Here is a 576,716-nt window from a genome sequence, read left to right on the forward strand (position 1 = left end):
CCCAACATATTCTTCTAGCCCAGCCTCTGAACCCAAGTTAACTTTTGACAGTCCCACAACCAGCCAGGCACCTGTCAACCACTGCTGAAGGGGAAACACCAGGTCCCCTACAAAAGCTCACCCTGACCACCGCCACTCTCAAGGAGCGCAGCAAACAAATCACACATCAGTCCTTCCTGGCACCTTCCACAGCACCTCAGTCTTTTGGGAAAGCCTCCCTTGACACTTTCAGCCACAGCTTTGCCTCATAAATTGAGAGGTGCATGTCAGGAGCAGCTGCAGGATATTCAGCCTCCTCCAGGCCCCAACCCCTCCTGGAAGGGAGCCCCGCTTCGGTAGCGCGTTGGGGATCCCTTCACACAGAGGACAATTAAGCCAGGCTGGGCTGTAAGACAGCAGACAGACAGCAGCAGCACGACACACAGAACCACAAGAAATCAACACCGCCGCACCCCCCAGTGAGGGCAGCACCCTAAGATGGCGGGTGGGACACGGCTTCAACCACGTGATGAGCGCCCGCCTCGCTCCGTTCCCCTGGGCCTCTAAGGCTCCCGTAGGAGGGAGTGCCGTGCCTGCAGAGCTCAGCCCACCCCGCGGGAGCTGCGCAGGTAAGCGCTGCGGAGGGTGCGGCGAGGTGAAGCGCAAGCCCAGCCTACCCGGCTGTTGCTCGGGCTCGAGGTGTCGCCGTTGTCGGCTCCTTCTCTTCAGGGCGGGCGGCTCTGGCAGCCCTCGGCGAGCCCTGGCAGCGGGGAGCCGTTGCGTGAGAGCCCAGGTTCTCCTCAGGGGCTGCTCGGGCTCTGAGGCCCGGCGTCCGCCGCAGGGCGCAGGTGGGTGCCCGAGGGCCTAAGCGGTGTGCTTGGGAGCACCCCATACCCCTTCCTTCCCTCTCTCTCTCCCCCTGTGATGTCTCCTCGGCCTGGCAGCTTCCCGAGTGCCCGCTCCGAAGCTGGGGCTCGTTGCATCAGCTGTGCTGCTGCCGAGGTTTGGAGGCGCCTTGAAAGGGTGGTGCCTTTGTGGCTGCCCTTAAAGCTCCCCGGTAACACCGTGACTTGCGCTCTTGCGGTAAGGGATGGACTGGATGTGCGCACGGGGAGGCCTACGGACGCTACCGGATCTGGGGCTGGTAGTGTTTGGGGTTTCATCCTTCTGTTGACATGCTGCTTCGAGGTTATATATAATGTGATGCTGGCTCAGTCTCTTACTCTCCTTTTGCGGTGGAGGGATGTGCCATAGTTGTGCCAGGGAGTTTTCCTTCTTGTCCTTAGGAAAGTTTAATGCATATTGCTTTATTAGTAAGCCATTCAGAGAATGCTGCCCCTGCCATCAAAAATCTGGCTTTTTGATCCTTAGTTCTGTAATTGGTTTATGCCATCTCTAAGGTTAAGTGGCTTTAGAGGGTGACACTTCGGTTACAAAAGCTCCCTTTCGCATTCAGGATGGCCCTTGAGAAATACCCCTGTTTGTTTATTCAGGTTGCTTTTGGAAACTCCCTTCAAACTCATACCGAAAGTGAAAATTGTGTCTGTCACTAGCACTTGTGATGCTGGCTGATGGAACTGCGTGTATTTTTGCTAAGGATTCTCTTGCAGTTTGTTTACGGTGAAATAGGAATTTATGTTTGAGAAAGCAAAATTTTTTTTATTTATTTATAATTAGAATAGAGGGTTGAAAAGAATAAGTTTACTTGGAGACTCCAGTGTTTTCTGGTTTATAGCTCAGTAAAATTTTGCAAACTTACAGTGTTTCTTAAAAGATGAGTGAGCGGTTTATATATGCCACTTGTATCTACAATTTGTTGCCTTAAGCATAGATTGCAATTTTAGACTTTATCTGGGTGCCACAAAGCCAAGGATACCTTTTACGTTTCTTAAGGTAATGCTGATTAGAATTACAGCTATAAAATGGTTCTATGGTGTAACCTAAAAGTGGGAGAATGATGGTTAAAGGGTGTTCATGAGAATTGCTTAGCTTGGTTTGGAAAAGTTGCACTAATAAATTCAATGCAATCTGTTGAAAACTGAGCATGTTTGTTGCTTTCAGGTTTGTAAATACCATGTTTTACCTTGGCCCTAAAATAATAACAACAACATTATCCCAGCAAGAAAAATAATGCATAGTTGTCACCCAGTTCGAACAGACAGGGTGCAAATTACAGTAATCAAACATGAAGGAATGTCAAACTGTCCACATGCTCAGTTAATCCTTCTCACTTCTCTAGAAAATACTATTGTCTGCGGCATTCAGAAATTCTTCATAGCTTACTAAAGCTGGGTCAAGGTAAGGTTAACCAGTAAACTTGCCACATGTTGGATGTTTGCCTATGGTTTTTTGCGCTCAAATAGTATTGGACTGTTTTGTTTTTTTTTAAGCAAAGAAAAAAAAACCTGGAAAATTGATAGAAATGTTTGATTCTTCATTGCCCTTCCCTTTTTTCCTGAGAGTTAATGAGCTAATAAACAAGAAAGAGAAAAGGAAACCACTTGAAAGAAAAGCAAAACTGATGAATCAAATTGCAGTGCCAACCTTAGCGCATATATACTAGCACTTTAAATGCTTTTCTGTATAAATTAAAGGGTGTCTTCCATAAGATTCCCAGTGTCCAAAGCATGCAATTCTCACATGCTTTAACATGTACATAGGTTTGGTTGGTTGGTTTTCTTCTGTTGAGATCACTGCACCCACCTTTCCTTGCCCTCTTTGTGCCTTCCCTATTCTTGGGGTTTTATTTCAGGGACATGCTGGTTCACTCACAGAGGTTACTGTGAGTATCTCTGGGTAGGATGAAAGTAACTTGTGGTGACGAATTCAGCCTGAACTCTTACTGTGATCCAGGGAGTTGCTCTGTTGAGCTCACTGCCATCTCTTCCCCATTAATGGGTACCGATGCAGATTTACAGTGGACTTCATCTTTGATCTCAGCCTCTGTCCTTTATGTTGCTTGTGCCCTGCATGCCTGTTCTAGCTTTGCAATGGGAAGGATGTCTATGGACTATGAAAAGTGGTACCCTGCTGTTCCATCTTTGTGAAACCAGAAGGTTACAGTATCGTTTTATGATACCATTACATTTGTTTGCTTGACAAATGGTTGAACTGGGGAGAGAAGGCATAGATTATGGTCTGCTCTTAGCTCTTTGCACTCCAACTGATCTCACTTTGCTGGAGGCTGGGACTTTTATGTTATGCTCTTCTGGTGGAGCTTGTGGTTTTGAGATGTTCCCTCCTGACTCTTCTCCCAAAGAGAGCAGTAATTCATGTTCAACTGTAGAAAGGCTGTTGAAGTAGGGAAGTGAGAGAAACAGGGAAACAGAGGTACAGCCAGGACACATCTTAGAGAGGAGTGGTGGGGGTGGATTGAGTATCCTGTCCAGGGCAGAAAAATTGAATTGTGGATTTTGATAAATCAGCACCTTCAGCAATTCCAGCTCACATGAGGGGTTAAGAGGTTTAATTTGTCTTGAAATGGCAGGGGGCTTCTGGATTATCCCTATTCTGGTCCACGTTTCATCCCCTTTTAATTTTTTTTCCCATTTTTTTTTGTAGTAGTTTGGACTCGGGTTCCCCTCCAGCAAAATACACAATGTATTTTATACTCAAGGGAGTTTGTGCAAAATTCCAATATATCACTTAGCTATATAGAGATTGATTGTTTTTCTTTCTTTTCCAGTTGTGTTCTTGTTTTAAAAGAATGGCACAGAAGAAGTATTTAATATCAAAACTGACAAGTTGCCTGAGAGAGGACAAAATTCAGCTATGGAAACCACCATATACAAATGAAAACAAAGAAGCTGGTAAAGAGATGAAGGTAAATATTCTCTCTGAGTTGATGTCATACACCTTCATGTCATACTGCTGGTACATTTCCCTGCTTTGTCTTGCTATTTTCTTAGGAGCTTGTACAAAAATATTCATCCAAGTTGAGCATCAGTGAGAATGATACAGAGAATATGCTGGAAGAAATACGGTGTAAAGCAATTGAGCGTGGAACAGGAAATGAACATTTTAGAGTGACTGGGATTGCAAGACTTGATATCTATCTGCCTCGTAGAAAAGTAAGTGACATTGTAGAAAAGTCACTTTACATTGGCCTTTGAAGATTTAGAGATGTACATAATGCAAATATTTTCACTTCAACTTTTTCAGGTATTTTTTAATGAGAGATCTGTTAGGTCTATAAAATATGGGAAGAGGGGGAATTATATAGGTATGTTTCAGTTTCCCAGGTACATGGGGGTATTGTGGCAAAGGAATATAATACTAGGAAGGGAATAATTCTTCCCTTGAATATTTAATGAGAAATGATCTTTCAATTAAGAAAAGTAAATTAGATTAAGTGTCTCTCCAGTTCATTTTCATTCCTTCCGATGTAACTGTTCATATTGGCAGTAAAGAGCAGATGTATTTTTTCTGCTGTAGAATACCTAAAGTTGAATTAGCATATTAATATCACTGTATTACCACAGCTTTCATTTAAGTGACAGCTTTAAATAAACAAGTGGCTTTAAGTGCAATAAGCAACTTGAACTTGGTGTCATCTTAGGCCATATATGGCTGCTTCCACTGTAAAGAACTTCTCTATCTTTTAGCCATGGCATTTGACACTATTCTTACAGTGGTAACGTTATCTTGATGTAACCATTCCAGCCCAGGAAGCTAACTGAACTTGCTTTAAAATAGGTACATCCAGTGTTTGAACTTGGAAATAAGAAGCAGGATTTGCTATTGTGATGGTAGTCATCTGTTCACTTTAAGTCAGGCTCTTAAAAGCTTCACGAAAACAGAACTACCCTTTTAAAGCAAGGCTTCAGCCTCTAGTTTCACACAGAAAATATGCCAGAATAAAGATGCAAATCTAATTAAATCAGTGTATGAGTAGCCATTTTATCAAATTGTGTGGCTTCATCTACCCTAGTCAGCTGAACACAGGTGGGGACAGACTGGTCGCTCTTCAGACATCCATACTGTCAAGCTGTTAGTGTCAGCTCTGATACTACCTGATATCCTGCCAAGCAGGGTCCAGCATAGTGTGAGGGCTGACACAGGCTGGGGACTGATCTCCAGTGGCACTTTGAACAAAGGTGCTCACCTTCAAGGGTTGAGGGGTTCAACCGTGTGGATATGAAGCGTGCTATACAGGTTGATCACAGGACAGAGCAGAACCTTATCTGGTTCTTATTAATACAGGGCCTCTTAATGGGAACATTTTCCCATAAAAATAGTCTCAGACAAGCACAACTGTCTCCAGTCAGTTCCTAGTTTTTATCTTGTGCAGGAGCAGCATCTTCCCCAATGCCAAATGTCTTCATCCACTCTGATAACGGTGGAAGAGAACTTCTTTAAGCAGGGATACTTAAAGGTTGTAGTCATCAGCAACAGAAGTGAGTGTTTATCTGGAAGAGGGCAATGGGTGAGGTTTTTTTCTGAAGATGATCCTAAATGGTAACCTATGCTTCAGAAGGTGGTTTTTTTTGGTTTGTTTTTTTTACTGAGTGCTTGCAAAAACACAACAATCATAACTGTTCTCTGTCCTGTAGTGAAAAATAATTGCTAGGGCATGTGATGTGCTAGAGGCTTGAGGGTGTTAAGTGATTGGAATGCAGTTAAAACAAGCAAACAGTTTCATAATTCCTCTTTATAATGCTGCTGAGCATAAGGGAATTAATTAATTGAAAATTCCAGTTTATCTAATCTGGGACCATAGACACTACTAGGAATTAATCATAAGTTAGCCAGTTACAGGTGAGTAGCATAATTACAAAGCAGAGTTCAGATTGGAAGTGCGTAATTAAATTAGTTTAGTTTGTTTGGTTCTGAATTTAGATTTATCGAATTCTGAATCTGCTGCTGTTAAAATGCTTATTTTTAGCACTATGTAACAAGTACAAGACTCCCTGCCAGAAATCAGTAATATGTATGCCCCACTACTTGAAAAAGAAATTGTAGTTGTTGTAAATTAATTAGAAACTGTCCAAAGTATCTTGATATCATGCTTTTTTTTTTCCTTCCCTACTCCTTTCCCCTTACCCAATATAATTACTACAGAGCAGAAAAGTCCCTCTGGAAACTAACCTGTTCATCACAGGCAAGGAGCTCAGATCACAGTAAGTGTAATCACTCTTGGTTCTTCTCTAATATGCTGGCATACTGTCATATAGTACTAAAAAAAAGACAAACTATCTGGTTGATTTAAGCTTCTTCTTAGCATGTATGTCTGAATAGCACAGTGTCCAGTGTGCCTCTAAGGCAGTTCTTCATGTAAGATGCTGTGGTTTAACAGACAGAAAACAGGAAGGTTCCAACTCATGGGAAAAGATAGTTCTCTAAATCCCCAGCAGGGACCTGAGAAGGGAATAGTGATCAGTGTTCCAGATCCCTGACTGGCAGAACAGTGAGCATTAGCTTCTCTTCCTTTTATGTTTTTAAACCTAATAAAATCCAGTTCTTTTCTTTTTTTCCCTTTCCATATCCCAGGTTCTGCATACAGTGTACAAAGCTTTCTGATGATATACTTCTAGCAGCAGTTTTAAGCCAGTTATGAGTGTACTCTTTTTTTAACTTTTTTGCTATTCTAAGAGACATGTATTCATGGGTGAAATTATTTATTTCACAGGATAGCACAGGAACATGCATTACAAGAAAATGCTATCAAAATAATCATAAATAAGAAGCAGCTTGACCTGGGTATGTATATCTAGTTGAGTATATTTTTATGATAACTTTCTAGTTTACAGATTCTCAGAAGAAAAACTTCTTATAATTCTGTTAATTTCAGAAATTCCCAAGGAATAGCAGTTACATTTGTCAGGATCTGCTCTACAGGAAATTCAATAACTGCTCATGATCAAAATTCTTAGATAGAATTAGAGCAGTTATAGGAATCATGTAATAATTGTTGAAAATCCATTTTTCAAGTGTTGAAACACTGAAAATGCAAGTTGAAGAGCAACTCTAAAGTTCCTTAAACATGTTATTTACAACACATTTAGAACCTTTTTGTAATGCATTACATGTGTTCAGCTCGTCAGACATGCTGTGGGAAGTGATGACAACAGCTTTCTGTTTATTGATGGCCTAAGCATCTGACATATTTATTTCCCATAGAACATGTCAGAATTAGAGCCATGGAATTGACAATAGGAACTCAGATTTAATTCCAGGTTCTTCTGTTGTTTTACTGACCTGTTGTGGTGTTTGATCCTGGAGATGATGTTGTTTCAGTTTTTATCTGAAGATCAATTAACTGAAATAAAAACAATTGTATTTTTTTAATGTATGGGGGGGAGGGGGTGGGGAAGGCAAGCAGAGAAACATACCAATCATTTAAAAAGCACTTCTGAGATGAAAGTCTGATTTGAATTTCTGCTGAATATGCAGTAATAGGCAGGAATTTTGATTGAGTTCTTGAGTCTAGTAATTACTGTAGTTCTTCAGTACAGTACAAGAGGCCATTTAGTTTGGTTGTTTTGTTGGTGGTGTTGTCCTCCCCCAGTGACAGGACAATGTAAAATAGTCTCTCTCCACAGAGCATTTGGATTACAAGCATCATACTCTATCTTGCAGGCAGAACCCTTGAAGACCAGGGCGTAACACACAATGCAAAAGTGATGGTACTTCAGCTGGAACAGAGTGATGAGGAAACTAAAAGAAAAGTTCAGGAAGAAGAACTTCAACAAAAGAAAGAAAAAGAAATAAATGAAAAGATGCAAAGAACTAAGAAGGGTTTGGAAATTCTAGCAGAGAGAGGTAAGGGGGTTTGCTGCGGTTTTTTTGTGCAGTGGAGGGGGAGGGTGTTCATTAATTCTTGCACATCAAAAGTTACTTTTTCAGTAAACTTTCAACATAGAAGAGTGCCTGTGCTGTGGCTGGATTTCAGTTTATACTTTTCTAGGTTTCTACTTACTTCAGAACTGATTTTAAGTTGACTATAACTTCTTTCTATTCTAACGCTTCTTAAACAACTAGAATGCCAGAAGACATTTTGCCCTTCAAGAAGGATATGACTTAATTACTATTTAATTTGCACTTATCAGTTGAGGAAGTGGTCGACTCATGAGAACAGGCTTTAAATTTATTGTAGACATAAGCACAGTGGGATAATGTATTGTAAGTCATTAAACAATTTCTTGTGGTCTTCCTTGGATACAGCTGTGTGTAACTGTGGTTTCATTGTGCAGAACAGCTCACTTGTCATTCTCATATCTAATGTGACTGTTCTGTTATTGTTGTGTTTGTTGATTGCTGGCAACTGTGGATTAAGTTAAAGGGATATAGTCAATTTAACAGTAATAATTTTTCAGAATGAGGTTGTGTTTGTGAATTACACTGCTAGGTGGTGTGTTTAAATCACTTCTCTATTGTTTAAAAAATCCCCAAACAAGGCACTGTGAAACTGGGTATGCAATGAATTCCTGCCAATTGCAAAGCTTCTTTTAATGGTCAGTGACAGGCTGTTTCTTACTATGATATCTGATTTTGAATAAATGAAAAAAGTGATTTCTTTTATGGACTTCAGGGGTGATTTAGACCCCAGAACTCTACTATGGGGCCTTTTCAAGGTATTTACCAGTTACGGTCAGTTATTGCCAGAGTTCAGAGTGAAGCCCATAATGAGCTCGCAGGCTGAAGTTTCTGTATGAAGTATGGGAGTTTAACAACTTTTTTCTTTCATCTGAGAAAAAAATTGAAGGACAGAAGCTTTAAATCTCAGCAAACTCCTGCTTAACTGTCTTTTGTTTACAAGAAAAAGCATCTTTTCATTGTAAATCAGATGCAAGTAAAAACAAAATTTATAGTTTGGTTATAAGCATTAAAGCTGTGGGAGAAGGAAAATACCGAGCTCTTGTTTGCCTTTTATCCCCCCTCCCCTGTTTTATGAACAGTGTTCAGTTGTGGGTTTGTATTTTTTAATACTCTGTACTTTATTTGATAAATCATTTCAAGTGTTCCAGCATGTGCAATGTCAGGTGTTTTGTCTTCTGCAAAGAATTCCTTACAACTGCTGCAACTTTTAATGTGTCTAAATTTCTGGATGTACAAGGCCTTTTCCTTAGCAACCTTGCTAAGAGTTCCTTGTACTTGTCTGAGCAGGGCTACTGTTGGTAGAGATGTCCAAAAAACTACATGAGCCTTTGTATGTAATTCAAGTTTTTGTTGTAAGCTGTTTGGTTTTTTTGTGTAACAGTGTTTATTGATAATCTTATGACAGTAGAGTTGCTCTGGTACTTAAAATATAAACCTTTTTTTCTTATCTTTCAGAGGAATACTTAGATCCAGATTCTGTTCCATACCTAGATATAGCTAATCAAACTGGAAGGTCAATTGAGATTCCTCATCAAGCTAAGAAAGTAGGTAAAAGAATCTTAGAAAACTACTAAGATGGCTTTTTAAAGCTTGATTTGGGAAGCATTTCAAATATGGGATTGAAGTACTGTCAGAGTTGGGGGATGTAACCCTGCCTCCACTAGATGCTTGCTTCTAGAAATAACTTTGTAATAAAATTAACTCTACAATTAGGAATACTTCAGTCATCTGGAGACAGACCTCTGATTGCTGACCTAATCACAGGTCTGATCTTGCACTGACCCCTGTGTGGTCCAGATCTTATTTTTAAGTCTTAATGTGGGCTTTAACTTTGTTATATCCCAGCACCTGTTTTAAATTTAGGGTGCCCTAGAATGACATGAAAAGAACTTGTTTGTTAGGCCTTAGTTTCAACTGGATACTTAAGTCTCTCAAAATCAGATTCTCTTAAAATAGCTTTGAGATCTTTTGCACTTAAGCTTAAATTTGTCCACCATTCAAGAAAGTTGCACATTCTCAACTGAAAATATCTTTGGGTGCATTGAATTATGGTAGGAGTGACCTACTTGATCTTCTGAAGCAGAAGAATAGTGATAGATGCTATCTTTAAGTTGTGGAATTTCCTAAAGATAAATACAAATCTTTATAAATACTTGGAATTACATGCAGTAACAAAAAAAAACCCAACCTTGGGGAAAAATGAGCAAGCTCCAACATGTGCTGACTGCTGGGCTAGCCTCTTCTGAAACAGAGCGTGTTTTCTGCATCACCTGGAATTTCTGGATGATTGGATTAACAACAGTCCAATCTCACAATGTCTGCTGTTCTGATGAAGTGCTGATAGCAGTCATTCACCTGAAGAGTTAAAGCATCAAATGTTGAAGTGTACAAGATTTCATCAATATTGAACATGGGCGAGAGGAAATATTGCAGGTTGTCTCTATCCAGAGGTATTGTTTACATTTCCACTTGTCATGCCTCAGGAACTACAGTGTTTTCCTGCCACATTCAGAATTTCATTTAAAATTCTGAGGTTTTGCAGGAGGTGAATCAATAGGTTTTACAACATAGTTGTAATAAGCAAAGCAAACCTGATACTGTTAGGAAGTGTAGTGCCTAGAAAAAAACTTAGCTTTTTATCACTCACCATTGAAAATCTATCAAGAGTTGAATTCTTAAAACAAATTTGGTGCAATGTTTCATGTGTTGGTAACATTAACTGCTTTTAATTAGGCAATATCCGACAATAGTAGATGGGAGAAAAGCATGCAGCACTGTGAACTAGTGCTGCTCTTACAGAACTGGTGTGATAGTATTTTTCTAGGAAGAGCAAGGGCTCTAATGGATTACCTAGATACTACTTCAGTTACATAACTGAGTTGGGGAGGTGCAAAAAATAAGTCTGTCTGTTTTTCTAGGCACTTGTGCTGGCAATGGGTTATCATGAGAAAGGCAGAGCATTAATGAAGAAGAAAGAATATGAAATAGCACTGCCGTATTTGTTGGATGCTGATAAACACTTCTGGTAAGAACCTTTTTGAGTCCTTGTGTCTCTCTCCTTTACTGACAGCCAAATCCAGGAACAGCATCATCACTACCTGTGCATGTAAATCAGGGTCTATTTTTCTGTAGGACTGCTTCACACCCCATCTGCAGATGGGAAGCAGCAGACAAAGTCTGACTCGCAGCTGAAAGAGATGCTGACACTGGGCAATTTAATCTTTCATGTCAGCATAAACAGGAACTGTCAATATTCATGTACTAGGCTATAAATTGCATTAGCTCAAGAGACAGTTACAAATACTTGTTTGCAATTGTGCCTGTGAAGTAATAATTTCGTGTAAAAGGTGGCACAGATAGCTGAGGTCACTAAACATACCAAGATTTCTGTGAGTAAACTAGTTTCCTGTCAGGAGTCAGAGCCCTATATTGTGCTTTTAAGATCCCAAAAGTAATACTGGCCCCATCTGTTTCCCATTTGTGTGTATGTAAAGGAGACTGGCACAAAAACCCAGCATGTTCACTTGCACTAAGGAGTACAGTGTCTCTATCCTCTCAGAGATTACACAGGGTTTAATTCTGTTCTGCTTTTAAAGAGATGCTGTCTGAAATAGTAGTCACAACTGATTTTGTTACTATAATTCTTTTCAGATGTAGTGTTATCTTTAGTTCCCTGCATATTTGTGAATGGGATAAGAAATCAGTGGTTTTTAAAAATTCCAATGACATCAATTTGCTACCTTAGATATGAAGTGTGTGCTTTCTCAAACGTGTGAGTGTGCATGTTGTTTCGTTAGTGTTAAAAAGTGTGCATGGAGAAAAATTGTTACTGTTTATTTTCCAGTGAGTGTAGCACAGAACTGCTGAATACTGTTGATAACTATGCAGTACTGCAGCTGGATATAGTGTGGTGCTACTTCCGCCTGGAGCAGCTGGACTGCCTGGATGATGCAGAGAAAAAGCTGTCCACGGCACATAAATGCTTCCAGAGGTGCTACGGGGAAAACCATGAGAGACTTATTGATATCAAAGTATGCTGTCTGTTTTTTAATTACAATGGCTTTTTGTTTCCTACACATACTCGGTTACTGTTCAGGTACCGACTTTTAGAAGTTTAAAGTTTTGTCCTGTCTCATTAGCCTGGAATATAGTTGTGTATTTGTCAGCGTAGTGGAAGCACTGGACCTGACAGAAAAGTCATGGCAAACACGTGTTTTACCTAGCATCATAGAACAGTTTAGGTTGGAATGGCCCTTAAATATCATCTAGTTCCAGCCCCCCTGCCGTAAACACCTTCCACTAGACCAGTTTGCTCAAAGCCCCATCCAACCTGGCCTTGAACACTGCCAGGGATGGAGCAGTCATGGTTCCTTGGGCAGCCTGTTCCACTGTGTCACTGCCCTCACAGTAAAGATTTTCTCCCTAATACCTAATCTAAATCTCCCCTTTTTTAGTTTAAAGCCATTTCCCCCTGTCTTACCCCTACACGCCCTTGTCAAAAGATTTCCTGTAGACCCATTTAGGCACTGAAAGCTGCTCTATTGTTTCCCTAAAGCCTTGTCTTCTCCAGGCTGAACACCCCCAGTTCTCTCAGACTGTCTGCAGAGCAGAGGTGCTCCAGCCCTCGGAGCATCTTTGTGGCCTTCTCTGGCTTGCTCCAGGAGCTCCACATCCTTCTTCCACTAGAGGCCCCAGAACTGCGTACAGTACTGCAGTGATGGGGGTGTCTTACCTGAGCGCAGTAGAGGTGGAGAATCCTCTCCATCAACTTGCTGGTCACGCTCCTTTTGATACAGCCTGGGACATGGGTGGCTTTCTGGGCTGCAAGCACATACTGCCTAGTAAATCATGTAAACATACACAGACACCATCAGTGGTTCAGATGTGATACTTTAAAGAAGACATAGTCTTCTGTCTGCAGATAAATGTGTAAAGTGTTCTGCAGATAATGAATTATATTCTAATGTACACTTCTACCAATGTGCCTCCCCTTTGTTTAATTCTTTAGGGAAGCTATGGTCGTGAGAAGGTTTTATTTCTGCGGCTTTATCTCCTTCAAGGGATAGGACACTATCACAGTGGCAGAGAAAAAGAGGCTGCTGAGTATATTCAGAAGGTGAGAGACCATTAGGTAAAACCTTTTGAGTCATTTACCCTAGCTCCCATGTTTGGGCTTTGTCATTTGCTTGCCCAGAAAAATGGGGAGACTTCTTTTGTACATTAGCAACAGTGTAAGTAGTATCATTTTGTTCTTTCTGTATACAGGCATCTTCCTTATATGAAGAGCTCTCTGTAGATCCTGATAAAGTTGATTGCCTGTCACTCTTGGGATTCTCCGAACAGGAATCTCGCCTTGCTCTGCGAGCATGCCATGGGAATGTGGAGCATGCTGCCAATCTTATCACCAACAGGAGAGAGGTACGATGCAGTGAAAGTATTAAATCAAGGATTGCCTTAGTTTGGGTATCCCTAAGATCATGTTTTGCATGACTAGTGCAACATGGTGCTAAATTACAGACTTTGATTATCCTGCTTTGGCACTATTAGTGAAACTGACAACTTGACATCTGTTGCCACAAGTTTGAAACCAAAACTTAATACAACAAGGGAAGCTCTGTCCCAAAACAGATGTCATGAGGGAGCCAAAGACCAGTGGTTATACCAGCAAGGCACATAGGAAGTCTTTGCACCAGTGTTTGCTACTCGGCAGCAGTCCATGTGGGAATAAAAACACCATGATCAAGCTGTCATTCCTGGGCTTGGCTGGTCTGAAAGACAAGAGGCTGTACAATAAAGTGCTTTGAGCATTAACCATCAAGTGATGCAGTATTATGGCTTTGGCCTTGGAGATCCAGGAGGGAAGAAGGATTTTTTTGTGCTCAAGTGAGGTGAAGACAGTGTTGTCCACATCTGAAGTGCCTCAAGTTAGGTTTGGTAAACTGAGGTGGTACTTCTGGACTTCAGTGAAATATGGATGGAAAAGTCAAATGCCCGAGAGAAGGGCTGAGCAGAACTCCTTGGCTACATCCCCAGTTCTCACTCTGTGTCCTGTCCTTGGCAAGTCTTGTCTGTAGCCGCATCTGCCAAGAGGGTTTATCACTTGCCACACAGGGCCTATAATAACTGACAGTGTAAGACCTGGTCCACAAACACTGCAGAGCAGAAGTACAGCAACAGTGCTAGCTCATGGAAATGGCCTTCTATTCTGTCTGGCTGCACGGGCTGTATTTAAATGCAAACTTGAAGTAAAGCCAAGAAACCCCACATGCACAGGGAAGGGCTGAAGCATTCCCATGCATGGTAAGCTTTGTAATGTCTGTATTACTGCAGGAAAAGGCACAGATAAAGAGAGAGGAGAGAGCTAAAAGAAGGAAGCGACTGGAAGACATCAATACCTTGAAAAGTATGGGCTATTCCGAGAGAGCTGCTCAAATAGCTCTTCGTAATACACAAGGAAACCTGGACCAAGCCTTTAAGGTAAGTGATTTTCAGGAGTAGTACTTCTGTACAGAAAAAAAAAAAAAAAACAAAACAAAAAAAACCAACAAAACCCAAAGCCCTTGCTCACTTGCTTTATTTATTGTTTGGCAGATTACTGTTTGCTGTAGTCTTTAGCTAGTAGTTCAGAGCTACCTTTTCTGAACTGTAGTGACTGTTCCACTTCCTGGCCTGATGAATCACTTAAGTTGGCTGAAGTTTGCTTCTATCAGCTATTACATATATCTGTCCATGCTGAGAACTACTGTATCTCTGTTGCTGTATTCTAATCCCTCTCTGTTTTATTATAGTTTATTCTCGACAATCCCGAGTTATTGCTGGAAGATGATGATGATGATCCTGTGGCCATGGACCAGTTTCAGGTTTCCCAGGAAAGTATTGATCAAGTAAGTTAGACTGCTTGCACTGTTGGTTGTCTTGTTTCTGAATTACACCTTCAGAAACACCGGATCTTCTGTCAGCAAAGCTGTACAAATATTCTTTAACCCATGTCACTCAGGCTGTCACACTGCCATGTCTGGTATCCGCTCTTCATGGGGAAGTCACATTCAGGCTAAAATGTCATCTGAGTGTGCTTCCAGCCTATTGAACCAACCTGCCACAGAGAGATCCAGAGGGAACTGTGCACACTCAAATGCCCCAGTCCCAAAAAGAAGTCTTTAAACATTGCAGTGCACAAAAGGAAAGAGTTGGAATGTGTCTGTCTCATCACAGGTTGTCTGAAACGCTCTACTGTAATTAGTGTGGCTATGCAATTAATGTCAGGCAAGAAAAATCTATTGTCTAGAAAATGTAAATAGTACGTACACCCTCCTGATATGCTGGGGTGCTTTGAAGTTTCCTTTTGAAAAACAGAAAAAGAATTCGTCTGATATTAAGCAACAGGCTCTTGATTCTACTCAACAGTCCAGTTCTTTAATAGGTCACTGCCCTGTCGTTAACTGTTCCAGTAAACCAGAGTCAGTGTCCTGGAATTCCTGGCATGCAGTGCTCTCCTCTGTGCAAGAGGAATGACTGTCAGATGTAGAGTCAAATTCCTGTCAGATTGGTGCTGGATTTCTCCAGATTTCATATTTTAATTTCTTTCCCCTTCTCCTGCAGCTGATGTACATGGGTTTCAGCCGTGAGTCAGCAGAGCAAGCTTTAAAGGTCTTCAAAGGGAATGTCCACTTAGCTTCCCAAACCCTTGCTCATTACGGGGGACTTCTTCCTGCTTCACTGCAGCTTTCTCCAGCAGGGTCCAGTCCATCGGAAGAATCAACGTCTTCAAAAGACTTGTCTACAGAGTCTGCAGGTAGGAATGTTGCATACAGCAGGCAGAGAAGGGGAAAGGCTGTTCTGGCTCTTGTATGGAACAATTAAGAGACTTCTGCTTTAATACTGGTAGAGGGCCCAGACTACTTTTGGCAGTAACATAGATAAAGGCAAGGCCTCCATTACCCCAGATAAACTACAGCCCCTGCAGCCAGTGACAGCTGTATACAAGACCATAAGGGTTGGCTGTAGGCAGCCTGTAAAATGGATGCAGCCCAGGAGAATGGCTCCTGAGTGGCCTGTGGCTTCAGCACATGAGGCTGAAGGCCTCTGGTATCTGCATCTTCCCCAGTGAGGAACATGTGGCCTTTCCAGCCCACAGACAATTCCAGCTTCTCATATCTAACTATACTCATACCAGCTCATTTAGAAACAAACTAGCCTCTTTCTGCCTGTAGTTTTCAGAGAGCAAGCACTAAGTTGCTGGAGCATGCTCCCTGGACCTGCCACTGATAATGATGATACTTTGGCTTGCTAATATCTGGATTCTGACTGCTAGGAAGCTTATTGCAGACTTGTACTATGCAGTCAGCTGATTTTACTCCCTCCCAATGTCCCTGATGTGATAGAACCATAACTGATACTTGCCATTTGGCAAAGAAGAAACTCGCATGTATTGGTATTTGTCATAGCTGTGGTGATCCTTGTTGTACAACTAAAGGTTCTCCTATAGCTTTAAACAAGAGGGGAAAAAACTGGCCATCCTGCAATATCCTTTGCAGAGCACTTTTAAGTAAGAGGTAGTTTTTCAGTAGGACCTCAGAGCAGTCATGCTGAGGGAAGAGAGAAGTACCAGTTTATTTCAGAGGTGAATTGACTGCTGCTGCTTCTTATTGGAAGGTTCTTCTGGTTCACCAACAGATGAAGATATGGAGAATGATGCAGTCAATGAAATCCTAGAGGATATTCCTGAGCACGAAGAGGATTATCTGGATTTAACACTGGAGGAAGAGAAACAGATAATCCATGAGTACTTATCCTATATACAACTACCACAGCAATAAATCCCTTTATATCTAGTTCAGTTATATGTATTTACCTTGACAAATTGAGTTGGGATTATAAATGCACCTTCAGCTTATCTCTTACTAAATGCCTTGAATTCATTTCAACTATAGGAGGAACACTTAATTCTTGCTTCATTTATAAATACACTTAAAGCCTACATTTGTGATACATTGTAATTTATTGTCATAGCAGAAAAATAGAAACGTTTATTTTCAGAAGAAAATTTAATAGAACTAAACTATATTTTTATCGTGAAATAAGTTAATTCACTTAATATTCAAGTAAAGAAGCGTTTCTATACCACTTTACAATACCAGCTTTAAAAAACAGAAGTTGAGTTTGTAAACCAGAAACCCAGCTCATGAGATTATAGAGGTATCAACTTTCCAACTGTTCTCCTTTTCTTCTGAAAGATTTCCAAGAGACATATACGTATCTGTTGTGCATGGATTTATACTGTGTCTGCTTGTCCCTTCCTGCAGGTGTTACACAGGCAATAAAGGTAACTATGCTGCTTGCTTTTAGTAAGGGTCTTCTATGCTTTGGTTTTAAAAACCAGTAGGAACTACCGAGCAGGGCACTGCCACTCTGCCCTGAGCCGTGTGCAGTGACACTTCCTTATCTAACTAAACCGGCTGTTGAACAAAGCTTGGGTCAGGCGCTGTTTCAGTAGTTGTACCCAGCTTCAGCATGCTGGAGAAGGAGTTGGGGTTTTGTGTGTGTGTGTGTCTGTGTGTTAGAACACCCTGTTCTGTGCTGTGTAAGCCCTCTTCTCCGCTGGGAGCCTAAGTTCCCTCTGCTTGCCAGCTCTGCTGAAGTGCAGTTTATTAGCTTTCCATAGCTTCGTTCTTGCGGTAGAGGGAGCTCAGCTCCCGTCTGCTCCAACTGCTGGGAACCGGAGCTGATCCCGCTTAGAGCAGGTACTAAAAGCAGCTCCTGGGACAGGAACCTTCTTCATCTGGTGACACTTGACTCTTACCCAGCATTTATCAGTGGAAAGCGAGGGCTTGGGCTGGTGACAGGGCAGATGTGAATGCTGGAGGAAGCAGAGTTAAGGGGCTGGGAAGTGACTGCCCACATCTAGTAGATGGATTTCAGTAATGGAGCTTGTTGGTTTTGGCCACCTTAGCCAAGGACAGCAACAAGCAGGGAGTGATTACACTGTAATTATGGAATTATTCGTATTTCGTACTTCTGTATCAACATGAGTGCTATAACAGTTGAGTAGCTTTGTATCTCCTCCCAGAAGGTTGAAGCATTTCTAAAGGTAATAATACAAGCCTCAGAGAAACAAGCAGCCCTTGCAGCCATTATATCCCACTTCTCTACAGGTGAGCGCTGAGGAACAACTGGACAAAATGTTGAATACACAGAAGAATTTAAAATCGAAGATATACAATGTGACTGATGTAGTGTTAGCACGAAGCAGGTGGGGAAGCACAAATTTATCCCTCCCTTTAGGTGGGGGGTATCCCAAGCCTACTGGCCTTACCTTGGCTAGCCCTGAGGCACACACCAGCAGCAGCGCTGGGCTCTACAGGCAGCATTTCTCCTCTTTGAAGTGGCTTGCAGAGCAGACTGGCAGTGACAACTTCAGAAGTGAAGGTTTGTCCTTGGGGAATTTAAAATTAGCATTGTAACACAGTGCTTGTCAGAGAAGCCATTCCTCCCTCACGGAATTCTGCTGGCGCTGCTGCACTGTGTGTGCAGTTCTCAGTGGCACTGGCTAAAAGTTCTAAAGTTAATTTTGACCATGTAGTTGAAGGCACTGCGATATGTTCAGCAACAGCCAGAAGTGGTAATGACTCATTAATTCCATTCTTTGAGATCTATGTCTATGAAATCCATTTCCTAATTCCATGTGCAGTTGCTGTAGGGCCAGATAAGCTCTTGTGTCTAATATCCTTCATGCAAGGATCTAAACAAAAAGATGATGTGTGCAATTCTGTCCATCTCTGCTGAAGGCATTGACCTCAAAAGCAACATACAGACAAAATGAGCTGTATGACAAGTCATCACCCCAACAACCAAGAGCCACCACTGCACAGATGTCTCAACAGGGCCAGTACCGAGCTACAACAACCAGACCAAAAGGTTTACAGTGGAATTAAGGCTTCATTATGCAGATGACTTCCCAAATTACTGATCTTAAGTATGCATTTAACATCATTAAAATACTGTTTCTTACTAAACATGGAAACCTGTCAGTAAAGAGCAAACGAAGCTGCTTGGCAGGAGAGGCAAACAAGCAATGAGAGGCCCACCACTGAGGAAAAGGTAGGAAATGCTTCCAAAAGTGTATGTTTTGCCATATTCCATCCATTCTGAGCTGCAGCCAGACAAATCCCCTCTAAATGAAAATAAAACTTAGACAATGAGTTGTCTGTAGATGCCACATGTTTATTAGTCCATTCTAAAAAAGGATTACAGCATCTTTATCTTGCTGTAGTGCAGAATAAATAAAGCCATAAAAATAAAAACATGTGGTTAGATACTTCTGTACTGGTTCTACAAAGAGTTATATCTGCAAATAGAAAAATAAAGGAACCCTTGTTTATTCATGGCTCAGTGGTTATCAGAGAAGGATGAACCTGGAAAGAGACTGGGAGAGCTTCTCTTGAGCTTGATTACTTATTTGACATTACTAATGACCTATCAAACCAGGGCTAGACCTGGCCTCGTAAGAAGGAGAGGCAACAAAATCTAGACTCCTCAATAAATCCTCCTGATTTCCTCTCCTCTCCTTTGAAAAACACAATTCCCAGTGGATATAAGGAAATCCTTTTTTCCTGTAAGGCCAACAAAGCAGTAGCCACGCAGACCTGGTGCCCTGGTGAACAGCTGAAGTGAGAGATCATCAAAGGTAAAAAAAGAACCTGCCAGGTTTTAGGGAGGAGCACAACTGCTGTATCTTGGCAAAGAGCTGACCTTGGCACAACAGGTCTGAGATTGAGCTTGTTCTCTAGCTTCTCTTTTGTTAAAATGATTTAATGTCTGTCCTACTACTCCCAACTTGGCAGAGAGGTGGCATCTGCTTTAAACTCCTGCTGAGCTGTTCCATTCTGCATCAAATGGTCATACCAGCAAAAAACTGACCCAAAGGTCAATTGTGGAAATTGGATTTGTAGTTGTACTGCAGCACACCTTTCATTTCTCCAGTTGGCTGAACAGAGGGCATGTGAGAGAGCAGCAGGAACAGGAGACATTTCTTATTAGATACTGGACAGGCAGAGAAGTGTGCAGCATCTCTGTGCCAGCAGGAACTGAAAACAAGCAGTTATGAGTACAGTTCTCAATTACACACAAACACACACAAGGTACCTGACGTGAACCACACTGCAGTCCCTTCCGCCCCCAGTGCTGCTCAGATGTGAGTCAGCAGCAACAGGATCTGACTGGACCCTATTTGACAGAGAATCCTGGCTCCCGGAAAAGAGGTTTCCCAAAAGCGCTTTCCCATCTCTTTCCAAGTTCTGGTTTACATGGACACAGTGGTGCATAAAATAAAAGGTACAGCTTTGGTCACTGCTGGGAAGTCTGCTATGGGGTCACATCAGTTCAACAGCCTCATGTTCCCCATTTTCTTGCTGTACCATGCAGCCGACTTTGTTATTGAAGAGGCGAGACAGACTTCCCTTCTGAGAGCCCCGGCCCTGGGCAGACCTCTCCTTCTTCCAACGCCTCTTGTTTCTCTTGCATATTCCCCGGATGTCCCAGATCCTTAGCGTGCCATCATGGGAAGCTGTGTAGAGCAACTCGTTGTGGATCTGGAACAAATGGGTGATACTTAATACCAAACCATACAGCTAGGAATCAGCACAATCAAACTGTCAAAACTCAGAGCAAACACAGCTTGATCCCAACACTTGCGGCCTGATGGCTCATTGCAAGAGCCGGTATAAATTATCACAAAAGCTGCTGAAGTGGGATGAGCCATTACCAAGCCAGGACTCATTTCTCAGCCACTTCACAGAGCCATAAAATATAAACAGCAAGAGTTATTTATAACCCAAACCCACTAGAAAAGCAATGGGGAAGTAAGCTCAGTGTCAGAGTAGGCTGTAGCTGGGAATTTCTGTGCTGTTTTCAGACTGCTGATTTTGAAGACAAAGCTTAAGGAGGCACTAAAATCAGCAGCAGTGACCAGTGGGGGGGTTGTGTGTGTGTGAGGAAAGCTTTCCTTCCCCCTTCCCTTCTTCCTTTGCAGTAAACCATAGGTACAATTCCTCCTTCAGCATTTGTTTTCTTTCTTCCAAACTTGCAGTAATATGACTTGATTCCCTCCTGCAGTTTCATTTCCTTAATGAAACACTTGATGCTGTTGGTAACGTTTCCAATTGTCCTCACTGTGCCCCAGAAGCAGTGTTGGTCTCCATCATCTTCCCCTTCCTGTGCTCACCTTTCCACTGCAGGCACCTGCAGTTTCCAGCTGTGGGCAGCAAAAGCCAGTATCCCACCAGCTGGCTGGCTTCCAGCAGAAGGAAGCACGACACAGCCCCAGCCTCCCCTCACTAATGTACTAAAGATCACATTCGTGTCGCCACTTCTCAGTGACTGATGGATACCATGCCCAGGGTGTTAGAAGGATAATGCTATTTATTATTCTGCTTGGAGAAGGCAGAAACCTTCTTTTCCCCCTAAAGCACTGCAAACACCAGTGTCTTTAACAGGAGGGGTCATGTAAGGCCAGAGTCCATTCCCTGCACCTACACAGGATCAGTTACGTCTGTCTCATTTCTTACATTTGCTTGTCTAACCTGACCTGAAAAACCTCAATCACAGACACAGTGATGGCTGTCTCTGGGGGTTCAGTGTGTGGTTTTGCTTACCCTTGCTATTATCAAGTTTACCTAAAATTGCATGAGGAATATTCATGTCTGCTACATTTCATCTTACCCTAGAACAACATCCAATCTATGACACACAGAACAGCCAGCCACACCAGTTCCCACGAAACAACGAGGGAGCAATCGGAAATGTGAAATCCCAGCAAAGAAGCCCCTTCCCTACCTGGATGCAGTTGATGATGAACTTGTGTCCTCGAAAGATCTTCTGCAGGACACCACTCCTGGAATTGAAAGCTCTTGCACAGGCATCACCACTTCCTGTGAACACTGCAATGCAATCACACAACACAGCACATGGCCAGATGTGAGCAGCCATGTACGGTCAGTTCATATAAGCTCAACAATATACCTAAAACTACTTCACAAAGGAAGCCAACATAGCATTCTTAGGCTTGATTCTCTTCTCATTACAGCAAGTTCAGATCATTTTACTCGAATGGGTTGCCCAAGAAAGCTATGAATGCTCCATTCCTGGTGGTGTTCAATGCCAGGTTGGACAGAGCCTTGGGTGACATGGTTTAGTGTGGTGTCCCTACCAATGGCAAGGGGGGTTGGAATTATATGATCTTAAGGTCCTTTCCAATCCTAACTATTCTGTGATTCTATGATTTTCATTATGTTTTTCAAAACACTGAACTGCCTTAAGCCTGAAATTCCTACACATTTCTGTTTCTGCTTTTCTCTTCCACCTACATCTCCCTTCCTAAACATTCTTCAATAATTCAAAGCAGACAATTTATCTCCAGCCTAGTTTTAATGATTTCTACTAAAGCCTTCTGTTTGTTTTACCATAGTTATTTCCAGGTTTCTATTCAGTACTGCAGTACCTTCAACACTCCTGCTGTAGCAGAAGCATCTGTACAGCAAAGCTGCAAACCACAGGAACAGCCTTTCCCCCCTCTCACACTAATGATACAAATTTGGCTTAAGCTTCATTAAAACAAACCTACAAAAACATTTCTTCCCCATTTCAAACAAAAGCTTACTACTGGTAGGCAGGGCCATCTCTGTTGAAACACCACAGTTAAATCTGTCCTCAGAGGTGAGTGGCATGTGTAGGCAGCTTTACAAAGAAGCTCCATAAATTCTTTGAGCGTGGTAGATTTCTTCCACTAAACCCTGCAGCTTAGGACCTCTGCAAGCAGTAGAGCCTTTAAGTGATTCAAGGCCCAGGCTATAATCTCCATTTCTGTATGGCACCGAATTATTTACAGGTTTTGGCTATAACTCTGTGTGCTACATTGTGCTTGTGCTGTAGGGGGTGGGGGTTAAGTAGATTAAGCATGATCAGGGATTTGGACTGTTCATCAGGTTTCCATACAGCATCTTAACATGTTCGAAGAACGATTTCTCAACACTTCAGGATCTTCACATCAGATCCCCAGAATCTCTGCATCCAGAAACTGTAAGGCAGTGTTAAATACTTAGATTTTATACTTAGCAAGATGTCCAAAAAGGAGCATATTTGTGTTTAAGTGTTACAAACTGTCTTCATAAACAGTCACTTTCCTTCACTTAACCCAAACTCCTCAAGTTTATCTACAGGTAAATATTTTAGAACTGCAACAAGCAATATATTCACTGCTCCCTGCATTTCATGCCTTTGCAAAATCCATTAGCATAGAAAGGTTTTTACAAAACTGAAGTGCCTGAAGACAACAGTTTTCTTGTCCTTTGGAGGAAGTCAGGCACTGAATTCCTAAAGAGAGGTGAAGAAATTACCACAGCAGTAAATTCAGGACTACAAGAAGAGACGAGAGAACAGGCCAACTACTGCCATCAGCTTTCCAACTTCAAATTAAACAGCAGGAGGCTGGATACTTCCTGCATACACCTTCAAGAAGCATCCAGATGTGGAAAATCAATGTCATTTTATATGGGCAACTATAAATTCAATTGCCAACACAACCCTGAAAAAGCATTGTGTCCCATTCTGCAAATGAGTAACAACAAACCTAAAGCAGGGAACAAGGTAAAGGTATTTTTAGTTTCCAGTGAATGGGAATCACTTAATACTATTACACACATGCAAAGAGTGGGAACCAATTGAGATATTTCTACCATGCAGCTCTCAGTTTACTTGAGTTATTGCTACCAGGATTTTGCTTTTGACAGACATTCTTTATGGCTTTTGAATTGTCATTCTATGTTTAGGAAGCCTCTTTGCACCTCTGAGTTTCAAAGGAGAGCTGTTGATCTAACCTAGATTTAGCACTTAAATATATGCTTACATATATACCAGCTGTGAAACAAACAAATAACCAAAAAGTAAAATCAACAACTTATTTTTACTTAAATTTCACAGACCCCTGGGAGGGAGAAAAGGTTTTAAATGTTCCCTTGGAGGTTTTGCAACATGAAAATATATGAACCGCATTAAATTTTGAATGCCTGTGCACATACTGTAGGAGAGTATCAAGATAATATCATTAAGTAAATTAGATTGAGAATCAGCTTTAATATTCCCCATGCTATTAATTACACTAGCAGACTGAGGAGAGCCACTAGAAACACGTTCTGATGATTTAAAGATTAGTTCTCAGATTTGGCTGGACTCCCTGTACACTATAAATCCATTTTGGAAACACACATTTGTTTTTTCCTCTCATTCTTCTACTATATTTTCTTATTTAGACTTTAAACTCTTTGGGGCAATGAGGCTTTGGGTCCTGATCAGACAGCAAGCAACAGATTTAAGATCTTCTAACAGAAAGTCATCACTTCTCAGCTGAGATTCTTTGCATGCTCTTGAGCTGGTGCAAATGCAAGATAAACCCTAACAAACACCATTTATATTGAAGTATTTTTGAGAGAGAGAATGGACACACAGTGCTGATCTGTCTGTTCCAGGTGAATGGCTAGAAGTTTAAGCTACATTAGCTCCAAAATTTGGTATCCAGTGAATGTGTATTTGTAATTCTAATTGAAACAAAGCTATTAGATACTGTGTAAATAAGGGATCAATGTATCATAATAATACAACCATAGTATTTAAATTAATTTTTAAGTGGAAATTTCCTCTTTTGAGAATTAAAATGCATCCAAATTCTACTTAGACATTTTTGTCTACTCTTCAAGTGGAACAATTCAATTCTCCCTTTTTGCATTTTTGCATTTAACTTAAAATGAGCTCTTAAATAACCCTGTGAACACTTGTATCACACTATCAGGATGTCCTTCACAGGTCTGAGACTAAATGTAGCAATATTGCCTGCATTTTGAGAAAAAAACAAAAACAAAAAAAAAAGGGAGTGTTATGGAAAATAATGTAAGTGTATGCAGGGACTGGGTGGTAGGATGAGGGGGAAGAGAGAGAAAACTGCAGAGCTGGTGGGGTGGCATCAGATAATAGAACTTTTGTTTGAGCCTAAACTTTCTTTTTGACGGTTTTAGAGAGTCTGGTCAAGACTACACTGGTTGCAAGAGAAGCAGGATCAACACTGAGAAAATGCAGCTCCAGAAGTCTCATTAATGAAGGACCCAGTGCTGATACTGTTGATACTGAACATAAACTTGCTGTAAAAAGCGAGAATTTCATAGGCCATCAAAATGACATTATTCTCTATTAACAACCTTTGATCACAGACAAATAGTAAGAAGGGGACTGCTGAACATAGGAAAGGCAACTTACAGATCCCAGCGTGGTATTTCAAAGTGCTAACGCTGTGTTTGTGAGCCTTGTACGTTTGGATTCGCTCCCCAGTGTCTACTAACCAGCACTTCACTGTCCTGTCCGCGCTTCCTGAATACAAGTGCCGATTCACTAGCTGAAGGGAAGAGAAAAAAACAGCAATAGTCTTTCAGGCATGTTCATGAGAGAATGGCACTGAAGCAACTCATCTGAAATCATGGTTTCCAACCCAACAGCTTGTCACAAAGAGCAACAACTACACCCTGAAACAGAGGAATGATGAGCAAAACCAGCCTTGCATTCTTCAGTCACATCTCCCAATGACTTTTGGGACTTGCAAACATCTCCCATGTTTCAGAAGATAAAAAAACTAGCCCATCTGCTGGTGTCAGCAGGCAGGATTTCAGTGAGCTGAACAATCCTAACCCTACTTCCATAAGCAGTTACATTAATATAGCCTCAAAAAACACCCAGCAGTGTAGTTTCTGCAAAGCGTTTTTGATAAGAACTCTTATCAGTTTCTGAGCTTTAATTACAACCAGAATTTCAGAACAATTCTGAATAGCAATAAAAAAATAAATTAAAAATTAAATCCTACGCAACATAAACCAGGATTTAACATTATTCCTCTGCCCAAGGTCAGTACTTGGGAACACTAACACTTCCCTGAACTGTTTATAGTATCTGCATTTCCACAAGTCTTTTCAGACTGTGTTATCAAACTATTAAATAATTGACAGTCCTTACAGTTTTTAAACACCTTTAACCAGGTTGCCTTCTGCTGTTAGTTTAGAACAACATGACAAAAGAAGAGGACTGCAGTTGAGAAGCCAAAACAGAGAAAATAACCGACTTGCACAAGACTATAAAACTAACCAGTACACACAGTAACAAACTACCCAAAGCCTCGCAGCTCAGCAGGGAAACTCTCCACAGTGCAGGCAAAAACCTTGGATTCTATGTCCATCTAATGAAAATAAACTAAAGGTTTTACTAGCCATTATCACGTACAGCTCTGACTGCACACTCCTCCAACCAGAGGACTGGCCCTCTGAAGGCAGTGCTAAGAGGGCAGCCAGCCATCGCACATTGTCATTAGAGCTGGATTTCATTGAGCTGCAGCAATCTCTGTACCAAAAGGATGGAGAGGCAGGAGGGGACCCAGACCTCCCCAAAGAATTTGCAGGAGTACTGATACCTGTCTATCCTCCAAGCACAGAGATCAGAAGGTTCAAAGGACCAGCAGAATGCTAACCCCTGATGTTTCTCTTATCTCCAAGATAACAACTGTAGAACAAATGACAAATCGACTTGACATGGATCATGCCACTGATATTACTTGTAAGTTATTTTAGCAATGGCATTAACAGTATATCTCAATGAGGACAGAGCACAAATGACCAGCAGTTAGCTTGAGGAAGTTAATGTGACTAATTCCTATGCTCAACCTGAATGGTATTAAGAGCACTGTCGCGCTACACCTGCTACATGGAAGAGGATGCTTTGAGCTGAGATCCTGCTTTGTTTTCTCAGCCAAGTCATTGCATTTCTTTTTCAGACATCTTATGAGCACCATCAACCCACTCACTGAACAAGGGAAAATACCAAGTTGCAAACTCCTGCAGGTAGATGCCACTCTGCACTGATGGTACGTCAGTTATGCTGCTTCACTTCTGCATCTAAGTGGCTGTATCAATTCTGAAGTGAAACAGAAAAATTGCAACTTGCCTAGATTTGCCAATTTGCTACATATAAAAATGTGTTAAATTACATGGTAATTTATATGTGTTAAATGACTCAGGTAATTTTTAGCACCAGGATCTAAAGAGCCATAGAATCACCAAATGGTTTGGTTTGGAAGGGACCTTCAAAATCGTACAGTTCCAACCCCCTGCCACAGACAGGGACACCTTCCACTAGATCAGGTTGCTCAAAGCCTATCCAAACTCGTCTTGATGCTTCCAGGATGGGACAGCCACAACTTCTTGGGGCAACCTGTTCCAGTGCCTCTGCACCCTCTTGGTAAAGAACAACTTCTTAATATATAATCTAAATCTACCTTCTTCAGTTTAAAGAAGGTATCCCTTGTAAAAATTCCCTCTCCAGATTTTCTGTTGGCACCTTTAGGCACTGGAAGCTGCTCTAAGGTCTCCCTGGAGCCTTCTCTTCTTCAGGCTGAACAAGCCCAGCTCTCTCAGGATTCTCAGCTTTGCATGGAAACAGAATTACTAACAGGTTAAACAATCTACTGGATGCCACAAACTAAGCCTGCAGCACAGCCAACAGCAAAACCCAGTACAAGCTCTGACTGTCACACAGCCTCTCATCTCCATGGTATTTTTAAAATGCAGAGCACAAAAAAGCTATTAGTGAAGAAAGCCATCAAGAGGTATCAGCTCAGGCTGAAGTTACAAATCAGATGTGCCTTTAGTAATATGAAGCAGGCATCATCTCACCTAAATTGATGCCGATACTGACAGCTAAGATAGTCCCCTTAAGGTCACTGGAATCTAGGGTACAACTCATCTCATCCTGAAGCAGATGTCTGAAGCAGATCATGCCTTAAAACTTGCTGTTTCTACCTGACAAGGACAACATTCTCAGCTGCAGCCATCTATATCAATTTAGGTGAGATGACTCCTCCTTCACTTGACTAAAGACAGGTCTAGTTTACAACTCCAGCCTAAGCTACAACAGTTCAGATATCGATCTTTAATCAAAATACTAACAATCATATACTGTTCCCCTAGCCAAAGCACCTTACAAGTAAGCCTCACCCTCTGTGTAATATAAATACCTTCCCTACTTTATAGATGGGGAGCCATCACATAACATAACTAGAGCCTATCCAAAAAAGAATTTGAAATTTCCAGCATCCTAACTTTTGTCTGCCCAAATCCCAGAGTGCAGCCCTGATTTGAGAGGCTGATCCAGGCTGCAACCATCCCTTTCAACAACTGCCCTTTTCAACAACATTATGTGCTTCAGGGCAGTTGTGACAAGCAACAGCACATCACTGGGTGGGTACAACTAGTATCGCTGGAATCGGTCAAGAGAGCATATGAAAACCAGATGGGATTCTGTCTGAGATGAGCAAGACAGAGGCCCCAGTCCAATCTCACCCATGTCAAATTAGTACTTTTACTCAGGAGCCTTTGTTCAGTTTGCCAAAGGATGTTGCTATGCCCCAACAACACAGACATGGCAGCCTTGGCTCTAATTCACCATGGCTGGACGCACTGTACATATGCCCATGTGCTGGCTGGGCACAAGCAACCTTTGCTGTGGAAACAGTGGGGGTCCTAGGGGCAGCCAACAGCAAGGTCCTTGACTTGTGTAATCATTTTTAAGTCATGGCTGTATTGAAAACTATCTAAAAAGCCTACGGAAGAGGGACTGTAACACAGTTGTCCTGTCCACTTCCAGACAGGTTCCCAAAGCACTGATCTGTAGTTAGACTACCTCCTCCTGGCTCTCCCTCTAGGACTCTTGCTAAACCTCCTTACACCAGTTTGGCTTCTCCTATCCAGCAGTTATAGGACTCTCCAGATGGGTTCAAGTCTCCTCAGCCTGCAGAGGACATTTAATCTATATCTGCTAGGCCTGTTAGACTACTGGGCATAATGATATGTTGCTGTTCCTTGCGTTAACATCCTCACTGACACATTAGGCACAGCAGAACTGTCCCATCTTGGAAGCTGGACAAAGTATACTGACTGCTTCACCAAAATGCAATATTATGCTGCAGCTTCGGTGGGAGCCAAGCCTCCCCACTGCCGCAACTGGCACCCATTTTTGTCTATGGACATCCATTTTCAGCAAATACGTGTGGACTAAATCCTCAGGTCCATAACTACTGGGCCTTTCTAGCCCAAAGTCTCCCTACCTTTACCTAATTCCCTAGGTTTCAGTCCTATTCTTATTAAACAATTTTATTTCCTTATAATTTAGAAGCAAAATATAAAATGTCTCTCAATATATTTTTTCCATACATATACACAAGTCTGTCAACATCTTGGTTAAAAAATGACCAGAACAAACAGCTACATATTTCAATCTGCAACTGCCTGGAGAAGTGGTGATATTTTCAAAGCTGTATTTTCCTTGGCTGGCTCTTGGGCATCTTGTTCACTTTGGCTGACTGCCCAACAAAGCTCCTGACAAGGAAAAGCATGGCAAGTCAAGGACACCTGTAGCAGAGCAGACAACACAGAACAGATTTGCAGCTCAAATACTAACGAGCTGAGTGGACATTTCATACCCAAGTAGCTTCAAAAGAACTAAAACACTGATGGCAGTCAGATGTTCAGTTCTAAAGCCTCAGCCAGACACCAAAAAACCACTGCATTGACATCTGGAATCCTGGACTGTTAATTTTTCTCATTACTCTGAGGGACTTTGCTTTGAACCAGATGAAACACTGAGACACATGAATGAAGCAAACCTGTCTTAATCCTCAAGCCAAAGTACCAGAGATGCTCTATTCCATGAAGTTCAGTCAGACTGCAAAGTAACAGCAGCAGCAAAATACAGGTTGTAAACACCAAAGTAGTTACAGGTTTCACTATTAAAAATTGACAGGTTTGTGCACACCAACCTTGGTTGTAGCCGTCAGAAACACCACAGTTTGAACTAAATAAATGAACACATCTAGGGTTGGTCTCTCAAGACAATCAACCCTATTGCTTCACAAGCTTGGCTGAACTCATCGTATGCAGCAGCTTAAGACCATTTCTACCTGTGTAAGTGCCAAATATATCTGCAAAAGAGCTGTTTAGTGGGTATTTCAGCCTTATAGGAATAGACTTTTCCCAATTAACCTTTGCTGTAAGAAACAATTTAACCCTCATCCAAGGAGAGGCAATTGGCTCTCTAGCTTTGGATACATTCTCTTTCTGAAGGTCACTGCCCTCAGACTGGCTCCTGGGAACTTCATGATGTGTTCACATCAGCCACCACATGTCCCATTACCAGTGTATTCTTCACATGGGGGTCAGTATTCCCACAGCCTGCCAGCTGGGTCTTCTGTTTACAACCACTTCTAAGTTAAAAATCACCAACTTGGACCAAACTCAAGTCACAACTATGTAAGCCTTCAGCAGAGTTAGACTTTCAGGATCACATTCAAACCACATTCATTTTAACGAGCTAACAAACTCCCTGTGGGCAAGAAAATGGGTTTTTTTTCCCGAGATTCCATCTAGAATGAGCTTTCTGGCCTGGCTGTTAAGAGAACATTTCTCAGTTTTTTTACTGCAGTGCAAAGTAATGGTCCTAGCAACATGTTTCTTTTCTACAGGTGTTGCACACATTCGTATTCCTCTAATTCAGTTTTATTCTCTGATGAATTACACAATAAATACAGACATAAATTACAGAAAAATAACTGAATTTATTTTAATGCACTTAATTGGTGTGAAAAAAAATCTGTCCCTGTGATCATAACAGTTAAATTATAAAAATGAAGTTCAGGCAATGGTTTTGTTCAAAGCATTCTTTTCTTCAAGTCAGCTTTAAAAGGCAACTAAAGGGAATGGTCCAAACAAAGGATCTTTTGCAGGAAAACCAGACACAAGTCCTTTGCCCACTCATGTTCATTTAAAACTCCTTCTGCAAGAAAGGTTTTTTCTTGCATGAATGTTTCCTATAGAATCCAAGCTAAATTCCAAGCTGGATCATTTCTCTCTGCCAGCTTTTGGCAGCATAATTTTGATAAATACGCAAGAGGCAGAACAATCCTTGTGAATACTTTGCAAAGCTACTTTGGAGACATTTAGGAAAACATACACAAGTAAATATTTAAGTCAGGGTTATTCAGCCTATTGCAGGCAGTCATGTTCATGGAAATGCATGTTTGATATTAATTGCAAATATTGGTCTTCAGCCAGGCCTGAAATTTTTAAGTGGAAGGATTAGCATGAGCTGTGTAATTATACTCAGCCCACCCTTACTTTTCCCCATTGCTTCTTCTAAAATCTCATTATTGGCTCTTATGTGAAGAGGGAGCACTCAAAACAGCTGCTGTCCCTTGCCTGCCAAGCTATCAATGCACTGCAGGAGATGAGTTCTGGCTGCTCCACTGCTAGTTACCTTGCCTGACAATGACAGTAAAGTAATCAAGGCTGCCTAAGCACCTAGCACACACATGATTCCTAATGCAGATAGAAAGTCTCCTGGCAAAAATCTTTGACAGTCTAATTTAGGTAGTGGAAGGAAGACAAGAACTGCATTAGAATAAGCTGGTACCTGCAGCAGAAACTACTTTGACAGCAGACCACATGCAGCTGCTAAATCACCTCAACAGACTTGACCCAGGACAGCAGGACAAGCCCTGGAGAGTATCAGAACAGCTCACCCTCTTTCCTCCACCATGCAGAATCACCAGGGACAGGTGAAAAGGGAAAGCTGAAAACTCACCAACTCTTTCTGTTCTGACATTCTAGATAAAGAGTTGCTTTCAGGCTCCTCTTGACTTACACTAGCTGGCAATACCACCTAAAGGATCTTAGGGCAAGTGAGAAATATTCAAAATCCAAACACCCCTGTGGCATCACCCCTCTGCTTTTCACACACCAGCACTGCAGGAAGGAAAACACAAAACACTCCTTCAAGATGCTCCAGGAATTTCCATTCACTGCTACAGGGACACTATTGGTATTTACTGGAAAGTAATGGGAGACAACTAGAACAGTCCAGACCGTATTTGCAGCAGTTTAGAACATCCCTGGGGCATTCCTGTTAGTAACAGTACTTTTTAAAGTTGGGAAAAATATGGTCTCAATCTCGAAATTTTTCCTGATTTGTGTCCAGGATGAGAGATCACACTGAGCATTTCTCAAACTTCTGGAAAGGTCACCCTCCCTCAGGGATCTTTATTTGAATACAGAAAATGAAAATAAGTCTTTATTTTTCCCCTTTATTCTCTCCACAAAAGTATTATTACCACCCAGAGAACAGGTAGCTACCTTTAATCACTGGTACCAACACAGCTCTTCCAGGACAAGGGAGTGAAAACCTGGTGTAATTACCAGCTCACTTCTGCCCTGAAGAAAATTAACTACTGTCAACAACTAAAAATGTCTGCTAGCTACGGTGAGCACTCACAACTACCTCCAAGCCCTTCCTGACCCACAGTTTGAAAAGTGCTATGGCAATTCACTATCACAGATTGCAATACTGCCTCTATGAAGCCCAAGCAAAAAAAAGAAAAAGAAAAAAATGGCTTCAAGAGTTTTTTGAGAAGAAAACAAAAATAAAACAACCCAAACACCTCTCCTCAGGAAGTTTCCCTTCTGTTCCAACATCTTTGTATGGATTCTGGTGATTGCCCCCTTTCTAAAAGAATGAAAATACCACGTGGGCTGTGCTGAGAGGCAGCCAAGTGGAACAGAAGGACTAGTGTTGAACCCAGTAAGGAAGAGGCAGGAATTAGGGAAGATCGACAGCCTAAAGCTATTCAACAGCAGTACAGTGACTGCTTAAGCTGGGGTAAGTTTTAGAGGCCTAGAAACTAAATGCTCTCTGTGGGGGCAGTATGTACCTCAGCTGGACTCTTCTAGCCTCAAACATCAACTGATGATGAGAGAAGCGACGGGCTACCAGTTACAGCTAGAAGATCTGTCCAGGACTGTTGCCAACACAGCCTTGGCAGCAGTAGTCCTGTGTACTTTGAATTCTTTAGGTTTTCCAAATACATGTATTGCTTTTGCTTTTCCTATCCCCTACGAGAAGTTCTATTTGTTTAAATCCATTGTTTAACACTGTGCTCACAAGCAGAGAAGCATTGCTCATTCTTGAGCATTCAAAGAGTGTAATTGAATTTCCCAGGCTTCTGAGAGGGGGTCAAGCCAGTTTTGTGTAACAATTTTAGCAAAAACCCAATTAAATTAAAACAAGCTCTTTTGTTGCCAATCTGTGCCTTGGAGAAGGGTTACAATTAAACAACAAAACGTAGCGTGAAACTAAGAACAGCAACAGATTTGATTTACTTGAGCATCCTCAAAATACATTACCACAGTATCATAAAAACAAGCTTTAACACTGAGAATTTACCCAAGCAAGACAAACATTACTCCAGGGTAATATGATTGTGTGTGGCTTTTTTTCCCATTTCTGAAAACAGAGGAAAACAGAATTCCTTCAGCTCTATCAGATTTTTAGACTGTTAGTGTCAGCTGTGTCTTTACCTTCTTTAGAAACAAAGGCAACGTTTATTAAACAGCTATTGAAAACACACACTGTAACCTCCTTAAAGGAAAAGCACTTAGGGTCAACAAACACAGACAAGGAGAGTAGGAAGAAAAACTATTGTCATGAACTTCAGACAGACACATGTATTTACAAATATTTAAGGTTTGCGGACCTAAAACTAAGTTATAGACCATCACGCACCTTCTTCAAATCTACTATTAGCATTTTCTTGTTGGTAACGGAGTGTACAGGACAAGTGCTTGTGCGATTGTTCCCCTTTTCCTTCATCTACCTAACCTTCTCCTCTCCTCTGCAACATGAACAAATCTGGCAGCATTCACCAGTAAAATACTGCAAACAGAAAAACAGAGTGTAGTTTTTCAGGTCACATTAAATTTTTCCCCCTCTCTCCTCCATCATTTCCTGACTTCTCTTCTCCATGCTCTACTTCTCTCTTCCATTTTCCTTGCCTGTTTTCTTTTCTTGGCCACCTCTTTCTTCCTTCCTTTCCTTAAATTATGTCTGTGTTTTTTAAAGCAGGATTTCTTTCAGCTTTATGCTTGCCTATTATTTTTCACCCACAATTCTGGGTTGGGCTTTGGTTTGGTTTTGTCTTTTTTTTTTCTTTTAAGTTACCTTATTTACTCAGAATTTTTTTCCTCTCCCCTCTTTAAGTTACCCAGCACTGTGTTTATTTACTTGCTCAGGTTATTCTTCTTCAAAGTCTGGTGATCCTGTGTATACAATCCTACTCAGATGAACAGTCCTCCCAGCAAACTGACTCATGAGTTTCAAGACCTAGGACATTTAAACAGGTACTGAGCTACAAGTGAGATGAAGATAGCCATTAGAAGCCAAGAGGACATCAGAAAGTGTTAAAACAGGATTTGTCTTAAGATCACAGAGCACTAGTATTTTGTTATTACACGAATGTTTAAGCTTACCATTTATAACCTGTCTTGGAAGAGCTATTTTATGAATGAAAAGACAACTAAGACCCACATGAGTTAGGATATGGATACCCTCCTCTCCCTTCAAATAGCTCTTGAAGACTCTGTTCTTACCTCTAGGCAAATTACTGATCCTTGATGCTCTTTGAAGACTTTCAACTGCTCACCAGTGACAATATTCCACGTTCGAATGGTATAATCCGTGCTGCCAGAAAACAGCTCCCTGTTTGGTGCGTCAAGTATAAGGCATAAGACAGCCCCAGTGTGTCCCAGCAGAGTCTGGTAACAGCGCCCACTGGACACCCACCAGACCTTAACAGTGCAGTCTGTGCTACCTGTCACCAGGAGGTCTCTGCTTACTTTCTCCTCCTCCTCCTCTTCTTCCTCCTCTTCTTCAAGAACATCCCTGGAGGAATAGTGAGCTAGAGTCAGGACACAGTTCCGATGGCCCCGGAATTCCTGGATTTGTTTCTCCTTGTCCACACTCCAGCAGCGCGCCGTCCTGTCATAGGAGCCACTAAAAAGATAGTCTTTGGCAACCAGGATCCTGCAAAAAAGGTTTACATGTATGAACATATAATTCTTTTTACATGACAATTTTTTGACACAATTTCAATCCCAAGCATCCTCAAGTTAGAAACAGTAGCATGAACACAACATAGGTAATCCCAATTCAGTATCACTGTTTAGTACACACATTTTATCAACTTTTTTGTTGTAGAAAACTGTAGAAGAGTAAAAACCTCCCTGTTCCTACTTTTAAAACTAAGACCCCTTATTTGGGTATTCAGGTACATTGATGCAGCACCGTAGCTTTGTGTTTTTCCAAAATCTTGTCCAGCAAGACCATTAGGTATTTTTCATAAGTTACATATACTAGCTAAGAGCTTGTTGTTTTGGGGGCTGTTTGGTTCTTTTTAAACTCATTCTTGATAATTATTTATTAGTATTTACAAATAATTATTTATAAAAGCCTATGAAAATTAAAAGATTAAAAACGAAAAAATACATTAGGAACCTGATCTGTAACTGACAGTGTGCAAAGAAAATCACCTTTCCATCATCAGAGAGAGCACAAGAAAAAAACATATACACCTAATTTCACTTAGCCCAGGATCTCAAAAAAGAGCAAGAGTACTTCACTTGTTACATAACTGAAGAGCAAATCAGATTACAGCTCAAGGATCCAACTTACTGAGCCTCCATGAACATGCAACAGAAAAATCTCCCAAACCAGAGATAGTGAACATCAGAATCTCTCATCTTTGTCAGCTGAGTTTGGCCTTCTGAAACCTTTCAAACTGACAACAAAGTCATATGAATAGGGAACATATTTCCATTTGCTGATTTAAGCAAAAAATCAGGCCAGTGCCAAAATAGAGAGCCAGCCTTCCTAACTATTTACAGAATCCAGCTACACATCATATGTGTTTTGAGTTTAGTAGGGAACAAAGCCCCCTTCCACCCACCAAAAAAGAAATGTAGAAAAAAAAGAAAAGAACAACCAATCTCTGACTGCTCTATTTGCCATTAATTAAATCCAGTCCAGCTATTGAGAGGCACTTCAAACTGACTTGCTAATCAGTCACACACAATCAGTTTAATATTAAACTTCATTTTCACAAACAAGAATAGTAATTCCAGAAAAAGCCCTGACATTATCCCTCTTACTGATACACAAAGGCTTGACATGATGTTTTTAAATCTATTTATCAGAAGCATCTGTTATCAATTGAGTAATTTCTTCTGGAATTTCATTCCTAGCCCTAGATTCAATTCCCCTGCTGTGTGCCTTTCATTTCTCTCCTATCTGCTGTCTATGGATGTGTCAGCACTGTTGCTAGGAAAACTAATCATTACAGCACAGAACACATGTAGCATGAACTCAAAGGTTTACACAACCCATTTTATTAGTGTAGTAATGGAGAATTGCAGTGAAATAACAATATACATGGTAACAGATTACAGGAACACAACGAAGAACTTCACAGAACCAACCTGTTAACAATTGATGTGTGTCCTCGGTAAATGGCCAGGCACTGACCCGTCATCACATCCCACTTTCGAATAGTGTGATCTGCACTACACGTGAAGGCAGCCTCGTTTTCTAAGTGGCAAAAGGTGATGTAGCTTTCATGTCCTAGGAATAACAAAGGAAACAAATTCAATCATGGTGCATGCAAGCAGGACAAACTAGTCAAGCTCTTCACATTAACTAAGAAAAATACAGCAAACAGACTGAAACTCTAGTTTTAAGTGCACCACCATGTTCTTCACATTTAAAGATTTGTATAAAACACATTTGTAGCTAACAGCAGAAAACTCTGCTTCACTAAGGATTAAGTGAAAGAGTAAAACAGTATAGTTCCACCAATCAGGTAGATAGAACAGTATTATAAAACTATAATGACCTAAATTAACATCAGTGCAATTAAATTCAGACTACTGAAATTTAAAACCAGTTAAAAATTACTTATTTTATTAACAAAGAAATGCTTTTGCTTCTTTTTCCTGAAGTCAGGTAAAAAAGGCTGCATTTTGACTCAGCCCATTGACTGTCAGGACACAAACAGTCCTAAATTAAAGCATGAAACCATGAAAAAAGGAAGACATGAGACTTACCATCAAGTTTAGTTTCATTGTCCAAGCAGAATGAAACACAACCAACCAATCAAAAAAAAAAACCCGTATCTGGTAAAGTCAGACAATGCCTTTCCATCATGACTAATAATAACATGAATAAACCCCACAATTTTCAAAATATCAGTATACCTTTAAGGAAATGACACAAAAAGAAAGAATAAGAGCACAATTAAGTACGCTGGGACTCTACAGTTACAATAAAAATAGACACAACTGCGGCTCTAAAAACTTCAGGCTGAAAACCAGAGTAATGTGAGTGAAGAGAAATCAAGACAACCTTAAACTTTTGTTGTTGTTTAGCAAGGTGTGCAATTTTCCTACTGTATCACTAAATGCATAGTATTTAAAAATCACTTTAGGATTCAAGTCCCAGCTTTATTCATCTCCTGCGTGAAATTGTTGTAACCCATCTAATCATTGGGATAGTATTATCTTGCACTCTTCTGTTTTAGTTATTTAGACTGCAAGCTTTCAAGATCAGAACTGTTTCCTCTGAAGGAACTATCAAAAGAGAGACCCAGTCTTTGGTTGAAGCCACTGGGCCCTACTGTGATTTAAATAACACTATTCTTTGAGGAAAAAAATAAAAATATAAGGACAAATGTGACTAAAGAGACACAGATGGGCAGAAAAAGATATTGGAAAACCAGAATCACACTGTAGAATAAAGAGATGGTAAAAAAACTGAGGGAAAGCAGACTGTCCAGTAAAACACTTTTTTCCAGTAAAACAGTTTCACTGACTGAAAAAAGTAGATTTTACTACAACGCCTGTAGTTCAAAAGCAAACCAGAATCTACATTACAAACGTTCATCTTGTTTCCCTTTAAGCAAATTAAAAAGATCACCAGGGCTATAGGCGATAGGCAAACCTATGCTCATCCTCATAATTTTGTGAAAACTTTTTTGCATGCAGCTTAAATGGGACAGGTTTCAACCAGAAGGATTGTTCTGCCATCATCAAATAATCCTGCTCCGAGAAGATCAAAAAAGCATCTTGGTTACTGAACCCAAGTCTGACAGTCAGATTTTAAGCATCAGTTATACTCGGCCACACAAAGGATGCCAAATCCCCCTGTGGCAGACAAGGTCTGGTCAAAAGCAGCCACCAAGGAAGTCTGCTGGTTATGCTGTGGTAGAAGCTTGAAACTGTGTTATAGATACAGGTTTATCCATAATTATAGCTTGTACAACACACATTTACACAACAGCTCTATGTGTGCATAAATATAAAACACATACAATTATCTGATTCAACTGACAGTTCACAAAACCATCTTTAGGTTTACACACCAAACATTAGGCCACATTCTGAATATTATCCAATATATTTCTCTTTCTAGTTAAAAGTTAATTAGTGGTTTAAAGGGAATTCTAAGCCTAAAGCAAATGCAGTGAGTTTTTCAGGAGCCAGAACCATGGCAGGATGTGGAGAAAAAAAAGACAATACTCCATAGTCAAAAAACAAGCAGGAAAGTAAACAAACAATGACTACAGCAATGTAATTTCTTCTTTGGAGGAAAAAAAGGATTAGAAATTCCAGATTTAAGAGGGTTTTGTGTGTGTGTGTGTGTGTGTTAAGAGAAAACATGAACAAGCAAGAATACAAACATCATTAATTCACAACATCTGAGTCCTGCATGACACTTTCTACAGTTGTTGTTTTTTTTTTAATGAAATGCTAGTCTAAGGTTAAGAAATTGCTTAAAATGCAAAAGCAATTTAAAAGAAACAACACAGCAATTAACATTTCTGTGTGTCAAATATGGGGGAAAAGAAGTAGCCTGTTTAGTGAAGTTTCTTTCTAGACTTCTGGGTCAAGAGGGTCCAAATAAAGATTGTCTGGAAAATGACATGATTAAAAGGGAAAGACATAATAGAAGAAAGGGAGAGAGACAGTAACAAAGAAACAGTATTTCACCAGGGTGTAAACCAGACAGCTTCCAGAAAGAGACATGAGTTGAACAACTGCTATGCTCCCCACCCTCAGACAAATGGATCTGTGCATTCAGTAGCACTGGTAACCTGTTTGGGTTGAAACAGCTTCTGCTTTACATTACTGCAACAAATACTCAGAAAACCCACAAAGCAAAACAAGCATGATTTTGGCTACCAGGCAGGCTGCAGCGACTGAAAGAGACCAGAACATGCTGTGTGGCCTGTGCCATGCTTCAGACTCAAAAGCTAGGTGAACAGAAACTATTGTACCTTGGAAGTGGCCATGGCACTGGCTGTCAGCAGTGCTCCAGAGCCGCGCAGTGCCATCTTCACTACCTGTGAGCAACCGCTGCCCGTCCGGGCTCAGGCTCAGCCAGTTGATGCCTCCTTGGTGATCTGTGCAGACCTTCACGGCTGAGCCGCTGTTCCCCATCCTGGTGGTCCCAGCAAAGGCAGAGGCTGTGGGTCAGATCATGGGCACTGTGTAAGCGCCAGACCATGCTCTGCCTCCAGCTGTCTCCCACTGAACAACTTCAGCCATTACATCAACTCCAAAAACTCAGCAGCGTAGTCCAGACTCCTGTAGAGAGACACAAAGGAGGAAGAGGAGGGCACATTAAATCGTTTCATCTCCCCCGTGGATGCATCACTTTCCCAGTCAGGGTGTGCTGAAGCCATTGAGCGCCTCTTTCCCCGCAGGACCCGGAGCCCTACGGTGGCAGACGGCCCTCCAGCCGCAAGGCTTACCGGTGCGCCTTCTCCCTGGGCACTGAGCTACGTGAGGCCCCCGAGCCCGGACGGCGGCGGTACCGCTACCTGGTGCCGCGCTCGGGCTGCCGGCACTGCTGCTTCTTCAGCGAGTTCAAGGCTAACTCGGGGCACGCTGAAGAGCCGACACCTCCCGGAGAAGGAAGCCCAGCCCCAGGCGGCCCCCAACGCCCCAGGGGACTGCCGGCCCCGTTCTCCCCCCGCCCTGGGATCACCTCAGCGGCCCCCGTCCTCCCCTTCCCGAGCTGCTGCCATCCCTCCCGCAGAGCCCCCCCCGCATCTCCGCCCTACGGCACTTCCTCAGGGCCCCGGGGGGAGGCGCGGGGCTCGTCTCCGGCGGAGCGATCCCATACTTACCCTCTGGGGAGGGGGAACCTCTCCCTCGGAGGGGGCCGGAGCCAGCGCCGGCCCGAGTGCGGGATCTCCCCGCTGCTGTCTCCTCCGCCCTGCGGGGAGGTGGGAAGGGCTCCCCTCCGCCGCCGGGTCGAGGCGGGCGCCCCGCCGCCGCCGTGCCCCCCTCAGGCCATCTCGGGGCGGTTCCTCACCCCCAGCGCCGGCCCTCCCTCCATTAGCTCCCCCTCCATGTTACAGCCTTCTAATCGCGGCAGCCCCCTCCACCGGGGCGGGAAGCGGCGGCTTCCCCCCGCCTGCGCTGCCGCCTCGGTGTCACCGCTCCCCGCTGCCTTGTGCTCCCGGGGGGTTCCCGGCAGCTCTGCCCCTCCGGGATGGCCTCCATCTACAGCAGCCCCCCTTTCCGAGGGACAGACGCATCCCCCACCCCTCCGCAGGGCTCAAGCCGCCCTTACCTCGTTTCAGTCACCGGGCGGTGCTGGGGGAAGAGCTGAGGGGCGGGAGGGTCTCTCCCGGCTGGGGACCCTTCAACAACCGCACTGCAACCGAAAGTACCCGACAGCACTTCCACACCCCCAGCGGAGTCCCCAGGCTTCTCCTCGGGGGAGGCACCGCTTCCTGCGGCACGTTTCGCTCCGCAGGCTGCCCACCGGCCCCGCTGCCCCAGGGCACCCGGCGGCACCGGCTCCTCGGCAGGCAGCCGCGTTTCCGCCCCGGCTTTTGAGGCCGGTGCTTCCCGGGACACAGATGCTTGTGCTGGGGGCTGGCGTTGAGGGAAGCCGTCGCCTTTTGTTCCCTCTCTCCCCTGCGTGAGCTCCCATCAAAACTTCCCCTCAGGAGCTCCCCCCATCCACAGGAGCCCCCGAACCCACTCTCTCGCTGTGCGCTACCCGAAGGTTTTGGGGCTGTTTATTGTTAATGTGGCCCCTCGCCCGATCCACCTCAGCTATGTGCTGCTCCAAACTGCCTGATCAAGGGCTTCCACATGGCAGGGTGGCAGGGTGGAGCTGCTGCCTCCGGAGCTGTGCAATCCGTGCATCCCATCATGGTGTAATTCAATATACAAAGGATATATCCACCAGGCAGAGAAAAGAGAGAGCCTCCAGCAAGGAGGCAGCAGGGTCCCATGTGGATCCCCCCCGGCTAAGAAACGGGGAGCTGCAGCTAAATACATGCCGTTAGTTGTGCAATAAATCACAAAACCACCTTCTCCCAGCTCCCCCCTCATTTGATCAGAAAAGCAGAGTTTTGAGCCAAATCACCAGCCCCAAAACAAGCCCGTTACCTCAATTTCACACTGTCATCTTCAGTACAGGGGTTCACCAGGTGCTCACAGACATTTAACAAAGCACCAGTCCTGCTCCAACGTGATGTATTTCAGTGTGTGGGCTGTACAGAAATGCATGAGTTAAATGGATACTTCATGGGATATGTTATTTTGCACAGTGCATTCTGGCAGAGGCGAAACAGGCCTAGTATGTCACACCCAATGCAAACAGAAGGTGATCCCAATCCGACTGCCAGTTGTAGCCATGCAGACATGGAGAAATTTGGAAGACAGAACTGTTGGGCTGCAAATTTGGGTTTTATAATGGTCAGTCAAGCACCGTGGCACATTGTCACCAGCCAGCTCCTCTCTGAAGACAAGCATTTCCACACAACCCCATCACATCGGAGAAATGACCGAGAAGTGTGAGACATGAGCACTGGATTTCTTCCCTCTGAAAATCACATTATCCATGAAAAGATATTTTTTGGACATGGAGGCCTGGGAATCGGCTGCTCTCAGGGAGTGTCCCTCACCATCTGCTCGTACATCTGTCAAATCCACTCACAGGCCCCTGCCCGGAGTCCTTGTTCGGGAAACTGTAGGATAGATTAGCGCTCCTTTTTATTTTCCTGTGCTGCTATGATGTGAGCTCAAGGGAGAATTCAGACGGAAGGGGTATTTTGTTAGGTTTGAGGCAGGTATGCACGTTTTAAACACACACAGTTTACATCTCCAGAGGAGGCTGAGCTACAGGGGAAACCCTTGGCCACAGCTCAGCCATGCATTGGTTGCAAGAGCCCATGGGAACAGAGTGTACTGCTCCTTCCCTCCCCCATTTTAAAGCCTTTTCACGTTTTCTTATTGTTATTTCAAATTAATATTTCTCTCCTGTGGCGACAGATTAAAGCTTTTAATGAATATTTATTAATTTTTTGATTTTTTAAAGAGTATTCTTTTTCTACTAGTTTTATCTGCCTGAATTTTAGGTAATTTTTCTTTATTACATTTGTATTCTTTTTTCAGTTGTAGGACAATGAGGAAAGCAAAAGTTATGTACCCTTTGGTTTTGTTCCTCGGTGCCCAAATCCTGCAATGAATCTTTCTTCACACAGATACCGAAGGATGCACAAGTATGAAACTCAGGATTGCTGGTGTATATTTCACTTGTCATTCTTCAACAAATTTCTATTAGCTATGTACAGAAATACAGATATGTACATACACAGATGCATGAGCTGCTCCTATAACATCCAGATAAATATAAAACCTTCAGAAGGCATCTGGATGTTTATGGCTAGATTCATAGTACGTGATTTGCAGGATCCGGGGGCTATTGCTAAGTCTGGAGCCAAGTTTTAACTCTTTTGGCAGTCACCAGGAGCAAAGGAAGGATGTGGAGTTTCGATCAGCTACACTCTCTTTTGGAAGGGGAAAGGGCTGGCCACTATTCTTCACCATGGATTATGCCATGGTCCAACATGAGCAGGTTCCTAATTAGCTTACATTAAGTAGAATGAACTGGGACCTTTGTCTTTAAAATATAGCTTCATTCTACCAGAGATTCAGCTTCTCACTTCTCTGATACACACAGTGCAGGGAGACTCCTTAAATCCTCCTCCCAAGACAGTAATGGTCAGATGCAAAAGCCTCTATGAGCAACTTCCGCACAAATGATTTGTGTTTAGGCTCACTTGACAGACGTTCAGGCATGCAGCATAGGCTCCCAGCCCTGCTGGAAGTCTTATAAGTCAGCATTTACATCAGTAGCTGCACTGATGTAAATACTGAATAAAATTTCCCTTGAAAAGGTTTCAATAATGGTAAAAATTATTTCAATACTTTTATTGATGCTACTTGTGGGGAAGGAACAGAGGCAGCTTCTCCATGTTCACCTCCCCCTTCTGGGGCCTTGGGTATCTGGGATGTATTGCAATGGTCTTTGATGGATAACAAAAGCTCTTTTGTTCTGTCAAAGAAGCAGAGCCAATAACGCTCCAAAGAAGTCAGCACCAAGAGATCAACCAAAACCAAAAGAATAAAGTGTACAGCAATGCTAATTATCTTTCCTGGAGAACTAACCCCTTCCATCATCCCAGCCACTCCACATTCCTACAGAAGGACCTTTCTGGCTGCCAGTATCTTTTCACCTTCATCCTATTGCTCTGCTTCAGGCTGTCAACCCCAATCTCTGTCAGAATTCCTGATAATTAAGTATTACCTCCTCTTTCTTCACCTCAGAAAATTGCAAAAGCCAACTGACTCTCTTAAATCTACCGGCCCAGAAGATCGATAGTGGCATATCCTGCACTGACATGCAGCCTTGGTTTTGAATCAACCACATCATTATAGTCAATGAGAAATTTTAGCCTCAAAAGCACATTTCATGGTGTCTCCAGAGGCAAGGTTCCTCACCGAGCAAACCTAGCATACGCTGAGAAAATTTCCCTGGTAACAATAAGTTTGATTTAAAAACTGATCCAGTTACACTGGTGCAATGTAAATAAAGCTTAAGCTTAAATAGATTTAAATACAGCTTTTACTGTTTAGATTAAATTCAAAACCTTATCAACATTTAAGTAGTTTCACTTGCATTAAGTTAGCATTGCAGATCAATTTTACATGTATTTAACCATCAAAACTCAAGAAGATGTAGCCTTACTCTGAAGTGAGGATGGAGGAGCAGAAGTCAGGTCAGCTTCTTGATTAGTGCATGACCATGCTCCACAGGCCCAGCAAGAGGGAAGGAAGCTGCCCTCTCCTTCTCTTCCCTCCACCCCTTGGTAAGTTCAGTAACATCAGCATGCAACATTTGCTGGCAGAGCCATACTGCAGCTAAAAGATGGGCACAGAGCTTTGTGTTAAGCTGCCACAGCATAGCTTTGTAGGATGAAACGTCTTGATTTCCCAGCCCGATGCCACAAGTATGAGGGCAAGTCAATGGTAGGCAGTTAACTCACAATTCTGAAAGGAAATACCTTTTAGGCAACGTGTAATCAGCCTGTGAAACTCATTGCCATAGGACACTGTTGTGGCCAAGAGTTTAACAAAGAAATTCCTTAACAATTCATACCAGTTGGACCTTGCCAGCTCTCAACATTTTTATCACAGACCACTGTGTAGCTCTAGATCCACATGGGGCTTTGCACCCCTAGTCACAGTGCAGGGGAAGGCTATGACCATGCACTTCATCTAGGCTGTGTTGAATACTACTTGGGACCTCTTTAAAAGCAAGGGTTGATTTGATCCACAGACTGGCTGCAGTCTTTTTGTTGTGGCAGTGTCTATACATGGAATTTAAAGCAGTCTTCTTGACACCCAGATTAGAAGAACTGTTTGAGAGTACCACAGCTCCCTTCCAGCCTGTGAGCTGAGGCTCTCTTCATATGCACGTAGCACAGTAGGGACAATGTATGGCTGCACTGCTCACTGTGGTGCCTAGCACAGTGTCAGTTCATACCTGGAGTGCAGAACCAGGCTTTACAAAACTCTAATGCATAGAGCACCAGTGTGTGAGGCTCCACTGGGAACAGGACTGGAGAGCACATGTGGAGGTACACAGACAACTGTAGTATTGGCAATTGTATTAGGCAACACCAAAAAATGTCTGGAAGACGTATAGGCCCTCCCCATCTGCCTACTCTGAAATTTCATGCATTCTCCCAGGGTCATCCAAAAGCCTTCATAGGCTCTGGGCAGAGTGCCTGTATATGCAGTTTTGCACACCATCTGAAGTTAACCTTTCAGACTTCAGACCCAAGCTTCATGACTCAAGTCAGTTCTTTCCAGCCCCTCTGCAGCTGACCTCTTTTACAGGCAACAGAGTTCTCCCATTCCTTGTATAAATACGGATCCTTTGCAGCTTAAAATGTCCTGGAGTGCTCAAAAATCTAGCTTGGGTGTGAACATTTAGCAAATTCCCCTGCAGGACAAAAGATGATTGGAAACTGTCACTTACTTACCCTAGAATTTACTCTAAGCATCTACAAAGTTCTTTAAGTTTATAATCAGCTCTGAAGCAATGTTTCCAAAACAGTTCCTTTTGACAATACATGGGTTTCCAAGTTTCCTATACTGTTGTAACAAGAATACCTGTCTGCAAAACCCATGTATGTCTCTGCTGTCCTCTGCCACGTTACCTGGGTGGACAGACTACAGATCAATGTTAGAAGTCTGAAAGGCTGGCATCAAGAAAAGCGGTATTCAGTGACCTGATGAATGGTGATGGTAACATTGCTGGTTGATACAAATGGGGTCTTAGTACCTAACCCCACTGTCAGTCCCTGGTGACAATCATAGAATCATAGAATAGTTAGGATTGGAAAGGACCTCAAGATCATCTAGTTCCAACCCCCCTGCCATGGGCAGGGACACGGGAATTTAGCCATGAACTGAGATGGAACAAGAAGGGGGTTGCATTCACTTAAACCCACTGCTGTGAAGGCATCTTATCTCTCTTGCTAAGAAAGCAGATGCAATTTCCTAGAAATTTTAAGATGCTACATGCCAGGAAGCGTAAGATCTCGCAGCATCTGTTTCAAAGATTACTGTAAACAGGTTTCCTCTTGTGTAGTCTGTAGATGCCAAGGCCCTTCTATCATATCACTGCAGAGGGGGAACTTTACTGCATAATTCAAAATCACAAATATTTACAGAATTACAAAATAATCGTCAAAAGCTCATTTTACCCTGTTCCCTGCTTCGATGGGAGCCCTGCTGTTTCTTCCAGACGGTAAGCTGGCCTCTTGCCCAGACCATATATCTCTTACGGCAGGCTCCTTAAGGACCAAATCTAAATGGAAGCCAAAAGAAATATGTCTTACTAAGTGACACAAGGGTAACTTTCCAAGTCTGATTCTGAGCCCATTTTAACTGATTTTGCATGGATACAATGGTGCTAGCTTTAACTGCATTAATCCAGATTTGTACTGATGCAAGCAGAGAGCCCCAGCGCCTTGGACATTGGTACAAAAACACATTTCTAAAAATGCTGAAGTTGCAACCAGTGACCTAGGCAGTATTTAACAATTGCATTCACATCTGGCCTCTGGATGATTTCTCAGTTGTTTATCTTCCTCATTGGCAGCAGAACCAAATCGCTGTGTTACCTTAGGTAAGGGGGGAACATTCACAATCTCTTACATTTCATTGCTGCTAGGAGAGTTACAGGAACAAACGTACTGTCCAAAACAGAATAATCTTCTACAGCTTTGACCGAGCTTTGTACCAGGCTTTCGGGGCAGACTGCCCCTGCTCCTGACACAGGTACCACGAGAACTGCACACCTTTTCTGGGAGGCCTGAGAAGGGCAGGGAAGGGCTTAGATGGGTGTTACTGCTGGTGGGAGAAAATACAGCATCACAAGGGATGTCAAAGCTTCTGCTCTCGTGGTGCCTCTGACAGAGCTTGTTTAGAGCCAGTGCTGTTCTTCACCATTTTCTCCACCAAATATCCCAGGAATCCTTGGTAAAGAGAACACTAGGGTAAACATTCAGACTACCACCAGGATTTATGAGCACCTCTGAAACTTGGGCTGCTCAAATGCAGCACCCTGGTTGGATTCACAGAGAAAATATTCCCATAATACACTTGTTCTTTTTTTGGGGGGGTACTTCATATTATTTATACACAAAAAAGTGTATTTCTCATGCACCTCCCAAGATATGTGGCTTTGTCTTTCCAAATACTCTCACTCTTAGGACTGGACTTTACCTAATCTAACATAATTTAGCTCAGGGAAACTGCACTGTAGCAAAGTCTGCCTCTGTTTACCCGAGTTTTGAGCTCACCAGTGGACATGCTTTGTCTCTCTTGTTGCTGTTGGGCTGAATAGAGCTAGGACATGCTGCAGCAGCACCATCATTTGGCCCACATTGTCGCTGCCTAGCAAAACCCTACAGCAATCACTGGCATGATGAAAGTGTAAAAGATCAGATGGTGACTGATGTTCTGTTGGGGAGGCACAAAATGGCAGCTGTGGAGTAGCATGAGGGAGCCTGATGCTGTGCACTGATACCAGCGTTACAGATAAAGTAACAGGATGTCAGTCTGCCCTCACTTCCCAAGCATATCCCACAGTCTGTTTGGTGAATAAATCTTTCCTCATCTCTGTTCTCCTTTTCACCTCCCCCACTAAGTCTGCAGCAGTGTTCATCCCATTCTTGCTTTGGGAAGGCACCCCCCTAAAAGTCCTTTTCTGTGAAGAGGAGAGAGCACAATTTAGCTGGTCTGTAACCGTCTGTTTCCATTCATTCCTGAGGTTTTCCAGCTGCCCATGAAAACAATGCACTGATACACTCTGTGTGGACTTGAACCGTATCCAGAGAAAAGGGTTAGGTGGGGCCGGGAGATTTGGGAAGTGTTCTTTGTCCTGAAAAACTGCACGGATACTGGCACAACATGGTCAGAAAGATGGTGGCAGAGAAGCAGTCTGCTGATTCCCTAGCCATGGTCCATACGCCAGACTTTGGGGTGAACCATCCAGCTCTTTGCCGGGCGAAAGTCAGGGGTACCAAACTCAAGCATTTAAGCTCTGGGATTAAAACCAAACTGAATTCCAAGGGGGGCTGATGCTGTACTTCATGGGTGTATAGTAGACAGATTTCATCAGCAAGGATGTAATATTTAGTTAATTTTTCACCCAAATGTTCTTCCTCTCCTTTTTATCTTCCTTCCTTGTCGCAGAGAGGCATCAAGTGAGTAATAAAACATGCTAACAGCACAACTTCTTGATTTATACCACCAGCAGATCTCAGGCAGAACTCCCTGATGAGTTGGAGGGAACAGCCTGATTAAAAATTGATGCCACAATATGGTCTGTCTTAGCAACAACACTCGCAAGTGAAATTCATCTAGGATATAAACTGTGACATTTAAAATGCCTGTTGGGAGAAACTTGACCAAAAAAAGAAATAAATAATTGGTGTGCATGGCTTTGGGGAATAAAGGCAACTGCCATGCCACTTTATGGAATATTGTGTGTGAATCACTGAAGCTATTGTCTTCTGCTGCCTTGTTCCCGGCCTCAAGAGGTTAACTTCTTCCCAGAGCCAGAGCCGCATGTATGTGCCACAGAGCTGTGTCTGGTCTGGGTATGCGGGTGATCCGGATTTCATGTTGTTTGCCTGAGAGACCCACTGGAGAGAATAATGAGGGGGGTTCAAAAGAAGAATATCCTTTCTGCCAGAAGTGGTCTTTTAACCAAGCCTTTGCTTATTTGTTGGGGGAGAGTACTCACAGGGTCACCTGGCAAAAATGACTGGAAGTTATGAAAGAAAGGGCCTCCTGCCAACTATTTGAGAGAAAGAGGGAGAGGAATGGAGAAGAAACTGGAGAAAGAGCAGTGAGTTGGCTGCAGGGAAAGGGACATTTTGTGATTCAGAGGAGAGGCCAAGAACCAAGGCTGTAAAGGGAGGAAGAGGACCCTGGGCTCCTTAGAAGTCTCAGTGCTATATTCTTGTGGCATTCAAGCATAAATTGAAAGCTGAGTGATGAAAAAAGGCACAGGCACTTAACACTTGCCTTGTACAGCAGAGGTGGAGATCTCTGAAGGGGTGAGCATAAAACACCAGAGTGACCTGGGTCTCAGCACTTCTTCCGAAGGTGTAGGACAGCTGGTCTTCCCCATCCTACTTCCAAAAAGGGGCAAAGAGAACCTGTGCTATGAAACTGAGACCAGGAGGCTTAGCTGAGTCACTCACTGGTTGTTGGTTGTGCACTGAGCCCAAAGAGGTGCTTTGATACTGGTGAAAAGGAGGGTGCATCTGAGATACCCCCATCTATCTTAGTCTGGGCTGTTGTCACAGCAGCAGGGACCTTTTGGGGCCAGGGCAGGGTGGGATCTTGGAGAATTGGGCCTCCAGCATGCCAGTGAGGAAAGCTGTCACAAGGCAACAGAGACGTACCCAGTGAGATCCAAGGACAGAGAAAATATACATACCCAGCACAGTTCCCTGCAGCTTACACCACTTTGACAAAACATCTGTTGGCCTGGAATAAAATCCCTCCTCTATTCTTAAGCAGATACATTTCCCCCTGAAATAGCAGTAGGGGCTGCTGCATCTGCTCACACCATGGCCTGGCTTCAGCCCCGGGAGAATGAGGCCTTAGCTAAATCAGACTGAGCTGCCTGCTTTATCTTACACTCTCCTGTGAATAACTTTTCTTATTGCACCTCTTTACACAAGCGCCAAACCCCAAGCAGGCAGGAAAGCCGTCCAAACTGCAAAAGAATTATGACAGAGGCTCAAACATCACGGGGTTTTGGAAAGTTTGTTCATTTAGTAAGAAATTAAATGTGCATATCAAACTCTCTGGCAGCATTTGTGTGATGATAATCATGCTGATTAAGTGTTCGAGCCTCAGGATATGCTGGGAACGGCACTAGGACCTAGAAAATAACCACCCCAAGCTTTTGGAAGACAGCTGCAGGCTCTTCCTGTTCTGCTCTGTAAGTGATCCATCTCCTCTCACAGATCTGTTCACTTTGGATGCAATTGCTCAAAATATGCATTACTTATGGTCATACAGATAAATACAAAGGGGACTAGCAGTTGTGCTGTTAACCCTTCAGATCCCACTAGGCCTTAGGCATGCAACGAGAAAGAAAAAGATAGACAAGTTTTACCTACAACTGACTTTGATAAAGCAAATCAGTTACATTAGCTAAGATTATTAACCTTAGGGAATACACTTTTCCTCTCTCCTTTCTAAATTTGTCTATGGTCTTTATTACCATTTGCTAATGAGAAAGGTGCTTGTTCTGGTTTATGTGTTGGTGAAGGAAAGGGCGAAGCTGATCAAACCAATGGCCTTGATTCACTTTCAGCTTTAAATTTGGTATTATCATTTTTATTTAATCAGGGCTCTACAGTGGTGTTAGTGAATATCTGATGTTTAAGGCATGGAGATGGGTTCCCAGGAAGTTAAAATGGCATGGAAGTGACAGGAGGAAAGAATCAGGAGAGAGGCGATGCTATTTAGCTTGGCTGGTGCCTTTGGGACTTTTCTCTATCCTTCCTCAACTATGAATTTCACAACTAAACCACTGAAATTATAAAAACAATAGCTGCTTTTTAGAGGCAATACTGAAAGATGCAGTCTTGGAGCTCTTAACAGGAATGGAAATGTGAACACTGACTATTAACCATACAGGAACATATACATGCTGTGGGCCAGCTACTGCAGCTGTTTGGCTGCAGTAAATTGGTGCAGTTGGGCTAAACCTGATTAAACTACCTGGCTTGCTTGATGAGCCAGTTCTGCACCAGGCTCCTAAACCAGCCAGTGTCCCTCTGGGACAAGCTGGAGTAGCCAACATACAGCTCTGGGCCTGCCCTAATTCAGGCTAATTGGCACTGCCTGCCTTCGTCACTGGGTAATCACACTTTGCAACTGGGAAATCAGAGCTTCCCTGTCATTACTGCACCCAGCAGAAGGCAAGAACAGCAAAGGACTGAGGCTGACATCTCCTGACACAGTTTTGGGTCTTTTCCACACATGCTAAAATGCTCTGCTATGTCTTTCAACGAGTGATTTGGACCCAAATGGAAAAACTTACTGATTTAAATGTTTTTATAATTGTTATTATTATTCTTACTAGTGTTATTCTGTCCTGCTAAGGAGGGGCTGGGGCAGGAGCAACTTCTACCGCAGATCAGTGCAAGCTTTGTGAACCTGGTACCCTCTGCCAATCCTTGGAGCTTTCATCTTGACACCAAGTTCATCCTAAGGAATCAAACGCCAATTTAAAAGAAAAAGAAGAAACCAAGAACTGAAACAAGGGAAGCTTTGTCTGGTACTTCTTTCCAGCCAAAGAACCCTTTAATAGCAATCTATTAGACAAACCCCAGGCCTAGGGGGTTGTTACAGAGGTTTTGGGTTCCTGCCAGAAGTCTTTTAATTTTTTGTGTCTCCAAATGTGTATTGTCTGAACGCAGCTGAAAAGAGGAATCATTCAGTGTAATCACAAGTTTTTCCAGTCCCACGGAAGTCCCTGTTTCTGATGGGATGTGTGATCCTTAATGGCCAAGGGAGCTGATGGTTAAATATCATTCATTATTAATTTGTATAGAAAAGAGTCTGAAACCTTTGAAATGCAGATTGTCAGCTCTGTAGTTAGACCTGAACTGAAATGATAAATTCCAGAAGTCAGTGGTGTTTGCTTGCTTTAATTCCTCTCTCTCTTTTCAAAAGGTCGATGACAAAAGAATTTGGCCCCAACCCCCAGTGAAAAAAGCAGCTCTTATTATTTCAGAAAAATAATTTCAAAGGGCAAGTCAGTAAAGCAGGATACACACAAAATAAAACCTTTGGAATTCTGTTATTGTTATTATTATTATTGTAGGTTCAGATGACTCAAATGTTATTATTTTCTTCTTGCATTACCAGCCAAGAAAACCAACGACAACCACAGAAAGCTCTGCAAATCTCAGCAATTTTGATTCCCACTTTACTGGAGCAGCTGTTGCACTCATAGGTCAGCTCTGCATGTGGACTGCCCCACACTGTGTTTTGTCTTCTTGAAAACTTTAGCTTGATTTAAGAGCAGGATTCATGTCCTAAACTAAACTAAGCTTACAGTATTAGGCATGTTACCAGGTCAGAAGGGGTTCAGCTGTGTGCTAGTACTTTATACATTATGTAGCACTGGTTCATGTACAGGTAAGAGGCTTGTTTTGGTGGTGGCTGTCTTTGGTAAAGTTTGCAAGGAAGAGGTCCATTCCATGGACACTCTTTTGCTATTGCTCTCTCTATGCTGCTGGTTTCCACAGTCTTGCCCTCCACTTCTGAAACCACAGTCTTGCCCATCTATGAGTCAGGATCTTTCACCCACCTTCTCATCACCATGATCATGAGGCAGCAACGTCAAAGCCTAAAAGCACTTATACCAAACCACAAATAAACCTGTGCTGACCATGAATGGATTGTCTTGCCTGGTGTGGTGTCTTGCAGGGAAGGAGTTACGCTGCTCTCTTACCCCATCACAGATGATGAGTGAAGCTGGTGACAACCAAGAACTACTCACATGAGGAAACAGCTATCTTAGTTTATATCAGGCTAAACAAACAGAATGACAGCATACCAAAACTGCTGCAATGAACTAAACAAAATCAGTAAAAATGCATTTTTTTCCATAGAATAGCAAGGAATGACCCTTCTCCATCCCAGACATTGGCATGCCCTAGCAGGAACACATGAAACCATTCTGAGAGGAAGCATTCAGTGCACTTGGGACTGTATGAGTGCAGGTGTGAATGCCTACAAAAAGTGCGGTTTTACCACAATCCACTAGAGATCATCATATTTAAAGATGGAATTTGCATTAACAATTTCAATATGATTTCATGTTTGCTTCATGCACAATTTGACTGAATATACTGGTACATTCCTCCATATGTTAACACACTTAAACCAGGACAGCTTGACTTGATTACAAACTGACATATGCTGAGCCACATAAAGATGGTCAGCTGTCCATGGAAAACATGTTGCATCCAGTTTGCTCTCTCTTCAGTGTTTCTGTTGCTCCATGGAAAATTAACATACATTTACTTCTGCCCTTTTCCTCATTCTTCCATATGTGTTTGATTTCTGTCACAGCCACCAGTAAATATGAGAACAGCTCAAAATGTGTGAGATGTTATTGCACCTCCTCTGCTGATCAAATGGTTACTCTTGGAACTAGAGGACACCAAGCTACATGAGTCCCAACAACTGAAGGTTCATGTAACCGAATTGAGTCTCTCCAATAAGCAAGATGATTTAAAACTAAAACCCAAAACAAATCCCCATTTGCAGTGCTGAAGGTGCTGGCCACATCAGGCAGATATCATCTGATTCAAGGACTCTTGTATTCCTGGACTAGAGTTTGAACCCAGGGATAGTGAAAATTTCAAAGCCAAACCTGTTTCACCCCAGATAATTTTTCCTTGACTTTCACTGCAACAGGGAAAAGAAAGCTAAAACCAAACCAGATGAAGCACAGAGCTCAGGATATCTTTCAGAGTAATAAGATGGGTTCCCTTTACATTTTTACGCTGTCATTGGTTAGACTTTAACAGTGACCGTGGCTCTCCTGCTGCTGCCAGGAGTTGGAGATGTCCTTTGAAGATGTTCATTTCCTTTCTGCAAGCAGTCAAAGAGGTCACTGTTGAGCAAGACTGTCTACTTAAAGGACTGCTGAAACAGCTGTAGCAGACACCAAGGAGTAAACTGATTTTTGCTGGGTCCAGAGAGGTGTCTTTGGAGGAGGAGAGGAGAAGACACACTAAGGTGTGAGTGTTGGGCAGCCTCAATAGCAGGATAATGCCTCTTCCTGGGGGAAGGGAGGTGGCTGTGCAGCCCTTTCGCTTATGTAAGCAGTTAGTAGAGACTCTTTTGAGCTATAACATCAGACTTGCCAACAGTGGATCAGTAGGAAGTTTCCTCCTTACCTTCACTAGATATACATGCCCTGGGAAACACAGCAATGCAGAAGTACTGCAGTTGCTCAGGTATCTTCATTTGAAAGAGGTATTCCATCAAATTCCTACATCATCCAGCCACAGAGAAAGGACATTCATGGATGCAGGCATTCTGGCAGGAGCGATTTACTTTGGGGCCAGATGTAATTTGAAGTTATTCTGAATATTACACTGCAGCAGCCTGGCCAAGCCCAGTAATGCTGATTATTTGGGCTTTCCTCATTTTCCAGATGGAGCTGATTTTGTTTAGTTCTCTCTCTTGTAATTAATAACTTGGCCCTTTTGTTCATTTCTGAATCTTTGTTTTATCTCTAGCATTTTCTAGAATAGTTTCCAATTTAGTTAATCCATTGCTTGCCTCCTCAGTGCACGTAGCAGAACTCATTCAGCCATACAGTTTAATGACGTACAGTGCAAATCTCTGCTGCACAATCTCACATCCACTTCACATCAAGCTGGCATTTGTGTCATTTATATTTTGTATGCTATAAACTCACAAATCATACCGTTTCATACTAGAGAAATGTCAATAATGTTAAAAAAAACCCCAACCTAACCACTAGCAAACATATGGGATCTGTACATTCTGTCCTTTAAACAAGTGCAGATTTAGCAAGGAGGGGGAGGGAAAAGGAAGAGAACGAGAGCCACATCCCCCTGCAGCCAACGCAGTGCATGTTCTGCAGCATCAGTGTTTGGATTAAGCCCATGGCCACCCTACTTTGGTTTCAAATCAAGAAGAAATAGATAAAATTCAATTCCCCACAGTCAGTTTTTAGTGATATTAGACTTCTGCATCCTGAGGAGTTTTTTAAATAGCGTTCACATGAGATTAGCTCTTTGCATTGAGAGTGTGTTCATAAATGGGATATCAGACATTAATAAGTGATGAGTATTTAGCCCGTAGGCAGACATGTGTAAAATGCACTAAACCCTAGCTGGTTACAAACGCAACAGCATGGATTAACCAGACTACCTTTTTTGTACTTTCGACTCCCGGCACACAGCAGGGTTCAGTCCAGGACTGGGTCTCCTAAGTACTTCCACAAGTTAAACAACAAATATTAATCTACTAGAACATACAAACAAATTATGAGCTTGAAGCACATGGATGAAGTGGACTTGCACACAGTAGCTGTATGTCGGAGTCAGCCTGTATATCTGTGTGTACATGCACAGTCCCACATATCCCAGCAAGGACAGGGAGGGATATCAGTGGGTCCCTCTAAGGGCTGGTCTGAACCACAGAACACTGGAAGCCACCCAGCAGAATATCTGTGATATCACAGGTCTGACCCCAACATTAGTGGGAGAGTTACCTCCCCTGGCTGTGTGCACCAAGTGTCAAGAAACCCAGGTGTGGGGATCTCTGGGCTTATACTGTTGTCCTCAGGGGAATGTGGGTGGATGATTGTCCCTCATTTTCTGTTCTTTTGCCCTCCAACTACTTAGAGCATCTGGGATTCCAGTTACTATACATTTTGAAGCCTTTGCTGCTTTATCATTCATGCTGCACCATGACATTGAGCATGCTTCAAATGAATGAAAAGCTTCCTTTAAAGTTAGTGACAACTCACTGCCTGACTCTCTTTGGGATCACATTTAGGGGGTTTTTAACAGATTAATGGCCAGAAGGCCACAACAAAGAGCAATGCATATGACTGAATAGTAACTTTTAATAGAGCGCATTGAGCTCAGGAGCTGATTAGAGGCTTCGTGAAGCAAGAGCAATGTTAATCCTGGAAGGACTCCTAAAATCTTTCATAAGCTGCATTTAATTAAAAGAAAATTAAATACACAAGAGTTGATGCACGAGTTGTACATTTGTGCATCCCACTCAATGAATGAATCATTTCCCTGCCATCTTCTCTGACACAGAAATACCTTGCAATCCATTAAAGATGCTTAAATACTTTTATGGCTTCAATGGACCACATGCCACCACAAGCCACACAGGACATGGCTATTGAAATCCAGAGATGAACTGATGTAACTATAGTGCTTCTTCAATAATTTTAGGAGAGACCTCCAGGACGTGATCACTGGCATTGCTGCTAAGGCAAACATCACGCAAACGACAGTTAAATTCACAAAGTAGATGGTCTTTTATATTTCCATACCCCCCATAACACATATATGGCATGTGTGCATCTGGGGCAGATCTCAGTTGACACAGCTTTACCAAAGGTATCACTTCATCATGGGAACAGCACATGCCCTTAGCAGACAGGCACGGTTGTTAGCACTTGCCCACTCCTGTTACTGGTAGAGAGCCACAGGGAGCCAAGGAGCTCTAGCTGGAAAAATGAATGACAGGGTGGATATGTGTGGATTAGTTGAATGGCAGCTGGATCCAGTCAGACCAGGATGCAGTACAGGACCAACCAGCCTCTGCCCCAGCACAGAGCACAGACCCTGCTCCTCCCAGTCTCTCAGAGAGGGGCAGGATCCCATTGCAGACCTGCAGAGCACAGTAGCCCTGAAGGTACACATGCCTCATGCTCCAGTGTGCTTCGGACCTGTCAGCTTTGCTCACGTCCCTTCAGTGGGCTGAGGACAGTGGTTAGATCAGCAGCCTTCCCACTGGATTAACACAGAGCTTTGCAGCTCCGCCGGCACTATGCCCGTGCCTGTCAGGATCCATCAGGCAGCCAAGCCTTAACAGTTAATGGAATAATGGAGTGAAAACAATAAAATTATCTCTTCCTGAAATACCAGAAAGTCTCTTAGCTAATACTGAACACAGCTGTGATTTTGCTGAAAGGAGGCTACCTGGGCACTGCATGCAAGGGGATGCGCCCAAGCTGTAGTGGATTAACCATAGCTGAACACACAGGGCTGTTCCCATCCCAGCTGCCAAGCATCAAATGGGGTTCAGGGGCACCAAAACTGATGGGATGGATTGGGAACACCAAAGGGGCAGATGGATGGGAAGAGGGTTCTGCAAAGTGACGGTGCTGTGGCTGTTCTTCTCTACTGCTACCCCCTCAAATTGTCATTGTCTCCTGAAGAGCTTATGAATCAGGAAGCAAAGAGAAGGTTGCTCAGGTTTTGTACCTCGAGGGAATATTGTTCTTTGAATACATCTTTTAATGTGTGCTGATCTAAGGTCGCAGTAACTCAGCATGAATTATTTCTATCACCTCCTCATCAGGTCCAGCATGTTGTGCTCAGACCCTGCGAGTTGGTTGGATCCTGACATAATCCTCATGTGTGTCCTCACATGGCATGAGCAGACCCTCCGAAGGCTGTGCGCCTGAGCTCATAACACACGTATGCAGCAACGTGACCCCCTCCAGGCATTAGGAGTCAGCTGGGTCCATCACGAGGTGGCTCTGGATGGGGCAGAGTGAACATGTGTCAGACCACAACTGCACTGGGAAGCATGTTCCAAGATCTGCTTGTCACCACCAGTTCTGGCCCGTCACTCCCATGCCCTCGTTATAAATCACTGCAGAATAAAAAAGCAAATTCATAGCACGTAAATCAAGCTTAGAAGGCTTGCAGGTCTGTTCCCTATTGAACTCAAGCAAGTGATGGAAGAAAAGTACTTAGAGCCAAAAGCTGGTGTTTAACCATTTATTCCAGTCAGTGACTGGGAAGAAGGCTGATGCCCACTCTCAGCAGCCCATCTCTGGCAGGATGAGAGCTCAGCTAGAAGTAGTTGATAACTCTTCTGATGGACTGGACACTCGCGCTGCGTGCCTGCCATGCATTAAAGTTGCTGAACTCGCCCCGCTCCACCACATACATACGGCCTCGATAGTTGGGCTCCTCGTACAGCACCCACCTGAGCAGAAAGGAAGGGTTATTCAGGTCTCAGCAGTGTGGTCATGCAAGGTGCCCACATCGAGTGGCTGCAGTTAGGCACTGCAGTGCTGCAGACTACCAGGGCCCAATGGTCCCTCTGCAGTCCCGATCCTATCCTGCAAACAGAAATGACCCTGATGGAGTTAACAGCTGGTGCTTCCCCCCATTTCCAGTGCAGTCTGGCAGTTATCCACAGCCAGACTAGATCTTGCCTGTAGAGGAAATCGTTAAGGGTTACACCAGTGATGAAGCCTGGGACCAGGGGCTCCCTGCGTCACACTGCTTGTAGGAATCGATTTGTCTGAGCTTTATCATGTGCAATAGAAATAACTTAATAGCATCTGATAGTGCTAAAGAAGGACGTGAATTCCCTCAGCCCCTGGATAAACCCATTTTGGACTGTAAGGAGAAATGTGCAATGTTTGAAGGATGTTTTACCTCTTTGAACTGACTCAGTAGCTATGATGGGAACCATATTTAATAATTTCTCTCTTTGCTAGTAATTCTCAATGGCCTCTCTGATGCTTTCCAACAGAGAGCAGGACCTGGCTCAGTTATCTTCACTTTATGTCCGAGTTAACTACAACTTTCTGTTGGGATACAGCCAAATAGATACAACACTCACAACACAACCTTGGTGACTTTAGCATGCCTGACTTCAGCTAGCTTGCCTATGTCTTTCTCCATTGGCAAGTTTCATTGGCATGTCATTCTCTACGTGAAGGACACAAAGTAGGGAAGAATTCTGATGGTCAAGAGTGACAAATTTTGCTACTCTTCTCACCCTTCTTTTAATACAGACCAAGATATGATCTTAACACGGCCACAACTGTCACCTCTTTCCTCTAAATCTCTTTTAGTGAAGCCTTGCCATTGCTCTGATAGTCGTACCTTCAGCTTTCCACCCCATCGCTGCTGAACTACTCATCTCTGCCTTGTTCTTCTTTTCCCACTGTTTCAGGGATTTTTTAAAGGATCCCTCTGCTTGTCCTGTCTATTGGCAGAACACAAATACAATCCTCCAAACAATTTGGTTTCTGTGGTCTGTCTCTTCCCAGGAATTCAGCTGTGACAGCAGGGCTGGGACCCACTGCATGTGGGATTTCCAGGCACAAACTCCTTCAAGTACCGGATGGGGGAAAGACTGGTGGGCCTCCAGAGTCAGACAGCAGCTGGTGAACTCAGATCACAGTCTGACCCGGAGCAAAAAGCTGGAGGCCAAGGAAAAATGTTGTTTACAAAGCCAGCCACCCACGGGCATTATTTAAACTATAAGCAAAAGATTATGGTATTCGGTTGAGCCACCTTCCCGATTCCTTGACATATTTGGACCTATTTTGTGTTCCTGACAGAACACCGGGGGACCATGGAGGGTCTCTTCTCCCATATGCCTGAGCACCAATACAATGGCACATCGAGCACATCTGCCTGGTGCCCCTCTCCACCCTGCTGCCCGCACTTGCATGACCCTTTTCTGCAGCATCGCTGCAACGTGCTCAGCCAAGACATTTGGATCCTGAGCATTTCCTGTGAACAAACAACTTCATTCTTTGGCACTTTTTGCAGCCAGTTTATATCTGGACTGGAATTACAAAGTCATCCTCAGGCTTTTCCTTTGAAGCTTAATTTGCAGCGCATGGGGAAGGCTGCCCGCTGCTCATGTGAGTGTAATAGCAGGTTGCCCTGATGACATGTTCCCCCATCACAGACCCTGATGTGGACTGTTAGAGAGCATGCTCAGCTCTTCAGCTTAATGAAGATAAAATTATCCTGCTCCTCTAGTTACACTTCAGCCTTGTTCACAAAGCTCACATAGCTTTCTTCCTTTCCTACCCCATCCCTTCATCTCATATGCAGCTCTCCATATTTAATCATAGATCATCATGGGTCTCTTTTCTCCATCAGCTCACCATCTCTCCCTCAAGCACTCTTGAAAAGAGCTCCCAATCCTATTTTCTGTAGCTCCCAATCACTCGCTCCTGCTGAGAGCACCTAACGCTATTGAAAACATGGCATTGCAGTGAGCATGGGCACTGCTGGCCCACCAGGACATGGTAGCTCTTCTAGCTTTGCTCTAGTCCATCTTTCAACAACTAGTGTACCCTGGGCAATAGTGCAGAGGGTAGAGCAGCCCCTCGTAGTCACTGTCTTTACCAAGACTGTTGCGTTTCTCTCCAGACATGTGGCTGATGGTCTGCATAGTTGCATGGAGGGAATGCGACAGGCCTTGGGGTAGATGAAAGGAGACTGTAGGATCTAGTGTGGTGATAAGAACCCACAGGCCTTCCCCTCTGCTTAAGGAAAGGCTGCAAATAAGAGGAATAAAAGGAATAGCAGAAAGATGGGAGAAAAGTGTATTGGCAGTGCAAGGTGATGAGTGAAGGCTTGTATGGCTTACTTAGCTATTCCTGTATTGCTTAAAATTTACATTCTCTTACACCATGAGCAAGTGAGGAAATCAAGTCAGTCAGGAGCCCAGAAACAAAAAACACAGAAATCCTGTCCTCAAGCCCAGCATGGGAGAGCTGATCCAGGCACATAGCACACAGCCCTCAGACATCTCGGTGCTGTGTTTCATTAGTACATAAACCCAGAGGACACAGAAATAAAACTCTCATGGAACCAGCTCAAGCCCTATAAGCCAAAACTGTCTGTTCATGATGAAAAGCTAACAACAGAGTGCTGCAGCTCCAGCCTGAATCAAGCAGGATGCTTTCAGCAGGGCTCGAGATCACTCATTCTCCATGTAGGACCTGAGCAGTGCCATGAGCAGCCCTTATCTCTGCCAAGAAAGATGCAGTTTATTGAGCAGCAACATTTGGGTACCTGTTCTGGTTGATATTTCGCAGCCTGACCGCAGAACATCTACCAAATGCCCATAAAGGCTTCAGCAGGATAAATGGTTCATTTGGTTCCTCCAAGTTATGCCACTGTAGCATAGAAAAACTCTTTTTGGGGTATTTTTCTCCCAGACTGTAAAACAAATTCAGCTTTTGAAAGTTGTTATTTCTAGGCAATCCTCCGTGGAGTGGCTGAGGCACAAAGGAGGACAAGAAGCGCACGTCTTCATCTAAAACCAGATGATACCATATGTGATACTGGAGCTGGCTCTGCCCGTGGGACGGGCAAAGCCACTCACCATGCAAACCCGCAACAGCTTCCGAGGAGGCGGTAACACCTCAAAAGTGTTCCGAAATAGCAATCTCATTTCCAGGATGGATTTAACAGCTTTATCATCACTGTTTCTGGCTGTGTGGGATAGCAGTCGCCAGTCACAAAGGGCAGCAGGAAAGGTGCTGGACACACTCAGCCCCACTGCACACCACGCCAAAGGCAGGTGTTTCTCTTCATTCCCATGTTTCCAGGTGATCTGTTATCACTTCCTGCGGGCATGGCCACCCCCGCAAGTGCAGGCAGCAGCTTTTTAACAGCACATGACACCATCCACGGATTTTGAAGGGGAAGCAAATATTTCTGTATCCAACGGATGTCGCATTGTGGGAATTAAGGGGAGAAATTGCAGAGTGAGATTTTGGTGGGCAAAGAGCTTAGGAAGATGCTACTTACACCTGCTTTCAACATGCACAGGGTAAAACAGACCCACTTTCAGGCTGGGGATGTGCTGGAGACAGCCTGTGGCTGAAAATCCCCTCGTCTCTGGCGACATGGTCTAGTGTGAAGCATCCCTGCCCAAGGCAGGGGGTTTGGAACTAGATGATCTTAAGGTCCTTTCCAGCCCTAGGTATTCTATGATCCCCTGATCCCATCCCCTCTGCTGCCCAGATGGTCATGGATGGGTCCTGGATCCAGCACCAGCTACACCTGCAGCATCTCTGGGGTCCATCCGAAGGAGAAAAGCAGTGCTGCAGGGTTTCTTCTGCCTGGTCTCACCTCTGCTGCAGTATTTCTTCCTTCCCTCCTCCTCCTGCAGCCTGGGGCCAGCAGGTCCCACTGCACTGTCCTGCTTTTAATGGCATTCCCAGACCTTTCCATGCACTTGCAGCTTGCAGCCTTCCTGGGGTCTGAATGCAATGCTACAAACCCCAGTGGGTTTCCTCACCACATTCCTCTTAGTATTTCATTTCTCCCCCTATTTAGCACTATTCAAAGCCTTTGCAAAGTCATGTAATGTTAACACGAAGAGCCCAGGCTCCCTGCGAAGGCAGGCAAGTGCTGTGCCCCTGACATGTTCTGTAGGGGAGGGGAAAAATCAATCTGAAATATATCAGTGCTTGAAAGTTTCTGGGCACCTTCCCAATTTCTCAAGCTCCAGCCTCTGCTGCAGGGACACATGTGGTGAATAATTGGCCCTAGAGCTCTTGCCAGAGTACTCACAGGCGCTCTCTTGGCTTTATAGCATTGGTACTCAAATGCCTTTTGTTTCAAATGCTCAGCACTGATGGGGTCCCCAGTGGGCTCTGGCCATTTCTTCCCATCGGGAGCTGGTAGCTCTGCTCCTTAGTTTTAAGGAACCACCACTGCCTGATCATAAAGGCTTGGTTTTGTGAGAGGTCGTGGTTGAATCAGAGGGTCCTACAGGACACTCACTGTCAGGGTGTCCTGAGCTTGGATGTCAACAACCCTTTTCCAGTTCTGGCAAAAAACTGCTGTTGGGCAGAAAGGGTCCAACCTCCCACACTGGGTGCAGGTGGGATGCACAATATCCACTCCAGGAGTCCCACCTCTGCAGGGGTTCCCCTGTGCCCCTCCCAGGCACAGACTCTGGGAGGATTTCACAGCATCCCCACACTCCAAGCACACTTGCAGGGAAAATGCAATTGTTGGACAGAGGGAGGGGGAGATGGACAGATAACAGCCCATCTCACAATAAGATTAATAACATAAAAAGGACTAACACTGTAAAGATGCAAATTACCACCCAACAGCAAGAAAAAGGCAAAGCTGACTTCCTGCTGAGGCTTCCGGGAGCATCTGCAGGGGCAGGAGGATGGGGCTGAGCACCAGCAACACATCTGCAAAGCGGGTTCACAAGGCATTGAGGGTGACCTGAACCCCTCATTGGGGTGGCTGTGCATCGCCACCACAGTAACCCCTGTCTTTCAGAGACAGGGATTAATTTTAAGGTGAGGCACCACTGTTGCATTTCTGCTGCTTGAGGAGGAGGTTTCTGGTGTTGCAGCAAGCCTTGGCGAAGCCACTTGCAAAGCAGAATCCCTGAGCTGCATCACCCAGACACATCCATCCACCCCCCCCCCCAAAAAAAAAAAGCCTCTGTATGGATTTTAAAGAGGTGTTTGGAAACATGCACAGAAATGTGAAAGTAAGACAGAAAGACATGGAGAGAGAAAGAGGGAAAGAAGAAGGATGAAGCTGGTTTTAGCCTTCTTGTTTCATACACCTTAAAAAGGTATCTCAGAGCTCTTGCAGCGTGTGCTTAGTTGCCACCTTCTGAAAGCCGTATCCTTTTGAAGCAGCTCTGAATGGGCAGGCACCAAAATTCACCTTTAGACCATAGGCTTGACTCACAGCTTTAGACTTTCTCCAAGTCCCCCCAGGACCAACAGGTTTTCCAGGATGGGGGAAGCCTCTGCAGCCACCTCACTCCCCTGCAGTGCTGGGTACAAAGGGTCCAGGGCAGGAAGGACTGTGTCAGGACACGAGCAGTTACTTACGCGCCGTCACCATACACTTTGAGGGCGTTGATGCAGGTCTTGTCCCAGCCTTGTCCCTGCAGGAAGGAGCAATCTTCTGTCAGCTCCAGGCTGGGACCGCTGAAATGGCTCCCCTCAAATATTTGGATCCTGTAGTGCTCTCCATGCTGGGGACAGAGGGGTTTGAGTCAACCAGAAAGAAGCACAGCAGGTTATTTCCCTGGCTTTTATCAGACCAAGAGGAGGATGGAAGGGTGCTTCGGATGGGGAGCGTGAAAAGCAGTCCGATAGCACCGGTGCCAGGATGCACAGAACACGCACAAACTCGTGCCACCTCCCATCACACTGTGCCAACCAGGAAAGCACCCAGCTGCACCTTCCCACAGCTGCCATCAACATGCAGACACATCACTTGTGGGCTGCACTGGCACTTGCTCATCTGCAGATGCCCCTCAGCAGCCCACAAAGCCTTCATCCCAAATACAGCATCAGCTACAGCCCTGGCTCTCCATACACACACAGAGCAAAGAACCCATACATATCTAGAGTGTACAGACGTGCTAGACTATTTCCCTAAACTAATTTATATTGCTTCCAGATCCATGTGTAGCTGCTGCTACTGACAGGAGATGTTCTGCCTTTCCTTAAGGAAAATAAAAGAAGGGAAAAGAAAAGGAAGCTTTCCCAGCATCATCGTTGCTGTGAGCCTTTGAGGGTGACATGACAGCAAATTGCGCCAGGGAGGTTTCTGCAGCTTGTGGCACACGTATGCAGGACAGAGCGAGCTGGAAGGGTGTTTTTAAGCCAAATTCAAAGCATACCTAAATGCATATTTCAAACAAACAGCATCAACGCACACTAAGGCCAGGCTGTGATGCCAAACCTCACAGCATGCAGCCGCCAGCAGCAGCCAAGTGGATACCGTGCCTGAGCAAACATTCCTCCGGGAATCTGCACTGCAGAAATGCCTCGAAGCACTCGCTGGCATATCACAGGGAAAAAAGTGGACCAGAAAGGAGGAGCACATCCTCACACCAGCAGGGCTCCAGGGCCTGGGGCAGAGCATCCCTCCATGTATGGACCACAGAGGTGCATTAGGAGGGATGTTACAGACTTGAAATAAACATACTGCTGTGCTGAAAAGCAGCTTTGGGGCCAGTGAGAAACCCCAGCAGGTCCAAGTGGGTTTATCATTGCCCCAGAGGTCGCAAGTGATAGGAGTCGAATAGAAAGACCTAACCCAGATTCACTTTTCTTTGCTAATTTTTAATCTTCCCAATTAAACCTTCTTTTGGGCAATGCTTTTAAAAGCTTCATAAAGGGGTCGGGGAGGGCTACATAATATGGGGAAAACAGTGGGTTTAGTTTCTGATTATGGGGATAGGTTTGCAACAGCAGAAAATTCAGCTAGGAGCAGCTCATAGGTCTGGTTCAGAAAGCCCTCAGACTGCCTGCTCCCCCTCTGGGTGCATGGGGAAAGCAGGCTGCCATGGCTCAAACTTGCCTTGGGCAGTGAACCTCCTTCCTAATTCCCCCATGAGTATTCCGCAGGGACTCACATTTCAAAGGAAAAAGCATGTGATGCTGGCAGGACCTTGCCTCCTCATCTGAGAAACTGTGGGGAATCTCATCCCATCAAGGCCACTGCATTTTGTGCTGTTGGAAGAAGGTGATGCATCTTCCCCCTGACTAGCAGCCATGGGAAACTGCAGCTCAGCTTTGTGGCCTGTGAAGACCACTCCAAGGGGGCACAAACCTTCCCCAGGGAACAATTTCCTTCTCAATGAGGTGTAATATTTCTAAAGAGCATAAACTTTTATTATGCTTATTCATGGCGCTCCTATGACCAAGAGAAATAAAGCCCAACAGCAGCTCCATCCCACTGATGCTCCAACCAGGAGAGCCAGAAGCATCCACTCACCATCCCGACGGGCCGGCAGGAGCCCAGGTGGTCACTGCGACCATTCCAGCGATAGAAATTGGGGTACTCGCCGTGCTCCAGGACGTACTGCTGCCCTCGGAAGTTGGGGTGATCAAAGCAGACCCAGGCCCCGCTCTGAACACAGATGGAGTTGACCCGGTTGAGGAATCCTTGGTCCTGGAAGCTGCTGCAGCTGCCACAAACCTCCAACTTCCTGCCTGTGAAGCATTTGCCTTCATAGAAAGTGATCTATAGAGAGGGAGGAGAATGGGCCCGTGGTGAGGAGCAGGGGCACCGCTGGCCCCCATTTTGAGCAGGTGGGGATTTCTTGCAGATGCATCATTTCAGGGTTGTTTGGGGTTTCTTTAGCTGCTTTCCAGCAAGAGCACGGCATCATTGGCATTTTTTCCTAAGAGCTGTATTTGTTTTTCTGGGAACGCAGTGCATCCCGCATTTACAACACTTCTCGCTGCCTTGTACTCACTCACACATATTTCCAGCAGGAATGTTTAAACAGGAAACTCGGCTCCCGAAACACAGCTCCTTCTGCCGCACCCTCCCTATCCCTGCTACCAAATTTGCTCCCGGTATCATCACTCACATCGCATCCCAACCTGTCCCTTCAAACTGGAGGATGCTTGGGCTCTCTGGCCCAGGCTGAAAGGGAAGCACTGGGGTTATTACTTACTTTTCCTGAATATTGAGACATTTTCTGCTGGTGCCTATCCAAGACTAAAAGCAGGAGCCAAACCAAACCCACGATGGACAGAAATGCTGGACACTCCACTATATAGTGGCTGGCAGGAGGGAGCAGGGTGAGACAGCGCTGGTGTTATGAGGGCTTTTAACAAAGCAGTGGGAACAGGGGGCTTTACACTTTCCTGCTTCGTAGGCAGAACCGCTGGTAATGGGGCCTGCTGAGTGCGGGGTTTTGATTTTGGGCAGACACTCGGACAAAAGATTTGCTTGGCAGGGCTTTGGCACATTCACTGCTCCTGTTTAAAGGACTTTTCCCCCTCCACCCCCCCCCCCCCCCCTTTTTTTCTTCTCTTAGAACAGACAAGTAAATAAGGAAACAGCAGCATCTCTAAGCATGGCACACAGTTTCCCTGTGTTAGGCTTGCTTCCTTCTTTTACTATCAGGCTGCTGCTTCCTCACACTTGTTCTCATCTATTGCATTGTGGCAGCCAAAAGTGAGCGTCCTTGGAAGACTCCTCACCAACAACTCATTGCACTCCATCTATCAAAGAAATGGTTTCTTGTACAAAGATATAGTTTCTCAACCAACCTTTGAATCTCTTTAAATGGCATCTCCAAAAGATGAGGACCTAATCCCCTCCAAAGCACAAAAGCTGGGCTCACAAATCAACCAATGATATTCACAAGTGTTTTAATAAATGTTTTGTTCTTTCAGCACCAAATTACTGAGGCACTGATTTAAGTTAGGCTTAGAGAGATTTGTAAGCCATACCATTGACCATCTAGCTGTATTTACAACTTCAGTGTTCTCAAATGCCAGTGCAAGGAAAAGGTGCCTCATTTCCCCCTTTTTGTGTTCTAAGAACATCCAGAGACTCTTAAGTGTCTTATTCTCAGGACAAATAGCAAGGGAAAGCCTCAACCTGTAACCCCCTTCAGTTTATACCAACAAGCAAGGCTAGGAAGAGATAAAGGTAAACACATGCAGGTGGCCCATGGGCCACCAGCACACAAAGACATACCAGAGCACCATGTTAAAAGGAGATTTGTCCTTTATGTTATTTAATAGCTCTGGAAGGCATTTCACACCAAGCTCCTACTCATCAAATCCTCCTCTTTGTTACCCACAGTGCCCCCGTCACTGGCACTCCCCTCCCTGTACCAACAGGCACACGCTCCGAATCCAACCCTAAAACCTCATTCCTTGGCAGGTCACTCCCATCCACACACTTGCCAGCAGCCTCACTCAGCAACCCCGCTCTGCTGCCTCGGTTCACCGCTTCGTTTCAAGATTAAAGGCCATTTAGGAAGAAAGGATGCCATTATTAAGGCTTAAACATATGCCGCCCTCTCAATTAAGATGTAGAAGTTAATAAGTGCGTGTGTGCGCACACGTAGGCTGAGCTGGAAGATGTTGCGTTGACTGGGGTGTGCTGGCGGAGGAAGGAGGGAGGTGGCACATTGAGTGTGTAGAAGAAATGAGCCCTTCAGCTGATGCAGTAAAACTGCCCCAGCATTGCTGAAATGCTGGTTACGTGTTCTGAAGGGAGGCAGGAAATAAAGAAGCTTCCTCTAATTAAAAGCCAAACCTACTTAAACCCTCATTGAAACGCTGCTGTTAGTTCCTAATTGCTGAATTAGGCATCAGATGTGTGAGAAAAGTAACAGTGCATTGGAAGTCCCACTTGGAAAAGCAGAAGCCAGGGCAAGGGAGCAATAGTGGCGCTCCCCAAACCAGCTCTTCCCTGTGGCTTTGCACCTAGTGTCCTGGGAGGGAAGGAGGAGATGTGTTCTAAGCCATGTCTGGGAGCACCAGAGTGATGAGGTGGCACTGTCATTGATGTTGGGACCCTACTCATTGAAGTGATCACAGCCCGCATACTCTTTGCATTGCCATGAGCTGTTCAGTGCCTGGAGAGGAAGATCCACAGCATCCATGACAAACTGGCCCTGACGTACCCAGTAAAGCAAATACTACCTCAGGAGGAGGTTTTTATGGAGCTACAAAAGCCTGGTTTCCACCAGCTCTGTCTCATGATGGGATTTTCCTTGTGAGCTTTAATTAAATGTGCAGGAACGTGATGCGTTTGAGACTTGTGCCTGGCTGTTATATTTGTTAGAAGTTGTTCAACAGGTTCAAAAGCTATTTTAGGAGAGATGGAAAGAGGAGGCAGCAACTTTATTCTCATATCTGTGAGAAACTGCATTAAAGATATGAAACAACAAAGGACCCATCTCCTACAAAAAGAAAAAACTATGGGGAATGGAGAATACTGAAGCTGGCACACCACAATTCCTGGGCAACTCCCCTTAATTCCTTGCAAAGGATGGAAAGACTGCCAATGGAAGAGAGAAAATAGAAGCTTGAGAAGCCTGTGGCCACCATCAGCCTTTCAGGCACTTGAGGCTGGGGCAGATCTTGCTTCCTGCTCGTGCCCAGGTGCAGGACCACATCTGACCACGGTGCCCCACACTAACAGGACCACAGGGCAGCCTTCCTCAGCTGTGGCTGTTTAAAGGATGGAGCATTGGAAACCTGAACTTACAAGTCTGAGTGTTTGGCTTTAACAGACATAAACCAAAAGTCTGAGGGCTTTTTACACATCTGGGATTAGAGAGAGGGAGAAATAAGGCTTGACAACAACAGAGGCAGCTCCTGGCTGTGATAACCCCTGCCTGCCTTTGCTGCCTTGGGTAGAAATGATTTGCTCTGAGTCCAGGCCAGAAGCAAGGGGTGATAAAACCAAATACTTCAGCCTCATCACACAAGATGGCCAATGCTGGTTTGAAGTCCATTGTAACCTTGCGGTTACAACCACAACAAAACCAGGGCAAGAAGGACTTGCTGCCACTGGACACTGTGAGTGCCAACACCAGTCACAGAGACAGACCCATGCTAGAAACCAGAACACAGACATCCATGACAAAACCACCCTACCTGGAGGAATGCAGTGGCTCCTGGCCAACACCCCACTCCCCTCCCTTTGTCCCATTTGTACACACAGGATCCAGGCACAGCTCTTGTTCTCTTACAAAGTGATTTCCATCACATGCTAATGAGCTGTGAGCAAGGTTATGTCAGCATAAGTAAGCCCAAGCTGGCTGGTCTTCAAAACTCAGCTGTGAGGTGCCACCATCTCTTTCCATTAGGTGTGACACAGGATTTATGGGGATGATTTTCCTGTGCAGGTCAGCAGACACCGGCCATCGCATGTGCCTGGCCGGCAGCACACCTTGCCACACACCTGCAGCCTTAGGTGGTGCTGGCAGAGGGATGCTGCTGAAAGACCCAAGTTACGGTAGGAAGATGCCAAACTCACTCCTCCTCTGACACGCAGGGTGTGACTCCCGGAGGTGAACCTTTGGGGGTGAGCTCACTAATGCCGACAGGAATGTTTCTTGGCAGAGGCTGAGCAGGACGAGCATTCTGCTCAAGGTACCTACTACAGCCAGTGCAACCCCACACAAACACTAATCGAGCGAGCAACAGCCAAGGAGTTGCACTGAATCCTCTGAAAAGGCCACACTTGAGCTTCTGGAGGAAGTGTAGGAGGAGCTTAGCTTAGAGGCAACGCAGTGTAAGACTTGTCATGGGAAACATCCATATCTCAGGGCTTTCAAAACACTATCTTCACACATCTCAGTGTGAGATAGTTCTAGCTCATTAGATTTGGAACAGCCACGGGTCCTTCCCCTGTTCAGACTTCTTGGCTCACTGCTGAAAAGGATTAGAACATCCTGTGGGCCGCTTTGGAGCAGCAACAGACCTCAAGAGTGAGAAACCATCCTTAGGACTCAAGGGAAAGTTTCTATATTAAATCCATGTTGCTCAATTAAGACCTAGCCTGCCTCACACCAGTTGCCACAAATTCCTGCTGCTGATCAACCCATTCCCAGCACGTGGGTATGCCACATGCTGCCCCCCGGAGCTCCTGAGGAGGCTGGTTATACTAACTGCAGAACATCACTGCAAAACCAGCCAGAGAAGGGGTCTTCCAATGCATGCCCTTCATTGGCAGAGCATATCACTTGTTCCTGGAAATGGGAATCGGCTGCCAGGTGATGGTTTTGGGTTCAACACATTGATCCATGGATCAATGGATCCACCAAGACAGAGTCTCTGCAATATCTCTCTCTACACACCCTGACCCACCATACATCATATGCCACCCAACACCTCCCACTGCCCCACAAGGAGGACAGGCTCTGAAACTGGGCAACATGGTGTAGGGTGAGGTGGGTTGGAACTGGGTGATGGTGAGGTCCTTTCCAACCCAAACCATTCCATTAAACTTTCTTATTCCTGAGCAATCCCTATCACAGATTGACAGTTCAGATCTGGCCAGATTCCCATTGGGAAAACTAACTTCTCACCTTGGACCTGCTGGCCAGGTTAAGCCTAAATACTTACTAGCAGCATTACAGATACAGATGTTGAAAAAAATCTGTGAAAGCTTCTGTTCAGTAACATCCTGTCTAGGGCTCAGTATCAGTGCAGCCCATTGCACATCTCAGGAAGCATCTGACTGACCTGGGACTTGGATTTCAGTCTGGAACACATCAGAAAGCTGGGGTTTTAGGTGAAACACGTTCAGATTTCATCTCACTTCAGAAAGGAAAGGTTCCAACAGGGAAATAGGACACCTAAGCTGGATGCTGAGGACACCAATCACCCAGACCTAGATTAGCCATGTTTCTGCTGGGCCTGTGAAGAGTTAGAGGCATAGTTGTAGAACAGTTAGGTTGAAAAGCTCCTCTAAAGGCCATCTAGCCCAAGTGTCCTGTCATGGGCAGGGACACCTTCCACTAGACCAGGTTGCTCAAAGCCCCATCCTGGCCTTGAACACTGCCAGGGATGGGGCAGCCACAGCTTCTCTGGGCAGCCTGTGCCAGGGCCTCACCACCCTCATTGTAAAAGTTTACATCCAGTCTAAACTTACTCTCTTTTAGTTCAAAACCATTGCCCCTTGTCCTGGCTCTGCAAACCTTGGTAAAAAGCTCTCTCCATGTTTCTTACAAAGTCCCTTTAAGTATTGAAAGGCCACCAAAAGGTCTCCCTGGAGCCTTCACTTCTCCAGTCTATACAACCTCAGCTCTCTCAGCCATTCCTCACAGCAGAGGTGCTCCAGCCCTCTGACCATTTCTGCGGCCTCCTCTGGACTCCCACCGGTCCGTATCACTCCTGCACTGAGGCCTCTGTGGAAAGGTTCCCTCTCCCATTCCCCAGCTGTCAAAGTGGAGTGCTTCTGACCTTGCCAGAGGAGGCTGTGCAGATGAGTCAGTGTTAGCGAAGCGCTCTGAAGATGAGCAGTGCTGATTACATAAGCACTAATTAGAACCTGTTGATTTCTCCTTCTCCAGAGGCCACAGCACAGCAGTGCTCATGAGCAGGGTGAGCCCAGCGAGCAGAGCCGGGGTGTGCTGTGACTGCCCGCACTGTGCTCAGCCTGCGCTGCCTGCGACATCTGCATGGAGCAGCAGCCTGTGCTCTTCAGCAGCAAGGATGTAAGAGTGCACATCCCTTACACAAGGTGAAAGAACAATAACACACCATGACACACGAAATGCTTTGCGTTTCAGGCCGCTGCCCCTCCTGCACTGCAAAGAAACTGCGTCAAGCTGGGATGGACCCAGCTGGATGCTCTACACTTACCTGTGCCAGAAACAAGAGTTAAGTGCAAACGTTGTCCTGGATCACCTCCCGGGTGCACGTTTGTGTACGGAAATTTCTCAGTTCAAAGAAAGTAGCAAATGGAAAGTCTGAAGTCTTCACCATTGCCTCCAGTGCTGCAAGGACTTCCCTCAGTGTCCTTGGTTGAAGAACAACGTAAGGCTGCCTGGTCCAGATGCTACAGTACAGCTACTGCAGACACAAGGGAGCAGTAAAAACACTTTTACAGCTTCTTTCTTCTGCAGTGTGCACTCACCAACTCTTTACAGAAGCTGGGAAGAAGGGTGAGGCAGAAGACTCCACAGACCCAATGTGGACAGCCTCTAAGCCTTCCCATTATGGAGTTAATCAGACATGCATAAACTTTCTACACAGAGAAACAAGATTAACAGGAGAAAAAAGGATCACACATCCATTTTCTGCCCACAGCCCATCCTCCACTTGCTGCACCTGCCCCAGCACTTTCCTTGCCCTCTTTTGTTTCCATGCATGGCAGGCTGGGAGATGGGCAGCTCAGTCTCTCAGGCTCCCGATACTGGGAGGTTTCTCAGTATTCACACAGCAAAGCAAGGAGCTGGCAGGAGCACAAGAGGGCAGGAGTCATTTCCAGACCAGCACATTTTAAATCCACAGAAGTTAATAGGAATTTAACTGGACTTGTGGCAGCTGAATTTTCACAGCATCACAGGATGGTTGAGGTTGGAAGGGACATCTGGGGGTCACCTTGTCCAACACCCCTGCTGCTCAAGCAGGTCACCTAGACCTGGTTGCTCAGGACCATGTCCAGGCAGCTTCTGAGCGCCCCTCCAAGGTGGGAGGCTGGTGGGCAGTGCTTGGTCACCCCCATGGTGAGAAGACTTGCTCATTTCCTCAATGGGAAAGGATTTTGCACATTCAATTTCTTTTTCTAACCTGGGCCAAATAAGTTATTTCCCTTGTGACTTACCTTTTAATCCACAGTTTATCACAATCCTCCAGAAGCCTCCATAGGATCAGGGCAGGGCCTAAATTCATCAATGCAAGGCAAACAACAGCTTGCTACGTACCATTTTCTTTCTTCTGTACATAACCTAAGGCTTCCAAGTCTGCCCACTACCATATTTCAGGACTGTCACAGCAAAGAACCTAACCAGTGTCAGCTCTAAGTCAGTATTAGGAAGCATGAGGCTGCCCCAGCCGCTATTAGACTCCAACTGCTGGAAGGTGCCATCCCAAGAAGCAAACTGGAATCTCTGTACAGCAAAGGACGAACAGTTCATGCTTGACTACACATTCCATTAAAACCACAAGACTGCTGCACATGGCTTGTCTTTAGATCTTACAGGCAGAGACAGGCTTGGGAGAAGAATAATTTACGTTTCTTACAGGATGAGCCAGCAACAGGAGAAAGGAAACAACTTATGTTGATGAATTTAAACCTTCAGCTGTTACAGAAAATGCAGGAGCAGTACATGCTTCTTAGTGCCAAGTACATGAAGTCTTGGAAGTTCACATTTCAAATCATCCATCAAACTTGCACTTGCCTTTAAGCCCTCCTGAAAAGCCTCACCCCTGGAAGGTAGAGCTTTCATTATCCCAGGACTACCGAGTTGCACATTTCCTCATCCAGCTTTAGCAGCCGGCACACCTCAGGCACCAGTGTGCAGAGGAGCTATTCCAGGGTTGAGACTGATCACCAGAACATGTGGCCACTATTTAATGAAAAAAAATGAGTAAATGGGTTCATTGAGGCTTCTGATATTCCAGAAATTCTACCATGTGCTACAGACCACATGACATCGTGTCCGTGATGCAATGCCACAGACTGTGGTCATGCAACGAGTCATGTGCACCTCATGAGTAGACAATGAAGGATACTACCAGAGATGACCAGATAACCTCCGATGGTCCCTTCCAACCTCAACTGTTCCGAGATGCACATTGTTCCTATGCTCATCAGGTCATTTCTGAATCCTCAGCAATTTCATTATCAGCCAAACCACCCTTGTTCCAACATTGCAGGTTCTTGGGAAGGAAACCTACTGCACAGCCCTGGTTCTGAAATCAAAGCATGTACAGGTTTCCCCATAAAAGCACTCCAACTCTGCTAACTTCAGTGTTCCATCACATATGACAATCATCCAGCCACAGAACCTGTATTTGGCATAGGGTATGAAAATCCAGGTTAACAGAAATGAGTTTTCAGAAACTTTGGGAAATATCATAAATGGGGAAAAAATGCAACTTTTTTTTTGAGGAAGCCAGTGAATCTCATGGTGACACTACCCAGATTCAGAAGAAGAGCAGTGCATGATGAACAACGCACAGCAATTTGTTCAGGACGTGCAATTTATTTTAAATGACATTTTTGTCTTCTTAGCAAGTCTACACTTGTGACCTGGATAAATCCACTCCATCCTGACAGCATTCCTAGTTACAAGTCCACGTGAACAGTCTGTAGCGCAGGTGTATGCTGGTCCCTTGGGGACAGATTCGCGCACCCTTTACTCCACGACTCTAAGCAGTTACAGAGGAAAAACAGAGTGCAGGTTATCCAAAACCCAAGCCTTCATTCCAAACCAAGGGTGCCACTCGTGTCTCCTTGCCATGACCAAAGCACAGCTGAGCCAGTTGGCCAGGCCAGAGCTGTAGTAGCCAAAACAGCTGGGATTGCTTGCAAGCAGCTTCCCAAGCAATAGTCAAACAATCCATGAACTCCAAGGATCTCACACCTCCTCTTAAGGTCAGCAGGTGAACAGTTTTACACACACAGGAAAAACGATATGAAGAAATCCACAAAAAAATATAAACCATACGTTTAAGGTTTGCAGCTATTTTATTTACAAGTATACATTTAACACAAAGAAACACTGATATCCAAGCCTAGTTAATAGTAGTGTAACAATATGCATCATTTTGATGATTATTCTAACCAACAAACTACACTGAAAAATTAATGCCAGTAAAATTCTTGGTCATAATATTAAGAAATACAATATATAAATTGAAAATATGATTGCTTAAAATTTGAAAATGGAAGTGAAGCCATTTGCACAGGAGTCAGAGTTTAACATAATCTGAAGGGAAAGGCTCCAAACCAACTTTTTATCTTTCAGGTTAACAGAAAAAAAAATTATAAAAGAAAAAAAAAAAAGAAAAAAGGAAAAAAAAAAGAAAAAAAGAAGCATAGTTTTATCCTTAAAGATAATGGGCAGTTTTGCTTCTTCAGGTAGAATGTATTCCCAGTGTTTTCAGGCTTTGCAGTGGAATTACATTACTGAGCATGAAGATTTCCCTTGTGAAGCTGCCCCATCGATTTTTTCTGCCTCCAAAATTATCCTCTTAAAAACATCCACGGCAGTCTGCAAAGAGAGAGCACAACGTTAGTGGGAAGGAGAAACTGCCCACCTATTGAAAACACAATTAATCCCCTAAATGTCAGCTATTTTACAGGCTACACCAGCAGATAAATGCACACCCAACACTTATTTCCAAGATTTAAAAAGGAAAATAAGGTAATTTCAGTTCTGAACACAACCTTTTAGGAGAAACACCCTATTCCATAGCAATCAACTATTTGCTCTGTCACTACAGGAGGGCGGGTTTAACTGAGCCATACTCTCAACAGCTAACAACTGCAAGTCAGCTTTATTTTAAGTAGTAAGCTTGCAATGAGTGACTGACAGCATTGATGATGCTGTGCTGCTCCAGAGAATAAATCATTTCTCTGCGTAATCATTCAGATTTCAAGGAATTGGATTTTTCAGCTCTAAAGACTGACTATGCACAGCCCAGTATGAGCGTGACTTTGATATTCCTGATTATTTCATCCTACCCATAGGGAAGACTGGTATTAGACAAGGTACAAAAACATAAGGGCAAAACACAAGCCAAATTAGCCACTGTCTAGTACTAAGCAATACTATTGGACAAAGTTGTTCTGAGAGAAAGGAGGAATTTGTCTTAAACCAGCCTGAACTACAGGATACCCATTGCTAACATGGCCAAACGTCCTAGCTTATTGCATGGACCATGGAGGATTACAGAGTCCTTCTGCAAAACCACAAGTCATGCATGAACCATGGATCCCTTCACTCCTTCAGAAGGAAGGCAGCAAGTACTCAGAGTACAAGTCACTTGTTCTGCTACCAGCTCCACGTGGTCCGTGCCAAACCTCCCACATCCACACTGAGCACACAGCAGTCTGGTGAAAAGGGCTCTCCCCTACTGAACCTGCCTGTGATGAAACAAAGTGCATGCACTCACAAAGATACTTCCCCAGACACACACACTCATAAGCACAAGTTAAAAATCTTGGGATGGAAAGCCACAGTTTCCCATAAAAGCAAGTTTAACTGAAGCAGAGACAAGAAAAAAAGGATGTCAGACCACTTGAGTGATTCAGGGGATTTTAGGGAAGAATTCACCTAAGTGTAGTTAGGTTTTTGGTGGGGTTTTGCTTGTTTTCAAGGGTACTGAAAGATGGGGAGAGAAAGGTGTCTGGGACATCATGTAGTGAATACCTCACACTGTTAATCTGGTATTTTCAGGATTCACTCAAGTTTTAAGGGTTTCAGAATTGTACACTAGCCTCCATCAGAATACACAGAAACTACAACATTCAGCATCTGAGATCACTGAGAATCAATTTAAGAAGAAGAAACCTATACCACAGACAAGGACAATTCTAAAGTACTTTTCTATGACATTTTTGAGCTGAACATTTGCTGTATGATCAGTACTTCATCATGTGAACTTTCAACTTGGGAAATGGTCTCCTGATCATCTCAGACACGCCATTTCACATTTATGCAACCTCTACCCATCCGTTTCATGAATTCCAAGCATATGCTCCTTAAGGAAAGCATGTTTATTATATAAAAGCAGCCATGTTATGAAAGAAGATAAAAAAGGGGTTTTTGTTGGTTTTAATCAGCAGGATGAAGAGCACCCTGAGATTTACGACTACATGTTCTGACCTGGCAGATGTTATTCCGCCTCCACAAGCTATAACTCTTACTTGGACCACTTCCAAATGAATCCCAGTGCCTGAAGTAGCCCACAACAACCTTAAAAAGATCAGACTGAATTTTGACGTTTCCCATATTTATGCCATTTGCACACAGTATTATCTCTGGAACTATTTAGCAGACTTCATCAGCTGGAAATAAGAGTATTCCTCCATATAACAGAGTTTCCCTGCAATCCCAACAGAATCTGACAGAAGTGGCTCATTAGTCTAGCAGCGATACAATGCATTTCCTGGGCAAATCAGACTCTTAGGAAAACCATAATCAGGACTGCAGTTGCTACCAAACTGGTTCCGCTGATGAAGAGTTTCCCTTAATCAAAACTTGGCGATACACTGATTTACAAATAACTGCACCAATGTTTCCTTACTTAGAGTTGACATTTTCAATGGTTTCATTTTAATGCACATATTTTTTATAACCTTGCTTCAAAAGGCCCATTAAAAAACCCTCCACAATTTATTCTGTCAGCCAAGAAGCTGTACATTCTTTGTCAAAGACGTGCTGTTTGAAACGCTAAGATGTAGGAGTTCACAGGGCTTGTTAATTCATTTCACAGAAAATATGTATTCACTGAGAAGGTTGAATCACTGTCCTACAGTTAACACTTATGAATTTGTAATTCAGCCCAAATATGCTGATGAATTTTAGAATGAGCCTTTAAACAACGCAGGAAGATATGTTTTCTGACAAGGAATAAAGAACGCAGCCAGACTTCAGATGCATCTGTCTCCATATGGTCCAGTTACAGAATATGGGTCACACCTAGCCTGCAGAAAACCATCTGTCTTTCTTCTACCTTTCTCCCCTGAGGAAACAAAATAGATGTCAGCCTGGGCTACACATGCTGCCTAGAGAGCTTAGCACCATGCAAGAGACACCAGAGACTCAATTGCTTCTGCAGATGTGCCCCTTGGTGCGAGCAGGACACACAGCTCAGGAGGTGCAATTCTCCTTGTCAGGAAAAGAGTTGGGAACACACTGCCACGAGCCAGCGCAGGAAGGTGCAAACACCCAAACCCAGCTCACAGACGTTGGAGTCATCCTTTGGTATGCTGTATTTCTCAGCTATGCAGCTGGTTTATTACTGTTTCAAAGAGGAAACTCTCAAGTGCTCATACTACTAGTTTATCTTGGCACAAAACTGGGCAATGGAACTTGAATAATGGTTAGGTAAAGGAAGAGAGATTTTTTTTGCCCCATCTTTTGCCAGTCCAAGCACACTCTCTCAGGGAAACATGTCAGACCCCTGGAGAGGGGCTAAGATCCCAAACTCCTCTGAAGCATTTACTGAGCATTGCATCTTCTGAGCTTGAAGATGAATTTGCTCTTGAAAAAAAAGCAGTGCCCAAACAACTGCTTTTTCACAGTGCTCCGTTTTGCTACTGCCTTACTCCTTCTAAAACAAGTTTATCTAATGAATTTTATGTAATTGGATGAACACAATTTGGCTGTTTGTTACTCCCTACATTCTCCCAGTAAAAGCTGGCTCCCAGCATTAACTGTGTTTAAGACCAATCTGGATTCTGGTTGTACTTCAAACAGTTACTACTTTATTGTACTGGGATTAAAATGAAGCACTATACTACAGCTTCAGTGACACAAAATAGGGATTTCACAAGAAAGTCTCAAAGCTCCTGTACTTAGCCAAGCAGTTCAACTTATCTGATATGCTTATAATACCTGGTAATAATTAAACAGCTTGAGAAGGTAAGACAATAGCAGCCCTACAGTAATCTAAAAGATGTCTTTGCGTTAAGTCTCAGAATTGCTTTCTCAAAGCCCTAGATTTCCCTAGATGACTGATGTACTGCTGATACACAGGCTCTTCCGAAAGTCCTAGCAGGTCACCCTTGTCTGGAGGAACTGATGCATAGCCTCAAATATATTTGACCTTGAGACTCTTGCCAGCCACTACCATTTATCATCTCTGCAGCTTTGATCTTTGTGTCTCTCGCTTTCCATCTATTCAAAGTCATACCGTATCTGGAACATGGTATCTTGATAACTCCTGGCAGAATAGGTCTATAGAATTATTTTAATTACACAACATAGTAGGGCTATGCTTCTAGGACTCTCACAGATGCTCCAAAAAGGACTTCCCCCAACCAAAGCAGGAAGGAAGAAGAAGGGGAAAGGAGAGAAAAGGAGACTTTGCTATCAGAACCTGTTATAGGGAGTATCTTCTCTGGTTTCAACAGTGCCTTGCAAACACAGCTGTTAAAGAGGACAGACCACATAGCTGATTGAGTTTGGTCTAACTCCTGTAGCAAGGAGACCTACTCTTCTCATTGCTGCAAAGAACATCACGTACCAAACCAATTTCAGACCTAGCATACTAGAAATTGCCATACTATTGCTCAACATCTACCAAATACAGATGGTTAGGTTTCAGAGAGAAAGGACTAACAGACTTCCCCCAGTCAAGGAGGTTTGAGCTCTCTGCTGAAGTTCTTAAGCTCTAAACTCCCAATCCAGTCCAGCTCATCCCTTTAAACATCAAATTAGCTTTTTGTAAAGCAAACAATCTAAAGTGGTTTTGGAAAGAGTTTAGTCTTAATCTTGATAAGCAAGTTAGATTTGCTGTACCAATTCAGTACAGGTGATGATTTGGATGAACCTTCAAGCAAGAAGTGCTAATGGGTTTATTTTCCAAGTAATGTTGACTTACATAAGGTGAACATTCAGCACCAGGAGAATGACAACATGCCTTGTTACCTCTGCTAGATACAGGTTGTCATGCTGTTACACACTGCAAGCATGTGCCAAAAGAGAAAGAGCATAGGTAATGGCTTTGCCTAATCCAGAAGTATTGTAATCTGAAAAGGGGGGAAGGGAGGGAGGGAGAAAAATCAGATGCTTTTAGCTGGTTTATTCTTCACACTGTCAGTGTAGTTTCCTTGGGCATGCACTTCAAGCTCTCCAGCAGTACAGAGAAAACAGTAAGAAATTTCATGCTTTCATCATGGCCAATTTTGACAAGGTTAACTCATGCCATAGCCAAAACCAGGAGCACTGATAAACTAACTCAAAGCCGCCCACATCTGGAGATTAAGAAAATAAATAAAGATTTCCAAGTTTTTCTTCCACAGAAAACCCAACTTTACTCAAGTAACTTGTGGAACTGTTGACAGAGACATTAGGCAAAATCTATTTGTTTTGCTTCTGGGGACAGGGAATAGGGAAAGAAGGCTGCTTAAACAGGTCCAGTCCTAGCTATAGGATTATCCTTGTGATGGTGCTGATGTTATTGAGGAGGCCTTAGAAGGATGTGATATGCAACCATGCATTTCTTCTACATTATTCTAGTGTTTCTTCTACATACTCAGTTTAAAACTATCCTGACAGCATCCTTTTGACCTTATCATGTGTCTGTATTTTCAAAAAGCAAGAAAAAACAAATTCAAATACCAGAACATATTTAGGAGGCATTTTAAAGGAAGTCAGGTAGAGCAACAAGAGTAAGATGTTATCTAACATGTAATTAAACACTTTCTTTCTGTGATAGGAAACCAGCAAGTGTAAATGTGTGCAGGTTATACTACATCAGACCGTGGAACTTTGCTCCAGATGTATCACAGTAGTGTCTGAAAATGTCTTCAGTATTCTAACATTTTCCTGTTTGCCTCCCAGACCCACAAAATGATTATGCCTCACATTAGAGACCGAGCCTTGCCTAGCACCTTGAAATGCAAAGTTTGTCCCTTTAAAGGAACATACTCCCTTGCACGCACAATGGCCTCCTAGTTAAGGTAACTGCAGCAGATGACAGGCCCTGTTCTACCCACCACGTGGATCTGCGTTTTCATTTGTCACGAAGTGTTCAGTGAAGCCTAACTTTCAGTTCTTCACTTCCTCCTTCCATTTACAGTTGCATGGAAAAACTCAGTACATAAACCTGAATGCAGAATGAATTGTTTCCAACTATCTACACAAAATAGCTGTAAAGTACATACAAATATTAACTTCCTTTATTAACTGAAACTATGAGTCATTCCATTACATTGGTATTAGAATAATGTGAATCTTGAATCAGTTACCTGATTTTCTTTAGCAGAAGATTCCAAGAAAGCTGCATTCCAAGATTCTGCTAAAGCTTTCCCTTCTTCATAGCTGATCACCCTGACCAAAAGAAAGAAAACGTATGTTTCTTTGTAACTTGCAAAAGAATTGGAATTTGATATGTCAGGAAAAACCTCAGAGTACTGAAGCACATAAATGCATGTAATAGGAATGTTTTGTGAAGTCTCATCCAGAGCATTTGTGTTTGGCCGCTGTCAAATATACTAGTGGGCCAGGTAAAACTGCTATGCAACCCAGAAGAGCAGTTCTTTTGAAGTACTGCTTTGTTTTCATACTCTGTAATATCATCTGGTATTTTACAGTTGTGAAAAATACACTCCTGTTACTTCTTTTGAAATAAGCCTGAAGTGTTAAATGACCATCCGTGGAACCTTACAGCAAAAGTCAACATTACAACACAAGTTCATGGCTCCTAGCTCACATTCTGGACACAATTCCTTTGCCAGTAGCTTATTTTAACCTACAATTTGATTTTAGTTACGGAAAGCCAAGAGCAAACTAGCGCATTGCAGCCACAGGAATGCCGGCTGCTGTCTTGCATTTCACACATACTGGAGTTCACATACCGTTCCATATGCAGGTCTTTTTTATTTCCAACCAGCATAATAGGTATTCTGTGAAAGAAAGTTCAGAACTTCAGAACAGTTACAGTATACTGAAAAAAGCACTAGTAACATGCCTGCAATGAAATGAGATGAAAGTGTCACTACTTACTGGACTTTTCCCACCATATCCAATAACTTGCCATGGATAACTTTTATCACTTCAAAACTGCAAAATAAAGGGATGAAGTCACACATGCACTCCAATGTTTATCCTTAATACCCAATACACAAGTAATTAAATGCATATGTAGGCTGCTGTGCTTAAAACTTATTCATGTATAGAGACAGAATTACAAACATGCTGAAAGCTTTACTGATTTGGGCACAAGAGACAAAATGGTCCCCGAAGCAGTAAATACTAGCCTGTGCCTACCATTATAGCCTCCCACTTATGGTATTTGCAGAAATAAATAACATTACCCAGAACCAATGCATTTAGCACAGAATCACTAGCAGACCCTCCCCACCTCTGATCTGGCTTTTATCTACAGTAAGAAATTTAACTGCTAGAGTCCAACAATTCTGGATGAGCATGTTAAATCAAAGCAGTTTCAAAGAACAAGTATTTTAACATGATCCATCTTGAAAGAATACATTATTTTTTTAAGAACATTTAGTTCATACAGAATTCCTTAGTTCTATTTATGTGAAAGCCAAAGGAAGCTTAAATTCTACTTTTCTATGGAAAGTGAGTCAACTGATCTGCAAGATGATATCACAACGGTGGTTATTCAAATACTTGTCTGTTCACCTACCATGCACGTGAAGTTTGGATGACAGGAGATAAGAAGCAGCACTGTGAAGCCAAAAACCTCACTTACAAAATCCACTGCATTTGACATTTAGTACTTTAGAGAACAAGCTATAAATGGGGCTGAAGAACAGATGTTGTGCTCCTCTAGTTACATTACAGAAAAATACTGGCACATCAAGTGCACAATTCAGATTTGTTTTAAGACAGAGGCACAGGCTCAAAGTCAAGACACACCACTAGACAACAAAAAAGTGGCCAAAACTTTTTCAGTTTCCAAGGTTGTTAGCTACATGCAGTGTCTTTGACTTGCACTGCATTTCAATTAGAACTGAATCTCTTAAAGCAGCACTCAAACACACTTTCTCTCAAAGAACTGGTACCTAACCCCACTATTCAAGCTATTTGAATCATTAAAACTTCTCGTTTCTGGAACAATAAAGGCTACCACATTTGAGGATTTTCTGTCAAGTAGGTCAGTTTGTCTGGACTTCAGCAATAACTTTTGCGGCCGAGTAGAACAAAGCACTTCTCGGTGTTCAGCTAATGGTTTGAGTACAACCTAGCAAGAAAATGAGTTCTTTGCAAGCAAAAGCATGACGTAGTCTGGCAAAACTTACTGTTAGTAATTCTAGTGCGATACTACAGATTACATAAAAATGGGGAATCAAAGAAAGGACTTCAGGGTTACAAAGTATTTATGCTAAAAAGGTATCAGTGAAACTCTGGTCTTGAGAACTTGTCTTGGACTTTCATTCTTAATTGTGTCAAAAATAAGAGTTAATCAGGGCTTGGTTGTGATGAAGTTGCGAGGTATTGCTACACACAGAACTAAGTGACCCTATTATTCTTCAGAATAATAAAATGCTAAGGAAAAAAAATCCTGCTACAAACAATAGAACTGTTTCTCAGTCTGAAGCAACAGGAAAGATCTCATGTACTAGCCACAGCATAACTGCATCACTAACAGTACTATTGTCATTTCCTTTTCACTATTAAGTGTGTTGTTTCCAGAAAAACACCATGCCATGGCACAGGACCCTAGCAAGGGTTCTTGTTCAACTTGAGATCTTCATTTCCCTGTTCCATGTATCTATCTGCTTACATAGGATAGGTCACAAGCTCTGTTTTCTGTAAAAATGCTAACGAATAAACAACTGATCTTTGTTAACAGATCACAGTGGAAACCAGAAGGGAAGCACTATCTAAACATAATTCTGATACAGAAACAAGTTGCTAAGAACTGCCAAGAATGTAATTGGCTTGACCAGATCAATTCAATGTTCTAGAAAGCTTTACAAATTACTAAGGCTAGAAGAAACAGGGACACACTTTAAGACAGGTATTTACCAATCCAAAAAGAGCATCACCACATCAAAGTCGTGAAACAGCAACAGATTTGGAGACCATAAGAGGTCCTTTCCAGTTCTGTCAAGCACGTAAGGTTACGGCAAACAGCTCAAAGTATGAAATACAACAAAATAGCTGTCAAAAAAATGTGTTACACAAAATTGTGGAATCTAGCAAGATAAAAAAAATGCCATTTAATTAAGCTGAACTAGAGCAAAAGCTTTCCAGTAACCCTGCTGCTGAGAGCTTGGGAACAAGAAAAATGTAGGGCGCTAGCTCTCACTGAAGTCCCATTTAAACTTCCCAGTGAAGGTTAGCAGGGAAGATGAAAATTTTAAAAGGGCAGTTCTATTAAGTTTGCTGTCAAAGCTCTCAAAGCTCCTGCATCAACAGTCAGATCAATATACACATTCTTAAAGAAGACAAGACAGAGGGTGATTGTAATTTGATTGCCTGGGCAAGTCACCTAAGCTACCACAGCATTGTATAAGATCTTTTTTGTTACCTAAACACTTGTTTTTGTCCTCACAGTACCACTTATAATGAGCAGTTTTCTGTTCACTTAATTAGACAATCCTCCAGTCCTAAAGGCTGAGAATACTAACTCCTATCAGCACTCATCAAAAGCTGATCAGCTTCCTTGCCTGTAGAAGGGAAGCATTGACTTCTACTTGATGAGATTTAAAGGTCTCAATCATTTTACCCGAAGAAAAAATTAAGAAAATAGGATTTCTTTGGCTATAAGAAAGATGCTGTGTAAGATCAGAAAATTGAGATCTATTCAAGAATTATCAGTATTTAAGCAAAGCAAAAGGACCAGATGAAGGGACAAAGTAACAGAAGATGACAATGCCTTATGAAAGCTGAGATGTGTCTTGCAGGAAAACACCTCCAGCTAAAATGGATTTTGTCCTCCTGTCAGAATGGACAGCTAACAGCAAGGACAAAACAAGATACTCTGGGAAAATTTTCCAGTAAGAGTATTTGCTGCAGCACATCGGAAGTGAGTCTACAGGCCAAAAATCACACATTGCTATTCATATGAAAATTTCTGACGATTAACCAGAATAATCTGAGACAAGAACTCAAAGAAATCTCAGTACTGTAATGAGCTACAAGGCTGAGGGACTGATTTAGCAACTAATTGGGTACTTCACATAAATGTAGAGTGCCCTTTAGGTTCATATTTAAGCCTGCCTTTGTATCTGATGCTACAGCTATGAATCCTACTTATTCCTGAAATCATTCTTTGCACTTTTACTTGCACCGCAAAGCAATAGCTCAGCACTGTCTGTCTCATTTTTCACACTGTACCTTGCATATTAGTCTGCAAAGTGTGACATTTTGATTTGAGGGTAAATTTCTGAAAATCCATTAATTTTATTTTCCATTGTATTTCTAAGGGAAAGAAAGATTAAATGCATTAAACACATGCAAAGAAAATAGAGCAAAGGCAAGAGCTGAACCCAGAAGATACCTGATTAACATCTGAAACAGAAGAACACAGCAGACATTATTACCTTTTTATTGACGTGACTGAATAAACAAGAATGTAGCCATTGATGTCTATGGAGTACGTCTGAGGAAATATGGAGTATTCATCCTGTAGAAGGAGCATTACATTTAAAATTACTTACTGCCACAGTTTAGAACTTGATGCCAGCAGATGACTATCAGGTAAGTTGATCATATTTGAAAGACATGACATGCAGGGCCATTTTGTCTAGGCATACCTTCAGAATTAAGCTTTTTCATCATAATGTCAAATGTGACATCCTTACTAAATTAAGAGAAAGCTGACTTGGACTGTATACACTAATCTACAGCTTTTTTGGTTTATTCCCTCTAAGACTGTGGATTAGCTAAAGCTATTCCAAATCCTTTTATCCTGCTTAATTATCAGTTTGAATTAATGCAAAACATCCACTCTGTCCTACCACTAATTAGCAATTATGCCTCTTATCTTGCTGGTGATACGTTTCAGATTCCTAATTTCAACAGCTGACAACAAGATCTAGCAGTTCAGAATTTCAAGCAACACTGATCACATCTAAATTACCTAAGGGATCAGCTAGGAAGCGAATAACTGTGGCTTACTAACTAATGCTTATCAACTACAAGATGCAAGAAACACAGTTATTAGTTGCTTTATGACAGCTAGAAGTTTACATGTCAAGTGTTTAATTAAAAAAAACCAAACAAAACACCACAAACTTAATCACTGAATTTATTACCCCAGTAGGAAAGGAACTGACTAAATAGGTAAATGAAACAGACTGACATATTGCAGGTAATACAGCAGAAAGACTATGAATCCCATACTGAAACAAACTGTTCTAATACTATTCTCAGGAAACACTTCCATTTTGACGAGAGCCATACTTCTTAATATGCAAGTTCTCAGATTTTTCAACCTATGCTTATGACGTTAATTTTAGTTTAAGATCACAAAACCTCTCTGTATATTGTCATGACTGAACAGATGGAGCAACACAATCATACAGCTTAAATCTTTGACAGCCAAAAGGAATCAAGCTTCCCTAACTGGTAAATGAGGAGAAACCCTCTATAAATCAATTTCACAGATTCAGACAAAAATGTTTTAAAGAATAACACTTGACAAAAGATGCCCTTATTTGCCTTTACTGGTAAACACTGAGGGCAGCTCTTCCCCCTTCACTGAAATGCCAAACTGCCACTTCAGTTGGCTGTGTAATTGCAAAGTCAATACAGAAGTATATGAGTTAGTCTGCATGTAAAACAGATGAAAGTGCAACTCTGCAGTTGTTTGACTTTACCCAGAATTTCTCAGGATTGCCCCAGCTGGAATTTGGTATTATGTAATGTTTCCTTTTGCACTCTTCTTCTGTGATCCCGTATCAAGACTCCTGTTTAACTGAACTACATGAATCAGATAACCACAAAAGGTAGAGACACAGGACAGAGGAGGAGTACCAAGAAAGTGCGTGCCACAGCCTCAACTGTTTCCAATTCATTAATTTTTCAGCTTGTTAGGGGAAGGAAGAAAAGCTTCCTGGAACTTGTGCATCAAAAAGAACTTTGCTATGAGATAAAACAATGCAACTAGAACTTTTCAAGTTATAGCCAAGTTTGCAAGTATGTAACAAACCTACAATATAATCCTTGCTATGGTGTATACATATGAAGACTCCCTATGGATCATTAAGCAAGACAGACTTGAGACAGAAATCTGTCCAAGCCACACCTTCCATAACCCAGCATCATGTCTCCCCTCTAACTCAAAAGTTCAAGTTCTTCCTAGGAAGGATCAAATCTGAAAATAACCACAGGGAAAGAAGTTATTTTGGTTTTACAATACGGTATAACATTAAAATCAACCCTGAAAATAAACCTCAGCAATGGAGCTACACTGCTGATGAAGCTGCAGTGCCTTCCCAGAAGACTATTTTTTCCTCAAATGGGAATCTTACTTCTACCAGTGTACTACAGCTAGAGATGTAAGACAAGCACACTTACATCGGCACAAAGTGAAACCTATGGAGCCTGCTCTGTTGGCTCAGGCTTTTCAGCCTCTCCATCTCTCAACCTCACTCTCCTCTGCAGAATATTTCCCATCAATCTTGCCCTGGAACATGTGGCCAGCATTGTGTTCCTGATCACTTCAGACACGATTATCAGTGGATGCAGTGCTGCTGATTAGCACCACAAGTTGACACCATATAAATACAGCATGGTTATTCTTAAGTTATGTATCTCTCTACAAAGAAAGCAATGAAACATACCTAGAAGGTTACAACCCTTCTGAATAGTCTCCCAGCTATGAGTAAGTGTCCTGCAGCTTTAAAGTCTTAAGTAGTGGCAACACATTTTACAACACTGAAATTGTTTAACGTTACTCATACTTTGGAAAAAAACAAAGGCATAGTACCAGGAATCACGGAAGGTAAGCAATAACAACTTCAGGATAAAAATACAGGGAGTTAACAGGGGGGTTTAACAGTCCCTGTTGTTTTTTTCCTAACACGGTCTTTCACAAGATGGAGTGCTCCTGCACACTGAATGTGCAGTACAAGATCAGACGAGCAACATTATATAATGAACACCTGTATTTCACAAATCTTCAGGACACGCGTTTGCTGTCTCCTTCTGCGCTCCCTGTCATTATGGGAAGGCTCATACGCACACATGAACCATCACATAAAAATGTAAACAAACTGCAGTAGTTTATTGGTAGCCCGCTAAGTACTACCTGTGTGCATTACTGTCTACTCCCCATGACTGTTTCATGGATACAAGCCACACTGATGTAGTTGGAGTACACAAATAGGAAAACATCATGAAGACCTTCTCCAGTTTACTGAAGTGACATTTTCCATCTAAAGCAAGACTGCTAATTTAGTCCATAAATATTAAGCAAGCTACTTACGAACTTTTGGTATATCAGACTTAAGGCAATTTCTTCCTCACCTTTTTAGACATTAGTTAAATAGACAAGGGAAAAAAACAACCCACAAACAAACCCCATGCTGAGGTGGGGGGGTGGAACTGAAACTAGATGATCTTAAGGTCCTTTCCAGCCCTAACTATTCTATGATGTTATGATTCTGTAAGTCTTTAAATAAGCACTACAGAAACATTACTCTTTAGTGACTAAACAACAAGGCAGTATCATTTATGTTAACCTTCACTTTTGAATGCATGGTCGCTACCAACTTAGCTCTACAGGAACATAAACACCTCTTGTCTTAACTCTAAAGACAGATTTAAGGAAAGAAAGATAACTTACTTGCCCAGCAGTGTCAACCAGCTGAAGATGATATTCTTGGCCATTTACTGTGATCAGTTTTGTAAAAGCTAGAACAAACAAGAAATACATAAACATGTCAAAATTACTTACAAGGAAGGGATGAGAAGTCACTCATCTGTGCTACTGTCAGCAAGGTACTATGAAAAAAGAACTTTACTTGTAGGCTTTAAAGTAGCAATAAAAGGCTAAATCAGATGGCTATACTACAAAACTAGTGGACTGCAGATAATGAAGCTCAGAAACATACTTCAAAATTTTAAATTCCAGAAGATTCTCACATTGGATGCAGCATTTTCTCCTTTGCTTAAAGGAAACAATGTAAAGGAGTTTTACATGCATTTCTAAGAGACTTCCAGGCAACCATAATTTGTGGTAACACAAGACACTTAAATACAATTAGCACCAAAGTTAAGCTTGGACTTATTATAGGATATGTTCCCTGGTTTCCAAGCAGTTCAACAAGATCAACTGCCTAAACGTAAATACCATGAGGTAAATGATCTGGATTAAAAAAGAATATATATATATATATATATATACAAATCTTCTGGGGCTAAAACACACAGAGCCTACTTATAAATATACTAAACCTAGATAAGCAGCTCGAAGATCACTGTGTTGCTTTCACATCTGCTGTAGCTACCAGCCTATATAGTCCTCAGTCAGGAAGTACATTCAGTCCCTAAAGTGATGAGAATTGCTTCTCTTCCTTGGATTCATGAAACGCCAACACACTGCGAGCTGAGGAATCTTACTCAGTGTTTTTATTATGCAACTGCAAAAGCAAACAGTGTCACAGCTCTTGTAGGAATAATGTACTACTGAGCACTACATGTACCAATCAGAGCATGCAAACCCGGCTTCACAACTTCACTCTGGCCTTACTGTTGCACTTCAGACACAATTACTGGACAATACTTAAATACTGGGTAAAGTTTGTGTTATCCTCTGGTTGAGGTTGTTTTCCCCAAATACTAACAGTCCTAAGAAGCTTCATCTTTCAGTGCAGCAATGAGCAGTGAGATTGTTAACACTGTGGTGACCTGTGCATCATATTCTAAGCTGCCCAACAGCTTCTCAAAGCTTTAAAGCTGAATGTTCTCGATTCTGCTGTGCAGCCTCCCACCTATGCCTTCTGGGCTTTGTACAGGGTCTCCTAGAAGCTGAAATTCAACTTTCCTCCTCCCCACACTAATGTTCATTGCCCTGTCAAGTCTCCACAATGTGAGCATTATCTTAAGTAGGCTGAAATAGCTGAAACTGGAGGTTTCAACCCACATTGTAAATGAAAGCACCCTTTTTAAAAAGGAGCAATTCAAACAGCAAAGCCAAACTAACACAGAATGTCTAAACAAACAGTGTAAAACACACCAATCGTTTCCACTAGGACACTCACAGGTGCAATCTGAACTGAGCCTCAAAGTGAGGGCTCCTACCTTACCCTGTCTGTGCCCCCAGAAAGCTGCTTTAACACATGTGCATGTGAGCTGCTCAAGTCTCCATCTGGACACAGCTGTCATTGCTGCACAAAATTTTAAAGTTATGAAGCAAGAACCCACAACAGCTCTTTACCTTTTGGATGGATACTGTGGTGGGGACAGAAGTAGCCATCTGTTTGAATGGGTGCTAACACACAGCACTGCTATACATGCTATCACTGCTTTAGGAAAACAGATGCATCCGAAGACATACTGCACTAACAGGTATATTAAAAGTAACAGTCTCTTGACACTTCACATTACACATCAAAGCACTGTGCAACCCAAGTAGTTTCAAGAGCCTCATGAAGTTAATATTTAAAAAGGGACAGACGGCAGCTTTTTCAGACTACTCTAGAAGCCTAAAATAGACCCAGCAAAGACATCATCATCAATCGGTACTGGAAGCAGAGTGTGACAGAGCCAGCGGAAGGGAAGCAGTGGAGGTGTCACCACAGACTGGGAGAGAAGAACTGTTAGTTCAATGCAGAGGCTTGTAGCACTAGGAATAGCCCACTGCAAGAACACAAATCTGCTTTGATGCAGCTGTAATTAATAAATTGCATGTCTTTGCTGAAGCTTTTAAAAAATATTCCTGGTAAGAATTTAATCTTGGGGAAAACATACAGCTCTATTAAAGATGATGTGTGATCCACAGGTCTCCTTCCAGAGGAAGTCTTCACTTCCAATTCTATCACCCACCATCCTGGGACACACTGCATTCCACTGTGCCGGCAATAATACGATCACTGCACAGCATGGCTCTTCCCTGTGTGCTGAGAACAGATTTCAGCAGACCTGAACAACCTCTGCAGTCCCAGTCATAATGCGAGTGTCTGCAGAACATTGCTCATCAGTGTGGGTAAGGCCCGTTTCAGCTCCACGAAGCACACAGATCTCGGACAGGACATGCTTACAGCCTTGCAGTGCATCACTCAAGTGTGGCTGTATGAAGAAAATTGCAATCCCCACCTTCACCTACAATTGTTTCCTGGATCTGATGCTTTACTGAAACTTGGGAGAATTTGGTGCTGCAGTGAGCAGCACAGCACCAAACAGATGTACATCTACAGTTGAGAGTGCAGCAGTCAACAGCTGCGTTGCAAAGAAACTAAAGCTGCTTTGTCATCAGAGAAAGCTCTGGTAAAACTGCATGCAGAGCACAGCCCTGAGTGTTGCTACAGCTCAGCAGAAGTGCAACTTATACAGCAACTCCACCAGCTGCTAATCGTTGTTACCCTAAGATCAAGTGTATTTCAATTAGACTAACATGAATTAAATTATTTGTCTATGCAACTCAAATGACAGCTGCTGCAAAAACAAGCCACCATGATACAAACACCCCATCATTACAGATACACGGATGCAAGCTTTTAGAATGATAGTGCTGCTGAGAAAAGGTACAAGAATTCTGTATCATTATTCCCATAGAGCTACTGGCTGGTAACTGTATACAGCTGCCTCACAAGGGCTCCTTGGTTACCACCTTCTGCATTTGCTACTACCTGGGTCTTCATCCCAAAGTCATTGCCTGCCACTAATCTGTCAGGACATCTTTTACGACACTGAGATGTGTAATGCAACAGAGCTATTTTTAATTTTTCTCGGAAGCCTCATTTCCACGCCTTGAGAAGGCTGCTCATCAGCAACTCCTGGGAGGAAGTATACTTCAACCCCTCCAGTGCAGTTGCCATGACATGTGGAAGAAGTTCAACCTTAAAGATGCTTCTAGCAGACCCATCTCAATCTATAGGTATCTCCCTCCCCAACTACTATGGTTCCTCTAGCCACCTCCCCCTTCCTAATATGTTTCCACTCTCAATTATATTAAACATCATGGAGGCAGCCCTCGGGGGAAGACTGTTCTTTTCCTTAGGGAGCTACTGAGCCTGCTCAGGGCAGAAAGGAAGACCACAGAGCTGTGCCACAGAGCTAGAAGCTTGTCTGAAACTACATGGAAAAGCAGAAAGCAGCCAGGCAGGCCACAGAGGAGCTGAGGAAAACATTTTCGAGACTTGGGCAGTCAAGTCAGCTTTTCTGCAACACAAAATCACTGAATTAGTGATAACCACAGACATCCCTGCTAAGGTAGAGTTATGTGCACATCTTCCTTCTGACCTACTTGCTTTGAATTCCAAATACAGATTCTCATTTCTATTCCAGTCAAATGTTTGAGTTCTAATTGTTCTGGTCTTAGCTTATCTGAGCTCATCTGCTTTCAGAGTCCCATCCAGCACCATGGTCTTCCTTCTCTTTCCAACACCCCACAGTTTAATAGCTTCAATAGTTTCTCAACATGTCTGTCTCAAGAACAGCCACCCATTGTGGTGTCACTCCTACTGGGACATTCAGAAAGGGAAAATTTATTTTGCCAAACACCTAACTCTGACCACCACTACTGCCACAAAACATTCAAGGCCCACCTGGATAAATTCCTGTGTGATGTACTCTAGGTTACCCTGCTCTTGCAGGGGGGTTGGATTAGATGATCTTTCGAGGTCCCTTCCAACCCTTGGGATTCTGTGATTCCAGATACACAGGTTTAGGAGAAGCAAATGAATCCAACATGCTTGTTGACTTAAATAAACCAACTTTTCTGGTTCTAATGTAACAGAAGCAAAGGAAAATACAGCAGTGAAGCAGCACTGACTCCAACAAACACTAAGTGAAATCTAATGCAGCTTATTTTGTCTTTATTAGGTTCAAAGAAGATAGGGGTTTTCACACTGGAAAAATTAAACTACTAGAATATTAGGTCTTATTCCTAAGATTCAAGGCTTATATGCTATGCCACTTGTTCCTGTAAGAGCTTAACTATAGCTTGCCTTCTATACAGTTTAGCTTTACACTGCATTTTTTGTGCAAGTTTCACTAAGACAAAAATTATACAGATTAAGCTATCAGTAGTACTGCAGCTTTCAAGCCTTTCATCAGTGCTAGCAGAATACTGTAACAAATTATTAGTAACAGTATTCTGGAGACAAAAGAGCAATCACATAGGCCAGCCTATTCTTTAGCCTGTGTCTTTTTTCGTTTCCAAGTTTTGTGAAACTGAAGTATACCAAATCACTAGATGAAACTGACATAGTTTTATGACCTGCTACAAAGCACTGGAAAAATGCAATATTCTCAACACTGCCCCCAGTATAGGAGCTTTGGCTTCTCAACCCCTTTTGCCAGCATTGGCAAACAGATTTGAAATTACAAGCTAGGAAAACAATGGAAGAGTTGATTACATACTCTGTGTCTTATGACCCTGCACAGAATCAGAAACAGAGCTGGGAGTGCCAAAAGACTGGACTGATCAAAGATTTGTGTTTAGCAGAACATTTTTAAAAGATTAAGAACTGAAGACAAAAGAATGATTTTATCTGAATCCCACCAAAACTAGTTTCACATGCCTTTCTTAACAAAGATACTATCAATACATTTTAAATGTTAAATGTGTTATCTCTTCAGCTCTTCACAGAAACATTTTTAAAGCATTCTATGAGGTCTTCCAGGGTTTAAAGATGCAAGAGACTTCCTATTGTTTTGAACCTCAGGGCACATCTTTTCACATTTTCAACCCTTAACTTCTCAGCAACGTGTTCTGATGCAAGAAGGGCCCTTAAATTGCCTGCCTTTCAGAACACTATTTTCCCAGCCATGTCACAGATCAACAAAACTTTCAGCAAAAGGAGTATTGCTGTTTTCCAGACAAACATAAAACCAAGTGAGGATTTAAGCCTTTTCAAGGTGCCTATGCCCAACAAAGTTTTCATGACCATGACATGCTCAATGTTTAGAATTTACATCAAGCAAGCAGTGCAGATTACAAGAGTCAAATACGAGCAGAATTCATCCAGGGTATGTTTTCATACAGTTAAGAAATGCTAAGTGAGAGACAGACAACTACAGAGTTACTAGCAGTTACAAACAATAGGTTTCTGTGGACAACAAGAGCTTGTAAAGGATGAAACAAGGCAATCTTGTATGAAGGTGTATACATCCTGAAGTGTTAATATTAATGCCATCCATATAACGACTAACAGATCATAAATGTCAAGGGGCAAATTATCCACCCTGACTCATAACACAAAATCAGAGCTTCTCAAAAAGTAGCATTTGAATTTTAGTTCTAAGCATTAAAATAAACCTGAGTAAAATATATTCTCATAGCTAGTGATTAGCAATTATTACCATATATATGCAAAAAAATCCTTGTTCTGCTGATTACTTCATTCAAATTTTCACAGTATCAAAGAGGCTTAGCATCCTACTGCACAATTTTGAAACAGTAAAAACATTTGAAAAGCAGCAGTAACACAAGTCATTAAAACACAAGAAATCAGGGTTATGATCAAAAAAATCAAAGTTTTATTTGTCACATGATTAAACTGAGCCAATACAATCAAATTACTCAGGCTAGCACCACAGTTGCTCAAGCACTTTATGACCACAGCTAGCTCAGAAAGAGGTGGCTGGATTGTAACAAATACCAGGTAACTTGCCTCTGAAGTAACTCATTGCTCTTGGCAGCATTTTTTAGTACCTTTACTCACCTGTTATACTAGCTATTCACAAACGCACCAATATTAAAAAAACGCTAAGAGGAAAAACACTTAAGAATTCAGTTACCCACTATCTGCAGCAAGCTGCTTGTATACTGAACTTGTTATCAAGTAGCTGAAAATGAGTAATTTAAAAGACTGCTATGTTATCATAGACACAGCATGTCTACCTTCTAATGCTGTTGTTTAGTCCGGACCAGCATTGCTGGCTTTGTGATCATCTGGATACACTGATCAAATTAGACGTCTGAGTCTTTGTACAGAGTGGCTCTATTGAGATAATAGAGGTATGACATACTTAATTTGACGTGCCCTGACTATATTAGGGGAAGCAGATGTCCAACAACATACACAGAATACAAGAAGGAGATGAATTTTAGCCAGATTGATTAGATTTTCTTTCATTCAGTGTTGAAAGTTTAGCTGTTTAGCTGAGTAATACATACACAGCAATTTCCACACTGCAGTACTGTCAGTTTGGTAAACATTGCTTTAAAAGAGCAACAAAACTTGACAATTAATGAGCTTTAATGTTAATATGTTAATGCCCACGTAAGTAATATGTATAACCACAATGGCTTCTGATAATAGTTAGGTACAGAAGAGGAGCAGCTTGTCAGTTATTTACTTACTGTTCTCTATAGTTGGATCATACGAATCAACAAACTGTCCTTCCACAAACTGAATCGTCAGTGAAGATTTTCCTGTAAAGCAATGAAAAGATAATCTGTGTTTAAACAGGTCTTCAGGCTGTTATCACTTTACACTTATTAGCAGATACACTAATGCTTTTATAAGAGCAGATATGAGATTTGTATGGTTCATTTAAACTACCTATACATGACAACTGCCCTATTTTTAAATTAAGTGCCTATTCCTAGTAACTGGGTCTCCTGAACACGTAAAAATATAGCGCAAAAGCTACTTGGCATGCATTCTGCTTTTGTTTTAACACAGCATAATTTAAACGCCTCCGTCAGTTTAAAACTAATCTAAAAGTAGCTGTGTCCAATCCTCATAAAGCTAAATTTAACAAACTGCTATACTTGGAAGGTTTTTCTGTCAAGAAGCAAGGAAGCTAGAAATAATTTTCAGGCATTGCAGAGAAAACGAGGAGCTTAGATAGAATTAGCCAAATTTGGTTCGACTAGGACATTGGACATACTTCCCATGACAAAAGGATGATCTCAAAATTCTTGAGATCAGTATACTCTTATTATGCCTTTTAATACAGAATCCACCGGTCTGTTGTAATGTGGCATTTTAACCACAGTGATTGACGGGACATTTTTTCTTTTAAAAGCCATTAAACTGCTACTTTTGCAGACAATGTTTCCAATTTCAGTTATGCTGATCTGGTAACACACCCCCTAATAAAGAGTAAAGCAAAATGTCGCACTTAGCAGCAGAGTGAGGAAAAGGAACCCCAAAAAACTAATTTAGTATTGGAAGACTTCACAATATGGTAAAAGCAAATCATAGATACTGACCATAAAAAGCATTTTTAAAGCTCTGTAACTGAAGACTTTTCAAATCACTACTGAAGTCTTAACACAATTTCCATTACAGCATATCTTCTACATTTGGGAATCTACTAGATCCTATTACATTATGTTTACTGGATAAATACACTCTTAGAAAGATTGCCAAGTGCATTAGCTGCTTTTGGAAATGAGCGTATCTTTCATGCTCCTTGATATTCTTTTCATTGGCAAGTACGAACAAAATATGACCTCAAGTTAACCCAGACTCAAGACCATCCTAATCAGTGAAAGCCTTTCAATGACATCCTAAGTAACCAGTGTGGCTGAACTATAGAGTAAAACTATTTTCAAGAATTAATTGCTTTGGATAGAGTGCCCACTTGCAGTGCTCAGACCATGCCATGTTCATGCCTTGCTGTAGAAAATGTTCTTTCATAAGCATTCCTTCAGGAGATATTAAACAATTTTCCACTTTAACCCCCCATTCTTGTTTAATCACACAGGGCTCTTGATCTGTTCACATCTGATTACTATCAGCATACTTAGCAAGTCACTGTTAAAACCATTCTAAAATACTGCAAATCAGACAAAATACAAGCATCAAAGTGATGCAAGGAAAGTTTGGCTTAATATTTATAATAACACATGCAGCCAATTCCATCATTAACTGCAACACTTCCAAGATTTACTTCCCCAGAAGGAAGCATAATCATCTGGGGATTTTCCAACAGCCTAAACCTTCATCAACAAACTGCTTGGTTTATTTTAACATCACTGCCTGGCTTTTCCATGCCTATCCCTCTGCCACCTCCTATCAATCATGCCAGTTTATTCAAGATACAATGCTAAAAAACCCAAACAACACCCCCAAAAGACCAACCAGCACACTAACTTGTAAGAGTTGCTTTTCCTCAAATCAAGTTCTCAAGACACCATTTTCTGATATATGCCACAGTGCAACTAAAGGTGTCACACTCACTCCGCATGAGTTTACGGAGAACACTGCACTTTAAACTGTTGCTCCAGCAAGGAGGGAGGGCGGTGGGGGAGAAGCACCACGCACATCCAAAATCATCCTAATAAGGACAGACATAGAACTCGGACTATGCATCCCAGCAACTTTGTGAAACTGTGTATTTTGGACACCACTTAGAGAGTGAATGAACTTTCACGCTATTTCTTCTTCAGCTATACGCTTACAAAGTTGCTATCCAGAGTTCACGCTTCCAGATTCTTTGCCAATACCAGCACATTAAGCACTCCATTTTAAAACAAAGTTAACTATTCTGTATTAGGCTGTTACATGTTTAAGGTAAGAGCAGCTAAATTAAAGCACAGATCATGACTGAACATTTTTCCTCCTAAGAAGGATCCTAAACTAACCAAAAAACTTGATTGCTACCGTCTGTCTGTGCTAAGTCTGGAAACTGAATACTAGCAAGAAGTTAGAGCCAACAGAAAATGCTGCATTTAACATCCAGCTGTATTAATTACTGCTTTCCTCCTAACAGTGAATGAGGAGGAAACAAAAAGAGACAAAACCAGTGTTCCAACACTCTCCTCCTAAATTCCTCTGAGCTTTGTAACAAGCCTTCCAGTAATGATGTGTTTGTGATCACAGGAGGATGCCTGCTTTCCTAGATGAGCCACAGGGAAGCTCCAGTCTTGGCTTCAGCCACATACCCTCCTTGGGATAAGTGCAACAGTATCCCACCAAACTAAGGCTTCCAAAGGGGACGCAAGAAATTTAAAACCCAGGTCATTAATCCCCATTGCCTTGTCTCAGTCCATGCCCAAGAAGCAGCCAGGACCATGTAAACAACAGCTTGGCTTGAACTTTGCCCCACAGGTTTTATTCCAGGCCTTTGACCTATACTCGAGGACAGACAGGAAAATTAAGCTGACAATTTAGCTCCTATCTCCTCTTTCCCCAGAAAGATCGGGAAACATGTTCATAGAGAATTACAACATAAACGTAACATACACAAGAGAGGGGCCAAGGAACTGCACGCAACTGCGTTTACTGATGTGCTAACTCCATCTCAGAGCACTGCAGGGAGGAGATGCTACAGTCCAAATGTGCACACACTGCTAGCACTCTTTAGCCTAAAAGAATGAGACAGTCTGCACACCAGCAGCAAAGACTTGATTAATCGACTACTCAAAGGTGCATACCTCAAAAAAGGCTGAGCTCTAATATGCCCTCATTTGGAATAAATGCCAGATGTTTTTTAGTTTGCCAAGCTTTCCCTTGTCATATCCTCCATGCCAGTACTTCTACTGTACCAACTCTCCTCGAGTTTTAGGAAAATAAACATTGAGACCAAAAGAAGTGCTATGAGCAAAAAGCAAGGCAAAGTCTGCTGGAAGCGGCCCACTGAACTGATGAAGACCTGCAATTCTGAGGTGAAAAAGCATTTTTGAAATCTTACCAGAGAAGGTTATGGTTTAACCTTTTCACCCTGCAGAATCAGAGAGCTTAAACTAGGAAGAAATGAATGAATCAAATAAGGGCACCACTGGGGAAGGGCAGTAGGATGAGTCCTCCAGCTGTATGTGCTATGGTAACTCAAAGCACCAGATACTCTGTGGCAGGGGAGTTGCTAAGCAAAATCCTCCAAGTTTACCGACTCTCTCTCAGACAGAGGGTAAGGGCTGGTAGGAGTGTGTTGTACAATGTTTAGAATACAAGCCCCAGGTGGCTGAAAGCTCAAGTTGTCCAGAAGTACCCAAATGGTATTTGCATACACAATTTGTTATTTATGATATTACATGGGAGTGGTAAAGAGTTTTACATTGTCAAAACAGAAAAGGAACAGGTTTTCAGACAGAAAGCCACTTCAAAAACTGAAGCTGTCATACTTCTGTTCATACAATAGACCATTCCCTACATAAAATGGAATGTCCATAAACACTCTGACTAGTGCAATTAGAACACGTCGGTTTCAAATGCCATTGCGACTGTCAAGGCAAAACAATTGCCAAACTGAGTTTTTACTCATCCTTTTACTTCTTGGATAAGAGCTGTGGTATTTCATCTAGCCTTAAAATTCAAGTTTTACGACACCAGGCAGTTTACCAAGAAGATGAGTAACTGCGCATGGGTGGGCTCATGCACAGCTTGCCTCCCCAAAGAGCACATGCCCTCACTTTGGTGCCCCATTACCTGACTGCTGTCCTGATCCCACATCCTTAATCTCCTTGCAATATGTAGAGGGAAAGCCCAGATAAAATTCTATCTGCAGCCAACTTCACCCCAACCCCAGGAGACAGAAATGATGCAACCGGCCAGCAAGCAAGTCAAACAACAGCTCCACAAGCAAGGCATTGTGCAAGCTTGATTCTGCAGCTGCCCTCTAACGTGGCATCTCCACGATGACGGCCACTGGCATCACACAGAAGTTTATCTCAACAGGAACGATTTCTCAACACTTGAAATCATCCACACAAGTGATCAGTAAACAATCTGACAGGGTCAAGAACAACAACTATTGAAGAGTTGCAGTTCTCCATTCTGTTAGAATTTTAGATGCAGTTTCTTTAACCCATCTTTTTCTATTAAAAACCCATTTATGAACTATGCTTAATTATAAAACATCTTCAACAGCTGGCAGCACATAATCCACTCCTACCATAAGCCTAGCATCTTACCTAAGCTAGTCTCTACCTAGATCTACTCAGTTATCAATGGAACAGATTAGTTTAGGTTTTGTACCAAAAGGGTTCAAGAAATTTCATAATGAAATGCTGTCAGTCATATCAAATTAGATCAGAGTTACTGCATACCCAACTTTCAGTATCTCACAAACAGCTATGCTCAAATTACTATGCTTCTCAGAGATGAAGTTTTCACACTGAAAGTTACACTCAATTTAACTTCAACATTGGTGTATCCTTATCTTTTTAAATTCAGAATACCAAGAGGCAGAAAACAGAGACACCAGTACTTCCAATGCAGATTAACTATTCATCCTCAGAGCACAGAAAGGATCTCAGTGACTTCCTGGAGCAGATGGAGGGTAGCAAAGGGAATTACAGCATTGCTCTTCAACAAAAATCTTTTCACAAGATAGTAGATAATCTCAGAACCCATCTCTAGTTCATCATTTGTCTCAGGGTTCATCACCAGCAACTTTCTATGGTTAGTTATGATTTCTCCTTTTCTCCCCTCCCAGGTACTAATTATGGCTATGCAGTTGCTAGTTTGCTGACTGTTGCTACATAGTTCAGTGAATTACTCTAACGACTATAAAAATGACATATCTGGGTCAATAAAGAATTTTGTTTCAAAACCTCTGGAGACAGTGATAAAATGAGTAGTTTTTGTTTTACTCAGATGCAACCTAACACTACTATTAGACTTCTAATGATGAGGTATTACCATATATAAATATCTACTTTGAGCCATATTTTTTCTGCTTTGTAGTGATTTCCTTGTGACATCGACACAACCGCTAACAGGATATCAGAATAAAAAACAAGGAAAACTTGTGCTGACACACAGAGCTCAACTGGTGCCCTTGCTCACATGATTCCCATGCTTGATTCGCAACACACTCCCCTGTCCAAGTGCTGTCTGAGCTTTCGGAAGGACAGACTGAAGGATCTGTTCTTATACTCCTGTAAGGACGAAAGCCTGAGGAACTTGATGAGGTATCTTTTGGTAGTATAATGAAGGACCTCAAGAACAGAAGAGAATCTCATGACAAACCAAACAGCAGATCACCACTTCAGAACAACACAAGATCTTTTTCAACTTTTGTGGCACTCTATCCCATTGCTATAACTGTCCCCTGCCTTCTCCTGATCTATTATTATATTAGGATATAAGGAAATGTATTTGACAGGCTAAGGCAAGGTACTGTAGCATGAATCATTTCTGCTGTAGAGGAGGAGGTTCACATGATAGTAACATCAAGAACACAAGCTTACAGGGAGAAAAGAACACATGCTTGTTTCCTTTCCTTCTGCATTGCACAATCACCTTGAGGTTTATCAAAGGTATTACTCTGCAAGCCAAAAGAAATCTGAGAAGCAGCCATTTAGAAAAAAAGTCAGATGGCTTCCTTTATTTTATTCAGTTTTCAAAACAGTTGGTCAAACTCACAACCTTTCCTACATTGTCAGTGATTCAAAACACAAACAAAGAGTCCTAATAATGCTACCTAAATCATGTTTTCTGTAAAGAAAGCAAGAAGAGAGTGGGTGCTTTATTCCCCGATATGTAACAAGAACCGTGCTCCATCCTGCAAGCAGCAATCATCCCTCAACGTTCACTTACACTTCATTGCAAGGTATTAGATGTCCAGGCAAGTATGTAGAGAAAAATTCCATTGTTTTTCCATAACAGCATAGTTGCCACTTAGAATCACAGAATAGTTAGGGTTGGAAAGGACTCAGGTTAAGATCATCAAGTTCCAATCCCCCTGCCATGGGCAGGGACACCTCACACTAAACCATATCACCAAAGGCTCTGTCCAACCTGGCCTTGAACACTGCTAGGGATGAAGCATTCACAACCTCCCTGGGCAACCCATTCCAGTGTCTCACCACCCTAACAGTAAAGAATTTCTTCCTTATATCCAATCTAAACTTCCCCTGTTTAAGTTTTAACCCATTACCCCTTGTCCTATCACTACAGTCCCTAATGAACAGTCCATCCCCAGCATCCCTAGAGGCCCCCTTCAGATACTGGAAGGCTGCTAGGTCGTCTCCATGCAGCCTTCTCTTCTCCAGGCTGAACAGCCCCAACTTTCTCAGTCTGTCTTCATATGGGAGGTGCTCCAGTCCCCTGATCATCCTTGTGGCCCTCCTCTGGACTTTTTCTAACAGCTCCATGTCCTTTTTATGTTGAGGACACCAGAACTGCACACAATACTCCAGGTGAGGTCTCACAAGAGCAGAGTAGAGGGGCAGGATCATCTCCTTCGACCTGCTGGTCACACTCCTTTTGATGCAGCCCAGAATACGGTTGGCTTTCTGGAATGTGAGTGCACACTGAAGCCGGCTCATGCTCATTTTCTCATCAACCAACACCCCCAAGTTCTTCTCCACAGGGCTTCTCTGAATCTCTTCTTCCAGATACTTCTAGGTGTCTGTTTTGTCACCACTTAAGACAGTAACCTCAGCAAAGGATTGCCAGAAGAAACGTATTAGTTATTTTACTGTGTAGTCCAGCTACATCTGCTTGTTATCCTTGCTGGCAGAAAAACAATGCCACAGTTTGCCTCGTATTTCCCTTTTAATAAGGGAAAGCAATTTTAATTTAATGTGATTACTATCAGTTATCAAAGATGGAAAAGTCATTATAAGGCTTAAAAAAAAATCCAGTAAATTTCTGTGGCACATATCTCACCTGGCCATGGTATGCATGCGTAGGTGGTTGCATCCAGGATGCTTTCAAAAAGGTCAAGTGAACTGTATCCTGGGGTCTCCTAAGTATGAAGGAAATTCAGACATTCATACTCCAAGTCAACCAATATTTGCTAAGATAAGTACCATCCTCTGTGTTCCCTTCAGACTTCCTGCAGAAGCTGTGCATTCCTGCAGCACCTTCCCACCTTCCTCCCCACAGCACCATGCCCAAAATATTTCAGGTGGTGGTAGAAATTGAGGCAACTTGACTCTGCTGCTAGCCTAATTATCAAACGTATTTCTAAACTACAAGTTACGCAGTACAACTTGATATGCAGCACTTCTGTCCTTGTTTCAGCTGGGCATAGTTTTTTTCCTAGTAGCTGGTACAGGGCTGTACTTTGGGTTTAGGGTATGAATGTGATGACACACTGATGTTTTAGTTGTTGCTGAGCAATGCTTATACTAAATCAAGGACTTTTCAGCTTCTTATGCCCTGCCAGCAATGAGACTGGCAGGGGGGAGCAAAGTGGGGGAAGCACAAGAAGCTGGGAGGGGATACAGCCAGGACAGCTGACCCAAACTGGCCCAAGGGATATTCCATACCATATGATGGTCATGCTGAACAGTAAAACTGGGCTAAGGAGGCAGAGGCCCACTGCTTGGGGACTAGGTGGTCATTGGTCAGCAGGTGATGAGCAACTCCACTGTGCATTACTTGGTTTGTATGTTCTTTTTCATCATTATTATTTTCCATTTCTTTATTATCCTGTTAAACTGCCTTTATCTCCACCTACGAGTTCTCCCTTTTTTTCCAATTCTCTTCCTCATCCCACTGGGGTAGAGCTAATGAATGGCTGTGCAGTGCTTAGCTGCCTGCCAGGTTAAAACCACAACCACCTCCAAAGGTAAGTTTATTAAGCTTAAAGATCAGACCCTAATGTTTCAGTTTATGACACACTTAGACTGAAAGCACCTGAACTTTGCACTGATTTCTTCCCAGAGAGGGAAAATTCAACTTGTACTGCTGGGTAGAAGCCAAGTTCTCTCTCCCTGTGCACACACTTCAAGCAGCTAATTAGGTATTTGAGTAAACTTGACCTTTCCTTGGATCATCAGCTATGTACAGCATGAAATGTCTTTGAAAGATACTCTTAGTAACAGTTGTTGTTTCATCATGAAATCAGTTTTAATTGCCATATCATTAGAAATAAAAATGTGTATCTCTTGCTCTAATGCATTCCATGCATTCCCCTTTTCCATCTTCAAGGTTTTCATTTCAGCACAAGAGAATGAACTCTCAACTTCCAGTCAGCTCTTCCTTGATGCTAAAGATCACTGGGGTGTACAACTTAAATTACCTTCCTGCAAGCCAGAAATATCAGGACTAGCAGATTCTAAGCACTTCCTCAAGAAGTGGATCTTTCCAGCTGCAGTTGCCAGAACCAGATCCCCACCAGCTGCACAGATACTGCCTTTACTGCGCTTGCAGCAGTTGAATCTAATAGCTGAAGCCAATGAACTCTATGCACACGACATGGGATAAAAGAGCTGCTTAGGTTTAAACCCTTTAGGGGTTTGCAGCCATCATTCTCTTTTTTTTCTTTTTTTTTTCATTTCTACACAAAATAAGTTAACACCAGCCACTTTAAGTTACAAGATTTTAAACTCACAATTTCTATTGGAAACCAGGATAAACGGTTCTCTTCCTTTCACTGTAAATCTGTTGTTTCTTATGTATAAGACCTCCTTATCTACACCAGTAAGAGAGAAAGCTTTAATAGCACAGAACGCTTAGCAAGATCAAAGATTTCAGCCTTTCAATGGATCAGTACTGTTTAACTGAAATGCAGTCATCTTTCTTGAACAGGATCTTTACAAGGACTGGAGCTATAGCATTCACTGTTGCCAACATTTTGGTCACCATACCTCATCACTGCTTACAACCAGGGCCAAGCAGAGAGTAAGTTCTGAAAATTTCAGTGAAATTCTGCTGGCTTAATTTTAAAAAGGCATGACTGGAGTTTGTCCCTGAGTGCGTCGTAATGCCAAGCAAACCGCTGGAAATTCAGCTGAAATGGTGAGCAATGGACCCTCTTGGCAGTACTACCAAAATGCATGTGACCACAGGACGTCTAGATTCTTCTTGGAATAGCAAGAACAGTAAGACATGCATCTCTCTCCTCCTTGTTGTGCGATGACAGCAGGCAAACACCTGACAAAACCCTGACAAGAGAGCAATGGTGACATCCCCTTCTCTTGGTAACATCACCCAAGCAAATAATAGGATTATACATCCAGCAAGTATAGCTAAGAAATTTCAGCCTTACTCCAAGGGGAGCTCCACAGAACTTTTTGCCAACCTGTAGCAAAAGCTGGAAGATACTACAGATTTGTTGCAATAGCAGCAAGCTACTTTTGTAACTTATTAAACATACATAAAAATAAAGCTGCATAATAATCACTGCAAGATCTTAGCAACAAGGCAGCTTCAGGCTGCAGCCATATGTATGACTGTAGTCAGTCAATGGTAGCTAGCGGGTTCTTCATGTCTCCGCTGATGGTCCAAAGTCTGATGAACCCAATGTCAACAAATGCCAAGCAATGCACATTGCAGCCAAAACCTAGCTTTCATGGAAAGTCATGCTGCTACTGGCATTCAACATCAGCACACAGTGCTATTTACCTGCCATAACCTCCACTAGTGGAAGTTCCCAAAGCTGCATGAAGCACGAGGAACCGCAGTACCACCCTGACAACACAGAATTACAGAACAGTTTGGGTTGGAAGCAACCTTAGTCATCCAACTCCACCTGCCCACTATGGGCAGGGACATCTCCCACTAGATCAGGTTGCTCGAAGCCCCATCCAACCTGGTCTTGAACATTTTAATCTCGTAGCACAAACCAGAAAAGTTGTCTTCACTGATACTGACTGACAAAGATTAGCACTGCCTCTCTCTTTCACCAGTGGAGCAGGACACGGCCAACTCCAACTCCATCACACCTTTGTTAACAGATGCATAGGTAGACACTGATACAGTCCTTATTAATGATCATACTGCTGAGCCTTGGCAACTTTTAACTCTCCTGTGCTAGCCCAAGGCTGCTGTGGATCTATATATAACATGCCAACACAAACACCAGTATGCCTAAGCTTCCTCTACAAAAACTGTCTCTCCCTCATCAGATTCAGATAACTTTTGGTAAGTTGCTGTTGTCCAATTCAAACCTAGAACTTCTTCGAATTAACTTCGTAGGCATCTTTCATTTTCCTTCTGCTTAACATATGAAGCTCCTCCCATCTATTAATGGTGGTTGAAGAAAGCCACAATCTGTTAAATTCCATATTCATACCATAGCACTTTATACAGCTGGAGTTAGTCATTATCCTTTCCCCACTAACTCTGATAGCAAGCTTTCTTCTGTTACATACCAAATCAACACTACAGAGCAGCCCCTGAATGTGGAGGATAATCTGTTAACAGTCAAGTTTACAGTAATGATATACCAAAATCACAGCCACACAGACATGGGCAAGACACCAGATAAAAAACCCAGCAGACTCTGGAGAACAGATAGCACCATGCAGAGTACCAGAAGAATCATTAGAGCCCCAGCCTTGGGAAATTATAGGAGAATTTAAGAAACAGATCCATCAGATATGAAATGACATAGTTTATTTTGCCATAGGGCAGTGAAGATGGTACCGCTATTGCAATACTATAAAGTTCTTGCCTGTCACAGCAACCAGCTGGCTTTCTTACCTTCCTAAACAGTGTGCAGCCATCCACTGGCTCACAAGGTATTTCACATTAAGAATTTTCAAGGAGGAATCACACTTTTCTTAGTTTTCATAATATTCAGCATAAAAGTGTCATAATAAAGAACTCTGATCCTTGCAAGGAAGAACAACAACAAAACCACAGAAAAAACTGAGGAAAAAAAACCCCACCCTACACCCCATTCCTACCTTCTCCCCAACCATTTGAAAATACCCAGGGAGGTAATTGAATATGACAGTTGCAACATGACATTAAACCATTTTTTCCATTTAGATTGTCTTTCACAAGTGGGAAGTCTTCCAGCCAGTCCCACTCCAGCACCTGAGGAAGCACTTGCCAACAGAAGCTGGATTCTTTACTTGCCAGCACTCCACTAGCACAACTATGCAACTTGGACAAGCAGTTGAGTATCAAGCTACAGTTTAAGACAACTTCAGACCAACCTTCAAGAAACAGAGCAGTACATTGAGTGTGTCTGCTGTACAAATGTCAACAGAAATAAAATTTTTAAGAGTGCAATAGTGATTATTACTGTTATTACCCAGTTAAATCATAAATTAATCTAGCTAATCTTAAATTCAAGTCTATTTCAAACAGTATCTAAGAAATCGAGTATATCCCATCTACTTGGCAGAAATGAATGAAATGTTAACTATTACACACAAATAGGTGAAGGGCCAAGATATAGCACAGGTACAGCAAAGACTTTCAGTAGTTGCTTACTTCCTTATTCTGGCTATTTGGAAAATAATCCACACCTTATTTTTTTGTTTTCACACTTCCATGTTGAGAGAGGTACGGCCCAACTTTCCTCACAATAAGCTGCCACTAAATCTTGGGTCTCTTTTCTATATTGTTCCTTTTTCTCCTTACCAACATTCACCTTTAAACCCTTTCAACTTTTGGGATGTATAGCCCATGCCCATGCATAAGCGGCTGGATTCCATAACAATGGGATGTTCATATGACCATTTTCAGCAAAAGACAGCATATACCCTACAGTCTCACCACATGCTATATATTGTGTATGACAGTGTGTGTTTTTAAGTTCACAATCTTTTTGCCTGGAAACGCAAAGAGAGAAGGCATCATCTTATTTTTCTGTACTACCATTAACTTAGACTTGTTTCATAGCAGTTGGCTGTGACAAAAATACACCCCAATGCTAGGCTTACAAAAACCATTTAAGACACTACTCTAGAAGAAATATCAACAAGCTAGTCAATGAAACAGTTCTGGAAGTTTCACTTCTAACTCTTCCTCTGTCTTCTCATCACACTCAGGATAAAAGTGTGCAGTTAACAAAGGATAAGCAGAGAAAAGGTTTGGGTGTCCTAAGACTCAATATGCTCTTTAGAAAGAACAAGATTTTGAAGCATTCACGTAACTTTCTACTCTTCCCAGCCTTACTGTTCATGGAAATTTAGATCACCTTAAATTCAAACAATTTTTAGACTGAAGTTTAGCAACCACAAAAGGCTTATGAGAATTTTGTCAAACTTTTTCTCCAAATATGAAAAAGTCAAAACAGCACAACTAAGATCTTCTATTAGAAACAGACATTTCAAGGAAAGCAACACAGAAGAATGTAGTACAGCAAACTAAGAAACATGGTGCTTGTTTATATGCACATTTTAAAGCAGAAACTTCAATTTCTAATTAAAAAAGCTGATTTTGAAACAGATTTTAGAACACCAAAGATTTGTTATTAATGGAGGCCCAAGCCTTGAAGCAAAACACACTTCACTGCGTTAATGTCAAGTGCTTGATTGTTTTGACAGTTTGTAGGACAGATTTAATAGAGTTTTCCTGCATAATATGCATCCCAGCTCTTTTGCATATAGCTAGCGTACCTTTAGAGGACGTTGTACATCTTGAATGAAGCTTTGGCAATATAATCTGACAAGCTGTTGAAGCTAGACAGATGTATCCCACTAACTAAGGAGACAATGTTGTCAAGAGATGCTTTCATATCATAATTTTGTATTACACTTGCACATGTTCACACCCACAGACAGAAGACCACTTATGTATTCCCTCTTTTTCCAAATTAAAATTCATTGAACTCAGTACTCCACAGAATGCAAATAACTAGCTAAGATATGTCATGCATGCTGCTTTAGCTCCTGTAATCTGAAATACCTAAGAATTCTGATACCTATTCCAGAAGTATTAACTCCTCTTACTTTGAAACTGCAGTGTAATATTAAAAAAAGAGATCAGAAAGGAAATTTCACTGTTTAAAGCACAATCTATCGGGGAATTGTGACATCTTCAGTTCATATCTATTTCTTACAGAAGCTCCACAACTTTTCTGAACAAGCCTTCATAGGGTTTTTTGTTCTTTAAAAGGCCTTCAGAAATCATTCACTTAGTCTTATGCCTCAGAAGATTAATCTTTGGTAATTATCCACAAACTCTAAAGGATTTAATCCAAATTAAACTGCTATAAACTTCCTCCTCATGTTCTAGGCACAAGTTCTCTAATTCACGTAAGAAGTCCAGCAAGAAATTCCAAGTAGGCTTCCTTTTTGCAGAAGCCTCAAGACTCAAGCTATTCTTCGCTTGTCTTCATCTTTGATTGATACATTATGCTCAATAATGCAAAATCTGCACTTTTGAGAACTTGTATCATATTTATACCACTTCCTTTTTCACCACTATCTCATCCTGCATCCTTCATATAACTACATTCAAAATTCACATGTACGGTAAAGTCCATATGGAAAACTGAAAAAGAACCAGTTCACCCTAATAGATTAAGTAGTTGCGAATCATCTCTATGCTGCAATAGTGTTAGTAAATACCTACAACTAAAGGAGTCAACCAGGTTAAGGAGTTAACTTGTAGTTGCAGGAAACTGATTTTGTAGGGTATTTCAGCAATCATGGACGATTACTCTGAAAAGCAATAGAGGCTTTCGGTTTGTTTCAACTGGTTTTCTAACTAGGGAGGCAATCAGTGATTCTGAATGCCTTACACTTCTTTGTACAGGTTGCAAGTGAGGTAGGTGTCAGTCTCTGTTCCTAAGTAACAAGTAACAGCACAAGAAGAAACAGCCTCAGGTTGTGCCAGGGGAGGTTTAGGTTAGACATTAGGAAAAATTTCTTCACTGGAAGGGTTGTCAACCACTAAAACAGGCTGCCCAGGGAAGGAGCTGAGTCACCATCCCTGGAGGTAATTTATAAGATGTATAGATGTGGCACTTAGAGACAAGATTTAGTGGTGTACTTGGCAGTGCGAGGCTTACAGTTGAACTTGATGATCTTAAAACATTTTTTCCAACCTAAATGATTCTATTATTGCATTCTGGAGCTTTTTATCTGATCCATGCAGCACCTGCAGCACCAAGCAGTTCCAGAAAAATCTAGATCACATCACTTGAAGCATCATCTAGATTTGAAGACTTCAGAATATGGTTTAGATTTACCCCAGGTCAAACATCTTTCTTTGCCTCAATTCTGCATGAAATGTTTAAATAACCTTCTGTAGTCAAATCTAATCAAGAATCTTGAAAAACTTGATTTTTTCATGGCTCTCTAATACACATTTCCCCACCTTTACAAGGCTTTTTCTGTCAAGGGAACTACTCAGGGTCAAAACACCTGCTGTGTAATAAGCATTAATGCTTATCTGGAGTGATGGAGAAAAATACTTTCAGATGTAGTTTCAGAACAGGTCTGACTGAAGCAAAGTCTGCATGGCTACAGACAGCCTGCGCTACCCTCCCCCAAACAGCTCACACTTCTGTCCCCCCTCCCTCTGTCAGGGTTGTACTTTCAAAGCTGACCAACTGAATGATACTATACCTTTTCCTTCTGGCTCCTTCACTTTTCAAAGTGAAGTGGTTACCAGGCCCCCCAGCACACGAGAGCCAGCACCCAGGTGAGGGTAGGAAGGTGCAACTTCCAGCCACAGTGCAGAGTTAGCTCCACTTGCCCCACACAGTTCATTTGCATCTGCTTTCATCACATAGCAATTAAAAAAGAAAGTGGCAGGGACATCTCTTGGGAAAAGCTGCACCTCAAAGCACATTTCAGCACTCTGTTCAAAAACTGCCTCAGTTTACTTCCTTGCTATAATTTCAATGCAAGCATCTTCTTCCACCACAGGAAATTCAGCATCCACTGTACTTTGTATTCCTCAAGACAGAAATATAATCTTGAAGAGCCCACATTCATATGCTTTTAGTAAACTTAATTATCTTAAATCTCATTAAGAGGTCTGCTAGGCAATATACAACATAGACTTTATCTACATTCTTCCCATTTTCCCCATCCCACATACCCTCATTTGCAGGAGAGCTGTGATCAGTGTGCCAAAAACAGAGGAAAGCAAATGTCCTGACCAGGATTGGAAGAGAGAAATTTTAAGCAACCACCACCCTCTCCAACTCAGGAAGCACATTCTGGTTTCTCACATTATCAAATTCACAACAAATTTGCCATTCACTTCAAATATAGTCCTTGGAAAACAAAAGGAAGCTTATCATGTCCTTAAGGAGACAGATCCTCCACTGACAAGGGCATCTTCGTGTTTTTACATACCGTGCTTAATGTCTGCAGCTTCCAATTTGAGAAAATTTGAGATGCCACCGGGCAATTTTGACTCATGCAGGATTTGCAGAGATTGAGCGCATTATGAACATCCCACAGAGAAGCTGTTTCAATTTTAGATTGAGCACGCAATTAAGTCGAGCAGTTTTTAAAATACACCCTTGAATGTCACCTTCAGGAAAGCTACAGGAAGTTAATCATAATTGGTAGTTTATCACATTTTAGCCTGCTCTTCTAATCCCAAACACGTGGTTATGCTGTTTCCACAGCAGTGTGTACCACAGAGGTTTACTCAGAACCTACACTTAAAGCAGTGTAGTATATCTAAATGAAGTGCTTAGACTTTATATAGCTTATAAATTGCAGGAGCTCCATTTCACTTGGTTTCTCATGTCAACATTAACTCCAAGTTGAGTAATCAAATACCAAAACAAAACACTCAAATATACAAGCAAAACCTGCAAGTGTTACCATTATAAGAGATCCGAGTAGGCAATTTAAGAGTTAAGCTTGGAACAGTGTCCTCAAATAACCCTACTGTGGCTTGATATTACAGCTGAACATGCTGCCTCTAGTGCTTCCAGCTACTGCTATCAAATGCGCTGTAGCAACTTTCACTGTCGAACAGCGCAGTCAGTCACACCGAAATGCAATTAAAGCTGGCATTTCCAGCCTCATTTCAGTCCCCTGGTAGCTGCAGCCTTTCCTTTTAGCAGCACTGCTGCACCCCGGCAGAGCAAATGCAGTCCTAACAAGCAAAACACTGTGAAAATAATATTGGCACTTACTAGGGACTCAGCAGAATGCTAACCTCAGGTATCGGCTGGATCCCGAACTGCTCAATTTTCCTGTTAAAGCTCAGGCTTTCCAACACTGCGGACACAACTGATTCTGCAAACCAAATTACAGCACACGACAGCAGTAATTTCTCTATTCCTTCTCTCTTGACATTTACACGGGCAATTTATTGCCTGCTAAAATTACCACTTCCCTCTGCCCAATATCAAAGGGCTACCTCCTCAGGGCAGCATACTACTGTGCAAACAGATGCCATCTTTCAGAAGCTAAAAGCAAAGCCTCAGCTCCATTTTACAATACAAGCCTCCTAATATTCAAATAACTCATGTTTTCAAAACAGTACGTACATTTTATCCCAACCATTATTCTTACCACTTACAGGTACATATTATTGGCACTGCTTTTTCTGCCTTTCTTGCTTTCATGCAAGGCTGAGGAGGGAGAAGAAGTGTTTTTTATTTTAGCTTAACACAGCCACCTGGAAGCCTTTCCCTATAAATCTAACCTTGACAGATAATTTTGCTCCACCACAGTTTTTCTGCTACCTGCATGCTGCAGTCCCAGATTGTGACTACTTCTGCCTGCAGCATGGACTTCGCCCCACCTACACAAAAAAGTCAATTTATTTAGCTGTGAAAGAAAATAGATATGTTGCCATTAATGTAACTGGCTTTCGCCCTCAGAACTATAAACTGGCCAGGAGAGCATTTTCAGATCAACAGTCCAAATGTGTAAAATGTAGAAACAGAATTCCTGTTTCTGGAAGTACATCCGTAAGCATAAGTTATATGAACAGCAAAAGCCAAATCAGGCTGAGATAGTAACCTACAACTGAAGCAGCTGATCCAGACAACACCTCCCTGCTTATCTTAAATCCATCAGTTAAACGTAATAAAGAGAATCCCAGTAATAAGCTACTTTGTGAGATGATCTAAGAAATCTTTCATATAGACATTTGTGGTCTGTATTTATGTATTTTTTCTATAAACAAAACAGAACACAAAGCATTTTGGACAACCATATGCTGCTTTTTAGAGCAGCTGTTACTCTGATTCAGAAAATCTTAAGTCTTGCTTGATTTATTTTCATGCAAATCCATTATTTCCAATTATATGGGATATATTATGACCAAAATACAGATACAAAGATTCTTCTCAGTGAAGGCAGGAACTTTTAAAAATTTTATGCTTCATCATGCGTAAGAGAGATTTTTTTTCCAGAATCATATCACAAGTAGCTGGTCTGCTCTGGTCACGTACCAAGTAACAGCAATCAAAGTCAAGTTCCTCCCACTGTGAAACTAGCAGATTTTGGGGTGAAATCCATCTAATTTCTACTCTGAACCTCACTGAGAGAAGCACACTTACATAAGGGAATTTAACTTTTTTAGACCAATTTAAGCCTGAGCAAAAACCAAAGGAAACATTCTTGTGTGATTCTGTCTAGCATCATGCCACAACCTGTATTCTATATTCACACATAATTGGCCTTCCTCACCAAAAAACAAGTCCCGAAGCTCCTGGCAAATACTCTGTCTGCATCTTTGAAAGTACATCTGCCTGGGAATTCATAGGCTCCCACTGTGATCTCTCCCATCAGCAAAGAATATTAGTTTCACATATGAAAGGGTTGATGGTAGTGTTGAAAGATAGAGGGAGTGTTTTCAAACAAGCAGACTCCTGAATTTTCTATTCCGAGAACTACTGTATCAGAATACCACTCCCAACCTCTTGTCTATCTGACAACAGCACTGGGGTAAGAATAAAATTTAATTAAATTATGTAATACATTATATTTATGTATCAAAATAAAATTTAATAAAAAGAAACAAAGGCTTAGCATGAAACCAGTAAAGATTCAGATTCATGGTCAAGCCTGGCTATTACTATACATGCTCATAAACTGAAAGATCTGCAAAACTGTTGAATCACTAACTACAGGGAACAGATCAGTGCTTGAAATACGTCATCAAAACCTGTCTATTTCAACACGTAATTGAAAGAGACACAGGAAAAAAAAGCTCACCATTTTCTGATTAGCTTTGTCTCAAACGTCATACAAATCACAAGGAAAACACGCAGCTTCACAGATCAGGTCACCCAAGCATTTATGCTAACCTTATAACACTATAAACATTTTACAGCTCAGCAGAGTTAGCCACCCTCATTCGAGGGTCAAGATTAAAATTACTGGCAAAGCAAGGTAGCTCCTTAATTATAAAAGGAAACTGAGGAAACATTTCCTTCCAGTCCTTCAGATTTTGGAATTACTCCTCATCTTAACAAACATTAGCTCTATTCAAATGTTGCATTTTCCCCAGAAGAAATGCTCTTCATTTTCTACCACCCAAAAGCTTGTCCTAAGAAGAGACTAGATCCTTTCTTAGCCATGGTTCAAGCAATACTCTTGCCACCATAATACAAAGCAAGACTTACTCAAAAGCTTCTTTGAAGCTAAATTAAGTGGCTCTCCTCCTGAACTTTAGGAACTTGGGCAAGCATAGGACCCAATCTGTAGCTCACAGTTTCACTTTCCTGTTTTTCTAGCAGCTTTACAAGATGGAAATAAGTCCCCAATGGCCTGTTTCTACTGCTTGAACTTTTACATACGTACTTGCCTAGAAATGTCATGCTTCCCTATTTGACAAGAGTAACATTGCAGTTTTAAAATGCACAATTTTTACCTAAGATGTAATGCAGAATTGTCAAGGACAATGAAAGGAAAAGACATGAAACCAGGACTTCCCCCCCACACACACTTAATTCTACATTCACATATCTTGTAGCTGTCCTAATAAAACTGATTTTGTCCCATTAAGCTTAATACCACACTAGTCTCAGAAAACTAGCTTAAATAGTTCAGCAGTAGGGTTTAACAGGCATCAGGAAATTTTTGCCTGTCCTTTCTGCATGAGTAGTATTGCGCAAAACATCGCCAGATTAACAATACTACACTTCCTGCTTTTCCTCAACTGAGTGCATAGCCTACAGATTTCTTGACTACTGCTTGTCAACAGTTAAAAGACTAACACTCAACAGTGCACCCAGGCCCCAGCACAGACATCTAAAGAACAGAATTTCAAGCATTCTTCCATCCCACTTACACTGCCCATTGCTTGTTTTCACTAGTGCTCAAAGAATAGAAATAGAGAAGAAAACATAACACACAGGACAGACAATGAAACACACTGCAACAAGTAATGTCAGATATACTATGCACACTAATCAATCTACTACTCGCTGCTCCTTTTAAGGAGTAGACAAATTCATCATCCTATTTACACTGCCCCATCTCAAAGTCAGGCTGCAGTTACATACAAAACCTAAGAAACAGTTCTGCTTATTTAACATTTATTTTGTAATCTTAAAAAAAAAGCCTTTTTAAAGGGTTATTTTCGCTGAGTGCATAATGAAAGATAGATTACTGATTCAGCCACTACTTTAATGTTAAAAGACCTTTTATAGCAGCGTATCTCTCTGTAGCATCTTTTTCTTCCGACCACACATTATCTTCAGCATTGATCTAAGCTTTTAAGTCTATCGATTAGGATTGCTATACTATGTCTTATTCCCCTCTGCTCTAAGAACACGAACGTTCAAACAACTGAAACTGTTTTCCATCAAAGGCAGTGTATACGGGAGAAAGAGATTACAGGTGCGGGCAGTTATGGCCCAAACCCTCTGTCAGCTGCTATAGACCTGTGCTGGACGCTTCCAGGAGGTTCCTCCACGCAGCTCAGCCCGCACTGGGTTGTACCAGCGGCGCTGCGCAAGAGCAGCATCGTCCCGTGCTGAGGACACCGGTTGTCAACGCGGCTCCCCGGTCCCGGGAGTGCGCCCAGCCCCGCAGCTGGCTCCGCTATGCGCCGCTGCGGACATGAAACGCCTCTACGGAGGCAAAAATGGCCAGAAATGGGCAACAGGTCAACCCAGCTTCCCCCTGGCTCTAAATCCTGCCTAGGGCGCGTCTAGAGGGAGTTCGACCACGGCTCCCCTGAGGCAGCGGGACCAAAGCGCTCCCGGTCCGCCCCTCCTCCGTTACCGGGCCCAGGAGCAGACAGCCCCCCGTGCCTCGTCCGCCGGGAGCGGTATGGGGGTAGGCTGACCCCTCTGGAGGGGGAGCTGCCAGCACACCGACAGTCGTCAAGGGACCCGGGACCCTTCTCCCCTGCCCGGTTCTCCGAGGCCGCACCATGGGAAGGCCAGGCCGGGCGGGCGAAACTTCCTATTAAGGGCCCCGCGCCCGCAGCCCCGGGCCCGCAGCGCTCTGCGGCGCCGCCATGGCGGGGCCCGCCCGCCCGCCGCGGCTGCGCGCTCCCGGCGGCGGGAAGCGGCCCTCCCCTCCCTCTCCTCCCCGCCGCCGCTGCTGCACCTGCTGCCGCGAGGGAGGGCGATGCGGCGGGGCCGGGCAGCGGGGCGCTGCGCAGCCCGGGACGGGACGGCGAGCACCGCCGCCCTAACGGCCCACCACCCCACACACCCCGCCTCCCCCCCGCTCCTCACGCCGCGCCCCACGCTCACCCACGCTCCGGTAGCCCAGGATCGCGATCTTGCGGGACTTGGACGGCGGCATCTTCTCCCCGCCCAGCCCCGAACCACATCAAGGGCGGCGGCTGCGGCGGCGGCGGCGGTGTCGGTGTCGGCGGGCAGCTGACGGGGAGCGGGGCGCGCCGCCAGCGACATGCGGCGGGGGGCGGAGGGGGAGGGGCGGCAGAGCGGCGGCCCGACCGCACGGGACCCGCGGCGCCTGGCAGCAGCGGCGGCGCCCGCCCCACGTGACCGCCGGGCTCGCCAGCCCCTCACGTACCTGTGCGTCACGCGTCACAGGCCGGAGCGGCGACCTCGCCGCCGCCGAGAGCCGGCGCCAGGCGCCGCCGAGGGAAAAACTCCCTGCGTCATGCCTTCCTCCGGCCCGCCCCCCGGGCACGCCGATTGGCTGGCGTGGCGGCAGAGCGGGCGGTGATTGGCGGAGGGCAGCCAGCCGGCTGTTAACAGACGGCGTTCAAAGCGGAGGGCGAGCGGGGGAATTGAAGGTTGGGCGGGAGGGGTGTCTGGAAGCTGCGCATGCGCGCTCCCGCCGCAGGGGTGGCTGGTGTGACCCACGCGGCGAGCTCCAACGGCCGCCGAGCCTCTGAGGGGGAGAGCGTTACCGTCGCCCGCCATCCCCGACGCTGCTGCTCGGGCCCGGGAGTCGGCTGCACGGCCACACACGGAGAACCCGAACCGCTGTCCCTTCATGGCCCAGAGCGCTACGGCCGTTGGTAGCTGCCGGCTTCCCGGTCAGGGCAGCAGACAGCCGGCCGCGCTGACAGTCCGTAGATCCGGAGGCTTCAAGGACACCGGCGCCGGGCCGCCCGTTCCTAAGAGGGTCTCTCCGTCGGGATGTGGCGCTTGTTTAAAATCATGTCGGTGATTCTTCGGAGCGTTCCTTTTAGGGCGTTCTGAGAAGGTTCCCAAGCACACAGATACACGTCTGTGGAAGCGCCGGTTTTGAGCATCTGTAAAGTGTTGGCAGTTGCATGTAAGGTGAAGGGAGCTTCTGCGTGTGGAAAAATATGGTTAACTGAGATCCAAGCGGTGGTGAGTCTTCCACCTGGACAAAAGTGAGTGCTGCAGGTAATAATAGTGACTTAAACACTTAATGGATGCAGAAGTTCAGGAAGAAAGTGAAGAAAATCAGTAAACATGCCTTTCTTCCCTCTTCTGCTACTTATTTTGAATACACTTTTGGTGATGCCCATTTCACGTTTTCTTGAAAAGTGAACATTACTTAGGAATACATTGGGGGTTTACATGCATCTTGTTCTTTTTTGGGCTACACTGGTACCTAACATGAAAATATGCCAGGGTACAACTCACTGATACAAATAAACCAACCTAACAGCTTGTTAAGGGAGATGGGTTGCCACATACTCCCTCATTCTCATCCATTTATCTAACTGGGTAAGAGGACAGGGAACTAAAGCCAAATAATGAGTTATTTATACACAAAAGCACTAGGCTTCTGAAGAAGCAAATAGCTTTAAGGATATACCTGGGTTTTGGGGAATACTCTGATTGTACATGCCATAGGATGGTTTGTGCTCTAAGGGACATTAAAGATCACCCTTTCCAACCCCCCTGCCACAGGTAGGGGCACCTGCTAGACCAGGTTGCTCCAAGCCCCATCCAACCTCGCCTTGAACACTGCCAGGCATGGGGCAGCCACAGCTTCTCTGGGCACCCTGTGCCAGGGCCTCACCACCTTCGCAGTAAGGAACTTCTTCCTAATGTCTAACCTAAATCTCCCCCCTGTCAGTTAAAAACTGACCTACCCTTTGGCCTATCACTACCTGCCCTTGTAAAAAACTCCCTCTCCAGCTTTCTTATCAGCCCCTTTAGGCACTGGAAGCTGCTCTAAGGTCTCCCCGGCATCTTTTCTCCAGGCTGAACAAGCCCAGCTTCCTCAGCCTGTTTCTGTAGGAGGTGCTCCAGGCCTTGGCACATCTTTTTGGCCTCTTCTGGACTCACTCCATGATCTGGGTTATAGGATCATCGTTATAGTCATCTTCCAGATTATAAGATCATAAAACCAAGTACTGGTAACCTGTGAATTAGCATGTATGATGTCCTTGAGTGGATAGGTACATGACAAATAAATAGTTATGTCATGAGAAAACGGGGTTTATGTACTTTGTCAGTGATGGCTGTGGTCAGTACCACTATGCATGCTCCTTCTCCATGTTCAGCCTCTCTATAACACTCACTGCAGTACAGATTCCCACTTCACCAGAGCTCTAGAGCATCACGCTGCAGGGATTGGCGCAATGCTGCCACACAGACGAAGGGGGTGGGCCTGCAGGAAGACAGTAGCATATGGAAATCCTACCTTTGTGAGCAGTCGTACTGTTCAAAGCTCTCCAAGCAGTGCAGAGGGACAGTCCTGCCCAGCATAGATCACTGTATGCCTTGTCTTGCTTGTTTTAAAAGACATAAATTGTTTTGAGACACGAGGATTGCAGGACCCTCTCTAGGGTAGATCTGGAGCAGTGCTGTCATCTTTGCACTTACAAAATTTAGGATGAGTCAAATTCACTGAAACGGAGGTCTGAAAGAACTGAGATAAGAGTTACCTTCAAGGGACACAAATGGATTTGGAAACATGGGTGAAGTTTGTGGTAATCATGCTTCCAACTTCCATTTCCTTATAGTTTTCATTCCTTGCACATTGTACTTGGGCACTGTGCTTTTCATGCTGCAGAAAATACATTCAATACCCTTCCACATGCTCAGAGTGGTGAGCATCAGTATTCTTTAATTCGTGAGAGTTTCTAGGTTTGCTGTCTCTTTGATGGCCCACTTCACTTGATTAGGTCTTTTCCCTTACCCCGCTCACCTTTTGGACCTTTTCTATTTGTCTTGTTCCCATTATTATGCACTTGTTCACTCTACTCACTTAAAAGAGCTCACTGCTGCAGGGTTTCTGCTCCCCCCCCCCCCTTCAGCTGCTTTATTTACTGCCTCTACTTGCAATGGAGTTGGCCCACCTTAGGATACGCTCCACACTCGCTCAGCCTGTGTAGTGGCAGGAACACAGAGCTCACCCTTCTTGGGCATGGGTGGGTTTTAAAGTTGTAGAAAATACAACTTTCCTTCATTCTGTTGGTTCTTTGGAAGGAGTTAGGTAATAATTCTTATTCCATCATGATCATGTAAATTCTTTGTTCTATCTTGACCAGGACACTTGAAATACAGGCAACTACAGAGCTTTCAGGGAACTTTGTAATTTCTCTATGCTCTAGGACTTGGTAATACCGCTGACTGGGACACTGCTACTCGAGCAGTACTAGGTTAAGCAGAGATGCAAGAATCTGGATGGCAGTAAGGCTGTCATTGCATTTCTCCTGCCCCTATGAAGCATGAACACTTCCTGAAGTGCTCTGGAGCAGAGGAGAAACACAAGTTTAGCTGTGACCGTTCAATCAGTGCATTTTGCACTCTTTGAATTCCTATTGTTTGTATGTTTAGGGCTGACCAGCTTCACATACTCACTCTCCCTCTAAGTGTGATGGTCAGGTTGTGGTTTCACAGTGCAGCATGTGGTAGCAGCAGCAGCTTTAGGGATGAGGGCTTTGCCTGTGCACTCCCTGGCCCTAGTCCAGCTTCTTCATTTCTAGTGTTTGCAAGTTGTGCTGTGAACTACAGTGGAACTTAGAAAACTCTGGGACAAGTGATGTACACCATGCACCAGCCCTATTCCAGGCCTGCTTTGCATCTTGCTTCAGCAGATATTCCTTCAGCTCAAATGTGGCTTTTGGCTCAGTTCAGATAATAAATCACATTAATTTATTGTAAATGAGTTAACAAGAAACAAGTGCAATGAGTGCAACATATCAGGTATGGTCTAAGTTTTGAAAGAAAGAATATCAAGAGGGAGAAGTTCAAACACCAATAGAGTATGTGTCTGCAGTGAGATCAGGAACAGAGGTTGAGGGAGGCTGCAAAAACAGAACAGCTCTGTCTTTTGTTACCTCCATGTGCTTTTCTGGTACAGAGAAAAAAACATGATGAATTTCATGCAGTAAATGTAACTCAACAGTCAAGTATTTTTATGATAATACAGTACATGCAAACCCACAAACACGCTGCTACTCAGATTCCAAATGCAGAACAGCTCTGACTTGTACATTGAATTCCTGTAACAGCAATTACTGGCATAATTACCTGCTCTGTCCCTTGGCAAATCAGGACCTTCCCGAGAAGTTTTTTTGAAGTGTGTCCAGTGTTTGCATTGGGCATGCTTCCACACGCACAGCACAGGCTCTGCTGCCCACAGAGGTTACAAAGTACATTCAGTTCCATCTTATACTTGTGCCTGCTACCTCCTGCATTTTCACAGGGCCGTGTTTTCCAATATTCAAACAGAAACACTGGCAAAATAATAGAAAAAGCAAATTACGGAATTAACTCAGTTCACAGGAGCTGTTGGCATCACAGGTGCTGGTAGACAGCTAGCAGGCATGCACTCTGTAACTACTTTTTTTTCTTTTTTCCTAAAGGAATGAGGGTGCTGTACGAGTATAGGTCACCTCCTGTTCCCATCCACCTCAGTGGGAACAGGCCTGACTGCAGTCATCAGAATACAAATGGAGACCAAGAAAGTGACTTTCAAAACCACATTTAAATTAAGACCTGAAGTTAAGACTGAAGAGCAGTGTCTGCAGAACATTCTTTTTGCATAAATGCATTATGTGGGTGCAAGGGTAGTATTAAATTATTCAGAATGACATTTTCCTCTGGAAATTACCCCTAATAAGTGTTCGATATGGGTGAAAGTTCATAAAAACTTTTGAAGTAAACTGGTTACTTAAACTGGCTGGAGAGCTCAGCATGAACATTTAAAGAGACTCCTGTGTGACAGGATTAAGCACGCATGGTTTCACTTCTGGTTGGACTAAAACTGAAAGACTCCAACTTACCCTGTGCTCTCTTGAAAAACAGCAAGGAATGCTATCAAAGCACTCCTTGCAGTGTCAGGCAGATTCCTCCTGTCTGCTGTGAGGACAAGAGCTCATGCCTTGGAAAGCAAGGCTAGTTCTTTCTGCATTACCTGAACATTTCCAGCAGAGTAATATTCCTTAGTAAAAGGAGATGGACAGGCCTCGGATATGCAACAATTGCAGCTCAGTCCCTAGTAAACAGCAAATACCAAAGATCTCAGACTTTTTAATTACATGGATTTCAAGGAAAACATTTTTATCAGTCAAATGATCAATGCCAGTAAAAGGTGATTTTTTTTCCTATCTTGTTTCTCTTGGATACAGAAAAATATTGAGGACTGAAGTTTACTAAGACACATTTTTCTTGTACCTAAACAGCTAAAAATACCCGAAGTGGGTACAACCCAACAACCTGCTCCCTTCCAAGATGCCTTTTAGAATTATTTTTCACAGACCTCTCTTGCTGGGCAAGCAAATGCACAGGGAAGCACAGGAATCACTTGCATGCTTTACAGTCCTGCAAGCATTTCTGGAGCATCGCAATCTCCAGCCAGAAGATCCTCTGCATTACTGTACAGGCTCTGAGCAGTCACTGGAAGCTTTTTGCCATCTCAACATGCAGCACAATCCTGTCTGGGGAAAGAGAGCACCTGGAACCACTGCTGTGGTCTCAGGTCTGTCCAGAGGAAAGAAAGTACCAGAGTTGGAGTTCAGTGACATTATTCTTTCCCCATGGCTGAGGCCTCTCATGAGCCATGTGAGGAGCCCTAAACCTATAAAGAAAGCTTTACTTGCATTGTCACTTTGACCTGGTACCTCTGGCTGTGCTGCTGTGTCACCTTGCTTTTCTCTACCCTCACTTATTCCTGTCCCTCTCTTATGCTGGACCAAGTATTTTTCTAGCTCTGTAGTAGATGATCTGTATGAAAACCAACGTGATTTCTTAGTTTTGCCTACTGCATCAGCATTGGTACTTAACTTGCGCCAGGACAAGCAGAATGCTCTTCTAGCAGCACTGCTGTTTATCTGTGTTGCAGCATTGCACTGTGATTCTACTTCCCACAAATTCAAAGTAATTCCAGAAAGTAAGGGTGGAAATGCTCTAAATACATTCTGTATCACTGAGGAGGCTGGGATATCCCATAATCGGGGTAGTCCTGCATCCAGAGGACATCCATGGCTCTTGTAACATGTTAAAATAGGAGGTTTGTATATGGTTGTTCATAAACTGCCAACTCATTCTGGCTTGCTGTATGCTCATTTATGCAGACAGACCCAAAGCTGTCTGTGTGGAACAGGGCCAAAAGACTTTCTGCTAGAAAACAAAGAATAGAAAAAAGTACTTAGTGGTTTAACCCTTCTCTTCAAAAAGTACCTTGAATATAGGGCTGGAGAATATGCTCATGCAGACTAGTGATGGGTGGAGAGATTTCATGATGCATATAGGTAGTCTTCCATAGGGGTGCTGGAGCAATACCTGCACCTTCACAAAGCTGCAGGTCTGGTGGCACTGCTGACCACATCCCTTGCAGACGAGATTCTCCTCTACCACAAATTATCCCCCACACCACATGAAGAACAAAAGTAGCTATTTTTAGGTTCTGTCACTCCATCTCCCCAAAGATAATGAGAGCTGTACTGATGTCATCTCTGATGGCAGCAATCAACACCAGACCTGAAGGTCACTGCTGTTAGGCCAACCCAGCTATTTCAATTCAACACCATCTGAAATTGCAGGGAACAGTGTCAGTATTTACCTGGTCAGAAGAGGTGCTGGAAGAGACACGAGTGTTTTTTCCACAGAATAAGAGAGAAGGAGATAAAGTCTGATAACAGTTTCCATTATGTACTACAGGAATGTTTTCATACATTAAAGATGCAAGTAAGAATTAAATTTTCTACACATTTAGTTCAAAATTTAAATTCTCATAGAAAGTTTAAAAGTTCTGAAGAAAGGGTTTTTCATGACTCTGAAAACCCTTACATTTCATAAGCAAACAAAAAACTATTAACCTCAGACTCAAGGCTTATAAATGGAAAGAGAACAGATTGATTTACTGTGCTGTTCCAGTACAGTATCTAAGCTGGAAATACAGTAAAAGGCTGTACCACCTGCATTACTCCATTAGCACAAGCCACATTTAAAGTTGAAGGAAAGTAAGAATGCCTCTATCCCTAGTTTGCACAAATCAAAATGCCCGTACATCTATTCATACATGCAAAAAAAAAAAACTGGGCAAGAACTGCTAAAACCAAACTGGTGTTGTAGGGTTTAATTTCTTCCATCTACAAGGATCTACAGTTATAAAAGTCTCATCTTCAAACTTTACAGTACATTTATACAAGCAAATACCCCACAGCTTTCCTCGCTCCTCTGCATCTGTACAAGTAATATACAATACAAAGTTTGAGTACAAGCATTGTTTTACACTTTAATACAGCTGAAAATCTTGTTCTGTGGCACCTTATTTCCTCCACAGTGCCTGCATGTTACAGTACAGAGCACTTTGGATCCATGCTTCGGAGATCTCGAGCTCAAGTAATATGGACTGATCAACAGGCCACAGCTTCCGCAACTCCAAGGTTTTAAATAATGAGAAGATGTACTGCTTGTTTGTATAACAATCAACAGTTTATTAATGGATATGGTGAAATTTTAGCTATCCACCAAAAGATGTGTAAAAAATTGTCATGAAAGTAAAAATAAATAAAGCCGTTTTTAAAATCAGTCTTGTTTTACATCTTGGTTCAGAATGCAACATTTAACACAAAACTGTCATTGAAGTTTGAAAGAAGTCTACCGATATTCAAATTACAGCTTTTATGACAAACCTAATGAGAACTGAAACTGATTTGGTTTTAGGTTTAAAGACTTTCACATTCAAATACAGTGTCTCATTTAGCACAATACTTCCTTTGACAGTGATGGGCAACAGTGATGACATATTGCTGTATTTTGACATAAGGCACTATGATATGAATATGCCATACACTTGCCTTATGTCACATATATCCATTGCTGACCAGTGACTTCTGTCAAATACAAAACGAAAAAGTTTCAGAATACAGTGCATTTTAATGAAGGACATCATGTGAAGTCTTCCAGCAAATGTTTTGAAGACATTTTGAAATACAAGCCTACATTTTAACATAAGCTTTTGTCATGCTGCTTTTTTTGCGACATCACTGGGGGGAATAGACTCATCATCCATCACTAAGTCCCAATACACATTCTCAACCATCCTGCTCTGTTCTATTGCAGTCACTGTTCTTGAGACAAACTTGACCCAGAAACTTTGTTCAATTTCTCCTACAAACGTGTGTACATTCACCACAGTCATTCACTTTCAGGCTCCTTTTGTTTGGCACCTGTTAACAGAAAAGGAAAGCACATGTAATTTCCTTATGCACATAGCACTTGGCTTCCAGAAAAGCACTGCTTGTTCTGAATGCTGGAGCTTTGCCTAACCACACAACCAGAGCCTTTGGATTGCATACCATTTATAAAGAAGATACTGCAGGATTGCTAAATGCTAATGTAAAGCACAGTAAGGAAGACATCAAGACCATTATTGCATCTAACTTCACTGACAAGTCTAAGTAACTTCTGGCAAGTTACTAACAGTGGCTTGCAGGATTCTCCCCCATACAAAATTGTATTCTAAAAACCTTCAGCCAAAAAGCCACAGCCCAGACCTGTCCATCAGCTTAGAAGCCAAGCTTAATCTTCATAATAGCCTCAAAAAATCAAGTCCTGCTTGAGAACAAGCTATGTAAGAATTCAGTTTAGCTGCACTGTGTTGATGGACCTATTTTTCCTGGCTCAGAGGCAGATTCTGCTTACAGTAGGAATCTGAGAGACCTGTTCAGCAGGACTGCACAGCACCTTGCTTCTTCCCCAAGTACTCAAAGCAGCCACATGCTGGGCAATGAGTGAACCATACTGTGAGTTTGGCTTGAGCATCCAGCTCTAGAGAGCAAGGACCTCTTGCCAGCAACCTGGAGTTACTACTTGTATAATCAAACACTGAAACACTTGTTAAATACATCCAGTTTTTACATCATAACTGATACTCCCCCCAACCCAACCCCTCCAGACTTTACAAACTAGATCTACCCCACAGACATCCTCACCCTTACTTCATGAGACAAATTCCAACCTAAATTGCCCATGGAACTGCAATCAGCTCTTCTGGAACTGCCCAGCTCTTCCTAAAGATGCCTTCCCTCACTTTAGCTTTTCCAGTGGCATAATCCTGCCTTCTATTGCTCTAACCCCTGCACTCAGTACTAAACTCATCTGTGAGCCAGTTTAGCGTGCCAAACAGACAAAAGCCTGCAGTTTTTGCTGGCTCAACTGCCTGCAAGATCAATGATTTAAAGCAGCTCACAGAGGGATCTCCCGAGTGTGGGTGCTGGCAGGCACTAAATGCCCAGAGTATGGGAGCAGGAACTACCCATTTTACTAACAGAACACTGTTATATTGGCTCATGGAGTTACAACTTAAGTGTCCATGTAATTCCAGTATAACAAACCTCTTGGTTTGTCAGTGTCCAGATTTATCTTTTCTGCCTAAACTCTGCTCCATTGACAGTAATGTTCTACTCTCCTTGGATCCTTCTACCCTCTAGTCATGAGGCAAACTACCTCCTCTGCCTGGAGAGGCACAGTCTGCCCATCTTTACACCTCCCTTAGGAGGAACATACACCCCTCCATTATCTTTGTAGGCAATGAGCCCATTTGACCCAGGCCTTTTGGCTGATTTCTCAATCTGATCCATACTTTTCACAGAAAGCTGGGTTTCCTGCTCTTCCAGGTCATTAAAAGGAACCAGATGCACTGACATAATACATCTGGCAGTATCACTGATCACTTTCAGGGTAGGAATTTTACTGTTTCAAAAAACTGCATTAATTTTCTTAAATCTACAGAGGAGAAACACTTTTACACTATCATGTTATCTATCAGTGCAAGTAAGAGGTCCCAGTTAAGATCATATTTAGAGTTTTTTTGAAGTACGTATCCAGTTCCAATCAGTTTTGAGTTTGGGTTTCTTTTGAGGCAAAACTGTAATCCTGAAGACATAATTTTTGTCTTCCTCACAAAGCCAAAAGAGGGCTTTGCTTTAGTTATTGTGACACTGAAGACATTTATACGGTCTCAGTTAAGTTACAATTAGGAACGTTAAGCAGGTTAGTAACTTGGGCAAAACTTGAAAGAAAAAAAAAAATCCAAATCCAATCCCAAACCAACCCTCCTCAACCAACCGACATAAAAGTAGCAGAAATAAACCCACTATTGGACTTCCTTGTTAAAATGAACCAGATCATGGTTAGTAATACACTAGAGATTTCTATTGGCATAATTCTAGTGGCCTGAGGTGCCCTTTCTGATACAGATGTGCCAACCAAATCCCACAGCATAGCTGGACAACTGCAGGGCTCCAAGGAGGTGGGCTTGCAGAGCTAGTGGAAAGCACAGCCCTGTCCACACTAGAAGCACTTGGCCAGAGTACTGAAACTCAGGAAGATGGAGAAGGCAACCTGTTGTCTATTCAACTTCATCCTGTTTTTTCTGTTAAAACGTTAAGACCTTTTTCCTAAAAGGATACATGAACAGTAATGACATTCATGAAGCTTCTCTGCATGCATTTCTCAGGGAACAAAAGACTGACAATATTTTATCAGCTTTTTTCTGAAGAGAAATAAATACTGTATTTAAAAGCTATGACTAACCAGACAAAGTTGAAAATCAAAAGCTTCTTATTGTCAAATGCATTAAAACCAGCAGGGTGCACAAACTACCAAATGATTTATGGCAAAGGTCAGAAGGCAATGTTCATACCTGCAGGTGTGAGTACCAAAGCTTGTAGAATGTCAGAAAGGGAGATGATACCCACAATGCTATCTGCTTCATTCACTACCACCAAACGATGAACCTGCCAGCAGGGAAAATACTTTGAGAGATTTGCCTTACTTAAAGTAACAGCTGAAGCAAAGAAAAACAACAGTAAATCTTAACACAGTATGAAGACAAGTAGAAAAGAAACAAATGGTTCAAAAATGTTAGGAATACCAATCTCACCCAGCAATACAAACAAGCCTGCCCTACATAAATGAAAATGACTGCATGTTTAGAAAACACACAGCTATCTGACACAGCAACAAAATCAGATTTGAAGTGACAGGTAAGCCAACATCTAGGTCTTTAAAGTATTTCTGCTCTCAAAAATTGTCACTCACAGCAAACGCTTTTCCCCAACTTAGAGACTCTGCCCAACTCTACCTGTGATCTCAAAAAGATACAGGAATAAAATTAAGGCTTCCTTCTGAAAAATACTTTCTCAAAGTGGCACAGCACTAAGATTTGTTGTAGCTTGACATGTCTAAGTTGGTTTTAGCTTAATTTTTTCTGTAGGGCTATGAGACAGAAAGTGTTTAAGACAAAAAAAATGATTCAGCTTATCTGTGCAAGTTCACTGGAGAGTTAAACATAAGGACGCAACTGGGAAGATTTATCAAAACTAAGTCTGTATTTTCACATAATGATCTTATTCTTACAAACCTATTTCGTGAAACATTTTATACTAGAAAACTTTTGTCCTAGCTGTAGGGAAAGTGGGTGAATATTCCTATATCCTGAGTGAGACTCATTGACCAAAGCAGGCTACAACAGTGAAAGACAACTGCAGAACCAGGAAAGTGTCTTAACATTATGCCTGGCATTAGAACCTGGTGCAAGTGGGCAGCTGTATAACCTAAACATCACAGCTGAACCAGCTCATAAGTGAGGGATCCTAAAAAGGGTGTTTGTCCAAAGCTGAGAGCCTACTATATATTTACTTTTTTACCTAAGTGAATTCTGTCTTCACAATTAAGTTCAAATAGTCAGCTATAAGGGTAAAAAGAACCTCTCATCTTCTCACAGAGGCAACAGCAAGAAAGATACAGTCTTGATTTAATAGGTATGTTAATTTGTGGTTGAGGTCAATCACTTTGCTGCTAATCAGATACAAGAAAAGAGAACCTCTGAATAATTTGCACAGTCATACCCACCTGACACTGGAAGAAAAGAGGTGGGAACAGAGAGCAAAATACTGCTGCATTTTCTTTTTGATGAAAAAAGAAATGGTAACTTTTTAGACATGGTTATTAGGTTTTGCATATGCACATATTTAATAACTTAATTCTTCTGTCAGTATAATGAATTAAAGAAAAATGGACAGTGTACTTGTTTCATTTCCAGTAAGATCAAGCACTTGTCTGACAGCTAAATATAGCTTGTAGTTTTGACTGACTCATTTTTACATATAATCTTGCTATGTTTAGACTGAACCAAAGGGTAGGAGTTGTTCTTAAAACCAAATGTCTACCACCTCTTAACATAGCAACAAAATTACCTAAAATTATTCCATTTCAGGCAGAAGCTCAAGCAAATGCAGAAAGTTACAAGCAGAAATTGCTTAATGGAGATTTTTCTAAGGGGTTATTAACAAAGTGGAAGTTTTACTTGTATCAAGTACATGAATGGTTACAGCCCGGAAGCTGGGAAAAAAACCCTTGTAATTGAAAAAGCTGAAGTATTTAAATGGAGGTGATCCCTTCAAAGACAACCGAAGCTGGTAATACTGATTTTCTTCTGTAGAGAGATGTATCAGGGGAGGAAGACTTACATACTCCTTCACCTCTGTTTATAAGATCCCAGTACTAACAAACAAGATAAACAGTACCAAAAGCATAGAAAACACACACTGATAAATCATTTATGAGACCAGTTAGTGAAGGCTTCTTCACAAGAATTTATTTTCTGGTCTTGTTTCACTCCTGAGAGCGTTGCAGGATTCCATGTGCATTAACTAGTTATACCCATTAAATTTCCTGACCCATAGACCAATCAATCCAGCTACAGGAATTGTCTGCAAAACTCATGGCAGGCTTGGAAGAAACACAGTTCTTTCAAGAAACCTTTGCATTCAGTTATGTCAAAACTGAAATGCAAATAACTGAGTATTATTACAGATGTACTGTACAATACTTTGCACATCCCTGTAAGCACCTATAATTTAAGTCTATAAAGCAAACTGATACCCAAAACATGTAGTTATGCAAAAATACTTTCAAGAAGTAACAAAAACAATTTAGAAAGGATAGAGTTGTATTACTTAGTTTTGCAATACAACTTTTAACTTGCAGTGAAGGGAAAAACAAAAAGCCAACTCACCTCAGCTTTCACTATTCTATCCACAATGGTCTCCAGTGTTTCCAGCATACTACACTTTACAACACCTTCAAAATACTGAGAACGGTGCTGTAGGGCTTGCGTCACCGTGATATCTAGGTTATTATACGTTTTTTCAGCAGCAAGATTCTGGAAATGCAAAACAACAAGGCACATAACACATCTCAGTAATAAAGTACTCACCAGAGTAAATATTTTGGCATTAAGTAGATACACATTTCTGGTGCAAATTGAGTCTGTTCCAAGTCACATATTAAACAAAGCAATTGCTCTTCAGCTTCTTTTTCTGAGAACAGTCAAGCATGCAATTATGTTAATCCAGTCTGTCATACAGCATTTAACTGATAAAACTGGTGATATGCATTAGGCCAGTGAAAACCTCTTTACTTCGCTGTCTCATATTTGGTTTGATATCACTCATCCCGTTTTTGCCATGAGTAGAAAACGTAAAGATGAAGTTGTACAGATTTTAGAATATACAGTATATATTTTAAGAATATACTTTTTTTTTGTTGTTTTTCCATAGGATAGGGGAGAACACCAACTACACTGAACACCACCCATGAAGTAGATCTCAGTAAAGAACTAAGCAGGAAGACAATTGAAGGTTTTCATCACCTCTCATTTGCGGCCTCAAACGCCCTCCCCTGGACTAAACTGGCACTGCCATTTAAGAACTGCACATTTCAGTAAGTACTATAACAATCATATGAATGAAAACCCATTACCACCACTAAAAGTAATAAAATTAGAAAATTTTGAAAGCTGACATGGTCAACTTTCATTTTAAGAACAGGACCATGCTTGTAACAAGAGGACTTTGTCCAGACCAGCAAGACCACTGGAGTATTTTGATAGTGTTGGTGCCTCCTGGCCTACTGATTTTGCATACACAAGCACTGAAGGAAGAACACAGACAGACCTTTGAAAAGAAAACACTGGACAAATCAATGAAATTAATTTTTGGCTAAAATATACTGTGATTGGTCGGGTTTTTGGATTGAATTACTCTGAACGTAACAAGATCAGATGATCATGAAGATACAAGAATGTTTAGTTAACTCATTTAACTAATTCCTAATGAAGACAGTAGGAGAACATAAAAAGCCTCCGCAAACTGAGATCACCCTATACACAATGAACACTAACCTAAAGCTATTTTTATACCATCACACCATTCCCAGGTTTCTCCCATGAAGAACATGAAAATGAATTCAGAAGTCTTAAATTCTCTATCAAGTTAGCCAGCTGTATATACAGGCACGGCTTAAACCCCTGATGTAACTAAACATATTAGCCACATGGCTTAAAGATAAAAATCATCAGCTGAATCTTGCAAATTCTATATTTATTGGAAGATCAGCTTATACATTTCACACATTTCCCCCTCCTGCACATCTCCTACACATTTCTCCCCAGCCTGCAGATCAGGCTGAAGCAGACAGATGATAAAATTAGAAGCCTTAGAGATTATTATCTTCTAAGAATAGAATCTTTTCCCTCCCAGGTAATAAGCAGACTAGTCTATGTGAGGAAGATCTTGAATAATCAGTAGATGCCTTAACTCTTTCCCACATTACTAGTTGGGAGCAAACAATTATATCCTGAAGCCTTTGCAATTTTGTTTCCCTGCCCAGATCCCAATATATAAATGCTTCCAAAGAAATGATCAAGCCTCTTTAAAAATCCTACAACTTCTGTTGCCTGACACTTAAAGTGAGAAAAGAAGTGAAAAACATAACGAACACTCTTCTTTTTGGTGCTTTTCTGAAAAGGAATGGGAAATAGAGGAGAATTGTCTTGCCTCAAAGTAACACAGCTATAAAATAAGTGGAAACACTGAACCCACCAACTGTGAAATTTCATTGTCTTTGATATGTTAGATCACTCCCACTGCAGCTACCACCTCTTTGCTAACCAGCTTTTATGGTAGAACAAGTTCTTACAGAGCAGAAAATCCCTAAGAACAAGAAGACAAACACCTAGAAAAGAAGGCAAGGACAGGGACATGAAATTTTCAGCATCAGGAGCACTGTTTGCAGGTAAAGACATTACAAAGTTTGAAGTATTTCCATTTGGGACTATTCTTCAATTTTTCTGAAAGCATTCTACACAGCATTTCAGCCATCAGGATTCTTCATTAGCACTAGGAGGCTGGGCACTTCAGTGTCTGAAAAATAATGTAGCTATCAGAAAGCAGGTGCATTCAGCTGGGAGAGGACAGGAATAAAAAAGCCCTAAGCACATTTTCCAAGACCACAAGACTAGATTAGCCTGGGCTCCCCGAGGCTGGCAAAGCATGGCATGAATCTGGCTATGCTGCTGCACTCCTGAGTGAAACCGGAATTCCCACCAGAAACAGTGGCCTGAATCATATCTAACCCAGAAGGGAATACAGACGCAATCCTCTGGAGCCAGACTCACACAAAAGAATGAGCCAAGTACATTCACCGAGAAGGTCAAGTTGTAGGAAATACTCAGACTGCTTGGAGAAATCTGCATTCTCTTTGAAAGCAGAACGTGGAATGGTGGCAGCCAAGAATGGAAAATCCCATCTCAAAAATAGAAACAAGGATAAAAAGCCTATGCCCTCTTTTTGTAGGAGTACAGCCAGATCTAATTTTGGGTAGCAACCAGAGCAGTAGATGCCTGTGTGCAAGTACTATTACAAGGAGAGCCTAAATAAACAATAAATAAAATGTTGTGCAGGGTGAATTGAGTATGTTTTATTTCATTTAACTAAAACCTAAGGAACAAAATAGCCAAAATTTATATGTTAACAAATTAATTTACAAATGCTTACTGCATATAAAACATTTAATAGAATTTAAGAAATATACTTACTATTACATCAAATTTGGAATAAATATCTACAACTTTTCCTAAAAAGAAAACCAAGAGTTAGTAAAGTGCTTGAAATACAAAATTAGTTTTCTTGCTTCCTGCTTTCATGTATTTTAAAATTACACAAAAAACAGACATATCAAGGAGAACCTTCCCCCCCAAGAAAAAAACAAACCCTACCAAAACATTAAGTGCTTCCAAGCCTATCAGCCTACATCCTGCATAAATATTTCTTTATATTCTCTTTTGCCCCTTACCCTCCCCTTCCCTTTTTTATTGTGTCTCCTCTTCACCACCAAGCCCAACATCAGTCCAGGGTTCAGCACAATTTGTCTTACCACGCTTCTGTATAGAGAAGACCCAACACACACCTGACTCATCCACAACAGGTAATGCCGATATCCTTCTCTCTACAAATATATTCAAGGCTTTAATGATAGGAGTGTCCGGATGTATGAAGGCAATGTTGTGGTAAGTTCCTATTCCAAGTTCATCCAGATTCTTCTTCATAAAGGCAGGCTTTGGCATCTCTGACATCTAGGGAAGTGAGAATTACTGTATTTACTGGGCAGTTTTCTACAACCGCCATTTTTCTACACCTACTATGCTTCCATATAATTGGTATGTGTATTAGGAAATCCATATTCATTCATCCATCTACAGACTCCACATGATTGTTACAGACCCTTACAGTAATCTGATACTAAATTAACCTAAAGCCAAAACAAGCTCACATCTAGAAGTAGTATTTCTGTTCAAAGCTGCCCTAAGTTAAGATTATACTACTACTTTTTCTCATTTATTTATTTTTGTAGTGATCCATTGCTAAAAGCCTTTGATCCTAAGGTATTTCATTCCCTCTGGAACTATAGAGAGATGACAGCAAGGCATACTATACTGAATGCTTATTTAGCACTCTTGGATTTGTTGTGCCTCATGTCTATTCCTGTAACTAATGTAAGCGACAGTGAGTAATGATAATCTCATCTCTGGGAGATGATCCATTTTGCTTTTCATGAAAACAAGCTTGTGAAACTGAGCAGATCTTCCAGAAAGGACAGCAAATTACTCAGCAGCCAAAAGAAGTCCTTGCTGTTTAGGTTTCTTTAAATGACTAAAAGAAAGTAAAGACAATGTACAGGTCCTACGGCAAGCTCAAATTTCTCTGTTATCAAAAGTGATATACACAGGCACAATGAATATGGAGTTTTATCAAGAAGTTTCTGTACTAAGACTTAAATTATCATTAAAGAGGTCTACTGGGGGAGAAAATCCATTAAACAAAGCATAACTTTAAATACTTACAAAAAGCTGGAGGAACTTGAGGATTCTTTTATGGGTAAGTATATAAAGTGCATTTCCACTGACTGGATCTATAACTGGCAATCTGTGGATTTTGTTTTTGATCAATGAATATACAGCATCAAAAAGGCTGAAAAGAAAAACATTTTTTTAATAATTAATTCTAGCTGGCAATTAGTAATGTCAAGTGATACACAGGTTTACAAGCCCCCCATGAAGTACATATGATGAGTACTTAACTTACATTATCATTAACATTAACAAAAACACTAATTAAGGGATTTCAAATTAACTTTTGCAGCTGGTTAAAACACATCAACAACAATATGCTCATGAACATCTAAAACCAGTAAGAAGGTGTGACTGAAAGTGATTTTTTATGGTAGAAAGTAGTGAAGAAATATCTCCTCTCAAGTACAAATTTTTTCCAGTGGGTGCCATGCTCACAGTACCCCCTGCACTCAGAATGGATTATTTTTGTTCAGTGACAGCAAATGAAAAACAGTGTTCTTGCTCTTTCTAGAAAATGTTACAGAAGTTTGAGACTGAGATATGTTAAGTGCATTTTTATGGATACATGTATCTATGCAATTAACCCAAAACAATCATCTAGTAATTTCACTAAATTATCACTGAGGACTGGCAAAAAGCTATGAGCGGGGATCCAAAACATTCCTCCAGACACCGCAGACTACAATTTAGCAATACTCCAACCTGTGCAAGCCTGCTCTTCATGCAAGTAACACTTTTCTTTCTCCCCTTGGTCCTAGTAAGACTAGGATAAAAACATCTGACCACCAACTGCAATATATTAGTAAGCAATGAAGCCAGTAAAACTTTGATAAACACCTACTTGCTGAACTAAGCTTCTCCCCGTATACAATAAACTTTATGTTCCAAGTCCATGGGGATGACTATCCCCATTTGATATACTTGGAGTCAAGACTCCCACCACCGCACTGTTGATGCTACTCCCGGAGTGAGTATTCAGCTACCACTAAGTGCTGCAGTCTGAGTGTCACAGAAACAAACCCCATTTCTGGATCAGTTCTTAAACTGACTTGCTGCACTCATTTATACATGTCCTACTGCATCTTCTTTACTGCAATACTTACATTGCTGCACCTTTGACTGAAAACAACACTATTTTTTTGTCTTAACAATTTTCTTTGCTACCAGTTACCATTCAAAATATCAAAATACATTCCTTATTGACTTAATTGAATGACTAATTCATGACTTAATGGCAATTCTATGACATCTACTACTACTTACAATGGCATTCTACCACATCTACTGCATGAGGATACAGCATATCATTAGATCTGGTGAAAAGTTCCCTTCACCAGTTTCCTCTAATAGGGCATAAGAAATCTTATTCCACTAACTAAATTAACAAATAATTAAAAAGAGGTCCTCACTCACAATAAGAAAAAGCTTCCTTCCTCATCTTCTTGATCATAATAAAAGTCAGTTTTTGTACTCTAGTTTAGAACATTAATTGTTTCTTGTTATATAAAGAAGTCTTAAATTCAATACTGAGATAGGAGTTAGTTTATTTCAAGTTAAGCAGGATGAAAAGCAAAATCTTACCTTGCATCTGGGGAGATGTTCACTAAAGGTTTAAACGTCTCTTGTAAATAAAGCTCTGTGTATAGAAAATTAATAGACCATTACCACTTTATATGAAAACACTAGCTTTTTTTATGAAAGCACTTTATGAATTCATTCATACAACGTTAAATGGAAGAAAGGCAGCAATATATATACAGTTCTACTGCTCAAGGACCTTCCTCTACATCAAGACGACAAAAGTTTTAAGTGAGCCTAAACTGGTTACCACCAGGGGTCACTGCAACAACAGCAAATAATTCTTTACCAGCTCGTTTTGTGTGTCTGCTGCATTGGAGTACTGCATGTTATTTCATGGCATACAGTCTATTTTTAATGTTAAGCTTCCTCTCTGCATTCAGCACTTCTGTTCACACCCAGCAGATTGTATGAATTTCTAGTTAACGTTTACTATTTCTGCTTTCATTAAGACAAGCTAAGCCTATGGCTAATGAAAAATCCACTACACTGAAAAAACACTAGAACATACCAAATTATAAACCAAGTAGTAAATATTCTTACCCCTCCAGGTTTCTATCTTGTGCTCCTCCAATTCATAAATCTGAACCTACAATGGGCAGATGGAAAATTGAGCTTGAAGCATTAATTTTAAATCCAACATCATTAGCAGTACTATAAATATCTGAATAATATCCTTACAGTTCATTGCAGGTAATGTAACAGAGTAAGAACAGTCTAGAATAACATTTCTTGGCAGTAACAAGAAGGGGTGCAATCCTGCTCAATGCAGAGTACCACACTGGACCTATCGTTTCAGGGGACAGGGAAGATCTTTCACCTGCCCAGGTTTGTAGCCTAGGCCTCTTCTAGACTCAAAGCCACCTCTGCAGTAATCTATCTCATCCTAAAACAATCATGCTAGAGTAAACCTGATGATTCCTCACAGCCCCAAATCAGTAAAAGCTTATTACTCTGATTATATTAATGGCATCTGACAAGCATTTCTCTATGAATTGTGAATATTAACATCAGCTAACATCAGATGTCTGCCTCATCCCACTGCTCCCGATTACTTCTATTTCCCCATTAAAATATTGCATATCTGTTTTAATTGGTAGAGGGAGAATTGTGACATGATGGGAACAAGAAAGGTATGTAAATGTTTGTATGAACATTCAAGCTAGAGAATTTCATCAACTGCCTGCCAATGGGAATTTTAAATTACAGTTAATTGAAGTCAACAGATCTCCAAGTGATTGTGTAATCTGGCCAGGTGACAAAAATATTTGCATATACTTAACTAGTTTAACTTGTTTACACCATCACTCCAAGAACAGAGTAACCTTTTCAGGCATCTAAGCCTCTGTAAAACAGCATTCTGCTTAACTCCATAAACTCCTTTTGGAATAGCTCTATCACAGTTAAGAGACAAAGATGATTATATGTAAACATGTGAACCATGCATAGTTACATACTTGTTTTTCAAACACAGTAACATTTTCATGTAACTTAGACATCCTCCCCAAATGCTTTTTGATTGATATTTATATAGAGTTCCAATTACTACTGAAGTATGTGCTTTGAAACAACCTGAGCACTAACACATACAGTGATTAACAATCAAGTGTTTTTCTTCCTACTTTTTACATCACATCTCTTTTTAGGAAGTATGTTAAGACAGGTCGTTCATACCAAATGCATTATTCATTAGTTGCAATACTAAGTGGAACCTTGTAACGAAAACAAAGGCTATCATTATGGAAAGCACTACACAAAACATAGTAAGTGGTTGTACTCATTAAGGAAATTCCTCATGTTTATACACGTGTAACTGAAGCAGACAGATTACAGTGCACAACCAAGCTCATAGGACTTTCATGGCTAAAAAACTGGGAACTGAACCCAGCTATTCAAATACCATTCCATTACCTTGCTCACAAAGCCATCTTTCAAAAAACTCTCACAGCTGTTATACCCATGTCATATCTAACCTTTAAAGGCTTAAATAATAGCAACAATAGTAATCTTTCAGCTTGATATTTCAGTCTCTGTACTGTATAGCAAATAAAAGTGTAGCTTAGCATCATACTTACCATTGGAGATTTATAGTATCTATGCAGTATGTTAATGAAATCTGTAATTGTTAACATTCCTGTAACAAGTGATATATGAATAAAGGTTCATCAGATATATATGCTCAACACAGTATGTAGATTCACAATATATATTTTAATAAATATTAGATCCATGTAGCATACTATTTGTATTGGACTAATTCAATAGTGGAATTCTGAAACTATATATATTCACTTTTACATTGATACGTCAGAATAGAAACACAAGTCTGAATTAACATTCAAAATTATAATCTATGTGCTTTTCCTCCTCTTTCAATCTGACAAGAAATCCTTGAATCCAGACTGTATTCACCCCCAAAAAGCATGGAAAGAAAAGAGCATTTAGAACATCTGTACGAGGCTGGAGGGCAATCCACTCATTTTAATTAATGCCCTTCATTTTCTTTTAGAATTAGACATTTTCATTCTGTACTTAACAAGTCAGACTCTCAGACTCCAATGAAGGAACAATATAATCTATTTTCTTGAATATTACTTATTCAAGACCTTCCTTCAATCATTTCCATGATAAACCTGATGTCTGTACTGATACATGAATTTTTTAATGAGGGGAAAAAAAAAGAAGAGACAGTACATCCATAGTATATACATTTTAGCTACCAATACCAAACTATGTAAAATAATATTGATGATTAATTTAGTTACCTGAAAGTATTAATCATTTTTGAACTTTCAAAGTTCTAAATTTGATAAGAGGAAATTGCTACACTGTTTACTACTCTTACATCTAAACTCACGAAACCAAGAAATGGGGAAGGGAAAAATTAATCTGGAGGTCAGCTTTAAGTCACGAGAGCTTAGTTACAGACAGAAAATGAAACATAAAAGACATACAGCATTCCTATGATGTATTGCTTGAAGCTATTGCTCCTCCACTCTTGAATTTAAAATATTTTCATAAATGCTTTATAAAGCATTTACCATTTATTCCCAAGAATCCTCAATCTACATTCCAGGTACACAAGAAGTATCTATAATAATATATATAATAGTATAATAATAATATATAATACAATGATGTAATAATATATTTCTAACTGCCACTACATCCCAGCAATGGAGACCTAATTTTGGAAGATTATTGTTGTGGCAATTAGCTACATGATTTTTAAGAAAGCAATACATAGCGCCAATGTTTTTCTCTTAGTATGCCCCATATCTGTAGTATTCAACATTAGTTCATGTATTTAGAGATTTCTCAGTGCACTTCACTGAGAAAGTGCAGAGAACAGCATGCCTGTATCCCATGTGTTATTAAGATACTGTAACATTAAATTCTTCTTTTTACAGTCCCTATTTTCAAATATCCTTTTTGTGACAGTCACCTTTATTTTTAGGTAAAGTGACACACACGTACTAGAGACCAGATTTCAGAAGGTCAGGACCTGAAAGAACCTTCATGATTTTCCAAGCACAGCAATACTATGACAGCTGGCAACATTTCACTCCTTACAAGGAGGAAAAAGAAACCCTCTCTGCCAGTGTGTCTCCAGGACATTAGACAATGGCTGGCTTGGGGCCACCTTCTGCAACAGTAAAGCACCTTGGAAATTAAAGTAATCCTGAATAAGGTTAGAGCGACTCACCTACAAAACTCTGTTTTTTACTCTCCCACAGTGGAGCTGCTCTTACACCGTTTGCCACCAAGGCAAAAAAGGCTTTCTTTACCTGCAAGAAGAATGAGCAACTGAACAAATCTTTGCTTTTAGTTTAGCATACCAGACACCAACAGAAGGGTTTTCCCAGTTACTAGGAGAAAGGAAAAATGCAGTATAAACAGCTTGTGTTCAAAACAGAACAAAAACCATAAACACCAACCAAAACCCCTAAGCTTTTTACTTATTAAATGGTTAAAAAGCTTAGAAAAAAAAGCTTGGCAAAGACAGATCGACTTTTGTTTTGTTACCTGAATATTGTGTGTGCAAGCCTCTGATGAAGAAATGAGACAGCTAAAAGGGCATATGCTGGCTAAACTCAACTTTATTTCTGGTTGATATTATCCATAAACATTATTACACCCACCCCCACCAAATTATGACATTGAATAAATATGTAATGAACATAATTATCACAAGTGTCCAGTTTAAGGATATAGCTTAACAGCTGAAAACTACTAAATTCTAGTTAGTGTTCATTATAGCCACAGCTGTATAAAAGACTTGGTCTCATTTTCTCTCCCACTTTTAGGCTCACGATTCACACACCTGATTTGAGATGACTGAAAGTTAAAATGAGCAGTTATCCTGTTTTCCTGCTAAGGAAATAAAACCAAATACTTTCATTTTTTTTTTAAACTAATTAACCCTCCCCAGTTTCTGAATGAGATTTTATAAGATTATAGTGTCATTCCCAAAAGAAAAGAAAAACTTCCCTGGGAACACTAGTTCTCTTAAGCATGAAGCTGTCAGGCTGTAGCATACCTTGAAATACTGATCTCTTGGCGATATGCTTCAGCATGTTATCATTCCTGTCCTGCCCACACACATCTAAATAGTCTTCATATGGAAGACATTACAAAGAAGTGATGGGTCTTGTCCAGGTCTTGACCTGGCATAAAACTAGGACATAGCCAGTCTCTATCTCTACATGCATGAAATAGTCCTCAGTCCAAACTACACAGAAGTAGCAATGGCTTGACTGCAGTTTGAGGAGACTAGGATTACACAGTGGCATCTTAAGTGTCTACTTTATGTGCCAAGCGGCTCCTCTTCACAACAGATTCAAGAGTAAAAGGGCTTCACAATGGAATCAGCATCCAAAAAGTAGCATCTAATTAAAAATGTAGGTAGGAAAAAAGTCAGCCATTGTTAGCTACCATATTCTTGGAAAAGTGTGCAAAGCTATCCATATGATATCCAGTGTCATATGATACTAGAGAGAGCCCCCATTTAGACTCTTAGCATTATACTGTAGCAGTTTAAATTTCTAGAGTTAGTAAGACTTCTGCCCACACTTCAGTAATCAGCAGTGAATGCTCCAAATGAACTCCAGTCTTTAAGATCAGGCTTTTGAAAACAACCCATGTTTCTCGGAACCTCTATGCAGACCAAATGCTTCCTCTGTAAACACGAGAAGCAAATCTGTCCTCCTGACCTCAGCAAATAGCAGTTACCAAAGCTGCCTCCTGACTTCACAGATACCCTATTAACACCAACAAACAGTAATAATGATCTGCTTATTAACCACCCCCCCCCCAAACTGCAGTAAAACTGAAAAAGCCATATGGGGAAAGAAAATACATATCATGTGGTATTTAGCTAGAAAATGGTTAAATAGAAAGGTACCAGAGGTTTCAGCCACCTCAGTGACACAGGGACTAGTCAGGTAAAACAAACATTACCAAATCGACCACAGAAGCATGCTAACTTGTAAGGAAGACTGAAACCACAGAGAAACCCTCCAGGCAGAGAGATGAAGTGCTCTTACATAATAGCATCACACTTACAGCTAATGCAGTGAAATATTTGGGGAACAGATATGAGTAGAAGTAAGAGTTCATACAGAATTCCACCTTAGGGCAAAGTTATTTCTAACCATTCACCATCAAAAAGAGAGGAATGTACACTTACACTGCCTGAAACTGAGAGCTTTCACCTCTGTTATCTTTCAATAATAGCTATCACACAAGAGTTACAGCCAACTTATGCCCCAACTCTTCCACAGGAATAAGATGCTCAAGCTGCATCAGAGCAAGAAGGTAACAGCTAATCTATTAAAGCCCAGGGGAAAATAGCTTTCTTCCAGATAGTAATCATGCAACAAAGCTCCGAGCAAGTTCACAAACTCTGTAACTGATAACCTGGAAAAGAAGCATGCTCACAGCAGAAAATACATGGGAGCCAACTACAGCACTTCAAGGGAGCCTCCAAAGTCTTGCTACTGCTACTTCTCAGACACAGCAGCAGCAAAAACACCACATAGCACAATGCCCAGATGGGTGAGATGGTAAAAATGAGGTATTAAGACTCAGAAATTACACTTCAAGAGAGACAATTCAAAGATATACTAGGCAAGAAGCTGAGCTTGTAGGCAACCCAGAAGGAAAATAAACCGTCGAAGGATCAGTCTTGCCTTGATTCTGTTTATTTGCAAGTTATTTGTCTAAAAGAGCCTCAGGAATCTTCTGTTAGGTGCCATCTTGTCTAGCTTTAAAAGATTTTGGAAAACCTGAGGACTGCTGAGCAGCTAAAGCTACTGAGATAGCTCAGCCTTAAATCCTTCATAAAGGACAATGAGTTCAGCTTGGGCATTAGGACATTAAATATCTGATATCATAAATCACCCAATCACCAGCTCTCTGGGCTGTCCTCCTAGACCACAGCTTAAGTGACATTCCTATTGCTTGCTTCAGTTTTATAGCAGAAAGTGTTATACAGTTAGTTCTTAAATACAAGAACAATGCCATTCATTCTGAATGTTAATACTTGTCTCTTATTTAAGTAAGGTAATTACAAAGCAAAATACCAGACTTCATCTTATTTGCTGAAACTGCTCACAAGCCCAAACATCCATTCACTCTTTCCTTTAGTTTCTGTGGTTTACCAACTTCAGTTGCCCAAAATACTGCTTGGTGGTCAGCCAAAGCACTAGAGTGTGGAGCTGGGCTTCTGTCCAGGACATTTAGATGTTTCAGTGATGTTCATACAGAAAATACCCACAAGGACCTTTCTTTCAGATTATGTATAGTCTGTAGCCTTTGAAGATTTCCACTATGTCCCATCTTTGGGCCTCCAACAGCACTGTTAATTCTCAACCCCACCAGTGTTGCTCTTTCTCTGATCTTGAGTGTTGAACTGGCCTGACCTTCACAAAATCATTGTTTGTCAGCCACATCCCATAGATCACTGCTGTTCAACACCATGTACAAACAGTCTTTAAACAAAGCACTTTTGTTCTTATTAACCATGTAGTGGTCCCAAGGAATACAATGAATCATTAAAAATGGGATCTATATGCCCAAATTTAGAGGTTGTTCTGACAGATGTGCTGAACTTGCATATTCACATCTCTTCATAGCCAAGCAGGGAAAACTGTAATTTCTGTGGCATGACTCACCAGCCTTCAACAGAGTTTAAGCTGTACCCACAGATGCCATTTTCCCCCTCACTGACTACAAGATGTCTGGACGAGGATGAGGAATCCTACTTGATGTGACTACTTGTCTTCTCCAGCATTCTGTCCTTTAACTAGATGGATCATATTCTAGCAAAGGAAAACAGAAACTTAAATCCTACATGTATCATAAATCACCTCAACAATAGGTGCTATTGCACCACAGCAAGCCAAACAGGAACAAGCTTTTCTTACGACAGGAACTCATTACACCAACTGTGAACAGGCTGAACAGAACAAGCTAATTCAGGTTAGACAGGACTTATGAAGGCCAGAGCACTCAAATATTTCCCCTGTAAGTCTTACAGAGGGAGGATGCAGCTTCTTCCAAGTAACAGCTGTTAACAAGAAAGACCCAGTTAGACCCATACATAGGAAGCCCTGTTTTTCATATAGTAAAACATTTGGCAAACCTAGTACTTTACTGTTAGCAAGCTGCTAATCAAAGTTGCTCAATTACTGGGCAGTGACACCAGAAATGGTGGCAAGAGATAGAAGATCTCATCAGACTACAGAAGAAGTTTTTCCTCGCTGACAGGAAATACCGAAAGGGACACTCCTCATTAGGATATACCAGACCAGTAATCTTACAAGCCCTTGTGGAAAGGCCCTCTTGAGTAAACATCTGTGAACGAGGGAAGCATCCGAAAGGAAAACTGAGGACAAGCTTATTCGCAAGAATTCAGAAAGCTGAATTTGTTTTGCCTACCACTATGTCATGAAAACTAACTACATGCATAAGGTTTCAAACTTGTCAGCCAGGACTGCTCCATACGGTAAGGAGGGTGACTGCTGCTGTTGCAATCACTTGTTTCATTTGCCTCACAAAAAGGATCTTGTCCTTGAAAACATTGAGAGAGAAGAGCTATGAGCTTCTCAGGTCAAAGGGTCAGTGCTGAGAGAGTAGAAAACTGCTACTGTACTGGAAGACACAGAGCACCATTGTCTCAATGCCAAAGTTAACTTCGAAATGCTGGAAGGTAACAGAAGTAAGAAACATAGTTATGAAACACCTTCAGATATGTCACTACCAAAGCAAGATGGTGATGCAGAAGACTAGTAGTAGTTTGGACAGTGTGAAAAGATCTGCCAGAGCTTGTGGTATGGCTGCCATCCAAGGGCAAGATGATAAATGTGTACTTTTCTTGTATCTACTTTCACTGTAAACCAACCCCAGGGCATTAGCTTTACTTGCCTCAAAAGCCCCTAATGTAATCCCAAGAAATGTCTTGTGTCAATGATTTGAAGGGCTACAAAACTTCAAAGGGAACTCATACCTCAGAAAATTCATATGTGGATCACAACATCAAAACCAAACCAAATCTTTCAGGTAATCACCGAGAAAAAACCCTTCCTAACATAACAAAGTTTGAGAAGTTGTTGAAATAAATTTGCAAGCAGCATGCAATGTTAGCAAATCGGCTAAGAGCAGCTGAAGTAGTACTGTAGAAGGTTAAACTCATAAACCCACATGCTTTAAGTATGAAACAGCAAGGCATGAATCCATTGTAAAGGGGAAAAAGCTTTCAATTTCCAAAGGATAACAACATACATATCTCCACAGTATGAGCAAATATGCTAAAGTTTCTCCAGAATACAGTCTTTGTTCTTACTGTTAGAGCAAGAAGGCACAAGAAAGGTTGCCCTGAGACTTCTCTCTTGGAGGCTAAACACTTGCATTTCAGTAGTTCTTAGTAAGAAAACCAGGAGTAGTACAACCGGTCTTTGTTGTAAGCGGAAAACCATCAGGCCTCTGCTGTGACCTCTGTACTGCATAAGAACTGGGCAACCTACACTTTACCCCTTGGTCTAAATGTGTTTATGAGCTGACTGACTCTCAGATGCTTTTGATGTGAAAACATGAGGAATGGGGCAACAGTTTCCAGCCCGACACAAACAGGACTGTATTTCTTAAGCAGCATGGCAAGTTCTCTGGCTGCCTAAACCTTGGCAGATCTCCAAGAACGTTACAAAATGAAGAGTCTCAACTCCTGTATGAGGGAGAAGTAAGCAGGGTAACATAGCTGCAACAGAACAGGTTTATAACACACCTCCCCTGCTACTCCCTCACATCACTATGATTTCAGGTAGCCCAGCACATTAGCATCTTTTCTTATCTGAAAGATAACTCTTCAGTGACTAGAGGTGCTCACACTTTCTCCCCATTACTCACTTTCAGCATCTACTGGAAGTCATCAGATCCCAGGTAATGCAGCACAGTCCACTAGAGAAGGCCAACCACCCTATTTTGACCTAACACTGGCTTGTGATACAGTATGTGAGAATGCAGATAAACCACAACACCAAGTTGAAAATACATCTTCACCAAAGAAAGCTCTTTGGGCAACCCTCCTCTTCCGCAGTCTGCATTGTCTTCAAAGGATTTGTTTCTATGGCCTGAAAAGTTTTGTGAACTTCTTGGACTCCTTCACATCCCCAGCTCCCATGATCATCACCTTGATAATATAAATGCAGTACAAGCTAAATGTTCTCCAAATACATCATGCACTTTTGCTTTGAAGCAATTGACACCCAGATGACCACAACACTGAATCACAGAATAGTTTGGGTTGGAATGGATCTTATGATCATCTACTTCCAACCTCCCCTGCCATGGGCAGGGAAACCTCACACTAGACGAGGTTGCTCAAAGCCCCATCCAGCCTGGCCTTGAACAATTCCAGGGATCATCTGTAATACATTAGGGTGTAAGGCAGACATAACTGCTGTTTGCAGGTGAACTAGACCATTGTGAGAATAACCAGCAAACACACTGATGTAGAGATGCAAACCCATTTTTATAGAATAGTGTTGCTGGAACACTGGCAGTAATTCTGGCCAGCCTGAAGGGCCAGCCCCAAAACACCCACAATCCAAAACAGCACAAGCAGTCGGATCGAGCATTGGAACAGGCTGCCCAGGGAAGTGGTTGTCATCCCTGGAGCCATTTGGAAGATGTACAGATGTGGCACTTAGGGACACGGTTTGGTGATGGACACGGAAGTGCTAGGTTAAAGGTTGGACTTTACAGTCTTAAAGGTCTTTTCCAACTTAAACACTACTATGATTCCATGATATTTAAACACCTTCAATTTAGAAGTAATTCTTCTCAAATGCAGGATCCAAGGCAAAGAAAATTCAGGGAGGTGGACCAACTTTTCCAGAGAACCTCCACATCAGCTTTCTAAACGGTCAAGAGGAGACTGAAAAACACTTCTCCTAATTTGTAATCTAGTGATGACATCACAGGAATTGTTCTCTTTTTAGGAGATCTTAATTGCTTTGTCTATATGTTTCCAAGAAAAGTGGCCAACGAAACACTGGAAAGGATATTTATTAAGCACTAACTTGCAATTCCATTTATTTCCCTTAAAATAAAGCTGCAATGTCCAATCCAGACATCTTTTTAAATGACCTAAATCTCCAGTCCTATAAAGGAGCTATTTTGAAGAGCTAAAACCCTCTTTTATAGTGCATATAACCAATTCTGTGTTTTTGTAAGTTGGCTCGTCTGGAAGGACTAAACCAGTATGCAAGTCCACAGCCAGCCATCTAAGCAGGACAACTGTTGCATTAAAATTGACTGCCAATTATTTTCTTCTTTGGTCTATTAATTTGGTAGAAGGATTTCCTCCTTGAAGGACTATGCTACTTTAAGTACTTAATAATGAAGACTTGCCTAGGGCAAGGGACAAGCACCTCTTGAAGAGAATTTCCTCTTTTACCTTATATATCACACCTTCAAGTAGAGGAAAAATTGGACAAACTTGTTATTAACTGAGAGGTTGCACTTGCTTTAACATCTGAAAAACCCCAGCCAACAAACATCTATAAGCTGCTCCTCCAGCTCATGTTGCATTTGGAAAGCTTACATAAAACCAGGTAAAAATAGTTTTCTCCATTCACAGGAGATGGAAAGGGAAGACTCCTGGTAGATGACATACTCCTAATGGACACAAAGTGCTTCATATAATTTAAAAGCTGATGGGGTAACACCCTTCAGACCCAAACCAAGCCCCAGAAATAATAGGTAGTGCCTTATCCTCAAGGAAAAGTATGTAGGCTCATGTTCTAGATCTCTCCCCAGAGAGCAGGTACTATGTCCACATGCAGAAGTCCTCCCCACATCACATCCACATGAAAAGGTCCCAGTTCAACTGAAGACTCCAAACCAAGACCTCAACTGATACTCTAGGTCAATATGCCCATACTATAACCAGCAATCAAAGGCCCTGCTTCCTATACCACATGTGCTGATTTAAATCAGGATCTCTTCTCAACAGCCACTGGTCATGCCTACAGCCAACTCTATTACTGCATCTCAATAAGGTACTCTGCTGATACTGCCTGCTGTTTGAGGGGATCCTAAGGATCCTAGTCTAAAAAACACAGCCCTGTTCTGTGCCCAGGGTATGGGGGAAGTAGCTTCAAGCCAGAATTTCTGTTACTAGATGCCACAATGGGCTAAGCGTAAGACATTAGGTAAGTCTCACAGGCAGCGCCACTGGCACAAGCTGCATTGGGAACAGTTCAGAAATTCTTTCACAGATTAAGATCTTCCCAGAACAAGCAGTGGTGGGGCAGGAAAGGCAAGAAGAATGATGCATGACTTTCACCCAGCCAAGCACAAACACCTTATGCACACCCCGTGCGGACCAAAAAAATTCGGCTTAATTGGTACACACATTATCTTCCTCCAAGATGCAGGAATGAATGCTTCCTACTTGATTCAAGAGCTGCACAAATTAAGCTGCTATGCTTGTTGCATACAAGCAACAGAAGCAGCTCTTAAAAAACACTAGAATCTTCTTCCCATTTTATGTGACTGGTTCCAGCCTGATCCCAATGAACAGAGCTTTTATGTGGCCTGCTCAACTACCTCAGCCCACACAGCAGTTAGAAGCTAAATTACATTATTCCCTTACAGTTCTGCGGGACAGGTAAACAAGGAGGGGTATTCACGCTCCTCAGAAATGCAGACAGTGTAGTAGCTTAAAATTTAGCTGTTTTGGCAAGGAAAAACCGCAGAGCCAATTAAGGAAAAGTCAGTCAATCCCTTTGTAAAGCTGTGAGAACTCTACTGTGACAGCAGACCCAGAGCCTGCTGCGTGTTTTTAAGCAAACGATTGGGAAGCACTCTTCCTGGAAACCTGGTCTACCTCATTACCTTGCAGAGAGGCAGCAGAAGGAAGAGAAATACAAATTCTCTTCCACTCTTAAAATTGGAATCCATTTCATGCTCTGAAAAAGCTACAAGGTGTATTTACTTCAAGTTTGTTAAACCACTAAAGAAGTCTCCAGAAGATTGATCCCATTTCTTTTTTTTTTCCTATGTGGTAGAAAAATAAGTATTTGAGCTCTTACTAGCATGTGGCAGGTACTGACAAAAGCCTACATTAGTGATAACTCCTGGTCCATTACCAACTTAGATAATTCCATTTAACAGAAAAGTTAAAGAAACTAGCCTTTAAGTCATGCAATTGTCCAAGATGCTTTTCAGGATATAAAAGGAATGAGTCTTCAGGATTCTGAAAGCTTATTTTGATGACTGTGTCCACATAAAAATGATTTTTATTTGTTTATGAAGAAATGCTGGGCAAATACTTCAAAAACAGCTTCAAGGTCATGGTGAGCAAAAGCTACATGTATTTTAGTATTGACACTTTTAAGTTTAACAGGTAAGAATATCATTTAGCCAAAGGTTAGGTAGAGCTTTTCACCCCATGAGAGCTTATACAAACTTCACAAGACACACCCACTACATGTACCACTCTCAGAACTGCAGACTGCTGCTTGATACAGAGCAGGAAGTCCCTTGTCTTACATTTGCCTTTTACATTCTTGGACAGTTAGTTGTTCTGTGCTACAAAGTAAGTTAATCTGTCTCATCTTTATGTAGGCTGGGCAAAGTCAAAACAAATTGAGAAACTTGTTTGAAGGTCAGGCAGAAAACTGGCTTTAAGTAAGCTTATGCAGTTAAACTTCAGAGACCACTATAAGCAGGGAAAGGCCATTTCCTTTCAAAACTCAAATAGAGACCAGGATGGGGGGAAACACATTGGTCTCTATAGAAAACGTGAAGTCAAACATACAGTAACAAGGAAAAAAATCACATCAGTAGATGATCTTAGACTGACAACAGTAATCCAACTAACAGATTGTGAACAAAGTGCTATGTTTTGTTGATATTTGATTTTAATACAGGAATTACTGAAATTCCTATTTTCCTTCTAAGCATTAGTATCACTTATAAAGAAAAAAAATCCTCAGATCACTGTGTCAGTGTATGGGTACTTCACACAAGTTCAAGCAAACAAAGTAAAGGCAGATGGGGATGTCACCTTATTTCCCCAGATCACTTTTACATTAAATGTATTAACACTTGTAGAGTACTCAAATCCTGTGCTGAAGACACAAGCTGGTAACCAGTAAATCTGCAGTCAGCTCAGGGTTTTCCTGAAGCTCATAGTACAGATAGTACAGATCCATTTACTAAATAACTAGAACGATGAACAAGTGAATGCTCATTCACAGAGTAGCCCTTCAGGAGACAATCCCACTCACCCCCTCAAATGGGAGCTGTTCCCTGAAGCGTTTGTTCTCCTATCATTTGCATCTTGGGAGATGGGCAAGAGATCAGAAAGTCAGTTTATGCACTGTAAGCTGCACACTGCTGCAGTTCCCCACCATCTGTGGTGTCAGGTTCCCAAATTTCACAGGATAGCCCAGTGGATAGCTCAGTCTTCTGACATTCTCCCTGGTCAGATCAGACTTCTAAAAGTTTCTTTAATGTGCATCAAGCAGAGATGGCATCTTCTCTGGGGAAAACAAAAGGCTGAAGCTTGTCACAAACTAGAAGCCTTCATGGGTCACAGGCATGGCAAAAACCACAGCACTTTGTGAAGTACAATATAAATCCATAAATATTTATGAGGAGCAAATACTCACAGGCTACATCTGTATTAGTGAACTAAAAGGGTGACAGAATAGGCCACTGTCAGTCTATATCAAAAAACCTGCCGGCTAACACTCTCCCAGACATATCTGCCACTTCTCAGGGTTCAGCAGAGGCCAGTGGCCATTTCAGATAAGCAGATTAGATGTAGATGCTCTGTTTTGGCAGAAATAAGCTAAGCTATAAAAAGGCAAACTGAGCTTTTACTCATTTAGTACAGATGCTGCTCAAGTCTGTGCCAAGTGGCATATTCTCCACCCAAAGCACAGCAGTTTTCCCATAATATATGATCTGATGCCTAATAGAAGTGCATGGGATATAACATTCCTTTCACAACAGCCATATGTAGGTGCCAGCTGTAGAGGTGTATTCCTGACATGCAAGACCAGAGTGGTGTGCTAGCACTAGAAGCAGTACAACACTTGGTGAGTGCTGGCATCAAGAGGCCCCTGTGCCTTCTGACTGAAAAGAATGTCAGCCCCTTCCTGCCCTTTATTAGTGTCCTCATTCCAGCTGGGATAGAGTTAATTGTTTCCCTAATAGCTAGTGCAGTACTGTGTTTTGGCTTAATCTGAGAATAATGCTGATAACACACCTATGTTTTAGTTGCTCCTAAAGAGTGCTTATCAAGGACTTCTCAGTCCCTCACATCCTGCCAGTGAGGATGGGCACAAAAAGCCAGGAGGAAGACAGGACACCTGACCCAAACTAGCCAAAGGTACCACAGCACATGATACCCAGTATATAAACTGGGGAAAGTTAGCCAGAAGGCCAGATTGCTGCTCAGGTTGAGCTGGGTATCAGTCAGCAGATGGTGAGCAATTGTGTTGGGCATCACTTGGTCTTTGGTTATGTGGGGGTTTTTTGGCTTTGTTTGGTGTTTCCCCCTGCCTTAGGTTTTAGTCCTCTTCCCCCTCCCCTTTCATTATTATTATATTTTACCTTATTTCAATTATTAAACTGTTCTTATCTCAACCCACAGATTTTACTTGTTTCCTCCCACTTGTTTCACTCCCAGCAGGGAGTGAACAAGCAGCTGCATGGCTCTTCATTGCCAGCCAGGCTTAAACTACAACAATCAGCTATCAATTCTGTTATATAAAACCTTATTTCTGTTTCCAGTGTAACAGCACGTTCCTATCTCCTCTCATATTAACAGTTAAAACAAGATTCCTCACAAATCTTCACACTAAATCTCTCAAATACATCGAAACTAAACATTTACTTTCATGACCTGATGTTGCTTTTAGCACTATGACTTGTGCCATGTTATAGAAGTTAACATCTCCAGTTTTCTCAGTTTTAGAATACTTTCCACAGCATCTCATGAATAGTTTTCCAGGGTGGAAATATGCTATGTGCGCTGTGATTGCTGGCCAGTAGAGGGAGACAGGATGCTGTTGTCAAATAGAAATCAAACGGCTTTCAAAGGATGTCAATAGAACAGAACAGAACCCCATTTTTAACTTCTTCCCTTGATTACTACTAACTTATACGAAGGGAGGCAAGAAGTGAGCCCTTATACATTATTTTAGCTCTAGCATTCTTAAAAACTTGAATTCAAATCTTTGGAGAACTTTAACAAGATTCGTTCATTCGCACTCTGCTTCTCAAAGCGTCACCTCCACACTGGCTCACCAACTGGAAATGAAACTGCAACTTCTTTACATTACCAGCATTATCTCAACCCAGCTTCAGCAATGAAAACTGCCATCAGGCACGATTTCACATAATTAACCAAGAGATCTGGGGAATCCAAAGGAATGGGTGACCTTCCCTAATGGCTCCAAGACTAACTGGGTTAATAGAAATAAAGAAACCACTTTTCCAACTGCAACAGTGACCAAGCTCATGCCTTTAACCCAGGTGATCACTGACAGCTGAGAACTCAACAGGTCATGCCAACAAGCTGCAGGTACAAACTCCCAACAGAGTATTCTCACACTATGAGATAAATGCCAATCAAAAGGAAGCTAATAGTCTTTGAGAAGAGCTGAAAGAGTGACAGTAAACACTACCATCCCAAACTTGACCATTCAGATCAAAAGGTCTGAATAGTCCAGAGCTTACAGTGATTCTCTCTTTTTCCCCTCCAAGATTGTGAAGAAGTCAACATAATCAACCTCCTAAAGAAGCAAGCTTCTGAGAGACAGAGAAAGAAATCTCCGAGAAGGAATGTGGCAAGTATTCATTACTATTGTATCTAAATGTAACACTAGAATATACATAGAAAGTAAACAATGTGAACATTTAAATTTTGTAGGACTGATGTTTCTGTACTTGAAAGCTCTTCCTCTAAGTCTACAGGCTACTTTTTTCCACCTCTACCACACATCAGATATCTTTTGACTACAGGATCTATTGTCTGGTGAAGCACATGGAAGAACCGTAGGGAAACAAAAGCAAGTGTTCCATGAATACCAAGGTGCTGACAGATAAAATATTTCCAGTAGAAGTCTGGCTTTCTAGGTAAAGGAGGAAATAATCTAACATGAGACACTGGTGACTACCAACTTTAACATTCACCATTGCCTTCTCAGCTACCAGACCAGTACGAAGAAGGAGGTCCTTTGGCACACAGGCAGAATCTCAGTCACAGCCATGCTCAAGTTACAATGCTAGTACCGGATAGGACACTTACCTTTAAGGACTCAGCCAAGGTATCAGAGGCAAAACGTAGAAACCCCAGTGTGCTCAGACTCAAGAAAGGAAACTCCCTCACTAGCAAGATGCCTGGATAATCCAAAGAATCCAGTGCTGAAGTTAAAGTTGCTTTTATTGTCCTGAGCAGCAACTGAAGTACCAGCGTTTTAGCCATGCTGCAGAACATTAGAAGGTTGATCATCATTGTATGAACAGGCTAATTGTGTGCAGTGCTCTTGATCCACCCCACTCCTTGGCCTTGTTGTACAATGTAGGCTTTCCACCCTTCAGATCACACCACTAACATTATATGATACACATGATGGTTCTGTGAACTTTTTGGGATGAAGTATCTATTACATGGTTGCCTCTGACTTGTGGAAAGCTTAAGTCTAATTGAGCAGTACATTCCAGACCAAAATTACTTAATGGACTTAGTTAAGCAAGAACTGGAGCATCTTTAAAAGGAAGAGCACACTGAAACAAAAACCAAAGCAAACCAAAACACACCAATTGCAAAATCCAGGAAACAAAAAGAAAGCCGCAGCTTTCTACAGCACCACAGAGCAGATTAGTCTGTTTCTATAGCAAGCAGCTAATGCCGTCTTTTGGCAAACACACCTTCCAGACAGAGCCAAGAGTCTAGCAGATGATTTAGTGATTAAAAGCAAAATGAGAAACTGAAAACAAATTTTATGGAGAATGTAATAATTTGCATAATCAACGCATACATTTTAATCCTGAATTGCCTTACCAATATAGCGGGAACAGGCTCAAAACACCTGGATATTCTTTAGCTATTGCACAGGGATCTTTATATAAAATATCTTTATGTAAATTCTGATAGCCATGAAGAAGCCAATGTAAGTCTGGGCTTGTCTAAAAGGTTTTTGGCAAGTGATTCCAACTGCAAAATAAATTATATCCTCTTCTGTTCTGTGAGGAAGTCTTCCCCCAGCTCCTCCTCTGTATAACAGGGCAGCTACAGTTGAAACAATATGGTTTGTACAGTCAAAGCACAGAATTAAGGGAGAATTTCTCACCAAGAGATCAAATTCAACACCAGGGAAACACTCATTTAAAAAAATTAACTGCAAGCAAAGGCAGACTGAAAGGAGAATACTCACTTGTAGCGTAGTGTCGAAAACAACAAGCTTAGAGCTTGTTGGAACAATGTCATAACACTTGTGTGACCTCATGAATCGCACATAAATGTCACTTTCCGATTCTTCAAGTGCTGCAAGTAAAAACATTATGTTGTTTAAGTAAGCTTAAAGTTAAAAACATGTCAAATCAACCAAACACCACTGCAGAAGGACAACCCTAAAGCAAAATTCAAATTCACACTTTCAGACCTGGACTGACAGTCCACCTTGCACTCTGCATTTCAGATTCATCTTTCAAATTAAATGGTCAAAATGCATTGGTATGAAAGTCCTTTCTCATCAAGGAACAATAAAGAGCTGTATTTAAAACAAAAAAAACAACCTGTTTTTCTAACAGCAAACTATTTGAATATGCATCTGAATTCTATGTACAGGGGAAGCCAGTCTGAAACTGAAGTAGTGCCAGGCTTGATAACTCAAGCTCTTTAAATGAGTATTTCTTCAATCTCATCTATGTTCAGTCTACTTTCCACATAGTAATTTTGTATTTTCAAAAGAGGGTGCAGGCAAGTTATGTCATCAGTTCTATTCCCTTCAGGCTATTTCACATACAGCATCATGAATCCAAAACTTCATAAAAACAAGATCCACTTGGCTGGAATGGCTTTAGTGCAGCACATCTGTAGCAACAACATGCAATCCAGTCTGTATTACCTTAAATCTACTTGGCATTTGTCAGAGTTCAGATGCACATGCAAGATCTGCTCAGGTGTGTGGGTTTTTCTTTAAAAGCAGTTTGGCCCTCCATTTTTCTCAGCAGGTACCTAGAACTTGGTCAAGGTTAACCCCTGCATCTGACAGGCATCCTCTAAACCTTGTAGTAACACACAAACTTGATCATGTGTTAAACTTCTGAGTGATGTAAAAATAAACAAAACCACCTTGAAGCAGCTACTGATCATTGAAGAGCTTCATACTAAGAAGCAAAACTCAAGATTCTCATTTGCAAAATCTGCTCATCAGTCATTTGGCACTACACAAATTAGTCATCACTTCCATAGCACAGCCTCCTTAGTCCAGTTTTGCAGAAGTAAAGCTGAGCTGCCCCTGCAAGTGGCTACTCTAGAATACAGGCAGCCTCTTCTATGGGCTAAGCAAGTTCTTCACCTCCAACTCTCATTACTTTTTAGAAAACACAACCAACCACACCTTTTTCCCACTGAAACACATGGAATGTGAAACAGAAGTTGCATAGGAATATGTCAGACTGCCCAGCTGGGAGGAAGAAGAAAAATGAAAATAGCCTGCTGGATTTATGTTCCTATAAACATCAGGACCAGAAGTGAAAATAGCAGGAGATGGGAAAATTGGTAAGAGATTAGGAAACCATGTGAGCAAACTGACAGGGAACGGAAAAGCAGGCAGACGTGGACAATGTTGGTAGGAAACCACCTTTATGAAGTGATCCCAAAGGGGAACTGCTACTTACTAAGTCATGTATAGAAAAAGTTAAAAAGGGGATTTGGGACAGAGAAACCTTTATGGAACTCCATAATACACCAACATCTTATCCTCTAACTTTCGTAGTAGAATAAACAGCTACTGTGTGTATGAAACTAATTTAAGGACTGTGCAATAAAGTGAGTTGTTAGGAGGTTTTCTGTTAGGATCTTTTGATTTGTTGTTTTTGTTTTTAAACACACAAACTAAAAGCAGTGAGGTGACCAGGCACCAAGCATTAAAACAATATAAGAACATTTAGATGTCAACCTAAACTTCCTGAAGACCAGAGTTCTAAGTTGCTTCTACAACCATACTGCACAGAGGGTCTGCATTTATCTTATTTACTTCAATGTTATCTTTTCCCATAGATAGTACACAATGAGAACAGCACTTGAAGCAAAACACGAGTAAGAAAGACTGGCTGCTAACATGAGCAGTAGCCACTAGAGAGACTGCATTGTCACGTTTCCCCAGCACTACAACAGTCAGCCTACAGAACAGGACAAAACTAATTTCTTCCAATTTTAAGTCCCGTGCCTATCTCCTTAGATGCCTGCTGCAGCAACTGGAATAAAGCAGCTCTGGATCATCTGCAGACCAAGTTTATTCCCCAGATTGACTGAAAGAGGTTCTCTAAAACCTTCACCAAATACCCAGAAACTACCACAAGAATATATATGCAGGAAAGTTACTATTCTAATTATGAATCTGTACATCCTATTGAGTCTGTGGCCTTAGTAATATGACACTATATACACAATTAAGTATACTAAGGGTAGAAACAAACATAGGAACAGCTCAAACAGTGGATGAACTATAAAACAACCAACTACCTGTAGCTGAAAAAAAGCAAATCCGAAAACCTAAAAATTACACTCTTAGAGCACATCATTGCTCAATACAGTCTTGCCAACAATTATGTAAACTTAATGTATCATGATAGATAGCCCAGTAATTGTGAAGTGGGACACATTGCCAGATTTAATCAGTTAATGCTGTTAATAGCAGCCACCTGTCTGTATTGACCAGCACAGCCAAGGTGTGCCTGTAAACCCTCCTCTCACCATACGTTTCCCCTGCACAAATACAATTCCAAGTGGACCTTGACAATCCTCACCCACTTTGGGTGCATGGGATTGATTAGATGCTATACAGATGATGCAACATAAGTGAGCCTTACATTGTCTTCCAGAACTCAGAAGGCACCACAAAAAAACTGCTTCCTAAGCTGACATTGGAAAGTTACAAATGAAGATACTCAGAAGCATGAGATAGCTATCTGTGACCACTGCTTAACACCCATATAAATAGCTAGGAAACTAGCAGGACCTGAACAAGGATCCAATTGTCCAGCTGGAACTGAAGTTCATTTCTACAGAAGATCTTTATATTTACTTATAAGCATAATGCACTGCTTCATTAGTTACTAACTAAACATGCAAAACATAAGCAGCACTGATTTAACTCATATGCCCTATGTGACTTCCTCAAATTGGATGGACTTTATGACTGTTTGAAAGGCTTTTTCAGAGCTAACACCTTCAGCTACTTGGGATTACTAAACAGATGCTGTAGACTGATTCTCTGTATGCGCATTATGTATATAAAGCTGCTCAAAGGAGAAAAGTTCTCTCAAGCTGAATGCGTAGCACATCTCAGGGTGCATTCACACCCATCTTTCCTGTACAGTGCAAGTGGGCAGGGTACAGTCTTCTTTACAGATCTTCTCACCTTCCAGAGGACAAACTTACTTTTGGATGTATTCAACCACCACTGTGCTGCAAATATAAAAAAACAAGTAAAAATACCCTATTCTTCATTAGAATATTCCTACTTCATTGCTTATTTATTTTCCAGTTCTAGTCTTACTTGTTTTTCTGATAAATGTCCATCTTTTCTGGCTACTATTAGTCTTCTGCAGTCTTATCATGTACCCGTAAAGCAGTACCCCCTTTGGATAGACAAGAACAGATGCATTTCTGCTTGACTTAAAATCTGACTCAGTCTCTTCATGTCATTTCTGATCTGCACAGGAGATCATCTGCCCAACATACAGGAGCTATGAATATATACTGGCCATTCTTTCACCATAAAGACAGTAACATTCAGATGTCGATACGATAACGGTGTACTACATGACCAAGTGGTGGCATAAAATCTCTGCTCCTGCTTGAGGAAGCGACTAAGGAATCCAAAATTAGATTTGCATAAGAATCCTTATTTGCACAAGCCCCAGTTGCACTAATTTAATGCTCAAGACATCTTAATCTGCATCACACTGATGGGCCACAGATGAGGAGGACTACATGCTACAGCCCAACTTCTTTAGTCAGGGACTTCTAGCAAGTTCTGTTCCTTCTCAGAGGCTCAACTGGAGTAGCACCTGTGCTAAGCACAGTCTGTCATTAACATTCCCATCAATTGTATTCCCTCTCCTTTGGACAGATGCCCAATGTATGCTTTTCCATATTGTTCCTGCAACAACTTTGGCAAGGAGTGGGAAGATGGAAAGACACTATACAATTACAACTGCCCTGGAACAGCAAAGACAATTGCAGATAAGCCTTATGGAGTGCATGTGCTGGACCTTTACTGAGGACTACAGCAAGACTTAGGACACTGCCTCCAGCCAAACCCTCAGCTTTCTGCAGTTCATGAGCTGGAAATTAGCTGGCTCACAGGCAGAACAGATTCCAAGCAGGAGACATCTTAATCTAGAGCAGGATCAGCAAAGAAGAATCCACTAATAAGTAGCTGAACGTGTATTTCCATGGGGAGAAGGGGATCACTCATGAAAGCTTATTTCTTGAAAAGTTATCTTGAAGTTATTTTGCAAGTGGATATTTCTCCATGTGCACCCCCTCTCCCCAGGTCACCAATGAAGGCAAAACAACCCAAAACCCAAATCCCAGTGCTGTTTTCTGCAATTTTTAGCAAAGCACAAGTAACAGACACCTGAAAAGTTACAAGTTCTTTTGACAGTTTAAAACCTGAAATTTAGACCCTCGCCATACAGCTTTTTACAGAGTAAGCTCTCTCTCTGCACTGGCATTTTATTTATTCCTACAGGTAGAGATCCTTTAAAGAGTTGAGTATCAACCTATTTTATTTCTGTCATCCATTCCCCAGTCTTATTCACCTATTCAACAAATGATTTCTACTCCCTATCTCCCATCCCTGACATTAACATGACACATGATTTAACTTCTGTTTCAGGCAGTAAATATCATTCACTGAAACATCAGTGGTGGTTTTTTTTCTTAACAGATAAACCTTTCAGTGATTGCAGTGAGATTTAGTACTAAGTATAATTGTCTATTGAGAGAGCTCTAAGGTAGAGCTAGCATCTGAATACCCATAAATAACAGGGAAACTTCTGTGGCATTACTGAAGCCATTTCCTCAGAGGCTACTGAACAGATGCCATCAATTCCCCTCCTACTTTTGCCACCACACAGAGTGTTTTTCTATAGTAGAAATTCCCCTCAGAATTTCAAAACCTTCAAAAGAAAAGGAAAGGAAAGGAAAGTGCCTGCAGACAGAGAACAGCAACATGCAGTAACACATGTTCAACACACACTGAAAAGCTGCCAAGTAGTGTGACATAAAAACCTACAGAAAGTTCCTCAGAAGCGTTTACTGCAAACCACAGGCTGTCTTTTTATGCTATATTCATACTGGGCTGACTTAACAAGACCTTTGTGCTTCCTAATTTCAACAATATAAAATAGGAAAGGTCATGATTTTGTATTATAGCTATATTTTGCTCCCTGTATTTCTGCACTGATATCCAGTCACATTCCAAGTTTAGTCTGTGGTTCCAGAAGCATTTGTAAGGAAGACAGAGGGCTCCACAGAGACTGTTTTCTCTCATCTGCTTTGAAGAGTTAATTCCACCACAGACCACAATCCTGCTGCTGTAGCTCTCTATAGCAGCCCTGCTCCACATGGTTAGATTGAGAGCTGTTAGCTCTATTAATTCTCAATTATTTAATGAATATAAAGAACCTTTTTATGGGCCTAAGCAACTGTTTATATTACTGCCATTTCTAATGTTTACTACGAAGTTAACTGCCAAATTTCAGAAGTCCTTTAAAAAGCAGGGGAAAAAAAAAACCCAGCTGATAGCAGTATGTAAAAAATACGCTCAGCTGTCTAGCTATATGAACAACTTAAAGACAGACAGAAACCACACATATAAGCAAACATTCCATCATCTCCCCTGATTTTTTAATCAGAATTAGTCTGGGAAACTGTACAACTTCAAAAACTTCGAGTTTTCTTACAGCAGCAGGAGGCAAGAGCTCCCAGAACCCAACACTAGACTCTTCACCTTGGCTCCTATTAGCATAACCATCACCCCTTTGACCAGTTCTGATGATGGCTAGAAGGCAACAGGGAAGGGAGTAGAAATCATAGAATCATAGAATAGTTAGGATTGGAAAGGACCTCAAGATCATCTAGTTCTAACCCCCCTGCCATGGGCAGGGACACCTCACACTAAACCATATCACCCAAGGCTTCATCCAACTTTCTCAGCCTGTCTTCATATGGGAGGTGCTCCAGTCCCCTGATCATCCTTGTGGCCCTCCTCTGGACTTGTTCCAACAGTTACATGTCCTTTTTACGTTGAGGACGCTTCTGTGATACTCTCCAGTGTATTAAATAGCCTAGTTACTGGAAAAAAAAACCCAAACACTTTCTTTTCAGTTACTGCACACACACATATATATTTAAGATTGCTCCAAGTCACACTTCTATTTTAAAAGGGCCAAGTAATATGTTGAGTATCACATTTTGGATGCCAGAGAATTAAAATGTTGCAGTTAGAGACAACATCTATTTTTCATTCCAATGTTTACTACAGAACTGATCCAACAGCAATACATTCAGTGAAGTTTCTGTATATACTGATAAACTTTACTAAAGGAGGTGTTTTATCAGCAAAAGAATAGGATAGAGTGCTTACCAAATCAAGTAAAATTATTCTTTTGTTAACACAGAAATAAACAGACAAGCATCATCACAGTGAAAACAGGAACTGGAGAGTTGTTCACATACACCTGGCTTAAGCTGCAACTTGAAAGAAATTTTTCACACCCTTAGCCAACATTCCTTTGTTAGCAAATACAGAATAACTATATTTTTCAAAGGCTGGATCTAAAGATGTGGCTCCACAGCAGCATAAGCAGCAGCAGAGTATAGTAGCTCTGCTGACCTCTCCTGTGCACTGACTGTGTGGCTCCATTCCCTCCCTCACACTGCATGGTGGATTTTAATTTCCACAAGTTGGCTAGAAAAGATGAATCTGTCACGAGTTATTGGCTTCCTGAGAGTGCCAGTTTTAGGTCTGTTCCGCTCCCATATCTAGCCATGTGGCAAGCAGATTATTCCCACCCTTCCCGTACACTAGAAGCTATACAGTATAAGGACACCATGCTTGCTATGGCAGCTAGCTATTAGATCAGCTTAGCCATGTCAAACGGTGCCAGAAGACACCAGGGTGACTAAGCACTTAAATAAGCCAGAGCAAGCTACCCTCTCTCCCTACTGTTATAGATAACCCTTGGCAGAGTACACAATAGGTAAAAGACATCATTACCCTTGTAAGTTGTTCTTCTGCTTGCATTTTTATCTGAAAGTTGTCACCACAACTGGCTATATAAGGTTTCTGTTCACCTCCAGTCTGAACTTACTGAATGAGTTCCTTAATATCTTTGATTACCTCTCCCATGACTTTCACAATGCAGGAGACAGTAGTAGCTCTAGTGCAAGGCAGTAACTCACCTCCTTTAACAGAGCTGGAAAAAAACCCTAAACAAACCACAAGCCTCCAGAATGGATGTAGTTAATCCACTCCAAGAGCAACAGTGGCACTACATAGCAAGAGCCACACACTATGCCTTGATGTCTCTACAAGCTCATCAACAGCCTCCAGAAAAAGAATTTTAAGGCAAACAGAGGCATCTGAATGAGGTGGGGGTTCAAGAACAACGTTCCAGAAATCAAATGTTCAGGTAGGGTTTTTATCAGCATTCCTCAGCTAAAAGACCTGTGAAAACAGATTCTGAAAATGAATCCAGTACTGCGTTGTGTACAGTACGTTGCTGTGATCACGGGCAACAGGTTTACCTCAACCTACCTTCTGTAAGAGAAATATTACTATTTTTTTAGATAGCTTTGAATGATAGACAAATTTAAATGCATATGGTATATCCTGTGAAAAGTATGGTAACTGAGGGACTGGGAAAGAAGAACAAGAAATTGCAATTTTGTCACCTAAGAACACAGTGAAAGGGCATGACTTCTCAGTCTGCTGAGCTGTCTGCTAAAGATCCAAAGAGCACTGAAAACAGTGGACAAGAAACAAGACAGCAGAAGCTGCATCAATTTCAGTCTTGGTAGGAGAAAAATATTAACATAGTTTTAAGAGCAGAAAAAAAACCCAAAACCCTGATACTGTACCATACCATTTGATTTCTGTTTATTCAAGAGGAAACTCTTCTTAAAAAAAAAGAAATCGCCCTACCAACAAAACCACCCATGTCATCAGACACAGGCTAAGTCCAGGTGGTAAAAGAATGGAACAAGCAGAAAGAGACAGTTACACTGATGCGTACTCTAAGCGGCAGAACTGATGGCAACTAAGGCTTAGCAAAGGACTACTTCCTATTCTGGAAGGGAAAAAACACAAACAGGTTTAAAGTCTAATACATAGAAAGCAATATTATGGCAGTGATAAGTATTGACTGACTATTCCATCACAAGCTGAAAGGATTTCAAATGCAAGAGATCAAAAAGAGAAGATGTAGTGACAGAGACAAGATTTTTTTTCTTTTTCCACTTTCTGAAAGCTGTGAAGAGCTTTAAAATATCCTGGCAGACCACACATTAAAGTTACAGAGTAGCATTACTCATGCAGCCACAGGCTATGTGATATGGATGTTGCAGATTGAACATTTCCCACCCTAATCTAAAGGAATGCATGAGCTGGCAGCTAAAGAAAGATCACAGTAAGTTTACAGATGTTAGGATACTCTGATACAAAAAAGTGATAGGAAGTGTATCTAGAGATCAGTATCAGAAGCTTCTTCTGTGATCCAAGATTAATTATATATTACAGCATGAATACACAATATGATACAAATAATAGAATTCTATAAGGGAGCATGAGCACATAGGGACAATGTTAGAGTAAGCAAGTTCTACCCTGCCAACTGCACCTCATCCTACAAATGGGAAGTGTCTAGAGGCACACAAAATGAGAGGGGAAGAACAGGTGCACTAACAGGCACAAAAGAATTAATAGAGAAGTAAGTGCACACCATCTTATCACTGGAGTCTTCAGAAAAATGTTAGTAATTTCTAACAATAGGAAAAAAAATAAAAAACACACAAGATATTTTAAAACATTTCAGTTCAAGAATTATATTCTTAATTACTTCAGACACTTTTGAACACCGTATTCAGGACTGCTTGCATCTGCACTTTTTTTGCTGCACATATTAGTATATCTTTTGAACTCTAGAGTTTGTGCAGCTGTTCAGTCACTTCAGATCATTAAGATGTTTTCTCCCATTGTCACAAGGAGTTCCTTGATGCAGAGACAGCACACTGGTACCTGTGTAAACAGGAGGCCCCCTAGTTAAAAACAGCCACTCTGGAACTCTGCAAGCTCATCAAGGAGAAGATACAGTACCAGTCAAAAGGAGAGCCAAACAAATTCTAACCCAGTCAGAATTCTTAGGTATGTAATGATGCAAGGTACTAAAACCAGTGTATTTGTAAGCACCTACAACAGAAGCAAAGAAAGCCAGCATGGTTGTGTCAAGAACAGTTTAGTCTGATCAGTGTATACTCACAATAAAACTATCACCTGGTTAAAAAAATCATTTTAGAAGTCTCTGTACACTTGAGACACCGATTTCAAAGCAAGTGTGGATACTACTGCATGCGGAAGAGAGACAGCAGGCTCATCATAATGTAGCTGCACAACAAGCAACCCCAGCTGCAGCAAAACTAGCACGATGCCTTTTTTTCCCCAGTGAGTTTGCAAAAATAGATGACAACTGAGTGTTTTTAAGAAGATATGAACTCCAGTTCAAACTCTTATTAAAGCTGGGTGATTTACAAGGTCCATCTCATGCAAAACAGATAGTACAGAATCACATGAAAGTTCATGCTACATGCCTTTAGTTTTCTACAGATCACCCTGGAAGAGCTTCTACTAGCTTGGTATTTCACAGGGAAAAACATCGCAAGAGAGTCTCAGAGGCTCAAGGCTTTGTTTTATTCGGCATTCTCCTTAATGATCTTCAAAAGAGGAACAGAACATGCTTCAGAAAATTATCAGAGTTAGAAATGGTTGAAAACTTAAAACTTGACAATATCTTCAAAATGAATTCACAAGTAGTTTGGAGTTAATAAGATCTTTCAGAGATTATCAGAATCTGTAAAGAATTCAGACTGGATAACTGCAAATTACAGGAGTGACTAAACATCACTACTATTGAGAAAGAAGATCCATTATTGATTTGATTTGCTGCAGCAGAAGTAGGGAAAAAAAGGCACAGCTTGTTTAAACAAAAAAACAAAAAACCACCCCAGCTGTTAAGAGAACTATTAACACATTCCAGAAGCTGGTTAGACAGAACAAAGCAACCTGAGGACACTGTAGTCATCTTCCTTAAAGGTCCTAAACACAGAATGAGACAAGTATCTCCAAATGCATAAACACATCCTGCTTTAGTAAAGAACAAAAAAGATTTAGTTCCTGAGAACACTTCAAAAGACCCACTTCTGGACTTCAGGCTTACATATCTTGGCTTCTTCAAGCCTCAGCAGTAGCTAAGGCTTATTAGTTTTCTCTTACAAATAGCTGCCCGAAACAATGAAAGATTCAGACTGGGTTTCAGTCTTGTATTCACAGCACACTTTAAAATCCCACACTGACTTTTGTTTCTCATTTATGGAGTTAGTAAGCCCTAATAAATGGGCTGAGAAGTTCACACTTCTTTTTTACTGCAGCCCTTCACTGCAGTGTGGAAAAGCAAACAATCACATGGGATTTGAGGCAGACAAAAAAAAAATAAAAAGTGATGAGCAGCTTAAGAAACTTCACATTCCACAGCCAATTATAGTAACTATGAAGCTTCTTGTCCAGGCAGGCAGAGAAACTTATTTGTTTACAACCAAGAGTTGCCTTGCTTGGGGACTAACTGGTAAACAGTATCCAAAATACAACTGCATACTTCTGAAACAGCCCATTATCACTTACATCAACTTTTGGTCAAAGATTTGTACTTTGAGGAAAGCAACATCATAGCGGTTCAGTGAATAAAGGCAGTAACTACAGGCTGCAACCTAATAATGCTTCTAAGACTTTCACCACAATAAAGAGTAAGTTCACCTGAAGAGTCTTCCTCAGAAGACTCATGTTCAAGATCTTGCCTTGACAACAAGCACTATGATTTTTTCCCTAAGAATCCCAAACAAAGATCTAATTTAAGATGTCGCCTGTCTGGAATGCAGACATGCTCTTCAAGATTGCAAGAGGCAGGCCACAAAACAAGAAACTAAAAATGGTATTAAGCCTCTGAATATTAATACCACTAAACTTACACTAGAAAGTTGAAGTCAAGGAAGGTCTGAGGCATGTGATTAATGAAAGAATAAACCAGCCTGTATCCTTACTGTCTATACTGGAAGACTGATAAGCAATTTGAACTTCTGTTGTTTCTTTAAAGCAAGTGTAAGTCCCACCACATGCACAGTTTGCAGACACTTTAGAGAAGAGAAACTAATTCCTAAAAGACTTAGATGGTTAAGATTAAACCTAAACAAGCAGCCTAACCAAAATGCTGTTCACAAAACAAGCATTTTCAAAATGAGTACATAACATTTCATAAACCAGTCATAGAAGCATAGAACAGTTAGGCTTGGAAAGGAACTTAAGATCATCTAGTTCCAATCCCCCGCCATGGCCAGGGACACCTCACACTAAACCGTGTCACCCAACACTCTGTCCAAAGTGGCCTTGAACAACACCAGGGATGGAGCATTCCCAACTCCCTTGGGCAACCCATTCCAGTACCTCACCACCCTAACAGTAAAGAGTATCTTCCTTATATCCAATCTAAACTTCCCCTGTTTAAGTTTGAACCCGTTACCCCTTGTCCTGCCACTACAGTTCCTAATGAAGAGTCCCTCCCCAGCATTCCTATAGCCCCCCTTCAAATGCTGGAAGGCTGCTATGAGATTTCCACACAGCCTTCTCTTCTCCAGGCTGAACAGCCCCAACTTGATCAGTCTATCCTCATACAGCATGTACTCAAAACCCTTGATCATCCTCATGGCCCTCTTCTTGCCTTGTTCAACAGCTCCACATCTTTTTTATGTGGAGGACACCAGAACAGTCCTATCCTTACTGATCAGGGCAAGTATTTAATCTTTAGATATTCCTCTGAAGATTCACATTCTAAACTCATAGCATCATTTTTATCAATCCTTTAAGGAAGAAATGCATTTTTAATTCTAGCTCTTCAGGACTTTGGGCTATATTTGCTGAGGAAATGCTTTTGTAAGTGCTAATAAACTGTTAGTCTCAAATCCTGAATGACTACTTATAATAGCTTAACTTGAAGCTTTTAATCATTATTTACATTTTCATTTCTCTTTAGTCTCCCTTTACACATTTCTGCCCCTTCCCTCCCTACGCATGCCATTATTTTCTAAATAGCTATTATTCCTATTTCTTATTAGAATTTCTGAATCTGTATGCACACTTTAATAAGTGTTCTTTTTCAATATACTACTTACAAGATTTACCTAATGGCAGGTGTAGCTTGAAGCTATACAGAAAAAAGACTAGCAGTTTCCTAGCTAAAGTAGGTGAGATCCAACACACATCCATGACGGTGTATTAGATAGTTTTCTGGAATCCAGTTTAGAAATTCTACGGATCCATTCTCTGTCCCACAGAAGCTCATCTTCAACTCCTATGATGCCCATAGAGAGCACTGTCTGAGGTTTTTGTTTGTTTTGGGGCTTTGTTCTTTTGAAGGTTTTTGTATGTTTTGCTTGTGTTTTGAGTTTGTCTTGTTTGTTTTTAAAGAACTGATTAAAAAATACTAGGGAGTTCAAGCAAGACTAGAGCAGAAAAGACACATGCAACTGCTTGCGTAGAGCAAAGCATTCACCTGCTATACTGCGGCATTCAGTCTTCTATTAAAGGCAATCACGCAAACCCTTTCACAGAGTGATCCTGCTTCACCCTGAAGTGATTCAAAGCATTAGAAGTCTATCCTACCAACTCACTTCTATAGTAACTACACTGGAAGTTAGAATACTTTACAGAGCTTATACAGGAAGAGTTTATAACCATTTGCTCTTGTGCCAATGTCTTCAGTTAATTTTCTTCCTTGGTGTTTACCATCTTCCCACCCTTTACAGGATGTTTTCATACACAATGTTATCACATCCCTTCTCAGCTTTCCTTTTACTAAGCTAAATGAGCAAAGCCTTTTAGTTTCCTCCTTTAATGCAAGTTCTATATTCCTGGTCTCATGAATGGCCCTTTTCTATGCCTACCCTAGTTTGCTCCTTTCTTCAGCACCTCAGGTATCTCCTTCCTCTGTGTCTTTGCATCAACAGAAGTTCAAACTATGCAGAAGAATACCACAGTGTAAGGGAATGTTTCTTAAAATGCCCAGCGTCACAACTAACACTTGGTCACAGTACAGAGAAAAGCAAAATAATATTGTCAAAAAACATACCCCTTAAAAAAACCCTAAAAAAAAGAGGGAGATGAGAGAAGTCACATCACAAATAAAACCACTGGTGTACAGCATATGAACACTGCTTTTAGATAATGCAGGAGTGCCATTTAACTTCTGCCACAGTCAAAACCGGTAAATTCACCAAACTAGTTCACATAAACCAGCAAAATCCATATAAAATTAAGCAGAAGAGACAAGAATCTAAAACCAAATGATATTGACTCAAATAGTATTCGAAAGCTACTGTGAAGATATCCACATCACGTTCAAATAGTCTCAGATGTGGTTTACTCTTAGAAGGATAGTTACTTAAGCTTTCCAAAGCTCCATCTAGATGCCAAACTGGACACCTACAAGTCAAATTCAACTTTGTTTTCACCCAGTCATGCTTGTATTGGTACTAAACTGTTTTGACTATATGTTAATCCTAGCCACTAGTACAACTCTTCCACAGAAGGATTTGCCCCTGACCTCCCAGATTCACCCTTTGTCAGTCCTCTCTACTCGTAGAAGAGTAAAAGGCCACCACAACATGCATCCAAACAGTTTCAGTATAGGGAGGTACATTTTGTTTCAAGATTCCAGTATCTGAAGGGGGCCTACAGGGATGCTAGGGAGGGACTATTCATTAGGGACTGTAGTGATAGGACAAGGGGTAACGGGTTGAAACTTAAACAGCAGGGGTTTAGACTGGATATAAGGAAGAAATTTTTCACTGTTAGGGTGGTGAGGTACTGGAACGGGGTTGCCCAGGGAGGTAGTGAATGCTCCATCCCTGGCAGTGTTCAAGGCCAGGTTGGATGAAGCCTTGGGTAATATGGTTTAGTGTGAGGTGTCCCTGCCCATGGCAGGGGGGGGGTTGGAACTAGATGATCTTGAGGTCCTTTCCAATCCTAACTATTCTATGATTCTATGCAAGAACTTAAACAGTACCACCAACTCCTGTACCTATAGTTGGAAATGCTACATTCCTCAAGATGTTTTGGGCTTACCTGCTTCCCCCCAATCACATGCAATGCCATACACCTGTCAGTTCTAGAAGTCAAGACATCCAAATCAATAAAGTAACTGCACACAGCTTAAGTGCTGCCCAAAGAGCAAGCTCCTAATAAAAAGCAGTGCTGATGTCACCTGACTTAAAGAAAGGCTCCACAAAGCTTGAGATCATCCACCCTCAAGCTATCAAAAAAAAAAAACCCGCACACATTACAAAAAGTCCTATCTTAAAGGACAGTCACATCTGTTGCAGACGATTAGTACGCAGAAGCATTTCTTATGACTGTTTAGCAACAGCTACATGGAGCCAATATAGGCAAATATCCCGTTATCATTCTTGTCACACTGACATTACTTGAGTTTAAAACAAGTCACCTTCATTCAGTATTCAGTCATGCCCCAAGGCACCAAGTTTTCCAAGAACACTGACCGTGGCAGCCAAATATAACAGTTGAGGTTAGCATACTACCAAGACAATAACAGTCTTATCTATACTGTCAACCCTGCATACACAGGGCATCGGAAAGGTCTGTCAGAACATTGCAGACCACCACCCAAGCAATTTTTTGAGGGAAGGCCTCAACTGTCACCTTACCTAATCCTGGTAATGCTCAGCAAAGCAGTCACAGGCAAATAACAGCATCTTGTAGTCATATATAAGGACATGCAGATATTGTCACATGTTCCACATCAACATTACTCAAGCACACAATGCTGCTAACTCAGTACCTCTAGATCAGGGAGGATCTTGGGACACTTGGAAGTTGAGATTATGTTTCCAAAGCCTCTGATATTGTATTAAGCAGTTGTTTTACCAACTGTGATAGCACACTATCAAACCAAACAGCTTCTGGATAAAGGAAGTTCTGTAGGGAAGTTATTAACAGAGCTGACATTGTCCCTCATCTGATGCAAATGAAAGTGACAACACTAGCAAGAGCGGCTGTAAAGGCTACTGTGAAACAACAGCTCACATTGGCCACTAGATACTAACAGATATACAGACACCTGAAACAATAATGTATTTCAAGTGTAGGAGAATACCAGGTTGTCCTAATATTCCCCAGAGATAGCTGCTAGCCAATAATAGCTTTCATGTGGAAGATAATATTTGTAAATCACACAGGTGCAACACTACCTGGACACAATCAGCCCCAACACTTCCTGTAAAGCTGTTCTCAGCTGCATGCAGCTTTGCCAAAGCAACACATTGCCATGGTAAATATTATTCCAGGTTTTTTTTCTAGGCAGTCTGAGCAAGACAAATTTCACTGCCTCCAAGTACAAGTTAGGGATAATAGAGATTTTGACTGCATTAAGGTTTTATGGAAGCTTTTCCGTTAAGAAGCTCCTGTGTGCCCCAAGACCCAAAGCAGAGACTTTCAGAGCACACTCTGTGTAACAGTCATACCTTCTGCTGTACACTAAAGCACAGCTTCCCAGATGGGTAAGGCTTAAGAAGTTTTGCTTCCCAAGGAGGACTGCAAGCTTTAGCTGCTATGAACTGGTTACTTCCTAGTCAAAACAAAGTAGGGCACTCCTCAGTGTACGACTAAGTATCATGTTAAGAATAAGAGAGTTATGTACATAGGAGAAGCAAAGACAGGACTGCTTGAAGCTAGTGAGCACTGGGCTGACAAGAACAACCATGTGCAATACTCACACAAAGCAGAGACATGCATGTGGATTGCAGGAACAGTCTTCATCTAAGACAATAAAACTCCCATTGGCTGTTTTGTACTCCTCATTTAAACTTTTATATTTTCAGTTACCTGTCATTCCATCCATAATTTTCATCTTTCAACTTTGAAGATGGAAATTTCCAGGAGAAAGAAAAAAAATTAAATCTATGATTTTACTATACAGCAAACTGGCAGACAAATGACATGAGGTTGCCTAGGACAGTGGGGCACTTTGTCATAATTTCTTATTTGTCATAATAAAGCTGAACTTTGAATACTCAAGATCTGCTGTTCTTTAACAACTCTGGAAAGTACATCACAGGAAAGTCAATTGCCCTATTGATATTCTTTGTTATAAAATGACAGAAAAATATAAGCTGAGTAACTTCAGTGGAATAAGCAGTGGTCTACAGTTTCAGATGCAAGAGTTCAGAATTACTTCAGTTCACACAGCCAGAACAGAAAGCAACAGGAATCAGATTTTCTTATAATCTGCTATTGTGCCTCTCATATTACACCACAAAATAACTCTAAAGCAGGAAGAAAAAATAATTGCAAGCTCTAAGACCATATGATGTCTGTTAATACCAATTATCATTTCCATCTAATAATTTCTCACTACGTCCATTTAGGATTCTAACCTGCTGTGGAAAAGTTCATGTAAAACACCCCCTATCACTATGGTGATGTGCCCAGATATCTCAAAGCACATCCTGTGGGCAAGATGCTGTTTCTGTGCTGCAGAGAACATCAGCTTTAAGAATCGCATAATGAGTGTTCATTAGAAATTAAACCTATTTGCAAAAGAATGCCCTAACTTGACTATCTCCTACCCTGAGCACCTAATCCTTCAACCTTAAGAACCGAACAAAATCTAGTATGTGCACTAACATGCATTTTATTACAAACTATTTTTGGTCTCAGAGCAACATTTGTTTTCATACACTGATGCAGATATACAGCTGACAGCAGGAGGCTGGCAGACAGGAAGACCCGTATAAGAAACTACTTTTAATACAAAATAAGAAAATCTACACAGCAAGGAAGGAATGACCCCAGACACAACAATTAGTTAATAGAAGATGCAATTACTGGTAAATGTCTATTTCAGGAGACACCCAGAAACAAGCGGTGACAGAAGAGATGAATGATACAGGAAGAATGAGATGAAGGCCAGAGCATTAGTAGGAGAAATTCCACTGTCATGCAAACTGTTTTTCAAATGACTGTCTAAATGCTGCTTTGTGCAGCAACCCAAAGAAGTAGAGCATCAAAAAGCGAGTGCATCAGTCCCATGACACTGATGCTACAATCACTGTAGGCACTTCACAGGATTCTTTTTTCTGACCAGGAATTGAGAGCAGATCCAGGAGAACCCTGCAATTAACTTAACTCTGTCTGCAGAGAATACTTCAGAAAGCCTCCGTGACTTAGCAGATGCTACAGAAAAGTAGTTAATTCAGCTTTTAGTAGCTACTACCTTATTACCCAAGATGAGCAAATGGAAGAGATTAACATGGATGAGAGCCAGCACTGCAACAAACCTAGTTTCCAAAATGATATGCTAAAACTATACCAATTAAAACAATTGACAGGCATGTGTTTGCCACTCATTTGCTACTGTAATCCAGTTTCTCATCTCACAGCCCAGGTAGCTGTTGGAAGACAACAATATCTGGAATTCCAGTTTAACAGATTAAAGTTAATGGTCGTAAATTGTTAACTAAAGCCCTTTTTCATATCTTCAAAATAATCTCTCCTTGCTGTTCTCCAAGCTCATAGAATCCTCCATAAAATAAAACTCAGACTACTATTGACACCGTTCAGAAGAAAAAGCAACCTTACTATAGAAACATGACTGCACAAACATTGGAGCTGAACAAGCAAACCCACAGTATGTATGAGAACACTGGGGTTTGATCATTTATATATATTTATGAGAGGTCACTCAGCACTAATCTGTTTCAGGCTACAATGAGAAGCTCCACACCCACCAACAGGTAGCATCAGTGCTTTTTGAGGAGACATAGGTAGTTCATTCCCATCCAAGGAATACTGAGCAGGATGAGTATTTTACTCTAACAAGTTTTCTGTTTATTTTTAAACACAGCATCCTTCAGTTAAAAAGAGGTTCTGGACCTCTTATGCTAGAGTTTTTACTTTCCTGCTCCAAGTGCTGTTGGGAAAAAGGTCCTCTAGGGAGTCCTAAATAAAATAAATATCCACTGGCCTATCCAGTATTTCTCCTCAGCGCGCTTAATCAGCCTACAGCCTGTCCCATTTCAGCTGTAGTGCAGTTGATGCTGTTTAACATCATCTCATGAATAGTTCTAGTACACACCACAAGTATTATTATTAAGCCACTAGACAGAACTACTGACCCACCAATAAAAAGTTCCACTAATCCTAGAGAATCCAGCCAGTAAAGATGCTTTAAATTGGAAAAAAATTACCAGCACTTCCTTCTGAGACAATAATATCACATCTAGTACTGTCTATCCTAGTTGTGTACAGAAGTCGATGTCTTTCTTTGCATATAACAAAGAAAACTGCCCTTCAGTTGATAATACCATTTTGCTAAAATCACATCATCAGGCTAGACTCTGCGTATTTCATTACGGTACTACTTAGACTATAAATCCCTCTAGTACCATTTCTTTTCAATTTAACCCTCTTAATTAGAATCCAAATTAAATGAATGCCCTCTCTGCTTTCAATTTCTCATTTGTGTAACTGTTGAGAGTGACAAACAAAAATCCATCTTAGCACACTGGATGGTATTCTGTGCACATAGCCTCATTTTTAGCTCTTTTTATTAAGCTTTTCTGTTTCAAGCATAATTTGATACACATGACAATTAGCAACTGTTGATGGATACAGGAACTGGTAAGCTAGCAAGAGGAAGCTTTCAGAAGTAAAGGCAGTCAGGAAAGCAGCTTCAAAACAAGTTTCAAGTTTCTCATTTAACTCACAATTTTAGGTACCAGCAGAGAGACTTAAGTTTGACAAAAGACCATCAGTTACAGTGCGGCTACAGCCACTTCATTAAATCTTACCAGGTTGCAAAGAAGTTTCTCAACTTTCGAGCACTTACTACTTGCTGTCCAACATTAGAAGTTAATACTGTCAGATGTCATTTTACTCCCCCACCCCAGTATTACCACAAATACAACTACAGCAACTGATGCAAAAATTTAGGTCATAAAACACACACTGCAACTAAGCTGCCACATTTTCATCTGCATCTCAAATTTCTTTGATTCTCCTTCTTCAGGCCTCCTCATGTAGAAGCATTCTGGACAGTAAGTTTTGGTCTGACATTCACACCCTTAATCTTACTTGCATCCTACTTTCTCAATACAGCACCCTACATCCTCTCCAGCTTTAAAATCAGGCTTTCATTAAGTCTCAAAGGCTATTAAGGCAACTGCTTCCTTTCAAAATTCACACACTACTTCAAACCGGTCACAGCTTTGCTATTATCTCTTGACAGATTCCTGAACTGCTCTCACCCACCCAGCTTGAGTATTCACAGACAAAGCCTTAGTTTTAAATCTAAATGAATGGAGACAAAGTGAAACAGAAGGCTGAAAACAGGGGGGAACAAATGTAAAAGCCTACCAACATTTCTAAAGAACTCCCATTATCTTATTGCAGTGTTTTAGAAGAGACATACAGATATTCAGTCTAATCAAGTGTCTCCAAATAGTATTGTTACACTGTTAAAATTGCAAAGGTGTTTCAAAATTAACTCTTTTCTAGTTGTTGGGGTTTTGTTTGTTGCTTGCTTTAACCTATACACCATTTTATGATACCTAAATTTACAAAGACGCTTAAAATACCTTTTAAAAATGGCTTAACTCCTAGTGATTCAGCAGGTTTTAGGATCTCCTACCAAGCAGTAACAAGCTTTAGGTAAAAAAAAAGTAATAAAACAACAAAACAAAAACAAAACTGTAAGTCAGTAACTTTCCAACTCTTCACAAGCCTATACGTGGGAAAAACTCCACAAGCTAGCAACAAATCCTTTGCACCAAGCATTCATACTTAATCATGTTCAAGCTTCACAAAGGCACAAGTATTTCATTGCAATTTAAACTCTGTCTGGACGCCTAAAGAAAAAAAAAACATACGGAATCCAGTTGTTAAGAGCTTCCTTTGCTCACACACAGAAAGCTTAAAATAAGAGGTGTTACTTTTTCAGACCAGTCCCACAAATGCAGGCAGCACACTAGTAACCAAGACGCTGGCTTATTAGCATACCAGTTTAGCTATTTCTTTTCACAGAATGACTCAGCCTACTATTTTCAAAGTTTTCCTTAAATATTTGTCCTACATTTTACAAATAGCTGTAACCAACTACAGAAAAAAACAACATATCCCAAGAAGCCTTTGCCATTTTACAATACTGAGCATAGAGATTAGCTATACATCCACATTTGCATCCACTAATCCAATCCCTCCTGAACATGAATGCTCGAGATACCCCATGCGGATCTTTCAGAGGTAAGATCGAGAAAAACATCCATGCTTCTCCACAGCACAGTTTCGTGCTCACAAGAGAAAAACTTGCCAGGAGTTTCCCTGTCAATAACAGCACACTCCGTTAAAGCTGCAGCTCTTTATACGGCAGCCAAGAGCAACTTAAGAAGGCAGCCACATAAGGAAAATTTAGTTTACAGCTGTCCGCTTTAAACATATGTATGCATATCCGTAAGGAGTAGAAGCTTGAGTTGAAAAAGCTTTCCATCACCGCTCTCACCTCGCTCTCAAAGTCTATATTTGGTATCGCAAACGTATTCAAGGAGAAAGAGTATTTTACAGGGAGGCGGAGGAAGAGGGTACGACATGAAGGTTGCCTTCGCTCAGTCCTGACTGGAACCGCAGATGAAAAGCAATCCCCGCCAAAGCGGCCGCGGCCGGGAAGCCGCAGACATGTGCTGCCCTCTGCTCCGATGCGGAGGGCGAGCACGGCTGCAGCCACAGCCCGGCTGCACCCACCGGGACAAAAGCACCGCAGAGGGACCGCGCCGAGGGGGAAGGGGGAGGCTGGCGACCCGCCCTGGAAGGACACGGCCAGCACAGGCGGCAGCACCGCGGCCGGCCCGGGCATGGCGCGCTCCGGGGCAGGCTCCCAGGCGGGGATACCCCGCTCCCTTCCCGCTGCCCACGCCCCGCTGGGCGTGGGGGTGTCCCCGGCCCCCCCGTTCATCTAATTTTTACCTTCATCTTCGAGCTCTAGTTTCTCCAGCATCCCTTCGGAGGCGGCCGGGAGCTGAGACGGAGCCGGAGCCGCTGCCGCCGCCTGCGGGAGGGAAGAGAGGAGAAGGAGATGAGCATCCAGGCAGGGACTCACCGGCCCCGCGGCAGCATCGGAGCAGCCCGGCGCGGCGGAGGGGAGTGGCAGCGCTGAGGGGGCGGCTGGCTCTGCTCCCGCCGAGCGCTCAGAGGAGGGAAGGTGAGACAGCGCTGGGGCCGGGCGGCGGCCACCCCTTGGCCTCCCACACGCGCGGCTCCGTGCGCGCTGCCTCTTACACACGCACCGCGCACACTGACGGGGGAGGACCCGAGACTCGCCCTTCCTCCCCCCGCCGCGGCGGCGGCGCCCAGCCCATTAACCCTACGGCCCCCGGGAGCGCCGCGGCCGTGCCTCCCGGCGGTACCGCCTCCCTCCGCACGGAGGGAGCGGCAGTTGGCTGCCGGTGGGGGCACGGGGAGGCCGAGCGCCCTTTCGCCGGACAGGGCTTCCCGCCACACCTCGCCACCGCCTCTTCCCCGCCTCCCCCCCGCCTCTCCCCCCCTCCGGTGAAGGGATTGGTACATTCCATTTTGCTGCAGTCAAGCCCGTTGGTCAGCAGCGGGAGGGGAAGGTTACTACCATTTCTGCGCAAAAAAGGGAGGGAGAGGTTTACTGCCCCAAGAGCTCTGCCAAACCAATCGCCTTGTGCAGCCGTCTCTGCAGTCTCGGCTGTTCCCCTGGCTGCTTTGGACTAGAGTGCTACAAGAGGAGGCGGAGGAGAGGAAAGCCCTCAGCTCCCCCCGCAAGACGGGGTTGGTATAGTCCCGCGCGTTCACCTGCAAGGCAACGGCGGGGAAGCCGACAGTTCCACTGCCCTCTGGGGGGGGGGGAGGGGGGGAGGAAGAAGGCTGTGATGATGAGGGGTTTCCCCTGTGTGTGAGAGGGAACTCCCGCAAGGGGCCGAGCCGCCATAGCGGGGTAGCCGCTCTGGAAACAGATATGCTCGTTTCCATTTAAAACGTTCAAGAAGTTACAATTCAAGATTAGCCCGAATGTCGGCGTCTTCTTGTAAGTCCCGCGCCTCTACCAAAGCCGGTAGCTAGCCTCGGAGCAGTCCCCTCAGGAGGAGGAGGAGGGAGGTTGTCCTCTGGCTGCTTATTACATGTTTCTGTTCGGCCACAAGTTAGGGGAGCTTGACTTTGGGTTAGTGAAATTCTAGTTTACATTATGCAGTGCATCAGACTAGATGATCCTTTAAAAATCATTCTTGAAGAAACAAAAAACAACCCCAAATTGACAGCCCCACCATTGCTGTCACTACAGACAGGTATTTCAGAGCTATTCTCGACTGTGCTGGATATGAGGTGGTATAAAGCCCTTTGCTTGGCCTCAAGCACCTGAGCAGAGAATGCTGACAGCCCAAACCACTTGCTGTTACTCGTGTCTGAAGGATGGAGCTTACACCATAAGAGGTTCTGCTTACCAAGAATGGGGCTTGTTGCATCCACCTTTACAGGTATGCATCTGAGCTTGTATACCAGGCTACAGCAGAATCAGTAGAAATAAGGAAATTCTTTAAATAGGTTCATAATTTATATTTACTTAGACAGTGAGATGTGGTAAGCTATAGCTAGTCTTCCTTAACTATGATGAATAGGTCCTCACTGACTATTTAGGAAGTCCAGCAGGACCAGGTCAGACAATGGATGCTGTAGAGGTGGGTAAACAGATTATTTATTTGGTAATGGCACAGATCTTATGGGCAGACACACATGCATGGTGCTCCAAAAGAGTCACAGGCACCATTAGAGAACATTTAAAATCTACTGGTGCCTAAGGAGAGGCTCAAGCTTTATAAACTCAGCAAATCTTTCAAGAGGGGATGGTAGAATGGATCTATGTTAGCACAGCAATGTGTGTATAACATAGGAAAGCATGAAAGGTAATTTAAAGCTATGATTGGAGGAGAACTACAAACCATGGGAAAACAGAAAGCTGTCTGTTTGTAATTTCTGCAGTCCAGAGAAGTTTCAAGCAAGGAAGCTAACTGCTGGTAACAGCTTTTTTGCAAGCTGCCTCTCTATAGGGACACTTTTAATGATAGATGAGGACATTAACAATATCCAGTTCTTTTCTCTAAAGATCCTTTGAAACAAAAATAAATCCTAAGCTATTTCATTCCTGGTTGTATTTTTAAAAGACTTCTGGGATTTCAATAAATACTCTTATCTTATACCAGTCAGAGAAGATAGCAGAGCAGTTTAGATTAATTTATAGTATTTTCAGCCTGTTAATTAAAATGCTTTGGAAGGTTTTAATTATCTCTGGCAGCTATCTTTAAAAGCTCTAAATAATTTATTGTCTTTATCTTGTACCTTAATATTGATAAGAGTTCTCAACCTGTTTTCCTAACTAAGAGAAGAGTAAGATTATAACGTATCTGATTGGAAAAAGCTGGCATGTTTCTGGTTTTGTTTTTTTTGTTGTTTTTTTTAAACAAAACAAAAAACTGAACAAGTATGTACTCCCCATAATTATCTAATAAGCACCAGTCATGAGGAAATACAACTCCAGGGTTGGTTGTAGCAGGAAGTGACACTAAGTCTTTAAAGCTGCACATTGCATTTCACTTGCCACAAAACACAGGTATGTTTGTGAGAAGTCGGTTACACCTATTTCATGTAACAGGCTACACTGTGTGGGTAACCTCAGAGCTTACTACAGGATCAGGGTTTCACAGTGGCAGAATCTACATCTAAATCAAGAGTACTATGAGAAACTCAAGTGAATATAAAGGCAGTAATTTAATATGTAACAGAGATTTGTAATGGTAACATTATATCTATGTTGTAACATCTATACTGCCCCCAAAACCCCCAAAGGAAATAGAAAACTAAAGGCTGAAACTCCATCCTTCAGTCTGCCTGCAGTCTTAGAATTTGTCTAAACCAATTCTGGACCAGCTGCAAATCGTGGCATTCATTTTGCTCTTTGCTTTGCAGTCTAGCTCCTTTTGGCGTGTGTGCAACACTGAGTAAGAACAGGAAACAGATGCAGCTGAAAACCAAAGGGACTGAAAGATTGGGTTTTGTCGAGATCAGTTCCCGATCCAATTCATTGTGTGGTTGTTGCAGTTAGAACGGACACAAGGAGTGCTGAAGGCAGGAGTGACGGTGGGAGCACACCTGGAAACAACCCACTCTTAAATCAGTTTAAATCAGTGGTGAAAACACCATCTTGTTCTTTGTCAACTATTACAGCATTAGATAAATTAGCAGGTATTTTTACAAGTCTTAGGTACTACCTCTCTCTACAGACTCTGTCAGTCTACAAAAAAGATTACTGGTTAAAGATAGGAAAAAGATCTGTCTTTCAAAGGACCTATAATTCTCACTAAGATGATATTTAGTGTAACATTTAAATACCTGTTCATTGTGACTGTTCATTCTACTGCCACAGGAGTTTTAAAGTAACTATAACCTAGTTAGATTGTGGTTTAAAAGTTTGCTACCAGAGTGTGTCAGGTTACTCATTTCAGCTGTTTGAGATACCCAATGGGACAAGAGAGTATATACTTCATGTACTAAATATTGCTAAGCAAATTAGATTTTATATATAGAAGTTCAAAAGACAAATATATGCAAAACCAAATCTGCCTGAATACATTTCTTCTTTGTCAGGGTTCAGTTTGGTTTTTACAGGGGCATTATTTATGCCAAAACCCGTGGACCTATGACATAACGCTAATACAGAATCTTAATACAGCACTACTGGCATTGTAGAGGCAAAGTAATACAAGGCGTGGTTGATACAACAGCACAAGTCATAAAAAGATGGATGTAAACAAAAGAGATTGTAGGACTTCTGGGAAGGCTAGGATGCAGGTTTTAATAGGTAACTCCTTACTTTGCCTCTGCCTGTTTTCTGTAGCTCTCTAGGGTAAAGGGAGTGACTAATGCTCTGTGGCAGTAAAGTCAGTCCTGTAAATTATATATGCACTTATAATGAATATGTTAAAACCTATCTGATACTCTAGGAGTCCTTTTAGTCCTATGTCCTACTGAAGGAATTCCATTATTTTCATCAGAAGACGCTAAGTATTTCAATTGTAGAGACAGTTCAGAGATATGAACAGTAATTAGCAGCAGCAGATTATTTTTGGTGTAATTTGCTGCTATTTTGTCTCCCTGGATTAGCAGGAATGCATCAATTGGGATAGGTGTCTATTCATGGCAGTCATCAGACCAGCTATACCAAAACACTTTGAATGACGCCTACTGTGTATGTAGCTTTTCATATCAAACAGGTTACCCTAGGCTGCTTCTTCTGCAACTAATGAAGAAACAAACACTTCTAGGGCATCATTCACTTGGCCTGGTTCAGACAACTACTTAGGATAAAGTGATTTAGAGGCCACAAAGATGCTCCGAGGGCTGGAGCACCTCACCTGTGGAGACAGGCTGAGAGAGCTGGGCTTCTTCAGCCTGGAAAAGACAAGGCTCCAGGGAGACCTTAGAGCAGCTTCTGGTGCCTCTAAGGGGCTACAAAAATTTTTGAGAGGGACTTTTACAAAGGTATGTAGTGACAGGACAAGGGGGAATGGCTTTAAGTTGAAAGAGGGTAGATTTAGGTGAGATTAGAAAAAAATTCTTCACATTCTTCACTATGAGGGTAATGAGACACTGGAACAGGCTGTCCAGAGAAGCTGTGGCTGCACTGTCCCTGAAAGTGCTCAAGTCCAGGTTGCATGGGGCTTTGAGCAACCTGATCTAGTGGAAGGTATCCTTGCCTGTGGCAGGGGGATTGGAACTAGATGATCTTTAAGCTCCCTTCCAACCCAAACCATTCTGTGATTCTATGATTTGCAGTCACTGTACTGATCAGATCTCTGGTCAGGTTCATTCTGCCTACCATATTATCTATAAGGGAAGGAGGGGAGGGAGACAAGAAACTATAAACTGTAAAGTGTAACTTTTATTCCAAGATGAATAAGAGAACAAATACACCCATTTTAAGCAGTAAGGGGGAAGAAAGGTCATCAGAAACAGCCAAGGTGTATAAACAATGTCAGGGCAGCTTCAATCACTGTAGTATCTGGCTTGTGGTAAGCAGAGGCAACACAAGTCAACAGGATTTCTGATGCTATCTCGTACGACACTCATGCAAGCAAGTCAGACAGTCCAGATAAAATGACTGCTAAAGGTCACAGCAGTATTCACAAGGAAGGTAGTAAGATTTCTGTATTGTCCTGGAGGGGTTGAAGACAGGGTTCCAGAGAGGTCTGTGTTCTATCTAATATCATTCAGTGACTCACTGATGACTTGATGAAGAAATAATGAATAACCTGATAATATTTTCAAATGACTCAATGGTAAGAGATGCTGCTCTTTTAAGGATAGCCTTAGAACTTAAAATAATCTTGAGAATTGCCGCAGTGCTTTGAAAAGTAGGATGCACTTTGATATGGGTAAGCAGAGCATGCTACAAAATAATCAAATGCAAAAATAAAATGGGAAAGGATTGGTTTGCAGCAGTGATGCAAGGAAAAGAGCTGAGAATGAAAAAACATGTCAGACAACAATGTCAGATTCTTGGGAGGAAAAAAAAAATCACACTATCTACAAATGTGTTATAGGTAAGACACAGAGAATCTGTTCTACACATTCCCTGGCAAGATGCCAGTTTATGGGGATACTGCATTCAGTTTTGGGTAATGAACCTGAGAATTAACCAAGGAAGTCCAAAAAAAAAAGGAACAATAATTTAGGAGCTCAGAAAACATGACTTGTAAAGGAGGACTTGAAAAGCTCCCAGTTTCTTAGTCTAAGGAAAAAAAATACAACTGAAGGAAAATGCAAGAGTAATCTCCAAACATAGACTCATAGATTCATAGAATAGCTGGGTTGGAAGGGACCTTCAAAGCTCATGTAGTCCAACCATGTGCAATAGGCAGGGACATCTTCAACTATATCAGGTTGCCCAGAACCACATGCAGCCTGGCCCTGAATGTCTCCAGAGATGGTGCATCCACCGCCTCTCTGGGCAACCTGTACCAGTTAGCACCCTCATTGTAAAGAATTTTTACCTCACATCCAGCCTGAATCACCCCTCTTTTAGTTTAAAGCTGACACTCCTCATCCTATCACAACAGACCCTGCTGAAAAGGACCTGGTGAATGCTTCTAAGCAGGAACACATGGGGCAGCTTTTACTCGCTCACCAACTCTCCTTTATCCCCTCTCCAATGCAACTGACTTCAGAGTGGGTCTGGAAGCCCAGCAGCAGTACAGCACTTAGTACATTTAGTGCTTCATGAGGTGCACAACCTCCTCTTCACCCATGAGTGGGTGGACAAGACCCTCGGGGCACATCTCTTGAGCTATCTGCTGAAATTCTTACCCAGGTCTGGCAAAGATGCCTGCAAAGCAGCATTAAGGTCTTCAAGCCCATCTCAGCAGCCTGAGTGTGTTTTTGCAAGAAGGAAAGTGATAAAGTATCTTCTGGGTCCACTGGTTATGGGATAAGAAGTTATCTACTTAGCCTTTAGCAGGGAAGTCTTAGATTGGACTTTGGGAGAACTTTTTGAACAAAACAACAGTGAAGCACCAGTACATTTTGCAGAAAAAGACTGTAAAATCTGTCACACGAGGGTTAAAACATTTGTTGGAAATCCCTTACATATAGTTAATTGTGCTGTGGAATAAAAGGAAATTTTCATGTCCTTACAGACTTATTTTCTTTTGTTTCCATTTTTGTCCAGTCTTTAGAAAAATGTATTTATTTTTAGCATGATAATTCAGTGAGAAGTCTTTTATGTATGTTTTGTACAAAAGCCAGTTTACTACCAATGTAATAGAAATGTCAGTTTGCTTTGCCCCCTTTTCACATAAGTATCCTTAATTCTAAATTAGAAAAATTCTAAAGCAAACATTGTTTGAATAATAATAAAGATTACATAATAGTCTTTGATGGTTGGGTAGGAATAGAAAGAACAACCTATAAAAAGAAACGCTGCTGCAAATCACAAGTCAGTGTGGAACACACTTATTCAAGCATTGCAACAAAGCCATCACATGTGCTTTATTTAGAAACAGGCATTTCCAGGTGAATTCAAGGCTGCATTTCTCAAACCTCTTCCTGACTTTTCTACTCCTCCTTCCATTCTGATCAATGAAGGCTTAATACTGATGTGCTGGGAGTGCCACCTCCTAGCTCCTGTTCAGCAGTAAAACCCAATGCCCTTTGAAATACTTCAGCAGAAAAAAATGCTACTTACCTTATAAAACCTAATGGATTGAGAGCAACAAGAAGGAATTCCCATCTAAATGCAAATCAAGGCAAACCCATTTTGAATGCAAAAGTAAGCTAGAAATGGTAATTTTCCCACCATTTGCTAGTTCCTACAATTACAGTTCTGTACAACCCAATAGTTAACAGCTCTTCTCCTGATGAGCTGTCAATGAACAACTTAGATTTTTTCCAAATGTATGTCATAGATATGCTTATTCTGTTACAATCTGTTTGTGCAGAATTAATTTTAAACACTTACTGCTTAGTTTTGGTTTAATTTAGTCTGGTTCATGAAGTGGAAAAAGATGGAAATTACCAGAAATAAAAGGTTTCATCTGCTGGTTAAACTCAAAATTAAACACCTACTTGTTTTCTGCTAGAGTGTGATAACTGATATCAGTGGTTTATGACCACTGAGAACATTAGAATCCATGAGGCTGAGATAAGATCCTATCTTGGATCCTTTCTGCTTTTAAGAATGCTAACTGCATGGTGCAGAGGCTGGCTGTAGTGAGGCATCTGTGAGCCCATTAGGTGGTGACAGACCATGGGCAGTCCCAGTGAAGAGCTCTGGGCCTGGTTCTGATATAAAGTTCTTCTTACCTTGAAACACCCATAATGAATACTGCACCTATGCAGGAATTGTAGTTGCTAAGAATTTATTCTAAGGAACTTCTGTTCCAGCACCTAACAAACTAGTAAGGAAAGAGATGCCTCATACAAACTGCTGGATTCAAATCTTTCTTCCTGTACTGGAAGGAATGCAATAAAATTTGCTCTTGTCTTAAAAGGCTTTTGAAATACTAAATGCTATAATCATGTCAGTGTGTAGCACATATAAAGGAAGGTAGTGACAACTCAGAGATTACAATTTGTTTAGAACACAGTAACCAAATCCAGTAACAAACACTGGCATTGGCAATGTATGCTGTACTGGCATCATGTGTTTTCCACTGGATCCTTACTGGGGTCTGTTGGTGCTCTATCCCTAGTCTGCAAGGCTGAAATTAGAGACACAACTGTGTAGTGACAGGACAAGGGGGAATGGTTTTAAACTGAAAGGGGTAGATTTAGATTAGATATTAAGAAGAAATTCCTTACTGTGAGGGTGGTGATGCCCTGGTTGTCCAGAGAAGCTATGGCTGCCCCATCCTTGGCAGTGTTCAAGGGCAGGTTGAATGGGATTTGGAGCAACCTGATCTAGTGAAAGGTGCCCATGGCAGGTGGGTTTGAATGATTTTCAAGGTCCCTTCCAACTCTGACCATTCTGTGATTCTGTGAACTATCCTGAATCAGGTAGGAAGTGATGGAGCAAGTTTATATATTCTATGTGTATTTATAAGACTATTGTGAGGCTGATAATGGCTCTAACAATTTTGTTTTAAAACAGCTCAGATAGAGTTTGCCTTTGGATAAGAACTCTGCATTTAAACATTTTTTTTTTATTCATCCCAGTATCATCAGAATATGACTCGCGCAGGGGTCCTAAGCAGGAGTCTTTTGACATGGAGTATTGAACAAGTACATACTGCTTTTATATTTTGTAACTAGTAACTAGCCTTCCACTGCTGGTATCCTCCCTTCATGATAAATATAACATAATATATTAATTATATTAACATATTATACTAATTTATATTATAAAAACATATATAATTACACAGTTAATTATTGCTGATGAGCAGTTGCAGTTGGGGATCTTTAGTAGATTAAATGGATAACATAAATGGAACAACAATCAAATTTAGCCAAATCCTTAAAAAAAAGAGGACTATAGGAGGGCATTCAGCACAAGGAAAGATAATTTAACTGCCAAGTCTTCACTGCAGTTAAGAGTACTGAGTGTTGAAATCTGTTTACCCTGAAGATGTGTGAACTGAATGTGCAGAGTGATTTCACATTTTTAGTGGAGAGCCCTTCTGAAATATTTCTGTATGGAAATAAATTTGCAATTTAATTACAGTTAATCCCAATTAACTGACTTAATTGAGAAACAGGATAGATTTACAGAATGTCCTTTGATCTAACACCAGGATCAGAGAACCTGTCTTACACACAGCGTCCTGTAGCACTTCACTTTGGGAAAATAAAAAATGGAATTGTGGCAGAAGAGTCAGGCATTTCTAAAAAATAAACTTCAAAGGAAGTAAAAGACCAAGGAATGTTTAGATCCTCAGCTAAATTCTTACAGAGAAGTCAAGACAGAAGTGGAGAAGAGGCAGGATTTGTTTACATAACCTGTAATCTCTAGCTGTGTGTCTGATCCTGTATCACTCTGCAACTCAGATAAGGCAGAGTTTTGAGTCATGGATATCAAAGACATTCCCTACATAAATCTTTGTGACCAATAATAATTCCTCAGATTACTTGTGTGGAATATAGGTGGAGTCCAAATCAACATTATCAGTGTGACATGCTATTAATCAAACAGTCCAGCATTTAAATTCTGTTCTTTTGAGCACAAAGTTCAAAAAAGTTAAGTACTTGTGAGGAGCTAACCTGTGTTTGTTAAGAATACTGATGTTAAAAGTGTGTTACCTGATTCTGCAAATACAGGGATGCCACTTATTTTTTATCTTTTCCCCGTTTTAAAGTGTTCTTGTCTTAAATGTTTGTTATTGTATATACTTGAAAAGATACACTTCAGCAGTTTTCACACATGCTTGAGTCTCTTTGAACTAGGGCCTACCTCTTACCACACTGAGGGGCACAGTTAAGGGCAAGGGGAAATTATTGCTGTAGAGAGCTGTAGTAATCAGGTAATAAACATGGTTACAGTAGATATTCTGTTGTGACAATTGTACATTTAAAAAAAACCCCAAAGAACAGATTAAGATAATACTAATGGTAAAACCATAAAACATCCACTAACTTAAAGTTAATGGAAAAGAAGAGAAAGTATGAGCCACACATTTACTTGGGTCTTCATTCACTACCATTCACTGGCTATGGATTATTTGTGTTAAAGTTGTGCACTTACTTAAGTACTTCAAGTGGATTGAGGCCAGAGTACTGATGAGTAATCTGCAGAAGAGAGGCCATTGAGAACAATACATTTTTAAAAATACTCAGAGCCAAATCTGATTTAAATAAACACATTTACTATACACCGTTTCACTTTCTTCTTCTTAGTGTTATATTTCAAAGCCTCAGTCATGGATAGTGACTTCACTGTGCAAACTCTTAATTACACCAGCTTTCGATGTCTGTATTTTTTGAACTTAAAATGAAACACCTTTTCCCTAACAAAGCCTGAAGTTAATTGATACTGCACTTCAGGCTTGAGTAAACTTTGCGAAATTCTAGTAACCTATTAGTAGCTACCATTGAAATGTAAATTTCATGATCATCAGCAGTTTTGAAAGGGTGAAAGCAGATCTGTTGAGCCCAGACATTAGCAGGATGATGCAGGTCAAAGTTACAGGGGTGGTTTATTGAAAAATAGAGACAACCTTCAGCTCAGAGCTGAATCACCCATAATCTCAACAAAACTTCTTAAAGAACTTTGCATAGACCTAGACTGAACAAATAACTCACATTGTGGCACAAGCTGCACTAAGAATTGGGTAACTGAAGGCTAAACATGGAGCAAATGATCTGCATTAGAGATGACCATTTTCTGCAGAGCTTATCATGACTGAGGTTCTCAGTGCTCAAAAGGACTCCAGAAGGAGAATTAGAAGGCTATCTCAAAGAGGCAGGCAAAGATAATTAAGTATTTTTCAGTGCAGTTCTTGGAGGACTTTAAACATCAAAGAAGGAGTTCCTCATAGCACTGGGGGCTTGTGTGTTTGTACTAGGTTTCATGCCCACCCCACAGCTGACAAACTAGTCATGAATGCCATCAGTGGCCTCACTAGAGCTTGTGAATTCTGTTATCTCAGAGTAGCTACTATTATGCATAGACAAACCAATATATTAATAAACTTCCCTCAACACAGAGCCTACAACTGACCTGTAATCTCCAATAAATTGATTTTTGACAAAGAGCTGCTTTTGAGATGGCACTGATTCTGCACAGCTTTAGGAACATAACCCTTTTCCTGAATTACTTCCAGATCTACTCCTGATCACTTCAGACCTAATTTTTGTGCACTGCTTCTTTTTTATTGTTATACACAAAAGAAATCTGCAGTGAGAGCAACATGCAATGGATATCTTCCTTCTGTCATGCATGTTTTCCCTTTTGACAGTTTCCTAACTATATCCCTCCATCATTTCAGGTACACTACAGGTGAAACCAGATCGTCCACTCTACTGGTTCTGTGGTTTGACACTGTCTGGAATGACTGAAGCAAAGACTGTGCTAAGCAAGAAGCATATCAAGTATCTGAGCGAAATGTTTGATGGCTACAAACAATATCATAAAAGGACATGGGAATACTGGTAAGGCTTTTCCCTCTATTCCAGGAACTAGAACTGAACAAAATTTAAATTAGTTCCACGCTGAGGGCCAGGGATACACCTCCAGCAAGCCTGCTCCCATGCTGAATTTACTGCAGAGCTTGTGGAGATGCATATATAAAAGTATTCATGGGCAGTGGATGCTTATAGCATGGATATGGTAAACACTGGGTTCCTAAATGGGTAAACTTGCAGATTGTAGTTAAATGTCTGCCAAAAGCTGAAATTATTTCTTGACATGTTTCCCTGGGGCTCAGAAGAGCAGCCTACTTTACAGTGATCTTTTGTGTAAACCTTGATGTTGTCTGAAAACATCATAGCTCCCTACACACAATTACAGTCTGCAGTGTAAAAGCCTGTTGCTACAAACTTTAAACACAACACATGCTGTCTATGCTTAATTTATCTTAAGCCAATTGCAGCTGCTGTTCAAAAACTACCTGGGTTCTGTAGAACTTTTAAATGTATCTATCATCAGAGCATCTCTTTGACCTAGAGTAGTTTAACCTCATATTTTCATAAACAGCAAACTGAGGCACTGGGAGACCAAGTGATTTAGAGTTGCACAAGTGATCTCTGATAGGGCAGATGATTGGAGCCAGCTCTCCCTGATCTCCAAAGCATGCCCAGCTACTGGCACTGTAATTTTCTTCTTTTTAAACTTTTTTTCTCCTTAATGATTCTGCAGCTGAAACACTCTGAATTCCAAGATTTCTTCTCTAAAACAGCAGCAGCCAAATGCTAGTGGGCATGAGAAAAAGAAAGAAGGTTGAGGAGGGCATCTTTTTCTTCAAAATGTAACCTTTGTACATGTAAAATCTTGGATGATGGAAGAAACTACTTGGTGACCAGTTTGCATTATGTCCTTTGGTATGAAAGCCATGCTTGGTGGCATCTTGCTGTATTTTCAGGAAGACATGTTCCAGGAATGAAAGTTGTGCACTTTCTGTGGAAACTATTCCTTACAGTACCCCCTAAGAAATCAGCTTTGGCAGCCTCCTGTCCCTGTGTGCAACAGGTCTGTTGGGATGCTCTCTTGTGCGGCCGTTGCCAGCATACTTAAGGAAAAGGGGTAGGAGAGGAATCTGTTGTCTTCTTTCATAAGCCATGTCTTCATCGACAGCTCTTTCCATTTATGTAAGATGCTGGATCCTGAGGTAGTACACACCACTAATATTTCCAAGTAAATACAATCCCAACACCCAAAGCTTGAAAGGCCACACACACAACAGCAGGCAGATAGCAATCTTGCAGCTGCTGCTCTCCCTGCCACTCGGTGATTATCAATTTTCCATTGTTGCCTGTAGCTCTCTTCTTTTCTGATTCTCAGACTCTTTCCCTCACTTTCTTTTCTGAACCTTTAATGTTTTCCCTAACTCTTTTTTCCACCCTCTGTTCATCCACTTCCTTCCTCATCTTCAGTACCTGAGCTAGTCATTTGTGTTTTAAAAGAAGACCCATACCCAGCAAAGTGTCTTGGCATGCACACAGCTTTAAGTACTCTAGTACTGTTGACTCCAACAGGACTACCAATATACTTAAAATTAATCACACATTTAAGTGCTTTCTTGGATCAAGGCCATCATCACAATGACATTAACCAAAACAAAACAGGACCTGAGATTCAGCAACATAAATACATAGCAACCTCAACTAAACTCAGTGCTGTAACCTTCAGGTTACCTTCCTTCAATGCCTTCTGTCATTGCTAGCTATGTTATGGCTACACTTAAAATCTATTCTGCAAGCATAGACTGGACATAGTGCTTAGGAACAATCCTGTTTAAGCCAATACTTTCTTACAGTTTCAGAATTTGCCTAGCCTGTTTTGCTAGATCAGGCTCTTGGACAATAAGGTCCTCAGGGCAAGAATCATGTTTATCTTTCTGCTTGAATCATGTGTGCTCATATACCACAAAATAGCAATTAGTTCCTTTTTGTTCTGAGTTACAAGAAAGAAGATTTTGTACATACCACAAATGCCCTGGCTTGTGCAGTTGTGAGAAAGTTTGATGGAGAAAAATTTCAAAAGTCTAAGCTTTTAATCTTATCACTGTCAATTTACTGTACCCTAAACTTGAAAAAAGACTAAATTAAAAACATCCCTTCTTGAATTCTGCCCCCTCCCCTTCTTTTTGCTGACCTACCTCTTGTTACCTTTTCTCTTTTATTCTTTGTTGATTACTTCACCGGTTTACACTTCAGCTTGTAAGCCCCATATGGTAGGAGCCTTGTCCTTTGTTAATCGTGAAATAAGATTATGTGTACCTTGGGCATTGCACAAATCATTATTGTCTTCCTACAGATGTCTTCCATATAGCCCCACCCTCAGTTCCAGCTGAGAGTGCTATTGTGAACAAGCTCAAAGAATAAATATTTTGCATTCATTTCACCAGCACAATGGAAACATTTTTCCAAGCTGTTGCCAAGATGGTATCTAGTCCCCTTCTGAGTCAGCAGTCCAAGCAGCTGACTTTCAAATGGCCAAACTCGCTTGATTGTAATCTTAGAATTGAAAACCACAGACACAAGCTGTATTTTTAAAGAGCTATATTGCTCTCTTCTCATGCATAAGCAGGTAGGGACACTATAAAATATGAAAAATGATTGAAAGAAGCCATACAGAAGTGAGTGTTGTTTGTAACGTCCCCTTTATTTCTTCCAACTTCACCAGTTTATTTTGTTCAGCTAGAGGAAGGGACTGAGGAATGTTGTGAGCAAGTGAAAAAGAAATATCACTGCTCTTTGTAGTCCATTTCCTTTTGTTATCAACTGACTTTTGACATTCTCTAAAGCTCTGTTGGCCATTAAAGACAGTTTATCTAAAAATAAAATATAGACAAAATGGGGCTAAGAGAAATGAGGATGGTGAGGAATTCACAGGGTTCACTTCCATAGGCATTTTTGGATCAGTCTTAACTGTATTTTCTCTCTAGTCCAATACATAAGCAGGCATGGTGCAACAGAACACGTTCAAAACTGTGATTCTGTCCTCTGTTCTCAGGGAAAGACCTTGGTCTATAATCCCTAGTGCTTTGTGAATAAACAGCCTAAATGGTAAGTAATTTTTGTGTTCCAAAATTGCCCAGATACAGCTGGTAAGAAACTGTCAGAGATCGGATATTAAGCTGCAGCTTTACATTATATCAGAGGATATGTGTCAGACCTCTAATTGCTAACACAGCTTACTCTTAAGAAAAGTTCCAATCTTCTAGCAAAATAACAGGATACATATTAAATTAACAAGTCTAAGATTCAGATATAAACTGTGCCACAAGAAATCTGTTCAGTGAGTAAAATCAGACTCAATCTTAAAGCATCATCTTACCTCATGTTATTTATTCAAAAGATACCTACTTATATAGACACATGAGGCCAGATCCTTAAGTTTAGCCTTTTTATACCGTACATAGTGCAGGACTTATAAGTAATTTAGCTTTAAGCCACTACTCTGTCTTCAGGATGCTGGGGTCATGATTTTGTTACGAGTGTGTATCTTGAAAAAGACTCAGAGATGCTCTAATTTTAATTGCGTTAGCTACTTAGAGCCTTATGAGAGCTGTCAAAGCAGCTGGGAAATTATTGGACTCAGCATTCTGGATATTCATCCTTTCCAGCTAGCCTTTCTCCTTTTGATCTAGGACTAGGAAGAACAGAAATTGTAGGACTTTATGCCATTAAAATAAATTCTCCACTGAGTGAATCCATAGATAGTTGATTAAATTATCTCTGTGGCTGCAGAAAAAGCCACAAGCTGGCACAGACATACATTTCCTTAGGGCAGAAAAAATAATCTTTATGGAATACAATTTCTCTGCATCCTAAGATTGATTGCACTGAATCTGAACACTGCAACCATAATACAAATACATTAGGAAACCAGTCTTTCAAGAGGTTGTGACTGGGCTTTTTTTCTTCTGTACCAAATAAGTAGCTTTTAAAGAAGCAAATTAACTGGTAGAAAATGGATAGTAAGATGTTCGTTGCATATTTTAAATACTACAAGGTGAGGGAAATACCAAATGTGATACAAAAGATGACTAAAGATATGACTAATAGGGAGAAGGTGAAGCAGGAAAACAATATTAATAAAATGGGAGCTGTAATTAAAAAGTATTGTGGTATAGCTGAAGCTTTCTATTTTAGTAATGTTCAGTTCCAAGTGAGTTTACTGGCTTATTTATTCTTTATGTCTTACCGACTCTCACTTTGGGCTTTCCAACCATATGAAATAATTCTCCTGTGAGCCTGTATTCAATTCAGTGGAGCTACTGTGATGCGGTGTCCAGGGAGACTGAAATCACACCAGGTTGGATCAAAACATTTTCACACTAATATTGTATGCAATTGTTACATAGTTCATCAAAAAGTTATTCCTTTTCTTGATTTGCAACTCATTAGTTACCTGCCAACAGTTGGACAAATGTATACCATTTTAAATTAAATACACTTTCATAGGGACAGCAACAGTTCCAGTCGGGAGAAATGTTTAAACAACTTACAGCTTGTTACAGCCTATAGGATTTACTAGAGAACACAGTCATCTCCCAGGTGGAGTGCTGGTTCTTAAGGCACTTAAAAGTAGCCTGGACACAACACTGCAAAGAGCTTTCTTCACTGGTAAATGACAACCTTTCTAGCTCTAATTTCTGTGATCAGTTTACTGTGGTGTAAATCAAAGTTGAATCACAGTAATGTCTTGGCACTCTGATATATTGCCTTAAACTATATGAATGCTGAAGTAGGGATTTCTTGTACATTTGCAGATGTACAAGATTTTGATTCCTTGTTTTTTTCCCAGCCTTTTATTCTTTTTTTTTTAAGACAACACTGGAATCAAAGTACACTTTACTGTTCTCTTCATCAGATTTAAATCTCTTTAATCAGCCAGCTAGATTACAGTGCTCTGACAGGTGGCATAGCTTTTTGGAGAAAGCCAAATTGAAGGAGCTGCTGCACATATCCTGGTTCCCAGGCTCCTTGCCAGCAGCAGGGTGTGACGTAATAGCTTTTCATGCTGAACAAGTTAACAGCCTTGGTTTTGAGTTTACTATGTTTTGGCTAAGAAACAGCATGAAAAGCCTTGCAGGGAAGTGCTACTGTTTAACAAGCAGGTAGCTGCAGAAACAATCTTGTTTCCCTCTCTGTGTCTAGGACTAGAATAGAGTCCCTGCTGTACCTTACATCTCTCCTCTCCCTTATGCTGGAGCAGCAAAGACTTTGTGAAATGAAAACAGACTGGATTCTTTCAGTCCCTCCAGTGTGCTATATTTGCAGTTTTAACAGGACTTGCTCACAGAAGCTTAAAGTAAGTCTCAGACTAACTTCTGTCTGAGATGCCTTCTTTTTAAGAATATTCTGGGAAATTCCTTGGCTCAGAAGTTGTTTAGAGAACAGCGGTTAACTACACAATCATAGGGAAAGGGCCATTTGTAAGCATGCTATGCCTTTGTCACTTCTGAGCAGAGGAAGCTCCAACGTGGTTTTTCACCAAATGAGAACTCAAAGGCAACTCCTCAATTTGGAGCTTGCATCTTCTTTCTCTGGTCTGGACTCTTCTCAAGCCAGGAAAGGGGAAACCCATAAGGATCAGGAAATGAGGTACCACAAAAATGCTTGTGTTTGCAGGAATACTGCAATTTTCAGTGTCTGATGCATTAGTGGAAGAAGAAAGGATGAAATGAAAAGGGCACAACCACATTAAGCTCAACATACTACATTCCACTTTATAATATAGGCAAAACAGAAAAGGACAAACATTGGTTACTGAATTTGCAACCTTTCTACATTCCTGTTATGGTTAGTAATGTCACAATAGAGAAGAGTTATCATTTACCACTTACTGCCTGAAGGTTACACAGACCAAACAACACAAGGCCAAAGTACAGAGTCATGAACTGTATGGTGAAAAATCAAATTGCTCCTTCTACATTTAATGGAGTACACAGTAATCTTGTGGTATCTTTTGATCTCTTATCAGCTGAATTTCACATTATAACCATCTAACTCAACCACTAGGAACACCTACATGCTCAGAAGAAAGCCTGTTAGAGCTTCTGCAATACTATGTCATGGCCTCATCACACCTAGCTTTTGGCACCTAACAGAGGTGCCTCAGTTAAAAATGCAACACACAGAGTCACTCTCTTTATGACTAGTGCAAAAGGCTGTTCAGCCCACTGAAGATCTGATTCATCCCCTGCAAATGCCTCTCTGTGGGATACAGACAACTAGAGGTACTATACTCCCAACTTAAGCAGCTCAGATAGGTTTCTAAAGTTAGGTGGAATAAATCCAGACCTTGGTGATTATCACAGACATCCATTTAGCATGAAGGTAATTGCTTAGCTTTGTATACTGTGTTGAGGTAAGACTCACTGAAGGAGGATCTCCTGACAGGAGCTGTCTTCCCCATTTTATTGCCCATGACAGAATCTGAGGCTTCAAAATCACATCAAGATACACACTGTTCTAAGTGCTGCTAAAACATGAAAAGTTCTTATTACATCTGCTGGAAATAATAATTTTTATTCTGTCCTCTTACTAAACAGATTTAACCATTTTGTGGCACAGTGTCAGACATATAAAAAACAAGTACGCAGGCAGCTTCAAATGCAGTTAATTATAAAAACGGGCTAAGATAAATTCCAAGTCCTGCACCTTCCTATGCTTATCTGCTGTTCTGTGGTGGTTTTTTTTTTTTCCAATAATAATTCTGAGTCTGGGTCCAGGGGTTCCTCTGGAACTGTACTGCAATACATGTAGAATCATGAATCATTTATAATAGTTCTGGGATCTCACATGTTATCATCACTAGTTAAACAGTGTAATAAATAAATGAGATTTAAGTTGAAAGAGCCTTTTAGATAAGAGCCAACTTCTTATTTCAGATATACATGGAAACTTCCCTGTCATTAAAGTGATCATATTACAGCATGGCCACTATGAAACCCATTTGTCATATCATTTATTGTGTATTTTTAAAATAATTGTAATTGTCATGCCAAGAAATGGTGATCTAAGTAAACAAGGAATTGAGTTTTCCTTTTTACAGATTTGCTTGTGGCATGTGCATTGTGAAAACATGTATTTACTAACAGCTCAGAATAAATGAGATGTTTGAAATACAGTACTTGAATCAAGAATGTTGGTCTACTGCTGTTATATTTGTAATGGGATGCTATGTAAATAACAGGGATCAAAAGGCACAACAGTCCTGAGTGAACACCCACCAGCTTCAGATTCTTGCCCTTCTGCAGAAACTCAGCCTTTCTCCTCTCTAACATCTTCTCCTACTAGAAGAGCATGGCAGACCTCCCTGATCTCTGCTGCAAATTAAACATCCCGGGCCTTGTTCCTCACAGACATGCAGCTGCCAACATCGGCTCCCAAGCAAACCAAAAAACCTAATGATTCACTGGCAGTCCTGCACACTCACTGTTACCAGAGAGTGCCAAGCACAGATACTCAGGTGGTACACCACCTTTGTATTTCTGTAATTTCTGATCAGGAGATAATTGAGTCCAGCATACTGAGTTTCCATCCATACTCTCTCTTGTACATACAACCACAACAGTTCATAAGTACTTGCTGAGAATTCTCTTTCTTTATTCTGGCATCTTTTACTCAACTTCACATTGTCCAAATCAGCAAATAATTAAAAACAAAACAAACTTTTCAGTCTTTTGGTCAGAGGAATGTGCTAAGATTATGTTGTTTCCCCATTTCTGTTGTAACAGGTACAAAAGACTCCTCTGTAGCTTTCTAACACAGATAAACACATTCAGATGCAAATAATATGACTGATTGACTGAAACCTACCAAAGCTATTTTTATCCTATATGCCCTTGAATTTTGTAATTTATGTATTCCAAGTCTACTACTGACATGGAAAGGCAGTGAGGAAAGGTACTGCTAGAGTTCCCTAACTATAAAGATAGGATTTATTTTGTTTACTACTTTAGCTATTTACTTTTGCATAGAAGCACAACACAAAGTCTGTATTTTGTAGGAGAGTTTAGTTTGCTTAATCTAGAGAAACAAAGGTTGGCTACAGGTACAGCAGGATGTAACAAACAGTGAACAAAAATGGCTATTATTTTTAAGAGCAAATGGTCATAACCTGTCCGTGAAAAAAAATTGGATTGAACATCAGAGACTTCCTAACTGTAACAAAAGACATCCCCCAAACAGGGTATGTGTTTTACTGGAATGCATGTGAGCAACTTGAAAGTAGTATGTGAACACTGATCCAGTACCTAAAGACTTTCAGCATAACAGTGGCTGCTGCTGTGGCTGCTATTGTGGAGGTTCCTACCACAAAAGCAAAATAATTTTGGGATTGCTGTGTTAGCGTATTCAGATCCTGGAAAAGCAAGAGGGAGGAAACTTCCTGCTTTTAAATAAATTACTAAGAAATGGAACAAAACAGAACTTGTAGTTGTTCAACAAGGAAGCAGACCTCACAAACCTTTATGTCCTCTACAGTTCTAGGTTTATAGGTATAGAAATTGTCAAAGATTTTATATTCTGAGCAAAAAAAAAAGGAAAGCTGGGAAAGACAGATGCAGGGTAGCGAACTCCATTGACAGCTCACAGACTGCTAGCCCCATGAGGCAGCGGAATGGAAAGATACACTTAATGCAAAGGAGTTCAGTCAAAAAAGAAAGGAGCAAAAGGCAGGGGAGCAAAGAAAAGAAAAGTGATGCCTCTGAGGCTCAGGCTGGCTAAGGAGAGGGAAGAAGGCACAATGGCATGCAGCGCAGGTGTTGCAGTGGAGTGTATCAGTGGCTGGAATTCATGTATTCCCAGGAACTGTTGAGTTCATGCATTCCCAGGAACTGAAAAAAAAAACCACTGTTCTGAACACACCTCTACTACATGGGAGGCTGGATAAATACCCTGGTAGTGCTACCCTTCTTCCCCTAGTCTCTCAGCTGGGGCAGGAGGTGTGATAGCAAATAGTGCCATCAGTCACCAGCTGTCCCAGTCAGCTCAGACTCCAGAGGCAGCAGGAACTCAGAACTCCTGCAGCTCATAGTGTGAATTTCATTTCTATATGCTCTCCTTGGCTGCTGGCTCTCTCATCAGCTCTTCCTGAGGGAGATAAAATACAAACCTAACTAAAATTTTACCCTTTAAAGCAGCTGTGTATGCTGGGATATGCAGCCACTGCAAAACTCACTTGAGAATAGTGCAAAAATGAGTTGCTATTTGGGTAAATCATGAGGGGAGCTACCACCTTAGAATTCCTAGTGCACTGAATACTGGGAATCTGAAGGAAAAGCCTGTGACATTGTTCTCGTTCTGTTTCACAGTATGGACACACACACTCTAGCCCATTGGTTGTAATGCAAGAAACAGTTAACACACAACCCTGTACATTTCCTAGTGGAAAACTGGACACACACTTTACTTACTGGTTTTGAGGTAGCACAGGGAGCTGGTGTCATGATTGGAGGCTTGGCTGCACTTTGAGATGGAGGCAAAGAAAATCTCTGCCCTGTGTCCGGAGGTGAAGAACAATGAATCCGCGTTTCTAGTCTCTCGGGCTCATGCTTATAGGATTCAAGAGGAAACGTGGGTTGCTTGGTCACTTGTGTTGGGGTAGATGGAGAAGAGGAGAGGCCAGAGGCTGTCAACAAGAATAATGATGAAAGATCAGAAGAAAAGCAGACAGAAATCTCAGCTTTACAGTGAACTGGATGTTTTCATCACATTTCCCCAGGCTAAAAGTACATATCTCAACTCCCTGTTCCTCAGAGGGAATTGCTCTGCCTTGCTGGTAAAACTCTTAATCATTCAACTGGTTGAACTGTCTGATTCATTTACAGGGAGGCATAGTGGTGAGATGAGAGTGCTGGAGGTTCATGTTGTATTAACCTCCTGTCTGATTGCTTATTTCTAAACTGATCCTCAACGCTGATATTACTTTATTGTTATTATTTTAATACTCCTGTGAGTCTCAGGATTACCTCTGTCTGAAGAGTTTTAATAGATTCTTTTTCTTCTTTTTCATTATTTGAACAGTATCTCAGCCAGCAGTTAGAATAAAATTAGGAGCAGAGACAAAAGGAAACAGGACATCCTTCCCATAAAGCTCAGTCTGCTTTCTGTAAGGTTCTTGGCAGTGCCTTTATACAAGGTAGAATTGTTTTCAGCAGCCTTTGAGGAGAAAGATTATTCATATCTTTTGCTAAAACTCAATCTCAGCAGCAGATTATTTCCCTTGTGAGCATTCTGTTTTTATTTGACATGTGCATCTACCCCAGCTGTATTTTTGGTTACGTTCTTACAGCAGTTCTGCATTGTGATCAAACAGATTGTGTAAGTCATATTTAGGACCCATTTAAAAGCCAGCTGTCATCCACAAACAGTTTGACAATTCAAGTTACAACATACGTGTTTCTTGTTATATCAATGTGTACATCAGCAAACAAAGGATGATTCTCTTATGCCAGCACAAATCAGGACAGACTTACATGCGTTAAAGCCAGGAGGCTGAACAGAGCTACATGTTTTAGAGTGGGCTATATGATCTCTGCACTTGGTTCACTTCTACTTCCAGAGATTTGTGCAGATGGTCAGTTAGTCCAGAAGGGACTCAAGTTCATTAAAAGGGAGCAGAGAAGAAAGCATTTAATAAGCATAAAATCCCAAGATATTCAAACAAGTGTGTGAGACCAGGATAATGCATTTTCACGCAAAGTCTAGCTCATGTTCTCACTGTGAGCTTTCAAGGCTCCATCAGTTTTTTGCACCTGAGATTTTTTTCCCATTCAAAAGCTTTGCATTGGTGCACATACAGCCTCTGCCGGTTCTTCCTTTTAACCCAGCGTAAAGTGCATTAGTACAACTCACTTTATACCCATTACCTCGCAGTGTCACATTTGACCTTGCAGGCAGCATTTTCAAAGAAAACTTTGTACTGATGGAAAGTAAGACTAAAACTCAGTAGTAACTAAGGTGCCAGGCTCAGAAGAAGTCCAACAACACATGGAAGGAGCCATTACCTGATAAAACTATTTCTCCTGATATATCTGGGAAAGAGTTACAATATCTTATGATAAAATGCACTAACAAGGAATTCAGGTAACTGTTCTTTAGCTGCTGTTCTTGACTGAAAACAACCTGGTCTAGTGGAAGGTGTCCCTAACCTGTGGCAGACAGGTTGGAACTAGATGATCTTAAGGTCCCTTCCAATCCAAACCATTCTATGATTCTTGATGCCTTTTACTATGAAGAGACTTAACTTTTAGAGAATAGAATCACTCATCAAGAATCCTGTGAAATCATTAGGCTCTAATGTGGTTTATTTGTAGTGGTTTTAGTGGTGCAGTGTAATGTATTTCTTTCTTTCAAAGAAAATCTTAGCTTTGCTGAAATCAAAAAGGACCCCTTACTCACACCCTCTCTTTGGTCCTTTTCCAAAACTGGATCTGCCTCAGAGGACTTCCATTTCATTTCATAAAGGGACTAGCAGCTCTGCCAGTCAAGCAGCAATAACTACAGATGCAGTGGAGACTGGGTGTTGTAGGCAGATAAAATGCTGGCTGATGGGATGTGCCACAAGGTGAGGCAAGAAGAACAACCCTGGTATTTTGAATGTCCTCAATTTCTGGTGATTTCAGTGGCATTAGAGAATGTTCCACACCCTGAATGATAAAAAGGACATCTCACTTGCCTGTTCAGTTTTTGCTTACAGACAAATTTAGATAAACAGTCTTGGCAAAGATGCTCTTATCCTCTGTGTTTTTATGGATGTACAAATGTTTCCTGAGCACTCAGATTGGGTTTGGAGGTGGATGGTAGCTGTAATCGATGCAAATGTAAAACCACTAAAAGGGAGAAAAACACCATTAGGTCTAAAAGTCTTGCTGCTGGATGTGTCCATTGTGCACTAATGTATTCAGCAAGTCTACAAAAACATTTCCAGTGTCAACAAGCTCTGCCAAAAGAGCTGTTACCAGACATAAGGAAACCACATATTCACCGTCCTAACAAGGCTGGCCTGCCAAGTGTAGAGGACATCAGTAGGACACAAAATATGTTAGTTTCTTGGTCTCCTTTGATACACATCCGGTATGTATATGAGTACTGTTGCCACCTCGCTGTACATGTGTCACAGCACAGCCAGGACAGACATTTTATGGTTCCCATTTTATAAGAACATTCACTGATGGTGAATCTCCTCTCAGATGCCAGCCTTGGACACTTGGTGTCAGTTGGCTGAGAGTGTCTGTGACTATGGCAACTTTACAGGGAGTTCTCTGAGTCTTAGAATTGCCTGTATCAACTAAGCACTTAAGACATAAAGTACTTGCCCTGAGGCACACCCTAATGCATCTGAGATTCAGTTTTTCTGTGACTCAGTTTCCTCACAGAGGTGGAGGGAAAACTGCAATTATTTTGCAGGTTATTTGATTAAATTATGTAATTAGGCTTTGCAATCTTTAGTATTTAAAAGCTCACCTCATGGCACTGTTGTGATATCTATGTTAGTTACATTCATACAATACTGAAATTGAGGAAATAATCCCATAGGAAATGTTAAATATCTTTATGATCTGTGATACAGATCAACCTTGTAACCCCTACAGAGGATTTTATAAAAGTCTGCCTCAAAAAAGAATGAAAATCTGTATTATATATCCAGACCAAATCAGTTTAGGAGTAACAGAAATTTGTTGTATTGGACCGCTGTTTAAAGAGGCAGCATTGGTATAAATACAGTTATATGTACGTGCAGTAGCTGTTCTATTCTTCTACAGAAGTCCATTGCAGAGACAAGATACCCCTAGATGCCATGGCTGAAAACAGGTCATTTTGGAGAAAGTATGCATAAAATAATTAAGCGGTGAAAACTAGGCTACAGTTCTAGAGTCTTCTATAATGAAGTTGAAGAAATTCAGTACATAGGATTGTGGAGAAGAAACAATCTTTGAGACTGACTGCAAACTCTACTGGTTCTGGTAATGAGCTGCTATGGCAAGTAATTATCTCTTATGCTGATGTTTCTTTCATCAGACCATGAAATACATAACGAAATGTAGTATTTAAGAAACTAAATAGCTCTTCCTTTTTCCATAACACATACAAAGCATTTTAGACAAAAAAAAAAAGAGAGAAAATATCTAGTTGCGTCACTGGCCAACACAAGGTTTTGTCGTGTTTTCTATTGATTGTCCCTATCCAGTTTTAAAACAGTCCAAGAGTGTTGCTTTGTTCTGATTCATCCTGACATTTCCTTTCTGGGGACAAAACAAGAGCAAAAAAAGAAGATAACTTTGTGGTCTCCATGTTGATGAATCATAAGTACCAACATTTGTATAACTGAATATGCATATGGATAAGAAAATTTATAAGAATATATGAATAAATGGAGCAAAATTGCATTAATGTAAAGAATCAACTTGCATGTTAGAGTATAACTTTACTCAGGACATGTATGTGAGATCCTAACAGAACTAGCTAGCACAAGCCTCAGTTTTGAGCAAAATGAGGCTATCTCCAGTTGCCTTCTCTCTGTGACAGTGCATGTGGTAATGGTGCAGTGCTCAGCTCCATGCCAGAGGAACTGCAGTTGGGATCTAGCTGGATATTGCGTGCTGGAGGCAAGAGGCCTGAGAAAGTACTGCCATAACAGCAGACCCCCTCCGGCCTTTCGCAGTCAGTGTTATCTGGTATATAGCTGTTCACAAACATACAAAAATAATGTTGCTACCTTCACATGTTTCTCTAGGTATTTGCAACTATTTCTTTTAAGCAAAGCTCTTAGTTTGCGTGGCATTAAGTTATCCACTCACAAACTTGGGCATTCTGATCCAAACCAGCCTTCTACTAATAAGTAACAGGAAAGGATAAAGCACTGCGTTGTCATTCCCATCCTCCCAAGGGAAGAAGAGTAGCTGCCCTCTGACACTCCCTGGTGACACCCACAATTAGTTCTGTCACCTACATTCACGCCTGACCTGGCAGGATACATCTGGTGCTTTCTGGGAGGAAGGATGCTCATAGCCCAGTGATTCTTGCCAGAGCCTCTGTTTTATATCCACCCTTTTCCAGAAAGAAAAACAGTCCCTGTCCCTGTGAACATTTGGAACCACCTGCCCACAGATGTGGTAATGCTTCTGTACAAACAGCTGGCCTTGGGTGGTTCATAATAGAGCCACACTCCCTCATTAAGGGCCCAAGGGCTACAGTCAGCAGCCTGTTCTCAGACTTGACTTTTGTATTTGTGCATTTAAGATGAAGTTGTTAGCACTGTGAAGAGTTCCTGGCCATGAAAAATAAATCACTTCAGAAGAGGGTAGATTTAGATTAGGTATTAGGAATAAATTCTTCACTGTGAGGGTGGTGAGGCACTGGCACTGGTTGCCCAGAGAAGCTGTGGCTGCTGTATCACTGGCAGTGTTCAAGGCCAGGTTGGACAGGGCTTAGAGCAACATGGTCTAGTGGAAGGTGTCCCTGCCTGTGGCAGGGGACTGGAACTGGGTGAGCTTTAAAGTCCATTCCAACCCAAACCATTCTATGATTCTATTTCTCTATGATTCATGTCTTCCTGGGAATCACTTTGGTGTTCTCTTGTCCTGTACTTGATGAAGCAGGTAATGCCGTTGTTAAGGCTGTTGCTAAAATAGCTGTCCAAGTTCATATATATATAGATTTATTATTTCACCATTTAGAATGAAACTTCTCAGAAAAACACAAAGGATTTTCCATTTGCAGTGTCCCCATGTGACACTTTTTCTCTGATTCCTTTCCAGGACAACCCTGTCCTTTCATTTCCATTCTTCAGCCAGCAATGAAACAGAGAAGGCGGCCGGCTGTGGCTGCTGAATTTTAAGTAGTTAGCAGCACAAGGGAATTGGAGCCGAGTCATCTGTTCATTAGGCTGATTCACTCTTCAGACACAATACCATGTTCATTTTGACACAGAAGCAAATTGATGCAAATTAGGTGAAATTAAGTTTAATGCCACTTAACGGACCCAGAAGCAGGTAAATGGCTGCTGGCTGTTTCTATTCTAATAGTACTAGTGATACTGACACTAAGTGTTGTTATACACCTGTTAGTTAAAATAAAAAAGAAATAAAATTAAGCCTGAAAAGTAATCTTAAGAGATATTCTACAGCAAAATGGGATAGATACTGTTCAGGAAATTTCTTGTCATACCTAGCATTTTGAGCTTACACACCACATAAGAACTATAGATTTTACTGTTGCCTGTGTCTGTGATCACCAGTGCATCACCCATATAATGGCCAGGCCTTCCAGTCTTCCCCCCAGGCTCCCTGAATCCAACTGAGCAGCATCTATCCCAGCTGCTTCAGTAAGCACATTTGTTTCAATCCCATTGAAACAACTTCACACTTTTCACATAGCTGGTACACCATTCAATGGGAAGCTTACTTGTTTCCATAAACATCTGTCCCATATTTATTAATCGAAGGAAGAGAAAAATACACCCATTAAGTCATTAAAATATCATGTGCTGTCTGAAAAGTTTCAAAGGGAAACATATTTTTGCAGTAAAAATCTAATTTCTTTATAGTAGTTCAAACATAGTAAAGGAAACTGCTCCTTAAGTGATCTCAGACACAGAAACACCTGAATGTGAAAGCTCCAACTTTTCCTTGAGAAGCTATTTCACTCTGTAAAACCAAAGACAAAGCTGATCAGTTTCCAGGATTCAGCCTTTTCTACTCTGCTTGTGGTCTATTTACATGCATGCACACCACTTGTTACCTGTGGAATCTGCAATGTTATAACACCTTTTCCTTGTAAAAAAAATCAAGAGCTGAAGAGTTTAATTTGTGAAGTGTGAGGATTGTTCATCTTTCTGAAGCTCTGGAGACTCCTTTAATGAGGAAAGGCTGATCAGGAGAAGCACTTCCCCAGGGCCATATTCTATGGGCTTTACTGCAGATTTCTTCTGCCCTGCTGATTAGAAAGAGGATCTTACACCTTGCCCAGAATCATACACTGGTTACCTTATATTTGTTAAATGCACTTCGATATATTACCAAAGCAGGCATTACTGCTGCACCACCAGACAGGCTTTCAGCCATGGGCTCCTAATCCTGCAAAGCTCCTCTGGTCCCCCTGCAAACGCACCCTGGCTGCTGGTTCCTACCTTCTCCCTCTCCCAAGCACAGCACCTTTTTGAGGCTGAAACCCTCCACAGTGAGCCTGTGTTTCCACACTTAGTTCTTGATATTCTCTACAATCAGATGAGTTTTATCACCTTGGGTTTTGCATTGCCTGTTCTCAACAGATTTGCATTTTTCCTTTATTCAGCAGAAAAATTTCTGTCAGAGTACGTGAGTTGACCAGGGGTTGCCAGGAAAGAGCTGCCAAGGGCTGAACTTTGGCTTTCAGGGCTATAGGCAAGCTGTAGGGAGTAGTATATAGAATCCAGAGATGTACACAATCATGAATTTGTTGCTTTTAAAGCCACAGATACATGGGATCTGAACACAGCAGACAAAGACCAGAAATCCTGGTGGAGAGCATCCCCCACAGAGGGATTTTTCTAGTTCTCATTGGCCAGAAGGTTTCAACCTGACTTCTAATTCCCAGTTTTCTGCCACCTCTTCTTTGTCTTGCAAATACTTGAGGGAATGTCATGGGCAAAGAATTCATAGCAAAGACATAGAAATCACCCGTGAGCTTGATGGCAAACAATGGCTTTTCTTGGTTTTGATTTTCTGAGATGGCCAAATGCACATTGCATTGCTGTTTGGCAGCCTGACAGAGGATAGATGAAGAGGTCCTGGTAGTGGCTGAGGTAGCCAGTGAGTAAGTGCCTGAGTCAGCCATGAGTAATTAGCTCAGCATGGTAATTATACTGAGAGACTGGCACCAGGACTTTACGAGACACCATATGGCTGTGGCCAGCATGCACTGTCAGGATCGCAGGCAGCATATACCTTGCCAGCACAGGTGCTAGTGACAGGAGTAAAGTACTAACTGATTCTCAGCAGGTAACAGCACCATGGGAAACATCCTGCGGAACCATGAGAAGCAGGAGGAGGAGGTTGGGGCATGTACCACTATGAGAAGCACATGTGAACAAAGAACACTTTACCCTCCTGTGTATCTGTCACCCACAGAGCATGGGGTCATGAAACTTGCAAATACCAGCTTTTAATTTCCTAAATCCAGTCCTGCCACTGACAGCAGAGCAAGAGGAGTTTAAGAGTGCCACCCTCTCAATGGCTCCTGCTGTACCCAAGCCCAGAACTGCCAACAAGGGGATGTGACATTCTGCAGTGCTGCCTGGGGGTAACTGCTGGGTTGTAACAAAAGCTAACTGTGTGGTATGGTGACACCAATCTAAAAAGTCACTAAAATGAAAATCAATCACTCCATTCAAACCATGTGGGAAAGACATGTGACATCTGTGCAAACCCCGAGTTTTTCTGATACAAGCCGGATGACTGATGAGCGTAAGCCAATCCATGCAAATCAGCCAAGTGCAACAGTTGGCCCTTATCAACATACTGGTAGCTGCTGAAAGAAAAGTCTCCCCTGGCTTCCCAGCCCCATATCAGCATGTTAGGCGGGCACAGCACTGCATCACATGGCAGGGATTCACATGGGTACTTGTACTATGTGCTGGTTACAGCCAGCTGTTGGGAGAAGCAATGCCTACAGCAGGACAACTTTATTTACCTAGTACACCACCTGGCATTTAAACTTTCATAGAGTACTTGGTGTTCAGAGGCTTTAATGAAATAACTTTTGTTTTCTCTTTCACAAAGACCTCTGGCTGCTAAAGCTAACATTTAACAGCTCTTTCCACATTAACCTCAGTTGTCCTATCTGGGCTTGCTTTCTGTTTTGAGTCATGCTGAGTTAAACAGTCCTCTGCCATTACAGAAAGCTGCAAACAGCCTGTCCTTGGTGACACTGGGTGGCCAGCACTGTCTCTGCATTACCCTGTCCTCTGCTAGAGGCTGCTGTAACCTGGAACCTGCTCTCTGGTTTTGTACAGCAAAGCCTCCAAAACACAGTTATCATAATGTTCATCATAGTTGGAAGTGACCTTTAAGATCATCCAGTTCCAACCCCCTGCCATGAGCAAGGACACCTTCCACTAGACCGGGTTTCTTCAAGCCCTGTCCAGCCTGACCTTGAACACTGCCAGGGATGGGGCAGCCACAGCTTCTCTGGTCAACCTGTGCCAGCGCCTCACCACCCTCACATGGGAGAACTTCTTCCTTATATCTAATCTAAATCGACCCTCTGTCAGTTTAAAGCCATCTCCCTTGTCCTGTCCCTACCTGCCCTTGTCAAAAGTCCCTCTCCAGATTTCTTGTAGCTCTTTAGGCACTGGAAGCTGCTCCAAGGTCTCCCCAGGGCCTTCTCTTCAGACTGGACAGCCCTGGCTCTCAGCCTATCTCCATAGGAAAGGTGCTCCAGCCCTCGGAGCATCTTCAACAGGTCCATGTCCGTCTTATGTTTGGGGGCACAGAGCTGAATGCAGGACTGCAGGTGGGGTATCACGAGAGCAGAGTAGAGGGGGAGAGTCCCCTCCCCTGACCTTGTGGTCATCATTCTTTGTGTTTTGCTTCTGGTAGCAGCCAATCACTGTGTGCAACATGCTTCACAAACATAAAAGATAACACAGGCACCAACCTAAAGGGTTTACAGTTTGATAGGCAAAGGAAAAGAAGAGGAAAATTAAGGGGGGAAAGGTGGGAGCAGGAGTATTGTATGCACAACATATAAATACAAGTTTGGAAGTAATTACTTGCTTGTTCTGATGCTTAATTTCACACGGATTTCTTACTTATCACTGTACTAAATGTCAGCTTTTCAAAAGCAGATGCTTGGGAGGGTGGCAGAGCAGGGGACATTGTTTCTTCTATGATTTACAATATGCTCATCCAATGTAAATTTAAAAAATGAGGGAATTAAGGCAAAGATTTTCTTGGCTTGCTTGCTCTAAACCAGTGCCTTAACCATGTACCTTATTGCTGCAACATGCTAAAGCAGGGGAACACCCTGTGGAAACTGAAAATAAACCAATCCTCTAGCATTGTACAGATCTGTCATTAGAGGTCCAAGTTAATGAAAAGGACAGTCTGATCTGAGCCTGCAGAACCCCACTGAAATCACTGTGGGGGATTTCATCTGTATAGTATATCTTCTCTCTGTGTAACCAAGAGACAGAATATTAATGCACATAAAGACCACTTGGATATCTATTTACAGGGCATGCATGAAAGTTCCAGGGCTGGCGCCAGGGGAGTGTAACACTGCATGAGTCTCAACTGCACAGCAAGAAGGCAAGTGTTTATAGACTGTGCCTCTTTCTGAGGTTGGGAGCAACAGTTATTAGGCTGTCAGAGCAGAGTCTTCAGGAGTCAGGTCCTGGAACCGTCTATGTAATGTATCGGTTTATATTAGCTTCAGTTTTCTACTTTTACAATGAAGGAAATAGCTCTAGAGGTGCTAGTAAAGGCATTGGAGTTACAGCTGGATTGCCAGTCTCACAGCACAGTTTACTTCTGTTTATTTTCTGCAATGCTTACAAGGGCACTGGGGTGAGAGTAATTAAATATTTGCAAAGTACTCCAAATCCTCAGGAAAGCTGGAGCTAGAGAATGAAGCTGTAATTTGCCATTTCTTTGCGCCTGAAATTCATGTTGTTCAAACCCTCTGTTCTTCTCTTATTAAAAGAACAAAAAGTCTCCCTCATTCTAGCTCTTTTCAAAATTCAGCAGGAGTCCAAGCACTGCTTCAGCCTGTGGCATTTGCCTCTCCCCACTGTGTCTGACTCAGACTTCTCTCTCATCATAATTCCTGTCTTGCTAACCTGGGAATTAATCTTTTTGTGCACATATGGCACTGCAGAAATGCGCAGTGCTCTCTAGCACACCTACCAAAGTCTCCTGAAGAAATAACTAATGACGTTATGGCTCTTGTTTGATTGAAAATAAATTGCTATGGACCTGCTCTTGCTCCTTATGCCACTTGGTAGTGTCATTCCCATTGCCTTCTGTGGCACTGGACCATGCTTTTAATTGAACACTGGTGCAGCTTTCTCTAGACACTAGTCTGCTCAGAGACTAACCTGCACCCTTGCATGAAATAATCCACACCACACTGGATTTCTTCTGCCTTTCACAATCAGATCTCGGATTCATGTAGGTTGCAACTAACCTCAGGTGTCCATCCTTCTGGTTAGTTCCAATCCAGATCGGTTTTCCAGTGCAAACACTCGTCTTGGCACAAGTATGAGAACCAAGATGAGTGTTTGCTAAAACAAGTGGGAAAGAGACCAGGCAGAAAGCAGAATCACTTTGTACAGTGGCACTGCTGGTTTATACCTCTTGAAATGTACAGGAAACTACAGGCCAAGTCCTTCTAACAATTGCTATGAATAGAGCTGTCCATCTAGGATCTGGGTGAGGTCACTATTACGAAAAAAGGGGAGAAGGCAGCTGTACATCCATGTACCAAAACCACAACTATATCAAAAGACTTAAAATATGGCCTGCATTAGGATGTCCTTACCTACCACTGGCAAGTCCATGCTTCCCATGTATGAGGAATTAGTTACCACCTCATTTCCTTCTCCCAGCACAGAAGCTGAATAAGCTTAAAATCAAATGAAGCTGGGTCCTCTCGGCACAATTCTCTATACTCTTACTGATAATGTAAGTACTGTCATGATACCCAGCATTAAAATGAGGCTGAAGAGCAGTGATATCACAGCTGTATGTTGAAACTTCAGGTTGGAGTCAGGAAGTACCCCAAGGTACACTAAAACGTATATCTACGAGCTTTCAAATGCTGGTATTGCCACAACTGTGGAAGTCAAGCACACTTAACAAGCACATGCATGCTCAGGAAAGCCATGCACACTTGGGCCCATCCTACTTAAAGAGTTCAGCCAGAAATTAATCCCTACTTTGTCAACATAAGCCTAAAGGGAACTTTAAACACATACCTGGATAAATATAAGTCACATGGAAAGAACAAACATTCACCTTGGGATATTCAACAATCCTGTCATTCTGGAAGCCCCTTAAACTCCATCATCTTATTCTTTTTACCTGCCAATGAGTAAAATTCAAACTCAGGAGGGGGAACTAAACTTCAATGATGTCCATTGCATTGAAACAACCAACATCTGGTCCAATTTTATCTCTCTGTGAAGTGTCTATAGTGGCCAGAACATTTCTGGTAGTTCTGCACCAAGGTTGGGCTGTGCCTTCCCAGCCACATATGCTTTCTTGGCTCCTGATCTACCTACCCCTCCTGCAGACCAACCATCTCCTCTCCTCCCTACACTTCCTGCTAAGTGTTACATCTAATGCTCCACTTCAGGTCCACTAGAGAATGACACTACTAAGGAATTCCTCACAGATTTCCTCTTTTCCTTGCTATTTCACCTTCTGCTTGCAGGCTGATTTAAACCTTCCCCATCCACTTGCCTACTCAGCAGAGCACCTGCTAGACCAGTCCCCATCAGGACGCCACAGGGTGGCTTCCTTTGCTTGGCTGCACAGCAGGTTGCAGCCGATCCCTCCTCTCAACACCCAGCTCTCTGGTGCTCAGGCCTCTGGCAGGGAAGTGCGCAAGTGCCCTTCGGCACAGCGTGCTTACATTTTTCCAAAGGGCCGGCCAAGCAATTTTCCTCTCCAGGAAATCCTTCCCCTCCCTTGTCACCCAACCCCAGCTTCACCCCACAGCCCACCCCAGGTCACTGTTACAGCATGCCTCCAGCACATGACAGCAGTCACATTCCTGGCTTGTTTTAGTGCTTAGAGCTGTCATCCTGCTGTAAAGCACATGAAAACAGAGGAGCCAAAAGGACTTAGCATGTTGAGAGTGAGTGAGTACCTCAACAGCAGACTCTCTGGAGCAGGGGACACCCTCATGCCAGAGATTTCCCCTGCTCAGTGGGGTAATTTGATCTGTTTAAGCAGATCTACCTTTGCCCTTTCATTCTGCCTTTCCCCCCATCACCCCAGCTCTCATCCTTTTGCAGGTGCCTCCCTAAGTCCCTAGAGACTTTGGTCCCATTCGTGTGCACCAGCATCAGCTGTGGACAGGCAGCTTACACTTGACATTCCAACTGCCTTCATTTCACACTCAAGTTAATGCTCTAAAGCGAGGTAGGGATTTCACAGCCACTGTTTCAGTCCTCAGGCTCGGGAGGGCTGGGCCATGTCTCTTCATGTGCAAGACATCTAAGTGACAAACCCAGAGGACTAGCACACTTTAAAATGCAGAAGCTAGGCAAATCCAGCAGCCATAAAAACCACATAAGGTAAACAGACTGTTTGGGGCTTCCTTTGCATGAGGCAAAAAATCAGTGTGTTTCCAAGCAGATACATTTGCAGAGGCCCTTCCTTGAAGTTTTCTACCTCTCTGACTAGGACAACACAATATCTGAAAGCTTGGACCTAGGAGATGCAGACAATGTCTACAGTATGAATGTTCATATATTGCAAGGGGAAAAAGCAGTAACAATTCTGACCAGCTTAATGTGCCAGAGAAGAAAGCATGGACTGGTATTAAATATGTGACCTCAGTATCTCCTACCCTAGATGGATCAGTAATAAAGTTACACTGAAGAAGCTCTGTGTTAGAGAACAGCCTGGGGACAGTGATCTAACTCCCTGTACAATGGTCAAGGAAAGGAACTGTGCAGAAGACATGTATGCTCTTTTATTTAAGGCGTGTGACTCTGTGTGTGAAAGGAGCAGATGTGGAGAGGGGCTTCAGAAGAGGTTGTGAGGAGGGAACCTGAGGAGCAAGATTTCCTGGGGAAGGGATGACTCCATCAGCCAGGACCAGACCAAGCAATTGATGAGGCTGCTACAATAGCCCTTGCAGAGAGGCTCTAATGCTGCTCTTTAACTTGGAGCAGATGATTTCAGGTTGGATATAAGGAAGAAGTTCTTTACTGTGAGGATGGTGAGGCACTGGAACAGGTTGCCCAAAGAAGTGATAAATGCTCCATCCCTGGCAGAGTTCAAGGCCAGGTTGGACAGAGCCTTGGGCAATGCTGTCTAGAATGAGGTGTCCCTGCCCATGGCAGGGGGATTGGAACTTGATCATCTTAAGGTCCTTTCTAACCAAACCATTCTGTGATTCTATGATTATTAACCTCCACCCCACTGCCCTGCCCACTGACACAGTGGGGAACAGACATGGTTCAGGGCTCCAGACCAGGAAGAAGTGCATTCAGCCTAAGACCTTCTGAAGAGCAGGAGGCCTTTTCACAGGACAAGTGTGATCCCAGCAAAAGGAGTGGGTGCTTTGCTGCTAACCTGCCCCAGGCAGGCCCGTGTGATGCACAGGCAGCCAAGCAGGGTGCTGGTTATGCAAGTACTGACTCAGATGTCACGGAGCAAAGCCAACACCGCAAAGACCGTGGTGAACAACTGTCAAATGATAAAAGATTTCAGTCACTGCTGACTGAAGCTGGATTTAACCTAGCAGGGAAAGGCTTTGTATGTCATTACCAACCTGCTGCGCTAGTCACTTCCCTCCTGAGCCCCACTGTTCTGACCTCATTTCTGGAAATAACTTATGAGCTGTTTTCTCCTTGTAACAAGTAACTGTTGCACTGGAAAGCTGGGTGTTACAAGTTGTTAAAGCAAGGCAGTGCTGCAACCTGTTCCTCGAAGCATGGGCAGCTTTGGACAGCTTTTGCACTACCTCAGTCATGTATATCCCCTGAACACTCGGGACTCCCACTCAGAAAGCCATTTAGACTGAATCTGCCACCACAAACAGACCATGAAAGGTTTTCAGACACTTCTGCAAACAGTAAACCACTATTATCCAAGTTTACCGAACCTTGGTGAAAGTGTATTTGATGCTGAGAGTCATCTGCTGCTGCTCAACACAAATGAACCAGTCAAATGGTAAAAGACCAGCTGGCTTTAAAGAGCCATCTAGATAAGGGTTTGTGGCTAATAGCTCTTTAGCTGAGCCAGGTCTTGATTAGGGACATAAGATAAGGAGACTGCCAAGAAAACCACATCCTTTGCTCTCCCAAGTCTGTTTTTTTCTGACAGCTGATTATGTTCCTGACACCTCCAGAAAAATGGATGGCACTGTAGAGTGTCGTGGTTTAAGCTCAGGCTGTAAATCAGAACCATGCAGCCCTCACTCTCTCTCACAGAGACAGCATGAACATATGATCCTTAACTCCCACCAAGTGAGAGCTTACAGATTGACTGCAAAGAACATCAGGAAGTTCTAATATGTTCTCCTTTCAAGGGGACAGGATATTACTGGATAATACTCACGACTCTCCAAATGTTTCCTTAAAATTTCCTTTTACAGGCTGTTGTCGCATCAGGGGGCTTCAGCAGTTCTTTTACACCACTCGTTCCATCACACTGTACAGCTGTGGCCACAAGAAACTTTTTTCTGTCTCTTTTTTTAGTTCTCTTTTCTTAATTTCATTGTAAGCTATTGCACTGATTAAGCAGAGATACTCTGCTGAAGTTTCAGCACTGTAAAAGCAATTCAATCACTGTTTTGTGAAAGGTAGCTCATGTTTAGATGACAATTTTTTCTTGGTGCAGGATTGAATGCGAAGCATCACCCTGAAGTTCTGTTGAGCTTGAATGGGATCCAGCTTGGAACAACTCAGCTGTATCAGTGCTGGACCACTCTTGGTACACGCTGAACACCAGCCCAGGCCAGCTGAGACCTTCAAACTGTCACATGGCTGGCCACTATCCTTGCACAGCTTATATTCAAGGTATTCACACTATGTGGAGCCAAGCGTGGGACCTCTGACAGCATTTGCTTTAGTCACTGTTCATGTCAGTGATGCAAAAAGAGTCCTATTCCAAGCACAGATTGTGACAGGTTCTCACACCCCAAAAGTCTTGGAGTGTGGGTGAAAGCAACTTCCTAGCACAGACTTGAAACTTTACATGATTGAGAGCAGCAAACACAGTTTTTGGAGCCTGGGTAGTGGGTGGATTACAGGCTTCCATTCAAGCGCAATAGCAGCAAGAGTGGTAGTAAGTTTAAACCAATATGAGACAGGAGCTGGGTGTGCTGGTACCACTAGTACCAAGAAAGCAGAGCAGGTGGGTTGACTGGGAGGAGGTTTTGCCAAAGTTACAATTATTTGTGTTACTCAGTGCTCTGAGTGCATTGCTTCAGCTCGATAAACAAAGCCACAATGAAATTAAAGGGCTCTGACAGCGAGTCAAAACTATTTAGTGTGAAGGAAAATAATCAGATCTGGATGGGGGGCTTGGGCACAGCTGGCCACAGGAGGAGGTGAGTGCTACAGAAACAAAAAGGATATCAATCGGAGCGGGCCTAGCCACTCAAATGGCCAAAGTAAACAAGGCACAGTCTGTGCTAGTGCCTCAGCAATATGCAATTAGAAAAAGGATTTCTGATGGAAATAATTGTGTAACTTTGTCACTGCTGAGACACAATGGCGCTCATCAGTGACCTTGCTTCCCCATGTCCTACCAATGGTAAAGTGCTTCCAGTCACTGCACACCTACATACTACGGCAGCATGCAAGAAATATATTTCTGGGTAGAAATAAATCTATGCAGAAGCAACAGAACACATTACTAACTATATTTTGTTTCATCCCTTTGATCTGCCACCTGAAAGCAATCAAAATCCAGACGAAAATATCCCAAACCTGTGCTTAAAAATATCTATCACATTGTTTTTGTTGACATCAATAAAACCTTTTCCGTTTTAATCTTGTTGATGCTTAGAGCTGGAGTATTTATGACATTTTGCTCTGGCTCTGTTTTCAACACTGTTGATGATAAATACATGCCAGCAGCCAGCTGAAGCAACAGTTGCCTCAGATCCAGTGTCAGAGTGTGACGGACATGTGGATGGCTGCTGCAGATGCAGGCAGGGACCCTGTGATTCCCAGTCACGTGCCACAATGTGATCAAGAAAAACTGGTTCATTGCTTTCCCTTGATGGCCTTCCTCTCCTCCTTCCCTCAGTATATGTCGGCTTCTCTCACGCTTGGAGCCATTTGGTTTGGCTGACACAGGGGATTTACCTCAATTAAATTAAACCAAGACAGGAGAAATGTGTGCTGAGCACAAAGAAACTATCTGCCAGCAATATACATTAAATGAGGGGTGCAGGAAATGCCTTAATATTCACAGCATCCATGGGCTCTTCATCCCTCTTTTACTCATCTCTGAGCTCCCCTAGACACCTTTCAGTCAGATCTAAGATCATTAGCCAAGGGCTTTCTCTGGCTCCCCAGCAGGCTTTCCTTCCCCTTCAGTGAGCAATGATGCTGAGAAGAGCAAGGCTTCTCTTTCCTGCTGCTTGTAGGCTTTTCTTCACTGTTCTCACTCTCTCCAGAGCAGTATTCTGCCCAGTTCATCTCTTCCCCCGACCTCCTTGTTGTTGTCAATCCAGCACCTGATGAACAGGACCCAAATTCAGAACTAAATTTGGAAACGATGCAATTGCACTTGCAGAAAACAAGTGTCTTTGATGACATCAGTAGCAGAGATGGGGACTTTGCTGAGAGACATGTGTTGTTCTTAGGGGGATTTTATTCCCTCATGAAGATTACAGGGCCGATTAGTGCTGAAAACGCTGACTTTGCTATGTCCTCCTATGTACCCATGGGGATTACAGGACTGTACTAACAAACTTCCTCCTTCCCCTCCTCCACCAGGAGCATCCCAGCACTCACAGTGCTCCTGCTCTGGTGATTCAACCTCTCCATCGTCCCTCCTGCCACTGGCAACATCACCTCCATGTGAGCTGGCCTTGCCAAAGCATGGGAAAGTCAGACAGCTAAAAGCACAGAGCCAGACTTCTGCAAATCCCAGGGCAATATGCATCAAATATAAGTATGTCCATTCAGCTCTGCAATATTACCATGGATCAGCTACACCACCCCAAACTACTGAGCACTTTGCAGAAAAAAAATAGCTAAAACCCTCACAACAGCTCTTCTACCACAGATTATTAACCACTATAGCAGCAGATCCCTTCCAGGCTGCAGGCTTTTTGTTCTGTTGAGAGAGTTATTTGCCAGTACAACTGTTTTAAAACATGTGGTAATGTGTGTTTTATCTCTTTAAAGTGATAACACTGTTGCTTAGAACAACAGGCATTTTTAAAGACCAAAGCCAGCATTTGGTGGTGGAGGTTTTGATAAGGAAACATGGACTCATGGTTCAGCATGGAGAAGTTCTTTCTGGGAAAGTTCTCCGACCACAGAACTACTTAAAGTGTCAGTTTAATGCAGTGAGGTTGTTTATACCTGTAGCACAGTGCATATCAATTGATCAGACTTCAAAGGGGTCTCAGGAGCTTGGAAAGAACAGTTTGTTTAATTAATCATGTAAACCAAAACCCAACAAAGGCAAGACATCAACAGCAGAGTATATGGGGTTCTGCAGAAATTAGCTTCCATTAGACATAATTGGAGCAGCATCTCTCATTCCTCTGAGAACACTGATGCAATTTATCCCTTGAGCTACGCGCTCACTTTTGGAGTCAGACCCATTGTATCATTTACATCAAATATGTAGAGCATTACCCACAATATGATGTAGATCAAAACAACACCCTACACATCTCAGGTTTTTAAACCGTGATTTATATACTCCCAATGGTTACAAGCCGCTTTTCAAACAGGAGGCAGAAGCACAAACTAGTCCATTACCTTCCTTTCTGGAGAGGCCCAGCAACATCATCAGCCTGTCCCCATCCCTCAGCAGAGACGTGCATTAATTCATGCCTTTTCCTGGGCAGCCGGGGCTGGCTGAGTTCCCACTGTGCTGGGCTGGAATGTGAAGCTGCCCCTTCCTGGCAGGCTGCTGGGGTCAGCTTCTGCCATTGACTCAGCTGGCCCTGTTTACACTTCAGCTGCTAATCAGACCTCTCTAACACCACGGAGATGACTCCTGCTCAAATATTTGGCTTCACGAGAGCCCAACTTGAAGATAACACGTAAAACAGAACATAGCACAGAAACTCATGGGAAAAGCACATGCTTATCAGAATGGTGACATGTGGCATGTCTCTGTAATGTGGCTAATCATGGCTTTGCTTTTGTTGTTATTTTTCCCCTAAAGACAAGCTTTCTTGCTTGAGGGAGCTTTCTGATCTGATCTGCTTTTCATCTTCTATATATTTCATCCATTTGGATAATGAAAAAGAATCTCATTTGATCCCTTCTTATTCCAAGTGGCACCCAAGCTGCCCAGTTCTCCCAAATGGGTGCACAGGTCTGCACTGCAGGCAGCCTGCATATTATTGAAATGTCATGAAAATGTCATCCTTACATTAGTATCTATAAGACATATGCACTTCAAACACAAAGCAGGTATGCTCTTTTCATTTCCCCCTGCTCCAGCCCTACCCCAGGGGATCTTTGTGCCTTGCCTCTAACATAGACCTCACCCCTTCTGGCCGAGGATGCTGAGGTCCATCTCCACTTCTGTGAGCAGGCCTAAAAAAATCTCCAGCCTTTCTGCTCCAGTTGAGGATGGGATTTTCAGTGACTGACAAACTGAGCTGCTGCCCTTGTTCAGCGCTTCTCAAACAATTCCCTCTGGGATTCACAGGGGGTCACTTATACATTAATAAGCCAATGCAACTTGGGCGTGGATTCTTAGGCTGTGTGTATTTATGCAGGAAGGAAAATTGTCACTTCTGAGTCCGTTAGCTTCTGCTGGCCATAACACCGTAGAGCAGCCTAGCTGAACTTGCTCCCAAGCACCTTGTTTTGCTCAGGGTATGTTCAGATTTGCTGGCATGAACACTGCATCTCACACTCCGAGTACGGTATAGCAACACCAACAAACCATTTCCCCTTTGGAATGTAAATATAACCCAGCATTTCAGTAGCTGTGTTATTATAAGTGGCCTTGATATGGCCACAGCAGAGCTACCAAAACACTGGATTAGACCTGGATGTTTTACAAGCTGATCCAATTTTAACTCATTCATTTATTGGTATCACACACAATTCAGCTACCTTGCTTGAATGTTGCACAACCAAGAACAAGCCAGTATTTCTGAAGTCCCATGCCTAAGGCTGTCTATGTGAAGTCAGTGTAATGCAGCTCTGATAATGAAGTTAACTTCTGGTTTAGGTTCTACTGACACATCCCAGGATTAAACAAACAAAATTACATTGTAGCTATAGAGCTATTTTAATGCATGTGGTCTTACTATAACAAACACAGCACTTGTATGTACATACTATGTTCATCAGTAGTAATGGTTTCAAATGCCGTAAGCTAAACACTCAAAGTATCACTGTATTTAAATCTGTGTATGTCAGGGTTTTCCTATCTGCATATTCTTTTTTGAGATTTTTAGTCTTCCCAATATTTCTCTGCACCCAGAAGGGGTTATAAATTCCAAGGAAAGGGGACACCTCCCAACCCCCATCTTTTATATTAATTTCCTTTTGTAAAGAAAGAAAATGAAAGCTTCTAGAAAGTAAAATGATTCCAGATGCCAGGGGCATGAGAGACTATGGATTCAATAAACTGGAATGCAGTTAGACTTGGCATTTCTGATTCATAAATTGCTATTGATTTCTCATTTATACATTTATACATACATATCAAAAGAAGTATCTCAACTTACTCCTGACTTATACCTATTTACAAAGCAAGAATCAGACTTACATTGTACATAACGTGATCATAAGACTACCAAGTACTTATGTGTTATGAACACAAAAATCACAGATCACAAATACTTGTTTAATTGAAATAATGATATAGGTGATAAAAGGAAGGGAAATTAAAGAGGATATCAGCTCCTCAAGCTAATAAGCAGATTCATCTGATTCTACTTCCCTTTCTGTGAATGCTAGGGACATTTCTTACCTACCACACTGCAGTAATTTATGACTTGCTATATGACACTATGAATGACAAAGCCTTTTGGATCTTACATAAAAATAAATGTAATATAGACTATTACATCATCTTAGCTACACTGAAATACGTGCTCCACATCTCCAAAATTGATGGAACTCATGGCAATAGGTTAATATCACAGAATGGTTTGGGTTGGAAACATTGAAGCTCATCCAGTTCCAACACCCCAACACCTTCCACTAGCCCAGGTTGTTCCAAGCCCCGTTCAGCCTGGCCTTGAACACTGCCAGGGATGGGGCAGCCACAGCTTCTCCGGGCAACCTGTGCCAGTGCCTCACCACCCTCACAGGGAAGAGCTTCTTCCTCAGATCTCATCTAAATCTGCCCTCTGTCATCTTAAAATCATTCCCCCTTGTCCTGTCACTACATGTCCTTGTAAAAAGACCCTCTCCATGTTTCCTGTAGGCCCCCTTTAGGCACTGGAAGCTGCTCTAAGGTCTCCCAGGAGCGTTCTCTTCTCCAGAGAGAACAGTTCTCCAGGCTGAACAAGCCCAGCTCTCTCAGCCTGTTTCCATAGGAGAAGTGCTCCAGCATCTTCATGGCCTCCTCTGGGCTCACTGCAACAGGCCCATGTCCTTCTTATGTGTATGTTTAATCACTGTTCATAAGTGAAGCTTTACTTTAGAAGAAGGGAAATGGTCTGTGGATAATTCCTTCTCTCATTTCACTCACAAGCAAAGGCCTTGATCTAATTCCCAATAAAAATCAATATAGAGACTAGCAGTGAACCTTACCTAGACTCCAGATAAGTTAGCAAGGTATTCTGTGTGTCTAGTCATGCAGTTCCTGCCTCAGAGTAGCTTCTAAAGGAAATTGTTCATATCTGCCTTGTATAGTCTTTGTCACTTTTGCTCCTCAATACTTCAAAATTCAAAGGCATTTAAACTAGTGCATTTAGGGTTGTTTTTTCCCCACTTCCTAAGTATAGGCAGTTTTTTCCATGCATGCGTTAGGTTTCTATGGTGGTGTGTATTGTTATCTAGGTTATCACAAGGGATAGTATTCCTTTTTGTCTGTGACGATTAATTACCAGACTTACAGGCCAACTTCCAGCTGCCTATACCTGTTGTTGTTCATGTGTATGTACATACATAAGCAAATTATAGGGACAAAAATCATACCTTTGGATTTTAGAGCCCAGATTTGTAACTATTACATGTAAAAACCCAGGCTGAACACCCTTCTGATATCCTATGAGTAAAACTGTACTGCATCTTACAAAAGTTGATTTTGGGGACTGTAGTATAAAGCCATGTCCAAGAAAGAGAAGAAAACAAAGCCTTTCTCTCTAATGTTCCCTAAGGTGTATTACAGAAACTGCAGTAGAAAGGCAGATTTAATGCCTACAATATTAGAAAACCAAAACATCACCAGTGGAAATAGAAGCATTTATACACCAATAATGTGGAGAACAAGAATACACAGTTACAGTTGCACCAGTCAGTACAAGGAATATTTGTGTGTTTTAGTGGAACAACTATGGAATTCAGCTTCATAAGAAACCAGAAAGAGGAATCCTATAAAGAGTGAAAACACTTTAAAATTCACACAGTATTTATCAAATTGATTACCTCTACATATAATAGCACTGCTCGAAATCCTGGCCACCAAATACATAACAAAATGTGGCTGAGAACATGCCTCACTCATTTCACAGCCACACTGAGATGCCTTTCTGTGATGCTTTTGTATTTCACATGGTCACACAGTTCTCAAGCTCGTCCCGATACCATTTTGTTAGTTGAAATCACTCCTGAAGCCTGAGACTGAAAAGTGAATGTTGCAATCCCTCCTGTTTAAATCAAGGTGATTTCAAACATAAGCAAACATGATGCCTGGTAGGTGTGCCTCTCTAAATGTGTCAGAGTAATCCGTGTGCATGTCTGATTGCCAACCCATGTGGCTTGGCAGCCTTGCTATACTGGGATAAATCTTATGCCATTCAATAGCAAAGAGACACCTGGGCTTAGAGCAAGCCTGAGTGAAGCACCCTGAGGTTAAACCTTTGATTTTCACATTACTTGCTCTATGCTGAGAACTCAGCACGTACTTTATTGCCATGGCCAAAGCTGCCAGGCATGGAGGTGAAAGGTAACCATAAAACCAGGCAAAGGCAGCATGGGGATGGCAGGCCATGGAGAGGCTCTGCAAGGGACATCATTGCCCTCTGCAGTGAGGATGCAGGCAGAGATGGGCTAAACCAGCCAAAACATTGCTGAGGGATGAGTTCAAACTATCCCCTTCCCCAGCAAGGCCTTCACGTACTTGTGCTCCTGGGATGAGGAGCAGCCTTGCATCAGCAAATCTTTTTTCCCTTCCATCAACTTTATCGCTGCTGTGTTGGGTCCATGCTGGAGGGCTACAGATGCTCTCACAAAGGGGCAAAGACAACCACAGCTGCTGAAACACTCACCAGAACCCTAGATCATTTCTGGTGCTCCACAGCCCACAGAGGGGATTCCTCCCTTTGCTCCCTCTAGACAGCCCAGACATAAGCTTGGTTTACAAGCTATGGGGATCTGGACAGAGACTGATAATGTATTCTTAGCTCTAAGTGCCTGCCAAATAAACTCTCATGGAAATCAAGCAAAGCCTCTCTTGAGAGCAGTCGAAGACCAGCTAGTGTTTGTCAGCCATCTACAGATAACTCCTTGAATACTCCAAACAATACCAAGAAATTAACATTTAGTCCTATAAAATGCTGCTCCCCAGCCTGCCAGCCTGACAAACCCTGTGTTTTTAACAAGGATTGAAAATAAAAGTTAAGTTTGAAACAGTGGAAATATAGGAAATACAGTTGGATGCTTTGCAAGCTGGGAAGTAAATTCAGCTCTCGTTATATCTTCTGTGAGAAAAGAAGATGTAACAGCAATCCCAGGCAAATGCAATTGTGGGAATTAAAAAGGTACATTTCTGCCTTGCAGTCCCTTTGCCAGTTGCCACCTCTGACTCATCTGTCTCCATGGCCATATTTCAGCATCATCCCCTATCAAAAGCTAAATTCTGTAATCCCAGTAGGACAGATGATTTGCTCTCTGTCCTGTCTGTAGGGCCAGGTTTATGCAAAACAAAATGGAGTTCCTTAGAGCTGATAGAAGCAGTTACTGCTGGGAATAGTCCCGCAGTGAATTAGTTATTCACGTGAGAAAGCTTTTACAGTGTTTGAAGAGCAAAGCCCAGAAATTCTGCTGTGATCTTTCATGTAATGAAAACCTACATTTACTTACATCATTAATAACAGATGGGTACAGAATAACTCAGTGAAAAGCACAATGGGTTGTGTCATTAGATAGTACGTACGTGGTCTATCACCAGTAACCTGTGTACAGCCACATAGCTTTAGACTAGAATGCGTCACCAGTTAAAGCACAATTTCTTGAACACATCTAACATACTATGCCTAATCTGGCATATTATTTGGGTTTAAATCATATGCCAACAAGAAAGCCTAATTACATGTACTTTATAAATAAAATAAAAGCATGGGAGCTTAAAAGCTCTGCGATCCAGAGTTCATATATTTCAGGTTCTTACCAGTGCTAAAGCGTAGAATTCTAGAATGGTTTGGGTTGGAAGGGACCTTAAAGATCATCTAGTTCCAGCCATGGGCAGGGACACCATATGAACTTGATTCACATCGAGTCTGCTTTTGGAAGAGTCACGCTTGGCATGTGCTGAAGAAGGCAGGACAGGAAACCAGCCCAGAGGCTCCACCTGGAAACCACTTCTATCAGGAGATGAAAGGCTGAGATGAAGGAAGCTGTATGTCAGCTAATGAGCACTGACAGGATCAGTTAAGATTTTTTTATAGGTGGATTACATTGTGAGAGCTCGCCCACATACCTTCCACAGCCCATTAAATCACACGAATGAAACACAGGGAAATAGAAAATAAAAACCAAAACCCGACCAACTTTCAAAGTTTTGTCTCCTTTCCTTCCAGTTCTGTGATTCTGGCGTCTTCTGCTCCTTCAGAAAAGTTTTGGGAATCTGTTTCAGGTGGAAAAAAACTGTTCTTGGTTGTTCTTTTGTTCAATGACATATCGCATTACTACTTGTGCTACCAACACCTCCTTTCTGGAAGCGTCAGCACGCCTTTGACTTTTGGACTGCAGGCAGTGTACTACCTCTCCCTCAGTGACTGCATTGGTAAAATAAAGTCCACGAGTTCCAGTACAGCTGCCTCCCCCTAAGGAAATACTTATGGAAAGGACATTGCATTTGCAGACTCATTCTCAGAACTGCAGCATGATTCAAAACTCACTGGAGATGCAGCAAAAATTTACATGTGAGAGCAAATACTATCTCCTTTTCCAAAGCTTTACAATGCATCAACCAGCATTTCATATTCATCTCAAATGAATGAACTTTCAGATCATTCTGGTTGGTGGTAGTGGTGATTACAGTGAGATTCTTGCAAAATGAGGTTCCCCTGCACATTTAGTGCTCTTACCAAACACAGCCTTGCAGTAAGGAGCTCTCACTTCCATGGGTTTTGCTAGCTGGGTAAACAAAGAGGTTAAGGCAGGAACTGTAAGCTTGGCCTGACACTCAAATCCATAGAATTAATTCACATAGCTGCCCAAGTGCAGTAGCTGAGGCACTGAGGAGTCACTGGAGTCACAGGTTGCTGAGGACACCCTGTACCGGTGAAGACTGTTCTGGCATCTCCTCGGGGCTTTAAGAAGTGATCTGTCAGCACCTGAGTGGGAACTTGTTTATCTGATTTATCCAAGATCACTCAGCAAGCTCTGATCAAAGAACAAAATCTAAACCCTTAATTTCCCCTCTAAGCAGTGTACACATTAACACCCTGATCTGATATAGGAATCCCAGTCATCTGAAATCCATCAGCAGACTTTCTGAGCATCCTTTTAAATCTCACCACAGAACACATTTTTTGGGCAAACAACATGCTGACTGCAATGAAGAACATGTCCATACCACAACCAAGAGGTGTAAAACTGCAACGGTGCAGTCACCGAGCCTGCCAACACCTTGGGGTATTTATGCAGGTGGCTGGCTGAAAGGGCTACCTGATTTAACTCAATTAAAGCCTACTCTGTCCACCTCCAAAGTGGCTGTATGTAATCACAGCCTGTCAGAGACAGACACACTCACACAGCCCATCAGATTTCCTCCAAGTGAGCCACTGAAGTTCATTAAAAATGTGCTGGTTCCCTCTCTGTGTGGTCAGCAAAATCTGCCATCATTGTGAAATTAAGGATTATTCCACGTATCCATTTAGTTTTCCCAAGACCAAAATATAATCTCACATTAAAGAACATACTACCTACAAAAATCCCATTCTTCCTGAATTTCTATGCTTGCCCTTACCCACTCCTCTCCATTCTGACACAACCAAAAGCTAATGCAGAGAAATGGGCTTTCTCAGTTAGCTTATTCTGGACTTTCTTCCCATTTCCCAAGTGTAATTCTGCTATTTTTCCACTTTGCTTGTGTGGCCTTAGGAAGAGAAAGAGCTTTAAAGTGGTACAGCCCCCCTCAGAATAATTACCTGGAACATTTGAAACCATTACAGAAACAGATTTTCTCTCCCGAGTACGTAGACTCCAAGTTGTGCTTTTAATTGTGAAATACACAACAATCACTGCACCCATGTGTCAAAGATGGGTGACTGCAATGAAATCACAAGGGGTGGATGGGCTTTTTGCTAACGCTTTCTGTCCTAGATACATGTTTCTATGAGAGAAAGAGCAGTGGCCTTTATCAGGATGAAAGAGGTGTGAGTTCATCTTGGAGTCAATGATGTGCTCTCATTTCAAGGGAGGCCTCATTATTTTTTGGCTTTATCTTTCTCACAGACACTAATTGCATGGCTCTTCCACTCTGGTGCTTGAAATCTCTTCCTGAAACAGATGAGCAAAAACTAAACTCAATTTTCACAGCTACTATTGGTGAGGTTTTAACAGGACAAGGAAAGTTGGTTGAAATCCTTCCTGGCCAAAGCAGGGACTGCCCAGTCCTCTTTCCTGTATCTTCACAGGGCAGTTGGATGAAGGTGCTGTGAGACAACAGAAGCTGTGTAGGGGATGGAGTGTCCCCAGAAACTTCTCATGGTTTCAGATCCCTTAAAGAGGCCGTATGTGGGTGCATGAGGATGCACGCACATGTGCCAGGTATAGCCATACCAGATTACTGGTTTATTAATATGCAGAGACATATATAAACAGCCTTGGGCCTGCACAAATTCCTAATGTTCAGTGTTTCTAGAAAACATCCATACAGCCTGAAAGGTTTAATCTTAATTCAACTCGGGATAACCCTGCTGAATTTGCTGGTGCTACAGGACAACTCCCTGTGTATGTTCCTCTTTCATATGTGTTCTCATGCTCAATCAAGTGCTGAGCACCTGGGACCAGACCAACCATGTGAACATAATCCCACTGTCATCAATAGGACCATATGGGTCAGAGTGTGTCACACATTACAAAGCTGAACCCATATAAAGCTATTGGGAGATGAAAGTAATCAGAAGAAAGTAAATGAACAAACAAGGATAGTCTCCATTTAATGCTATAAAATGATCATTATTTGAAAAAATGCCCTTTCCACAAAAGGATAAAGCTAAAAAGATGATTTACAAAAAGCACATAATTATTAAAGATTTGGTGAAGTTTTTTAAAAAGAACCTTCTAATTACCAAAATATTACCATTAGTAACTAAATCGCCGCTCAGCAGGAAGTCTCAGTTTGTCCCTATGCCTTTCATAAACCTATTTCAATTGGAAAAAAAGAGCAAAGACCTCTGCAAATGCACTAACCCATGTGAAAACACATACTGATAGGAGACCTGAAGATAGCCACGGGGATAAAGATAGCTGAGCACAAAACACTGTCTTTGGATACATAGACAGAAAACTGACACTGATACAGCTGAAGGCATCTTAGAGCAAGTCAGCCCCTGGGTTACTTGCTTTGTAACCCAAGTAGGAGATATAGTTTGTCTGTCCTACCCTCAAAAGTCTTCCCAAGCAACAAGTAGGGCAAATGAGTTATATGATGCAAACATGCATGGGAAAAGCAGGAGATCAGTAACACTAACTTCAAGAGGAGCATTTCTTAGACATAAGCTATGCTGTCAAAAGTGACCTAGTCAGTAGAAACATTCCCTTTGTCTGAGCAGAGAAGTGCAATCTGAAACAGCAAACTGAAAATTTTCAGTTCTGGTTTTGATACTGAATCCATCCTGGCTGAATTCCTTCAGCTCTCTGTGTCTCAGGCTTATCATTTTCTATGAAAAGGTGGAATGAAGACTGAACACGTTACTGCTGTCCCAGACCATGGTACATCATGGCAAATAGATAGAGAAAATGGATCATACAGACTCTTTAGAACTGCTAGTGCAATAAAACACCTCAATTGAAATATTTTGGCAAAAATTTATCTATTGTAAGTAACACTAAAACTGTTCTGTGTATATCCAGTTGGTCTTTTTCAACCTCTCCTATTATTAACACCAGTCCTGCTACACTCTCTCATGACATCCCCTTGTTAACCATCTTACTGGACTGTTTGTGCTCCTGCCCTGTCCTGTGGAAGCTGTCTTCACTGCCACTGTTAGCCAGCATTTACTAGGTTTGATTTTTCCCTGTGAATGAGAGCAAAAGAAAAAGGTCTACTGACTTGAGCAGCAGCAGCAGCAACCCCCTGTGGTTCAGCTGCCCCCTCCCTGCTAGTTTGAGTGTCAGCAGAAACCCACTCCCTGCTGAGCAAAGCAGCTCAGCTTTAAAGCATCTCTTAATCCAAGTTAGAAACTCCTGCATGTGAGCAGGAGTCAGCTGGGGTGAACCTCACGCTACCAGTGCAGTGAAGACAACTCCAACTTTCATCTGCTACAGATATTCTTCTTGTTACAGCCTCTCATAAGGGGTTCTAAAATTGTACCAGTCAGATTTCCTTTGTCTTTTCTCCAGGTTCAGAAGAGGTCTGACAGCAAGAAGGGAACCAGTCTGCATCATCATATCACCTTCCTGCACAATACTGCGTTTGAACATAGTTCAGCTGTTTTGTTCTTACATCACAGTGCCCAAGTAAGCAACACAGAGCTGAGGCTCATTACTCTTTCACTGTACTGCTACATCTGTCATCTCATATTCCTGTTTAACAAGAAGCTGTCTCCACAGTGTTTTTGATGAAGAATACTATTGCAAAAAACATAATCAGCTTTCACCGCATCTCTTTGTCCTGAAACGTTCCTTTTGCTGCTAGATTATGGAATAAATTCAAGATTTCCATATGAGTTCCTGTTTTCAATCCATCAGTGAACAGTGTGTTCTTGTGTCTTTAACTATGTGCTCTTCAAACTGTCTCCTAAATTGCAGGCATTAAAGCTCTCTTCCTGTTTCCTGTTCTTCAAAATGCCAGTTGAGCTGGAATGAGTTCTTACACCTGCCACTTAAACACAGCATTTAGTATGGTCTAAGCCTTGAGCAGGTTTGTTTTGGAATAATGAGCCTGAAGCTTAGAACCTGAAAAAGGGATACAGACCTGTCCCAGGTGCCTTTAGACCTGCAATACAGGACTTTTTTTCTGTCTCCCTCTCTCCAGTTGTAGTCTCAAGGAATTAAATATCCAGCCTTTCAGGGCAGGAGGGTCCATGCGTTGGGTTGTGTAACCCAGCAGGGACATGCTCTCCCTGCAGGTGAGCTGGCACTTCATCTTTTAGTTACCTGAACTATTAAAACATGCGAAGTTTTTGCCAGCTCAATTTAGCTGATGAACAGCTGCTGGGAGGAGAATGCTCTTCATTTATAGAGCAATGTCATTTTACAAATATAGATAACTATTTTCCAGGAATGGCTTAAAACTATATAGATTAAAGAATAGCTTTGATGAGTCTGCTCTAGGGAGTATGTCAGAACAGCTCTTGTCACAAAAATCTTTAAAATGCACAAGCTTTACATTTCATGTCTCACCTATTTCTGCCTCATTTTCTCGCCACAGCAAGTAGGGACACTAGTACACGCAGGGGCTGAACACAGGGACTGCATAGCAACACACCAGTGGCTATTCTCCTCCTACAGGTATGGAACATTTGGTAGCCATTCAGAGCTGCTGTTAAATTTAGGATCAGACTTCTGAACTTGCCCTACTCATCAGTTCTAACCTTGCTTTTATCTGCTCAGCACTTCACACCTTCCCTCTGCAACATCAGCCTTTTGCTTTCAGTCTCTCCTTATACCCTGATAACCTTGTAACTGTGATGCTAATCAGAATATGGGAAGATTGGAGGATTTAGACAGAAAATCCCGAGGCTGGCCAGAATAACCAAGAGACAGACAGATTGCTTACTTAAGGAATCAATAACAATTTAGGGCATTGAGGCACTATGAGGTTCACAAAGTGAGTCTCCCTTTGTAGTTGTTACTTTCACAACATCTTGATGGGATGTATCAGTATTATCAGAATTGTACATGTGGGAAATTATGTTTTCTAATCACAGCTGTGGTTTCTTCATCATAAAACTGTAGGCCTGCTCATCCATCAGCATTTTTTTCTATGGCATATATACTTCTATATGCCTCTATCTGCCACATCACCTCACATACTAACTGAATACAGCACAACTGTCACCACCATACTGGAACAGGTCTAACCAGGCATGGAGGCACTCCAGTGTGAACTGGCATGCTGCCGGGGAAGCGCTACTCTGAGAGCAATTTGCCCATGGTTACAACATACCAGGAAGGATAAAAGGCACCCAACAACTCATTTGCACATATAAGGTTTTTCTCCTCAGTTAGAGGAATGCAAATGCCAGGCAGCCTTTACATTGTCTCCAACGGTTTGGCCGATTATCACATCTCTAATTCCAGTTCACACACTCCACACAGCACTTTCTTATTATGGATGTGCTGCTGACATGTACAAAGACTGATTAGATAGTTAGACACAAGCCAAGGAAATAATAAATACTCAACTCCACTTTTCAGATAATTAATTTACTGTAGGCTTTTTCGTGCATTTGAATTTGTCCTCATAGATTGATCTCTGCCCTTTCTTAGCAAAAAAAAATTCCAGCTATTGAGTTAAATCTTCCAGACAGATAAATCACATCATAATATTTTTTCAGGTTTATAATTTTCCCATCTGTTAGACAGACTATCCTTGTCCTGTCTAACTGGTCACCTATGGGCTGTGCTCAAAGGCAGCTTCATAATACAGAGGTGCAGACGTGAGTCGATGCTATACACTGCAGTAGATGACCAAGGGTTTCTACTGACCAGCCTCGAAGAGGACTCAGTAGAACTAGACAAGATGCAGAAAAGGCTACTAAGGATGATAGTTTGGAGTAACATTTCAGTTTAGAAAAAGATGCCTGCAGGGAAAGGATATGATGGAGACCTATAAAATCAGGCATGGGATGGAGATGGCAAACAGGAAAGGGAGCACCAGATGAAAGCAGCAGGTGGGAGGCTCAAAAAATATGAGGAAATACTTCTGATATATTCTTAAACAGCAGAACAGGTGCCTCTGTATGTGCTAGAAGTTTGGATTTGAAATGCAATTGGACAAGATCCTGGGACAAAAACTCATCATGGTCTGCCAAACACCAGCTTTAGCTCAGTACAAGAGCCACAAAGTGCTGGAGGTTGGGACAGTACAATGGGAAACATCCTTATGTTCTTGTCCTATTCTTACACTACTCCCTGTACTTGTGTTACTGGCAGTTGGTATAAAGAGACTAACCTGGGTGGATAACTGGCCTGACCTGGTACATTTGTTCTTGTGTTCTACCTGAAAATGACATTCAAAGAAGTAAATAATAGTTATGTAATCTCACATCTAAGCAGAACGTGCCTTTATTCCAGTGCCATCCACTCTCTGATTATGACAAAACACTTCATTTTCTGTAGCATAAACTTTACAATCTGTAAAATGATACTAATGGTATCCATCTTTTAAAGATATCCTAAGATAGAGTGAATAACACAATGATAAGGAGTTACCCATGCTATTAATCAAAACCTCTCAGCCCTCTAAGTGTGTCAGTATGTGCCCAAGTCTAAATAGTCAAGGGCCTGTGAGAAGGCCTTAAAACAAGATGCAGAAAGACATCAGACATTAAATTTGATTTCCAGAAGCTCCATCTGTTACTGAATATTTAATGCATTTTGAGGTCCAATCTTCCTTTTTGTGTTTATTTTGGAATCTAGAACAGGGGAGCTCAGGCTGCTGTTTTCAGAAGCGTGAAGAGTCAAGTCCAAATCTACGTGGCCTGTTTATGGCTATGAGATGTTGCAACAGCAGTGACAGGATGAAACCTGCTTGATTCCTGACTCCTATCAGGGAAGTTAGGGACAAAAAAGCAAGCTGGAACTGCAATGCCTGCAATGCAGAGGAGACATATCCAAATCACCTTTAAACACAACACTCAGATAAGCCATATCAGCACAGCAGCAAAACTTGACTAGGAAGCAAGATAAGTTACAAACTCCATTAGAGGACAGTTAGGAACTACTATTCTCCTTTAAATTAGATATTAGCTAATCTCAAGTTGGCTTCTCTAGTTATTTTGCACAGTAGGAACTGCAGTAGAGGCATACTCTTGTCTATGTGGTTACCAGGGTTGATGCAGTGCCACAAAGCTACCTTGGCAGCTGGTCAGTTGCAATGAGACTCATGATATTCCCCATCCCCACACAGAGAAAAAGAACCCTCTACTGTTATGATTTCTTCAGTCTAATTCTTTTCTAGTTTAGCCTGACTTTGCCCTTCATGCTTGTAGCCTCACAGATCTAGTTTTCAGCTAAGGGCAAGCACCAAGTATATCATTCCAGGTCCTGACCAGCCACCAGCTCCCTTCAAAAGGGAAGCAGCATCTCTTGATCTCCTAGATGGTTTTGTGATTAAACTTGAAAGAGCGCTGCTCACTCACGCCATTTGTAGTAGGCTTCCATTTCAGCTGGCAGCGTGCTCCCATAACACTGTGAATTCTCTACAAGTCTCCATGGTTAGGATTACTTTTCTCAGTCTTATTGCAGTTTTTATGTATCAGTCTCCTATGTCTCAAGGTTAGTTTACACTGTTGGGGTTTCTTGTAGGGAACTTTCTGCTTTGCTGTGTGTTCTGTATCAGACTGGTGTTTATTTGGGGAAAAGTTTGCAATGAATTACAGTAAGACCCTTGGTTTTCCACATATCAGTTTTAAGTTCAAATAGACTTCATATATCTCTATTTTTCCCTATTACCACTGCCAGGAAGGATCTCCAGAAAGTTTTAAAGAAAAGGCTGGTTGATATAAAGGAAAACTCTGGTATCCTTTTAGGAAAGAAGAAATTAAACTCAAATCTGACAGCAGTGGAAAGTTGTCATCTGCTCTGGGGTAAAGAGAGGATTTTTATTGCAGCTCAGTGGAAGCAGCAGCCTCTTTAGAGGCAGAAGAAGCACTTCCAAGTGTCTTGCCGTCTGAGACAGGACAAAACCAGTTTACTGCTTTTTCCTACAGCAAATCTTGTGTCTGTACCAAATCTGCTGCCAGACTGAAGCTGGAAGTAAAAGCACTAAACAGGGGAGTTTTTGCCTTTTGGTGTATATAGCGCTATCACCTCCAGTAATGGCAACTAACATCTCCAGAAGACTTGGCTGACTATGATTGCATAAGCTTTTGAATGAGCATGTACAGTGACCAAGGTTCATTTGTTCTCATTACCTCATTAATGGTGGTGTATTAAGAGACATTTGTCCAAACATGCCTATTGATGAAGCTCTTGCTCCCCAAAATACAGTGACAGAGGGGCAGTTGTGCCTGGGGGAGGCTCATGGGCTTTGCATCACACAACTTTTTCAATGAATGACTTTCTCCTGTTTAAAACACACTACTTTTCTATTTTCGCACCTCCATGTCTGCTGTTTGGGAATGCACTTAGGATTTCTAATTAATTTACACTATAGTTCCTTCACAGCTCCAAAGCTGATTAAAAAGAGCACCCAGTGAAGAAGTGAAGAATATGGGTCAGATCCCCAGATGATGTACAGGAAGTGGATCTCAAGTGAGATAAAAAAATGTAGTAAGACCAATTTTCTACTTTATTACCTTGCAATAATATGCTTTAAGCTGGAAAAGAATGGTGGGATTTGGGGGTTGGTACTGTCTCTAACCCTCCACCTCTGCACAGGTATTCTCCTGAGATGGTGCATGTCACCATCAAAAGCTGTTTATCTTATTTCTAGGAAGATGAAATTAATACAAAAAATACAATTCATACTACTAAATAAAAAGAAGAATCAGAGTATACAGGGCAGTGGCAGTTGAGTACCTACACATTTTAATATCAGCTATGTCTGCAAACTGTCAGTCCCAAAAAGTCATTAAAATAATCTGGCCCTTTATCAAGAGCAAACTCTTGCTGACTGATAATGCTGAATACATGATGCTAAATCCAGTCACCTCTGGAAGCTAAATTAGCCCTTCCCTGAGCATCATACACACTGCCTGTGATATATGAGCTGTCTTCATGCAAATTCAGTTCTTTTCCCATCAAAGGCATTTTCACTGAATTCTGTAGCTCCTTAATAATCTTTTCATCTTGTTGCTATTTTGCCTTCACACCTACTGCCCTATCTTCACAAGGATTTATTCTATTCCCTTCAGATGTAAGCACTAGCTGGGTTTGGAGGAAAAATAAGATCAAGCATCATTTGCACTTCCTTTACAGAGGATCCTGTCCCTATCAAGTGCCAAAACACTCAACTCCCATTAACTTCAAGATGCTTCAGTGACAATTTTGCTAACAGCATTCAGCTTTTTGCAGCTTTGTGTCCCTCACAGATTTCTGCAGATACCAATAACCATTTCATAAATGAGTAGAGATTTTGATAACTTTTATGTAAGAGCACAGGAGGCTATCAGGTCTAGTGACAGAGCTACAGATCAGCTTATTTGGAAGACAAGATCCCTTACACATCCTAACCAAAGATAAGCAACATCCCACACAGTTTTCAGCATCCTCTATGTGCTGGGTGATAACTGCAAACACATCCCTCTGATAAGCTTCAAACCCACTGACACAATGGGGTTCTGGATAAATAGATTCCCCTCAAATATTTGTTTTACATGATAGACTGTTTGTAAGAGGTTTCAAATGCTGCAGCCTTCAGTCAATAGATGACTCTGCAGCTCTTGCTATCACTGCCCCTTTTAATTTCCTTTGACTGTCTTTCCTTGAGATCAAGGTGATCTATTTTTAGTGCAGAGACTGGTTGAGTGAAGAAATGCTATAGTGACACATAGCTGATACAAACCAAGTCCCACTGCAATTCCTCTGGCTGGTAAATGAACATGACCCCATGTGGGGCAGTGACTGGAGGTGCCCTGACACTGCTCAGCTCAGGGGGGCATTAATAACTGCCCACAACTCTCATGGTGATGCTTAATGTAAATGAAATAGCCATAAGGTAGCCTGGGTGCCTTGTGTAGGAAACACACCTCTTGCTGCCTTTGTTGGCCCAGTAAATGAGTTTGGGATGGTCTTCACAGTGATTTGCTGATATAAATCAGCTGTACAAGCACCACTAGCTGACTCTACCCAAGAAGTTCCTCTGTTCTTGAATAATCACCAAACCAAGAACAATTTTATGCCAGCATTGAGAATTAGGTGGGAAAAGGTGCAGTCAGGACATTTGCAACTTCAGCTTTACTTGCAGCTGAACAACTGAGCATCACCAAAATGCTGATTGGAAAGGATGACTGGGGGGCTCTTCTCCAGTGTCCCACTCAAAGCAGGTCTGGTATTAACCAAGACCAGGTCAACCATGACTTTGGTAGCTGGGTCTTGAAAATCATTAAAGATGGAGATCCCACAACCTCTCTAGATTACCTGTCACATTACCCTCCTGGCGGAGCTTTTACTAACATCCATTCTGACCCTCCTCAGATACAAACTCTTATATTTTACTCCTTCGTTTACCATCTGCCACTACTAAGAAGAGTTGGGCTCTACCACCTTTAAAATTGCCCTTCAGGTGTTTGCAGGCTGCTTCTCTCATCCTTTTGTCACAGACCCCAGATATCTGCTCTATGTCCCAGAATATCTTGGTAGTCCTCCAGGGAAACCCTCTCCAGTTTCCCAGAGTTTTTCTGATAGAGGACCAGAAATTTGACATTCTGTTTCAGGTGCAGCCCACCAGCACCAGATGGAGTGGGATAATAACCCCCTTGACCAGACTGCTCCGTTCCTCCTAACGCAGCCCAGTATGTGGTTCACCCTATTCATAATGACAGCACATTTTAGGGTCATTTTCCAGATTATATCCACAACAACCCCCAAATCCTTCTCACTGGGAGTCAGTCATCAGTGCCCAGCATGTACTGCTGCATAGACTCACCTCACCAACCAGCTTACCAATGAACATTATCAGTCCCCATACTGATCCCTGGATGTTGACCATGCCTAAATTCAGGTATGACCCCTGGGAAATGACAGCATTATTGCAGCTTTGCATCCTTTTAAGTCAGTCATTCGCTCAAGAAGACTGGTACAACCCTCATTTCTGAACACTCACAAGACTTTTGTTACCATTATTGCAGCAAGAGCTTCTCCATTGCAAACTTTTCATCTCCCTCATGTCTCCAGTTGATTTTCCATCTAATTTCTCCCTCATCCATATTTCTTAAAGGGATTTCTTGCCTATCCTTGTTTATTATCTCCAATTATACTACATACAAGCAGCAGGTATGGCACAAATCATCTGTTCCTCTCCAGGACCATTGCCTGCCAGGAATGGCAGGATTGTCCTTTGTACACCATCATAATTCTTGCACTGATAGAAGTAAAACCGTGGGGCCAGATGGGCAGGATCTGTTAAACAATCCAGTGACTGTAGCTCCATGAGTGTCAAAAGGGTCCTTGTTACCCAACAGAGAACACAGCACTGGGAAGCAGCTGTTTTCCAATGCCTGGAAAAAACTCTGAAGACACAACAGGATGCTCTTAATTATTGTCAGCTAATTCTATTATTCCTCCTCCAGCTTAATTGCCCCGACTTTATCAGAGAAGGAGCAGAAAAGGACAGGATGGGAACTCTTCAGTGCAAGTGTGTGATGCAGCACTAGGCTCCGTCCTTAAATCAAGTAAGGCTGTGCGACCTTTCTGGCATGGAGAATTCAAGCTTCTAAGCCAAGCCTGCCAGGCGCACAATGATATCTCACAGAGCAGCCCTTCATCTCTCCAGACCTAAGCCTTTGCATTCAGAACGATTCTGCAATGACAATAAAATGGCTAAAACAATTTTGAGGTGTTAAATCCCACCATTCTGAGCACTTTTAAGTCCTCAAACTGCTTTTAGGTTGGACAAGAATAAAGGCGAAAGTAGAAAACAGCTGAATCCTGGTAATTCCTGAGATTTGCTGATCCAATAAACCTGACAAACTGCCTTAACAACAGCTTTGACACTGCACTCTTGGGCAATTCACTGAAACTTTGAGCAAGGAGTCAATAGTCCAGAACATTAATTTCTAATTAAACAAATGTACCCCCTATCTAAATGCTTTTGTCAAGTGGAATTTTAGGCTGTGAAAGCAGATTTCAGCTTGCTTTTAAAGCCTGGCAATAGGATTTGTGATATAGATGCATGGGAGTATAAATAAAATGTGGTCTAGCTTAGCCCATTCAAATCAAGTAGAAAGTCAGTGTAGGGTAACAGCTTCTCATGCAGCTATTCTTCTGAAAGTCAGAGCCCTTGTAAAGTGCAAGTGAAAGAAGGAGGGGAGAAAAATCACCCCTACACTATTCCCACCCAGTGCAATAGAGATGTGAGAGGATGGACAGAAATCAGTAATCGCAGTGATTTTTGGTCCATCAATTGTAACCCTCCAGCATCCATCATGAGGGCACACCAGGCTGTGTTCACTAAACTGAAATATCATATAAGAAAGCCTTATCTACATTATTTTCTTTTCACCTCATAAATGAATCAGATAGTTAATTATATTACAAGGTAAGTCTCCAGCCTTAGATACTTATCAGAAGTGACCTGTTACCTGAAGATAACAGTGAAGGATAGAAGAAGGAAATCCTGATAAATATCTAAATATCATCTGTTTTCAAAACAGGCAGCATCTGCATCCACTTTCACTCACAGTGCCCAGCTTCCTTCTTTCTCATTTTCTCCTTTTCCAGCTCAATGAACCCTCCCCATACTTGCATTTCACAGCTTTAGCTAGGTTCAGTCCCAAGATCTGCTTTTAGTTTCTCTCTGTCTTTCAGGAATAATGTTTATCTTGCTATTCCAAATAAGACCAATTGAGTAGCAGCAGAATTAAAAGCAAAATATCCTTAAGACAGCAAAAATCTGAAGTCTGCTGCTGCTGGGGGACAGACACGTGCACCCACAAGCTCTAACAAGGACCATAAGCTCCCAGATGGGAACTTTCCTTGCCCAAAACCTGTAGTTTGTAAAACAGCCTGCCAAACGAGAGACTGGCCCTGCTGGTCTCACCCACCACTTTGTTGACAACAGTACGTCAGTGTTGAGTAATTCAGTCATTTATAGTAATATTGGTATTTTTGATCAAACTTTGTGAGGAGATGCACAGAGCTGCCTGGAGCAGGACTGGGAAGAAGTGTGGGTGGGCAGATTCATTTGCAGCACTGATCTGTAATTTGGTGCCTGCAGAACATACTGTACTTTCCCATGTACAGCCTGCCCTTCAGACAGATACAACTCCCTTTGAAAATAGAGAAGGATTTTCATTCTCAAGCAAAAAGTGTACGTCTTCTTTAAGGGCTGCAGAGGAAGGATGCAGGTTAGGGTTAGGGTTAGGGTTAGGTCTGCACCAGGGAGGGAGCAAGGGAAAGAGTCCAGGGCAAAGCACACTGCTCAGTAAACCTCCATCTGAATTTCCACCAAATCAGTGGAGGTTTTCTGGGGTTTATTTCTATCTCATTTTACTGGTACCTGCTTGAAAATGATAGAATCATAGAATGGTTTGAGTTTGAAGGGACCTTAAAGCTCATCTGGTTCCAACCTCCTGCCAGGGGAAGGGACACCTTCCACTAGACCAGGTTTTTCCAAGCCCCTCCATGCTGGCCTTGAATACTGCCAGGGATGAGGCAGCCACAGCTTCTCTGGGCAACCTGTGCAATGCATCATCATTCTCACAGGGAAGAATTCCTAATATCTAATCTAAATCTGCCCCCTTCTAGATTACATAAAGTACCTTCAAAGCACCTTGCTGATTCTATTGTGATCAGCATAATCCTTTCCCCCCCATTTAGAATGCTTTGAAGCTGCATGCGATGATGGGATGTGCCAGAAAACACCAGCACAGTGGCTGTAAGGAAGCAGAAAAGGGCAAAGTAAAAAGTCTCAAACATTTCATCCTGCTCGTCACTGCTTTTCTCCTTCCTGACAACCAGCCACAGAAATTTCACAGCTTCTAGGTCTCAGAGCTCGCTGTAGTACAAGATTAATCAGTACTCATCAGCCAGGGCTGCACATTTTCTAAAATCACTGTCAGCTCAACAGAGCATGAAAACCAGCAGAGAAAATCATTAACAAACCAAAGCGGTCTCAGTTTGTCACGGCCGGTCTCTGATGCTGGTGGTTTTAAGCTGCTTTTCAGAAGCAACAGGATTTTGCTCCTTCAGTTCGTTTAAGGCAGGCTCTGGAACGTGCAGCAGCCCGCTCTCTCTCATTAATTTCTCCAGAAACATTTCCACCCTGATTTTTTTCCCCAATGCCTCATAACAGAAACTTCCCACCAGAATGAGGAAAATAAACATCTCAGCTCCGTTCCTCCCACAAACAGCATCACCCACTTTGGGGCAAGGTGCCAGATGAGCTGCAGCTCCCCAGCCTGGAGAAGCAGGAGATCAAACCCTGTCTCCTTTTGTAGTCGCTTCTCTGTCCTCCTCCTACACGTTTTCATTACAACTATCCACAACGTGGCTTATGCCAATAAATGGTGATGTGAGCCAGGCTGAAGAATCCCCTGGGTTTCCATTTGCACTTGGAGACGTTGTGAACCACCTGCTATTTGGATCTTGCCCATGGGCTGTTGTCTGAGCTGGTTTCATCCTATGGCACATTAGCTCCTCTTTGTGATCACTGATGCAGTTGCCATATCTCTGCTGTCGGGAAGGAAGAGTATGATTTCTTTGCTTGACACACAACCCACACCCACATTTCAGTATTTGCAGTATTTGGAGATGCTGTAAAATACAGCACCTCCCAGATCCGCTCTCTACAGCCTCAGAAGTCCTCCATCCCACAGGAGTTGCAGAGACATGAGATAAAACATACACCCTGACTGCCGCCAGTGTGGCTACAGCAAGTTATAGAGCGACTTGGGAACAAGCCCCTGCCCTTTGCCTGATCTGTGCACATGGCAGGGCAGAAGCATGTTTGCCCATGTATGTATTAGGGTCTGAGTCATTCAGCAGGCTTACTCCTCATTTACTGCTAATTTAGTTGCTCTTCATTACAACAGCTGGCAGGCAAATTGTCATCAAGGCTGCTACTGAGGTGGGACAGGTCAGGCACCAAGGGGCAGCACTGAGGTTTCCTTGGAGTCCCTTGGATCTGGCTTGTTGGGGCTCAGCATTGGCCCCTGTTGATTAAAATCCACAGCAACAAATCCCAAGACGAGAAGCATGGGCAAGCAGAAGCTCCTGGGCACTTTAGTGCAGCTAAAAGCCTCCAAAAGGACATGGTTTGAAGCTAAATGCCTGAGCACAAGGCAGCGCTAGGGTCATGTCAGCCACATGTGCTGCAAAGCAGTTCTTTCATTGGGCACTCATACCACATGTAGGGAAGAAGCACTTTTAACATTATACCTTTCGCATGTGTCATTCAATCCTTCATGGAATAAATGGTGTTCTTTAAAGGCCACTGCAATTAATCTCACTGGGGCCAAAACGTTGTCCCCTGCAGAAATGCCACAGAGCCTATCTATTTACAACACACCAGGCTGCCAGCAAGAGCTACAGGCAGAGGAGCTGCCAGCAACACTGCACAGGCAAGCAGCAGCTGCAAGGGGAAGGAGGAAACTGTGGTGGTGACCCAGAGGCTGGAGAAATTTTACGTAATCCTCACCCTCAGCCCTGCCAAAACCATATTGCTTAAATCAGCTTCCCTGCTGTTTGGTGCATATCTCAAGCTTCGAGGTCTCTGCTGGCTACTCCTCTCCTGGAGCATAGCTGCCTTCACCCCACAAGTCTCCTTGTTCTCATTTGTTCCTAATGCTCATTTATGCTTTACCGTTTCCCCTCTCTGTGTGCTCTCTGCTTCCGTTTGGCTATGCTTAGGTCTTTTCTTGCTGTTCACTTGGCATAAAAGGACTTATAAGGCTCCAAGCCCAGGGAATCACAGAGATGCTCATCCTTGGTAATGCCACCTTCCACTTCTCTACCAGGATGTGAACCTCTTCATCATTGCAGAGGAAGGATGGGGTTCAGCTCAATTGATACACAGAAGAATTTACTACTTGATAACTTCAGTTGCAGTGGCCTGATGGTATCTAACTCTGTGCATACAAGAAGCTGCAATGGCCCAACCCTATTTTCAGTGACCAGAGGACTCTTCCTTAAAACACTTACAGATATGGCCATGAAAAATAAGGAATTCTTGACTCAACGAGACCAGGTGACAGAGCACCCCTTTTCTGGGTCATCAGGGGACTTCTTTCATTTTCCACCCCTTTCCCGAATACAATCTAAGCTTATTCAGCAACAGCAAGGCTGCAGTGGCAGCATGGCCACCCTGGGAGAGCAGGGTGGGAAAGCCCACGTTGGATTGTTGTCATTCATTTCTCATCCCTTATGGCAGAGTGCAACTAAATGGGATCCATCAGTGTGTGATGAGCCACCAAGTCTGGTTGCTTCTAGCACTCCTGCACACCGCTAATACTGATCACAAAATGTGCTGAGCACTGACAGTTCATTTGCAAGCTGCTCAGAAAGTGTTTATTAAGGCCTAATGGCTATGAGATACAGATTAAGTCTGGAAAATAATGCAAATAAATAATGCAAAGCTTTTGGTTTTACTTTGCCCTGCAAATAATTAAGGCCATTTGGGGGGAATAAAAAGCATTTGCAAGTGTGTAACCTGTTTCCCAAAAGGAATCCAGACTCTGCTGGGATGGCAGAGGCAATCCCTGCAGCAGTGTCCAAGGCAGACAGACACAACTCATTTGCTTTTTTTTTACTTTTGTGACTTGGTGGTTCTCTGTTCGTGATGGAAATGCAATGCAGGGAGCTGACCTGGTCACGTTCTTACAAGAATGGCATTTGCAATGTATGGAGAGTAAAGGCTGTGCAGAAAACCCTGCCCAAGGCTCACTGTGTACCACTAGAGTCAGTTACAGAGCTGGATTAATGGGAATGAGGATAAGGAGGAGCATATTTTCTGGCATTCCTGGCATTACACTTCTAACTATTATTTACAACTCTGTCACAAACATTACAGTTTATATAGCCAGGGCTCCTGGTGCAGGATAAATTATTTTCTCTATGGAGGAAGATAACGGAGGCGTTTAGAGTTAGACTTTGAGGAAGCAGAGTTACAACGCTATGTTTGGTGCTTCCAGCAGCAAATCCTTTTGCAAATATTGGCTATTCACATCTCACTAATGAAACAACAGGGTGAATTAGCAGCTCGAAGTGGTATTAATCACTCATTCAACAGATCACACATGTGAGAATTTAGGAGGTTTAATTAGAAATTTGGGAATAAACTTTACATAAACTCTATTACCAGTCTTTTTGCATCTAGCTGACAATGTTAAACTTGAAAGACCTGAGCCATGTCTCATTCACATCACCATTATTACCACTCCAGCAGAAACCCTCAGGCAGGTTTGGTGGAATGGGTTTAGAGGAATGCAGAACAAGGCACAATACCCTAGATTTAAAACCACTTAACTGTACATAACAGGAACAAAGGCAGAACCATCTGCAAGAAGGACACCTTAAAAACAACACAAATGTACACTAAATAACTTGCAAAATATTAAATGACATAAAAACAAGCTTTCTGAACAGTCACTCATCCATCAATTGCAACTCCCCATTGCTAAATCTGTACGTAAGCATCCACACCATCCATATGGTCCAACACTACTTATTTGTCATTCTGCCGGACTTAACACAGTGACTCCTGACTGACAGAGTAGAAAAGAGCCTTGCCTACCCTTTGTACAAGTCAGCCTCTCTAAATGGTGCCTTATGTGTCTGATTCATTCAGTGTAACATCAGTTTTAAACTTAGTCAGAGGACAGAATCTCTCGGCAGCACTCATGGTCATCGAGGAACCAGAGTTGTAAACCAGAATTGTAAACCAGCTACTATTAGTCCATATCAGAAATGCATTAAAAGTTATATTTCTCCACTATTCTTAAGAAAACCAGACAAATCCATTTGTAAAAGCTCTTGTAAGGTTGTGGCCAGCTGATCCCCATATGATACACAGATAGATACTCTCCAAAACAAACAACTCGGCACCTGTACTGGAGTTAATACTTAGTTACCAGGAAAAGCTTTTGATAAATGGAGAATGGTCCCTGTTTGGAATTCAAACACAATTATATTGATAACTGCAGTATCAGTAAGATCTGATTTTTAATGCATTACTTACCATTGACATTCAATTTTTCCCTACTTCAAATTAATCTTTCAATATACAGTGTTAGCCCTAACATAGCATTTAGTTACTATCCTTCAATTAAAGTAACATTAGTCAATAGCCCCTTTTAAATGTATTCCCTAGTGTTTACTGTAAAGCTTCCCATACCATCACTCTTTTCCTAAAGGTTATATCTGGTATGTGTTACAGGTGTGCACTCAGGTGTTCATCTCTGGCTAAAAACTAACACAGAAATAACCTCCATGCAACAACTGCACAGTCAATGAAATGTGGAAGCACAAAACTGTTGCTCAGTTATTTGCTATGCCCCACTTGCTGCCCTCTCCCAAATACCAATCTCTCTCCTTTTCAGATGGATAACACAGAGGATCCCTACCAAACAGGCCACGAGGATCAGACTGGCATCTCTCCAAGCTTTTGCACTGCTCCTTTCTCTTCTTGCTCCCTCTAAAGCTACCAAAACGCTTCATGAGATGAAACATGCGCTCCTGCAGCAGCAGCTGTCGGTCATGCCCAGGACTGAAGAACAAAAGGCACCAAGAGGGGCAAGGCAAGGTGTCACCTACACCAAAAGCCCAGGTGTGAAAAAACAAAGCTCCGGGAAGATCATGTGGTTGCAGAAAGAAGTCCAGCTTGCTGGCAGATCAGCTCCGAGGCACTGGGCTGTGGTCTGTGTAGAGAACCGCTCTGCAGCAGGCTGCCAAACCTTGCATGCCAGGTGCTTCCAGCCTTAATTCCAGTGTACAGTAACTTGCCTGAAAGTATCTGTGGACATAGGAGAAGTTCAAAGTCTGCCCAGCTTGCAGCCACGGAGCTCTTATCCGTCAGCTGTCAGAAGCCTTGGAGACTGAAGCAACGCTTCCCAGTGGATCAGTTCATGCGGAAAGGGTCAGGAACCAACCACCCGATAAGCTCCCTTGTTTAAAACATACTAACTATGCAAAGGAGCCACAAGCTCTCTTGAAGGGAGCTGTCATGTGCAGCTCGGCATGATGACCCTTTAAAAAGGCTGTAAAAGGAAACCACCCCTGGACAGACAATTCCTGGCAGGCAGCGTCCCGGGCACGCTCGCACCGTGACATGACATCACCCAACTATTTTGATTCATGTGTGCTGGGCCCCTGCAGCGACAGCATAGTCCAGCTGCCTGCCGGTGTGCTCTGAAATGCCCGGCCCTCCGCGGCTAATGACTAATGGATTAATGGGAATGAGCTTCTGCCGATTCATAAAAAGAAGGCTGAGACCTTCTGGAAACTGTAGCCAGAGCTATGGGCTGGACTTTGTTTAGCAACATGCCCTCCCCGTGCTATGCATAGCTGTGTGCTCTGCAGAAATTACTCACTTCAAATTTGCTGTTTGCAAAGCAAACGGCACCCAGCACGGCTGTTTGTAACACATATGAAATCCACCTCATGGTCTTTTCAGTGAGACAAGCATTCCCAGGGCTGTGGCTCATCCCAGCTGACCGGGTGTCTTACGTTAGGCTCTGAGTCTGTACATTTAGAACTGTTTATTTTTAGGAGAGGGTTGATCAGCACAGGCTACATCATGAGCAGCTGGAAAGGGGTGCAAGCACGAACCAAGGCACGATCAAACTATCACAGCCAGCCTTCCTAAGATTACAGTAAATGTACAGTTAAATCAAAAGCTTTTTTTAGTCACAGAGCACCAGCTTTTTCTCTGGACACCACTGGAACTTGAGGCTCAGATCTTTATATAAACCCTATATGGGTAAAGAGAGTCTTATCTTTTTAAGTCCTAAGAGGAATTAAAGGTCATACCACATTTTTTTTCTACAAAGAAGCATGCCTTTTGATTTGTGCCCATGGTTGCTTCTGAGACTTGATATCATTAGAAAGGAAAAGAAAAACCAGCCACGAATACTGCAGAAAATACCTTCATCACCACAGATTCCTCACAAGCTCTGGTCTTTCAGTAAGATCACTTTCTCCAAGAGAAGGTGCAGAGATGACATCAAGTTCTTCTGCCATCCTCAGCTACCAGGGTCTTCCCTCAGTCTACCCTATGGAGAATGTGGAAGAAGACAGTCTCCTGGGCACATTTGTTCTTCCACCTAGTGACTAAAATAATCCAATCAAATTATTAACAGACAAGGCTCGCACTGATATTCAAGTGAGGAGCCACAATAATTAATTTAAGGCTGTTCCCAGTCTTTCCCACCCTGACTTGTCTTCCTACTTTCTTTTATCCCATCTCTGTGGCCCTATTTCAGCTCTGCAAGTGACGATCCCAGTGCTTTTCACTAAAATACAATCTTTTACATAAAATAACCTGTCAGTACAGTGCTTTTGGAAAGCCCTTTCTCCAGTGCCTCCCTTGGGGCTCACTGCTCACCCAGTGCAGAGAAGAAGCAGGCAGAGCAATGAGATGCGTTGAAGGATTTGAGGGGGACAGTGTCAGTGTTACTTAAATATTTGCTTTAGTGGAGCTGTAGGAAGTGTCAAGTTCTTCACACCCCATCTGGCCTTGTGTGACCACCACACTTAACCTCTGCAAACTTCACCTTCACTCTACCTTCCTTTCCTTATGCCATGTTCACGCCACCATGACTGAGACAGTAGCAGTAGCAGGACAAGCTCTGGCTCTCCACATAAGCACATTTCATGGGCCAGCTCTCCAGCTACTTCCATGACAGCAATGCCTTACCTTCACAGTCCTTCCCATTTGAAAACCAGCTCCACAAGAGCAAAGCTGAATTTTCCTTGCTGTAATTTAAGCCTGCTGCTTCTTGTGTTATTCACCATGCACACGGAGAACAGATTGTACCCTTCTGCTCTGGAGCAGCCCTTGACATATTTGAAGACAGTTACCAGTTCCCTTTCCAGTCTTTACTTGGCCAAAGATGCAAGAAATGCTGCCTACAACACCAATGCAATCTGGAGCTCAAGTCTGCTGCCCTTAGAAAAGCATTCCTCATTCTTCAGTGACCAAAGGACTGCTGAGAATTACTTAATGTCATCAGAAACTAAAAAAATTAAATTCCTTTTTAATGGCATAAAAAATTGGTATTGCTTCTGCATGGAAACAACTCCCTTTTGATTGAGGCCATGGATAAATAGTCACTGATGACCTTTTCAAGCAGGGCCATTGAACAGGAAAGGCTCATTTCCTTATTAAGGAAAGCAGCAAGACCCTGATGTTTCTGCACATAGCTACCAGAAAATGAAACAGTGCTGTTTAACAACTGACTTACACAGTAATTTGTTAAGAAAAAACACTAAGTGTTTTGAGTATGATCCTTCTGTCACCTACAGCTAATGGTCTAACAAGATACATTTACACAGATACTACATCTTTTTAATGATTCCAGTGGAAGGATCTTGTAGAACTAATAATAAAAAGATGGGCTTCAAAGGACTCCTCTGGGGCCATCTATGTCCTGGAGGCTGAAAACACGAATCCCTTCCAAACAGCCATGAAATGGACTCTTGTAAAGCTACTTTAAAGTCTCCCAAATTACTTAGAGCACACTGTACCCTTCTAAAAACCATACGTAGGCTAACTCAAAGCATCAGGCAGCTTAGTAAAATTATTTGGGGGGAAAGAGCAAACAGACACTCATGCATAGGTGTGAAATCCTTCCCTAGTCCTGATGTATCTGCTAAGCTGGCCAGACCTGAGACATTCCACAGCCTTAAAGCAGCCTACATGCTGACCACTCACCAACCTGCCTCCAGCCCCACCACCCTCTTGTTCCAAGTCATGTGTTTCTCCGACATTAGATGACCCAGTATCATGTCCAAAAAAGACTCACATCCCCTGGAAATCTCCATTACACTAATTCTTGCCTTTCTCCCATCAGCTGCTTGTATGTGCAACCCCTCTGCTCATGCCAGCCCTCCAATCCCTTAAACCATCATTTAGTTTTCAAATAAAAGGATGCTGAAGAACACAAAGTAGGAAAGATAAATCTTCTTCTGCTCTAGTTTTCATTAATTCACAAGGCCACATAAGGAAAGGAGTCTTATGTCAGAAGTCATTTCCAATCCAACCCAAAAAGCCCCATGTGTGGCCCAGCTCCCTCTTCTCAATGCTTCTTACTTTTTGTTTCTTCATCTCTCAGGATAAAAACACCTCTTGTACCTCCCCTCAGAGATTTAACATGACTGTTCAAGCACAAACTTAACAAAAATCTTCCTTTCTTGGGATGAATGTGAAGATTTGCTCTACAAGGTAGAATTGGAGGTTGAGTGTTCAGATTTGGTCACCAGATAGGACCAGCAGCAGAATGCAGGGCAGGCAATGGAGATCAGTTAGTCCTATCAGGGTTTATTCTGGTGTGAAAATGGCAAAAACAGTACTTTCCGCCTTGAAATTTAAGAGCTAATTTAGCACAAAACAGGAAGGCTAAAAAAACTATGTATCCCCTTAGTGACAAGTGATGTTTCAATTGACTGCAAATCAGCAAAACCAAGTGTTTCCCTTTCATTGTTGCTGAGACTTTCCTTGCTCAGAATTCCCTCTGTTTTCATCATTGCTCAAAGAAATAAAGTTCATATCCACCCATAGAAAGGTAAAGCAGCAATCACGTTCGTATTTCTATATGGATCACATGTCTCTGCCTTTGTCCTTAAAAATGTCACAACATTGGAATTTTTCTGATTTTCTCTTTCAAGTTCTATAGACTGCTGTTGGCAAAATGAAACATTTTCTACCAGTTTTCAGTGGTGCTGGGCCATGCTTATGGGCCTCACAACACCAGATTTTAACTGCTACCACATTTCATATAAATAGAAAACTTGGGAAATATTTCAAAAGAACACACAAATAAGTATGGAAAAGAGATCTTTGCTCTAAAAACACTTGCTCAAGACTACAAGTGATGCAACGCACAACAACAAAAAGGCCGTCCTGCCCAAACACCATTTGCAGGCCGGTTGAACAGAGCATGCAGCCTGCGTTTTCAAAGTGAAATACAAGCTACCACTTTCTCCGTCTGGTCCAAGTCCAGCTCACACCCCATAAAAGAACTGCAAGTTTATGACTCCAAGCTGTGCTCAATTACTTCCCATAATCATAACCAACCGTTTCACTGTAATGAGTTTTTGTCTTCATCCTCTTTTCAAAACTACTTCATGCTGCTTTCACTGTGCGTCAAGAAAGATTTCAGTCTCTGAAGCTGTCAGGCTGGCACTTAATTGGTTTTGTAAAATCCAAAAGTTTAATTTTACTTCTCTTTATCACTCCCAGAGGTGTCACTGCATTCCCCAGAACTCTTGGTAAATTACTTACAGATTACATCCTGGCGTCTTTGTGATGTTATTCTATCCTACCTTTCCAGAGCTCATAATATGAACCAGGAGGAATAGCAGTAATGGTGATGGTAGTGTTACTGTGTTAGTGATTTCTAGTAAGAAAAACATCACATATTTCAGGCTCAGAGCACCTACCCCAAAAGACTGATGACTATGATCGTACCCAAATGATAATTTTATCGTTTCCCCACATCCTACTAATAAACCATGGTGCATATGTTCCCAGCACTCACTTCTTCAGCAATTTCAGCATGTAATGTGAAAAATTGAGCTGTTCTTACATACGGCACAATCTGGCTGCGCTCAAAACAGCAAAACAGTATTTGATCCAGCAAGTACACAATGTCTTCTGTGACAACACCGCTCCTAAAATTTAATAAGTTCTCAGCTAGAGGAAAACATCTCAGCAGTAACTTTTACCAAAAAAATTGCAGAGGCTATAATAAAATTCCTTAGAAGCATTTTTTCACTTGTGCTTTTTTCATTTCATTATCTCATTTCTCTTTCTTCTTGCTTCTATCATGTTTTTCTACCATCCGCATCCACAAAACCTTGAGAAGGATTAGAATTCCCTGGAACATCACAAATCTCTTTCTCATTCTCTTCTTGTTCTTCTTTTCTGCTTCCTTGCTTCTCATGCAGGATTGGAACAGATTAGCATTGAGGGCTGAGCAAAATATCCCCTTCAGTTTATATTACAGAAAATATCTTTCAAGGGTCACCAAATGAGTTGCAAAGTGAATGACAGCAAACGAATAAAGACAGAAATTACTCCAAGAAAGTGATACATTAGGGATGGACAGTACCTGAAGAGTGATATACATACGACTATCCTATAGTGAATATTCCAAACCACAAGACACTAAAACACAGAGCACCACAACTTCACAGAAATGCAGCCCTCCACTGACTCTGCCTTTGGAGATTTGTTCGGAAAGAGGAGGAAAACTCACTGAATTCACAAGAGTTTGTATGAATCTCAGCTGTCCTTGGATCTCAACCCTATACAAACCCAGCAAGCATCCTCCATTGCACAGCCATACAGTTGAAATTCATATGCTAGTAGGAGCATTTTCCCACTCTACTCGGCACTTGTCAGGCCCCACCTGGAATACTGTGTTCAGTTATGCAAAAAAACATGTGGACAGGCTGGTAGGTGTTCAGAGAAGAGCCACAAATAAGATCCAAGGACTAGGAAGCCTGCCCTGTAAGGAAAAGCCGAGAGAACTGGGTTTGTTCAGCCCTGAGAAAAGAAGGCTCAAGGAAGACCTCCTCACCATGCTCCAGTATTTAAAGGGTGGCTACAAAGAAAACAGAAAATCCCTTTTTACAAGGAGGTGCATGGAAAAAAAAAAGACAAAAAATGATGGGTCATGGGCACAGGTTACTTCTGGGGAGATTCCAGTTGGACGGAAGAGGAACATTTTTCACAATGTGAACATTCAGCCACTGGAATAATCTCCCCAGGGAAGTGGTGGTCTCCCCAACACCAGACAGTTTTAAGATTTGGCTGGACAAGGTGCTGGGACATCTTGTCTAGGTTGTGCTTTGCCTAGAAAGGTTGGACCAGATGGGCCTTGAGGTCCCTTCCAACCTGGTATTCTGTGATTCTGTGATTCACACACATTTACTGCAGTTTTAACATTCCTGCTGGCACGTTTATCACGAAATACAACTTTAGTGACAAACATGCACTTTGGAGGGAATGCCTTCATCCTAAACTCTAGGCAGGATGAAAAGGTTTCAAAGTGATTTCCAGTTCTGTATCCCTCTTTTGCCCTTAATAAGCAGAAAAATCTGACAGCAAATGCCACAAAATTTTGCTTAAGCACAAAATAAGACACCAAAAAAGATTTCTCCTGGCTTGGTATTATTGTTATCTGCTATTTTTGGCTGAAAATAAGTGTTGCAGGATAATAAAAAATGCCAACAGTACAGTACTGGGCTTGACAGTCATTCCCCAAATGACCCATTCATATGGCACAATGCATATAATAGACATATGTGCTATATGTGTTATAAAATTGGAGACAGCAGACAGCAGCATTCTATTAGACACGTGAGACAACACAGAAGTGGTGACTGAAGAGAAAACTGAAACACATCTTGAAAAGTTGAATGCTAACCTTGAGAAGCCTTTCTCATTCCTGACTGCAGCAGCTTCATGATGACTCTCCTGTTTTTTAGTGATGAAAGGGGGACCTCATTTGGTTCAGCTGCAAGAGAGCAGCATCTTCCAGAGGAAGGGACCATTCCCTATGAATCCCTAACCTCAAGGGTGAAGGAGTTTGCATATGTGTGCCTCTCCTACTCCTAGCTGCTGTGGTGGTGCAGGAGAGCATGAGGCCTACATTGAAGTTACCTACAGGGTATCTAATGCAGGTGTTTACACAGAATGGACGTTTTCCATTAACTATTGCAAACATTGTTTTGTTGACAGTCAGAGCAGGTTCTTGTAGCATTAGGCCAGTGGTGAGCTGAATTACTCATTGAACTCAAGCTCAGAGCTTATGAAATCCCAATGACTAGCTGGGATATCCACCAGAAGGGCTTTAAATACTTCTTATATAGCCACTGACAGTATGTTTACATGAATGACTAAGGACATTGCACAGGACTGAATCCCAATCTGATGAACTAAACAGAGGCATAATGCCAAGAGAGGAAATTCCTAAAGGATCACCCAATACTGCATTGTCATTACAAGCAGAATCTCTCCAGCAAGGGGATTATAATAGAGAGGAAGGAATCCACCATGTGCAGACAGGGAGTGCACTGAAATCCAGCTCAATGCACAGCCTTTTTGCATTGCAGCCAGCTCTTTTGGCCTATTCGTTCAAGCCAACCCCCTAGCAAATACAGACCTTCACCTGGTGGTTAAGAAACAATACAAAGGATTAAAAAAAAACAACCCCACATAAAAAAAATCCCTAAGAACTAACTTCATTTTCTACCCCTACTTTTCCTACAGATTAATGCATCATTAGCTGTAAGCAAAGGAAGTTGCATGCATGCATGCATGCATAAGTATGTTGCATACTTAAATTTCATAATAATTGACCAACTGGCAAACCAGCTTTGTTAACTTCCCAAGATAAACATCTTAGGAACCACCTCCAGCTAGATCTCATATAGCACCTTTTCATCTTTGGCCAAAGGGACATAAGTACCATGGTTTGTAGCTTTTCTGCAGAGGTAGAAGTGGCTTCCCCAAAATCCCCATGCAGCAGTGAGGAACAGAACAAGGCAGAGGTTTGTTGGACTCCACAGCTCCGCTCCTGCCTTTGCAAGGACATGACATATTGTTCACACTGTGTTAAACCACTGTGTGCGTGAGGTGATAGTCTCATGTGCCTCAACTGCAAAGAGATTACTAGAATTAGTCACTCAGATTATGGAAGATGTGCCAGATGAGATGAGAGTACAGAGGAGGAAACATTTATTATCACTTACATGAGGTCTGGAAGAGAAAACACTCAAAATCATTCTGATTTCTCTTTTCAGGTTGTCTTTTTGGGGTAGATGGTTTGGGGTGGGGGTTGAGATTTTTGCACCCATATCAAACATAGCGATTTTGATAGCAAAAGAAACTTTACTGACTTTTTAAGAGAGACGAAAGCAGAGTGTGGAAGACAGACCCCGCAGGCTCCTGAGATGGTAACAGAGGTACCTTAGCAATCTGCCAGGATTGAGACAGTGGACATGTAAGGGAAAGCTGGCTTTATTTTACTGTATACAATGATCTAGACACCATCCAAGCTGCATTGATCCTGATGATTCTACTAATTAATGTAAGTGGTGGACAGGTAACTTGGAAAAAAACATCCAACACATCCATGGCATCCAGCTGGAAATCTGCTGTGACTGCAGGAGCCACAAGCCAACAATGGGAATGTATCAAAGGGAAGTGTGGGACAGCTTGGGTGGTAGAAAGTTCCCCATTCATTCACTGTGCAAGTGTTAACACCAAGCACTGTAAAGGTCAGAGCTGTTATTGTATGAAAAATCTCAGGGGGTTCGCTGGGACCAGTGTGGACATGAACTAGAGAAAGCCTTTTGAGTCTTTATGTCTAGAGGACAAGAAGGGCAAACCTGGGAGATACAAGGCAGCAGGAGAATATTCCTGGAAAACCCAACCCTGACAGTCTGCACACACTACACCTGGCAGGATCAAAACCATACTGAAACCTTTTCACAACAGCTAGCTGTCAAAAGAGGAAGAGACTGAAAAGACTGGTGTTAACTATGTCCTCAGGGGGACTGCCTGAAAGCCAGAGACAGAGAGGGGAAGAGGCAACATCGCAGCAACTCCTTGTGCAACCTTCCTTAGTCATTTGTGTTTTGGGATGCCCTTGTTAACCAGAGGGCAGGTACCAGTGCTTAGGTACATCCCAGTTCAACACAGTTTTGAGGCTGGCACTTGATTTGCAGGCAGCATCCTTCCCTGTTCACTTCCTCAAAGCACATGATGCCTCACACTGAGAAGAGACTTCTGGAACCATGAAATTTCTTTCATTGGTGTGTTAGCTCAGCAATGCACACTATGATTTGTACCTTGTAAAGTCATTTGCAAATGATCTAAACTAGCATCACAGATGACCAGAACTTGTACAATGCCATCAGATTCTCAAATCTTGTCAAAGGTCAGCATCTTGCAGTGGCTTCAGTACTTAAAGTAGAAAGCACTCTACCAAGTAGCTCAAATATCATTAATAAGTTAAAATTCCACATCAAGAATCAAAGCAGGAGCTCAGTGTTATGGTTACAGAGCTCTGATATATCCAGCAGCACAAAGCCAAACTCCTGAATTTCTTGGTCTGCCCCAAAAGCATCCTGCCATCCTTAGTCCTTCACTCAGGTGTCTCTGTTTTCAGGGGCACATTTCCAGCACAGTTCTATGAGTTTTCCATCATGCAGCCTGGTGCAATTCTGGCTTTTGAAGTCAAGGTTGCCTCAAACAGCCCGTAAAAACCTATCAGTGTTACAGACTGAATACTTCTGTTATTAGTACATAATACACGTCTGTGGGGAAAAAAATACATTCTGTCATCACCTTGGCAGCTAACAATAGGGCCTGGCAAGTCTGACATCTTATTTGCAAGCGTGTCACTGGAGCGAAAACCATTAAAACCTCTGTGCTAATAGACACAAACAGAAATTATTGCTGCAAGCTACATATTCCTTAAACCAGGCAGGTTGTTTCCAGTCATAATAAAATACCTACATGGCAGAGGAGGGGAGAAAGGAACACTGAAATGGAGCTGAATGTGGCATTAATAGACTTTGGGTTTATTCTCTGCTCTGCTACTGGGCAATTGCACAGCCAGGGATAACTCATGTCATCTCTGTGAGAGCTTCAGGTGAAAAGCTGTCTTCAGATGCTGTGTGTTACTGCACTGCAAGAGTCTCATGCTTGGACTAATCCCTTTTCTATCCCTATTAACCAGAAAGATAATTAAAAATCTTACAGAAAAGAAAGACCTACAGCAGATGAAGTAGGTATTCATGGTGACTACAGGTTCCTGGCTTTCCTTCATACTTATTTGCTGCCTATATCCATTACAAGCCTATGTGTTCAAAGGCAAACAGCAAAATCCCTGTGTCTTCAGGAATTGCTTGGAGTGGGGCAATGCAAGCACAGGGTGGAGAGCATCAACTCTTAGTCCAAGTGACAAAATTCCAGCCTTAGTAGCAAAAACCAGGCTCATTGCCAGAAAAACTGAGCTTCTCAAAGAAGCCTTTATATTAACATGAGTGTTTGGGTTTTGTTTCTGCACAACATGTTAAAAGACATAACACAGGCTCCCGCATCAAGCAGAGCATTGACAAAGAAGGTCCTGCTTGTCTTTACTTTGAGTAACAGCCCTCAGCATCACCAGCCTAAATCAGTCCCTCCAAATTCCCCCTTCACCTTTTGGCCCTCTCTATTTACAGTTACCTCCTACAAAACTAACACTCTTAGGCTACAGTAATTAACGAAACTTCACCAAAACCCATAGGAGATCCAGTTGGGGCACTTGAGTAATGCAGCATGCAAAAAGAACTAGGAAAGAAGATGTGGAGGCTCTCTCAGCATAGAAAAGGGCTCCACTAACTCTGCAACCTATAATGCAGTGGCAGAAGTTGCTTGTAAATGGCTTAACCAAATGTGATCCATTCTCTCATGCACAGTAAGTATCTAAGTGTCCAAGGGAGAGGATAAGGCACTCTGGGAAGATGAAGTGCCAGGTTTAGAGGGAAATGAGAAACTCCACACCTTCCTAGCCATCAAAGGCTTTTTCCCTCTGAATGTTTGCAAGGTGTGCATGTGCTGTGTGTTGCTGAGCCTTGCATCTGCTGGACAGAGGAGAAACTAATTCCTAAGAATTTCAGTGATGTCAGGCATTTTCTTTTTTTTGCTGTCACCATAAAGTGGCAAAAGCTGTCAGCAGTAGCTTAGCAAAAAGTGTTGACGTTGCCTGGATACCGAGTGCTGCTCCAGTATAGGATTTGCCTGCGTGTCTGTATTTGACAGCGATAACTCCTCTGGATTTTAGTTTTCCTTTAATATTCTGAGAGCCGTGCAAGCATCTCCCCTTATTCACATCCCTCCTTCTCCCTCCTCCCCCACTTTTCGGCTTTGTAAAATGCACATTAATTCCTCGACCATAGTAAAACCGTAAATAAGAAGCCATAAAAATATTTTCCCTAGCTGTCTTCCTCCAAGGTTAATCTTTTCAGTTACATAAGCACTTTATAAAATAGCATGGGGGCCATATATGAGAATCTGTTTATGTGATTAACACTTGGCTCCTTCTTTACCATGGCGCAATGACAGTATTTTCTGTTTTGCATTTGCCACTGCTGAGGTTTGCTCAGCTGTCTCTCCATGACTTCCAAAGCAGAAGGCAGCAAGATTTCCCATTGCTTTTCAGGGAGTGCTTACAGTAAATCATTACTGGTGGGTATCCAAGGAGTCCTGGCGAAAAAAAAGAGCACTACTGAGTACCTGCTCGTTTTTTGTTAGAGTGGGTGGATTCCAGGTTTTCACTGATGGCAAAAATTCAGCTACTCTAAAGGGAAGTGGATTTCCCAAGTCTTTCCCCTTATTGCTGTCCTGCTCCCTGTCTAACTGTGCCTTAGTGTTTGAAGAAAGAGTTCTGGATGCCTTTTAGTGAAGTGCTGTAGTGTTGAAGTGTAGTGTTGAAGTGATTCTTTTATGGTAAGGAATCTGGAAGGACTTGAGAGAAAGCTTGAGGCAGAAACAGAAACAGGACCAAAGTGCATACAAAAAATCCAGCACTGAACTCCTCTTCCTGGCAGCGGGATGACAAAGAAGTCAAAAATAAGTCCACTGCACATCATTTTTCCAGACAGGTCCTTGACATGGTTCCTAAGTGAGGAACGATGCACAGTTATGCTGGTGGTCCACAGCAGCAGATTTCAGCACCATGTGGGGTCATTTGCCAAAGGAAATGATGTGTCTTTAGTGTCACTTGTTTCATTTACTTACTAATGTCACAGGCTTTCAAAAGGCAAACAGCCAAGTCTCTCTTTCAACAATCCCATCACAAACATGAGTGCCCTTCTCCCCAGGGGAATGACTTGGGTTAGCCACACTGAAGGAAGCAAGGGGCATACTCTCCTGCCCCTTGCAATTGCTTCTTCAAAAAATAAATCAAATCCATGTATCATCAATAAACATCATGACAGCATCCCTTCAAGAGAGTAAATAAAACTTGAACGCAAGAAGAACAGGTACCATCACCTTGTAACTCCTTCCAAATGATTCCAGCCACAAAGCAGTGAACATGTTAGGTTCATCTACACAGTGTAATTCTGTTTTCCCTTTCATCACAGACTCCTCAGGGAAGTGGTGGAATAACTGTCCCTGGAAGTGTTCATAAAACATATCAATGAGACTCTTAGTGACACACTTCAGTGGTGGTCTTGGCATCCCTGTGGTAAAGGTTGGAGTTGATCTTAAAGGTCTTTTCCAACTGAGTGGATTCTATGGTTCCATGATCACAGCAGTAGCAGACATGAGATTTTGGACACAGTGCTGGCTTCGATAGCTCTGCATGGAGAAGACACCTTTCTGTTGTAGCACTCACAGTCCTGCAATTTAACCACTGGTAAAAGATTTACATGGGAAAATTACTGATGCTGTGAAGAAATCAGACGGAAAGCTTGAAGCAGAAACAAGCCCTAAAAAATAACATCTCTTTAATCTTCAACTTTAAAACTGAAATGGACATGAAAGGTGGAGACAACTCAGCAGGCTCATTTTGTAGTGATGCCTTTTGCTGTTGCCCTAACTGAGCCTCTCATGGCTGGGAACTGTAAGAGCACTTGGATGGTTTAAAGATTCAAAAGCCGGTGCAAGAAGGCAGTGCCACAACACTCACAGTGAAGACCCACAAGTGCATGTGAAAAACTCACCTCCTCCCAGCTGCACACCTCTTCTTAAATACAAAATGCAATACAAGAGTGAAAAAGAAGGTGTGGATCCACATTTCTTTTCCAAGCACAGATGAGATCTCCAGACAGGGCAGCTCCTCCACCGACTATGTTCATTCTCTTCGTATACCGTTTTTCCACATGGAAAGGTGATGTAGGCACCAGGCTACTCTAAACAAAGCTCCAGACACTGCTCATCCCAAAATGATGGATCAGTTTAACAGCAGTGTGACTTCTGAGTGGTGCTCAGCAGCAGCTTGTTTGACTTTAATGTGATTTAATTGCAGTGACATGTCTTTAATAACAAAACCCATACCAAGAAACTGAAGTTGGAACAAAAACTGACCTAAGGCCAGTTTCCCAAGGATTTTCCCCCTCTCCTGCTCTAACTTGTGCATCCCAAGCTCTCCTGGATCACTGAGATGGCTGCAGCCACTCAGAGCTTCTCCAGCCCTTGCCCCAACCACATGTAACAAGGTGCCTTGCCCTCAGTTTCATCCTCTGTAATGGCCATATGATTCCCCAGCACCATCCTCTGAGGTTAGGAACAATCCCAAAGTAGCCACCTTCCTTGAGTCTCCACAGGAGCTTATTCATGTGAAAAAATACCTGAGATTTTTACCTCCCTTCATCATATCTAAACTCTGCAGTTAAAGGAAAAAATGAGACATCACCATGGGCAGAAACCTCCCTGAGGACATCTCCCTTGCACAGAAGCTCCACATCACCTTTTGCTGCACCTTCCCACCCTTGGAAGTGCTCAAAAACCATGTAGATGAGGGCCTTAGTGATACGGTTTAGTGGTGGTCTTGGGAGCCCCGGGGTAATGGCTGGACTTGATGATCTGAAAGATGTTTTCCAGCCTAGTTCATTCTATGATTCCATGTGTGCTACTATTACATGAAGATATTCCATATAGCATGCAGAGACAAGACACGCTGATTTCTGTTTTTGCATTTTCATACTGTAATGGTTTTTACACATTCTTCACCCCAATGGTCTGGATAATACCAGAGCACAAGTCCACTTTGGTGAATCAAACTTGAAGGAATCATGGCCCACCACAAAGGAATACCCAAGCGATGGCCATTAATTAAATACCTTAATGTAATTAAGAAAAAAGAGAAACCTCATTTTCCTTCTTGATCTTTGTTTCTACAACCATGAAAACCAGGGAGATGTTCCTAACTACTATAGCAAAGCCCATACCTGTTACCCCATAGCCACTGACCACTTCTCTACATTCAGAACATCTCTCCCTGCCTGTCTTCTCTTACCACCAGTAAGAGTTTGCTGATAAATCACATATTTTTCTGCAGACTGGGCTTGATCCAATGCAATCTAGACAGCTGTACAAACTGGTTTGGGCTAATCCCCAGCACTTGCTTGATAGATTCCTGCAAATGCCAGCGAACATGCAAGATGTCAGATCCACAATAATCCTCATTACTCACTATTAATGTTTTTGAGGAAGGAAGGGTTGTAATTAGGCTTTTGTCAATGAGAGTGCCTTTGACTGCATTTGAAGTAAGGGCTTTCCTCTTGCTTTGAAAACCCAACACAGTGAAACTTAGAACCCCAGGTAGGAAACTATTTGTTATTGTTCACCACCTTCACAGGGGTAGAAAGCAAATATTGCTGAAATCGGACAAAATATTTCTTTTCTTGTTTGCTTGGGTTTTTCTGCTTCATTAAGAATGTCATTTTGTGTCTCAAGTCAACTGGCTTATGTGTCTCAGCAGGAATTTATATCATTAACTTCAGGCACTCAGGCCTGGAAATTGTTCCACCGCATTCAGAGTTGAATGGTTAAATCTTCCCCTCTGTCACTGTGAGAATGTAGAAATTCAGATGTGTTTAAATACACATAACACAGCAGAATTGGATCTTTGCAGGGGTAGAAGCCACATTGCAATTACTTTTAATTTACTGAAAGAAGCAATACTTTATTCTAAAAGATGAAAAAACTTAGCTATCTGCTCATCTAAATGTTTGTGTCGATTCACTTTTGAGGTTAGCTCTCCCAGACAAGTTTAGGCCAGTGCTGCCTTGCTGAGGGCTTCTATGCCAAAAGCCCATTTTTATTACATGGCCACATACTTCAGCTGCTGTTTGTGCTTCTTGTCTTTCAGAAATACTTCAAGGTGCACCTAACATAGCCAAGCTCTCCCCTTCTCTAGCAAATATGAAGGAGGCAGGCACTTACAGATGCTAAACACAGGGTAAATAACACAGGCACTATTTGCCACCTGGAGCTACTCTTGTTCCGCTATTAAGCATTAGCTCATATGCAGGTCTTCCACCCTCTCTCCAGAAAGTCTTGACCTTCATAGCATTTAGATGTGGATTTTTATTTTGCATGGATTGAAGCCAGTTTTGGCCTCCAGCTGCTCAGAACTATGTGGGCACATTGGCATGCAAGAGAAATTGAAGCAACTGCATAACTGCAAACAGCATCATCCTGTTGGAGTTGCAGCTTGCGTGGCCAAGCACAGTTCTCTCACCATTAAAAGACTCTGTGGACAGACTGTGAACAAGCTATGGAAACCTTAGACTGAGGTTAAGCAAACAAATCTGACACCGAACCTGCCCAGCTTGGGCAGGCAATGAAGTAGATACGTTCAACAGTGACCCTGAAATGATATGCTCTGGATTCCCAAACAACAGTGTTTGTTGAAGAATATGTGATTAATGGCTTGCCTTCGCATCCCTTTGCTAACCAAAAAGTGAATTGCATTGGGGTCCGTGCATTTGTTAATGACACTAAATGTCTATGTCCCTATACTGAGGGCCATATCCTGACCTGAGGGCAATGGCAAACCCTCCTGGGATGAGGAGAGAAGTTGTTTTCAACAACTGATGAAATCATTGCCATTACACAGGTTGGAGGGATGCATGCTTTTAGCCCCTGCTGTTTTGAATGGATTTATAAAAAAAGAAAGGGAAGCATAATAAAATGTCCTTAGCATCCTTTTGAAAACCTAAGCCAAAGCATCTCTACGCAAGCAAGGCAATCCCAGCTTCTCCATACAGCAAGGAGAAGCACTGAGATGCCCACAGGAGGGCACCTATGTTTCACATTCATATAGGAGCTCCCAGGGAGATGCAGTTTAGGCTCACACAATGTGGCACTATCTGGCTGGTGTAGCTACCCACAGGTACTTGTCACTGCAGTCCTGTGTCACACAGCTACATGGGGCTTTCAAAGCTGCCCTTACACTTTGGGTTCTGAAAGCTGTAAGCAGCAGGTGATACTGCAAGAAGCTAAGTATAAAGAAACCCCATTGCAAACTGCTGCAGTTTCCTACCATCAAAGTGTGTCTGTAGAAACACTAAGGCAAGCTTCAAAAAAGCTAAGAAATTGAGGTGTTTTGATGATTGATCATCAAAGACTCCGAGTACTTATTTTGCATATCAACTACACACATATTAATATTTTCCGTAATGTAAGACAATAAATACTTAAAGATAGAGAACAATCTTCAAATACTGGGTAAACTGCAACAGAGAAGGGCACAGCAGGAAGCCTGTAGAGAAGAAAAATAGTAATACTAAAAAAAGCCCAAACCAACCCTGAAACAGTCCACCACAACGGCTCTGCAGTTGGATGATCACTGCTGCTGTTTACAAGCTGCTTATAAGGTGCTCTAACCCCTGATCAGATCAAAACGAATGCTGCAGGCTCTCCTTGCCCACTCACGACTCTGCCAGTGATGTGGTGCTAAAGCAGACACTGACAGCTCATGAGATGGTTTATACCAACCAGCTTACTGCGAGGCTGTGGTGTCTGCCCATGCTTTCTTCCCATACAAATGGGAATATTATCTTCAGTTGTGTTTATGGTCAACAGGTCAAACAAAATACAAATTGAACACAGGGAACAAGTCTAGTAATCCATGCAGGCAAGTAGCAGAGTCTGTGTGAAGTCTTTAAAACCCTCTCAGACTGATTATCACCAGGTCTCTCCACCAAGATGCTTTCACAGCCACAAAGGTTGCCTAAAGCAAAGGGTCATTTCCACCAAGCCCATGAACTGAGACACCAGAGTGATCAATGCCTCACCCTATTGACTCTCACAATGCACAGTCATTTGCTATCATTATTATGGCTTTTACTTTCTTTTCAAAGTCAGTGTTCTCATCTAGTCCAAAACTCACACAGACCCAACAAGGGCTACATGCAAGCTAGAGGCCGCTGGACTGAGCCTGAGAGTTAAAAATGTGCTCTGCTACACATACTATATTCCCCAAACCGTGCATTTTTTTCTGCCTTGTGATCTTTCATTCCCTATTTTTCCAGATCAGCACAGTGGCTTAACATTTATCGTGTTTATTCAGCCCATTTTTCCATGGACTTTATCTAAAGAAGCTGAGTACTTATGACATCTGTAAAGCTTGGATCTGATACCTTAAGTGATTAATAATACTTCAGACTCTAACCACATATCAAAAGAACTGGGATGCACAATGCATTTTCAATGGGATTGTGACAAACATTTACTAAGATTCAGACAAAACAATGTACTTAACATTAGATGTGTGAAGAAACCTACTAAAATAAATGGGATTTCTCCAGCATTTATAACCATGCCAAGCCATAACCACAAAAAAAACCCCTACAAGTTATTTCTAAATGATCTTCTGTGATTAGCCAGCTTGAGAGTTCAAAACTCTCTTTAGCTTTACTGTTGCTCACATTTCTATCTGTGGGGAAACAAAGTCACCTGCACATGAGCACTGCTCTGCAGACCTCTCTTACCAAAGGATACCAAGAAGACCAGCAGTGAAATGCCACCAGGGTTCATCAGCCTTTAGAAATGTTCAAATGGTAGTTTCTATTTCTTCTGCATGCCAGCAGCAGTCACTAAAAGAGCAAATATAAAACTAAGGTCTTGTCTATACATCACAAGAAATACTAACTTGGTTGATATTTAAAAGTCTGATCTCTTAAGGTATGTTCCATAGTTTAAATCCCAGGAAAGAAATAAAAGATGGGAATGAATCTGGTTGCAGGTCTGTACCGTACCCTACAGATGAAAGTTAGAAGCATCCCTTGCATTATTGCATCTAAATCATCAGTAATTTGAAGATAGACTAAAAAGTCCTTCTTGCCTAGAAAGAGTGGTAAAGAATATAAAAGCATACTGGCTGTACTCCACTTCGTGGCCATAGGAAACTAAGCTGAAAAGGGAAGCACATTGAAAGATATTCCAACTAAATTAAGACCAATCAACACAGCCACATTTTGACCAGAAAAAATCATCTATTGCTGACAGCAGATGTCAGTTACTGGCTGGAGAAACAGTGCTGAATGAGGCTGGTCTTTGGCCATGCAAAGCTGAGTGTGGTACCAGCTCTGTTGCAGCAGTGCTGACACATGTTGTCTGCAAAAAGTCATTTCTCTAGCGTAGACGAGACCAAAATGAAAAGTGACAGTCCCTGTCTGCCTCTGCAGGCAAAGCAAGCTTGAAAAATTATGATGAGATGCTTTTGTACAGCAGTACTGGAAAATAAAGGAAGACAAACAGCTCTGATCCTTTCCTGGGCTTTAGGGGATAATGGTGGAAGAGCCTACACCACCCTCCCAAGGTGAACTGGGACCAAGCAGCCCCAAACTTCCCCAACCTGCTCCCTTCATCCTGCATGGCGAGGGTAGTCAAAGCCAGAAATCAAAGCTGCCTCATGTCCTTTCCCTCTGGTATCCCACAGGGCGACTGTGAACAGAGCTGGAAAAGTGAAGATGGAAGTGGCCTTAGCTATTCAGCATCTTGATGCAGGCTATAATCGATGGCTCTTTACAAGTGCTGTCTGAAGGCAGGGAGGGCCCAAGACTATGGGATGAATTTATCAATTTAGCCAAGAAAAATCCAGATGCAGACTGCATCAGCTGGCATGAAGGAGGACATCCCATTGCATGGCACCGAGTGTCACAGGAAGGTATTCCTAAAGAATAACGGTGGGAAATAGCATGAGTCAATGGTACATGAAATACCTGTGTCTGGCTGCCAGCCCTCCAGAACAGCTTGGCTTGGACTAAACTCCACTTCACTGTAAGTTGTTACCTATATGTCATGAATATGGGGTAAAATCTGGGGAGGAAACAAATGAAAGCTTGAAGGGAAGCTTTAGCACAGCCGGGAGGTCTTCAAAGGAGTGGAGCTGAATGTGGGGTTTTCCCCTTTTCTTTCCTGGGTTATTGCAAATAGAGAGCTGCTTGCTCCATCTATGGGTAAAAGTTAGTACAATCATAAGCTTTTGTTACAGAGGGCACAATCTAACCACAAGATGCTCTCCGAGAAAATAAACTATTACAATGAGTAAAATATATGACAAACATTCTGCATTGCATCTTGCAGTTTGAAGAAAAAAACCCCAACTATCTGGGCCTTTTTTATTAGAGCACCAGAAGCCCTCCTTATGAATTCTGGGGGCCTAATAATTTAGTTAATAGCATTAAATTTCATAAGGAGAAAAATTAATCCAAAAAGTCAGAAAATTGAAACTTTATATTGAAAAACATTTCCTTCCTCAAATACAGTGCAAATTCACCGATTCAAATCTGACCACCAGCTTCAAGGTAGTTGAAAGCTGTGTAATTGTCAGTTCAAAGATCTGTAGACAACTTTCAATTCCGAGCTAAATCTATCTTTCGATCCCATCCACCACAGCCCAAAGCTTTAAAGTCAATGGAAACCTTTCAATTGATTTCCTGTGCTGTTAAAACTGGCAGCATGATCAATATGTCATGAGAACTGCTGTCACTCGAACTGATGGGTTTGAAAGTGGAGGCAGGACCGGAAAATGCCCTCCTATCCTTGAGATGGGGCATTCAGCCCCATGGAAAAAAAATACATTTTAATGATTAAAATTGCATACAAACACCTACTTCAAATAAAATATTCGGGGTACTTGATTTTAGCATATCTGCAGGGGTAGCTCTCTAATTCCCATTCAGTAAAATAAAGCTCTCCCTATTTATTTGTAGATGTACTGGCTCTGAAGTGACAGCTTATGCAAGAAAAGTGTAATGTGAATTGTGTTTTCCCCTAGTGGAGGTTGTCCTCCTGTGTTTACTCTGGATCATCTCAGTTTGCTTTACTGAGAGTAAGTTTGTGCCACTTCTTTGTTTTGGCACCATACCTGCTTGTGCAAACTGGCGCACACAGGAAATGCACTCCCAATGCAGCCAAGACTCAATAACATCTTGGAGCATCAGGTCCCAAGTTGTTCCTCATGAGAGAAGTTCATGCAGTTTTGAGCAAACCTAAGACAGCTTAGGAAGCAGTTCCACAATAGCAAGTTTGAAGTAACTTTTCACAGCACCTCAAACTTCAAGTTACACCTCTTCACTCATCCTTCATTCCTGTTGTCCCTGAAAAAAATATGTAGGGAATCAGTGTCAGCTCTTTAGAAGCAATCTTGGTAGCTACAGGTAACTCCACTCATTTGTTTTGTATCCAATTAAAATGTAATTGCTGGATGTTCCATGGCTGCTCACATGCTCATGCTGGTGGGTAAAACCCAAGTACTGAGCTCAACATCTTATAGAGCCAAATCTCCACTTGCACAATGTGCCTGGCTTTAGAAAGGGGAAGGTGGGCAGCACTGGGTGGAACTGCATCTACCAAGATTCACAGTGTGGGACAACAGCACTAGCAAGCCATCTGCATCACCTCAAAGCCAAGCTTAATTCCTCCCAAATCCATACTCAGTTTTCAATTGTCTGCCTGTTAGTGCTGTTGCAAAGAAATTCTCAGACATAAAAGAAACTAAAATGCTAAGAACTACATTTCAGAGCACTTGTACAGAAAACCAGCACACAGAGCTGTCTTGGATTTTTCTGCTGTGAACTTCCTGAACCAAAGCGGCTGCACCAGTGGACAAGCACACACCTCGCCCAAAAAGGTCCCCACAGAACCTCTTCCAGAGGGGCCTGAGGTGAACATGTTGCCTTCTCAGAGATGAGATGTGGACATGAAGCTGCATCCAGCAGTTTACTGTCTTGAAGCTGTACTTACAAAATACCTGAAGTGGCTGGCAGCCAATTACATGTTGTGGGAAGGTGTTTTTCCTTTCGAGTCAAATCTTTTGTCAGATCAGAGCACTGGGGTTATGACCAGCTGCTGAACTGGGGTAACGAAAGGGAAAAGACACAAATATGAGCTTTTGGCTATTGCCAAATCAAGTGATGCAGTATTAAAGATGAACAACAACTTTAAACTCACACCCTTAAGTGGAAAACATTTTAAGCCTCATGTCTGCAAATCACTTTCTGTATTAGTATTGCCCTACCCTAACCATTAATGCCCTTCCTAAACTGCATATATTCAAAAGGCAAAATAACTTTGGTGGGAAAACAGCAACTACATGGGAAAGAAGGCACTGAGAATACCACACATAGCCTTTAAAATGAAAACAAGCAAGGAAGAAGTTGCTTCCAAGAAAAACAAGGAATATGCACAGTAACAGGTTAGTCTGTGTTTTGAACAATGTGTAGGAGGAGGAAGTGGAGGGAAGATGGGTATGTCATTTAAAACAAAGACTGCACATACTTCCCCCACATACTGCTGCATGATGATAGGCAAAAGAGTGCAGCACAGGCTCATTTCATAGAAAGGGGGGGGGGGAGGGAGGGGGAAAAAAAAACCCCAAACCCTTGTGAACTCTAATCTGGTCCTTGTTTTTTTTTCTTTTTTCTTTTCCTTTTTTCTTTTCCTTTTTTCTATTTTTTTAATTACAGATTGCCTGGATAAAACACAGGTTTGCTATAAACCCAAAGAGAAGACTCCAGTGCAGTTTCCCAGTAGAGCTGCAGCTGGGAGGGACCTCTGGAGGTCTCTGGTCCAACCCTGCTCAAAGCAGGGCTTCAACTTTAAACTGGGATGCTCACAGCCTTGTCCAGTAGACTTACTGAAATTTGCAAGGGCAGCAACTTCACAGCCCCTCCAGACCCCTGCTCCAAAGCTGTATCATCACCATCAAGGACACTTTCCTTACACCTGCCTGGAGCTTCCCTCTCTGCCTCCTGCCCTTCTGATGGGCATCCCCGAGATGGCTGGCATTGCCTTCTCCATAACCCTGATATGTAACTGAAGACAGTAAAAAGTTCTTCTTCTTCCTCCTACATCATGCACCCCAGTCCCTGACCATCACAGTGGCCCTTTGCTGAACCAGTATGCCCTTGTCTGTCTTTCACTGAGGAGCGCAGATTCAGGTCCAGCACTGCAGATGTGTCTCACCTGTGCTGAGCAGAGGGGGAGAACGACTTTGCCTGACCTGCTGGTGATGCTGCTCCTAATGCAGCCCAGCACAGAGTTAATTATCATTTCAATACCATTAATAGAGCACCAGCCCGGTCATAAAGGCAAGCAAACATGACAAGTCCATTTGATTTTAATACGTTCAAGGTCAGTTCAGATAAAGCAACCTAAGTATCATTCACTTTCAGCACAGGCATGCCAAGCTGCTTGAGTGAATGGGATTTTAATCATGTAGGCTGTGACAATTTTGAGCAGTGAAGCATTTATGCACCTTCAGAAACATGGATCCATGTGAACATTTAGCTCTTCTCACAGCTCTCCAGCACAGCATGTCACAGAATCACGGAAGGGTTTGGGTTGGAAGGGACATTGAAGATCACCCAGTTTGAAGCCCCTGCCATGGGCAGGCATACCTTCCACAGATTGCTTAAAGCCCTGTCCAGCCTGGCCTTGAACACTTCCAGGGATAGGGCAGTCACAGCTTCTCAGTGCAAGCTATTCCAGTGTCTCATCACTCTTACAGTGAAGAATTTCTTTCTTGTATCTAATCTAAATCTGCATTCTTTCAGTTCAAAGCCATCTTCAGTTTAAAGACATCTCCACGGCCCTCCCTTGGGCTTGCCCCAGCAGGTTCATGTTCTTCTTATGCTGGAGGCCCCAGAGTTAAACACAGTCCTGAAGGCAGGATCTCATGAGAGCAAAGGAGGAGAATCCCCTCCCTTGACCTTCTGGTCACACTGCTGCTGATGCAGCCCAGGACATGGTTGGTTTCTGGGCTTCGAGCACTCACTGTTGAGCCTCTCATCAACCAACACCCACAAGTCCTTCTCCTCAGGGCTGCTCTCAATCTGATCTCTGCCTAGCCTGTATTTGCAAAGGTATGAGATTATCTGCTCTGAGGAGTGTCTGAGAAGTCTTGGTACTCAGGAAATATTATTCAAGCCACATAGGCTTTGTTTTGAGTGGGGTATAACCAATTAATTTAGAGTTTTGCAATACATAGGGTTATTCTTCATCTGCAAAGTAGCAAAATGAAAAAGCCTTCCCTCTGAAAAACTATGTAATACAACAGAAATGCTAACCAATACATTTCCTGAAGTCCTGGAAGTTTTGTTACATAAAAGTTACTAAAATTTAATTAAATATAGTAAACGCTAAGAGCGTAATTCATTACCAACCCCTGTTTAGCACTCTGTGAATAAAACCTACTATAACATGCTAGTAAAGCATATGTATATGCATTAGTCCCTCTGTAAGAGAGCTAAACCATATGAAAGCATATGGTAAGAAAGATCCTGTTTTGCAGAAAGCTGCAGAATGGGAAGAGTTATCAGTTTAAACGTCAGTTTTAATCATCACATATTTTCCAAAAGGCTGTCCCTCCTGCTTTAAGAGCAAAAGAGCACAAACATCCAAGCCCAGCACAATTCCTGCAACTCTCTCTGGAGCAGCAGGGTCATGGCTATCCTCTGTTAACTCAAATATAGCATGGCCCCATTCCAAGCCTGTTCCTGTGACAGCGATGTGACCTTATCCAAAGGATTTTGCTGACCACTGGAAGATTGACTTATTTAATATTCTGCTGTACGTAGCCAGGACTAAAACAGTGCCGTTCACTTGGACAAATTGACTGAAAAGTCACAAGGTGGCTTTGCTGTGCAGTGTACATTGCTGTTCCTCCTGCAGCAACCACCCCCTCTCTGCGTGCTCAATCAGTGGCATATTGCATACAGTATTTAAATATATGTGGACTGGCAAGAAGAGCTTAAATGGACTGTAATTATCTAGAGGCTTGAGAAAGAACATAAAAGGATACTTGAACTTCAAGCAGAGAAGAACAAATGTCCTTGAATAGAAATTATGCTTAGAGTCTACTTTGAGTCCTTCAGAAACAGTGGCTGCTACTTTCAATCTCTTGAAGGTGTTTTAGAGAGAGGCAAGGACTGGGAAAGATGCCATTTCTATTAAGGTGCAGCAGAACTTCCCATAAACATAAAGAAAAAATCCTATATTCTTTGCCTAGCTATGTTCTTGTGCAAAAAAGTCACTAAGAAATTACTTGTTCTGATTAAAATTAATGCTTTTAGGGTATATTCTGATGAAGAAAAACAAGAAGGCCCCTCTGTACTATTTTAAGTCACTGAAAGCTGTCAATATGTTGCAGGAAACATAGCCAATCATAGGTATACACACCACTAATTACCTACATTGTCACAGGTTTGCCAACAATTTATCACCGAGTTATTTCTTCAGTTCACAGAAGGAAAACACACTATGATCTGACAATACAGCATCCTCAGTGGTAAGACAGTCCCCTCTTTCCCCTGTCACTTTATCCCCTTCCTATAGCCACTAACCCCTCGGGTAGACCAGGTTGGGTTTGTAGACCAGCACTGGGAACCCTTATTCAGCAAGGAAGTTTTAAAACTGAAGCCTGTTCTTAGTCAGTTCATTTCTGAGCCCTGATGGTGCATTAGCCCCCGGGCTGCCGAAGAGGTACAATCTGTGCCCGATACAAAGCAGGCAAGTGCTCTGAACCATACAGGTCTATGATGCCTTTCATATTCCGGCAGAGGAGCTCACACACTCCCTTAATGGTCATTTGATTGGAAACATGTATCATTCACTTCTACACAGTAAAGGTCTCTTTCCCCTCCTACAACAAGGCAGAGAAATATTATTTAAAGGAAGAACAGGAATTCCCTATGGAGTCTACAGAGGCAAGTCTCTGTTAGCTGCTCAGATGATGTTCTTCCTGTGCCCACCTCCACTGCAAACCCCATGAACACATCCAGCTGCTCTGGAGCCCCAGTGCTGACATCCAACCAGCCTCAGTGAACCCACCCAGAAAACTCCCACTCAGGCGGATGCAGGAATCCTAAGCAAAGCTTTGAAGCATGATTTCCCTCCTCAGCACTGTGTAGGTGTCCACGGCCCCGCAGAGGCCATACCCTAATGGCCAGCATGTCAGAAACCCAAAACACATGGTCAGTGAAAGCGACAATGAAAAATTAGCACATGCCTCATCTGCACTTACTTCACTACCGCAGGTAAAGAATGGGCCAAGCCCAGAGGTACTGTGTATCTTCCTGAAATAACATGAGCAATTTCTTACTTTTTCTTGATCTGGAGAAAAACTTGATGCCCCCAGGAGAGGTAGACGGGTTAGAATTGGGGGAGGACTCTTTGGAGGAGGACCTGAAGATCCCACTGAAGCTCATTCGGCGTGGGGAGCGTGGGGGAGACTCCTGGTAGGGGAAGGGGAACACTGTTTTGGGTGAGCCAGGGCTATGTTTGGATCTCACAGGGGCAGAAACGGGGCTGGAAGGTCGGTTCTGGAGCCCTTTGGAGAAAAGCCCTTTGGAAGGACTGCCGGTGGAGTAGCTTTCTTCCACCTGAGGAGGAGAGAAAAGGGAAATAAAAAGAAAACCACCATTAATTCAGTTCAGCTTGGGCCATCAGGATCTCTGAACCTGTCTCAACATAATCAGCTCCTGTTTATTCGTGTGGTGGATTAGCTACACCTCACCTTCCACAGCACTGCCTCCACTGACACTGGCACTGTGTGTACCACCTCTCTGGGCTCCACACTGCCCCTTGCTCTTAAAGACAGCCTGAATTTCACAAAAAAGTTTCAATATATGGGCATACCTTTTATTATCACATATAACACAGGATTTTCTTTACTGTTTTAATCTGATACACATCCCTCTCCCTTCTCCCGACAACTGAAAGATGACAGGCAATGAATGATCACCACTAACGAAACACAGTGCCCCAAACTCTTCCTCTTAATTTAAGCACCCTTCTACAGTACTTAAATCTCCATCTCATGATGTGGCACAGCACAGTACACAAGTTCCTAAGCACCTTATGGGTCTCTACACTGACGGCCACAGCCACAACTGTGGGATTGCAACTCCAGTCCCCAAAAGAGAGGAGCCATTTTAGAGTGACAACACTGCTGTGAATTACCCTGTCCCTGAGTTTGGGTACAATCCTCCTAATAGCTGTATCTCTTCTGGGACCTGTGCTGGCTTTTCAGCCAGTGTGAATATCTGTGCACGACGCAGCGCTGCACTGTGCAGGTTTACCCAGCAAGGCGGAATAAAAATACAGAAAAACAACAAAAAAGAAGGGAGCAAAGATTAAATTCTCTGTGCATACAATTAACAGAAGCTAACCCCAAACCTCTGTGGGATTTGCCTGTGCCTGGGCTACACGTAGAGTTTATTTCCTTCTGGATGCACAAGGTACTTCTGTGGGTATGAGACTGCTTTTTTAGCCAGGGGCATTTCTCATGAATGAAGGGCTCTGTTCCTGGCAAAAGGCAGCAGTGGGTTTTAGGTCTCCTGGGAAGGAATAAGCAAAGGCCGTGGTGTATGTGCCCACAGGCACAGTGTGCCACTGTGTTTCAGGCCCTTTGCATGCCTGCTCCTCTCTTCCCAATTACACAACACAAAACAGGAGATATGGATCAGACAACTTCTACCTGTGATAGATACCTCCCAGTGTGCGTCAGCCTAGTTAGGTACGGTATTGTTGCCATGGGAGTCATTGTAGGAAAAACCAGCATCTTTTATTAGGATGATTTTAGTGAAAGAAGAGATGAAAGAAAGCTTCATAAGTACCTGTGCCCTCCTTTGTGTCAGTGAAGACTTGTATATATGAACCTAACAAAAACATGGTCAGCTGAGTTTAAAATACATAAGCCATTAACTCCCTTTTCAAAATCAATTTTAGCCACAGCTTCAACATGCTTGTAGAAATACATATGAGCAGCACAACATCCAGCACAATGTCCTGTAACACAGGACCTCACTTCTCGTAAACCTCTGTCTCCTACACATGCACTTTAGACCAGCTCTTCTTTCCTCTTGGGACAGGACAGAGCTAGAATGGGTCCCGTTCCATGGGAACTGCAGAAGGGCCTGCAGGGAGTGTGGTCTCTCATTTGGGAAGGTTTCTAACCTAAAAGGCAAGTGGCATTTGGTCTGGGAGGTGGACACAAATAGCATGAACAGAGACATGCTGGCAAAGCCCTTGACAGTTGATCAATTCTGCTCTGTGCTCCTCTGTGCAGCACAAAAATCTCTTGCAAAAGACATAACAGCTTCTTATACCTGCACGCTTATTTTTGACAACATGGACAAAAATATCTCAGAAACAACCTCTCCTTTTGCAGACATATTAGGGGAGCAGCTGCCCTCAAGGGGACAATTTTGGAAAACATTAACGAACTTTAACTGAAGCAATAGGTACTAAAAGTATCTTGACAGTATCCATAAGAGGAGGAAAAGCAGTGCTTCATGCTTAATGCAGTGGCCTGAGGCTCAGGTTTGCTTCCCAGCTGTCATGGATTCTATGTGCAATCCTAACCTCATTCATATCCCACATCTATTCTGTCATGTGGACCGTATCTTCATTATTACCACTCTGAGTCCTCTGGCACACAAACTGTCTCCTGGTGAGTATTCATCAACACTAATAGGGTGCAATTCCTCAACTGAGACCTGGCATAATAACCACACTATAAGTAAATTAATAAACAAACTGCATTTTTATCATGGGTAAAATAGTGCCAAAGTGATAGCTTTTTCATAAAAACTCATTAGCTTTATTAAAATATCATCTGTAAATCATCCAAGACTACTTATAGCTGTTCTCTTGACAACTATATAGCCAGGAAGCAACTAAGTAGCACAACAGCACCTCCCTTTGCACTGAAATTTAAATACATCCATTGCCAAATCTACTGCCATAAAGTGGGGAATAAGAATACTTGCAAGTTCATTTTAATCATAATACAAACCTGTCACTACTACTGTAATTTAAGAATGTTTCCAGGATGGGAATTTCATCATAACTCTTCCCAAAGTGACAAGCCATGACATTTGTAAAGCTAAAAAAACCAATGTCATTCTGGTGCCTCCCATAATATTTCGTGTTTTCTTTTTTTGCATGCTTTTTTTACTATGACGACACGCTGGCAGGAGCCACTCTGACAAGGCTGTGGTGTTCCCACACTCTAAAGCAATCCCAGAAATGTAAATGGCACACAACAATTTGCCCAAAAAGTCAGTATTCCCTTGTACGCCCAAGCCAGACACGAAAGCAAATTGTCCTCAAATTCCGAGCAGGAGCAGCGGGATGTTTTCATTTATTGCAATCACAACTGGTTGCTTTCTCTCCATCGTGCCAGGCAGCTGAATTATTAGCTAATTGTCAGATCACCAGGGGCACACTGCTAAATACACATGTGCATGCTACTAAATTAAAGGAAATTACTACATCGAGTTCTCCTCCAGTCTCTCCACACGTTAATTAAAAGCAGGTTACACCCACCATCAAAACAGATAAATACCTGTGATTCTGCTTGGGGAATCACAACAGGATTGCTTTCTTGGAATAGTAGTTGAGGCTAAAGGATTGAGAGTTTTAAAAGACGATCAGGTGCTTCTATAAGTAAAATCATCAGCAGCGACAGTTATCACAGCATATACACAAGTCAAGGGTACTGTTCATTTTCATACTTCAGTGGGAACACAGAAGAATCTCTGCTGAGGAATAACCCCCACCCTCCTATGCAGAGTCGGTGTGACTTTGGCAGTGGTGCTAGAGGCAGGTTACACAGCCAGATGGATCATCAGCCTGTTCTTCATGATTTTTGGACTCATTTCCTGAAGCTATGACAGGCAGGTAGGCAGAAAACTCCACATGTGCTTTGGAAAGATAACTATTCTTCCAGTTGAGCTGTAGCAGCAAAGAAACATCTTGCACTTTGGTTTCTCCCATTAATAACCCTTGTACATCAGTTTGTGTTGGTCTAGGAAAATCAGTAAAGTGAGAAAGGGCAGAAATATGAAACACACCTAATAATGCACATGGTGATATGGTTTATTTCACCTCAATCGGATAATTGGCCTTTTGAAGATAAGGAATCCAAACACACAATGCAAGTACAATACAAATCAATGCACAAATAAGGACTAATCAAACAAAATGAAAATTTCCTCCAAGTATGAATTCACCTAATTAAAACCACAACCAACCACCAACAAAACACTCATGCGTTGGCTTTGTACAGAGCATACAGAGGATCTTTGAGCTCTGTGCCTAACCTTAGACTCCTTACACCTTAAAACTGGTTACGTTGGAGAGAAATGTCAGCTCCTGAATATACAGTCAGAAAACAGTGCAGCCGGAATAGGGCTAAATTAGCAGCTTTGTAATAGTGCCAGTGCAACCCTCAGCCTAGGGCAATGTGCTCCCTGGTGAGGTTAAGCAACCGAGCAGAGCCCCATGCTACATCAGATGTGCTGTTTCTAGTCACTGATTTCACTTGTTCAAGGCTAAACCAGTTACTCTACATAGCACTGAGGAAACATGTTCTAAAATGCTACACTATCAGTTTTCATGCTTGGGAGCACAAAAGGATCCTCAGCTGGGGACTAGGGAAAGACTTTGCTCTGTTGCATGCACCAAGTGATCTTGGGTGGGTTTCTGAAATACATCCAGAACTGACCACTGTTGAATGAGGTGGCAAAACAAGACATGTCTTACAGGCTTCAGCAGACTTAACATTCCATTTTTGACTGAAATGTAGGGACAGCATAGCACTTGCTCCACACTGGGCAGCTCTGGATGATTTCAAGAAATAGCATCCTGAAAGCTGCCTCTGTCATTTCACTTGGCTGAAGGAATCTTTCTCTCTTCCTAATCCCTTCTTCCTTATTCCTAGCTATTAATATTAATGGCTCAGAGCCATCCTGTGAGGGACCAGCAAACACACACCTTTATTTTCTAAAAGCTCCTAGATGACAAATTCCCAACAAAAAGAATCACTACCAGTCCCAGGCTACCCGTGAATAAAACAGCTGGACAAGAGGCTCAAGTCATCAGGCATTTGTTCCTGTGGCTTCTCTGCTCACTCTCTGGCTGATGGCGATTTAGTCTGTGCCATCAGCATTCCCCAGGTGCCACCTGGGCAGACAGCACAAGCTAGGGACAGTCCCAAACTGCACATGGCCACACTGCTCTAGTAGGTGCAAGAGTTTGGCTCTGCAAAAGGACTGTGTCCAAGCCTTTCATCTCCAGGCCAAGAGAATGATCCCTGACCTGTATTATGTATTGCTTCTGTTGAAATTCCACAAGTGAAAAACCTTGCATCTTGTGCTGTTAAGAACTATTAATCCTGAAGGCCACCCAGGTCTTCCTGGTATAAGGTCCCTCCCTAATAAAAACCCACTTCTCTCTGCACCCCAAGAAATCTGGTTAGTATGCTTCTAGTTTTTACCTCAGCTTCACTAGCAAAGACCAGTTCTGGGACTGAGCTTGTGCAAACCCCACCAGTTCTGTCCCTTCACCCTGCAGTCATCCTTTCGACACCAGCCTGCCATCTTTCCCATCATTTGTTTTCTTTACCTGACTCACAATTCTTCATCTTATTTTACAAGAAAGATTAAAGTACACTACGTTTAATCACTACCATATGATAATCCCCACTGCAATGTGCTAAGAGACCAAACTATTCATACTTCACCACAAACTAGTCTTTTGTTGTCCACACACCATCCAACTCAGCCCTGCCTCTTCTCACTCACAGGCAGATGTATTCCCAACATTGTCATTTTCTTTCCCATGTTTTGTACTGAAAATCTGATCCCTCCATTTTACCAAAAAAAATCCTCTCTAAGAAGCCATTTCTGCTCCCAACCTAGAATTTAAGGACTCCTTAACTGCAGGGAAGAGAAGTGTCCTTCCCAAAGCAACGTGCCTAGAAAAATGAACAAGCTCTGCTGAGAAGATCCTGACCATGACACAGGCAGAGGCTGTGTTGGAGGCAGCAAACACAGGCAGTGCCCTTGTCCCTGCCACAGCACCTCTCCGCAGCCATTTCCTCTGCTCCCCTAGCAGGGTGCTCCAGCTCTCCAAGAAAGTGGTCCTTTTTTGGGCACACAGCCTTCCATAGTGGATGCCCTCCCTGAAAAATCTCTGGCTCTGATTCAGATGGTAATCTGAATTTAGATTAATTTTTCAGAAGAGGCTGAAAAAATTATCTGTCATACAGATGGGCTCAAGCTGAACAGCCTTTCAAAAGGCTTCTGAGTTTAAGTGAAAGTTATTAAATGCTCCTGAGCTGCGTTCTTTTATTCTCCAGCTCCAAATAGTTAAGACATTTATGGAGCATGTGAGTTCTGTTTGCTTTTAAAACAGTGAATTATTTGACTTTCATTTTGCCTCTTCACTTAAAAATCTTTTGAATGTCGAGGAACAGAAAAGGAATCACCTCCCACCATCCTTGACAAGGACAGCAAACACAATTAGAGACAATACACCAGATAGATGTCTGCACTTGTTTCCTGCCCTTCCACTGAATCTCAATAAAAAAGCCCTTTGATAAAGTTAATTGGATGATTCTCTCATTCTGCTGGAATAAAAGAGCTCGCAGAAACACAAGAGCTGACTTTATTAGATTGAAAGGTAATGAAGGACTTACTCTCCCAGGCACCATGTGGTCACATGCACCACCACTAGTTCCCTTGGTTCTGCATAAGCAGTAACAATTGAGATGACAATGTATATTACAGGATCAGAGATGTCACTTCCCAGAACTAAAGTACAATGACACTTTCCCAAATTAAAATACAACGGGATGCATCTGGCTGCTCTGGCAGGCTCTGAGAGCTCTGCATTGCTGTACAGACAGTTGGAGTAAGGTTTCCAGCAGGAAAACCAGGGCTGCTCAAAGGCAGAAACAGGCTTGAGGAAAAGTGAAAGCAGGGCTGGCTACCCCTCCACTTCCTAACCCTTAATTGCATTTATATTAAAGCAGTGGATGGGAAGGAGTCATGCACATGACAGTGCAGTGGTTGTCCTATGTGTCTTTGCCCTGAGGCTCACTGTGTCTACTGCATGTGCTCCATGCCAAGGCTGTGGCACTATCCAGGACATGCTCCCGATTCTCACTGCTCATATAGAAATGGATAATTAAGAGACTGGGGAAAAAAAAAAAACAACAAAAAGAGATTTATTACCCAGAGAAGGGGGGGCTAAACCCAACATTTTTATTTGCTGCTTCTCCATCATTCGGGGGTTGCTCATGCAGCTCCCCTGAGTCACTGGACAAAACAAAAACAGTGCAGGGATCAGAAGCAGGACAAAGAAATCCTTGAAGTCCTTCAATGCTGGAGTCACTCAGATATTTTCTTATCCTAGCTCATCAGCACTTTCCTGCATTACTGAGAGTAGAACTGTGAGTCAGTGCCATAGGTAGCTGTAACAAAGCATCTACATTTCACCCTGCTCCTTTGCTTGTACTTCCAAAAAAACAAACTCATCCTTTAAATGCCATGTCACATCCAGAATCCATGTACAGCTCATTACCAACAGCCATTCGTAAAATCTAATTAAGGCTTTGCAAAAATGAAGCCTGCAAGACTTGCTCCTTGGTGTAACTGATCGCATTTTCATTCTGCACTGGAGAGTTTCCTACTCAGAGTGTACCCCTTTCCCCCCTCGTTTTTGTAGAACTACAAACTGTATCAGCCATTTCTCTGTATTTCTTTCAAGTCCCTGATAAAGTATGATATAGTATAGGAACAGAATGTTTTGTCTGCCTAGAAACAAAACCTTCCACACATGAGTCTCTATTTTACCAGCCAGGTTTTTTACCCATTTAATAGGCTCCATGTTTACTCAGTATCATTCCAGCTTCTTAAATCCAACTGTCTTGTGCTACTTTTATATACATGACACCAACACTATGACATTTTCCAACCAGATTTATAATCCATTTAAACCCCCACATTTGTTCAGTAAGAACTGCTTACCATTAATTCCAATTCAAACGAGTCTATTATAAGAGCATCATTAACTATCCAATACTAGATATTTCATCCTGTTGCTGAGGACAAACCTGTAAATTATCCTAATTGCAAACACTGTAAATATTAACACAGTAATCACTTCTTTTTTTCACAGTGTTTTGGAACCTCATCTCTGCTCCAAGATGTATTCAGAATCAGCACTAGTCAGAGAAAGCTCTGCCAATTCAGCCAAGGGTGTTTTATCAGAATTGTTTGCTTTTAATTTTAAAACGCCTAGTTTTAGCACCTTCTGCTTTAAATACACTGAAGTTATGAATAGCACAGAGTCAACACTGTCATCTAAGATAAACATCTCAGCAGCTTTTTCCCCATGTAGACAAAAAAAATTAAATGCACACTTCTTCTTCAAGCTTTGTTCTATATTCTTATGACAATTCTATTATTTCCATAAAGGAATAGATTGATATTATTCTTTGAACTTATTTTTTTCCTCCTACTCCTCCTCCCTCTATAATTTGCTATTTGTCCCCATGGACAATTTCCTTACGTCATGTTTTTCTCTCTAATCATTCACTATCCTGCACTTCCAGCTGCAGGCAATGGATATCTGTCTCCTATAATTTTTATACCTTATCCTTTCACCTTATCCATCACATTTTAGATGAATAATCTATAAGTATTTAAGGTGTTAAGATCTCTGAAATTGATAGAGCCATTTGGGTGCAGAGGGGCACTCATCACTGACTGCTGCCTTACCACACCATACTGGAATTACTTTCTGAAAGATGCTCCACATCACTCATGATTCTCCAGGCCTCTAAGCTGCCTCTCTTCCACCATCTTTTCCCAGACTGAGGAAATCCAGTAAATCTAATCGCTTCTCCTTATACAGGAAGACCCAGTTGTCCTTATCTACACTGCTGCATTTAACGACCTTTTAAGGTCTCTCTGCAAGAAGGATTCAGTCATTTCTAGAGTGTGCATGCTTTGAGCTTGGGCAATAGGGAATACCAGCTGTTTTACACAAAGCAACCAGCACAAGTATTGAGGCATTTTGTCAGGTAATAAGAAGGGCCGGAATACCTGCCACAGGCACAAGAGCTACCTTTCTCCACCACTCCACCCCAAAAACTTCTACACAAGATTCTTCACAGTATTATGTTCTCCATCTTCAACAGAGAAAGGTGAAGACTATCCCTACCCTCTTCCTGATGTCAGTCATAAAGGAAAGAAGAATACAACATTTATAATAATAGCCATATTAATGAGAAGTGATTAAGGCTCAACTTCAGGAAATGTGTGTCACATTCCCACCACTGCCAAAAAATCCATATGTGAACTTGAACAAATAATTCTCCACTTGAGTTTCCTAATTGTGTAATGAGGATTGCTGTCACCGGGTAATGATTGAGACCCACTTGCATGATAAAGTATAGAGGATCTCTGTGGAAAATGTTAACTCAGTTTCTAAAAGCCTTTCACAAAGAATAGGAGGATTAAATTAATGACAGGTTGGAAAGATAGGCTGCGAACTACTCTCGATCTATAGCTCAGGTGACAGAAGAGTTAAGTGCAGGAAAAGAGACATCCCCGATGAATTGCCTGTCTCCTACAAGACGGGTGTATGGAAAAGCCACACTACTGATGGAACACTGACTTTTAATATACAGAAGCTACACACTGCACTGTGATTTCAAACTCGAACAAAGAAAAACCATCTCACTTGAAAGAGTAACTCAGGGATTTCTTCATTGAGCACCAATAGAGACTGGTAAACTTTTAGTTAAAACTAAGTAAATACTGCAGTCTGATGCTAGTCATCACTCTCTAGCAGCAAAGATTCCACTTTGCTGTATGTGTTGAACAGAGCTCCAAGCATAATATTAGAAAAAACTCTATGTCTTATACACTCAGTCAAAAAAGTCAGTTTAAAATGCAATTTCAGATGTTAAGTCCCACTTGCATGGTTATTCCATAACTAATTGCACTTCCATAAGCAGAACTTGACCCAAGTCTAGGGATTAAAACCCCAGCATTTACTGAAGGTGCAAGAAGGGGCAACTACTGAAATGTTCTTCTAGTTCTCCCAATACAAGCACTTGTCAAAAGAGAGAACCAAGACTATTAAGAGAAAAAACAGGGGATTCATAAGTGGGGAAGTGGAAGTCATTAAACAATATCACGTAATACTACATGAGTGCAATAGACTGGCTTCAGTATATATTTTTCTTTGTGACTGAGATTCCTGCAGCTTTCTCAACTTTCTTTGGGAAAGGAGTTGATAAATGGAACAATCCAGTTTTAGCTAGAAAACCCTGCCTTCTTCCAGCATGACAACCCCTTCCAAAACCATCACATTGTTCATTTTACTCAACCCTCCAAGCAAGCACCTTTTGGCAACACTGTATATTTCAGCTTCCCTGGCATCTACAAGAGTTCCACTGCGTCAGTGACTCATACGTCAGTCTTAAAAGGTCCAGTGAAGAAAAGAACAAGGCCAATGTTATAAAAGTATTCAGTTACTGATGGATTGCAGAATTTTTTTATACAACTGTCCTTTGCAGTGAGGTGTAAAGGAATAGAAACTTGTGCTGTCAACAGAGCTAAGTTGTTCTGGGTGCAGATTAGCTTCACTAAGGAGATATTTATTGCTTCACCTGCCTTGAACTGTAACAGCAGACTTGTTGACAAATGGCTTGTAGCAGGTTTAATCTTCACAGAGGTCCACAGCCTTGTAAATATTGTGACAAGCAAACCGGTCTTTTGTGTAGCTACAGATCAGCTTTTGGGGCTATCTACTGTTCAGAGCAGTATTTCTCTTCACAACTTGGCTGGTAGGAGGTTTACACTTAGCAGACCAGCTTGTAATTCAAGGCTTTGTGAAAGTAATGAGGCCAGGACCTGAAGATGACAGATCCCACCCACAGTTCTTATTTCCTTGAAAGCTGTGTAGGAGCTGTATAACCATCCCTAGTGTCATCTATTGCATAGGCTTAGCTGATCATTTTAAGCAAGTAAGCTCTGTGAATCTCTTGGTTGATTGTAATACCAGGACATCAGAAAACACAAACCATACCGTTGCCTCCAGAAGGATAATCTTGAGTTAATCCCACAATGAGGAGGAATCTTTCCTCTTGTTTATAGGAAGACCCTACTGCTGTAGCTTCAGCAAATGAAGGCAGCTCATTTTGCCAGTGCCAAAGACAGCAAATTTTAGTTAAAATTCAGTTAAAAGCTTTGTAGCCAGAGAGCAGACATCAGGGGGCAATTCCAGGAAAACATACCAACAGCCACAGACACCTATTTGGGCACTGTATCTCTGTAGCAGCACCAGAAATTTTGTTAGCTAACTATATTCCTGAGAATGCAGTTAAGCAATATCACTTCACTGAATTACAACAGTGTTACACACAACATCTGAAGCATTTGAGACAATACCACTGGAGGTTAGCACTGTTTCTAGGTTACACTGCGTAAGCACTGTCATGATAAGGTCTGCAAAAGTCACTATATTTGCTTTAATGCATCACTCTCAACAGGTTAATGGTACGGTGCGAAAGACTTAAAACCCCCGACTTTTTAAGGCTAATAACTGCTGTTTATCACCAAAGGGCTCAACCACCACAGCAAAAGTGAAACTTTGGAAATATCCTACCTTGCGAGAAGCATTTTTGTCTGCGCTCTCCACATCACCGTCCAAGAATGGCATGGCAAATGAGCTGAGATCCTGCCAGGACAGAGAAGAAAAAATTATGTCCTATATTAATGTTTCCTTCCCTCAGAGCATCCCATGACTGTAACCCATGGTTTTATTAGAGAAGTGCCCACTACTTTACCCACAGCAATTACTGGTAAGCAACAACACAGGCTCTGATCGTTCTCCTTAGCTGTGAAACCAAACGCAGCTCTCAGTTCCAAGTATATAAAGAGCCCTTAGTAGAGCTTGCACTACACCACAGTGGAAAACCACCTGTATAGCCAAAGTCAGAAGTCCTATGCTAAAACTTTCAATGGGAGGTACCTAAATACCACAGAAAAATTTGTAGGAAATTACAGTTTCAATACAGCCACTTGCTCAGCAAATGGCCTATCTTGTCTTGAGTGGGGTGTATCATCTCAGTTTAAAGAGTAGTTATGAGAATAAACAAAACCTGAATAAGAATATGTTGATGTTCTGGGAAACACATGACACATAGAACAGAGGTGGAGAAAATTGTGCCATAGTGCTCAGGGAGGAAATAAGCAATTCACTTGCACAAATGAGAGGAGCACCCGATTCTCCATGACTAAAGACAATAAAATCATAAGAGAAGCATACATGCTCATCTTTAATTAACAAAAAAAACCAAACTGCAATTATGTTCTACCTCCTGCCATCTGTTCTGTTTATGCTATTTCATGTTCCAGCCATGGGGTTTTTAGAGCTCCTTTCTACATGCATAAGGAAATCATGTTAGTGTCAAGTTCAGCATCTGTTTGATCAAAAAAATAGATAATGACTAATTCTGTGATCAAAAGCATAAGGTTGTGTAATGCTGTGCACTGAAAACCAAATTTTGGATCCTAAATCTTGGTTTAAATGTCAGGAATACCTCCCCAACGCAGATGCGAGGCATCACCCTTTCCATGTAATGATTCAGTGCTGCTCTACTACCACATCTGCATCCCATTTAGGATAGCTCAAAACATAAATAAATACCAATTTCACATAAGCCTAATTTGAGATTAAATAGAGCTTAATTAAAAATTAGCACTGGCTGGGTAGTCTGCAGGGCTTGCTTGCCTTCAGAATTCAGAGCAGCCACAGGTCCAATCACATCACATTGTGTAATCATACCAAATCCAAAATATGCTCAAAAATGTGTATAACTCAGACATAATCCTTACAAGTGTTTGAAAAATATTCCAGTTACATAAGAAACAACAAAAATAAGGAACAAAATATTGAATTACTGGAACTGAAGCACATGGGAGCAATTCATGCCAAGTTGGAAAGAAAGGAAAAAGTAGAAAAAAGAGGCAGCAGCCAGGCTTGGCCAAGCTGGCCCCAAATCATTCGGCCACAAACCAAAGTATTCATGAGAAATTAGCATGATTCTGGCTCCATCTATGCGCATTCAATGGGAACTATCCACAAAGGCCCAAACTACAAAGCACCAACCCAACTATACAATGTCACCCTCATCACCATGCTTTGACATCTGTGCTTCACATCAACTTCATTTGCAAATAAAAACATAAGGAAGCATCTCAAAACCAAAAGAACAGGGAATCTGTTTGGTTTAGATTTTCACTGTTCTCAAGATTTGACAAAGGCTTGCACCAGGCACCACAGGACTTTCAAGAAAAGCTTCTGTGTCAATTTGCTTATTCTTAATTATAAACAAATTCTAATTAGTTAAGCAACTATAATTAGTTAAGATCAAAATGACTTACATAGTCCACATAAAAATTGCTCGGCCATAAATGGCATTTATAAACACTGTTGATACATGGATTATCATTACTATTATTATTCCTACTTCATATGTTACTGCAGGACCTAAATAAAGAATCTCTGTGAAGACGTCTAAAAGCCTAATGGAAAGTTACACAAACACATATCCCCTCATGTTTACTTTAATTTAGCCAGAGAATTTACCAACATTTTCCTCTACCCATCTTCAGTAGTGCAGAAACTGGAATCTGATGTGTGCTAAGTCATTTTCCGTGTAATAAATAAAGGAAATAACCTCTTTTGAGCTCCACGTATTAACATCCTGATATTACTGCTTGGTGTAACCCACAGGGAGAAAACCTGCTGGAGAGTGGATGGAAGGAACTGGCTTAAGGGAAGACACACCTAGTAATCAGGGTTGAAAAAGCTGTTCAGAGAATCTGAAACAGCTAGGAATGAAACCGTAACCTCCTTTTTGGGGGGCAGAAACCTTCAAAACCAGGAGGTAGGTAGATAGATAAAACTATTTTTCCTAGGAGCTATATTTCACTTCCCAGCTACAACTGCAAGCTTAAAAACATGTATGTATTAAGCTCTAAAGTCTAAAAGTATCACAGAACCAGCTGATGGCTCTATTCTAATTCTTAACTCTCAGATATCATGAAGGTATGCTAACTTCATCTGTCTTTACAAGCAGAACAGATCTCCGCTTGCAAGCAGAGATAACTGGAGTTAGACCTTTCTGGGCAGCACGAGACCTTTCTTTGTTAATACAGGGCTGGAGAACTTTTCAAACAGGATACTAATTGCACTCTTAGTCCTGTGATAAAGGCTGTAAGTTTAGCTGCTACCTAACAATTTCATCTTTCATGTCTTCATAGGATTCTACATGGGAAGGCATCCATTTACAGAAGGTAAAAAATACACGCATCAAATGCCAGGCTGCAAACTCCGCTCTCTCAATTCCAACCTGTCGGTTAAGCAAGCAAATACGAGATGCTCATTTTCTCTTTGCATGTATCTCTACAGAACACAGACTGGATACCTATTCCTTCGTGTTCCCTCTTCATCCATGTGATGGAAGAATTGATGATAAAGCAACTCTTTAAAAAAAATAAAATGAAACCTGCTCCAAAAGAGTTGCAAAACACCACAGTACTCTTGACAGGCCAATGGTGCAGCTCTGGACCTTGTCACATATCTGACTGCTCTGATCTTATGCCAACAGATACACATTGAAGGCTCGCTCTGCCACTAACCTGGGATTGAAACTGTTCCTAGATAGCTTTCTTGTTTTCCAGCTCTGCCTTAATGCACTTGGAATAAGTGCCCTGTAAAATCACATGGTTCTGGAGGGACGTGTAAAAATTCTCCACCAAAAGCATATAGTGATGTCTTTGCATGCAGAAGAGCGCTTCTCATTTGAGACTGCAGAGCCCTGGCTAAAGAACAAATGACATCACTCCTTGTATCCATCAGCGCTGCATTATATCCTGGGATAGAGAACTTCTGCAGAGACCACAGTCTATGATCATCCCCATAAAGGAACAAAGGCCGCCAGAGACTGCAGCTCTGGTGCTGCTAGCCTAGAGTTAAGAGTATGAGAAGTCCATTTTGCAAAGTTCTGTTAGCTTTCCTGCCATGCTCCTGTTCCTCTGCCAGTCCTCCGTCATTCCCGTCACCCCCAATTAGGAAATATGACCTCTTGAACAGTTTAGGTTTACTTTACAGCCACAAAGCCACTTCAGATTTTTTATTTCAATCCACTTTTATTTACAAGTGGTTGTTGTGGCAGCTCCTGTTATATTCACTGGATATGGCCCCAGAGCTGTGACACAGCAGAGCCCCAGCTCAGTGCTCCTGCTACCAGCCAGGCTTTTTCCTAGGAAGGGCTATCTCCCACAACACCTACTCAACAGGCAATTTTCCAGGACTTTTCTCATTGGTCGCACAGGAAGCTAACAGATCTAAAAAAGCAACTAAACTGACACTATGGTTTTTAACAGGCGTGTCTGCTGCTTTAGTTTTGGCAGGGTGTAAGTCAGTGTAACTCTGTCTGCAAGTGCACCTACCTTCTGTATCACCTCTTTCCTTATTCCTTATTTCCTCTAGGGAGAAACAGATATCAGGAAGGCTACAGATTATTCACACTAATTTCTTTTCCAAAGGTAAGGCTAACCCTAAGGAGTCTGGGTGACCCATGCATCTAGAGGATGGTCTTTCCTCATTTTAGCTCTTTTACTTTAAACAGCCCTTCATAAGAACAGTTCTGATTATGTGAATAGAAGGAAGAATAATTTTTTTTGTTCTTTGACATCCTGGGAAAACAAAGAACCTTTTCTCAGAACTGTTTTGGAGAATAGAAAGGAAAACCACACTTTAGGATAAAGAAAGCAAATATATTGGCTGGCATAACATAGCCAAATAGCAACAGGAGCAAGATCTGGTTAGCCAAGCCATTTTTCACCTTTTCCAGCCAGTTTCCCTGTTTCTTTCCTTACTGGGAAGGATTCCTGCCAAAAAGGCTTGCCCAGACATGCTGGTCTGGACACCGCTGCAGTTGGAGACCTTGGTGTCAGAGGAGGGCTTCCAGCAATTCTATTGCGGAGGTTGCAAGCTTAAATACCAAACCACTAAAGCCTTGAATCCAGTAAACAACACAGAATAAACAGGATTCCTTTTTTATTATTGTTTTGTTTCAAGGCTACTTTGGCAGCCAGGCTGATAAAGCTTCTCTACAACGGCTGAAGCCAAGGAGCCAGCAAGGCACCCTGGGATATGCCATGCCTGACAGGTCAGAGACCAAATTCCAAGGTATTCTAAGAGGAAGTATGACCTTTTTATGGCCCCACTCAACAATGGACCAAAATTTCAGGGCTGGGTATCAACAGAATGTTTCACAAACACCTTCCTGCTACTATCCTTCACAACTGTCCCTTCAAGGGCAAGGCATGGCCATAAGCAAAATGGTCATTTGAAATTTGTGCCCACGGTGGTGGGTCTGTGCCCCATAAACAGTCAACTCTTTGGCCATGCTTCAGGGGTGACTCAGGTCAGAATATCTTTATGGCAGCCCCGTAGCCTACCTCTGCTAAAAGGCTGGGTTCCCCAGCTATAAGCAACTTCAGAGTCCGAGCGTAGGCAGCATCACACAGTCCTAACTACTGATGGTGTCACCCAGAAACATTATTTTTCTGCTTCACTGTGTTCTATATATGTGCTAGGATTGCACCAAATTTAAGGCTGTGAAATGCCTGCCAGACATTACAGTTTCTTTTTACAACACAACTGAAGCAGGAGGTGACGCTTTACTAAGACAGCTTTTCAATATGGGGAGACAGCTCTTTTAATACGATAAACAAAGAAAACAAGATACAAAGAAATCAAGCTGAGTGCTGACAACAGCCCTGGTCTCCCAAAAAATTGCTGAAAGCTGCAAACCTCAGCATCCCACCTTAACAGAGCTCTCAGGGTCTCCTCTGCTGACGTTACTGAGCTGTGAGCACTTCAACCATCCTACCAAGGACAAAAAGAAGACAGGATTTTCATTAACATTGGCTGTGAGTGGTTTCTTTCATCTCAGTCTGCACAGCAGCAGATTTTTTTTGTATCAACCTTGGATTCGTACCTATTCCAAGCCTATGTAAAACTCTGAATAACAAATATACTACATATGCTAATAGCCTGTGAACAGAATCCAAAGTCTGAACTCTGTGGAACAGGGGACATAGCTTTGTAGCTCTGACTGAATAGAAAATTTTCTTTCTTTTTGAGAACAATGCTATCTAGGAGCCTTTGGGAATTTATATCAAACCACTCAATTATTGCACAAGGAAAGATTCAACACTGATGCACAAAGGAATTTCTGCCCTTTTGTTTATGTTGTTCAGATATACTAGTCATAGTATAGTATAATAAGACTTGCTAACACTGCTTTATTCCTTTAGGAGTAGGTTGTTCACTGCTTTGCTTTTCTCCCTCCCCCATGCCATCTAGACTGCAGCATGTGTTTTGGAGACAGATATCTAAGTCGTACTGTGAGACTGAAGATGCTAGTGACTAAGTCTCAGTATGACTCAATGGGAGTGGGCAGTAACAGATGTACAAAGCTGGGTTAGATTTATGCAAGCCAGCTTTGTACTTCACAAGGCTATTGCAATTTATTTGACTTTACTTTTAAGACTGTTCATATTAAAGAAGAACAATTGAATGGGTCTGGAGAGTTTGAGAGGGTAGAAATGAGATATTCAGAGACTTGATTTTGTCTGCAGCATGAAGATGCCAGAGGCAGCATGGTCCAGGAGTCACCCCGGTGACTGTGCAGGACCAGCTTGTGTGCACTTCAATGTCAAGATGGATATAGCATCACATTTGATATAACAGACGGTGAATCACCCTAAACAACATGCCTGGAAGAAATGGGAAATTTTCAGTCCAAAGAGGCATAATATAAAAGACCAGGGAGTAATGGCTGGCTGAAATCTAACCCAGATCTCAGCATGTGAAAATCCCCACCCACCTGGTGATTATTCAATGTCCTATATCAAAAAACAATATATGAAAAGTTTATATGAAACTTTGCATAAGAAAACCAGCCTACGTGTAATTTACAGATGTTTCTTTCGGCTGTAACAAGGAAACAAGCAATGTACTAAAGAGCTACTGAAGCTGTTTCTCCACTGTTCTCACCCATAGAGCACCTGGCTTGGATTGCCACCACTTGGTCAGAAAGAGCTGCTAAAACTAAGAATTTCAAGGGGATGGGCAGAGCCAGAGAACTAGGAAGTCCTTGATATTTCCCCATAAATAATTGTCTTCCAAGCTGTTCTTCCTGAGTTATCACAATCATGGGATCCAGGCAGCCATTCTTCATCTCTAACCCTTCTGACTGCTCCTGACAGGCATTTATCGGCAGCAGTCTACAGAAGATTCACCTTCTGAGGCTGTAGATAAGGTTCATCAACAAAAACTGCCAAGCTGTGGATTGTTTTTTTGGTTTGTTCTCACTCTCAGACTTGAACCCCTACAACACATTCCTACACTGTTCATGGGGAATATAGAATTTTCTTTCAAGCATCGTGCTCTCCTGCCAGGAAACACCATCGTATCTTCTTGATGATTCAGCCTTTGCAGATGAGCTGTGCACAGATAGTTTGGGGTGGGATGCAGTCAGTTCTGCGTGAAGCCCCATAATGCCTGTATTGTCCCGAGAGCTCAGGGCTGTATGGGAATGCTGTGATGAAGGGTACTGCTTTCCACTTCATCAATGAGTCACGAACCATCACGAGGGCTCTCTGACAAAGCCTGAATATGATCCCCATGTACACGACAGCCTGGTTTGTCAGCTCCTTCACACCACAAACCACACAGCACGGTGACTGGTAGCATGTTTATTACAACAGCAGATGGGCAACCTAGCAAACGTGTAAATAGCAAAATGCCATTAAAAAAAAGGCAAAAAGAAAGTGAGAGAACAGCAGAGAAAGCAAGTTAAGGAGGAAAATTCTCAGTATTCCCTGTGACACCATGATCCGCATGCAAACTCAACATTAAGTGCTATTCCTGCCTGCTGTGCTGAAGAAAACTTTTCTCTGGCGAGTCGTTTCCCCCAAGAAGCACCCAAAATTAGGAAACACAAGGTGAAAGCAGAAGATAACATACCTCAGACCTGGAAAATGTGGTCAGATGAGTGATGAGGAAATTAAGAAACAATCAAAGACACGACTCTAGAGAAGGACTGCAGGCGACTGGAAATGCTACCTTCAGATGGCACATACTCCGTGCCAACAGAATTGCTTTCCAATACTTACACAGTTGCCTTACCTAAACAAGACACAGGATCCTAATGTATTTGCAGAGAAATGCATGCATTTGCTATAAAATGTAACTTCAGCCACAGTGAAATAGCAGAACCCCAGGGAACAAAAGATGATTTTGCCATAATGTAACAAAAACACTTGAATTGCTGCAGCATGGGGGCAATCTGAAGGGCATTCAAAGAAGGATCATCATGAGGCTTTCTAAATCATCTCTACACTTCAGCTACTTTAAAGTCACTGTGTTTTACATACTTTTGTCTTTCCCTGCTCTCCATAGGCCAGATCTCTTTGAAAACCTTTTCCTCAGGGAAGAGCAAAACAAAACAAAATCAGAACTGATTTTGACTCCATGGCCACATATGAGCAGGTTTGCAGGGTTCTCCTTTGTGCTTGTATGACTAAAAAAGGTGAAATTCACACCAGGCAGAACATCTCTGCTATAAATAGTTGAACTGCAACTATTTTTTCCAGTTCAGTGCATTTGGGAAGAGAGCTGCCTATTGCCTCCTCTTTACATTCTTGTCAGTTAATAAGCGTGAATAATCTGAACAATTAGAAGAAAGCTCATAGTTGCAAAGCCGGGCAAGTGAGGGATCTGCTATGATCAAGGAGTACCTCAGAAAAACCCCAAAAGAAACCCAAAAAAGAAAAACCAAAAATAAAAGAAGCAAAGAGAAAATTGGGCAAGGAAAGGAAGAAGGGGATGGCTCTGTGCTTGGTGTGCTGCAAACATGAATGGGAAGTCAAAGGGGACAACACACATAGCCTATGACAAGAGAAAATTCCACTGTTGATGCTTTCCTGTTGCATTTTCCTGTATCACTTGCAGCTGCGGAGAACAATTTCATGTCTACAAAGTTTAGAGTCACTCTGCCATAGCTTTTCTCAGTTTTAGCACCACAGGTAAAGGAGACCAAGACATACAATGTGCTGTATTTCTTAGGCTAAACAATTTTTTTCTACTTTTCCCAAAAGAATGAGTGTCTTCATTCTTCACCTTCCAAACTCCATATTCAAAGGTATACTTTGCTGAAGTTGGTAACATAATAAGTCCTCAAGGACAGAAGCAAGCTCTAATTCTCAGATAATCCAGAAAATGTCACAGTCATAGTACAGTACTCTGCCCTAAATTCATCTTGTATGTCCTTCAGGTCCCAGGGGTGGATTTGAGCCGAGAGATACTGAGATCTGGTATCGTTATTATTTTTCCAGTTAGTGGTGCCATGCAATACTAATAAATTACATTACATAATTCAGCCTGTGGGAATCCAAATTGCTTTACAAACCACATATCCAGTCCAGAATAGCTTTACGGATGCACTTGAGTGATGAGACTTTCACTGGTTGCCCTGGCTTTCTGGTATACCTCTGGGAAGGCATCAAGGATAAGGTATCTTCTCACCTAACTTCAACCATCCAAACCACTACTGATCTACCCCATACTTTTTGTCCCGCCTAGGGAGCAGGGAAAAGCCAGCATTTCCAATGGACAATTTGCTCCCATTACCCTGGTATGGAAACAGGTAGACAACTTGCATAAACTGTGGTTGATTCAGCATAGGATTAATGAACCCTGCTTCTTACCTCTCCCTCTTTGCTGCCTATAAAGTGGGAATAAAACCACTTATTTTCTTTTTTTACTTTAATTTAGAAAGCAAGCTATCCCAACAAGGGATTGCCACTTACTACTGGCAGGTCTACCCGGCAACCACAAGCGTGGTTTACACCAGCTCACTTTCACCCAGCTCCACACAGCACTGATAAAAGTGTAGCCATGACAACACATGGTTTAGCGTAGGCTGCAAAACCCCCATGGGAGGCTGAGTAAATACTCCAGCAATTTAGCTCACTCCTCTCTTCCACCGGCTGTCAGAACTCAGCCAGGCTAATTTAAGCCCAGCTTCAATCATGTCTTTGCTTGCAGTCTAGACACATCATAGGCATACATACAATGGGCAGCACAATGAGGTCCTAAGTTCTGTTGGCATTTCTAAGTGTTACCAAGATGTGCATTTTCTTTACACAGCTTTGGCTGCTGTGTATAAAGCAGGGTTAACTCATTGACTGGGCGAGTGCTAATTGGAGTGAAGAAGCCACTGTGTCCAATTGAAGCAACTAGAATTTAAACTTTAAGATAACAGGCCAGCAATAAAATCTCTGAGAAAATCACGTTTCTTAGGAGAACTGGTACAATGTAAGTGAAATGTGGAAGGGATAGTGTACCTTGCGCTTCTACCGTGACCACTTGGTGTGGTCTTCTCACACCAAGCCCTGGACACTTGTTAAGGCTGTCTCAAGAGATCTGCTTCAAAACGTATTGTAGTTCTGCTTGGAAAAAGGTGTTAAAAGCTATCAATGACCATCTCTAGAAGAAAGATGGATAAAATATTTACCCATCTGGAATATCTGATGAACAATGAGCCAAACCTGAAAGAGCTATCCCTGAAAAGAAGCTTTCACAGTGGGTCCAGTTGGGAAATAATCGTTATATGGAAAGGGCAGGATGGAAATAACAAACACTGAGGGTTTTACCTAATTACTGTACATGCAGTGCTATATAGATAGGTATTTCCCAAAATAAATTGCAGGCCTCTTCCAAAGGCTATGGCTTTCATCAGCACCTGCTTGTTTATTGTTGGGTTGTTTTTTTTTTCCCCAGAATTTGTTCCTAGTTTAGATCCAGTGAAGAATAAAAAAAAAAAATAAACCCTTATGAATGAGCCATATTCACTTGTGGTTCCTTTAGACAGACTTCTCTGATTTTAACCACCTTATTCTTTATATGCCCACTTGAGAATCATGATTACAATGGACCTCTCTAAACATGCCATGGCAAAAGACAAGCAAAAACACATTCAGGTAAATTCAATTGAAAACTTGCACTCAATCCCTACATATACATGTTGTCAAAAGTCATTTCTGCTCTACACAATGGTTTATGGTTTTGAAACCCAGTAGACACTGATGAGCTGAAACAGGCAAATCTGCATTTGATTTGGCTGGCAGTTTGAGCATCAAATGTGTCAAGAAGCATTTGATCCTGCTTGGAGAGTAAGGGAAACATTTCCAGGTTAGCAGGACACCCTGGACACAGTGACAGATGGGCAGAGTATGCGCCTGGCATGGAGAGGCCATTTTATAACTGGCTGTTGCTCCAAGCCATGTGGCAGACAGTCCAAACCCATTTGTCACAAAAAATAAAGCTCTCACTGGCATTACCAAACCAAGGTGCAGGGGGAGCCTCCAACTGTGGCTCACTAGAGTATGGACACCTGCCCTGCCAAGGAGCACCACCAAAAACCTCCCACAAAACAAACCTGCACCCAAGCAGGAAGCAAAACTAGGCGAAAGACAACAAAGCTAAACTTTTTTTCTCAAAGTGAATTAAATCCACAAGCAGGAAACTTAGATTCAGAATAACATTTTGTAGTCTTGCTTTGCTTTTTATTTTTATTTTAATAGAAAACCACTGGCTTTTCCTTACTACCAAAAATAAGTTCATGCAAGTAATATGGCTCTAAAAAAAATACTGCTTATTTTGTTCTCAGCAAGAATGTCAATTTCTATCTATACATATTGAGTAGCTGTACAACTGGTAGTATGCAGTTAAATCCAAGTCTAAGTAACATCTATTTTGAGCTCTATTAGGCATAGAAATCACACTTAGAGCCTCAACCAGTCACCAGAAGTCTTTATATACCTACTAGAAAAGTGTCTTTTATATCAGAGCAAGAGGCTAAGTTTACCAAGTACATGTTACTTCCAAAAGCAAAAGTATGTATTACTTCTAGCAGCGACGGTGAGAAATGGGTTTCACTGGTGACTGTGTCCTCCCAGATGTAGACATGCTAGTGCTCATCTCACAGAACATCAATCTTGTTTTACACATTTCTTACATTATACATATAGCCCTCATATAGGAGACTATATATGGCAAATATGTACAGTCATAGACATGATAACGAGCTCTTACAGCTCTGCCATTTATTTGATATTTTAAGATAATTAACTATCTCTTGGCTTCAGATCAGCTTGTCACTCAGCCTGCTCAATGGCCAAACACACCAAAACAACACAGGGGTTTTCTCCACCTGCTGGAAAACTGGTGGCTCTTTGCTACCTGAAGCAAACTCTGGCTAGAGGTGATTTCCTCCACCTCCGTGTTTGCCTTTAAAGGCTTGCAACAATATTCCTTTCATTCTCCTAATTTCCTTTTGCTGAGTGTCAGACACTGCAGTACAGATTGACAGGGTGGGGTTTGGGGCTGGTGTTTTGTGCTTATTTCAAACTCTGGCATTTTTCAAAATAAATATGGTTTTGTTCCACTCCCAGTCATAAACAAAACTACTAAGTTGAGTACTAGAGCTCTCTTTTGCTGGGTTTCCCATTGCCTCCCTTTGGATTAAGTGTTGGCTCCCGGTCAGCAGGACCCATTTCACCCTCCTGCCCATCATTGCTTCTTCTGACACAAGCTCCTTGCCCCCAGACTCCAAATTCATCAGGTTACTCCCCCCCACTCCCAAGTTCAGGTTTCTCTCACCACCCAGGGTTGTTTGAAGTCCATGCAGCCTCTGCTTTCCAGCCTCTCCCAAACTCCTGACTCTTCAGCCCACACAGAGGATAGAGCTGAGGGTGAAATCTCTTCCCCAAAGGCAGATACCCCAATCTCTCCTGTGGCCTATAGCAGCAGCTAAACCACAGTGACCAACAAGCAAAACCCACCAGATACTGGCAGAATATTCTGCATCCTTTACTAGCACAAATTTCAGCTGCTATTCACCAAACCCCTCCCATCACCCCACTAAGGAAGCACCTTTAAACTCTTCAGGCTTCAGGTCTGATCCCAGGAAAAACTAAGCCTTGTCTTTAATGGATATTTATTATCTCACAGGTCTATTAATTGCAGCACAAATTGCATGTACTCAACATTAATCCTGGTAGCAGAAAGGAAAAAATGCAAGGGAAACATATGAACCCTGTGATACACCTCTTTATACTGACAAATCTCATAAAACATCAAATTAAAACCAATAAGCAAAACTGGAGTTCCTGGAAACCTATGATTCGGGGTTTGCAATGTCTGGCCATGGCAATTAGTTGCCCAGCAGTTCAGGCTGCTCTGAGATGAGCAGTATGAGAAGCCAGGCATTGCAGGATTCACAGAGCAGATGGGTTTAGGCTGAAATTAAATAAACACCCCCCAGAAAATAATCTCTCTTTCCAAAACACTAAGGAAAAGTTATGCAAGGAAGAAATAAAAACCCCAAGCTACATTCTTTAACTAGATAAAAGAACATGTTGTTCAGCCTTGGAGTATCTATTGTAATTAAATGCTCTAAAAACAGGACAGCAGCCCAGTGCCAGCCATGCATACACAACAGAGACAAAACACAATGAAAAAAAAAAAGAGAGAAAAAAATATCTGAGAACCATGCATCTCTTACACAGCCTGAAGAATGCCTGCCTCTCAGCACAGTCCTGCAGTGCACTCGGGCGTCCACCTCAATGAATGCAAAACCCACTCCCCTGCTAAGATCAATAAACTGAAAAATAAGAATTTAAATCCAAAGAAACCCACATATAATCGAGCCCCGTTCTGACTTACAGCTCTGAAAAATCCTGCAGTCTGGCTGGAAATGTCCATTGAAGAACTGCATTCAAAGCTTTTCCCTAAAGGCAAGCGCATTTAAACATCTCAGGCTCTGCTACTGAACCCGATGCTGCAACAGATGGGGACCAGGGCTGGGTGTGTTCCTTCTTCCCATCACGGCGCTGCGAGAGCACGGCAGAAGCCGTAGGTATCGCAGGAGAAGGCAGGCGATGGTTTTCTCCCTCGCTGCAGGCTCCCTGCCAAAAATGCTTTAGACATTGCAAGATTCGATTACACGACTGCAGCAACCTGCCACATTAACTCTGACGGGGGCCAGCGACGCACGCGGATGGTACCAGCAGGTAATTAAGCACCGTACTGGATGCATTAGCTAAATGTTGCAGGTACACCAGGGAAGTTGGAGAGTTCAAATAACCACAGACGTTTTTAATGTGATCACAAGAAAAAAAGGAGCCTGTTTTCAATAGCAGCAGAAGTTTCAGATAACCAAGACTGCATCTGCATCAGTATCAAATACTTAGGGAAGGCAGCACAGAGCAGCAGATGCATTTCCAACTGCTGGAGTGTCTGCTGCACTCTAACAGCCCTGCTCCCCACTTAACCACAAGTCCACGTTGTAGCTGTACAAAAGTCACATTATTTCTCTGGGCTTAGTTTTCCCACCTGCAGCATGAACAGGGGAAGACTTAACTGACTTTGTAATTTGTTATACAGACTTCACTGGAAAAACACAGTGTCTGAGAACAAAATATAACATAACCATCAAAAAATAAAGACAATAGCAGGTTTTGAATGGGTACCACACGTGCAAGTGCTAGCAGAGCAAAGCAACCTCTACCAGTAGGAGCTGAGGGATGGTAGGGAGCCCCGTTTTCTTCTTAATCAAGTATTATTTGGCAAATCCTTCTTCATAATCACATTCAGCTTTGATTATTTTACCGACCAATCTCATAGTACCCTTTACTGGCAATGGAATCACCCCCCAGACCACAAGGCCATATCCTTAGCCAAGATGGGTTTGAAGGCTGTCACAGATGAGGTCACCTCTGGTAGAATAAAGATGACATGAAGACAAAAAGCAGAAAGATCACCTCCACAGTTTCTTGTACTTTGACAAAGGGTGTTGAACTACTCATGCAATGAAGTGACACCTCTCTGAAGAAACAGGTGTCCAGGTCCTGAGCCATGAGTTACTGCCAGTCCTTCCGCGGTCATTTCAAAATAACATTTGCGATGATGTATTGAAACACTCTAACATGGAGGGTTTGCTTTAAGTAATGGCTGCCTGTCGCTAAACTGCTACAGTAAGGCAGGCTTGGCTTTCACATCACTAATTATCCTATTCATTGCAGGACCCTGCACCCTTTTGCAGCTGATTGGAACCAACACCACTCCTAAGAGTCTGTCTAAAACAAACAATAAATGTCACTGAAGCAGGGCAGTATGTTTTGTTCAGCAGCAAAAGAGGTGATGTCCAGCTGATACCCCCTGTGTACCAGGCAGAGAGCACACCCTAGGAAATGGCTGTTGCCCTCCCCTCCCTTGGCCTGCTAAGTGCATCTGATTAAACAAGTTGCTTCAGAACAGAAAAGATGAAAATGGTACGTACTGTTCACTCACAAACGGCAGCTATTACCTGAATCATTTTAAGGCAAGCTCAGTGAGAGCCCTTTTTAACACAGAAATATTCAGCATTTAGAAGGGTTTTCCCCAGCTGAATATTTTATGCAGGCAGAATATACAAATAATTTAGGAAAACAAACAAGCTTAGTCTCAATTTCTGTTTCAAAGGTACCAGAGAAACCGGTCAACAAGCTGGAGCAAGCAAAACACATCTGTGTCTCACCTAGTTGAGTTGTAGGAGAAAGAAAGATATCTGTGGTTGACTAAGAGGGGGCAAAAGGGAAGACTGGAGTCATCTTGGAATAAAAGAGGTTCTTCTACAAGCCAGAGTGCAAGGTTCATCTCAGATGCTTCCCTGTATAGCTGACTTAAAAGGATTATTCTGATTAGAGATCAGTTCAAATAAAAAGGGGTATTGACAGCCAGGAAAATGTCCCACATCCCTAAACCATCCATTTCAAATCACTCACAGGGCTCGAGTTTAATGTAGCCAGTTTCAAGAATCACTCAGACACATTACTGCATTTTTTGAAACAATTAATCTTCAAGACTGGTTCTGGTCTCAAAGTCTAATTTAGCACAAATTCTACCTCAAAAACATGCCTTTTCCTCCCCCACCTTTGGATACAGAGTATGAAGCAGAAGAAACAGATTGCACAACTACATTTCAGATAAGAACAGCTAATGGTTTAGATACCATTTCATAAATATTTGCTGAACTAGTGTTTGGATTCTGTCCAGTTTCTGACATCTATGAAAAACACTGAATCATTTGCCATTTTCTTTCACCCTTCTGGGGTGAAAAATGGGCAGGGACGTTTTATTGTTACCATTTCTTACCATTATTTAATGACTGCTCACATTTATGTTGAAGTGCTCTGCCAAAGAAGCATTCTTAAATCTACGGACCTTTGGTGTCTAAATCACAACTATGTAAATATTTATGTATTCTTTATCAATTAATTAAAACCTCTCTTAGGACTGAAATATTCCCAGATCAAATACCTGTGCTCATATGCAGCTGGATAGGCAACTATGGAAGACCTGAGAAAAAAACAAACTGACTTCTGAATAATAAATACCTTGTTTCAAATTGGCACTTCAAGTGCATGTGCTCTATTGGAGATGCTGAGGCTCAGAGCTGAGACACAGCAGCCTCAGTGACAAAAAGCAGCAGTGAATTCATGCACAGCATCTTGCATAAAATGGTGCAACATGAAACACCCAAATAAAGCTACTGAGCTATGCTTTCAGTCACACTTCACTGACAAATTTTAGGAGTCTGCATGAACAGGGATCCAGAATTCCAGTTGTTTCTTTATATACTAATGGCAATTTAGGACACTCTAGAAAATGCTTTATACAATCAACTTTCCATGCCAATAGGTTTTTCAGACTTTTTAGATCTTTTCAAAAGTTCTTCAGTCTTCACATTTCAAGCTCAGCAGCCATTACTCATTTAATAAATGCATGTCTTCAAAAAAGATCTCATTTTGGAGCACTTCTAGATCACTTACATATTTGGACTGACCACATGATTTTCACACTTTCCCAAGCAGGAACACTGGAGGGGGAAAATCACCAAAACCCACTTGTGCCTTTGAAAATGAACCACACACACACACACACAGCCCAAAGGCCAGACTATGAGGAGAGGAGATTCATAACCATCACGCTTTCACGAGCATAAAGCTACAGAATTACTTGCCGAACCGAAACAGTCAGTGATGTACCAGCTGTATCTTGTTTTTCCATTTGAAGAGTTTGCAAAAACTCAGAGCCAGACCTTCAATCAGCTTCAGATTTGGTGGCACGCAATTCCTGCAAAATTCCCTCAAGCTGTTCCAACACACCAACTCTATTTCATCTTTTTGGTCCAAGTACAAGCCTACAGGATCATAAATTTCAAACTAGCAGCACAGCAACCTTCCACGATTTCCCTGAGGAGACTAAAAATGCCTGGCTATTGGTTGGTGTTATTTATATTCTGTAATTTTCCACAAAGATCTAGTGGTTTTCTAAGTACTACATAAATTCAATGAGTTCAATAGGGCGTGTTTCCATTATAGTTTCCTTGTTCTTACTAGGCAAGCAGCCCCTTGAACTCAATGGAACTACTGTCTGTGAAGATACCACATAGAAATACAGCAGCATATAGTGATTACCGAAGCTTACTGTGAGCCAGAGCTCTGCATGGCAGGGCAGGGCTTTTGTTCAATGTGAAATTAAGAAAGATTCTCCGCACTTTTACAAGGAGCACAGTCATCATATTCATGGTTGTTCTATTCCTGCTCCTACCACAGAAACCAAAAGCGACACACAATACAGGTGTGCACCACAGCAGCCTGCAGCCAAGAAGCCAATGCACTTGGGTGAAAGCAGCAACTCCTTGATGGGCAGCAAAAGCCACAGCAGCAGTTGGGAGGCCAGCAGAGTCCGAGGAAAAGATGAAACGGGGAGAGAAAATTCCTGAACTGCATCATAAACTACACCAGCTCTTAGCAGGACACCCAAAATACTTTCTCAAGAGTTAATGTTTGGCAAAAGGCAGCTGTGATATGCAAGGGTTGGAAAAGAGAGTACAAGAAAAAGAAGCATTAAGCCCCGAGAATAAATGGTAGGAATGAACTGTGGAGTCCATCGCCCAAAGGAGGCAAAGTTGGAAATCAGGGTTGCAGATATAGTACAAAATGGAAAAAGAGAAAACAAAAGTATCTCATGAAAACCAAAACCCACAATTTATTCCTTTATTCGTCTCAAAGAGTCACAGTTTTTTTCTTTGCAATTTTTCAGCATGATCTACCAAGCAATGAACTGAATAGTTGGGATTCCTGACTCACTGTTGACAAACCAGACAAAAAGCATCCACGTGGAAAAAACACCAAACCCCAGTAAGTAAGTGCCCATCTCTCCTGAGGGAGGGAGCAGCCTGCAAGCCTCTGCAATGAAGGCTGATCATGCTGCACCAGAGATGCCTCATCCAGCTTGAGTACTGAAAACAGAATAGCTGCAGGCTCAAATTAACATGTCTAGTTCTTCAGCAGGACTAAACCAGAGGTTGTTGGGGGTTTTTTTCTCTGTATTTACATATATATCCAAATGATATGAAATTGTTATGTATTCATACAATAACAGTATAAGAAGGTGAACAACATCATCCTTGCACCCTGTCGTGCACTGGCCCTTCCCACCACCTTTCCCACCTTTTCCCCATCTCTAGAGCTACACAGATGGAGGGATGCATCCCTGTTCCTGTATCATGATGATGATGAGGAGGAGGTTGGAGGCACTCTTGGAGAGGTGCTAGCACAGAGTTGTGCTGTGCCTGGGATCAGCTGAGGTCTCTGAGTGACAGGGAAGAATTGTGAGGATTGGGCTAGGAAATGATGTTCAGTAACTCACAAAGCAAAGGACTGGCACTTTGAACTGTAACCTCTGTGATGGGGATGAAGTCCCACAGAGAAGCCCTGATCTCCAAAGACAAATAAATCAGAGAACAGAGGCCTGTTGGCCCCTCCTTCAGACTTGCCCAAGGCATCCAGAGGGGCTGTGACACCAGTAGAAATGGGAGAGAACCACAGGGGAGTAGGAGCTAGTGGGTTAAGATTAAGCCATCCAATCACATGCTTCAGCATAAAATCCTTGTATATCTGTATGCAAGCCCAAGATCTAGGGTATGGTTATTGAGATCTAGGAAAATGTGTAATCTACAATATGACTTTTCAGCTTCACTAATCCCAGTGAAGGACCAGCACTTCCATGAGGACATGGCAACAATAACATGGATGAATGGAGATGCCTCCACTCTGCTGCTGCCTCCTTGATACCTTTGCCTTCAGGCTGCCTCATGCTCAGCAACGTGCACTCCTGGGGACTGAAGCAGCAATTGGGATGGGAGTCGGTGCCAAAAAAGCTGGGTGAATGGGGTGGAATAATGAGGCACTAAGGAGGAATAAGGTGATGGTAATTAGCCCCACATAAAACCAGTCACACCTGAACTGTCTATAATAATTTAAGGCTGGCTTGGAGCTTGTGGCTGAGCATGTATAATGCTACAGCACATCTGCAGCTCTATAGAGTTCTAATTATTTACCCAAAAGAAAACACCCTGCTACAATAACATCACAGCACATCCATCCTGGAATTCAGATGCTCTTGCACGCTGCACAGCATGTTTTATTTTCTCTGAACCTTACGACTGTTTGTCACCCATCTTAGAACTCAGTCATGCTGGACACTGAGTTATTTCATCTAAGTTGTCACCATGACTCCAGGGTACAGGTAAATTACACACATACACTTTTGCACAGGCTGGCTAGGGACAGTATGTTCTTCATGTTGAGGATTCTGGGTTTTCTAAGGCACTGTGTGCACGTAGCAACTTTGCTGCATGCAGGTTTAAAGTATGCAATAAATAGTAACCATTAACTCTGAATTGAAGCAAGAGCCCACCTAGAATAGGATAAAGTGGCTGCCTACATACAGTAATGAGCAGTTAAAATGTCATCAAAGGTTTAGAGGCTGAAGTACAAATATCTCTGCTGGTATCAACTGGCTGCTGAAAAAAGAAATGGAAACAGCAGCACCCCACAGCATTTCATGTAGGTCAGCACTGCCAGAAAATAAATACTTCTAAATAAATACATTGCAATGCAGAAACCTGACACAGAGTCACAAATTCACCATAAAGAATGTGGTAAATGTGTTTGCCAGCTTAGTGAAAGTGAAGTAACCAGGTTATCCACTCTTTTTAATTTAGAGACATACAGCAGTTGGGGGCTGAACATAATGGGTACAAGTAACATGAGCATTTGCAGACTGGCACAAACACTTTAGGAACAGCTACATCTACAGTATTATGCTAGATCCTATTGGCAAGAGCAGTCAGACTTTGAGACTGTAACTACAGATGACTGCAGGGAGGTTTGGAATACAGACTATTTATCTGAGGGCCAGGCTGTTTCATCTGCTGCCACCGTACCTGTGGGTTGTCCAGCTCTCAGGGCAGGATGCTCCAGCATGGCCTGAGGCTGCTGGCAGAGCAGCCATGTGGGAAAAGGCTGGTGGCCAAGGCTCCCCTCCATGGATGTTGGAGTTCAGGGCCACTTTCCCTCCCCAAAAGTATGCAAGGTGCTCAGAGGCAAAGACCTCTGGCTTATTTTGGCATTCACTAGCCCAATGGAAGCCATGTGGTAATGAGCTCTAAAATAGATGCCTTTTATGATAGAAGTTCAGCATTTATTTAACAGGCAGAAGCTTGCAAATAGCAATTCCAGATATAGGATGCACCCTATGAGAGTGCAGTTATTTTAAGATTAAATATTTAATTTCCACCACAGGAACTTATTTGCAAAAAATTACAACAAAACTAAAACAAACAACCAACAAGTAAGAGCACATGCAGTTTAGGTTCTACCTCCTCATTTTGCTATGTCAATAACAATTTAAAATAATCCCACACCGAAAAGAAAAGCATGCTCTCAGAGTCTCTGACCACAGGCAACAGCGCTTTAAATACATCCCAGAAACAAAACTTGCCTGAAGATTTGATTTGATTTTAAAGAACCCAACAAATAAACAAGCAATCAAATCTTAAAAAACAAATTAGTATTGCAGAAGAAAAGCATATGTCCATTTCTTTAATATTCTGGGGTTTTTGTTTGGGTTGTGGGGCTTTTTTAAGGCAAAAAAGCACTGTACAGAAAGCAATCACTATGGCATATACAAAAATGGGGGATTTTACTTAAAAGGTTCATGAAATCATTTAAAAGGAGAAGTCTTTTAAAAGCTGTAACCTTTACACCTTACAAAGAAAACGTTGTAAACTGTCACTGGATTCATCTCACTCATACCCTGATCCTGATCAATAGGATTAGTAATGTGGGATTATACATAGTTATCTAAAAATAGACACATATAGAGAGATAGATATAGATACAGATACATATATAAAATCTGGTGTTGCATGTGAATATTTTTAGGTCTTCCCACTTCCCATGGCCCAAACTCACACTTGGATCTGTACTTTAAGTGTTGAAAGATGGCTTTCGGGTTGAGGCTGGCAGGGTATCCATGTTCTATTCCCAGCTACTGCTTGAATTAACTGAGGCAAGCCCCAAAGGCTGATGGGTCTCTTTTCTCAATCAAATCTTGGTTAGGTTTGCTTATTTTTTTAACATACTTTAAACATTTTCATAAAAATGTGGGCTTTGGTTGTTTGCTTGGGTTTTTTTTTTTAACTTTGTACATTTGACACAATATTGGCCTAAACCCACAAAAAAAATAACAACAGCTACAACCCCCAAACAAAGCATCCCTTGTTTGATTCCTCACACTGCAGTTGCCTTCAACAGACACCAGGGCTTCCAGACATGCCCCCGAAGTCCCAGTCTCAAATGAGGGCAACACCATAAGGCTGCAATCAGAATACTAAATTATGTCCTATCAATTTAAAAGATTAACCAATATGAGCCACCAATATTCTACAAGTCATAGAATAGCCCAAATTGGAAGCAAACTTTAAAGATCATCTGCTCCAGCCCTTCATAGGAAAAGGAGCCTCTAGTTTACAGGGCAAAAGTGTGCTTCGGACTGGCAAGTCTTATTTACTCCCACTGATCTAAAAGGGAGAAACACTTTTCCACACCAGGCTGTGCAGCCACTTTTGCAAAACACAGGAGTTTCAATTTAGAGCAAAAAGGTGTGATGGCAACTCTTCTTTACTTGTATTTATCATGACAAGGAAAAAACATTAGCGGCCGTTTTCACAAGTTTTGTGTACATAGGATCTTTTTCCTCACCTCTCTCATTTCTCCCCTGCTGGCTGTTCTTTGCTGCTTCTTTAGATTATACACTATTCAGACGTACTGGCTTTTAACAGAACGTTATACAGTAACAAGTATCATTCAGTGTGATTATGAAATAAGGATAATAATAATATGCCATTAAATAAGGGAGCATCAAAAAAATGAGGGAGTAATTTGGAGTAAATATGACAAAGAGCACCTTTGGATCTTCATCAAGAAACAGCCAGTGGTAGGGGGCTATGCAAACCACTCCAGGAAGTCTTTCAACCTTGTGCTTGCTGTTGGATATCTCTGCAGTGCTCCTGCCAAAGATAATCTACCCCTACAGTTCATTAACATATTCTGAAAAGAGAATTTTATTTTCTTTAGAATATGTTAATTACTGTGTGTATGTGTTATTAGCAGTTCCATGAACGCACAAGTTGTCAGCTATTCTGGAAGGAAAAAAAAAGGAGGAATCACAACTTCAAAAATACTCCTGGGCTGCCCCTTCCTAGCACTTGCAGTGAAAACATTATGAGTGTGGCATAATATATGTCCTGGAACAGAATAAACATTTCCATCCACGTTCAGCTTGAGATATTTGCTTCTCCAGGACCACTGCCTCCCTTTCTGATTGCAAAGGAGCTTTTGAAAGCTAATTCCCCAGTCCCTCAGCCTTCCACTGTAACGCTCCTGAAATACGCGTGTTGAATGAGCTGCAGGAGGTCCTTGGGGACCTCCTGCTGAAACTCTGACAGAACACAGGTATGTGTAATAAACTCTCTTCCACCTCAGCTAAAGGTTTTTTTTACCTAAGGTTTTTCTCTACAGAATTAATTCCTTGGTGTTCGAGCCTGGTTAGCTCTCTTAGGACTCTCAGTACACATTTCCACTAAAAATTTATCAGCAGATACTATTTCTGGGAAGTGAATAAGAGAAATATTTCTAACTTGAACTTTGCAACATAACATGTCATTGCTTTTGGAAGCTAGACTGTGAAGTCATATTTTTGTGTAATACAGTGACAACATCTCAAGCATCTGTATCAGTAGACAGTGTAATACAGTGACAATATCTCTGTATCAGCAGATACAGGGCTATTTTGGTTTATTTTCTCAGGGAAGGGAGAAGCAGAAAGGAACTGGGGGAAGAATATTTGACCCCTTTAACTGTCTGGAAAACACCATTTCAAAAGCTAGATTTCAAGGTCATGGAAGGAAGTGACCACTGACTGGGACTATATTTCAATGTCATATGAAGCTTAATACTGTACTTATTATAATAATTATTATTATTCCCCTTTCTCCTATGCAAATTTGTTGCTAACAAGTGTCCTATCTAAAGGGTGATCCAGGGCAACTTCTAACATCGACAGGAGTGGAGTATGATGCTATATGGTCATCTAGTCTATGGATCACTGATGTCTGTTATTTTTTTTACCACCACAAAGATATTAGTGCATTTCCAAGGTGGAATTTTCTTCCCCAGGGCCAAGTAAACATCCAGCACCTACTCCAGTCAGTGATGACTCAGGTATTGCGTCAGGCTGTAGACTACATCCAAGCTGAAAGCCAGCCCAGCCAGGATAGTCTTTATTTAATCTGCCTGTGAAAATTTTAGTTGTGGTCTTCCAAGTTACAGCTTGCCCACATAAGTAACTGAGAGCCTTCCAGGGTAAAGTGAACACCAGCAATGTCCACTAACTTTTTACATAGTTAACCTTCTTCCTGAATCCATTTCTCACTTCAATTTTACATAAGTAAATAGGTTTATCTGGTTTAATGCTACAGTTTGATGTTCAAAGACTGAAAGGACAAATGTTATGCTCCTGCATGGAATGAATATTGGATCACAGAGAAGAAGAGGAGATTCACACACTCAAGGATAAAATGAAAGGAGGGGTTTGGGACAGGAGGGATTTCCTCTTCTTCCTTCCTTCCTGCCCTGATGTGAAAGTGCCTTATTTGTTTCTTTTTCATCTTTTTATGTGTGGTCCCAGGGCCACCTGGGAAAATTATCTAACAAATTCTTCCTGACATGAAAGTAAATTTCAAAGTAAAAAGCTGGTAGCACCCTTGATTACTCCAGTTTCTTTCCTGTAGCACGTTACAGTGGTGGCTTTTGGTGTGTCTCTATGAATCAGGCATAATAAGTGTCCTGTGGATCCTTCTAGCATGAAAGTTTTGGGGATGGCCAGCAGTAGTGCTAACAGATAAGCACCTCTTAGAAGGAAAGAGCAGGAGTTATTTACATTGAATAAAAAGCAAGAACAGCGCTTCAGGGATGTATCTCCAAGTTTTCATCTCTCACACACACATACAAACCCACAATAATACGTTCACTGCAATGAAAGCCATTGCACACGGATCTTTTTAAGACACTCAGTTTGCTGTTCTAAGCAACCACCAGAGCAGCTTATTCCTCCAGATGTAAGCGCAAGCATTCAGCTGCTTAAACTGAGCTCTCAGGCCAAATTAATTTCTTATCATCAAGGAGATGAGATAACAGGACAACACCAAGCAGGCCATAGCAGTCTTACCCCACTACTAAATTCCTTGAGTTTATAAAAAACGCTAGGCGGCAGTTCCTGTATCCCTACTCAGAAAGCTGCACAGCAAGTCCATGGCTCTAATGCTTTACAAAACTAGTTGTAATGTCATAAACTTGATATATGGCTTCAGCTACAGCCACATGCTCAAAACATGGACTGCCTTTGAATCTACTATTTGGCAATTCCATTTTAACAACTTGTTTTAAGTTGCCTTTAAGCCTTGCCAAACGGTAATGTAAAAGGGCAGAAATTTTCCAGAGCTGCATCTGCCCCAAACTGGAATGACCTGGAAAAACTTCAGCCAAAATATTTAAGCCACTTCTAAAAAACACAGCAGAAAATACATTATTTCTGTACAGGAAACTATTTTCTGGTGAATTTTATTAGGAGATTTCTAGCTCCTCCTTGCTTCATTTTAAAGAGTTTTAATTTGGCAGGGGAGACTGCATTGGGCAAACATTTCTGTTCTCCTTACAAAAATACATCTAAATAAAGCTACTTTATACAGAAATACCGGACAAACACTGGCAGCAGTGGGACTGAACAACTGACATCCTCAAAAGAAGAAGAGAAGGACTGCTGTGGGAGAGAATTTGGCAAGACTAGCTAGTAAGCAGCTACAGTGTCTGAAAATATCACAAAAGGGGCAAGTGACTGAGAGGTAGAGGACAGACTCTAATACTTGCTGGACAGGAGGACTGAAACTGATTTCAGGCATCCACAGAATGCAAACTGGAATTAAGAAGTAGCCACGAGTGAAGAGTGGCTGAAGGCACAGGATGGCAGTGAGACAGCTTTGCTGGGAATGGGCAGAAGAGTTTGTTCACTATTGCCCCCCTCCAAAAAAATTAACAGAATTGTTTAGTCCTGAAGTAAAGATAGAGGGTCATCTGACATTATGGACAGGAGTCAACTAAGATTAAGACAACTAACAACTAAGACACCTAACCTTAGGTGTTCCACCGCAAGTGTCTACATATGACCTACTGTTTAAACTTACAGGATAGTAAATGGGTATGAAGGGTGGCACTCAGTTGCCTAAACAGAGATCTTTATTGCCATCTGAGGCAGGAGAAGACACAGGGCTGACATATGCCATAGCACCTGTACAAGACCTGCCTTCTATTGGAGAACACTTCATCAATTTGTCTGGCATCCTTTTTGATTAAAATACATTAATCTTCTCTGTGATTAACATATCCCTCCAAAGAAAAGACAGAAGCTGGTAGGCCAATGTCAGTATATGTGCCAGTGAGGAAGCTGAATGCCTGGCAGCATACTTTACCGTAAAGCCAATGGTATATTACAGGCTTATACATGGATACATGCATCTGCAGAAAAGAAAGGAATTTAAGTTGGACAAGCTACTTGTATCCAAACATTTCCTAACTTTTGAGGTGCTGACTTTGTAACCTTACCAATATTCTTTCAAGGCTTCTTATGTATGCATATATAAAAGCTTCATATATTAAGTTGGACTGGGATAGTCAGAAATATCTAATGAAATTCATTCAAATCCTCTTTGATTTGTAGTAGCCAATAAAACAGTACCAAGAATACGTCATGTTCTCTACTGATAGGTACCTCTGCCAGCTATAGCAATTCCAGAGACGGTTTTCTCAATCACTAAAGACAAATATGGTTAAACTGTTTCCGAGAGCCAACAGCAAGGCAAGATTGCCACTGAGAGGAAGGTCAACCTAGATTGATTTCTCTGCCTCCTGTTTCTCTGTGCTTGAGGAATTCAAACTCACTGAAATTTCTTTATGTAACCTGTGAAGACCAAAGAGGAAGCTCAAAGCACTGCAAAAAGGATAGTGAAAAGAACAACTGGAAACGTGTTTTGCGCTGTTAACCACAAACAATTTTTGTTTGAAATTTCAAACATAAGATCAAGCAATTCAGGCCCCAAAACTGATGTGGATATTTGGCAACCACAAATCTCTGTTCAAAGGAATAAAGAAAACCTGCTCTTTGTACTGCTGTTACAGCTGTTTACTTTCTGGCTTGAGTTCGCAGTTCCTGAGGTCTTATAATATGTTCTGTAACCACAGAGCTGCAAAGGTTTGAGAACTCTCATAGACCTTGGGCCAACAGTTCAACAAACAACTACAAAAGAAAAGTTCAGCTCTTCAAAGAGAAAGAGGAAGGAACTCAATTGTCAGCCAGCTGAAACAAAAAAGGTACAGATGATTTATTGCTCACCAGTTTACTTCAGAAAAAAACCAAACACCTAAGAGCCTATGAGAATTGTGAAAATGAACAGATTAAATTTTCCCTCTTCAAGGGGACACTGTATCCTTTCACCAGGGATGGGCCATGTAGACCTTCGCAGAGCTACTAAAGGGCAGTCTGTCCTGGTTCCTCTCCTGCCAGCTGATCAACATATAGGCAGCGCCATCACACTAAGTGGCACATGTCTGCGTGCTGCTTCACATGATCAGACACATCATGCTCACACAATGAGCACCAATCATATAGGGACTGTAGGGACTCCTGCATTTTATTTAAGTAAACTATTGATACACTGTTATCAATTCAGCTGGCTAAATTTTGCAATAACACATTCGCCCACATTTCTCATTATAATTTCTTTTGCTCCCTCTTATTTCTGTCCTTTCTTTACATCATTTTGTTCTGCCAACTAATACACATGCAAAATATAAAGTCTTTAACTTTCATCCTCATTAGTTATCAGTTCACCATCTCTTGGGGAGTGGCTCACACTCCAGTTTCACATATAGGATACAATTTATTCCAAACATATCCTAAAACGCAAACATTCCAGCATGGTTACATCTTTTCTCAATCTCAGCTTTTTTTCAGTGTAGGTCAAGCCTAGGGAATAAATTCTGTGTTTTCCCATCAGGGGCTGAAAGTTAGGATCATCCTGCTTAATCTCAGTGTCTCCCATCACTGCCTCTGCTAAAACCTCAAGATCACACATCTGCTTCTAGAGGGATGTGAGGAGAGAACAGGATCTAATGAAGTGGTGCTACTCCCCAGACACAAGTCTATCAAAGGTAAAGCTTTGAAGATAACTGCAGCCTGGCCCAGCATACCAGTGGGAACCCACATGGAGGCATTCCCAGACAAGCACATGTCCCCGGTCCATCTCCTAGACCAACCTACATAAATGCTGAAAGGAATGCTGGAAGTCTGCACATCCAACCTGCCCAACAAAAGTTCAGGGAGTCATCAGCTACTTAAGCTGGACTCACCTCCAGTTAGTGCCTTCCAACAGCACAATAAAACCCTACATGGTTCCCATGGTGGCCATATGTTAGGCTTTATGGGTGGCAACCCAGGTGCTCCTACCTTTGGAGTCTTCTTGGGGACTCCAGGGAGCACTAACGTAGCTCTAGGACATCTCCCAGTGGTTCTAGGGGTTCCTTCTGTATCCTGATGAAAAACTAACCCAACCTGTTGAACCGGTCCTCACAAACACATATTCCCATCACCATGTGTTCTGATGTGAACCAATAGAGCAAAACCATTCAGAAATGACTACATGTATCATTTGTTCCAATATGCACATGCCAATAGGTATTACAGAAATTCTCTTAGAATTTCCCTACCTCTTTATGGCTGTTTAAGTCAAACACCCCAGTACAATTGTATGTGAGAAAAACAGGGCAAGGCCCAACCTTATCATCCAAATCCACAAAACAACCCAAGCTGAGAGAAACATTTCAGGCACTACATAATGCTTTATAGGCACCATTTCCGGCCAGAGGTTAAACAACTGAGATTTATGCTATTGACTAAAAACATTTCTTGTAAGATCTACAAAAGGACATGGTAATCTAGAATTTATTTTATTTTTCTAACTAGGAATGTAGCAAGAGCACAGGAACAGAAAACCATGATTTATGATCCAGCTGTAATTCAATATGTTTCATTTAGGAGATATCAGAGTATTGTAATTAGTGAAAAATAAACTCCTTTTTTTATGCCAAAAAGCTATCACCCACTCAGCTCACAGTAATTGTAGTTGCAGTTGAAACAGTGCAGGGTTAGTTTAGAGAATGCAATTTAATGTTATCCCAAATAATAAGGCTGTTAGGCTTTGCTAGTGAAAGAGCCAAAGCAGCCCAAAACAACCCACAGCAGACTTCCCAATGACTCATGACTCTCAAGTACTGTTTGTTAACAAACATCATATATTAATGCTAACAGCCCAGAACCTGCATTATATTGCCAACAGCAATTTCCACAAGTCATGTTTCGCTACTGAATTCCATTAATATTTTGACCACAAATACATGTGACATGAAACTAAAGGAGTATTTAAATCCATTACAGCAACTAAGAATGACTCCAGGAAAAAAATATTCCACTTTCCTCATGTACTTCAGCACCTTAAAATGGTTATTTTGATCTCTTTGTTGCATGTCCTACATGGTTCTAAGGATTTTGAGCAGCTCCTAAATAATAACACCCTCAAGCCAAAAAAGTCTAAATTATGGCAGCAAGGCAGCCTCACAGGCAAAGCCCCAGGGTGCTGGGAGCAGAAAGAAATTCTGAAGCCAAAATGCTATTCAGAAGTTTGAAAATAAGTTAGGAATTGCCCCCAGAAAAGCTCTGCAGTAAAGAGGCCTGGCTGAACTGCTGGCTGCCAGGGAAACGTGAGTCTGGACGGCTCTTCAACCAACAAGGCATTCACCTGCTGCCAAGGAGCAACAGGTCTGCTTCCATTCCTGCCAGCAGGCTGAAGTAGCTTTTGCAGAGCACAGGGCAAATTAACATGAAAAAGAAGAGCAATAAATTAAAAATCTTATGAAGATGACGGCAGAAAGTGGAGGCAAATTAGGATTTTGCAGACTGTGACTGATTTGTGGGTTGTTGTTCAATTATTCTGGGTTTATAAGATCATTCCTGTAAGTGTATTCATTAAGCCACTGTTAAAATTTGGTGAAGCTGCTCACCTGGTATTCACTTTTTTGGAATCAGATAAGATATTTGTAGGCCAAAGTTAACATCAAAGTTCAGAGTAATGCTGATTAGGAGTGAAGTTCGCAATAACAGCCAAATAAAACTTGAGTTGCCAAGGAGTTCTACAAACAGGCTCATGATAGCTCTATCAAGGAGACAAAGACAAATCATCCCTCTTTTTAGAAACTGAGGAAAGAGAAACAGAGAAAATAATTTACCCAGTCAGTGCAGGAGAGTGCAGGAGCTGAGGAGCTTTAGTTGCGCGCTAGTCGGCACATGTCTCGATCTACCCAGGCGCTGTTTCTCACCACAGCTACCAGATCGGAGGCACATTCCTCATTGCAAAGTCTGTGCCTGTGTCAATACTGTCAACCAAAATTTCAACAGAAAGACATGGGAATACTTTCTAATGGAACGAGATGAATTAGAGACCAATTCTCCTTGCAGGCTTGGCACATAAGTCTCATTAAAGTTAACAACAAATATGAGACTCATGTGCAAGGGAAAGCGATTAGAGCTTTAAATCCAATCAACGTCGGGTTTACCTCATTGTTCCACTTCAATGACTTCCTTACTGCCTACACTGATGCTGCTTTCCCAGCAACACTTTACTTGTGTTCTTCTTTCTGCAGTGATTTTTCTTAGAGAAATGCAAATTTTCCAAGTTTGGCACTGCTAACAGGGCTCCCTCTGTGAGTGAAAATGGTCACACCTGGATAATTGGGAAGATGAGGATTAGGGACTGTTACAGAATTAAGGACTTCAAACAAAACAGTAAGAAAAGCTCATAATTCAGTGAAGGCTGAGAACTGCCCAGAGGGATGAAGATGTACATATCTTCCTTATTTCTTTGTTCAACATGGCAAAAACATACCACGAGATTTTGGAAACTGCAATTTTCTTCTCAAGTAGGACTACACTTTCAGAGGCAGGATAGCTCAGTCATTCTTATCACACATACACAAACACATACAGCTAAACTACTGTTCAAGCTAACAGCCAAGCATTGTGTTTGGGGCTTTTTTTTTTACCAAAAATAGCTAGACTCAAGCCAGGGAAGGACTACACAGTGACATTTTGGCTCCACAAACCCCACAGCCTCACTGCTCACCAGAGCCCCTCTCCAGGTTTGCTTCCACTTCCCAGGCACTCCAAGTCACAAATCAGATGACAAGGGTATTTTCCCAAGACCCTTCTATTCTGTTTACCTGGACACAGTGAAAGCTTATAAATGGCAAAGCATATTAGTACAAGAATTAAAAAGCAAAGCTAGTCAAGATATCATGGTTTGCACACAGATGTTGTAAGATGATAGAGCAGACATAAACCAGGGAATATTACTGGAGATGTATGATGTGTTACATGATAGAACAGTCTTAGACTGGCAATAATACAAAGCTCAGTCATTTTTAAGCACAGACAGAGGGAAAAAAATGTGTATAGAAGCTTCTCAAATATTTCTGTTGCCAAAGGAAATAACACTCTGCTGTCCACCAGCACGAGAAGTATTTTCTACCCACTAAAGTAATCTATGCGACAAACTAGGTCTGCAGAGGAAATCTTCAACTCTTTTTTTTTCCCTCCACCCATATACAGGCAGTAAACAAAAGCCTCAAGAAATATGTATTAAAATATATATATATTATATATATATATATATATAATCTGACTGCATTGGAGATTTTTTTCTCTCTGGTACTTTCTGTCATCCAAGTGAGGGAATTACAGAGCAGGAGGCATAACCCTATTCTATAACTTGGGGGATCAGTGAATTACTGCGGCTACTCAGAGGAAATTAAGATAAATAACCTACATGGGTAGGTTAAGAATAAATCAAAACCTAATTTAAATTAATGTGAAGCAATAAACAGCTTTTGAGTCAAGAAGACAGCAGATATGATATGCTTTGAATTTTGGTAAGCTTCTTGCATTGCCACACTGGACATTCTCCTAACCAAATTAGAGAAATAAGGTGCAGCTAAAAATCACTGTGAGAGTGCCCACTCTCAAAAGGACCTCAAAAAGGGAGCTAGTAACTAGCAATGGCTTGGCACTAAAGTTGGAAGACTCCAGCACAACATTACTGTTGGCCAGGCTGTAGGCAGTGCTTTTATTTATTACCTGGATAACAGATTAGAGAAGATTACTTCCTAATAATTATGAAATCATTTCTTTTTGATTGCATGAGCTTTCTTAGGGGCAGCAAGAGTAACCAGTATGATCTTGCAAACTGAGAAATAATCCTCATCTGTGAAATAAAACACCATAAACTAAAAAGTGCTGGAGAAAGGAGGAAGGAAATGCCTAAATGTGAAGCAGGGAACAGCTGGCCATTAGCTGGGCTGCTAAAAGGGTTAACTGCTTGAGGATGTCAGTGACACAAAACTGCTGCAAACCAGGACAAATGTCCAATTTTTCCACTTCATATGACTCTCGTGAGTTCCCTTCTCTATCTTATTTGTCCAGAGATTCTTCAAAACACAGTGCCCCAAAATGGAACAATCCAGACAACAAGAGGAGGATTATCAAATAAAGCAAATATGGACTGTATGTTGATAAAATTGGGGTTTCAAGACTAGGAAAGAGAAGAAATAACACGTAAATGGTCAAAAAGTCTCCTTGGTCACTAAGCCAAGAACAAAAATAAATCAACTTAATCTGCAGGAAATAAGAATTAGGTTGCACACTAGGGATAATTTCTTGTCAAGATGATTACAAAGTTTAAGACAGTACCAAGGGGTGATGCAGAACCTGCTGCTTTGGAAGATGGCATACCCTACTAGTAAGAATTTCTACCAAAACAAGCTTAGCTAGAGGTGTTCCAGTTTCGTTAGCCTGGGAGGCTGTATCTGAGTTTTGTAACATCCTACACACTCCACTTTCATGGAAATGGTGGTCTTGGATGAGGGAGGTGTAGCATCATCCCATCCTCTCATCTGGATTCAGTAGAGGCAGTTCTTCAACCTGTACATCTGTCTGTGTGCAGGACCAGGATGAGAGAGTTGGTTGTAGGAGCACCATGTGCTGCTTAAACATGTATTCCCTCTTTTTGTCAGTCCCTCTGGCTCTGTGTAACCTATTGGCCCTCAGTGACCTCTATCCAATGTAGCTATACCTATCCTGCTTTAGTGCAAGAGGCTGGACTGAGTCCTCTCCAAAGGTCCATAATGGGAAGCCAGTGCTTCCAGGTGTGTCACAGAGATGGGGCTTAAGACCTTGGCTATGATTTCATAAAGGCTGAATCCATTCTAGTTTCAAGTGCTTTTTCCCACAACAGACAATGTAATTATGAGCTCTCTGACAATGCACAGGAGGAATTAAATATAGTTTTCATAACATTAGACCTGCCTTCACCACACATCACAAACTGAAAGAAAAATATGTATTTGGATAGCCCTGGTCTTAAGTGGCTCTATCGGCTCTCTCACATACTATAGGCTTCAACATATTCTCACAGTCACAACATTTGTAATATTTTTTTCCCTTTTATTCAGTGCTTATGTATTCAAACTATTCATGCTAGAGAACAACTTTCCACAAACAGAATTCTATGCAAAGTCTATACCTTTCAACAAGGTTCATAATTTGAATAGAAAATAACCCCTGACACACATGAACAAACACGTAGATACTGATATCCATCCTTGTTTGCTCTTTCAACATCAATTACATTTTCCCTGTGCACTCAGAACTTTAACCAAGATTGGTGGACAGTGAGTTTTAGCCAGTCCTCTGCTCCCAGAGTGAATGAGCAAGGTCCCATAGGTGGCAACCTTTTTGTCTCTCGAGTTCTCTTGTCTGCATAATCGCCTATACTTTGGCACCAGAAACATAACTTTATTTTTGCAGAAGCTTCAGCAAAACCCAGGGGTCACTTTTAGGAAAAAGATCCAGAAAAAGTACACTTTCTCATCAGGTACTTTTTTTTATTCTATGTTTACATTGCAAAATGCTCCAACCAGGCTAAAATCCCACCCAAGCTGTTCACCAAACACTTTAGCTACATCTTGGCATTCTTGCAAAACACACACACACTTCCCATTTCATTGGTACTGAGAATGCAGCACAAAGACTGCCCACAAAGTCAATCACAGATTCAAGAGCAACAAGTGCCCTCACTTATTAATGTTCCTCAGAAAACACACCCTTCCACAACCAGCTCCGTTGCCCATGAGAAGACAGAGGCTGGAGTTGGGAGAAGTGAACTGGTTGCCAATGTACTGTTACACCAAGTCACACTACTGTCCTTGTTTGCTTTGCTGCTTAATGATTTTGCTTCACGTGCTGCCTGGGTAACACTGATGAAAGCAGAAACACTGATGAAAGCCCTGTTCCACCAAGTGGGCTTGCCATGGTAATATTTATACAATAAATAGGTGCTGAGAGGGCAAGCAAGGGTGAAATATGACCCTGACATGGTATGACATTAAATAATTGAGCAAGTTTTGGAGTTTCAAGGTACAGAAACACTGGCCTGATTAGTGTCAAAGCAGTAAACACTATCTTTAAAAGTGTTTTATTCTGAGTGCAAATGCTAGGAAAGAGAATTTAAAGCAGCCAAAAAAATGTAAAGCTTCCATTTCAACACAGTTCTTTGTTCTCTTTGCTTTTAGCTGGAGAGACCTGGGCATGGTACAATGCCCAACCAGCCATGCAGTAACCTGTCCAATTTACAGCAGTGCTTGCAATTTAAGGTTTTCCTTCAAGTGCTAACAGTCATCACACAGAAAGAAAGCCACATGACTGATTACAGCCTGTACTCTCTCTGGAAGCACAAAATAAAAGAGGGATGGGGGAAAAAACCCCAAACCTTCCTGTTCACATGGAATTCAGGAACTAGACAAAGAGATTATACTGTTACATATGTCCATCTTTCCATTCCTCAGGTTGATGGCAAGGAAGGCCTGGTGTGTTAACAGGTCAGACAGGTGAAGGATATAGAGCTAGTATCCAAGTTATCCTATGATGCATTATACAAGTAACCTGATTGTACAAGGGAGGCTGAGAAAAGAGCAAATTTTCACCACAGAGATGGACAACTGCTGGAAGCAGGTTACCAGACTTAGCTGGCAAATTATTTCACCTGCTGTTGCAAATCCTACATACTTTAGACAAACCTCTTCATAAACCTTTTAATCTGCCACTTGAAACAATTCCCAGGCTGGAACATTCAACTCTAAGTAATATAAAGTTAACCCTTACCAAACTCATAGCTTTAAAAAAATGTATTCTGCAGCAAATTTAGCTTGAATCAGATACTTGCAAGTTCATTCAAACCTGTCTGCCTGTAAGGGCACAGAGTTTTCCTGTAAGATGGGAAAAATGGAAAGGAAATGAAAGGTTAAAAAAACCATTAAGATAAAAATCATGCAAATGAAGAAGCCACAAAGGAACAGGAACTGCCAGCTGATGATTTTTAACAAAACACAAAATTCTGTGCAATATATAACTAAGGTTGAAAAAGGTAAGTCATTGAACTGACAACATAGATGAATTAATATAGCCAGAAAGATCTCCTTAACTGTTTGTAAATCAAAATATGTATTTTGATTTACAGCTCAACAGTGATTTTACTCCTGAATTAAGATGTTGCTGTTGAGGAGTATAAAATCTTCCCAGTTGTAGATTACAATTCCTAAATACTGGAAGATTTCATCATGAAGTCAGCAGCACATGGAATTAAGAGTCCTCTCTGTTGCTGACATACTTTCTGACTTTCAGCAAGTAATTTACCTGCCTAGCTTTCTGTTGAAGCCCTTCCTCAGCTTTGACCATACGTAACATAAACTCCTTAGAGCAAAATATTTTTTTCATTGTATGTCTCTATAGAGCCTAGCACCAAGAGGAACCAGGATTTTACATTAATGCAGGCAGCAAGAAAGAGATTCATAAAATCCCTCAAAGGCTGTTCTTCCCACATGGGCTAATTTCTGCAGAGGCCAAGGAACCTTATACAGCAATTTCTTCATTAATCTCAAGCACCTGTGTTTGACCTGTTGTATCCCTTCCACCAGTGATCTCCAATTCTGAAGGTAACTGGCACTGAAGCCTCAAAAACATTAATTATGGGTAGAATAACTGATGAGTAATTTAAAAGTAAAGCAAAAATACATCTTCCAGTCCTCCATGTGTACAGGACTTAAAACGAATCTGCACTAGATAGATTATCTGATTTATTATCACCTTATAACTTATAGTCAGTATTTAACAAGGACATGTTAATGCTTATTCAAGGAGATTGTGCATAAATCAAAGTCATAAACCAATTCAAAGTTGAATGGATTTCCAGGTCTTTAGACCCACCTGCTGCTGAAAGCAGGGTCAACAGTGAACTCTAACCAGGTTGCATGGGGCTTTAGCCAGTCTTGTCTTCAAAGCCTCCTAAGATTCGTATATTTGGTGATCTGAAAGAAACAAGTACTTTCAATACACCACAGGAATTCTGGCCTCAAAGTTTTTGTGTGATACTCCTCTAATTCACTCTGACATGGGAGCATTTGACTATAGTACTGAAGGGGATTCCATGTCACCTTCTCTTTTGCTCCTAAGGCTCAAAACACACCTACAGTCTTAAAATTCCCCGATATTGGATTGATGGCAGAGTAAAATTCTGGGGCTACATAAGCTGAAGATGGAATTTCCTCAGGTTTCAGTAGTGCCAGTGCCTGGCCACAAGGCCTCAAATATGCACCTAAACTCAGAAATTCTTACTTGGAACTGTCGTTAATAATTATATTCATTTTTAGGGGACAAACTGCATTTTCAGCAGCCTATCAGATTTTTAACCAGCAGATAAGTCTAAAAGGCAGTTCTCTAAGATCTAAAACAGGACCACAAGTTCAGGCTGGAAGAGATCTGCATAGGTCGTTATCCCAACCTCAAGCTTAAAGCATGGTTAGCTATGAGGTCAGACTTGGGGTTTAAAGGAAAAATATACCCACACCATCAAATTGACTCTACAAATATCCCATCTTCCAGAAAAGGGGAAAAAAAAATTCAGTGGCATTTTAGTTTTTGAAAAACACATGTGGAACATTCAGTTTTGGTTACGCAGGAAAACAATATCGGGCGGGTGGTGAATTGTTTTGTTATTATATAAGGCATTGGTTAAAAATCCACATGACTTCAAAGACAGATTACACAAGATTATAGACCTGGGGTGAAATTCTGGCTCTGATTAAAATGACTGGCTAAAATCCCACTGGCTTGACCCCTGCCAGGATTTCACCATTAATCTGAAGTGCCCAGGTCTTGCCACACAAACCCATGCATGCAGACCCAGATGTATCTTACAAGCGCATCTCTCAACAATAAAGCCTGGAAAACGTTTTGTGATCTCCCCCAGAGGGCTGTATGAGTATTGTCTCATTTTTAAGATAGTTTCTCTTCCACTGTAGATGTTGCTTTCTATACAAATTAGGAAGACTGTGTGCAAGCAAAAACAATAGATGGAAATAAAGCTGTGAAACAGATTTCAAGCCGTGGCTTTAGGAGTAGCTAAGAGCACAGAAGCCTCGCTCCCATTGCACTGCCTTTCCCACCACTGGTGAAGCTGAAAAGACCATGCTTCATCTTCAGTAATAGCACTAGGGTGTTCTCCAGGTGCAGTAACTTTAGAAAAGCACCCTGAGACCAGGGCAGTGCCTGTGAGTCCCAGGTAAGCACTGAGGTGGAAATACTAATGACACCAGTATTTCATCGGCATATCTATGTTCACCTTTTTGATGTCCACCCTTCTCTACCACAAAGACGGTACAAGGAGAACAACCCCATGGCCAGTTAGAACAGCCTACAAGCAACCACTTAAAGAGTTCCTTGTGCCACAGATACTGTTTCATGTGAATTCTGGCAACCCAAAGGCAGTCAGAATAAAAACAAATTCTGATCCTGATTCTTACAGTGTTTCCTCACTCCCCTGGACAAATCCTACTTGACTGTTTCAGTGTGTTCTGCAGCAGTGAGCTGGTGAGCAGAAGGCCAACACCTCTACATGTAACTAGCACAGCAAGAGGGAAAGCCCACCACTTTCTGTGCTATTGAACCAGAGATCATCTGCAGCTGTCAATGCAGAGTTAAAAACATGCAGTCCCTCATATGCTGTCTGGGGATGCTTCCTCTTCCCAGCAAGTACAGAGGTTATGCATTATCACGTATTCTCCATTGCCAGGTAAACCCAAGGCATCCTGCCTTATTCTGGCAAAAGGCATTGCTGGAATCCATCCCGATGCCACCATTTGTTTCACTTGTACTTTCAATATGGCTCTGTACTTCTGCAAGGGGTTTCCACAGCTACAAAATAGTTGTAATGCTTCTGTACAGCAAAAGTGTTGCGACAGTTAACTGTAATGCTTGTAAAGGCCTCTGCAAATACAATTCACTATAGTGTTGAATTATTATCCCTGATTACTATTGCTGATGCAGAACTTTGGGTTGGGCTTTACAAAGGCAAGAGAAGATTATTATAACTTATCCTAAAAGCAAAGTTGGAGGAAATGGACCCCCCCCCCCCCCAGTCTTGCTCACATAAAAAACCCCACAGTCAGTTAGGGCAGCCTGAAGACACTGGGATGGCCAAGCTCATTAGTCAGTGTCCAAGCATTCTCAAAATGAGAACTGAGCATGCAGCACACAAGAACAGGATCTGCCTCTCAGCTGCACACAGACGAGCAATATCATTTCACAAATATATCAAGGGCTCCTCCCTGGACTGGCCCAGCAACAAACCTTGACTTGTACACAACTGAGAAGCATCAACTTGGGAGAGAATCTCTTCCCAGCTGTGCATTTTGTCATGAAGTTTGCTTTTTGTGATCTGCTACTGTCAGGAACTTAACACAGAACAATAATATAAATTCTGCAGTTGATACAAAATAACAGAGTCTTAAATGCAAGTTTTTAAGCTTTTAGTGTTTTAAATGCAAGCAGTTTACTCTTCTGTGCTCCACAAGAACACTATGTGACACTATGTTACACCGCTGGTCTGGGAAGGAGCAAGCCAGCAGCTGTGGGTATAGGACGATCGGTGCTTTCTTAGTGCATGCTCAGAACTGATATGGAAAAATCCAACAAATTCTATGTGACATTACACCCCTTGTGATCCTGGAAATGTGTAACACACAGCATGTGAAATAGAAACAGCACTGGTCTTGCTTTTGGAGAAGTCAAGCAGCTGCCTAGTTAGTTCAAAAGGCCTGTAGGATCCACAGATCTTTTCCTTCCTGAAATAATCAAATCATAGACTTAAATCTGTCACAGATATCTTGCACTCAGAAAGCCACGCTGCAGAAGCACTGACATCCTTGTACTTGTCATTGCCCAAACAGATGGAAGAGCCAAGTAACAAGAAAAATTAACACACTGCTAGCAACAGTTTATAAAGGCAGTATGTTTTTTACATTGGGAGTATCTCCCTAGAGAAGGGAAGCACTGCATTTTAGAAGACCCCAAGGCAAAGATTATCAGAGTTGAGCAGTTTAGGTACTTATGCAAATGAAACTGTGGTTCTTGTGCTGAGACTGAAAAACTTTCACTGGCTGTGGTAGCAGAGCAAGCTGATTTCTTCAGAGGACGGGGGGCTACTAGCTTAGCCCTCTTTGGCTGAACACACTGTATGTGCTAATCAGAATTAACTAGCTTGATTCAGCCACTATTTCTTTATTTGGATCTAAATGTTCACAAAATCAGCAGGGATTTTATTTTTCTTTTTTTTTTTTTAATCTTGCTGCAGATGGAAATTTCCATACTACAGTTCTGCAATGACTGTAAACAGGAGACTGGTTTCAACATCAGATCTTAACCCTTTATATAAAGACAAGTGGCTGAATAATCTGGAGGGAAGGGAGATCAGGGCAACCCAACAAGGGCTCTGTGCAAAAAGGAGGAACTGAGAGCTGTATTTCTGTTCCACTCCTCATTTTTAAATTCTTAAGAAGAAAAGGAAAGGAGGGGTGGGGGAGAAGGAACAAAAGGTCACTTAGTTTGATATCATATACTAGCTTGCACATGACAAAGTAAACAAGTGAAGAGAAGAAAGGCTATACAAGTGCTATAGAAATTCTTTCCAGCTCCCTCACCTTCTAGTTCAAGACATGTATATACTTTTCAATACTGCATGATGTCATTTCTGAGTGATGACATCCAAAATTTGACATAATTCATCTTTTTCCATTAACTTGAAAAGTGAACAGGAACAGAGCATGCATCCTAAAATACAATCTTTCTCATTCACATTATCAGGCTGCTGGGTAGGAGCAACAGCAGACAGTGCTGTTGGCTTCCACCATCCATGTTCCAAATCCCTCCAGTTTGCTGTACAAGTACTGCATGCACTGGAGATGCTGTGACTCTGTCTCTGTCTTACCTTTAACAGAGCATGTTTTCCAGAAATATGTGTACATAGGAAAAGGAGATGGGGTTTCTGAGTTTTCAACTCTAGTCCTATGCACAGCACCTGATTTTTTAAGCTACTTCAACATTTGCCTAAATCTTCAGACATCAATGGAGGGATTAAATGTTTCAAGAGTGTATTTATATAATCAGGGCCTAAACTATCTGAGGGATAGACTGTCCCTGACACACCTCTCCACGGCAGCCAGGCAGGTTTGCTTTGTTTTCCCTCCAAGGAAAAATAAATCAAAATAATAATAAAATAACAGTAAAAAATAAAAAAGAAAAAAAAAAAGATCTAACAAGTTCTAAGTGATTTGGACTTAAATCCCAAGTTCTAGGTCTTCCTTAAGGCTTAAGTTATAAATCAAACTGAAAAATGTCAAACCCTTGCGTCACATCTAGCAAACACAGACACATATTTCAGGTTCCAAAAGAACATTTCAAACCCTTGAAATACAACTAATCTGGCTAACAAATATGCATTCTCCAAGCAGAGATGTTCTGGTTCATGACTTTTGTACTTTGCACCGAGAAGTGATCCAGCGTTGTACAAAGCTTTCAGTCTCCATTGGAGAGGGCTCCCCCACAAAGTCTCATTTGTGAATCTCATTTCCCACTTTTCATAAGATTTACTAGACTTGTTTACTGCCTGTTGTTTAACACACTATTCTCACAAAATCCTCTTGCTGTGCTGTTACAGCAGTCTGAACAAAGCCAAAAGCCAGATCCTAATGTTTAAGCCTCCTATTACTCCCAGCATATTTTTGCCACCAGGGGACTCATTTGGTCCCCGTCATTCTACATGCCCAAATTAAAGAGTGCATCTCATCTGCATTGCAACACTAACCATGCAAAACCAATCAATCATCTACCACAGTCAGGAGATGAAATCTTTGAAGTATCATACCACCAATAAACCCAGATATTACTGTGACCTTTCAAAATAAACAACTTTTCTCTCTCACAGAGGGGGTTCATTTTGGTTTTTTGCTTAAGCCTTACCAGAGGGAGCTGAAAAACCTGGCCCTTTGTGAGTACCAGTCCCCTGAATTCCTTGACTGAGTCTGCAGCCTATGTATAGCTTTTGATTAATATTTATTTGACCATTTTGACTTCCTTTTGAGTTCTGTGTATCTTACTGGGCCTGGTTTCACTAAACTGACAGTGACCTCTGTAAGCTAATGCATATAAAAATACAAAATTTAACATGGATACTTTCTGAGACTGTGCTTTTATTTAAAATAAAATAAAAATTAAAAGTGCTGTACATAAACCTGGCTACTCTCATACACATGTGAGGAGGGACTACGGGTTGCTGTTGAATTATTACATAGATGTGAACACACTGCTCCAAGAAAAGATCTGTAATTGTTTAGTGGTTAGGCTGCTGGCAGAATTCCCTGCCTGGGGCTGTTTTTATAAATAGGCCTGAGGACAAACAAACAAGCTACTAATAACAAGTCGACTGTTCTGTTTTCACGCAGCCCTGCTTTGTGTAGGCCAGGACATGAGAAACTCAGACGGCAAATACGGCAAAACCCACTGCAAGAAGAAAGGGTACAGGTTGCCCAGAGAGGTGGTGGATACGCCATCCCTGGGGACATTCAAGGCCAGGCTAGATGTGGGGCTGGGCAACCTGATCTAGTTCAAGATGTCCCTGCTCATTGCAGGAGGGTTGGATTGTTTGACTCTTATGAAGTTCTCAGAATTGTTGGAAACATGAAGGTATCTCATCACAGCTTTTCCTGGGAGTTTCTCTTTCCATGCGTATCCCCTTGGGTACTTAACCAAGAGCAAAGGTTAGAATTTCTGACACCTCTATTTCAGCCTGTTCATCTAATCTCATGAGGCATTGGAACAGGTTGCCAAGAGAAGTTGTGTCTGTACCATCACTAGAAGTGTTCAAGGCCAACTTAGATGGGGTTTTCAGCAATCTGGTCTAGTGGAAGGTGTCCCTGACTGTGGCAGGGGGGTTGGAACTCAATGACCTGTAAGGTCCCTTTCAACCCAAACCATTCTGATTCTGTGAACTCTTCCAAGCAGTGCAGCTATGGCAAAATCTTTGGGATGAGGGTAAGGAAAATGAGGCCCCTTGCCCTTTTAAATATCTCATCCATTATCTACAGATCTTATCTCTGTTACTTGGAGGATGATCTTCACCAGCCTCCTCTCTTGGCCCCAGCTTCCTTAATGCAGACATTATAACTTTGCTGCCTGCTGCCCATTTTCTCTGCTAAGCTTCCTCTTGGAGGGGAATATTTTTCTTTCCATAATTGCATTGGTTTTGCTTTGTTTTGTCTTCTGTATCCTGCTTGGAGAGAATACTTTGTCCCCACAACCCTCCTCAAACACTTAGCAGCTCTATTATCTCTTTCTTTATGTCATTCAGCACTAGAAGTTTAGTCTGTGAAAACAAAACCTCTCTTCTGCTGATAAGAGGAGCCACTTACACTCTTCCTTTCCCTTTGTTTTCTCCTCTCTTTGTAGGGAAGATCTAGTCAGTTCTAATGCAAGTTCATGTGATGACGCAGACAAGAACATGAAGCCTAGTGGACCATAAGCAATTGCTACCGAGAAGAGCATTTTTCTGATAATAGCTGGAAACTACGGAGTCAGCACAGATTAAGGAAACAACAAAGCGCTCAGCATTTATGGCAACACAGTGATGTATGTGCTGCAATCACAGGGGAAGCAGCATTAATATTGGCAGCATAGATGAGAAGACTCTAGGTAATAGTATAAAAACACATTTTCCCAGAAGAAAATCCTCTCTGGTAGAACTACATTGGTCCCAATAGTAGCAGAGCAGAAAGAGAAGCTGGTAAGAATATAGTCAGCAGCTGGTTTCTCTCCAGAATCACCAGCCATTGAGACAGTCCCTTGGCACAGCAAATGCCATCCAACCCTCCCAGAGAATGCCCTCGTAAATCAGGTTCACTGCCACAAGATTAATTTGTACTTGGGTGAATTTCAAATGATCCACTGTCTGCATCATAAAATTATCACAGCTTTCAGGAAAGCATAACTTCTTAGACCTCCATAGGATGGCGGTGGGGTGAACAGACACCAAAATGGAGCCAAGCATCCTCTCACAGGGATCTAGACTGGCAGGTGAGCCAAAGCAGTTCTAGGCAGCACCTGCTCTCTGGATAAATGGACTGCTCCAGGGCTGTTAATTGAGCAACTTTTCCAGAAGCACTAAGTCCATAGAAAAAGAAATAAAACCCTTACTAATACATAAACACTACCAAATAAATTATTTAAACATTTCACTATGTTAGTTTACATACGTGCAAACAACTTTGGTCTTGAAATCTTGCTGCTTCACAGCAGGTATCCAACAGCACAAGAAAACCTTCAGAACACCTACTTAAACAAGAAGGGCAGAAAATTACGTGCTTTTCCAGCTTTAACAAAACCAGTTGTTTCTGCAAGCTTCTGCCATCCAACTATACCACAGCTGCTCCCGCTTCGCATCAGCTTTAGCCAATTGTAAGTCATCAGTTTTCAGCACACAATGCAGCTGAAAGAGAATTCAGCTGGTAGCACTGTTGGAAGCAAATCATTATTTGTCCAAGTTTTGTATTAACCTTTTATTCCCCTTGAATATCACCACTGAAAAGGGACAGTTCACACCTTTCAAAGAGACCAGAGAAAAAATAGCAAAAAGAAAGTTTTTTGAAAAAGGAGATAGGACAGGGAAGCAGGGAATAAGAAAAGTTTATAAAATGTAGCAGGAACAAAAGGCAAGCAAAGCTTTAAGAATTATTCCAAGCATTATCAACCTCTCAAGCCAGCTGGAGAAGACCCCGAAGCAGCACCTGAGCAGCTCAGCTTCAACTGAGCTCAGCTTCTTTCAAGAGCTATACACTCTATCAGTAAAACAAGTGTGAAAAGCAGGTTACTCTAAACAGAGGGAGACTGAAGTATAAGCAGGCTTAGCTCCAAAGGTCGTGTTGTTGTAGCCAAACTACCAAACATCTACCCCATCCACTTGATCTAATCACACTCTCTACTGTGAATTTGAAGTTCTAGACAGCTGCAACTGCTGTAAGCATGACGGAAATAGCCTTAATTAAACATGCTTAGTATTGTATTAACGATTTGGTCATATAATCTGTTTATCTTCCTGCATGGAACTGATATATTTTCACTCATAAATCTGCAAGAGACTGACAAGCTGTACAACTTATAGAAAATGCTACACAAATACTTTGGAAATATAGTCTCTCTTTTAGTGGGCCATAGTTCAACAAACTTTGACAGATGTTGCCCTCAGATGAATGTTTTCTCAAGCTAAGTTTTTAGCTACAATAAGAATAAAGAAGACAAAGTGAGAAATAATAAATTCTTTGTCAAATTAAAAAATAATCATCACAACATTGAATCAAAAAGCTCTGTCACTGTAATTATGGCCATGAAATCTGGTAGGGTCTTATGGAGTAACACAGATCTGTTTGTGATCTCTGTGAGATGCTGGCCAAGGGATAAGCCAGGCAGATGTGGGAAAGATCTCAGGTTCTTAGTGAATTCTTTCAAGACTTAGTTTGTAGGCAGCAAACTCTCTGTTGCACCCTATTTATCCTCTTGCTTTTTCTCTTTGTCCCATTGGGCCACTCAAGTGCCAGCTATCGGAGCTGAGAGTAGGGAAGAGTCTGTTGTGCCCTCTCTTCCTGGCACCCAGGCAGGAATTTTAAGTCCTTAGTGCAAAGAGAAGGAATACTCTTTCCATAAAACAATTTACTGAAACCCAGGTAAACAACCTCAGTATGTGCAAACTAAGCCAGACAACTTATTGATGACACCAACTTACTGGGTTCGCTCCCTAACAGAAGCACCAGAATATCTCACAGGAAGGACTGGATGACACCAATGAGTTAAGCATGAGAAATCAAGTTAATTTAATCAATTTCTTTTAATGAATTTAGTTTTAATCCTAAACTATATCCTTATAGACTATAATTTTAACTAATATGTGAGCATTCAACAGCTGGATAGAGACAAACTGAAGTGTACCTGTCTTGAAAGGTTAACTAGGAGCGATCATTGTAATGCTGCTATGAACACAGCATGTCAGAGCATGCATCAGGAAGCCTCCAGAATTTTAATATCATATACATATATGGTATTAAATGGAAGTATACATTTATATATTAGCACTGTGAAAACTCATCTGGAATAATGTCTACAGTTCTGGTCATCTACTCAGGAAAGGTTAATTCAGATGGGAACAGGTACACCAAAAGTCTATTTTGACAACAAGAGGAACACGGAGTCTCCGCTGTGGGATGTGATTAAAAGAGCCCAGCTTTCTGAGTTGTAGTTGACAGCTGAGAGTGCATGTGATCCTTCTGCAAAGTTACATAAGGTAAATAAAGACCAGCATGGGAGAAATGAGACAAAGGACACTTTGTGGATGCAATTAGAAAAAGGAAACTGAATAACCTTAGGTTGGAAAATTGGAAGGGAAAAGAGTGAAATTCTGGAGGAAACATCACTACTTTTCAGACTGATGAAGTTTATTACACGGAAGATATGTGGCTGCCTACAGGATTTTCCTACAGGAACAGGAAATGGAAACAAATGGCATGTTAAAGAAGGCTCTTTCTTCCTTTATGCATCTTTTAGTACAAAAAGGGATAGGAATAATAACTATTTCAAGTATTTTTTTTTCTTGTCTCAAGAATTTCTGCTGCTATTGTGGAGGCCAAATAGCTGACAGATCTGCAGAACAGAAACAGTTCAGATACCTAATGACTGGAAGATCAGGAATGGCTGCGGGCTTCTGGAAATAAGTCATTCTATGTAGTAATGTGAGGGTCAACATAAAAATATAGGATGATTCAGAAAAGTTAATTCTCAACTGCTTTCCAAATTTGGAAAGAAACTGGTACACAACATGTAGCTACATGTCAGACAGTGACCCTTTTAGTGTTCAGAGTATGCCAACCATATTCTTTAGCTAAACCTGTATCAAAACATACTAAAGTTGTCATAAGAAGCCCTTGCTCCCTAAAGCCATTCTTCTGCTTCTTCTCAAAAACCTTACACAAGCTGTGTTGCAAGGATTATATGCAAAAATACACATGGAAATATGGGTGTATGAAGGCACACCCATATACATAGATATATGACAAACATGAGATACAACTCATAAAAATGTATCATTTACTTGTACAAGAGTCTCAAATGCCTTGAGATTTGATGAAGAGCTGTCTAATAACTCCAGAGGAATCAAGATGATTCTACCTATGTAAACTAACCAACAAGAAGAAATTGTCTCTGTAACCTACTGAATAGCCTGGAAAAACAAGCAAGCAAACACCATTTCTGAAAGCCATTTCTTGTAAATAGATTGAAAACAGAAGCTCAGAAAGAGGAAGGAAAAGCTTTAAAAGTGAAATTACAAGTAAAACAAGACAGAGAAAGAAAAAGCAAACCAAAAAAAAACCCTCTACCAAACTTCCTGCAATGGATGGGAAAGGGAGTATAGAATTATACAGAATTGGTATTTCAAGTATTTGATCACCATAGTCCATATTTCACCTGTCTCAGTCACCCGGAAGACTACTTTTATCACATCTAGAAAAACCAGACCCTTACTGGGAGAATGCTTAACTGATCCGTCACCAGTTTTCCAGGTTCAAACCACAGTTCCCACGGCGAGGGTGTCCTTTGCAGCACATGCTCTTCCTTAGCTCTCCCCAGGGTTTAGGGAACAGCCAGCTCTCCAGAGGGATCAGCTGCTATAACTTTTGGGAGCTTGGTGACCTGCCTTTTAAAATAGTGGGAGTAACTTCCGTTGCTCCCTCAGCAGTGCTTTTATGGAGCCAAGAGCATGCCAGAACACTGCTTGCCCTTGCATACAACTGGAGTAACAAAAGAACAGCTGTACTCAGTTTAAGGCAAGCCTATACTTTCCCATCCCTTATTTAACGCTGGCTTATTTCCATCAGCCTTAACAACAATGAATGGCAGAGAAGGGATGTTTTATGGGGAGCCATAGACTCATGGTACTATCTGATTCTGTCTCAACTGGGTCAAACTGACTCCATCCACAACTGAACGTAGTAAATATATTGATGTGGGAGTCTAGCAACACACCTCATCACAAGTAAACTCCTGAGGCCAAACGGAGCCTCATTATAGTTGATCTTATATATGAAAAGCTCCATACAGAGTCAGTGCAGAATCAGGAATAGAGTGCGCCAAGACATCTGCTAGTATTGAGATACCTAGAACAGTCTGGCTTTGAGCACAATGGGTTTTTAAGTTTATGTATGAGACTAGGCAGCCATTGAGCTCCACTTTCCAGCTTGCTATAGACTTGGGTAAATTACTCTTTATATTTCTGCTTTCCAAGGTTTCAATCAAAAATAATGGTACTTCCAGGGCAACGTAGGTATTATTAACCATGTCTCCTAAGCATTCTGAAATCTGCAGACGGAAGGAGGTGGAGAAGGGCAGTGCATTAGGATTATTACATTGACTCGCCAGGCTTGCTTTTGAGGAGGGTTTTAAAACAAATACTTGGACCAAATACCCCAGCAATAAAACCCTGGATGTCCTCCAAGAGTCCACTTCTTTGGCAAGTTCAAATAAAGCTGGTCTCCTTGTGCTTAAGGTGTTAGTGAAAACCTGAGTGCACAGAAGGTTGGTATTAGAGGATACTCTTGTCTGATAAGAGCTATGAGCTACAGAGGATAAACTGAATAGCATATGAATAACAAGGTGAGACTAGGGATTATGAGAATCTTGCATGTAGCTGAGAATTAACAGTCTAATGATTTGTGATATTTTACATTTTGTATTCAGAGTAATGAGGGCATTGATATTACTTGGTTCACAACCAGGGCCAGAGCAGGCAGGCAAAGTGCTACAAAGGCACATGAGTTTACATGAAGTGAACAAAACCATGTTTTTTCTAGACACAGGGATGTAAACCACTTGTGTCCATTCAAGATCTCACACTTTCCTTTAGAAAATGGATTTTGACTCCAAACTCTATTCCACACATTGCATTTTTTTTTGGCAGAAACCTCCTATCAGCTATTCCAGATGAAGTAACTTTCTTTAATTCTTGCATAAATTTTCCTAGTGCTGCTAAGCACTAGTGAAACATTTAGTGATCTCTGTTCCAGATCTATCTATGTATCAGTCATATAGGGCAAAACATAATTTTGGAAGTAGTTCAGAGCTTTTCATATGACAAGAGTTGCACCAGTTCCAGAGTTTACTCTTCATACTCTGTACCCAGCCAAGTAACTAACTGCCAGAAGGTCAGTGGAGCAAGTGCTTGGTTTGGGCTACATGCTCCTTTCAAGATCAAGAGCAAAGCCATCAGGTTGTTAGGGTCAAGACTTCTATGCTTCAGACTTCAAGGATATTCTCTTCCTCTACAGCCCTGACATGTGGAAAGAGAAGCACAGCTGGATCCAAGATAAAGCAAGCTTGTGGTTAGGAGGTTATACTGTCGCCTGCACTCTGGCTAGACTTGCCTTTAACCATCAAATTGACTGTGCATTTTTGGACTGATGAGGAAATGAGACATTCATAACCTGATTCAAGAAACTAAAGCTTTTGACAAAGTTTTAGATGAAACTGTTAATGAATTACTAGCAATAGCTGAGTTTATGTTTGACTGAATTTCTATAGTCAGCTTAATGAGTATATATATATATACTTGGAAGAGACTTAACTAAGATGAAGGCTCGTACCCTCTCTGCTTTGAAGTTATACATAAAATATACAAATATGTTGCACCAGTTGCAGATGCTTTGCATGTAATTTCCCAACAGCAATAAGTCAAGAGCAAGAAAATGTTATGGCTATTGCCAGAACATATAATTAAATTCCTCCCCAGAGTTATAACCTCGTGTGCAGCCCAGCCAATGTGCCAGACCAAGGAATCTAGCTCCAGCCATCAGATGTAAGTCTTGTCTCTCCATTGGTAACACAGATCCTTTTCTGAACAGTTCTGTAAAATAACACAGACTCAGACTCACGGACAGCAGCACTGAAAAGCCTGAATAACAGAGTACCCTGGAAAGGAAAATATGAACTTCTTAAGGTCTATTTAATCAATTTCCATATGGAAATGAACCTTTCTTGGAACTTCTGGAAGCTTCTCAGAAAAGTCAGGTTTTCCTCTGAACTGGCCTGTGTGCAAATTGGGACAGATAAAAGAAGAATTTTTTTCTATTAAATAGGCTGTGATGAGCTCTGGCATGATGCTCAGAAACCTACATTAACTAAATCACCATGATGATTCTAACAAAAAAAAATCTAACCAAGTATATGTACTACACGTACAAAACATCATATGTTATGCAAACATAAATAAAACAGTTTGAATTAACAAATCCTCAGCCTGTGCACAAAGGCATATTTTCTGCAAATGACTGCTATAAATCCATATAAAGTACAGGACTTCTTAGACTTACAACTGTCTCTTGATCTCATATAGTTACCAGACCTCTATTTAAACAAAATACGTTCTGTCAGAATTCTGTTTGGTCTTTTCGTATTTTGCCTTTACAAGGTGGATGTGAAGGAAAGGCTGAACTTATTAATTCCAATCTGGGCACCTTGCCAGTACTCACAGGGATATTTTAGGTTTTCTGGCTCACAGTCAGTTCAACCTCTTACCTGCCTCCCTGTTTAGACCACTGGATGAAACCACAGCTCCAGAATTACAGCTATATCACACTCAGAATAGCAGAGAGGATGTATCATAGCATAGCCGTATATTACCACTCTACCCTGGTTTCACTCTCCCATCTCCATCGCACATCTCTTTTATAAGGCATTTTGCACACTCTTGTTCAGTGTAGTAAGATTTGTAGCAAGCAGTGGTACAGAGGTTGTCTGCAAGGAGAGAAAGTTCTCAGCAGAATGTCCAGCAGAAGCTTAGATATTTGTCAAATTGAATTATTGCAAAATTGAAAATAAAAATACTGATCTTTCAATATCCATTGATGAGTGTTTACTAGTGCACTATACTTTGCTCATTTATACTTTATACACTCACAAGCTTTACGTGGTTCCTTCTCCCACCCCTCTAACCTGTGGAGAGCGATCATGAAATCTTGACATTTTCATCTCCTGCAGAAATAGTCCCTCCATGTCCAACCCTACAGAGAATAGCAGCTTCAGCGATGACAAGGAACATATTTCCACTAACGCAAGTAACACCAGAATCACACCCAGCATATCTAGTGATGAGCAGCTCATACAGCTGGAAATCTTCCAGCAACTTCAGCTGCTCCCTGCTCTGCACTGAAAAAGTCATCTAAGCCAGAACAATATTCCTCAAATTCCCTCAAATACTAATTGTGGGTATCCTCCATGCAATAACAGAAGCCCTGTGACTCCTGTTAGCATCAAATATCCCACCCTCAAGCAAAGTTGCCAAAATTTCTGATAATATTCATTGCTAAAGTTTGCCCACGTCTCAGGGATGTACACAAAACTAAAATTCCTTTCCATAAAGACTCAACATGGAACTCTGTGAGACTGATTTTTGTGGTCTTTGTATTTTGTGACTGTGAAGAGGTTTAGAAACCATGTCTAGAGCTAGCAGCTTGTGCTTTTGTTTGGGAGAATATTGCTAAAGGAATATTATTTTCCTGGCTTTCAGAAATCACAGGATTACAAAAGTAGGAACACATAATAAAGAAAAATCCAATGTGAAGACTGGAAGACTGGGAAGAAGAATGAGAAATTAAGATCTTTTGGCAACGTGCTCAAAATTAGTCTTAGTCAGCAAAGAAATTTAGGAGATTGTTGTGAAACAAAGTTCCCAGCCCGGTGCCAGGAAGTTGGATTTCCACACTACAATGGCAAATATATGCAATGGTAATTGCTGGAAGGCCAATCCTGTTGTGAGAAATTTTATATCATGAACTTGATTTGTACTCTGAGCCACAATCAGTCTTCAGGGCTGGCCTTGTTACAACTTTCACAGCACTGAATTTACATAATTTTAACTAAAAAGGCATAAATCTAAGTCCTTGGATAAACCATCCTATCTTTCTGCATTCTCACTTTTCTGCAATGCTATCATTGATCATATTTCTACCAGTAAATAGTTCTCCATCTTCCTTAACTCTGTTATTGTTTTCCATTTAAAACACATTCTGGCATAAGCAGACTGTTTTTCGAGATCAATTGGCCCTTGTAGGAACAAGTGTCTGTCTTGGAGGAAAAGGGATTGCATTGGCATAATCAAGTTACTGATGATATGTCCATTTTATAATCAACAAATTGGTGTTTCTGCTGGCTATTCTCTTTCCTCTTGCCTCCATGATAGTTTGTGTTACTACTAATAATAATAGGTTCATTTAGACATTTGCAATTCATTTAGTAAATGGGTAAAGTAAGCATTTGGACTGTTTTCCAATTGTGTTCCATCATGCTGTGATTACTAGTTGCAATTGCTGTGTTTCACTTCAGAAATACCTTTAGTGTAAATATGATAATCTCTCAGCATAGACGAACATGCAAGAGCCCCACATATCACTTATGTTTTCTGTTTTCTTGATGTAAAGAGTCTTTCATTGTCAGGGGATGACAAATCTCAGCATGGACTGGTAGCTTTCCTCTGTAGCTAAAGTTTCACTGTGTAACAAAGCATAAATCTACTGATTTTACTGTATGAATCTCACTAACTTTACTAATTTGATTTTCAGTTGCTCATAATTTCATATAGATCCCATCTTATAGGATAAAAGTTTCGTTTTCAGGCTCATCCTACCAAATGGTCATCCCTTCAACACAGTCTTTACCTGTTTTTTCACAGTTTAAGCAAAATTCAGTGTAGATATTTCAGCACAGCAGTTCTTGAGAGGAAAATCTGGTTTTCATTATGAATAAAAACTTCCAAATATGTCATTTTATTCTGTTTTATTTATTCTGTATAATTGATCTGCAAAGCACTTCAGCTTGCTTTTGGTTAGAGGACACAGTACGGAAGTCACTTAGATATTTAACTCAGCAGAATATATTTTGAACTGCTACTAGCACGTTACATTAATAATTCTTTCATTTAAATTTCCCATTCCTAATATTTAGGCAAGAAAAGAAATAGAACCAAAAATTAATAGGTAATTTCAAGCTAGCTCAGCAGTAAATTGCCACTACCTGTTGCAATTCTTGGGTGATGAAGTCCCCATCCCCACATAGCCAAGGCATCCTCTAGAGGTAAATAAATTAACAAAGAAACCTTCTAAAAATTATCTGGCTGGGGCAGACGAAAGCAGAGGATTCCTGTTGTGGGAGTTCTCCTGTGCAACATGTACATACCCAAAGAGCAAGCCCAGGCATATTTGTTTTTACACAGTCGTTTCCACACCAAGGCACATTTCCATTCCCCCCTCCCTCCTTCTGCTTTTGTATTCCAATGTCCACATCCACAATTAGTGGAAGTGTCTGGCTGTGCCTGTTCACATTGTTCCCAGACTTTTCTCTCCCCCAGTGAGCTCTGAAGACCATGCATTATTTGACATGACATGACTTGGAGGCCTTTTGCAGCAGTAGCCGTGTACAGGGAAGCAGACAGAGACAAGGAACAAGAAAGTTGGTGATTGGTGGTTAACAGGTGATTGAACTTTAAATTACTTAGCCTTGTAAACCAAAAAAGCCCCAACCCCACCAGAAAGGAAAACAGCCTAAAGATCCAGATACAAAGTCAGCTCCTTGTTCTATTTGTTTTGTGACATTAAAACACAGGATATAAAATTGAAAATAATCTTAGTACAGCTAGAAACTGAATCCAGATGTTTTAACATCAGGCAGAATCATGTTCATAATCTGTTTGAGTTTGGGTTTTTTTTCTGAAGTAATTAAACATCTATTGCATTTTTCATCCCAGTTCATTTCTCTGCAACAAAAGCAATTTGCCAGCTTGTACCCACTTGTACACACATGCTGAATGTATTCAGTTTATAGTAAACAGCTGCACACAGGGCAGCTCCCCTTCACACACATAGGCTCTGCACTTGTGGCCTTACATGTTTTTTAAATTAACTTAGTCCAGGGCGCAGAATATTCAAGACCATAAAACACAGCCAAAGGTACTTACTGCTCTCTGGAAATGAACTCTGAAAAGTATCTTCTCTGAAAATGGATGTTTCTCTAAGGAATACTTAATATTTCCTCCCATTTTGTTACTAAATTCCAAAGTAATTAGATTTTACCTTTCCTCCAGGAGAAGGTGATGCCCAAACATATGTCCCCAGATGTTCAGCCTGTGTGTTCCAATTCACATCCATTAAAGTGCTTATACTGAGCACTGCCATTGATAAGACCAGCCTTTGCTTTTACATGTGTGCCTTTTCTTCAGTTACTTCAACCCAAACACAATTAAGGCTGGAAGCCTGTTTTACAGCTGATATGCATAGAGAAATTTCAAAGAATAAGTTGGTTACCCCATGAGCTTCTTACAACCTGAGGAGCTCCCCTGCGTTCTCTCATCTCTCTCCAGTGACCTCAACCAGCAGCAGGCCTCAAAGCAATATTGATAATGACTCAGAACTTTGAAGAGCTCCAAATGCCTTTAAATCCAAATACCTCTGCTTCACAAACATGCTAACAAAAAGTATATGCAGATTATGGCAGTAGAATATACTTTTCCTTTTAAAACATTTCTATTTGAAAGTAAATTTGAAATAACTATCCACAGTGAGTCTAAACACATTGAACGCCTACAGTAGTTCATAAGACTATGAAAGACTAAGTTTACAGAGGTAAAAATATATATAAATAAAAATTCCTCTCAATTTTTAAATTATTGCAGCTTTTCCCTCAAGTTACAGTAAAAACCTGAAGGGAACAGAAATTACTTTCTGAATTCTTCATCATATGTAATACTTGGTCACTCTCAGTCAAACATGGTTACGTAAGGCATGTTTCCTCTTTTACTGACTTCTCTGGTTTACAGCTGAAAATTGGAAGAGTCCATCTAACAGCAACTTTTGCATGCCAGTTGACGATGCCTCCACAGGTCTGCCACAGTGAAAGCAGACAGAACTCTGAGTACGTAGGGATTGGACCAGATGACCCTCAATGTCCTTTCCAAGTTGGTATTCTATGATTCTAAGGTTGCACACACATAGCATTAGTTTCAGTCTTTATCATCAGGAGAACAGATGTTATTTATCTCTACCCAAATTACTTCCTAGTATTACTTTCAATCTCTGTTCCATAAAAAGCCAAGCTTCTAACTTGGGGGTTTTGATTTGGTTTGGGTTTTTGGGTTTTTTTTTTTCATTTTAGCTATCAGGTACAAGGGAATATTATTGGGAATAGACAAGTAGGAAAATCAGTTTCTGTTTTTTAATGCAGGTATAGATAGCAGAGAGGAAAGAATAGCATCTTGAAAGGTTGAAAGATGTAAAACTCAATTTGCAAATGTATTTAAGGACATCCTGATGCAAGCAGACTAGTAGGATCTTCAAATACTGCAAAGGGACCTAATGTGCCCAAATTCTTTGGAAAATCCCATCTCTCTGAACTACTAGGCTTCTTAGCACTTTTTCTTTCTTTTTTTCCCTCAAGGATTAATCTTGTAAATGGCATTTCAAGTAAACTTTAGTCATCTGTTGTTCTCAGATTTTTAGATCTCAGATTATAGGCAGATAGACATCAAAAGTGAATGAGTTACTAGAGCTTACCAAGTTACCACTCACTCGTTTTATCTCACAATGTACACCATGAAAATAAAACACATCAGCTAACTAAGCAGGCATTGTAAGGCAACATGTTTTATTCAGCACTGTGGTTGGATACGAAGATGGCTGCAGTCTGTTAATAAGGCCAACTGCTGAACAGCAGCTTGTTTTGCTTTAGTAACTATTGGTTGAGGTGCACCAAGGCAGCTGATGAATACTGGATAAAAACATTTTTGTCTTACCAAGTAATAGAGACTAGCCCACCACTATGCGCAGTTAAGTAAGGCGTGTTTCCTCTTTTAATGACTTCAGTATTTTAAAGCTGAAAAGCAGAAGAGTTCATTTAACAGCACTTATGCATGACAGCTGATGATGCCTCCACAGGTCTGCCACAGTGAAAGGAGCCAGAATTCTAAGTACACAATACAGGAAAAAGAATTGAAGTAACTTCAGTTTTTGAATTACTGGTATTACTTTATAAAGAAAAATGCTGGCATGTACCCTCCTGCTTCTACATAGCTTAGAGCACATAGAGTCATTCTCAAAAACAAAAAATATAAGGAAAATGTATAATTAATCACCATCCAACTAAAAGAAGTCTATTTAATTAGTATTTACCTTTAACATCAACAAGCTAAATAAAAGGGCAAAGAGAACAGCTGAATAACATCTTCTACCTTCCATTCATTTCAGACTATAACTCTTGTGTTTATGAATAAATGTTGGCTCAACTTTTCAGACAGCAGAAGCTCTCAATTTTCCCATAAAAATGTGGAGTTGATCCACTAATGAGTCCATTAGTGTAAGGACTATCCAAGAAGAACAATGTTGAGACCATGCTGTTATTTTCTCTCATACATTTGCTGACAGCAGTACTGAGGAATGCCCAGCTCTAGCAACTGAAAGGACAAGCCAGCATAGTGCAGGAACGGAGACAGGATGCTTGCAGACTCTTCAGAGGGTGCTGTAGGTTGAACATGGCTGGTAAAGTGCTGTTTTGAATGTCCCAAACCCATCTGTTTGAATTTATAAATGACTACATGCTGGATAGCTGCAGATGCTGTATTTCAAGACCTTTACAACTGATGTGCCACCAGCTGTTCAGAAAAAAGAACAGCTAACTTTTCACAAATTTCAACAATTGCATGAACCACATGGAGGGTGTGATAATTAGGTACATTCACTGAAGCATCGCTTATGATGCTGGAAGTTAATGGAGTCTCCTCTAATTTATGTAATATCCTCAATCCTTGGTCTTCCTGACCAGACTGACAGAAGAGTCCCAACAGTGTTATTTTATGAAACAGCACAACTGTCTGTCGACATTAGATGGGGATGCTTTCATTTCACACATATTTTCAAAAGGGAAAATACTTTCCATCACTGCTGACCTATGTTGAGCTAGTACATGGATTCTTATGGGACAAATACCATAGCAAGAAAGTTGGGCTAACGGTTAAGTGAACTAGGTCTTGAGACTTCGTGAGTCCAATTGTCATACTCCTGTACAACACAGGACAAGTTGCTTGAACTCCAACCATCTACTTGAATATTAGTGCTGCAGGGACAAAATCATTCCCTCTCACATGTCTCCAGTCTATAATACCTATCAAGGCTTTAAATTCTTCAGAGTTTATCTTTACTAACATATGTATTCTTATGCATGCATAGACATCTAGCTCAAAAAATCATGGATGGAAAGAACATCCCATAAGATGTTTTAGTGCTTCATCATGGCACGATGATACTTCAAAAGTTTATTCTTCATGAAGCTCAAGCTCCAGCCACACAGCAATGCCAAGCTTACATCAAGAACTCTCCTCTGACCAACCTCAGGCAATACAGCAGATAGAGATTCAGACAGCTAGGTGATGATGTACTGCTCTTATCCCTGAACTGTCTTTCCTCATGCCTCTTAGTTTAGATCACATTTCCAACACAGAAGCCATGATTAATACTCAGTAACAGCAAATCCCCCTCTAATTATTTTATGCAACAGGAATGACAATGCATGATGAAAACTACATTCCAGAAGATGCAGTGCTCTACTGAGAAGCTGTCAAAATCCCATACATCTTTTGATAACACTGACTAAGCACTTTTTTTATCTCTTCCTTACTGTCCCTTTCTCCTACAAGCCTTGTTGGGACTGTTGTGCCTCCAGTTTCAACTGCTATCTCCAAGCATGCTTTTCACATAAGTCTACACTACATAGCCAAATCCGATTCACGCTCCAAATGGAAACTATGGTTTTGGGACAAGAACCAGCAAAATATGGAGTTAAATTCAATGTGCCTGTGTAGTGTCTAACAATACTTAGTCTCATGGAGCTTTCAATTGCCCAAATGCATTCCTTTAGAGCAATGAAGTTGCATGGTCACCATCCTTGGACATATTAAAAATCTGATGGGACACAATCCTGAGGAACCTGCTCTAGCTGACTGCAGGATGAGCATGAGGATTGGACTAGACAATCCCCAGAAGTCTCTTCTAACCTCAACTATTCCTTGATTTTGTAAAAACACTTGTTAGCAGTTACCCCTTTTAAAGCCCATATCACCAAAAGCAAGACAACACAAGCGTAGCAAGCATATTAAATGCATTTGTATTTAAAGGTATAGAACAGTCCTGAATCTGTGGAAACTTGTCAGACCTTATGGCTAGGTAGCAAAAATAGAGTCATTATGATACACTTCAGGATTCTGTGCATAATTCCAGGTCTCCTTCTCAATTTCCATGTATAGTCCATTTAAAGTAAGTAATGTGCAGGTAAAATCTGTTTCTTCCACTAAACAGGCTATAGGCAATGCTAATGGCACCTGTTTAAGTCCATCAGATTCTTACAACTACAGCTTTTCTACAGAGACCTTGTCTTCACTGAAATGTTTCTTTATGCTTGGATTCAAATTCTGCCCATGATCTAGCTCACCAAGTACAGATTTCTCTAATTCCATGGAAAACGTGTTTCCAAACTCTACTAAAGGAATCAACAGGCAGGTAGCTTCCACAAAACAAATTCAAACTTCATTCTCAAGAGACCACCAGTGAATCTACAACTGACTATGAACAGCCTGTGTTTTGCAGTGCTGTAAGCCAGCACTCTGACCTTTCTTTCTTCAGCTTGCAGAAGCAGAGTATTTTCTTCTTTTCATTGTTCCAGCAGCATTATGGATACAAAAAGATGGCTGAAAATTGCCCGGTGCCTGTTGTGAATAAATACAGTCTTCATAATATGGCAGATAATACTTATAATGTTCACACTTCCTCCTAATGAAACTCCAGATCCATGCATGTGTTGTCCAGCAGCTTAAAAAAAAAGGCATATTGCTGTGATTGCAAAAATAGATTAAGTCTTCAGCTTATGACAAACATTCTAATTTTGGAGCAGAAGGTCACAGGCACCCTTTGCAATAATGCCCGTAAGGTCTGAACAGTTATGGTGTGTGACATAAATGACAACCATGAAACACATACTGCAATGCATTTGCCATGCATCCCAAAAAGTCATGCTTACATAATATAATTTACTGTCATGCTAAATTATATGAAAATTTAAAGGACATTATATACCATTCTATGAATCCTCAATGTCAAACACTGAAGTACTGTTATGTTTTGGTTCTCTACGGTGTAAATAACGCTTTCATGTTTGCAAGATTTCAGATGTAGCTTTATGCAAGCAGTTTAAGAGAGTGAGTATTACAGAAGCAAACACTAAACTGAGGCATCACATTCCAGTTTCTACAACTACCTAAAGAATAAACACAAAAATCATTCTGCAGCAGAGAATGTCATATACATCACTGTTTCAACTTATTGCTAGTACCAGAAATAGTTCAGTAGCAGTATAGTGCTGTACCACCAAACCACTAACAATATTTCTTATTTATTGATGGCATCTTATATTCATGTGCAGATGTAAGTTCTCTTTTCCAGGAGAAAAAAAAAACAAAAACAACCCATACTCCATTCAAGATACATTCAAGCTGCTTTTTCTTTTTGTCTTTGAAGACATGCATAACTCTCCCTATTTGTTAGGAATTAACACTTTCTCCAGTGTGTCTTCAGTGCAAACAATAGCAGAAAATTGAGACAAGAGTCCTCTGCAACCAGATCAGGCCCTCAAAGCAGGCTAATTGTTAAAGCCTGTTGATCAGACATGGGTAACATAACTCACAGAGGGGTAATTTCTATGGCAGACAGACATATTCTGTGACATCTCCTGTCTGCTGCTCACATCTTCCTTGATTCTTCACTTCCCTTGCAGCCCACTCTGCTCTTTCATTATTCCCTATGTATGGGATGCCTTTTGATATAAATTCAGCTCTTCTTCAAAGGGATAAGAATTATATATGATATTTCACTCAACATGAATGTCCATGGCTCCTTTCTACACCCATGAGCTCTGCCAAGCCAGCACACAGGCACACCTATCTATGTTTGTCCATATATCATGAACAAAATGATGGCTGAATCTTGTCTTCAGGGTCAAATTGTGCTTTTGGTCTCATCTGAGCAGCTCCTTTGAATGCAGGATGGTGCCCAGATGAAACTGGGAATAAGCTGAACCTTGCAGGTGTGTGAACAGGCACTGGAACCTCCCAAGTGGAGATCAACACTTTCCACTTTGTTCCTGATCTCTCTAGGGTTCTTCTGTTTCAGTAATAAAAGCACATTGTGAGTAACCTTTCCTATTTTTCAGTAAGCTTATGATCAGTTTGTGTTATGCTTTAAAGCCAAAAAGACTAAGAGCTTCCTTAGTTGCAGTGACAGCTTTTGTGACTGCAAATAAGAATCCTTTCTTTTTTCCATCAGATAGATTCAGGGTGCAATCTCAACACTCCTGAGCAAATACCTCTTGCTCATTTAATACATAAGCCCTTTAGGGAGAAATACAAATTTAAACTTCAAGGCCACAGAAGCTCAGGACAACTCAGAGTCTGCCTTATGAGAGCAAAAGGCAGTACAATTGCAGATTTAATTGTAGGGAAACTTCTCTCTCCTCTGTGTCCCTCTCCCACAACCTCCATTTTCCAAGAAAACAAACTTTCTTTTCATTTCTAGATCATATTGGAAGCTGATTCTGTTATCTCCTTTGAAAGAATCGGCCAGCTTATTTCTCATCTACAGCTTCCTAAAGTGATCCCTAGACTGAAGCGCTGTTCTCATCAGCCCACCCAGTAATTACCAGGAGACAAGAAGCATCCTGGAAAAACTATGACAGAACAAAATCATTTCATAGTGATTTATTACACATGTAGCCATTAATGGCTTTGCAAGTGTGGAAAGCAAGATGGAGGGACAGAGCCCAAGCCAACACTAGCTGTCAGAACATCATTGTCATCTATTGGGTTACAAATATTTAAGCCATCTGATGTTTCAGCCTGGCATCTTGACATAACAACAGTCTTGGAAACAACAATAAATTTGCACATTGAAGAGTCTGTTCAAAATCATAGAGGCTGACAGAGAAATAGAAGAAACTGTGTAAAAATGTTTGTTTGTGTGATATTGGAAAGACAGGATCATGATCTTTAAGAGCATCCTTCTAGTGCACCAACTCTGCTGTCAGGGCTGAAGCACCAGAGGCAACAGCCACTTCACTCCACTAAAATATGTTTTCATATTCATTTGCAAATGTTATTGTTGTCCTCATAGGGGAAAAAAAATCCCTTTGGTCTTTGGGGGGGGGGGGGGGAAGAAAAGTCACTTTGTGATATATTTGGGAAAAATCCAAGGAAGTGCCAAGGTTCTGCAATTTTCAACTGCTGGGAGATGCCGCAGGTGCTTGGCACTTGCCATGGTGAAGCTCTTGAGACAGGTTCTGCTCACAGTTGTGCTAGGCAAATATAACATAACTTTGCTGGCTGGCACTGACTGAATTATCCCAGATGAAATTTAAAGTAAGAGCAGAATCTCTCCTTTTATTTCTTTTTTTTTTGCAGCAATACAGCATTACAATGGTAATGTTAACGTTAGAACAATTTTGCAAGATGGCAAAAGAACATCCTGATCTCACTGCTGTGAGCTCCTACTCAGCAGACAATTGCGTCCTATTTTAGAATAGGGTTTTTAAACTGTTCAAAGCAATGCACAAGCATTAACTTCTAATGGCTTAAAATGGAATTTTATAATGCTAATGTCTTCATATTACAGATGTAATGCATCTAGAGAGCAAAGGTTTCTATTCAAATCCATTGCAGCTTTCAAAGATATTTGGACCAGAAATTTCCATTTAGGCATCTCTAATTTCAAGACTTCAGAATGTGCTGCTGGGAAAGATGTAGGTTAGTATGAACTCTACTTGATAAAGGCTCCTGCAGTTATGTTACAGTCCATCTAAATCATTAGTTTGTTAGTCAGCTATGTTTTTACAAAGAAAAGAACACATAAACAAACCAAAAAAGTTACTCAATCAGTCCAGCAATTTAGCAAACACTTCCATGACATGCTAAGATATTCTCTTGGGGGGGGGGGGGGGCAGCCCCCACTTTATATTTGATGAGTGAATTACAAGTTCTGAGAAGGTTAGCAACCCCATGTGCAGGACCATAGCGGCCTACCACTATTCTGTTAGGGTGGTGAAGTACTGGAATGGGTTGCCCAGGGAGGTAGTGAATGCTCCATCCCTGGCAGTGTTCAAGACCAGGCTGGATGAAGCCTTGGGTGATATGGTTTAGTGTGAGGTGTCCCTGCCCATGTCAGGGGGGTTGGAACTAGATGATCTTAAGGTCCTTTCCAACCCTAACTATTCTATGATTCTATGATGATTCTATTCTCAGAAGCAAGGGGTGGGCACCAGCCACTTGTGCCAAAGGAGACTGAGCACAGAAAGAAAGTGGAAATAGAGTGTTTCCAGATGTCTTGTATCTTGTCTTGTGCTTGCTTGAGAAAGATGTACCTGAGAAATGATGCCCTGGAGAGCTGAAGAGACAAACCCAGCTTTCTTAAATTGATTCATTCTTTCCCCTGTCACTAGCAACCCCCAAAAATAAAAATACATGGGAGAGGGAAGAACAGCATACAACTTTCTTTTCAGACACGCCTATTATTCCACGATCCGCTAACCTAATTGCAGCCTATTTTGCATTATTCACTTTTTTTTGTCATTTCTTTTTCAGTCAGCATTGACTAATAAGTATGTTTTAGGATAGTCTGCATCACAACAGTACCTTGCTGTCCCAGTGCTTCCTCTTTCAGACTTGACTCCTCTCTCCCCTCCTACTCAGACCTTGTTAGTCCTTCCCTTGTTCCTAATTTGAAGATCTCAATGAGCAGGAATTACATGTCTCAGCAATAAACACAATCTCACAGCAACACAAAGAAGAGGATGAACAAAATAAAAATTACAGTCTGGTGAAAGCTCCCTTGACAACTACAGCTCCACTGACAGGCGCCACTAAAATAATAGGAATGATGCTTCAAAACAACAGTCAAGAAAACGTTATGAAAGAGGAAAAAAAAAACCATTCTAAATGGATCTTTTCAAATGCAGATTCCACTGCCAAATGAGGAGAATGAGAAAAATGCTCTTTCTTATAGCAGAGTCATATTTAAATTCTGTGAGATTACAGAAAACCACCAAAACAGTGAGCACAACCTGAAAGATCCTGGGGCCAACAGTCCATTTCAGGAATGCTAGAATGATGCAGAATGGACAGAATTATATTTTGGGGATGGAGAGGAGGCATGGAAGGTGCTCTCTCATCAGAAAAACTTGAATGGCTTCCAACTGGGTGAATAATAAAACTCATGTTGACTTCAGTGCAACATCAGGCATTTGCAGGCTTGCATCTGAATAACTACCACTACCCAGGTGACAAACTGCATAGCAAAGAAACCAAGAGATTAACGAAGGTGAAAAATTATGGCCCACTATTAATGATGTTACGTCCAAGGCAGAACTAAAGCAATGGTCATGAAGAAATTCTGTCTACAGGCTTAAGGAGGTAATTAGAAAAATGCTATAGCCTTCCTCTGCCAGGAATGCTTAAATGCAAACAAGCTACTTAGGCACATTTTCCACCTTAGCTTCACAACTGTAAAATGGGGAAAATTGCTGTAGGTACTGGTGTGGTCAGTTATTTGGTGGTTAGAAGGTATTTGAAAAGCCCCAGACGGATCCTGTAAAATCCTGCAGCAACCACAGTATCTCCCAAACTACCTAAGGCTCTTCAGCAGGCAGAAAAAGCAGCTTTGTGGAGCAGAGGTGGAGATCAAACTGCACAAAAGCTCCTGGCTAGACTCAGCTGGGGCAGAGTGAGAGGGCAGAGAAAGAGATGGCAGAGACAACACAGCAGGCAGGGCAGAAAGGAATAAAGTGCACAGCATGAGTGGTGCTTTGATGAGGCACATTTTATTTTCTTAGTATTTTACATTCCTGTTGTAAAGTACTACTGGTAACACAGAAAGGTTATTGCCTAAAAACTCCAGCCACAAGTGCACAGACAACTCCATGTTAGCAGAAACAGACCCTTCTCCCCTAGGACTGAATGCACTCTCAGAGCTCCAGAAGTTTGGCTTAGGGTCCTGGGCTTCTATTCCTCTCCAGGGACAGATGAAATCTGCAAAAGAGCCACGTATTTCTCCTCCATTTTATTCCACACACTCAAGACACCTAATAAATTTGCTTTGAGTTTTTATTCTTCCCTAAAACAAAGGAAAAACTGAGAACCAGAAATATCTTTTTCCTCCCTGGTGGCCTGGCAGAGACACATGTAGGACTGTTTCCCACTTTTATATCATGAGATTGAACCCACCCCTCCACCCCCCAAATCAAACAAACAAACAGACAAACAGATGGCATAGAAAAAGATACAGGGACTCTGCCATTTCTTGCCTGAAGCACTGAAACCAATTGCACACCAGGACTGAGAATAAAACACTAAATAGTTATATAGATAACAAGAATGTCCTAATAGTAAAGAAAAACAATACTCAAAGTTTTGAAAGGCATGTAAGTGCTGAAGATACAGCCAGCCAGCTTTTTCGTGCTCACTGGGAATGGAGAGTAACTTTTGCTCTGAGGTTATTATATATCTATATACTATAGTTTTTTGCATGTGTCTTCCTAGCGTGAAAGACACAAAACAAACCAGTCCCTGAACAGACTGCACGGCTCACTACTCCGCTCCAATGTGGCAATACAATTGTCCCTGTTCTTTCATCAGTAAACAGACTGCTAGCGTCCGAATCCGAGAGAATTCCGGGTTCCTCAACCCTGGGAAATTCAGATGTGGATTAGTTTTGGGAGAAGGACGAGTCAGATTCAACAGTGATTCAGCTACCAGGCACGGACAGTTCCCGGAGTCAAACCAGGGGATATTGAGACCAGCATTTGGGGGCTAACAGACGGTTTGCTAAACCGGATTGCAAGTCTGCGTGTGACCTGGATGAGACGTACGGAACCAAACCCCAGCCCAGGGCAGCGGAATAGTGCTGCAGCCGGAGTTACTCGCACTCCTCCGTGTGTCACGGCCACTGCACTCCGAACTGCCAGCACTGAGCGTGGGGCAGAGACCAGGGGAGCCCCCCGTGCTCCAACCCGCCCCAGATGTGGAGGACTTGCCTGTTGCTGGGGCGACACCGCCCAGCCCAGAATCCCCCAGACTTCAGACCTCAGAGGAGGAGGCACCTCTCCCTGCCTTTTTCCGCGCTACATGTCAGAGAAAAACATGCCCCAGCGCCCAAGGCACGCCAGCTGCCGAAGGGGAGTAAGAGTAAGGAGGCACTTACGGGGATGTGCACTCGCAACATGAGTTTCTTCTGGCTGGAGCTTTTCCTGCTGCTGCTGCTGCTGCTGGAGGCATCTTTCTTCTTGTCCATGGCAGTGCTTCCCATCCCTTCACCCCGGCGTGGTGCTGGGCGATGGATCTGGAGAGGGAGGCTCCTCTTCCACCTCTCCCCACCGTCCCACCGGCGGCAGTTACTGTTACTCCAGGCTTCTTATTTTCTTTTTTTTTTTTTAATTTTCCTTTTTTTTAATCCTTTCTTTTTTTAATGGCCTTAGGAAATTGGAGGGGGGGGGGGAAGGGGGGAGGGAAAAGGAGGGAGACAGCAGGAGGGGGGAGGATGGGAGAAGCAGAGGGAAGGGGAGGAGTTTCTCCAGCTCCGGTCTTTAATCCCAGCAGTGAGGTGTCAGGGGGACCTTCTCAAGAGCATGAGATGCCCTTACAAACGCAGCTCTTTCTCACTCTTCCGCCCTTTCAAAAATATCCGGAGCATCCTGGGGAGGTGGGGGGGGAAGAAAGTTTCCTTCCCCTCGCCCAGCCCGGCCGCGCTCTCCCCGAAAGAGCGAAAAAAAGAACAACTCCAAAACACCCAAACGCCACATAAACCCAAAAGGGGAAGGCGCTGGGGAGGCTCCCGGCAGTCCGGCAGCGGCGGGGGGCCGGGCAGCGGAGGGAGCGCGGATGCCTCCAGGAGAGGCCGGCGAGGAGGTGGAGTGCCCGGGCGCTGCCAGGAAGAGCAAACTGAGCACAGCGCGGTTCCCCCCTGGCCCTCCGCATGTGCAGGACGCACCGCAGCCCGGCCGCCTGCGCCGGCTCCCTCTCACCCCGGGCCGCCCTGCGGAGCCGGGGGCACTGAGGCTGTGCCGCATCCCGCGGGCAGCCGCAGCATGGGGTGGGCGAAAGGCTGGGTTTCACCTTGCCAGCAGCTCCCAAAGGCGGCGCGGTGCCTGGCCTTCCCTCCCCACCTCACGGGCCGGATCCTCGCTTCCCTCTGGCCATGCCCCGAAGGAGGGTCATTCCTTCGGGCCGCAGCGCTCCCGGGCCGCAGCACCCTGCGCAAGCTGCTCTGCGGAGCACGCCCGGCAGCTGCAGCGGCCCCGAGGTGACAGGGATAGCGCCGGGACCCGGATCCGGCCCTGCCGGGCTCGCTCCCGCGGGGCAAAGCCACAGCGCTGCCTCCCCGCGCTGCCGGGAACTTGTGCCGAGCCCAGGAGGGCCCCAGACTACTCTCGAGCATAGATTTTTCCGCTCCCTCCCTCCAAAAAGCCTCCAAAACGCGAATGCAAATCAGCCGAGCCAAAGAGGCAGATCACACCCCGCAGGCAAACGAATTTGGCGTTCCAGAGTATCAGAAAATGAAAAGCTTTCAAAATGCACTTCACATGTGGCTGCACCCGTTGCAGCTACAAGAGCACACCTATGCCAATGCCACCCCGCTGCCCAGCAGTCTTTCAGGGCTGAGATTCTGGACAGCTAAGAAAGAGAGATTGCTTTGCTTTAAAACAGCAAGTGGTTTCACACACACAGAAACATACATTCTGTAGCAAAATACGAGTTTGGGGGTTAAAAGTGACTCCTCTTTCCTTGACAACCTCTGTACCATTTTGCACTGCCTGAATTTTACAATTAGACCAAGCCCATTGCAGTCATTGACCTTCATCACACTATTTGAACACCAGTTTTCCCTGGGTTCAAAGCTGTGCACATATGTGTTCACAGCCTCTACACCAGAATTGCCTCTAACAAGTCTTATGGGACTCTATAAACCAATTATTTATAAACCTTGAGGGAAGAAGGGGAAGTGTTTCCACTGACATCTTCTTATCTTCTGACAAAATAGGACAGTGGTGGGTTTCTTCAAGAAAGGTATCAATTCAGATTCATTCCCCTCCTTGTGGAAGTCTCAGGATTTATCAGATGCAAAGGTAAGTCAGGTATAAAGTCTGTAGCAACTGCTCTAAAACCATACAGAATCAAATAAAAATACGAACCTTCTTCTTTAATGTTATACATAACTCTCCTACAGGTTCCTACAGTATGTCATGAAAGGAAACAGACCCAGAAATGAGACCACAGCGGTTAGCACCGTTGCCAATGGATCTGAAAGGGATAAAAAGAAGAGCTAGTCTGTAACACCTGCTTTCCTTCAACATTGATATAAACGCTTCTGCCAACACAGTGCTGCTGCCAAGGGATATGGGTACAACTGACCCCTGGAAAAAAGGAGTGAGAAAATTATTGGTAAGGATGTCTATCAAAAAATGTCACGATATTTTTCATTGCTAGTATGCTCTTGAAAGTTAAAAAATAAGGAGAAAAAAGGGTAGTTTCTTTAAGAGGATTTTAGCACTAGGTATCCTAAGTAAGCAAATCTCCTGGCTGTTATTTATTAAATCAACGAACATTTGAGGTGGAATTAAATCTGCCATATTTATATAATCCTTCCCTTATTTATGCAGAATTGTTTCCTATTATTATATTAATACATAATTATATTTTCCATATTCAGTATTTTAGATCTGCAATTATTCCGTTTCTTCTTGTAGATTATTTATAGAATTTATGGTGGACAATGTAAAGTAAGTGTCAAGGAGTAACATAAACGCTGTATGACCAAACTCCCAACCCTAAATAATGAATCAGCCCCCCAACCCCCATATTGCCTCAAGCATGTTTATAACTGTAATAATACCACAAGATGGAGTTATTCTTATTTTTCTCCTTTGATCCTCTAAGATCCCAAAGCCGACTTTTGATCCTCCAGTTGTATTTTTAAACTTTTCATTGCAGCTCTGAGGATTAGAGATGCATCAAAACCAAATCAAATCAAAAAGACCCACCAAAGCCCAAATCCTCCTACAGCTGCTGGACTTCAGGGCCTTGACTCCCCACAAAATGAAGTGTTAATAAGGCCCTGCTATAAAATAAAGGATTCACCAATATTTCTGACAGTAAGACATCATGATTTTATCCTTCTATTATCTTTCAGGGACAAATGCAGCCAGCATATGAAAAAGCAACACCATGAATGCTTTCAATGAGAGTTAAAATTAATTTTCCCACATGGAATCCTGGCAGTTTGACTCTTATCAACTGTGTTTTCAGAGGCATGTAACATCTAAATTACTAATTTCACAGACAAACGGGTACCAAAATACTTTGAGAATATCACCATAAGTACTTAGAGGTTTCATGCCCTCTCAGGGGTAACTGGAAGAACATCTCAAATACACCAGCCACATTTTTCTGCTCTCTAATAGCACCCATATTTCCAAGCCATACCTGTAATCCAGCAGAAGAAGCATGTGCATTTTGGACAACTCCACATCACAGGACTTGCCTTAGTTATTCCTTAAAAACAGTTTGAGTCAATTTTTCCATGATAAATTCCCAGCATACATTCCTAAGTTTATAAAATAGCCATAAACTTTGCTTTCAACCTTGATTGCATCAACTGCAGTTGCTGTAAGTAAAATGTCACCAGCTACCTTTAGTGATAAAACTTCACATGCAATAGAGAGAGATTTTTTTTAAAGACTGAAAGTGAAAAAAGTGTGCCTAAAAGAAGTGGTGCATGAGGAGAATGAGAGTTGCTGGCGGCTTTAAACCTTTATCGAAACCAGCATTTTTTGCTAATGCTTTAAAGTATGTTGTTAGTAATATTGCCAAGCACTCATGTATTGTATTACAGAAAAACTATCTGTGAAAATAACCATTATTCTTTCTCTTCATATGACATATTAATGTTACTGTGAGCATTTAATGTAGATATTTCACATATGCAATTTATAAGTATTTTGCAGCCACAAAAACCTGCAGAAGTCTCATTCTTGGGCACTAAATTTCCCACTACAAATAATGCCTGTATTATACCAGGATAAATATTGTAACTTCTCAGATCAACCATCTTATTATACCAGGATAAATATTGTAACTTCTCAGATCAACCATCTTACGTCTTATGTATGTGTATACATATATTCTCACTTGTGACTCAAACATTTAAAAAGTGTTTTCAGGATTTAAAGATGCATCCTTGAAAATCAATATGCCTTGAGATCTGGATGCTGAAGAACTTGTCTGGCTCTTACTGGTAGCCCAGCACCCATCGCAGCTGGTTTTCTCTCCATTTTCTTGTTAGGCTACCCTTTGTCCATGTTGGTCTCCGTAGTTCCTCTTCTGCCTATCCCTTCCTGCTTTGCTTCAAATTCCACCACTTATTCTCATTTTTCTGTTTTTGTTCTCCATTTTTCTCTGCTTTCCACTTTGCTGCTCATTTTCTTGAGCATGCATGAAGTCAGTTGTTCAGTTCCTCTTCAACACATTTATTACATTGAATTCAACCTTGCTTCATAGGGATGCTTAACTTAATCAGCAGCCCAATGTAAGTAACATGATGCAGCATCAGGGTGCAGTAGTCAATGCACAGTCCTTTCTATAAAGGCCAGAGAGGACTGTCCTGGTTTGAGCAGTAGCAGTCATTTTTCTCCTTCTTGGTAGCTGGTGCAGTGCTGTGTTTTGACTTTTGGGCTGAGAACGATTGCTGACAGCAAGTATGTTTTGAGTTACTGCTCAGGTGTTTGGTTTGTCCAAGGCCTTTTCTAAGCTCATGCTCTGCCAGGGAGGAGGGCAGGCCGGGAGGAAGGAGAGACAGGACACCTGACCCAGTCTAGCCAAAGAGGTATTCCATACCATAGCACATCATACCCAGGATGTGACCGGGAGAGACCCAGAAGGGCTGGAGCTCTGGGGGGGATGGAGGAGGTATTGGTCGGTGATTGGCTCGGTGCTCAGTCGGGCAGGGTGGAGTGAGTTATGGGTCGGTGGCTGGTGAGGTGTTGTATTCTCTTGTTATTGGCTTTATCATTATTATTTGTAGTAGTAGTAGCAGGAGTGATTTATGTTATACCTTAGCTATTAAACTGTGCTTATCTCAATCCGTGGGGGCTACATTCTTTGGATTCTCCTTCCTAACTCTCTGGTAGTTGGGGGAGCAAGGGGGGGAGTGAGTGAGCGAACTGTGCGGATTTGGTTTTAAACCACGACAAGGACACGCACCCCTGCATCTGCCTGCCCACACTCACACTATTGCCTGATAAATGCTGACACTCAGCACAGTGCAGGGAGCAGTTCTCAAGTCTTATAGTGAACATGAGGAAATATCTATAGATGGCTAAATTGTCTTCCATTGGGAAATTTGCAGGGGAAATTGCAGGCCTGCCAGTGGCTGAAATAAGGTGAGATATTGAGGCTAATAAGGGAGGAATTGCTGCTTCCCAGAAGGTCTGCAGGAATGTAACAGCAGAAAAGACTGGCAAACATTTATGTTGATGGAGATAGGTTGTGTTGTCAAGTGGCTGCTCTTCCTCTCCAGGCTGTCAGGTGCCTTCTAATACACAAGTGGTCACGGAAATAAATTCTATCTCATCACCTGAAACCTAGCAGCACTTGGTGCTGTTCTAAGGCTGACTGCTTCGGTTGAGCCATTCTGTCCTACAGTTGTCTTCCTCTTGCTCACATCATTTCTGCTTGTGTGCTGCTCACTCCAGAGCTGCTGCACTGCTTCATCCACTGAAACAGCAAGTTGTCCTGTCATCCAGAGACCTTAGTGCAGAGTGGGAAGTGAAAGAGAACTTTCTAGGCTGTTTCTCTTATTTAATCTAACTACTAATTTCTCTCCAAATGACCAAAGGCAGGGCAGGTTTTGTTTCTTTGCTAAAAGTGTTTCAGTTGCAGCTCTTGTGCAGCTTCACAATTGATCATGGGTATCAAAAGGTTTCACAATTCTTTATTTGAAATAAATAGACCCATGCAATGGATTAATTTTGTATATAGAGTGCCATAGCATGGTTGGCATGAGCACTGGTGCAAGTATTGCCCTTTTTGTCAGCTGCAGTGGTTGCCTTACTATCTCCCATCTTCACTGCCCCACAGCCATGGTGCTCCCACGTACTCCATAGTTGACCCAACACTCCGTAGTACCAATACCACAAGAACAGATGTACAGTAAACCAAACAGGTACATGATGAGAGGTACATGACAGTGAGGCACTGGAATGGGTTGCTCAAGGAAGTGGTGAATGTTCCACCCCTGGCAGTGCTCATGGCCAGGCTGGACAGAGCCTTGTGCGACATGGTCTACGATGAGGTGTCCCTGCCCATGACAGGGGTGTTGGAACTAAATGATCATAAGGTCTTTTCCAACCTCTAATCATTCTATGATTCTATGATGTGACCTGAACCCTGTTGTGTGGTTCACATTAGTGCCAGCACTGTACTGTAGACTGTGCTGATAGGTAAATTCAGGTTCCCATCTATATCACTATAGTGTAAGAGTAAAATAAGAATAATACTCTCAGTGTCATCTTTACATAGAAAGTAAGTGTTTGGGAGACCTGATTAGGTACAAACATGAAAAACACATTTTCTTTTTTGAACCATGACAGCTTGATAAAAGACCTTGAAGCTGATTTTTCAAGGTTCACACAATGTTGGCTGGTTCTGAGAGCAAGGAGAGCCTTCCAATGACCAAAGTACCTTCTGAGCTAAACAATTTTTGTAATGTTGATCTTTGTACAAAAAAATTCCATTAACTGGAATGATGAGCTGTTCAGCCTCAAGTTTTCTTAGTACTGAAGAATCAGAGAAGAAATGGACAAAGTCCTACAGAGTATCTAATTTCCTCCTTAGTGATACAGAAAAAAAATCTTTTGTATTTTCTACTGATTGTGATTCAGACTTTCTGGCTGTTAGACACACACAATACTTAGTGCTTTCGATTTGCATATACAGGATTGCAAGTTAGACAGATAACCTCAAGCAAAATTTAATGTGGCAGAGTATATGCAAAAGCAGTGGAAAGATACTCGTTTCCCATATAGCATGATTTTTGTCAGTCCTGCCAATTAACACAGAAAAGTACAAATAGGTTTCAAGAGGACTCTGCTTTTCATTTTCTTTTCCAACAGTATATGTAATGCAGCACGTTAGCTAAAAGAGCATTTAAAGGAGGCAGAGGCACAGTTCTACCAGATTGTGTGGGCACAGGAACAAAGTGTTTTCAGCAGTAAAAATCTGAAAACATTTCCATGTTCTTCCTAGTGAACTGGGAAGAATTCAGAGAGCTGGAGAATTACAAATGCACTTCCTGTGAGCCTTCTAACTGGGTGATAATCTCAGAATTTATCCCTTGGCATAGAGTGTTTTGGGGCTCAGGCAGCACAGTAGGCCATAGCAATGCTTGGGGCAAAGGGGATGAGACTGCCCCAAAACATCAGCTTGTCACTGCTCGCTGGTTCAGATATGAAAAGAGGTGAGGTTTCCAAAAGCAGTGAATTCCAGGATAGGAATGTAAGATCTCAAAGGAAATAATTTTTGCATGTTTAGCTTCAAATTTTTTATTATGCTGCAAATTGTTGGTGGCAAGATGTTAGATCCTGACTTTCCTGAATGCCCAGGCTCTCTGAAAACAAACTCAAAATTGCTCCTCAGTCTTTTCAAGGCCTGTCAGCAGACCACTTCCACAGGAAGAGACAAACACAATGTCCTACCATACTACTACTGTTTTCAGCAGAAAATGAGTGATACAAGGAGGAATGCTCTTGACACTGCACTGAGGTGTATAATGATGAAGGTACCAAGGGTCATAATTACTAGAAATTATTCTGACACATGAATGGGGATTGATATATCCAGTTAAAAGACTGCAGATTGTGCATTACCATAGCAACGATGGAATTCCCAAATATGCATGTATTTGTAAAGTAGTAAGTGCAGATTTAACACATGATTTTTCAACTCAGTCTGAGATTCAAAGCCAGATGCACAGCTTTAAATCTCTCCAATAGTCTTAGAAAATTGTAAAAATGATTGTAAAGGATGATTTACAGTAATCTAATGTCAGGAAGAACATTTGTTTTGAAATATCTCAAATAACTGTACCATTTTTCTTAGGATGATGGTCTAAAATATTACCAGAAGAATTTTAGAAGAAAGGAATATCTTAGAGATGACCCCACACTGAATCCAAAGAGTTCTCAGCAGATGGTAGTTAGTGTGATTTAGTGTAGCTTTATTGAGATTATTAATTTTTTCTCCATTAAAATTTTGATGATGTATTATTATGCAAAGTACCTGAACTTCTAAGTCTTCAATGAAAAATTAAAACTTTACACTACAGATGCATATAAACTCAGTAGATGTATGCAAGATTAAAAGTAAATAAAATTAAATTAAAGGAATGGCTCAAGGAGAAATTCTAGGTCTTGGAAGATAGAAGACATAGGCAAAAAAAAATCATTAATTGATTGTGTTGTCATTGATGAAGAGGTTATAGTTGTAATGTTCCTAGGCAGAGCATGAAGTAACGTATGACATGCGCAAGGTACAGTTAACATGAACCCAGAGTTTGCAATCAGACTCTTTCCCACTGAATGTTCCCCATAAAATGAAAACCAATATCAAAAAAATAGTTCTTACCTTCATAACTGGTATCTGATAGGTTCCTATTTTGGGCCAACTTTATTGCTTAAAACAGAGAGCAGTCAGTCTTCCCATTTCTCCTGGTATTCAGCGCTGTGGGAAGAGCACAGAGAACAGAAGTCTTAGATTTTGTCAGATTGACTTTTGTGCTGTTTACTCCTTATTCAGCAATCCAGTGATGAGTGGTGTTCTGCACGGGTCAATATTGGAACTGGCTCTGTTTAACATCTTTGTTGGTGATATGGCAGACAGTGGGATCGAGTGCACCCTCAGTAAGTTTGTCAATGACACCAAACTGTGTGGATCTGTTGATACGCTGGAGGGAAGGGATGAGATCCAGAGGGACCTTGACACGCTTGAAAGGTGGGCCAGTGCCAACCTTATGAAGTTCAACAAGGCCAAGTGCATGTGGGTCAGGGTAAATCCTAAGCACAAATACAGGCTGGGTGGAGAATGGAGTAAGAGCAGCCCTGAGGAGAAGGACTTGGGGCTGTTGGTCAATGAGAAGCTCAACATGACCTGGCAATGGGTGCCTGCAGCCCAGAGAGCCAGCTGTATCCTGGGCTGCATCAGAAGAAGTATAATCAGCAGGCTGAGGGAGGTGATTCTGCCTCTCTACTCCACTCTCATTTAACTCCACCTGTAGTACTGCATTCAGCTTTGGGGCCCCCAAAATCAGAAACACATGGACCTGTTGGAGTGAGTCCAGAGGAGGCCATGAAGATGAGGCCTCCTCTGGGAGCTGGAGCACTTCTCCTACAAAAAAAAACTGAGAGAGTTTGGCTTGTTCAGCCTGGAGAAGAGAAGGTTCCAGGGAGGCCTTAGAGCAGCTTCCAGTGTCTAAAGGGTCCAACAAGAAAGCTGGAGAAGGATTCCTTACAAGGGCATGTAGTGATAGGACAAAGGGGAATGGCTTTAAACTGCAAGGGAGTACATTTGGATTAGATATTAGGAAGAAAATCTTCCCTGTGGGGATGGTGAGGCACTGGCACAGGTTGCCCAGAGAAGTTGTGGCTGCCCCATCCCTGAAAGTGTTCAAGGCCTTTTCATGTGGAAGATTTTGTTATTGCACAGCAGTAAACTTTACTGAACGTTATTCTATCATCTGAACTGACAGGAGAATTATCAGTTATTCAGAATTATCAGGCTTATGAATATCTGAACAGGTGTTTAGTATCTAGAAGATAAAAATGACAAGCATTTTGTGCCTGGGAACTCCAAATTGGAACGGTAACATATCTGTATTTTGACTAGCATATTCTACTAGAGTAATCAAATAGCATCTAACTAGTTAAGAATATAGAAGAACCCTCCATAATGTAAAAATCACCATAAACAGGTCTAATTTTATAGTAAAGGCAATGCCAAAGTAGACACACAGAATTGCTAATATGCAGACATGAACGTATGTGCATATGTGGCATAAATACCTCAAACCAGTCTTAAGCATTCCATACAAAATTGGCCCCAAGGTAACCATATTTTCTAGGAAGGAAGAAGTGTTGATAGTTTTTGCTGGAAGCAGGCCATTAGTTACTAAAGTTGGGGCTAATCCTGCAATCTTATCATAACAAAAGTTTTGGTTTTATCAGGACTTCAGGATCCACATTAAAAAAATATTTTCTCACTGCCAAAATAAAATGCGAAGTATTGGGTACAATGTGCTTGATTTAATGGAATATTCAGATCTGTTATTCAGATGCAACTCTTAGACATTTGATACTCAGAATGTACTTTTTGGTGTTCAAACTAACAATTACACTATTCTTCAAATGCCTAAAGTTTGCTATCATTCAACTCAGCAGTAAGACTTGACTTGGGAGAGTGGAAACTCAAACATTTCATTTGAAGCTGTATAGATATGAAGGGATAACTCTTCCCATTCATCTCTTCAGAATCTGACAGTAACCCCTTAGCAAAAGGCAACAAGAATACAGATGTTCCACAGAATAAGGGCAACCTCATGAAAAGTATTCTGTTTTTTTTAGCACTAGAAGAGAAACTTAGGAAATCCCAATACCCAAACAAGTATGTGTCGAATGTCACACAAATATTCACATCTGTGTGAATACAATTTTTCACACATCTGTGTGAATACAATTTTTCACACACAAAAAAAAAATTACAACTTCAGTGGTACTGCTGAGTGAAGGATATAATTTTTTATCTGTAAAATTTGTACCTCTCATTAATTCTTTGCACAGTGAAGCTGCTTCATTATTTATTCTCTGGGTGGACAATTATAAAGTTGATCCAGATGGTCCAGGTAGTATATTCTGATTTTCTCTTTAATATCTGCTATGACAGACCAGATACTCCAAGTTGTGAAAGCCAAACTAAAACAAACCCCCCAAACTGAGGAACCGCTTGAAGCAAAAAAAAAAAGCTCTACGTATCAAAGCATTACTGGGCAGGAGGAAACATGTACTTTCTCCTTGAAGAAAACTGGAGAGCACTGGAATTACAGCTTTATAAGCTCTGAGAGTGATCTCAGTTCCAGCTCAAATTAAGTAAGATGAAATCTGAAGTTGATACAAGAACAAATGGAAAAAAAACCTGGCATGTATACATTTAAGTCGAGGAATTAAAGGGAGTTTCTTATATATAAGAGAAAGCAAGTTCTGGAATGGATTTTCAATAAGAAACAGGGGCAAATAATAAAATTGCAGCAATATATTCATGACAGGGATTATATACAATATGATATGGGTAATAACAGGCCACTGGAATATGTTCCCACACAGAATGTATTCTCAGAATTAGGCCCAACAAGTTGTGACTACCAAAAAATTAGCATCAGATTCACAGTTGTATATGACAACCGAGTCTGCCCTGCCATTATGTTGCAGCTTACATCTTATTCAGAGGGAAAAAACCTCTAAAAAACTCTAAAATCCTGATGCTCTCAAGCTAAAAACACGAAATTGAAAACACCACTGATTAACTCATCTATCAAGCTCATTTTGAGTTACAAACTGAAATTAAAGAATATACTCATTTGGGTGAAAGACCATTATTCTCTTACAATAACATGGAGAGAAATTAACTATTCAAATGCTCCAAACCCTCTAACATTTTCACAGAATACATGTGCTTGCCCAGAAAGGAAGGTGAGTTCTCCCAAAATTTACTAGGAAAGGAGAAGAATGACTCATTCTGCCATAGTCCTACAGACTGTGAAATGATGAATACATGAGACTCTTTCAGAGGTCCTGGAAGCCAAAGAAGTGCAGCAATCAAAATGGCATCTCAACCAAATACCAATTTGCCTGGTAAAGATTTCTGTAATGAAAGTAAATCTTTTTGTAAGAGCTCAGAGTACTTTAAGAGAAAAAAATAGTCATGTGGAGTCAAATACCTCCAGGGCACAAGACAATTCTAATTGGAGGAAAAGGAGCACAATCAGTGAATAACACAAAAAAAATAGCACACAAGTTAAGGAAGGCAAACAAGGATGGAGGCGAAATCAGTTCTCAGCTGCCACTGGACATGAGAGTCCCAGGCTAGGTGCCTTCTGCTAATAGTATTGACACAGTAATGCATTGTTCTCTTTGTTATCTCAAAACACCTCCTTCCCCAAGTCAAATGTCATGATTAAGCTTCAGTTTTGTAGTGGTTTGCAGACACAGTTGTGTAAATGCTGAGCACCTCATGGAGCCCTCAGAAACTTCCTGAAATCAAATACTGAACTTGTCTCCTGTGAATAACACAAAATCACAAACCAGTCTTTTCATTTGCCTTTATCACTTCAGATCTTCAGGGGTTTTTGTAGTCTTAGAGTGGGCCAAAGTAAACCTATTTTTCATGCATTACCATTAACCTATAAAATCTAAGATTTCTCTTTTGTTAGAAAGGTTTTGTAGCCCTTGGTGATAAACATTGATAATCATTGCTGAACATTTTAAAATGTGCCTATTTAAACTTGGTATGAGTATTCTGCAGACTTTTTTTTTAGTGTCCCTCCGAAGTGTTTGCATGCTTTCTGCAAAGAAAATAAATAGAACAAATATTATGGCACGACAAGCTGGTCAATTATTAGCCTTTGCATACCCAGATCACAGCCCTTTTTTACAAGGACACATGTTAATATATAATAGAGGTGTATTTCAGTTCTTTTTAAATTGATTTTTCAGACGCATATTTTAATCTAATGAGGTCAGCTGGAAAGTAAGTTGACCAGAGAGGCCTTTCAGCCAAATGAGCCACACATGAGAAATACAACTGGAGCCAAACATATAAAGAAGTTCCAGGCTGGCATTAGACATACAGCCCCAGCCTCACTTAAGTCTGGGTGAACTGTCCATAATGCTCTTAAACTGTGATTCCAACATTTCTCAGATCAGAGAGATGCAATAAATGTCAAATGTACAACTCACTTTTTTCAGGTGACTGGTGCCTACCACATTGATGACTATCCCTGTGAAGATGTGATTACTATTTAATATACAATCATCATTGTATGGGAATGAAGTGGGGAAACAGCAAACAAGTTTAATCTGATTTTGTGCATAGGAAATGAGGTGGCAGGAAACACGAAATGGCCAGGCAAAGTGCACACAGCAATCGAAATTTTTGTGGCTACATTCAGAGACAGAACTAGGAAAATGTGTGAGAGAAAGGTTTTATTCTGAGATGGATTAAGGCAAATCAGAGTATCGCAAACCAAAATATTCCTAACATATAGCCACAGATAAAACCGACCAGAGAAAAAATAGCAGAAAATTAGAGAACAGTAGACAGACAATAGCAAATTGACTCATGCAGCCTGAAGAAAAAAGACTGAGCCAAGGAGCCAGAGACCAAGAAGTAGTCTGGACTCACGTGGCTCACTGAAGCAATTTTGATAAGATACAAGAAAATTGTATCAGAACAGTCCAGTTCCACCTTCAACAGACTGCCTGGACTTTGTACTGTTGTGTCAAACACAGGCAGTTTTAACGCAAGGAGGACTGTATTAGAGGTCATACTGTGCTGAGACCTCGTTTATTCTGTACCAAGTTCAAAGTCTTACAGAGGTAGGAACACCTGAAAAAGGTTACACAGAAGTGTAAAGGTATGAGGACTGTATACTCCTATACACAACCCTGCACACAAACCCAAAGAATACTTATATGGCACGTTCAATACACCTAATGGCTAAACTCTATCTCTTTGCTAAGTATAAGTATGAGGGGTTCAGGAGGAAAAAGGCCCTTGTAACTCAGAGTTCCTGAAACTGTCTTTCTAGAAACACCAATTCCCAGCTTTGCCATTCGTTTATGTTCTAGTATTGCATTTAGATTGCTAAAAATGAGCTAATTCAAGCTGCATTTTCAAATGGAATTATAATATTTATCTCCTATTGATGAATTGCACGTTATATATGTCTAAGTTCTGATTTGCTAAATTTAACACCCTGTCTGAAGGGACCTATAAAAGAAAAAAAAAACCCACAAAACAATTCAAAATTGAAGCCAGGAACGTGTTCTAAGTATCCAACAGAAAACATAATTAGGCATTTTAAAGAGAGTACAGAGTGTACAGAAATGACCTGATCTCCTTCATTAACATGAGTCTGAGTGTCCTACCATAAGAGATATGGAAGGGAAAGGTGACAAGACAGTCTGCTGAAACAGACGGTTCCAAGAGACTTTAGGCTGAAACAGCAGTTCCAGGAGACTGAGTAACCTCTTTATCCTAGAACATTAAAGATGTAGCCTTAAAGTTTGCTGGATGAACCAAGTCTGATATAGGTAACAGAAACTAAGTCTGTCAGCCTCTTACAGGATGAGATGCTGGAGCAGCTATGAAAGGGCTTTATTGCCAAACATAATCTTAGTAACCCATCTTGTATCTTTTTGTCATTTTCTCTGTTATTGAAATTCTTGTCTTCTTCAGTATTATTTTATCCCTAAACTTCTCTAGTGGTAAAGCAGATCATACACATCTGACATATGAATATAGCACTCCAGTCAGCATCATGAGTCTATTACTTGGTGGGTAAATGGCAAAGTCCTGGCATATGTATTGCATACCACTTGTGGGACTCCCACAAGTCATAAAGGAGACCTACCACTGGACTGCAAGCTTTGAGCCCCAGGCAGACAGCATGAGTTCCGGGGTTGAAAAGCAACAGCTGCTTAGCAAGCTTTAGTGCAAGTCTCCTTGGCAAGCAGTGAAGTAATGGAGGGGTTACAGATTTAGGGTCACCACTACAGTGCTATTTTTTAAGCTGACAATCTAAATTACACCTTGTCTTATACCTGTGAGATTCTCTAATGTCACTTATCTCAGGTAATACGTTAGTGAGGCTCAGGTGGATTTAATTAGATCCAGAAATTTGACAGGAAAACCAAAAAGAGTTTGGAACTCACTGGATAGATCTAGGACAGAAGCCTGAATACAGCAAACACTTTTTTTGTTTACACTCTCTTGGAGTTTAAAGTGTGTTCGTCTGCAGTTTGGGATGGGTCCACATGCTTTATGAGTTTGTTTTTCATTTTGTTGCATCAGAAAAAATCTATATATAAACCTGGAAACCTGAGATACCCAAGTTTCTTTTAGCCCCATGGACTTTAACCTGGTCATACAATGCATGCATGCATGCTATTGAAGAGTAAAGTTTCTACCTTTTAACAATTGTGAGGAAAACCTCAAGAATTCGATGAGTAAAAACAGGTGTGCAAGAAACCAGAAATAAAAACACTGAGACCTCTGTATTAGCTTAAATGCCCCCTAATGGCATTCTGAAAGCTATCATTGTTAAGTAAGTTTGTCATTAACTTATTAATACACTTCAAAATTATATTTTTTGTTCATTGTTGTTTCCCTAAGAAAACAAAGACAGGTCAAGACTTAAGCACAAATGCCTTGTTAATCCAAATTGTATGATGTATCTGCTATTGTGCCACATTCTTTATCTTCCAGTCAGAAAGAAACCAAACTAGCAGAATAACTGACATATTCTCTGGGAGTTTTCTTACAGTCAGTTAGATGATGTCTACTGCAGTGTTCAAGGCCAGCTTGGAGCAACCCAGTCTAGTGGGAGGTGTCCCTGCCCATGGCAGTGGGTTGGAACTAGATGATTTTAAGGTCCTTTCCAACCCAAACCATTCTATGATTTTATGATCCCCTTGCCCCCTATCCCCAGCAGGGACCCAATCCCATATGGCTCACTCACCATCCCTGAGATTAGCGGTCTGAGGCAAGAACAAAGAAAGCAACAAAGTCCTCCCATGTGGGAGTTTTGCCCAAGAGAAATCTTAGGGAGGTTAAGTTCTGTGCTACTGGTTTATCATTTGTAACCCAGGACTTGTAAGTCTTCTCTATATCAAAGGGCTTTGGAATGATAAAGGGTTTAACACAGGTACAATATGGTAATAACACAATACAGATTCATGAAACATTCTCTGGGAGCCTAACAGTATCAGACAAAAATGTTTTTGAAAGCCATAGCTGGAAGAGCAAAGCTGTCTTTTCCTTCTGTTCTAAGGCAGCAGACAGCACACAACAATTTTTCTACTTTCAAATGTGAAAAAGAGTAAGAACTTTGTTATAGGAATACTGCATTATAAAAGGATGATCTGAGAAAGCACGTCATGTGGTTTACACAAATATCACTGACATCACAGTTTCTCCTGGTTTTGTTCTCTCCTAGACAGCATGTAGGACATCAATGATCTATATTTTCTGCAAACAGATAAACATTTAATTCCAGGTGAATGTTTTTGTCTATGGAGAAGCCCACTGACGTCAGCAGAGTTCACTGCACAAAAAAACATGGTACTTTTAGTTTAGCTACAGCATTAGAATTTTGGATCCTGACTTTCAGAACTGTTCAGCATATTATAGTGCTCCAAAAGCAACATGTAGCAACTAAGGACAGGCAGCTAAACAATTTTAAAACCAGGTCCATATCATCATATATGATTAAAACCTTCTGGCTTACACTTTGCATGACAGGCAACGTCTGTACCATTAACCTAAGAGAATTTCTCTCTTCTTGCCTGCTTTTGCCAAGACCGCTGTGTGAAGGAAAAAAATATCTTACAGCTTACCCTCTCAATTTCAACTCCTCATCCCTAGAACATACAGATTTATGTCAACCTTTTCTGCAATGCACACAAAATAAAACATCTGGCTGCCCAGAAGACCTCACCCAAGACAAAACAGTCCTTCAGTTAATCTATCTCCCTGGCTCAACCAGATGCCAGGGAATCCAGAGCCTCCAGACTTCTGGAAAGCAAGCAAATATCCTAAAATGCCATAGATCAAACCAGCTACTGCTTCTTTGCTGCCTCTGACCCATAGCTGTTATGGAGCTGCTAGTTCTCAGACTGATGGCTGTTGCTGGTATACTTGTAGCAGCACTATCTGGCAGGATGTTGTCACTGCTAGGATTGTGCCATTCCTCTTTGCACAGCAAAAATTAAGTCACCTCCCAGAGTGCATTTCAGAAAAGGCCAGGTAGATGAAACTGCCCCTTTGTGAAAAAGAGGGGGGAATAAAAAAAGGCAAACAGGAATGTGAATGTACATTGTGGAGATTTGTTTTGTTTGTGTTTTTTTGGTTTTTTTAGCCAAATACTTTTGGTGTGTTGGAAGCAAAGCAACAGCCTTTGGCTAATACCTGCATATTGAAATTTAAGTTGATCACTATCGAAAATACTTTGTGACCTAAAATGAAACTGTGTAATCATCACAAGTGGCAATTAGCAAAGTGAATAAGTAAACTTTAAATCATAGAATCATAGAATAGTCCGTGTTGGAAGGGACCTTTAAAGGCCATCCAGTCAAACCCCTCAGCAATGTGCAAGTTCATCTTCAACTAGATCAGGTTGCTCAGAGCCCCCTCCAGCCTGACCTTGAATGTTACCAGGGGTGGGGAATCTACCACCTCTCTGGGCAACCTGCACCAGTGTTTTATCACCCTTATTGTAAAAAATATCTTCCTTATATCTAGTCTAAGTCACCATCATGGTGACTTTGTCAGATAAGTACCCAAAAACTTTAGTCCCACTTTAATTTAAAAAGCTTAAATTGGTTTTACTTTGCATGGCCTGGTTTTCTTCATAGGGGAGGATTTCACTGTTACATGACGTGATTTGATGGCACCTTACCAGCAATGCTCTCCACATTTCTCTGCTATTAGTAAGAACTACTCTCACCATTTCAGTCCTATGTTTTGGTTATTTATATAGATCTCTATTACCAGAAAATCAGTCAGTTTCACAACCTTACTTCCCATTCACTCCTTACCTCCCTTTCCTGTAAGTCAAATACATCTTATTTCCACTGATGAGCTGAGGGACAGAGGCACAGTGAGAAGTGATTTGTATATGGCAGTTGGTGGTCTAAGAAGAAATTGAGCATACATATACAGAAATATTGGTTGGAAGCCAAACCAGATGACCACATTTGAACCAAATCAAACTAAGTTAAATAAAGGCTTTCTGCAGCACTCAGCATGATGTTATTTATGCCTTCAAATAGCATATCTGTTTCCCAGATCTTCCTGTCCAATTATTTAAAGGCTTGGTCCAAGAGAGATAACATACAGAATCTGACTGTCAAAAGATCTGCTGCCAGCTGCAGTCACCTGCAGGGACTGGGAAGAAAGACATGCCTGATGATAGCATCAAGACTTTGGCTAGGACTATTAAGCTTCATAAAGCTGTCATTGTTTGAAAAGTGATGTCTGTTCCTTCTGCATCATGATGGAACCAGCAATGATCCATCCTTTGGATCTTACCCAAAGAAAGGCCAAAGAGAAACCTGAAAAACAAAGGAAATGAGCAGACCGCTGTTGCCTGCCTCTGCCCCCAACCACAACCCACACGAGCTGTTTGTTGTTTTGGCAGGAGAGCAGGCTCTTAATAAGCAAGAAGAGCTGAAGCTGGCAGAACAGCCAGGAAAGTATTTAGAGTTGTTTATGTATGAATGATTGCAGGGTGGGAAGGGCAGACATCTTCTATTTGGACAGATCAGGTAAAGCCCTGGGGGCAGCTCTGAAAACAGAGCCCTTTACAATCAGATGAGTAACATGATCCTGGACTGCTTTCTCTTTTCCCTCTGTGCAAACTCCAAGTTACAGTTGAGCTTTACCTTGGAGTCCTTATTGAACATTGCATTCACAGGCACTTCTTAAGTCCTGCTATAGCCCAGAGGATGACTACTTTAATCATCTTTATTAACAACTCTCAGGTTTTCTGTGTTGTAGCCAAGGTTTGCTTGCTGACACAAATGGCCTTGGAATATTTCTATCGTATATTTACCTCCCTCTGATTTTATTACAGTAGTGATATTTGGCACTTCTATACTACCTCCTATAAAGGAGAGACATCACTAGTAATATAGGTGTGATACCACCCACTATGCTTAATTGCATTTTAATTCTGAGTAGGGAAAAAGGGAACCAGTCTAAATGTGATGCCCATTTTGCACAGCTAATAATTTGTCTGAGAAACTGCTGTTATTTGGAATGTTCACCGTTGCCTTTATTGTGAGGATTATACCCTTTGTAAACACAGCCACTAAGGGGCAGCAATACATAAGCAGTCATCAATGCACACAGAAGTGTCCTTTGCATCTCCAAGAGTCCTGATGAGGCTGGTAAGCGTAGTTACCCTTTCTCTGCAGATAAGGGGGCAGATGCAAAGGTTAAGAGGTTAACCCTCTGCTGTAAGCATATTTACCCCACCAGGGTGACTCAGTAGTGACTTGGGAACAGTTTTTGAAGGTGATATTGAGATAAGGCAACACCAACACTGCTTTAAGTAGTTTACATGTCTATTCTGAGAAATACAGTCAACAACTCATAGCTTGAGGACATTTGAACTTCACTTACACATGGTGCCAAATTATGTGTTCTCAGGAGGATCACGCCTACATGCAAACAGGCAAGCTGCTATTTGCCTTTGCCATTTTCCCAGAGGAAATGATGGTGCCAGACAAGCGTGAGCAGACCAACCTCTTATAGTATGTCTGGCTCTGTGGTTTGTAACTCAGGAAGCAGAAATGATGAGCACTCCCATTACACTTTGTGTAACTGCCCAAGGATGCAGAAGTGTGACTTTAATCCAGGAGAGCATGAGATGCCCTCTACCCAGATTAACTCTCCAGGCTCAGACACACAAGAACTTTCCAAATCTGAATCAAGATTTTATTGGAATTTCTCACTATTCTTTATTGCCCTGGATTCCTAGAGCTTCTTCATTCAGCCTAAATGTAGATTTGGCCCACAGCTGAGAATGGAGATTGTAACTGATACTAGGTTGATAATGAAGAGATAACTATTGGAACTCATAACCATCACTTAGAGACATAAGTAAATGAATGCAATAGAGAAACTATTTTTTTTTCCAAGTTGGGATTCTTGCCATCAAAATTAAGACAAGGAGACCATCAAAACTGCTCTGGGCAAACTACAGAAAATTCTATCTAGCCACTTGCTAAAACCAGGGAATCAGATGTTATGATCTCTCCTAAGGATGAATTTTGAGCCAGATCTCTGACACAAAAAACTACCATGCCTCTGTGTAATGTGACAGCTTTTCTCTTGTCTTTTATTAACTACTTAACAGATAAAGATTTTCTGAGTTTAAATATATTCAATAATGATTATCAGTTTTATTTAATGTAAGTTGGTTACTGAGCAAGAAAGCAATTAATTTCAGCTTTCAGCTTCTCTTTGTAATACATACTGCAAGAATTTTCTAAACCTTTCTTTGCCCTGTAAGCATAAATCACATGAAACAAAACCTTTAGTTCTATCAAAATTTGGACTCCTTGCTAGACTGCCACATGAATTGTCTTACCATGACAAACAAGCAGATGAACTAGATTCACTTAATGAGCCTGGATAAGAGAGGAAACAAAAGAAGAAGGAAACAAACCCACTTCACAATAATTGAAATTGGTAGATTTGTTTTCCTTTGTGTAGGTGGCAAGTTATAAGAAGTGGGCATTGAAAAGATAAGCTCCTCAGAGGTAACAATTACCCATGCTTAACTTAAATCAGTGCTACAGACTACACTATGAGGAGGGCTAGCTGCAAGTGTAAAAGTCTTGAATATCAGAAACAGCCTGGACATGACAGTATTTTCAGTATCTTTGCAGGTTAACTCATCCTCTTTCTTTTCAAGGTGAAGACTTAACACAGTAAAGAAGATACATGCCTCCTTACAGAGAGCACTATGATTTTCAAAGACTATATAGTTCTAACTATAAAAAATAACAAGGTGAAGAGCTGCCCTGTTCCTGTCTTAACAGTTTTCTCCCAGGTTGGTGTGACAGATACTGCACCAGGCAAGAATCATATACAGACTTAGGTGGAGAGGGCATCCCACAGGGCTCAAGAGCTACATATGTCTAGCTTTTATGCTACCTACCATTGGGTTAGGCCAGCTTTCTGCAGGACATTAAAAATACTGTTTATCTCTGACTTCTTTTTCTTTAATCTTCTCTATGGAGCATTAGTGGATAGAGAGAACTGAAGTCTTGTGTTTAAGCCTTGTTTTGGCCAGGTTTAGTGGGTGAATCTTTTTTTTACGGTAAGCACACATTCATACAAAACACTTGTACTTGGAAAGAACATTTCTGAAGATTCTAGCTAAAAAGTCTGTCTTTTCTTTTGTAGTCAGTAAATACCTAACACAAGCGGAAAAAATGATGGGTTTGTGTGTTTTGACTAGTATGGAGTTTCAAAGCATTAACTTTTGATTTGGAAAGGAAGAATATATGTATGCTGCTAACCAACAAGCTTTGCATCACCCTTTGAAAGGCAAAATGATTACAAACCTTGATAGGACTGTGACTGGCTAGAGGAAGAGTACATTAGTTTTACTTTCCAGCTGAAAAAGGTAACTTAGAAAGGCAACAGTCCTAGGAAGATGCCCAAGTCGAGTTCCTTTATGACAATGTCCTAACACTCTAAGCAGTTTTTAAATTACTAAAGTGTACATTGAAACATTGCGGTGCAGTGAACTTCTGCCAAAGAAAGTGGTAATACAACTGAGGGGGAGAGACATTTACCTAAGTGTGCTCAGGCTCTTCACCAAATTGCTTACCCTGTGTACTGTTGTGGGGACCCACCTAGTGAAAACATGAAGAATTGCACCAAACCAGAAAATGAAAGAAAGGGAAAGTTGAGCCAAGGAGACAATTATAAAATAGAACTTAGAAGCTTCCAAGTGGTGAAACATGTGGCAAGACAAGAGAGACCACAAATTCCAGCCAATCTACAATCACCATCTGGTATTACTTTGCAAGTCTCAGATAACTTGGTTCTATAATAAGGTACAGCATAAGCTTGCATCTAGGAGAATGGATTACGTATTTTGGTGCAGCGCCAGAAGATATATCTGGGACCTATACTCATTATTACCAGCCTGAGCACTAACAAAACCAGCAGTTGGTCCCTGTAAAATCAGAAGAATGGCTTTATTAAAAACTAACAGAAGATATCCCACTTTGTCTCTTCTTTTTTAAATTAATTTTTTAATTAGAGTGTTGCAGGATGAGCCATCACTTTATGTAGGTGTCAAATCTTCAAGGTTTTATTCTTCCCACCACAAGAGCTGGAGGCTTTCATTACAGTGAGCGCTGAAATTTTTACCTTATTTCTTTAGGCCATAAAGGCTCTAAGAACACCGCTAGGATTCTTTATTTTACAACAGATTTTTACATAATGAAGTGCTGCAAATTTTATTACAGTCAATAGCGATCTGTTCAAAGGGATTTGCTCTCATTTCCTCATTTCCCTGACCTCACATATCTAATCCCCAAGAGAACCAAAACTTCCTTCAGTAATAAATCTCCAAAATATATAGACATTAAAACCAGATACCTGGCTAAACCATTGCTATTTTCTCTAAATTATAAAAAATTACACACTCTTTTTTTTCATTGCTAGGATATACAAAATGGTAGAGAATTAGTATTTATTTAGTACTGAAAACAGCTTATAATATGCTTTTTCTGCTTCAATGAAGCGGCAAACATCTTTTGTCTTGCCATCTGAAGATCCTCCAAAACGAAGTTGCCTATACTAAACATTCATTTAGAAACAGCTATGTTGTAGTATAGGAAATCCCCCCCCCCCCCCAAACTCTCAGAACCACTTGCACTTGATTCTCCTCTTGTCTATACATTTCTAGGTCCACATGGCTTGTGTGATTCCATTCCAGAAAAGTCCAGATAACCAATCCCACAAAACCACTGGCTAGCATCTAGGGCCAGCACTTCAGTTTGAAGAAGAGCCATACTAATTTAGAGGCAAGAACAGAATTCTAGTTTATGTACTCTAATTACTATTTTCTTCTTCTTTTTCTTCACAAGAGTATTCCAAGAAAAGCCTGACTCTTCAAAATACTCCTTAAGACAACCAGTCTAATCTCAGACCTTGAAAATATTTTATTTCCACTTTTCTCTCTTCTTATCTTTTTTCAAGATACTAATACTTAGAATTTCTCTAACAAGTGATACCTCACATGAAATTCTACCTGAAAACTAAGGCTCTTGTAAAAGTGCGTCCTAGTAGTCTGAGCACTGCTACTTGGGACACAAAGACTCTCCTCATAATTATGGACTACACACAAATACCAAGGCACACAGGCTCTACTCGCTTTCAGCCTTCATAACCACTAATGTCTCTGAAAGAAAGGGAAGCCGGTGTTACTACTGGAGTACTGGTTCTTTGGAGCAGTGTTTTTTTTTTTTTTGATCCAGTAATAGGAACAAAAACCTTGCTCTTTAAAGCCTCCCTCATTAGCTCTGCACCTTCTATGCGTTCCTTCTGCTTTGCTGAAATAGTTCAATTTCTCCTGTCTCTTCTTTTGCTTCTGTTTCATCTCCTCAGCAGCCACAAGTAAGCAGAAATTGCTGTAGGATTCTTCTCTGTATTTCTGTAGATCCTTCTAACAGTCACCTTGCGGTGACTGAAGTCAAGACACATGGCTGCAAGGGCAGGTTTGGGGTCCTATAACGGTCACAGAGCTATAAAGGAATCATTTGAGTGAAGAAGGAGACTCCTCTCTCTGTGGCTCTCCAAAGCCTCTCCAAGTTTCCTTTCCATCTATAGCCTCCATAAACTGCTGTTGACTCCTTCCCCACCCAGATCTCTATCATCTACATCATTCTCTAAGTCCTGCCACTGAAAATGATACCTAAAATGGAAAAGCTTACTTCTAATTCTGCTTATTGTAAATGGCAGTTAGATCCTAAATGGCATTGCCACCAAACCCTCTTCCATGGATGTGTGGGCTTCTGTAGCTTCCATTTGCCTTTTACACTTTCTTATCCTCTATCAATACTGTCCTGCTCTGACCATGCACAATGTCTCAACAGAAATAAATAGCTGAGGTTTGTAACACCAGGGGGCATCTTAGAATTTGCGTAAAATGTTATGCTATCCCCTTGTTCAGCACAACATCTGTTCAGGACAAATTTTAGCAGTATTTCTCTTCCATTTTCACCATTTTCTTTTGGCAGTATATTTCATTCACAGCTTGACATTTTCCAAGTGTGATGGTTTCCTCCAATCATTCATCTAATTGCCTGCTAATCCTTCACTAAAATCATTAACACAAAGATCATGTTATTTGCATAGGGTTTTTTTTAAAAGGCCCTAAAATGATCTTGAGCTTTTTAACTAAAGGGGGGGAGGGGTTGTCATGTTAAAATAAGAAGTAAATTTACAAGTAACTGTTCAGCTCTTGGTTTCCTTATAGACCAGTTAGAATATTTATTTTCTCATTTGTTTTAATCATTTATTAAAATCAAGTTTATTGCACTTCAAAAATTTACATTCTAGAAACACAGTTCTCTGGTAAATCCCCAAGACTTGATGGGGACTTTTTTTGTTTCACTTTGGAGTTGCCTAGGACTTCTAAGAGAGGTCAGCTGTCCTTGTTTGTAGTGATACCTAATTGCCCACCAGGAAACTGTGCCTGGCCACAAGTGCTCTCAATAATAACTAGATGAAATAGACAGGGGGCAGTGGTGGCAGTGAAGGTAAGGATTTTCTCAAAATACTGTATGTAACAAATGAAGACATGGAGCAATAAACCCAGATTTATGGACGGTGCACTTTGAGGACAGTTACATCTCCTAATTCTTATCCTCTTGGCTATAAGAATGTAAGTTCTCTTCAGATTCTCAACTATGTATAGTATAATAGGAAACAACTACTACTGAATTTCACATATTCTTCTTCAAAAACACACAATACAGGGATCAGGTACACTGCTAATAGATCGCAAGCCTCTGAACAAATAGACTTATTTAGAGTAGTGGTTTCTAGATGGTTGTCTGGATGTTAATGAAAATTGTAAAGTTGTGAATTAATTTTTAGGGTGGGTGACAGAAACAGCAGAGAAGAATGACAAATCAGAGAGGGGGGTGAAAGAAGAAGAGGTACAACCCCTGTGATTCTCTGATTACAAGAGACAGTAAAGTTGCTACAGAGAAGCAGGAACTGCCCCCAGTTGATATAAATCAAGAGAATTTTGTAAAACCAATGGTAAAAATAGAGCTAAAATGAAACCATGAATACTACTGGATAATTATCCTTTGCTCATTACACATACTTTTTATGCTTCTCTCAGTGCTAGGAAAGTGAAAACTCCATCTTTGATAACGCAGAAAATGAAACTGTAGTATGGGTTAAAAAACAAAGGCTGAGAATCCTGAAAGCAAACTATGTCCTTGGCTGCATCAAAAGAAGTGTGACCAGCAGGTCAAGGGAGGGAATTCTTCCCCTCTACTCTGCTCTCATTAAACCCCACCTGCAGTCCTCTATTCAGCTCTGGGGCCACCAGCACAAGAAAGATGTGGAGCTGTTGAGGCAAGACCAGAGGAGGGCCACGGAAATGCTCTGAGGGCTAGAGCACCTCTGCTATGGAGACAGGCTGAGAGAGCTGGGTTTGTTCGGCCTGGAGAAGAGAAGGCTTCAGGGAGACCTTAAGGCAGCTTCCATATGCCTAAAGGGGGCCAACAAGAAATCTGGAGAGGAACTTTTTTACAAAGGCAGCTAGCTGCAAGACAAGGGAGAATGGCTTTAAACTGACAGAAAGTAGGTTTAGGTTAGATATAAGGAGGAAGCTCTCTATTGTGAGGGTGGGGAGGTACTGGCACAGGTTACCCTGAGAAGTTGTGGCTGCCCCATCCCTGACAGTATCTAAGGCCAGGTTGCACAGGGCTTTGAGCAACCTGGTCTAGTGAAAGGTGTCCCTGCCCATGGCAGGGGAGTTGGAACTGGATGATCTTTAAGGTCTCTTCCAAACCAAACCATTCTATGATCCTGTTATACAATAGGTTTGGGGATAGAGGCTGAGGTATCTTTTGATGAAAGATACTTGGAAGATTATACCCCCTGTGAGAATTAGCAAAATGATACCTGTAAAACAGAAGTGCCACAGCTCAGGCTTGGGGTTTCTGTCTCAGTGTGAACTTTATCTAACCTCTGTTTACCTGAGATAACTAAAGGTTTCGGTTTCCACATTTCAGGAAATCTGAATCTTTCTCACATACTTACCAATGAAAATTCTGTTTCAGACGTTCTTATCAAAACAGGAAGACGAAGTGATGCAACAGAGTGAGCACTGAAGGACTTGATTCTATTTTTTGTCTGCCACTGTTCTGTTGGTTGACCTGGGACAAACAACTTCATCTTTCTCTGTTTTAACTTCCACATCTGTAAAAAGAAGATAGTGAGACTTACTTCCTCTGCAAATACACTGTTTTTCCCTTCTTATTAGCTAGTAGAAACAAAGATGGAAGGAAACTCTTGGCAAAGTTCTAATATAATTCATTGGGAAAAAGCCAGTTCAATTATGAGATTTCTGGGGTTTATGGGATTGTTTTGATTCTTAAAACTTTGCAAACCAATCCAAAATGGAAAAGAAATCACCCAAGCTGGCCCAGACCCGAGCCTGTGAAGTGTTCTGAGCACAGTTGAGCAATACTGGACAGAACCTTTAGCCAATTACCTCCCTCCAGAGGTTCCAAGGAATGTTTTATTTAAGGAAAAAAAAAAAAAAAAGGACAGAAAACATAGCATCTCACTCCCAGATCTTAAGAGCAAGAACTTCTGAACACCAAAAACAGATGGAATTTTGTCAGCAACACGTCAAAGATAAAATACAACTTTTCCACAGTTCTGGAGAAACTCTACAGAAAATATCAGAAAAGAGGTGTTAAAAAGTACAGAAAAATAACACAGACTGGGCTGAAAAAAGAAGGAAAAGAGTTGAGCATGATGATACTCTCCTGTACTTGGCACTGGTGAGGCTGCACACTGAGTACTGTGTTCAGTTCTGGGCTGCTCGCTACAAGAAAGACACTGACGTGCAGGAGCGGGTCCAGAGAAGAACAACGAAGCTGGTGAAAGGTTCTGGAGAATAAGTCTTATGAGAGGAACTGCTGAGGGAACTGGGCTTGTTTAGTCTGGAGAATAGAAGGCTCTGGGGGAACTTTATAACTTTCTACAACCGAGAGAAGCATCGAGTGTGGTGAGGGTCAGTCTCTTATCCAAAGTAACAAGTGATAGGAGCAGAGCAAACAGCCTCAAGCTGTGCCGGGGGAGGTTTAGACTGGATATTAGGAACAATTTCTTCACAGAGAGGGTGATCAGGCATTGGAACAGGCTGCTCAGGGAAGTGGTGGAATCACCGTCCCTGGAAGTGTTCAAAAACCATGTAGATGAGGCCCTGATATGGTTTAGTGGTGGTCTTGGCAGTCCTGGGTTAGTGGCTGGACTTGATGTTCTTAAAGGTCTTTTCCAACCTAGTTGATTCTAAGATTCTGTCATTCTTTGTATGCTCAGTGCTGCAATTCCTTGCTAAGACAAAACATGGCAAGATCCTTAGATCCATTAATTCTCCCAAGCACTGTCTGTCACTCACACAACTGGCTTCTTCCTCATGTTCCTGCAGATTTTTGGGCCACATCACATGTGCTCATTATTTCAGTCCACAATTTCTTTTTTATTTCATTAGTATGGGTTATGTTACTATATTTACCTGGTTGGTAGATGTTTATCTGTGTCACATACATGGGAAAAAGGAGAGTACCTTCCCATTATATTGTATTAGGTTTGTTCTTGTTTGTGGTTTGTCTTGAAGAGCAGGACATTTGAGAGATACAGATACTCTGTTAACAACAGTGGTGCTAGGAGGGAGCCTTTATTCTTTATTGTGCTATCAAGGCATTCTGTCAATAAATATCAAATGGGAACACTGCTGCAGCAGAACAACTGATGACCAGTGCAGTGTTAAAGGCAGAAATGCTCCTTCACAGTTTGTTTTAAGGTATTAAAAAAACAAAGTTAGAATTTGCTGACTTGTTTTGTTAAAACTTTAATCAGCCCAAAGGGACAACATTAGTACTAAAAGTTTTGCCTTTCCAATGAGAAAACATAAATAATATGAAGCATGAGAGATTGAAGAAAAAAACTGATTCTGCTTTCCAAAACTTATCTGATCATCATTTAGCTTTTCTAGTTATCTTTCTCCCTAGTTTCTTTGGCCTGAATCTTAGCCCAAATTCTTCTTGGGCAAGTTCTGCTACTTTAACAAGATCTAACTGGTCTGATTCACAGAAGGGTGTAAAGGCTGTCATCAAACAAATCAGTTTTGATTTACCTTTGTACAAAATTTCCCTTTGAGCTATAGAATCTAATAGTTTATGAATTTGACATTCTGGTGGCTTCATCAGCCAGTACCTGTGGTTGCCATCTGGATTCTTTCAGGCTTAGGGAATTGTGCAGCTGTGTTCAAAGTGTCACTATACATCAGTGCAACATTATACAACGCACCGTGAATCTAAAACTTCACACAATCCTCATTATCAACAAATCTGAGTATTCTAAGAAGGTTTTTCACACATAATCTCCTGTCTTCTTCCCCTAAATTGAACCCAGCTGAACCAACTTGGTGGGCTGACTAGCTAGCATTAAAAAGATAAACTATATGCCCCCTGGAACAGCCTGGCAAAGCCTATACATTCTGACACCTAGACTGCAGTGTCACCATGCAGATGTCTCCATCTGAATTCAAGTTTCTTCTACAGTCAATAGAGAACTACCCAAACAGTTAATGAAGCTGAGAGCTTTTCAGCTCTTCAAAACACACTGATACATTAGACCCTTAAGATGGTCTGAATAGCTTGCTGTATCAACCATGAGCAGGGTTCAGCTTTCTAACCACAGAGCTTAGTGACAACTGTGATGGTGTGAAATATCAAAGACTTCCATGTGAGACTTCAGGCTTTTTAGGAGTTCTACTTCTTCTTGGAACTGGAAGACAGGTAGAAAATTCCACAATGTCTAAAATGGCATTTGATGCTTGCATTTATGTAACTAAATCCCACATTAGATTTCTACTGAGTATATGGGGAGCTTAGACATCTGGTTTACATGGAGACACCTACACACTGAAACCTAAATTTAGGTGTCTTAATCTGCTGGCTGAATCCACTCCTTTACTTGGAGATTTCCTGAGCTGGCAGCTGCATTAGCATTATGTTTAAAATGCCTCAATGGACATTTTTTCCATTTTAATTTCTAATCCACTCATGAACACATTTATACTTCTGGTCTCTACAATACACTTGCAGCAATTTACAACTATAACTTAGGAGGAAACATGCTTTCTTTTTTTTCCCTTTAAATGTACTGCCTGGAAATTTTACTCAGGACACCTAAATCTTATGCTATAAGATACACAGAATTCACTTTCACTATAATAGTTTTTTATGCCACTATCACATTCCTTCATAGTCCTTTTCAAAGTTAAACCATTCCAGTGTATTTAAACACCTTTTTTTTCCCCCTTTCCTTTAAGGAAGCAATTCCACACCTCTGATCAGCTCATTGCTCAATTTCCTTGGTGCTTTATGGAGAATTCCAGACAATATTCAAGATGTACAAGCATTTTTTGTGTTTTACAACAGTATTCCATCTTATTCTTTATTCTTATCCAATGTACCTAACATTCTTTCTGCCTTTTCACTGACTACAAAGCACAGAACTGTTTTCAGTAGACTAGCCACAACAGCTCCATGGATTCATTCCTGAGTGCTCATAATGAATTTAAGGGCACATGGGATGAACTTGCTCTACAGGCTTTTCCTCAGTAGAGGGTAACAGTCTCTCTCTTCTATTCAGGCGTCTATTTTTGCAAAGCTGTTTAGAATATAATCTCTTTGAGATCTCTGCCCACTATAAAATTTGATTAATATAGCCCAAGATTTCAGAAGTATTTGAGAGGAGAGAGCAGATCACATAAACCTATATACATATTCTGAGTTGTCATTTGACTCTCTTTCTTTCGGAAAGCAGGCAAAAACCACATTAAGTGATATGCAGCGAAAGTAACAGCAGGAAGAGAGAGCCTGAGAGCAACCAGATAAACTTCCTCTTTCCTCAAATACTCCAAATAAACCATCCAGTACTTACAAAGGTTTGTTTACTCCATTCAAAACTACAATCACATAGAAACTCTACTAGGGGATGTGCAGACTCTGACTTCAGTCATGGACAAAATGTAGGAAAACTGTTATAAAAGGAAATGACTGAAACAAATGCCAAGTTCTCCCAGTTATTGAAAGAACAGTTGGAGTTTCCTCCAGTCTTCTCTGCCACAGCTGGTCAACAAGCTCTACACATTAACTGGAGAAATTAGTTGTGAACAATTTGGATTTAGAAAAATAGTATGCATTAATTCTGGGGAATTCATGTATATATACATAAATTTGGGGATATTTGCCTATTCTTTTCTTTTTTTTTTCACAAAGTAGAAAAGCCAACCTAAGAAGAGAGACAGGATTCAAAGAATATATTTTGTAACTCAGTGTGCCTCTTTCTCATGCCATTTCTGTGACTGAGATGTGTCAACAATGGAAAAATTTGATAGACAAATTTTCAGTGCTTGAGTACATATGAATCCCAAATCCTAACTGCAACCCATATTGACAGAAGATTACTTTGGGTTACGACTTCTTGCCAGAGCTTTCGTATGAGTTCTTGTCCCTTGCTGTGAGCATGAAGGAACTGGGTCAATTAGTTAACATCAACAAGTTATCACAGAGTATATTAAGCAATTGAGTTGAGTAGATTATTATTATCAGGGATTTTGACAAATTAAACATATATCTCAAATAACATACAGTAAAGGACACTAAAAAGTAGCATTTATTAATTCTGTTAATAAAATTGTAATCCAAACATCAGGGAAACTCTTTTTGATAAGAACTAAAATACCTATTTGGATAGATTAAGTACCTGGAATTACAAGGCAGGCAAGAACTGGCCAAATTAGCAAGACTTCAAGGATAATGGCTCTGGAGAAAGCAGATAGCATATGTGCTGAAGTTGCTTTTACCTAAGACAGCTTAACACACACCACCGGTCCTTGGGCTAAATTATTATGAGAGATCAAAGCTGCACGTTAGCCATTATGAAACAGGAATTATGAAAAGCTGGCTGATAGGGGTGCTGACTATATGGCTATCTCATTTAACTGCACACATTCATATTGATCCCTGCTACCTCCTTGTCATCCACCTACTAACCCCTCCACAGTCACTCCTTTTTCTTTCACTTTAGCTTCTGATTATGTATTGCCTTTTGCCCTCTGTACTTTAATGCTGTAGCTATAGCTTTTTGACAAGTGCTGTATTCTGTTCTATTTATGTTATTATAAAGCACCTTGCCATAATCTCTGGACACCAGGGGCAATATCCATGAAAGAACCTGCTTGGGTTTGTCAACCCTGTTTAAATTTCCACTTCACTCAAATTAAATCTGCCATCTTCAAAGCATCACTCAGCAGCTCAAGTTCTGTATCTGTGTATTCATAAGAAAAGTTCCCCATCCTGACTGTGCTGAGCAAATCTGACAGTTTATTCTTAAACCTCACCAAGGTTTACAAATCCAACACGCTTGGGAGTTTCCCCCCCCCATCCTGAAAGGACTCCTGCCAAGTCAGGTCCTACCTGAAGACAGTTCAGTGATGAGCAATCCCAGGCACAGCTACAGGTTGGGCAGAGAAGAGATTCAGAGAAGCCCTATGGAGAAGGACTTGGGGGTGTTGGTCAATGCGAAAATGAACATAAGCCAGCTTCAGTGTGCACTCACAGCCCAGAAAGCCAACCGTATCCTGGGCTGCATCAAAAGGAGCGTGACCAGCAGGTCAAAGGAGGTGATCCTGCCCCTCTGCTCTGCTCTCGTGAGACCTCACTTGGAGTATTGTGTGCAGTTCTGGTGTCCTCAACATAAAAAGGACATGGAACTGTTGGAACAAGTCCAGAGGAGGGCCACGAGGATGATCAGGGGACTGGAGCACCTCCCGTATGGAGACAGGCTGAGAAAGTTGGGGCTGTTCAGCCTGGAGAAGAGAAGGCTGCATGGAGACCTCATAGCAGCCTTCCAGTATCTGAAGTAGGGCTACAGGGATGCTGGGGAGGGACTCTTCATTAGGGACTGTAGTGATAGGACAAGGGGTAACGGGTTAAAACTTAAACAGCAGAGGTTTAGACTGGATATAAGGAAGAAATTCTTTACTGTGAGGGTGGTGAGGTACTAGAATGGGTTGCCCAGGGAGGTAGTGAATGCTCCATCCCTGGCAGCGTTCAAGGCCAGGTTGGACGAAGCCTTGGGTGATACGGTTTAGTGTGAGGTGTCCCTGGCCATGGCAGGGGGATTGGAACCTGATGATCTTAAGGTCCTTTCCAACCCTAACTATTCTGTGATTCTATGATTTTATGATTCTATGAATCTACCCCACCACCCTTTTGTCTACCATGTCAGCTGTTACATCACTTACTCTGGATATGAAACATCCAAGGATTCACCATGCCCCTCTGTATATGTATACTCTTTGTCACTATGATGCAGGGGTAACAGCACATCAACTATAGATGCACATTAACTGTTAAGCTTGGGTTATCTTGGGGTAATTGTGGTTGATTTCTCTCAGCTATTTTCCCCTTCCCACTGAAGTGATCAGACCCCACATTCCAGACAGCTAGTCAAACTACATGGTAAGGAAAACATTGCCAGTTAGCCAGACATCCTCCATCAACCTGACCTATGCCCCTTTCCTTCCCTTCAAAGCCCCAGGACATGTGCTTCCAGGGGCCATTAAGCCATAAAGCCCAAAGTTCCTTGAGCGACTGTTACAGGGTTTAATCTTCAGAGTGAGCGGCAGGAAAATGCACAAGCCTGGCAGAATGGGCAGATGTACAACTCTAAGGAGACAGGGGGACCAAAGGCCGCACATCCACAGTCCTCCAGCCGTGAATCCCCCATAGATTCATGCCAGTACACGGCCCAGCACAAAAGCGCCAGTCAGAAACTCCACCGCCTCCCCACCTCAGGGGTCGCCATGTTCCCAGCCTGACCGGGCTCCCCCCTCCCGTCATGGCGGCCGCGCCCCTACCGCCTCACGTGACGGCTTCGGCTGGGGAAGGAGGCGGGCGCGGTCACGTGGCTCCAGAGCCGCGCGGGAGCGGTGCGCGCTGCCGCCGCAGTCGCTGAGGGCACGGGGCCGGCGGAGAGGCGATGCCGCCGCCGCGTCCCGCCGGCCGCCGCCGCGGTGAGTGCGGGCTGGCGGCTCCGGGGCTCTGAGGGACATGGTTGGGGTGTGAGGGAAGGCGGCCCCGGCAGGGGAACCGGCTCCGGTGTAAGGGGCAGCCCTCGGGCGTGAGGAATGGGGCTGGTGGCGGCATCAGGCCGGCCCCTGCGGGTTTCCCGCCTGCCCTAAGGGAAGCGGCGGAATCTGGTTGGGGTGCAGCGAGTCCTGTTTCCTGCCTGCCTTGCTCGAGGCGGCCGCGGTCATGTTCAGGGCTTCCCCGTTTCAGGCTGAGACAAGCGGTGTGGGTTCCCGGCGGCGGGCTGCGGCGGGTTGGTCGGTGGCCGAGCCTGCCGCATGGAGAGGGCTGCCAGGTCAACCTGGGCAGCAGCACTGCCTGGGCCGGCGCGGATTGTGCCACATAGGGTGGAAAACAATGTAATTCGTATTTCGTTAGTCTTTAAATGTGTGTGGAGCAGCAGCAGTAGTAGCCCGCCTGCAGGTAAGCTGAAACTATACAACTGTCAGCCCGAAACGTGAGGAGCTGTGCGTGTTTTGCTGCTCCTTTCATTGATTCATCTGCAGGGCTAGGGCAGCTGTTGCGCTGTGGAGGGCTGATTGACCCCGTGGTGTGTTAAAGCTTTCTTATCCTTATGACTGGGACATTTATTTTTAAACAGTTTATACATTTTTTAAAATTTTCTTTTGTTTGTTGTTGTTCCTGTGGTTTTCAGTGTATACTTTGCAACACTGAGGCTCTCTTTTCCTCTTAGCAAATATGTGTTATTCTATGTGGCTGAACTCCAGCCCTTGTAGTCAGCTGCTATTGCCATGTGGTATTTTTCTTTCTTTTTTTTTTTCTTTCCCTATTTTAAATCTTTATAAGGAAGGCTGTAATAGAAAATGCGGATGGCTCATTAACTGACTCCAAGTTACTTGCAAAGCAAAAGAAAGGTTCTCTCATCCGCTGTTTGCACGCAAACAGATGGAGCTGAACAAGCAACCTGCTGGTAGTGGGGAGCTAAGCAGGTCGGACTCTGCTGAATGTGGCACTGCAAGCAAACTGCATTCAGAAACTGCCTTTCCAGAGAGCTGCTTGACCTTCATTCACTTCTTTTTATAGGTGTCAGCCTTAAAACTGCCATTGAGACTAATTAAAACACTAATGCTTTCTAGTACAGCATCTCTGCCAAACTGTATTATGAAATGTTTTCACTGTCAGTTGCAGGGCAGCTGCAGTAGACCTAACAGAACTTTATAACAAGAGATAAAGTACAGCCCATACTCTTCCAAATTAAAAAATATCTCATGATCAGGCTTTGTTGCTGCTCAGTAAACAATCTGTGCTATATCCGTTTGGTCTATATGTTTGGAGTATTGCTTTCTGTTTGAAAGAATGGTGAAATCTCTTTGTGCCAGTACAGTAATCCTGCAGGTGAGCAGGATCAGCAGCATTCTGCCAACATGCTTACTTGTTCTTTTTAGAATTTTTCTGTAAATTTATTTCAACATAAGATGAAATCCCTTCTTAGAAAGAGTAGTCTTTATTTCCTCCCTTTCATATGGATCTCATCTCAATAGGAGGCTGCTCTGAGACATCTCTGATGAGCTTAAGCTGATCCAAGTGCAGGCTGTGCCCAGGAAAGGATGGTACCAACCTCTTCCTGACAGTTTGTTTTTGCCCTGCTACTCTGTAGAGAACCTCTGTGTATGTGAAATACTCCATCTGGGATTTCTAGACCTCATTTTAGAACAGCATAAGGGTCCAGGTGGTTCCAGATAAGAGGCTTTTGATTAACAAGCAATTGGCCTCTCCCAGTATAACTGTCTCTGAAGAGCTGCGTGCCTTCTGCATAAGCTTTTCCTCTTGGTAAGATAAGCTCCTGCGGAGTTTTAGAAGCTCTTCTGCAGCAGGGAAGGAAACAAATAACACTGCAGCTCTAATGAGCCTTCATCTCAGCCCAGAAGAGGAAGCCAGCAGTCTAAGTGATGTGTTCTGGTTTAAGAAATTCTGACTGCAGATATCAGGGCTTGTTGCCCATCTTCTGCTAATTACTTTATCTAAGAGGATGCAAATCGGTAGTCCATTATGCACAAGTTAGAGTTCCTGATAAGCTGCTGTGTGGCGGTAGTTGATGAGAATGGGTGAATTGCATGGTTCATCATTTTTCTAGTGATGTAAAGTAACAGTAGGTGTGATTCACGCTTTTTAGGAGGAAGAAAGTGCTGAAACAGCAAGGTAAGGGAAATAAAGTTGGATTATTAGTATTTTGAAAATTTGTCTGTGGAAAACATGTTTCCTCATGTAAGTGCTAGAAAACTCAAATTTTTAGTGGTAGTTGTAGGGCATGTGTGTGGAGTTGCATAAACTGTGGGTCAAATGTATGAGATTAGAAGTATTGGAGCAGACAGTAAAAATGGGGATTTTGGATCTTCCAGCAAGAAAGAATAGTGTACCATGGGGGTGAAAAGAACAGAGGGAGGATCTGAGAACCTCAGCAGGTTCTGTAAAAAGGCTGGGATCTGAACAGCTGGCAGGTTGAATTTGGCACTGTATCATCTGTGTTGTGATTACTGAAGTGGAGAAGTAAGGGGAGACTTCCAGCTGAAGGGAAAAGATAACATTTTGGAGAAAAAAAAACAAAACCAAACCGAAAACAGTAATTCCTTCCTGTGACAGTTCAGGTTATCATCTTCCTGAACAGTCTCATCTGCCTGGCTAGACAATACTGCAGTTACAGGTATCCCTAAAATGAAGTAATTTTCTTTAGTACTATTCGTATTGGAGAGGTGCTGCAATACAGTTATTTGCTTGCTGTTGAAGAGCAAAAAGCATGTTTGTATATTTCAAGTGCAGAAATTAATGTTTATATTTTTCTGAAAAAGTATTCCAGAGGTGAAGTCTCTGGAATTCTAACTCTTCGGCCCTGTTAGAGTGTGGGAGGTAGATCATCTCTCTTGATTGTTATCGAAGACTTCTTTTCAAAACACATGGTGGTTTATGGAGATGAATGCATCTGCTGTTGCAGCTACTGTGTTAATGTATGAGGTACTGTTAGTACAAATGTCTTGGCTGTTAAGCCAGTGTTTAGTAGCATCAGTAAATGCATTGTTCAGCTCATTTTGTTGATAGTATTCACCACATCCTTCAGCTGTGCTCTAGCGTGTTTCTCATGTGAGTCAGCATTCTGTAGTAATTAGTGTAAATACTTTATTTGAAAAGTCTAAGAAATCTAGAAATACACTGCAACAAAAAAGGGGGAAAATTAGGAATCTGATCACCCAGTTTCAATCAAAAGTTGGCTGCAAGTATACAAAGTTTCATGTATTTTGTTGTATGAACTTCTGAACTGCTTCCCTGAGATGTGAAAATACACCAAGTCTGTAGGTTAAATGACTGATATTGTTCCTAAATGTAGAGTATGGATTGAAGCTCCTGGAAGAGTTACGTGCTGTGTCTCAGCCCTTTCTTGTGGAGTCTAGGGTTCTGGCAGCCTGATAACTTGCATGTTTGAAACTGGAATACACTGCTTAGTGGTGAATCAGCTTTTCCACTGTTTACACTAGCTAGAAACCCCTAACGCAGGGAACCTCAGGACTTTGTGCTGCCTACTTAATGTTTTGTACTATGAGCGAGAAATAGGTGTGCAGGGAGGAGTCCAGATTTCACTGCCCCATGCTGCATGCAGGTAGGTATTCTGATGTCTTTGCTGGCTTTAAGTTCAGTTTGGAGCTGGTGAGCTGTTGTGGTTTTCTCTCTTGTGGCGGTAGCAGCATTGCAATTTCTGCACTTCTGACACTGAAGGATTGCTGTGACTGAGAAGTTATATTCTATCAGCTGTGCTACAGTGGCTGTGTGCATGCTCTAATCTCTTGCTGTGGAGCAAGCTACCTTGACAAAAACAAATCTCTCTTACTGTACAAGAGGGAAGGAATATGTGCATAAAGAAATGTTACAGAACGATAAGCTGACCTGCAATAACTTTTTGTCATTCTTAAGACTTCAACTATGAGACGTTGGACCATTTAAGAAGTCCTGTTCTAAATGGACAGGTTAAGCTAATAAACTTGCAGAGGCATGCCGAAAGAAGGGTACTTCAGTAAACAAATCCTATGTGCCAAACTGATTTAAGGAAATACTTGATGAATGTTAGGAGCATGCTCATGGAAGTCTTCTCTTTAGTTTATGGAAAAATGTCCCGCATATTACTTGGCTGAATGCTACAGATTTTCTTATGCAGCCAAGGATAGCATATAGATGCTTTAAACCTTGGAGGTGGCCTTAATTAAAACAGAGATCCTTTTCCAGGAAGTGCAGATCTATCTTGTTTTGATACACGGCTCCATATGAATCGCCCTTTGTAGGTATTTTCACTATTTTGTGAATTCCTGAAGTGTAGCATCAAGAACGAATTGGTCTCTGTTGATATCTCTCATATATGTTAGAAGTGCTTTGCTTAGTTTTCTTTTTCTGGATTAGCTAATTTTCTCAGCATGAATTTCTACTCTCTTGTGTCAGCAGACACTGAGACGCAGTGCTTGAGAAACAAGAGAGGGCTCTGTTTTGGATTGCACACTGACCTGTGCTAGCAATGTGTTGGAAAGCATGACTTCTAGTGAAGTGGGGAAAAATGTATTTTTGATGTGCTATTCATCTTGTTGCAACATCCCTGATTGCAACATCAAAATCCTGAGTGTGTTTTCCCATTAGAAACATTGGCAATAGATAAGTAGAAGTGACTAATGGGATGGAAAAAGAGTAGTCCACAATTCATTCCTAGAAGGGATTTCTCTGGAGAAGGAGAGACTGAGTCTGTAAGATCACATAGAAGGGAATGAAAGACAAAGATAATTAATTTTTAGCATAACTTGCAGAAATTTGCTCTTCTTAAAGGCAGTGTAAAATTTCTTTATGCTAGTGACTTGTCATTCTAATCCAACAGTTAATGTCCACAAAAATGGTTTGGTTTATTTCTTTCCAGAAGATGGCTAATAGAAGGTCTGTTTACTTCCACATTTGAAAAACTCCCTACCCTGTTGTCCACTACAATATTTAGCAAGATAAGCTTATATTAAATGGATAGCTTAGTTTAGATGTGAAAGTGTTTTTGTTGTAGGTATGGTCATACCAGCAATGGGACCTCTTTGTTAGTATTACTGCACTGTATTAAGTATGGGAAAAAGAGAGAATGTTTCCTATTAGAAATAGATTTGCTGGGAGAGAAGAAGGTATGAGTTACTGCTGTTCTGACCCAGAGCTCTGCTTTTTATTTATATAATCTCTGGTTATTGTGGCCTCAGAATCTTTGATGTATTTGCCTTAATGTATCAGTCAGGTTTTATAGGTGAGAGTTGGGATGCTGAATTGCTAAAAATCTCATCAAAATCTGTAGCAGAGCAAATAGTTCAAGCATACTATCTCATAGGTCAATCTGGTGACTGCACAGGCTCAGTCAGTGAGTTGAAGAGAGGACAGTAGGTTTATAGCCTTAGTATTCCTCTCTTATATTAATGGCTGAAAACATTAGTGAGGAAATGAGGGAAGTAGAGAAACCTATGCACAGAAATTACTTCTGTTGAGAAAATGGATCCAAAAGCAGTAAGATGGCAGGGTCTTTTGGTCTTAAGAGTTTCTTACAGGGAAAAGTGAAAGTCCCATGCCTGTGCTGTTCCAAATGGCATGGGAACTGTGGACTCTATGCTAATGCTTGGAATGAAAACCTCCAGATAACCTTTGTTTCTGGACATAAGGAATGCAAATGGATATTGATTTCAGTTCAGTGGCTACTTTTAGTATTTCAGTTCTATATTTTTTAACAATGGCTGCTTGCTAAGCAAAACGGGAAGGATGTGATGTATTGAGGAAATCTCTTAAGATTGTGCAATCTCTTAATAGCATGGAGAAACATCACAGGAGTTAAGAACTCCAAGCTGTTTAGAAGGAGTTAAATATTTTTCTATCAGAGGCAGTTTGGGGATTTAAACTGTAACTTGTTTTATCCTCCCTCACAGTTCTGCTGATACACCTAATCTTTTTTCTTTAAACAGTTAATTGCAACCTACACTAGTATCTGTTACTCAGGCTCCATAAATGTATCTGATCCTGGGCTAACCAAACCAAGTTGCAGGGGCAGACTGTGGGCTACAGCAAGTAGCTGATAGGTTAGTGCTGCCAACCATAGGATTTTATGCATGCTCAGGTATAGTCTTTCTAAGTTTCTAGTCTGAGTTTGCAAATGTCTTTTGTGTGTGGTGCTTTTCCTGTATACAGCTGTTGATTTCAGTACTGAATTTGCACAAGTGGATGATAGATGTCTGTTTGGTGCTAACTGCAGAACTGGGATTTGCAGGAGAAACTTGTGCAGAATTCAGTGCCCATGGTCAGTAGTCCCAGGTTTAAGACTGAGACTGGTCAAGCCCAGTTTTCAGTGTCCCACTCCGGAGTACTTCAGTGAGGTCTGTTTTGTTGCCAGGTTTGCTGCCAGCTTTTTTGGCAGAAGGGCTGTGCAAACAAAGTCTGGTGGGGATTTTTTATTTTTATTTTCTTAGAATTGGGAAATGTGTTTTCACTTTGCTTGTGAAAGACTGGAAAAAAGCTCAAAGCACTTTTGATGAGGATTTCTTAAGGCAAGCAGAAAGCATACCTAGAAAATTTCAGTCAAAATATGGAACATCTATCAAATAACAAATGATTTGGAAAATGAGGAGTAAAGGCTTTTTTAGAATTGCAATTAACATACAAGTTAATGATCATTTTCTCATGCATTTCTATAGCATCACCTGTTGATATTGTGATGAAGAATGCTTTAGAAATGCATTGAATGATTATGCTTTCCTAGTGAACGGCAGTTAAATGACCAGTCTTGTTTATGTTGACAAATCCATGGATCAATATGGATCATGCATCAGCTGAAAAAGAAGGGAGATGTGTGTGTGTGTAAAAAGAGAATTATGGGGGTGAAAAACTCCCAAATAGGGAAAGAGATCGTTGCTCTTGGGGCAGTGTATACAGTCAAATGAGAAATAACCTTGCAGCACTCGTGTCCTAAGACCCATCTAAATTAGTCTGTTGTCATAGAGAAGCTTGTGTCTGTTCCCCTGTTCCCAGCTAGGACTTGCAAGCAGTACTCAGCAGCAAAGCGTTAAGTTTCAGGCTCAGCGTTTTATTGTTCGCTGAAAATGAAGACACCAACTGGATTTGACTGCTACTGCAGTAAATGTGTTTTCAGTATGTAACCTTGCACTGCTTCTTTAGTGCCGACTCTTCTGGAAAAAGGTGAGTGTTCTTCTGTTCCACTCAATGTAGAAGTGTGCCTGATCTAATTCTTTTGCATATATCTGTGGTTTTACTGTTATTTTGGTAAGCTCTGCAGACATAAAATGCAAGGAAGAGCTAAGTAGATTTTAAACATTTAGAAAAGGTATTAAGCAGCTTATTTGTGCGTAGCTGACCTTGTAAGCTCTCATACATTTTGCATTTGTATACAGTGCTGGAAGGCTGTTAAACTTACATTTAGATACATGGGTCTTTAATGTGAGAGAGATTCATGGAAAAATAAGTTGTCAGTGTGGGTTTTTTAAGTGGGTGAAGAAGGAAAGACTGTGTTACAAAATGCATGCATCTTTGTCTGGAGACAGTACATGAAATTCTGGCTTCCTTGAGAGCTGGTTTTGCTAATGAAAAGAAAATCTTGCTGTTTCAATTGGGAGACAGTATTTATTAGTGACAAAAAAGGCAGAAGGTATTTTTAGGACTCTGTGAATGGCATGACGCACATTTATATGCCAGATGGCTTTAAGTAACATCCAGCCATGCAGCCCTACCGTGCAATGCTTGTTAGGCGACTAGGTAAGAAAATTCTGTGCATGTAACTGTGTTTTGGGAAACTGATAGCTTTTCTGTGGGGGAATGAGGACACTGCAATGGCATGAAATTGTCTACTGTATTGCAGTTATTTATTCAGTATTGAGCACTAGGATTTTGGTAAGCTCATGTTTCTAATCCAAGCGTACTTGCTTTCTGTAATCAGGTTGGGTTATTGTGTTACTTTTCTTGATGCAGTGTTGTGCTGCTGGTTGTAACTAAAACTGGTGTTCCTTTCTGTTGTTTGTTAACATGAGATTCTGATGCTTCTAAACTTTTTCTGTCCAAAACTTGAAACTGCTTTTTCCATTAAATTGTGTCCTTAAATGAGAGCCCTTGTGAAATACTGTCACTCCTTGGAGAGGAGGAGTATGCGGGGAGAAAGGTATCCTTTATCAGTAAGGAAAAAAACCTAGTATGTTTTGGAGTTGACAAAGAGATGGAAAATGTTACTACAGAAGATACTTGATAGTTTCTTTGAGAGAGCATTTTAAATTGAGGTGGGTAAAGAAGGGGCTTCACGTTTTGATTATAAAAGTGCTTGTTTGCATTCACTCTGGTATGGCAACCTGCTATGTAAAGCTTTTTTATTGGAGTTGAGAAATTCCTAAAAGCTTGATAGCAAAGTTACATTCCCAAAGGAGGCATTTCAAGTTATATTCCACAGGATTCAAAATGACAGTGTGCAATATTTAGATATCTCTGGTTAAAGTCCAAAAGCTGCAATACAAATTTGTATATAAATGAGTCACTTGTCACTGGTAAAATAGTGAGGGGTGAGAACCTAAGTACATAAAGAAGATTAATTTTTAAATTGTCCCTAAAATACTTTATCCTTTTTAGACTTAGCATGCTCATAGTATAGTTAGGTCTTCATGTAACTAGTCTGTCTATGTGCCTTTCCTTATCTATAATGTATAATGAACTTACTGGTATTGTAAGATTATTTATCTGTATGGTGTTAATCAAAATTCTGTATTCATTCCAGGAGATATTATTTCAAGTGGCATGACATGAAGTCATATAGCTGTGCTAAAATGATTAAACTGTTGGCTCTCAGAGATTTTCAGGTTGCATTTAGAAGTGACTTACAGAGGCTAATTAAAAATAGATCTTAGTGTGTCATCTCATTAACATGAATGGGAACAGCGATCTTATGCAAGAGGACAGCCTATGGCCCACAGTATATTTCTGTGAGTGAGGATTGCTGTGACTGGAGTTATATTGGTATTATTTTTTTTTCCCACTTTTTCATTCTCCCACCTTCCACCTCACTAAATAGCCTGGTTCTATTTTCTTGACTACATCCCTGTAGGTAGTTTTGCAGCAAGCTGCTGTTAGGTCCCCCTAAGCTATCTCTTCTGTAGGCTGAAGAAGCCCAGTGTCCTCAGCTGCTTCTCATAACACAAATGTTCCAGCCTGTGACCATCTTGGTGGTCTTCCGCTGAACTTGCTCCAGTTGGCTAATGTCTGACTGATACTGGCAAATCCCAAACTGTGTACAGCACTCTGCCTGTGGTCTTCCAGAGTGCTGTGTGGGCTGGTGTAATTGCCATCCCTCAATCAGCTGGCTGTGCTCCTGTTGATAAGCCCCTATTCTGTCAGCTGTCCTTGCTGCAAGGGCGTGCTGCTGGCTTGTGTTTAGCCAGGCCTCTCCAGGTCCTTCTCCTCAAAGCTGTTCCTCAGGCTGTGTCAGTGGCTGGGGAGATTTTCTGTCCCAGGTACAGGACTTAGCATTTGTCCTTGCTGAATGTCATGAGGTGGGTTCCTGTAGACAGCAGTCTGTCTTTATGTGAGTAGTTACCTGCCTACAGCATGTCAAATATAGCCACTGAATTCTTAAAATACAGTGACACATCCCTCCTGTAAGGCCATAAATTAATGGTTGTTTTTAATTAAAAGCAAACTGGCAGGTCCTATTTAGTGCCAAAGCAATCCAATAGGAGGCTGTGGTGTTTTATTTTTATAAGGAGTTAAATTGGGTTGATATATTCAGAGCAAAAGCCAGAGATATTAGAAAATGAAAGTTTGCATTTCATGTGTTCAAAAATCTATGTTCAGTGGATGTTGCTCTTAGTGATGTATGGTAGAGTCTGAAACAAAAGCTGCCTAAGGTGTCCCTTTTTCATCTTGTTAGTCTATTGACTGTGACTCTCCCTTGAGACTGGTTGCAATGTAAAGGATGCCTGGAAAAAGGTAATTCTTGTGAAAGTGCAGAAGCCACTGTAAATGGCATCTCTGTGTGATGAGTGTAGTATTAGAGTACTACTTTTTCCTCATCTGGCCTCTGTTCATCCTGCTGTTAATGCCTCTGTTTGCTAGTGTCTCAAGAAGAAAACAGGAAAGCTTGTTCATGCTGATGTTTGTTATAGAAGAAGAGTGATGGTAGTAGCCGTAACATCCTGGAGGCCAAGAAACATGTAAAAAGTTAAGGTTATTAAGTAAAGCAAAAATGCAGTTGTAAGTACTGTTACTTTATATTCATGTAAGTTTTTTTTTCCTAAAATAAATCATAAAAAGCATCTGTAGAAGGTCATGCAGCAAATAATTATCCTAATACCTGTAGAAAGAATACTATTTTTTTCTTTTTTTACTAGAATGTTCTTTTAAAATGAAGATTATATGCAATTGTGTGTTGGCTTAATATAGGTCCAAAATACACATGCAGTCTTGTAGGAAATCTGGGTGGTATGAGTTGTCTGTCTGTCTTCATCTTATTTTTCTGGAAGAAAAGCTGATCTTGGAAAAACTACAAGCTGACTGTAAGGTTTTCTCAAATAATTCTTACTCCTATTTCAAAAACCTTGAGGTTAATCTGGTTCTCTGTTTGACCTCTGACAAACATGGATTTTGGCACAGTCATGAAATATCTAGTCATACAGTGTGTTTACTAAACTGGTGAGGTTAATCCAAGCAAATGTCAGGGTTTAAACAGTGGCAAGTTATAGAGCCTGTAGCTACTTTTGCTTTTTAAGCCAAAATACTGGGAAATGTGGGTGGCTTATTTCCCCCCTCCATTAAAAATACTGAAGGCTGACATTGGGTCAGTGTTAGTTGTTGCTGCACAGGTTACTAATGAGAAACTGTCCTGAGCTGTCTGGGCTACAAGAAAGTTGTATCATTGATGGGCTGATTTTTAAATGAATATAAATGATTCTGGGCTTGATGTATGAAATGAATGTCATGCTGGTGCTGTAAGGATGCTGTAAGAAGCTGGTGTAACATAAAAGGCATTACTGATGCTCAAATCTGGCAGGTAGGTTCCTGGAGGTTGGTTTTTTTTTCCAGCTTTGCAACTGATTGACTTTCATAGACTTTTACTGAGTTACTAGTATTAAACTGCTGTAGTTCTCTTAAGAAAAAATCAATGATTTACTGCTTGTACAAGGAACTGAGACTTTTGTACTGGGATTCATGGAAATTAGAGAGGAATATTTTACTCTTGGCATTTCTGGCATGTGGTTCTGCAAACTTGTTTCCAAAGTTTTGCCAAAGTCTGAAAACTATCAGGCAATAAATATGTGACAGTCAAAACAGAGCAACAAGACAGAGACTGAAAGGCAGAATATTTTGTTAGAAATTCTTGGAATACTGTGTCTTTCAGTCTTGGTGTCTTTTGAGCTGGTGCTGATGGGGGCGGCTTCCAAGGTATTTTCCCCTTCTTGGTCCACCCCAGTTGCCACCAAAATGGATTGTAATTTTCTGATGTAGGAGGTTCTGCCACCTTGAATGATTTATGTTTGTCATATTGGAATATATTTGGATTCCTAAGTATACCAATGCAAACAGCCATAAACTTCACGTATCACTAGGATCTTGTGGATGTGAATGAATCTTTGTAAAGCACTTAAAGGTGTTATATTTATTTTCTTTTTTTTTTTTTTGCTGTGAAAGCTCTTATATTGCCAAAGGAGATAAAATGTCTTTTGTTCATTCTGGATGTTCTTCACTATATGAGTTCTTGTGTGAGGTATTTCGGAAACTTACTTTTGGCAGCTGTGTTGCTTTTCAGAAACGAAGGGGAGAAACAGGATAGATGCTTCTAACCTAGTCTCATTTACCAGTAAAATCTGTGAGAAGCTGTATTGTGAAACAGTTCTACTTCATATGTTTAAATCATATATTTTTATATATATATGTATTTTTTAATGGCAATCGGACTTTTTCTTTTGTATTTGAATAAATATGTAAAAATGGATTCTAACCGTAGTGTCCAAATAGTGATTTATTGGTGACTGGACTCAGTATTGCAGTATTTTTCTTACAAGCCAGTCGATGTTAATATCTGAGTAAAGCAATTCTGCTTTTCTGATTTGTTTCTAGCTAACTGTTCAAAGCTGCTAGCTCTGCTTACATTAGCAAAGCTTTAGGGTTATGTTAAAAAGGTAGATAATATATGTTGTAACAGATAATATGTTACTCTCATAAAGCATGTATCAGAGCTGAGAAAGATGCTAACACTTTGGATTTGAAAGGCGGTATCTTTTGCATTTCCTGTATTCAGGAACAGTTTGTTTCCATTTTTACATAAAAATGAAAAGGGGGTGAGGAAAAAGGCAAAACAAAAGAAGAATGGGTTGGCTTTGCTGAATTTCAAAACCCTGCTTGGAGAAACCAGCTAGGAGAGGGTGGATGTTCAAGATCATGCATAAGCAGTCAGAGACAGTTGTTGGGTGAACTGGCAAAGTGTGTTTCCTAGAATACTTCACAGAACTGGGGAGCAGAGGAGCCTGGACAGATTAAGGCTTTTATTCACTGTGTCTAGATGGCTTGCACAAGGAAGCCATGGGTAGGGAGATGGATGAGGTAAGAATCGGGGGCGCATGGCTGCCTCTGAACTGTTTCCTCCTGGTGCATTGTGACCAGCTGAAGTATCCTCTCCTCTTCCCACTGGTGTGTATCAAAGTGGTTATCTTTTTTGTTGCATCTGAGATGAGCGCAGGGATACTTGTTTCTTAGTATATTGAGGATCTGTGAGGATGTGTACAAAGTACAATCACATTGATACATAAAAGTATAGGGCTGGAAAGTTTCTACTGATTCCTCAGGACAGGTCCCAAGCAGGACTGACATTTCTTAGGACTTGAAAACTTACTGTGGCCTCTTTGCTAAAAGACATCTGTAAGAAGTCATGCTCGACATAAAACTGTCTAAAACCAGAGTGCGCAGCTCTGACACAGATTATGACTCCTGTGGCTGCTTAAAAGAAGAAGTGGTTGAAATCCATAGGACAGTGGTTGTGTAAATGCATATGTGTTGGTGAATAAGGTAAACTAATAAGCCTCAATGTGCTCTTCATAGTTAAATCTTAACTTATTTTTTTTTTCTTTTTCTTTCATTCAAATTGGGTGTCTAACAAAACATTTGGTATTTAAAGAAAATAAATAGCGAGTCTGTATCTTCCTGCCAAATGTATTACCAAATGTCTTGGTTGAATAGCAAGCTACTGAAAGGATGTGGTTTTCTGAATTGTGGAGGTTCTGCCATTTGATGTACATGCAGTGCTTCAACCTTTGTATCCTTCTACAAAACTGCAAAGCAGTGGAAGGGAAAGGAAGGTGAAGCAGTTCTGCTCCATCAGGGAGCATGTGGAAATAATATCAAGCTCAGGTTTGCCTTTGTTGCCTTTGTAACAATAACTGTGTAATTTCAGCCTGGGCAGAGGGCTTTTTGGAGTTGGAAGGGACTTGCAGCCCAATTTTCAGTCTGGTGATTACTGATTTATCCCTTCCTCTTTAATTTGAGTGTGCTTAATGTTGGTCAGAGTAAATTTTAACTTGAGTGTGGCTGGGAACAAAGGTGAAGCTCTCAGCTGTAAAAGAAAGGCAAGAAGCTCTGATGAATTCTACTTTGCTATTCCTGCTGCTGCCTGAGATAGCAAGGATAATCTTTGGTTTTCCTGTGCAAGCTGCAGTGTAGATGTATCCTCAAACAGCTCTGCAATGAAAAGGTTCCTTTTCTGTTGCAGTAACTTTTATCTTAGTAGAACAGTTCTGTTTCACAATGTAAGTGCATGTGCCATGATGTTAAGGTAGTGTGTCTGTGTTACCATAGTGAATGGAAAAACAACTCTAGCAGGTTTTGAGGAGCAGTATGTTAGGCTTAGATAAGTCTTACAGCAGACGACCTCCTTGTGGCCATGCAAAAAAAGAAACCCCAACCTGGCAAGCACCCAGATCTTGTTTTATGGCTAAGTATTAATTGTCTGCACACTGTCTGGCAAGAAGAATTATTACAATGAGAGGATATAACTGTTTATCTAATCTTGCTTCTTTGCAGCCTTACGTGTTTTTTTCATTCACCTTTGTATGACCATTGACCTCTGTTAGCACAGGGAGTAAGGCGTTGGGGATTGTTGAGCTGTACATCTCTAACTGGAAAACCTGTTGTGCCAGCTAGAATGAGGGGGTTTTGAATAATTTCTGCCCCAAAGCATTTGTTGCCTGGGAAATTTCATGGCTCTGCAGATAAGCAGGAGGATTTCTGTGTGACAGTGTTACAGGCAGTTTCACAGAGCATGCATTCATCTGTGTGCACAGGGTCAGTGTGAGATTTCCAACCTGGTTAAGACCTTTTTAAGCTTCTTGGGCTTAACAGCTGCAGAGATTGTTGTCTTGCAAGTGAGGGAATTTGGCATGGTAAGAATAGTATGTAAATTATTTTTTAGGAGGTTTTTGGAGGAGGGTGGGGGTTTGTGGGTTTTTTTTGGTTTTTTTTTTTTATTTCTTTACTTTGTAGATATTTTGTTTTTGAAGGGAGACAATGTGTGCGAAATGTGAGCTGGAATTTTGACACATTTTTTGGATGCTAGTCACTTAAGACTCAGAATTACATTGTGAAAATGAGCAACATCTTTATAGGTTTCTTTGGGATAATGAATGCCTTGTACCTCTTTTTAGTAGTTTTCCATATTGAGAAGTGAATAATGTGTTTGTACTCATAAATATTGTTCTGGTTTGTTTGCCAGGATGACCTGAAGATTTCTTGTAGTTTCAGACCTTGAGAAGTCTGAAAAATGCATCATCGCAAACCCTTGACTGCCACCCCAATACTTTGTTTTTTTGCTAGTTGAAAGTTGGTTTAATGGTTTCTTGACTCTTTTTTAGTGTGCAAAGAATTTGTTGTGGCTAGCTAATGATGAGGGAAATCTAACTTTGTGTTACTGTTTTTCTCAGTTTTGGAAAATGAGCTGTATAGTTTTCAGTTTGGTTTTATTGGTCAATGTTTGTGGATTTTTTTGTTTGGGGTTTTTATAGGCTTTTTTATAGGCTTTATAAACTTTTTCCGAAGTTTACCTGGTTCGCCTGGGCTGTAAATAGAATGCTGTCACCAGCTTCAGATGCTTCACCTCAGCGATTTCTTATGGTAGTAATTTCCAGTATATTTTGGGGAAATTGTGATAGTGGATGGGTGCCTAAAGTGAAAATCTAGGCTGGGTTGCCGTAGGTGGACATCTCTTCCTCCAGGGGGTATGGAAGCTCTTCTGGAGTCTACAGAGGCTCACAGGAATGCAGTAAATTACCTTGGAGCTTTTAGCTCTTTCCGTGTGTCACATCTGTTTCCTTTTTTCTGCAAAGAAGAGTGTCTGTAAAGGTGGTGTGTTGTTGTTTTGTAGCCCATGTTTTCTGGAATTTCTGGGATGCTCATGGCGACTGTTCTTAAATTTGCACCAAGAAGTACTGAACTGTGTAGCTGAGTCAGTGTTCTCTCCTTCCATGCTTTAGGATATGAACTGAACTACAGAAATAGACATGGGTGGACACTTTTGGGCAACTGGCTCAAGGTGGCCCTGCTTGAGCAAGGGGGTTGGACAGTGTGACCTCCATATGTCCTTTTTGATCTCAACCATTCTATGTGATTCTGTGAAGAATCCAGTCCTTATGTGTAGTATCTTTAGTTAAATAGTGATAGATTGAAATGAATGCAGGCATGCCAGGAATATACTGTTGTGCAAGTGAGATAATTATGTAGCTGTTCTGAGGAAAAATTAATCATCTTTACCTTTAATTGTGTTGCATCACTGGGGTCTTGATGATGTTCCTGATGAAGTACAAGGCACCACACTCAGTATCATAGAATCATATGTGTTTTCACTCTCTTTCAGGTAACTGAGAATGGGTCCTCAACGATGCTAAGTCTACAATGGGAAGTGTCACACTACGCTATTTCTGCTATGGGTGCCTTTTCACATCTGTGACCTGGACACTTCTGCTCTTTGTGTATTTCAACTTCAGTGAAGAGAGCCAATCCTTCAAGAATGTGCCCGTCAAGGGGCTGGAACCTCAGAGGCCGTTTCCAAAAAAATTCTACCCTCGTTTTACGCGGGGGCCAATTCATGTACCCGAATTGCAACAGAAAGAGAATAAGATAGGAAATCCCCTTGGAAATCATGTCCAGGACCCAGTTAAGGGGGAGGTTGAATTCTCTCCTGAAATGGGTAAGTGGTGTTTAGAGTTAGTGACAACTTATTAAAAGGGAAGATGAAATAAGATATAAAATGGCTTTTGTTGTTTCTGTCGTGTATTTGTCTTAAGGATCTTAGAGAAAATAGTATCATGAAATTGAAGGTTGGTTTGTTAAAATGCAGGTGGTACTAGTGGCACTCCTCATTAGGAATTGCCTGAAATTTATTCTACTGCGTTTAATCCAAAATATACCATGCCTGACATTTAGAGCTGTGTTGTGTAAGTGCTAATGAGGAGGACTTGATTACAGAAAGGTGTCTACCCTTGATATAATTCTTCCTTTTGGAAGGTTCAGTGTATGCTTGTTTCATAGTTTACTGCTATATTGATTGGGCTCAAATACATAAACCTTAATTAGCTACAGAGGTGCTGTTCATATGTTCATGTGCACTTAAAAATAGCTTGATAACAACATATAGTGAAGAGTACCCATTGATTTGGAGAGTATTCTTGAAGCATGAAATCATGTACAAGAAATGTGTGTGGGATGAAAATGCAGTGAAAGATTTATTGAGATGACATTGGTTAGGGCCAAATCCTGTTTAATTTGTACCAACAAAAGTCTGTGTGTTTCATTGGAGCATATTTCATCAATGAGATTATTTGGTTTTGTCTTCCAAACTTGCCTTCCAAATTAAAATGCTTTCTATATTTAACTGCTTACAACTTGTTCAGTACTGTGTTCAGATGTGCAAACTGAGGCATGTTGCATACTGGCTTGCAAACTTGTTTTAACTCTGGGGGCAGATACTGAGTGTTGTGGTATTGGTTTCTGCTGCTGGTTTGGGAAATAAGGCATAGAGTTTAACACTCATATCTGACTGAAGTCCTCTGTCATTACTTTGAATGAGTGGCAGATCAAAAGCTTGAAGAGTTTATAGAACTTTACCAAACTACAGTTTCTTAGTTGACCTGTGTGAATATGTAGGAAAAATGCCAATTGCCCTGTGGCATTACAAATGTTTATCATGATTTCTAAGTGAGGTGAAGGCCAGTCCAGAGATGGCCGTTTCTTTCCAACTATTCAGTATGGTCCAGGAAAGAAACTGGAGCTTTTTAACTGAAAAGTCCCTTGATCTTCAAACCAAGTGACTGGTTTGGTTGGTGAAAGCCAAGGGTAGTTACAGTGCCAGGATAAATCCTACATGAATCATCAGGAGACAGCTGGCTCTGTTAGAACTAGATCAGGTGCTGCAGGAAAGGGCTTCCTGTCTATCTAGGGTAGGGCAGTGATAAACACACAAAGCAAAAGTAAATGAAAAGAATGTTGGCGTGTGATAGCCAGAAACAAGCTGTCATCTGGTAGAGCAATCTATCTCTTTTATTTCAGTCTGAGAGCCACATAACACTGTGGAAGTAAAGCCTAAAGTGATGCTTTGATTGCAAAACTCTTATTTTTCAAGTACTTTTATCTGCTGTTTGAACTGAAATCTTTCAGGCCTTTTGCCTCTGTTTTTGGATATTGTTCTTTATGAGAACATTTGACAAATACTAGCACCATTTCTTATCCATATCCAGAAGCAAAAAAGTAGTTAAGGGTTGGTTATGGGTAGAATGTAGAATGAAACATTTTGTATGTGTTTCCTGAGCTTGTGCTTTATATGAAGAAAATGTTTTAAGTTGACACCATGGCATGGTGTTACTGTGGCTCTGAGTATGCAAGAATGATAGAGCAGGGTGTCTGCAAATGTTACTTGGAAATGCACATGGTTCAAAGGAGGACTGACTTACTCTTTAGATTGCTGGTTTTGGAAGAGTGACACTGCCACTGTAAACACACCTTGTTTCTGCCCTCACCATGCAACTTATCCACAGTGGGATCGGAAGCACTCATCCATGAGCATGATAGGCAGTCACAAGGCACACTATGTGAGTGTATCCTTCATCTTCTGTATATATCGCTCACTATCCAGTGATTCCCACTTGGTGTCCTGTATAAATGCGAAGTCATCTACTCTTGTGTTTGATAGTGCAACTGCATTGCCATTGCTGTATTCAAGACTAAAAGTGACAGGGTGGTAAATATGATGAGTGGGAATGTGGATGCACAGGATTCCCTCTTAAGGGTCCTCTTGCACCTATAGGTAGACTTTGTTGCTGAAACACCACTGCTCTGAAGGTCAACAGGACTACTTGTTTGAAAAAGAAGAAAGCCTCAACACTTTTGATGATCCTTTCTGTTATGTTTTTTAACCCATCTCATTTTCCCTGGGCTTAAGCTCAGCTGACTTTTGCATAGCTGTTGAAAACTGGAGAGCATGAGATGAAAAGCTGAGAGTATTTCTTTTATTCTGCCTTAGGGAGAAGGCTGAGGGGTGAGATTTTATTGCTGTCAACAGCCGCTTAGTGGAAAGCTGTAGGGTAGATGGAACCAGACTTTCTGGAGGTGCATGGGGTTTTTGATGAGAAATTGGAGTGAGGAGAAGATTTCAGTTAGGTAAGAGGAAAAATGTTTTTAGTGTGAAGGTGGTCAAATGCTAAAATATGGAAATAAAGAGGTTGTAGAATCTCCATCCTTGGAGAAACTGGAGGCTTTCAAAACTTAACCGCACAAGTTCTGAGTAAACTTATCTAGTTGGACCTGCTTTGAGCAGATTAGACCAGTTGTGCCTTCCAGCATGAATTAGTGATTCTCTGAAGCATACTATCCTGGATGTGTGGTAGCACGTGAATGAGGAACCCCTTTGTTAATTAGTTTCTTCGGATTTTGAGTCAAATGGAGATCATGAGCAGAGTGGAGGGAGATAAATTACCTGATTCTTGCTTGCTTCTTATACTGAAATCTCAGTGAAATTGCCACTGTAGCTTGATAATAGCTGGAGAGGACATGCACATCTCCTTCTGTACAGCCAGCTGAACAGGACAATATAAAGAGACATTGCTCTGCTACCTGGATTGTTGCAGAAGTGGCTAGCAGACACATTTCCCTCTTCCCCCTCCACTTTTGCTGTAGAAGAGTTGAGTGAAGTACCATAATGTTTTGCTTCTCTTCACACTGGTAAGTTTATGGGCCAGTGGGAGAGAAGCCTATGGCACTGAGGCAAGGTGAGCAGGCAGGATGGCACTGAAGATCTCATCTTGGCCGCTAACAGTGCACTTACTTATACTAGCCGTGCTCAGTGACAGCTGATGCTTTTGTTAAAATAATCAGTAGAGTAGCTCTGTTGCCATTTTACTTGCTGTCAAAGTCCCAGGGGAGATAAACATGAAGTTTATAGTTCTTTCATAGCTATTTTTATGGTACTGCAGCTTTAGAAAACTTCAGGAAACCAGAGCTGCTATTGTGAGGGGTTTTCTACCACTGTCAATCTATTTTTCTCTCTCAAAAATCCCATGGCCGACACTTCATCTGTGTGGATAGGTGCTGCTGTGTTGTGTACCAAAGTCTGTATGCTGTTGCTTGTTTGATACTGGTTTTTAGATGGTGTTAAGAATTAGAGGACATTTAAATGTGTGGTAAAACAATAAATACAAGGGAGCCACCAGTCTTTGGAGATTGATTTCATTTTATCACAGCTGCAATGAATACTACAGGTAGTACTTATAAGTGCTATGTATTTGTAAGAGGTTACAAAAATAGTTGCATCAAAATACGCTTTGCAAAACCAGAGGGATTTTTGATGGATGTGATGTTTTAGGGAAGATTAAAGCATACATTTCAATTCCTGATTGTTTCCAAAGGATATTTTTGAGCCTCATCTTGATGTGTTTCTTTTGCAGGAATGATTTTTAATGAAGAAGATCAGGAAGTAAGAGACTTGGGCTACCAGAAGCATGCTTTCAATATGCTTATCAGTAATCGACTGGGATACCACAGGGAGGTGCCTGATACAAGAGATGCAAAGTGTGTACTATTTTTCTTCTTTCAGAGAACATGGTATAATTTCATATGCTCAAGGATTTGTTACTCATGTTATACCTAATGCAGTTTTTAATGTTTTAGGTCCTACATTTCTGTTAAACTCTTTCAGCCTCCCATGTTGCTGAAGGCAGATTTTCAGGTATTTGAACAGGACTTCTTTAAATAGGATTTTTTAATCCTTTAAACAGGGTTTTTATGCTTTGGTCTCTTCTGTCTTTTTTTTGACTGAATGTTGTTGCTGGAGATCTAACTTTTTGCCAGCTAGATGAAGTAAGTGATAGATAGTTAAAGCCCCAGAGAAACAAGGCTCTGTGAAAGAAGAAAGACTGCTATTCCCTGACAAGAGATGTTTTTTTCTGTTTCTTAATTTGCTTTAAGAATGCTTAATGAAGAACTGGACTGGATATACATTTATTCAAACTTTTAACATTAATTTAATTATTGTGAATAGTAAGATTGGCAGACAACTATTCTGAAAAAAAACCACTCCTGTAACAACAATAAAAAAACAAAAACCCAAATTAACATTGAGTTGAAAAATAAATAGACCTGCATCTGTTTTTCTAATGGTTTCTCTGGTGTGGACAAATGTAGTGGATCGTAATTGATGAAATGTCTCTTCCAAAAGCTGACTTCATTCCAAGGCAATTCAGGCTCTTTCTGTGTACTTTTGGGCTTTCATTTGTAGTTTCTTATTTTTCTTGTATTTTCTCATGCCTGGCATCTTTGTATGGTATTAATCTGTGGTACTGTTAGAGGTATGGACAAAGTTTTGAAGACAAGGATAAATACAGAATGATGTCCTGCTTTGAGTGGGATTCAGCTTGCAGTTTAGGATGCTTGATCTTGGATAACTGCATGTTAGTCTGTTTTCTCTGCTTTTATTATAATTAGCAAAGATCCAGGCAATGCAGTTAATGAAGCATGCAGAGCTCTTCAGCTGACAAAATGCACTTTGTTGGCTTTAGAGTGGGCTAAATCTACACTCACCTGACAGCAGAGACTAGACGTAAGCATCTTAATCTTCGGGCTGAATCCCAGCCTTGCTTGTCTGGATAGGTATTTATCACCATTGGAGGTATTCTGGGGTATCCAACCTGTTCTTGAGCAGCTGGCAGTAAAGCTGTGGGGTTTTATACGCCTCATATTTGCCATTTCTGTACATGTCTGAGCTGCCTGAGGGTACTAGGTAGTGTTTTGGCAGCTGAAACAAGCCATTGGTGTTTTTTCTTGTCTGTGTCTTGAGGATCTGTGATTTTTACTTCTACTTCAATCTGTGATATCCTCTGTTTTCTAACAACTAGCAGTGTTGATTGTAAGTCTGCATTATGTGGAGGGTAACTTACTGTGCTGAGCCCTACTATAGCTGTTATACACCTGAGCTCTTTATATTCAAGTTAGGGATTTTTTCTACACATTTAATGTTTGCTTATTATTCATGAAGTTTCAATAGAGACCTAGCCCTATGGAAATCTCACTAAAAATAAAGTGATAACTATTGTATCTCTGTTTGCAGATGTAGAGAAAAGTCCTACCCTGCTGATCTGCCATCTGCCAGTGTTATCATCTGTTTCTACAATGAAGCGCTTTCTGCCTTGCTTCGCACAGTGCATAGTGTTCTGGACCGCACTCCTGCGCATCTCCTTCATGAAATTATTTTGGTGGATGACAACAGTGAATTGGGTAAGAGAACCTGTTAGTAATATTTTTGCTTGATGCTTAAACTTCACCTTTTTATCTCTTCTTGTGCTTTATTGATTTGTCAAAACAAAAGCGTAGAACCTATGATGCAAAACCAATTCGTACTGCGGACCATCTCCAGAAAGTGCCACCTAGTAGAGATGCATGATGTTCTGAGAAGCCCAAGATGACATTCCCATTCACAACTCAGCCATCTTACTGATGAGCTTTGTTTCATACAGAATTTAACATTCAAACCCAGGTTTTGAAGCTAATAATGAGCAGAGTGTATTTGCAGAGGGGGTGATTCAAAGCCAGGTTAGATGGGGCTTTGAGCAACCTGGTCTAGTGGAAGGTGTCCCTGCCCATGGCAGGGAGATAGGAACTAGATGATCTTGAAGGTCCCTTCCAGCACAAGCTGTTCTATGATTAAGCCGTTGTTACAGTTTAGCTGTTTAACAGTACCTTGCTTAGGCTGCTCTGCTGCTTAGAAGGTATTACACTGATCTTTCTGTAAGCTTTGTGGGCCAGTGCTAACTGTGAATGCATCTGAAAGAAATTAAATGCACATAGTCCCAGCTGCGTTCTTGCAAGTAAGTTGATATGGCACTATGGAAACAGCGCATCGTTTTTTTGTACTTGCTCAGCATTTCGCCTGGTGGGGTGGTTGGGTTGGAGCTCAGACTTTGCAGGGAGGGCTTTGCATGGCTCTCGCACAGCCTCTTGTGGCCACCCTAGGAGTAGCTGTCCCTCGCTTTCGGTGGAGCAGGCTCTTCTCCCTCATTCTGGGAGGGGCCCTGGAGGGGCAGGCTCTGCAGAATTGCTTTACTGTTATTGAAAGATTGACGCTTCAGCATTTTTGTCTCGGATGATGGACAAGGTAAAGACAGACACGTAATTCAGGCGTTTTGGCCCTTCGAAAGCTAAATTCCTGTTAAGGAATGTGTTAGTGTAGCAGTACTTGCCAGCAGGACTATGCAAGTTCCCTGATTGCTTCTGTACAAGTCTACAAAGCTGCATTTAAAAAATTATTTATATATGTTAAAAGGATATTTAATGTATATCATTGGCTCCCTTGGTCTCATCGTTTGGTTTCTGGGTTGAGATCTCACTTGCTCTAGGAGACTGATTAGGTATGTATAATGTAGAATAAAATTTTCTTGTTATACAGCTAGTTCATTTCTAAGGTCAGATCAAATATCAAGATACAGGACAGAACAAAGGTCAAACACTCTGTCCCTTGCTGATGAGAATGTGTAATATTTAAAAGCTTGTTTTGTAGGTTTTTGTTTTGGAAGCAATAAGCACTCTTTGCTACAAAGTATCTTGTGTGATTTGTTGGTTTAAAGTTTCATAACCTTATTCAGAAATAAGCTTACTTCTAACTCAGTCTTTTGAATGCATTTGGTTAATGCCAGTGTTTAGCCAGTAATGCTGGCACTCTAATGGTCTGTTGCTGATTTGAAGGCCAAATTAGCTTAAAAATATTCAAGTAGCTACCTTTGCATTTCTGACTTCTAATGAACATGTTTTGAAGCCGAAGATGGGAGGAGATATTGTTTATATAGAGAATTACTGCTCTTGATGATGGTGATGATGATGATGATGATGACGCTACTGATGTATGCATTGCTGCTTAGTTTTGGATGGAATTTTACAGCATAAGAAAGGCAAAGCTGGTTTAGTGACTGAGGAAATGGACAAAGACTTTGGCTGTGCCATGGCTCTTGTGAGCTTGGGGTAATTATTTAATCTCTATGCTTCTTTGATTTTATTTTCAATTCAGTTTTCCTACATTACATGCTTCCTGAAGTGCCATCTTAGATGAAATTCTATTTCTTTAGCTTTAAATATAGGAACTCTGCTACATGACAATGCTGTTGTGCAAAGCTTGGCTCTTTTCACCTAGTTTTGCCTCAAAAAGCCTCTTGCACTCAATCATCATCAGTCTTACTAGCTAAGCAGGCAGTTTCATAGCTCGCTTTAGCCCACTGTTATATTTTTCTTTTCTGCAAGGCAGTGCATCCAGTTTTTCCCTTGTAGGGGCTTTAGCCATCCTAGGTCTTGCTTGTTTGGAGGATCCTTTGTTACATAGATATGGACCAAGATACAGCTAAAGTAAGTTTTGGAAACTGGCTAAAAAGGAGCAGTTCTCTCCTTGGAGCAAGATTTCTCAGGCAGTCTGTATGGAAGCAGGTTTTTAGATTGTGTCAGAAGAAATCAGTCTTGCCAGTTTACATGGATCACACAGAGCCCCATCAACAACAAAAACCCCAAGAGGTGTCTGAGACTAAACTGCCTGTTGAGAATAATCCATGATATATTCAGTCCCAGGGCACAGTTTCCAGCAGAATGCTAGCTTGTCCAGGTCAAAATTGTACTCTGAGAGCATGTTAGCCATTAGACACTACTGGCTGTTACCTTCCGCCACTCAAGCCCATATTGTGGACCTGGTTTAGCTACAGTATGCATACCCTTTCTGCTGTTTTCGGAAGTATGCACATACAGAACTATTTCTTCTTATATTTTACGTCCTTTCATGAAGCCTTATCTGTGCTAAATGCTGAACTTGGTAATTGACCTCTCCTACTTTGTGCTAGCCCTTTGTTTTGTGCAGTATACACTGTCCTTCCCTTGCTGTGATATTGGATGAGGAATAATTCAAACACTAGTTTTAGGTTTGCAGATCCTTCTGTCCTGCTTATTTGGATATTTTATTTGGGTAGCATCCCAGAGATGACATTACTTCAGCAACTTTCTAGGAGACTCTCTAAGAAATCTATTGTCTCTAGCATATGATGTCACATTGAGCACTGGAGGAGAGAATTCCTATGATCCAAATGAATCCTGTCTGCATCTCTCCATAAACTTTTCTTTGTCCTAGAATATTCTCTAGCATTGTATTTGCTGTGTGGTACCTTCTCATTCTTCATCCATGATTCCACAGAGCAGAGTTGAGATGTTAACATCTGGAGTTGCTTCTGGGAATCTGTTTTTCCTCCTGACAGCTCTTGTAGCTCCTGAAGGTTACAGCTCTAGCTTCTGCATATATTCCTTTCACATCTAATCTTGTTAACAGAAACTTTAATGTTAGAACTGACATTCATCAGAATAATATTTATTCCAGCATATCCTCTGCTGAATGTCTGTTTGCCTTTATACCAAGGTTCTCTATGAAGTCTCAGCTGGCTTTTTGTTTGTCTTCCTTATTTTATATTCCCCTTTCTTTCTTCATAAGCTCATTAACTTATGTTTTTCCATTACTTCAGCCTTCATGTGTCTATCTTCTCTTCAGTGGTCTTGCTTTAATGTTGGAAACCACTGTCCTTGGGTGAAGGAAGTATTATTACTCTTAAAATTGCTGTTGATGTTAGTGAAGTTACAGTAGTGCCTATAGACTTCAGTGAACTTTGCTCTCCTTCAAAAGCACATGCTTGCCAGCAGTGTTTTTGATCCTTTTGGATCTTAGAAAAGCAGCCACCTGTGAGTTGTACTTTGTATCTGCTATTGTATCAGCTAAGCAGGTACAGATAATGAAAGGTGTCTTTGTGCTACTTTAAAGGTGTTAGTGTTTATTTTTGTGCAAAGAACGTAGTCATTTAAATCACTTGCCAGTGTGAAAGGGCTTTCATTACCTCTGCTGTGAATGAATGTCACCATGAGAAGAATTTGGAAATGCTATTTCTTTGTACAATGTCTTTTATATTAGTAGCAGGAATTTCTTTTAGCATGGAGTCTGGTAGTTCCAGTTAACTTGAGTCATGCTGTACTAAAGGCTTTGCAAACAGAACAAAAGAAAATAACAATCCAGTCTGTATTCAGGAAACCAAGGCCAAGTGTAAAACCCAAGACAGTGGCAGCACATAGTTAGTTGGGAAAATACAAGGAACTACATATCAGCAGGAATGTGCCCCATAGAAGGCCCAGTCCAATGGTATGTCACCCTCTTCAGTGCAGGGTATGTACCCGCTTTTTCCAGCTGTATTGTGGAAACATGGACAAAGTAAAGCAGTTAATAGAAAAATGTGTGAATAAAAACACACACACAAAAAAACCCCAAAAGCCACAAGAATTGGAGGGCAGGTGTGGGATGACTGACTGTCCTTTTGGTACTCTTGGTTTTAAGCTGTGCTGTATTGTGGTAGCTTTTTGATGAAGTTTTGGGTCCTTTGAGTAGAATGCTTTAGGACTTTAAACAAAAGCTTTCCCAATTTCCACCCTGTTGTTGAACTTCTGTTTTTCTCAGCTGACTTGAAGAAAGACTTGGGTGAATATGTTAAAACTCAGCTTCCAAAAACCACAAAATTGGTAAGAAATGAGAAGCGGGAAGGCTTGATTCGAGGAAGGATGGTCGGAGCCTCTCATGCCACAGGTATACTTCTTTGTTTCTCTTTTTCTTGCATCCTTTGTCCATAGGTTAATTGGGTGACTTCTCTTTATGTAATGCAGCTTTTCCAGATGTTGAACGTTTGACCTGTGATTGCTTTAGCCCACTGGAGGGGCTCTGCATGGCATACTACACAACTTAGCTGAGGGGAAGAAAGATTTGGGTCAGTGAAATAATAAAACAAAACCAGTATTTGACAAAACTTGTAGTAAGCCATTGTAGAATTTTTGCTATTCCTGCCCTGAATAAATGTTGTATTGTGAACATCTTCATCTGCAGTAGATAGTGTGGTGACAGATTATTTTCTGGATGTTTCATGTGAAAATTGTTGCTCTAAAATGGCAATCAGCTTTGTTATTAAGATACACTAATCTGGTTTCTAATTTGCCAATCTAACTAATGTTTCTCATACAAGCTTTCCTGGTATGGCAGTAAGTGTTAATTGGGATAAACAGTATTTGGTGCTTTATGTACACTGCGTGCCTTTTACTATAATGTGTTTCCAGTTAAATTCTTTGGTGTCTGAGAAAGTACGTGTCACTTTCTCAAATAATTTTGAGTGGCAGATAAGTCTCTTCATTGGTGTTTACTCATTAGCATTGTAATGGCGTAATCCAGAGAGAAAATTGTGCTTGCATTTTCCAAGCCGTGCTGGATTAATTTCAGTTAGTACAGTTTTATTTTATTGCCCTTCTAAACTGCTGGTGTGTTTCAAGATTGTTTTCTTTGAAGCTCTTTCCCATCTCTTCCATGTGATTCTAGCGTTACATACATTTTATGTTGAGTAATAAAAGTTTAGATGACTTTTTAGACCAACTGAGCATGAAGGTGGATCAAACTGTCCTCTCTGACGGTGGTGGATAATTCCCATGTAAACTGATGAGAAGTGTTGCTTGGTCTAATACTGGTGAATTTGGCTATGCCCATTTAGAGCATTCACTCTCCTTTTAATCCATAATCATTCTAGAACTAATGAGATGAGGAGATACTGTTACTTTATGCTCAGGAATTGAGATGTTGTGGCCTGTGTCATGAATGAATGCAGATTAATTCATCAGGAGGACATGACTTAAAATCCACAGATCTTAGCTGTGACAGTAACTGAATGGGTGCTGAAGTGTGATAGAAGTGAGCCCAAGGCAAATTACATTTACTGGACAAAACAGCCTTGTCATTGAGATTGTGCATCCAGCCCAATATGTGTCATCCTCGGCTATTTCTGTAGTCTAAGTCAGGCATAGGAGATGTTCTTCATTAGCACAAATGCACCTCCTGGCTCTTAGAGTGCTGGTCTGATGATGCTTCATTTAAAGTGCAGTAGCTCTGCTGAATCTTTGTAGAAAATTTGATGACTATAAAACCCTGTCAAAGAAATACAAATAATGGCCCACTAGAGTATTTCATAGCTAAATGTGAATAGTCAGGAGCTACCTTCTGCCTTTGTGACTGTACCAGTCACTGTGGAGTCCCTGGTTTGTCAATGCTTTCCAAGTGCAGATGGTGTTTCCCCTCTGTTACACTGGCTGCTGAGGATGCTGCCAGTACTCTGCTGCTAATATAACTGCATATGTGTTTGTGTGTTTCATGTTACCATGGATCTTTGTTTTGTGTGCTTTGGCCTCTGTAGGGAAAGTGCTGGTATTCCTGGACAGTCACTGTGAGGTGAATGAGATGTGGTTACAACCTCTGCTGACTCCCATCAGAGAAGATGTCAGGACTGTGGTGTGCCCTGTGATTGACATAATCAGCGCTGACACACTTACCTACAGCTCTTCTCCGGTTGTGCGTGGAGGGTTTAACTGGGGCCTGCACTTTAAGTGGGATCTTGTTCCTTTGTCAGAGCTGGAAGGACCCGAGGGAGCTACTGCTCCAATCAAGTAAGGTTCCCCCCATGTGGGGGAAGCTCTGTGTAACATACGGAGTACTTGTTAATCATTACGGAGTGTTGTCTAGGTGTGTAGTTTTAGAAGCAGATACTTAACCTGTCAGATATCTGACTTGTTTATTTTACTTTGAAATAGTTTGATTTTTCACATTTAATCACAGATCACATACATCTGTCTTCATAAGTCAAGAAGGTACACTTTTAGAGAAAACTTATACAGCAGCAGCTTTTGCTAAGACAAAAGTCTTAAGGAGCTAATGCTATTCTGTATTAAATCTGTCCAATAATTTAACTTTTGAGCTCTGCATTGATGTTTGTTTCCCGTCTGTCGATGTTTGGCTTAATGATGATTTTGATAACTGCTTTTGTGTTAGTAATAGCCTGCATCCCTCCAATATAGGCTCCATAATTTCTGTGGTTAAATACTAAAGAATTGGTAGATTAGGAAAATATATTTTTGTGGGGGAGTGAACACCAGAGCATATAGTAATTTTCTATGTAAAAATATTCTTTTTCTTCAGATTTCATTTACATTTTTCACCGATCAGCAATTATTTTGTCATAAAGCTTTATAAATGAACACACATGGATGTGAAAACCATTTAAAAATATGACTTGTCTCTTTGCATGATGTGGCAAATGCCTAAAACTGCCTGTTGGAAGCCTGTGCATGTTGTTTTTTTCCATCTTTTGAGAGTCATTCTGAAACAAAAGGCTTGTAAAAGCTTAACACTAGCACTTGAAAGTTACCTTCCTTCATCTTTTAACCACTGCTGGCTGTCTTGCCTGTACTGAACTGGCAATATCTGGTTCCTGGTGGACACGTAGCTGTTACAAAATGATGTCAATAGACACCTTTTTTTTTTAGTAGCAGACACATATGGTTCAGACTTGAGAATGGAAACTGTCCCAGTACAAATCCCTTCACAAAAAGGGCCAGTGCTGGTAGAGCAATGCAAGAAACTGCTTTTGCTAGTTGGAGGAATCTATCTCAGTACAGAATTCACAGAATAGGTTTGTTAGATGGGAGAACTTTTTACAAACTGACCCCTTGCAGATAATGTGGTGCTTCTATAAAATTCGCAAAGTGAATCAGAATTGGACAGTCTCATCTCTTTAATTCTCTTTTCTTGGACTGTAAATGAAGGGCATTTCAGGCTGATGCAAGCAGCTCCAGCACCAGGTTCTGTGTTGTCATCTGACAGCTCTGCAGTTAGTCTTTCCACGTCTACCCTTTCCACGTCTACCCATCAAAAGATTTGGTCTGAGAAGCCAGGAAACTTCTTGAGTTACTTAGCAGTTTGACTGGCTTGTTTGGAAGGTGTCACTGTGGCAGTTTCTGAAGCAAGAAAGGAAAGGACAGACCAGGAAAATCTGAATGGGGAACCAGCATATAAAGACTTTAAATCCTTATTCTGTTAAGAGCTGTTCTCACATCTAATCTGGTCTATTGCTGAAGGTTAGTTCCTGCTTGTGTTCAACACTGTTCCGTTCCTTCAACTCACTTATAGGAAGAACTCCCATGAAAAGACAGAGGGTTTTTTGGTTAAAGAGAGTCTAATAATTTTTAAAAATTACTTTTCTTTGAGTACAGAACTGACTTTTCCAACTTAGAGGTCTCTGGCTGCTTTTAAAAAGAGGCTAGATTGCTATTTAACCTTTGCAAATGGCTTTCCATTGAATGGAAAGTCTTACATTTTAGAGACCTTCACAAAGAAATATTTTGGTGTCATGGATGAAAAAATTGAGAGCAACCTTTCAACCCAGGTTTTAAAGTGACAGAATCTGTAGAAGAAAATTGTGTGAGCACAAGCAACGATTTTATTAATGAGGACGAGAAAAAACCTGTTCCCCATCCATTGTATGTTCCAACTGTAATATCTTTATGTAGTGTTCTTACTCATTTTCTGCCCCCCTTCCAGAGCATATACTTATAACTTAGTGGTACATTAGCAATTCAACCTAGAGACTGCACAGTGGAGGTTAATATATAGATTTTTACAAAGTACAGCACCATTCTAGTAACACACAGGAAAGGTGAAAACTGGGAAATGCAAATATGCCAACTGTAAAGAACTTACTGATAAACTGATCAACACTGAAACAGTGCTGCTTCTGGGGTTTGGATTCTGTACGAGACAGTAAAATTTCTGTTAGCATCCTTCTGGCTTGTATAATTCAAAATTGTCCAAGTTTGGAGTCCAGCAAATTTCCTGTGGTGGAACTGAGAGCAAGACAAGGTACGAGTTCTTACTTTTTTAGGTGTTGTTTTTCATTTTGGTTGGCTTTTTTTAGCAGAGACACAGCCACTTTGTTCCTCATTCCCTGTCCTGTACCTTTTCCTCACATTTACTATACAAAGAAATACAGTTGGTAGGTATTGGAACAATGAAAAATCCCAAATACCATTTACAGATCTACTTCTGAAATGATTTTTTTGAGGCTAGAAGCATGATCTGATGATTTCTAGTGTCTGCAAGATTTAAATTGTATTATGTAGGTGTAAGTTTAAGCTTTAGGACTGGCAGGTTCAGCTAAATGACTTCTGTTTTGGTTTTGTTTTTCTCTAAAAGAAAATTAACTTCTCTCAATGTTCTGTTTTAGGTCACCTACTATGGCTGGAGGTCTGTTTGCCATGGATCGTGAGTACTTTAATGAACTTGGACAGTATGACAGTGGCATGGACATCTGGGGAGGAGAAAATCTGGAAATATCTTTCCGGGTAATCTACCTTTTATGGGTGCTGGAGTGTGAAACTCGGTGTCTGGCTGCTTTTCTTCCCTATGTGCAGCTTCTCTTCCCAGGAAGGATGCCTTTCAGCACACTGTAACTGCCTTAACAATAATCTTCAAGTTAAGCTTTAATGGGAAGATTGAAGAGAATTTTGAGCTCTGTAGCTAAATGTGTAGCTTTTTCTGTGTTTGGTGGTACATTTAATGACACCTGTAGAGAGTCATCAGAAAAGAATAATCATGCAAATTTCTGATAGGAGTTCATAAGCAATGTCTGATGAATTTTATGTATGGTTGGAACTAGATGATCTTAAGGTTCTTTCCAATCCTAACTGTTCTATGATTCTAAAAAGACATGTGTCTCACAGCAGCATTGAGAATAAGTAAGCTTATTATCTTTCCCTAGTCATGTATGGGGCTTTTCAGATACTGCAGCCTCCTTTTTGAGAGCCTGGAAATGTAAATTTTTTTGTAACCAAATTAAAGGTCCTGCAGAGGAGTTAGCTTGGTTGGAAAAATAATGAGTCGCAATCAGGAGATTTGGAAATGACACTTCATTGGGCTTCCTGTTCTTTAGCTCATCTTTCCTGTCACTCCACTGAAAGAAAAACAATTTTTTGTGCTCATTGCCATGTTTAACTTTTCAGTTTTTATAAAGTGGATTCATCACCAGGTTTGACAAGAATCTGCCTGAAAATGATATGCTAGCATAACAGTTATGAAAAGGGATTAAAAGGTGAAGATAACATTAAAACAAACAAACCAAACACAACCCCTGAAACTTTAGAGGAGTTTATCAGATTGGGTCATTAGAGAAATGAAGATTAGAGTTTAAACGTAAGGACTGGCATTTCATAAGTTTATGTGACTATTTACTGAATAAATAAAGTCTTTGAAGTTTTGATTATACAATATAATTATTAGTTCTCTGAGTAGAAGTGCATGGGGTGCAAGGAAATCATTGTTACTTTGTAATGCAGTTTCAATAAAAAGGGCTTTGAGAAATATTTGGAGAGCTTTATAACATGTGGAAGCCCTTGTCTCCTTGGGGTGAGAGTTGTAAAGAAGTTTACTCTTTATCCAAGAGGAGTTTTAAAAGTGACTTGCTAATGTAGGAAGATTGTTCTGACACTGGAGAGCATGTTAGCCCAGCAAAGGGCCAATGATGATATTTTGCTGGAAACTGAAGTTTAAAAAGAGATTAAAAAAATAAATGGAAGTAGGGTGTAAATGATATCTAGATCTGGGGTGCAGTGTTAGAAAGCATGGCATGTAGGGATCTAATCCCATCATAATGTATAAGGCTACCTAAGTATGAAGAAGGGGAGGAGGTAGTGAGCCTTTGTCAGTATGTGTATAATGAGGTATGCTCTGCTTTTGTATGGGCAGATCTGGATGTGTGGTGGTAGACTCCTGATCATCCCCTGCTCCAGGGTTGGACACATTTTCCGGAAAAGGCGTCCCTATGGCTCACCAGGGGGACAGGACACTATGGCTCATAACTCCCTGCGGCTAGCACATGTGTGGATGGATGAGTATAAGGTAAGAGACAATTCTAGGTGTCCTGGTTTCGGCTGGGGTAGAGTTAACTTTCTTCCTAGCAGTTGGAGCAGTGCTGTGTTTCAGCTTTAATCTGAGGACAATTCTGATAACACACCAATATTTTAGTGGTTCTCAGTAGTGCTTACCCTGATCAGGGACTTTTCAGTCTCTCATGCTCTGCCAGTGAGGAGGGACACAAGAAGCTGGGAGGGAGCAGAGACAGGACACCTGACCTGATCTAGCCAAAGGGGTAATCCATATGCCCATTCCACATCATGCCCAGTATATAAACTGGGGGGAGTGGGTGATCAGCTGGGTGGTGTTTGTTTGCCAGCTGGGGTTAAACCACAACACTAGGTCATGAAATAAGGTTATTAACTGGCTTGTTTTACAAATGACTCTGTCATCGTAGCGGGATTTGTTAGCACCTCTAATGGGGTCTTCCTTCTATAGTCTGATTTCCTAATGTTAATTTTGCTCTGAATTCCTAAATTCTGTGGGGCTATTGTTTGGCTTTTGAGTGCTCAAGTCTTTTCCCTGCTACTTCTGCTGTGCCTTTTTAATGAAGATAAGTGAGTTCTTGTAAGCTCTGCATTGCTGTGTCCAAATCAGTGTTATGTGAGAGCCATATAATGCTATATGCCTTCAGATAGTTTCCGTGTTGGTGAGACAAGGATTTTGTTGGTTGGCTATATGCTTTCTGTTTTAATTAGAAGTTTGATTCTTAGACAGGCTTGCCCTCAAAGATCAATCAGGATTGACTTCTGGACTCAAGGGCAAGTGTACTCCTTCTCTGTCTTCAGATGTTGGTACTGATCTTGAATGTAGGTCAGATTTTTGTGAAGCCATCATCTCTGATACTTGAAGACGTTTTGCCGTGTGAGACCATAGGATTTAACATGTGGCTCTTCCTGTGCTCCCTCAGTTTCTATACAAGACGTATTATATTAACTTCCTATTCTTTAGGGGCTTATGTTTCAAACCCTGTCATTTATCTTGATGTTCAGTCAGTTTGAGCAGCCTATTAAGGGTTGATAATTCTTATCTCCATTCTCCATCTCCATAATGTATTGGTAGATCTATCACTTTGTCTTTTATTGGTGCCTGGCCTCAGTTGTCTTGTGATTAATGACAGCTTTCTCTGAAGCTTGGAATTGATTCTTTGTTATAATTTCCAGCTAACTGCTTTGTCCAGCAAGGACTGAAACTGCTGATTCTAGCAGTCTCTTATCACAGATTTATGTCCTGAATGTTTCCAGCTGTTTCTTATCTAATTCTCTGGTAGCTGCCAGATACTGTCATTATGACAGATTTATGTATTCAAGGCAAGCCTGGAAATATTTCTGTTTTTATAAGTGTAATGCAACATTTAGGACCAGTACAATTTATTGAAGTGATTGTATGATGAATAGTACAAAGATTATACTTATATGACTTGTTTTGCAGCAGAGCAAAAGTCATTATTTAATAAATAAAATTGCATAATTGAAGGGAAGCAGCAACATTTTCAGAAGTGTCAAAAGCTAAATGTATAATGAGTAAGTTCAGATATACAGTGGAGGTAAATAATGCAGAAAAGGTTGTATACTGACATTTGAACTTTAACTACAAAAGAGGCAATGGGAGTATCAGAGCTACTTTTTTGAAGCAGGCCAGTTTGATACTTATGTCCAGTCTATCTCCAAAATTCCTCAGAGTTGTCCAGCAGTCCAATGTAATTAATGCTTCTCCTTTTCTCTCCAACTAAAATAGCAGTGATGCTTCAAGCACATCCAAATACTCAAAGGTCTTGATAAGGACAGATGTGTAATTCATCTTGAGATGATGCTGTATGTCATCTGAATATCAGAGATAGCAGTAGGTAATTGAAAAACTGTCAGAACCACATTGTGCTAAGTAAATTCCAGATGTTTGCTAGAGATTAATCCAACAAAATGTTACAGCTCAGTGCCTTGAAAACTGATTTCCATGTAACATCTAGTAAAAGAGTTCATATGCAAAAAATGTTTTCTGTCAGCTCTGTAAATCTATCTGGAAGTAAAGACACTACAAGGGTATTTTCTTCTAGTTTTGGCAGTACTTTTCGCTCCACATTGTACATTCATGAATTCGTGTTTGTCTCCATTGTTTCTTTATTAGAGTTGAACAGTACGTAATACTGAGCTAGAATCTTAATCCGTCCTTGTCTAAATAGGTACAATGGTAAGTAGAATCATCAATTAGAACATGAAAAAATTACCCTGTGGGAACCTTTCTGGAGATGATGCAGGTGAAACACTAGCAAAACAAAATGAAACTTTGGGTGTTTATGAACAGGAAGAAGCTGGAAATCAGTAATCTGAAAACTCTTCTCCCTTTGTCCCCAACCTGTTTCTCTTCATTACAGGAACAGTATTTTGCTTTGAGACCCGAGCTGAGGATGAGGAGCTATGGAAATATTACTGACCGTGTAGAACTGAGGAAAAGATTGAACTGCAAGTCATTTAAGTGGTATTTAGATAACATCTATCCTGAGATGCAAGTATCTGGACCCAATGCCAAAGCTCCGCAGCCCGTATTTATTAATAGAGCACAGAAACGACCGAAGATAATCCAGCGGGGAAGGGTAAGAGAAATGTTCTTAAAAAACCAGAATTCTATTTTTTAAATTATTCTGAGATTCTTTCTGAAAGATTTGTTCAAATACAAGAAAAAAGTTTGTTTCTGTAGCGCATGGACTTCTAGTTTTGCAATAAGCTGTCTTGAAATATAACAGCATTTGTGTCTGTATAGAAGGGCAAATGAGTTTCACTCTGATCTGTATCTTGGGTCATCTTTAGACTAGATACTCTTCAGTGAGGTTTCTTACCTCAAAGCTCTGAGTTACGAAGTTTTGATGCCTTCAGAATGTGCTTTCATGGCTGTTTGTTCTGAAGATGGATGTGGATAGAGGAATTTGGCCTCAGATATTCATGCTCTGTGATTTATGCTAAGAGTACAATGTAATTAGTTTCCAAACTCATTGTTTTTACTGGGTAATTTTCTGCAAAGATGAACATTTGCATTTGAGACTGATGATGGCATTTCTAGTCTTGACTTTTAGATAATGAGTTTTGCTCCTTTTTTCTTCAAAGTAGAAGAGATAAATTTTTAAGTGTATTCATGAGGGAAATCATGATTAAATTCATTAAATTAGCGCTGACACCTATGGTTTTGGGTGTGTATGCAGGCAAAGGCAACATACAGTTGCATCTGTTCTCTCCAGAGCCTTTTTATGCTTCCCCAAAATAGTGGATAACTTCAAAGCCAAGACAACTTTTTCAAGGTATTCCCTTTTCAGAGAGACCTTTGAATGCACCATTTAATGTGTACATAGATTATGGCTAGCAGGTTCCCTTCTAGCTCAATAATTGGAAGCATTAAGTAGTGATGTAGCCCTCTCCACAAGGTAAGACAGGCTGCAGTAGCTGTTGACAGTCCTCAAAGCAGATTTAGGCTGGAGGACCTATTGACATAGTTAGATTTTTCCTTGAAAGCAGGAATCTGAGATTTTGTGATAGGACCCCAGCCAAGCAGTAAAGTTATTTATTAGGGCAAATGCGTAGTTTACCTGAATCAAACTGATGTAATGGGCTGATTCCCCTAGTTGTTGAATGCTGTTATTCCCCATGGCAGACTTTTAATTTAATAGCTTTCTGCTTTCATGCAGACAGAAGTTTAGCTATGGGATTGCTGACATGGGGGATGCTACTTGAGGGCTCTGAATCCCTCAGCAACACTTAAAGGGAAATCTTCCTAGCATTAATTTCCCATGGTTTAATGTGGAAAAAAAGCTTTGTGTACCCTTTAAGAAGAGGGGGGGGGAGGAAGACACAGAAAAATGGAGTTCTTGGCTTGGTTGTCTGGGTTTCAAGAATTATACCCAGCATTGTATAAGAGTCAGCTTTGGCTCTGATGATTGTATAAACTATTTCCAGATGCCTACAAGGAACAGAACGATCAGCCAATGTCACCATTGCATGCCAGACTCTTTAGGATTTGGGATGAATCACTCCAAGTCTCAGCTTATTTTCACAAACTAATTGGGCCAGAGATGAGTGCTGGTTTGACAGCTGTGAAGAGCTGTAATGATCAAAAACTGTGACAGATTTTAGCAGTGTTATCAAATGCTGATAGTTATGGCCAATAAAAACAAGGACAACAGTCATATAAAGCTCATGTAGCTTTATGGTTTGAAAGCCTTCTGTTGAGTGAGGAATGATGAAAATGAGCTCTGTCCTAGATGTCTCTGGGGTGTGAGGAAATGTTTCTTAGAAGCTTTTGTATAATTTGTTTCAGATGTGTGTATGGAATAGAAGAAACATGGTGCACTTGAGGAGGTGGCTGGTGTGCCTTGGGACAGCTATTTCCAGAAATGGGGTTTAGTGAAGAATATTGTTCAGTATTTGTACTCTCAGACTTATATAACAGCATGTGGTGGAGCAGTTCTTTCTTTTCATTACGGGAAGCGTCTTTTGGTTTCTAGAAATCAGTAGAATCAGTTGAAACGCCAAGACAGCTATGTCTGTCTTCATAATAAAATGTGGCTAGCTAATTAATCAGCCTGGTCTTGAGTTCAGCACAGCAAATTGATTTTTCCTTTATATTCGGTTCCATATTGGAATTAATTATTTTGAATGTGGATGCCAGATTTGGGGCTCTGCCATCTCCCACACATGCGCACACCCATTGACTGTCAAATGCACTCTCATGCACTTTGTAGTTTGTATGTAAGTAATTCCTTCTCCTTTCTCAGAGAGGTGGTAGTGTTTCATGAAGAGAGGCCTTAGGAGGAGACTTCTATTTAAACTAAACTGTAGTAAAATGCAGCTTATACAGTACAGTTGATATTCCTCAGCTAATGAGTATTTGATTCCTGTGACTTTCATGGAAAGTGAAGAGGGGAAAGATGTTTCTCAAGAGTGTGGTCAGCATGTGCTGAGCACTTGTACCATAGAGAGAGAAATCTTGATGTAATTGTGAGCTGGTTTTGGGTTTTGATGGGGATTTTTTGTGAGCACAGTAAGTTCCAGGGCTTCCAAAACATTACCATATGTTCCTTTTGATATGTGACATTATTTGTTTACTGCATCCATCAAACTGTTTTCCTTTCATAGCTGTATCACCTTCAAACCAACAAATGCCTGGTCGCGCAGGGCCACCCAAGTCAGAAAGGAGGCCTGGTAGTGGTTCGGGAATGCGACTACAGCGATCAAAACCAGGTATGAGATTCCTAATTGTACGGAATAGTGATTCACATCTTAAAAATCGCTAATATGTTTTCCTGTTGACAAAATGCCTTAGTACATCTTATCAGCAAGCAGACTAGTGTCAGAGTATCATTCAGATGGCAAAGCTGGCTGAGGAGACTATGGAGCTTACTGCTCTGTACCCTACTAAGGCCAAGTGCTGGATATTATTATCTCCTTATAGCATGAATCTCAGTATGTGGCTGAGACTGTCCTTAAGGGGCTTCTGACAGGATCATAATCCACTGATTAACACTTCAAAATTTGTAGAAACTCCTTCAGTCAGTTCCTCACACTGGGGTTCAAGGCAGCCTTTTCCTGGCTTGCTGTTCTTTGTGTGTTGTACAACCAGTCCTCTGCTGCTGGAGTGGCTGTAGTTTGGGGTGAATGAATGGTTTGTTATCATCGTTAAATAGAAGGAAATCTAAGGAATTTAGAAAATTCTTTGGCTTCTGGTGAATTGCTGATCTGAGGATTAATTGGGAATGGATGTGAAAATTCTAATGAGAGTTTTTGTGTTACTACATAAAGCCTTTGGTATTTCACCTCTGTTCTTTCAGGCAACAGAAGTTTGGGAGTTGGATAAACAGCCTCCAGGGTAGAGAGACCTTCATCTAAAGCCATAATGACTTTAACCTAGATAAGAACTATATTAAGAATGTTATGATTTAGGAGCCTATGGGACCCAGGTTTAAAAACTGTATCGCATCTAAAGAGAAAAGTAATCAAAGACAAAATAAATGGAGTATAGGATATAATGCAGCATAGCTTTACCAAAGGTGGGTTGTGCTAGACTAATTGGGTACTTCTTGAAATGGGCAGTACTTTTCAGAGTATGGAGAGTGCAGCAGTAGAAGCAGGATGCTTTATGATAGTCCCAAACAAGAAGTTGTGTGCTTTGTCAACTCATGGGACTTTCTGCCTCCTATCAGTGGCCTCACCAGTTGAATGTGACAGAAGGAGATGGCATGAGGAGTGTTAGTCAGTGTCTGGGTAAGTGTGACTGGCACTAGACACATGGTCTCCAATTGTCACTTAAGCAGGATGAAGCAATACATCGCTGTGCTTTACCTCTGGAATACTGAGTAATCATTGTTATGACCATATTATAGGTCCTTGTGTTAAGGGTGGATGAATTTAAGATGTGACAGGAATAAATTTTCTTATGTGATCTCTTCCATTAGCTGTAAGAAAGACAGCAAGTCTTGTAAATGTACAGACTGTGTAAATGTAATAATAACTGATTGGCACCAGTGACTGTACATTTGCAGTGCCAAAGGTGCTGTGCTGCTTTCTGAGCCATTCGGTCTGTGAGTGAGAGAGCAAAAATGACTGCCTGTGGATGATGTCCGCAGTAAGAACAGATGGGCCCTCACAGTTACTGTTTTCCTCCTCTTTCCTGCCATATTTTACTAGTGAACTGCACATGGCTGGAGGAGAAAGTCTGTTGTTTTTCCTTATCAAAACCTTTTTCTGGTTTCTTCCTCCTGGAAACAGAAACTTCAGTTAGCCTTTTGGTATTGGGAAAGACAAGTTAGTGCTCTGATTGTTGATCTTTGCTTCTTTATGCATGACTCTAGTTTATTAGTGATAAATTAAGCAATTAGTTCTCATAAAAAACCAACCTGGCTGTACTATCTTCTTTCTCCAACCAAGTATGTTCTCCAACACAATGGTTTTCTGTCACTAGACTTACTTTGTTCTCCTAATAAATCCCAAGAGTACATTCAGCCAGCTTGCTTTCATATCCTCTTGAACAGTCTTGCTATAGTTACATGGGAACAATGTAGAGAAAGACAACACTTATTTAACAGCTTCAGTTTATAAAAATAACAAGAAACTTTCTGAGTATTGAAGGCTTTTATCTGTTGTTTGTGGTAACACTCAACCCATCGGCGTTTTCAGCTGATTTTTGCTCTAGAACCATCTGTTTTCTGCCTTTGTCCTAATAAGAAAGCTTGTGTTGGGTCTGGTGAAATGCAAGCCACCTAACTATCCCATTCTCTTATGGCCACTGGCATCAAGTTAAGTGTGTGTTGCTTAATACACAGCATGGAGTGTTTCTCTGGAAGATGACAATCTGTACTTTGTGAGCAGTATTTTTGTGACTGTTTAATGTTTTTTTGCTGAGCCAAAGATGGCATTTCTGTAGAATTTTGCCTTTTCAGGAGCATGTGGTTGTATTTTGACCTCCTGTAAGCTTTTGGCATCCTGTGGCAGCTTTCTGTGAAAACAGTTTGTTACTTGGGCCTGATTTCATTTGATGCCAGTGAATTTCTCTTGAGGTACATGAGTAAGTTGTCACTGCTTGTCTCTTTCCAAGCTGCTTTTGCTCTGGAATAGGTAACACCCTCCCTTGAAAAATACATATTGAAGGAGCAAGGTGCAGTCTACCTTGGAAAACTGGGAAGACAAAATGGGGCTGCCTTAAAACTCATTGACTGCAGTTCTTTTGGTTGGAAAATAATCTTCTGCACAATCTCTTAGCTGGAAAATAACCCTTTGTGCAATATAGCTGGTGCATGCATGTGAGAGCTGATGCTGAGAGGTGGGTGTGTGAGGAAACCAGGCTCACTGAAGTCATGCGATTGGCCTCACAAGCAAATCTCTTTTGCCTTTAGTTAATGTTTGCTGTGTTTTCTGTAGCCTCATGGCTGCTAAGAGATTTCAGATTCTCACTTGGTTTAAAACAAGTAACAGCTGTTATATAACTGTGTTGCATCACCATTATGGGTAACGCTTTCAGCTGAAGTTGACTTAGATGATCATAGTTACGTAAAGCTAAAAATTACCAAAGTGCATCAAACTATCCTGTTTTATAGGACTTGACATGACAGTGATATTCACTTTGTCTTTTTGTTACAGGAATTGGGGAATTAGTGATTAGGGAAATGGTTCTCACAAAGGTAATGCATCTAGAAAATACATTTTAAAATGTGCAACCTTAAATTAGGATGAAAACCAGGACAGTTTTTTGTGAGAAATAACCTGGGGCTAATAGTGGTGACTGAACACATTTAGGGATAGGTGATGAATATTTTGTAGTTAGGAATAACACAAGTAGAGGAGGTGACAGGGTCTTATAGAATGAAGGTCAATGCAGAGACATCTAACATAACTCAAGAAGGAGAAAAAATGATTGTGAATTTTGCAAGCAGAAGACTAACATGGAATGAGAAGCTTTGTAGTCGGAAGAGTGGTCATGTGAAGGAACAGCCGCTATTGCCGAAGGAAACACTCCCCTGAACTTCAGTCCTGTGTCTGACCTCTTTCTGGAAACCAAACTGAGACTGTGCACAACTTAGTGCGTGTGAGAAAAGCTTTGGTGTTGAAGGATGATTGAAAATACTTAAGCATATTGAAGGATCATCATGAAAGACTGGAGATGTCTGAAAAGTGGAAGTAACAAGCTATGGTGTAGCTTCTACCCAAAGCCATCGTGCCGAGGTTAATCAAGTGGTGCTTAGGAGACAAGGGTTCTGAAACAGGCTTTGGGCTAGATACTCCCCTAAAGGAGGAGGAGGAAAAGTAGTTACCGACAGGCTTGGAAGAGGAGCATTAAAGAGCACTAAAAAGGAAGGTTTCAGAGTGAAGCACAGTGGTGAACACAGGACTAACTAGTGGGAGTGTTTGTGATCTAACAGCTAAAAAAAGATTGGGTTTGTCATGTAGCTAGTGCGTGCCTGCCTTCTCCCTGATCTGAATGTTAAAGCCAAGTTCCTTGTCCAAAACATTTCTTCAAGTCCACTAAATAACGTGTTTTTTTTCAACTGTTTGTTTTCAAATACACTAGGTTGACCCTTAAACTTTACTTTCTGTGTTGTTATAACCTCTCCTCTGTGTGTGTATTTCTATTCAGTCGTATAACCTTTCTCTTACTTAGCAATATACTGAGTTTTAAAATTGTGACTTGCCATTCCAGCTGGGGATGGTACTGAAGGGTCTAAGCAAGGGCATCTGTGCTCTGGGCCTTTAAGAGATAACTGATTTGAACAGGGAATTGCAGAAAAGCTCTGCTAACGTTCTTTCAGCACTTCATAAACGTAAGAGTATGTGCTTCACAGACTGTTCAAGAGTCACTCTGGAAGGACGTGCTCACACACACAGTTCTTCTACAAGATATTCCTCCCCAGACCTCTAGATCATGCTTGTTAGTTTGCTTTTCTGATACAACTCATGGCTACAGTGAGTGTGAAGACATCCAAGTAAGTCTGCTTGTTGCTTTTCCATGAACTACTGAAGGAGCACAATCCTTCGGTCCCTCTAATGATTATGAAACATCATCAACACACAAAACTGACACAGAAGCATGTATCTGCTTTGCAACAACCTTCAGGAGGACATTGGGTTTTCAGGGTAGCAATGGCTTAAAATGATGATTACAGACCACCAAACTTCGTGGTTTCTCATGATTTTCACAAGTCACTTGGTGCTTTGATGTCATCATTATCCATAATAACAAGAGCTGAAGTATATACAAATAGTTGGGATGATGCAAATTGCTAGGCATGTCTATTCCACAGTGCTGAGGCAGCTTTTTTGTGCTCTGAAGCTGAATTTTTCTCTTTTAGAAACTGCCTGACAGAACAATACAGTTGTGCCAACCCAAGCAACAGATTGTAACTGATGAAAGTACTGGAATGCTTCTCCTGTCGGCATGGTTCACAGCAGGGATTTTCTCTCACACAAAGGGCTGTTTCAGTAGTAGTTACTGTCTTGTATTTACCGAGAATTTGCAGTGCATTCCTCTAGTGCTAATGTAATTTGCAGACCAAATGGGGGTGTATATCCACAGAGCTTTGCCAGTTGGCCAGCCATGCCTTTTGCTACACTCCACTGCACTCTGAAAGCCAAAGGGCAGGCTGATGCTTCCTGCTTTATTTCATAGAATTTGAAATGTTTATTGTGTAGGAACAGTGAGCTTCCCTTTCCTGCCTACTACAGAGTCTTTGATTTACTGTTTTTCCCTTGGTTGGGTGATAGGTTTTGTTTTAACACAGCTGTCTGTTTTGACAGTGGACTCAATTCTTTTATGGGTACTTCCATTTTTCCAGAGGAAATGATGATGTGCGCCATCCTTCTAGATGATGAGGCACCATCTGAGCCCTTTCCTCACTTGAAGTTCCTCTGAAGTGCTTCAGCTAGCTGTTACCTGTTTACATTTAACCAATCTCACTGTAGCAATAATATCAAGTTTCACCAGGAAAAAAAGAAGTTCAGTAACACAGCCCCATATCTCTTTGTGAGAGAAAACAATCCTGGGGGTCACTGGGATATATTGGTTTATGGAGGGAGTGAAGAGCATGCCTCCTTTATCAACAGTGGCAACCTGAAACCAGTCGGGAAATCTAAATGTTGGTAAAAGGAGAGAGTAAAAACCTCCCCTGCCCAGTCTTTGGGAATGTCACACTGCTGTCCTGCAAGGAGTTGAGCTGTAGTCCTCACTGAAACTCCTCATTAACTGTATATGAGGAGAAACTGTTCCTACCTGCTTGTCTGTATGTAGATGAGATTTAATGAAGTCATCAGTCAGTCCCGCTGAAGGCCGGGTGGTTTGTCTGTGTCCTGTTGGAGTGAAGGATAATCCTGAAGGTACTGGAAGCCCTAGGAAACCTCAGTCTTCAATCTGTAAATAGTCTGAACTGCGTTTTGAAGGTCCTGAATTAAAAATCCAGTTCGTCCAAAGATCTACCTGCATGAAAAAATGCTTATACTGACAGAGTTTGTACTTTGGTTCTCTTCCTGTTTATTTTTTGCCATGAAACCTGCTCCAGCACATGTTATGTATCTGAGGTGACTGGAAGGACACCTGCGCTGGCTTTGTTCTAGCAATAAGAATGCTGACCCCAGATCTGTGGGTCCCATTTCTGCTGTGGGGAAACTTGAACCAGTTACTGTGGCCTGGGTGACTTATGCACAAGCAGGACCTCTGTGCCCCTTGTGACCAGTGGTGATGGCAGTGACCCTGATGGGTGGGAGGCTTGGGCAGGCATCTGAGCACTACCACAGCTGAAATGCTTTGCTTGGGGGAAGATCTCTAAGTGCTCTGGGGACATGTAGGACCTTGGCAGGGCCACTGCACTCTGATACTGAAGGGGTCCTTTGGCACCTTTCCACCACCAGCAGGGTAAGGTTTCCTTTTATCCTGCTGCCTGTGTTGGCAGGCAGGGAGAAGAGAGCTGCTAGAAGGAGGCCAATCCTACAGCATTCACCAAATTAAATCATTAATTTAACCCCAAACTTCATCAGTTTCATTATGGAGAGAGGTTTTTCCATAACATCTGCCATTTAGGTTATTTGGAAACAGAAACGATTCCTTGTATTCTAATTGCATCCCAGTGTTTTTCCTTGGCTCCAGGGAAAATAGTGATTTTCCTTATGCCTGTAGAGCAGATCAGTCATTACCATGCATCTGTGGGGGACAGCAGTTAAAGGTGCCAGTTTTCTGTGTGGTGGGAGCTGGGCATAATTCCATTTATAGAAAGTGAAATGTGACAGGGATGCTCTCCTGGGTGTTAGGAAGTGGATGCAGAATGAAAATATCTGCACCTTATCTCTTACCTTTTTGTTTTAAATACAATTAATATTTAAAATGACATTTATTGTAGAACACACATAGGAGGATAAAATAAGACATCCATCAGAACTGACATACAAGTCCTAGTCAGGCACCTTCTTCATTACGGACTTTTGATAGTGTATTGGCTGCCAGGAAATGTTGCCTTCCTATACACTGGGCTGTTACATTGCCAAGGGCAATGACAAGAGCTCAGCATCATCCTTCCACTCTTCAGCAGCAAAGCACTCAGTAAATTTTGGAGTATGCAAAGGCTTGCAGTAATATAACAAAATGCCCCATGGGGTAGCTTTGCTTTCCTTGCGCTTGAATATGTTAATATCTGCAACTCCATATTGATACTCTAATCTGGATTTAGAGCCTTGATGTGTCTAAATTTGGGCCTCTTTTACCCCTTTACATTGTTTTCTACACCAAACACATCATTAATTTGACCTTAATTTTGGCCGTCTGGTAGAAGTCTTTCTGCAGAAGTATCACACTGGATTTAACCAGTGTTCTGTGTTGCCATTCCTGAGCTATTGATTAAAGGTCTGCTCCTTGTGTCACTGCAGCCTTCAGTTCTTACCAGTTTCATCTGTTGTTTGGGGGTTTGGCTCTGTCATTCTTCATTTAATAATAATAATAAAAGTTCTGGGCAGTCTTGTTTCTCCATTCCCTCCTCCTCTTCACTCTTGCCATGCTTGCTTTCTCATGACAGGGTTTAAACAGAAAAAGCTGGAAGGCACAACAATGCCTGAGGTTAGGGCAGATTTCAGTGTGATACCTGCACTTCCTCAGAGGAGGCCTTCACTGTGTTAGGACAGTCACTGTCCTAATGAGCTGTATGCTTTTCAGTTGTGCTGTCCAGCTGAGGCAATGTCCTGAACCACAGCTCCCTCCAGAAGGCTGGGCTTAGGTTCATCAGATGAAGTGTAATAAAAATCAGAACTTGGTTTATTTGCTTCACTTTTCTGCCTGGAATTTGATATCATACACTCTCAGTGTGAAACTGGTGCTGATTTGGTGAGGGTTGACCATTACGGAGTGGGCATAGCTACTGTAGCTCTGAGCTGTGTGAGATCATAACAGGCCTGCAAGAAGATTTCACCAGAACAACAGAGCATGCCTGTGGGTACAGGTACCTCTGGTACAGTTTATGAGGGGCTCAATTCCCTCTTATTCCCAGGGCAGGCAGTTGGGGGAAGGGAGTTGATGCTGGCAGGTGAGGCCGATGAGCAGGGATGCTCTTGGTGCACACCATCCTAGTGCTGGGTCTGGGAATGGCAGCAGTGAGAGCACTTGCTCGACATCCAGGTGCTGTGTGAATGCAGGCTCCCCCATGGCATTCAGTTATTTGGTGTTTAGCCAGCTGGTGTCAGTGCTGTCCCTGCACTGCAGTTACAGTTTTGAATGCTTTATTCTCCATTTCCTTTCTGCTGTGTAATCCATGGTATCTGGGGTGCACACACTGAGGTTCTGTGCTTCTCTGCTCTCTTGCATTGGGATCAGAATCTTCTGCTGGTTACAAGACCTCCAGGTCCTCCACCTCACTGATCTTGGCCCAGGTCTTTGCAGGGCTGAGGGCACTGAGGGAGGGGCAGCAGCTCCTGCAGTCAGACCAGGCTGATGGTCCAGCTTCCCTGAGCCTCCAGCTGTGCCAGATGTGCTTTGCTCCGAAGCAAGGTTTGGGCAGCCAGCTGAGAGCCGACCAGCTGACTGCTTCTGTCCCATTATCCTGTTTAGCCGTCTGGACAAGAGGAACACTTGGGGGTGGCTGCAGTTTAACAATGGCTGTTACAGGGCAGAACCACAGTTGGTCCTTTTAGTGTCTATGCATGGGGTAGCGCTGTGTGACGCTGGGAAGGCAATAGAGCACTGCAGCTGCATTTCAGTTGCTTGAAAAGAGGCAGTGGGTATTGAGTACTGCAAGGCACATCTCTAATGTGCAGATGTTAAAACACCTCCTCTGTAGCTGAACAAAAGGTGCAAGGCACCTGCCCAGAAACATGGGCATAAATGTATTTCTCTTTCCTCTTTCAGGTCTGGATTTACAATGAGGATCATGAGCTGATCTTAAATAATCTCCTTTGCTTGGATGTTTCGGAAACTCGCTCATCCGATCCACCTCGTCTCATGAAATGCCATGGGTCCGGTGGCTCGCAGCAGTGGACATTCGGGGTAAGTGGAGTATGGCTGGCATAGAGCACACTGCTTGTAAGTGATCATGGAATCACAAAATCATTTAGATTAGAAAAGACCTTTTAGATCATTGAGTCCAACCATTAACCCAGCACTGCTAAGTCCACCATTAAACCATGTCTCTGAGTGCCACATGTATACATCTTTTAAATGGTGACTCAGCTCCTTCCCTGGGCAGCCTGTTCCAGTGCTTGACAGCCCTTTCAGTGAAGAAATTTTTCCTAATATCCAACCTAAATTTCCCCTGGTGCAGCTTGAGGCTATTTCCTCTTGTCCTGTTACTTGTTACTTGGGAGAAGAGACCCTCCACCTCCTTGCTCCATCCTCCTTTCAGGTAGTTGCAGAGAGCGATCCCCTAAGCCTCCCTTTCTCCAGGCCAGTTCCCTCAGCTGCTCCTCATCAGAGTTGTTCTCCAGGCCCTTCATGACAATAGCACTAACAGGACTAACAGCAGGTTTGAGTTTAATTATGACTAAATCTCAGATGTACCAAGTCAATTGTACTGTACTAGGCCCAGCCCACAGTCTAAGCAGCCTGTACCAAAGCTGCATGGGTCGGGGCGGCTGCATTTCCTAATAAGACTGCTGAGCTCTGGGTCGTGCAGCCCCTTTGCAACTCGGGAATGTGTCTGCAGCTCCATTTAGCCTTTTTTCTGCTCGTCACAGCCACCCACTGTGGCTCACAGGGATGTGCCAGGGGCACCAAAATCCACCCCATAGCTCTTTGTTGTGTCGTGTTTGCAGGACTGGGGGACAGGAGGGTCCTTGTGGTGATTTCTGCTTCGTGCTGGAAGAAGCACAGGGCAGAGCGGAGGATTGAGAGAGGAGGTTTCTTGCATTTGCTTCTGCCCTGTAATTACATCTTATTAGTTTAATCATTTAGAGCTGGTGCTGCGTATGCATGAAATTTGGCTCCTGGGTTTACCTGAGAAGTTGTTCCCCCATGCCCTAAGCATAGCAGTGAGTGTAGTACAGACATTGCTGAACAAAGAGAAGGGCACTGCCCAAACTGCCTGTCACACTTCCAGGCCAGCTCTGCATAAACTGTCTTGGGTTCATACCTTGCTGCTCGTTGGTGGCATGAGTTCCTGTGTGGAGTCAAATAAGGAAAGATGTTGCAGTCCAGGATGGTTTGGACATAGAGAGGCAGGTATTGCATGAGTTCAGGGTTGTGGGTGTCTGATGCTTGCCCCAGCAGTGCCACAGCTACAAATGGTGGTGGCAGTGGTGAGCTGAAAGAGTCTGCTGCTGGTGAGAGATTACTCAGGGTGCGTCCACTTGAGTTAGCAGACAAGACTGGCTATTGAAATTCAATGCAGGTAACTGTTAGGTGATGCCTGTCATGGTGGTGTGTGACTCCTTGGCAGAGAAAGGCCAGCTGTGCACTGCCAGTTACAGCACAGGACCCAGAGTTAGAGGTGTTCTGGAGTGCTGTGATATCCTTGCTATGTTCTCCTTCTTCCATTGGACATCTGCTTGTGTCTGTAAGTACTGACGTTAACCTGCATGCAACTCTCTCATGTATCAGCTTCCTCCATGCAGGAGAGCAGGAGGTTGCTGCCCGTGGGCACTGCTGGCGTGGTTATGGGGTAAGTTAGGGAGGCTGCAGAAAGGCTCATCAGTCAGGAAGGAGCACTCCCTCCCACTAGGCGTCCCTTTCAGCTTCAGTTCAATGATGAGTAGAACAGAAGTTTTAATAACTAAATCCCATCTGTCTGTCTGTCTCCTCTAGAAAAACAACCGCCTCTACCAGGTCTCCGTGGGGCAGTGCATGAAGGTGGTGGATCCACTTAGCCACAAAGGGTACGTGACTATGGCCATCTGTGACGGGTCCCTTCCGCAGCAGTGGCACTTTGAGAGCTGAGGCAGCGAGGATGTGGTTGGGAAGCGTTAAGCCAAGACACTGGTTCCCCTTCAGCAGTGATGCTCAGCCATTCTGGAGGGCTTTGTGAGGAGGAGCTGCACCCGGCACAGCCACTGTGGTGGCACCATAGGAACACTCTGCTGCGAACAGTGCTGTGCAGGAGAAGGTCTGGATGGTCCCTGGCAGTGGAGCAGCAGCAGAGCACCACGTAGAAGTGCAATTTATCAGCAATTCCTTGGATTATTGAACTGTTATTCAGTACGAGAAATTATTAGAGCAATGTCATTTAAATGGTGAGATTTTAGCTTTGTGGAGCTTTTAAATGCCAATGACAGAAAGGAGTATTTCATGTGCAGTATCTCATTAATTCACGGTTTTAGTATGGTTTTACTGGCCAAATTATTTTGCTTTGTCTGGAAAATATTTTTCTTCCCTTTCATCTTCTGATAATTGTCATTTGTAATATTTAAATTTAGTTCCTTTAATTTGCAGTTTTAGGACATTTCATGTAGCTCAAACCCGTCGCTGTCATCCGTCACCTCGTATTTAAAACAAAGTAACTATTGCAAAGTCTATTTTGATGACTCATGACAGTAGCTGCATTTAAAATAAAGCATCATTTTTTTATTAAGCTGTATGGCCTTACTCTCTGTAGCTCTTGGACCAGAAAGCACCGATTCAAGGGACTGATGTTTTCACTCTCTTTTCTTCTCAGCTGGTTCCTTCTCCCTCTCTCCCATCTCGGAAGCTTTGATGATGCTTTATCTCTTTGTTTTTCTTTCTCTCTGCTTCCCTGTTTCCTTTCCCCAGTTCATTTATTTCACTCCTTACCTTTGTTTGACTCCCTGCCTCAGCCCTGGATGCTCCTTCAGTGCCTGGAAGCTACTGCAGAAGGGAAGAGCTGTTCTTACCCAGCGTACTTTTTCCTAGCGACGTTGGCCTGGTTTATCCTGCCGGACTGAGCTGCCTTCTGCAGAAGCCATCTGGGTGTTCAGCCATTGCCAGCGCCACGACAGCCTCACCCTTTCACTTGAGCAGCAGAGGCACTTTCCAGCTGCACTGCTCCGGCATCCGGTTCCTGATGTTTTGGGCAGCATGAGGCGAGCGATCACAGAATCCCAAGGGTTGGAAGGGACTACAGAGCCACGTCTTCCTGCAGAGAGATGAGATTCTCTTGTGGCAGATGGTGCTTGGTCCTTCAGCTCCTGCCAGAGCTGTCACCCTGTGAGGAGAGCAGGGAGGAGCCGTCCCTCCTGCCACTACCCTGGCCCATCAATGCTGGAAGCAGGGAGGAACCAGGTAAGCTGAGTTAATAGTAAACCAGAGCAATAGGCTGAAGTGGAGGTTCCTCCACATAAAGCATTACAGTGGGAATAATTCAGTTAGACATCATTAAGTTCTTTCTTACTGCAAGTCTCTTAAACAACCCTGGCCCCTTCCAGCAGCTGTGCCTCAGCTGGGGCATGTGCTATGCCCTGCTGGGTCGCGGGGCCTTTGAAGGGGCACCCAAAGTCTTCAGGTGGGTTCCCAAATTGCTGTTGCAAGGCAGTGTGGGGCTGGAATGGACTTCCTGGGTGTTGGCTCACAGTGACCGTCTATTCAGCACTTCCAGGGCAGTGTAAAACCAGGTGGCACAGTGTGCTGGCAGCTCTGCAGCAGGGCTGTGCTTCCCATCCTTAACCAGTACCTGCTTCCTCAGGCTATGCCTGGAGTGGCTGCTCTGCCTGGAATCAGTCCCAGCCCTTGGTGGTGGTGAAAGGATAGGCTGCAGCTTCCTAAACACCTGATTAACCCTGGCTGCTTCTGCAAGTCAGTGTGAGACAGTCACTGGTGCTGGGAGGGCTGCTCCCAGCTGTGCCGGGCTCCCTGCAGGCTGTGACATGGGTTTTGGTTGTCAGACTCTTGGGCAGCAGCCTTGCTCTGCCTTGTTCAGCGTGCAAAGTCACCAGCCACACACGTCCTCCAGCAGGCAGAGCAGAAGCTTTGCCTTTGTTTATGGCCTGAGGCTGCTGCCATGCAGAATATTTGACTGGAACTTTTGCTCCTGGCCAGGGAAGTTGGAGGCTGGTGTGTCGGAGGTTGTCAAAATCGGCTCAGTGCATGTGGTCTTGAAGCATGCAGTAACAGACACAGAATTGGTGAACTTCTCAGCTGCAGATGAATAGATAATTACCCTCCTTCAGTCTTGCCTATGTAACACACCGTAACTGTTTGAAAATTGGCACTACCCATGTTTGTAGCACTGCAAATACTGCAGCCAGACTGGGGCTGGGCTGAGCCCTCCCAGCTGCTGCTGCTGTGCCCTGGGGTGCCAGTTTCCAGGAGCAGAGGGAGGTGATGATGGTGGTTTGGCTGATGAGAGTTTCTGCAGTGAGTGGGTTTTGGCCACAGCTGTATCAGCTCAGTGCTGCAGCTGCACAGCCAGGTCGTCACACACAGAATGTGCACACGAGAGGGTTATAAATCTGTTCTGTGGACACCCAGGCCCATGTCAGTTCCCTGCTCACAGCTGGGCCCTGCCTGGGCTGAGGTGGAAATTCAGTTTTCTTTTCATAGTTAAGTGACTGCTCACAGGTGACCCTCGGGAATTGGGCTGAATAGGAAACACAGAAGGGTAAGACCATAGAATCCCAGAATGATTTGGTTTGGAAGGGACCTTAAAGCTCATCTAGTTCCAACTCCCCTGCCATGGGCAGGGACACCTTCCACTAGAGCAGGTTGCTCAAAACCTCATCCAGCCTGGCCTTGAACACTGCCAGGGATTGGGGCAGCCACAGCTTCTCTGGGCAACCTGTGCAAGGCATCATCATCCTCACAGGAAGAATTTCTTCCTAATATCTAATCTAAATCTATGTCCTTTGTCAGTTTAAAGACATTGCCCTTGTCCAGTTTTAAAAAGTCTCTCTCCAGCTTTTTTGCAGGCTCCCCCCAGCTGTCAGCACTGTTTCCAGCTCCAGCCCAACCCACAGCTTGCATGAGCTATGGTGAAGAAAACCAACTCCCCGCCAGCCCAAACCAGCAGCAGCAGAACACCCCATTTACTCTTTTCTCCTGCATCTCTGGCCTATTTTCTGGGAAGAGCCTGAGCGCTGGGAATACCCAGGACGTGGCAGGAGAATTTGGGTTGTGCTACTGACGGGGACCGCAAGTGCTGAATGCACTGAAATCCTGCCAGAACTGGAGAAGAATAAAACCAGGAAGACGTACCTTATAGATGTAAAATATTTTTATTTGTAAATGCTGATCTTCTAAATCTGTTTCCACAAATTCCAAAACCCATAACACTCTGTATGCTTCAAAAAATTCTGTTGGTTTTTTTTGGGAGTTGTTTTTTCCTGTGGTTTTTTTTTGCCAACATTAGATACTATTATACAGAACAGAAAAAAAACTGTAGGACAAATACTGGTAGGATGTTGGAATATTGTACAAGAGAAGAAAAATATTCAAGAAACAATTTCATACAGCTATTTATCAAGAGAAAAATATATACAATTGATTTATTCTGTAAGATAAAAATACATCATGCCATATACATTACAAGGTCAGAACTGTATGACTGAATATACCAACAGTTTACAGTCCACTTTCATTGTGCACACACAGAAAAAAGAACTTCATTGTTTTTCTTTCTCTATTTATTCAGGCTGTGAAGTGTCAGTACCAGAATCTGAAGTACAAAATAAGAAGCTAACCTGGTTCCAAATGCTGATTAATTTCTACAAGCAAACACAAAACAATGTGTTTCATTTTTTTTTGTGTTTTTTCTTGTTTTTTTTGAAAGAAATGTAAACAAAAACCAATCCATACAAACACATCTTTTAAATTACAGTTTCCAAACCCCTATTGCCAGAGTCCTGCAGCTGCAAGCACGTTACATCGTGGGTTTTGTCCTCGTTTTCCTTTTAAGAAGGCTGTCGGCGGATCGGAGTTAAGCTCCGACTACATGATTCTAAGCCGTTCCCATGATTTAAGGTAGGCTGAACAGTCCCCCCTGATCTTGACTACTTTTGCTGAAGGAAAAAAAAAAACCAACGTCCAGCCTCTCTTTTGGGTGGTTTTAGCAGTTATTCACAGTTATCACAAATTGTAAGCACAAAAAAACCTGACTTAAGAAATAGGGATGCAACAATATAATACAAATAAAATTAATCTAAAGTCCCCAACCATCTACAAAAGCCCCGGGTTTACTGTACACACGCCCTTAGCAGGCTTTAAGGTCGACTTAAAAAAAGGTCTCCTAAGACCCCAGCTGAGACCGCTTGAAACATAAAAACCCCTCTCGCTTTAAACGGAGATTTTGGTTATCCCGTTGCGCGCCTCCGGGAGATCATATTGTAACATCCCTATTGACGGCGTGTTATCAGCACCCAACTGCCGCAGCGTCTGGTAGCATTTGGTCAAGAACTAGGTTTTATAATGTATTTTTTTCTTTTTTTTTTGTCTTTTTCTTCCCAAACTATTTACAGGTGTGTACAAAGGAACAACGTAACAGGGTGTGTTAGTTCTGCAGGTAACAGCAGCAGCTTGGCTTTCTTCTAACTTTCTTTTTAAAAATAGCTTCATTCACTTATTCAATAATAAATACAAAAAGGTTCTCTTATTTTACAGAAATCAAAAACTACAATAAACTGACTCATGGAATCAAGTATTTAAATGTATTTTAGTGCAAGTTATTTTTTTCCCTTAGCTCTATCCCTAAGGAAGTCGTTTCAGTACATTCCTTGTTCAGTGGTGTCTACTTTTATTTAAAATTTTTCTTTAATCAGAGGGCCTGCCCCTTTATCAAATAAGGCTGTGGCCAGCACTTTGGACTTCTCCCTTTCGCTGGTGATTTCAGTCTTACATTCATAGATGCCCACCTGCAGTCCCGCAGGTCAGCCCTCGGTTCTTTGCCCAAGTTCATCAGTTTCTCCTTAGTGAGCTCAAAAACAAAAGTGCTGGACCATTCTGTTAACTCAGTCTCACCTCCCCGTGGCTGGAAAGTTGGCTTCGCGTTTTGCCGGCTGCTTCTGGGTGCTTGCTGGGTGGTTGGGCTCTTTTTCCTTGTTAAGCACACGAGTAGAAAGCTGTACTTCCAGAAGTGATTTTTTCTTTTGTTTTTTCTTTTCCCCTTCAAAAAGGCAACAATTTTCCGTCGACAAAATCAAACTGCGAATCACTTCTTCCTAGGGACAAGCAGCCCTCAAAGACAGCAAGGAATGCATTCTAGTTCATCCACTTTCGGCAGTTTACAGCTCCACAGTGACATGGAATCTTGTGCTGGTCATCTTCAAAATCAAACTTGTAGTCATAGCAAAGCTGGAAGCAGAGGGAGAGAAGAATGGTTATGGAATGCCCAAGATCTATCCCAGCTTGCATGGTACCTCCAACTTGAACACCAAAATACTGCTGAGGCAAGACTGGAAAGGGAAAAGGGCAAAGGGCAAAGAGGGGAACACCACTCTCCCACCCCAGCACAAACAAGCAGGGCTATTCACCTGTAGCAATCACACAGTATCTAGAGAGCAATGCAAGTAGCAAGAGGTGAGTAAAACCTAATGAGACTGCCCTACCTCCTCCCCCTTCTGGATTCTCCTGCTGGAGCTGATGATAATTTTGTGTCCTCTCTCAAAAGTCACCACCTCGGCCACGCAGTTCGGTGCACACGAATGGTTGATGTACCTGTGCAAACAGTTGAAAGAAGAGTAATGTATCTCCTTTGGCAAATCTAAACTAATCCTCAGGATGACCTTAGCTAGCTTCAGGGTGCACTGACTGTCCTAATATATTACTCTCTACTTCATTCTGCACCTAGAAAATGTCAGAACAATGAAGCATTAAAAAGAAAATACTCAATTTCTTCTTCATCACTGCCATGAGCCATAATCAAATCAAAAAGCTAATGATGCCAGTGGAACTGAATGTACCAGCTCAGAGAATAAAAACCACTGAGAGAACCATAAGTGTGAGTCCCTCACACCCAGCCCCAGCCCAGGGAATGCAGATCACCCCCCCAAGCAGGGTCAGATCTCCTCAGAGGCACCCACCTTGCGGGACCGCCTGTCAGGGTCGCGTCGATGACATGGTCATTGTCAATGCGGAACATGTACACGCCACGGTTCTGGAAAACAGGGTGGGAAAAAACACTCTTAATTTAAAATTAAAGTTTTCACTTAATTCCCAGTGATTAAACAGAAGCAGCAGCGTGGGTCAGCTCCTGTGTCCCCCTGTGTTCAGGATCAGACTCTGCCACTGGCTCCTGAGAGGAGAAAGAGCCACACACTGCCCTTCCCCTCACTGGGATGTGAGGGACGGGAACACACATAAATCTCATTTCCCTAGCAGCTCCTGTACTGCCTTTCCCTTGGGATCTTAAAGTGCTTCACAACTGTGCACTGTTACAATACCACAGAGTTACAAAGGAAGTTGCTTTCGCTTTAAAGAAGTTTGCTGTCTTCCAGGACATTGCCTGACTGCTCAGGGCACTGTGAGTGCTATCTAACACTTAAATACTCTGATCTGCTAAGAAACACTGTAGACTAGTTATATTTCTAGCCTATTGCATTTATAGCACAGCAGAAAACAAATGAAAGGGCCTGAATTCAAACAGCAGAACAGCATTTGTTGTGTTGTACATACGTCTGAAAGCGGAAAGGAACAGTGACCAAGCAGCAGCCATACCTGAGATTCATAAAGCTTCTCCTTCCTGTTTGCTACCTCGTTCCGTATGATAGTTCCGATATATTCAATGACCATAGTGTGCTTTTCAATGTCTCTAGCAGCATATAAGCCCAGGCCCTGCAAAAAATACATCAGGATTTACAAATTCTCTATTGACATTTACACTGCATTCCTCATTGCCCCACAACTGTTCCTGCAGAGTATCCTATGAAAACTGAGCTACCCAGGAGGAGTGCAGCAGCATACATGGTGTATGTGATTGCTGAGACTCAGGACCCAGCTCCATGTTACACTGTTAGGATGCAAGAAAACGTACTTGGCTTTTGTCTAGGTGAGGAACCTTCTTTTGCACCTCTGGCACCTGGCTGTGTAAAGATTAGGAATTCATTGAAAAACCAAGTGGGCCTTAATAGAGCAGAGAGATCTAATAGGAACGCAGCAGCACAATTAAATCCAACCTAAAATAAACAGTAACTCTATTCATACACAGTGAGATCAATTACAAAGCTTTTGCCAAACAGTCTGTGGAGCAAAGCACCACCAGAATGACATGAAACAACAAATTTCTTAGTATTATGAATGCAAACAAGCACTGAACTCCTCCTGCTGGCCTCGCACCACTTTACTCAGCTTGCTCTGAGTGTGTCAAGCTCCCAGTTGTGTGGGGGTTTTTATTATGTTTTACTACATTTTTGAGAAATATGCCTCCCAAAACTTGAAAGGAACTTGAAGACAGGCTGAAAGAGCTGGGGTTGTTCAGCCTCAAGAAGAGAAGGCTCTGGAGAAACCTTAGAGCAGCTTCCAGTGCCTAAACGGGCCAACAAGATACCTGCAGAGGGGTTTTTTACAAGGGTATGTACGGCTCTGGACTGAAAGGGGGTAGATTTAGATCAGGTATTACAAAGAAATTCTTCCCTGTGAGGGCAGTGAGGCCCTGGCACAGGTTGCCCGGAGAAGCTAAGGCTCCTCCATCCCTGGCAGTGTGTTCAAGGCCAGGTTGGAGGTGGCTTTGGGCAACCTGGTACAGGGGAAGGGGGTTTGGAACTGGATGAGCTTAAAAGTCCCTTCCAAACCAAGCCATTCTGTGATTTTATAACAAATTTTTAAGATGTTCACAATAATCACAAAAAAACTTCCTGAAGATAAATCTACGGAAGTGATTTGCCACATAAAAAATCGCTGATTTGGGGATAAGACTTAAAGATTTTCCTAATATATTTCCATTATTTAATATAAATTTCATATAAATGTTTATCTATAGATTGAAATAGGAAAAAAAAAGAAAATAGATATGAATTAAAAATACTTATTTTAATACACATCTGAAACAGAACTGACCTGAATGCGAGAGCGAGCCAGATACACATTGGACTTCCATTCCGTTTTCATTTTGCGGTACTGAGAGGACTTGGAATGGACAAACTGCTTACTGTAAGGCGCGTTCAGCTCTCCCGTGACTGTGCTCTGAAAGGACTTTGATGTGCTGGTGCTGTTCAAGGTGTGAGGCCTGGAGGAGTTGGGCATGTAATGGGAAAGAATACAAGAAAAACTGAAGATACCTCTGAAAAGAGCCACAAGCCCCATCAAAAATTCTTTTAGACATACAGACACTTAAAGCCAGCTAGCGTAGACGACAAAGCAATTCCTCAGATTTGGGCATGCACATACACAGCCAAGGACGACAGGGTTTGTAAGCAGCAGACGAAAGCACAAATAACCCTAAGCAGCCTATAAACCCTGGGCTGTACTATGTGAAATTAAAACAAAATACCTTAACACAAACCTCTTGACATGGGTACTCATTTTAGGCTCGGCACGGGCACAGCCCGTGGGGTTGATAGCAAGAGGAAGTTCCATTAAGGGGTTTCGGCCATAGCGGAAAGTGTAGTTCTCACAGGCCTCAACCCCTGGCAGCTGCAAAAAAACAGACAAGAAGAAAAATCCTAGTTATATGTTAGTTGTGTGTAACCAATTAGTTACCACATGCTTCTTCCTGTTCCCCTTCTGGCATGTATATCCAGCAATTGGGGTGTTCCAGCAAGAACTGGGATGGTGAAGACTCACCGATTCAGCAATCCTGGCCACGGCAGAGACTGTCAAACCAAAGAGGTCTTCACCCTTCAAATAGCCAGGAAACAGCTGGAGCATTTCAGATTCTTTTCTAACAGAAGCAACAGGCTCCAGGATTTTATCCCACACACCTACACAACCATATGGGAAAGAGGTACAGTGATCAATAAAGTAATGGTACTGGTTTGAAACTGAATGCCTTAGGATACCGGGACCCAGAAACCAACACCAACAAAGCAATTTGTTGCTGGTTGTGTACACACACAGGCTGGTGTTTAAAAGAGACAATCATCTGGTGAGTTGATATTTTTTCCCTGAACAACTCCTGAACAAGCACCACACTGCTACTGCACACTTGATTATCAGGAATGAAGCTTTTCGTATTTGCAGCATGGAAACTTTCAGTCCTCTGACAAGAATCATGCGGACAGATTCTCCTGAGGAAACCTGCACAATGTACACTTCCTGAAAATGAACTATCTATTCTATTTCCATTGGCTGATCCTTGTCAGCTCACAGCTGTGGGTGGGCAATTCCCCCAGCAGCGGTGTGACCCGACAGAGGGAAGCTGAGTGTATCAGCACACACAGCATGAAGGGGTTAAGTAAGACCAGAGCACTACAGGCCATTTGCTGTGTCTCTCCACCTGCCCACACGTTTACGATCCCCCAGGCCAGAGACAACATTACCTGCCCTGAGAACAGCATGGTCAAGTGAACTATTGTCTTCCTGCTTCCTAACTAATTGAGTTTGTATTTAAACAAAGTCACTTGCCATGAAAGGAAACCGATGCTGACATTCCTACTATTTTACTATTAATTTACTTTTAAGTACTTGGTCTTTGGTCTCCTCTGTGAACTTGTAACAAGTCTGTATTTTCAGCTTATACAATTTCTTCAGAGGTATCTTGAGTCTTCAGAGCACGCTATTCAAAATGAGCCCTGGAAACTCACTTTAAGCATTACGCTGTGCCTGCAACATGAATTTGTAACATCATACCACAAGCATCAGGAGTAACAACACCAACAGCGAACTCCCCAAAGTAGTGATCTTAGCTCACAATATTTACCTTTTGGTGTCGTGTCAGTAAGGACCAGATCTTCGTGGCCTTGCTCCACAACCTTGATGACAAATAATGGGAGCCCGTCCTTCTCCTCAATGGAGCAGAGATAGCGACAGCGTCTGTTGGCGTATCTCATGCTCCAGTACAACCGGCTGGCCTCGTAACCCACGGGGAAGAGTGCTTTGGAGGAGTGGAAGGCCTGCATCTGCTGTGGCAGCAGCTGACCGACGGCATGGAAAATGAGGCTTCCCACACGGAAAGTGTGGTCACGCTCTCCTCGCTGAACGATGCTGGCGATCTGCCGCACTTCATCTCGCTGAACATAGACCCTCCTGAAGACTGCAAAGTAACTAAGCTCTTGCTCATGAGTTCCCTTTGGTTTGTGCATGGGGCAAAGCATGGTCTTGTCTTTAAAAAACATGCATTGTGCTTTAATGGCACAGGTAAAGTGATAAATATTGGTGCACCTTAACCTGTGACAACCGCTGGTGGCACCCATTTTGTGACAAAACATGCATTTCATTTGCAGGCCTCTTCGCAGTGCGAGTTCCACGTTTATTAAGGCACCAGCTTGTGTCTCATAGACTTCTGTAGACCAAAGAGCACAGTTCAAATGGACCCAAAGGTCTAAATCCAGGTTAAGAAGCCTTGCTGGTCCATCAGTTAACCCATCACCTTCCTCGTGACAGAAGCAACATTTCCTGTAGTCTTTAGGCACGGGATCTGGTTTAAGGGTTGTGCCCAGTTTTTTAAGAAATTCATCTATTTCTTCTTCACAAGGAGGTTTGAACGATCCTTTAGGAATCACAATCTGAATGCTCCATTTTTTCCATTTCATGCCTTTCCACTTCTTACTGGGAGGCCGACAGTCATCAAGACTGCTGTGTATTGCTTTTAACCTAGGTTTTAGTTTCACTGTTACCTTAAGCTCGTCTGGTTTTGCCTCTACCTTGGCTGCTTCAAATGCAGGGGGGAACATGATGGGAGGTGATGATGGCGGAGAAACTTTTTCCTGCAGCTGAGGCAGACAGTGGACATCCAAAGCGGAGATGTTGTTGCTGTACTGATGGAATGCTTTAGGCGGCCTCTCTTTCATTGGTGACTGTGGCAAAGAGGGAACTGATTCCTGCTGAATCAACAGAAAACTCTTAAGATACAAATCTCAAAAGAGTGACCCATTAGATATAGCCTGAAAACACTGTCAGGTCAGTATGGAAGAGTCTATTAAGAATGCCTAAGATCCCAATGCAGCAACAGGGAAGGATGGAAATTACCCTGACCTGCATTATCACAGCTTGTGCCAGGATACGGAGCGCAAGAGTTCTCCCAGTCAGCCTAGAATGTAGTGCCCCTCAATAAATACGGGGAAGCACAAATAATCCTTTGTTCAGGTTATGAATGAAAAACTACTCGCCCTAAAGGAGCTAACTGACAGAGTTAGCTCTTAGGTGTTCTTAGAAAGTTTTGTGACAACACAAAGTAACTTTACAATATGGGTCACAGAATTAAGTTAAGGAGTAAGAATCCTGTTATTTGGTAGAAGGGGAAGATTTGGAATTAATGACATGTATTTTTCCTGGTAACAAGTAAGGAGGAAATTCCTGCAAGGCTCTAGACTAGATTTACCTTGAGGACTTTTACTATTCACTCACAAAAAGCAGGAATTACACCTGCAGAGATTTGCTAAAAACCAAACCAGAACATAAAAGGAGAGGAAGCAAGAACAAAGGAAGTTTCCATTTAGAAGTTCCTAATGTGGTTTGTATGATTAATCCTGAAAGTAAATGAGAGCATCAAGAGTCTGAAGATGGCATTTAATTAACTTACTGACGTACGTGCTGATGCACTTGTACAGAAATACTTGTACAGTATTTACCCTGCTTAAATACTAGAGAAAATGAGGTACATGGGACACTACAAGGATGTGGATGTAACACACATTTATCTTCTCTCCCAGGTATGGGTTATTTTTAATTTCTTCTGAAAAAAAGCAGGGTGCATTTGAAGTGAGGCAGCAAATTCTACAGTAAACACAGGGCTATGAGAAAGCATTAACTAGGTAATGTCTGAAGCACAAGGCCTGTCCTGTCCACTGGTTCAGGGAGGAGAAAAAGGTAAATTTGAACCTCGCAGGGTCTGTAGGTAGCAAACTACAGCGTACTGTTCCAGCCAACCTGAGAAAATTCCATGGCCTAACTCCACTTTCAGTTGAACAAATGTCATAAAATGTCTGTCCAGTAATCAGAACCTCTTTTTCCTCTTCACTGTCTGTCAGCAGGTTCTTTACTACTATTTTGGTACTTAATGATTTAAAATGACAGCTATGCCCAAATAAAGTGATGAACAGGATTATGTTTTTCCAGTTACACTTAACAAATAAAAGTATTTTTTGCAAACCTGCAGCTCAGTTGTTATTTGCACAGTTATATATTTATTTACCATAAAAGCCAAACCAAACTGCAGAATTACAGCCCTTAAAGATGTATCCATGGTTTTGCATAATGACCAGAGAACTTAAATGTCTACTTTTCTGAAACTGAATTTTCAAAGCCACTAAGGACAGCACAAGGTGGCTGCTGTTCTGCCCTGCAACTCTGTCACAATGGAAGTTATGCAAATATGAATTGTACTTCATGCTGCTTGTTCAGAATCTCAGTGTCTAAGCATAGAGCAATTAACTTATAAACCTGTAGAATGAAGTGCAAACTTCCCCCTTGCCCCCTTTCTGTTCTTCAAAAACTAGCTGTAGTGATTTCTGCTCACTAGAAAGCATCTGATACTCACTTTGTTCTCCGAGCTTTTTGCTTGCACAGCTGCTGAATAAAGAACAAAGCAGTTGTTGCTACAGAATACAATGTCCTTCATTTTATCAGAGCCTTCTTGGGAATCCTGGGAATCAAACACAGAAGATTCTCAGAAGTGCATTTTAATACCATTCTTCACATATTAAGTGGAATGAAACAAGTCTTCCAATCTGGCTAGAAACTCTTTATCTGTAGAACATTTGTGAAATAATGAGCGATACTGTGATATAAACACTTGATTATTTGACAGATCTAACGTTACCACCACCTACAACCTTGTTCTTCAGCATTTCTTGCCATTAACAGAAATTTAAGCAGCAAAATAAAGCATTCTATACTGTGCACCCATCTGCTCCATAGGCACACTTGCAAAGTAAAATCCATTTCTTTTGTCTTTAGATGGTGAAAGAACATGTCGTTTAAGCCTAATCAAAGACAGATCACACTGTTTTATCTGCTGATCCATCTGCAAAACATTACTGGGAATTCAGTGCTTCTCTGACTACATGAACCCATTACTTTTGTACATAAATTTTGACTATGTACCTTAGTTGCATAATTATCTCAGCCTCATTGAAGCAGCAATGATTGTTCCTGAATGAATGACAGTTCCCAATGTGAATACAAGAAACTGAGACCGAGACCTGATTCCTGCTCACAAAGGGTACAAGTATTCTTGCTGTTTGAATACTTCCTGACACAGCAATATGGCACTGCCTGACAAATAAGCTCTTCTGAACTAAGTTCCCTGAAGTGGCCATGGAAGAAGGTTAGTAGCAGAATTTAGGAAACTGCCATGATTATTATAAAATAACTGCCACGGGACTTATTTTATGAAATTTACTGAAATTCTTTTTATGTAAGTAACAACTTTGGTGCCATTTCTTATCTGTACTACAAACATACTTGAAATGTCCCACCCTGAATGAGGACACACACAGAAGGGAGACTACAAAAAAACCTGGAAGTGGTACCAGTCAGCATAACAAGCAGTAGTCTTTGTTGCCTTTGTTTGCTCATTCACCATTACGTGCAAGAAACTACTTCCCCTGCAATACCTGTTTAAGGAAGGGCAGGTCTTTGAAGGACTTCCGCACACCACTGCCAAGAACCACAACTTTGCAGTGAGAGCACCATCGAGGTCTCAGTGCTGAGCCTTCTGCAATATTCTGACTGTGATCCTTATAGCCAGCTATACCTACAAAACAGGTAAGGTCTGTTAGAAGTTGTATCAGATTAAACCTGATATATGAGAGGTCACATTATGCTTCAATGGTCTAGAGGATCAACATACTCCTGGACAGGGCAAACTTTAACCTACATCCTGACGGGGAAATTATTTAAATTAGACCAAAACCAAGTGCGTGAACAAGAAGGCAAAAATACGTTCTTGCGTAAGAAATGAGTAACTAAACCAACATAGAAATACATGCCTTAACAACTACATCAAGTTTTCTAGCAAAGGAACAATCTTTCTGAGTGATGGATTTAAAATCAGACTGGATGAAAACCCCAACTAATAGTGTTGGGAGCTACTGGAAGAAATACCTCAATGACAGTGATGTAGAAAACAGTGGAAATTAGAGATGGATTAGACCTATAGAGTTATGGTTAACATCAGGAGCAGGTTCACATGTACTGATCACGTAAGAACAGAAAAATATTATTCAGAATAAAAATCAATTATTCAATGCTAGAGCATGCATTTATGTGGCTGAAATGCATTCAATACTGACTCAGTTAAAATGTTGGTATCAAAAACACTCACCATTGCTGTTTGCAGGAAAGGGAACATTAGGTTGCTTCAGTCCGTAAGACCCTACAATCCTGGCAGGTCCCATGGCTCCTGCCTGAGGACCCTGTAATAAGCTTTGCCTGTACTCCATGGATGGGTTCACTCTGTGACTGCTGGCGGTTGCCATGGAGGATGGGACATCTGGAGCGTTACTAACTTCGTAACTGTTGGGAATTCTGACATGGAGCAGGTTGGAGAATGCTGCTACAACGCTGCTGATGTTCTAGAAACAGTAATAAAAACACACCTTTGTTTTCATCAGACAGTAATATAAATTATTGGAAGACTGCAACAGCTGCTTTATTGTACTATGCTATAACCCCCCCTTCAAGGTTTGCTATATATATAAAGTATCTTAACTACTGTTGGTACTTTACATATGTAATTAAAGCTTATTTCTTTTACCTCAGCAGCTGTGGGATGCAAAGTAATTGCTACAGATATAAGGCCAGATTTAGGACCATTCTGGGATGGTCCAAGTTGAGATGCAAAAAAACCAGAACCAGGTAATGCTCCAGAACCGGGTTCTGATTTTATATAGTTCCTTTTGGCTTCTGAGCCTGAAAAGAAAACAAAATACACCAGGTTAATCCTACACACGTGTGAATGCAAACAAAAAAACCTAACAAAAAAAAAACCCAAACAAACCTAGTTTTAACTGCTCTGCCGCACTCTCACCTTTTCCAGTACTGCTAGGCAGGATGGGAATGATGGGAGATGGTACAGGTTCTGGGTTCTCCTCCTTTACAACCGACAAGTCTGGATACCTACTAATTTCCATTCCCACCACACTTTCAGGAGAGGAAGAAGGAACAAAGCTGTCAGGAGTATCCCTGTCCTCACAGTGATCTTGAACCCTGGAACAAAACCCCAGAAAGCTGTTTTGGAAATGGACAAAAAACCTTTGGTAAGCCAAAACATAAATCATGACCAGGAGCTGTAATGAACTTGTTTCTTCCTACTAGTCATGAAATGCAATTATGTGGAAGGCCACTGCTTCTGGGTATATGAGACTCCATTGCACATAGTGGTTTCTTGGGAAAAATACATAAAGGAAAACAAAGGCACTAATAAAGCTCAGGCTCCATCACAGGACTGTCTTCTCCCCATGGCTCCATTTACCTGTGTAAAATATTAGTATTTAATATTTAAACTTTCTGCTTTAGACATATTCACTGATCCACCTCCCCTCACCCATGCACAGACTCCAAAGACACCCAACTTTCAGTTAGTCAAGTGAAAGGGAAGCAAAAGGAAAGATCTTTGTAGGGAGACTCATGTTCTAGTGAGCATTTCTCACGTGGTAACAGAAATTGAGTAGAACTGGGGAGTTTTCAGGCTGTCTCTTGCACAATTCCGCTGCCTGGTACAGCAGTCATGTACTATCGTTGTTCAACAGTACCATGCTTCTCCAGAAAAATAACAGTTTGTAGTTTTCTTCCACTTTCAAGACAGCAATGTAATGAATTCTCAACAACTTAACAGAATCTAGAGTTTAGCAATGGCATAAGTCACTTATTTTAGTATGCTGTTTTCCACATGTGGAATGCTAAGAGTTAACCAGGAAAAATTGTTCCATAAATGTTCTCTGCACTGCCTGTGCACAATGGATTTTGTTTCTTTACACAGTCTCAGTCTCACCTCCTACTAAAAGATCACAGAATCTCCTTCAACTGTGTGTTTGAAGATGTCAAGGAAAACCTACCTTAATTCCTCCTGATTGTTGTGAGGTGGTGTTGGAAGTGAAGCAGGAACATCCACAGTTTTAGGGCCCTGAGCCATTGCTCTTGCTAATAAATCATCTTGTGGTCTGAAAGGCAACTGGAACTGCTTTGGTCCCAGAGCTTTGGTAACTAAAAACAGAAGTGCACAACACAATGAGACATCCGTACAGCTCTTCCATTGACATACCTTCTCTGTGTTGGTGGCCTGATACAACCAAGTTATTACAGCAGATGGTAACACCACTTTCATCCATTCGTAGTTCCAAAATTTTTAACTGTTCATGATCAATCTCCATATTTACAAAAACTGAAAATTTTGAGCAGAAAGAGTGTGCCTCCTGCCACTGTGAGAGGATGTTTGGTTTAATTCAGAAAACAATCAACAACTTTTTAATAACAAAGGAAAACAGTCCCTATGAAGAGGCAGCATAAGGTTTCATTTACTAGAAAGCACTTTTAATTGACCAAATTACAAGCATCAGAGAATATGTACTGACTACATACAAAGCCTGCTGACGATACATTTTGGTAACCTGCTTTTGAGCTCACTCAGCTAACCTGTTAGTCATTTCTACTGGACATAAAAAATTATTTTGAGGTTTTCTTTTCCACTTCCTAAGAGTGCTTCTAGCTCTCAACCTGTTTTCAAAAGGCAAGAGGGAAAAGGCTATCATCTGACATTACACTGGTGTAAAATAAAACTGGATGATAACAACTGCGATCTTGTAAAGTTTAGGCATAATGGTTTACAGCAACTGACAAGCATCCCAGCTACCTATTTTGCAATTGGCTACAAACTCGACTCATTTATTATGGAAACAATATGCATTAGCCTTACCATCATGACCTCCTAACATACCAGCCTTGCCAGCAAGTTCCTCAGTGGTTGCGAAGCCGTTTACCAACTTCTGGCATGCCACGGGAGGTGGTGTGGGAGGGAGAGAGGCTGGGGGTGTCGGGGGATTGCTCAGATTGTTCTGCTGCATGAGATGAAAGGACTGTAAATCAGCCGTGGAACACCAGGTGAAAACTTGCCTTGTTCTACTACTAGATAAGGTAACCCACTCACCTGGGTTTTTACACCCAGAGGCAGAACTGATAAGCAGTGATAGTTAATTCTCAAGTAGGTGACTAAATACATTAAAGTATCTACTATAAAAGACACAATGCTTTGCTTTTCATTGATAATACCAATCTTTTCATTGATAGTATCAATGATATTATCAGATAGTTTACACAAGGAGTATACATTACTGAAAAAAAGATATAGCTACAATACTTACAGAAAAGCACAAAGAACATTTTTTTTAGGAATGGTTTGGAAGCCCCAATACATTCCTGCAGTTTAAACAAAGATTTGAATTTAAGATTGAAAGAGCTATTCTGCAGTGACTCTCCATCACCATAAACAAGTCAGCTTACCCCATTTTTACTAAAAGGGAAGCTACCTCACATTTAGCACAGGATGAGCTTTCACTGAAGCAGCTACCATGAAGCAGATACTCTGCAAGCTCACACTCCAGGCTACCTCTCACTATGGGCTTAACTGCCCATATTTTGAACAAAAATTAAATGAGAACTCCACTATGTGTTCTTGCTATAGTCATGCCTAGAAATCCTACTTGGACCACAGCGACTATTTCCACTGGGTCACATTCTGAGCTTACATGCCATGTAATGCTGGAGTAAACACACCACCGTTTTTTAGTAAGTTATGGAAATTTTCATATTAGGGAAGGCAAGCAGCAAATTTGATTTTGCCTGTTCACCATCTTGCTGCTCTCCCAGTACTGCCCCTCTGATCTTAAGAGACTGAGTTTTAAATTCAGTGGATTTTTAGCTCATCAACAAACAGTCTATTTTGTTCACAGTTCTCAGGTTCTTAGTTAGGGCTTAGTGGACAAATGAGAGAAGTCTATTTCCCATTTAATTGACATTAAGGAATGCTTTAATGCTTTCAATGACTTTGCAAAGTACTGAGAATTCAGCCTTTTCTGCTCCATAAAGCTGTAATTACGATTTTCACTATTTAGCATCCATTTGTAACAGAAATACTTGTAGTTTTTAATTAGTTTACAACACAGTTTCCAGAACTGATTTCCATTTTCAGGGAGTAAAACAGTGGCGACTGTTTCATCACAGCACCATCTAACTAGTCTAGCAACAGAAAATCATTTTCTTCTGGTTGCATAAAAGGCAGGAACTCCAACTGACTAGTACTAATTTTTATTACTTGGAACTTCTTCTCCCACAGAGAGCACACAATGGAAATCCAGATTAAAACCATACCTTGTAAATGAGCTGGGAGTAGTAATCTGAAGCCCCATCAAGAGTAGCACTACCAAAGCTTCCAACAAGTCGATTTCCACCGTTTAGCTGGCCACTGCCATAAGGAAGAAAGTGGGCAAAGCTCACTCCAATTATTGGTTCCACCAAAGGCAGAAGAGAAAGCTGCTATATTAAAAGAAAAAGAAGTTAGAAATCAATGTAACTACTACAGAGCAGCACTGCACATATCCAAACATCAGTAGAGTGGTTTCTAACTTTAAAAAGTAATTGGAATTTACCCACTATCAGAAAACAGTGTCAAACACAGGCCTCTCTGTTAAGGTGGCCAATCAGAGCCACAGCTCCAACTCCTGTCAGTTCAGCCACAGAGGTTGCCAGAGCTGACAGGATCCCCATGGCTTTGAGACTACCAAATGTCTGTTGTGTCAGTAGATCTTCCAAATTGAAATAAACCCCAAATTTTTAATTTCCTAGTTTCATTGAAGTCTTCAGTTTCTCCACCCTGTACTCAAAATTAAACCTAATGATCAGCTTCACATCATGAGCGCACTCTTTCAAGTGTCCTCTTTTGCGTGACCCAGCATCTGTATGCCTACCTGTTTTAACTGGATGAATGTATCAGTGTTGGGGTAAATAGCTTGCTTTTCTTCTTCCTCTTTTTTTCTTTTCTTGGAACGAGGAGCTGCCTTCTCTCCTGTCCTCTGAGTTCGCTTATTTCTCTGTTTCTTGGTTTCAGGTCCTACATCTGTTCTCTGAAGCTGGCTGTTACTACACCCAAATGCACTTTGCATCTGGTTTCCTGCAGTTTGCTGGTATAAAGAAAGAAAGTGAAGCAGAATTTTTGACATTTTAATATACATTTGGTTCAAATTTACTGCACAACAGTCTAGAAGAACACAGACAGTGTAATAAATCTCACTGATAAGAAACTGTATTTTACGGTTTGTTTACTTTGCTGTCTCACTGGCAACTCTAACTGCTGTACTGTCCCTACACACAGAATTACGAATTATCATTAACACCACTGACATCTGAAAATACCATCAAAACCTCACGGACAAGAAACATTTTCTTTTGAACACCCCTAAAATGAAGTTAAATGTGCACGCAACCCTAGAGATTTTCACAATGGCGTAATAAAATGCAGACCAGTTACAGGAAAAAAGCATGCAAGTTAATATACTACAAAGGCATTTTGAGGTTAGAAACAAAACCAGTATTATGAAATGCTTCTGGATTGTACCATTTCTTAAACAATTTCAGTGTGAATTTGCAAAGCCATTCTTCACGTGCGAGGATAGCTGTGTAGAAGCAATCGGATTGGGATGTGGCAATGCAACAGTGGCAAGCTAAAAGGAAGTCCAATTTCTTCTATCAATTATTATTTTAAACAGCTCTACACAACCTCTACCACAAATACTCTCACCACTATTCCTGTCATGTATGCTTTAACCATGGATCTTTAACACCTTACCCAAGTTACCTTTGATTTTATAGGTATTAATTCATTTTCAAGGATATGTTTATAGATTAGGCAGTCATAAAACTGAGTAGAGACTGAAGATTACAATAAAACAACCAACAAATCTGGATGCATCCTACCTCCACAGAAAAGTTTTCTTTAGGCCTGTTTTTAAGAACTTTGTAAACTATTAAATCATATAATGGTATTAATATAAAGAGTTAATGCTCTTCTCCATTAATGCAAAATCAATTAAAAATATTCTCTAACACAGAAATCCAGCCATTTTAGAAGATTTAACAATTTCACACTTTTGATAAAAAAACCAAGAGCATGGTCTCTACTAAAATTAGAGACAGTATGTGATTTTCACAGGGAAAACCAGAGCTTGGAATGGGCTCATTCGCCAAACACTCCAAATGGTGCGGATGAAGGGGTGTGAAGCCCAGCCCCGTGCCTCTATGAAGGTGCACAGGTCACCCTGTACATGGCTAAGGTGGAGTCATAGAAGCACGCAAGACACAGACATCAATATACTGCTCAGAAACATCCTAGTAGGTAATAGAGTAGTATTGTAAAATCTTCCCATAATCTTGGTGAATATGAAGAAGTGACATTGTTTAAGAGGATTATCTATAGAAAAACTGGTGTTTTTTTCATTTTAATACTTTCTGATGTATTGATCTACAAAGTCATGTTACAATGTGTTCTTTTTGCAATACAGATAATTTACTCATGGAGAAAAGGCAGGAAGGGAGGCAAAAAATTCCTGAAAGCTGTTTATTCCACTTTTGTGCAGGTAGGTTATCTCCCCACCTCTTCACAAATGCCTGCAGTAAAGGCACAAACTAGCCTTTGACTGTTAATGACCACTGTATAACAAAACCAGTAACAGGCTCACCATTCCTTCAGCTGGATTCGGCTTCTCAGTTAGCTTCTTATCCCCAGAAGCCTCCTCTTCTGTTCGGCCACTGCTCTCTGACTTCTGATTTAGAAGAGATGAGGACTTCTTATTTTTAAGCAGATGCTTCAGCAATTCATTCCCTGACTCCCCTTTTGCTGCTGGAATGCTGGCTGCTTGTGCTGGGCTCTGAGCTGAAGAGGCAGGCTGTGATGTGACCTTATCTTCTTCCACCTTAATACTGCTTGGATTTTCAGGTTTAGGCTCAGCTTGACCCGAGCACTGGTCAGTTTCTGCCTTTTCTAGTTTAACCTCTTGCATGTTGGTAGGTGTATCTGTTTTAGCCTTTTCAGTCTCTGTATTTACACTCGGCTGTTTCTGTGGCAGACTGCTGCTGGGGAGCTTACATTCCAGCTCTGGAGAGGCCTGACTCTCTCCGGCATTTGATGTTGATGGGCCCGTTAACTCCACTGACTCTTGTTCATCTTGGTGATGGGAAAGTTCATTGGGGGTGTTCACTGTGGGGGTGGAGGTAGAATCAGAAATGGTTGGAGTTGATGGTGCAGTTATATCTGAATGTGGAGTTGACGGGGCTTTTATTGACTCAGTATCATCATCCTTTTTCTTTTTTCGTGTCCTTTTCTTCTTTCCTTTCTCTTCAGGGATTATGTCAGAATACAGCTGTATGAGAGACTGACTTGATCCAGAGAAGTTTGTTGCCTGGGGCACGCTAGTGTCCGAACCACATGGGGCACCACTACTGTGTACTGTAGATGAAGGTACAGCAGAAGCAAATGGAGGCCTGACTTGGTTCTGCGTAAAGGTAGCCCCAGGGAGATTCCCATGAGTTTGTTTTACATTATGGAAATTAGGGGCTCCACCTGGAACAGCAGATGCGTCAGGTCCAAAGGCTGTAGATCCCACTGGCCTTCGCTCACTGCTTTGCATGAAATTTGTGGCAGGAGGCGAGGTCACGGAACCTTGCTGCAGAATTTGCCCCATTTGCTGCTGTTGATGCTGTGGAGATTGCTGAAGAGGTCGTGGCGTTTGTATGAAATCACAAGGTAGATCAGAATTAAAGAAAGGTATCTGAGATAAGGATGTTTTGTTATTTAATTCAGACCCTATCATACTGTGCTGTTCTAGTTCCATGCGCTGCTGTAAAGCCCTCTGTCGATCTACCTCCTGCATAAGCTGAATGCGCTGCCGCTCCTGTTGCTCCCGTAAACGCTCCTTCCTTTCCCTTTCCTGAAAGCTTTCGCTAAAAGGGTTATTGTCTTCAAATTCCACCCTTGGTGGTGGCCCTGACTGTGCAGTTGCATTTGGACCAGGCACAGGAGCTGGTGTACCAGGAGTAATTGGCAATGGTGTCATTGGAGGCTGCATCCTTGCTGGGTTCATCGGCATGTGACTTGCAGGGGCATTTGCAGACTGCCACCCAGATAAATTTGGCATTCTGTTTGGGGTGGATTGCCCAGGGATTACCACTGTATGTTGCTGATGCTGGAGCTGTTGTGCCACCATGGGGAAGTTCTGCTGATTCATTGCTGGTGATGTTCCTCCTGGAACCATTGGTGGCTGAGCCTGAACGCCTGGCATTATAGCATGGGGTGCCATCCCACACTGCTGCTGCTGCTGCTGTTGTTGCTTGATTCGATATTCCTCAATCAGTTCCGCATGCTCTTTCTGCTGCTTTCGAATCTGAAAATTAAAAAGCCATAATTCATCTCTGACATGTATTGACTGTAAGTAGCATAAAACATGTAACTCACCATTACAATTTCAGCAATGAACCTCGGGCAAAAATAGCATTTCAACACACTCTAATTTTCTCTCCCTTTTTTACGGCTAAATAGCCATTGTTTCATTACAAATACCATCCCATCCCAAAAGTTTAGAGAAAACAACAGTCCCTCCAAGTTCTAATTACAAAGCAAGACTACACTGGGCAAGAGAATATACAAAACTAAATCAAAAGTAATCCTTGTCCTGTAGATCTTATCCATGCACAGGGTAAAAGTTGGGAACAGACATGAGGAAGGAGACAGTGAAATGCATGATCTTCACAGGTCAGCAAAAGATTTCAAAAGATGTCATGGAAAAGGAAAGGTTGACAAGAAAACTGTGAGGTAGATCCCCATTTATTCACAGACAGATCCTCAAAAATCACACAACAGATGAAAATTTTCAGTATTAAAATAAGAATAAACTCAACTTGGATATTAAACATTAAACCTTGCTTTTGATTTCTCAAGCAGGCAGGAGAAGCCAAGGGAAGTATACGACAGTGTCAACCGGACAAGAAAGAGCATTTCAGAAACACAGCAAGTACTTGACTACACTGTCCTCTAAACAAACAAAAGGACTGGTAATCCACTGATACATGCATTATGGAAAATGTCTCTTTTGCTTCTATTCATTAGATTATGACTTCCACAACTTCCATTTGCTGTTTGTACTGGTAGAAAAAGTCTGTAACAGAATTAAAAATGTTTGATAGCACTCTCCTTTATATGGGGCAAAGGACAAGCCAGAAAGCTCAGAGATATCAGAGGACACACTCCAGAATGGAGAATAGATACAGCCAAAAAAGTACTGTGTACTATACACATAGTAATCTCAGGTCCTAGATAATTTGAGCTCTGGCCTGGCTCTGACTCCACCAGATAAACAGTGCTACTGCATAAAGCCACTAACTGGATGGATCTGCACTGCACTGAACAGTGCTCCAGTACGCCTATAGAATGAGGCATCCAAACCACTACACGCTTCTAGGGTCTGCAGTGGCAGATCAGCCATATGACTGTACTTGGAACTATTTGGGATCTCAAAGGACCAGCACTGACTACACCCAGCTGGACCTGAGCCGACTTGCGCATATCAACTTGGTATTTTAACAGTCCAGAGGAGAACAAGGCAGAGTGTATTAGCACAGGCACAGTGCCACACCAAAGCAGTTAAGATACCCTGGTACCAGAGACAATATGGTAGTGCCTGCACAGCTCTATGCCTGGGCTAGTAACCCTGTCAGACATAAGCTTATGCTGCACAACATCAGCTCCAGTTTCTCTGCGCCTGTGTCCAGGACAGCAGTTCACAGGGATTTGAGAGCTCTTTTCCCTATATATAAATATGGAGACTTTGCCCTTTTCAGAAACTTACAGAAGCTTGATTACAGAAAAATTACCTGATCTGATCTGAAAGAGTGGTGAACTACTTCAAACAGGAGGTCCTTAAAAATATACTTCAATAAAACTTTGAGTTCCTACTAGGTATGCAACAAAGTGCTGTTTACAATGTGGATGACTGGTCTAAATCAGTGGCTGAAGGGGAGTGGAGGGTATTTGCTAGCAGTATATGAAACTTCAATTTAAAACTGAAAAATAAAAGTACCTTAATCATGGGGCACTAAATGAATCTGCCAGCAATGTCGTGGTTAGCAGCTGTTACTTCAGCTCCATGTAAGACCAGACTGACATATATATGAAAAAAACTGGTTAAAGTGATTTATTCCTTTTTTTTTTTGCATTTATTCTACTTGTGATTTATTGTGGAAGGGAAAAAAAAAGGAAGAAATGATGTAGACATGATTTATTTGCTCCATCCCTCTTCTACACAGATGAAAAGATGAGCCAAGTAATATTCTACACCCTTTGTCTTGAAGCAACACAGGAGAAAGAACTTGAGAGGCAGGTATCACTTAGGACTTTATTCCAAGCAGCTTGCTGCCATTTTTTTCCCTCATATTAATAATTCTAAGTATTTTCATGTTCAGGAGGTCTATCCAATTCTGACAAACATGACAGATAATTTATAAACAATGTATTGAGGCACACAGCATTCAGTACAGTTGGCCAAAGCATACATTTATCAAAGCTATAACAAGTTTAGCTTCAGTGACACTATAATCACAATTACAAGATATAGTAAGTGAAATTCTAACTGAATACAAAGGAAGAAAAACAAACCCCAGTGGAAGTGCTTACACATTGGAACAGGGGCCCAGAGAGGCTGGGAAATCTCTACCCTGGGAGACTTGACTGACAAGGTTCTGGCTGAGCAACCTGATTTAACCATGAATCTAGTTCTGCTTTGGTCAGGAGACTAGATGACCCCCAGATAACCTTTTGACCTGTATTATTCCATGATATAATAACAGATAACACACACTGATGATCAGCATCTAGGAACTAGACAGATCATAAAACTAGACTAAAACTAAAGATACTATGAAAAGAGATTTCCAAACAGTAACATTTAACTGGAATATAACCAAGAGGTTCTGATTATGTATGGAGACCTGAGAAAGACTTGAGTTAATGAGGTTCATTCAAGCCTGAAACCAAGCCCCGCATGCTAAGACTTCTCTTTGAATCTTTCATTTATGCTTTTCATCATGCCATGAACACTGTTACAAATCATTTTGCCAAGCAATGTTCCCTCTTCCCAAAGTGTGGAGACAGCTTCTTGTCATGATGCTTGCCACAGCATATTCTCCTACAGTTCCAATGTCACACCAACAATCCAGAGTAATGCTGTTACACACATGAAACATGATAGGGAGTGGCTCCCTTTAAATAAGCTCCACTGTATTTAAACATTTCATCTTGTTTTTAAGAAGACTTAAAGGAAAGAGTCCTACCAGTAGGACAGCTGAATATTAAGGTAATCAGTTTGGATTCCAGATGCTTACCTGTTCTAGCTGTTTCTGGACCATACTTTGCTGCTCAGTAACATGTTTAAGCTGTTCTGCATCTTCTTCTGGGAACTCACGGCCAGCTTTCTTGGCTGTACGCTGCTTTGCTGAGAGTGCTTTTTTTGACTTTCTGTGTGCTCCAATTTGCTCCTCAAGGTACTTCTGTTGCATTTGAAGGAGTTGTTGTGTTTCTTGCAGCCATTCCTCATACTGCTTTCTTTGTGAATCATCTAGAGAGAAGGAAAATTAAGTACGACATAATCGCATTCTTCTTTTTAAGAGATGAAGTTTCCCCCCTTATTTTAAGAAACCATTGGTCAAGTTCAGGCAGATTTGACAGAGGGCTTGCTATCTCAAGAGATATAAAGTTCTTAGAGTGCCATGAGGAAAGGGGACAGAGAACCAAATACCTGCATTTTTGAGAGAAAGCAATTTTAACATAGTCCCTTCATTTCAAGAGATACCAACCTGCTGTCTAGCCAGCAGATGTGTACTTGCTAGCCAGTGAGCAAATGTAGCTTTGAAAGCAGCTACAGAACCTAGTAGTATCCTACTCCCCCACAGGACAGGGGACATGGAAGACCTCCAGAAGTACTCAGGTAAAGGGAAAGAGATTAGGGAGTAAGGACACAAACTTACAGGAAACAGCCTCATTAATCCTGCTGTTTGCAGAAGATTTTCATACATAAAAAAACTATTTTTATTACTACTTCTAAGAAAAAAAAATCATAAACATTCATCAAGCATTTGTGAAATGAAAGAAAGACACTGTCTTTGTAAAAATAACTTCATGTCAGGGACTTCATCACCAGTGCCCTTTCCTATCCACAAACAAAGTACTCTCATTGAGACTGCAAATGAGACATTACTCTTTTTACAAACGAGAAATGCTCATTTGCTATGAGCAGTCCATTGCTCTCAGATGTTTTTCTCAAGGCAAAACAATCATGTTTGATAACACTTGATCTGCACTAAGCGCAGAAAGCAAAAGTGAAGGTTTGTTTGTGATATCATTTGCTTCCTGATCTCATTGTGGCAATGAGCCGGATAGCCAGAAATACCACATGATCTTCCTTGTAAAGGAAGTTTGTTTAATAAAGATACCTATATGACGGAAGGATTTCAATATAACCATGTCCTCCTTGTGCTCCAGACCCTACCACTTTCTACTTTGACATCTGTGTGGCAGTGACAACCATTGACTCTAATGGCTCAACTAAATTAATTCAGTCTTGAGGGGTGCCCATTCTTTTGATGATACATTCTCCGTAACTGATCACATAACCTAAAGGGGCAAAGGAGTGGGAAGGACAGAGAGTAACTGCAGAGGGGAGCAACAGGAAAGTGTAAATGAAAGTACTGAAATATTAACAAGTTCCAGGTAAGAGTAACTACTACAGATTTTCTCAAGTACTCAGAACCAACACCCCAACTAGAATGAGACCACTGCTGAGCACCAAGTCAAATCTCAAAGCTCATCCAGTTCCAATCCCCTGCCATGGGCAGAGATACCTTCCACTAGACCAGGCTGCTCAAAGCTCCGTCCAACCTGGCCAGCAGTCAGTTAGAATTGGGTAAATGCATGCCTCTGGTAAGCCACGTATTATCATAAAACACTGAAGTATGTGTTAAGAAGGAGAAAACACACTGTTTTAAGAGCCACATAAGAAGAGATTAATACAGACGATAATGCTAAAGTTCCTTATTGTATACTCAGTGCTGGTATTCCATTTTCTAGAAAAGGTAAAGGTGTTTACTTGAAACACTTCTTCACACATGGTCTTCCTCTCCCAACATATACTCAGATTAAATTCTGCTAAGAAATCTTTCTCATCATAGAGACTAGGATTTACAACTGATCTAGGGCAATCAGAAACAAGAAAACAAAATACTAGTGCTGTATACTTTTGCTTTTAAAAACTGTGGTTCCCAACTAGTCTTGCTTAACTAATACCTGGAAAGCTTTTATTGGTATTTGTTAAAATGACAATGATGCTGCACAAAACTTCTTGCTTCTGAAATACAAAAAAACCCCCATCAATATAAACTGCAGTTCTCACTGAGTTCAGAATATTACAACACAGCCCAAGACCACTCTAGAATCTAACATCAACATACAGTCAATTATAAAATCTGTACTTACTGACAAAACCAGGACCAAAATTGGGAGGATTAGGTCTAGACATTTGAGGTGTCAAACTTCCATCCTAGAAATTTCAGTAAAACATACAAACAAGGATATTAAATCATGATTCAATTAAAAAAAAAACAAAACAACAAACTAGTTGTTATTATTAAACACTTGTGTTTAAACCCCATATCAATTTGCATTACCTGTGTAACTGCCTGCTGCATATGATTCTGGCCTTCACTGGTCTGTGCCCCTGGAACTGGTTGACCCATGAAGGGAAACCTATAGGTAGATAAGCAGAATATGAAATTACAACTTTTAAAACTGGAGGGTTAGGGAAGATACCTCTTCTATTACACTGCACATACACAAAGCATCCAAATATTTTAGAGGTATTTGCTTGAACTTCTGTACCAAACTTTTTCAGTATTTGGACAATATTAATTCTCATTTTATGCTAGAATACTTTGCCCTTTGTTGAAACTATAACATTTTACACTTTTCAGACGAGTGAAGTAAACATGATGCACTGTGCTGAAAGAGTGAAGATGCACACACACAAAAATCTCTGTTATTTATATTTTAATACATTATGGTATTACCAAAAAAAAAAAACCAAACAATTTAATGGTTTAGATATCATGGTCACCAACACAGCCATAGTCTCATAGAGTGGTTAGAATTGGAAAGGACCTGAAAGATCATCTAGTTCCAGTCCCCCGCCACGGGCAGGGACACCTTCCACTAGACCAGGTTGCTCAAAGCCCCATCCAACCTGGCCAACAGTCAATTAAAGCTGGGTAAATGTACACTTCTGGTAAGCCACATATTATCATAAGAAATGGTTAAGAAGAAGAAAGCACACTGTTTTAAGGGCCACATAAAAAGTGCAGATCTTTCTGGCTCATAGACCCCCCACCTAAGGTAAAGGCAATCACAGTGAAGTCTGCACAGTTCACAGCTCCTTTTGTCCTCAAGCACAGATCTGAGGCATTTTAATACTCTTTACAGTTTCTACTGCTAGACTTTTTTCATTCCTAGGAGATAATTTTGTATAAGCAATGACTATGAAGTATATGACAAAAAGATGTTTTCCACTTCAAAATGTTTTCATTTCCTGCACACAGTTTCCCCTAGCTCTATCATTTCCTTTTATATTTTGTAGCCCTGAAGAATGGTACAATGTGTTGCCTACCTGTTCATAACCATTGGTGGCATGCCCATGTTACTCTGCGCCATGACTTTATTGATCCCCTTAAGAGCTACCATTTTTGCTTTCATTATGGGATCAGTAATTGCATCGAAGTCTATAAAAGAAAAACAGTAAAAGTGAATTACATAGCTGAACATTACAAGTCATTAACTAGAACTGACTTGTTTAGATCTAGTTCATGAATAAGTCATCAGTAAAACAACATAATTGCATTACTGTTTCACATTACTTGTCCTCTCCACTTTGAAATTCATGGTTAGTATGCAGCTTCATATACCCTCTAAGGAAAGCTACTCCAACAGCAACAGTCCTTGTTTTCAGCCAAAACATAAAAAGAAAAGCAGGTTAGTCTGAGAAGGGCTCTAGATGAAATGTGGCCTGTGACCCGACAGATTAATAAATTCTATTTATAGGTTTAAGAATCAGGAACAAGAGTTGTTTCTGTTGGTGAAACTGACACACCACCACTAATCTACTAAGAAAAGGGTTTAGTGCCTCTGTAAGTACCCTAGCACTACAGGCAAAAAGGTACACACAGCATCTGAAAAGCCCGTAAGCATACTTTTTTGCCGTCTCTCCCATTGGATGCCTCACAGAGATCAGTTTAAATGGGAACACAAAATGGCTTAGGTTGGGAGGGACCTGTGAAGGTCATCTTAGCCTCCTGGGGTGGACACATAACTGCAGATATGGAACTGTGACTTAGGGGATAGGTTAAATTTGTCTTTTGAACCAACAGCCTTTATGGCCAGTACAGTTACTGCTAACACCTTGCTCAATATTTCATGTTTCATTAAAAACTATTAAATGGTAGTGACAGTCCTGATCTGAGTGCTCAAACTGCTAAGTTACATTAACCAGGAAATGACTTAAATGGTTTTAGTACATGAAGAATTATTTGTGACGTTTCTGGGCCTTGCCTAGACTGTGAGTCAGTAATACAGCTTTCAATGATCTCTTTCCTCCAGACATTCTATCCACTGCAAAAACAAAGAGTAGAACAAGAAACAGAACACTGATAGATCAAGCATCAAAATACGAACCACCGCACTTGATCATTTGTTTACAAAGCGTGTATTTACTTCATATAGCATATGAGAACCTAAAGAGAATATATGACAGGCAGTGTCAGAAGGTATGGCAGTAATGCAGAGTCACCCTGATCCTGGTAATATCAACAGGAGCCTTGCCACAGAATTCAGAATTCCACTTGCATGCTCAATTTCCATACTCCCATTGTACCTACTAGGTAGGCTGTTGTTTGCTGTGTCACCTTCAAGCTCCACATACCTACCCCCTTCTTTTAGTGCTATCTGATTAGTTAACTATTTATTGCTGCATTTTAAAAAAACTAACAAGATCCCAGACAAACAGATCACCCACATACCAATATTGGGGAAAAATGGTTCCGAACGCTGGCGAATCATAGCTTGCATCTGTCGCTGCTGTTGCTGCTCCTGTCTTTCCTGATCCAAAAGGTCCTGCAGAAGAAGTGGCTGTTCTTCTAGCAGCAGTGGCCGCTCTCGATTTTGTTGCTGAGCTAATGGTTGAGGGAGCATTATCTGTTGGGGCCCAGTTATGCCACTAGGACCAGGACGGTTTGTTACAGCCACACTCTGATTAGATGCTGGTCCTGTCCCAAAGTTATGATTAGATGATTGACCCTGAATAAATCCCGGATTTGGTGACCCTTGAGAAAAATTATGGTTCATTCGTGGAACCATGGTCAAATTTGAATTTAAAGTGTTTTCCAAGATCTGTCCACCAGGTGTCATTAGCGTTTGGGGAATACCTGATGCATGATTCATTTGTGCTGTTGGCAAAGATTGAGATGGAGACCCTAGAGTCCTTGCTTCAGCATTATCTGAGCTCTCATTAGATAGCAAACTTGAGAGGACTGGTGTGGACCCAGAAATACTGCAGGAACTTACTGCTCCTTGAACAGTTGGAAGTGCAGATCCCTGAGCATCTGGACTAGGCACAGTTGTTTCCTGACTAGAAACAGTAGCAGTTTTATCAGGGAATTCTGGGTTAGCAGGCTGTGCAGGAGCCTTTTCTCCATCCTTTAACTCCACTTCAGCAGGTTGTTGAGTACTTGTGGATTCAGCATTTCCCTCACTTTTTTCATTTTCATTCTTCTTTTCCTCCTGAGTGTTTGGGGAAAGTACTTCTGTTTTAACTTCATTTTCTGCAGCAGATTTTTTCTGTGGAGACTGGGTCTCAGGAGGGGAAACAGTTTTATCACCTTGTTCTTTCTGTTTTGGTTCTTCTGTCTTGCCCTGGATATCTAGTTTGTCATCAATGGGGACACTAAGATCTAGTTCTTCATTAAACATTCCTTTCTTATCCCCCACATCAAGGTCTGGGTCTGTGTATGCAATTATATCAAATTCCCCAGACCTCAGAAGATCATCAAGGTGAGGATCATTGGTTTCCAAATTGTCTAAAGTGTCCAGTTCATCTCCTTTCCCATCCTCTGTGTCTAGATTCAAATTTTCCAGATCTTCATCATCTAAATCCTTGACTTCAACCCCATCAAGGTCTTTCACATCCAAATCTTTTACAGCAGGATCATCAGGATCAAGCTTTTCTTCTAGTCCATCACTTGGCTGGTTGGGTATCTGTAAATTTGCAGATTCATCACTTGGTGCAGCTGTAGGCAAAGATGGACCTGGGAATGCATCAGCAACCGGTGGATGACTTACAGAACGCATTACAAGTGCAGGTGAGTTGTCAGGATTGATTTGATCCTGCTGCGATTGTGACATATGCTCCAAACTTGTAGACATCTGCAACTGGTTAGGTATACCTTGAGAATTATGTCTCAGGGGTTCTGCCTGTCTGGGACCTGGAAACTCCTGCCTGGGTATAAACCCTGCGTGTCGTTGATGTTGTGCTGCTGCATCCATAACATTTGCAGCAGAAGGATTAAAAGGCAGCCTTGGCCTCCCATCAGGAGCTCTGTGTCGTAACTCGATAAATGCCTGACCCAATATATTGTGCTGCTGAACTGGAATCCCCTGGGGAGGAAAATGCTGAGAGATCCCAGATGTATTATTTATTTGCGGATTGTTCACCGGCCGAGGCATATCAATAGACAGAGATCTTCTCAGCTGTGGTGGAACTCCAGGGCGTTGCATTGGCTGCTGAGGACCAAGGAAACGTTCTTGACCTGATGGAGGTCCATGACCACCTCCTGGAAACCCATATCTAAAATAAAGTATGAAAGATAAATAACCATTTTTTCTCAGGACTGCCTAATCTGGCATATCTAAGTAACTACTCACCAAAATGCTTTACATAATGCATTCATTAAGATATTTAAATAAATATTTTAACTAATTATGCTTACATTTAAATGAGCTTTATGACTACAATAAAGTAATTGCTTTGATTATGTTTAATAAACAACCTGTTTTCAGTTCCAATAATAATAATGGATAGAAAACTGACAGAAAAAAACTACATTAGTAAATAAACTACGTGCTAATGCAACCCAGTGTAAAAAATAATGTTATGTGGATTTAGAAATTACTGAAATAAATCCAAAATATTGAAAATAATTACTCCTGAGATGACAATGTATGCTGATACCTGTATTCATTTTCCAGCACAGGATTCAACGTAAAAATGTCACCGACATAAGCCGACATTTGATTATGCGTTCATTATAAATGAAAACAAGACTATTACATTTATTCATTATTAAGACATCACCTTTCATTTTAAAAAAAACCTGCCCCCAAACCATGGACAACAAGATCTTCCAGGTCACATAATACTTTCACAAATATTGCAGTTTCTCCATTTTTATTTCTGATTTATTCCCAATAAAAGCCACTGTTAGCATAAAGCACATACTCTAATGTTACAGACGCTTTAGGAAAACTCACTGGACATACTGCCTTCAGGAAGCTTACCAGCTACTGCAGACAGCACAGATGATTTTTCACCAAAAAAATCCACCTACCCTTTATCTAGCAATTTGTGTAAATGCAGAACTACCCTGTAATAACCTAGGTTTAAAAGCTCAAAGAGCTTACCTGAGACCATGAGGCCTCATCCCCATGGCATTCATATCACCTGGGAACTGAGGTCTGTTGAACTGCCCATCAGCAGGAAATGGGCCACGTTGGTCTTTTGGGTACACAGTGAATCTTGGCCCACCTGGAGGGACAACAGAGGACCTAATATTCCCAGGATACGGAGGAGGAGGGCGGTTAAACATTTGATTTAAGTTGTCTTGCTGCCAATGCTGAAGAGGAGCTGCATGGGTAGGAGCTGCTGCATCCTGCAAGGCTTTTTCTTGCCGAACCGCATTCTTTTTCTGCTGTTGCTGCTGCAGAATAATTTCACGTAGCTTTTGGCGCTGTTGACAAAAATACAATAATCACCGTGCTTGACATGGCAATTCATGTATTTGGAAGTGTTACGCTCCACTAGGTTAAGCCTTTTGAAGAAAGTAAATTCTTCAGTCACTACAGAGAAATATCACCTCAGAAATTAGAACAGGGAACAAACACAGCAAGATGCTGGTAATGCAAGCTAAATCTCCAGAACCAATTTTACCAATTAACATATAAGCAACTCTCTTTTCCATTTTCGACTCCAGTAACACAGGCACTTTAACCACATGAAATCTACTACATGCATCCTGAGGGAGAAAGGTGACCCGAGATTCATTGAGGAAAATTCAGCAAAAGGTTTACACCAAAGCTGCAGAATATGAACATCATATGATAATGAAAAATATGATAAATACTATCAATTTTTCCACAAAATCCACTTCCCATTGCTCCTTCTACACAAAAGACTGAGCAGCTTTCCACAAATTGAATGTAATTCTATGTCTCAGCAAGAGCTGTTGGCCAAACATTTCCTGACAAAAAGATGGACTAAATATGTCTCAAGAAGAAGAGTGACCAATGGAAAGATTCACCTCCATGTTAGCCAACTGAAAAGTTAGATGTTTAGTCTGAGATCTTTGCTGATATTCCCTTTCTCAATCAGTGGACAAGTCATGGATGATCAGTTCTGTATCTCAACTATTATAGGATAGAATTAATTGTCCTTTCAAGGTGTATTTTTTTACCTCACACTATAAAAGAGCTACTACAGACCCATTACCTACGTCTTCAGTGGCTTCAAAGACAGCCTTTACTTCCTTTTTGGATCTTGCCCAGACTACTTAACAATTACTGACGTTTCTCTATTCTCCATACTGGGATTCTATCCTGGAGGACCAAATTAACATAGTACAAGAATTAAGATAATGCTACATTATCTAGTAATGCTTAATGGCAAGAAACTTCAAGTATTAACAAAAATGGGGGAAATTCTTCTACTTATGAAATTTAATACCATCAGTATTAAACATTATTCCCACCTGTCTTAACTTCTCAGTATCTGCTTGAGACATACTCATAGTATTCTGTGTATCTGTTACTCCTGTGGTTGGTGCTGGGCCAGGGACTTGTGAAACTTTGGGAAACTGCTGTCCTTGAGAAGTCATTGGAGAATTTCCAGGTGCACTGAAGGTGCCCTCAGATCCAGGCCGTGGCTGTTCAGCAGCATCATGGGCCAGCTGGCCAGTTCCAAAAGATTCTGGCTGAGGTCTTGGAGTCATCGGTGGTTGATCATATGGGTCACGTGCTGCAGCAGCTGGACCATGGCTAAATGTATCTGTTATTGCAGGTCCTGAAGGTCTGGGAGTTTGAGAACATGGATCTGATGGCCTGACAAAAGTGCCCTGGAACCTATTCTGTGGTGTTGGCAGGAAAGGATCTCTATTTGGCATTAGTCCTGGTCTTGTCATTGCAGGTCTGTTAAAACTCTCTGGAATCCCTGGCCTTGGAGTTGCTGGTTGTTGAGAATAAGGATCATTAAGAACTGGCCTTGGTGTTCCAGGAGGCTGGGCGTATGGATCAGAATGTCTCTGATTTGCTGGAGACTGAGCAAATAAATCTGCTGGCTGAGCAGGTCTTGGTGTTGGTGGTTGCTGCATATATGGATCAACTGTGGTAGGCCGAGGAGTTCCTGGAGGTTGGGCATAAGGATCAGCAACTGGTCGAGGAGTACCTGGAGGCTGGGAGTAAGGGTCCTGAGAAGCTGGCCTTGAAATGGGCCCAGACTGAGGGAAAGAATCACTCTGTTGTCGCACTATCCGGGGTGGATGGGCAAAAGTGTCCTTTATTGCAGGATGGGGAGTAAGTGGAGGTTGGCTGTATGGATCATTAGGTTGATTATGGGAAAAGTTATCCACTGGCCTTGGTGTCAATGCTGGCCTTTCATATGGATCAACAGCAACACGCCTTGGTGTAGTTGGCATTGATGCGTAAGGATCTTGCGGGGACTGAGGTGGGCGCATAGGGGTTTTGAAAGGTCCAGGACTACCATCAACAGGAGCAGGAGTAGGAGTCAATGGCGGCCGTGCATATGGATCGGCAGGAGTTACTCTCTGTCTCTGAAACGTATCAGTCCTAGGAGCAGGCTTAGTAAATGGATCACTGCTTCCAGATGTTAAAGGAACCTTCCCTGACTGCTCTGTAACTATGGGTGATCTTGAGACACCCATTGGTTTGGAGAACTGCTCTGATGCCATGACAGGCCTGGGTGTGTCTGGTGGCTTTGCATAGGGATCACTGCTACCTGGAGATGAAGAACATGAATCCCTGACTGGGGAAGGCCTGCTTCCTGATGGTTCAGTTACCTGAATGGGCCTAGGTATGGATGACTGTGGTGCAATGGTATCTAATGGTGCAATGGTATTTCTTCTAACAAAGTTTTGGTTTATTGGTGCTGGTCTAGGTGTTCCCACCATTTTAGCATATGGATCCATTGGAGAAGGAGGTCTTGTGTTTGTGGAACCTGGAGAAAACATCTGCTGTGATGATGTCTGAGGAGTCTGAGACTGAGACAGTGAATCATGTACTGAGATTCGGGCTGGAGTAGGGGGTGGGGCTTGTGGTTTTAGGAACACATCATCTGAGGATGCCGATGCAGGAGTAGCAGGTAGCTGCTGTTTTGTAAAAACATCCTTATGGAATGTCTGTTGTGCAGGAGACATACTTCCATTGCCAGTCTGTGGTGTTAAGGGGCTCTGGATCCCACTGCTAGGTGTGTCTGAGCCAGACTGGTTCAGAAGCTGTTGTGAACCAAACTGCTGCTGCTGCTGTTGCTGCTGCTGTTGCTGTTGCTCATTTTTCACTTGCTCAAGCTTCTGTGTGGCTTCTATTTTGGCTTGCTGCTTGCTTTTTTGCCTCATTTGCTGTTGTAAAATTATGAGGAGAAAGGTTAGATTTTTAAGTCCAGGATACACAAAATCTTTCTGGTGACTGAATCTGTAATTAAAACTTCAGGATGCATCAAAGATCAATTTTAAGTAACTGTAAACTGCAAATTTAAAATGCAATGGGAGCAGAGGCTCTAGCTATTTGTAAAGTTTAATTACTCTGACATGCTCCTTGTCTGCCTGGGAAGAAGCATTTTCCAGGTTGCCTAAAGAGCAGCACTGCTTTTCCAACCTTTATATGCTCAAGATGAAAGGTTACTGACAGATGCAGCACTGATGTGGGGCAAATGAGCTCTTAGGAGACAACCAGCCCAATCTGAAGTAGCAGTCTGCAGGACAAGGTTACTTTAATACAGGGTATATAAAAAAACCCTACTCCGTACAGTGAAAACATAACTATTTCCATAATATGTAAGATCAAAGAGTCAAAGTTTTAAAACAAAGTTTTCTAACATTTACAAGCAGCTTCTCTTGTGATAGTATCTATTTTCTTCCTAGGCAGAATGGCTAACGTAATACTCTTGTACAAAGAAAGATTAAAATTGATTTTATTACAACAGATTCCAAAAATGCAATAAAATGCAGAAAAATAACAAAACAGCCTCAATGCAACGCACCTGTCTGAATTTCCATTCCTGCTCATGTTCAGATTCCCTCTGTTTTAATGGATCTTTAAAGAGGTCGGAGTCGATGCGTGAGCTAGGATCAATGCTATCCTGTTGCTGCTGCCTTTTCATGGAGTCATTTGACATCTGTACTTTATTGATGCGCAAAGCAGCTCTATTATCTCTGGCTTTTTGCTGGAAAAAGATAAAAAAGAAAATAGTTGTTAGCTTTATTTTCTTCTCCAAAACTAAATTATGCACTTTAGAAGGAATTCCAAACTGAAAACAGTAAGAGTCTATAGAAATTCTGTGTTTATCATGCATGGAAAGAAATAAGGAATTATTAGCATAGAGGTTTTCTATACGCTAGGAGTATCTGCTTCAGGTACTGTGTTGTGGCAAGAAAGCCTGAATCCCACCAGTTTACCTTTCAAATCACATATTGGTGTGGTCTGCAATCTTAAGACATGAGCACAGCAGATGATGTTTGGATCAATAAAGGCCACTAATGTGGAGAACTTCAATGACAAGAAAAATACAGTCTGCTCTGCTAAATGGCCTCTATAGATCTCAGTATGTGTTAAGTTAGCAGCATAAACACAGGATATGGGCTTATGGATCAGGAAAAATTGGATAGAAGAACAGCAGTTCTTCTTCAATGAGGCATTTTATAGCCATACTGACACTTTAAAGCATCTAATGGAAGTTTCAAAGACTCTGTTTTACTAGCAATCTAGGATGTGATTCTTTTTCTGAATTAAACACTCACATCATCTTTTTCACATTTTTATTTGCAGCTGTCAAGTAGGGGTTGCCTAGCAGAAAAGGCTTTAATCCTTCCCCTCCAACAATGAAACAGAAACATGGATGACAGCATCAGTGTCACAGCAGCAGAAAAATTAATGTCATTTTCTCCTGTGAGGGGATTGTGCATACCAAGGTAAGTAAAAAGCCTATAATTTACTAACACGCTTCTGAATTTCATTTCTAAGGTGGCCTTTACTCATCCCCAGAGTGTAAGCCTTTCAGGAGAGGCACCACAGCAGCTTCTTACGTGCACAGTGGCAGCAGTACCAGTGACAGGTAAGAGTACACTTCAGTGAGGAAGTAACTGCTCTTGCTATGTAAATACTCCTGCGTGCATGTGTATGCACTTGCAGGCACCCTCCTCCTGAACATCAAGGAAATAATTATCGCAGCTGCTTTTTGGATATCCGTAAGAGGACTATGACTGCATATGTTTAGAACAATGAAAAAAAAGAAAAAAAATCAGTAACAGACATAATTGTAAAGTGATAAGTGCCTGGATAAAAATCCACTCATGTATGTGGATTGTGTCTTATAAATACTACATAGAAGGAATCACCACGACTAAATATAGCAGGGACAAGATGGCATAGAGGTCCAAAGGTGTTGAAGTTACAGGCCCAAATAAAAGCAGAATGATGACAATTTCTCAGTGATAAAAAGAAGACAACAGAGAATTATTATTTCAAGTAGAAAGGGATTCAGAAAGATAAAGAACAGCACTTCCCCCATTGAGGCTGGGGTAACAATTTATCCTCTGAAAGTTATCAGAGAGATAAGGGGACTTTTTTGATTGGACACTAGGAGATGATGTTGGTAATATTAAGGTATGAGTCATCAACATGTACAAAAATTGAATTTGCTCACTAATGGGACTATTAGTAGTGGGAGAAGCTAAGGGACTGAAAACATAACCCTGTAAAATCCACAGAAACATACACAGTGAGAATGATCATCCAATTGCTGTTGTGAAGAAACAAAGAAAAGATGAGAATCAGGAATGGAGATGTGACAGGAAATTAAAAGTCTTTCTGACCTTCCCAGCCATTGTTAGCAAACGTACTCAGCCAGAATACAGGTTCTGAGATTTGGATGTGGAGAGGCTTCAACAAGATATTTCAACAAAGCATAAGGGTCACCTTTGAATCGTACAAGTTCTACAGAATGGAGTCAACGACCACATAACTCCAAATAGCTATTACAAATACTTGACTCAAATGTGAAGAAAGTGGACGGTTTTGGAGCGAGAAATGGAATCCTTCACACTCCCCACAACATGGGAAGATATCAAAAGAGTTTCCATCACTGTCCTGATTTGAGCAGTAGCAGTCATTTTTCTCCTTCTTGGTAGCTGGTGCAGTGCTGTGTTTTGACTTTCGGGCTGAGAATGGTTGCTGATAGCAAGTATGTTTTGAATTACTGCTCAAATGTTTGGTTTTGTCCAAGGCCTTTTCTGAGCTCATGCTCTGCCAGGGAGGAGGGAAGGCCGGGAGGAAGGAGAGACAGGACACCTGACCTGGGATAGCCAAAGAGATATTCCATACCATAGCACGTCACACCCAGGATGTAACCGAGAGAGACCCGGAAGGGCTGGAGCTCTGGGGGGATGGAGGAGGTATCGGTTGGTGCTCGGTTGAGCAGGGTGGGGTGAGTTATGGGTCGGTGGCTGGTGAGGTGTTGTATTCTCTTCACTTGTTATTGGCTGTATCATTATTATTTGTAGTAGTAATGGCAGTAGTGATTTGTGTTATGCCTTGGCTATTAAACCGTTCTTATCTCAATCCGTGGGGGCTACATTCTTTGGATTCTCCTTCCTAACTTTCCGGTAGTTGGGGGAGCAAGGGGGGGAGTGAGTGAACGAACTGTGCAGATTTGGTTTTAAACCACGACAATCACAAAGAAGTAGAAGAGAGTGAGTAGTGAAGGGGAAGGGTAAGGCAATAACGTAAGTGTAGAAATAAAATGAGGGAAGTAGGTATGTGAGCACTGATGCTTCTGGACTGGTTAGTTCAACAGGTGAAAGACTTCAGCAACTCTAATGGGGAAAAAAAAGACTAGTGAGAGGGGCTGATAAAGAGAGAAAAGCCAAATAATGATTTGTTATTATCCTTCTGAAGAAACTGGTAAGATCCTGTGCAGAAAATGAAAAAGCAAGTAAGATTTCAGGCATGGATGAAATGTAGGAAAGAGGCAATGGGAACCACAAATGTTATTGCCTCAGCTCATGTCTTTAGATTGCACAATGCTAACATAGTTTATTCCAGGACTAAAAAGCAAAGAACACAGGTAGAAGTATTAAGTTAGAAGTTAAATTACAAAGGCATTCTTGGAGTAAGTGAACTTTCACTAGCCCTAAAACTTCACTTATTAAAAAAAAAAAAACAAACAACAAACAAACAAAAAAACCCCCAACTGAAAACCTTATAAATGAACTATACATTTGCTGGATGTAGGTGAACACAGGTGTAATTGTTCTTACCACATACGGAGCCCTCTCCTGTGAGCTTGCTTTCCTCCACAGTTTAGCAATCTGCTTCACTCTTGTAGTCCAGTCTGCAACCAAAAAATATGTTAATCCACAAGGCTTTGAAAAGTCTATTTTACAGTCTTTCAAATGAAGATGCATATACTGCTACAAAATATTTAACTTTATTCAGTAAAATCACTCACCTGGGAATTCTTCCTTCAGGTTAGGGAAGTTGATATTTGTATAGAGAACAGGTGCTACTGTTGCCATTTCACCCAAAGCTTCTTCTTTTTCCCACTTCAGGGTGCTTCTTTGAGCATTGGACATTGTATCGCCTTCACCTTCCAAAGGTGGAGCAGATGGTGCCCATGAGCTGTTTGGATCACTTACCATTGGATTGAATGCTGGATTCTTATCCCTGACAAATCAAAAAAGGGTTTTGTTTTTATATATAGGTTGCTCTCAAAATTAAGCCAACCATGAGACCAACCAATTAAGCAAAGTACTTATTCTGTTTGTTATTTCAGTAGTGAACAGGCTGCAAGAATAGAAGTTTACGTAGTGGCTGTCCAGACATAAAAATACAAATACTAATAATATCATGGTATTAATAACATCACCACACCACCCCACAAGTGACAAAAGCTAAACAAGAGATGTTTGGTTTTTTTTTTTCCCATCTTGACCTACCTGGTATCAGTATATGGTTGCGTAATGGGAGAGAAAGTGCTCAGTCCACCTCCAGCAGCCAAAGCTGCATGAGGGAGATGAGGGTTAGGGCCAATCAGACCATTCATAAGAGGCACTCTTGGAAACGTATTCTCTCCTGGAAAGAAGAAGTTTAAATTACTGTTTTAAAGGGTGACTGTTTTTAAGGCAGAGGTGGAATTTTTCAGTCTCATGTAATAAAAAAAAAAGCTTAAAAATTGTACTGACCTTATACTTTGGAAAAGATTTTAAGTATCAGTTTACACTACTTCCCTGTAAGTTTAAGGGATGCTTTTCTACTGTATCACATCCCTTCCTTTCTTGTCTGGAAAATCTGTGATTTTTTTAATGGATTGCCAAGGCTTTTGCAGTAGCCCGTGCTATGAAACTGCACTTAATATTAAAGTATATTCTTAAAGGCTAATGTCTGTCATATTTGTTATATGCAGATCCAAGCAGCAAGCATGAAGAAAGTTGGTTTCAGTCCTTGCAGAATTGTCATTAGGCACCTGAATTAAACATCAGCCTTTCTGAGACTTCTGAGCAGTGTACCAAAGTAATCCTCCTTAGCTACAAACTCCCTAATTTATAACCAATGAAACAGATAAATCTAGTCAAATAAGTATCAGCATTTTCTAATTAGATGTCCAGCCTAGCAGTACAAAAGCAGAAAACTTTATCTGATTACAATGTTACAAATGCGGCACAGGCAGATTCATTCCAGCAGATGATATTTGCAGATGTTCTGACACATAATTAACATTGGCCTTTGAATACCTGTCTCCTAAGTGTCATCATAACTTTTGTCCCAGTATTTTCTTACAAGCTTAGAAGTAGCTCAGGAGGTAGATGCATGCATCTGTAGGATGAGACTGCATCATTATTATCATCCCATGCTTTAGGAGACTGCCTTCTGATCTACAGGTTACATACACTAGGCAGCAAGTATAATTTGGATGAAAGCAACTAAAAATTTAAGAGAATGTCCTTTATTATAGCTACTAAATAGACAGCATACATTAACTGTGAAGACCTGGCAAACAACATGGAGAGTCAGGCCTGGGGTTTGCACTGTAGGATCACATGTCTTTATGAGAAGAGAGCATTAAGTTTATCTGAAATTGCTGAAACTTGATGCAAGTTTCCCCATTATTGAAGCATTTATCTCACAAAAACATGTGGATCATTACACCGTAACTGAAACAAATTATGAATCTAAAACTTTGTAATTGTGGCAGTACCCACAGGGAGAAGTTAAACAATCCTACAGAGCTCAAATGCTGAACTTATCTTCGAATACTCAAGTAACTGGGAAATAGGCAATGATAGCTATATTATCTTTTGTTTTAAATCACCTCATTATTTGCTTTAAACTCTCTCCTTTCTAAGACTTTTGAAGTCTTTCTTTTTTATGGAAATTCATCCAACCTAGGAAATCAATCTTTCTTCCTCTTATGGTTAATTCACTGGTGAAATCAATCTGCATACTACTTTTCTGTAGTACCAGTATAACAGAATTGGCATATGAGCTAAGGGAAAATCCTCTAGAGATGATGTCTGATGAGAAAAGAGTGCATTTATTTCTGCTTATACATACTGCTAAATAAAATAAATTAATTTTCACTGGTAACAACAATAAATAAAATCAACCTGCCCCTTGCTTTCAATATAAGAACAAGAATATCCTGTATTAACTCAGGATAATTTTAGTAGTAACACAGAAAATAAATTATAATCTCTCTGATACATTCCAAAATTACTCAGCCTTCTGAGCATTATTTGAGTAGGACTGGCTAATACATCAAACTGAATTCTTAAAGGAAATTAAGACTCAGTAACTCATCATTATACATACTCTTGCCTTGCCCTTGAGGAGGTACTCACAAGTAATTAAAGAGTGAAGTTAGAAGAGAGGATAGATGCCTTATCACAGCCAAATTTCAAAACTATAAAAGTGTCAGCTAAAATAAAAGCTCTAATACGTCAGGAAAATCTAAAATAAATGTCCTTTTCTATTAGCAATATTTATGTGCATTTTAATCAAATACCCCCTTCAGAACAGTTTTAGAATCATATTTCATAAATTAACAATGGCATTCCACCAGTTTAAAATCGCAGAAAGTAAAGCACATCCTACTTTCACATCAATATTTAAAAGATACACAACTATCCTGACCAGGCTATTTTTTAAAATGTAACAAAGGAACATACCTTGACTCTGCAAAGGCATAAGCTGTGGTGGAGGCTGAGGCTGTGGCAAAGGAGCTGGCTGTGTGGTTGCTGGACTTAATACAGCTGTGAACAAATCTTCAACATCCTTTCCTCCTAGCTCTGCAAAAACATTGTGCATGAGCTGGATGGCACTGTTTACAAACTGTATTCTACGAAAGTCAACTAAGATTAGAACACCTACCTGGGATTTTGTACAGTTTGCCAAGAATAGCACCTGGACAAAATAAACACAACACAGAATGAGAAATCATCAAAAGGTGCAATAAAATTAATTCTGCAGCCAAGTCTAAATAGGTACATTACAATATACAGGTAAGTAATTTGAGAAAAAAAGGGAGGATTTTTACTAACATTTTCTAGAAGACCAAGACCAAGGACAAAAATAATTACCATCTGTGACCATTTTGTCTAGTTCTGGACTGAGGATTCCATCCAGCTGTTCTGCACTCAGTGGCCGTGAACTCTGGTTGACATTTGGCTGAGGCAGAGAAGAAGGATCATCAGAGATGGGACAGATATCCAATCCAGCTGGAGGAGGAAGGAATGCTCAGTTAGACATAAATAGTAAAATTTATTAGCATAGAATAAAGAGCATAAAACGTTTCTTTCTTCTTAAGAGCTGAGCTATCAACTAAACCAAGACTTTTTAAGATTTGAAAGGTAAGATGAAACACAACATTCATTAGAAAAATCAAACAAAATCATCTTCTAGATTTACCTCCATCTTATGCTACTGTTTAAGGAATATTAATTGAATAGAATACAACTGGAAGAACAGGAAATAAGACTACTGAGTTTAGGTACAGCATGTTTTGATTGCATAGTTTTAAGTACATAGTTCCAATATGGCTATTTTCCACAATTTAAAACAATCACACCAGTGGTGAATATGGTTCATCCTCATGCAGGTAAGGTTCATTCAATTTTTCTTATAACATTACATTAATTACCTTAATATTACATTTCACATTATAAAATTACATAAATTATACTAATATTACATATGAGGACAGGCTGAGAGCTGGGCTTGTTCAGCCTGGAGAAGAGAAGGCTCCAGTGAGACCTCAGAGCAGCTTCCAGTACCTAAAGTATTTCTAGTGCCTAGAAGAAATTTGTAAAGCACTTTTCCCAACGGCAGGCAGGGAAATGACATAGAGGAATGGCTTTAAACCGGAAGAGGGTAGATTTAGATTACATACAAGGAAGACGTTTTTCACTATGAGGGTGCTAAGGTACTAGGATAGGTTGCTCAGAGAGGCTGTGGCTGCCCCATCCCCGGCAGTGTTGAAGGCCAGCCTGGATGGGGCTTGGAGCAACCTGGTCTAGTGGAAGGTGTCCCTGCCCATAGCAGGGGGTTGGAACTGGATAAGCTTTAAGGTTCCTTCCAAACCAAACAATTCTATGATGATTCTGTGATTAAATATCTACTGCAGTGCTGCTGAAGTGTAGTCAATATAAAACAAGTTATAGCAGTCCCTGTTTAAAAAACAGCTACTGAATATTCTATGTCACATCAGACAAAGTGATTTGTTGGTACTATAACTTACTACACAGACTTCCCAACATCCTTTATAAGCCAATAAATCAATCAAACAAGAAAGGCCTTTGGAAAAAAAAACAACAACGAACTACACACATCAGTATATAAAATATATTTCTGTGTTAGATACCAAATAAAAACAAATTTAAGATAATGAAACATGCTGTTCCACTTATTGTCAACCTGTGTTTTACATAAAGTGATGAATCATCATCCAGTGGAAATAAAAAGGTTGATGCTTACTGCTTTAATCATGCTTTAATATATTCACATTGTTAAAATGCTTTTTACTTATGAAAGATACCAGTATGATAAAAACTACACACTACTACTAGGAGCAATAGTACAGTGGCAGCAAGAAAATGCATGGTTTTGTATCATGAAACACAAAAAACTCAGGAAAAGTTTTTAAAAGCTGATAACAAAACCTTATACGGTATTCTTCAATGCAAAGTGCAGTTTATAGGTTGTGTTAGACTCACACATGACAAAAAGAGTGGAAAAGGAAAGCATGAATTAGTGACACAGTAAAGGAATACTAGTTTCTACACATGCAGTTCTTTCAGCTAAAACCACTAAGAAAGATAACTACTTCTAACCATGGATCATCCATTGTTTAGTTTCTTACCAAATGGGGAGGGTGAGTTCTCAACCTGGAAAGTGCATAAATCAAGACCTACAGGACCCAAACCAGATAAAATGGATGATTATAACATGAAAACAAAAAAAAAGTAAAGAAAAAGCTGCATGCTGAAAAAAGCTACGCAGGTATGATAGACAACGGCAGCTACATTTTATTCTCTCTCAAGAAGCAAAGCAAAGAGCCAAGTAAAATAAAATGTTGAAAGATTGGGGATTTTTTTTTACTGGTATAAGGCAACAAAATCATCTCAAACCAAGGTATTCTTACGATATGAAAACTGTATCTGAAATTACCTACAACGTAACCTATAGATACAACAAATACATCTATAACAAAGAAGGAAAAAAAGCACACAAATACCAGAGAGACCTTACAAACATACATACCTGAATGATCTCCAGACTTTACCAAATCATCAGAAAGTATTCCAAGAATATCATCATCAGTATTTAAGACCTCAGAAAGATCAGCTAAAGGATCGTCGGTGCTACCTGTGTAAGAAGCAATAAATAAAATCAAGTCGTGGCATTTATACATGACTCCGATAATGTACTATAACTTGAGCTATGAACTCAAACACAGATTTACCAGGCTATAAGGGTCTTCTATAGTGTGTATAACTTGTGTAATTTGCACTGCAAGCCACTCTGCAGTAAGAGACTATGTTGACTACCACCCCCTCCCAGGCAATGCTGTAGCCATTTTCACATGTTTATGCTGTTGAGTATTTTCTTTAATACAGTGAAAGTGATTAATGTAATTAGTCATGTGGAAGAAAACCTGGATGAATTTAGGGAAAAAAAACCAACCCTAAGACCTAGTGAGAACTTGCAACCTCTAAGACAAAAAAGGCCTGTGAATGTAAAAGCCAACAAATAGGTTGTATTTAAAAAAGAAAAAAGAAAGTGATCAGTTACTTCTCTTACCACCACTATTTTTCTTAAGACTTCACAGTAACCAGTTACTACACCCTAATAGGGAAGAAAAATCTAAGAGTAAGAAGCAGCATTAAATGGAAATTGGAGATTCTATTTTTAAGATCAGAAGAAATCCTGAAGAAGTGAGAACAGCCAGAGGTAGAAATGTCATGTCTGGCTGCTGTCTAGGAAAAACTGGTCTGGTCCTAGCAATAAATTATCTAATATTAAATAATAAATTTTGGATATGATTATCTTCTTGACATCCAATTAATTAGAAAGAAATGGCCATGTGGCCCATGTGGTTTTATTAACTAGGTTTTTAGGACTATTACAGATGTGCAACACTTGAAGAAAATTGTTTGGCAAATAAATAAAAGTTAAGAAAAATATTTTTCAGAAAAAAATGCAGACTATGGTGACCACATGAGCAATCATTGCCAGATGAATGAGACGTGCTGAGATTGCAAATATGCATATATTTAAACAGAGAAAAGGGATTAATACGAATCATATTCCACATGTACAATGTGGAAAACAAACATGGGCAGGTTGAAGAGGGATCAGAAAGTCAAAGAACAAACAAATTTCACACATTTATATGTATCTTTCCCACTGTTACAACCCAAGTACTCCAGAAAAGTATTTCTAGCTTAATTCAGAGGCCTGGTGCCAAGGACTTACTTGTATCATGAGGCTACATTTCAAACTCCTAAATTCTACAACGAACTCAAAGTCCTGCTTTTTTAGAATCAATCCTTTTCTACCATTACTGAAAGTCAACACGCAAATATTTTTTCTTCATCTTACTATTTTGCTTCTTTATTTTTCTCCTTCATAATGCAGACAAGATGGTTTCATGCTAATCAAATTGTTTTTTATGTTTGTCACTAGATGTATTAAAAAGTGCCCCAAAACCACATCTATTTGTGGGTGTAACCATTTTATGCACCTGATAAAAAGTCCTATGAAATGTAAGGTTTTAAACAGAACCTAGTTGTTCCTGTGGCAATTTGGTCTAATTATGCAAGTAACTAATGCCAGGCTCTGTAAGGTGATTTCAATGACTTCAGCTAGCTGACAGGAAAAGGCTTGACTCTAGCCATTCCGTAAATTTCCTGAATTCCTATTTGAAGGCAGGTAAGTATGATTTATAAAAAAAAACCTTTGTGAAGGAAACACCAAGACTGTATTAGCAGCCTTTAATTCTTCTGTAGTATTTTATATTACAGTGTTTTTCTCCACAGCCCTTAGTAATATGCTTCGGAACAGTCCCTAAAAATTCAACTTCAAATTTGAATATAAATATATTGCTTAAGTAGCTAGAAAGAACTCAGGTGGAAAGATACAACTGAAGGCTTTACCACCCGTAGCTACAAACTGGCCATGAATAAGTTCAGGCTTCAAATTAGAGGGCTCCTAACTATTAAGGCAATCAGATGCTGTAATGGACTTCCAATGAGATTAATAGGTTGGAAAAAAGCTTCCCGCTTTCAAAATGGAGCTTGTTAAGTCTATAAAAAGGCTGAGTGTTGATGACAGCAGAGGGCTAGACTCTGATCCGTAAGTCTCACATAAGACATCTATTCTAAAATATTTTTTTCACATTTTCCTTCTATTTTTTTCCATGGTTTAATTCCATGAGCTAAATATTATCTTGGAAACAACTAATTCACTTTAGGCAGCTGCTTCAGATCAGAATCAATAGCTGGTTGACATCTGCTGCCAAACAAATAGCTCAATACTGCTCATTAATTTGACTCTCAGAATGGAGATGCAAACTAAGACAAAGCAAAAAGGAAAATAATGTGCTTATAATGCTGGATCTTTAAGACAGCACAGTTCTGCTGTTATCTTGTGATCTGGATCCCTCCAATACATTTACTTTTATTTATTTATGAAGTTCTAAAAGAATAAAAATGCCTCTTCCAAGGCTGCAGCCACCCAAAGATATTTAATCATGCAATAACAGATCCAGTTATAAATTATCTCAGCAGCATTTGAATCAGTTGCAGAGACTCAGACAACTCCTCTCCCTTCGTCAATGAAGAATCTCTTCAGCATTCCTTGGAGACCCTACCTGAACAGATTGCTTTTTCAGCTTCCCTTGAAAAAATACACTTAATATAAGCTATTTCAAATAAAAGGAAAGACAATATTGCCACATCCCTGACAGAGCCCACCTCACCAAGTGGCCTGTTTTTCATCAGAGACAACCATGTCAAGAAACACAAGAGAGATGCAGACAGTCCTCAAATTAGTCAAGATGCAACAGATCCCAGACACCACCTTCAAGTAACATATCAAGAACCAGGGAAACCCTGGAGATTTGGTGCTCTGTGAGCAAGCCTTCACACTTTGCTCTAGTACCCTCCTGGAAATGATTTTGAGGGTTGGTCCCATGCAGAATACACTATGAAGTGTGTCACTCGTAAAACTACAGGAAAGGTGAGTCTTACAACTGAAAACAGGAACTGCAACATCCTTGCCAGACAGAAATCAGGACTGGAAGCCTAAAGCTCACTTCAGTAACAGTTACTAGAAATTAATAATAAATAAAGGACTCCAAAAACCCCCTTCTGGCTATCCCTGTCACCACTGCAATCTTGTCTAGCAAAAGTTTCAGGTACCCTTAACCAAGCTCTAAGAGTCTCTGAACATGTCACTGAAACACACTGCCAGTTCATGAGCAGATTGAACACACCACTGTTCAACTCCCTAGCAGTCCTATGCACATTCTGAAAAGCAAAAGGATAAAATTTTTAGTTGCTTCAGAGCTCTCTGGAAGATGAACAAGTATATCTAACCCTTAAACCTGGAATTAAACAAGAGATGTTTCCAAGAGACCATTTTCCTTGTGGAAAAGACCTATCCTATTAAGCAAGGACTGTCACAGAGTCAACACTCGTTGTGAAAGATGGCACTGTAGGAGAACAGCAAGGTCAGTAACAACACAGCCCTACAGCCCCCCAGTGCAGAGAATAAAGCAATTTAGACTATTCCTGCTCCAAAGCCAGGTCTGTACCAAAATGATGACAATATCACAGGTGCTTTGGGACGTTGTTCCCATCTCCAGCTCCTCTGCAATACTATCCAGAAGGGGAGATGTGACTGTTGCTAGCTCAGCATTTACCAGGGTCTCCACCACTCATTAATGAATCTGTTTCTCACACATGTGTGGATGCTATGGTGGAAATGACTGTCTCTCACAAACTCACAGCGAAAGAGTTAAGAAAAACTGCACTGGAAATGATCAATACTGGCAGATGACTTCACCCACTGGTGCTCCAACTACAACAAACAGCTCCGTCTGGACGCAATTTTGGCTGGAAAACTGAGCAGTTGAGAGACAATTGTTGAGAACATTCCTACAACCAGAAATCACTGTCCTTTGAGTTTCTCATATATAAAATGGGAAAGACAGTAGGTTATTCACTAAAACTCTTGCTTGTGATTTATTTATCGTAAACTTATGATTTATTTCTGAATAAAAAAGAAGAGGAAATGACAGTTTTGCAACTTTCTTTATTTATAAAGAATAGGTTTCTAGAAAAAAAATCCTTTCAAATTTTGGAAATACAGAACATTAGATTAACTTCAAGTTTATAAATTTCTGAAACCTTATACTACCATAATACAGGAACATTAATGACTTTAATCTTGCAGTTGAATAGGCCATTAAAGATTTCTGAATCTGTATTTCTCTGGCTTCAAAAGAATGTTGGGGTAGGTCTGCGAGAGTGTATCTTCTTGTAGTATTGGAACCAATGAAATAAAGACCTTGAAACACTCCTTTTGCAGCAGTTTTCCCTTTAGGGAAAGTTAACTTTTGCACTCCCTATTATTCAATATTTCAACTGTGTAACAATCAATGTTCAATTATAATGTAGCCTTTTGCTTTTAATTTAGCACATTTTCACTGAGAAACAATCACAAATAATTGACCTTTCTTCAAATTACTCCAGACATGGGAAACTTTATCAATATGTGTAAACATTTTTAGATGGAAAACCTTGTGAGGATGAGCTGAAACACAATCTGCAAATTAACTAATATACACAAGAAATAGTGTTTAAAAGACACAGAATGGTAAAATACCTCTAGCTAACAGCATACCCTACAAGACATGGAGAAAAGAATAATCTGGAGGGGACAGCAAGGTTTTTGCTTTTAATTGCTCCTTTGTGTGAAGCTGCCCTTTCAGCAGCACTTCACAACCCTCTAGCTATTTGCAAAACTCTCAGCAGTAACTCCAGTGAGGTTTTGCAACAGCAGAAGATTGCCCAGTGGCTATAAACTTCACCTAGAAGGGGTAAAGTCTAGAAAGAAAATGGTGAACCAAAAATTCTGAGGAGATTGGCAACCTAAAATAATCTCAAACACTAAGGAAAATACAGGTTGGATGATAGTCATTCAGCTAATACTCAATAGACTACTAAAAATATCTTTTAATTAGAGTACTTTTGTCATCTTCTATAATGGATCTCTATGCTTATTCTTACACAGAATTAATTTTCATGAATTTTATAGACATGGACATTACAGTCAAGGAGTTTCAAATGTGCATTAAGTGGCAATTGTGCTATCCACTGCTCTTTTTGAAACAGCTGGAGCCCTCAAGCTGAACATCACTAATTATCAACATAACTTAACCTCACAAGGACAGCTAATACACAGAACATTGAAATATTATCAAAGTGTTTATCTGATGTAAAGTGGGAAAGAGTGGAAAAGCCCCAGTGGCAACAAGAAAATGAGACTACTGAATTATCACTAACTTTAGCTTTTTATACCTTGAGGTCCCAGTTTTGCCTGAGCTGGAGTGGAGGTTGAGCTAAGAAGGGGATCAGATGAAGGATCCAGGAAATTGGTGGCCAGGTTTGTTTTACATGAGAGTTGAAGCGCTTCTTCAGGTAAATGATCTAGGCTCATCTTGTTTTGTCTACTGGTATCTAGTAGGTCTTTCCCAAAGAAAGCTTCCTGCAAAGAAGACAAAATCACTCAACATAGGAAGAACACTGTTATCTATTGGGTAAAAGACAAAGTTGAAATTAAAAGCCAGTGATTACTAGAAATATAAAACCACAGTCTCTGTCTCACATACCTGCCAATATGGCAGTGTCTCTTCCAGGCTATGAGGCACAGATATTGTGGATACAACTTACCTGAGGTAGCTACACTATTAATATTTTATTATTAAATTCACACCTCAGATCATATAGGAAAACTACAGTTACCTTGCATACACATCGAACAGACAGTGTAACAATGCAGTACTTTTATACATCCCAAGTTTTTCAAGATATTCAGTATTCCTCCTTGCACAGAAAGAACAGCTGAAGAAGGGGAACACTTGCTAGGCAACTTGATCAAGGCCTCACAAGAAGTTTATGAAAAACATGTGAGTGCATTATGGTTCAGACTCTAGAATGACCATACACTGTAGTTCAGTTAGCACAAAATCATCCTAACATCAAACTGCAGTAACAATCCACCTGAAGATGTTTAAGTTACATTACTATCTATTAAAATATTATGTAACAGCTATCACTCTCACTCACATCAGCCTGACTACTTAGTATGGTGACAACAATCTATCAAATTTTAAAGCTAATTTTTTATTCCTTATATAAGAACTTCTTCTGTTTTTATGTAGTCTTTAAATTTTTGATTTAGGATATAGCTGCTAAAATAAAGCTGAAGATTGCTTTTTTGGTCTGTTTTTTTTTCCAGTACCAGTTATTCCAACCTGAGCAAAAGAATAATCTAATAAATATTCTGTATTTTACAGCAGTAAAACATGCATTAAGAAAAACATCCCTTATCCATATTACTCCAAAGGAAATGTTAAGAATTTTCTAACTCACTTCCCCACTTATGAAATACAAATTATTTTTAGACAGAGATTGTCCTGCCTCTCTGTCAATTCTTTGCTTTCAATCCCAATGTAGTCTTTGTCATGATATTTGGTGAACATCTCCAAGATAATGAAGTTTTGATTAAAAAAGTGGCTGAGGAGAAGAGCAAGACAAGTAATATTCTCTGTGTGAGACATATATAAGCCAGTCAGTCTATAAACTGGTTGAAAGTTGCTCAGTCATCATTAATATCCTGGTTATTATCTCTAACTGCTACCTGTTACTTGCTAGGGACACCACTGAAATGAAGTGGGGGAAAGAGCAGAGATTGCTGTGGCAGGGAGATACAGGGCACATAAACCCACAGGTAGGAAGACAAGTTTCCCTTATCAAATTATGTTCTATAATCCTCAGAAAAGAAAAATCAGTATCTTGAGAAAATAACATGATCAGGTTAGGACATCCTACAGAGCTGAACAGTGAAACGTCACATGTCAGTTCAGAAAGAAAAGACAGGCTTCTCTCCTCCCTCCCCCCCCCCCCCCCCCAGTAAAGATCTATACACTGAAAAATAACAACAGAAGACTGGAGATCTAATATAATATACAGCTTTCTGTACAAATTTATAAAAGTTCTTTACAGAAAACACATTTAATTTGAATGATAAATTGGGAAGAGAAAGCAAATATTAATGGTTTAAATGAAGTATGAATCCACATGTAAAGATCAGGTTTCTAAATGGATTTAAACAAGGAGTATACCAATAGCTTTACCTGCAAGTAGACAGGAAAGGTTTCTTCAAGCTTATTTTTCTTTTTTCTGTAACGCTTTTTTATTTTCTCAGTACTTTCTGAAGCTGGGGTAGACTCCTCCACTGGAGTGTCAGGCAGCTGTTCTGTCCAACCTAAACGGTAACATTCAGGCACAAATAAATAAAATACTTGTCATCTTGCTCTACAGGTACAGTGGCAGTATACCTAATATATCTGGGTGAAAGGGTGTACTGAATCTCACTCTAGATATATTGTACAGGTGGCTTTTATCCAGCCAGCTGTGAACTGCCACCTGATCATCTGGGCTCTGGCAATAAGGAATACCATATGTGACACTGCTCACATCACTGTTACCTTGTGGTACACCTCAGTGGCTGAAGACAGACCTTTAACTTTTATATCTCCAAGCTACCTAAGAATATGGTAATCTGAGAAATATTATAGGTGCCATTCAACCAGATATTTGAAAGATGATTCTACTGAAACAGTATATCCAAAATTACCAATGCTGAGCTACACATTAATCACCTTTCATTTTATACACTAATTTTTCTCAACTTAAAAGTAGTAAGTTTTTTAATCTGAGAAAAACACTGTCATATAAATAATGAACAGACTAAAAAAAGAAATCTATAAAGAAGCCCTTAAAGAAAAATCATACATTTATTCAGCTATCATATTCCAAAGTAGCACTGCTTTTTCTAATAAACAGAAGAGCACAGAGTGCTCATCAATCATTCAGTATTTTGTTTCAACAGACCAGGGAAAAACACTGCAGGTAAAAGCAGAATTTTGTAAGTCCTGCTAGTTCTGCCTTGCCAAAGCTAATTACATCAAGTTAAAGACCCTGGGCAGTTATAAAAGAAACTGTATTATTGTGGAAGTAAAATCAGCTATGCTTTATACTACAGTAACCTCTTGTACTGTGTCTGGAGGACTGCAAGTAGAATGAAGCTCGCCAACACCATGGCTTCTGCATTGTTTGAGAATGAGCATTTGCAGAGAAAAGAGGTAAAACACAACAAAAGCAGCTAAACACTTGGTAAGGCTGATGAGTACTGGCAGCTGAGAAGGAGGCTCTCAGCAAGCTACCATGATTTAAAACATACAAACATCATCTGGGGTTGCTTTCTTCTTAACAAAGCAACTATGCTTGAGTAGACAAAAAGAAGCTCCAACATTTAACTGGAGAATACTTGATTAAGAATACTGCTTTTTAACAATATGCATTGTACTGTTAGGCAGAATGGGGAAATAATTTTTTAGTCAATTAATTAATTTTTTTTTTTTTACTTAAAGGAGCAGATCCCTACAGACAAAGAAAACTTCAAAATTTTCAGCACTACTTGAAACAACATAGTATATTACACTGAAATAACATCTACAAAGTGCAAAAGCATACCTCTGACACTGATATTAAAGAGAAAGCAAGCACTGTATTTCAATAGGGGACCTAGCTAGAATACTGAATTGTACTAATAAACATTTGTTGGCTTCATACAGTAGTTCTACAAATGCAGCTAAGGACAAAATTTAACTATTAGTTTTTAATGTCCCTGGATGTTGTGGTAATGATCCAGCCTCCACCACATTGTACAAATATAGAGCAAGAGGCTGATCTGCCTCTAAATAGACAGCAGAGAGTGACAAGAGAAATCAAAGTCTTCTGAGATGACATCAGCCAACCTTTATAGGAAACAGGCTCTGACCTGAACATATTCTACATCTCATCTTAATGATACCTCAATATTTTCTAGATTAGATAGTGTGAACAAATCTAAACATATGAAGTAATTTACTCTGATCACATACAGAAAGTAAGAGAACAAGGTCCAATAGACAAAATCTAACTTCTTGTTAGGTGCCCAATCTACTAAGTATTGAAGTATCAGTCATGAAAATGGCTTTGATATGAGAAAAGAGACTAGAATAGGATTCTTCAGCCCTGGAAAAGACAGTGACTGATGGGGCAATATGATACATGCCTATAAAATCTTTCTGTATTATAAATTAATATGGACTGATTTTCATAAAAATAATCTTCCATAACATAAAATGCAAAGGCACCTTATGGAACTCTTAGATACCCGGTCTAAAATAAGAAGGGATTATTTCTTCATGCAACAATAATAATATATTGTTGAATTCACCAATATAGAATTTTCCAGAGTTTAAACAGACACATAACACTGAACACTATGAATATTAAAACTGATTGTCCAAAAAACCTCTGGATCAGGACTTCTGGTGGAAGGTGTATCAGAAAGAGGAATGCTCTAAACCTACCTCATTTTTTTACACTTTTTTACTGTCTTTTACCAGTCAAAGCTAGGCTAAACAGTGCTTTGACACAATATAGCAGTCCTTGTAATTCTTACTATGTATCTCTCACAATAGCCTGCAATTCTTTGTTTCAGTTTCTTTGTAAATCATGGGCTTTACTGAAATTACATGTAGGAATTACTATTTTCAGTTGAATTAATAAAGCCATCATGACAAACACAAAAAACGTTTTCTGTTGTACATCTCTGGAAAGAACTGCATGTTGATGAGTTGCATTATTTTTACTGCCTAAAGCATGAACAGATGTTTAAAACCAAGTTTCTGCACTTACTTTCCTCTCTACCAGGCAACTGCTCAGAAACAGATCCAGAAGAATCTTTCCTGGACAGTGATCTTTTAGTCTTCCCCTGCCCAGTACGACTTCTCTGACGCACCATAAATCCCCCAATACCTAACAAGGAAGCAAAAATTCAGGTTATTGATTAAAACTGTGTTTCACAGTAAGAATGACAGCAAGATCATTCTGCAGGTAAAGGCAACTACTGCATCTGTAAAGGTCTAAGAATGAATCTGAGATATTTAAGGATTTTTCATTGAGTTTTATGAAACATTTACGAATTTGAATGTCTCCGTGGATATGTATGTAATTATCAAAAAGGATCAGAGTTTTAGGACTTTATAACATCTACAAGAAGTTCAAATCACCAAACTTGTCAACTTTCAAATGTTACTTTTTTCCATCCCTTGGCACGCTAATGAATTGCTCAAATTAGAAGTCAATCTACTAAATGAAACCTACTAAAGAATCTCAAAGGACCATTAAAAACTCAACAAATTGCTGTAGAGAGCCCACAACTCCACGCAATACTAAAGAAGGACACAACACAAAATAAAAAGATAATTAATGAACATCATACTGCCTGAAACTCCAGAATCCTTCATTAGAGACTGACTGCAGTACTCCTGATCTTTTACAGTAAAAGAGTGGTAAATGCTCCATCCCTGGCAGTGTTCAAGGCCAGGCTGGACAGAGCTTTGGGCAACATGGTTTGGGTGAGGCGTTCCTGCCCATGGCAGGGTGCTTGGAACTAAATGATCTTAACATCCTTTCCAGCACTAACTATTCTATGAAACAGTTGGTGTGTATGAATTGAAACAAGGGGAACACAAAATCACAAAATGGAATTTATAAACCTTTAGAATTATATGAATGTATATGCATCAGGTTCAGATTTGGTTTTTTTTCAGGGAAATTGTTGGCTGCAGAAAACTAACAGATGGCTGCTCAACTTATGACCCAAAACCACTCTGAGCAAATGAAACTCTCTTCTCTTAAGGACCCAGCAGTAGATGTAAATGGCTTGTTGAGGTACATTACCTGTAGAAAAAAAGGAAATCTCTTAAAACAATGTGGGTTTGCACCACCATCTCTCTGGAGTGGGCTCACGATGGAAAGAATATACATACACACGGGCATGACCTGCTGAGACAGGGCTCGTGCACAGAAGTGTGGGAAATTATGGGGGGAGGGGAAAAGGTAGTAGAGCTCTGTTTAGCTACTGAGAGAGAAGCAAGGGAAACTAGACCCCTGTTGTAACTTCAGCTTCCTTTCCTTCCTTCACTGCATTCCTTGCCTTCACCTCCTCAGTCATTTCACTGACTGTTTTCCTCCTCTACTATGGCCTGTTACAGCAAGCAGTATGGGTGTGACTGGGCAAAACAGTGTTTTTGACTGTAAAGACTACCCTCAACTCCTTATCCACAGTAGTTGGAGGCCGCATAATGAAACACAAGCCCAACATGTAAACACAGATTCTGAGACATATCAAGGTACATAAGACAGGGGCTCTTCAAAAAGCCAGGCAGGGTTTCAGCAGAGCTTATTAAGTGGGTTCAATTTTAGCCCTAATGTATGAGAGCTATTTTCTACAGAGTCAGTTAGGTACTTTTCTAGCTGGAGATGGCTCAAGTGTTTCTGTACCCAGGACACACAGTTAATCCACAGTCAAGATAATTAAGAGCTGACTGCACTGATAAATTAAAATAAATGAATTCATCCAATAACCAAATTAATTAAAATTCACTGCCACATCAACTGCAAATATTTAGTAAATTACTCTCATAAAACATTTCAGAAAATAAGATATCCACAAAAAAAATCTCAGAAGTTCAGATATTGACAGATATACATAACACACTCACACAAAAAAACCCTGGCCTTCATCAGTTATATAAATACAGTACATTTTCATATCATGCTAAGAATCAATACAAGGTAGAGACCAATAATGGACAGCACACTAAGAACAATCATACTGCTGAGCAGCAACCTTTGGAAATGCATTTTGGTAAGAGGACTAAAAATTGTTTAACAGACCTGGGCAAAAATCTGAAATCTACAATTAACAATAGAATACTTCAGAATTCAATAGTAGGTTTTCATATCTTTTTTATTATTATATAGAAAATAAATATTAAAACAAACAAGGGACACACAACCATATAAATTGTTGTATCCTACCAGGTCTATATGGTTTTCGCTTCCTTTTTTTAATCCCATCAGCTCCTTCTGTCACTTTGGTATCATCATCCACAGCTTCCCGTTCTGGACTGGAATCTGATTTACCATCGCAATCCATAAGATCACCTTCTGCAGAAAAGAAGCAATGGTAACTTTAATTGGAAAAGGGAAAAAAGGTATTTTTCCAAAATTTCTACACCTGACTGATACCTGAGAAACTGATTGAGAATGTCAGATTTTTCACAAGGGTGACATATACTCTAAATACTTTTGGGAAGCCCACCCTACCTATACACAAAGGCCCAGCACGTACATACATTTCCTGTGAGATGAGATCCACACAAAACCAGAGAATAAGTACTACAGTTACTACATGTGAATCTAAGAAAATTTTTTGTGCCCTTTCAGAAGTCTGTGCTATTGCATTTTCTGAGTTTCTGAGCATTTTCTAGCCACACGTCAAGGAATATGTATGGACATAATTTACCATGCAAGATACACTTCATTTTTATTGTCCTCTTATGTTTGATTTGGCAGGGTTTTTTTGGTTTTTTTTTTTTTTTTAATGAGAAGACAGATTTGTCTGCAGCCTGCACTTGGAAGGCAATGTTTAATGACTTTTAGTTTAGAGGGTTCTTGACTTGAAGCTGTGTGACTGACTGAAAGCAGACTTATCTATGAAGAGGAACTTGACTTACAGAATAGAAAATTCAGCCCAAAGCAATTACTCAGCCTTGAAGATGAAGACTGTAATTTTGAGTTAGAGTTTATATTCTGTGGGAAAGCAGGGTAGAAACAGATGTAAAGTATGATGGCATTAAAAAGCCTTTGGTGTTGAAGACAAAGGGAGGTAATTCTGTTTCTGAGATCCCCAAAATGTCAATACAATAACGACCTTTCATCTTGATATGTTAAATATACTCTTGCGCTAAAAAGATAACGGAATTACAATTCCCTGCTTTGGATTTAGGTGTGTAATTCTACATGGACTAAACCAACATACAGTTGTAAGAGGGAGAAACAGTGTTAGACAGAGCTGGACTATTTCCTAGCACTTCCGCTGTTCTAGAATTGCAAACTTTGCTCTTCCACAGGCAGGAGCACAGACTAGACTTTCCCATCAATGAAGAAGAATTCTCTGAGTTCTACCAGCAAAGCTGGAGGTTTGGCCAAGGCAGGCCCCACTGACCACCACAGCCAGTTCCTCCCTCCCCTTAAGCGCATGGGTGAGCCCTCTTCACAACATGTCCACTTCTTGCAGAAGAGAAACCTGCTTAAGTGCTAACGTGTCCTACTACACAAAGCAGTATACCAAATGCTTAATTCCACAGTGGTCCTTCCCATTTACTTACAATGTATAGCTCTACAAATACTAGCAGTAGAGCTACATTAAGTCTACCAAAGCTGAAGCTGTCAAGCAAGATGAACTTTCAAGTGGACTTCAAATTGTGGAACACCTGATGAAATGCTATACCTGATGGAAAAGCCTGTAGATGAGGTGGTAACAAAAATACCACAAGCTCAGTATTCTCAGATACAGCATTTTTTTTTCTACCTGGAACTTCAGAGACTAAGTAAGAGTTACTCCTGTTTGGCTGGAATTACTACACTATGTTGCCCCAACCAAAGCTGTGGTGCAGCTTTATTCATCTTGATGCTCATTCAGTGATTCAGAGAACAGGCACCGATCCACACTGCAGAGCACATGTAGAGCTGCCAGGAAATACAGCCAATCTACCACATACATGCTGCACTGTTACTGTCACATATATGAACATGTTATGACTCTTAAAAGGCAACAAAAGGTGATCAGAACTGAAATTAAAGTCACCGGAAGCTTTGGCTCTCTCTTTCATACTCTGCTATAACATTTATTTATCTTGTTACCTAACTGAAAAGGGATACCTATAAAAGCCAACAAGCAGGTAACGAAGTTAGACAAAGTTATATAGAAAGCAAGCATGTTTGTAAAAGTAGAGATGATTAACCAGTGACAAAGAACAAGGGAAGTGATGCCTTCAAACACAATCAAATGCTTTTTTGCTTTCACCAACCCACCCTTATGGTTGTTGATGATGCTTCATCTCATTTGAAAGTATGAGATGAAGTCTAAAAGTCAGTGTAATGCTAATGTACCAAACCTTGTGAGTACTGACGAAGATGAAAGAAAAGTACCTAGTTAACTGTTTAAAAGGCAATAAACAAATGAAGGGAAGCTGTTATGAAAACAATATACCTCTAGTCAACAGTAGACAGTAAGAATGTGCTAATCCAACACAGGAACAATACTTGCATCAACAAGTTAACATTGAAACTGCACTGATGGTTAAACTACCCAGTTATGTCAAGTACACTTTCTGTATCTAAAAAAAGCTTATGAAATTCAATCTGATTAACAACGAGGCAATGTTGTATAAACAGAAAGCACTTTAGATTGTGGGGTGCCTGTATTCCTCTGTTGCTCTCCTAACAGACACCTGCATGGCTAATGTAATGACTCTCACACCTGCTATTTAAGTAAGCCTTTCCCCAGGCCACAGATTAACACCTATTCTACCAACACTTATCAGGATGTACAGCCAGATCAGGGCAAAGAGGACAGAAGAATGGCACTGTACCATGCTGACTGCTGTTTCTAGTGTTGAAGACTGAGGATCTGAAGAGCAGGGCTGGCTGCTCCTATGTGCTTTTCCCACTCCCAACCCCCCCCCTTGGTCTCCTCTGGCTGGGGCTGCTGTGCTTGCTCAGCTGTGAGGGAAGCAGGTGAGACAAGTACTAGTGGCCCTTGGACACATGGATCTTTGCTTCATGTCTAGGCCTGCGGCAGAATAAGCTCTCACAAGGGCTTCACGCACAGACATGTTTGGGTAAGCAAGCATTAGCCCAGATCCCTTTGTCTCTCATCAGCCCTGGAGGCCTCAAAAACACTGTTAAATCTTCCTCTCACTCCATACTACATGGATATCCCATCCTGGAATCTGAAACTCTTCCTCTCCCTCCATACTACATGGATATCCCATCCTGGAATCTGAAACCCTTCCGGTATGGACCATACGTAAAGCATTGCCTACTTGAATCAGAGCAACACCCAAAACTTTCAAACTCAAATAGTTTTAATTCTACTTTGGAGATGAGGACAAACAAAACATACATTTCCTCTACAGAAATACAAGAAAATTACTTTTTTCACTGGGACTCATAAATCAGTCCACCTTAATACTTCCAGAGAAAAGAAATACAGGGTCAAAAAGCTTTTCTCTCCAGTTTCCCCTTTGCTTTAAACACCAGCTTTACAGTGATTCAGATGCTGCTTCGCTGAGTCAACATTATGACTTTGAAACAGCATTTGCCCTACATTTGAGAGCCTCAAAATACACTTGTACTCAATGAGTGCACAAATAATCCAGGGACTGGACAAAAAGGCAACGCATTTTTCCTGTGTTGCCAGCTGTGGAAAGATGAGTTTCCTCTGAGATGGATGACCCATAAACAGATCAACAAATGGACAATAACGACTCATGACTATTGTTTAAGTAATTACTATAAGGCATTCTGTACAAAACATACAAGTATCAGTATAATAACATCTCCCAGGGACATTTGCAATACACACATGTACTGCAACACCCCAAGATACAAGACATGCCAAAAGTAGACTGCTACCTCTACTGTCATCCATCTCCCCATCTCTTGAGTGTTCTGACTGGGCATCTGGGGGGGTCTGAAGCACAGCCACACTGTTCTGATTAATAATCTTCAGTTTAAGCTTTGGTTTCGTCCGTTTTCTTCTTGGTACTGTAACAGTTAGGCTCTGTAACTGAGACATGCCGGACTCTGTCAAGCAGACTCCATCCTGGGTGTATGTCTTCGGTGGGTCTATAAAGTTGAATGAATCATAACAGCAATATAAAACTCTTTAATTTACAAGTCTTAGATTTTTAGGAATAGTAATTTTTAAGAGTTAATAATCCACATCTATGGAGCTGATTAATGAATGAGGAAACTGGTATAAATAAAACAGAGATATCTAATACTGTCTTACACATTCCACTTACAGCTTTATAATTTAGAGTCTGGTGTCAAATCCAGCAAAATCCATTATATTGCTACAAAACAACTTAGATCAAGAACTCACTAGAAAGAACAATTTGATTATTGGAAACTGGTGCCTTGGAGGGTATTTCTGTATCCCTGGCACTCACAGAAAACTGTGCAAGTCTTACTTTGGGTTCCTGCTGCTTATCAGCCAAGGCCATCATCTCAGCACTTTACCTTCACCTTATTAATGACCTTAACCCTCCCAGATCTCTTGATAACTCAGGCAAGTTATTAGTCCTATTTTACAGGCAGACAAAAACCAAGTTATATCAAGTGAGCTATTCAAGATCCAATTGGAAATCATGGGTAGAACCCAAGTCTCTCAAGACCTGCAAGACTGCTTCCTTTTCAAGCTGCTACAAGACAACTGAGTCTACCGATAAACTCTAGCATTCCTTAATTCACCATGTAGAAAGCCAATGTCTGTGCTGGCACCCTGCAAGTGGAAGTTTGGGAACTTTCAGGGAATTACCCAATAATGAAGAGGCTGCAGTGATGCTTCTGCTCTTCGGAGCCAATTTAAAAGTGATTTGATAACGCAGTTTTTGAAAACATATGAACATCACAACATTTGTTCCCTTTAACCAGAAATATTTTCTTATACAATATTTAACACCTTAAAACACAGCTGTTTCTGAACACAATTCTTCCCGGATTACTGTTTTCTTACATTGAAAAAAGTGTTTGCTTTAAACAAAAATAAATAAATAAAAAATCACATCCCCTTTTTTAGGTGGAAGATCTGAGGGGAGAGCCTTCTCTCAGAAGTACATTTATGTGGTGCCAAATGGAAAAAAATTCCAACGTTATGGAAGATGTCCTGACATGATGGAAGCTGTTGGGTCCTATCATTCTGAAAACTGACTTCTGACTAGGCTTGTCAAGATTATAAATAGCTAGCACAAACCAGACAGGTACAGAAAAGTTGTGCCCTCCTACAGCTTGCACCTGTAAACATTTGTGTATGTGCTTGACTCAGCCCCACTGTGTCATCACCGCTAATATTAAGACAAGTTTGCTAGTATTAAGGTAAGTCTGCAGGATCAAAGCATAATTTAAAGTAATTATTATAGTGCAGGTATGGCAGGCAAAAGAGAGGAAAGAAGAGAGAATGAGGGGAAAAAAAGAAAAGCATGCAGCAGTAACTGAAGGATAGTTAATGCTGTGTGTTATAAAATCACAGAAAAGGGAATTTTTGTCTCATGTAAAAATATACCCTTGAAGTATGCTAAATGATCAAAAGTTAAGCATTTACATTCTTTACCTAGTTCTTTTGATTTTGAAATAATCTGAGCTCCACCTGATGACTCACAACAGTCCAAAGAAGGCACTGAAAAATATAAGGAAAATAATTTCAACTTTTAAAAATGGTGATTTGATTTAAACTGAAACTGATTTTAAACTGAAATTAATTTTCCTTCAAACAGTTCCACTGAACTCCCTAATCTACACTGCTGTTCACTTAGTAGCACCTTTAAAATACAGTGCTTTTCAGTGTCACAGAAGATGCGACTTCAAAACAAGCCTGATACAAACTGAAGTTCTCCAACTGCCTAGAGCCAAGAATGGCACTGGAGTGGCACTGAACTCTATGGTAAATAGTCTCCTTCTACTGGCAAATGAATACACTGGATCTACTGGATTGGAAAGTAACCTCTACAGTAATGACACCTAGGTTTTGCTCACCTAAGCATTAAAAAATGAGAGGTATTTGTGAATTGTGTATCAACTGCTGTCTGATTTCCCCAAGGAGGGGCAGGCTCCCTCTGACAGCTTCATACACAATATTGTAGCTGTGTCTATTGCTGTTGTGTTTCTTATACAACACATATGAGATGGGTGATACATCTGAGAACAGATGATACGCGACTTGTTGAAGTTAGACAGGGTAATTCTTATTCAAGATAAGAATATCAATACATGGAACAGCAGAAACTCAATTTAAAAAACTACAGCTTCAGGGAAGCACTGCAAGAGTGAGACTGAACAAAAAATGATCAAAATGTCCTACAAAACTACACTACTGTTGCTGTGGGTAGAAATGTTCTTCCCATCTGCCTTAATTACAGTAACCGTAATCACGCTTCACTAACCTGTGATGTGCAGACTAGACTTTTAATGTTAGTAGTGACTTTACAGAGATTATGTAGACAGAGTAAAGTGAAAATTAGAAGCTTCTATCTCACAAACACTGAGAAGTAGCATCGGAAAACCTGTTAGTTTGGCACAGTTAGCAATACTAGGCAAGCTTATCTACAATTTTTTTTCTTTTTTTTTGCCTAGAAATCGTATCTATGGTGAATTTAAGACTCAGAAATATATCTGGAATATTTATTTTGCATCTGTACACAAGATGAGACCACTGAGGCAAAGCATGTGTTGGAGGTTTAAGGCTTCTTTGGCATATCAGACCACCACATGTGTGCTGCTGATCATCTCACACAGTCTGGGGGTCAGGGGCAAGAACAGGATAAGCCCCAAAATTTTGAAGTAACACTTAAACTCTTTGCTAGATACCATAATGGGCATGAAATCTAGAGGATGCATTCTAAGCATATAAACAGAAATAAGGACAGTGAAAGTCTGTCTTCAAAAAACTATCGTCCCTTAGAAGTTTTTTGTAAGGTGTAACTAAAGTATATGATATAACCTACAGAAAACCAATATTCCATGCAACAACTAAATGAAAGTAGCCCATGAGAATTACTGAAAAACTGATATACAAGAGTAGAATGAGATATACAAGAGTAGAAGGAAAAGACAAGGAAGAAAATAAAACTGGAAATTAGATTTTGAAAGAGGCACTAAGCTGGAAGGAAACAAAAAATACGAGACAAGCTGCAGGATGGAAGATACTCAGCAGCACTGAACTGAAACAACAGAAAAAAGGCAGACTGTAAGAAATACTTGAAGTGGAATAAGACATCATCTGTTCATTTAATTGGTTATAATCTACAGGATGTTTTAAGGCAGAGATAGCAATTATGGAATTGGAATCTAAGGTACACAAAAAATTTAGAAAGACCGTTGTGAAAGGGAATTTGAAATCCTGATTTTGAAGCCAAATAACCAGGAGTGTTCTTCTGGTCCAGGTCAGATTGTGAACAATTTTAGCTTTGGAGATGGAATAGAGTTGAAATAGTCAAATAAACAAGCTGACAGTGACAGAGGTGAGGCCTTCAGAGACCAACTCACAAATGCTGCACAAAACAGTGTTTGAACAAAATTTCAAACAGACTTCCAGAAAAGGAGCTAAGTAGAGCACAGACTAGGGATTAAAATCAATAAAATGAGTAACAGAGAAACACAGTACTGTTAGAGAAAGACAGTTCAAGGGGGGGAAAAAAGCAGTGAACAAAAGAGTGCTTTCTGAGGCACTAAGCTGAAAGTTAACTAAAATTATTACGCTTATTTGCAAAAGAGTTTAAACATGCCGAATATTGCACAACATTCAGTAGCCTCAGCTCGAAACAAATTGCACAGAATACAATACAATGAGAAGAATCATAGTTTCAAAAAAGAAAGGGGACTGCCAATTGTAAGGCTGTAACAGAAAAGAACAATTCTAGGAAGAAATTAAATTAGCATAAGGAACAGAGTGAAACGGTTTATGCAAAAACACTACAATAACAGAGCACTATTCAATGACTGTATAACGCAAGGATTTCTTTGTAGGTACAGTAACTTACAACAACATGAGAGCTGACAAAATAAATGTGCCAAATAACAAAACAAAATCAAAAGTTAAATTCTTTAAAATATTGTGTTATGTTGCTTTTGTATTCTGTATTTGTAAACTACATTGAATTAAATTTCAGAATGAAAAAAACTTAATTCACAAAAATTGTACAACTGAGGCTCCCAGCCATAATATGTGTACCACTAGCACCACTGAGAATCTCTGAAGTCATAAGTGATACGAAGTCCTCACTGCCTCTGAAGGCATGCTTACACGAGCCACAGGAGGAATGCGGGCACACGGGCAGGTACCAGAAACTGTTACCAGATCAACTCTAACTAAAGAAAACCGGGCAGAGCTGGTCCCTTTGCCTCCTACTGAGAAAACGAAACATCACCAACAGGGGAGTATGCTGGAGTATGTGGAGGGAGATAGGATGGGAGTAAGCAAGGAAGGAATGAAAACTGCAGATGAGGCATATGACATACAAGGGCAGAAGACAGGCAGAAGTGATGGGTATATGGTGGAGAATTGTTTACGAGTTGTTGCTTGTAGATGAGAGATACACACACCTTTTCTGAACGTGCAGGAATTACAACCCAGGGAAAAAGCTGCTGCTACACTGAGCAGCTGCTCGTACCCAGCCACAATACTACTGAAGCAATCTAAATTAGAAATAAATTTATACTGGCACAGCAAATATGCTGGGGAACATATGTTATAACTTGAGACCAGAGTAAAAGGAACCTGATGAAACGCTGAACAGAGCTGATTATTTCAAAAGAATCTAGTAATGAAGGTTTTATGGTATGCTACTTTAGAGCAAATTTTACCACATTATGACTTTTGATATTACGTATATTCAAGAAGAAAAAAAAACCAACTATTTATCTTTTATTTCCGTTTCCTGAAGAAGATAACTTTGTAAGATTATCAGACATGATGAGATAGGGAAGAGCTCTTAAAAATGTAAAAACTTTCATTTTCTGAAGCAAGAAAAATGGAAGCTCTTTCTAAATTGCTACACGCTAGAAAAATTTACCCTTTATCAACAGTACACCTGCAATATTTGGTAGCTTACTAGGGTAAGGGGCTCTTGCTTCTTCTAGAAATAAAGCAGTTAAAAAGCTTGTAATAATACTTGCAACACATCTGTGATATATCCAGTGGAAGGAGCAAGAACCCTCCCAGTAAGAATTCCACAACATGGTACATCTTAAACAGTTTTCTACTGTTAACTAACATTTATTTAGTTTCTCTACGTTTATCAAATGCTTACTGCTTTCACTTAGAAACAAAAAATGAGGAAATTTTTCAAAGCGGTTGTAGAAGAATTAACGAAGAGACTGAAATATTTCACAGAAAAGTACATGCAAGTATTTCTATGAACATGCACCAAATGACATTCAGACGTGCAACTGTTAAAACATACACATGTTAAAGAGGTATAATATATACAGAGTCAAAACATGAAAGAATAAGCAGAGAAACTTGTCATAAAGAAAAGTGGAAAAAAGAAAAACCCTGTAAAGAAAGCTTGGGAGCTCCCTAACAAGTACTGTGGGACTGGTTCATATTCATTGGAAGACAAACCTAAGCAGCACAGGAAGGACTAGCTCAGGGACCAGTTATGCCTGGAAGTGAAACATCTGTGATACCATCTTATGAAATTTTTCCATCTCACATTCTACGAGCTTTAATTATCTCTAAAAGGTAGCTCTGCCAGCTTGAAAGAGAAAGGAAGGGAGAATATTCCTTACTTGGACCTTTTTAAGTGTTCAGAGCTTATTATAAAAATAAACAGAAATCTGTGTTATATCTGCAAGTCTCTTCTTTTTCCCACTTACAAAGCCTCTTTTTGAATTTGTGAACGCAGATCTCAAAAATGAAGTAACTTGTAGAAATACATAAATCATTTTTTTAATAGTGGTAAAAGTGGGATACTTGGAAGTGTTCCACAACCATGTGTAGTTGACAAGGGAGCATATAAACTCCAAGGTCACGTTAGTAAGTTACAATTACTGCCATGCTGGTATGATAATGAGCTACTGTAAATGGACTCTATGGAACTTTTCTTGGCAAATCTCTTGAACACATGCCTTATGGTATCTTCAATCCTGATCAGGAAAGCCAACCTTACTGGCATCTTCTTGGTAGATTTGAGCATTCCCTGAAATATTTGCTTAGTTCTTGTACCCTCCTCCTTATACTGTCATGAGTAATGAGAGTAAAGTGTTAATGTGAACACTTTAACATGCTATTATGCTAAAAAATGGGTATACGTGTCAATGTTCAATTAAAGTAGCAGTCTGAATAAGAAAATCCCATGAGATGACATACAGAGAAAACAGACTTGGAATACCACCCTGATAGCAAACCCATAAATCATGTAGTAGACCAACCTAAGTGTTGACAGGCCACTCACAATAACAATAACCAGTATCCACAAAACCAGATGCTATAGCTGTGCTTAGAAACTGCAGTAACCTCAGCTCCTGAAGTACCACTGCTACAGAACTATAACACAGACTAGCAAGGAAGTTGGTGTGTATATACATATATTCACTGATAGCATGTGCACAGAAGAGCAAAGTTCATCAGAAAGAACTATACATTTCAACAAGGAAGTGGCAACTCCTAAGGAGGAAATTATGGCGAATTCTTTTAAAGACCGAAGCTAGGGAGGGGAGCACTGGTCTTGAATACTGGCAGAGCTGAGCAAGTGGCATTAATAAAATGTGAGGGAGGAGGGGGAAAAATGTTTGTATGGACTGTTGTAACAGCTACTGTTGATTCAGACAGCTTCTGAATATCAAAACACATGTTTCTCTGCTTAGAACTGATTTTCAGATTCTTTAGAGAACTGGGCTTTTTTTTCACTTGATAAAATTAGATGCGTTTCACCCTTTCAGAACCAAAGGCTTGTAGTTGTTTACCCAAATTATCTTCAATACATCTACCCAGAATTCCCTGCTAGGTTTTCTTTGGCCTTGCAACCAATCACTAGAGGGTGCACAAGAGCTGAGGACACTTCCAGAGGGGCCCCTCAAATAAACATGAAAAATCTTCCCTCTACCATGAGCCAAACCTCCACCAGAGCGAGGAACCATAACACATTCCCAAACCTATTTATTGCAGTGTGCAATCCTGCCGTTGGTTTCCATTGTCTTCTTACCGTTTGTTGTTGGTATGTATGGCCTACAAATGGTACAGTCAAAACCCATATCAGCTATGTTTTCCACTTCCTCCTCTGTGTTTAAGTTCTGACAGATTGCATGCATCCATCTAGAAATTAAGTGGGGAAAAAAATACAATTTAAAGGAAATATGTGGTGTTTCAGGAGACCAAAATATCAGTATATGGTCCAAGCGTGAAATATTCATTTTGTTTAAATTCTTTTCAGAGAGAAACGATGAATAGGGTTACACATATATAGTATTCCCCTAATGTGGTGTGTGTTAAACACTGTACATACAGTACCAGATTATCTATTTCCCTTCACAGGAAGGAACTATTTATAAAACGACATCCGGGAAGCAAGTGTGTCTTCACATCATAATTTTCTCCCTATATTGCAATCATTTTAACTACTTACTTGATACAATGTAATCTAGATTTAGCCTCACAACAATCATCCCGTGGGGTAAATTAGTTGTAACTTTACAGAGGGGGAAGATGAGACACAGAATGATTAATTAATTCACCCAGAGTCGTATACTTAGGCCTGTGGTACAACTTAGAATGAACTACTACAAGACTTCTGAGACTCAATCCAGTGGTCTTTACCAGAAGACCATTCCCTCTATCTTTACACTTTTACATTAGGAGAAAAAAATTAAAATAAGCCTTACACAGGAAAAACTGGTACAATACTAGAAATCCTTACCGATCACACTGTCTACACTGAATTATAAGTTCTTCATCCCTGTAAGTGCGATAGCAGATTGGGCAGGTAGACAAACTTGCGCAGGGAGCACACTGTGTGTAATTATTTTGCCATTCACATCTTAAACCTGGTGAAGTTGCTCCACAGTGTCTGCACCAAACACACCTGCAGAACAGACAAAACGATCTATTACTTTCAGTGCACAGGAAGATTATTCTGTGGCTTTAAAACCCTCCTACACTAAACTGGGTGAGTAATTAAGTTTTAGATCATGAACCACTGGGGAAGGCAGGATTCGTTTCAGGTCAAACTATTTGAACTGAATGAAAATGGTATTATTTGGATTTTGAACATTAACAACATTTTTTATGCTTTTAAAGAATGTTCCTCAGTAAGAATTCCCTTCAATCTGCAAAACTAGGGAGATGGGTGCTTGTAAACAGCTCAACAGGTCAAAGGACTTCCTGCTTCCAGTTGCTGTTCACTTTGATATATGGAGACTTAACTATGAGATGTCAGTGTTCCACCCAAGTAAAATAAATGGTTTTCAGAGGGTTTTATTTTAAGAAAAATTTGGTGAAGCACCCATTCATTTTTCCAACTAAGCACTGGAATGCATATTCCAATGAATGGGAACGGGATATTTTATTTTTGGCTAAAGTGTCAAAAGAAAAGTTTTGTCCTCCTCTGCTTAGTTGGGTTTTGGCATGAAGAAGCAGTATTAAGAGATAAGAGCTTCTCTATTAAATTACTAACTGAATGAAACAATTCAAAAGTATTTTGTTTGCTTTTTTTTAATACACCTGACTTAAATACAATTAAAACATTATTACAGTTAATTGACAATGCAAATACAAAGTGACAAAAGGAAAAAAAGAGGCCAGCAGTCAGTATTTCTGACCCCAGAGCCAAACACACCATTTGCACTTCCAGCCACCCTTTGGAACTGTCTGCAGGGGTGGATCTAAGCAATACGTGTGGTAGCTGATATCGCAGTCATCACAGAGAAGCAGTCTTCCTGGATCTGTTGCTTTCCCACAGGCTTCACACACTGTGCACTCCAGGCACCTCCAACCTTTGCTAAGCACCACTTTAGTAATCTGCAAATGGCAAGGTGAAGATTATTTGAAAACTGCTCTATGAAGTGTGATCGTTGTATAAATTAAGGTTTGGCTAGTGAAGCACAGGATGCTCTTCTGTGCACACTATCCACACCACAAGTAGCTGTTTAGCAATCGCTAATTAGACTTCCTGAAGCTTCAATAAATGGGACTGGATTAAGGAGAAAGAAATTGTAATTAATGACACCTGATACTGTTCCAGAAGACAATTTCTTTGGATAAACTTGCATAATAGAGAATATATACTGCATTGGCTCTATGAGTAGGACAGTTTACTCTTTATGGGAATAACTGGTCCTGAAGGGACAAAGAATGCAAGGTTGCTTTTTTTAGCTACGTAGTAAAGCCATCCTTTGCATAGATGTACTCATATGATAAACAATAAAGAGTGTATACTGTATATATTGCAATAAATAGCTTATTATGTGCTTGCTAAGTCATCTCATACCATTCAAATTTAATTTTCACACATTCTCTCCTAGGCTAATGAATGCAAAATGTATTAATTAACCACTCCAACTGCTGTCAATTCTGACAGCCAACAGACAAATTGAATCAACTAAACCTTATGTCCCTAGTAAATGAAGATGCAGTGTAATTTTTTCCCTTGTTTTTAATACTGCTTGTATTTAGGTTTTAAGCTTATATCTCAAACTGTTATTTTAACCAACTGCTGGATAATCAGTGCTATTTATGGTTGCAAAATTACAAAAAGGTTAATTTCTCTTGAGTCAATGCATACTATAAAATGACATTTAATTAAAGTCTTTCACAAGTCGCATATAAATAATGGTCACATTAGCTGATGAATATCTAACAAGTTAATGACTTCCTTAATTACCATACAACCAAAGGCACCATAGTGCTATTAAAGTACAATATGAAAACAGTATAACCAAGAATTTTTTTTTATGTAACTCACCTTAATACTGACACAGTATGGATGGTAACACTGACCACACTGAGAACAGGCAAGCAATCTGCCCTCAGCACCTTGGCCGAAACTCCCACAAACCACGCACATATCCTGAAATAAGAGAGAAGAGCTGATTTTCAACACATGTCAGACAGTAAATTCTGGAAACACTATAAAATCCACCTAGCTTGCTGTATAACTTAAACACCTAATGAGGACATTCATTTACTGTTTTCTAATTAAAAGCAGAGAAACAAAATGAAAACATAGTGACTATTATCCCAACCTGATGCAGAGTGAACTTGTCACTGTTGGAGAAGAGGACAACTGTATTATGCATCGAGTTTTCTTCCTCATCTTTGTTAGATGAAATATCCATAGTTGTGACCTATTATAAAAAACCACAGAACATGAACTGCAAGCACATCACATATTCTGAGACAGAAGATAAAGCATTCTCTAAATATTTCACCTTTTTAGTAGTACCAAAGAATACCAGCTTTGCAGGTATTTATTCATACAGTACGAACTTTCATAAAAAACTTACCACCATCAGAAATTACTAGATTAATTCACATTTTCACATCAGTAAAAGCATCAGCATCGTTTCAGGTTTACAGACACATTCTTTTCCTCTCCTTTGTCCACCCTTACACACTACCCCACTGCACTTTAAAATGGAAATGGAAGAGCCACATCTCTGCTCTACAACTCTGAAGTTGGCACTTACTTGGTATGTCAAAGGGTCAAATTTCTATAGGAAGTTGTGGAGAGTGATGTCCATTTTGCTTTTATAGCAATTTACCTAACTCAGTATCCTCTGTTCAGTTACAAAAAATTTAAAGAACGTGTTTTAGAAAACTCAGGTTCTCTTGAAGTACAAGTTTGCGCTTCGTAACATCAAACTAATGATACAAATGCCTTTGATTCACTAAGGTACCTAACACTGGCCTGAGTGGAATTCATCTTATATGCCTAAAAATACATATTTGCTTATGAATTTTGACCATCCAAATTTTTAAAATAGAACAATGACAGAGACATTAGCTCCTTTCTAAGATCACAAATACCAGAGTTTTCCAAGAAATTATTATACAGGAAGCTGAAAGTAGCATAGTGCTGTATAAACTCAGATTGCACATGAAGACAAAAAAGTGGCTACAAAGAGAGGCTGAGAATTACTTCATAAAGACAAAAAAACAAGTAGGTCCTTTTCTGAACATGAGGAACAGGATGCCTTCCAAAATATGCAGGGCTGACTGATAATCAAACTGAACAGAATGTTCAAAGACGACAATTCCATAGGAGGAAAAAAATGATGAATTTTTTGTACTCCAGATTTCAAACCGTTTTTCATACCAAAATCTTTCTTCTTATGAGGAGCAAACCAAGACTTGTGTAAGATTTATTAGTTTTAAAAGGACTTCAGAGTATGAGACTCTTTAACTATCAACTGAAGTGAGCAATGACTTGCTCAGAATCACTTTAGTGCTGTATGGGAGACAGCAAAACCATTTTCTCAAAGGTTTCTGGAGGGAAGCTGTGTACTGCCCTAAAGAGTATCTGACAACTGATCACAATAGAGAATTTGCAGCCACACTGATATAAAATCTTTTATTAAAAATCAAGGAAGCTTTAATTATGGTGAATCATGATCTATCAGGGCTCACTGAAGAAGTCAACAAGCCTGGGAAAGAGGAAACCTAACTGACATAACTTACTTCGTTACCAAATTCTTTAGGCGAAGTCTTTCACCAATGCTACTTGAAAAAAGGTAAATTGACACAGAATTAGAGGAATGCTCCTTACATTGATGAAAGACACAAAATAAAGAGTGACATAAGTTATTAATTTTCTCTGTGGGAAAACAGAACTAGTGGAAATCTAGTAGGGAATGTCTGCTAACAGGCCGTGGTGTTCTACAAACTTTTGTGCAATCTGACATATCAAGCAAGGAGCGAAGTGACAAAACTTGAAAATAGTATTAAAATATTCATAGTAGTAGAAGCCAAAAAACAACTGTGAACTGCACAAGAACTTCATAAAGCTGAGTGCTGGCTATAAAATGGCAGCGGAAAGTTCTCAAAGAAAAAAAAAATAAATGTGACAAAACAGCTGACAGGGATTATCAAAGAGATGGAAAACCTTCCATACAAGAAAAACCTTGTACTGGGATTCTCCGGACTAGCAAATGAAAGAGTGGAAGGAAAAGGAGGAGAGTTATGGATATCTACAGAAACTGAGTGATATGGATGGAGGAGGTGAACAGAAAACAAATCTCCACTGCTTCTTCTCTAAGAGCACTGGCAATGAAACGAGCTGGCAGCAATTTAAAACAACAGGCTGATGAGCTGTAGAAAGGTTAACATGATTTCCAACAATTTTTAGAAGTGAACAAAGTTATGAAAGCCCAACACAGGCTGCCCAAGACAAATATACCACCTCCTGTTCAGCAAGTCCCCACGCCACAAACTCATGAAGTGTCTCCTTCTCTAAGCTTCTTCTGTTTTTGCATTCTTCCCCCAGTGCTCAGTTTTGGTCCCCTCAGTCCGAGAACCTTTGATCATGCTACGGCTGCTGTTACAAGTAATTCTCTCCCCCTTTGTATTCTTCCACTGAGAATGCCTTCCATGCCTCTACTCAGCATGTTTTCCACCCCAGGAAATAGAAGGAATACTCAAAGAATCCCAAGAGGTGTCCCTCCAAGTGGGAAGATCAGCAAAGAATTGCTACAGTGCTCTAGGGTCTTCATCACAAACAGTAACAGCCAGGTTTTATCAAATACTTATGCTTTTTAGCACTCTTTGAGTTTATACAGTATTTTAATACAAGAATTATAGCTGAGTAAAATTATGTTACATTAACAGACTGCAATATGACTTAAAAATAAACGTGCTTACCCCTGGAATGACTACAGTCCCAACTCCATTTTTCAGTTTTGATCTGCCTCTGCCACCTCTTCCCGAAAGACCTGCACCACGTGGCCGCCGCTTCCCCGGGAATCCTGATCCACGGCCCTATTCAATATAAGATAACAATATAAATGAAACCTGAAGTTCTTTTGTTATAGGGGATTTAAATTTGTTCAACGCATCTAGGGAAAAGCATAAGAAAAAAATCCACCCTATGATTTCAAGTGAATATGAGCACACTAGGATATAGTTGTTGAGTCCCTGCACAGACTGTTGTGAAATACCTTTAACTACATACATGACATAAATGTGACCACCTTTATAACCAGTGAGAAAGCAGTCAAAACCAGACATGTGTTTTTGGTTTTTTTTTTTTTGCTCAGGAATATTCACAGTATGTTCCACTACAATTAACTGTGGAAAAGCAAGTAAGTTTATAGTAATAATTAGCTGATATTCGTACTGTGAACTAGTTCAAATAAATCTTTTTTTTTTTCCCCTCTAAATTTCAAAATGAACTGAACACAAAGGGGATCCCTAAGCCTCTCTAATCACTTCCAGAGAGAAAAAGAACATATTCACAATGTCCCCAAGTTCTGGGTGGTATACTAGACATCTTTACAACATTTTTCAGAGCCTCTGATCTTTGTGTCTGGTGATAGTTACAGTGTATACTCAAATAAGCATTTTTTTTTACTACAAAATAAGCAATGACATTATATATTGCATTTCAAATTTGTGAATAACCTTGGCTCCTAATGCAGCCTGACTCCATCCACAGAGTTTCTAGATACAGTGTCTGGATCCAAACATTTGCTGGAAACTACTTTTAATACCAAGGCACAACATTTGCTCAATAAAATAGTGTTGACGGAACCACAAAGCTCTCTGAGGATGGTGTCACCAACAGACATGAAGAGTCTTTACTGAGAGACAGGAGCTCCCTAGATAGAAAGCAGCACTATGGGTTCAATATTAGCAACAGTATTTTTCAAATATGCCAACTCCTGTTTTAAAGAAAATATAGAAGTTTATGGTCATAATTAAGGGAAAATCCAAGCATCCCAATGTCAAATTTTTATTAATATCCATCTATTAATGGAAAGAGAAATTAAACTGACTTACTCTTACAGAACAAGATAATGTTACACCATGTTATTTTAGGAAGTGAAAAGAAGGATGCTACTGATGGCTTAAATGTTTATATGCACTAAGGTGAAACAAAAAATGTTGTCCTTACATATATATGGAGTTAATACATATGTACACACAGACATACAAGCATCAGGTGTTTAAAATGCAAACTCTTCTGGCATGTGTCTTATTTTGTCTGTTTCAGACTAGGTATCAGTATTGTTATTTTCACACAACTAGTAACAGGAATAAGCACATACTTATAACAATGTTAATGCTGAATATTAAGCTGAAAATTAATGCTTAAAGCAGCAAAAGCTAAGCTAATGTCAAACTAAAATAAAATTAGGATGAGAGTTAAAGTGAGATGAAAATAAATCATTGGGAAGCTACAGCTGTCAGAATTTCATCATTTAGTTTTTTGCCTTTATTTAAAAATAATTCCACTTAGTTTCTTTATGTGTTTTTAATGGTAAACATCACTGTGGATATGAGCTTTGGTCCATCTAACCAGGTAGGAAAGTTGTTACTTATTCCCCCATAAGCTAAGAATGCATCAAGATCTCTCCATAGCCACCCTTCAGATCTCTGCTCCTTTCCATGCCTGGCTTACCTTACTGCCAGGCTTAAGGACATTTTCCTTCTCAGGTATTTTATTTTGACAGCTACGTAAAGCCAACCGCAAAAAGTGAAGTACTCCATACACATGAAAAATTGGCAATACAAACTATTCTTTGCATCTAGGCAATGCCATCATCCTGTACACTCTGGAAAGCATACATTTTTTTTAGCCTGAAAGCTCCAGAGTTTCAATAACTTTTAAAGGCCTTAAACAGTAATAGAATGGAAGATAAATTCAGTTGTGAGATACAGAATTTCATCACTAGTCTCTACAGCAGAAAGATAGCAATGGATATGAAAATAAATTCAGATTATTTACCACTTTGATGCTCCAAATGGCACTGCCAGGAAGCTGTCTGGATTTAAAAATGTCCCGACCTTCTGAAATGTCTGGGGACCAGGAAGGTGGGCTGACTGTATTATTGGTACTCCAAGCCCCCTAGGATACGGCAGGTGAGAAAATAGATGTATAAAACTTCGCAACATAAAAGGAAAGAAAAAAAGAAAAAAAAAAGAAAAAGCAAGCAACAAAAAAAATCTGAAAAGCAAAGCACATGCAGGCATAGGCATTTCTACGTTAACCTAGGTAGTCAATTAGTTCACTGAGTAAGAGGAAGGTGGGAAATTTTTAGGTTTCATTGAAACATACACTAAAACAAGTATTAACCTCCAGCTGACGGTTAAGTACAACAATGAGTTTTATAAACAAAGTGTAATACAAATCAAAAGCAAGCAACCATAACAAGAAATTATACCCCTAAGTTTTATTGCATCAAATGAAGACGACAGTGGTTTGAGATGGTAACACTCTCTTTATACTTCAAATCACATTTTCAGAGAACAGATGGCCTTAGTTGACTTTTGAGTCTAAACTACTGACCATCACAGTAACAACTGGTTTTAAAATTGTGTGAAACAAAGGCAATATAAAGAAACCACTGGAAAAAAAGAAAATAAAAATAGCCATGGTAATTAACAAAGTATCTCCTTCCTGCCAGTTTGACCCAAATAAACCATTCTAAAACCCCACTATTTTTTTCCACCCCAGTGTTTTCATGTTATGCTGTGCTATCAAATTTTAATACATTATTATATACAAGCAGTAATAAACATTCATATGGTATATCAACAAAATCTTTTAAAGTAATTGATTATTACCCCTATTTATATACTTCCCATCATGGTGAGACATTGCATAACTCTGACACAAGAAATATAGCAAAATAAGTGGAAAATGTTAAGCTGGTGAAGAAAAAAGCCAACTGAAGTTCCTCACACACATTAAAATCTGAGGAAGACTTTTGAAAACCCTGTGTAAAGACTGCAGGAGATAACCATCATAAATAACTTCATTTTAATTTTACACATTAGAATAGTTAAAGAATAATATGTTTTCCTAAATCTAAGTTTGCGAGAGTAAGAAATGATGAATACCACGATGAGATGTAAAACAAGATGAAAAGTGTAGGTTTACCTTCTTGAGAATTACATTTGGCAGTAGAATTGTACAGATGATACGGAATAACCTTATGCATACTAATAGTCCGAACTATTCACACATGCATGACTGTGCACACGGGCAAGCCCAAACACATTTATGTCTTTGAATACTGGTCTGTAGAATAATAAGCGTTCAGAGAAATGAGATAGCTTTGCAAAACATGTTTTGTTTTTTTTCCTGAAATGAAACAGTCTTCATCAAGAATATGTGGAATACAGTTTCTTTGGAATCAACACCTCCTCAAAACAGACATTCATCTCAGATTGTAAATAGGTATTTTGCTAACAGCTGTGTTGACTTTAAAAAAAAGGAAGGGTTACCCCCCTTAACCCATTTCAAGCCAGAAGGATCACGGGCAAGACCTCGCTAATCCATGTAAGGCACAGCCACATTAGCCTAGATGAGTATAAGCCAACATCTCACTTAGACTTGAGCAGATAAGAAAAAGCTCCTATGATGCCTTCTGCTTGCAGAACTGGGTAAGCAATAACCTACGGCTGCTCAGATAGAATCAGAACTGTCAGTGTTGGAAGCAACCTTTAAGCTCATCTATTTCCAAACACACTGCCATGAGCAGAGACACCTTCCATAGACCAGGCTGCTCCAAGCCCCATCCAACCTGGCCTTGAACACTGCCAGGGATGGGGCAGCCACAGCTTCTCTGGGCAACCTGTGCCAGGGCCTCACCACCCTCACAGGAAAGAGCTTCTTCCTAATACCTAATCTAAATGCCCCCTCAGTCAGCTTAAAGCTTTTCCCCTTGTCCTATCCCTACATGCCCTTGTCAGAAGTCCCTCTCCCCATTTCTTGTCAGCCCCTTTAGCTACTGGAATCTGCTCTAAGGTCTCCTCAGAGCCTTCTCTTTTCCAGGCTGAAAAAGCCCAGCACTCTCAGCCTGTCTTCACAGGGCTCAGTATTCAAACTGGCACAACAGATCCAGAAGGAAAAGTTTTTCAGCAACCTAAAAGCCTAATTATGCTTAACAGTTGTATTTTTAAAATGCCAACATCATCCGAGTGGTACCACCCACAGTGTGGACATGATGGTATTCACTATAGATCTGTTTTCTAGGAGTTCAGCTATGCCTGCATGGGGAAGGGAATATGAATAATCTAGCGCTTAGATTCACCAAAAACCCAACAAACAAGCAAACAAACAAACAAAAAACCCCAAACTTGACAAAAAACTGTCACAACACAATTTTGTCTATACAACGTGGTAATGTGACACACAACTACGAACTGCTTCCTGCCCAGAAGACTACCTGTGTGTTTTCAACTGCTCAACACTGTCTCCCCTCTGCCAAGGTGCTTCCAAAAATAATTTAACTGAACTGCTAATGGCAGCAACTGCTCACCTTCACTTGGGTTAAAGTTGAGTGTGCTTGATTAAAGAGCTTAAATTGTGAGATGTTGCTATCTCGGTTTTTTACTTAAGTTAGATGGTTACCATGCATAAAACTCAGCAGATCAAAAGGATCAACAACCTCTAACAGGGAAATAGTGTTGAGCAGAAATTTTCTGTACCTGCAAACCTAGAGATAGACGATGCTCACATCCAGAACATAAGGGCATAATATTCATGCCAGAACATGGGCACAACTCCACCAAGTCAGAAACCAGGGTAAAGAAAGCAAGCAAGAGGTGTGATACACCTACACAAACACATTCCTGGGTGGACTCCAATGGAACACACATCACTCCACCTATGCTGATCACCCTGCAGCATCCTGTGTGGCCAGCAAAATGAAAAGGGTGCTTGCAGAGGGCAACTCACCACACATGGGGTAGAAGGTATCAGATTAGTCCCAGCCTACATGCTCCTAGTTTTCTCCAGTGGCTCTAAAGAGAACCTCAAGGTGACTACAGCAGACCTTTAAAACACCGCACTTGGGTAAATCCCACTCTTTGAACCCACAATGGCTTCCACCATGCAAGCCTGAATGGCAAGACTGAAGTCTGATTTTGTTGTACCAAGAGCACTGCAGTTTATGAGCCCCTTCTCTGTCAAAATCTCACGTTCTTACTAAGCACTGTCTCCCTAGTCAGCAATTACATCAGCAGCTCTGTGGCATATGCTAGCCATATTTTTAATATCAAAGAACATTCCATTTTAGCTTGATAAAGTTAAAACATCCATTGAATTTTAGTTTCCCTATTACCCTAAAATTCATAACGAATAGTCAGTAACTGTTCTTACAATATGGCAAACTCAAAGTCTGTATAATGACACAAAAGATATGTGTATTACCGAAACAATCCTTACATCAATCTATAAAGGAGGCAACGTGCTGGCTAAGGGTCAAAACTGGAGATCTCAACCATGCTGAAAACACTTAATCAACAATTCAACCTACCTACTCTTACTCAGGACGTAAAAGATTATTTTCCTTTTAAAAAGATATATTTTTCTAATGATTAAGTATATTCAAAAGATTATAAAACTAATAGAACATTAAACCTGAATATTAAACAATTGGTCTTGCAAAACAAAATGAACTGTAGATGATCCATGAACCATATTGTTAAGAATTAAATTAGAAATTTAATCCAAGCTTTACTGTAGATCAGAAATATTTGAATTCTTGGTCAGATAAACTTAATTAAAAACACACATTTCCACAATACTATGAACAAATGAATTACATCAAAGAGATACATTAATTATATTTTGGCTTTTAATTAATTCCTATTACCACACAACACTGAAGAGAAAGTTCTTTTCAGATCATTTATATCAGAACCACAGCAATAATTATGTACTGTGACAGAAACAGGAAGTTCTAATTCTCCATCATATTCTTGAGTTCTCAAAATTGAACAACACAGCTGCAAGTAAATTATAACAAAAGGAAACCCAGTGTCAGCAAGGAGATCTCACTAAATTACCACTGACTGTGTTTAGCTGCTTAATGCTTTATGAAATCTACTGCAATTGCAAACGCACAAAGCTGGATCTGAAACTTAGTATTTGATGTAATTTTAGGGTTGTGAACATAATTTAACCAGTTAAAAATATAGCTCCCCTCATTAAAAAACCCCAAACACAGAAACAGTAACAAAACCCAATCCTTGAAAAAGACTCTTTTTGATCTTTTTTCCCCAACATCTACCACAACACACTTAGTAGTACCATGTAATTGAAAACAGCAAAAAAGCTGTAATACCCAAGAACGAATATATATCTGAAATCTGAACCCATCATGGTGCTTTGCATTTTTCAGTGTCATTTTAGAAAATCTCTTAAAACACCCAGAATGATGATCACTGGTATCTTCATGATTAAAATTAAATACCTCTAATTATAGTATTTTCCATGAAATGCACCCTAAAATAATACTTATGGTATAACAAAGACAGTAGAAGGTTATTATTTTCTGTTCAGTATTATTCTACAGACCATTCTCAACTCTATACCTACCAGTCTTACAATATGTTGTAATACCCTCCATTTACTGACTTCATATTATGCTTTCCAGTACAACATGCTGTAGCAAAGATGACTATTTCAAATTTGTTCAACTCAGATACCTAAAATATACCCAATACCATTTAAAGTATGCTTCCACAGAAAAAAAAACCCAACCTATTTTCCTTGTGAAGATTTATGTCAAACTAGCAATATGTCAGATTAGTCATTAGTAAACTTACTGATAATGTCTTTTCAGACTCATACTTCAGAGAAAATAAATATGAAAGATCAAAACTATGAAAGAAAAGAAATATAAAAGATTTGTGCTGAACCCCAAATCTGCAGTTTATAGGCAAGGGTAAAGAATCTGCATGTTCCATGGTGAAAACATTGCACAAACACAACTTTGAAGAAAGCACTGTAAAATCTTTATCAAGCTGGCAGTTACTTGGGAATATCTCTGATGTATGAACAACTGAGGTTCAGATACATGTAGAAACGAATTTGGCTCTACTGTGGAGTAGTATAACAAACAAAACAGCATGAGAACCAAAACCCATTGGAAATCAGAGATGCCAAGCTGGTAGAGAGATAGTCCTCTCACTGGGCCGAACGAGATTTAAAGCTTCCCTGTAGCTTAAGGTATGGATAATACACTATCCTAACACACAGTGTTAGTAGAACTGCACCTTACTGACGAGTCCTTCTGCTGACACAGAAAAAATACCTTCTCCAAAGTGGAATAAGCTTGTAACCAGCCAAAGCAATTCTTATCAACGACACCTACAGACTGATTTATACATAGCTCCCCTTTCAATCAGAAGCTGGATTTTCTCCTGCTTGTTTAGTTTCTAACCAAAGCAGTGATGCCTGCAAAAATCACAGGGGAGACAGGGGTGGTAATGATAGCAACACTGATAAGCACAGCCCCGGAAGACACTAATGAAGCCTTTTTAAGCAGAATACAGTTTTCAGGGCTTGTGTCCTTTCACAAGGACAGGGGCTTAGTCCTTGCAAAGTATGAGTGATGTAGTGGCATTGCAGATACATCACTAAAGACTATTAAAAACTACTAAGATCTAATAAAGGAAATAATTTCAGATTATGTATAACTGTATTAGATGGCAAAACTGAGTAATTATTCAAATATATTTTATTAGCTATTGTATTGATAGATTTTGAAAAAAGTTATCCCTTTCATTCAGCCTACTGCCCAGCACAATAAATTTAATGGAAAGAAATTCAAATCAGAAACTATTCCTTTACATGGATTCCCCTGACTCTAGTGAAGTGTGGGTCTTATAAAGTTGAGGAGCCATATATTCAGGATCCAGAGATGGATGAGGGAATAATTTCTTTTAAGACAGTGCAGAGTATTAAGAAAAATTATTTTTAGACATGCTTTTATATGGGGAAAAAAAAAGCCAACCCAGAGATACTCTAAAACCTTCTAAATTTAATTTCTTATGTTTGTTGCCTTTATTAGATACTTTTAACCCTTTCAGAACACTCTCTCATACCTTTTCCTAAGAACGAAGAATCTGAACCCTTAGGTAACACGTAAAAATGAAAAGCATTGTGCAATCCTCAGAAAAGCCATTAACCTAGAAGCCCCAAAGGCTAAAAATAAATTGTCACAAGAAATGAAACACTAATTTGTCATACTGACATACTTTTCATATACAATTTTGCAAACACAAAATAAATTCTCAGAATGATGAACCATTTTCCACACAACTCAAATAGGGAGCAAGATGTCATAGAAAGTGACAGACTTGAGGATTCTTTTCCCTTATCAAATTTAATCCTAGTCAAACCACAGCTATTTGTACCAGACAGTTCTTGCATGGTATTTGCTTATGTTCCAAAACCACAAAATTATTTTTAACACCATTAAAAATACCAATCAAGAAAATTTCTCGCAGGGTAAAGGAAACAGAGTTGTAGTGGGTTTTTCTATAAAGCCAGTTTAGGGAACTTTGTAACAAACTCTGAAACTACTAGCCAAAATAAATGGATATATGAGAATTATTAAGAGGCAAGTTAAAAGGCACAGCGTATGTGTATCTGCATTTGTAGCATATGTATGAGAAAATCTAACAAACTCTCTTTTATTTCACTCTAAGCATGAACCGGAAGAAACTTGAAATCTCATGAGAGAACCTTTATGATGTCTGACCTTTCAGTTACTTAACATGAAATTACTCCCTTGAAGAAACGCACTACACACTCACTTCTGAGAAAAAATGTATGTTATGTTCTAAAAAACAGGAGAGTTCAATGCATTATTACTGAAATTTGAACTTCATAAATATATAACGAAACACTCCACATGCTTACCTGTCTCGATCTGGGTCTTCCAGGAGAAAACTTGCGTTTGGTGATGGCTGGTTTTCCCATGCCAATTTTTGGAGTAACTGATATGTAAGTCGTTGGGAGAGCACTTCCAGCTGTAGAAGGTAATGTTGGGGGCTGACTGTGCTGTATATCTCGTGCAGAATGCAAGTCTAACGAAACATCTGGTGAGGAAGACACATTTGTCTTGTTTATATTAACTGATGGGGGAAGTGAGGGGTAAGTCTCAGCTGGTGATTTTATGGGTTTGTCTCCAACTGGTGACTTATTTGCAACACTTTCATGTGCAGAAGTAGTTTCTACTTCTAGAAGAGCTGGTGTGTCAGAATTTTCGTGTATTTCTCCTTTCTCTACGTCTTTCTGCACCTTTATTATTTCCAGTTGTTGTTCTACAGGGATACAAGTATCTCCTTTATTTTCAGACTCTTGTATTTCTGGCATTACAGTCATGGTCTCAGGTACTGAAGGCAGAGACCGAGAGTCTACTGTGGATACTTCCGACACCTCCACATTACCCTGTGGCAGCTGTGTCTCTTCCACTTGTTTGTCTAACTCCTGCTGCATTACAGCTTGAACACCTTCCATCACTTCCATCATTTTCTCAGTCTGACTGTCACCAGATGCTGGTGTCTGTTTAGGAGACATTTCCACTTCAGCTGAATTAATTTCAACAGAGACTTCTGTTTCCAGTTGTGCAGCCTTTTCTTCTGGTGATATGCCTGTAACTAAGTACAACCACATTGAAGGCTCAGTGCAAAAAAGAAAACCTTACATGGGTATACCAGCCAATAAGTATACTTCGTACACATCAAGTACACCAAATGCATATTACTTTACTTCAGTCAATTTCATATGTAGTTTAAAATACACTTCATAAATATCTTTCTTTGTACCTGTGTTTATAGTAGCCTATGCTTTCAGTTCATTATTTTTCTTCCCTGGACACAGACAGCAGAGTAAATCATAAGAGAGTAGACCCAAGATTAATTTTTGAGGATATGATCACACATTTCCAGGTAGGCAGAAGAAAAAGCTTCTCCTTTTTAATTTCTGCATATTGAAGATGTATGCTAGCATAAATTAATGTATTTTAAGCAACTGTCCCAACACTTCTAAAAAGCAGACAGCTAAGAACAGGACAAGTACAAATAAAAACCCAACATTTTCCTCCTAGCACTCTTTCAGACTTCAGAAAATGTAAACAGTTGATGCTGGTTTTTCATTTACTAATTCTCATGGATTTCTTTCAAAAATATTTGTCTAGACTTCCCTTGACCCAAATCAAGCACCTTTCATGCACAACCTCCTTCATCAAGGAGTTCCAGAGTCTTATATTCATTCCATGGAGAACAACACTCTTTGCTCTCAATTTGGCTTCTCACATCTTCTTCTGATGGACCCTGATTCTCTTACAGGCCACTTACTTTCTACTATGCTTGCACTCTTCTTAAATTCACACTGCTACAACCTCCTCAGCCTCCACAGTTCAAAGCTTAGCATTTAATTATGAATGTGTCTTCACAGATAGTTTTAAATCATGGATTTTATAACACAGGATGTGATGCATAACAGTTATCAGTTGCAACATTTTTTTTTTTGCTTCGGATTTAAATGCAGGTTTCTTGTTTCCCCTTACAGCAACTACCCTCCAACATCAGACATGAGTGGATGGAACATACTAGAAAGTTCTTCGCCATTGGTATCTATCACTAACACATTAAGAGGACTTGATACAGAAACCATTCTATTTGTATTCTTTTTTTTGGCGAGTACTTTACGTGTAATTGATAAGATTTATTTCCAGAACACAAATGATCAGCTACTGCAACACACCCTGTCTTGATGGGTACATTTGTTTATTAAAAAAAATATCTTTCCTTTACAAAGGGAAAAAAAAAGAAGAACACCTTAACCAAAGATACTTGTGGACTTACAACCTCAAAATATATAAACTGGAGGGAAGTTCGACAGTGTGCCTCAAAACACACATGGGGAAATTAATCCAATCCTGTTATTTGTAGCTACAAACAAGAAAGACTTGAAGAGAAAGACTGAATTTGGATAGCAATAAATAGTCTTTCTTACTATAAACCTCCAGTATACAAAACATTTAACTATACTTCCAGCTTTTGGAGAAAGCCAGTCCCACCAAAAAGAGTAAAACAGCTTTCTCTTATACAAATATTCTGAACACTATCTTTGCCTTCAATAAAATACTTCAACAAAGAAGTTAATACTCCTGTTTTAGAGTTCAGACACTAGAACTGATGCAATTTGTCTCCTACTGTTTTCCAGGCACTTTTTTCTCTTAAATTTATGAAGTACCACAAATCTTACTGAATGGAAAGAGGGTTCTGAAAGGCTCTCTGCTGGCACTTTCTCAGACTGCAAAATTCTTTCTTACCATCTGTGACACATCCAACAGCTGATTCTTGATCAGGGCCATCACCAGTAATGGGTTGTTGCTGAAATGTCACATCCTCTCCACTACTTTCCATTTCCATTTCATTTGTACAAGCTTAAGAAGTAAAGAAGTTAAAAAAAATTATGAGGTATTTATTCTATTACTCTGGAATCAGTAGTTGCTGTCACTGTTTGTTATTTTGGCTAAAGAGAATGATATTTTATGATATAATAACAGTTAAGACAAATCAGGTCAATGGGAGGGTTTGGGAGACTATATAGTACTCCTTAAAGACTAGGAGCCTTTTTCTCACAGACTCTGGAGCCATTTTATACCTTTCAGACAGTGAAAAAATGTCTATAAAGTAATTATATACGCCTAATTGTGAACATTTTATTTACACAGAGTCACTGACTTTTGCATTACCTGAGCAATATTTTTAATTAAATTCAGGTCTTCTAAATTCTACAGAAATTATAGTATGAAAGCTTCAGTTTTTTACACAAATACTACAATAGCTTATGGCATAGGTATGAGGATCCATCTACTTTCAGCACTTAGAACACTGATTTTCAACCTACCTATTCAACAACACAAAAACTGAATTTTACCACTTTAGAGCTAAGATACATTAATGTGTGAGTTCCTCCTATTCAATAAAGGAATTTGCATGGAAAAGGCACTACTAAGAGCTTCTTTGGCTGGCAGTATTGTTATAGAGCACAGAAACAGGAAATACTTTTTTTCCTTGTGCAAAGGCTTTTTCAGTTAAGGAAAGTCATTAAAACGCACTAGACAAAGTAGGAGAAAAAAAAAACAAAGCATACAGTAAGCATTAACTCAAAAGGAACTAATCTTCCATGGATGTTAGCACAAAAAAGAAGTCAAATGACTGTAGCTTTCTGTTCAGCAAAGTATTTTTAAAGTCCAAAACCCCAGGAACTATTAGGTGATGCTACTTTTAGCACCAAAAAGCTGCTCTCAGACTCTGCCAACTTTAAAACGATATTTTAACGTTGAGGAAATTATAATTCAGATTAGCTCCAAATCTGATTTTAATGTACAAAAGTGCTCTCCTGGGTATAAAACACTGCATGACTGTACTGATGTAACAGCTCCAGATTACTCCTAGTAGTCCTGTTCTTCCTTAGGGAGAAGACTATGCTTGTCAATGCTTCTACTAGCTAGAAATCCTACCAGATGTATGACTTAAAACTTTAGCCTTTCAAATAAACTCGTTACTTATTCAAAAGGGTTTTCAGTAGAAGACTGGAATTTCTTCCAGTGTAAGTTCTGGATATGACTCGGACATCTTCTAAAATATTCTAAATACACTAAGAGTTCAACAACCTCTACTAACCTTTCGGAATGGAAGTGATGTTCAAAGGCTGAAGTCACCACTCTTTCTAACTTGGCACTCATGCTCACTGATAGAGTTCTTCTGCTTATTTATATACATTTACCTACTGTCAACTGCCCTTCCACCAGGATCATCTTTTTCGCCGTTTCTTTACTGCTCATGAAAGGTATGCATTTAAGTATACAGGATAATATCAAAGAAAATGACTTGTTTACACAAAACATCAGCTTGAACACACAAAAATTAGAGCTCTGTTGTACACTTTTCCTTTCCAGGCAAAAATTATCAGGCTTTGGAAAACACAGATACTTAGTGCAACTGAGCTATCAATTTCTTTTAACAAAAGATCAACGCACAAGCATTGTTGTTTAAGTATCAAAAATGCACATGGCAGTGGTAGTGCCCTTAAATCTGTTAGATTTACCTTGCTTCCAAGTTTAACCAAAACTGTACTTCTTTTAGGATATTCAGCCTGCATGAGATAAGCTGATATCCAACAGAGCATGTGGTATGGAATACACAAAGGCATTCAGTTACAAGGTCATTATACAGGTCATGTGGGGGACACACCAGACTCAGATCAAGAGATCCAAGTTCGCTCTGTGCTTCCTTACTGTACTAAGTAATTTTTACACTTTCTGCAACTTCCCTTTCCACCTTTCGCTTAATTTGTCTATATAGACAAGAATGTCCCAGAAACAAGATGACTAATCATATACTCTTTTGAAAAAGGACACCTAAGTAAAAACTTTTTAGTTAAATATAACTGTCCCTTGAAGACAGTCCAGCTTCCACTGCTGTGTCCTACTTGGACATAGTAAGATGAATGGGCCCTAAGAGACTGACAAGTACCAAGAGGGAAACGGGAAAACTGGATGTCACCAGTAACATCTACCAGAAGTTGGTCAAATGAACACGTTTATGAACTGTACCACAGCTAAAGAAAATAGGGAAGTTTGCAGCTACAGGCTGGGAAGCTGGATCTGGAAAAGCTGAGACTCAACATTAAGGTGCTTTACTTGCCCATGTTCCTCCTAGAAAGCCTGAAGCCAGAAAGCATACTGGGAAGACAGCTCACCCATGGACTGGTTAAGAAGCTACTGCTAAACACAAGAATGGATGAACTCCACAGAGCAGAGCATGAGTGGATGGTTCACAAAAGGATTTTGGAAATGTAGAGATTATATTTGATTACCTGCTATACTGTCAGGTTCGGGAATGAGTTCAGAAGTGTCCATTACATCACATGACTGAGTCTGATCCCCTTCTCCTTGTTTACAAAGAGTACAGATGTAATCTTTCAACTGAGACTCCAATTCACCACCTGGAGATCTGTCACATTCTATGTGAATCCACCTGGGGAGATTCATTTAGTGTGACTATGATTTTACTAAATCATATCTAATAAATAAAAGGTATCCTAGTAAAAATCAATTTAAAAATAGCACTGTTTTCCATTCCAATGGAAAACACAAAATGTCAATCAATCCTTCATTATGGAGAATTTTAGAGAAATAAGCATGACATGTCAGTACATCAAGCAATGAACAAATTTATACATGAAGACCTAAACTGTCAATAAAACCTATTGGACACTACGACATATATGGGAATATTGAGACATTGCACAGCAAGATATAATAGCATTTAATATGAAACAGAATCTACATTCTTAAAAGGTTTCCAATAAATTATTTTTTATTATTACTGGCATAGCAAAACACAAAAAATCAAGCCAAGAACACATACTTGAATCTGCTTTTAGAAAACAGACTACTGCAAACAACAGCCTTGAAAAGTTAGAAAGGTGAAACTTCCAGTCTGCTTACTCACAAACCAGATTCAATGCAAGAAGCAGCAGCACATTATTTCTCTGTATGCCTCAGGTAACTGCCAAGTAATACTTATTTGCAAACATTAAAATAAGACTACCTACAATTGCTCACAGTATTTAGGGATGAAGGATAAAGATGTTGCACAACAAGATGCTATAGCACTGTACATCAAACACTGTCTACACCCTTCACAGAAATGCATCACTGTCACACAGCTCATTGTAGGCTTTAGGCATTTTAGTACAACTAAGCAAAAATTAGGATGCTTACCTTTTGCACATGTGACAATGCAACATATCTTTCTGGAAGTCTTGGAGGCACAGTTTTTCACAGAAAGGACAAGATAAGTTGTCTTGCTGTTGGTAACAACTGTCACATACCAAACAATTATGGTGCCACTGACAACTTGTTCGTGTGCCACACTCAGCACATACTCTACAGTTCTAGAGATCACAAGAATTTAGTTATTAATTATAGTATTTGACAATGTGATAGAACTGCCATTAACTGACAATTTCCTGGTTTGAATTAAATAAAGTTTCTGTCCTTGATAACACTAATAAAATATCCAGGATCTGACAACAGAGCATGAAGAGCCTGTGAAACAGCAACAACAGTTTCCTTTCACTACTCCCTGACCTGAAAGAGTATTTCTTTTGAGACCACACTATGAAATTATATACATCTTATATATGGGGACTTCCTTGTTATGCTGAAATTGATTTTTTATTATTATTTACACTTACTCACAAAGTTACTGATAAAACAAATGCATCCTGCCCTCTTCAAGAGCAAAGGAACCCTTGAGCAGCAGAACCACTGTTCTAGTAATCAAGACGTAGTTATATAAGAGGCTTCAAGTAGGATTACATATACTACTGCACAGGTTTTAGTTTACATTTTAATTTACATTAGACCATGAGAGCAGCTGTCATTAAGTGAAGGTTATCCACTCCACCTGGATTCTACACCTCTCTTTTCTCCTCTGGGGGTTGATTTCATGTCCTGCATAGGCTACTTCAGCCACTGCACTGACAGCTACCCTCAAAGAGCAGTTGTAGGGCCAGGTGATTACATACAAGTAGGATTCCTTCACAAATTATACAACATGTTACACAGCAACAGCAGTCTGCAATACACCTAGAACAGCATAATGTGGGTAACAAAATTTGGGCCCCTACAATGACAAGGAATTATTCTGAAACTCCTTTCAACTTACTTTACATTTCCAACCATTTGTTGGTACAGCATCCATAACTGGTTGTAGACAGAAAGTATGGTAGCCTTTGTCGCATGTATCGCACACCAGCATCTTGTTGTCTTCCCCAGAATGTCTAAGAAAAGTAACAAGTGGTTAAAAAAAATTATTCAAGCAAGCCATAACAAAAAAATTTACTTAATAAAAAGCCTAAACAGGGAGACATATAGCTGAGCACATGAAAACGTATGAATTCCATTTACAATACCTCCAAAGACCATGCCCTCAAATTTGTATTTAAGTAGGAATGAAGACCACTATGCTTACTTTGACAAGTGCTGAGCCTTGTGCAGCCATTCCGAATCGTAGAAATCATCCCACTTTCATTTACACATGTGTAGGCAGATTTAACAGCTTTTCTGTCCTGAATTCAATTCCAAATCTGAAATATGTACTTTATTTCTTTCTGAAGAGAACATGCAATTGTGCTTGTTTGTACAGTCTGACTGTATTTTTCTCAAAGAGAAAAGTGAGCCATCACCTCTGACTACCAGAGCTCCTACAATGTCAAACAATGACTGCAAGAGCAAAACAAATGTTAAAAAAAGATATTTCAGTTTTCCTACAATCCCGTATTACAGAGCTCCACCACAAATTTCAGTGATAAAATAAATTTGCAGAGAATGAGCTGCATAGGTTGGTAATATCTAAAGGGACTGTATTCTGCCATAGTTTAAATAAATTAATTCAATAATTATACAACAAAATTTGCCTTGAAAAATCTTCACAATATATGATATTACACATATTAGATACTACTTCATTACCTGGGAGACCTGATGATTTTAAAAAGCAGTAAATGTTCTCTCTTTGCATGGAGATATGCTTAAAATGCTATTCTTCAACACTGGAATAAAACTGCCATACTGCATGAAGTAACAGGTGGGAAAACATCACATTTTCTTCTAGTTTTCCACTAGAGAGAGGTTTTGCTAGCAAATACTTTAATTACCTAGTTCAACATTTGTAGAATGCGTTTCCCTATTATAACTTCCTTGCTGGCATTTGCTATCAGCAGTGTGTGATCAGGGAACAATCTTCTTTAAAGTGGGTGAATGAATGCTAGCAAATACCAGGCATTCTGCCTGGAAAACAGCAAAGCACTGTCTGATCAGGTACACTAAGCAGTAGTGAAGTGGCTTTTTCCCTTCATATTGTCCCAGCTGATCTGACTAAAGCTGAACAAAATTCATACTTCTTTTCTAATGACCTCTTAAAAAAAGCCAAAAAAAAAAAAGCAAGCAAAAGAGCCCTGCAGTGCCCATCAGATTAAGTTACATGAGAACACGCATACAAGCACAGCATTCCAAGTGAACCCTTATAATACTGCAACAATTCCGTTTTGTTCTCTCAGTATTTGTTCACTAACAATTCAACCATGGCCACTCATGCCACCTTTTTTTTAACTTGTTCATCTAAGCCATGTTTTTGTTTTCATAATGATTCATTAACTGCCTCTGAAAGGTATTACGAAATAGGAGAGGGCCTAATGCAGGGGACCTACACCCCGTATGTAATATATGCACAGCTTAAATGTCCGCTGAGTAAGAGCACAGCTTCCCAGACTGTAAAAGCACTACATTAAGCTAATTTGTTTATGTGTTAAAATTGAGGAAAATCTCCCTGTATGAAGGAAGGATAAAGTCAGAAGGTTTTGCTGCTCTCAGAATCTGTCAAGATAATAGCAACTACTGTTGGTTATAACACACAGGAGTTCCAACTCAGTTCTTTTAGAACAAAGCTCCCCGTGCAAGGGTTTGTTCAAATACTTCATATGATATCATAACAGATATAGCTGGACAAATTAACTACACTTTTGGAAAAAAAGAATGGTTAATATCACAAATATTTTAGAATGACAGCACATAAATCTCACACTGTCCTCCTCCACGACGTGTAAGTCCCACTTACTTGCAGTTCTGGCACACTTTGCAATCAGGACACTGCCAACCTGCTCTTTTTAAAGGTGTAACTTGTATGTCCAGGCACATCCCATGGTAGTGCTGACCACAGGTAGTACAAAAAAGCTGATCTAAGAGGTCTCCAGGGCTGTCGCACACGGCACAATTTGCTTCTTCCTTTGCTACAAAGAAATAATTTTTTCAATTGCTATTTCATTCAAAATTATGAACAATTCACTGAAGCCAATGCAGCCAAGAAATTCATTAGTAGTTCTCATGCATACAAAATTTGATCATTCTTACGAAATTCAAACTTAATTAATATAATAAAAATAATTTAATAACAAGTCCTTTAATTTGGTTTTCCAATATACTCAACTAATCTCTTAACAAAAGTACATTAATTTTAAACCTTAATAAAGTCTTACCAAAAGTAGTTTTGTTCTCCGTAAGATAAAACTGGGAGCTTTAGAACCAACTCTTCCTTGGAACAAGTACAAAATAAAGCTTCTAACAGAGCTAAACCTATTCTTTAGTTGATGTGATTGCATAGTATTTGCTCTAAGTTGAATTTGGGCAAGAGAGCAAGCCTACCAATTTGAACTAAAATCTGACAGAAGACAAGCCTTATAAGAAACCCCTCCCATGATCTGTTACTAAAAGTAAAAGAAGGAAAATGCTAACTTTGTTGTGCATCACTCTCAGTCTTTAAACAGAGGAATGCAAACTTGGATCTTTCTCATACCTGAACATCAGTGAATTCTTGGTTACATGAACTGGGAAAACAGGTCAAAACAAATGCACTCTGAAGCTGATACTACCACAGAGCAAGCAATTTTCATGAAACCTGCTATTAATTGTGTCATTTGAATACTGTGTACTTACATCTTTCGGGAGCCTGATCAATATGGTCTGGACAAAGGAGGGACAAGTTACTGAAATCCTGAAATGTGCCTGCTCCAGCAGCACAGGGGTAATGGTACATCTGGGTACATTTCTCTTCACAGCATTTGATAGTGGCTCCAAGGTGCTTACAATATGCACATCGCTGAAAAACAAAGAGAACAGAACATTCAAAACCTATTTTTTCTTGTAATTTTTCACAGCCAGATCTGATCCTCAGACTCATTTAACAGACAAACACCTTGGCCAGCAGAAGGCAGTGAATACTGAGAAGAAAACTAGTGGACTGTGCCTTTCAGTGGCTCTTCCACATCCTTCCAACTTAAAATGTTTAATGAAACCTACCCTAAATGCACTCTGATGACTAAGAATCTTGTTACAGAAAAGCATTTTTCTTCTATGGAACTTGAGCTATGCCTTCAGTAACAAGGCTTGGAGACTTTTCTCAGTAATAAAGACAGACCACACTACCCTGTCAATAGGTTGCAACCAAAAACCACATAGCTCTGAGCTGCAATGTAAAATGTAGACACTGTAACCAGAAATGCAAATAAAATACCATGTTTTACTCAAAATCTTACTGACATTATACAGTTCTCTCTGGGATGATAATGCATTACATAATCTAGCACTTTCTTCTCGTATCTCCTCTTAAGGCTACACAAATATCACCAACAAACTTTGAGAAGTCATAAATAAGCATAATTATTATTAGAGACCACAGTCACTTTGGTAAAGAAGTAATTTCTCAGAAAGAACTGCCAGTAACCCTCCAGTTCTCTAGTCAAGAGGGAACAGATTCCATCAGTCTCCTTGTAAAATATCACCCACACCTCTCTGATTCAGTTAATCAGTCTTTTTTCTTTCTTGGATTCACTGCAGTCCCTGAAGTACTGTAACATGTTTTTGCACTTTTTCACCAAGGCAACAATACTTTTTAAGGTTAGAGCACAGCACCGTAAAAACAGGTCAGTGGCTCACAGGAAGGCATACATAAGGTACAGCAACTGAGCTTGAGGACCCTCATCGTTTCATAATAAAAAGTAATACTAACACTGGCATGTTTGATTACTAGCTCACGTGACAAGTAACATCCAAATGTGAACGGAAACCAAAGAGTTCCATACTGCATCTGCTTAATTCTTAGGATACAGACAATATTTATTACCATAATTCTTCTCCATTTCAAAGCCTGGCATGAAATTAGGCAGGAAAGAGTGCTACTACAAGTCCATACATATCAAAACCAGCCCATATGAAAATACAAACCACAAAGCTACCTGTGTTAACAGCTATATTGATATTCTCAAAACCAAATGAAATTAACATCTTCAGCAAAGTATTTGCCTGCACCACAACTCATGGACAAGAAAAAATATTGGTTTATGCTAAACACAACTGCAATACAAACAGACAAAATGCTTTGGCACAGAAATTAAAGTGGGTCACTAAGGATAGCTACTGCCATGGTTCTGTGCTACTATGCTCACTTTAGTCTTCAGATCTGCATGACATCTCACCCCTACCCATGTCTCTAACACATACTAACAATATGGAAAACATGTAGGTTGTTACTTTACTAGTCCAAATGCAGAGACCAGAGGGGAACAAGATAAGCAAACAATAAGGTGGAGTTCTGAAGCAGGTGAGTATGTTAGCAAATTATTACATCTAAGAACTGGCCACAAAACCAAAGTCATGCAAGAAGCTCATTTTAGGAAATGTATATAGTAAACACCTACGATGCTGTAGAAAGTAAATCCTGAACTTAAATGTGAAATCATGAAAACATAGCCCAAAGCCTCCAACTTCAGGAACTGCAGCTACACATTAAAGAGCACACAATCCATTGCACTGTGTTGTCTTTGACGCTCCTGCAACCTGTTGAGATGGCCCAGACTATAACTAAGGCCCAGCTCTTACAGACCACACATTTCTCAAAGATATTACTCAGTAAGAAACAATAGAAATGGGAACTCGGGAGGAGCTGAGGTCCAAAACATGTCCCTCAAGAAAGTATTCAACAAAGACATTGTTGGAGCCTACAATTAATCCTTAATAATTATCTAATTGGGGAAGAAAATTATGAAAGACCTGCAACCACTCAGAGAATTAACATTTACCAAAAGCTGGGAATAATGGATTAAAAAGTTATATCAATTGCATTTTCTAAAACATCATATCTGTTTTCTGAAGCCATCAATAAAAAGTGGTACATAACTGTAAAATTATAATATACCTTTTCCCAAATACTATATAACTCAATGATGAAATTATGAGAAAAAAGCAAACTACAGGATTACTACAAAGCCTGAAAAATGTTGATGTTGATTTAAGGAACCATGTAAAGATGCTGGAAGAAAAATGGAAACCCAAATTACACGTAATTGAACCCTTCAAACCCATCTGCTAAACTGCACTGGCAATGAAAAGCATTTGGCAGCTAAGTAAAACACACACTTTAAAAACAATGTGGTATGTATCATCTGAAACAAATAAAAAGCACAGAATATCAACATTTGCTGGATTTATAAGAGAGATAAAGCAGTTTGAAGAAACAAATGCCCAAAGGGACTTTTTCTGGTAACAGCTGTTGATGAGAGGAGTTACTTTTCCAGTACTAGAAGCCAATGCTTCTCTGAAACAAGGCCACATGCTAAGGCCCCAGAAGTATGCAGCTTTACAATTAATTAACCTTCACAGAGAAAGGATGTAAATAGCAAAAGTATATTAATTCATATTAAAAAACCCCAAAAGGCTCTGCTAAATAAACTCAGTAATATTACTTTACTACTCTGTTGCCAAAATACGGCATCAGGACAGCAGAAGGTAGAAGGAAGAAATAAATCATACTGCCCATGAAATGCACGTCTTCACCATACCATATGAGGACAGTAACAGACACAGAAACAGTACAGAGTCTTCAATTTCATTAGCATGAGCACAAAATAAGGCATTATGTGAAGAAACTGAATTCAGGTATTCCATAGGTATAGGAAAATGGTAAGCTGTCAAAGCAAACCAAACAGTGTTTTGTTCATGGATCAAATAATTTTATAGACCTGTTCTACAGAAAAAAACACTTCACAAAGTGTCAGAAAGCTACAGAAACAGTTCATTACTTATTCATAGTACATTCAATAAAAAAAGTCACTGAAGAGAGTCAACAGACTTTTCCTACTCAAAGTCCTTCATTGGTTATGAACTGTTTTCTTCAGCAAGCTCTCAGTGTACTTGTTTATAGCAAGAAACCTCTGATCCCATCCATACTTCTGCTACTTCTTGCTACTGTAATTTCCATCATCTAAAACTGTCCACACCTCCTCCTACTTGGTCCTTTTCACCTTTTTCTTTTACATCTGTTTTTTTTTTGGTCATAAAGACAGAAAAGGATCTCAATTTAAAAGAAAACAGCTATGCAGTCTTTCAAATTTCATATTCATTTTATTCACTAATCCTGCTGAATCAAATACAATATTGTTACATAAATACAGTGAAAGAAGATCTAAGTGAACCAAGAGAAAAAGTAAGAAAACCTGAAGAGTCGTCTCCTCTCTTTTCTAGGTGCATGGGAGTACATCCTTCATAAAACAGAGTAGCAGAAACCACATAGAAAATTTCCAGGAAGACAAAAACTTGTACTGCCATCCTAATGTCATAACTGCACCAAAATCAACTGAAGAAAAAGGTCAGTTCTGCCTGTGGCTTGGAAACTCAGCTGAACGTCACAAATGCTATTGGCTTTAATGGAAACAGATGGCCAAACTGTGAAATGATGACAAGAGAAACAGGTTACTGTTTACATCTTTCTGATTTTCCTACATAATTGAAAAAAAAAATAAAATACAAAATACGTATTCAAACTTTACATCAACCTTTCTTGCAGCTTCATGCTTTTGATGCAGCCAACCGTATCCTACACTGCTTCAAAAGAAATGTGACCAGCAAGTCAAGGAAGCTGAATTCTCCCCCTCTACTCTACTCTTGTGAGGTCCCCCCTGCAGTACTGCATTCAGCTCTGAGGCCCCCCAGAGAAGGATATGGAACTGTTGGAGTGAGTCCAGAGGCCACCATCAGAGGGCTGTAGCACCTATCCTATGGAGACAGGCTGAAAGAGCTGGGTTTGCCCAGCCTGGAGAAGAGAAGGCACTGGGGAGATTTAGAGCAGCTTCCAACAGCTAAAGGGGCTGACAAGAAATCTGGAGAGGAACTTTGTTTTAAAATGGGATGTAGGGATAGGACAAAGGGTAATTACTTTAAACTGACTGGAGATTCAGATTAGATATCAGGAAAAAATTCTTCACTATGAGGGTGGTGAGGCCCTGGCACAGGTTACCCAGAGAATGCTGCCCCATCCCTGGCAGTGTTCAAGTTCAGAGTGGATAGGGCTTGAAGCAACCTGGTCTAGTGGAAAGTGTCCCTGCCCATGGCAGTGGTTTGGAACAGTATGAGCTTCTAAGGTTTCTTCCAACCCAAACCATTCTATGAAGTACTCCAAAACTCAGTGCAAGTTCAAATGAAGAGCAGATACCTGTGCGTTTGTGATAACATAAGATTTTATCCAGATAGAACAAATGAGAGGTTGTATTTTATCATTATTTTACTGACTGTAGAATTATTTTATAGTATTACTGTCTCAGAAGCAATTAACATTACTTGTGAGCTGTTTCATGCAGTAAGGTTTTCACAGATTATGAACTTATGTACCTTTAGAAAGGTCAGTTGACAAAACCTGTGATAACAATAAGCAATTTTAACCTTATGATAGCGTACTCAAAAACGCACACAAAGCCATCTGTCCTTAGTTTAAAAGTTTAATGTATTACCTGTAAGAACATATTTCAGGCTGTTTAGCTACTGAAAACTACCATCATAGAAACCTGTAACTAAGCAGAAGTGGACCTTGATATCCTGTCATTAACAAGGCCACAAAGAAATCTTAGAATAAACAATGATTAATGAATTATGTTCTCTGCTAGTTCTGATAATCTACATTGATTACCCCCTCATGTAGAAAAAGCTTTATATTGCTTATAGACACTAATCAGCATTAGCTCTTCTAATGTCAAATACTGTTCTCAGTACCATAAAGTGTTTAAGAGCACAACATAGTAAGATGGCAACATAAAAAGAATTAAAGGCTTTTGATTGAACTACTGATTAGAAAAAGGGCTAAATAGCATGTAATTCAAGGAGTGTTGGAAATTACGTTCTAATTTTTGGATTTTGTATTAATCATGTCACTAACATGGAAATTACCTGAATTTGTAGCAAGCAAGTCAATCAGAGAGCAGTTATATTTGTTCCTCAATTTTTAACACATAAGACAATTGAAGAAATTAAAATTCAGAATTTTTATAACTGTAGTTTAAAACTACAACATTCTTAACAGAGACAGCATGTATTAAAACTTTACCACAGTGTCCACTGCATGCTCTGCTCTTACTTCAGTTCTCTGAAGTAAACTTAGAAAACAATAAGTCACAGCTGTAGAAATAAACTATCAAGTTTTGCTTCTAAGACTATATGAAAAGACATGGACAACCAGAAGAGATGCAATTTGGCCGAGCTCAACACATGACTGTGAAAGACTGTCTTCTAATGTTGAACTCTAGACTAGATGCTCCACCTGTCCATGATCTGTCCAGTTATATGCAAGAGTAAGGAACAAAGGTAAAAAGATACAAGTGGTGACAACTAATGCCACTATCAGTGACTCAAGTCGTATTATCAAGGCAGAGAGCAGAAGTGTGGCAATTTCAAGCTGTACAAGTAACTCCTTTGTTTCCCCCTCCTACTAGTCGCCTCCTTTCTTTTTTCACCTTTACAAAAATTACACTAAACAAATGGTCTTGGTTTCAAGGCATCCAAGAAGTGGGACAATAAAGCATTCATTCATATTTTTGTAATAGCTATGATAGGTTAATAACCTTACAGTGCACAAATCCTTCCTTCTATAACCTGCAATGTTCCCAAACCCTGTCTCTTTAGAAGCTCCACAGGAAGGTCTGTGTGCCTTGAAGTTGTGTTCATCATTATATAAGTTAGTGGAATAACCACATGCATATGATTTCCTCCACAGACTCTGCTGTTTTTTTTCACACTTCCATGAGGAAAAGCACTTTTTTAATTCACCTCCTTGCCTCCTAGATTTAGGATAATATAAATATTTTGAGTGAGTCTAAGCTTTTCCACAGCCAACTATTCCCTTAATTCCCATCTAATATCCACCATGACAGAAAGGCACACACAATAATATTTAGTTAGTAGCTCAACAATGAGAAGGTCAGTGCTTAATGTAATTTAAACTGTGATTACTAGGCGTCAGCATCAGCAACTACAGGACAAACAAGGCAAGATCAGAAATCATCAGCTTTGGTTTAAGGCTGCCTTTTGGCAGGCTTGGAAAACAATCTATCGTGCCAGTTCCATTTGACTCATGCTTGGAAGGTTCAAGAAATGCGTGTAGACAATTTTTTTGTTGGCAGAGCACAGGCTGAGATACAAATTGTGGGAGGCTTTGAAAAAAAATAATTGGGGGAAGCATTGCTACATGCTTGTTGTTCAATGATCTTCTCTAGGTATCTGTTACTGGTCACTGTGGAAGATACTGGGATTAAGTCAACTTTCTGCTTAATTCAGCAAACTTCTTACACTCCTAAATCACACAGAAGGACTCTGAAGTAGCTTAAGCATTCTACAGGTTATGTTTATGCTACAGATCCTCTGTAGCTACCACAAGGCTGGCATAATTACATTTGCAAAGGCACTTAACAGAAACTCTGAAAGGAGAATTTACTGCTGATACAGACACATTGTGCTTCCAAACAACACAAGGCTTGGGATGAGGACATCTAAATTTTGTGTTTATATGAGCCAAGTGTTTAAGTTCCCATTAATGAAGACTTAGGCATTTTATGAAATTTACTTCATCACAATTCAGCTAACCAAAGAGTGGGTGTCCATTTTCAGGCACCACTGACAATACTGGACAGATCTCCACTGCCTATAATTGGAATATAAACACAGCTCACATGTTGGCACGTCCACAGGGAGGTCTAAATTTAGATGAGACAGTCTTGAGCCTAGAATATGTTGACAAAAGTGCTCTATTGGTATCACAGTTAAGTCCACACCAAAGTCAGCATGCACTATCAATGAAGGGCTGTGAATGGATACTGCTTGAAAAGATTTCCAGATGAATACTGTTCTAGTCATGTAAGGCTTCTGAATGATAAAAAGTTGGGCTAAACGTTCATGAAACACATACCTAAATTCTCTTAAATACTTTTGGAACAGTTAACAAAAACTTTCCAGCCATTTCTGAGAAAAGTCAGTAAGAAAAACATTTTGCTCATCTTAAAAACAACTTCACTCACAGGACATACAATTTGGCAGGAACTTTAGTGTGGGGGATGCAACTTCTGCCCCTACCCTGCAGATCTATGCAGATGTGACCAAACTTGAGAAAACTATTTTTATTTTTCATGTAAAACACTTCCAAAAGTTTATTGGGGGGGTTGGGGGGGTGGGAAATCACAGAAAAATTTACTTTCATTGATCATGACTGATCCTCTCCAATTTCTAGCACTGACTGGACTATGTGTGCCTTCTGCAAAGACTGCTTCAGTCTGACAAGGATTAGAGAGAGGAAGTCTGTAATAAATACTCTAAGCCAAAGCACAGTAAACCACTGGAATGGAAAGCAGATGTGCCTAAGGATCTTGATACTACTGTCAATTAAATCATCTGGGGAATGAGAGTGCCCAGAACACAGGCAGAGGGACGACTATGGGTCAAAGAGGCAACAGGGACTAGCTACACTGTGTAAGCAGATGAGACTGGAAGGAAAAAACATGGATGGAGATGGGATGTTGAGGAAGGGCAGGGATGACACTTCAAGGGCTGATGATGACCTGCAAAAGTTCTAGTTTCACTTCTTTCATAGAGCTCCTTTATGGTATTGGGCAGGGTAAATAACGTTTTTTTAGTCCTCAACCATACTGTTAAAAGCCTGCATTCCCCTCCTTCTTCCTCCCCTCATCCCCTCCAAAATACAGTCTTGAGTTCTGCAAAGACTGTGCACTCAGCTCCAACAGAATGAAGAAAGAATTGCTGTATCAGCACAACTTTTTAAAGTAAGTCTGAGTATTTTTTAAACTTTCAAATTTGCCATCCAAGTTAGATATTTTTAAATTAAAAAAAAAGATAAAGTAAAAGAAACAAATGAAAAAAATCAACTCCTCTTGGGAAAAATGCAGCCTAAGATGTAGATAAGGGCTATATAAATCTGCTGTTCGGAAAACTTTATAGACAAGTCATTCGCATATTTCTTACAGCAGAAACATTACAGAAAAACTCATGCGGAGAAGAGTAATTCTTTCCTTTCAGCAGCATTTGAATAGTCTACATACCTACACATTGAACAACAATGAAAAAGCATAATATTGAAGAGGTTTTTACTAAGACAGCAATGTCCATCCTATGGACTGAGCTAGGCACTAGCTATTCTGCATGCGATCACATAACTAAAGACTGCATAATCAAGGCTACACAAAAGGATATTAACTGTGTGCAAACGATATTAATTGTGTGCAGACAACCTGTCTTCTGACCTGCCCTAACTCTGTGTGTTTGATTTTATAGTCTTAATAATGTGGGTTTTAAAGAGGATTTTGTAGATGTATTAACTCAGTTTGACATAAAGTTCATGTCAGCAAAAGTCACTATATATACTCAATGATACAACTAATTTACAAGGTCATAGCAGGATGGGGTGACAGGGAACTCTGGATTATGTACAGACGTAAAAATATACAAGAATTTCCTGTCCTTAATACCTTCCTCATTAGTGAGCACCTCCTTAGTATTCCTTCCCCACTGACTGCAATCAGTACCTTGTTGTTCATAATTCCTATTTCCTTGGCTGTTCCTAAATTACACTCTCCAAATGGCACAGAGTCATTGTAAACAAAATCCTACATCTTCAGTTCTCTAATTTTTGTAAATTGAGCTCAAAGCAAGCAATTAGATGGCATATTCTGAAACTACCAGCTTGAAACATTAATATAATTTCTTTACTAATAAAAGCTTCACATGTTTTATCTGGCTGGGGCTTTCAGGGTTTTTTTTCAATTTGACTAAATTAGTCACACATATTTCTCCCATTCCTCCTCCCAAAACATGGTATCCCTCAGTATTACATAACCTTTTTTATTTTTCTTTAATTCACTAGCTACTGAAATAAATAAATAAACCCCTTGACTTTCCATCCTATTTCATCATTGACACTCCTTTGGCAAGCAGCAAGAAGTGCAACATCCTGACCTAGAATTCATAACCCTGAAGTTGCTGGTCAAACATTTATCAGGTAATTCAGCCGTTTTCTGGGGTTCGAGGAGGGGAGGATGACAACAGGGCTGTTGGGTTCATTTTGCAGCAGGCTGCCTCAGTAGCTTGCGAACAAAAAAGCTGCCAAATTTTGTAATGAATTCCACAGAACATTAAGTCTGATGCTTAGCAGAAGCCATAACTGTTAAGTAAATGATATCCTTTTGATGAATACCCTTATTTGAAAACAACATTGATTCTTCTAACCCTTTAGCAGTGTCCCAAAACAGATGTGCACAACTGCAAATTCTGTTTGCTTTCAGGTTTACGAAGTGTGATGACATTTTTACAATCATGCATGAGCCCTTTTACCCAGGAGTAAAATAAAACACAATAATTCTTCGCCATCTGTTTGTTAATTTTGCATTCATTTAACTTTGCATTTTAAACTAATAATCATTTTCTTATAATATAGTTTGCTCCATTGGTAGAAATTACAGCTGTTCAATTAAAAAAGGAATGGTTTATAACAGTATACAGTTTTCCTCTAAATACTTCCATTGCTCTTAATTATAGAGATATTAGTGCCATCGAAGGGAAAAATCTGCCAGGAAATAACATTATGCTTTATGTGTCATAGAATCCCTTCGTAAATGTACATACTTACTTCTGCTCCAGTACCAGTTCCCACCTGGTCTCATTCAGATTAAAATTCTTTTTCACCACTACAAGGTTCTGTGGGTTTTAATGTTATTATGTGTAACAGGCTTCTTAGACTCTTTAAGGAGTAAGGTACAACTACCTGACACTTTTGTTTCATATATGGCATAGTTAAACAAAGCACAGTCCTATTTCTTCATAATGCTTTTCCTAATGACAGGCCGAGGAGGTTTTGCTATATTTATTCTTATTTACTTAACAGTTAAACTAGGACTAGAATAATTTCCTGCTTTTTCTCATGATGTTTACAGTAACATGGTGAAATTCTATTCCTTTATCAATAGTAAAACCACACTGAAATAACAATCAGAACTAGTGAAGGGGAAATAATCTGGATCAACAAAAAAGACATGGGCCTGGAGAAAAAGGAGGAGCCAGTCTGAGACTGAGACTCATGTTTTGGTTCTGCAGTATGCTCTGGACAGCACACTGGAAAATTGTTACTCCACACAGACCAGGCTGTAAATCCACAGTGAGATTACAAATCCTAACACAGCAGCAAGTCAACTTCGCTGTGGTTCCTAGGCTTAATAATCATAATCATCTAGAAGAAAACTCTTCAAGAACAGGCGGCTCAACTAATTCATGTGAGCAACCTAATAGCATTAGAAATATTGTTCAGATGGTTTAAACAATCACTGTTTTCTGAAACCAATTTTATCTGATGGCATGGAAATCTGAGCATCAGATGATCGTCTTAATTCTGTGGTAGTGTTAAGATAACAATGCTGTCACAGTACTAGGAGGAATACTTTACTAAAAAACACCCATGAGGCAAGAGATGGTTTACCACAAAATGGATTTATTTCAATTAAAAGAGTTCAGCTGAAGGCTGAAAAACACTGAACTGTTGTGTAAGACTGTAACAGCATACTCTCCTAACCAAAACAAACTTCCAAAAGTATCAAACACAACAGGTTCACATAAGATTAAGAGTGGAAGTACAACCATATGTTACTGTGATGCTCAGCTTCCAGTCTTACCAGAATCTTGAGTATTCTGACCTTTTAGTTTCTCAGATGAGTGAACATTGCTGCCAGGTCTGACCTTTACTGGGGGATTTATCCATCACAATATTTTACATCTGACAGAAAGCAAACATTCTGGAGATGCCCAAGGCACAATGTGATGTGATGGATGTGTAATGCTAACAGTCTCCCCAACAATTCACCATCTATTTCAAGTTACTCTCATTAAAAAAAAATAACCCACCTCACCTGGTATGACATTTGAAAAACCTGAAGCTCTTACCCATTCAACATCTTAAATATATTTACATTTTGGAAAATGAGCATTTTCCTCAAAAAGCCCAAAGAATGATGATAGCAACTGAACTGTCTTCTTGGATTATTTCTCTAAAAGTCTCTAGTTGCTTTCAAAGGTTTATGATTTGTCAACACATCCCCCTGGAAATACCCTACAAACAATACCTAATACTGCCATAATAACCTGCAGAGACTGAAAAGAAAAAAAAAAAAAAAAAACCACTATTTGCTTGGATATTTGTCAGCAGTTTATTTAGATCCAGATTCAAGATTTACTCTGCAGGATCTGCTACTCTTCCCAGTTCTCTGCAAGGCAATTTCACACAGAAGCAGAGTGGAAGAAAACCGTTTAAAACTAAGGAAATATTACTTTATGAATTAAAACTCAGAAGTGAGAAGGCTAGATGTGGAAATACCTGCAGCATCATAAAAAATCCAGCTAGATTACAGATTGAATACATGGATTCTAATGGTATCTGAAGTGAGACTGTATCACTGCAATATATTTACAGTGTATCAAGTTGTTTTATCAATGTGAGATGCTCCAGGAAGCAAGTATTTATTTATTTCCTAACAGTTACTTTCCCTTCCCACTGTACTGAAGAGGAACATGGCTTCCTTGAATGAATACAGTAGTAACACTGAAGAAAAAACACACTAACAAAAAACCTTACAGGCTGTGCTGATTTGAGAACATGCCACTTCATCAGGTCTTCAATTAGTATTATTTAAAAGGGTTCTGTTTATTAATATTAATCATGACTATGATTCATGGAACACCCATAAGTTCATTAGTGGCAGCAGACTCTCCACTGTCAACCACCCAGGTCAGTCCTGTAGAATGGGGACCACAATTATACAAATGAAAATAAACAATATTAATTTTCCCACATAAAGAGATGACTATCAGTAGTAGCATAGATCACTAGAAAAAAAATGGCTTTCATGCAAGTTATGTCTGAATTTATCTCTGAGTGTTATGCACTCATACATGATAGGCTGTTGGTCCACATTTGTGAAGATTCATAAGATGTCTCTCTCACAAGTGATTTGTTCCATGTTATTAAAAAACACTCATGGACACCTGCATTAATGGCACTGATTCGTACTGATGCCTGCAATATTTATGCTCAATCTGCAACTCTGGAGCAAAACTTACACTAATGGAAGTCAGTAACAAAATCTTTAGGGAGTTCAAAACTACATTTTGCTAATGGTTTGATTTTGCAAGCTGCTGAGTATACCAATCTCAGCAGTAGTTTTCAGGCAACTGCCTAAAAACAAACTGATGCTGACACACTGATACGAGAACTCCTGAGTTTTAAATTCAAATATATCTGTATGATCATTCTGAGGATGGGTGAAAATCCCAAATGAAAACCCATAATAGAATTTACATTTGCAGGAAAAGTACTACTGGGACTCTTCAGATTGGAATAATCAAAACCATTTTATAACTCTGAATTTCATAAAAGAATCTGAAATTTAAAGTTCTCATTCAAAAAAGTATGTCACCCACATCCTTAAAAAGTTTAAAAGACATGCTTAAATAAAATACTCTTTAAAAGGGGAACTGCTACAAAACCAAATTAAAGTCAATTGTCTAACACTTCCCAAGCAACACTACAGCTCAGCAAATATACCTACAACTTGTCCCATTGAACTATTTATCCCTTTTATTCAAGTGTTATCTTTTAATGAGCATGCTTCTGAAGGCAAGATAGATGCCTTTTTATTTCTGTACTACTCAAAGCATAATGAGGACCCGTCCTTGACTAAAACTAACTAGTATTAACTACAAAAGACTGACCAGTCTTTTTTCATAGATATAATAATAGGATAATAATTTAAATAAAATTTTAAGTATTTTCATAGATTTTTAAAAGAACATTTTATTATTTCCATGTTCCACATTTAAAATCTGGGGGCATTGTACTGTCATTTTCTTTGTCTTGTAGACCTTGAAGGATTACACTACCGCTGCTAAGCATAGAAAGAAAGGAAAAAGACAGCCAGAAAGGAAAAAGACAGAGCCCAAGTATCTGTATTCTCATTTTCTACAATAAAGCACCAAAATGGGTCAGTCCCACCAGCAAACTGAAGCCCTAGCTAAGAAAGAAGGTACAATCCTGATTTAAAAGACAGTGCTGTTTTCCTTTCATAGGCTTTCTTTGCTCTTCAGAGATCAGGTTCTCCCTGGTTTTAACACACATGCCCCCAAAATAACTTGGTATAGATAGATTATAAAATCTTGAGATGAAATGCCCAGCAACAGCATGCCACCTCAGTGTGAGCTAGTATGTCACTGCCTTAATGCTTAGAGTAACATTTAAGACAGACACCCAGGGGGAGGAAGGAGAAAGAAGAATATAGAGAATTTCTTTGGGCATATTATGAAAAAAGTGTTTTCTACTCAAGTCATGCAAAAAGGAAGAAAAGGTCTTTGTGAAACACACTTCACCAGTTTGGAACACACACTGAACAATTTCACTTCAGAGCTCTGAGTACATTATTTCATTGAATGTTACTGAATAAAGGAAACCTGCACTGGAAATTCCTTCAGGAACATAGGCCCTTTCATGTTCCTCAGCTAGGCTTTTCGGCTTTCATTGCTGGGCTATTGCTGCTTCTCTTTCTGTGCCCCTAGTCCATTTTGTCTGCTTCCTACACCTCACAGACTGCCCTTAGCATCTGCAATGCCTATCGTCTATTCAGCATCAAAACCCTCTCAGAAATGTCTCTGTAGCAACAATCTCTCTCCCTTGATTCTAGTACCCTCCTATTCAACATCTGGAGTTCAAGAAAGATGCATTTTTCAAAGCAATCCTCTTGAAAAAACCCACAGACCGAAAACTCCGCTTTCCAACTTCAGTGCCAAGGGAGCGCTCTGAGGGTGAGCTCCCACAGAGCAGCCTCCTGGAACCATAGGAGGAAACCAGCGGCACCACTGCAGCAGAAGAGAAAAAGGAATAGGTGAGGCTGAAAAATCAAATGCTTCCCTTTAGAGGAAACCACACGAAGAGTCTTAAGGAAACATGTCTTGTGCTCCTAAGTAACTTAAGTCTTTTCCCTCCTCATTTGCTGCTGTGTTCCAGAAATCCAGTTATTATGGGAAAGATCATTTATGTGGATTCACCTGCCAGAAATGACTTTGTGCTTCTGTTCAGGTCTGCAAAATTACAAGGTAACCGGGCCAGAGAAACTGTATTCAGAAAACGGAAACCTGTCAGTTTATAAGTCCTCTCTCACTCTGAACAAAGTTAATTACTTAAACCTAAAATGTATGTATTAGAATACACTGTTTCACTGCAGCAGCTGGCAGGGGTTAAGCTCTAGCACTTATTTCTTAGGGACCAAAGAAGCAACAAGCCACAGTTTCCCTCTAATCAGTGAGTTATAATGTGTACTGGCAATACTACTTGTTATGCAGACAAACACACAGGACTGGGGTCTTTTTCATACACTTGCAAACAAACAGGTAGGGATACAAACACAGCTGTTATTTCACAGAAGGCTCAGGACAAAGCTAATCAAAAGAAAAACAGCAAAAAAAAAGTAGTTTAAAAATGTCATCTTTTCTTCTGCCTCATCTGAGAAGACAAATACTCCTCCAAAATGTGGTTCATAAATTAAAGCCTGCCTTCCTCTTGTAAATAGAATCAACTCGTCAAAGATGATATAAAAATTAACTCCAGCTAAACCAGTCTCCCAGAATTCTGTGCTCCTTTTTCTAATCAATAGGTCAGAATCATGATGATAACATGCTATGAAACCAGAAACTACTATTTAGACTGAAAAGCCACTTTAAAGTACTTGCACTTGTTAAGACACAAATTCCGCAAACAAGTGCCCAGAAAAAGCTCCAAATCAAACATCAACATTTTTGGTGCATTGATACTCAACTGTATCTCAACAGATAAACAGGACAATGTGCTTTATGTCTCTAAAGAAAGGAACATCTTCTGTTTCTTGAGATGCTAATTCTTAAAAAGTGCTAAATTGGGATGTGTCATATAGCCCTTAAGTATTTTTTCACATTTCTAATAAGACTTTCCCACTCACAAGAATTCCACACACCTTAACACACTGAAGCATAGTATTAGCTTTTCTGGAATGTTAACAGTAAACATGTTTAATAATAGCAGAATAAATGAAAAATTATGTATTTCTTTAAAATTAAATTTTGGATAGGCCCAAAGTCAGACAGCTTAATAATTATCAGGCTATTTTTGAAACAAGTCTTTAATTAAATAGTTTCAGCTTAATACCTCATCTTTTATCTCCTTATTTTTTTTCACTGGCTGGCTGACTTGAAAAGTTACTTATTGATGATAGCATATCCCACATCAGATAGGACAAATCTGAAATACTAATCCATCCAACAAGAAAAAGCACGGATCAGTTATTCATTCAACAAGCCTCAATTAGGCTATCACAATCAACATGTATAAACATTCTCCCCTTCACTAATGTACACAGACTTACTCGAGTATCAAAGTATTCATAAGTGAGGAACAATTACATCAGGAATATTAGGAAAACAAATGAAGTTTTCTTTCTCAACAAGTGGAAAATTCAAAATTAACATCTATTTCAGACCTCTTTCATCAAGTGTTCTGTCTGTACATTAGCCACATCTCTTCCACATACCATTGCCTCTCATGATCACGCTATTCAGACAGGCCATGCTCTACTTCACAGCAATCTTTCCAAACTTTTAAAGACATCACTGAAGATCCACACGCAAGTGTGGAGTCTTATTAGACCCCAAGGTATCCATACTTTATGTGTCAAAATAATGACAAAAAACGTATGAGAAGTGTGAAGTCCTTGACTCATGTTTACTCAGTTTTAACCATTATTTAATTTTCTTAAGTACCAGGAGGGATATTGAAAAATGTATTTTATACTGTACTAGAAGATGTGGTCTATGAGACAGCTGGGGGAACTGAAAACTCTCTTTTGAAAGCAGAGTCCTAAACTCCATAGTTTTAAAGGCGGTGTGTTTTGATAGGGAACAAAATTCTTTATCTGTAAGAACCACAATTTAGGGGTTTTGTGTTCTGCATTTCACTGCAGATTAAAAATGCACAAAATACCACTGGATAACTTGAAACCAAAAAATCACTAAAATTTTGAAGAAAATAACTACTGGGCAAAAAAAGCTATGTTTTTGCATAAAGCATGTGAAATTACACTTTATTTGTTTTGGCTCCTAGAGCCAGATTATAGGTGAGAAGAAAACAGGAAAGGGTGAATTTTTCAATAATCCTAGTAATTTTAAAAGTCAGCCTATTCCTTTTTCTATCTGCCTGTTCTCATGTCTTTCCTGTGCCTGGTTCCTCTATTTTGATGTATACTTTTCAAACAACATCTAAAGACAATGATGTAAAGGAACAACAGTACGTCATGGTGAAGCTTATTTTGGTTCAAATGAAAGCATACTTTAACCACTGTTCATGGGACAATATTAATGAGAACTAAGTTGTAAATCTTGAGAAGCAGGCAAGTATCTGTTCTTAAACTGCTGGACCTGCAAAAAACTGAATGCACATACAGATGCCATGGCAGCTTCTGAACTTGATCAAAGGTTTACCAAAGTTGTACTGACATCACTTACGGTGTAAAAAGGCATTCCAGCAGAATTAACACATAGTAAAGCAAAACCAGCTATGATAATTTTAAGATAGCATAGCTGCTTTGCAGAACTCAGAAAATACAATTATGAAATAACTGACAGCGTGTCTGATGTCTTCATCAAGCTGTAAGAACAGTATGATTTAAATTCCCCAAGACACAAATGACCTCACTCTAGGTGACCAAAATTCAAACCATTTTGGAATAGAGTAATTAATAGAAGACAATTTACAGTGTTAAAATGCTGCCAAAGCTGTATGCTTAGTCACTATCTCTTTCCTTGAAAACTTGTCATCATCATCAGGGAAATGGCTATAGAGATCTCAAGAGTAATTCTAAAATAGCAAGAGTGAAGTTCATGGAAACCTGAAATACCTCATTATCACCAGCACACCCTCCCCCCCCCCCCCCCCCCCCAAACTGTTACAGCATTTCTGAAACATGCTAGGTAGTGAATGAAACTACTAAACTGACCAAAAGCATATGAAGTTCCTTTAAAATTAGACATGCATTGCTATTCCTGTCTTTCTCTAGTACTCTCTGCCAGAGTTCTCCAAGACAGAGCAACCCATATAAAAGGTAGAGCTGTTATTTTGGAAGAATACTTCCTGCAGTACTTCCTTCCTCAGCTGCAAGACAAAAGCAACTACAGGAAAAAAAACTCAATAAGATAAAATCAAAGCCACTCCTAAGAAGCAGCCAGGTAGTCACTCCCAAGCTGCAGCAAGGGGGTTGAAGAGAAGCCAAGTGCCTTGTGTGTGCAAAAGTACCATAAAAAACCTCAAAGGTTGAGAGAGCAACTTCTGAATACCAGAGCTGTTCATTTAGTATCATGTTACACTTCTCCTTGAAAAATGGGCAAATGCAGGGGACTCTACCCAGCAACAGTATGAATTATGATAGATTATATTCTTCATGCATTTTTTCCTAGCTTTAAGAATTACTAGCTCTTCCAATAATGAAAACGGACGAGGCTTTTAGAGAACCTAGGAACTGCAAATCCTGCACTATCTATATATATATATATATATATAAAAGACACTGCTACATGCTCCATTTAGCTATGTTGAGGCATACGAAGCCAACACCATACCTATCTTGAGGATTCTGTCATCCAAACACAGCTTTTATGTCAACAAACAGTAAAACTAGCTGAAAAATTGCTACAACTAAATGGGCACAATCCTCCACAGAGTATGACGTTCATAGTGTATTAAGATGTTGATGGTTATCTTTATATAAAAGGAACAACAGAGGGAAGTATCCGTTTAGCAAAATTGGCTTTCAGCTTAAACTTACATGAATCACTAAAACATAAAGAAGTCTCAACAAGAAGTGTACTGAGTCTGAGGGGTGAAAATACATTCAAAATATGGACAAACGCTTAAAAAAAACCATAATCATTTTAAATGTTCCCTGAGTTTTCCATCAGTTTATTTTTTAGGATGGTAATTCATTTCTAGCATTCATCATGCTAGAATTGAGTCTTGAGCAAAGAAATAAAAACAGTAGATGGAAAGGGCTTTAAGAAACAGTTTGTGTGAGATACTTAATATGCAAGCCTTGTAACATTGCCCCAACTTGGAAACATCTACAAACAGCACAATCTCCTGCCTCTGGTGACAGCATTCATGGGAATGCTGCCTTAAGAAAAAATATTTCAGAGATTGCGTTACCATGTGAAAAGGGCTTACAGGAGAGAGGAGTGTCAAAACAGCAGATTGGTCTGAGCCTGGAACAAGGCAAGATAGTATTGATTATCTGGGCTCTGTGCAAAGCAACAACTTCTACAGTTCTCAGCAATGATAACATGCCAAGCACTGCCTGCAGAAACTCAGCAGGAGCTGAAAACAGCTGCCTTGTACAGAGAGAAGATACTGCCCTGATTAACTAAAGAAAAACAAAGGAGGGGTGGGAGAAGACTATAGCAATTTTTTAGCTGTCTGGCTGCAAGAGTTTGGTCCCGAAGAAACTATTACTGGAAAAAATGAAAGCTGTGGAGTAAATAAATATGCAAAAAGCTATGCAGAATTTCAAAACAAAAATCCACATTTTATACAATGGAAATGGAGTAATCCAGTATTTTTAATGATTGCTTTAGACATATTATTATCACATTTTCCCCTATTAAGACTTTAAGTAGATAGGAACCTCCTTGGTTTCCACAATACTGTTTTCTTTGACTTTTGTGTCCTTGACAAAGTCTCCCAGACTTGTAAACTGCTTTCTACATCTTATCAGAAGAGAAAGCTGGCTGGGAAAGTTACTGCTGCATTCTTTTCTTGTGTACAGTTTGTTCAAAAGTGGTTAAAACATTATGTACTGAGTTTTCCTTCATTCCACTTCTCGAATTGAGCTACTTGCATACTATGAGAAAAGGCAGCCCACCTTATTTGGGACTCTGTAGCATACAGGAGAGCTATGGCTAGAAAATGTACAGCAGACAAGTAGAGAAACAGCAATCTACTCTATACATGTAAAATAAAGACATTATAAAGCACTATTTAAAATTAACTGAAAATATTTCAGAAACCACTCTTGTTAAAAGCTGAGCAGATGCAAGCCCCAAAGGCCTCCATTTTAAATGAGAATGTCAGTAAGTTCACATTTTCAAACAGCAAAAAGCAGCATACTTAAGAAAGAGTAAGACTGAAGTTAGAAATACAAGAAAAAGCAGAAACCTCTACTTGCCCACATCTATTATAGCATTCAGCAAAAACTGATTTCTGCTCAGTTTCCTTTGCTTAGTTTATTTTACTCTCCATTACATACCATCTTTGCATCTTACCACAAGTATCTGTAGAAACGCCTTGTTGATAAAAGTCTATCTTCATAAACCTGACAATATGACAGCTCCTTTACTATGGTAATTTATGTACTGAATAGAGCACTTACGAATTATAAGAAAACTTAGTTAAGTTCTAGATCAAGAAAATCACTGAAATTTTTTTCCCCCTGTCTATATTCCAAAGAGTTGGGGTTTTGGGTTGTTTTTTACCCAAAACTTTAAACAGCATTACTCCAAAATCCCACGAAAACCTATTAAAGCAGTGGGGGAAGGAACTGCCAGGTCTGGGTGTTCAGGCTCTTTAACTTTCACACATTACAAGCTCCAGAGACAAGTATGTGAATTCTTATGAGTGGTATTGAGAAAGGCAGTGACACTATGCTTGTCACCTGGATCACCAGTTCTTCCTGATATCTTTTTAAACTTGGATAATGGTTCTGAGAAAAGCCGTGACTCTTACTTGCTGAGCTAGGCACAGCAAAGCAAGTAAGACAATCAATGAGATCAAACGAGTCACCTATACCAGCTGCAAGGGCAAAAGCACACCTACCACCTAACTGTGTATTGCAGCTTTTCCTTTTCACTTTTTACAAAACAACATGATGCACAAGATTTCAAACACCTCACATATACAGACAGATGTATGTTTGTGCACTCATTAATATTAAATGAGAGGCAAACCCAAACAAAGTCAAAGAATCCAACCATATCTAGAGAAAAGTACATGTAACAAACTGGTCAGGTGTCACTGCAAGGCCTCCAAAACAACTGAATCGGAAGAAAGAACTGAAGGAGGACACGCAAAGCAGGGTATTTTGTGAAACATGCACAGATACTCTGTAGTACTGTATTTTAAACCTTCATCAAACATGGCCCAAGAAGAAAACCAAAATGAATTAACATACATACTTCAGAACAGGTCACTGAAATACGTCCACACAAGCTTTACTAATGCGATCACAAATTCAGTGAAGCTCAATGGACATCTCAACTGGTAAACAGTGTAATAAGAAACACTGTCATATCCAGTTAAAACAGACTGGCAAACAATAGGCAGCCTAACTAATGAGAAACATGAATGTAACTTAGGAATTAAAGAGACCCTCAAGGTAACAACAGCCTCAAAATGCTCTGCACAAATTAGAAGGCCTAAACCAGCAGACTATACTATCACAAGAAAATATTTTTATGTCAAACATTAATTTGTACACAAACATAAGCGAAAGAAAATGTATTTTCCCAGCTAAGGAGAGATGTCAATGCTGCAAACCGCATCACAAACCCATGTCCTGCCAGAGGGTTTTCCAATAAGACGAAATTCCCAACCAAGCAAACAACAAAACCCAAAGCAAATCTGGTGGCAAGTAGAGGAAACAGCATACAGCTTGTTTTTATTTAAACCATTTTTCTGTATGCCCTACGCACATATTTGAATCTGCATTGCCAACAGTATTCAGAACATTGAAATAGGAGCCTTACTTTTAAAATGCAGTTACATCACATTAGAAAGAAGCCCAAAAGCAAAGCACAAGCAGCTGCAAACATGAAAACATAAATTAATTGCTATACCTTGAATTCAAACTTTTGAAGATACCTCACATAAAAATTTCCCTTAAGCTTTTCCACTATCAGACAGGATAACCAGCACCTTATACATTTTTGTGTCTTCTTTAGCTTAGTCACAAGTTAAAAAGCAGTGGAAAAAATTATTACCAAACACTACAGCATGAACTCAAGAAAATACAGGATTACTTGGGCTCCAGATCAGTTATATGTGAACTCTTTGAGCAACACCCATGTTGCTGTTCTGCGGTCAGGAACAGAGAACTACAGAAGAGCTTGCTTCTTATTTCGGAAAACTAAAAACCACCAAACCTAAACAAAAAAAAAATCCCTGGACTAACTGTGGGGATAAAGACATCCCACTTCATCTTGCTATTCCTATAGAATCAATTACAGTTGCACTTTTACTCTGCTCTCCCTGGGAATGTCATAAGAAGGATAAAAGAGACCAACCAAACCAACACCATTCTTTGTTGGCCAACTGCTGTATTGCAGCAAACAAAGTTACTCAACAGTTTCAGCAAAGACTGAATAGAAAGTATGCAGAATGGCACTTGACTGAAATTTGTCTCATCTCTCTGCATTGCACTGAAACATGCAACAGGGGTATCTTAAAATTGATTACAGCATTTGAAAAGATGAGTAGAGAAGCTACAGAGCAGCACATGAAAACACAGGGCTGAAATGGGAAGTATGAGACCAGAGAAATGTGGCATTCTTCAAGAATTCTTATTTAAATATTTGCATTATGAACACCTACATAAAACTGAAAATGTCCCAAAGACATGAAGGTGAGACACCATCACCCTGAGGCACTGGGGAGGAGAAAGGTACAGAAACAGAACTGAAATAATGAAAACAGGATGAAATTCAAAAGAGCAAAATACAAGCTTCAACCATTGCAGCAAGGATTTTGGTTAGAAACAAGGATATTAAAATGAAAATTACTATAAATTGGAATAATCCAGTGACAAAATGACTACAAGCCACCACCAGCAGCCAAAAACCAAGGAGACAAAGACTACTCAGCAGTCAGATAAAAAAAAAAAGAAAAAAGCAACAAATTTTCATTGTTCTTTTGATTATTTTTATAACTTTTTTTACACAGACAAAACTGTTTTTGTATCTTCAAGCTCATTTAGAACTTAATATTGTCAGTTTCATTCATTCTGGACACTTTTATTTTGAAAGCAGATACACAGAAATCAAACTATTCAAAGCAAAGCATTCAAAATGAGTAAAAGTAGAAGGTGCAGGAAAGCAGCATTATGTGGCTTGTATTGACAGACTTACTTAAAGCAACTTTTTAGTGCACATAATGGAGAACGTTTAGTAATACATTTACTGCACAGTTTCTTTATTTTAATGTGTTGCATAAAAAACATGAAGACTCAAGACAAAAATAGGCCTAAGCATGATCCTGGGAAAACCAGCAAAAATTTACACGTATTTGCTGATAGCATGTCTGATTAGTACAGAAAAACCCTAAAATTACTCAAATAATCTACCAGACATTATTAAATAATGCCAAAAAAACAGCTATAAGTGGTAAGACCAATGTGAAATAGGTATTTTAATTATTTCAAAATGCTATCAGAGTATGGTTCCAGGAGTCTACCTTTTTCAAAGGTACCTACTTTCCCAAAAAATACATTACTGTTTCAAATTAAAAGACTAGATATTTATAGATGTATTTTTATCAATATGTAAAGTAAAAACAGGCTTTGTAGTAAATACTAGTTTTCCTATATGAAACTGATATGAAAGTAATTGAGACTTTTTTTTACTATATTTGACTCATATAATTTCAGAATATAGACTGGCAAAATAAGTATTTACCTAGTGGGGCATTTGCTAATCTGAAATCTACTTTTGCCTGTATTTTGTTTAGGTTAGTCCCTACACTCTAGTTACCTCAGAACTATTAAGGACATATTCCACGCAAATCCATACACCATTCTAATAAATTGCAACTGTAGGTTTTATCATGAAGACCTGTCCAAAGAAACCTCATTAGAGCTGTGAGCTCATGGATCTACATGTGAATATTTCTGATCATATCTTGTGTTAATCTACTATCTTTTTACAACCCCACTCCCTGTCTTCTTACTGGCTTGAGCATTCAAGTCTTTTACTCACTTCTGTGCTCCCTGAGACAACAGCTTTGTCCACGTTCACCGATAGCTGCTCTTCAGTCTGGCAGACTCCCAATGACCACTCCGCACAGCGGTGATGAGCCCAGCAATGACCTAATGCAGTATGAAAGGAAAAAAGCTTTCATTGTAGAACTCTGTCAAGCACTTCCTGTAAACATGGAACTTAGTTGTAGTAGTAAATACTTGCCAGATAAAATGAACTGCCTCCCTTCCTCCCGTTTTTCTTGTTGCAACAATCAATGCCCTTATCATCATACATTGAATATATTGCAGATGCTATCAGACACTAAATACACTGTGATTTTCTTGTATACATAACACACCTTCCTCTTTTCTTAAAAGATTTCTAGTTTTCTGAGGCCAGGTTGGATGAGGCTTTGAGCAACCTGTCTAGTGGAAGGTGTCCCTGCCTATGGCAGCAGGGTTGGAAGCAGATGGTCTTTAAGGTCCCTTCCAACCTATTATGCTATGCCTGATCTTGCAATGACAAGTGGGCTGTACATGATTCTATGACTTTATGATTTTATGTGCAAAATCTGTGAGAAACACAGAATTACATCTAATCTCGTCTTTCACTGTAGGTAACATTTGTCTATGTATGTACTCTTAACTCAGGATTCCCAAAGATGAGATACAGATCTGCATGTCCACGTAGAACATGTTCATATAATGCCTCAAAATTCTACACTAAGCTTGTAAATATTCAGAATACAGCATGAATGGAAACACCATATAAACAACTGAGAAAACTGTGAGAATACAACACACACATTATAGAGATATAACCAGAAAACCAGAAGTTGCAGGATTCAACAGTTATCTCTTAAAGTAAGTTTCTAATTCAATTCTGGGGGAAAAAAAACCAATGCATATGATACATACTTTCAAAGATATTCTGTGACAGCTTATACTAGATTGGAAATGGTGCTTTACATTAGCTGTTGAAATTAGGTTCTTGTTCGACTTAATCATTCAACAACAAAAAAACTCCCCCCCAAATCTCTGTAAGGGCCTGGGAGGTCTCGTCTACAAATAACGACTTAAAAATCTTCAGATTAATAGCCCCCCTCCATCCATCCATACTACAACAGAACTACTTAAAACCAGACTTTTGTTTGTTTTGCTTTTAATTAGACCATTAAATTAGTTTCCAAAGTCATGAAAGAATGACATATTACCACACAAATGTATTCCCATTTTTGCAGCAAAATATATGACGGGACTACCAGCATCAAAGCATTTGGACACAGATGCTTTCTGAAAAAGTAATTCATTACTGAGTAAAAAGAAAAGTTCCATTAAAATGAAAGAGCAGGTGACAAACCAGTTTTCTGACAGAAAACCTGCAGATATTGGAAACATGCAAGTCTGCTATGCCTCTACTGTTCTAGCAATACTGCTTTTTTAAATATTCCATTCCATTATTGCCAGTAACCCCACCATTAGCAGCAGATCAGGTAAGGGTACAGAGTTAGGACTTTTATGAATTATATGAAGCTGTGAGTAATTTCTTTTTCTTTTTGTCCCCAAAACAGAATCATGATGCTGAAGATATTACTACCTGAACACTGGTTCAGCAATAGGTTATAGATGTTTCCCCATACAAGCTGAGAATGATTCTGTCCAGTGCTTGGAGAGGAGACTATGCAAAAACACCATGTAACACTGTCAAAAGCCTCAAAAGCATCATCAAACACTTGACAAAAAACAGCACAGAAAGTCAACAGCAGAAAAGCTTCACTCACTGTCACTGTAGCTACAGCAGTACTATTGCATGGGGAAAAAAGGAGGATAGCAACATATCTTACCTGTTGGCTCAAATAAGGCTTGAACATCAATGTCATCTGGTAAGCCAACTAAACTGAGTTCATCCCAGAATTTGACAACCTGATCGTCAGAAGCAGTTTGGGTGCTTACACTTGTACATGATGCTATACTCGATCGAGATCTGTACCAGGGAGCAGAAAAACAAACTTAGAAGTGACCACATTCTTTGGTCAATTACCTGAATACTTGTAAATTATCTAAAACTCAGGTAAAGTGAATATCAATTTTCCAAACATGATAAAATATAAATCAACATTAACAAAAGTCTTTCTTCCTCATACTTTGGCATAACATTTTTCCCAATAACAAAGTTGTCAGTTAAAGCTGCTATTCAGTACACAAAAAAAGCACTTGGTAAAAACCCTCCTTTCCCCAGACTGCTCTCTTCCAATTCTTCACACTTCTTTGTTTTCGAAGTCCACTTCTGCTTGTGTCACGGTACAAGCCCAGACAGTAACTCAGTCCAGTTTGATATTAAAACTTGCCCAACCCTTGGAGTGGAGAATTAAGTAAGAACAAGCAGTCTGTGTCACTCTGGTGAAGAAGACATGCAAAAGGAAGAAACGAGAAAGGTGTAAATGACGAGCATCAGCTGCAGCTCAATCTGGGCAGTGTGAACAATGGGTCCAGAGTGCAGAATTAGCAGTATCCTCAAAAGAGACTGCCATGGACAGAAGTAAGGGGCCTAGCGGTAAGGGGAGGGGGTGAGAGGCAGAAAACGGGACAGGAGTGAAAAAGCTGCTTGGAAATAAGTATTTATCCAATGCCATCATGATGTCAAAATAAAAAAAAAGGGCAGGCAGATGGCAGAAGAGAAGTGGGGGTAGGAGGGTGTAAGTGAAAAATCCAGTAATGTAAAGATTACTTGTCCTCATATGGGAGGATCTAGTTTACAACCTTATTAATTTGCTCCCCAAATTCTAATCTCAAGTCAAAAATAACTAATAAAACTCAGATTACTCCTTAAAACAAAACACAGCAGTTATGACATTTCCTCTTTTTTCTCCTGCAGGCAAAAACACTATCTTGGACATCTAAGAATGTGCATTAGGCTTACTGATAGAAGACATCTGATCTCTGATCCTTCAACAACTGGCAGCAAAGGTGGTGCTGCAGTTTCTGTTAAGGTTCTTTGAAATTTGTTATTCTCCCACATTAATAAATCAGATGTATGAGTTTGCTGGTACTTCACAGTTTCTGGAACTGAGACAGCACAAAACCACCTCTCTTTCCTGAGTGCTCTCCTGCTTCTGACCTCTAAAAATAGATGGTGAAAGACGATCCACTGCCAATAAGCCAAGAGATACAGTAAGCACTGGGATTTTTACCTGGGATAACCGTGCCTTCCTGAAAACTACACATGCTTTACTTCAGCAATGACATTCAAAAAATTGTGAAAAAAACCTTTGGGAGAAAAAAGCAGCATCCCCCTTGCACCACCCAGGAAACCTCAAAAGTTTTCAGTTATTACATGCTATCTTCACGACCCGTGTCATGACAGAAGCTGAACACCAAAACCTGTTAGCTCTGACACTGCCAACATTAAAACTCCCCATAATGAAGCCCTGCATTAACCCATTCTGCTCAGCAAACCCAGTTCCTAGACATCACCAGTATCCAGTGGAGCCACCTCTAACATCGAACTGTTATTCAAAACACAGGAGTTCACAGGAACATTAAGCAAAAACACTAAACCCCAGTTGTCATTGGTATTAACATGAAAGCTTTCTCAAAAGATTAAACCAACCAAAGAACATCCCAATCTACTCTGCAAATTCACGCTGATGAAAATACTCTCCACCTTATCCCAATCTTCTGTACTTAGCCTTTTTGCAAATAGTATTCCACGTGCCTACAAAAGAGAGTAACTGTCTGCGGAGAGGCAGTTTTATTAGCTAAAAAATGAGATTTTTTGTTCATATCGGCGTCACACAGTGTGCATTTTTACAACACCGACATACTACGTAAACACAGGCTGTGTACCTGAGCAACACCAGCAAGTACAAACCACACTGAACTCCCCAGCAGTAAGCCCATCCCTAGCGCTGAATTTCAAACACATCAGAGCTAAATGAACACGCGTTAATTAAACACTGTAATTAACCATTCTGGTCAGCTCTGAGGCTCAGCGGCCCCTCAGGCGGCCCCGCCTCACGGGCGGGCGCGGCCACCGCCGCCCCCGTCATTGTTCCTGTGCCTCGGCCGGGCCCCGCGGGCTGGCGGCGGCTCCGCGCCCGCAGCCAATCCCCGGGCTCCAGCGCGCCTGGCGCCCGCCGCAGCCCCGCTTCCCTCGGGGCCGCAAGGCCTCGGCCAAGCGTTCACAGGCTGCGGTGAACGCACCCGCGGGGCCAGCACCCCCCGTGGGGGCAGAACTCAGTACCCAGGGTAGGAGCGAGTGCGGGCTGAGGTAGAAAGGTGTTTCTCCGATCCGGCACACCTCAAGCGCCATTGCCAGACATGCCGTGTGTTGCACTAAACTTCGCTGCGGAGCTGTGTGCATCCCTGCTGGCTTTCGGAGCTCCGGAAAGGTGGAACTAACCCCAGAGGACTCGGGATGCTGCCCTTCAACGGCTAGAACTGCCCCGGTGGGAAACATGCCAATGATCCAAATTTCTGCAGGGGAGGAAACACGTGCTGTGTGCCTGCAACACCACCATGCCACACAAGAGCCAGCTCTGGAGGGGGGGATTAAAACCTCCAACAAGGTGGGCAGGGGCTTCTAAATCCAGTCCACAAAACGTATCAAGTGTCAGAAGGCCACTGCTGCCCAAGGAAGTTGTGGCTGCCCCATCCCTGGCAGTGTTCAAGGCCAGGTTGGACACAGCTTGGAGCAACCTGGTCTAGTGGAAGGTGTCCCTGCCCATGGCAGGGGGTTAGAACTGAGTGAGCTTTAAAGTCCTTCCAAACCATTCTATGATTCTGCTCTTGTATATACTTTTACTCCAACTGCAGGAGCAGATGATACGGAAGAGCCAGCTATTGCTATACAGCTTGTATGTTGGGTCCCATCGCCCACAATGACTAATGTTGATGACCCACATTTTCACAAGTTATTTGAGTATTGCAGTACAGGATCTGTAAATATGCTTCCTGAGCTTCATCCAAAACAAAACAAACCCCCAATATTTATTGTAGAATGGACTTACTTCTTCTGTCCTCTCTGTTTGCGTGGCACTGAGTTTTGCCTTGGAGTTCTCTCACAAGCTCCATCGGGGCTGTCGCTGGCTTCACTCTTACTTAAAGGCTGGGTTTTCCATGGGATAACATACCCAGGAGTTGGACTGAATTGTTTTAAGTCTCCTTGTCCTAATGAGCTCCGTTCTCCACAGTAACAAAAGGCGCAGAGTTGTTCGCTGTAAAAGGGAAGATAATTATTTCTTTTGGGGGAGGAAACAGCACAGGGTATACCAAAGAGCAACTTTAATTCTATATATTATTAAATAAATAAATAAAAGCTCCCAAAGTCCTGTCAGGTATCAAAGCTCAGCACTGAAGAACACTATTTCCAGCTAATGTAAAGTTATATTAAAAGAACTTTTTTGTTAACAAAAAGTGTGCGATTAACAAAACAAAAACCCCCACATGTATTCAAATTATTATTATAACCTTTTTTGTTCAAAAGTTCTGTATCTCTAGACACATGCTTGCTAAAAGGCATTGGAAGGGGGGGTGGAGAAAAAAAGAATGGGAGGAAGAAGTCGATTAACACCTCACACCCATTAAAAAAACTCAGTGTTGCCATCATGGAAAAGGCAAAGCTCTGTCTTTTTGAACACGGTTATATCGTTCTGTAAGCACATACATTTATGTGTAACGCAGTGTACAAATACTATACACCAAAAGGTTTAATGAAACATGGGGGTAAAAAAAGGAACAATGACAATCTCAGAGCAATGGCTACAGTCCCACATACCAGGGCTTACAACATACACAAATCCAAATATCCTTGTTTACTTCAATATTTAAAATCAAAATGATACCGAAAAGTTTTACTAGAGGGAATTTATATTTACAGAACTGTGACCGCAACAATATCCCTTGTGCCATTTGCAATTATGTTTTAACATGCAGAACATAGCAACAGCACTGAAATGACAGCTCTGACAGCACTCCTTGTGTCACATCATATGGAAGCTACTGAAAAATATTTCTATAATAAACATATCCACAAACTTCAAATGTGAAGTTCTGCAACTAATGCAGCTTGCATTAAAAGAAGGCCATTTAACACTTTTTTATGCTTAAATGAGCAGTTCTGTTTTCCTCATATTTATGCCCCTAAGACCCCAAAAAGATGCCTCAGGGAATAGAGGCTTGGTTTTGCTTGGTTCCCAATTAAATTCATTTCAGTGCATCTCCAAGGTGGCACATTTGGGTTTGGCACACTCTGTGTTGGGTGGATGAGTGGAGAGAAGTAAGGTGGGAGGAAGAGAAAACTTTAAAGTTAATCTCCTGTATAATAACCACTAAATTTGGGGGTGGGGGGGAAGAGTGCCTGTACTTTTCAGCCAGGTGAGACAAAAGCCACAACAGAAAAAGGTCAAAGTAGAAAAGGAAAGTTCTGAACCAGAACATTTACCCTTAGATTTGGTTTAGTATACTCTGGGATGGGTCTTTTTGCCCTTGCTGCAGAGCAACCCTAGCAGGGAAAGAAAAACCCAAGAAAGAAAATACAAGTGGGTATGTAAAGTGTCTTTGAACTGCTTTACTATTACAGTACTAGCAGTACCAGACAGTCAGATGTTAAGGAAGGGAGCACCATGTCATGAGCCCACAATGAAGCCAAATACTTTTATGCTCTGTAGGTAGGATGGCACTTTCCCTATGGCACACAAACCTCTGGGGACATGCAGATTGATGGGCAGGTAAAATAGGTCCCCCATTCATGCTAGTCAGATTAATACCCTATCATAGTGCAGCTGGGAAGCATTCACCCCCATACTCATGGCTGCAGTCGCATATCCATTGCTGCTCCTGCCTGAACACAGGACCGGTGTGAACCAGCACAACAAACCCCAGAGCTGATGGCAAATGTCTGTCATGTCCCAGAAATCTTCAGTGAAAAGGTACCCAAAAATAAAAGGGTGCAGAGAAAATATGGATAAACGTGGCATAAGAACGAGGGAAAATGAGTAGTTACAGATAAACAGCACATAGGTCTATCTTAAAGCTGGTTTTCAACGTGACAGAGCAACAAATAGATTATTATTTATATGTCAGAGAATATAACGACTAGACAACCAGCGAAACCTGATCTGGCCTTGTAGGCACAGTTTGTAAGAAGGGAAAGCAAAGCTATTTATGTTAGTTGAGGCTACAGAGACTTGTGAGGAGACTTAAGAGATTTAAACAGGCAGCACCATGGTATATAAATTAGACTAGTTACAAACACAAGATTATCCACAGTAGAATAAATAATTATTCATATATCCTGTTAGGACAGACTATCACTGCTCATTAAAAGACTCAAGGATAATTACAACTAAATAAACAAAGATCCTTAAAGTGAAATCATAGCAAATAAGCAATGATGTTAATGTTTATAGAAAAGAAACATGAAACAGTAATTAAATGTAAAAATAAACTAACTTTTAAAGCAGTATGATTCAAAAAAGGAACACAGGAGTAAAGCAGATATTTCTGGAGCCTGTGAGGCAGCTCTGGTATCACAATTTCCAGCAGTAGCTTTCTGCAGGCAGAGTGAAGTGAAACAACAGGAGCAGCGAGTTTCACAGCTACTCTGCAGCGTGGTGCGGACAGCTGCGAAGCTGTCAAGAATCATATGGTTTGTGCTACTGCTCCTGCTCCAGCAAAGCTGGGGACAGCAGCTGAAGCAAGTGCTCACTGCAGGGAGGGGGCTGGGGAACCCTTCACTAAAGGTTTGTGAACACACAGATGCACGAGTTGAAGACAGGAGCAGCAGAACATTCCCAGACTACTGCCAAGAGTCTGTGGGGCTGAGACAGAGGTGGGAGAAGATAAGGCAGAGAAACGGGTTTTACACCTTCCAGGGAGGGTAAGCAGAGGGGCTTCAAATGTATTAGCTACCCAAATATCTAGAAACAACTAGGGGCAGTGTACTGCTTGCCTAACATCTGGATGGATGCTAGGAGAGAGCCACAGGAAAGCCATGGCCCTTCACTTCCTAGCACATCACGGTACTCATCTATCACACAGTACAAAGTGGCCATTTCCATCACGTTAGCCTTTTAGGTTGAAGTGCTCAGTAAATATTTTAAGTTATGTCTGTATGGGCAGAAGGTAGAGTTTTTTATTCCTATCATCTGAGGATTGCAGAAAGTACTTACAAATCTACTTTCCATATGTCAATATGCAATTAGAGGATCTAAATCTGTGGTGCAAGAAGAGCTCTCATATTGAAGATAACGAAATTGAGATACTGGCAACTCTTAAGATCAAACCCTAGATCTGTTACCGTAATTAGCATATTTTCAGAACAGGCTAATTCAAAATGGGATAACAAGCAAGCGACGATGTGTCACGTATCTTTTTATATGCTACTAAGGAAAAAAAGAAAGAGAAAGCTCACCAATACTCCATTTAAGATGTATCTACAATGTGCCAAACCAAAATGTAAATTTATCATTACCTGCAACTTCAACTTAATTTCTAAACATTCCCAGAACAAATAGGTTTCAGGTTAGATATAAAGAAGAAATTCTTTACTGTGAGGGTGGTAAGGCATCGGAATGGGTTGCAGAGAAGTGGTAAACGCTCCATCCCTCGCAGTGTTCAAGGCCAGGTTAGACATAGCCTTGAGTGACATAGTCTAGTGTGAGGCATCCCTGCACATGGCAGGAGGTTAGAACCAGATGAGCTGTAAGGTCCTTTCCAACCCAAACCATTCTAAGATTCTAAATACTATTTTTTCATATAGGATTAAAATTCCACAGGTGGTTTATCACTAGTAGGTGCTTATATATCATACCTCATCCCACAGGATTTCATACATCTGTATGCACACAAATCTTAATACATAATGCAGAGAAAAAAAACACATTGAGATCAAACCAGACATACAACTGGGGTTAGGGGATGCAGTTACAGGCAATAATAATGTCTGAAGACCATATCTGTTCCTACCAAGACATAAGAGGATATCCAGACTTGGATATGGTTAGAAAAATGACCTTGATAACAAGAAACACATAGAAGAAAATGGCTGCAGCACCACTGCCAAGATCTACAAGTTCTTATTTCACTGAGTTGCCTGGTCACTGCCTCTTTCTCATGCAGAATTTACTCAACTCCCTGGCAAGAATCTAAGATGCTACAACCCTCCCCAGTCCACAGCCTGACAAAGGAAAACAAAATGCCCATCAGCCAGCTAGTCCTGGAGGAAGGGGGAAGAATGGTCACTGTTTACTTGACCGACAGTGTACAGTCATTAGAACTCATCCTAAAACACAGACTTTCCCGTTGAAAGGAGCCCATTTCCACACATGAAGCATCAGGCAACTAGTTGCACAATATTAATTTACAGCCAGAGAAATATTTTCTGGTTTGCTTGCAAATATTGAGTCAGACAATGAAGGTAAAATTTACAGTCCCCAAACCTTTTTTGAACAGAGCTAAGGCTGACCATCAGGATTACCAACACTTCAAGCACACCAAGTGCCACAGTAGTTATACTCCCAAGAGGAAGCAGAAGCCCCTCCTGGATCCTTCTGCATTGGGAAATGGCACTGGGGTATCCTGTGTCAGCCAAGGCTCTTTGATAACAAGCCCATGTACTGATTGACCTACATAAACATTGAAGGTTTTATGCAGTGTCCTTTATCTCACAGACCTACACTTGTGTCTGCTAGAGTACCATGCTGTGCAGCTGGTGGAAATCTCCAGACTGGTCTACATGAGCTTGTGCGACCCTCAACAGTATCAGATGTGACATTCTCACTCTCCTGCCTATTTTTCATACCTGGGTAGAAGGCATGGCAGTCTGCAATGATATGGGGCACTGCCATCCACCCACAACTCTGTGTATAAGGCTGGGGGAATAAACTTCCCTTCCTCATTTTCATAGGAATGACCTCCTCCCATGCCTCCAGCATCCCTGTACGACTGAATGCCAAAAAAGACAGCAAGTGGCCTATGTTGAGCATGTCTATTGCCAAGACACTTGAATTTATACAACCCTTTCAGTACTAAATGGTGAAGCAAGTAGAGTCAAGAAAATCTGGCAGCTGGATAAAGGTCCCCCTTCTGTCAGGAGGACATGCACAAGGGAAAACCAAGCATCCTCCAGAGATGAACAGAAGCTGTCTGCAGCAGGAGAAATACAAACTCATGTATTCAGCTCAAGAGATGCTCTCCCCCTACCTTTTCTCAAATCCCTCCCAGCCTAACTTGGGAAACCCATTATAAGAGGTTTCACTGTACATTCACCTTTTCAATCAGTCTCATTAAAAGCAGTGGTCATTGCTGCTGTTTAAACAGGAAACAGCAACAGATTATTTTTGTAAAATATAATTTGCATGGGTGAAGTTGTTACAGGAAATTAAACTGGTTTTAACATCTATTTTTCACAATTAAAATTAAGCTCAGCACAATGAAATTACATATTTGGGAGCAAAACACAACTTCAGTGCATCGTTTCCTCTGATTACCAAAGCAGACTGATAAAAATTGGCCTTGAGAATTCTTCTCCCACCTAATTCTGTTAGTAGTTTCAATATATGTTAAAAGGCTGAATTAAACACTACAGGGGACCCACTATTTATTCCACTATGCCAAGTTGTGCTAATGCACAAACTGCTTTGCCTTCACTCTCATTTTACGTTGTGTTAGTCAAAGAGTAAATTGGTTTTCTCCTTAGTGGAGATGCACCACCCCATCATTCTGGAAACTCTAATCAGGACCTGGCTTCAAACAACGCTGGGAGTCTGTATCAGTGTGAATTCTAATATATGTGAGATATACACAGAGGTGAAGTTATTCTAAAACTCAGGGGTTTAGATTAAGCTTTTCAGCTTCATCTAAATATCTTGTAATTATCTGGATCTCAATATTGAAGAAGCTTGAAAGGAACCGACCAAGAAAGCTCATTACACAATGCATAAAAACTTTCCACTGCTACAGGCTTAGCAACCCAATAAATCACCCTTCTGAACGAATGATACTAAGGACAGAGGAGGATGCAAAGTGCAACATGGGGATACCACAAAGAGAAAGACACAAAACTTCTAAGCTGCAAGTTGTATTTCAGTGTTTGACATGGAAAGCATTCTCCTCCCAGTAGGAAACTGAATCACAGAACAACTTGGAATTTTTTAAGTGGCTTGACACTATTCCACAGCATCACAGGATGGTTTAGGTTGGAAGGGACCTTAAAGGTCATCCAGTTCCAACCCCCTGCCATGGGCAGGGACACCTCACACTAGACTAGGCTGCGCAAAGCCCATCCAACCTGGCCTCAAACACATGGGATGGGGCAGGCATCCAGTCAGGGTCCACGTCCTTGTGCTGGGGGCCCCAGAGCTGAATACAGCACAGCAGATTCGGTCTCATTATAGTGGAGTAGGGGGGGTATATTTTACAGGAATATTTAACTTACGCAGTACAATTCCTTCCAGAAAAGGAGGGCGGGAGTTCATATGAACTTCAGGTACAGAATTTTTAAACTTTATTTGCACAAAGCAATTAAACTGCATTAGACAATAATTGCTTTCCAGTTTTTTCAAAGCGGCACAGCTGGAATTCTACAGCCAAATAATCAACTTAATGAAACTCTTCTCATTTGAGAGAAAGAAAACATTACCCTCCAAACACCACCACCAAACCAACACATTTTAATGACATTTTTATTTTAATGTTTAAAGCTCAGCTAGAATTTCACATGCCCTAAATGCAGGCGAGGTTACCAGAATGCCAGAGCTGAATAAAGTGAATTTAGGATTACTCCAAGGCCATGTAGAAATCATTCTTTAATTTCCACCTGAACAGATTCGTACTCTCAAACAAAACTTCCATATTGAATGCAACTGTGAGTGTACCTGGAATGTGATACACCACACAATTTTGAGAGGTGATTTAACCTCTGAGTGATAAAACCCAAAGAACAGAAAGTACTGTGCCTGTATCTTCAGTGTGCCTTTCTGCCCAAAAAGGACAGTCATCCAAAGCCAAATCTCCTCTTTTGGCAAGACAACAGAGATCACACCAAAACTGTGTAAACCTTGCAGAGGTGGAAGCACCTCTCAGGAGGCAACTTCATCCAAATACTAAAAAAGGTCTTACTATCTGAAAATATCTGAAATTTAAGATATACCATATACTGCCTTGAAATAGCAGGCTTTCAAGAAAGCATCATCAAAATTGTTCAGGGAATTAAAAAGTACTCTGTTCTGCATAATTTAAACTTCATATTTTTTCTTCAGAAGCATGTTTAGAGAATACATGAAATACAACAGAGTGGGGCTCTTTAGTCAGAACTTTGCTGGGTCAGATTAAAGGTCCACCTGGCCCTGTATGGTCAGTGTTAGAAATAGGATAAGCAGATGCACAGGGGATATTAAAGAGCAGGGCAAACATATGATACTATCCATGTGTCCCAGTACTTTCAGTTCAGGGCTTCCCTGTATGAGCTGTGATTCCTAAATATTTAGTAATTCTCCATTTCTTTTGACCAGTCTGCTCTTGACCTCACATTTTCAGCAATCCACAACATCCCTCATCAAGGACTTCAATGTTACTCAAGACAACTATCTGCTGTGCAAAGACTCACCTCCTTTGACTTTGCATCTAACCCTTAAAAGTTTCATTTGATGACTTTCAGCTTCCTGCATTAAAAGAAACTTCACAGTCAGGATACCTTCCCCATGCCACCTATGATGTTAAATTTTTTATCCTGTTCCTCCAATCTCTTCTACAGACTCAGGGGTTCTAGGTAACTGTAAGGTACTGCAGATCTCTGATCAACCTTTCTGCTGTTCTGCAAAACTCTTCAAGTTTTACTACATGCATTTCTGAAGTTCAAATACACTTTCTGTAACCCTATGGAAATCAGTCCACACTCATTTCTCTAAAAGTTTCTAACCTCACCAAGCAGACCACATGTGCTCAAGCAAAGCTTTAGCACATCGAAGCCACAAGCTCAAAAATTCTCTCTTCACTAAGCACACTCCATTCTCAGTCCCTATGTGCAAGCAGACTCCATATGCACCATCCTTACCCCGTGAGCGAACATCTAATTCAAAGGTTAGACACATTCACAGGGATCATCTCCACAACTACGACTTTGGGATGCTGCAAGTCCAGATTTTGCCATTTAAATTGCCTGTACTTTCCAAGAGTTGTGAAATGGAAGCAAAGGAAGGAATGATGAATGAACAAGCAGGGCCAGACAGCGGGCTTCCTGTGTGAGGGAAATGTAAAGTGATGGAGAAATGGGGCAGTTGACTGTGGGGAGTAATACAGATCACAAAGAATGCAGGAAGAGAACACTGCCACAACTGACAAGGGAAGTGAGCAAGAAAATGAAGAAAGGGGCAAGAAGGAATACTATGTCACAAACACCTGCCTAGGAGCCACTGGACATGGAGGAAACGAAAATGCAGACCAGCTAAAAAGCCAAACAAGAAGAAACCTCAGCTGAGTGGACACTGAAACAGTAATTAGAACTAATGAGGGGGGACTAGGATTACAAAAGTAAAGAGAATGGGAATATGATGAGGAGTCAACAACATGAAAAATTGTAAGAGCCTGGCAAAGAAAGTCGGGAGACAAGAAGATAAAGGAAAAGGTAGCATTTGGGGGAAAACGAGAGAGGACACCATATCACTAAACACTGGGACAGAACTTAAGATCCAAGACTCTCACAATTGCCTGTGATGAATATGTAACTGTGCAAACCTGTGACAAAGTAGGCATCCCATCCACTTGTAAGCTTGATCTCTGTGGGACACTGTGTAACTAGTACTGCTATCAGTCCTTCAGCATGGTCTCATAGACTGCAAGCCTTGAAATTTTGCTCAAAGAATACTCCCACCTGTCTGCCATCTCTCAGAGGAAAGAAAAGCCGTCCAGTCAACAGCCCTGACCTGCCAGCGCTATTCTTATTGTTCGCCAGCAGCAGGACAGACCCAGGAGGACACAAACAGCCTGAGTAGGATGGGAGAGAGACAAAAAACTGCCTAAAAACATTTAAGAAAGTCTTAGAGTGAGACCAGAAACCTAGGGGACGTGCTCAAACAGGGCAGGAGGCATTGCTAAGAATAGTTTCTGTGGTTGGACCATCTTTTTCACAGATTAATTCAAGGAGCAAAAGTCCATGCAAGCTGAAGCTCCAGTCGTGAATGTCACTGATCACAGGTGTCAAGTCCCACAAGGCAGAAGTTCAATGTGACAGCATTAAACGCACTGCAGTCACAATGTCAATTGTTCACCCTAAGAAAAAGGCAGGATCAAGGCTGACTGCAAAACTTTCCTTTGGCCCCATTTGTGCTATACGCCTTCTGTGCTTCAAGAGAGATGCAGACCATCTGGAGAAAACTCAAAACAGCAAGAAGAATCAGAACTCAAGAAAACATCTACAAAGAAAGTATGAACAAATTTGGGGTTTCTGTTATGAGTAAAAGCATGCTGGGGAAATAAAACAAGAGGCTTTTGCACAAATCTATCCTTGGCAGATGGTACAAGATGTAATGGGATAAACCCAGAATGAAGAGAGTGAGGGTTTGATGTGAACAAAGTATTTCCAACAGTAAAAACAAAGAAGAGACTGGAAGGGACTGTTTAGGGAAGATCTGGAGGTTTTATTATCGGAAGATTTAAGAGCAGTTTATGTAAACTTCTGCCAGGAATGGTTGCTGTAGATATGGGCCTTGGAAAAGAGGTGAACTAGATGACTTCCTGCCCAAAGTATCTGAGGTAGGATTGCTTCATAAATTCTTCTTGAGGCAATTTCCCTAGTGGATGCATGAACATACAGGATAGACAACCAGTAAAGACTTAACTCTTTTTTCAGTGTGGTCTTAAGTCTTTACCTACTGGCAACATATACATTATACCCTGAAAACCAAATCAGTAATTTCACTCTGGCCTAGGCTGGTCATTGATATAATGCTGAAATATTAGTTTACTATTATTAATTTATTTTTGTAACACAAAGGAATGCCATCTCCACTTTGCAGACATGGAAGTCAACCACTGACTTCAGATGAAAATCTGTAAATGTTTACATTGATCTAGATCTGAAAGTGTAAAGCAAAACTCTGCAATGATTTCCTAAGTGTCCTGCTTTGTGCATAAGGTCCATTCTCTGCAGAAAGAATTCTTGTAGAAAAACATTCATGTAAACTACAAACTGCTTTGTAATACATATGCATGAAAGAAATAATCGGTCTCAGAATTAATCTTAACACTGGTATCTCCTAAAATATTATTATCTTGATTTTTTTTATGTATTATAATATTAAATGTTTTATCTAACTCCTCCCTCCTTCTCCTTCCATCAGTGCAGTGTTACTCCATCCAGATTATCTTATCTCTCTGCCAGTCCACAATTTCTTTTTTCCCACCGAGTATTGCTTTTGAGTGTTGCAAGTTCTGTAAAGTGCTTTCTGTGAAGATTAAAGTAAAAAAAGATAAAGAAGTTCACTGCTGCTTTTTCACCATTTTCTTTGTTCACACCATCAACAGATGTTCACCAACTACTTCTTTTCAACAGTCTATAGCACCCCCACCCCCCATTCTCCAGACTCCGAATTTGGTGTTAGCAGCAGGAACAACAAAATAAGGGGGAATAGTGCAATTGGTCTGGAATGAAAATTACGTGCTTTGTCCAATTACAAGTGAAGCAGGAAAAGAGGAAGGTGTGTTGCCAGGGTTTTTCTGTAGTTTTAGCGACAGTCTCACAGGAGCAGATATTTAGCAGACCAAAGTACCAAAATCAAAAAAGCTATGTGAAAATCTCAGCTTCTGCTTATTTTAAGAATGTTCTGTCTTCATGACTATGGCAAAAGAACTGAAAATGTGCAATTAATGCAATTTATAGTCTCTGAAAGTAGAAAGTAAAATGTATCAAAAGGTGTTTTGTTCTTCCACGAAATTGTGCTTCTGGGCCATTCTTGTTAGCTCTTAATGCTTGGAGCTGACAATGTGGGAAGCAAAGGAGGAAGGTAGAAGTGGGCTCTGCTGTAAGGCTCAGCCAGTTTCTGGCTGCTTGCCTGCCTCATGGGCTGCACTTCCCCTGCTCTCTGCAGGCAGCACAAACCAAGGGAGCAGATTCCTTTCGAAGAAGCTGGATTCCACTCAGCCATAAGTCCTGGGCTGACAGAAGCTTCTCACAAGGCTTATAAAAAGAAAAAGGGAACAACCAAAGGAAAAGGCTCCAAAGCCCATGACGCTCATGATATATAAGAGCTGGCAGCATTACTTTTACCACTGCCAGGCTTGGTAGTTTATCTTTGCTTGATGTTATTGCACCTCCCCGCATGTGGTCAATAATTCACTCATTCCTTCTGTGCATACACACACACGCCTCACCCCTTTCAGATAGTTTATTCGAACGTTTTTTAGCACAGTGGTTTCTGAGCACTAATCCTATACCCATTATTACATTCCCTGCCCCAATCCCATTTGCAGTCAATGGTTCCATTGGACTCCCCCATCTCCCCGCTCAGAAAGAATCCAATATCGACCATCTCCTCTCTCACCTTTCTCTTAAATGTTCTTGTTTAGCCTCAGTCTCAGGAAGGATCCAGAGGAAAGTACCACACAAGCCAAGCTTTGGCTGATCTCTCAGTTCTATGACTGAGATCATAAAACCTTCTGAAGTTCAACAAGGCCAAGTCCAAGGTCCTTCACATGGGTCAGGGCCATCTCAAACATAAATAAATGCTGGGTGGAGACTGGATTAAGAACAACCCTGAGGAGAAGGACTTGGGGGTGTTGGCTGACGAGAAGCTCAACATGGCCCAGCAATACACGCTCACAGCTCAGAAAGCCAACCGTATCCTGGGATGCCTCAAAAGGAGCATCACCAGCAGGTCAAGGGAAGGGATTCACCACTCCACTCTAATGAGACCCACCCCTGCAGTCCTGCATTCAGCTCTGCGGTCCCCAACACAAGAGGGATGTGGACCTGCTGGACTGAGTCCAGAGAAGGCCATGAAGGTGAACAGAAGGCTGGAGCACCTCTTCTATGGAGACAGGCTGAGAAAGCTGGGCTTGTTCAGCCTGGAGAAGAGAAGGCTCCAGGGAGGCCTTAGAACAGTTTCCAGTGTGTAAAGGCACTGACAAGAAAGCTGGAGAGAAACTTTTGACAAGGGCATGTAGGGACAGAACAAGTGGGAGTGGTTTAAACTGAAAGAAAGTAGATGGAGATTAGTGTTCAAGGCCGGGTTGGACAGGGCTTTGAGCAACCTGATCTAGTGGAAGGTGTCATTAAGGTCTCCTTCATTCTATGGATTCTGTGAAATCCCCATCCTAGTTCTGATATTTCCTATTATGTTAAAAATAACTATTCTTCAGCAGCAAATTAATGAATTAATGTAAAAGTCTTCATCTTATGCCCTGTGTTCTGTGGTTCTCTGACTCCTTTATCTTCACTACCAATGACAGAAATCCAGAATTATCTTACACTCGACTGAAAAAGTAATGCAAAAGTAGCTCCACCTACACCTGCATCTACTTCTGGTAGAGGCTTTAGTTCTTTTTGTGCTCCAGGCAATTTCTGCACTGTCTGTTATAATGTACTTCCCTAATTCTCCCATGTCTCATACACCTGAAGTTCCTTCTAAATATACAAATATTTTCATTGGATTACTTAGTTACACTATAAAACAGGAATGTAAAAGCTTACTAAAAGAGATGAAGCTGATGAGTATGAGTTATTTGGAAATCAGCTTCAAAACTACTTCCGCGAGTTACAGGTTTTAAGTCTCTATGCAGTCACACTATCATAAATCTTGATACATTTCCTCCCACCACTGCAAAACCAAACGTCAGTGTGCGTTTATTTCACACGTTGTATTTTCTCCTAAGAGAACAGTGAAGCCACCCAGAATCCAGTCCTCCTACCCCTGCACAACACAGTGACAGTGTCAGCACACCACAGTGACACAGATGATTGATCAAGAAATCACAGATCCAAGAGGCTTTCTTCTGCTAGGTTTCCAGACAGTGCCATAACACCTTTGACATCTTTGTAATGAGGACATCAGTGACTTCTACAATGAACACCAATCCTGCATCTAAGTCTGGAACAAAAATTACCTGGGGTTAGAGAAACCTTAGATCTCTAATACGTTTCTTTCCAAAATGTGAGACACAGTGTCTGATCACTGTTATTTAAATTAAAAATTAATAGTACTTAGCTTTTTAATGCTTTGATCAGCCAAAGCAATGGGCCTTATTGGCCTTTCCTTCTCAACTAATCGAATTCAGCACTTTCAGTTGGAAGTAAAAGTAAGTTGAGGGCAAATAAGGGATGTTCAGAACCAAGAAAAAGTTTTTTTAGGAGACTGTTGTCCAGCTTTTAAGAAACAAGTTCATGGTGAAAGAAAGTGCTGTAATCAAATATTCATGATAACAGCAAGAAAGAAACCTTGAGAAGAACAGAGAGCAGATGAAACAGCACTAAAACTTTTGCAAATCATCCAAAACAGGGTCAAATAAATAACAAAAACAGCTGTTCAGCTCAAGGCCCTCTATGTATTTACTGCAATTTAATACCAGCTTTGGAAAACCTCATTAGGAATAGTGTGTTTCATTCAGGTATATGCACAACATCTATTTAACTGAAATTCTCTGTAAGAAGTGAAGTATCTCTTGGAACCTAAGAAATCTGTGAACACGTAAAGCATGAAAATGATAAATGTGGCAAGTAGATGAAGTAATTTTTTGTACATGGAAAATATGCTCTGTGTTGGATTAAAAAAATATGATGACGATTCTCTCCAAATCTGTCAAAATATAATTACACCTTTAACCATCTGGTAACAGCAATCTCTGCAGCAGTAGAGACCCACTGCTGGATTAAAAGCTGTTATCAGGGCTTCAACAGAGCAGTGCACTAGGATTCTGTGACACTCTTTCAAAAGCAATCACAGATGTTTTGTTCTGGTTTCCCTCAAATAATGTCATTAACACTTTCACTGGTTTTGGGGGTAATTTATTCTGATAAAAAGTTTTTTAGATTACAAACATTTTCTGTATTGTAAATTCTGAAATAGGGAAGAACACAGTAGAAATGACAAGAGATTTGTTCTACTTTGTTCCTGAAAATGCAGCCATACAAGCTGAAACTTCAGAAATAATTTTATATGGACTTGCTAGTACATCATCTTCTGAGTAGGAAGGCTTCAGTAATCACATTTTATCTCCTATCACTTGTGTGTTTTAACTGAATCAGTTAATATGCTGTAATTCAAGGGTTTACCAGCATAGTCTGCAGCCAACACTCAACGAATGTGCTTTCCACCTTGCTCTCCCTACATGCCAATGAAGCCATCCATCTTGAGCCCTGAGGCTGATGTCAGCCCTGTGCCCTGAGCTCTCTGCTCCCCATTATCTGGCTCCCAGCCCTTTGCCTGACTCAGCACCCGCCTCCTCGCTCACCAACCTGGGTTTAGCTTCCACACCCACAGAGGCGGTGGAGCATGCAGACTCCTCGGACACTGAGTGCTGAAGGACTGGTGTTAGCTGCTTGGTGCTGTCCACTTCCGTTTGGGCATCCTCTTCTGCAGACTGCTCTTTGACTTCTGTTTAACAAATAAGAATAATATTTATTCATTTATTTATGCTATAAAAACATCTGTGAGCTTTTTCTTGTGCTGCAAATATGCTTTTTACTTTTAGACAGATAAACCAATGTAATTATGTTCTCAGACACAACAAAACTGAAAGAGGAGGAAAATACTATCCTTCACATCTACCTAAACCTTGAAATTGAATGCTTATAAACCTATGAAGTTTCATACCCTTATAAAGTTCCATAACAGAGCATACCATTGTGTACTAAAGATGTTCAGTAAGTAATGAGGAGTGGGGCAGGAGAAGCATTGTTTAGTGACAACCTTTTCATACGGGGCTGCAGTTCTAGACATTCTCATTCTCCCCACATCTCCTCTTGTGCACGTGCGCTGTCACCCCTGAACAAAAATAAGGCTGAAGCACACTCATCTGGGGTATAATAAACATTTTTTAACTCCCAGGTTAGCTTTAACTTTGATGAATTCCCTGCACTATTTAATTCATGATTATACTAACTCTGTGCTGGCACAGGATTGAAGAGGTGAAGGAAGGAAGGACATGGTTTATGCCATCCTAAACTCCATTACGAACTGCAGGAATATAAGCAATTTTTGCAGCATCCTTTTAATTTAATTAGTTTTTAGACGTAAATATATACATCTACAGCTGGCAATAATACTGTCTGCCAAGAAGGTGTGTTTCTGCTCAGAAACATGAAACACTGTGCTGCTGCTGTCTGCATAGCTTAAATCCTATTCCCATTTGGTTTCCTCCCTTCCACAGAGCAAGTCAGGGATTTGCCAGGAGGACAGGGTAATGTGCCACTCCAAATGCATCAGAACACACAGGAACAAAAGTCAAGGCTGTAGAGCAATAAAATCTGGTATTTCCACACTTCTCTGTATTTTGACTTTGAAACCTAAATAACATAAAAAATCATCAGACTCTGGCAGATATTCTTCAGCATGTTCAGCTTAAGACACGTCTCCCCCTGTTCGTGTCGGTGGTTGCCTCATGAGCCAGCTTCTGCCCAGGTACCTAGTGTGGCCAACAGCATCCTGGCCTGTATCAGCAATAGCACAGCCAGCAGGACCAGGGAACTGACTGTATCCCTGTACTTGGCACTGGTGAGGCTGCACCTCAAATACTGTGTTCAGTTCTGGGCCACTCACTGCCAAGAAGACATCGAGGTGCTGGAGTGGGTCAGCTCCAGCAACGCAGTGGCTGGGCCAGCTGGGAGGACAATGAATCTGGTGAAGGGTCTGAAGCATAAGTCTTATAAGGAGCAGTTGAGGGAAGTGGGGTTCTTCAGTCTGAAAAAGAGAAGGCTCAGGGGGGACCTTATCACTCTACAACTACCTGAAAGGAGGATAGAGTGAGGAAGTGGCTGGCTTCTTCTCTCAAGTAACAGGTGATAAGACAAGAGGCAATGGCCTCAAGCTGCACCATAGGAGGTTTAGACTGGATATTAAGAAAAATCTCTTCACCAAATGTTGGGTATCAGAACAGGCTTCCCAGGGAACTGGTGGAATCATTATCCCTGGAAGTGTCCAAAACCTGTGTACATGAGGCCCTTAGTGACATGGTTTAGTAGCGGACTTGGTGCTCCAGGGGGTAACAGTTGGACTTGATCATTTCCAAGGTCTTTTCCAAACTAGTTGATTCTATGATTCCATGATCTGTCCCAACGCAGAGCCAGATCAAGGACCTGTGCCTGGATCACCTGCCATCTAAAACTTCAGTGAGCACAGGTTTCAGCTGAGAGGCCAATACATACAGCTCTTTCAAGGAAGTCTGGTTAGAGTAAAGCAACAGACTATTTAGAATATTCAAGCAGAAGTTACAGTCACTTTAAAAAAAAAAAACCTAATACACAGCATGTCAAAATATCATCAAATATTGCAAAGGATAATTTATTCAAGTGGAGAAATGGATGGTTAGAAGAATCTGCGACATGGGTGGGAGTGCGCAAAAACCTGCTATAAGCTTTAATCTTATTTATAAGATCAATAAAAGAGAAGAAAACTCTCAGAACACAGAACTGCACAGCTTGGTCTGTAATACTGAAATTATACGCCCGCTACAGCACATGGAGAAATCTTTCTTGTTTGATGGACAGAGATTGAAGTAAAATTATTCTTTAACCTAGAGTGACCTCATTTAGGAAGACAATGATGTAATATTTAAAACCCCCAATGAAGGCACCTGAAACATACTAAAGAGAAACACAAAGAAGAAATTCCCTGCTCATGACTTGGTGTGTGCCAAATGTTTATTTGAGCTGGTGCAAACTGAAACTGCTTCCCTAACTTCAGTTAAGCTACTCAGTAACATAGACCTGAAACATTGTTGAACATCTGAAACATCCAGAAATGTTTGAAAACCAAATGGCAGGTGTTAAACCGATTATACCAACCTCTCCTAAAGAAAAAAAACAATGCTGGACAATCACTTGATGCCAAAGAAATATCCTGTTGGGAAATGCATCCCTTGTAATAGTAAATGGCTCTGTACAGAAAACAAAACAAAATAAATCAAAATCCCATGCCCTTAGGTTTTGGTACATCTGAATGAACAATCCCTACAATCACTCCTGCATGGGGATTCCCAACACAGGCAGCATCCAGCAGAGCCATTCATAATGGTCAGTAGTGCATTTCCAAAGCATGTTGGATCTGAAGGATAATTTATGCAAGTAACCCCCAAATTTCTACATACAACCTCAATGAAGAGTGCAAAACATAACTACCTGTAAGACAGGCAGACCTCAAATCACTAACACCAAAACCCACACAACTGTTCACGACAGTACCACACCAAGTGCCCAAGGAAGACCACCAGAAACTGTGGCCTTGTTCCAAACCATCTAAGCAACTGTATTTAACCTAGTTAAACTTCGAAAAAGGAGCTCTGCATTACCGTGTATTTGCAGAAACTCTCAAATAAGGAAAAGCCATTTACTTTTTTGCCACCTTTCATCTCATTATACATTAATGGGCACCCATTACACTGGAAAGCAAAGTTCATGGACACTTGCTCATTCTCAAGAACTCTGGACTATGTGAGAAGACACAGATTGTTTATCACTACATACTATGACTACATGAGCTTACATCCTTATGGTGCTTTTTCCCCTGCTGTTTGCTTCTCTAGAAAAGAAGAGACCCAAATTATACTAAATGAGACAAACAACATCTCAACTGCTGTCTCTGCAATAAACCAAACTGTGTCTCAATATGCCGTTGGAAGACTGAAAACACAGTGCTCACCAAACAGAATGAAAATAGCGTTTTATGTTAGCTGAAGTATTGCACACGCAACTTGGTGAAAGTTTTCCAGTTTGCCCAGGGGGGTTGTGGAGTCTCCTACATTGGAGATATTCAAGGCCCGCCTGGACAAGTTCCTGTGTGATGTACTCTAGGTTACCCTGCTCTTGCAGGGAGGTTGGACTAGATGATCTTTCGAGGTCCCTTCCAACCCTTGGGATTCTGTGATTCTGTGAACCAAAGATTAAGGAAGAACAGAAGTAATGCATTTCATGAACCAAACTCCTAAGAGACAGGAGTCCGGCACTGGCATGGCAGAAGGACAGCAGATACCCTCATCGCTGTCTCAGGGACATTCCTGGAGGCATCTGGCACAACACACTAACTGCTTTTCACCGAATTTAATGAACATTCATCAGACTTGGTTATGGCATCCTACTTTGAAGCTCCTGGGAGTGAAGGAACCATGAATGATTAATAAATGCGAAGCTCATTTGCAAATTCATATATAAGGCTTTATTTTGCATCCTGTTTTCATGAATGCTTCTGTCACAGTGAAGATTTTACCCATATATAATAAGCTGGGGGGGAACTGAGAATTAAAAAAAAAGGACTTACATGCACAACTCCACGTGTCTCCAAGCTCTTTTTTTATGTCAGTATCCTTTACTAAAGCATTAGAAAAATACCAGGAAACATAGCTTCTAAAGAATAATATTATTTGAATACTTTCCATCAATAGTTCTTCCTCACCTGACTGGTGAGGACAGAAAGATCTTATTAAAGTTAAAGGAAATCCCTGAGAGTGTAAGGGATCCACATGGGCCATCAGAAGGGTTGAGATGTCCATAAGCTTCCTCAGGGGTCGTGAGGCACTGGCACAGGTTGCCCAGAGAAGCTGTGGCTGCCCCATCCCTGGCAGTGTTCAAGGCCAGGTTGGACAGGGCTTTGAGCAACCTGCTCTAGTGGAAGGTGTCCTTGCCCACGGCAGGGGGTTGGAACTGGATGAGCTTTAATGTCCCTTCCAACCCAAACCATGCTATGATTCTATAATAACATCCACAAGATTACAGCAGGGTTGAGGGCAGGAGGCAGCCCAGAGATCACCTTGTCCAACCCCTCACTCAAGCCAGACCATCCAGAGCCAGATGCCCAAGACTATGTCCAGGCAGTTTTGAGCATCTCCAAGGATGGACATACAAAATAGGTGGGAAAAAAAAAAAAACAACTTTGGCTACCATGAATGGGGAGAGCTATGCAGGGAAGTCACTGGGATTATTGGCAAGATCTACAAAACCTGCAGCAAGATAAGGAGATACATGTGTGGGCTCTGCTATGGCAATAAGGCAAAGATGACACCACCATATCCAAAAGTTGTTGGGTTTTTTTTAAAGTTAGAAACCACTTTCCAAGTCAAAACCTTAAAATACTCCAAAAGTTCTGCCATGATAGAAAGAAAATCTCTTCTAAAATCTTATGAGATCATGTTCAGTATACAGTGACACTGAAAACAAGAATCAAAACAGCTGTCATAAACAAACTTTTCTACTGTTGCTTAAATGCAACAAGGTGACTATTTAACCAGTTTACCCATTGGGACTCTGCTGCCAGACCTACTGCTAATTTGGCAAACAACCAAAGAAATGTTATGACCTTCCAAAACTTTCAATAGGAACAGAAGGTATCACAGGCTGGTAAATACCAGTATCACCGAACACAGCAGGGTCATTCCAGGGATCTCAACTGTTGCTTACTGAGGTGTTCTGCAAGAGGGATCGACAAGGTTTTCACCAGCACATGCAATTGTTATTTCTGCACAAGGAAGGGACAGTGCTGTGTTGGAAATGACAATGGGACAAGTGGTTTCACACAGCCTCAGAGGGGTCTACAAAAGTACAAGCAACACCAAAATGCTCTAGTTCTAGTAGTTTAGACAGAGCAAGAAACCACATCAGTGTAGCCACAATACAAAAAGAAATTTTAACAAAAGAAGGTAAGTTACAAATTTAAATGCCTATCCAGTACTGCAATTACCAAATTTCACTCACTATGCCAGTTTAGAACAAGTTTCCACTACTCAAGAGTTTGTAAATCTGTTACTGTTCCAGACACAATTTCATTGAAACATCACCTCTCCTGCCAGCCTCTAAGCAATTCACTGGCACACTTCACATACACAGGTTTTAGAATGGACACACTGTAGCTAACCAGTCCCTCAGGGGTCACACCTGCAATGCTTTCAGACCTCAGCAACCAACCCAAGGTATACTGAATCACACAGGGCGTGATGGCTGCAAATAGCTGCCACCATCACTTGGGCTGCACCGGGCCTGTATGCACATACACTTGCCTAAAAACACAACCACAGGAGAGGGAGGGGAAAAACGCATACTGAAGCTTGATTGTGATGGTAGTAACCCCATGCAAGAACCATTTCTCTATGTATAGAGGCACAGTTTCTTCACCTTAAGTCAACACTGCACAATTTTTTTCATCACATAACAAAACGTACAACCGCATCAGAAGTGTTTTGTTGGCATTTTTTGCAAGTGCTGTGCATGTATTTTCTTTTAAAACCACCACTTATCTATTTTTTTCTTCTCTGAAGGACATGGCAGCGATTTACTCACTGCAACAGTTGCTATATGGAGATGAGGAGAAAGCCTGCAGTTATTCTTTTTTGTACATCTCAATGTGTACTTGGATACTTTTCATTCCAACAGAACTCTTATTTGTTACATACATTTTACACAGAAAATGGCTTTGTTCAAGTTTTGTACCAGTTATAAAATAAAAATCAGGGTTCCAGTGTAGGACCATTTAAACTGCAATTTCAGTCTTTCTCAACACAGAACACTGAATTATGGATAACCAGCTCACAGTGATCCGCGACCGAGAAACTTCCTAAGCTGGTGGTGGTATTCAACAGCACTTCTCTGATGATTCTTCCATGAATTTGTTCAGGTCTTTTGGCCATGAAAATTTTTCATGCCAAAGCATCCAGCAGCAATGAATTCCACAATTTAAGTAGATACCAAGTGCAAATACAACTACCTTTTTGCTCTGAATGTGACCTGATGTCCCCTGATTTTTGTGATGCAAATCAAATCATCATTCCTTGTTCAGTTTCTCCATACCACTCATCATTTTGTGGGACTCTACTAAGTTCCTCCTCCTCAGTTATATCATTTCAGGTTGAAATGTTTTACCTTAACTGAACCCTGCACAGAAGCTATTATTTACTCCTTGTCGTACTCGTTGGCCTTTCCTGTACTTCCCCAATTACAGCTCGTCCTTTTGGAGAAGAGGAAGCAGAACTGCACATGGCGTTTAACATGCAGCCGTGCCAAGGATTTATAAAGCAGCAGTAAAAAAACCACACTGATGCTTTTTTCCCCTAATCCCTTTGCCAGTAATTCTTAGAACTTGATTTCCTTCTTGGACTTATAAAAGCTACTGCAATTCTCAGAACTACAGTACCACTTGCTCTGGTAGCGACAGCTATTTGAGAGCAATTTTTGTTGGATTTTTACCCTGCATGTTCTTTTACATCAACTACTACTGAATTCAGGAGTCATTTAACTTGCTACAGTCACGTCTTCAGTGCCTTGCAGGTGGGCTTCTCTTTATTACCCTAAGAAAGTTTATTTTACCCACTACTTTCCTTCCTTTTGTACCTGACCTAGAAAAGGGTTACCAGGGCAGATGCTGTGGGGCTCTAACACCAGCCTGGTTTATTCTGTGATTTGAATTAGGTGGGACTGAGGTTTGAATTCGTCTAATATTTCTTCTACCAAACTGGAGAGTTGGCCTCAACACAGCATGACTGAAAACCAAGACAGCTCCATAGAACTAAAACATACACAAACCAGAACAATTTCCAGTGAGGAAAAGAGTGTACATCACATAGGATACATGCTACTATTTCAATGTATTTGCCTAATAATAACAACGCATTTCACCTATCATGGCTTATCTTAGAGGAAATTATGTTAAGTTCAACAAGAAAACACTTGGCCAGGCAACATCACTGGGTCTGATAATAACCTTACTAGTGACAACAGCACAGTACCAATCGATAGGATCATACAGGCTCTTTAATGTATTATCAATTCTGAAGCCTCCAAACACCATGGGGAAGTAAAGATCTGTTATTAACTATTAATTTAAGAATTAGTTGACATAGTATAGATAGTAAACAGAATACTTAATGGATTTACTATGAGTTTTCCAAGAGACTCTGAAATAAACTTAACTGCAGTTCTCCCAGATCAGAGTCTGAATCGCAACATTTTTATGTGACACAATGACAGGAAGAATTGAAGACTCTAGGACTAGTTGGTTATTTCAGAAATGTTCTTAAAAGAAAAGCATAATCAAAGAATTAACACACAGAATTCACTTTGAGTCAAGTTAAATGTAGAACCAAGATAATACAAAGCATAAAAACTTGCAAGAACTAACAGAAGATGGGGAAAAGAAACAGGCCAAGTCTTCATTAACAGACTTGGCTTCATTAAGATACACCAAACCTGAGGAAAGCTTACCAGGACATATTTGTCATATTTCAATCCTTTAGATTAACAGATTTATATTGGCATGTACATGTGTGCACAAACCCACATGCTTCCCAGACTTCTGTGAGTTTTGGCCATTGAAGAGACGCATTCCTCAGAATAAAAAATTCTGGAGAGGAGCAACACAAAAGGACCTACAGGAGAACGTAGTATTCTACAGCAACACATATTTTACAGATAGCTAGAAAGGTAGAAGATGTTGATGGCTGAAAAGTCTTGACAGGACCAGAGACAATGGGCACAAACAAAAACACGAGGTTCCCTCTGAACATCAAGAAACACTTTTTTGCTGTGAGGGTGACCAGAGAGCTAGCACTGGTTGCCCAGGCAGGCTGTGGAATCGCCATAGAATCATAGAATAGTTAGGGTTGGAAAGGACCTTAAGATCATCTAGTTCCAACCCCCCTGCCATGGGCAGGGACACCTCACACTAAACCTGTCTGAACTTGTTCCTGGACAGCCATCTCTGGGTGGCCTTGCTTGAGCAGAGGACTGGACTAGACAATCTTCAGAGGTACAGCCAACCTTAATCATGCTATGATGCTGCAGGTGCTAAAATGATGGGAGGGATGGGTAAACTCAACATTGGTTGGATAGGGAAATTACCAGTGCAACATCACTGTGAGAACCACAGTGAATAAAAATGAACGAACGTACATCTGGAAAGACCAATATGAAGCTCAGAAGCAAAACAGACACTAAGGGAGCAGCCAAGAAATCAACAAGAGAAAAAGGGCTTGGTGGGTAAAGGAAAGGAATCTGCCCTGAGGTTTACAAGAAGCTAGAAGTCTATTGATTCAGTAGAAGCACTTGCCAGCACCATTTTTTTTTAGGAAAATGTTGACTTAGCTCCAAAGAGATCTTTTTTCCAATTTCCAGAATTTCCTTTTTCCAATTCCAAATCTCTCCTCTCTTTCCATCCTTACAAATTCTACGTTCATTTATCCCAAAGAGAACATAGCACTTGGCAGAAAACGGGCAGGGCTCAGAAATCACTGTAGTTGGCGGGGATAATAGCCCATACTGAAATGATCAGAGCAGCACACAGCTTATCCTGCTCTGCTTCCAATTCTGCCTCTTTTCACATGAGAGATTACAGAATTCTGTTAAGGGTAGTAACTTGTTTCCCAAACTGCAATTAAAACAGCCATGCCTTGGCATTATAAAAGAGTTACTTCAGGAAGAATTTCTGCCTTTTTTTCTTTTTTGAACAAACATTTGTGTCAACCATACAGATGGAAATAATGCCTAATGTTTAGTACTTACCTTCGACTTTGCTCCCCCCCAAGATTTGATTTTTCTTTCCCTGCACCGAAAGCTCTAACCCCTTCTGCACTGCTCCCTTCCCTGGAAGTTGAGCTCATTATACTGAATAGCACATTTGTAACATGGACTTCTCTCATTTTATGAAAATTAATTCACAAATAGGCACCAGTAATGCTGGACTCCTTAAATAAAACAAAATAGAAATGACCTCCCAAACCCAAACAAACAAGAAATAAAAGCCTCAGAAAGTAAAAAAATCCATGGTTATTCCCAACACATGAGCCAAACAATGGAAAGGAAGCTAGAAATATGAAGACTCAAAGTATGTCAGAAATTGCACATCAAGATGTTCAGATGATCTCAAGTTTTGTAATACTACTATATTGTGTTCTGGTTTGCCAACTACCACAGCAAATTGTTGGCAAGTCCACTGTTTGCAAGAAAACAAATTAAAAGACCCTTTTAGTCAAAGTAGAAATATATAAACTAGAACAGAAATACACTTCAATTTGACTAAGACAGCTTTACATGGAGCAACAAATTGGGATTGCTCCTTCTCCCACACTTTATCCTTAACACAGGTAAGTGCTTGAAGTTTTAGAGGCAGCAGCGTTTTCAATTAATATGATTAAACCTTTATCAAGACACATGGTATTCAACTTTTAAAATAACATAATGGCGATTCTGTCTCTATCAAATGGCTCACCACAATACTGCTCTTCACGTCTTCTGGTTCCCCCTTTAAAGATGGGATTTCAGACCTATATATTTTTATCAAGCTTTTCTTTACTTAAGACTACACTTTGCAAAACTACCTTGGGCTCTCATTGAAGTGCACCACTTCCAGCAGAGGAGTCTTTGTCTAAGAGGATTTCTAGCACAGTGCTCCTCTGCTGCTTGTACCTTTAGAGAGGAGCATCAGCCCTGTCTGACAGCCAGGATGATTCTGATGAGGAATAATGGAGAGATTTATCTATATGCACTCTCGGAGCCTCAAAATAATTATGTGTCCCTCCTCCTCCAAAGTAAAAACTGCTCTCAGATCTCTGTTGAAGAACTCTGTTACTAATTATATGTAAAGCCAAAGAAATTGCTGCTATCACTAGCTTGCCTACATAGGGGTGTACCAGCAGTTCTTAAGCTTGAATTTCTTTGGATTTAAAAAAAAAAAAAAATCCAAACAACAACAACAAAAAACCCCCATATTTAAAATGTACAAAGATTACCACTGCCAATCACACTTTCTGTCCCCTTTACTGATTTTCATAAGGCTGCTTCTAGCACATTTGATAGGAAGAGTAACACATGGAATATAGGACACAACTGGAACCAGCCTTTCTTCACCTACTCTAACTGCAAGAACTTTTTCACTTTCAACTTTAGTAACTGGTAATTACCTACTTGTTGAAGCTGGAAAAGACCATCCAAGTTCACTACCACCAGCAGCTTATCACCAGAGGCACAAAACCAATAGACAGAATAAAACAATGAAACATCCTTGCATTATCTCCAATCTACAGACTCCCTCTACAAGCTATGAACACTTAAATTCAACACAAGTTGTGACTAAACACTCATGACACTTCCCAAAGCTTAGTCCTGAATACAAAGCCTTCTCAGCATCATTCACCATCTAGCAAGTAAGAAGCAAGAGACCAACATATTGAGACCAACATAAGCTCATCCTGAACCCGCTTGAGAATTTCAACCTCTTCTATGGCTTTCAGCACTGCAATTATATTTCTGTATGTAAAGTGTCACTGCAAAACAGAAAAAAAAAAGGCTCTACTTGTTCTCCCTATGAATCTAACACTAAGCATAGATTCTTGTCTTCATCTTTAAGGACTTCACAATTCTACCTCCTTTACTGAGTGGCTATGAGAGTAATTCAACAACTTCCTCAAGTCAGCCAGCACGCTTCCATGCAACTGCCACCCTGACCGCCAGCTTCTGCTATGGGTCTCTGCTCTTCCTTCCACTTTGCTCATTACACATATAGGACCACCTAATTAAATTTATAAATCCTTATGTCTCAATGCATTTTTAAGGCTTATTTCTGTCAAACCAACAAACTTCCGCCAACTGGCCATGGTTTGTTGGTTTTCCTTCCTGGCAGGTTTTATTCTTCTACACATATTCATCCTGGTTAAAAACAGGCAAATGGCTACAGACATGTGCCTGGCAAAGAGATGACAGTTCTTCATCATGGCCTTTATCTTGTGTGCTAGCTCATCTGCTTGTCTCTTTAGACTCCTAACCTGCCAGAAAAGAAATCACAGACTGTTACAACAGTATTTGGTCCAGTACAATGAGATCCCTCTGGTAACTGAAGCATTTGGGTACTATCACAACAAATATTTACAAGAACAAGAAGAGAGATTTATCTTGTTTCCTACGCAGCAGTAACAAGCAGTAACATTTGGTTATCCCGATTATCCCTTTGGTATATAATCTGCCGTAGCTAGCTAAGGTACAAGTCAATAGTAATACTGTATTTTGGCAGGTATTCTAAAAATAGCAGCTACAGCTGCAGAACTCTTTTTTGTTAGCTACAGACTTGCAGAACCAGAAAAAGAGCCTCTTTTTCTGGCCTACAAAGCCTATGAAAGCATTCCCATTGGACTATTTAAAAGCAGCATGTTCAAATAGCTTTATTTAATATAGATTTAAATACAGAGTTTTTCATCTATCTGCCCAAATGCACATCTCATGCTACTAAACTCTAGAAAAAAATGTCGTGTACTGAAGTCCTGCATAATTAAAATGCATTTCTGAGAGAGCATCAACACTATACTCTCATTACCTGTTTCCACAGTGTTTTCTGTTTCTGCTGCCTCCAAACCATCCATACTGTCTTCATCCTCCACTGCAGTTTTTCCTCTACTCCGAGGCCTGCAAAGATAAGAAAGGAATGCTTGTTTGAAACTGAAAGCATTTTTTACATTTTGAAGAAGGTTTTAATTTAAATTAGCATTTAAATAATATAAATTTGAGGGATAAGTGTCAGCACTAAATTACGCAATGCTTAAGTTAACCTGTGATTTGAGTACTGTGTAAATCAGAAGATTCTTCATTTTTTTTCCTGCTCTAGGTAATGTTCTCAACAATGTACACTTGCATCAGCAGTTGGCCCCTCAAGTTTTTCTGATTATTCTTACAAGAAAATAGAGTAACAAATTTCTACTGATCAAAAAATACCTTAAATCAGCAAGACTTTAAGATATGAACTCCACATAGGAGGAAACTAGAGAGAGAGATGAGAGAACACAATTCAAAACCCATCCAGTAGTTATGTACACTATAGAATAGATACCAATCCATCCAAAGTATCCTTGGAAGAAATATGTATAATAATGACATTAAAGCAATTAAATTGAAACATTATTTTCAGTGAAACCAATATTTTGACACATAAAATAAAATGTTATGAGACATGACTGAATGTCATCACATTAAAAAAGTCATCAAATGAGGACAGCCCATCAAAACTCAAGTATCCAACAGATTTGTTTCAATTTCAGCCAAGGTCTGATGGAAAGGAGACAGGTTTATGCCACAAATTCCAGCCTTATTTCCCTCCCTGGCTCTTCAGCAACTAACGTGGTGGGCTGTTGAGAAGCCCAAGCATCCAGATTCCCAGCTGTTCAGCAGCCCATTTGAAAAGTAGCCAAGAGCTTGGCACCTTGCCTCCCAAATTTTCAGGCTACTTGGCAACCTGCCTGGTGTGCTGACGGAAAGCCTGGGAGACCCTGGGAGCTCCTGATTCCAAGTACACAAATTCTGAGTGGTTTGGGGCATCTCAGCAGTTCCAATGTCCCAGAGCTCCCAGGCAACCATTCACCCTACCACCATGCCTTGAATCAGGATGACACGCAAGCCAATACACCAGCACCCCGCTTGTCCCCCCCGCCCCCCCCCAGCAACAAAACCCCTCTAGTTCCTCTTTCATGGAGGATTCTGAAAGAATTTGGGTTTATTTTTGGAGTGTGGGGAAAAGGTTTGTTTGGAGGTTTCTGAAGTGATTAAATCATTCCAAAACCAGCACTTCCTTTTTTTTCTTTTTTTTGTACAATCAGTCATAATTCTTAAATCTATCCAAATTATTTCCGCAGGACCAGAGCTGCTGAACTGGCTATGAAATAAACACTATAGTGCAAAGCCTTTCGTTCTCGTGTATCAAAGAAGGTAACAAGGCTAAAAGAGCAGGGAAGCAACAGATCTTGGGCTACATAACAAAAATATCTCTTCATATTGTGTTGGGTTTTGTCTCTGCAAAGGAGGAAAAGAATAATTCAAATGAGAGGTTTTGGAAGCTTTGGAGAATCATTGAATCATAGTATGGCTTGGGCTGGGAGGGACCTTAAGTCCCAACCCCCTGCATGGGCAGAGACACCTTCTACTAGATAAGATGGAAGGACACAAATGTTTCTTGCAGCAGCATCAGAGATCATCACATAGATTTCTTCTCATTCACAATGAAGAGTAGGGAAGAGAGCAAATGGAACATCATACTCCTTGGACAGAATAGGCTATTTCAGCAAGGCTGAGATACAGCAAGAAAGAGGTAACACTTCTAACACTCAGATAACCAATGCAGCTGGTAAGAAAATGAGAGCATTTAAATATTACATTTCTCATAGCTCTTCACAAGATACCAGCACATCAGCCAGCACCAAATGAACGGGTGGGAATGCAGGTAAGTGAAATCACTTTCCTTGGTGTAGGGATGTTGAAAAGCTTTACAGAACACAACCAGCTAAGAACAGGGATTATTTCTAAATCCTATCCCAATTATTCTTCTACCAAGTATCTGTCTGCAACACAAAGTTACAACTTTGTACTAAACCAGGATTACTTTGAAATAATCACAGACAAAAATGGCAATTCCATTTTCTTCACAAGCACCCATCTCAGTATTCTCCAACACAACCCTGTAGGTGAAGGCCACTGGACAGCAGATGATGATGATTGTTTATGTTTGTTTCATAATTTACATACAGCTTTAGATTTTCTATTAAGACTACTATTAAGCATCAAACTACCTCACAATGCCTTTTTAAATATTTTGTTTAAACAAGAGCAGTGCTCACTCCTCGAACTCCCTACTGTATTTCAGCAACCTATTTAACGCTAAGGAAAATCAGAAGTTTTAATTAATTCAACATAATTGCTTCTTTCAGCAAAAGATACAACTACGGCTGGTGTTTCCTTGCCATTCCCTTCCCCCAAACACTCTACAAAGCCTTCATAACACCATGCAGGTTTTAAGTAAAAATGAATAAGTGGCAGAAAAAAACACTGGATTATATCATTAACTTATTTTTGCTAGTTACATTCCTTTCACAGTCATCAGAAGAGATTTTATAGCCTACAAATTTACGTTTGGCTTTGAGAAAGAAATAATTCAAGTCACAGAACAGTAAAATATATACTGTAGTGACAACTATAATTTAATGTTTTCCCAGAAAACACCATCTGAGGGGGCCATATAGCATCCCTAATCACTGCGATCAACATCTGTAATAAGAATGTATTGCTTAATGTTATTTGTATTAAATTTATACATTTTATTTAATCGTTTTTTCATAAAGCTTTGGCTGGTTTGCATAATGCTAGATTTTTTTACACTGACAAACACTGTGAATTGTTTATTTTTCTATTTACTTATTCCACTCTTCTTTAAAAGTGGGGAGGGCAACCTGTGCTCTGTTTTTCTCCTGGGACTTGACTTGTTGTTCTGAAGTTCATTCTCCTGAAGGAAGATATGAAAAGGCTGCTGGAACAAGAGAGTGAAGGGGCCAGCTTTTGCTCCCTTAAAACAATTACAGAACAACAGCCTGTGACTATTGCCCCTCGCTCACATAAAGCCTGGCAGTAGTGAAACGTGATTGCTATCTTCAACATTATAACCTTGATTCCGCTATATGTCATAGAATCCCAGACCAATTTGGGTTGGAAGGGACATTAAAGCTCATCTAGTTCCAAATGCCTGCAATGGGCAGGGACTCCTTCCACTCAAAATTCCTGTCCAACCTGGCCTTGAACACTGTCAGGGATGGGGCAGTCACAGCTTCCCTGTGCCAGCACCTCAGCACCCTCACAGTAAATAATTTCTTACTAATATCTAATTTAAATCAACCCTTCGTCATTTAAAGCCATTTCCCCTTGCCCTAGCACTACATGCCCTTGTAAGAGGGCACTACAAAAAACAATCTCAAAGCTCAATGCCCAAACTTTCTTACTAGGAGGAATAACTACATCATGCTTTTACATATCATTGCAGAGACCCCACCAGCTCACAACAGCAAGTACAGATGAGCAGCATCTCCCAGAGCTTACTAACCAGGAACAAAATGTACAAGCAGAGCCTTACCAATACCCACTCTACAAGAACACAACAATAAATATTAGTCAGTTCAACGGGCAGCGGGCTTGGTACGCAGGCTGAACTGCTGCCAGGGTTTCTGAAATTGGCTTCTTACTTGCCTTTTTCCTACAGGAGTTCAATTTAGAAGGCAAAAACAAAAGCACATCTATTTTATGCTTAAAAGAACGGATCCACTGAGAGAAATATAACTTCTTGAAGTGCTTAAAGCACATTCAGCATTTCATGAAACAAAGTCAACAAGACAAAACTATACTTTATTACACATACAGGACTCCTGTTGAATATAATTACTGTCTACAATAATTTCATTCATATTTCCATAAAACTGAGTCATTTGTCAAAATCCTGTGTGACCTACTTCTAAATTTGCTACCAGTTAGTTTCCTTCGCTAATGTCTTTCATTAATCTCCATCTCTAAATACACCATGGTAAACAAAAATCCTAGTAATTCTTCTCTGGGTAGAAGGAAGGTCACCTGAGTGGCTTCCACTGAATTACATGGAGAGTGGTACAGATGCTCAATGCCAGGATAAAATGAAGACGTGTCTTATTCACCTGACAGGAATCAAATACTACTTTCCTTCTATCTTTTTTTTTTTAAATGTGACTGACATTTTTTGCACGTTTGGGTTTTTTGTTTTCGGGTGACAGCAATACCACCATCACCTGACAAATACAATGTAGGTCAAAAGTAGATCTCGGATCCTACTCACTTTTTCCACGAAGTGATCAGGACTAAAGCCATGGGCCAACATCTCCTGGAACAACATGAAATAACTGACAAAGCAGCTATCCTCAGCTGCCTGTCACTGCCAGGCTGCTACTTTATGACTACCCAGAAGTTACTGCCAGACACCAGTTCCAGCAAGTTCTCCCTAAGTTGCTACCTGCAAAATCAGGTGACAATTTGTTCAGAGCATTCATTGAAACTACTTTACCAATCCAGTATTTTTGTTTCAGGATTATGAGAACACGTACACACAAACCTCCCCAGAACTCCCCCTCTTTCTCAAATGCTGAAACCTCTAGATCATCCAGGAGAGAAACTAACTTCCTTCTTACGCTTTGCAAACTACAGAGCAAAATGATGGTACTAAATACATAAAACAGGGCCAATAACCTTAAAAGTAGTGTAACATCTGGGATACAGTAGCATCCTAAACCAGCACAGATGTCTTGTTAAATGAACATCTGTCCACTGCCATACCCTGGAAGATGGTACAGAAATGATTTACAAAAAGGTTCAATTAGTGCTGTCATCACCACGGCTAGTAACGAATTAATGTTCACACAACAGTTTCCTAAGTGAAAGCTGTTATTGCCTTTTCAAGAATCTTTTTAACAGGCCTGCAAAAGCACATGCTCCCACCATTTCTGAGCCATAAGTACAGCTATAGAAGTTTAACTGTGCTTAAATACAAGTTTGAATGCCTACAGTTCAGCTAGTAGCCCCATGTGAATGGAAGCACAGCAAGTGAGAAAGAATCAATTCACTGGAATACCTGCAAGGAAAGGTGGGCTTTTTCCCCCCCCTCTGAACACTACTTATCAAGACAGGCTTTATTACTGTTAAATAGCTGAGAAAATTCTACTTCCAAATCTGAATAAAAGCAACAAAAATGCTCTGGAAGCAAGGCAGATGCCAGCCTAGCTAGAATTAACTGCAATAGCTCGAAACACTAACAAGTCTAAAACAGGAAACTTGCTATCATACTGACTCCAGCTTCAAACTGATTCTGATTTAAAAGACTTTTAAGAGGACTTTTTGACTGCGCAACCAATAACAGGTGAAAGTATTTCCTGCAATTCCCTCCACAACATTTCTTGAAGTTATTAAAAAAGAACTCAGTATGCACTTTCTTCCTATTTCGTCTTCTATTATATATGTGTGTATTAAAGGCAGAAGGACTGATGTATGGAAAAGATGTGCAACAGAAACAAGTGATGCAAAGGTGAAAAAAGGCTGACCTTTTAGTAGTAAGAGAGAAGTGAAAGACTGTAGGAAACTGCTTTTGTTTAATATCCACAGAAGCATAGACTTCAATTATAATCTCATTATAGAACTTGCTCAACCTTCAGTGTCATTATTAAAAGATCCCAAAAATATACTCAATATTGCCTACTAATCTCCTGGTGCAACCAAAGAAAAGTGTGTATCTTAATACTTCTAATTTATAAAGCATAAGAGCCTTTTCATAAATTACTACATCAAAGAGAAGTAACCCAGCTCTCATTTAAAAACAAAACGTTGCAACTTCCCATCTTACATCTCCCTTAACCAGTAACGATCTACAAGACTTTATTCATTCACTCAACATTATTCATTTGCCCAGGCTGTAACATGTTCAGAGCTGAACCTTTTTGCACATATATATTTTACACAGTTACCACTGAGAGCACTGGAATAAAAAACTATCATAGTCTTTGAGATCAGGGATGTCTGAGAAAAAGCAGAAAAAGAAGCTAGCCTAAGCTCCATGATTCTTATCTAAACTTTTCCAATACTCCCCTGTGAAAGGGAGACTTGTCAGAGATTTCCTACGCTACCTAAAGAAATGCAAATAGGAGTCTTTGAAAGATTATTTGTACTGAATGGTGTAGGTGCATCTTTGCTTTCATTCTAGAGTATGCTCACAAAAAGTTGACAAAAAAGTAAGCTAATACAAGAGAAACTGACTGATGAATGCAGAGCTCCTGAAGAAGAAGAGGTTGTCCTAGGCAGGTTCTGAGGAAAATATTGACTGTCAAAACAAATTTGCACTCCACAGTTCTAACAACAACGCAAAGGCTAAATCAGTACTTTTAAATGAATGTGAAGTTTGGTTCACCTTGGTTGGTATTTTCAACTTCCCTGGCACATTTACCTGTACAGTGTGAGTTCTCAGGCCAATACTGGAGCAAAATGACTTTCCATGGGAGACTGAGAAAAGGCTAATAGGATGTCCTGCCAGCAGGCACTCCTGAGAACTGTCTACCCAAACCAAAGAGACATAATTACTGTAAACAGGAATGGCATCTCAATGTTGAAAAATCTCAATCTCAACTCCATTTTGCAGAAGGCCACCAGATCCAGGAGCCTGAAGCTACACCCGATTGGGTGATGAGGCTGGTCTGGCCAAAGCAACCATTTTCAGTGTTTTGCCTGCTCTTCCCTGAAGTTACAGTTGTTCAGTTTGAGTCTGGAACTGCTCTTTTAAAAGATAAAGCAGATGAAGACTATCATAGCTGAAACAAATCTTTACTAACAAGACTATGAAATCTTCTTCACAAGTTGCTTCCCATCTGGGAACATCTTTAGTGGAGCCAAGCATCAAATCAGGAGGATTCATTAACAGTTGCAGGCACATCAAATAATAAACTTTTCACATGAGCCCATAAAATACCCATGAAATCACAGCTTTGCTACAACTATAGATTGAAATATTGAGGCAAGGGCTGTTACACTGCAATGTACTTCTGCACACCTTTTGTGATACCATTACAAGTGAAATCTGAGTTTGATGTTAAATGCATGAAGCCAGGTTGCCGCACGTACACGTACGGAGAGTTCAGATTGGGAGACAGTTCGAATAACAGAGTGAAAAATCATATAAAAGGCTTTCAGATCATTCAGCTTTCTTTTTTACTTTTCAAACTGACAGTTTAGACATCTATAAATTCCGTAAGTAAAAATAACTTTTAGTCAAGTATCTGTCAAGTTAACTGAACAATATACTGCATCAATAATTGCTGCAGGTTCATATTTCTCAAGAACTACCTTCCCACTGAGAGGCAGTCTCACTGACTTACAGTTTATAATTTCAGTTTTGTAACAAAAACACACTCCATGCAGACCTTCATCATCACACGCATTTCAGAAGTAATTACAAAAAAAACCTGCTGATGCAATTATGACCTTCCAACATATTAAGTACTTGCAGTTTTGCACAAATGACATCCTTCATATGTTTGTTAGCAATGCACTGAGCTATATTCACTACCAAAATGATGCAAAATAACACACTAGAATTTCAGCAGTTGCAGTATTTTTTAAAACCTTGTCTGGAAGCAAATTAGACAAATCCTTTGAAGCACCAGCAACTAGAAGTAGAGCCATCTGCGTGTTTCCAACCCCAGCTAGTTCCGTGTATCTACCTGACCCCAAACTTGGAAATGGCTATATACTTAGGATTCCTCCTGACAACAGTTAATGTGAGGCTCTTCAATAAATTTGCTAAATAATGCTTATCATGACCACATAATGTTTTCACATGTTCTATTTGAACAGGCAAGAACGAAATGGCAACATTAACAAATGAGAGACCACTGTCATTGTCAAAACCATAATCTCCTAACCTCTACAAGAGTTTCACATGTGCACCTGCACCATCACACACTGTACATGTTCACACTTCTCTTTCCTTTAACAAAGCTGCATCCAAATACTGCATCAAATGCTTTTTCTCAATGGGGAGCATAAGCATCCACTTGCACCCGAACACAAGATTTATTTCTCCATGACGACGACTATGACAAATTTCAACTCCTCCAATCTTGTGACAGCCATGAAGCCCAGAATTTTTTACCCACAAAAGCACCAAGCTCATGTCTTTTTTTTAAGAATTAAACATTACCCAGCTACTTGCTCCTTCATACATTGCATGGTTTGCCTGCTACTCTCTTCTGAGTAAAGGTGACAATACAATGGTAAGGACTATAATCCTCATGTCTGGTGATTTCAAGATCCTGAACATAAAATTCAGCAGATCTGAGTCATCATGCATGAGAAACAGCTGCCAAGTACTTGGAACTTGGTGGAAGTTTTGGTCTCTGTGAACAGATTTTTGTAATTTTAGCACCATTAATTAAGAGTCATTTTCAAAGATTTCCTTTTGAAACTTTGCAGTCTGCTGGAGTCTTACCACAGTAAATTTGTGAAGTCTTTCAAAAATACATGTCTGCTCATGCTCAGTATTCTCACTGGACAGATTAATTGCAGGTGCAGACTCTGCCACCTGTCTCAATACCCAGC

At 40.9% G+C, this 576,716-nt stretch overlaps 7 protein-coding genes across 14 annotated transcripts in view; 2 read left to right on the forward strand and 5 right to left on the reverse strand.

Moving 5' to 3' along the window:
- The first annotated feature begins 532 nt into the window (after positions 1-532).
- Positions 533-17,141, forward strand: NUB1 (negative regulator of ubiquitin like proteins 1). Of its 2 annotated transcripts, none has more exons than XM_005150030.4 (15): positions 533-608; positions 3,665-3,802; positions 3,888-4,049; positions 6,040-6,098; positions 6,608-6,678; positions 7,558-7,740; positions 9,253-9,341; positions 10,716-10,822; positions 11,642-11,828; positions 12,806-12,913; positions 13,063-13,215; positions 14,128-14,274; positions 14,586-14,681; positions 15,397-15,589; positions 16,450-17,141. In XM_005150030.4, exons 2-15 carry the CDS (start codon positions 3,686-3,688, stop codon positions 16,611-16,613), a joined length of 1,836 nt encoding a protein of 611 aa, XP_005150087.1. In that variant the 5' UTR covers positions 533-608; positions 3,665-3,685; the 3' UTR covers positions 16,614-17,141. The 2 variants fall into 2 exon arrangements, with proteins under 2 accessions (XP_005150087.1, XP_033917350.1); XM_034061459.1 differs by lacking the exon at positions 533-608 and adding an exon at positions 633-827.
- A 1,859-nt stretch (positions 17,142-19,000) lies between these two features.
- Positions 19,001-40,069, reverse strand: WDR86 (WD repeat domain 86). Of its 3 annotated transcripts, none has more exons than XM_005150031.3 (7): positions 39,941-40,069; positions 39,086-39,395; positions 36,234-36,375; positions 34,350-34,782; positions 25,096-25,231; positions 21,628-21,731; positions 19,001-20,384 (listed from the first exon to the last, which is right to left on the reverse strand). In XM_005150031.3, the coding sequence occupies exons 2-7, from the start codon at positions 39,246-39,248 to the stop codon at positions 20,166-20,168; spliced, it is 1,197 nt and encodes a 398-aa protein (XP_005150088.1). In that variant the 5' UTR covers positions 39,249-39,395; positions 39,941-40,069; the 3' UTR covers positions 19,001-20,165. The 3 variants fall into 3 exon arrangements, with proteins under 3 accessions (XP_005150088.1, XP_030905649.1, XP_030905648.1); XM_031049789.2 differs by lacking the exon at positions 39,941-40,069 and adding an exon at positions 39,875-39,904; XM_031049788.2 differs by lacking the exon at positions 39,941-40,069 and adding an exon at positions 39,563-39,579.
- A 17,214-nt stretch (positions 40,070-57,283) lies between these two features.
- Positions 57,284-66,549, reverse strand: CRYGN (crystallin gamma N). The gene is made up of 4 exons (XM_034060472.1): positions 66,481-66,549; positions 65,009-65,257; positions 63,109-63,254; positions 57,284-57,455 (listed from the first exon to the last, which is right to left on the reverse strand). The coding sequence occupies exons 1-4, from the start codon at positions 66,547-66,549 to the stop codon at positions 57,320-57,322; spliced, it is 600 nt and encodes a 199-aa protein (XP_033916363.1). The 3' UTR covers positions 57,284-57,319.
- Positions 66,550-74,175: 7,626 nt separating this feature from the next.
- Positions 74,176-115,843, reverse strand: RHEB (Ras homolog, mTORC1 binding). Its single transcript, XM_034063439.1, has 8 exons — positions 115,494-115,843; positions 94,630-94,701; positions 87,946-88,013; positions 84,698-84,780; positions 81,186-81,242; positions 81,038-81,085; positions 80,429-80,510; positions 74,176-74,720 (listed from the first exon to the last, which is right to left on the reverse strand). The coding sequence occupies exons 1-8, from the start codon at positions 115,543-115,545 to the stop codon at positions 74,628-74,630; spliced, it is 555 nt and encodes a 184-aa protein (XP_033919330.1). The 5' UTR covers positions 115,546-115,843; the 3' UTR covers positions 74,176-74,627.
- Positions 115,844-122,712: 6,869 nt separating this feature from the next.
- Positions 122,713-339,326, reverse strand: PRKAG2 (protein kinase AMP-activated non-catalytic subunit gamma 2). 4 transcript variants are annotated; one of them, XM_034064383.1, is made up of 17 exons: positions 339,130-339,226; positions 280,464-280,525; positions 275,228-275,299; positions 263,859-264,138; positions 194,663-194,886; positions 173,544-173,625; positions 152,385-152,494; positions 138,134-138,215; positions 136,503-136,561; positions 134,971-135,016; positions 134,431-134,485; positions 132,841-132,967; positions 131,907-132,072; positions 131,536-131,573; positions 128,674-128,820; positions 126,298-126,391; positions 122,713-123,820 (listed from the first exon to the last, which is right to left on the reverse strand). In XM_034064383.1, the coding sequence occupies exons 3-17, from the start codon at positions 275,279-275,281 to the stop codon at positions 123,789-123,791; spliced, it is 1,596 nt and encodes a 531-aa protein (XP_033920274.1). In that variant the 5' UTR covers positions 275,282-275,299; positions 280,464-280,525; positions 339,130-339,226; the 3' UTR covers positions 122,713-123,788. The 4 variants fall into 4 exon arrangements, with proteins under 4 accessions (XP_033920274.1, XP_033920236.1, XP_033920211.1 ...); XM_034064345.1 differs by lacking the exon at positions 280,464-280,525 and having other exon boundaries at positions 194,672-194,886; positions 339,130-339,326; XM_034064320.1 differs by lacking the exon at positions 280,464-280,525 and having other exon boundaries at positions 339,130-339,326.
- Positions 339,327-372,085: 32,759 nt separating this feature from the next.
- Positions 372,086-421,089, forward strand: GALNT11 (polypeptide N-acetylgalactosaminyltransferase 11). Of its 2 annotated transcripts, none has more exons than XM_005150033.3 (12): positions 372,086-372,177; positions 388,122-388,454; positions 392,203-392,326; positions 393,861-394,027; positions 398,271-398,396; positions 400,039-400,288; positions 402,901-403,018; positions 404,418-404,570; positions 406,957-407,175; positions 409,706-409,810; positions 418,437-418,574; positions 420,327-421,089. In XM_005150033.3, exons 2-12 carry the CDS (start codon positions 388,160-388,162, stop codon positions 420,456-420,458), a joined length of 1,827 nt encoding a protein of 608 aa, XP_005150090.2. In that variant the 5' UTR covers positions 372,086-372,177; positions 388,122-388,159; the 3' UTR covers positions 420,459-421,089. The 2 variants fall into 2 exon arrangements, with proteins under 2 accessions (XP_005150090.2, XP_030905726.2); XM_031049866.2 differs by lacking the exon at positions 372,086-372,177 and adding an exon at positions 379,340-379,429.
- Positions 421,090-423,669: 2,580 nt separating this feature from the next.
- The window catches only part of KMT2C (lysine methyltransferase 2C), a 192,100-nt gene continuing 39,053 nt past the window's right edge, over positions 423,670-576,716 (reverse strand). The window contains exons 2-58 of the mRNA XM_031049774.2: positions 568,120-568,208; positions 556,077-556,215; positions 541,639-541,845; positions 538,474-538,613; positions 536,649-536,758; positions 513,189-513,351; positions 512,314-512,485; positions 510,364-510,478; positions 509,415-509,587; positions 508,505-508,665; positions 505,950-506,063; positions 503,531-504,270; positions 496,598-496,717; positions 494,512-494,628; positions 491,898-491,999; positions 491,618-491,722; positions 490,493-490,674; positions 489,575-489,739; positions 488,864-488,973; positions 483,274-483,339; positions 481,575-481,787; positions 477,912-478,040; positions 475,722-475,841; positions 473,108-473,238; positions 471,270-471,456; positions 465,946-466,050; positions 463,767-463,904; positions 463,558-463,590; positions 463,362-463,475; positions 461,127-461,262; positions 460,640-460,854; positions 460,449-460,522; positions 457,175-457,357; positions 454,653-456,533; positions 453,310-453,635; positions 450,654-452,476; positions 449,249-449,360; positions 448,257-448,335; positions 448,066-448,129; positions 445,920-446,152; positions 441,227-442,927; positions 439,460-439,672; positions 437,413-437,554; positions 436,556-436,703; positions 435,529-435,707; positions 435,256-435,410; positions 434,824-435,073; positions 434,114-434,253; positions 433,036-433,140; positions 430,258-431,377; positions 429,183-429,319; positions 428,890-429,032; positions 428,457-428,625; positions 427,119-427,235; positions 426,485-426,558; positions 426,011-426,119; positions 423,670-425,756 (exon numbers count right to left, since the gene is read on the reverse strand). Coding sequence (XP_030905634.2) covers positions 425,664-425,756; positions 426,011-426,119; positions 426,485-426,558; positions 427,119-427,235; positions 428,457-428,625; positions 428,890-429,032; positions 429,183-429,319; positions 430,258-431,377; positions 433,036-433,140; positions 434,114-434,253; positions 434,824-435,073; positions 435,256-435,410; positions 435,529-435,707; positions 436,556-436,703; positions 437,413-437,554; positions 439,460-439,672; positions 441,227-442,927; positions 445,920-446,152; positions 448,066-448,129; positions 448,257-448,335; positions 449,249-449,360; positions 450,654-452,476; positions 453,310-453,635; positions 454,653-456,533; positions 457,175-457,357; positions 460,449-460,522; positions 460,640-460,854; positions 461,127-461,262; positions 463,362-463,475; positions 463,558-463,590; positions 463,767-463,904; positions 465,946-466,050; positions 471,270-471,456; positions 473,108-473,238; positions 475,722-475,841; positions 477,912-478,040; positions 481,575-481,787; positions 483,274-483,339; positions 488,864-488,973; positions 489,575-489,739; positions 490,493-490,674; positions 491,618-491,722; positions 491,898-491,999; positions 494,512-494,628; positions 496,598-496,717; positions 503,531-504,270; positions 505,950-506,063; positions 508,505-508,665; positions 509,415-509,587; positions 510,364-510,478; positions 512,314-512,485; positions 513,189-513,351; positions 536,649-536,758; positions 538,474-538,613; positions 541,639-541,845; positions 556,077-556,215; positions 568,120-568,165 — 14,538 coding nt within the window. The 5' untranslated portion in view covers positions 568,166-568,208 and the 3' untranslated portion in view covers positions 423,670-425,663. The remainder of the gene's footprint in view (positions 425,757-426,010; positions 426,120-426,484; positions 426,559-427,118; positions 427,236-428,456; positions 428,626-428,889; positions 429,033-429,182; positions 429,320-430,257; positions 431,378-433,035; positions 433,141-434,113; positions 434,254-434,823; positions 435,074-435,255; positions 435,411-435,528; positions 435,708-436,555; positions 436,704-437,412; positions 437,555-439,459; positions 439,673-441,226; positions 442,928-445,919; positions 446,153-448,065; positions 448,130-448,256; positions 448,336-449,248; positions 449,361-450,653; positions 452,477-453,309; positions 453,636-454,652; positions 456,534-457,174; positions 457,358-460,448; positions 460,523-460,639; positions 460,855-461,126; positions 461,263-463,361; positions 463,476-463,557; positions 463,591-463,766; positions 463,905-465,945; positions 466,051-471,269; positions 471,457-473,107; positions 473,239-475,721; positions 475,842-477,911; positions 478,041-481,574; positions 481,788-483,273; positions 483,340-488,863; positions 488,974-489,574; positions 489,740-490,492; positions 490,675-491,617; positions 491,723-491,897; positions 492,000-494,511; positions 494,629-496,597; positions 496,718-503,530; positions 504,271-505,949; positions 506,064-508,504; positions 508,666-509,414; positions 509,588-510,363; positions 510,479-512,313; positions 512,486-513,188; positions 513,352-536,648; positions 536,759-538,473; positions 538,614-541,638; positions 541,846-556,076; positions 556,216-568,119; positions 568,209-576,716) is intronic.

The sequence above is a fragment of the Melopsittacus undulatus genome, chromosome 1 (genome assembly GCF_012275295.1).
Source record: "Melopsittacus undulatus isolate bMelUnd1 chromosome 1, bMelUnd1.mat.Z, whole genome shotgun sequence".
In the NCBI taxonomy this organism is placed as follows: Eukaryota; Metazoa; Chordata; class Aves; order Psittaciformes; family Psittaculidae; genus Melopsittacus; species Melopsittacus undulatus.

What these genes read in the sequence shown, in the direction of transcription:
- NUB1 (XM_005150030.4), top strand. Translation starts at nt 3,686, where the DNA reads ATGGCACAGAAGAAGTATTTAATATCAAAACTGACAAGTTGCCTGAGA. An exon ending in GGAAATTCTAGCAGAGAGAG is followed by an intron (nt 7,741 to 9,252) that starts GTAAGGGGGTTT and finishes CTTATCTTTCAG; the next exon opens with AGGAATACTTAGATCCAGAT. An exon ending in CCCAGGAAAGTATTGATCAA is followed by an intron (nt 14,682 to 15,396) that starts GTAAGTTAGACT and finishes CTTCTCCTGCAG; the next exon opens with CTGATGTACATGGGTTTCAG.
- WDR86 (XM_005150031.3), bottom strand. Translation starts at nt 39,248, where the DNA reads ATGGGGAACAGCGGCTCAGCCGTGAAGGTCTGCACAGATCACCAAGGA. An exon ending in GTGCCATGGCCACTTCCAAG is followed by an intron (nt 36,376 to 39,085) that starts GTACAATAGTTT and finishes TGTTATTCCTAG; the next exon opens with GACATGAAAGCTACATCACC. An exon ending in TCATCATCAACTGCATCCAG is followed by an intron (nt 20,385 to 21,627) that starts GTAGGGAAGGGG and finishes CATTTGTTCCAG; the next exon opens with ATCCACAACGAGTTGCTCTA.
- CRYGN (XM_034060472.1), bottom strand. Translation starts at nt 66,549, where the DNA reads ATGAGGCACCTTTTCCTTGCACTGGCATTTGAGAACACTGAAGTTGTA. An exon ending in ATACAGCTAGATGGTCAATG is followed by an intron (nt 65,258 to 66,480) that starts GTATGGCTTACA and finishes CCCTCTCTATAG; the next exon opens with ATCACTTTCTATGAAGGCAA. An exon ending in CCTGCCGGCCCGTCGGGATG is followed by an intron (nt 63,255 to 65,008) that starts GTGAGTGGATGC and finishes CTCTGTCCCCAG; the next exon opens with CATGGAGAGCACTACAGGAT.
- RHEB (XM_034063439.1), bottom strand. Translation starts at nt 115,545, where the DNA reads ATGCCGCCGTCCAAGTCCCGCAAGATCGCGATCCTGGGCTACCGGAGC. An exon ending in TGGTTGACACTGCTGGGCAA is followed by an intron (nt 84,781 to 87,945) that starts GTAAGTTATCTT and finishes CTCCTTCTACAG; the next exon opens with GATGAATACTCCATATTTCC. An exon ending in TCAGTCACGTCAATAAAAAG is followed by an intron (nt 81,243 to 84,697) that starts GTAATAATGTCT and finishes TTTATTTTGCAG; the next exon opens with TTTTGAAGTGATAAAAGTTA.
- PRKAG2 (XM_034064320.1), bottom strand. Translation starts at nt 339,234, where the DNA reads ATGGGAAGCACTGCCATGGACAAGAAGAAAGATGCCTCCAGCAGCAGC. An exon ending in TAAAAAACAGAGTTTTGTAG is followed by an intron (nt 136,562 to 138,133) that starts GTGAGTCGCTCT and finishes CACTTGTTACAG; the next exon opens with GAATGTTAACAATTACAGAT. An exon ending in ATAGAATAGTGAAAGCTGAG is followed by an intron (nt 126,392 to 128,673) that starts GTGAGTTGGCTT and finishes CCCTGCTGGCAG; the next exon opens with GTTCATCGTTTGGTGGTAGT.
- GALNT11 (XM_005150033.3), top strand. Translation starts at nt 388,160, where the DNA reads ATGGGAAGTGTCACACTACGCTATTTCTGCTATGGGTGCCTTTTCACA. An exon ending in GGAGCTACTGCTCCAATCAA is followed by an intron (nt 400,289 to 402,900) that starts GTAAGGTTCCCC and finishes GTTCTGTTTTAG; the next exon opens with GTCACCTACTATGGCTGGAG. An exon ending in ATCTGGAAATATCTTTCCGG is followed by an intron (nt 403,019 to 404,417) that starts GTAATCTACCTT and finishes TTGTATGGGCAG; the next exon opens with ATCTGGATGTGTGGTGGTAG.